This window comes from Symphalangus syndactylus, chromosome 13 (assembly GCF_028878055.3).
Source record: "Symphalangus syndactylus isolate Jambi chromosome 13, NHGRI_mSymSyn1-v2.1_pri, whole genome shotgun sequence".
Classification (NCBI taxonomy): domain Eukaryota; kingdom Metazoa; phylum Chordata; class Mammalia; order Primates; family Hylobatidae; genus Symphalangus; species Symphalangus syndactylus.
In genome coordinates, this window is record NC_072435.2 from 34889106 (window position 1) to 35363141 (window position 474036).

Consider the following 474036-nt stretch of genomic DNA (forward strand, 5'->3'; position numbering starts at 1 on the left):
GTCTTTCACTCTCGTCCAGGCTGGAGTGCAGTGGAGTGACCTCGGCTCACTGCAGGCTCTGCCTCCTGTCTTCACGCCATTCTCCTGCCTCGGCCTCCCGAGTAGCTGGGACTACGCGCGCCCGCCGCCACACCCAGCTGATTTTTTTGTATTTGTTTTTTCGTAGAGATGGGGTTTCGCTGTGTTAGCTAGGAAGGTCTCGATCTCCTGACCTCGTGATCCACCCGCCTCGGTCTCCGGAAGTGCTGGGATGACAGGCATCAGCCACCTCGCCCGGCCCAGAAATGGAGATTTTTGGGCAAACACATTAAAGCAAATAAACGCAAATAGACGAAAATCATTTTAACATTTTTATTTAACCCAAGAAATACAGATAGAATCAACAGCAATAGAATTTACATTGCAGTGATGAATAAGATACATGCTACAAGGCTTCATTATCTGATGCAAAATCTAGTATGTGTTTTACAGCAAACCTCAATTGGAAACTGAATGTCGATCACACAGGCTTGATGTGCGTGTCAATTTCATGAGAGTTACAATCTCGGGATAAGTCTCACATAGCCTAAGAGTCCAAACATACCTTCAAGTGTTCCAACAACTTATTCACTACTCATTCTTGGAACTGAATTTACAAACAAAAATCCCAGCCCATTCATTGCTGAATTGCATCCCATTGAAAGAATGGGTCACAGTTCCTGTTTCTAGTCACTGCTGAGTGACATTAAAGTGCCTTCCATGTTTTGGCGATGGTGAGGACAGGTGCTAGAAGCCTCTGCCCTCAACCTTGTCCACATGAGTTCTAATTTCTTTAGAACAACTATCTCAGGGTGGGAAAGATGGTTCCAAGAAGTGCCTATTGCATTGATTAGGAATCAATGAAACTCTTTCTCCCTGCGGGTTGTCCCATTTGGATTTCAACCGGCACTGTCAGAGCGTTCCACTTTCTCCACATGCTCTGCAGCGCTTGGGACGGTCAGGCATTGTCATGGTGGCTTCTCTAAGAGCTTCTCGGTTGTATTTCAAGGTGTATTTGACATACATTTCCCCGGGGAGGGATACTGAACACTTTCTGAAGTGTTTGTTTGCATCCTCTTTGAGGAAATGTCTGCTCAAGTCTCTTGCTGGGTTTTGAACAGAATCGTTTGTTTGTTCCATTGGAGTATTGACAAGTCTCCGTGTATTCTGGGTATGAGCAGTCCTTGCGTGTATAGATTTGCAAATATTTTGTGCCCCAATCTCAAGGTTGCTCTTTTATACAAATCAAGAGCATCTGAGGCAGAGCAAAGGTTCAGGTGAGAGGACGGAGCATTTCTCCACCTCTCCAGCTCGCGCAGCATCTCTCCTCCGAGGAGCAGAGACACCTGTGCAGGCAGACACCATGAAAACGCAGGCGTGCTTCATTCTGAACAGAGCATCTCTGATTGCCATCTGGTGCCTGAGGGTTCACGGCCCATCAGCCTGAGAAGAGACGTCTTCGGGCCTTGCACATTGGCCTCCATAGAACCTCGTGGCAGATTGTGGGCTCCGGACTGGGTGAGGGAGGTAGAGGTCTGAGGGCAGAGTTGGGCAGGGGCTCCAGGCCATGGAGATCCAAGTTGAATTCTTCAGGCAGAGCCTGTCTCCAGGGCCTAGGCTTGGGCATTTGGGACGAGCCCTGGGGCACAGCGGCTCTGTAGCAAGGTTTGAGGTAGAGGACACGCCGGGAAGAAGGGCCGATTCCATGCACAAGGTTTGACGGGGGTCCCATCACGGGCAGGAAGCCTTGGGGAGCCTCACTCTCTTTTACTGAAGGCGCCACGCACACATTCTCTGCTCTCTGGGCTCTCACAGATCCATTTTCAATGTCAATCTCCCAGACAGTCTCTGTGCTCGTGAACAGGAGCCAGCGGGCATGGGCAGGGTACAAGAGATCCTTCAAGGACATCAGGACTTGCTCAGGGACCACCAGGAGGAGCACACTGACGAGGCTGAGTCGCAGGGCTCCCTGTGGGTCCAGCAGCAAGACCTCCTCTCCCAGCCGCAGGTGCAGGAGCATTCCTGGTTCCAGGACCACGATGATCAGCTTCCTGTGGGGAAGCTGTGGGCCCTGGGGGAGAAAAGCCATGGGTCAGTCATTGTCCTCTGAGGGGGGGCTCAAACAGGGACAGACCAAGGCAGGAGAGCTGTCGGTAACTTCCCCAGGCATAAATTAAACCCTGCAGGGACACCCAGAATTTGCACTTTCATTGACGCCCCTTGGGAGGGTCATTTCCTGGAAGTCCCCTAGGGCCTGGAGCTCAGGCAGACCTGTCTCACCCGCGCCCACCTAGATGGAGCGACCTTACCTGGGGCAGCTCCAGGGGCTGCTGTGCAGGGTGGTGGGGACCTGGCTGTACTGGAGCTGGTTCTACACCTGTGGAGAGAGCAGAGTGTGCAGGTGAAAGCCCTTGTCATGCAGGATGCCCTTGAGGGTTAAAGGTGCCACCGTGAGAAAGACCAAATGCAGAAGAAGCCAGGTACAGGACACCCGCCCACGGAGCTGCAGGAGGAAGCTCCCGACACTCTGGACAGCACAGCTGCTCATCTCATGATGTGATGGGACACAGGCTTCCTAGCAGGAGACTCAGGATGAAAAAGAGAAGATGCCTCACCTGGCTGAGGACCCAGCTCCTCCACTTTCTGGCGTTTTGGGGCATTCGATTGCGTGCTGCTGGAGCTGTAGGACAGAGAGACACAGTCAGATTTCGGGCAGTTACCTGACGTCCAATTCCCCGAATCCCCACGAATTCACTCCACTTCCCTGCCTTTCATTCAAGGTCACGGACTCGTCATCCACTTCCTGTGAGACCTGCTCCCAATCTGTCCTAACTCCCAGCTGTTCTTGTTCTCACCCCATCTACCTGAGCTTCCCTGGGTGAAGAAAAGGCAGGGAAGGAGGGTCGGTGCCCGCAGGGAGCAGTTTACCCTTTCAGGAGCTCACGCAGGCGAGAGTTAGAAACCTCTCCTTGGGTGTGAGGACCTGGAGAAAGACGTTGAGATGCCGGAAATGTGGCACCTCTGTCTGTAGAGGTAACATAGGAACGGGGTCTTAGGATTCCAAGAAAAGCAAGAAGAGAGGAAGGAATTTGTCAGACATGATGGCACACGCCTATAATCCCAGCACTTTGGGAGGCCGAGGTAGGAGGATTGCTTGAGTCCAGGAGTTTGAGAGCAGCCTGGGCAACATGGTGAAACCTAGTCTCTACTAAAAATACAAAACATTAGTGGGGCACGGTGGTGCACGCCTGTGGTCTCACCTACTCAGGAGGCTCAGGCGGGAGGATGGCCTGAGACTCAGAGGTGGAGCCTGCAGTCAGCTAAAACCGCGCCACTGCACTCCAGTGTGGACCATCGGAGTGAGACGCTGTCTCAATAAAATAAATCAGTAAATAATACAAATATAAAAATTAAAAATTAAAAAAGGGGGAAACTGCTCTTTCTTTTTTTCCTCAGTAGATCATGAACTCCTGACATCAGGTCCTACAATCTCCCTTCTTGCAGACCACAGAGCCCATTCCCTGTGGAGCTGGTTGGGTGGATTGAAAGTGGGGCTGCCCTGAGATATGTGTGTGGTTGGGTTGTAGAAGCCTTCCCAGCACCTTGTGATGACTTAGGGGCAACTCACTTCCCTCTTGCCCCAAATTCAAAACACCCAATCTCATGGCAGGTTCATGCGTCTCCTTTCCCTTCCCCTCTCTCTCCAACACACACCCACACACCCCACAGGCAGGTCACCCTGCAGGTGTCCCCAGCACATAGCAAAGCTCACCCGCTCTCTCCCGCGTGTTCGCTCTTGGATTCCGTGCAGGAATCACTGGGGCTTCTTGGGCGCCGGGAACCTTTCATGGTGAAAACTTCCAGGGTTCTCCAAGTCAGCCAATGCCAGTGTTTGTCTGTGTCCTGCAAAGATTTCTTTTTGGTTTCTGGATCCTTTACTTAATTTGAGAGAGCGGTGTCAGCCCCAAAGCTGCTCCCGAAGACTTGCGCTGTGGAGCGACGGGGCCGTGGCCAGCCAGCGGCAGGTGCATCAGGCTCTGACAACTGAGCTCTTGGGGGAATCCTTTATACTGTCAACAGGGTGTGGAGCCAGGGGATTTGTCAGCAGGAACTGATGTGATTGGCTGTTCCCGGTATGACAATGGGAGGGGCCCTCAAGGAGGATTTAGCCATAGCTCAATCGATAGATGACCAATCAACAGAAGCTGCCTAATCCCATCAACAGGCGACCTGTTTCCTGCCCCCTCCCAACCTCTAGGTCTTGCCTAATAATGATAGACACTTGCTGTAATACCCAATTCATCTATCGCTCAAAGAGATTTTAATGTGTGCCTTTTATATTTTCATGCAATAAAAACATGTTAACTTTCACAGTGGCTGTCCTGGGGCATGTGATGTATATGAAATGAAGTGTCAAGGGAACAGAAGCGGAAGGAAATTCACAAGCATCTCCGAGCGACTCTCCTTGAATTCCTGCCATTTTTTCTAAATCAGCTGCCTTCTTTCTTCCTATCCAAGTAAGAAGGTGCTGTAGGAGTTCAATCTAAGAGCATTTGACAAATACTGCTGCGAATCTCACGATGACCCGAAGGAAACTTGGATTGGATTTCTGAATGTGCTAAGAAAGCGTGTGTGTGTGTGTGTGTGTGTGTGTGCGTTTAACCAGGATGAAGTGGCTGTTCCTGGGGTGCAGACCCTTCTTTGAATGGAGAAAGTCCATTGGTGTTAACTCATTGTGTTTTCGGTGGATATTTTCTCTTTCTATCTTTCCTTTTCTTCTTTCTTTCAGATATTTTCTCCTTCCTTCCTGCCTCCCACCCTCCCTCCATCACTTCCCTTCCTCCCTCCCTAAGTCCCTTCCCTCCCTGCCTCCCTCCGTCCCTCCCTCCGTCCCTCCGTCCCTTCCTGCCTCCCTCCCTCCATCCCTGCGTCTCTCCCTCGCTCCCTCCCTTTGTCCCTCCCTCCCTCCCTCCCTCTGTCCCTCCCTCCCTCCCTCCTTCCGCACTTCCTTTCTTCCTCCCTTCCCCTTCCCTGCTTCCTTACTTCCTTCCTTCCCTCCTCCCTCCCTTCCTTCCTTCCTTCCTTCCTTCCATCTGGGGTGTAAAAACAATTGGTGAATAGGAGAATTATGGAATAACTGCCTCAGACATTTATGCAGTTCTCATCTCATTCTGCACACACAGAAGACCGTCTTGGCCTCATCTCCTTGATTTTCAAAATGGACATTCTAAAATCCAGGAGACTGGATGTATCATTTCTAGGCCAAATCGTGAAAGAAAACGTGCAAGAGTTTCATGTGGTCTTCATCTCTGTGATCAGAATTGAGGAAGGCAGGAGTTTTAGATGGTGCATCACCAAGATCGTGGTGATTCCATTATCACTACCCTTGTAACCTGTGACCACCTGTAATCGTTATGAGATATCCAATCCGAGATAGGTGTTAATATTTACTGTATTAATATCTTGGGCTAGGAGTGATGGCTAATGCCTGTGATCCCAGTACTTTGGGAGGCAAAGGCAGGAGGCTGGCTTGAGCCCAAGGGCCCAGGAGGTAGAGACCAGCCAGGACAACGTAGCGAGTCCCCACCTCTACAAAAAATTTAAAAATCAGCCAAGTGTGGTGGTAAGTGCCTGTAGTCGCAGGTATTTCAGAAGGTGAAGTGGGAGGATCGCTTGAGCCTGGGATGTCAAGGCTGCAGAGAGCCGAGATCGTGCCACTCAACTTCAGCCTGGGCAACAGAGCAAGCCTGTGTCTCAAAAAGAAAAGGTTTTTTCCTTTAGGCTTAAATTTTAACCCTCAAACCTCCAATGTGAAGGTATTAGCAGGTGGGGCCATTGGGAGATGATGAGATTATGAAGGTGGAGCCCTCGTAGATGGGATTAGTGCCCTTCTGAAAGTGACAGAAGAGAGCTCGCCAGCACCTTCCATGAGAGGAGACAGGGAGGATATGACAGTCTCCAACCTGGAAGAGGGTCCTCACCAGACCCAGATAATGCTGGCACCCTCATCTTGGACTTCCAGCCTCCAGAACTGTGATAAACACATGTCCGTTCTTAAAAAGAAAATGTGTGGAAAGCAATGTTAATGTTCCCAATCGCTTTTAGTACATTCTTTCCTTAACTATATCTTAATACATAGTTGTGTTGAATGGCCTAGTTTGTAATGTTAGAATATTCATGTTAGTGAATTAATAAATACATCAGTAAAGAATACTGTCCAGGGTGGAATGGTCGTTCACCCCTGTAATCCCAGCACATTGGGAGGCCAAGGGGGCCAGTCATCTGAAGTCGGGAGTTCAAGATCAGCCTGACCAACATGGAGAAACCCTGACTCTACTAAAAATACAAATCAGCCTGTCATAGTGGCACGTGCCTTTAATCCCAGCTACTCGGGAGGCTGAGGCAGGAGAATCACTTGAACCTGGGAGGCAGAGGTTGTGGTGAGCTGAGATCGCGCCATTGCACTCCAGCCTGGGCAACAAAAGCTAAACTCTATCTCAAAAAATTAAAGAAAAAAAAAAAAAGAATGCTGTTTGTTGACCATTTGATCGGCTAGTGTTGGTGCTTCCTGGTGGGCCAGGAGAGCCCTGCCCCACCCCCCACCCATTCCAGTAGACATGGCATAAGAGTGATTCTCACTTTTTCTCTAGCCTCTTTATTTATTGGCTGAAATGATTTTTTTTTATGTGTCTTACTAATGTTTCCATAGTACAAAATGAATTGACTTTTACAGTGACTCTTTTGGGGATTGTTACCCAGAATTTGTTTGAACTCCTAAAAAATGGAAGTATGCCGAGCACAATGGCACATGCCTGTAATCCCAGCACTCTGGGAGGTCGAGGCGGGCGGATCACCAGATGTCAGGAGTTGAAGAGCAGCTTGACCAATGTGGTGAAACCCCAACTCTACTGAAAATATAAAAATTAGCCAAGTATGGTGGGGTGCACCTGTAGACCCAGCTACTTGGGAGGCTGAGACACGAGAATTGCTTGAACCTGGGAGGCGGAAGTTGTAGTGAGATGAGCTGAGATGGTCCCATTGCACTCCAGCCTGGATGACAGAGGGAGATTGTGTCTCAAAAAAAAAAAGGGGGCAGCATATGAGATGTTGTGAGAGAGTTTCTATTTGTGACTCCCCTATAATAGTCCAAAGAGACCACCTCTGGGGATCTATTCACAAAAGACTCCTTAGAAGTGCAAACTCATGCATTTGAGAAACGCTGGGGGAAATCTGAAGATGACCTGTGGTGGGGGTATAAATGGACTCGTAGATGTCTTTTGTGATTGTTTGAGTGTGTGTGTGTGTGTGTGTGTGTGTGTGTGTGTGTGCTGTTATCTGTGGAGTGGCGGATGCTCTTTTGCCTGGAGAAAGCTCCTCTCAATCCACTTACTGTGGGCTCTACCATCTGTGCCTTGTACCCAACAGAAATAAAACAATTTGCTGTAGAAATGGAGTTTTATTTCATTTTACTTTATTTATTATTATAATTATTTTTAGAGCGGGTCTCACTCTGTCACTCAGGATGGAGTGCAATGGCACGATCTCAGATCACTGCAACCTCTGCTTCCTGGACTGAAGGCATCCTCCCTCCTCAGCCTCTGGAGTGGGGAGATCCCACACCTGCCTAGTTTTTGCATTGTGTCTAGATATGGGGTTTCCTCATGTTGCCCAGGCTGGTTTCCATCTCCTGGGCTCTAGTGATCAGCGCCCCTCAGCCTCCCGATGTGCTGGGTTTACAAGTGGGAAGTACTGGGCGTGGGCAGAAATGGAGATTTAGTTTTCTTTTTTTTTGAGACAGGGTCTTTCACTCTCGTCCAGGCTGGAGTGCAGTGGAGTGACCTCGGCTCACTGCAGGCTCTGCCTCCTGTCTTCACGCCATTCTCCTGCCTCGGCCTCCCGAGTAGCTGGGACTACGCGCGCCCGCCGCCACACCCAGCTGATTTTTTTGTATTTGTTTTTTCGTAGAGATGGGGTTTCGCTGTGTTAGCTAGGAAGGTCTCGATCTCCTGACCTCGTGATCCACCCGCCTCGGTCTCCGGAAGTGCTGGGATGACAGGCATCAGCCACCTCGCCCGGCCCAGAAATGGAGATTTTTGGGCAAACACATTAAAGCAAATAAACGCAAATAGACGAAAATCATTTTAACATTTTTATTTAACCCAAGAAATACAGATAGAATCAACAGCAATAGAATTTACATTGCAGTGATGAATAAGATACATGCTACAAGGCTTCATTATCTGATGCAAAATCTAGTATGTGTTTTACAGCAAACCTCAATTGGAAACTGAATGTCGATCACACAGGCTTGATGTGCGTGTCAATTTCATGAGAGTTACAATCTCGGGATAAGTCTCACATAGCCTAAGAGTCCAAACATACCTTCAAGTGTTCCAACAACTTATTCACTACTCATTCTTAGAACTGAATTTACAAACAAAAATCCCAGCCCATTCATTGCTGAATTGCATCCCATTGAAAGAATGGGTCACAGTTCCTGTTTCTAGTCACTGCTGAGTGACATTAAAGTGCCTTCCATGTTTTGGCGATGGTGAGGACAGGTGCTAGAAGCCTCTGCCCTCAACCTTGTCCACATGAGTTCTAATTTCTTTAGAACAACTATCTCAGGGTGGGAAAGATGGTTCCAAGAAGTGCCTATTGCATTGATTAGGAATCAATGAAACTCTTTCTCCCTGCGGGTTGTCCCATTTGGATTTCAACCGGCACTGTCAGAGCGTTCCACTTTCTCCACATGCTCTGCAGCGCTTGGGACGGTCAGGCATTGTCATGGTGGCTTCTCTAAGAGCTTCTCGGTTGTATTTCAAGGTGTATTTGACATACATTTCCCCGGGGAGGGATACTGAACACTTTCTGAAGTGTTTGTTTGCATCCTCTTTGAGGAAATGTCTGCTCAAGTCTCTTGCTGGGTTTTGAACAGAATCGTTTGTTTGTTCCATTGGAGTATTGACAAGTCTCCGTGTATTCTGGGTATGAGCAGTCCTTGCGTGTATAGATTTGCAAATATTTTGTGCCCCAATCTCAAGGTTGCTCTTTTATACAAATCAAGAGCATCTGAGGCAGAGCAAAGGTTCAGGTGAGAGGACGGAGCATTTCTCCACCTCTCCAGCTCGCGCAGCATCTCTCCTCCGAGGAGCAGAGACACCTGTGCAGGCAGACACCATGAAAACGCAGGCGTGCTTCATTCTGAACAGAGCATCTCTGATTGCCATCTGGTGCCTGAGGGTTCACGGCCCATCAGCCTGAGAAGAGACGTCTTCGGGCCTTGCACATTGGCCTCCATAGAACCTCGTGGCAGATTGTGGGCTCCGGACTGGGTGAGGGAGGTAGAGGTCTGAGGGCAGAGTTGGGCAGGGGCTCCAGGCCATGGAGATCCAAGTTGAATTCTTCAGGCAGAGCCTGTCTCCAGGGCCTAGGCTTGGGCATTTGGGACGAGCCCTGGGGCACAGCGGCTCTGTAGCAAGGTTTGAGGTAGAGGACACGCCGGGAAGAAGGGCCGATTCCATGCACAAGGTTTGACGGGGGTCCCATCACGGGCAGGAAGCCTTGGGGAGCCTCACTCTCTTTTACTGAAGGCGCCACGCACACATTCTCTGCTCTCTGGGCTCTCACAGATCCATTTTCAATGTCAATCTCCCAGACAGTCTCTGTGCTCGTGAACAGGAGCCAGCGGGCATGGGCAGGGTACAAGAGATCCTTCAAGGACATCAGGACTTGCTCAGGGACCACCAGGAGGAGCACACTGACGAGGCTGAGTCGCAGGGCTCCCTGTGGGTCCAGCAGCAAGACCTCCTCTCCCAGCCGCAGGTGCAGGAGCATTCCTGGTTCCAGGACCACGATGATCAGCTTCCTGTGGGGAAGCTGTGGGCCCTGGGGGAGAAAAGCCATGGGTCAGTCATTGTCCTCTGAGGGGGGGCTCAAACAGGGACAGACCAAGGCAGGAGAGCTGTCGGTAACTTCCCCAGGCATAAATTAAACCCTGCAGGGACACCCAGAATTTGCACTTTCATTGACGCCCCTTGGGAGGGTCATTTCCTGGAAGTCCCCTAGGGCCTGGAGCTCAGGCAGACCTGTCTCACCCGCGCCCACCTAGATGGAGCGACCTTACCTGGGGCAGCTCCAGGGGCTGCTGTGCAGGGTGGTGGGGACCTGGCTGTACTGGAGCTGGTTCTACACCTGTGGAGAGAGCAGAGTGTGCAGGTGAAAGCCCTTGTCATGCAGGATGCCCTTGAGGGTTAAAGGTGCCACCGTGAGAAAGACCAAATGCAGAAGAAGCCAGGTACAGGACACCCGCCCACGGAGCTGCAGGAGGAAGCTCCCGACACTCTGGACAGCACAGCTGCTCATCTCATGATGTGATGGGACACAGGCTTCCTAGCAGGAGACTCAGGATGAAAAAGAGAAGATGCCTCACCTGGCTGAGGACCCAGCTCCTCCACTTTCTGGCGTTTTGGGGCATTCGATTGCGTGCTGCTGGAGCTGTAGGACAGAGAGACACAGTCAGATTTCGGGCAGTTACCTGACGTCCAATTCCCCGAATCCCCACGAATTCACTCCACTTCCCTGCCTTTCATTCAAGGTCACGGACTCGTCATCCACTTCCTGTGAGACCTGCTCCCAATCTGTCCTAACTCCCAGCTGTTCTTGTTCTCACCCCATCTACCTGAGCTTCCCTGGGTGAAGAAAAGGCAGGGAAGGAGGGTCGGTGCCCGCAGGGAGCAGTTTACCCTTTCAGGAGCTCACGCAGGCGAGAGTTAGAAACCTCTCCTTGGGTGTGAGGACCTGGAGAAAGACGTTGAGATGCCGGAAATGTGGCACCTCTGTCTGTAGAGGTAACATAGGAACGGGGTCTTAGGATTCCAAGAAAAGCAAGAAGAGAGGAAGGAATTTGTCAGACATGATGGCACACGCCTATAATCCCAGCACTTTGGGAGGCCGAGGTAGGAGGATTGCTTGAGTCCAGGAGTTTGAGAGCAGCCTGGGCAACATGGTGAAACCTAGTCTCTACTAAAAATACAAAACATTAGTGGGGCACGGTGGTGCACGCCTGTGGTCTCACCTACTCAGGAGGCTCAGGCGGGAGGATGGCCTGAGACTCAGAGGTGGAGCCTGCAGTCAGCTAAAACCGCGCCACTGCACTCCAGTGTGGACCATCGGAGTGAGACGCTGTCTCAATAAAATAAATCAGTAAATAATACAAATATAAAAATTAAAAATTAAAAAAGGGGGAAACTGCTCTTTCTTTTTTTCCTCAGTAGATCATGAACTCCTGACATCAGGTCCTACAATCTCCCTTCTTGCAGACCACAGAGCCCATTCCCTGTGGAGCTGGTTGGGTGGATTGAAAGTGGGGCTGCCCTGAGATATGTGTGTGGTTGGGTTGTAGAAGCCTTCCCAGCACCTTGTGATGACTTAGGGGCAACTCACTTCCCTCTTGCCCCAAATTCAAAACACCCAATCTCATGGCAGGTTCATGCGTCTCCTTTCCCTTCCCCTCTCTCTCCAACACACACCCACACACCCCACAGGCAGGTCACCCTGCAGGTGTCCCCAGCACATAGCAAAGCTCACCCGCTCTCTCCCGCGTGTTCGCTCTTGGATTCCGTGCAGGAATCACTGGGGCTTCTTGGGCGCCGGGAACCTTTCATGGTGAAAACTTCCAGGGTTCTCCAAGTCAGCCAATGCCAGTGTTTGTCTGTGTCCTGCAAAGATTTCTTTTTGGTTTCTGGATCCTTTACTTAATTTGAGAGAGCGGTGTCAGCCCCAAAGCTGCTCCCGAAGACTTGCGCTGTGGAGCGACGGGGCCGTGGCCAGCCAGCGGCAGGTGCATCAGGCTCTGACAACTGAGCTCTTGGGGGAATCCTTTATACTGTCAACAGGGTGTGGAGCCAGGGGATTTGTCAGCAGGAACTGATGTGATTGGCTGTTCCCGGTATGACAATGGGAGGGGCCCTCAAGGAGGATTTAGCCATAGCTCAATCGATAGATGACCAATCAACAGAAGCTGCCTAATCCCATCAACAGGCGACCTGTTTCCTGCCCCCTCCCAACCTCTAGGTCTTGCCTAATAATGATAGACACTTGCTGTAATACCCAATTCATCTATCGCTCAAAGAGATTTTAATGTGTGCCTTTTATATTTTCATGCAATAAAAACATGTTAACTTTCACAGTGGCTGTCCTGGGGCATGTGATGTATATGAAATGAAGTGTCAAGGGAACAGAAGCGGAAGGAAATTCACAAGCATCTCCGAGCGACTCTCCTTGAATTCCTGCCATTTTTTCTAAATCAGCTGCCTTCTTTCTTCCTATCCAAGTAAGAAGGTGCTGTAGGAGTTCAATCTAAGAGCATTTGACAAATACTGCTAAGAATCTCACGATGACCCGAAGGAAACTTGGATTGGATTTCTGAATGTGCTAAGAAAGCGTGTGTGTGTGTGTGTGTGTGTGTGTTTAACCAGGATGAAGTGGCTGTTCCTGGGGTGCAGACCCTTCTTTGAATGGAGAAAGTCCATTGGTGTTAACTCATTGTGTTTTCGGTGGATATTTTCTCTTTCTATCTTTCCTTTTCTTCTTTCTTTCAGATATTTTCTCCTTCCTTCCTGCCTCCCACCCTCCCTCCATCACTTCCCTTCCTCCCTCCCTAAGTCCCTTCCCTCCCTGCCTCCCTCCGTCCCTCCCTCCGTCCCTCCGTCCCTTCCTGCCTCCCTCCCTCCATCCCTGCGTCTCTCCCTCGCTCCCTCCCTTTGTCCCTCCCTCCCTCCCTCCCTCTGTCCCTCCCTCCCTCCCTCCTTCCGCACTTCCTTTCTTCCTCCCTTCCCCTTCCCTGCTTCCTTACTTCCTTCCTTCCCTCCTCCCTCCCTTCCTTCCTTCCTTCCTTCCTTCCATCTGGGGTGTAAAAACAATTGGTGAATAGGAGAATTATGGAATAACTGCCTCAGACATTTATGCAGTTCTCATCTCATTCTGCACACACAGAAGACCGTCTTGGCCTCATCTCCTTGATTTTCAAAATGGACATTCTAAAATCCAGGAGACTGGATGTATCATTTCTAGGCCAAATCGTGAAAGAAAACGTGCAAGAGTTTCATGTGGTCTTCATCTCTGTGATCAGAATTGAGGAAGGCAGGAGTTTTAGATGGTGCATCACCAAGATCGTGGTGATTCCATTATCACTACCCTTGTAACCTGTGACCACCTGTAATCGTTATGAGATATCCAATCCGAGATAGGTGTTAATATTTACTGTATTAATATCTTGGGCTAGGAGTGATGGCTAATGCCTGTGATCCCAGTACTTTGGGAGGCAAAGGCAGGAGGCTGGCTTGAGCCCAAGGGCCCAGGAGGTAGAGACCAGCCAGGACAACGTAGCGAGTCCCCACCTCTACAAAAAATTTAAAAATCAGCCAAGTGTGGTGGTAAGTGCCTGTAGTCGCAGGTATTTCAGAAGGTGAAGTGGGAGGATCGCTTGAGCCTGGGATGTCAAGGCTGCAGAGAGCCGAGATCGTGCCACTCAACTTCAGCCTGGGCAACAGAGCAAGCCTGTGTCTCAAAAAGAAAAGGTTTTTTCCTTTAGGCTTAAATTTTAACCCTCAAACCTCCAATGTGAAGGTATTAGCAGGTGGGGCCATTGGGAGATGATGAGATTATGAAGGTGGAGCCCTCGTAGATGGGATTAGTGCCCTTCTGAAAGTGACAGAAGAGAGCTCGCCAGCACCTTCCATGAGAGGAGACAGGGAGGATATGACAGTCTCCAACCTGGAAGAGGGTCCTCACCAGACCCAGATAATGCTGGCACCCTCATCTTGGACTTCCAGCCTCCAGAACTGTGATAAACACATGTCCGTTCTTAAAAAGAAAATGTGTGGAAAGCAATGTTAATGTTCCCAATCGCTTTTAGTACATTCTTTCCTTAACTATATCTTAATACATAGTTGTGTTGAATGGCCTAGTTTGTAATGTTAGAATATTCATGTTAGTGAATTAATAAATACATCAGTAAAGAATACTGTCCAGGGTGGAATGGTCGTTCACCCCTGTAATCCCAGCACATTGGGAGGCCAAGGGGGCCAGTCATCTGAAGTCGGGAGTTCAAGATCAGCCTGACCAACATGGAGAAACCCTGACTCTACTAAAAATACAAATCAGCCTGTCATAGTGGCACGTGCCTTTAATCCCAGCTACTCGGGAGGCTGAGGCAGGAGAATCACTTGAACCTGGGAGGCAGAGGTTGTGGTGAGCTGAGATCGCGCCATTGCACTCCAGCCTGGGCAACAAAAGCTAAACTCTATCTCAAAAAATTAAAGAAAAAAAAAAAAGAATGCTGTTTGTTGACCATTTGATCGGCTAGTGTTGGTGCTTCCTGGTGGGCCAGGAGAGCCCTGCCCCACCCCCCACCCATTCCAGTAGACATGGCATAAGAGTGATTCTCACTTTTTCTCTAGCCTCTTTATTTATTGGCTGAAATGATTTTTTTTTATGTGTCTTACTAATGTTTCCATAGTACAAAATGAATTGACTTTTACAGTGACTCTTTTGGGGATTGTTACCCAGAATTTGTTTGAACTCCTAAAAAATGGAAGTATGCCGAGCACAATGGCACATGCCTGTAATCCCAGCACTCTGGGAGGTCGAGGCGGGCGGATCACCAGATGTCAGGAGTTGAAGAGCAGCTTGACCAATGTGGTGAAACCCCAACTCTACTGAAAATATAAAAATTAGCCAAGTATGGTGGGGTGCACCTGTAGACCCAGCTACTTGGGAGGCTGAGACACGAGAATTGCTTGAACCTGGGAGGCGGAAGTTGTAGTGAGATGAGCTGAGATGGTCCCATTGCACTCCAGCCTGGATGACAGAGGGAGATTGTGTCTCAAAAAAAAAAAGGGGGCAGCATATGAGATGTTGTGAGAGAGTTTCTATTTGTGACTCCCCTATAATAGTCCAAAGAGACCACCTCTGGGGATCTATTCACAAAAGACTCCTTAGAAGTGCAAACTCATGCATTTGAGAAACGCTGGGGGAAATCTGAAGATGACCTGTGGTGGGGGTATAAATGGACTCGTAGATGTCTTTTGTGATTGTTTGAGTGTGTGTGTGTGTGTGTGTGTGTGTGTGTGTGTGCTGTTATCTGTGGAGTGGCGGATGCTCTTTTGCCTGGAGAAAGCTCCTCTCAATCCACTTACTGTGGGCTCTACCATCTGTGCCTTGTACCCAACAGAAATAAAACAATTTGCTGTAGAAATGGAGTTTTATTTCATTTTACTTTATTTATTATTATAATTATTTTTAGAGCGGGTCTCACTCTGTCACTCAGGATGGAGTGCAATGGCACGATCTCAGATCACTGCAACCTCTGCTTCCTGGACTGAAGGCATCCTCCCTCCTCAGCCTCTGGAGTGGGGAGATCCCACACCTGCCTAGTTTTTGCATTGTGTCTAGATATGGGGTTTCCTCATGTTGCCCAGGCTGGTTTCCATCTCCTGGGCTCTAGTGATCAGCGCCCCTCAGCCTCCCGATGTGCTGGGTTTACAAGTGGGAAGTACTGGGCGTGGGCAGAAATGGAGATTTAGTTTTCTTTTTTTTTGAGACAGGGTCTTTCACTCTCGTCCAGGCTGGAGTGCAGTGGAGTGACCTCGGCTCACTGCAGGCTCTGCCTCCTGTCTTCACGCCATTCTCCTGCCTCGGCCTCCCGAGTAGCTGGGACTACGCGCGCCCGCCGCCACACCCAGCTGATTTTTTTGTATTTGTTTTTTCGTAGAGATGGGGTTTCGCTGTGTTAGCTAGGAAGGTCTCGATCTCCTGACCTCGTGATCCACCCGCCTCGGTCTCCGGAAGTGCTGGGATGACAGGCATCAGCCACCTCGCCCGGCCCAGAAATGGAGATTTTTGGGCAAACACATTAAAGCAAATAAACGCAAATAGACGAAAATCATTTTAACATTTTTATTTAACCCAAGAAATACAGATAGAATCAACAGCAATAGAATTTACATTGCAGTGATGAATAAGATACATGCTACAAGGCTTCATTATCTGATGCAAAATCTAGTATGTGTTTTACAGCAAACCTCAATTGGAAACTGAATGTCGATCACACAGGCTTGATGTGCGTGTCAATTTCATGAGAGTTACAATCTCGGGATAAGTCTCACATAGCCTAAGAGTCCAAACATACCTTCAAGTGTTCCAACAACTTATTCACTACTCATTCTTGGAACTGAATTTACAAACAAAAATCCCAGCCCATTCATTGCTGAATTGCATCCCATTGAAAGAATGGGTCACAGTTCCTGTTTCTAGTCACTGCTGAGTGACATTAAAGTGCCTTCCATGTTTTGGCGATGGTGAGGACAGGTGCTAGAAGCCTCTGCCCTCAACCTTGTCCACATGAGTTCTAATTTCTTTAGAACAACTATCTCAGGGTGGGAAAGATGGTTCCAAGAAGTGCCTATTGCATTGATTAGGAATCAATGAAACTCTTTCTCCCTGCGGGTTGTCCCATTTGGATTTCAACCGGCACTGTCAGAGCGTTCCACTTTCTCCACATGCTCTGCAGCGCTTGGGACGGTCAGGCATTGTCATGGTGGCTTCTCTAAGAGCTTCTCGGTTGTATTTCAAGGTGTATTTGACATACATTTCCCCGGGGAGGGATACTGAACACTTTCTGAAGTGTTTGTTTGCATCCTCTTTGAGGAAATGTCTGCTCAAGTCTCTTGCTGGGTTTTGAACAGAATCGTTTGTTTGTTCCATTGGAGTATTGACAAGTCTCCGTGTATTCTGGGTATGAGCAGTCCTTGCGTGTATAGATTTGCAAATATTTTGTGCCCCAATCTCAAGGTTGCTCTTTTATACAAATCAAGAGCATCTGAGGCAGAGCAAAGGTTCAGGTGAGAGGACGGAGCATTTCTCCACCTCTCCAGCTCGCGCAGCATCTCTCCTCCGAGGAGCAGAGACACCTGTGCAGGCAGACACCATGAAAACGCAGGCGTGCTTCATTCTGAACAGAGCATCTCTGATTGCCATCTGGTGCCTGAGGGTTCACGGCCCATCAGCCTGAGAAGAGACGTCTTCGGGCCTTGCACATTGGCCTCCATAGAACCTCGTGGCAGATTGTGGGCTCCGGACTGGGTGAGGGAGGTAGAGGTCTGAGGGCAGAGTTGGGCAGGGGCTCCAGGCCATGGAGATCCAAGTTGAATTCTTCAGGCAGAGCCTGTCTCCAGGGCCTAGGCTTGGGCATTTGGGACGAGCCCTGGGGCACAGCGGCTCTGTAGCAAGGTTTGAGGTAGAGGACACGCCGGGAAGAAGGGCCGATTCCATGCACAAGGTTTGACGGGGGTCCCATCACGGGCAGGAAGCCTTGGGGAGCCTCACTCTCTTTTACTGAAGGCGCCACGCACACATTCTCTGCTCTCTGGGCTCTCACAGATCCATTTTCAATGTCAATCTCCCAGACAGTCTCTGTGCTCGTGAACAGGAGCCAGCGGGCATGGGCAGGGTACAAGAGATCCTTCAAGGACATCAGGACTTGCTCAGGGACCACCAGGAGGAGCACACTGACGAGGCTGAGTCGCAGGGCTCCCTGTGGGTCCAGCAGCAAGACCTCCTCTCCCAGCCGCAGGTGCAGGAGCATTCCTGGTTCCAGGACCACGATGATCAGCTTCCTGTGGGGAAGCTGTGGGCCCTGGGGGAGAAAAGCCATGGGTCAGTCATTGTCCTCTGAGGGGGGGCTCAAACAGGGACAGACCAAGGCAGGAGAGCTGTCGGTAACTTCCCCAGGCATAAATTAAACCCTGCAGGGACACCCAGAATTTGCACTTTCATTGACGCCCCTTGGGAGGGTCATTTCCTGGAAGTCCCCTAGGGCCTGGAGCTCAGGCAGACCTGTCTCACCCGCGCCCACCTAGATGGAGCGACCTTACCTGGGGCAGCTCCAGGGGCTGCTGTGCAGGGTGGTGGGGACCTGGCTGTACTGGAGCTGGTTCTACACCTGTGGAGAGAGCAGAGTGTGCAGGTGAAAGCCCTTGTCATGCAGGATGCCCTTGAGGGTTAAAGGTGCCACCGTGAGAAAGACCAAATGCAGAAGAAGCCAGGTACAGGACACCCGCCCACGGAGCTGCAGGAGGAAGCTCCCGACACTCTGGACAGCACAGCTGCTCATCTCATGATGTGATGGGACACAGGCTTCCTAGCAGGAGACTCAGGATGAAAAAGAGAAGATGCCTCACCTGGCTGAGGACCCAGCTCCTCCACTTTCTGGCGTTTTGGGGCATTCGATTGCGTGCTGCTGGAGCTGTAGGACAGAGAGACACAGTCAGATTTCGGGCAGTTACCTGACGTCCAATTCCCCGAATCCCCACGAATTCACTCCACTTCCCTGCCTTTCATTCAAGGTCACGGACTCGTCATCCACTTCCTGTGAGACCTGCTCCCAATCTGTCCTAACTCCCAGCTGTTCTTGTTCTCACCCCATCTACCTGAGCTTCCCTGGGTGAAGAAAAGGCAGGGAAGGAGGGTCGGTGCCCGCAGGGAGCAGTTTACCCTTTCAGGAGCTCACGCAGGCGAGAGTTAGAAACCTCTCCTTGGGTGTGAGGACCTGGAGAAAGACGTTGAGATGCCGGAAATGTGGCACCTCTGTCTGTAGAGGTAACATAGGAACGGGGTCTTAGGATTCCAAGAAAAGCAAGAAGAGAGGAAGGAATTTGTCAGACATGATGGCACACGCCTATAATCCCAGCACTTTGGGAGGCCGAGGTAGGAGGATTGCTTGAGTCCAGGAGTTTGAGAGCAGCCTGGGCAACATGGTGAAACCTAGTCTCTACTAAAAATACAAAACATTAGTGGGGCACGGTGGTGCACGCCTGTGGTCTCACCTACTCAGGAGGCTCAGGCGGGAGGATGGCCTGAGACTCAGAGGTGGAGCCTGCAGTCAGCTAAAACCGCGCCACTGCACTCCAGTGTGGACCATCGGAGTGAGACGCTGTCTCAATAAAATAAATCAGTAAATAATACAAATATAAAAATTAAAAATTAAAAAAGGGGGAAACTGCTCTTTCTTTTTTTCCTCAGTAGATCATGAACTCCTGACATCAGGTCCTACAATCTCCCTTCTTGCAGACCACAGAGCCCATTCCCTGTGGAGCTGGTTGGGTGGATTGAAAGTGGGGCTGCCCTGAGATATGTGTGTGGTTGGGTTGTAGAAGCCTTCCCAGCACCTTGTGATGACTTAGGGGCAACTCACTTCCCTCTTGCCCCAAATTCAAAACACCCAATCTCATGGCAGGTTCATGCGTCTCCTTTCCCTTCCCCTCTCTCTCCAACACACACCCACACACCCCACAGGCAGGTCACCCTGCAGGTGTCCCCAGCACATAGCAAAGCTCACCCGCTCTCTCCCGCGTGTTCGCTCTTGGATTCCGTGCAGGAATCACTGGGGCTTCTTGGGCGCCGGGAACCTTTCATGGTGAAAACTTCCAGGGTTCTCCAAGTCAGCCAATGCCAGTGTTTGTCTGTGTCCTGCAAAGATTTCTTTTTGGTTTCTGGATCCTTTACTTAATTTGAGAGAGCGGTGTCAGCCCCAAAGCTGCTCCCGAAGACTTGCGCTGTGGAGCGACGGGGCCGTGGCCAGCCAGCGGCAGGTGCATCAGGCTCTGACAACTGAGCTCTTGGGGGAATCCTTTATACTGTCAACAGGGTGTGGAGCCAGGGGATTTGTCAGCAGGAACTGATGTGATTGGCTGTTCCCGGTATGACAATGGGAGGGGCCCTCAAGGAGGATTTAGCCATAGCTCAATCGATAGATGACCAATCAACAGAAGCTGCCTAATCCCATCAACAGGCGACCTGTTTCCTGCCCCCTCCCAACCTCTAGGTCTTGCCTAATAATGATAGACACTTGCTGTAATACCCAATTCATCTATCGCTCAAAGAGATTTTAATGTGTGCCTTTTATATTTTCATGCAATAAAAACATGTTAACTTTCACAGTGGCTGTCCTGGGGCATGTGATGTATATGAAATGAAGTGTCAAGGGAACAGAAGCGGAAGGAAATTCACAAGCATCTCCGAGCGACTCTCCTTGAATTCCTGCCATTTTTTCTAAATCAGCTGCCTTCTTTCTTCCTATCCAAGTAAGAAGGTGCTGTAGGAGTTCAATCTAAGAGCATTTGACAAATACTGCTGCGAATCTCACGATGACCCGAAGGAAACTTGGATTGGATTTCTGAATGTGCTAAGAAAGCGTGTGTGTGTGTGTGTGTGTGTGTGTGCGTTTAACCAGGATGAAGTGGCTGTTCCTGGGGTGCAGACCCTTCTTTGAATGGAGAAAGTCCATTGGTGTTAACTCATTGTGTTTTCGGTGGATATTTTCTCTTTCTATCTTTCCTTTTCTTCTTTCTTTCAGATATTTTCTCCTTCCTTCCTGCCTCCCACCCTCCCTCCATCACTTCCCTTCCTCCCTCCCTAAGTCCCTTCCCTCCCTGCCTCCCTCCGTCCCTCCCTCCGTCCCTCCGTCCCTTCCTGCCTCCCTCCCTCCATCCCTGCGTCTCTCCCTCGCTCCCTCCCTTTGTCCCTCCCTCCCTCCCTCCCTCTGTCCCTCCCTCCCTCCCTCCTTCCGCACTTCCTTTCTTCCTCCCTTCCCCTTCCCTGCTTCCTTACTTCCTTCCTTCCCTCCTCCCTCCCTTCCTTCCTTCCTTCCTTCCTTCCATCTGGGGTGTAAAAACAATTGGTGAATAGGAGAATTATGGAATAACTGCCTCAGACATTTATGCAGTTCTCATCTCATTCTGCACACACAGAAGACCGTCTTGGCCTCATCTCCTTGATTTTCAAAATGGACATTCTAAAATCCAGGAGACTGGATGTATCATTTCTAGGCCAAATCGTGAAAGAAAACGTGCAAGAGTTTCATGTGGTCTTCATCTCTGTGATCAGAATTGAGGAAGGCAGGAGTTTTAGATGGTGCATCACCAAGATCGTGGTGATTCCATTATCACTACCCTTGTAACCTGTGACCACCTGTAATCGTTATGAGATATCCAATCCGAGATAGGTGTTAATATTTACTGTATTAATATCTTGGGCTAGGAGTGATGGCTAATGCCTGTGATCCCAGTACTTTGGGAGGCAAAGGCAGGAGGCTGGCTTGAGCCCAAGGGCCCAGGAGGTAGAGACCAGCCAGGACAACGTAGCGAGTCCCCACCTCTACAAAAAATTTAAAAATCAGCCAAGTGTGGTGGTAAGTGCCTGTAGTCGCAGGTATTTCAGAAGGTGAAGTGGGAGGATCGCTTGAGCCTGGGATGTCAAGGCTGCAGAGAGCCGAGATCGTGCCACTCAACTTCAGCCTGGGCAACAGAGCAAGCCCGTGTCTCAAAAAGAAAAGGTTTTTTCCTTTAGGCTTAAATTTTAACCCTCAAACCTCCAATGTGAAGGTATTAGCAGGTGGGGCCATTGGGAGATGATGAGATTATGAAGGTGGAGCCCTCGTAGATGGGATTAGTGCCCTTCTGAAAGTGACAGAAGAGAGCTCGCCAGCACCTTCCATGAGAGGAGACAGGGAGGATATGACAGTCTCCAACCTGGAAGAGGGTCCTCACCAGACCCAGATAATGCTGGCACCCTCATCTTGGACTTCCAGCCTCCAGAACTGTGATAAACACATGTCCGTTCTTAAAAAGAAAATGTGTGGAAAGCAATGTTAATGTTCCCAATCGCTTTTAGTACATTCTTTCCTTAACTATATCTTAATACATAGTTGTGTTGAATGGCCTAGTTTGTAATGTTAGAATATTCATGTTAGTGAATTAATAAATACATCAGTAAAGAATACTGTCCAGGGTGGAATGGTCGTTCACCCCTGTAATCCCAGCACATTGGGAGGCCAAGGGGGCCAGTCATCTGAAGTCGGGAGTTCAAGATCAGCCTGACCAACATGGAGAAACCCTGACTCTACTAAAAATACAAATCAGCCTGTCATAGTGGCACGTGCCTTTAATCCCAGCTACTCGGGAGGCTGAGGCAGGAGAATCACTTGAACCTGGGAGGCAGAGGTTGTGGTGAGCTGAGATCGCGCCATTGCACTCCAGCCTGGGCAACAAAAGCTAAACTCTATCTCAAAAAATTAAAGAAAAAAAAAAAAAGAATGCTGTTTGTTGACCATTTGATCGGCTAGTGTTGGTGCTTCCTGGTGGGCCAGGAGAGCCCTGCCCCACCCCCCACCCATTCCAGTAGACATGGCATAAGAGTGATTCTCACTTTTTCTCTAGCCTCTTTATTTATTGGCTGAAATGATTTTTTTTTATGTGTCTTACTAATGTTTCCATAGTACAAAATGAATTGACTTTTACAGTGACTCTTTTGGGGATTGTTACCCAGAATTTGTTTGAACTCCTAAAAAATGGAAGTATGCCGAGCACAATGGCACATGCCTGTAATCCCAGCACTCTGGGAGGTCGAGGCGGGCGGATCACCAGATGTCAGGAGTTGAAGAGCAGCTTGACCAATGTGGTGAAACCCCAACTCTACTGAAAATATAAAAATTAGCCAAGTATGGTGGGGTGCACCTGTAGACCCAGCTACTTGGGAGGCTGAGACACGAGAATTGCTTGAACCTGGGAGGCGGAAGTTGTAGTGAGATGAGCTGAGATGGTCCCATTGCACTCCAGCCTGGATGACAGAGGGAGATTGTGTCTCAAAAAAAAAAAGGGGGCAGCATATGAGATGTTGTGAGAGAGTTTCTATTTGTGACTCCCCTATAATAGTCCAAAGAGACCACCTCTGGGGATCTATTCACAAAAGACTCCTTAGAAGTGCAAACTCATGCATTTGAGAAACGCTGGGGGAAATCTGAAGATGACCTGTGGTGGGGGTATAAATGGACTCGTAGATGTCTTTTGTGATTGTTTGAGTGTGTGTGTGTGTGTGTGTGTGTGTGTGTGCTGTTATCTGTGGAGTGGCGGATGCTCTTTTGCCTGGAGAAAGCTCCTCTCAATCCACTTACTGTGGGCTCTACCATCTGTGCCTTGTACCCAACAGAAATAAAACAATTTGCTGTAGAAATGGAGTTTTATTTCATTTTACTTTATTTATTATTATAATTATTTTTAGAGCGGGTCTCACTCTGTCACTCAGGATGGAGTGCAATGGCACGATCTCAGATCACTGCAACCTCTGCTTCCTGGACTGAAGGCATCCTCCCTCCTCAGCCTCTGGAGTGGGGAGATCCCACACCTGCCTAGTTTTTGCATTGTGTCTAGATATGGGGTTTCCTCATGTTGCCCAGGCTGGTTTCCATCTCCTGGGCTCTAGTGATCAGCGCCCCTCAGCCTCCCGATGTGCTGGGTTTACAAGTGGGAAGTACTGGGCGTGGGCAGAAATGGAGATTTAGTTTTCTTTTTTTTTGAGACAGGGTCTTTCACTCTCGTCCAGGCTGGAGTGCAGTGGAGTGACCTCGGCTCACTGCAGGCTCTGCCTCCTGTCTTCACGCCATTCTCCTGCCTCGGCCTCCCGAGTAGCTGGGACTACGCGCGCCCGCCGCCACACCCAGCTGATTTTTTTGTATTTGTTTTTTCGTAGAGATGGGGTTTCGCTGTGTTAGCTAGGAAGGTCTCGATCTCCTGACCTCGTGATCCACCCGCCTCGGTCTCCGGAAGTGCTGGGATGACAGGCATCAGCCACCTCGCCCGGCCCAGAAATGGAGATTTTTGGGCAAACACATTAAAGCAAATAAACGCAAATAGACGAAAATCATTTTAACATTTTTATTTAACCCAAGAAATACAGATAGAATCAACAGCAATAGAATTTACATTGCAGTGATGAATAAGATACATGCTACAAGGCTTCATTATCTGATGCAAAATCTAGTATGTGTTTTACAGCAAACCTCAATTGGAAACTGAATGTCGATCACACAGGCTTGATGTGCGTGTCAATTTCATGAGAGTTACAATCTCGGGATAAGTCTCACATAGCCTAAGAGTCCAAACATACCTTCAAGTGTTCCAACAACTTATTCACTACTCATTCTTGGAACTGAATTTACAAACAAAAATCCCAGCCCATTCATTGCTGAATTGCATCCCATTGAAAGAATGGGTCACAGTTCCTGTTTCTAGTCACTGCTGAGTGACATTAAAGTGCCTTCCATGTTTTGGCGATGGTGAGGACAGGTGCTAGAAGCCTCTGCCCTCAACCTTGTCCACATGAGTTCTAATTTCTTTAGAACAACTATCTCAGGGTGGGAAAGATGGTTCCAAGAAGTGCCTATTGCATTGATTAGGAATCAATGAAACTCTTTCTCCCTGCGGGTTGTCCCATTTGGATTTCAACCGGCACTGTCAGAGCGTTCCACTTTCTCCACATGCTCTGCAGCGCTTGGGACGGTCAGGCATTGTCATGGTGGCTTCTCTAAGAGCTTCTCGGTTGTATTTCAAGGTGTATTTGACATACATTTCCCCGGGGAGGGATACTGAACACTTTCTGAAGTGTTTGTTTGCATCCTCTTTGAGGAAATGTCTGCTCAAGTCTCTTGCTGGGTTTTGAACAGAATCGTTTGTTTGTTCCATTGGAGTATTGACAAGTCTCCGTGTATTCTGGGTATGAGCAGTCCTTGCGTGTATAGATTTGCAAATATTTTGTGCCCCAATCTCAAGGTTGCTCTTTTATACAAATCAAGAGCATCTGAGGCAGAGCAAAGGTTCAGGTGAGAGGACGGAGCATTTCTCCACCTCTCCAGCTCGCGCAGCATCTCTCCTCCGAGGAGCAGAGACACCTGTGCAGGCAGACACCATGAAAACGCAGGCGTGCTTCATTCTGAACAGAGCATCTCTGATTGCCATCTGGTGCCTGAGGGTTCACGGCCCATCAGCCTGAGAAGAGACGTCTTCGGGCCTTGCACATTGGCCTCCATAGAACCTCGTGGCAGATTGTGGGCTCCGGACTGGGTGAGGGAGGTAGAGGTCTGAGGGCAGAGTTGGGCAGGGGCTCCAGGCCATGGAGATCCAAGTTGAATTCTTCAGGCAGAGCCTGTCTCCAGGGCCTAGGCTTGGGCATTTGGGACGAGCCCTGGGGCACAGCGGCTCTGTAGCAAGGTTTGAGGTAGAGGACACGCCGGGAAGAAGGGCCGATTCCATGCACAAGGTTTGACGGGGGTCCCATCACGGGCAGGAAGCCTTGGGGAGCCTCACTCTCTTTTACTGAAGGCGCCACGCACACATTCTCTGCTCTCTGGGCTCTCACAGATCCATTTTCAATGTCAATCTCCCAGACAGTCTCTGTGCTCGTGAACAGGAGCCAGCGGGCATGGGCAGGGTACAAGAGGTCCTTCAAGGACATCAGGACTTGCTCAGGGACCACCAGGAGGAGCACACTGACGAGGCTGAGTCGCAGGGCTCCCTGTGGGTCCAGCAGCAAGACCTCCTCTCCCAGCCGCAGGTGCAGGAGCATTCCTGGTTCCAGGACCACGATGATCAGCTTCCTGTGGGGAAGCTGTGGGCCCTGGGGGAGAAAAGCCATGGGTCAGTCATTGTCCTCTGAGGGGGGGCTCAAACAGGGACAGACCAAGGCAGGAGAGCTGTCGGTAACTTCCCCAGGCATAAATTAAACCCTGCAGGGACACCCAGAATTTGCACTTTCATTGACGCCCCTTGGGAGGGTCATTTCCTGGAAGTCCCCTAGGGCCTGGAGCTCAGGCAGACCTGTCTCACCCGCGCCCACCTAGATGGAGCGACCTTACCTGGGGCAGCTCCAGGGGCTGCTGTGCAGGGTGGTGGGGACCTGGCTGTACTGGAGCTGGTTCTACACCTGTGGAGAGAGCAGAGTGTGCAGGTGAAAGCCCTTGTCATGCAGGATGCCCTTGAGGGTTAAAGGTGCCACCGTGAGAAAGACCAAATGCAGAAGAAGCCAGGTACAGGACACCCGCCCACGGAGCTGCAGGAGGAAGCTCCCGACACTCTGGACAGCACAGCTGCTCATCTCATGATGTGATGGGACACAGGCTTCCTAGCAGGAGACTCAGGATGAAAAAGAGAAGATGCCTCACCTGGCTGAGGACCCAGCTCCTCCACTTTCTGGCGTTTTGGGGCATTCGATTGCGTGCTGCTGGAGCTGTAGGACAGAGAGACACAGTCAGATTTCGGGCAGTTACCTGACGTCCAATTCCCCGAATCCCCACGAATTCACTCCACTTCCCTGCCTTTCATTCAAGGTCACGGACTCGTCATCCACTTCCTGTGAGACCTGCTCCCAATCTGTCCTAACTCCCAGCTGTTCTTGTTCTCACCCCATCTACCTGAGCTTCCCTGGGTGAAGAAAAGGCAGGGAAGGAGGGTCGGTGCCCGCAGGGAGCAGTTTACCCTTTCAGGAGCTCACGCAGGCGAGAGTTAGAAACCTCTCCTTGGGTGTGAGGACCTGGAGAAAGACGTTGAGATGCCGGAAATGTGGCACCTCTGTCTGTAGAGGTAACATAGGAACGGGGTCTTAGGATTCCAAGAAAAGCAAGAAGAGAGGAAGGAATTTGTCAGACATGATGGCACACGCCTATAATCCCAGCACTTTGGGAGGCCGAGGTAGGAGGATTGCTTGAGTCCAGGAGTTTGAGAGCAGCCTGGGCAACATGGTGAAACCTAGTCTCTACTAAAAATACAAAACATTAGTGGGGCACGGTGGTGCACGCCTGTGGTCTCACCTACTCAGGAGGCTCAGGCGGGAGGATGGCCTGAGACTCAGAGGTGGAGCCTGCAGTCAGCTAAAACCGCGCCACTGCACTCCAGTGTGGACCATCGGAGTGAGACGCTGTCTCAATAAAATAAATCAGTAAATAATACAAATATAAAAATTAAAAATTAAAAAAGGGGGAAACTGCTCTTTCTTTTTTTCCTCAGTAGATCATGAACTCCTGACATCAGGTCCTACAATCTCCCTTCTTGCAGACCACAGAGCCCATTCCCTGTGGAGCTGGTTGGGTGGATTGAAAGTGGGGCTGCCCTGAGATATGTGTGTGGTTGGGTTGTAGAAGCCTTCCCAGCACCTTGTGATGACTTAGGGGCAACTCACTTCCCTCTTGCCCCAAATTCAAAACACCCAATCTCATGGCAGGTTCATGCGTCTCCTTTCCCTTCCCCTCTCTCTCCAACACACACCCACACACCCCACAGGCAGGTCACCCTGCAGGTGTCCCCAGCACATAGCAAAGCTCACCCGCTCTCTCCCGCGTGTTCGCTCTTGGATTCCGTGCAGGAATCACTGGGGCTTCTTGGGCGCCGGGAACCTTTCATGGTGAAAACTTCCAGGGTTCTCCAAGTCAGCCAATGCCAGTGTTTGTCTGTGTCCTGCAAAGATTTCTTTTTGGTTTCTGGATCCTTTACTTAATTTGAGAGAGCGGTGTCAGCCCCAAAGCTGCTCCCGAAGACTTGCGCTGTGGAGCGACGGGGCCGTGGCCAGCCAGCGGCAGGTGCATCAGGCTCTGACAACTGAGCTCTTGGGGGAATCCTTTATACTGTCAACAGGGTGTGGAGCCAGGGGATTTGTCAGCAGGAACTGATGTGATTGGCTGTTCCCGGTATGACAATGGGAGGGGCCCTCAAGGAGGATTTAGCCATAGCTCAATCGATAGATGACCAATCAACAGAAGCTGCCTAATCCCATCAACAGGCGACCTGTTTCCTGCCCCCTCCCAACCTCTAGGTCTTGCCTAATAATGATAGACACTTGCTGTAATACCCAATTCATCTATCGCTCAAGGAGATTTTAATGTGTGCCTTTTATATTTTCATGCAATAAAAACATGTTAACTTTCACAGTGGCTGTCCTGGGGCATGTGATGTATATGAAATGAAGTGTCAAGGGAACAGAAGCGGAAGGAAATTCACAAGCATCTCCGAGCGACTCTCCTTGAATTCCTGCCATTTTTTCTAAATCAGCTGCCTTCTTTCTTCCTATCCAAGTAAGAAGGTGCTGTAGGAGTTCAATCTAAGAGCATTTGACAAATACTGCTGCGAATCTCACGATGACCCGAAGGAAACTTGGATTGGATTTCTGAATGTGCTAAGAAAGCGTGTGTGTGTGTGTGTGTGTGTGTGTGTGTTTAACCAGGATGAAGTGGCTGTTCCTGGGGTGCAGACCCTTCTTTGAATGGAGAAAGTCCATTGGTGTTAACTCATTGTGTTTTCGGTGGATATTTTCTCTTTCTATCTTTCCTTTTCTTCTTTCTTTCAGATATTTTCTCCTTCCTTCCTGCCTCCCACCCTCCCTCCATCACTTCCCTTCCTCCCTCCCTAAGTCCCTTCCCTCCCTGCCTCCCTCCGTCCCTCCCTCCGTCCCTCCGTCCCTTCCTGCCTCCCTCCCTCCATCCCTGCGTCTCTCCCTCGCTCCCTCCCTTTGTCCCTCCCTCCCTCCCTCCCTCTGTCCCTCCCTCCCTCCCTCCTTCCGCACTTCCTTTCTTCCTCCCTTCCCCTTCCCTGCTTCCTTACTTCCTTCCTTCCCTCCTCCCTCCCTTCCTTCCTTCCTTCCTTCCTTCCATCTGGGGTGTAAAAACAATTGGTGAATAGGAGAATTATGGAATAACTGCCTCAGACATTTATGCAGTTCTCATCTCATTCTGCACACACAGAAGACCGTCTTGGCCTCATCTCCTTGATTTTCAAAATGGACATTCTAAAATCCAGGAGACTGGATGTATCATTTCTAGGCCAAATCGTGAAAGAAAACGTGCAAGAGTTTCATGTGGTCTTCATCTCTGTGATCAGAATTGAGGAAGGCAGGAGTTTTAGATGGTGCATCACCAAGATCGTGGTGATTCCATTATCACTACCCTTGTAACCTGTGACCACCTGTAATCGTTATGAGATATCCAATCCGAGATAGGTGTTAATATTTACTGTATTAATATCTTGGGCTAGGAGTGATGGCTAATGCCTGTGATCCCAGTACTTTGGGAGGCAAAGGCAGGAGGCTGGCTTGAGCCCAAGGGCCCAGGAGGTAGAGACCAGCCAGGACAACGTAGCGAGTCCCCACCTCTACAAAAAATTTAAAAATCAGCCAAGTGTGGTGGTAAGTGCCTGTAGTCGCAGGTATTTCAGAAGGTGAAGTGGGAGGATCGCTTGAGCCTGGGATGTCAAGGCTGCAGAGAGCCGAGATCGTGCCACTCAACTTCAGCCTGGGCAACAGAGCAAGCCTGTGTCTCAAAAAGAAAAGGTTTTTTCCTTTAGGCTTAAATTTTAACCCTCAAACCTCCAATGTGAAGGTATTAGCAGGTGGGGCCATTGGGAGATGATGAGATTATGAAGGTGGAGCCCTCGTAGATGGGATTAGTGCCCTTCTGAAAGTGACAGAAGAGAGCTCGCCAGCACCTTCCATGAGAGGAGACAGGGAGGATATGACAGTCTCCAACCTGGAAGAGGGTCCTCACCAGACCCAGATAATGCTGGCACCCTCATCTTGGACTTCCAGCCTCCAGAACTGTGATAAACACATGTCCGTTCTTAAAAAGAAAATGTGTGGAAAGCAATGTTAATGTTCCCAATCGCTTTTACTACATTCTTTCCTTAACTATATCTTAATACATAGTTGTGTTGAATGGCCTAGTTTGTAATGTTAGAATATTCATGTTAGTGAATTAATAAATACATCAGTAAAGAATACTGTCCAGGGTGGAATGGTCGTTCACCCCTGTAATCCCAGCACATTGGGAGGCCAAGGGGGCCAGTCATCTGAAGTCGGGAGTTCAAGATCAGCCTGACCAACATGGAGAAACCCTGACTCTACTAAAAATACAAATCAGCCTGTCATAGTGGCACGTGCCTTTAATCCCAGCTACTCGGGAGGCTGAGGCAGGAGAATCACTTGAACCTGGGAGGCAGAGGTTGTGGTGAGCTGAGATCGCGCCATTGCACTCCAGCCTGGGCAACAAAAGCTAAACTCTATCTCAAAAAATTAAAGAAAAAAAAAAAAGAATGCTGTTTGTTGACCATTTGATCGGCTAGTGTTGGTGCTTCCTGGTGGGCCAGGAGAGCCCTGCCCCACCCCCCACCCATTCCAGTAGACATGGCATAAGAGTGATTCTCACTTTTTCTCTAGCCTCTTTATTTATTGGCTGAAATGATTTTTTTTATGTGTCTTACTAATGTTTCCATAGTACAAAATGAATTGACTTTTACAGTGACTCTTTTGGGGATTGTTACCCAGAATTTGTTTGAACTCCTAAAAAATGGAAGTATGCCGAGCACAATGGCACATGCCTGTAATCCCAGCACTCTGGGAGGTCGAGGCGGGCGGATCACCAGATGTCAGGAGTTGAAGAGCAGCTTGACCAATGTGGTGAAACCCCAACTCTACTGAAAATATAAAAATTAGCCAAGTATGGTGGGGTGCACCTGTAGACCCAGCTACTTGGGAGGCTGAGACACGAGAATTGCTTGAACCTGGGAGGCGGAAGTTGTAGTGAGATGAGCTGAGATGGTCCCATTGCACTCCAGCCTGGATGACAGAGGGAGATTGTGTCTCAAAAAAAAAAAGGGGGCAGCATATGAGATGTTGTGAGAGAGTTTCTATTTGTGACTCCCCTATAATAGTCCAAAGAGACCACCTCTGGGGATCTATTCACAAAAGACTCCTTAGAAGTGCAAACTCATGCATTTGAGAAACGCTGGGGGAAATCTGAAGATGACCTGTGGTGGGGGTATAAATGGACTCGTAGATGTCTTTTGTGATTGTTTGAGTGTGTGTGTGTGTGTGTGTGTGTGTGTGTGTGTGTGTGCTGTTATCTGTGGAGTGGCGGATGCTCTTTTGCCTGGAGAAAGCTCCTCTCAATCCACTTACTGTGGGCTCTACCATCTGTGCCTTGTACCCAACAGAAATAAAACAATTTGCTGTAGAAATGGAGTTTTATTTCATTTTACTTTATTTATTATTATAATTATTTTTAGAGCGGGTCTCACTCTGTCACTCAGGATGGAGTGCAATGGCACGATCTCAGATCACTGCAACCTCTGCTTCCTGGACTGAAGGCATCCTCCCTCCTCAGCCTCTGGAGTGGGGAGATCCCACACCTGCCTAGTTTTTGCATTGTGTCTAGATATGGGGTTTCCTCATGTTGCCCAGGCTGGTTTCCATCTCCTGGGCTCTAGTGATCAGCGCCCCTCAGCCTCCCGATGTGCTGGGTTTACAAGTGGGAAGTACTGGGCGTGGGCAGAAATGGAGATTTAGTTTTCTTTTTTTTTGAGACAGGGTCTTTCACTCTCGTCCAGGCTGGAGTGCAGTGGAGTGACCTCGGCTCACTGCAGGCTCTGCCTCCTGTCTTCACGCCATTCTCCTGCCTCGGCCTCCCGAGTAGCTGGGACTACGCGCGCCCGCCGCCACACCCAGCTGATTTTTTTGTATTTGTTTTTTCGTAGAGATGGGGTTTCGCTGTGTTAGCTAGGAAGGTCTCGATCTCCTGACCTCGTGATCCACCCGCCTCGGTCTCCGGAAGTGCTGGGATGACAGGCATCAGCCACCTCGCCCGGCCCAGAAATGGAGATTTTTGGGCAAACACATTAAAGCAAATAAACGCAAATAGACGAAAATCATTTTAACATTTTTATTTAACCCAAGAAATACAGATAGAATCAACAGCAATAGAATTTACATTGCAGTGATGAATAAGATACATGCTACAAGGCTTCATTATCTGATGCAAAATCTAGTATGTGTTTTACAGCAAACCTCAATTGGAAACTGAATGTCGATCACACAGGCTTGATGTGCGTGTCAATTTCATGAGAGTTACAATCTCGGGATAAGTCTCACATAGCCTAAGAGTCCAAACATACCTTCAAGTGTTCCAACAACTTATTCACTACTCATTCTTAGAACTGAATTTACAAACAAAAATCCCAGCCCATTCATTGCTGAATTGCATCCCATTGAAAGAATGGGTCACAGTTCCTGTTTCTAGTCACTGCTGAGTGACATTAAAGTGCCTTCCATGTTTTGGCGATGGTGAGGACAGGTGCTAGAAGCCTCTGCCCTCAACCTTGTCCACATGAGTTCTAATTTCTTTAGAACAACTATCTCAGGGTGGGAAAGATGGTTCCAAGAAGTGCCTATTGCATTGATTAGGAATCAATGAAACTCTTTCTCCCTGCGGGTTGTCCCATTTGGATTTCAACCGGCACTGTCAGAGCGTTCCACTTTCTCCACATGCTCTGCAGCGCTTGGGACGGTCAGGCATTGTCATGGTGGCTTCTCTAAGAGCTTCTCGGTTGTATTTCAAGGTGTATTTGACATACATTTCCCCGGGGAGGGATACTGAACACTTTCTGAAGTGTTTGTTTGCATCCTCTTTGAGGAAATGTCTGCTCAAGTCTCTTGCTGGGTTTTGAACAGAATCGTTTGTTTGTTCCATTGGAGTATTGACAAGTCTCCGTGTATTCTGGGTATGAGCAGTCCTTGCGTGTATAGATTTGCAAATATTTTGTGCCCCAATCTCAAGGTTGCTCTTTTATACAAATCAAGAGCATCTGAGGCAGAGCAAAGGTTCAGGTGAGAGGACGGAGCATTTCTCCACCTCTCCAGCTCGCGCAGCATCTCTCCTCCGAGGAGCAGAGACACCTGTGCAGGCAGACACCATGAAAACGCAGGCGTGCTTCATTCTGAACAGAGCATCTCTGATTGCCATCTGGTGCCTGAGGGTTCACGGCCCATCAGCCTGAGAAGAGACGTCTTCGGGCCTTGCACATTGGCCTCCATAGAACCTCGTGGCAGATTGTGGGCTCCGGACTGGGTGAGGGAGGTAGAGGTCTGAGGGCAGAGTTGGGCAGGGGCTCCAGGCCATGGAGATCCAAGTTGAATTCTTCAGGCAGAGCCTGTCTCCAGGGCCTAGGCTTGGGCATTTGGGACGAGCCCTGGGGCACAGCGGCTCTGTAGCAAGGTTTGAGGTAGAGGACACGCCGGGAAGAAGGGCCGATTCCATGCACAAGGTTTGACGGGGGTCCCATCACGGGCAGGAAGCCTTGGGGAGCCTCACTCTCTTTTACTGAAGGCGCCACGCACACATTCTCTGCTCTCTGGGCTCTCACAGATCCATTTTCAATGTCAATCTCCCAGACAGTCTCTGTGCTCGTGAACAGGAGCCAGCGGGCATGGGCAGGGTACAAGAGATCCTTCAAGGACATCAGGACTTGCTCAGGGACCACCAGGAGGAGCACACTGACGAGGCTGAGTCGCAGGGCTCCCTGTGGGTCCAGCAGCAAGACCTCCTCTCCCAGCCGCAGGTGCAGGAGCATTCCTGGTTCCAGGACCACGATGATCAGCTTCCTGTGGGGAAGCTGTGGGCCCTGGGGGAGAAAAGCCATGGGTCAGTCATTGTCCTCTGAGGGGGGGCTCAAACAGGGACAGACCAAGGCAGGAGAGCTGTCGGTAACTTCCCCAGGCATAAATTAAACCCTGCAGGGACACCCAGAATTTGCACTTTCATTGACGCCCCTTGGGAGGGTCATTTCCTGGAAGTCCCCTAGGGCCTGGAGCTCAGGCAGACCTGTCTCACCCGCGCCCACCTAGATGGAGCGACCTTACCTGGGGCAGCTCCAGGGGCTGCTGTGCAGGGTGGTGGGGACCTGGCTGTACTGGAGCTGGTTCTACACCTGTGGAGAGAGCAGAGTGTGCAGGTGAAAGCCCTTGTCATGCAGGATGCCCTTGAGGGTTAAAGGTGCCACCGTGAGAAAGACCAAATGCAGAAGAAGCCAGGTACAGGACACCCGCCCACGGAGCTGCAGGAGGAAGCTCCCGACACTCTGGACAGCACAGCTGCTCATCTCATGATGTGATGGGACACAGGCTTCCTAGCAGGAGACTCAGGATGAAAAAGAGAAGATGCCTCACCTGGCTGAGGACCCAGCTCCTCCACTTTCTGGCGTTTTGGGGCATTCGATTGCGTGCTGCTGGAGCTGTAGGACAGAGAGACACAGTCAGATTTCGGGCAGTTACCTGACGTCCAATTCCCCGAATCCCCACGAATTCACTCCACTTCCCTGCCTTTCATTCAAGGTCACGGACTCGTCATCCACTTCCTGTGAGACCTGCTCCCAATCTGTCCTAACTCCCAGCTGTTCTTGTTCTCACCCCATCTACCTGAGCTTCCCTGGGTGAAGAAAAGGCAGGGAAGGAGGGTCGGTGCCCGCAGGGAGCAGTTTACCCTTTCAGGAGCTCACGCAGGCGAGAGTTAGAAACCTCTCCTTGGGTGTGAGGACCTGGAGAAAGACGTTGAGATGCCGGAAATGTGGCACCTCTGTCTGTAGAGGTAACATAGGAACGGGGTCTTAGGATTCCAAGAAAAGCAAGAAGAGAGGAAGGAATTTGTCAGACATGATGGCACACGCCTATAATCCCAGCACTTTGGGAGGCCGAGGTAGGAGGATTGCTTGAGTCCAGGAGTTTGAGAGCAGCCTGGGCAACATGGTGAAACCTAGTCTCTACTAAAAATACAAAACATTAGTGGGGCACGGTGGTGCACGCCTGTGGTCTCACCTACTCAGGAGGCTCAGGCGGGAGGATGGCCTGAGACTCAGAGGTGGAGCCTGCAGTCAGCTAAAACCGCGCCACTGCACTCCAGTGTGGACCATCGGAGTGAGACGCTGTCTCAATAAAATAAATCAGTAAATAATACAAATATAAAAATTAAAAATTAAAAAAGGGGGAAACTGCTCTTTCTTTTTTTCCTCAGTAGATCATGAACTCCTGACATCAGGTCCTACAATCTCCCTTCTTGCAGACCACAGAGCCCATTCCCTGTGGAGCTGGTTGGGTGGATTGAAAGTGGGGCTGCCCTGAGATATGTGTGTGGTTGGGTTGTAGAAGCCTTCCCAGCACCTTGTGATGACTTAGGGGCAACTCACTTCCCTCTTGCCCCAAATTCAAAACACCCAATCTCATGGCAGGTTCATGCGTCTCCTTTCCCTTCCCCTCTCTCTCCAACACACACCCACACACCCCACAGGCAGGTCACCCTGCAGGTGTCCCCAGCACATAGCAAAGCTCACCCGCTCTCTCCCGCGTGTTCGCTCTTGGATTCCGTGCAGGAATCACTGGGGCTTCTTGGGCGCCGGGAACCTTTCATGGTGAAAACTTCCAGGGTTCTCCAAGTCAGCCAATGCCAGTGTTTGTCTGTGTCCTGCAAAGATTTCTTTTTGGTTTCTGGATCCTTTACTTAATTTGAGAGAGCGGTGTCAGCCCCAAAGCTGCTCCCGAAGACTTGCGCTGTGGAGCGACGGGGCCGTGGCCAGCCAGCGGCAGGTGCATCAGGCTCTGACAACTGAGCTCTTGGGGGAATCCTTTATACTGTCAACAGGGTGTGGAGCCAGGGGATTTGTCAGCAGGAACTGATGTGATTGGCTGTTCCCGGTATGACAATGGGAGGGGCCCTCAAGGAGGATTTAGCCATAGCTCAATCGATAGATGACCAATCAACAGAAGCTGCCTAATCCCATCAACAGGCGACCTGTTTCCTGCCCCCTCCCAACCTCTAGGTCTTGCCTAATAATGATAGACACTTGCTGTAATACCCAATTCATCTATCGCTCAAAGAGATTTTAATGTGTGCCTTTTATATTTTCATGCAATAAAAACATGTTAACTTTCACAGTGGCTGTCCTGGGGCATGTGATGTATATGAAATGAAGTGTCAAGGGAACAGAAGCGGAAGGAAATTCACAAGCATCTCCGAGCGACTCTCCTTGAATTCCTGCCATTTTTTCTAAATCAGCTGCCTTCTTTCTTCCTATCCAAGTAAGAAGGTGCTGTAGGAGTTCAATCTAAGAGCATTTGACAAATACTGCTGCGAATCTCACGATGACCCGAAGGAAACTTGGATTGGATTTCTGAATGTGCTAAGAAAGCGTGTGTGTGTGTGTGTGTGTGTGTGTGCGTTTAACCAGGATGAAGTGGCTGTTCCTGGGGTGCAGACCCTTCTTTGAATGGAGAAAGTCCATTGGTGTTAACTCATTGTGTTTTCGGTGGATATTTTCTCTTTCTATCTTTCCTTTTCTTCTTTCTTTCAGATATTTTCTCCTTCCTTCCTGCCTCCCACCCTCCCTCCATCACTTCCCTTCCTCCCTCCCTAAGTCCCTTCCCTCCCTGCCTCCCTCCGTCCCTCCCTCCGTCCCTCCGTCCCTTCCTGCCTCCCTCCCTCCATCCCTGCGTCTCTCCCTCGCTCCCTCCCTTTGTCCCTCCCTCCCTCCCTCCCTCTGTCCCTCCCTCCCTCCCTCCTTCCGCACTTCCTTTCTTCCTCCCTTCCCCTTCCCTGCTTCCTTACTTCCTTCCTTCCCTCCTCCCTCCCTTCCTTCCTTCCTTCCTTCCTTCCATCTGGGGTGTAAAAACAATTGGTGAATAGGAGAATTATGGAATAACTGCCTCAGACATTTATGCAGTTCTCATCTCATTCTGCACACACAGAAGACCGTCTTGGCCTCATCTCCTTGATTTTCAAAATGGACATTCTAAAATCCAGGAGACTGGATGTATCATTTCTAGGCCAAATCGTGAAAGAAAACGTGCAAGAGTTTCATGTGGTCTTCATCTCTGTGATCAGAATTGAGGAAGGCAGGAGTTTTAGATGGTGCATCACCAAGATCGTGGTGATTCCATTATCACTACCCTTGTAACCTGTGACCACCTGTAATCGTTATGAGATATCCAATCCGAGATAGGTGTTAATATTTACTGTATTAATATCTTGGGCTAGGAGTGATGGCTAATGCCTGTGATCCCAGTACTTTGGGAGGCAAAGGCAGGAGGCTGGCTTGAGCCCAAGGGCCCAGGAGGTAGAGACCAGCCAGGACAACGTAGCGAGTCCCCACCTCTACAAAAAATTTAAAAATCAGCCAAGTGTGGTGGTAAGTGCCTGTAGTCGCAGGTATTTCAGAAGGTGAAGTGGGAGGATCGCTTGAGCCTGGGATGTCAAGGCTGCAGAGAGCCGAGATCGTGCCACTCAACTTCAGCCTGGGCAACAGAGCAAGCCCGTGTCTCAAAAAGAAAAGGTTTTTTCCTTTAGGCTTAAATTTTAACCCTCAAACCTCCAATGTGAAGGTATTAGCAGGTGGGGCCATTGGGAGATGATGAGATTATGAAGGTGGAGCCCTCGTAGATGGGATTAGTGCCCTTCTGAAAGTGACAGAAGAGAGCTCGCCAGCACCTTCCATGAGAGGAGACAGGGAGGATATGACAGTCTCCAACCTGGAAGAGGGTCCTCACCAGACCCAGATAATGCTGGCACCCTCATCTTGGACTTCCAGCCTCCAGAACTGTGATAAACACATGTCCGTTCTTAAAAAGAAAATGTGTGGAAAGCAATGTTAATGTTCCCAATCGCTTTTAGTACATTCTTTCCTTAACTATATCTTAATACATAGTTGTGTTGAATGGCCTAGTTTGTAATGTTAGAATATTCATGTTAGTGAATTAATAAATACATCAGTAAAGAATACTGTCCAGGGTGGAATGGTCGTTCACCCCTGTAATCCCAGCACATTGGGAGGCCAAGGGGGCCAGTCATCTGAAGTCGGGAGTTCAAGATCAGCCTGACCAACATGGAGAAACCCTGACTCTACTAAAAATACAAATCAGCCTGTCATAGTGGCACGTGCCTTTAATCCCAGCTACTCGGGAGGCTGAGGCAGGAGAATCACTTGAACCTGGGAGGCAGAGGTTGTGGTGAGCTGAGATCGCGCCATTGCACTCCAGCCTGGGCAACAAAAGCTAAACTCTATCTCAAAAAATTAAAGAAAAAAAAAAAAAGAATGCTGTTTGTTGACCATTTGATCGGCTAGTGTTGGTGCTTCCTGGTGGGCCAGGAGAGCCCTGCCCCACCCCCCACCCATTCCAGTAGACATGGCATAAGAGTGATTCTCACTTTTTCTCTAGCCTCTTTATTTATTGGCTGAAATGATTTTTTTTTATGTGTCTTACTAATGTTTCCATAGTACAAAATGAATTGACTTTTACAGTGACTCTTTTGGGGATTGTTACCCAGAATTTGTTTGAACTCCTAAAAAATGGAAGTATGCCGAGCACAATGGCACATGCCTGTAATCCCAGCACTCTGGGAGGTCGAGGCGGGCGGATCACCAGATGTCAGGAGTTGAAGAGCAGCTTGACCAATGTGGTGAAACCCCAACTCTACTGAAAATATAAAAATTAGCCAAGTATGGTGGGGTGCACCTGTAGACCCAGCTACTTGGGAGGCTGAGACACGAGAATTGCTTGAACCTGGGAGGCGGAAGTTGTAGTGAGATGAGCTGAGATGGTCCCATTGCACTCCAGCCTGGATGACAGAGGGAGATTGTGTCTCAAAAAAAAAAAGGGGGCAGCATATGAGATGTTGTGAGAGAGTTTCTATTTGTGACTCCCCTATAATAGTCCAAAGAGACCACCTCTGGGGATCTATTCACAAAAGACTCCTTAGAAGTGCAAACTCATGCATTTGAGAAACGCTGGGGGAAATCTGAAGATGACCTGTGGTGGGGGTATAAATGGACTCGTAGATGTCTTTTGTGATTGTTTGAGTGTGTGTGTGTGTGTGTGTGTGTGTGTGTGCTGTTATCTGTGGAGTGGCGGATGCTCTTTTGCCTGGAGAAAGCTCCTCTCAATCCACTTACTGTGGGCTCTACCATCTGTGCCTTGTACCCAACAGAAATAAAACAATTTGCTGTAGAAATGGAGTTTTATTTCATTTTACTTTATTTATTATTATAATTATTTTTAGAGCGGGTCTCACTCTGTCACTCAGGATGGAGTGCAATGGCACGATCTCAGATCACTGCAACCTCTGCTTCCTGGACTGAAGGCATCCTCCCTCCTCAGCCTCTGGAGTGGGGAGATCCCACACCTGCCTAGTTTTTGCATTGTGTCTAGATATGGGGTTTCCTCATGTTGCCCAGGCTGGTTTCCATCTCCTGGGCTCTAGTGATCAGCGCCCCTCAGCCTCCCGATGTGCTGGGTTTACAAGTGGGAAGTACTGGGCGTGGGCAGAAATGGAGATTTAGTTTTCTTTTTTTTTGAGACAGGGTCTTTCACTCTCGTCCAGGCTGGAGTGCAGTGGAGTGACCTCGGCTCACTGCAGGCTCTGCCTCCTGTCTTCACGCCATTCTCCTGCCTCGGCCTCCCGAGTAGCTGGGACTACGCGCGCCCGCCGCCACACCCAGCTGATTTTTTTGTATTTGTTTTTTCGTAGAGATGGGGTTTCGCTGTGTTAGCTAGGAAGGTCTCGATCTCCTGACCTCGTGATCCACCCGCCTCGGTCTCCGGAAGTGCTGGGATGACAGGCATCAGCCACCTCGCCCGGCCCAGAAATGGAGATTTTTGGGCAAACACATTAAAGCAAATAAACGCAAATAGACGAAAATCATTTTAACATTTTTATTTAACCCAAGAAATACAGATAGAATCAACAGCAATAGAATTTACATTGCAGTGATGAATAAGATACATGCTACAAGGCTTCATTATCTGATGCAAAATCTAGTATGTGTTTTACAGCAAACCTCAATTGGAAACTGAATGTCGATCACACAGGCTTGATGTGCGTGTCAATTTCATGAGAGTTACAATCTCGGGATAAGTCTCACATAGCCTAAGAGTCCAAACATACCTTCAAGTGTTCCAACAACTTATTCACTACTCATTCTTAGAACTGAATTTACAAACAAAAATCCCAGCCCATTCATTGCTGAATTGCATCCCATTGAAAGAATGGGTCACAGTTCCTGTTTCTAGTCACTGCTGAGTGACATTAAAGTGCCTTCCATGTTTTGGCGATGGTGAGGACAGGTGCTAGAAGCCTCTGCCCTCAACCTTGTCCACATGAGTTCTAATTTCTTTAGAACAACTATCTCAGGGTGGGAAAGATGGTTCCAAGAAGTGCCTATTGCATTGATTAGGAATCAATGAAACTCTTTCTCCCTGCGGGTTGTCCCATTTGGATTTCAACCGGCACTGTCAGAGCGTTCCACTTTCTCCACATGCTCTGCAGCGCTTGGGACGGTCAGGCATTGTCATGGTGGCTTCTCTAAGAGCTTCTCGGTTGTATTTCAAGGTGTATTTGACATACATTTCCCCGGGGAGGGATACTGAACACTTTCTGAAGTGTTTGTTTGCATCCTCTTTGAGGAAATGTCTGCTCAAGTCTCTTGCTGGGTTTTGAACAGAATCGTTTGTTTGTTCCATTGGAGTATTGACAAGTCTCCGTGTATTCTGGGTATGAGCAGTCCTTGCGTGTATAGATTTGCAAATATTTTGTGCCCCAATCTCAAGGTTGCTCTTTTATACAAATCAAGAGCATCTGAGGCAGAGCAAAGGTTCAGGTGAGAGGACGGAGCATTTCTCCACCTCTCCAGCTCGCGCAGCATCTCTCCTCCGAGGAGCAGAGACACCTGTGCAGGCAGACACCATGAAAACGCAGGCGTGCTTCATTCTGAACAGAGCATCTCTGATTGCCATCTGGTGCCTGAGGGTTCACGGCCCATCAGCCTGAGAAGAGACGTCTTCGGGCCTTGCACATTGGCCTCCATAGAACCTCGTGGCAGATTGTGGGCTCCGGACTGGGTGAGGGAGGTAGAGGTCTGAGGGCAGAGTTGGGCAGGGGCTCCAGGCCATGGAGATCCAAGTTGAATTCTTCAGGCAGAGCCTGTCTCCAGGGCCTAGGCTTGGGCATTTGGGACGAGCCCTGGGGCACAGCGGCTCTGTAGCAAGGTTTGAGGTAGAGGACACGCCGGGAAGAAGGGCCGATTCCATGCACAAGGTTTGACGGGGGTCCCATCACGGGCAGGAAGCCTTGGGGAGCCTCACTCTCTTTTACTGAAGGCGCCACGCACACATTCTCTGCTCTCTGGGCTCTCACAGATCCATTTTCAATGTCAATCTCCCAGACAGTCTCTGTGCTCGTGAACAGGAGCCAGCGGGCATGGGCAGGGTACAAGAGATCCTTCAAGGACATCAGGACTTGCTCAGGGACCACCAGGAGGAGCACACTGACGAGGCTGAGTCGCAGGGCTCCCTGTGGGTCCAGCAGCAAGACCTCCTCTCCCAGCCGCAGGTGCAGGAGCATTCCTGGTTCCAGGACCACGATGATCAGCTTCCTGTGGGGAAGCTGTGGGCCCTGGGGGAGAAAAGCCATGGGTCAGTCATTGTCCTCTGAGGGGGGGCTCAAACAGGGACAGACCAAGGCAGGAGAGCTGTCGGTAACTTCCCCAGGCATAAATTAAACCCTGCAGGGACACCCAGAATTTGCACTTTCATTGACGCCCCTTGGGAGGGTCATTTCCTGGAAGTCCCCTAGGGCCTGGAGCTCAGGCAGACCTGTCTCACCCGCGCCCACCTAGATGGAGCGACCTTACCTGGGGCAGCTCCAGGGGCTGCTGTGCAGGGTGGTGGGGACCTGGCTGTACTGGAGCTGGTTCTACACCTGTGGAGAGAGCAGAGTGTGCAGGTGAAAGCCCTTGTCATGCAGGATGCCCTTGAGGGTTAAAGGTGCCACCGTGAGAAAGACCAAATGCAGAAGAAGCCAGGTACAGGACACCCGCCCACGGAGCTGCAGGAGGAAGCTCCCGACACTCTGGACAGCACAGCTGCTCATCTCATGATGTGATGGGACACAGGCTTCCTAGCAGGAGACTCAGGATGAAAAAGAGAAGATGCCTCACCTGGCTGAGGACCCAGCTCCTCCACTTTCTGGCGTTTTGGGGCATTCGATTGCGTGCTGCTGGAGCTGTAGGACAGAGAGACACAGTCAGATTTCGGGCAGTTACCTGACGTCCAATTCCCCGAATCCCCACGAATTCACTCCACTTCCCTGCCTTTCATTCAAGGTCACGGACTCGTCATCCACTTCCTGTGAGACCTGCTCCCAATCTGTCCTAACTCCCAGCTGTTCTTGTTCTCACCCCATCTACCTGAGCTTCCCTGGGTGAAGAAAAGGCAGGGAAGGAGGGTCGGTGCCCGCAGGGAGCAGTTTACCCTTTCAGGAGCTCACGCAGGCGAGAGTTAGAAACCTCTCCTTGGGTGTGAGGACCTGGAGAAAGACGTTGAGATGCCGGAAATGTGGCACCTCTGTCTGTAGAGGTAACATAGGAACGGGGTCTTAGGATTCCAAGAAAAGCAAGAAGAGAGGAAGGAATTTGTCAGACATGATGGCACACGCCTATAATCCCAGCACTTTGGGAGGCCGAGGTAGGAGGATTGCTTGAGTCCAGGAGTTTGAGAGCAGCCTGGGCAACATGGTGAAACCTAGTCTCTACTAAAAATACAAAACATTAGTGGGGCACGGTGGTGCACGCCTGTGGTCTCACCTACTCAGGAGGCTCAGGCGGGAGGATGGCCTGAGACTCAGAGGTGGAGCCTGCAGTCAGCTAAAACCGCGCCACTGCACTCCAGTGTGGACCATCGGAGTGAGACGCTGTCTCAATAAAATAAATCAGTAAATAATACAAATATAAAAATTAAAAATTAAAAAAGGGGGAAACTGCTCTTTCTTTTTTTCCTCAGTAGATCATGAACTCCTGACATCAGGTCCTACAATCTCCCTTCTTGCAGACCACAGAGCCCATTCCCTGTGGAGCTGGTTGGGTGGATTGAAAGTGGGGCTGCCCTGAGATATGTGTGTGGTTGGGTTGTAGAAGCCTTCCCAGCACCTTGTGATGACTTAGGGGCAACTCACTTCCCTCTTGCCCCAAATTCAAAACACCCAATCTCATGGCAGGTTCATGCGTCTCCTTTCCCTTCCCCTCTCTCTCCAACACACACCCACACACCCCACAGGCAGGTCACCCTGCAGGTGTCCCCAGCACATAGCAAAGCTCACCCGCTCTCTCCCGCGTGTTCGCTCTTGGATTCCGTGCAGGAATCACTGGGGCTTCTTGGGCGCCGGGAACCTTTCATGGTGAAAACTTCCAGGGTTCTCCAAGTCAGCCAATGCCAGTGTTTGTCTGTGTCCTGCAAAGATTTCTTTTTGGTTTCTGGATCCTTTACTTAATTTGAGAGAGCGGTGTCAGCCCCAAAGCTGCTCCCGAAGACTTGCGCTGTGGAGCGACGGGGCCGTGGCCAGCCAGCGGCAGGTGCATCAGGCTCTGACAACTGAGCTCTTGGGGGAATCCTTTATACTGTCAACAGGGTGTGGAGCCAGGGGATTTGTCAGCAGGAACTGATGTGATTGGCTGTTCCCGGTATGACAATGGGAGGGGCCCTCAAGGAGGATTTAGCCATAGCTCAATCGATAGATGACCAATCAACAGAAGCTGCCTAATCCCATCAACAGGCGACCTGTTTCCTGCCCCCTCCCAACCTCTAGGTCTTGCCTAATAATGATAGACACTTGCTGTAATACCCAATTCATCTATCGCTCAAAGAGATTTTAATGTGTGCCTTTTATATTTTCATGCAATAAAAACATGTTAACTTTCACAGTGGCTGTCCTGGGGCATGTGATGTATATGAAATGAAGTGTCAAGGGAACAGAAGCGGAAGGAAATTCACAAGCATCTCCGAGCGACTCTCCTTGAATTCCTGCCATTTTTTCTAAATCAGCTGCCTTCTTTCTTCCTATCCAAGTAAGAAGGTGCTGTAGGAGTTCAATCTAAGAGCATTTGACAAATACTGCTGCGAATCTCACGATGACCCGAAGGAAACTTGGATTGGATTTCTGAATGTGCTAAGAAAGCGTGTGTGTGTGTGTGTGTGTGTGTGTGCGTTTAACCAGGATGAAGTGGCTGTTCCTGGGGTGCAGACCCTTCTTTGAATGGAGAAAGTCCATTGGTGTTAACTCATTGTGTTTTCGGTGGATATTTTCTCTTTCTATCTTTCCTTTTCTTCTTTCTTTCAGATATTTTCTCCTTCCTTCCTGCCTCCCACCCTCCCTCCATCACTTCCCTTCCTCCCTCCCTAAGTCCCTTCCCTCCCTGCCTCCCTCCGTCCCTCCCTCCGTCCCTCCGTCCCTTCCTGCCTCCCTCCCTCCATCCCTGCGTCTCTCCCTCGCTCCCTCCCTTTGTCCCTCCCTCCCTCCCTCCCTCTGTCCCTCCCTCCCTCCCTCCTTCCGCACTTCCTTTCTTCCTCCCTTCCCCTTCCCTGCTTCCTTACTTCCTTCCTTCCCTCCTCCCTCCCTTCCTTCCTTCCTTCCTTCCTTCCATCTGGGGTGTAAAAACAATTGGTGAATAGGAGAATTATGGAATAACTGCCTCAGACATTTATGCAGTTCTCATCTCATTCTGCACACACAGAAGACCGTCTTGGCCTCATCTCCTTGATTTTCAAAATGGACATTCTAAAATCCAGGAGACTGGATGTATCATTTCTAGGCCAAATCGTGAAAGAAAACGTGCAAGAGTTTCATGTGGTCTTCATCTCTGTGATCAGAATTGAGGAAGGCAGGAGTTTTAGATGGTGCATCACCAAGATCGTGGTGATTCCATTATCACTACCCTTGTAACCTGTGACCACCTGTAATCGTTATGAGATATCCAATCCGAGATAGGTGTTAATATTTACTGTATTAATATCTTGGGCTAGGAGTGATGGCTAATGCCTGTGATCCCAGTACTTTGGGAGGCAAAGGCAGGAGGCTGGCTTGAGCCCAAGGGCCCAGGAGGTAGAGACCAGCCAGGACAACGTAGCGAGTCCCCACCTCTACAAAAAATTTAAAAATCAGCCAAGTGTGGTGGTAAGTGCCTGTAGTCGCAGGTATTTCAGAAGGTGAAGTGGGAGGATCGCTTGAGCCTGGGATGTCAAGGCTGCAGAGAGCCGAGATCGTGCCACTCAACTTCAGCCTGGGCAACAGAGCAAGCCCGTGTCTCAAAAAGAAAAGGTTTTTTCCTTTAGGCTTAAATTTTAACCCTCAAACCTCCAATGTGAAGGTATTAGCAGGTGGGGCCATTGGGAGATGATGAGATTATGAAGGTGGAGCCCTCGTAGATGGGATTAGTGCCCTTCTGAAAGTGACAGAAGAGAGCTCGCCAGCACCTTCCATGAGAGGAGACAGGGAGGATATGACAGTCTCCAACCTGGAAGAGGGTCCTCACCAGACCCAGATAATGCTGGCACCCTCATCTTGGACTTCCAGCCTCCAGAACTGTGATAAACACATGTCCGTTCTTAAAAAGAAAATGTGTGGAAAGCAATGTTAATGTTCCCAATCGCTTTTAGTACATTCTTTCCTTAACTATATCTTAATACATAGTTGTGTTGAATGGCCTAGTTTGTAATGTTAGAATATTCATGTTAGTGAATTAATAAATACATCAGTAAAGAATACTGTCCAGGGTGGAATGGTCGTTCACCCCTGTAATCCCAGCACATTGGGAGGCCAAGGGGGCCAGTCATCTGAAGTCGGGAGTTCAAGATCAGCCTGACCAACATGGAGAAACCCTGACTCTACTAAAAATACAAATCAGCCTGTCATAGTGGCACGTGCCTTTAATCCCAGCTACTCGGGAGGCTGAGGCAGGAGAATCACTTGAACCTGGGAGGCAGAGGTTGTGGTGAGCTGAGATCGCGCCATTGCACTCCAGCCTGGGCAACAAAAGCTAAACTCTATCTCAAAAAATTAAAGAAAAAAAAAAAAAGAATGCTGTTTGTTGACCATTTGATCGGCTAGTGTTGGTGCTTCCTGGTGGGCCAGGAGAGCCCTGCCCCACCCCCCACCCATTCCAGTAGACATGGCATAAGAGTGATTCTCACTTTTTCTCTAGCCTCTTTATTTATTGGCTGAAATGATTTTTTTTTATGTGTCTTACTAATGTTTCCATAGTACAAAATGAATTGACTTTTACAGTGACTCTTTTGGGGATTGTTACCCAGAATTTGTTTGAACTCCTAAAAAATGGAAGTATGCCGAGCACAATGGCACATGCCTGTAATCCCAGCACTCTGGGAGGTCGAGGCGGGCGGATCACCAGATGTCAGGAGTTGAAGAGCAGCTTGACCAATGTGGTGAAACCCCAACTCTACTGAAAATATAAAAATTAGCCAAGTATGGTGGGGTGCACCTGTAGACCCAGCTACTTGGGAGGCTGAGACACGAGAATTGCTTGAACCTGGGAGGCGGAAGTTGTAGTGAGATGAGCTGAGATGGTCCCATTGCACTCCAGCCTGGATGACAGAGGGAGATTGTGTCTCAAAAAAAAAAAGGGGGCAGCATATGAGATGTTGTGAGAGAGTTTCTATTTGTGACTCCCCTATAATAGTCCAAAGAGACCACCTCTGGGGATCTATTCACAAAAGACTCCTTAGAAGTGCAAACTCATGCATTTGAGAAACGCTGGGGGAAATCTGAAGATGACCTGTGGTGGGGGTATAAATGGACTCGTAGATGTCTTTTGTGATTGTTTGAGTGTGTGTGTGTGTGTGTGTGTGTGTGTGTGTGTGTGTGCTGTTATCTGTGGAGTGGCGGATGCTCTTTTGCCTGGAGAAAGCTCCTCTCAATCCACTTACTGTGGGCTCTACCATCTGTGCCTTGTACCCAACAGAAATAAAACAATTTGCTGTAGAAATGGAGTTTTATTTCATTTTACTTTATTTATTATTATAATTATTTTTAGAGCGGGTCTCACTCTGTCACTCAGGATGGAGTGCAATGGCACGATCTCAGATCACTGCAACCTCTGCTTCCTGGACTGAAGGCATCCTCCCTCCTCAGCCTCTGGAGTGGGGAGATCCCACACCTGCCTAGTTTTTGCATTGTGTCTAGATATGGGGTTTCCTCATGTTGCCCAGGCTGGTTTCCATCTCCTGGGCTCTAGTGATCAGCGCCCCTCAGCCTCCCGATGTGCTGGGTTTACAAGTGGGAAGTACTGGGCGTGGGCAGAAATGGAGATTTAGTTTTCTTTTTTTTTGAGACAGGGTCTTTCACTCTCGTCCAGGCTGGAGTGCAGTGGAGTGACCTCGGCTCACTGCAGGCTCTGCCTCCTGTCTTCACGCCATTCTCCTGCCTCGGCCTCCCGAGTAGCTGGGACTACGCGCGCCCGCCGCCACACCCAGCTGATTTTTTTGTATTTGTTTTTTCGTAGAGATGGGGTTTCGCTGTGTTAGCTAGGAAGGTCTCGATCTCCTGACCTCGTGATCCACCCGCCTCGGTCTCCGGAAGTGCTGGGATGACAGGCATCAGCCACCTCGCCCGGCCCAGAAATGGAGATTTTTGGGCAAACACATTAAAGCAAATAAACGCAAATAGACGAAAATCATTTTAACATTTTTATTTAACCCAAGAAATACAGATAGAATCAACAGCAATAGAATTTACATTGCAGTGATGAATAAGATACATGCTACAAGGCTTCATTATCTGATGCAAAATCTAGTATGTGTTTTACAGCAAACCTCAATTGGAAACTGAATGTCGATCACACAGGCTTGATGTGCGTGTCAATTTCATGAGAGTTACAATCTCGGGATAAGTCTCACATAGCCTAAGAGTCCAAACATACCTTCAAGTGTTCCAACAACTTATTCACTACTCATTCTTAGAACTGAATTTACAAACAAAAATCCCAGCCCATTCATTGCTGAATTGCATCCCATTGAAAGAATGGGTCACAGTTCCTGTTTCTAGTCACTGCTGAGTGACATTAAAGTGCCTTCCATGTTTTGGCGATGGTGAGGACAGGTGCTAGAAGCCTCTGCCCTCAACCTTGTCCACATGAGTTCTAATTTCTTTAGAACAACTATCTCAGGGTGGGAAAGATGGTTCCAAGAAGTGCCTATTGCATTGATTAGGAATCAATGAAACTCTTTCTCCCTGCGGGTTGTCCCATTTGGATTTCAACCGGCACTGTCAGAGCGTTCCACTTTCTCCACATGCTCTGCAGCGCTTGGGACGGTCAGGCATTGTCATGGTGGCTTCTCTAAGAGCTTCTCGGTTGTATTTCAAGGTGTATTTGACATACATTTCCCCGGGGAGGGATACTGAACACTTTCTGAAGTGTTTGTTTGCATCCTCTTTGAGGAAATGTCTGCTCAAGTCTCTTGCTGGGTTTTGAACAGAATCGTTTGTTTGTTCCATTGGAGTATTGACAAGTCTCCGTGTATTCTGGGTATGAGCAGTCCTTGCGTGTATAGATTTGCAAATATTTTGTGCCCCAATCTCAAGGTTGCTCTTTTATACAAATCAAGAGCATCTGAGGCAGAGCAAAGGTTCAGGTGAGAGGACGGAGCATTTCTCCACCTCTCCAGCTCGCGCAGCATCTCTCCTCCGAGGAGCAGAGACACCTGTGCAGGCAGACACCATGAAAACGCAGGCGTGCTTCATTCTGAACAGAGCATCTCTGATTGCCATCTGGTGCCTGAGGGTTCACGGCCCATCAGCCTGAGAAGAGACGTCTTCGGGCCTTGCACATTGGCCTCCATAGAACCTCGTGGCAGATTGTGGGCTCCGGACTGGGTGAGGGAGGTAGAGGTCTGAGGGCAGAGTTGGGCAGGGGCTCCAGGCCATGGAGATCCAAGTTGAATTCTTCAGGCAGAGCCTGTCTCCAGGGCCTAGGCTTGGGCATTTGGGACGAGCCCTGGGGCACAGCGGCTCTGTAGCAAGGTTTGAGGTAGAGGACACGCCGGGAAGAAGGGCCGATTCCATGCACAAGGTTTGACGGGGGTCCCATCACGGGCAGGAAGCCTTGGGGAGCCTCACTCTCTTTTACTGAAGGCGCCACGCACACATTCTCTGCTCTCTGGGCTCTCACAGATCCATTTTCAATGTCAATCTCCCAGACAGTCTCTGTGCTCGTGAACAGGAGCCAGCGGGCATGGGCAGGGTACAAGAGATCCTTCAAGGACATCAGGACTTGCTCAGGGACCACCAGGAGGAGCACACTGACGAGGCTGAGTCGCAGGGCTCCCTGTGGGTCCAGCAGCAAGACCTCCTCTCCCAGCCGCAGGTGCAGGAGCATTCCTGGTTCCAGGACCACGATGATCAGCTTCCTGTGGGGAAGCTGTGGGCCCTGGGGGAGAAAAGCCATGGGTCAGTCATTGTCCTCTGAGGGGGGGCTCAAACAGGGACAGACCAAGGCAGGAGAGCTGTCGGTAACTTCCCCAGGCATAAATTAAACCCTGCAGGGACACCCAGAATTTGCACTTTCATTGACGCCCCTTGGGAGGGTCATTTCCTGGAAGTCCCCTAGGGCCTGGAGCTCAGGCAGACCTGTCTCACCCGCGCCCACCTAGATGGAGCGACCTTACCTGGGGCAGCTCCAGGGGCTGCTGTGCAGGGTGGTGGGGACCTGGCTGTACTGGAGCTGGTTCTACACCTGTGGAGAGAGCAGAGTGTGCAGGTGAAAGCCCTTGTCATGCAGGATGCCCTTGAGGGTTAAAGGTGCCACCGTGAGAAAGACCAAATGCAGAAGAAGCCAGGTACAGGACACCCGCCCACGGAGCTGCAGGAGGAAGCTCCCGACACTCTGGACAGCACAGCTGCTCATCTCATGATGTGATGGGACACAGGCTTCCTAGCAGGAGACTCAGGATGAAAAAGAGAAGATGCCTCACCTGGCTGAGGACCCAGCTCCTCCACTTTCTGGCGTTTTGGGGCATTCGATTGCGTGCTGCTGGAGCTGTAGGACAGAGAGACACAGTCAGATTTCGGGCAGTTACCTGACGTCCAATTCCCCGAATCCCCACGAATTCACTCCACTTCCCTGCCTTTCATTCAAGGTCACGGACTCGTCATCCACTTCCTGTGAGACCTGCTCCCAATCTGTCCTAACTCCCAGCTGTTCTTGTTCTCACCCCATCTACCTGAGCTTCCCTGGGTGAAGAAAAGGCAGGGAAGGAGGGTCGGTGCCCGCAGGGAGCAGTTTACCCTTTCAGGAGCTCACGCAGGCGAGAGTTAGAAACCTCTCCTTGGGTGTGAGGACCTGGAGAAAGACGTTGAGATGCCGGAAATGTGGCACCTCTGTCTGTAGAGGTAACATAGGAACGGGGTCTTAGGATTCCAAGAAAAGCAAGAAGAGAGGAAGGAATTTGTCAGACATGATGGCACACGCCTATAATCCCAGCACTTTGGGAGGCCGAGGTAGGAGGATTGCTTGAGTCCAGGAGTTTGAGAGCAGCCTGGGCAACATGGTGAAACCTAGTCTCTACTAAAAATACAAAACATTAGTGGGGCACGGTGGTGCACGCCTGTGGTCTCACCTACTCAGGAGGCTCAGGCGGGAGGATGGCCTGAGACTCAGAGGTGGAGCCTGCAGTCAGCTAAAACCGCGCCACTGCACTCCAGTGTGGACCATCGGAGTGAGACGCTGTCTCAATAAAATAAATCAGTAAATAATACAAATATAAAAATTAAAAATTAAAAAAGGGGGAAACTGCTCTTTCTTTTTTTCCTCAGTAGATCATGAACTCCTGACATCAGGTCCTACAATCTCCCTTCTTGCAGACCACAGAGCCCATTCCCTGTGGAGCTGGTTGGGTGGATTGAAAGTGGGGCTGCCCTGAGATATGTGTGTGGTTGGGTTGTAGAAGCCTTCCCAGCACCTTGTGATGACTTAGGGGCAACTCACTTCCCTCTTGCCCCAAATTCAAAACACCCAATCTCATGGCAGGTTCATGCGTCTCCTTTCCCTTCCCCTCTCTCTCCAACACACACCCACACACCCCACAGGCAGGTCACCCTGCAGGTGTCCCCAGCACATAGCAAAGCTCACCCGCTCTCTCCCGCGTGTTCGCTCTTGGATTCCGTGCAGGAATCACTGGGGCTTCTTGGGCGCCGGGAACCTTTCATGGTGAAAACTTCCAGGGTTCTCCAAGTCAGCCAATGCCAGTGTTTGTCTGTGTCCTGCAAAGATTTCTTTTTGGTTTCTGGATCCTTTACTTAATTTGAGAGAGCGGTGTCAGCCCCAAAGCTGCTCCCGAAGACTTGCGCTGTGGAGCGACGGGGCCGTGGCCAGCCAGCGGCAGGTGCATCAGGCTCTGACAACTGAGCTCTTGGGGGAATCCTTTATACTGTCAACAGGGTGTGGAGCCAGGGGATTTGTCAGCAGGAACTGATGTGATTGGCTGTTCCCGGTATGACAATGGGAGGGGCCCTCAAGGAGGATTTAGCCATAGCTCAATCGATAGATGACCAATCAACAGAAGCTGCCTAATCCCATCAACAGGCGACCTGTTTCCTGCCCCCTCCCAACCTCTAGGTCTTGCCTAATAATGATAGACACTTGCTGTAATACCCAATTCATCTATCGCTCAAAGAGATTTTAATGTGTGCCTTTTATATTTTCATGCAATAAAAACATGTTAACTTTCACAGTGGCTGTCCTGGGGCATGTGATGTATATGAAATGAAGTGTCAAGGGAACAGAAGCGGAAGGAAATTCACAAGCATCTCCGAGCGACTCTCCTTGAATTCCTGCCATTTTTTCTAAATCAGCTGCCTTCTTTCTTCCTATCCAAGTAAGAAGGTGCTGTAGGAGTTCAATCTAAGAGCATTTGACAAATACTGCTGCGAATCTCACGATGACCCGAAGGAAACTTGGATTGGATTTCTGAATGTGCTAAGAAAGCGTGTGTGTGTGTGTGTGTGTGTGTGTGCGTTTAACCAGGATGAAGTGGCTGTTCCTGGGGTGCAGACCCTTCTTTGAATGGAGAAAGTCCATTGGTGTTAACTCATTGTGTTTTCGGTGGATATTTTCTCTTTCTATCTTTCCTTTTCTTCTTTCTTTCAGATATTTTCTCCTTCCTTCCTGCCTCCCACCCTCCCTCCATCACTTCCCTTCCTCCCTCCCTAAGTCCCTTCCCTCCCTGCCTCCCTCCGTCCCTCCCTCCGTCCCTCCGTCCCTTCCTGCCTCCCTCCCTCCATCCCTGCGTCTCTCCCTCGCTCCCTCCCTTTGTCCCTCCCTCCCTCCCTCCCTCTGTCCCTCCCTCCCTCCCTCCTTCCGCACTTCCTTTCTTCCTCCCTTCCCCTTCCCTGCTTCCTTACTTCCTTCCTTCCCTCCTCCCTCCCTTCCTTCCTTCCTTCCTTCCTTCCATCTGGGGTGTAAAAACAATTGGTGAATAGGAGAATTATGGAATAACTGCCTCAGACATTTATGCAGTTCTCATCTCATTCTGCACACACAGAAGACCGTCTTGGCCTCATCTCCTTGATTTTCAAAATGGACATTCTAAAATCCAGGAGACTGGATGTATCATTTCTAGGCCAAATCGTGAAAGAAAATGTGCAAGAGTTTCATGTGGTCTTCATCTCTGTGATCAGAATTGAGGAAGGCAGGAGTTTTAGATGGTGCATCACCAAGATCGTGGTGATTCCATTATCACTACCCTTGTAACCTGTGACCACCTGTAATCGTTATGAGATATCCAATCCGAGATAGGTGTTAATATTTACTGTATTAATATCTTGGGCTAGGAGTGATGGCTAATGCCTGTGATCCCAGTACTTTGGGAGGCAAAGGCAGGAGGCTGGCTTGAGCCCAAGGGCCCAGGAGGTAGAGACCAGCCAGGACAACGTAGCGAGTCCCCACCTCTACAAAAAATTTAAAAATCAGCCAAGTGTGGTGGTAAGTGCCTGTAGTCGCAGGTATTTCAGAAGGTGAAGTGGGAGGATCGCTTGAGCCTGGGATGTCAAGGCTGCAGAGAGCCGAGATCGTGCCACTCAACTTCAGCCTGGGCAACAGAGCAAGCCCGTGTCTCAAAAAGAAAAGGTTTTTTCCTTTAGGCTTAAATTTTAACCCTCAAACCTCCAATGTGAAGGTATTAGCAGGTGGGGCCATTGGGAGATGATGAGATTATGAAGGTGGAGCCCTCGTAGATGGGATTAGTGCCCTTCTGAAAGTGACAGAAGAGAGCTCGCCAGCACCTTCCATGAGAGGAGACAGGGAGGATATGACAGTCTCCAACCTGGAAGAGGGTCCTCACCAGACCCAGATAATGCTGGCACCCTCATCTTGGACTTCCAGCCTCCAGAACTGTGATAAACACATGTCCGTTCTTAAAAAGAAAATGTGTGGAAAGCAATGTTAATGTTCCCAATCGCTTTTAGTACATTCTTTCCTTAACTATATCTTAATACATAGTTGTGTTGAATGGCCTAGTTTGTAATGTTAGAATATTCATGTTAGTGAATTAATAAATACATCAGTAAAGAATACTGTCCAGGGTGGAATGGTCGTTCACCCCTGTAATCCCAGCACATTGGGAGGCCAAGGGGGCCAGTCATCTGAAGTCGGGAGTTCAAGATCAGCCTGACCAACATGGAGAAACCCTGACTCTACTAAAAATACAAATCAGCCTGTCATAGTGGCACGTGCCTTTAATCCCAGCTACTCGGGAGGCTGAGGCAGGAGAATCACTTGAACCTGGGAGGCAGAGGTTGTGGTGAGCTGAGATCGCGCCATTGCACTCCAGCCTGGGCAACAAAAGCTAAACTCTATCTCAAAAAATTAAAGAAAAAAAAAAAAAGAATGCTGTTTGTTGACCATTTGATCGGCTAGTGTTGGTGCTTCCTGGTGGGCCAGGAGAGCCCTGCCCCACCCCCCACCCATTCCAGTAGACATGGCATAAGAGTGATTCTCACTTTTTCTCTAGCCTCTTTATTTATTGGCTGAAATGATTTTTTTTTATGTGTCTTACTAATGTTTCCATAGTACAAAATGAATTGACTTTTACAGTGACTCTTTTGGGGATTGTTACCCAGAATTTGTTTGAACTCCTAAAAAATGGAAGTATGCCGAGCACAATGGCACATGCCTGTAATCCCAGCACTCTGGGAGGTCGAGGCGGGCGGATCACCAGATGTCAGGAGTTGAAGAGCAGCTTGACCAATGTGGTGAAACCCCAACTCTACTGAAAATATAAAAATTAGCCAAGTATGGTGGGGTGCACCTGTAGACCCAGCTACTTGGGAGGCTGAGACACGAGAATTGCTTGAACCTGGGAGGCGGAAGTTGTAGTGAGATGAGCTGAGATGGTCCCATTGCACTCCAGCCTGGATGACAGAGGGAGATTGTGTCTCAAAAAAAAAAAGGGGGCAGCATATGAGATGTTGTGAGAGAGTTTCTATTTGTGACTCCCCTATAATAGTCCAAAGAGACCACCTCTGGGGATCTATTCACAAAAGACTCCTTAGAAGTGCAAACTCATGCATTTGAGAAACGCTGGGGGAAATCTGAAGATGACCTGTGGTGGGGGTATAAATGGACTCGTAGATGTCTTTTGTGATTGTTTGAGTGTGTGTGTGTGTGTGTGTGTGTGTGTGTGTGTGTGTGTGCTGTTATCTGTGGAGTGGCGGATGCTCTTTTGCCTGGAGAAAGCTCCTCTCAATCCACTTACTGTGGGCTCTACCATCTGTGCCTTGTACCCAACAGAAATAAAACAATTTGCTGTAGAAATGGAGTTTTATTTCATTTTACTTTATTTATTATTATAATTATTTTTAGAGCGGGTCTCACTCTGTCACTCAGGATGGAGTGCAATGGCACGATCTCAGATCACTGCAACCTCTGCTTCCTGGACTGAAGGCATCCTCCCTCCTCAGCCTCTGGAGTGGGGAGATCCCACACCTGCCTAGTTTTTGCATTGTGTCTAGATATGGGGTTTCCTCATGTTGCCCAGGCTGGTTTCCATCTCCTGGGCTCTAGTGATCAGCGCCCCTCAGCCTCCCGATGTGCTGGGTTTACAAGTGGGAAGTACTGGGCGTGGGCAGAAATGGAGATTTAGTTTTCTTTTTTTTTGAGACAGGGTCTTTCACTCTCGTCCAGGCTGGAGTGCAGTGGAGTGACCTCGGCTCACTGCAGGCTCTGCCTCCTGTCTTCACGCCATTCTCCTGCCTCGGCCTCCCGAGTAGCTGGGACTACGCGCGCCCGCCGCCACACCCAGCTGATTTTTTTGTATTTGTTTTTTCGTAGAGATGGGGTTTCGCTGTGTTAGCTAGGAAGGTCTCGATCTCCTGACCTCGTGATCCACCCGCCTCGGTCTCCGGAAGTGCTGGGATGACAGGCATCAGCCACCTCGCCCGGCCCAGAAATGGAGATTTTTGGGCAAACACATTAAAGCAAATAAACGCAAATAGACGAAAATCATTTTAACATTTTTATTTAACCCAAGAAATACAGATAGAATCAACAGCAATAGAATTTACATTGCAGTGATGAATAAGATACATGCTACAAGGCTTCATTATCTGATGCAAAATCTAGTATGTGTTTTACAGCAAACCTCAATTGGAAACTGAATGTCGATCACACAGGCTTGATGTGCGTGTCAATTTCATGAGAGTTACAATCTCGGGATAAGTCTCACATAGCCTAAGAGTCCAAACATACCTTCAAGTGTTCCAACAACTTATTCACTACTCATTCTTAGAACTGAATTTACAAACAAAAATCCCAGCCCATTCATTGCTGAATTGCATCCCATTGAAAGAATGGGTCACAGTTCCTGTTTCTAGTCACTGCTGAGTGACATTAAAGTGCCTTCCATGTTTTGGCGATGGTGAGGACAGGTGCTAGAAGCCTCTGCCCTCAACCTTGTCCACATGAGTTCTAATTTCTTTAGAACAACTATCTCAGGGTGGGAAAGATGGTTCCAAGAAGTGCCTATTGCATTGATTAGGAATCAATGAAACTCTTTCTCCCTGCGGGTTGTCCCATTTGGATTTCAACCGGCACTGTCAGAGCGTTCCACTTTCTCCACATGCTCTGCAGCGCTTGGGACGGTCAGGCATTGTCATGGTGGCTTCTCTAAGAGCTTCTCGGTTGTATTTCAAGGTGTATTTGACATACATTTCCCCGGGGAGGGATACTGAACACTTTCTGAAGTGTTTGTTTGCATCCTCTTTGAGGAAATGTCTGCTCAAGTCTCTTGCTGGGTTTTGAACAGAATCGTTTGTTTGTTCCATTGGAGTATTGACAAGTCTCCGTGTATTCTGGGTATGAGCAGTCCTTGCGTGTATAGATTTGCAAATATTTTGTGCCCCAATCTCAAGGTTGCTCTTTTATACAAATCAAGAGCATCTGAGGCAGAGCAAAGGTTCAGGTGAGAGGACGGAGCATTTCTCCACCTCTCCAGCTCGCGCAGCATCTCTCCTCCGAGGAGCAGAGACACCTGTGCAGGCAGACACCATGAAAACGCAGGCGTGCTTCATTCTGAACAGAGCATCTCTGATTGCCATCTGGTGCCTGAGGGTTCACGGCCCATCAGCCTGAGAAGAGACGTCTTCGGGCCTTGCACATTGGCCTCCATAGAACCTCGTGGCAGATTGTGGGCTCCGGACTGGGTGAGGGAGGTAGAGGTCTGAGGGCAGAGTTGGGCAGGGGCTCCAGGCCATGGAGATCCAAGTTGAATTCTTCAGGCAGAGCCTGTCTCCAGGGCCTAGGCTTGGGCATTTGGGACGAGCCCTGGGGCACAGCGGCTCTGTAGCAAGGTTTGAGGTAGAGGACACGCCGGGAAGAAGGGCCGATTCCATGCACAAGGTTTGACGGGGGTCCCATCACGGGCAGGAAGCCTTGGGGAGCCTCACTCTCTTTTACTGAAGGCGCCACGCACACATTCTCTGCTCTCTGGGCTCTCACAGATCCATTTTCAATGTCAATCTCCCAGACAGTCTCTGTGCTCGTGAACAGGAGCCAGCGGGCATGGGCAGGGTACAAGAGATCCTTCAAGGACATCAGGACTTGCTCAGGGACCACCAGGAGGAGCACACTGACGAGGCTGAGTCGCAGGGCTCCCTGTGGGTCCAGCAGCAAGACCTCCTCTCCCAGCCGCAGGTGCAGGAGCATTCCTGGTTCCAGGACCACGATGATCAGCTTCCTGTGGGGAAGCTGTGGGCCCTGGGGGAGAAAAGCCATGGGTCAGTCATTGTCCTCTGAGGGGGGGCTCAAACAGGGACAGACCAAGGCAGGAGAGCTGTCGGTAACTTCCCCAGGCATAAATTAAACCCTGCAGGGACACCCAGAATTTGCACTTTCATTGACGCCCCTTGGGAGGGTCATTTCCTGGAAGTCCCCTAGGGCCTGGAGCTCAGGCAGACCTGTCTCACCCGCGCCCACCTAGATGGAGCGACCTTACCTGGGGCAGCTCCAGGGGCTGCTGTGCAGGGTGGTGGGGACCTGGCTGTACTGGAGCTGGTTCTACACCTGTGGAGAGAGCAGAGTGTGCAGGTGAAAGCCCTTGTCATGCAGGATGCCCTTGAGGGTTAAAGGTGCCACCGTGAGAAAGACCAAATGCAGAAGAAGCCAGGTACAGGACACCCGCCCACGGAGCTGCAGGAGGAAGCTCCCGACACTCTGGACAGCACAGCTGCTCATCTCATGATGTGATGGGACACAGGCTTCCTAGCAGGAGACTCAGGATGAAAAAGAGAAGATGCCTCACCTGGCTGAGGACCCAGCTCCTCCACTTTCTGGCGTTTTGGGGCATTCGATTGCGTGCTGCTGGAGCTGTAGGACAGAGAGACACAGTCAGATTTCGGGCAGTTACCTGACGTCCAATTCCCCGAATCCCCACGAATTCACTCCACTTCCCTGCCTTTCATTCAAGGTCACGGACTCGTCATCCACTTCCTGTGAGACCTGCTCCCAATCTGTCCTAACTCCCAGCTGTTCTTGTTCTCACCCCATCTACCTGAGCTTCCCTGGGTGAAGAAAAGGCAGGGAAGGAGGGTCGGTGCCCGCAGGGAGCAGTTTACCCTTTCAGGAGCTCACGCAGGCGAGAGTTAGAAACCTCTCCTTGGGTGTGAGGACCTGGAGAAAGACGTTGAGATGCCGGAAATGTGGCACCTCTGTCTGTAGAGGTAACATAGGAACGGGGTCTTAGGATTCCAAGAAAAGCAAGAAGAGAGGAAGGAATTTGTCAGACATGATGGCACACGCCTATAATCCCAGCACTTTGGGAGGCCGAGGTAGGAGGATTGCTTGAGTCCAGGAGTTTGAGAGCAGCCTGGGCAACATGGTGAAACCTAGTCTCTACTAAAAATACAAAACATTAGTGGGGCACGGTGGTGCACGCCTGTGGTCTCACCTACTCAGGAGGCTCAGGCGGGAGGATGGCCTGAGACTCAGAGGTGGAGCCTGCAGTCAGCTAAAACCGCGCCACTGCACTCCAGTGTGGACCATCGGAGTGAGACGCTGTCTCAATAAAATAAATCAGTAAATAATACAAATATAAAAATTAAAAATTAAAAAAGGGGGAAACTGCTCTTTCTTTTTTTCCTCAGTAGATCATGAACTCCTGACATCAGGTCCTACAATCTCCCTTCTTGCAGACCACAGAGCCCATTCCCTGTGGAGCTGGTTGGGTGGATTGAAAGTGGGGCTGCCCTGAGATATGTGTGTGGTTGGGTTGTAGAAGCCTTCCCAGCACCTTGTGATGACTTAGGGGCAACTCACTTCCCTCTTGCCCCAAATTCAAAACACCCAATCTCATGGCAGGTTCATGCGTCTCCTTTCCCTTCCCCTCTCTCTCCAACACACACCCACACACCCCACAGGCAGGTCACCCTGCAGGTGTCCCCAGCACATAGCAAAGCTCACCCGCTCTCTCCCGCGTGTTCGCTCTTGGATTCCGTGCAGGAATCACTGGGGCTTCTTGGGCGCCGGGAACCTTTCATGGTGAAAACTTCCAGGGTTCTCCAAGTCAGCCAATGCCAGTGTTTGTCTGTGTCCTGCAAAGATTTCTTTTTGGTTTCTGGATCCTTTACTTAATTTGAGAGAGCGGTGTCAGCCCCAAAGCTGCTCCCGAAGACTTGCGCTGTGGAGCGACGGGGCCGTGGCCAGCCAGCGGCAGGTGCATCAGGCTCTGACAACTGAGCTCTTGGGGGAATCCTTTATACTGTCAACAGGGTGTGGAGCCAGGGGATTTGTCAGCAGGAACTGATGTGATTGGCTGTTCCCGGTATGACAATGGGAGGGGCCCTCAAGGAGGATTTAGCCATAGCTCAATCGATAGATGACCAATCAACAGAAGCTGCCTAATCCCATCAACAGGCGACCTGTTTCCTGCCCCCTCCCAACCTCTAGGTCTTGCCTAATAATGATAGACACTTGCTGTAATACCCAATTCATCTATCGCTCAAAGAGATTTTAATGTGTGCCTTTTATATTTTCATGCAATAAAAACATGTTAACTTTCACAGTGGCTGTCCTGGGGCATGTGATGTATATGAAATGAAGTGTCAAGGGAACAGAAGCGGAAGGAAATTCACAAGCATCTCCGAGCGACTCTCCTTGAATTCCTGCCATTTTTTCTAAATCAGCTGCCTTCTTTCTTCCTATCCAAGTAAGAAGGTGCTGTAGGAGTTCAATCTAAGAGCATTTGACAAATACTGCTGCGAATCTCACGATGACCCGAAGGAAACTTGGATTGGATTTCTGAATGTGCTAAGAAAGCGTGTGTGTGTGTGTGTGTGTGTGTGTGTGTTTAACCAGGATGAAGTGGCTGTTCCTGGGGTGCAGACCCTTCTTTGAATGGAGAAAGTCCATTGGTGTTAACTCATTGTGTTTTCGGTGGATATTTTCTCTTTCTATCTTTCCTTTTCTTCTTTCTTTCAGATATTTTCTCCTTCCTTCCTGCCTCCCACCCTCCCTCCATCACTTCCCTTCCTCCCTCCCTAAGTCCCTTCCCTCCCTGCCTCCCTCCGTCCCTCCCTCCGTCCCTCCGTCCCTTCCTGCCTCCCTCCCTCCATCCCTGCGTCTCTCCCTCGCTCCCTCCCTTTGTCCCTCCCTCCCTCTGTCCCTCCCTCCCTCCCTCCTTCCGCACTTCCTTTCTTCCTCCCTTCCCCTTCCCTGCTTCCTTACTTCCTTCCTTCCCTCCTCCCTCCCTTCCTTCCTTCCTTCCTTCCTTCCATCTGGGGTGTAAAAACAATTGGTGAATAGGAGAATTATGGAATAACTGCCTCAGACATTTATGCAGTTCTCATCTCATTCTGCACACACAGAAGACCGTCTTGGCCTCATCTCCTTGATTTTCAAAATGGACATTCTAAAATCCAGGAGACTGGATGTATCATTTCTAGGCCAAATCGTGAAAGAAAACGTGCAAGAGTTTCATGTGGTCTTCATCTCTGTGATCAGAATTGAGGAAGGCAGGAGTTTTAGATGGTGCATCACCAAGATCGTGGTGATTCCATTATCACTACCCTTGTAACCTGTGACCACCTGTAATCGTTATGAGATATCCAATCCGAGATAGGTGTTAATATTTACTGTATTAATATCTTGGGCTAGGAGTGATGGCTAATGCCTGTGATCCCAGTACTTTGGGAGGCAAAGGCAGGAGGCTGGCTTGAGCCCAAGGGCCCAGGAGGTAGAGACCAGCCAGGACAACGTAGCGAGTCCCCACCTCTACAAAAAATTTAAAAATCAGCCAAGTGTGGTGGTAAGTGCCTGTAGTCGCAGGTATTTCAGAAGGTGAAGTGGGAGGATCGCTTGAGCCTGGGATGTCAAGGCTGCAGAGAGCCGAGATCGTGCCACTCAACTTCAGCCTGGGCAACAGAGCAAGCCTGTGTCTCAAAAAGAAAAGGTTTTTTCCTTTAGGCTTAAATTTTAACCCTCAAACCTCCAATGTGAAGGTATTAGCAGGTGGGGCCATTGGGAGATGATGAGATTATGAAGGTGGAGCCCTCGTAGATGGGATTAGTGCCCTTCTGAAAGTGACAGAAGAGAGCTCGCCAGCACCTTCCATGAGAGGAGACAGGGAGGATATGACAGTCTCCAACCTGGAAGAGGGTCCTCACCAGACCCAGATAATGCTGGCACCCTCATCTTGGACTTCCAGCCTCCAGAACTGTGATAAACACATGTCCGTTCTTAAAAAGAAAATGTGTGGAAAGCAATGTTAATGTTCCCAATCGCTTTTAGTACATTCTTTCCTTAACTATATCTTAATACATAGTTGTGTTGAATGGCCTAGTTTGTAATGTTAGAATATTCATGTTAGTGAATTAATAAATACATCAGTAAAGAATACTGTCCAGGGTGGAATGGTCGTTCACCCCTGTAATCCCAGCACATTGGGAGGCCAAGGGGGCCAGTCATCTGAAGTCGGGAGTTCAAGATCAGCCTGACCAACATGGAGAAACCCTGACTCTACTAAAAATACAAATCAGCCTGTCATAGTGGCACGTGCCTTTAATCCCAGCTACTCGGGAGGCTGAGGCAGGAGAATCACTTGAACCTGGGAGGCAGAGGTTGTGGTGAGCTGAGATCGCGCCATTGCACTCCAGCCTGGGCAACAAAAGCTAAACTCTATCTCAAAAAATTAAAGAAAAAAAAAAAAGAATGCTGTTTGTTGACCATTTGATCGGCTAGTGTTGGTGCTTCCTGGTGGGCCAGGAGAGCCCTGCCCCACCCCCCACCCATTCCAGTAGACATGGCATAAGAGTGATTCTCACTTTTTCTCTAGCCTCTTTATTTATTGGCTGAAATGATTTTTTTTTATGTGTCTTACTAATGTTTCCATAGTACAAAATGAATTGACTTTTACAGTGACTCTTTTGGGGATTGTTACCCAGAATTTGTTTGAACTCCTAAAAAATGGAAGTATGCCGAGCACAATGGCACATGCCTGTAATCCTAGCACTCTGGGAGGTCGAGGCGGGCGGATCACCAGATGTCAGGAGTTGAAGAGCAGCTTGACCAATGTGGTGAAACCCCAACTCTACTGAAAATATAAAAATTAGCCAAGTATGGTGGGGTGCACCTGTAGACCCAGCTACTTGGGAGGCTGAGACACGAGAATTGCTTGAACCTGGGAGGCGGAAGTTGTAGTGAGATGAGCTGAGATGGTCCCATTGCACTCCAGCCTGGATGACAGAGGGAGATTGTGTCTCAAAAAAAAAAAGGGGGCAGCATATGAGATGTTGTGAGAGAGTTTCTATTTGTGACTCCCCTATAATAGTCCAAAGAGACCACCTCTGGGGATCTATTCACAAAAGACTCCTTAGAAGTGCAAACTCATGCATTTGAGAAACGCTGGGGGAAATCTGAAGATGACCTGTGGTGGGGGTATAAATGGACTCGTAGATGTCTTTTGTGATTGTTTGAGTGTGTGTGTGTGTGTGTGTGTGTGTGTGTGTGTGTGTGTGCTGTTATCTGTGGAGTGGCGGATGCTCTTTTGCCTGGAGAAAGCTCCTCTCAATCCACTTACTGTGGGCTCTACCATCTGTGCCTTGTACCCAACAGAAATAAAACAATTTGCTGTAGAAATGGAGTTTTATTTCATTTTACTTTATTTATTATTATAATTATTTTTAGAGCGGGTCTCACTCTGTCACTCAGGATGGAGTGCAATGGCACGATCTCAGATCACTGCAACCTCTGCTTCCTGGACTGAAGGCATCCTCCCTCCTCAGCCTCTGGAGTGGGGAGATCCCACACCTGCCTAGTTTTTGCATTGTGTCTAGATATGGGGTTTCCTCATGTTGCCCAGGCTGGTTTCCATCTCCTGGGCTCTAGTGATCAGCGCCCCTCAGCCTCCCGATGTGCTGGGTTTACAAGTGGGAAGTACTGGGCGTGGGCAGAAATGGAGATTTAGTTTTCTTTTTTTTTGAGACAGGGTCTTTCACTCTCGTCCAGGCTGGAGTGCAGTGGAGTGACCTCGGCTCACTGCAGGCTCTGCCTCCTGTCTTCACGCCATTCTCCTGCCTCGGCCTCCCGAGTAGCTGGGACTACGCGCGCCCGCCGCCACACCCAGCTGATTTTTTTGTATTTGTTTTTTCGTAGAGATGGGGTTTCGCTGTGTTAGCTAGGAAGGTCTCGATCTCCTGACCTCGTGATCCACCCGCCTCGGTCTCCGGAAGTGCTGGGATGACAGGCATCAGCCACCTCGCCCGGCCCAGAAATGGAGATTTTTGGGCAAACACATTAAAGCAAATAAACGCAAATAGACGAAAATCATTTTAACATTTTTATTTAACCCAAGAAATACAGATAGAATCAACAGCAATAGAATTTACATTGCAGTGATGAATAAGATACATGCTACAAGGCTTCATTATCTGATGCAAAATCTAGTATGTGTTTTACAGCAAACCTCAATTGGAAACTGAATGTCGATCACACAGGCTTGATGTGCGTGTCAATTTCATGAGAGTTACAATCTCGGGATAAGTCTCACATAGCCTAAGAGTCCAAACATACCTTCAAGTGTTCCAACAACTTATTCACTACTCATTCTTAGAACTGAATTTACAAACAAAAATCCCAGCCCATTCATTGCTGAATTGCATCCCATTGAAAGAATGGGTCACAGTTCCTGTTTCTAGTCACTGCTGAGTGACATTAAAGTGCCTTCCATGTTTTGGCGATGGTGAGGACAGGTGCTAGAAGCCTCTGCCCTCAACCTTGTCCACATGAGTTCTAATTTCTTTAGAACAACTATCTCAGGGTGGGAAAGATGGTTCCAAGAAGTGCCTATTGCATTGATTAGGAATCAATGAAACTCTTTCTCCCTGCGGGTTGTCCCATTTGGATTTCAACCGGCACTGTCAGAGCGTTCCACTTTCTCCACATGCTCTGCAGCGCTTGGGACGGTCAGGCATTGTCATGGTGGCTTCTCTAAGAGCTTCTCGGTTGTATTTCAAGGTGTATTTGACATACATTTCCCCGGGGAGGGATACTGAACACTTTCTGAAGTGTTTGTTTGCATCCTCTTTGAGGAAATGTCTGCTCAAGTCTCTTGCTGGGTTTTGAACAGAATCGTTTGTTTGTTCCATTGGAGTATTGACAAGTCTCCGTGTATTCTGGGTATGAGCAGTCCTTGCGTGTATAGATTTGCAAATATTTTGTGCCCCAATCTCAAGGTTGCTCTTTTATACAAATCAAGAGCATCTGAGGCAGAGCAAAGGTTCAGGTGAGAGGACGGAGCATTTCTCCACCTCTCCAGCTCGCGCAGCATCTCTCCTCCGAGGAGCAGAGACACCTGTGCAGGCAGACACCATGAAAACGCAGGCGTGCTTCATTCTGAACAGAGCATCTCTGATTGCCATCTGGTGCCTGAGGGTTCACGGCCCATCAGCCTGAGAAGAGACGTCTTCGGGCCTTGCACATTGGCCTCCATAGAACCTCGTGGCAGATTGTGGGCTCCGGACTGGGTGAGGGAGGTAGAGGTCTGAGGGCAGAGTTGGGCAGGGGCTCCAGGCCATGGAGATCCAAGTTGAATTCTTCAGGCAGAGCCTGTCTCCAGGGCCTAGGCTTGGGCATTTGGGACGAGCCCTGGGGCACAGCGGCTCTGTAGCAAGGTTTGAGGTAGAGGACACGCCGGGAAGAAGGGCCGATTCCATGCACAAGGTTTGACGGGGGTCCCATCACGGGCAGGAAGCCTTGGGGAGCCTCACTCTCTTTTACTGAAGGCGCCACGCACACATTCTCTGCTCTCTGGGCTCTCACAGATCCATTTTCAATGTCAATCTCCCAGACAGTCTCTGTGCTCGTGAACAGGAGCCAGCGGGCATGGGCAGGGTACAAGAGATCCTTCAAGGACATCAGGACTTGCTCAGGGACCACCAGGAGGAGCACACTGACGAGGCTGAGTCGCAGGGCTCCCTGTGGGTCCAGCAGCAAGACCTCCTCTCCCAGCCGCAGGTGCAGGAGCATTCCTGGTTCCAGGACCACGATGATCAGCTTCCTGTGGGGAAGCTGTGGGCCCTGGGGGAGAAAAGCCATGGGTCAGTCATTGTCCTCTGAGGGGGGGCTCAAACAGGGACAGACCAAGGCAGGAGAGCTGTCGGTAACTTCCCCAGGCATAAATTAAACCCTGCAGGGACACCCAGAATTTGCACTTTCATTGACGCCCCTTGGGAGGGTCATTTCCTGGAAGTCCCCTAGGGCCTGGAGCTCAGGCAGACCTGTCTCACCCGCGCCCACCTAGATGGAGCGACCTTACCTGGGGCAGCTCCAGGGGCTGCTGTGCAGGGTGGTGGGGACCTGGCTGTACTGGAGCTGGTTCTACACCTGTGGAGAGAGCAGAGTGTGCAGGTGAAAGCCCTTGTCATGCAGGATGCCCTTGAGGGTTAAAGGTGCCACCGTGAGAAAGACCAAATGCAGAAGAAGCCAGGTACAGGACACCCGCCCACGGAGCTGCAGGAGGAAGCTCCCGACACTCTGGACAGCACAGCTGCTCATCTCATGATGTGATGGGACACAGGCTTCCTAGCAGGAGACTCAGGATGAAAAAGAGAAGATGCCTCACCTGGCTGAGGACCCAGCTCCTCCACTTTCTGGCGTTTTGGGGCATTCGATTGCGTGCTGCTGGAGCTGTAGGACAGAGAGACACAGTCAGATTTCGGGCAGTTACCTGACGTCCAATTCCCCGAATCCCCACGAATTCACTCCACTTCCCTGCCTTTCATTCAAGGTCACGGACTCGTCATCCACTTCCTGTGAGACCTGCTCCCAATCTGTCCTAACTCCCAGCTGTTCTTGTTCTCACCCCATCTACCTGAGCTTCCCTGGGTGAAGAAAAGGCAGGGAAGGAGGGTCGGTGCCCGCAGGGAGCAGTTTACCCTTTCAGGAGCTCACGCAGGCGAGAGTTAGAAACCTCTCCTTGGGTGTGAGGACCTGGAGAAAGACGTTGAGATGCCGGAAATGTGGCACCTCTGTCTGTAGAGGTAACATAGGAACGGGGTCTTAGGATTCCAAGAAAAGCAAGAAGAGAGGAAGGAATTTGTCAGACATGATGGCACACGCCTATAATCCCAGCACTTTGGGAGGCCGAGGTAGGAGGATTGCTTGAGTCCAGGAGTTTGAGAGCAGCCTGGGCAACATGGTGAAACCTAGTCTCTACTAAAAATACAAAACATTAGTGGGGCACGGTGGTGCACGCCTGTGGTCTCACCTACTCAGGAGGCTCAGGCGGGAGGATGGCCTGAGACTCAGAGGTGGAGCCTGCAGTCAGCTAAAACCGCGCCACTGCACTCCAGTGTGGACCATCGGAGTGAGACGCTGTCTCAATAAAATAAATCAGTAAATAATACAAATATAAAAATTAAAAATTAAAAAAGGGGGAAACTGCTCTTTCTTTTTTTCCTCAGTAGATCATGAACTCCTGACATCAGGTCCTACAATCTCCCTTCTTGCAGACCACAGAGCCCATTCCCTGTGGAGCTGGTTGGGTGGATTGAAAGTGGGGCTGCCCTGAGATATGTGTGTGGTTGGGTTGTAGAAGCCTTCCCAGCACCTTGTGATGACTTAGGGGCAACTCACTTCCCTCTTGCCCCAAATTCAAAACACCCAATCTCATGGCAGGTTCATGCGTCTCCTTTCCCTTCCCCTCTCTCTCCAACACACACCCACACACCCCACAGGCAGGTCACCCTGCAGGTGTCCCCAGCACATAGCAAAGCTCACCCGCTCTCTCCCGCGTGTTCGCTCTTGGATTCCGTGCAGGAATCACTGGGGCTTCTTGGGCGCCGGGAACCTTTCATGGTGAAAACTTCCAGGGTTCTCCAAGTCAGCCAATGCCAGTGTTTGTCTGTGTCCTGCAAAGATTTCTTTTTGGTTTCTGGATCCTTTACTTAATTTGAGAGAGCGGTGTCAGCCCCAAAGCTGCTCCCGAAGACTTGCGCTGTGGAGCGACGGGGCCGTGGCCAGCCAGCGGCAGGTGCATCAGGCTCTGACAACTGAGCTCTTGGGGGAATCCTTTATACTGTCAACAGGGTGTGGAGCCAGGGGATTTGTCAGCAGGAACTGATGTGATTGGCTGTTCCCGGTATGACAATGGGAGGGGCCCTCAAGGAGGATTTAGCCATAGCTCAATCGATAGATGACCAATCAACAGAAGCTGCCTAATCCCATCAACAGGCGACCTGTTTCCTGCCCCCTCCCAACCTCTAGGTCTTGCCTAATAATGATAGACACTTGCTGTAATACCCAATTCATCTATCGCTCAAAGAGATTTTAATGTGTGCCTTTTATATTTTCATGCAATAAAAACATGTTAACTTTCACAGTGGCTGTCCTGGGGCATGTGATGTATATGAAATGAAGTGTCAAGGGAACAGAAGCGGAAGGAAATTCACAAGCATCTCCGAGCGACTCTCCTTGAATTCCTGCCATTTTTTCTAAATCAGCTGCCTTCTTTCTTCCTATCCAAGTAAGAAGGTGCTGTAGGAGTTCAATCTAAGAGCATTTGACAAATACTGCTAAGAATCTCACGATGACCCGAAGGAAACTTGGATTGGATTTCTGAATGTGCTAAGAAAGCGTGTGTGTGTGTGTGTGTGTGTGTGTTTAACCAGGATGAAGTGGCTGTTCCTGGGGTGCAGACCCTTCTTTGAATGGAGAAAGTCCATTGGTGTTAACTCATTGTGTTTTCGGTGGATATTTTCTCTTTCTATCTTTCCTTTTCTTCTTTCTTTCAGATATTTTCTCCTTCCTTCCTGCCTCCCACCCTCCCTCCATCACTTCCCTTCCTCCCTCCCTAAGTCCCTTCCCTCCCTGCCTCCCTCCGTCCCTCCCTCCGTCCCTCCGTCCCTTCCTGCCTCCCTCCCTCCATCCCTGCGTCTCTCCCTCGCTCCCTCCCTTTGTCCCTCCCTCCCTCCCTCCCTCTGTCCCTCCCTCCCTCCCTCCTTCCGCACTTCCTTTCTTCCTCCCTTCCCCTTCCCTGCTTCCTTACTTCCTTCCTTCCCTCCTCCCTCCCTTCCTTCCTTCCTTCCTTCCTTCCATCTGGGGTGTAAAAACAATTGGTGAATAGGAGAATTATGGAATAACTGCCTCAGACATTTATGCAGTTCTCATCTCATTCTGCACACACAGAAGACCGTCTTGGCCTCATCTCCTTGATTTTCAAAATGGACATTCTAAAATCCAGGAGACTGGATGTATCATTTCTAGGCCAAATCGTGAAAGAAAACGTGCAAGAGTTTCATGTGGTCTTCATCTCTGTGATCAGAATTGAGGAAGGCAGGAGTTTTAGATGGTGCATCACCAAGATCGTGGTGATTCCATTATCACTACCCTTGTAACCTGTGACCACCTGTAATCGTTATGAGATATCCAATCCGAGATAGGTGTTAATATTTACTGTATTAATATCTTGGGCTAGGAGTGATGGCTAATGCCTGTGATCCCAGTACTTTGGGAGGCAAAGGCAGGAGGCTGGCTTGAGCCCAAGGGCCCAGGAGGTAGAGACCAGCCAGGACAACGTAGCGAGTCCCCACCTCTACAAAAAATTTAAAAATCAGCCAAGTGTGGTGGTAAGTGCCTGTAGTCGCAGGTATTTCAGAAGGTGAAGTGGGAGGATCGCTTGAGCCTGGGATGTCAAGGCTGCAGAGAGCCGAGATCGTGCCACTCAACTTCAGCCTGGGCAACAGAGCAAGCCTGTGTCTCAAAAAGAAAAGGTTTTTTCCTTTAGGCTTAAATTTTAACCCTCAAACCTCCAATGTGAAGGTATTAGCAGGTGGGGCCATTGGGAGATGATGAGATTATGAAGGTGGAGCCCTCGTAGATGGGATTAGTGCCCTTCTGAAAGTGACAGAAGAGAGCTCGCCAGCACCTTCCATGAGAGGAGACAGGGAGGATATGACAGTCTCCAACCTGGAAGAGGGTCCTCACCAGACCCAGATAATGCTGGCACCCTCATCTTGGACTTCCAGCCTCCAGAACTGTGATAAACACATGTCCGTTCTTAAAAAGAAAATGTGTGGAAAGCAATGTTAATGTTCCCAATCGCTTTTAGTACATTCTTTCCTTAACTATATCTTAATACATAGTTGTGTTGAATGGCCTAGTTTGTAATGTTAGAATATTCATGTTAGTGAATTAATAAATACATCAGTAAAGAATACTGTCCAGGGTGGAATGGTCGTTCACCCCTGTAATCCCAGCACATTGGGAGGCCAAGGGGGCCAGTCATCTGAAGTCGGGAGTTCAAGATCAGCCTGACCAACGTGGAGAAACCCTGACTCTACTAAAAATACAAATCAGCCTGTCATAGTGGCACGTGCCTTTAATCCCAGCTACTCGGGAGGCTGAGGCAGGAGAATCACTTGAACCTGGGAGGCAGAGGTTGTGGTGAGCTGAGATCGCGCCATTGCACTCCAGCCTGGGCAACAAAAGCTAAACTCTATCTCAAAAAATTAAAGAAAAAAAAAAAAGAATGCTGTTTGTTGACCATTTGATCGGCTAGTGTTGGTGCTTCCTGGTGGGCCAGGAGAGCCCTGCCCCACCCCCCACCCATTCCAGTAGACATGGCATAAGAGTGATTCTCACTTTTTCTCTAGCCTCTTTATTTATTGGCTGAAATGATTTTTTTTTATGTGTCTTACTAATGTTTCCATAGTACAAAATGAATTGACTTTTACAGTGACTCTTTTGGGGATTGTTACCCAGAATTTGTTTGAACTCCTAAAAAATGGAAGTATGCCGAGCACAATGGCACATGCCTGTAATCCCAGCACTCTGGGAGGTCGAGGCGGGCGGATCACCAGATGTCAGGAGTTGAAGAGCAGCTTGACCAATGTGGTGAAACCCCAACTCTACTGAAAATATAAAAATTAGCCAAGTATGGTGGGGTGCACCTGTAGACCCAGCTACTTGGGAGGCTGAGACACGAGAATTGCTTGAACCTGGGAGGCGGAAGTTGTAGTGAGATGAGCTGAGATGGTCCCATTGCACTCCAGCCTGGATGACAGAGGGAGATTGTGTCTCAAAAAAAAAAAGGGGGCAGCATATGAGATGTTGTGAGAGAGTTTCTATTTGTGACTCCCCTATAATAGTCCAAAGAGACCACCTCTGGGGATCTATTCACAAAAGACTCCTTAGAAGTGCAAACTCATGCATTTGAGAAACGCTGGGGGAAATCTGAAGATGACCTGTGGTGGGGGTATAAATGGACTCGTAGATGTCTTTTGTGATTGTTTGAGTGTGTGTGTGTGTGTGTGTGTGTGTGTGTGTGTGCTGTTATCTGTGGAGTGGCGGATGCTCTTTTGCCTGGAGAAAGCTCCTCTCAATCCACTTACTGTGGGCTCTACCATCTGTGCCTTGTACCCAACAGAAATAAAACAATTTGCTGTAGAAATGGAGTTTTATTTCATTTTACTTTATTTATTATTATAATTATTTTTAGAGCGGGTCTCACTCTGTCACTCAGGATGGAGTGCAATGGCACGATCTCAGATCACTGCAACCTCTGCTTCCTGGACTGAAGGCATCCTCCCTCCTCAGCCTCTGGAGTGGGGAGATCCCACACCTGCCTAGTTTTTGCATTGTGTCTAGATATGGGGTTTCCTCATGTTGCCCAGGCTGGTTTCCATCTCCTGGGCTCTAGTGATCAGCGCCCCTCAGCCTCCCGATGTGCTGGGTTTACAAGTGGGAAGTACTGGGCGTGGGCAGAAATGGAGATTTAGTTTTCTTTTTTTTTGAGACAGGGTCTTTCACTCTCGTCCAGGCTGGAGTGCAGTGGAGTGACCTCGGCTCACTGCAGGCTCTGCCTCCTGTCTTCACGCCATTCTCCTGCCTCGGCCTCCCGAGTAGCTGGGACTACGCGCGCCCGCCGCCACACCCAGCTGATTTTTTTGTATTTGTTTTTTCGTAGAGATGGGGTTTCGCTGTGTTAGCTAGGAAGGTCTCGATCTCCTGACCTCGTGATCCACCCGCCTCGGTCTCCGGAAGTGCTGGGATGACAGGCATCAGCCACCTCGCCCGGCCCAGAAATGGAGATTTTTGGGCAAACACATTAAAGCAAATAAACGCAAATAGACGAAAATCATTTTAACATTTTTATTTAACCCAAGAAATACAGATAGAATCAACAGCAATAGAATTTACATTGCAGTGATGAATAAGATACATGCTACAAGGCTTCATTATCTGATGCAAAATCTAGTATGTGTTTTACAGCAAACCTCAATTGGAAACTGAATGTCGATCACACAGGCTTGATGTGCGTGTCAATTTCATGAGAGTTACAATCTCGGGATAAGTCTCACATAGCCTAAGAGTCCAAACATACCTTCAAGTGTTCCAACAACTTATTCACTACTCATTCTTGGAACTGAATTTACAAACAAAAATCCCAGCCCATTCATTGCTGAATTGCATCCCATTGAAAGAATGGGTCACAGTTCCTGTTTCTAGTCACTGCTGAGTGACATTAAAGTGCCTTCCATGTTTTGGCGATGGTGAGGACAGGTGCTAGAAGCCTCTGCCCTCAACCTTGTCCACATGAGTTCTAATTTCTTTAGAACAACTATCTCAGGGTGGGAAAGATGGTTCCAAGAAGTGCCTATTGCATTGATTAGGAATCAATGAAACTCTTTCTCCCTGCGGGTTGTCCCATTTGGATTTCAACCGGCACTGTCAGAGCGTTCCACTTTCTCCACATGCTCTGCAGCGCTTGGGACGGTCAGGCATTGTCATGGTGGCTTCTCTAAGAGCTTCTCGGTTGTATTTCAAGGTGTATTTGACATACATTTCCCCGGGGAGGGATACTGAACACTTTCTGAAGTGTTTGTTTGCATCCTCTTTGAGGAAATGTCTGCTCAAGTCTCTTGCTGGGTTTTGAACAGAATCGTTTGTTTGTTCCATTGGAGTATTGACAAGTCTCCGTGTATTCTGGGTATGAGCAGTCCTTGCGTGTATAGATTTGCAAATATTTTGTGCCCCAATCTCAAGGTTGCTCTTTTATACAAATCAAGAGCATCTGAGGCAGAGCAAAGGTTCAGGTGAGAGGACGGAGCATTTCTCCACCTCTCCAGCTCGCGCAGCATCTCTCCTCCGAGGAGCAGAGACACCTGTGCAGGCAGACACCATGAAAACGCAGGCGTGCTTCATTCTGAACAGAGCATCTCTGATTGCCATCTGGTGCCTGAGGGTTCACGGCCCATCAGCCTGAGAAGAGACGTCTTCGGGCCTTGCACATTGGCCTCCATAGAACCTCGTGGCAGATTGTGGGCTCCGGACTGGGTGAGGGAGGTAGAGGTCTGAGGGCAGAGTTGGGCAGGGGCTCCAGGCCATGGAGATCCAAGTTGAATTCTTCAGGCAGAGCCTGTCTCCAGGGCCTAGGCTTGGGCATTTGGGACGAGCCCTGGGGCACAGCGGCTCTGTAGCAAGGTTTGAGGTAGAGGACACGCCGGGAAGAAGGGCCGATTCCATGCACAAGGTTTGACGGGGGTCCCATCACGGGCAGGAAGCCTTGGGGAGCCTCACTCTCTTTTACTGAAGGCGCCACGCACACATTCTCTGCTCTCTGGGCTCTCACAGATCCATTTTCAATGTCAATCTCCCAGACAGTCTCTGTGCTCGTGAACAGGAGCCAGCGGGCATGGGCAGGGTACAAGAGATCCTTCAAGGACATCAGGACTTGCTCAGGGACCACCAGGAGGAGCACACTGACGAGGCTGAGTCGCAGGGCTCCCTGTGGGTCCAGCAGCAAGACCTCCTCTCCCAGCCGCAGGTGCAGGAGCATTCCTGGTTCCAGGACCACGATGATCAGCTTCCTGTGGGGAAGCTGTGGGCCCTGGGGGAGAAAAGCCATGGGTCAGTCATTGTCCTCTGAGGGGGGGCTCAAACAGGGACAGACCAAGGCAGGAGAGCTGTCGGTAACTTCCCCAGGCATAAATTAAACCCTGCAGGGACACCCAGAATTTGCACTTTCATTGACGCCCCTTGGGAGGGTCATTTCCTGGAAGTCCCCTAGGGCCTGGAGCTCAGGCAGACCTGTCTCACCCGCGCCCACCTAGATGGAGCGACCTTACCTGGGGCAGCTCCAGGGGCTGCTGTGCAGGGTGGTGGGGACCTGGCTGTACTGGAGCTGGTTCTACACCTGTGGAGAGAGCAGAGTGTGCAGGTGAAAGCCCTTGTCATGCAGGATGCCCTTGAGGGTTAAAGGTGCCACCGTGAGAAAGACCAAATGCAGAAGAAGCCAGGTACAGGACACCCGCCCACGGAGCTGCAGGAGGAAGCTCCCGACACTCTGGACAGCACAGCTGCTCATCTCATGATGTGATGGGACACAGGCTTCCTAGCAGGAGACTCAGGATGAAAAAGAGAAGATGCCTCACCTGGCTGAGGACCCAGCTCCTCCACTTTCTGGCGTTTTGGGGCATTCGATTGCGTGCTGCTGGAGCTGTAGGACAGAGAGACACAGTCAGATTTCGGGCAGTTACCTGACGTCCAATTCCCCGAATCCCCACGAATTCACTCCACTTCCCTGCCTTTCATTCAAGGTCACGGACTCGTCATCCACTTCCTGTGAGACCTGCTCCCAATCTGTCCTAACTCCCAGCTGTTCTTGTTCTCACCCCATCTACCTGAGCTTCCCTGGGTGAAGAAAAGGCAGGGAAGGAGGGTCGGTGCCCGCAGGGAGCAGTTTACCCTTTCAGGAGCTCACGCAGGCGAGAGTTAGAAACCTCTCCTTGGGTGTGAGGACCTGGAGAAAGACGTTGAGATGCCGGAAATGTGGCACCTCTGTCTGTAGAGGTAACATAGGAACGGGGTCTTAGGATTCCAAGAAAAGCAAGAAGAGAGGAAGGAATTTGTCAGACATGATGGCACACGCCTATAATCCCAGCACTTTGGGAGGCCGAGGTAGGAGGATTGCTTGAGTCCAGGAGTTTGAGAGCAGCCTGGGCAACATGGTGAAACCTAGTCTCTACTAAAAATACAAAACATTAGTGGGGCACGGTGGTGCACGCCTGTGGTCTCACCTACTCAGGAGGCTCAGGCGGGAGGATGGCCTGAGACTCAGAGGTGGAGCCTGCAGTCAGCTAAAACCGCGCCACTGCACTCCAGTGTGGACCATCGGAGTGAGACGCTGTCTCAATAAAATAAATCAGTAAATAATACAAATATAAAAATTAAAAATTAAAAAAGGGGGAAACTGCTCTTTCTTTTTTTCCTCAGTAGATCATGAACTCCTGACATCAGGTCCTACAATCTCCCTTCTTGCAGACCACAGAGCCCATTCCCTGTGGAGCTGGTTGGGTGGATTGAAAGTGGGGCTGCCCTGAGATATGTGTGTGGTTGGGTTGTAGAAGCCTTCCCAGCACCTTGTGATGACTTAGGGGCAACTCACTTCCCTCTTGCCCCAAATTCAAAACACCCAATCTCATGGCAGGTTCATGCGTCTCCTTTCCCTTCCCCTCTCTCTCCAACACACACCCACACACCCCACAGGCAGGTCACCCTGCAGGTGTCCCCAGCACATAGCAAAGCTCACCCGCTCTCTCCCGCGTGTTCGCTCTTGGATTCCGTGCAGGAATCACTGGGGCTTCTTGGGCGCCGGGAACCTTTCATGGTGAAAACTTCCAGGGTTCTCCAAGTCAGCCAATGCCAGTGTTTGTCTGTGTCCTGCAAAGATTTCTTTTTGGTTTCTGGATCCTTTACTTAATTTGAGAGAGCGGTGTCAGCCCCAAAGCTGCTCCCGAAGACTTGCGCTGTGGAGCGACGGGGCCGTGGCCAGCCAGCGGCAGGTGCATCAGGCTCTGACAACTGAGCTCTTGGGGGAATCCTTTATACTGTCAACAGGGTGTGGAGCCAGGGGATTTGTCAGCAGGAACTGATGTGATTGGCTGTTCCCGGTATGACAATGGGAGGGGCCCTCAAGGAGGATTTAGCCATAGCTCAATCGATAGATGACCAATCAACAGAAGCTGCCTAATCCCATCAACAGGCGACCTGTTTCCTGCCCCCTCCCAACCTCTAGGTCTTGCCTAATAATGATAGACACTTGCTGTAATACCCAATTCATCTATCGCTCAAAGAGATTTTAATGTGTGCCTTTTATATTTTCATGCAATAAAAACATGTTAACTTTCACAGTGGCTGTCCTGGGGCATGTGATGTATATGAAATGAAGTGTCAAGGGAACAGAAGCGGAAGGAAATTCACAAGCATCTCCGAGCGACTCTCCTTGAATTCCTGCCATTTTTTCTAAATCAGCTGCCTTCTTTCTTCCTATCCAAGTAAGAAGGTGCTGTAGGAGTTCAATCTAAGAGCATTTGACAAATACTGCTGCGAATCTCACGATGACCCGAAGGAAACTTGGATTGGATTTCTGAATGTGCTAAGAAAGCGTGTGTGTGTGTGTGTGTGTGTGTGTGCGTTTAACCAGGATGAAGTGGCTGTTCCTGGGGTGCAGACCCTTCTTTGAATGGAGAAAGTCCATTGGTGTTAACTCATTGTGTTTTCGGTGGATATTTTCTCTTTCTATCTTTCCTTTTCTTCTTTCTTTCAGATATTTTCTCCTTCCTTCCTGCCTCCCACCCTCCCTCCATCACTTCCCTTCCTCCCTCCCTAAGTCCCTTCCCTCCCTGCCTCCCTCCGTCCCTCCCTCCGTCCCTCCGTCCCTTCCTGCCTCCCTCCCTCCATCCCTGCGTCTCTCCCTCGCTCCCTCCCTTTGTCCCTCCCTCCCTCCCTCCCTCTGTCCCTCCCTCCCTCCCTCCTTCCGCACTTCCTTTCTTCCTCCCTTCCCCTTCCCTGCTTCCTTACTTCCTTCCTTCCCTCCTCCCTCCCTTCCTTCCTTCCTTCCTTCCTTCCATCTGGGGTGTAAAAACAATTGGTGAATAGGAGAATTATGGAATAACTGCCTCAGACATTTATGCAGTTCTCATCTCATTCTGCACACACAGAAGACCGTCTTGGCCTCATCTCCTTGATTTTCAAAATGGACATTCTAAAATCCAGGAGACTGGATGTATCATTTCTAGGCCAAATCGTGAAAGAAAACGTGCAAGAGTTTCATGTGGTCTTCATCTCTGTGATCAGAATTGAGGAAGGCAGGAGTTTTAGATGGTGCATCACCAAGATCGTGGTGATTCCATTATCACTACCCTTGTAACCTGTGACCACCTGTAATCGTTATGAGATATCCAATCCGAGATAGGTGTTAATATTTACTGTATTAATATCTTGGGCTAGGAGTGATGGCTAATGCCTGTGATCCCAGTACTTTGGGAGGCAAAGGCAGGAGGCTGGCTTGAGCCCAAGGGCCCAGGAGGTAGAGACCAGCCAGGACAACGTAGCGAGTCCCCACCTCTACAAAAAATTTAAAAATCAGCCAAGTGTGGTGGTAAGTGCCTGTAGTCGCAGGTATTTCAGAAGGTGAAGTGGGAGGATCGCTTGAGCCTGGGATGTCAAGGCTGCAGAGAGCCGAGATCGTGCCACTCAACTTCAGCCTGGGCAACAGAGCAAGCCTGTGTCTCAAAAAGAAAAGGTTTTTTCCTTTAGGCTTAAATTTTAACCCTCAAACCTCCAATGTGAAGGTATTAGCAGGTGGGGCCATTGGGAGATGATGAGATTATGAAGGTGGAGCCCTCGTAGATGGGATTAGTGCCCTTCTGAAAGTGACAGAAGAGAGCTCGCCAGCACCTTCCATGAGAGGAGACAGGGAGGATATGACAGTCTCCAACCTGGAAGAGGGTCCTCACCAGACCCAGATAATGCTGGCACCCTCATCTTGGACTTCCAGCCTCCAGAACTGTGATAAACACATGTCCGTTCTTAAAAAGAAAATGTGTGGAAAGCAATGTTAATGTTCCCAATCGCTTTTAGTACATTCTTTCCTTAACTATATCTTAATACATAGTTGTGTTGAATGGCCTAGTTTGTAATGTTAGAATATTCATGTTAGTGAATTAATAAATACATCAGTAAAGAATACTGTCCAGGGTGGAATGGTCGTTCACCCCTGTAATCCCAGCACATTGGGAGGCCAAGGGGGCCAGTCATCTGAAGTCGGGAGTTCAAGATCAGCCTGACCAACATGGAGAAACCCTGACTCTACTAAAAATACAAATCAGCCTGTCATAGTGGCACGTGCCTTTAATCCCAGCTACTCGGGAGGCTGAGGCAGGAGAATCACTTGAACCTGGGAGGCAGAGGTTGTGGTGAGCTGAGATCGCGCCATTGCACTCCAGCCTGGGCAACAAAAGCTAAACTCTATCTCAAAAAATTAAAGAAAAAAAAAAAAAGAATGCTGTTTGTTGACCATTTGATCGGCTAGTGTTGGTGCTTCCTGGTGGGCCAGGAGAGCCCTGCCCCACCCCCCACCCATTCCAGTAGACATGGCATAAGAGTGATTCTCACTTTTTCTCTAGCCTCTTTATTTATTGGCTGAAATGATTTTTTTTTATGTGTCTTACTAATGTTTCCATAGTACAAAATGAATTGACTTTTACAGTGACTCTTTTGGGGATTGTTACCCAGAATTTGTTTGAACTCCTAAAAAATGGAAGTATGCCGAGCACAATGGCACATGCCTGTAATCCCAGCACTCTGGGAGGTCGAGGCGGGCGGATCACCAGATGTCAGGAGTTGAAGAGCAGCTTGACCAATGTGGTGAAACCCCAACTCTACTGAAAATATAAAAATTAGCCAAGTATGGTGGGGTGCACCTGTAGACCCAGCTACTTGGGAGGCTGAGACACGAGAATTGCTTGAACCTGGGAGGCGGAAGTTGTAGTGAGATGAGCTGAGATGGTCCCATTGCACTCCAGCCTGGATGACAGAGGGAGATTGTGTCTCAAAAAAAAAAAGGGGGCAGCATATGAGATGTTGTGAGAGAGTTTCTATTTGTGACTCCCCTATAATAGTCCAAAGAGACCACCTCTGGGGATCTATTCACAAAAGACTCCTTAGAAGTGCAAACTCATGCATTTGAGAAACGCTGGGGGAAATCTGAAGATGACCTGTGGTGGGGGTATAAATGGACTCGTAGATGTCTTTTGTGATTGTTTGAGTGTGTGTGTGTGTGTGTGTGTGTGTGTGTGTGTGTGCTGTTATCTGTGGAGTGGCGGATGCTCTTTTGCCTGGAGAAAGCTCCTCTCAATCCACTTACTGTGGGCTCTACCATCTGTGCCTTGTACCCAACAGAAATAAAACAATTTGCTGTAGAAATGGAGTTTTATTTCATTTTACTTTATTTATTATTATAATTATTTTTAGAGCGGGTCTCACTCTGTCACTCAGGATGGAGTGCAATGGCACGATCTCAGATCACTGCAACCTCTGCTTCCTGGACTGAAGGCATCCTCCCTCCTCAGCCTCTGGAGTGGGGAGATCCCACACCTGCCTAGTTTTTGCATTGTGTCTAGATATGGGGTTTCCTCATGTTGCCCAGGCTGGTTTCCATCTCCTGGGCTCTAGTGATCAGCGCCCCTCAGCCTCCCGATGTGCTGGGTTTACAAGTGGGAAGTACTGGGCGTGGGCAGAAATGGAGATTTAGTTTTCTTTTTTTTTGAGACAGGGTCTTTCACTCTCGTCCAGGCTGGAGTGCAGTGGAGTGACCTCGGCTCACTGCAGGCTCTGCCTCCTGTCTTCACGCCATTCTCCTGCCTCGGCCTCCCGAGTAGCTGGGACTACGCGCGCCCGCCGCCACACCCAGCTGATTTTTTTGTATTTGTTTTTTCGTAGAGATGGGGTTTCGCTGTGTTAGCTAGGAAGGTCTCGATCTCCTGACCTCGTGATCCACCCGCCTCGGTCTCCGGAAGTGCTGGGATGACAGGCATCAGCCACCTCGCCCGGCCCAGAAATGGAGATTTTTGGGCAAACACATTAAAGCAAATAAACGCAAATAGACGAAAATCATTTTAACATTTTTATTTAACCCAAGAAATACAGATAGAATCAACAGCAATAGAATTTACATTGCAGTGATGAATAAGATACATGCTACAAGGCTTCATTATCTGATGCAAAATCTAGTATGTGTTTTACAGCAAACCTCAATTGGAAACTGAATGTCGATCACACAGGCTTGATGTGCGTGTCAATTTCATGAGAGTTACAATCTCGGGATAAGTCTCACATAGCCTAAGAGTCCAAACATACCTTCAAGTGTTCCAACAACTTATTCACTACTCATTCTTAGAACTGAATTTACAAACAAAAATCCCAGCCCATTCATTGCTGAATTGCATCCCATTGAAAGAATGGGTCACAGTTCCTGTTTCTAGTCACTGCTGAGTGACATTAAAGTGCCTTCCATGTTTTGGCGATGGTGAGGACAGGTGCTAGAAGCCTCTGCCCTCAACCTTGTCCACATGAGTTCTAATTTCTTTAGAACAACTATCTCAGGGTGGGAAAGATGGTTCCAAGAAGTGCCTATTGCATTGATTAGGAATCAATGAAACTCTTTCTCCCTGCGGGTTGTCCCATTTGGATTTCAACCGGCACTGTCAGAGCGTTCCACTTTCTCCACATGCTCTGCAGCGCTTGGGACGGTCAGGCATTGTCATGGTGGCTTCTCTAAGAGCTTCTCGGTTGTATTTCAAGGTGTATTTGACATACATTTCCCCGGGGAGGGATACTGAACACTTTCTGAAGTGTTTGTTTGCATCCTCTTTGAGGAAATGTCTGCTCAAGTCTCTTGCTGGGTTTTGAACAGAATCGTTTGTTTGTTCCATTGGAGTATTGACAAGTCTCCGTGTATTCTGGGTATGAGCAGTCCTTGCGTGTATAGATTTGCAAATATTTTGTGCCCCAATCTCAAGGTTGCTCTTTTATACAAATCAAGAGCATCTGAGGCAGAGCAAAGGTTCAGGTGAGAGGACGGAGCATTTCTCCACCTCTCCAGCTCGCGCAGCATCTCTCCTCCGAGGAGCAGAGACACCTGTGCAGGCAGACACCATGAAAACGCAGGCGTGCTTCATTCTGAACAGAGCATCTCTGATTGCCATCTGGTGCCTGAGGGTTCACGGCCCATCAGCCTGAGAAGAGACGTCTTCGGGCCTTGCACATTGGCCTCCATAGAACCTCGTGGCAGATTGTGGGCTCCGGACTGGGTGAGGGAGGTAGAGGTCTGAGGGCAGAGTTGGGCAGGGGCTCCAGGCCATGGAGATCCAAGTTGAATTCTTCAGGCAGAGCCTGTCTCCAGGGCCTAGGCTTGGGCATTTGGGACGAGCCCTGGGGCACAGCGGCTCTGTAGCAAGGTTTGAGGTAGAGGACACGCCGGGAAGAAGGGCCGATTCCATGCACAAGGTTTGACGGGGGTCCCATCACGGGCAGGAAGCCTTGGGGAGCCTCACTCTCTTTTACTGAAGGCGCCACGCACACATTCTCTGCTCTCTGGGCTCTCACAGATCCATTTTCAATGTCAATCTCCCAGACAGTCTCTGTGCTCGTGAACAGGAGCCAGCGGGCATGGGCAGGGTACAAGAGATCCTTCAAGGACATCAGGACTTGCTCAGGGACCACCAGGAGGAGCACACTGACGAGGCTGAGTCGCAGGGCTCCCTGTGGGTCCAGCAGCAAGACCTCCTCTCCCAGCCGCAGGTGCAGGAGCATTCCTGGTTCCAGGACCACGATGATCAGCTTCCTGTGGGGAAGCTGTGGGCCCTGGGGGAGAAAAGCCATGGGTCAGTCATTGTCCTCTGAGGGGGGGCTCAAACAGGGACAGACCAAGGCAGGAGAGCTGTCGGTAACTTCCCCAGGCATAAATTAAACCCTGCAGGGACACCCAGAATTTGCACTTTCATTGACGCCCCTTGGGAGGGTCATTTCCTGGAAGTCCCCTAGGGCCTGGAGCTCAGGCAGACCTGTCTCACCCGCGCCCACCTAGATGGAGCGACCTTACCTGGGGCAGCTCCAGGGGCTGCTGTGCAGGGTGGTGGGGACCTGGCTGTACTGGAGCTGGTTCTACACCTGTGGAGAGAGCAGAGTGTGCAGGTGAAAGCCCTTGTCATGCAGGATGCCCTTGAGGGTTAAAGGTGCCACCGTGAGAAAGACCAAATGCAGAAGAAGCCAGGTACAGGACACCCGCCCACGGAGCTGCAGGAGGAAGCTCCCGACACTCTGGACAGCACAGCTGCTCATCTCATGATGTGATGGGACACAGGCTTCCTAGCAGGAGACTCAGGATGAAAAAGAGAAGATGCCTCACCTGGCTGAGGACCCAGCTCCTCCACTTTCTGGCGTTTTGGGGCATTCGATTGCGTGCTGCTGGAGCTGTAGGACAGAGAGACACAGTCAGATTTCGGGCAGTTACCTGACGTCCAATTCCCCGAATCCCCACGAATTCACTCCACTTCCCTGCCTTTCATTCAAGGTCACGGACTCGTCATCCACTTCCTGTGAGACCTGCTCCCAATCTGTCCTAACTCCCAGCTGTTCTTGTTCTCACCCCATCTACCTGAGCTTCCCTGGGTGAAGAAAAGGCAGGGAAGGAGGGTCGGTGCCCGCAGGGAGCAGTTTACCCTTTCAGGAGCTCACGCAGGCGAGAGTTAGAAACCTCTCCTTGGGTGTGAGGACCTGGAGAAAGACGTTGAGATGCCGGAAATGTGGCACCTCTGTCTGTAGAGGTAACATAGGAACGGGGTCTTAGGATTCCAAGAAAAGCAAGAAGAGAGGAAGGAATTTGTCAGACATGATGGCACACGCCTATAATCCCAGCACTTTGGGAGGCCGAGGTAGGAGGATTGCTTGAGTCCAGGAGTTTGAGAGCAGCCTGGGCAACATGGTGAAACCTAGTCTCTACTAAAAATACAAAACATTAGTGGGGCACGGTGGTGCACGCCTGTGGTCTCACCTACTCAGGAGGCTCAGGCGGGAGGATGGCCTGAGACTCAGAGGTGGAGCCTGCAGTCAGCTAAAACCGCGCCACTGCACTCCAGTGTGGACCATCGGAGTGAGACGCTGTCTCAATAAAATAAATCAGTAAATAATACAAATATAAAAATTAAAAATTAAAAAAGGGGGAAACTGCTCTTTCTTTTTTTCCTCAGTAGATCATGAACTCCTGACATCAGGTCCTACAATCTCCCTTCTTGCAGACCACAGAGCCCATTCCCTGTGGAGCTGGTTGGGTGGATTGAAAGTGGGGCTGCCCTGAGATATGTGTGTGGTTGGGTTGTAGAAGCCTTCCCAGCACCTTGTGATGACTTAGGGGCAACTCACTTCCCTCTTGCCCCAAATTCAAAACACCCAATCTCATGGCAGGTTCATGCGTCTCCTTTCCCTTCCCCTCTCTCTCCAACACACACCCACACACCCCACAGGCAGGTCACCCTGCAGGTGTCCCCAGCACATAGCAAAGCTCACCCGCTCTCTCCCGCGTGTTCGCTCTTGGATTCCGTGCAGGAATCACTGGGGCTTCTTGGGCGCCGGGAACCTTTCATGGTGAAAACTTCCAGGGTTCTCCAAGTCAGCCAATGCCAGTGTTTGTCTGTGTCCTGCAAAGATTTCTTTTTGGTTTCTGGATCCTTTACTTAATTTGAGAGAGCGGTGTCAGCCCCAAAGCTGCTCCCGAAGACTTGCGCTGTGGAGCGACGGGGCCGTGGCCAGCCAGCGGCAGGTGCATCAGGCTCTGACAACTGAGCTCTTGGGGGAATCCTTTATACTGTCAACAGGGTGTGGAGCCAGGGGATTTGTCAGCAGGAACTGATGTGATTGGCTGTTCCCGGTATGACAATGGGAGGGGCCCTCAAGGAGGATTTAGCCATAGCTCAATCGATAGATGACCAATCAACAGAAGCTGCCTAATCCCATCAACAGGCGACCTGTTTCCTGCCCCCTCCCAACCTCTAGGTCTTGCCTAATAATGATAGACACTTGCTGTAATACCCAATTCATCTATCGCTCAAAGAGATTTTAATGTGTGCCTTTTATATTTTCATGCAATAAAAACATGTTAACTTTCACAGTGGCTGTCCTGGGGCATGTGATGTATATGAAATGAAGTGTCAAGGGAACAGAAGCGGAAGGAAATTCACAAGCATCTCCGAGCGACTCTCCTTGAATTCCTGCCATTTTTTCTAAATCAGCTGCCTTCTTTCTTCCTATCCAAGTAAGAAGGTGCTGTAGGAGTTCAATCTAAGAGCATTTGACAAATACTGCTGCGAATCTCACGATGACCCGAAGGAAACTTGGATTGGATTTCTGAATGTGCTAAGAAAGCGTGTGTGTGTGTGTGTGTGTGTGTGTGCGTTTAACCAGGATGAAGTGGCTGTTCCTGGGGTGCAGACCCTTCTTTGAATGGAGAAAGTCCATTGGTGTTAACTCATTGTGTTTTCGGTGGATATTTTCTCTTTCTATCTTTCCTTTTCTTCTTTCTTTCAGATATTTTCTCCTTCCTTCCTGCCTCCCACCCTCCCTCCATCACTTCCCTTCCTCCCTCCCTAAGTCCCTTCCCTCCCTGCCTCCCTCCGTCCCTCCCTCCGTCCCTCCGTCCCTTCCTGCCTCCCTCCCTCCATCCCTGCGTCTCTCCCTCGCTCCCTCCCTTTGTCCCTCCCTCCCTCCCTCCCTCTGTCCCTCCCTCCCTCCCTCCTTCCGCACTTCCTTTCTTCCTCCCTTCCCCTTCCCTGCTTCCTTACTTCCTTCCTTCCCTCCTCCCTCCCTTCCTTCCTTCCTTCCTTCCTTCCATCTGGGGTGTAAAAACAATTGGTGAATAGGAGAATTATGGAATAACTGCCTCAGACATTTATGCAGTTCTCATCTCATTCTGCACACACAGAAGACCGTCTTGGCCTCATCTCCTTGATTTTCAAAATGGACATTCTAAAATCCAGGAGACTGGATGTATCATTTCTAGGCCAAATCGTGAAAGAAAACGTGCAAGAGTTTCATGTGGTCTTCATCTCTGTGATCAGAATTGAGGAAGGCAGGAGTTTTAGATGGTGCATCACCAAGATCGTGGTGATTCCATTATCACTACCCTTGTAACCTGTGACCACCTGTAATCGTTATGAGATATCCAATCCGAGATAGGTGTTAATATTTACTGTATTAATATCTTGGGCTAGGAGTGATGGCTAATGCCTGTGATCCCAGTACTTTGGGAGGCAAAGGCAGGAGGCTGGCTTGAGCCCAAGGGCCCAGGAGGTAGAGACCAGCCAGGACAACGTAGCGAGTCCCCACCTCTACAAAAAATTTAAAAATCAGCCAAGTGTGGTGGTAAGTGCCTGTAGTCGCAGGTATTTCAGAAGGTGAAGTGGGAGGATCGCTTGAGCCTGGGATGTCAAGGCTGCAGAGAGCCGAGATCGTGCCACTCAACTTCAGCCTGGGCAACAGAGCAAGCCTGTGTCTCAAAAAGAAAAGGTTTTTTCCTTTAGGCTTAAATTTTAACCCTCAAACCTCCAATGTGAAGGTATTAGCAGGTGGGGCCATTGGGAGATGATGAGATTATGAAGGTGGAGCCCTCGTAGATGGGATTAGTGCCCTTCTGAAAGTGACAGAAGAGAGCTCGCCAGCACCTTCCATGAGAGGAGACAGGGAGGATATGACAGTCTCCAACCTGGAAGAGGGTCCTCACCAGACCCAGATAATGCTGGCACCCTCATCTTGGACTTCCAGCCTCCAGAACTGTGATAAACACATGTCCGTTCTTAAAAAGAAAATGTGTGGAAAGCAATGTTAATGTTCCCAATCGCTTTTACTACATTCTTTCCTTAACTATATCTTAATACATAATTGTGTTGAATGGCCTAGTTTGTAATGTTAGAATATTCATGTTAGTGAATTAATAAATACATCAGTAAAGAATACTGTCCAGGGTGGAATGGTCGTTCACCCCTGTAATCCCAGCACATTGGGAGGCCAAGGGGGCCAGTCATCTGAAGTCGGGAGTTCAAGATCAGCCTGACCAACATGGAGAAACCCTGACTCTACTAAAAATACAAATCAGCTTGTCATAGTGGCACGTGCCTTTAATCCCAGCTACTCGGGAGGCTGAGGCAGGAGAATCACGTGAACCTGGGGGGCAGAGGTTGTGGTGAGCTGAGATCGCGCCATTGCACTCCAGCCTGGGCAACGAAAGCTAAACTCTATCTCAAAAAATTAAAGAAAAAAAAAGAATGCTGTTTGTTGACCATTTGATCGGCTAGTGTTGGTGCTTCCTGGTGGGCCAGGAGAGCCCTGCCCCACCCCCCACCCATTCCAGTAGACATGGCATAAGAGTGATTCTCACTTTTTCTCTAGCCTCTTTATTTATTGGCTGAAATGATTTTTTTTATGTGTCTTACTAATGTTTCCATAGAACAAAATGAATTGACTTTTACAGTGACTCTTTTGGGGATTGTTACCCAGAATTTGTTTGAACTCCTAAAAAATGGAAGTATGCCGAGCACAATGGCAAATGCCTGTAATCCCAGCACTCTGGGAGGTCGAGGCGGGCGGATCACCAGATGTCAGGAGTTGAAGAGCAGCTTGACCAATGTGGTGAAACCCCAACTCTACTGAAAATATAAAAATTAGCCAAGTATGGCGGGGTGAACCTGTAGACCCAGCTACTTGGGAGGCTCGCTAAGTTGTCCTGGCTGGTCTCTACCTCTTGGGCCCTTGGGCTCAAGCCAGCCTCCTGCCTTTGCCTCCCAAAGTACTGGGATCACAGGCTTTAGCCATCACTCCTAGCCCAAGATATTAATACAGTAAATATTAACACCTGTCTCGGATTGGATATCTCATAACGATTACAGGTGGTCACAGGTTACAAGGGTAGTGATAATGGAATCACCACGATCTTGGTGATGCACCCTCTAAAACTCATGCCTTCCTCAATTCTGATCACAGAGATGAAGACCACATGAAACTCTTGCACGTTTTCTTTCACCATTTGGCCTAGAAATGATACATCTAGTCTCCTGGATTTTAGAATGTCCATTTTGAAAATCAAGGAGATGAGGCCAAGATGGTCTTCTGTGTGTGCAGAATGAGATGAGAACTGCATAAATGTCTGAGGCAGTTATTCCATAAGTCTCCTATTCACCAATTTTTTTTAAACCCCAGATGGAAGGAAGGAAGGAAGGAAGGGAGGGAGGAGGGAGGGAAGGAAGGAAGTAAGGAAGCAGGGAAGGGGAAGGGAGGAAGAAAGGAAGTGCGGAAGGAGGGAGGGAGGGAGGGACAGAGGGAGGGAGGGAGGGAGGGACAAAGGGAGGGAGGGAGGGAGGGAAGCAGGGATGGAGGGAGGGAGGCAGGAAGGGACGGAGGGACGGAGGGAGGGACGGAGGGAGGCAGGGAGGAAAGGGACTTAGGGAGGGAGGAAGGGAAGTGATGGAGGGAGGGTGGGAGGGAGGAAGGAAGGAGAAAATATCTGAAAGAAAGAAGAAAAGGAAAGATAGAAAGAGAAAATATCCACCGAAAACACAATGAGTTAACACCAATGGACTTTCTCCATTCAAAGAAGGGTCTGCACCCCAGGAACAGCCACTTCATCCTGGTTAAACACACACACACACACACACGCTTTCTTAGCACATTCAGAAATCCAATCCAAGTTTCCTTCGGGTCATCGTGAGATTCGCAGCAGTATTTGTCAAATGCTCTTAGATTGAACTCCTACAGCACCTTCTTACTTGGATAGGAAGAAAGAAGGCAGCTGATTTAGAAAAAATGGCAGGAATTCAAGGAGAGTCGCTCGGAGATGCTTGTGAATTTCCTTCCGCTTCTGTTCCCTTGACACTTCATTTCATATACATCACATGCCCCAGGACAGCCACTGTGAAAGTTAACATGTTTTTATTGCATGAAAATATAAAAGGCACACATTAAAATCTCTTTGAGCGATAGATGAATTGGGTATTACAGCAAGTGTCTATCATTATTAGGCAAGACCTAGAGGTTGGGAGGGGGCAGGAAACAGGTCGCCTGTTGATGGGATTAGGCAGCTTCTGTTGATTGGTCATCTATCGATTGAGCTATGGCTAAATCCTCCTTGAGGGCCCCTCCCATTGTCATACCGGGAACAGCCAATCACATCAGTTCCTGCTGACAAATCCCCTGGCTCCACACCCTGTTGACAGTATAAAGGATTCCCCCAAGAGCTCAGTTGTCAGAGCCTGATGCACCTGCCGCTGGCTGGCCACGGCCCCGTCGCTCCACAGCGCAAGTCTTCGGGAGCAGCTTTGGGGCTGACACCGCTCTCTCAAATTAAGTAAAGGATCCAGAAACCAAAAAGAAATCTTTGCAGGACACAGACAAACACTGGCATTGGCTGACTTGGAGAACCCTGGAAGTTTTCACCATGAAAGGTTCCCGGCGCCCAAGAAGCCCCAGTGATTCCTGCACGGAATCCAAGAGCGAACACGCGGGAGAGAGCGGGTGAGCTTTGCTATGTGCTGGGGACACCTGCAGGGTGACCTGCCTGTGGGGTGTGTGGGTGTGTGTTGGAGAGAGAGGGGAAGGGAAAGGAGACGCATGAACCTGCCATGAGATTGGGTGTTTTGAATTTGGGGCAAGAGGGAAGTGAGTTGCCCCTAAGTCATCACAAGGTGCTGGGAAGGCTTCTACAACCCAACCACACACATATCTCAGGGCAGCCCCACTTTCAATCCACCCAACCAGCTCCACAGGGAATGGGCTCTGTGGTCTGCAAGAAGGGAGATTGTAGGACCTGATGTCAGGAGTTCATGATCTACTGAGGAAAAAAAGAAAGAGCAGTTTCCCCCTTTTTTAATTTTTAATTTTTATATTTGTATTATTTACTGATTTATTTTATTGAGACAGCGTCTCACTCCGATGGTCCACACTGGAGTGCAGTGGCGCGGTTTTAGCTGACTGCAGGCTCCACCTCTGAGTCTCAGGCCATCCTCCCGCCTGAGCCTCCTGAGTAGGTGAGACCACAGGCGTGCACCACCGTGCCCCACTAATGTTTTGTATTTTTAGTAGAGACTAGGTTTCACCATGTTGCCCAGGCTGCTCTCAAACTCCTGGACTCAAGCAATCCTCCTACCTCGGCCTCCCAAAGTGCTGGGATTATAGGCGTGTGCCATCATGTCTGACAAATTCCTTCCTCTCTTCTTGCTTTTCTTGGAATCCTAAGACCCCGTTCCTATGTTACCTCTACAGACAGAGGTGCCACATTTCCGGCATCTCAACGTCTTTCTCCAGGTCCTCACACCCAAGGAGAGGTTTCTAACTCTCGCCTGCGTGAGCTCCTGAAAGGGTAAACTGCTCCCTGCGGGCACCGACCCTCCTTCCCTGCCTTTTCTTCACCCAGGGAAGCTCAGGTAGATGGGGTGAGAACAAGAACAGCTGGGAGTTAGGACAGATTGGGAGCAGGTCTCACAGGAAGTGGATGACGAGTCCGTGACCTTGAATGAAAGGCAGGGAAGTGGAGTGAATTCGTGGGGATTCGGGGAATTGGACGTCAGGTAACTGCCCGAAATCTGACTGTGTCTCTCTGTCCTACAGCTCCAGCAGCACGCAATCGAATGCCCCAAAACGCCAGAAAGTGGAGGAGCTGGGTCCTCAGCCAGGTGAGGCATCTTCTCTTTTTCATCCTGAGTCTCCTGCTAGGAAGCCTGTGTCCCATCACATCATGAGATGAGCAGCTGTGCTGTCCAGAGTGTCGGGAGCTTCCTCCTGCAGCTCCGTGGGCGGGTGTCCTGTACCTGGCTTCTTCTGCATTTGGTCTTTCTCACGGTGGCACCTTTAACCCTCAAGGGCATCCTGCATGACAAGGGCTTTCACCTGCACACTCTGCTCTCTCCACAGGTGTAGAACCAGCTCCAGTACAGCCAGGTCCCCACCACCCTGCACAGCAGCCCCTGGAGCTGCCCCAGGTAAGGTCGCTCCATCTAGGTGGGCGCGGGTGAGACAGGTCTGCCTGAGCTCCAGGCCCTAGGGGACTTCCAGGAAATGACCCTCCCAAGGGGCGTCAATGAAAGTGCAAATTCTGGGTGTCCCTGCAGGGTTTAATTTATGCCTGGGGAAGTTACCGACAGCTCTCCTGCCTTGGTCTGTCCCTGTTTGAGCCCCCCCTCAGAGGACAATGACTGACCCATGGCTTTTCTCCCCCAGGGCCCACAGCTTCCCCACAGGAAGCTGATCATCGTGGTCCTGGAACCAGGAATGCTCCTGCACCTGCGGCTGGGAGAGGAGGTCTTGCTGCTGGACCCACAGGGAGCCCTGCGACTCAGCCTCGTCAGTGTGCTCCTCCTGGTGGTCCCTGAGCAAGTCCTGATGTCCTTGAAGGATCTCTTGTACCCTGCCCATGCCCGCTGGCTCCTGTTCACGAGCACAGAGACTGTCTGGGAGATTGACATTGAAAATGGATCTGTGAGAGCCCAGAGAGCAGAGAATGTGTGCGTGGCGCCTTCAGTAAAAGAGAGTGAGGCTCCCCAAGGCTTCCTGCCCGTGATGGGACCCCCGTCAAACCTTGTGCATGGAATCGGCCCTTCTTCCCGGCGTGTCCTCTACCTCAAACCTTGCTACAGAGCCGCTGTGCCCCAGGGCTCGTCCCAAATGCCCAAGCCTAGGCCCTGGAGACAGGCTCTGCCTGAAGAATTCAACTTGGATCTCCATGGCCTGGAGCCCCTGCCCAACTCTGCCCTCAGACCTCTACCTCCCTCACCCAGTCCGGAGCCCACAATCTGCCACGAGGTTCTATGGAGGCCAATGTGCAAGGCCCGAAGACGTCTCTTCTCAGGCTGATGGGCCGTGAACCCTCAGGCACCAGATGGCAATCAGAGATGCTCTGTTCAGAATGAAGCACGCCTGCGTTTTCATGGTGTCTGCCTGCACAGGTGTCTCTGCTCCTCGGAGGAGAGATGCTGCGCGAGCTGGAGAGGTGGAGAAATGCTCCGTCCTCTCACCTGAACCTTTGCTCTGCCTCAGATGCTCTTGATTTGTATAAAAGAGCAACCTTGAGATTGGGGCACAAAATATTTGCAAATCTATACACGCAAGGACTGCTCATACCCAGAATACACGGAGACTTGTCAATACTCCAATGGAACAAACAAACGATTCTGTTCAAAACCCAGCAAGAGACTTGAGCAGACATTTCCTCAAAGAGGATGCAAACAAACACTTCAGAAAGTGTTCAGTATCCCTCCCCGGGGAAATGTATGTCAAATACACCTTGAAATACAACCGAGAAGCTCTTAGAGAAGCCACCATGACAATGCCTGACCGTCCCAAGCGCTGCAGAGCATGTGGAGAAAGTGGAACGCTCTGACAGTGCCGGTTGAAATCCAAATGGGACAACCCGCAGGGAGAAAGAGTTTCATTGATTCCTAATCAATGCAATAGGCACTTCTTGGAACCATCTTTCCCACCCTGAGATAGTTGTTCTAAAGAAATTAGAACTCATGTGGACAAGGTTGAGGGCAGAGGCTTCTAGCACCTGTCCTCACCATCGCCAAAACATGGAAGGCACTTTAATGTCACTCAGCAGTGACTAGAAACAGGAACTGTGACCCATTCTTTCAATGGGATGCAATTCAGCAATGAATGGGCTGGGATTTTTGTTTGTAAATTCAGTTCTAAGAATGAGTAGTGAATAAGTTGTTGGAACACTTGAAGGTATGTTTGGACTCTTAGGCTATGTGAGACTTATCCCGAGATTGTAACTCTCATGAAATTGACACGCACATCAAGCCTGTGTGATCGACATTCAGTTTCCAATTGAGGTTTGCTGTAAAACACATACTAGATTTTGCATCAGATAATGAAGCCTTGTAGCATGTATCTTATTCATCACTGCAATGTAAATTCTATTGCTGTTGATTCTATCTGTATTTCTTGGGTTAAATAAAAATGTTAAAATGATTTTCGTCTATTTGCGTTTATTTGCTTTAATGTGTTTGCCCAAAAATCTCCATTTCTGGGCCGGGCGAGGTGGCTGATGCCTGTCATCCCAGCACTTCCGGAGACCGAGGCGGGTGGATCACGAGGTCAGGAGATCGAGACCTTCCTAGCTAACACAGCGAAACCCCATCTCTACGAAAAAACAAATACAAAAAAATCAGCTGGGTGTGGCGGCGGGCGCGCGTAGTCCCAGCTACTCGGGAGGCCGAGGCAGGAGAATGGCGTGAAGACAGGAGGCAGAGCCTGCAGTGAGCCGAGGTCACTCCACTGCACTCCAGCCTGGACGAGAGTGAAAGACCCTGTCTCAAAAAAAAAGAAAACTAAATCTCCATTTCTGCCCACGCCCAGTACTTCCCACTTGTAAACCCAGCACATCGGGAGGCTGAGGGGCGCTGATCACTAGAGCCCAGGAGATGGAAACCAGCCTGGGCAACATGAGGAAACCCCATATCTAGACACAATGCAAAAACTAGGCAGGTGTGGGATCTCCCCACTCCAGAGGCTGAGGAGGGAGGATGCCTTCAGTCCAGGAAGCAGAGGTTGCAGTGATCTGAGATCGTGCCATTGCACTCCATCCTGAGTGACAGAGTGAGACCCGCTCTAAAAATAATTATAATAATAAATAAAGTAAAATGAAATAAAACTCCATTTCTACAGCAAATTGTTTTATTTCTGTTGGGTACAAGGCACAGATGGTAGAGCCCACAGTAAGTGGATTGAGAGGAGCTTTCTCCAGGCAAAAGAGCATCCGCCACTCCACAGATAACAGCACACACACACACACACACACACACACACACACACACTCAAACAATCACAAAAGACATCTACGAGTCCATTTATACCCCCACCACAGGTCATCTTCAGATTTCCCCCAGCGTTTCTCAAATGCATGAGTTTGCACTTCTAAGGAGTCTTTTGTGAATAGATCCCCAGAGGTGGTCTCTTTGGACTATTATAGGGGAGTCACAAATAGAAACTCTCTCACAACATCTCATATGCTGCCCCCTTTTTTTTTTTGAGACACAATCTCCCTCTGTCATCCAGGCTGGAGTGCAATGGGACCATCTCAGCTCATCTCACTACAACTTCCGCCTCCCAGGTTCAAGCAATTCTCGTGTCTCAGCCTCCCAAGTAGCTGGGTCTACAGGTGCACCCCACCATACTTGGCTAATTTTTATATTTTCAGTAGAGTTGGGGTTTCACCACATTGGTCAAGCTGCTCTTCAACTCCTGACATCTGGTGATCCGCCCGCCTCGACCTCCCAGAGTGCTGGGATTACAGGCATGTGCCATTGTGCTCGGCATACTTCCATTTTTTAGGAGTTCAAACAAATTCTGGGTAACAATCCCCAAAAGAGTCACTGTAAAAGTCAATTCATTTTGTACTATGGAAACATTAGTAAGACACATAAAAAAAAATCATTTCAGCCAATAAATAAAGAGGCTAGAGAAAAAGTGAGAATCACTCTTATGCCATGTCTACTGGAATGGGTGGGGGGTGGGGCAGGGCTCTCCTGGCCCACCAGGAAGCACCAACACTAGCCGATCAAATGGTCAACAAACAGCATTCTTTTTTTTTTTTCTTTAATTTTTTGAGATAGAGTTTAGCTTTTGTTGCCCAGGCTGGAGTGCAATGGCGCGATCTCAGCTCACCACAACCTCTGCCTCCCAGGTTCAAGTGATTCTCCTGCCTCAGCCTCCCGAGTAGCTGGGATTAAAGGCACGTGCCACTATGACAGGCTGATTTGTATTTTTAGTAGAGTCAGGGTTTCTCCATGTTGGTCAGGCTGATCTTGAACTCCCGACTTCAGATGACTGGCCCCCTTGGCCTCCCAATGTGCTGGGATTACAGGGGTGAACGACCATTCCACCCTGGACAGTATTCTTTACTGATGTATTTATTAATTCACTAACATGAATATTCTAACATTACAAACTAGGCCATTCAACACAACTATGTATTAAGATATAGTTAAGGAAAGAATGTACTAAAAGCGATTGGGAACATTAACATTGCTTTCCACACATTTTCTTTTTAAGAACGGACATGTGTTTATCACAGTTCTGGAGGCTGGAAGTCCAAGATGAGGGTGCCAGCATTATCTGGGTCTGGTGAGGACCCTCTTCCAGGTTGGAGACTGTCATATCCTCCCTGTCTCCTCTCATGGAAGGTGCTGGCGAGCTCTCTTCTGTCACTTTCAGAAGGGCACTAATCCCATCTACGAGGGCTCCACCTTCATAATCTCATCATCTCCCAATGGCCCCACCTGCTAATACCTTCACATTGGAGGTTTGAGGGTTAAAATTTAAGCCTAAAGGAAAAAACCTTTTCTTTTTGAGACACAGGCTTGCTCTGTTGCCCAGGCTGAAGTTGAGTGGCACGATCTCGGCTCTCTGCAGCCTTGACATCCCAGGCTCAAGCGATCCTCCCACTTCACCTTCTGAAATACCTGCGACTACAGGCACTTACCACCACACTTGGCTGATTTTTAAATTTTTTGTAGAGGTGGGGACTCGCTACGTTGTCCTGGCTGGTCTCTACCTCCTGGGCCCTTGGGCTCAAGCCAGCCTCCTGCCTTTGCCTCCCAAAGTACTGGGATCACAGGCATTAGCCATCACTCCTAGCCCAAGATATTAATACAGTAAATATTAACACCTATCTCGGATTGGATATCTCATAACGATTACAGGTGGTCACAGGTTACAAGGGTAGTGATAATGGAATCACCACGATCTTGGTGATGCACCATCTAAAACTCCTGCCTTCCTCAATTCTGATCACAGAGATGAAGACCACATGAAACTCTTGCACGTTTTCTTTCACGATTTGGCCTAGAAATGATACATCCAGTCTCCTGGATTTTAGAATGTCCATTTTGAAAATCAAGGAGATGAGGCCAAGACGGTCTTCTGTGTGTGCAGAATGAGATGAGAACTGCATAAATGTCTGAGGCAGTTATTCCATAATTCTCCTATTCACCAATTGTTTTTACACCCCAGATGGAAGGAAGGAAGGAAGGAAGGAAGGAAGGGAGGGAGGAGGGAAGGAAGGAAGTAAGGAAGCAGGGAAGGGGAAGGGAGGAAGAAAGGAAGTGCGGAAGGAGGGAGGGAGGGAGGGACAGAGGGAGGGAGGGAGGGAGGGACAAAGGGAGGGAGCGAGGGAGAGACGCAGGGATGGAGGGAGGGAGGCAGGAAGGGACGGAGGGACGGAGGGAGGGACGGAGGGAGGCAGGGAGGGAAGGGACTTAGGGAGGGAGGAAGGGAAGTGATGGAGGGAGGGTGGGAGGCAGGAAGGAAGGAGAAAATATCTGAAAGAAAGAAGAAAAGGAAAGATAGAAAGAGAAAATATCCACCGAAAACACAATGAGTTAACACCAATGGACTTTCTCCATTCAAAGAAGGGTCTGCACCCCAGGAACAGCCACTTCATCCTGGTTAAACGCACACACACACACACACACACACACACGCTTTCTTAGCACATTCAGAAATCCAATCCAAGTTTCCTTCGGGTCATCGTGAGATTCGCAGCAGTATTTGTCAAATGCTCTTAGATTGAACTCCTACAGCACCTTCTTACTTGGATAGGAAGAAAGAAGGCAGCTGATTTAGAAAAAATGGCAGGAATTCAAGGAGAGTCGCTCGGAGATGCTTGTGAATTTCCTTCCGCTTCTGTTCCCTTGACACTTCATTTCATATACATCACATGCCCCAGGACAGCCACTGTGAAAGTTAACATGTTTTTATTGCATGAAAATATAAAAGGCACACATTAAAATCTCTTTGAGCGATAGATGAATTGGGTATTACAGCAAGTGTCTATCATTATTAGGCAAGACCTAGAGGTTGGGAGGGGGCAGGAAACAGGTCGCCTGTTGATGGGATTAGGCAGCTTCTGTTGATTGGTCATCTATCGATTGAGCTATGGCTAAATCCTCCTTGAGGGCCCCTCCCATTGTCATACCGGGAACAGCCAATCACATCAGTTCCTGCTGACAAATCCCCTGGCTCCACACCCTGTTGACAGTATAAAGGATTCCCCCAAGAGCTCAGTTGTCAGAGCCTGATGCACCTGCCGCTGGCTGGCCACGGCCCCGTCGCTCCACAGCGCAAGTCTTCGGGAGCAGCTTTGGGGCTGACACCGCTCTCTCAAATTAAGTAAAGGATCCAGAAACCAAAAAGAAATCTTTGCAGGACACAGACAAACACTGGCATTGGCTGACTTGGAGAACCCTGGAAGTTTTCACCATGAAAGGTTCCCGGCGCCCAAGAAGCCCCAGTGATTCCTGCACGGAATCCAAGAGCGAACACGCGGGAGAGAGCGGGTGAGCTTTGCTATGTGCTGGGGACACCTGCAGGGTGACCTGCCTGTGGGGTGTGTGGGTGTGTGTTGGAGAGAGAGGGGAAGGGAAAGGAGACGCATGAACCTGCCATGAGATTGGGTGTTTTGAATTTGGGGCAAGAGGGAAGTGAGTTGCCCCTAAGTCATCACAAGGTGCTGGGAAGGCTTCTACAACCCAACCACACACATATCTCAGGGCAGCCCCACTTTCAATCCACCCAACCAGCTCCACAGGGAATGGGCTCTGTGGTCTGCAAGAAGGGAGATTGTAGGACCTGATGTCAGGAGTTCATGATCTACTGAGGAAAAAAAGAAAGAGCAGTTTCCCCCTTTTTTAATTTTTAATTTTTATATTTGTATTATTTACTGATTTATTTTATTGAGACAGCGTCTCACTCCGATGGTCCACACTGGAGTGCAGTGGCGCGGTTTTAGCTGACTGCAGGCTCCACCTCTGAGTCTCAGGCCATCCTCCCGCCTGAGCCTCCTGAGTAGGTGAGACCACAGGCGTGCACCACCGTGCCCCACTAATGTTTTGTATTTTTAGTAGAGACTAGGTTTCACCATGTTGCCCAGGCTGCTCTCAAACTCCTGGACTCAAGCAATCCTCCTACCTCGGCCTCCCAAAGTGCTGGGATTATAGGCGTGTGCCATCATGTCTGACAAATTCCTTCCTCTCTTCTTGCTTTTCTTGGAATCCTAAGACCCCGTTCCTATGTTACCTCTACAGACAGAGGTGCCACATTTCCGGCATCTCAACGTCTTTCTCCAGGTCCTCACACCCAAGGAGAGGTTTCTAACTCTCGCCTGCGTGAGCTCCTGAAAGGGTAAACTGCTCCCTGCGGGCACCGACCCTCCTTCCCTGCCTTTTCTTCACCCAGGGAAGCTCAGGTAGATGGGGTGAGAACAAGAACAGCTGGGAGTTAGGACAGATTGGGAGCAGGTCTCACAGGAAGTGGATGACGAGTCCGTGACCTTGAATGAAAGGCAGGGAAGTGGAGTGAATTCGTGGGGATTCGGGGAATTGGACGTCAGGTAACTGCCCGAAATCTGACTGTGTCTCTCTGTCCTACAGCTCCAGCAGCACGCAATCGAATGCCCCAAAACGCCAGAAAGTGGAGGAGCTGGGTCCTCAGCCAGGTGAGGCATCTTCTCTTTTTCATCCTGAGTCTCCTGCTAGGAAGCCTGTGTCCCATCACATCATGAGATGAGCAGCTGTGCTGTCCAGAGTGTCGGGAGCTTCCTCCTGCAGCTCCGTGGGCGGGTGTCCTGTACCTGGCTTCTTCTGCATTTGGTCTTTCTCACGGTGGCACCTTTAACCCTCAAGGGCATCCTGCATGACAAGGGCTTTCACCTGCACACTCTGCTCTCTCCACAGGTGTAGAACCAGCTCCAGTACAGCCAGGTCCCCACCACCCTGCACAGCAGCCCCTGGAGCTGCCCCAGGTAAGGTCGCTCCATCTAGGTGGGCGCGGGTGAGACAGGTCTGCCTGAGCTCCAGGCCCTAGGGGACTTCCAGGAAATGACCCTCCCAAGGGGCGTCAATGAAAGTGCAAATTCTGGGTGTCCCTGCAGGGTTTAATTTATGCCTGGGGAAGTTACCGACAGCTCTCCTGCCTTGGTCTGTCCCTGTTTGAGCCCCCCCTCAGAGGACAATGACTGACCCATGGCTTTTCTCCCCCAGGGCCCACAGCTTCCCCACAGGAAGCTGATCATCGTGGTCCTGGAACCAGGAATGCTCCTGCACCTGCGGCTGGGAGAGGAGGTCTTGCTGCTGGACCCACAGGGAGCCCTGCGACTCAGCCTCGTCAGTGTGCTCCTCCTGGTGGTCCCTGAGCAAGTCCTGATGTCCTTGAAGGATCTCTTGTACCCTGCCCATGCCCGCTGGCTCCTGTTCACGAGCACAGAGACTGTCTGGGAGATTGACATTGAAAATGGATCTGTGAGAGCCCAGAGAGCAGAGAATGTGTGCGTGGCGCCTTCAGTAAAAGAGAGTGAGGCTCCCCAAGGCTTCCTGCCCGTGATGGGACCCCCGTCAAACCTTGTGCATGGAATCGGCCCTTCTTCCCGGCGTGTCCTCTACCTCAAACCTTGCTACAGAGCCGCTGTGCCCCAGGGCTCGTCCCAAATGCCCAAGCCTAGGCCCTGGAGACAGGCTCTGCCTGAAGAATTCAACTTGGATCTCCATGGCCTGGAGCCCCTGCCCAACTCTGCCCTCAGACCTCTACCTCCCTCACCCAGTCCGGAGCCCACAATCTGCCACGAGGTTCTATGGAGGCCAATGTGCAAGGCCCGAAGACGTCTCTTCTCAGGCTGATGGGCCGTGAACCCTCAGGCACCAGATGGCAATCAGAGATGCTCTGTTCAGAATGAAGCACGCCTGCGTTTTCATGGTGTCTGCCTGCACAGGTGTCTCTGCTCCTCGGAGGAGAGATGCTGCGCGAGCTGGAGAGGTGGAGAAATGCTCCGTCCTCTCACCTGAACCTTTGCTCTGCCTCAGATGCTCTTGATTTGTATAAAAGAGCAACCTTGAGATTGGGGCACAAAATATTTGCAAATCTATACACGCAAGGACTGCTCATACCCAGAATACACGGAGACTTGTCAATACTCCAATGGAACAAACAAACGATTCTGTTCAAAACCCAGCAAGAGACTTGAGCAGACATTTCCTCAAAGAGGATGCAAACAAACACTTCAGAAAGTGTTCAGTATCCCTCCCCGGGGAAATGTATGTCAAATACACCTTGAAATACAACCGAGAAGCTCTTAGAGAAGCCACCATGACAATGCCTGACCGTCCCAAGCGCTGCAGAGCATGTGGAGAAAGTGGAACGCTCTGACAGTGCCGGTTGAAATCCAAATGGGACAACCCGCAGGGAGAAAGAGTTTCATTGATTCCTAATCAATGCAATAGGCACTTCTTGGAACCATCTTTCCCACCCTGAGATAGTTGTTCTAAAGAAATTAGAACTCATGTGGACAAGGTTGAGGGCAGAGGCTTCTAGCACCTGTCCTCACCATCGCCAAAACATGGAAGGCACTTTAATGTCACTCAGCAGTGACTAGAAACAGGAACTGTGACCCATTCTTTCAATGGGATGCAATTCAGCAATGAATGGGCTGGGATTTTTGTTTGTAAATTCAGTTCCAAGAATGAGTAGTGAATAAGTTGTTGGAACACTTGAAGGTATGTTTGGACTCTTAGGCTATGTGAGACTTATCCCGAGATTGTAACTCTCATGAAATTGACACGCACATCAAGCCTGTGTGATCGACATTCAGTTTCCAATTGAGGTTTGCTGTAAAACACATACTAGATTTTGCATCAGATAATGAAGCCTTGTAGCATGTATCTTATTCATCACTGCAATGTAAATTCTATTGCTGTTGATTCTATCTGTATTTCTTGGGTTAAATAAAAATGTTAAAATGATTTTCGTCTATTTGCGTTTATTTGCTTTAATGTGTTTGCCCAAAAATCTCCATTTCTGGGCCGGGCGAGGTGGCTGATGCCTGTCATCCCAGCACTTCCGGAGACCGAGGCGGGTGGATCACGAGGTCAGGAGATCGAGACCTTCCTAGCTAACACAGCGAAACCCCATCTCTACGAAAAAACAAATACAAAAAAATCAGCTGGGTGTGGCGGCGGGCGCGCGTAGTCCCAGCTACTCGGGAGGCCGAGGCAGGAGAATGGCGTGAAGACAGGAGGCAGAGCCTGCAGTGAGCCGAGGTCACTCCACTGCACTCCAGCCTGGACGAGAGTGAAAGACCCTGTCTCAAAAAAAAAGAAAACTAAATCTCCATTTCTGCCCACGCCCAGTACTTCCCACTTGTAAACCCAGCACATCGGGAGGCTGAGGGGCGCTGATCACTAGAGCCCAGGAGATGGAAACCAGCCTGGGCAACATGAGGAAACCCCATATCTAGACACAATGCAAAAACTAGGCAGGTGTGGGATCTCCCCACTCCAGAGGCTGAGGAGGGAGGATGCCTTCAGTCCAGGAAGCAGAGGTTGCAGTGATCTGAGATCGTGCCATTGCACTCCATCCTGAGTGACAGAGTGAGACCCGCTCTAAAAATAATTATAATAATAAATAAAGTAAAATGAAATAAAACTCCATTTCTACAGCAAATTGTTTTATTTCTGTTGGGTACAAGGCACAGATGGTAGAGCCCACAGTAAGTGGATTGAGAGGAGCTTTCTCCAGGCAAAAGAGCATCCGCCACTCCACAGATAACAGCACACACACACACACACACACACACACACACACACACACACACACACTCAAACAATCACAAAAGACATCTACGAGTCCATTTATACCCCCACCACAGGTCATCTTCAGATTTCCCCCAGCGTTTCTCAAATGCATGAGTTTGCACTTCTAAGGAGTCTTTTGTGAATAGATCCCCAGAGGTGGTCTCTTTGGACTATTATAGGGGAGTCACAAATAGAAACTCTCTCACAACATCTCATATGCTGCCCCCTTTTTTTTTTTGAGACACAATCTCCCTCTGTCATCCAGGCTGGAGTGCAATGGGACCATCTCAGCTCATCTCACTACAACTTCCGCCTCCCAGGTTCAAGCAATTCTCGTGTCTCAGCCTCCCAAGTAGCTGGGTCTACAGGTGCACCCCACCATACTTGGCTAATTTTTATATTTTCAGTAGAGTTGGGGTTTCACCACATTGGTCAAGCTGCTCTTCAACTCCTGACATCTGGTGATCCGCCCGCCTCGACCTCCCAGAGTGCTGGGATTACAGGCATGTGCCATTGTGCTCGGCATACTTCCATTTTTTAGGAGTTCAAACAAATTCTGGGTAACAATCCCCAAAAGAGTCACTGTAAAAGTCAATTCATTTTGTACTATGGAAACATTAGTAAGACACATAAAAAAAAATCATTTCAGCCAATAAATAAAGAGGCTAGAGAAAAAGTGAGAATCACTCTTATGCCATGTCTACTGGAATGGGTGGGGGGTGGGGCAGGGCTCTCCTGGCCCACCAGGAAGCACCAACACTAGCCGATCAAATGGTCAACAAACAGCATTCTTTTTTTTTTTTCTTTAATTTTTTGAGATAGAGTTTAGCTTTTGTTGCCCAGGCTGGAGTGCAATGGCGCGATCTCAGCTCACCACAACCTCTGCCTCCCAGGTTCAAGTGATTCTCCTGCCTCAGCCTCCCGAGTAGCTGGGATTAAAGGCACGTGCCACTATGACAGGCTGATTTGTATTTTTAGTAGAGTCAGGGTTTCTCCACGTTGGTCAGGCTGATCTTGAACTCCCGACTTCAGATGACTGGCCCCCTTGGCCTCCCAATGTGCTGGGATTACAGGGGTGAACGACCATTCCACCCTGGACAGTATTCTTTACTGATGTATTTATTAATTCACTAACATGAATATTCTAACATTACAAACTAGGCCATTCAACACAACTATGTATTAAGATATAGTTAAGGAAAGAATGTACTAAAAGCGATTGGGAACATTAACATTGCTTTCCACACATTTTCTTTTTAAGAACGGACATGTGTTTATCACAGTTCTGGAGGCTGGAAGTCCAAGATGAGGGTGCCAGCATTATCTGGGTCTGGTGAGGACCCTCTTCCAGGTTGGAGACTGTCATATCCTCCCTGTCTCCTCTCATGGAAGGTGCTGGCGAGCTCTCTTCTGTCACTTTCAGAAGGGCACTAATCCCATCTACGAGGGCTCCACCTTCATAATCTCATCATCTCCCAATGGCCCCACCTGCTAATACCTTCACATTGGAGGTTTGAGGGTTAAAATTTAAGCCTAAAGGAAAAAACCTTTTCTTTTTGAGACACAGGCTTGCTCTGTTGCCCAGGCTGAAGTTGAGTGGCACGATCTCGGCTCTCTGCAGCCTTGACATCCCAGGCTCAAGCGATCCTCCCACTTCACCTTCTGAAATACCTGCGACTACAGGCACTTACCACCACACTTGGCTGATTTTTAAATTTTTTGTAGAGGTGGGGACTCGCTACGTTGTCCTGGCTGGTCTCTACCTCCTGGGCCCTTGGGCTCAAGCCAGCCTCCTGCCTTTGCCTCCCAAAGTACTGGGATCACAGGCATTAGCCATCACTCCTAGCCCAAGATATTAATACAGTAAATATTAACACCTATCTCGGATTGGATATCTCATAACGATTACAGGTGGTCACAGGTTACAAGGGTAGTGATAATGGAATCACCACGATCTTGGTGATGCACCATCTAAAACTCCTGCCTTCCTCAATTCTGATCACAGAGATGAAGACCACATGAAACTCTTGCACGTTTTCTTTCACGATTTGGCCTAGAAATGATACATCCAGTCTCCTGGATTTTAGAATGTCCATTTTGAAAATCAAGGAGATGAGGCCAAGACGGTCTTCTGTGTGTGCAGAATGAGATGAGAACTGCATAAATGTCTGAGGCAGTTATTCCATAATTCTCCTATTCACCAATTGTTTTTACACCCCAGATGGAAGGAAGGAAGGAAGGAAGGAAGGGAGGGAGGAGGGAAGGAAGGAAGTAAGGAAGCAGGGAAGGGGAAGGGAGGAAGAAAGGAAGTGCGGAAGGAGGGAGGGAGGGAGGGACAGAGGGACGGAGGGAGGGAGGGACAAAGGGAGGGAGCGAGGGAGAGACGCAGGGATGGAGGGAGGGAGGCAGGAAGGGACGGAGGGACGGAGGGAGGGACGGAGGGAGGCAGGGAGGGAAGGGACTTAGGGAGGGAGGAAGGGAAGTGATGGAGGGAGGGTGGGAGGCAGGAAGGAAGGAGAAAATATCTGAAAGAAAGAAGAAAAGGAAAGATAGAAAGAGAAAATATCCACCGAAAACACAATGAGTTAACACCAATGGACTTTCTCCATTCAAAGAAGGGTCTGCACCCCAGGAACAGCCACTTCATCCTGGTTAAACGCACACACACACACACACACACACACACGCTTTCTTAGCACATTCAGAAATCCAATCCAAGTTTCCTTCGGGTCATCGTGAGATTCGCAGCAGTATTTGTCAAATGCTCTTAGATTGAACTCCTACAGCACCTTCTTACTTGGATAGGAAGAAAGAAGGCAGCTGATTTAGAAAAAATGGCAGGAATTCAAGGAGAGTCGCTCGGAGATGCTTGTGAATTTCCTTCCGCTTCTGTTCCCTTGACACTTCATTTCATATACATCACATGCCCCAGGACAGCCACTGTGAAAGTTAACATGTTTTTATTGCATGAAAATATAAAAGGCACACATTAAAATCTCTTTGAGCGATAGATGAATTGGGTATTACAGCAAGTGTCTATCATTATTAGGCAAGACCTAGAGGTTGGGAGGGGGCAGGAAACAGGTCGCCTGTTGATGGGATTAGGCAGCTTCTGTTGATTGGTCATCTATCGATTGAGCTATGGCTAAATCCTCCTTGAGGGCCCCTCCCATTGTCATACCGGGAACAGCCAATCACATCAGTTCCTGCTGACAAATCCCCTGGCTCCACACCCTGTTGACAGTATAAAGGATTCCCCCAAGAGCTCAGTTGTCAGAGCCTGATGCACCTGCCGCTGGCTGGCCACGGCCCCGTCGCTCCACAGCGCAAGTCTTCGGGAGCAGCTTTGGGGCTGACACCGCTCTCTCAAATTAAGTAAAGGATCCAGAAACCAAAAAGAAATCTTTGCAGGACACAGACAAACACTGGCATTGGCTGACTTGGAGAACCCTGGAAGTTTTCACCATGAAAGGTTCCCGGCGCCCAAGAAGCCCCAGTGATTCCTGCACGGAATCCAAGAGCGAACACGCGGGAGAGAGCGGGTGAGCTTTGCTATGTGCTGGGGACACCTGCAGGGTGACCTGCCTGTGGGGTGTGTGGGTGTGTGTTGGAGAGAGAGGGGAAGGGAAAGGAGACGCATGAACCTGCCATGAGATTGGGTGTTTTGAATTTGGGGCAAGAGGGAAGTGAGTTGCCCCTAAGTCATCACAAGGTGCTGGGAAGGCTTCTACAACCCAACCACACACATATCTCAGGGCAGCCCCACTTTCAATCCACCCAACCAGCTCCACAGGGAATGGGCTCTGTGGTCTGCAAGAAGGGAGATTGTAGGACCTGATGTCAGGAGTTCATGATCTACTGAGGAAAAAAAGAAAGAGCAGTTTCCCCCTTTTTTAATTTTTAATTTTTATATTTGTATTATTTACTGATTTATTTTATTGAGACAGCGTCTCACTCCGATGGTCCACACTGGAGTGCAGTGGCGCGGTTTTAGCTGACTGCAGGCTCCACCTCTGAGTCTCAGGCCATCCTCCCGCCTGAGCCTCCTGAGTAGGTGAGACCACAGGCGTGCACCACCGTGCCCCACTAATGTTTTGTATTTTTAGTAGAGACTAGGTTTCACCATGTTGCCCAGGCTGCTCTCAAACTCCTGGACTCAAGCAATCCTCCTACCTCGGCCTCCCAAAGTGCTGGGATTATAGGCGTGTGCCATCATGTCTGACAAATTCCTTCCTCTCTTCTTGCTTTTCTTGGAATCCTAAGACCCCGTTCCTATGTTACCTCTACAGACAGAGGTGCCACATTTCCGGCATCTCAACGTCTTTCTCCAGGTCCTCACACCCAAGGAGAGGTTTCTAACTCTCGCCTGCGTGAGCTCCTGAAAGGGTAAACTGCTCCCTGCGGGCACCGACCCTCCTTCCCTGCCTTTTCTTCACCCAGGGAAGCTCAGGTAGATGGGGTGAGAACAAGAACAGCTGGGAGTTAGGACAGATTGGGAGCAGGTCTCACAGGAAGTGGATGACGAGTCCGTGACCTTGAATGAAAGGCAGGGAAGTGGAGTGAATTCGTGGGGATTCGGGGAATTGGACGTCAGGTAACTGCCCGAAATCTGACTGTGTCTCTCTGTCCTACAGCTCCAGCAGCACGCAATCGAATGCCCCAAAACGCCAGAAAGTGGAGGAGCTGGGTCCTCAGCCAGGTGAGGCATCTTCTCTTTTTCATCCTGAGTCTCCTGCTAGGAAGCCTGTGTCCCATCACATCATGAGATGAGCAGCTGTGCTGTCCAGAGTGTCGGGAGCTTCCTCCTGCAGCTCCGTGGGCGGGTGTCCTGTACCTGGCTTCTTCTGCATTTGGTCTTTCTCACGGTGGCACCTTTAACCCTCAAGGGCATCCTGCATGACAAGGGCTTTCACCTGCACACTCTGCTCTCTCCACAGGTGTAGAACCAGCTCCAGTACAGCCAGGTCCCCACCACCCTGCACAGCAGCCCCTGGAGCTGCCCCAGGTAAGGTCGCTCCATCTAGGTGGGCGCGGGTGAGACAGGTCTGCCTGAGCTCCAGGCCCTAGGGGACTTCCAGGAAATGACCCTCCCAAGGGGCGTCAATGAAAGTGCAAATTCTGGGTGTCCCTGCAGGGTTTAATTTATGCCTGGGGAAGTTACCGACAGCTCTCCTGCCTTGGTCTGTCCCTGTTTGAGCCCCCCCTCAGAGGACAATGACTGACCCATGGCTTTTCTCCCCCAGGGCCCACAGCTTCCCCACAGGAAGCTGATCATCGTGGTCCTGGAACCAGGAATGCTCCTGCACCTGCGGCTGGGAGAGGAGGTCTTGCTGCTGGACCCACAGGGAGCCCTGCGACTCAGCCTCGTCAGTGTGCTCCTCCTGGTGGTCCCTGAGCAAGTCCTGATGTCCTTGAAGGATCTCTTGTACCCTGCCCATGCCCGCTGGCTCCTGTTCACGAGCACAGAGACTGTCTGGGAGATTGACATTGAAAATGGATCTGTGAGAGCCCAGAGAGCAGAGAATGTGTGCGTGGCGCCTTCAGTAAAAGAGAGTGAGGCTCCCCAAGGCTTCCTGCCCGTGATGGGACCCCCGTCAAACCTTGTGCATGGAATCGGCCCTTCTTCCCGGCGTGTCCTCTACCTCAAACCTTGCTACAGAGCCGCTGTGCCCCAGGGCTCGTCCCAAATGCCCAAGCCTAGGCCCTGGAGACAGGCTCTGCCTGAAGAATTCAACTTGGATCTCCATGGCCTGGAGCCCCTGCCCAACTCTGCCCTCAGACCTCTACCTCCCTCACCCAGTCCGGAGCCCACAATCTGCCACGAGGTTCTATGGAGGCCAATGTGCAAGGCCCGAAGACGTCTCTTCTCAGGCTGATGGGCCGTGAACCCTCAGGCACCAGATGGCAATCAGAGATGCTCTGTTCAGAATGAAGCACGCCTGCGTTTTCATGGTGTCTGCCTGCACAGGTGTCTCTGCTCCTCGGAGGAGAGATGCTGCGCGAGCTGGAGAGGTGGAGAAATGCTCCGTCCTCTCACCTGAACCTTTGCTCTGCCTCAGATGCTCTTGATTTGTATAAAAGAGCAACCTTGAGATTGGGGCACAAAATATTTGCAAATCTATACACGCAAGGACTGCTCATACCCAGAATACACGGAGACTTGTCAATACTCCAATGGAACAAACAAACGATTCTGTTCAAAACCCAGCAAGAGACTTGAGCAGACATTTCCTCAAAGAGGATGCAAACAAACACTTCAGAAAGTGTTCAGTATCCCTCCCCGGGGAAATGTATGTCAAATACACCTTGAAATACAACCGAGAAGCTCTTAGAGAAGCCACCATGACAATGCCTGACCGTCCCAAGCGCTGCAGAGCATGTGGAGAAAGTGGAACGCTCTGACAGTGCCGGTTGAAATCCAAATGGGACAACCCGCAGGGAGAAAGAGTTTCATTGATTCCTAATCAATGCAATAGGCACTTCTTGGAACCATCTTTCCCACCCTGAGATAGTTGTTCTAAAGAAATTAGAACTCATGTGGACAAGGTTGAGGGCAGAGGCTTCTAGCACCTGTCCTCACCATCGCCAAAACATGGAAGGCACTTTAATGTCACTCAGCAGTGACTAGAAACAGGAACTGTGACCCATTCTTTCAATGGGATGCAATTCAGCAATGAATGGGCTGGGATTTTTGTTTGTAAATTCAGTTCTAAGAATGAGTAGTGAATAAGTTGTTGGAACACTTGAAGGTATGTTTGGACTCTTAGGCTATGTGAGACTTATCCCGAGATTGTAACTCTCATGAAATTGACACGCACATCAAGCCTGTGTGATCGACATTCAGTTTCCAATTGAGGTTTGCTGTAAAACACATACTAGATTTTGCATCAGATAATGAAGCCTTGTAGCATGTATCTTATTCATCACTGCAATGTAAATTCTATTGCTGTTGATTCTATCTGTATTTCTTGGGTTAAATAAAAATGTTAAAATGATTTTCGTCTATTTGCGTTTATTTGCTTTAATGTGTTTGCCCAAAAATCTCCATTTCTGGGCCGGGCGAGGTGGCTGATGCCTGTCATCCCAGCACTTCCGGAGACCGAGGCGGGTGGATCACGAGGTCAGGAGATCGAGACCTTCCTAGCTAACACAGCGAAACCCCATCTCTACGAAAAAACAAATACAAAAAAATCAGCTGGGTGTGGCGGCGGGCGCGCGTAGTCCCAGCTACTCGGGAGGCCGAGGCAGGAGAATGGCGTGAAGACAGGAGGCAGAGCCTGCAGTGAGCCGAGGTCACTCCACTGCACTCCAGCCTGGACGAGAGTGAAAGACCCTGTCTCAAAAAAAAAGAAAACTAAATCTCCATTTCTGCCCACGCCCAGTACTTCCCACTTGTAAACCCAGCACATCGGGAGGCTGAGGGGCGCTGATCACTAGAGCCCAGGAGATGGAAACCAGCCTGGGCAACATGAGGAAACCCCATATCTAGACACAATGCAAAAACTAGGCAGGTGTGGGATCTCCCCACTCCAGAGGCTGAGGAGGGAGGATGCCTTCAGTCCAGGAAGCAGAGGTTGCAGTGATCTGAGATCGTGCCATTGCACTCCATCCTGAGTGACAGAGTGAGACCCGCTCTAAAAATAATTATAATAATAAATAAAGTAAAATGAAATAAAACTCCATTTCTACAGCAAATTGTTTTATTTCTGTTGGGTACAAGGCACAGATGGTAGAGCCCACAGTAAGTGGATTGAGAGGAGCTTTCTCCAGGCAAAAGAGCATCCGCCACTCCACAGATAACAGCACACACACACACACACACACACACACACACACACACACACACTCAAACAATCACAAAAGACATCTACGAGTCCATTTATACCCCCACCACAGGTCATCTTCAGATTTCCCCCAGCGTTTCTCAAATGCATGAGTTTGCACTTCTAAGGAGTCTTTTGTGAATAGATCCCCAGAGGTGGTCTCTTTGGACTATTATAGGGGAGTCACAAATAGAAACTCTCTCACAACATCTCATATGCTGCCCCCTTTTTTTTTTTGAGACACAATCTCCCTCTGTCATCCAGGCTGGAGTGCAATGGGACCATCTCAGCTCATCTCACTACAACTTCCGCCTCCCAGGTTCAAGCAATTCTCGTGTCTCAGCCTCCCAAGTAGCTGGGTCTACAGGTGCACCCCACCATACTTGGCTAATTTTTATATTTTCAGTAGAGTTGGGGTTTCACCACATTGGTCAAGCTGCTCTTCAACTCCTGACATCTGGTGATCCGCCCGCCTCGACCTCCCAGAGTGCTGGGATTACAGGCATGTGCCATTGTGCTCGGCATACTTCCATTTTTTAGGAGTTCAAACAAATTCTGGGTAACAATCCCCAAAAGAGTCACTGTAAAAGTCAATTCATTTTGTACTATGGAAACATTAGTAAGACACATAAAAAAAAATCATTTCAGCCAATAAATAAAGAGGCTAGAGAAAAAGTGAGAATCACTCTTATGCCATGTCTACTGGAATGGGTGGGGGGTGGGGCAGGGCTCTCCTGGCCCACCAGGAAGCACCAACACTAGCCGATCAAATGGTCAACAAACAGCATTCTTTTTTTTTTTTCTTTAATTTTTTGAGATAGAGTTTAGCTTTTGTTGCCCAGGCTGGAGTGCAATGGCGCGATCTCAGCTCACCACAACCTCTGCCTCCCAGGTTCAAGTGATTCTCCTGCCTCAGCCTCCCGAGTAGCTGGGATTAAAGGCACGTGCCACTATGACAGGCTGATTTGTATTTTTAGTAGAGTCAGGGTTTCTCCATGTTGGTCAGGCTGATCTTGAACTCCCGACTTCAGATGACTGGCCCCCTTGGCCTCCCAATGTGCTGGGATTACAGGGGTGAACGACCATTCCACCCTGGACAGTATTCTTTACTGATGTATTTATTAATTCACTAACATGAATATTCTAACATTACAAACTAGGCCATTCAACACAACTATGTATTAAGATATAGTTAAGGAAAGAATGTAGTAAAAGCGATTGGGAACATTAACATTGCTTTCCACACATTTTCTTTTTAAGAACGGACATGTGTTTATCACAGTTCTGGAGGCTGGAAGTCCAAGATGAGGGTGCCAGCATTATCTGGGTCTGGTGAGGACCCTCTTCCAGGTTGGAGACTGTCATATCCTCCCTGTCTCCTCTCATGGAAGGTGCTGGCGAGCTCTCTTCTGTCACTTTCAGAAGGGCACTAATCCCATCTACGAGGGCTCCACCTTCATAATCTCATCATCTCCCAATGGCCCCACCTGCTAATACCTTCACATTGGAGGTTTGAGGGTTAAAATTTAAGCCTAAAGGAAAAAACCTTTTCTTTTTGAGACACAGGCTTGCTCTGTTGCCCAGGCTGAAGTTGAGTGGCACGATCTCGGCTCTCTGCAGCCTTGACATCCCAGGCTCAAGCGATCCTCCCACTTCACCTTCTGAAATACCTGCGACTACAGGCACTTACCACCACACTTGGCTGATTTTTAAATTTTTTGTAGAGGTGGGGACTCGCTACGTTGTCCTGGCTGGTCTCTACCTCCTGGGCCCTTGGGCTCAAGCCAGCCTCCTGCCTTTGCCTCCCAAAGTACTGGGATCACAGGCATTAGCCATCACTCCTAGCCCAAGATATTAATACAGTAAATATTAACACCTATCTCGGATTGGATATCTCATAACGATTACAGGTGGTCACAGGTTACAAGGGTAGTGATAATGGAATCACCACGATCTTGGTGATGCACCATCTAAAACTCCTGCCTTCCTCAATTCTGATCACAGAGATGAAGACCACATGAAACTCTTGCACGTTTTCTTTCACGATTTGGCCTAGAAATGATACATCCAGTCTCCTGGATTTTAGAATGTCCATTTTGAAAATCAAGGAGATGAGGCCAAGACGGTCTTCTGTGTGTGCAGAATGAGATGAGAACTGCATAAATGTCTGAGGCAGTTATTCCATAATTCTCCTATTCACCAATTGTTTTTACACCCCAGATGGAAGGAAGGAAGGAAGGAAGGAAGGAAGGGAGGGAGGAGGGAAGGAAGGAAGTAAGGAAGCAGGGAAGGGGAAGGGAGGAAGAAAGGAAGTGCGGAAGGAGGGAGGGAGGGAGGGACAGAGGGAGGGAGGGAGGGAGGGACAAAGGGAGGGAGCGAGGGAGAGACGCAGGGATGGAGGGAGGGAGGCAGGAAGGGACGGAGGGACGGAGGGAGGGACGGAGGGAGGCAGGGAGGGAAGGGACTTAGGGAGGGAGGAAGGGAAGTGATGGAGGGAGGGTGGGAGGCAGGAAGGAAGGAGAAAATATCTGAAAGAAAGAAGAAAAGGAAAGATAGAAAGAGAAAATATCCACCGAAAACACAATGAGTTAACACCAATGGACTTTCTCCATTCAAAGAAGGGTCTGCACCCCAGGAACAGCCACTTCATCCTGGTTAAACGCACACACACACACACACACACACACACGCTTTCTTAGCACATTCAGAAATCCAATCCAAGTTTCCTTCGGGTCATCGTGAGATTCGCAGCAGTATTTGTCAAATGCTCTTAGATTGAACTCCTACAGCACCTTCTTACTTGGATAGGAAGAAAGAAGGCAGCTGATTTAGAAAAAATGGCAGGAATTCAAGGAGAGTCGCTCGGAGATGCTTGTGAATTTCCTTCCGCTTCTGTTCCCTTGACACTTCATTTCATATACATCACATGCCCCAGGACAGCCACTGTGAAAGTTAACATGTTTTTATTGCATGAAAATATAAAAGGCACACATTAAAATCTCTTTGAGCGATAGATGAATTGGGTATTACAGCAAGTGTCTATCATTATTAGGCAAGACCTAGAGGTTGGGAGGGGGCAGGAAACAGGTCGCCTGTTGATGGGATTAGGCAGCTTCTGTTGATTGGTCATCTATCGATTGAGCTATGGCTAAATCCTCCTTGAGGGCCCCTCCCATTGTCATACCGGGAACAGCCAATCACATCAGTTCCTGCTGACAAATCCCCTGGCTCCACACCCTGTTGACAGTATAAAGGATTCCCCCAAGAGCTCAGTTGTCAGAGCCTGATGCACCTGCCGCTGGCTGGCCACGGCCCCGTCGCTCCACAGCGCAAGTCTTCGGGAGCAGCTTTGGGGCTGACACCGCTCTCTCAAATTAAGTAAAGGATCCAGAAACCAAAAAGAAATCTTTGCAGGACACAGACAAACACTGGCATTGGCTGACTTGGAGAACCCTGGAAGTTTTCACCATGAAAGGTTCCCGGCGCCCAAGAAGCCCCAGTGATTCCTGCACGGAATCCAAGAGCGAACACGCGGGAGAGAGCGGGTGAGCTTTGCTATGTGCTGGGGACACCTGCAGGGTGACCTGCCTGTGGGGTGTGTGGGTGTGTGTTGGAGAGAGAGGGGAAGGGAAAGGAGACGCATGAACCTGCCATGAGATTGGGTGTTTTGAATTTGGGGCAAGAGGGAAGTGAGTTGCCCCTAAGTCATCACAAGGTGCTGGGAAGGCTTCTACAACCCAACCACACACATATCTCAGGGCAGCCCCACTTTCAATCCACCCAACCAGCTCCACAGGGAATGGGCTCTGTGGTCTGCAAGAAGGGAGATTGTAGGACCTGATGTCAGGAGTTCATGATCTACTGAGGAAAAAAAGAAAGAGCAGTTTCCCCCTTTTTTAATTTTTAATTTTTATATTTGTATTATTTACTGATTTATTTTATTGAGACAGCGTCTCACTCCGATGGTCCACACTGGAGTGCAGTGGCGCGGTTTTAGCTGACTGCAGGCTCCACCTCTGAGTCTCAGGCCATCCTCCCGCCTGAGCCTCCTGAGTAGGTGAGACCACAGGCGTGCACCACCGTGCCCCACTAATGTTTTGTATTTTTAGTAGAGACTAGGTTTCACCATGTTGCCCAGGCTGCTCTCAAACTCCTGGACTCAAGCAATCCTCCTACCTCGGCCTCCCAAAGTGCTGGGATTATAGGCGTGTGCCATCATGTCTGACAAATTCCTTCCTCTCTTCTTGCTTTTCTTGGAATCCTAAGACCCCGTTCCTATGTTACCTCTACAGACAGAGGTGCCACATTTCCGGCATCTCAACGTCTTTCTCCAGGTCCTCACACCCAAGGAGAGGTTTCTAACTCTCGCCTGCGTGAGCTCCTGAAAGGGTAAACTGCTCCCTGCGGGCACCGACCCTCCTTCCCTGCCTTTTCTTCACCCAGGGAAGCTCAGGTAGATGGGGTGAGAACAAGAACAGCTGGGAGTTAGGACAGATTGGGAGCAGGTCTCACAGGAAGTGGATGACGAGTCCGTGACCTTGAATGAAAGGCAGGGAAGTGGAGTGAATTCGTGGGGATTCGGGGAATTGGACGTCAGGTAACTGCCCGAAATCTGACTGTGTCTCTCTGTCCTACAGCTCCAGCAGCACGCAATCGAATGCCCCAAAACGCCAGAAAGTGGAGGAGCTGGGTCCTCAGCCAGGTGAGGCATCTTCTCTTTTTCATCCTGAGTCTCCTGCTAGGAAGCCTGTGTCCCATCACATCATGAGATGAGCAGCTGTGCTGTCCAGAGTGTCGGGAGCTTCCTCCTGCAGCTCCGTGGGCGGGTGTCCTGTACCTGGCTTCTTCTGCATTTGGTCTTTCTCACGGTGGCACCTTTAACCCTCAAGGGCATCCTGCATGACAAGGGCTTTCACCTGCACACTCTGCTCTCTCCACAGGTGTAGAACCAGCTCCAGTACAGCCAGGTCCCCACCACCCTGCACAGCAGCCCCTGGAGCTGCCCCAGGTAAGGTCGCTCCATCTAGGTGGGCGCGGGTGAGACAGGTCTGCCTGAGCTCCAGGCCCTAGGGGACTTCCAGGAAATGACCCTCCCAAGGGGCGTCAATGAAAGTGCAAATTCTGGGTGTCCCTGCAGGGTTTAATTTATGCCTGGGGAAGTTACCGACAGCTCTCCTGCCTTGGTCTGTCCCTGTTTGAGCCCCCCCTCAGAGGACAATGACTGACCCATGGCTTTTCTCCCCCAGGGCCCACAGCTTCCCCACAGGAAGCTGATCATCGTGGTCCTGGAACCAGGAATGCTCCTGCACCTGCGGCTGGGAGAGGAGGTCTTGCTGCTGGACCCACAGGGAGCCCTGCGACTCAGCCTCGTCAGTGTGCTCCTCCTGGTGGTCCCTGAGCAAGTCCTGATGTCCTTGAAGGATCTCTTGTACCCTGCCCATGCCCGCTGGCTCCTGTTCACGAGCACAGAGACTGTCTGGGAGATTGACATTGAAAATGGATCTGTGAGAGCCCAGAGAGCAGAGAATGTGTGCGTGGCGCCTTCAGTAAAAGAGAGTGAGGCTCCCCAAGGCTTCCTGCCCGTGATGGGACCCCCGTCAAACCTTGTGCATGGAATCGGCCCTTCTTCCCGGCGTGTCCTCTACCTCAAACCTTGCTACAGAGCCGCTGTGCCCCAGGGCTCGTCCCAAATGCCCAAGCCTAGGCCCTGGAGACAGGCTCTGCCTGAAGAATTCAACTTGGATCTCCATGGCCTGGAGCCCCTGCCCAACTCTGCCCTCAGACCTCTACCTCCCTCACCCAGTCCGGAGCCCACAATCTGCCACGAGGTTCTATGGAGGCCAATGTGCAAGGCCCGAAGACGTCTCTTCTCAGGCTGATGGGCCGTGAACCCTCAGGCACCAGATGGCAATCAGAGATGCTCTGTTCAGAATGAAGCACGCCTGCGTTTTCATGGTGTCTGCCTGCACAGGTGTCTCTGCTCCTCGGAGGAGAGATGCTGCGCGAGCTGGAGAGGTGGAGAAATGCTCCGTCCTCTCACCTGAACCTTTGCTCTGCCTCAGATGCTCTTGATTTGTATAAAAGAGCAACCTTGAGATTGGGGCACAAAATATTTGCAAATCTATACACGCAAGGACTGCTCATACCCAGAATACACGGAGACTTGTCAATACTCCAATGGAACAAACAAACGATTCTGTTCAAAACCCAGCAAGAGACTTGAGCAGACATTTCCTCAAAGAGGATGCAAACAAACACTTCAGAAAGTGTTCAGTATCCCTCCCCGGGGAAATGTATGTCAAATACACCTTGAAATACAACCGAGAAGCTCTTAGAGAAGCCACCATGACAATGCCTGACCGTCCCAAGCGCTGCAGAGCATGTGGAGAAAGTGGAACGCTCTGACAGTGCCGGTTGAAATCCAAATGGGACAACCCGCAGGGAGAAAGAGTTTCATTGATTCCTAATCAATGCAATAGGCACTTCTTGGAACCATCTTTCCCACCCTGAGATAGTTGTTCTAAAGAAATTAGAACTCATGTGGACAAGGTTGAGGGCAGAGGCTTCTAGCACCTGTCCTCACCATCGCCAAAACATGGAAGGCACTTTAATGTCACTCAGCAGTGACTAGAAACAGGAACTGTGACCCATTCTTTCAATGGGATGCAATTCAGCAATGAATGGGCTGGGATTTTTGTTTGTAAATTCAGTTCTAAGAATGAGTAGTGAATAAGTTGTTGGAACACTTGAAGGTATGTTTGGACTCTTAGGCTATGTGAGACTTATCCCGAGATTGTAACTCTCATGAAATTGACACGCACATCAAGCCTGTGTGATCGACATTCAGTTTCCAATTGAGGTTTGCTGTAAAACACATACTAGATTTTGCATCAGATAATGAAGCCTTGTAGCATGTATCTTATTCATCACTGCAATGTAAATTCTATTGCTGTTGATTCTATCTGTATTTCTTGGGTTAAATAAAAATGTTAAAATGATTTTCGTCTATTTGCGTTTATTTGCTTTAATGTGTTTGCCCAAAAATCTCCATTTCTGGGCCGGGCGAGGTGGCTGATGCCTGTCATCCCAGCACTTCCGGAGACCGAGGCGGGTGGATCACGAGGTCAGGAGATCGAGACCTTCCTAGCTAACACAGCGAAACCCCATCTCTACGAAAAAACAAATACAAAAAAATCAGCTGGGTGTGGCGGCGGGCGCGCGTAGTCCCAGCTACTCGGGAGGCCGAGGCAGGAGAATGGCGTGAAGACAGGAGGCAGAGCCTGCAGTGAGCCGAGGTCACTCCACTGCACTCCAGCCTGGACGAGAGTGAAAGACCCTGTCTCAAAAAAAAAGAAAACTAAATCTCCATTTCTGCCCACGCCCAGTACTTCCCACTTGTAAACCCAGCACATCGGGAGGCTGAGGGGCGCTGATCACTAGAGCCCAGGAGATGGAAACCAGCCTGGGCAACATGAGGAAACCCCATATCTAGACACAATGCAAAAACTAGGCAGGTGTGGGATCTCCCCACTCCAGAGGCTGAGGAGGGAGGATGCCTTCAGTCCAGGAAGCAGAGGTTGCAGTGATCTGAGATCGTGCCATTGCACTCCATCCTGAGTGACAGAGTGAGACCCGCTCTAAAAATAATTATAATAATAAATAAAGTAAAATGAAATAAAACTCCATTTCTACAGCAAATTGTTTTATTTCTGTTGGGTACAAGGCACAGATGGTAGAGCCCACAGTAAGTGGATTGAGAGGAGCTTTCTCCAGGCAAAAGAGCATCCGCCACTCCACAGATAACAGCACACACACACACACACACACACACACACACACACACACACACACTCAAACAATCACAAAAGACATCTACGAGTCCATTTATACCCCCACCACAGGTCATCTTCAGATTTCCCCCAGCGTTTCTCAAATGCATGAGTTTGCACTTCTAAGGAGTCTTTTGTGAATAGATCCCCAGAGGTGGTCTCTTTGGACTATTATAGGGGAGTCACAAATAGAAACTCTCTCACAACATCTCATATGCTGCCCCCTTTTTTTTTTTGAGACACAATCTCCCTCTGTCATCCAGGCTGGAGTGCAATGGGACCATCTCAGCTCATCTCACTACAACTTCCGCCTCCCAGGTTCAAGCAATTCTCGTGTCTCAGCCTCCCAAGTAGCTGGGTCTACAGGTGCACCCCACCATACTTGGCTAATTTTTATATTTTCAGTAGAGTTGGGGTTTCACCACATTGGTCAAGCTGCTCTTCAACTCCTGACATCTGGTGATCCGCCCGCCTCGACCTCCCAGAGTGCTGGGATTACAGGCATGTGCCATTGTGCTCGGCATACTTCCATTTTTTAGGAGTTCAAACAAATTCTGGGTAACAATCCCCAAAAGAGTCACTGTAAAAGTCAATTCATTTTGTACTATGGAAACATTAGTAAGACACATAAAAAAAAATCATTTCAGCCAATAAATAAAGAGGCTAGAGAAAAAGTGAGAATCACTCTTATGCCATGTCTACTGGAATGGGTGGGGGGTGGGGCAGGGCTCTCCTGGCCCACCAGGAAGCACCAACACTAGCCGATCAAATGGTCAACAAACAGCATTCTTTTTTTTTTTTCTTTAATTTTTTGAGATAGAGTTTAGCTTTTGTTGCCCAGGCTGGAGTGCAATGGCGCGATCTCAGCTCACCACAACCTCTGCCTCCCAGGTTCAAGTGATTCTCCTGCCTCAGCCTCCCGAGTAGCTGGGATTAAAGGCACGTGCCACTATGACAGGCTGATTTGTATTTTTAGTAGAGTCAGGGTTTCTCCATGTTGGTCAGGCTGATCTTGAACTCCCGACTTCAGATGACTGGCCCCCTTGGCCTCCCAATGTGCTGGGATTACAGGGGTGAACGACCATTCCACCCTGGACAGTATTCTTTACTGATGTATTTATTAATTCACTAACATGAATATTCTAACATTACAAACTAGGCCATTCAACACAACTATGTATTAAGATATAGTTAAGGAAAGAATGTACTAAAAGCGATTGGGAACATTAACATTGCTTTCCACACATTTTCTTTTTAAGAACGGACATGTGTTTATCACAGTTCTGGAGGCTGGAAGTCCAAGATGAGGGTGCCAGCATTATCTGGGTCTGGTGAGGACCCTCTTCCAGGTTGGAGACTGTCATATCCTCCCTGTCTCCTCTCATGGAAGGTGCTGGCGAGCTCTCTTCTGTCACTTTCAGAAGGGCACTAATCCCATCTACGAGGGCTCCACCTTCATAATCTCATCATCTCCCAATGGCCCCACCTGCTAATACCTTCACATTGGAGGTTTGAGGGTTAAAATTTAAGCCTAAAGGAAAAAACCTTTTCTTTTTGAGACACAGGCTTGCTCTGTTGCCCAGGCTGAAGTTGAGTGGCACGATCTCGGCTCTCTGCAGCCTTGACATCCCAGGCTCAAGCGATCCTCCCACTTCACCTTCTGAAATACCTGCGACTACAGGCACTTACCACCACACTTGGCTGATTTTTAAATTTTTTGTAGAGGTGGGGACTCGCTACGTTGTCCTGGCTGGTCTCTACCTCCTGGGCCCTTGGGCTCAAGCCAGCCTCCTGCCTTTGCCTCCCAAAGTACTGGGATCACAGGCATTAGCCATCACTCCTAGCCCAAGATATTAATACAGTAAATATTAACACCTATCTCGGATTGGATATCTCATAACGATTACAGGTGGTCACAGGTTACAAGGGTAGTGATAATGGAATCACCACGATCTTGGTGATGCACCATCTAAAACTCCTGCCTTCCTCAATTCTGATCACAGAGATGAAGACCACATGAAACTCTTGCACGTTTTCTTTCACGATTTGGCCTAGAAATGATACATCCAGTCTCCTGGATTTTAGAATGTCCATTTTGAAAATCAAGGAGATGAGGCCAAGACGGTCTTCTGTGTGTGCAGAATGAGATGAGAACTGCATAAATGTCTGAGGCAGTTATTCCATAATTCTCCTATTCACCAATTGTTTTTACACCCCAGATGGAAGGAAGGAAGGAAGGAAGGAAGGAAGGGAGGGAGGAGGGAAGGAAGGAAGTAAGGAAGCAGGGAAGGGGAAGGGAGGAAGAAAGGAAGTGCGGAAGGAGGGAGGGAGGGAGGGACAGAGGGAGGGAGGGAGGGAGGGACAAAGGGAGGGAGCGAGGGAGAGACGCAGGGATGGAGGGAGGGAGGCAGGAAGGGACGGAGGGACGGAGGGAGGGACGGAGGGAGGCAGGGAGGGAAGGGACTTAGGGAGGGAGGAAGGGAAGTGATGGAGGGAGGGTGGGAGGCAGGAAGGAAGGAGAAAATATCTGAAAGAAAGAAGAAAAGGAAAGATAGAAAGAGAAAATATCCACCGAAAACACAATGAGTTAACACCAATGGACTTTCTCCATTCAAAGAAGGGTCTGCACCCCAGGAACAGCCACTTCATCCTGGTTAAACGCACACACACACACACACACACACACACGCTTTCTTAGCACATTCAGAAATCCAATCCAAGTTTCCTTCGGGTCATCGTGAGATTCGCAGCAGTATTTGTCAAATGCTCTTAGATTGAACTCCTACAGCACCTTCTTACTTGGATAGGAAGAAAGAAGGCAGCTGATTTAGAAAAAATGGCAGGAATTCAAGGAGAGTCGCTCGGAGATGCTTGTGAATTTCCTTCCGCTTCTGTTCCCTTGACACTTCATTTCATATACATCACATGCCCCAGGACAGCCACTGTGAAAGTTAACATGTTTTTATTGCATGAAAATATAAAAGGCACACATTAAAATCTCTTTGAGCGATAGATGAATTGGGTATTACAGCAAGTGTCTATCATTATTAGGCAAGACCTAGAGGTTGGGAGGGGGCAGGAAACAGGTCGCCTGTTGATGGGATTAGGCAGCTTCTGTTGATTGGTCATCTATCGATTGAGCTATGGCTAAATCCTCCTTGAGGGCCCCTCCCATTGTCATACCGGGAACAGCCAATCACATCAGTTCCTGCTGACAAATCCCCTGGCTCCACACCCTGTTGACAGTATAAAGGATTCCCCCAAGAGCTCAGTTGTCAGAGCCTGATGCACCTGCCGCTGGCTGGCCACGGCCCCGTCGCTCCACAGCGCAAGTCTTCGGGAGCAGCTTTGGGGCTGACACCGCTCTCTCAAATTAAGTAAAGGATCCAGAAACCAAAAAGAAATCTTTGCAGGACACAGACAAACACTGGCATTGGCTGACTTGGAGAACCCTGGAAGTTTTCACCATGAAAGGTTCCCGGCGCCCAAGAAGCCCCAGTGATTCCTGCACGGAATCCAAGAGCGAACACGCGGGAGAGAGCGGGTGAGCTTTGCTATGTGCTGGGGACACCTGCAGGGTGACCTGCCTGTGGGGTGTGTGGGTGTGTGTTGGAGAGAGAGGGGAAGGGAAAGGAGACGCATGAACCTGCCATGAGATTGGGTGTTTTGAATTTGGGGCAAGAGGGAAGTGAGTTGCCCCTAAGTCATCACAAGGTGCTGGGAAGGCTTCTACAACCCAACCACACACATATCTCAGGGCAGCCCCACTTTCAATCCACCCAACCAGCTCCACAGGGAATGGGCTCTGTGGTCTGCAAGAAGGGAGATTGTAGGACCTGATGTCAGGAGTTCATGATCTACTGAGGAAAAAAAGAAAGAGCAGTTTCCCCCTTTTTTAATTTTTAATTTTTATATTTGTATTATTTACTGATTTATTTTATTGAGACAGCGTCTCACTCCGATGGTCCACACTGGAGTGCAGTGGCGCGGTTTTAGCTGACTGCAGGCTCCACCTCTGAGTCTCAGGCCATCCTCCCGCCTGAGCCTCCTGAGTAGGTGAGACCACAGGCGTGCACCACCGTGCCCCACTAATGTTTTGTATTTTTAGTAGAGACTAGGTTTCACCATGTTGCCCAGGCTGCTCTCAAACTCCTGGACTCAAGCAATCCTCCTACCTCGGCCTCCCAAAGTGCTGGGATTATAGGCGTGTGCCATCATGTCTGACAAATTCCTTCCTCTCTTCTTGCTTTTCTTGGAATCCTAAGACCCCGTTCCTATGTTACCTCTACAGACAGAGGTGCCACATTTCCGGCATCTCAACGTCTTTCTCCAGGTCCTCACACCCAAGGAGAGGTTTCTAACTCTCGCCTGCGTGAGCTCCTGAAAGGGTAAACTGCTCCCTGCGGGCACCGACCCTCCTTCCCTGCCTTTTCTTCACCCAGGGAAGCTCAGGTAGATGGGGTGAGAACAAGAACAGCTGGGAGTTAGGACAGATTGGGAGCAGGTCTCACAGGAAGTGGATGACGAGTCCGTGACCTTGAATGAAAGGCAGGGAAGTGGAGTGAATTCGTGGGGATTCGGGGAATTGGACGTCAGGTAACTGCCCGAAATCTGACTGTGTCTCTCTGTCCTACAGCTCCAGCAGCACGCAATCGAATGCCCCAAAACGCCAGAAAGTGGAGGAGCTGGGTCCTCAGCCAGGTGAGGCATCTTCTCTTTTTCATCCTGAGTCTCCTGCTAGGAAGCCTGTGTCCCATCACATCATGAGATGAGCAGCTGTGCTGTCCAGAGTGTCGGGAGCTTCCTCCTGCAGCTCCGTGGGCGGGTGTCCTGTACCTGGCTTCTTCTGCATTTGGTCTTTCTCACGGTGGCACCTTTAACCCTCAAGGGCATCCTGCATGACAAGGGCTTTCACCTGCACACTCTGCTCTCTCCACAGGTGTAGAACCAGCTCCAGTACAGCCAGGTCCCCACCACCCTGCACAGCAGCCCCTGGAGCTGCCCCAGGTAAGGTCGCTCCATCTAGGTGGGCGCGGGTGAGACAGGTCTGCCTGAGCTCCAGGCCCTAGGGGACTTCCAGGAAATGACCCTCCCAAGGGGCGTCAATGAAAGTGCAAATTCTGGGTGTCCCTGCAGGGTTTAATTTATGCCTGGGGAAGTTACCGACAGCTCTCCTGCCTTGGTCTGTCCCTGTTTGAGCCCCCCCTCAGAGGACAATGACTGACCCATGGCTTTTCTCCCCCAGGGCCCACAGCTTCCCCACAGGAAGCTGATCATCGTGGTCCTGGAACCAGGAATGCTCCTGCACCTGCGGCTGGGAGAGGAGGTCTTGCTGCTGGACCCACAGGGAGCCCTGCGACTCAGCCTCGTCAGTGTGCTCCTCCTGGTGGTCCCTGAGCAAGTCCTGATGTCCTTGAAGGATCTCTTGTACCCTGCCCATGCCCGCTGGCTCCTGTTCACGAGCACAGAGACTGTCTGGGAGATTGACATTGAAAATGGATCTGTGAGAGCCCAGAGAGCAGAGAATGTGTGCGTGGCGCCTTCAGTAAAAGAGAGTGAGGCTCCCCAAGGCTTCCTGCCCGTGATGGGACCCCCGTCAAACCTTGTGCATGGAATCGGCCCTTCTTCCCGGCGTGTCCTCTACCTCAAACCTTGCTACAGAGCCGCTGTGCCCCAGGGCTCGTCCCAAATGCCCAAGCCTAGGCCCTGGAGACAGGCTCTGCCTGAAGAATTCAACTTGGATCTCCATGGCCTGGAGCCCCTGCCCAACTCTGCCCTCAGACCTCTACCTCCCTCACCCAGTCCGGAGCCCACAATCTGCCACGAGGTTCTATGGAGGCCAATGTGCAAGGCCCGAAGACGTCTCTTCTCAGGCTGATGGGCCGTGAACCCTCAGGCACCAGATGGCAATCAGAGATGCTCTGTTCAGAATGAAGCACGCCTGCGTTTTCATGGTGTCTGCCTGCACAGGTGTCTCTGCTCCTCGGAGGAGAGATGCTGCGCGAGCTGGAGAGGTGGAGAAATGCTCCGTCCTCTCACCTGAACCTTTGCTCTGCCTCAGATGCTCTTGATTTGTATAAAAGAGCAACCTTGAGATTGGGGCACAAAATATTTGCAAATCTATACACGCAAGGACTGCTCATACCCAGAATACACGGAGACTTGTCAATACTCCAATGGAACAAACAAACGATTCTGTTCAAAACCCAGCAAGAGACTTGAGCAGACATTTCCTCAAAGAGGATGCAAACAAACACTTCAGAAAGTGTTCAGTATCCCTCCCCGGGGAAATGTATGTCAAATACACCTTGAAATACAACCGAGAAGCTCTTAGAGAAGCCACCATGACAATGCCTGACCGTCCCAAGCGCTGCAGAGCATGTGGAGAAAGTGGAACGCTCTGACAGTGCCGGTTGAAATCCAAATGGGACAACCCGCAGGGAGAAAGAGTTTCATTGATTCCTAATCAATGCAATAGGCACTTCTTGGAACCATCTTTCCCACCCTGAGATAGTTGTTCTAAAGAAATTAGAACTCATGTGGACAAGGTTGAGGGCAGAGGCTTCTAGCACCTGTCCTCACCATCGCCAAAACATGGAAGGCACTTTAATGTCACTCAGCAGTGACTAGAAACAGGAACTGTGACCCATTCTTTCAATGGGATGCAATTCAGCAATGAATGGGCTGGGATTTTTGTTTGTAAATTCAGTTCTAAGAATGAGTAGTGAATAAGTTGTTGGAACACTTGAAGGTATGTTTGGACTCTTAGGCTATGTGAGACTTATCCCGAGATTGTAACTCTCATGAAATTGACACGCACATCAAGCCTGTGTGATCGACATTCAGTTTCCAATTGAGGTTTGCTGTAAAACACATACTAGATTTTGCATCAGATAATGAAGCCTTGTAGCATGTATCTTATTCATCACTGCAATGTAAATTCTATTGCTGTTGATTCTATCTGTATTTCTTGGGTTAAATAAAAATGTTAAAATGATTTTCGTCTATTTGCGTTTATTTGCTTTAATGTGTTTGCCCAAAAATCTCCATTTCTGGGCCGGGCGAGGTGGCTGATGCCTGTCATCCCAGCACTTCCGGAGACCGAGGCGGGTGGATCACGAGGTCAGGAGATCGAGACCTTCCTAGCTAACACAGCGAAACCCCATCTCTACGAAAAAACAAATACAAAAAAATCAGCTGGGTGTGGCGGCGGGCGCGCGTAGTCCCAGCTACTCGGGAGGCCGAGGCAGGAGAATGGCGTGAAGACAGGAGGCAGAGCCTGCAGTGAGCCGAGGTCACTCCACTGCACTCCAGCCTGGACGAGAGTGAAAGACCCTGTCTCAAAAAAAAAGAAAACTAAATCTCCATTTCTGCCCACGCCCAGTACTTCCCACTTGTAAACCCAGCACATCGGGAGGCTGAGGGGCGCTGATCACTAGAGCCCAGGAGATGGAAACCAGCCTGGGCAACATGAGGAAACCCCATATCTAGACACAATGCAAAAACTAGGCAGGTGTGGGATCTCCCCACTCCAGAGGCTGAGGAGGGAGGATGCCTTCAGTCCAGGAAGCAGAGGTTGCAGTGATCTGAGATCGTGCCATTGCACTCCATCCTGAGTGACAGAGTGAGACCCGCTCTAAAAATAATTATAATAATAAATAAAGTAAAATGAAATAAAACTCCATTTCTACAGCAAATTGTTTTATTTCTGTTGGGTACAAGGCACAGATGGTAGAGCCCACAGTAAGTGGATTGAGAGGAGCTTTCTCCAGGCAAAAGAGCATCCGCCACTCCACAGATAACAGCACACACACACACACACACACACACACACACACTCAAACAATCACAAAAGACATCTACGAGTCCATTTATACCCCCACCACAGGTCATCTTCAGATTTCCCCCAGCGTTTCTCAAATGCATGAGTTTGCACTTCTAAGGAGTCTTTTGTGAATAGATCCCCAGAGGTGGTCTCTTTGGACTATTATAGGGGAGTCACAAATAGAAACTCTCTCACAACATCTCATATGCTGCCCCCTTTTTTTTTTTGAGACACAATCTCCCTCTGTCATCCAGGCTGGAGTGCAATGGGACCATCTCAGCTCATCTCACTACAACTTCCGCCTCCCAGGTTCAAGCAATTCTCGTGTCTCAGCCTCCCAAGTAGCTGGGTCTACAGGTGCACCCCACCATACTTGGCTAATTTTTATATTTTCAGTAGAGTTGGGGTTTCACCACATTGGTCAAGCTGCTCTTCAACTCCTGACATCTGGTGATCCGCCCGCCTCGACCTCCCAGAGTGCTGGGATTACAGGCATGTGCCATTGTGCTCGGCATACTTCCATTTTTTAGGAGTTCAAACAAATTCTGGGTAACAATCCCCAAAAGAGTCACTGTAAAAGTCAATTCATTTTGTACTATGGAAACATTAGTAAGACACATAAAAAAAAATCATTTCAGCCAATAAATAAAGAGGCTAGAGAAAAAGTGAGAATCACTCTTATGCCATGTCTACTGGAATGGGTGGGGGGTGGGGCAGGGCTCTCCTGGCCCACCAGGAAGCACCAACACTAGCCGATCAAATGGTCAACAAACAGCATTCTTTTTTTTTTTTCTTTAATTTTTTGAGATAGAGTTTAGCTTTTGTTGCCCAGGCTGGAGTGCAATGGCGCGATCTCAGCTCACCACAACCTCTGCCTCCCAGGTTCAAGTGATTCTCCTGCCTCAGCCTCCCGAGTAGCTGGGATTAAAGGCACGTGCCACTATGACAGGCTGATTTGTATTTTTAGTAGAGTCAGGGTTTCTCCATGTTGGTCAGGCTGATCTTGAACTCCCGACTTCAGATGACTGGCCCCCTTGGCCTCCCAATGTGCTGGGATTACAGGGGTGAACGACCATTCCACCCTGGACAGTATTCTTTACTGATGTATTTATTAATTCACTAACATGAATATTCTAACATTACAAACTAGGCCATTCAACACAACTATGTATTAAGATATAGTTAAGGAAAGAATGTACTAAAAGCGATTGGGAACATTAACATTGCTTTCCACACATTTTCTTTTTAAGAACGGACATGTGTTTATCACAGTTCTGGAGGCTGGAAGTCCAAGATGAGGGTGCCAGCATTATCTGGGTCTGGTGAGGACCCTCTTCCAGGTTGGAGACTGTCATATCCTCCCTGTCTCCTCTCATGGAAGGTGCTGGCGAGCTCTCTTCTGTCACTTTCAGAAGGGCACTAATCCCATCTACGAGGGCTCCACCTTCATAATCTCATCATCTCCCAATGGCCCCACCTGCTAATACCTTCACATTGGAGGTTTGAGGGTTAAAATTTAAGCCTAAAGGAAAAAACCTTTTCTTTTTGAGACACAGGCTTGCTCTGTTGCCCAGGCTGAAGTTGAGTGGCACGATCTCGGCTCTCTGCAGCCTTGACATCCCAGGCTCAAGCGATCCTCCCACTTCACCTTCTGAAATACCTGCGACTACAGGCACTTACCACCACACTTGGCTGATTTTTAAATTTTTTGTAGAGGTGGGGACTCGCTACGTTGTCCTGGCTGGTCTCTACCTCCTGGGCCCTTGGGCTCAAGCCAGCCTCCTGCCTTTGCCTCCCAAAGTACTGGGATCACAGGCATTAGCCATCACTCCTAGCCCAAGATATTAATACAGTAAATATTAACACCTATCTCGGATTGGATATCTCATAACGATTACAGGTGGTCACAGGTTACAAGGGTAGTGATAATGGAATCACCACGATCTTGGTGATGCACCATCTAAAACTCCTGCCTTCCTCAATTCTGATCACAGAGATGAAGACCACATGAAACTCTTGCACGTTTTCTTTCACGATTTGGCCTAGAAATGATACATCCAGTCTCCTGGATTTTAGAATGTCCATTTTGAAAATCAAGGAGATGAGGCCAAGACGGTCTTCTGTGTGTGCAGAATGAGATGAGAACTGCATAAATGTCTGAGGCAGTTATTCCATAATTCTCCTATTCACCAATTGTTTTTACACCCCAGATGGAAGGAAGGAAGGAAGGAAGGAAGGGAGGGAGGAGGGAAGGAAGGAAGTAAGGAAGCAGGGAAGGGGAAGGGAGGAAGAAAGGAAGTGCGGAAGGAGGGAGGGAGGGAGGGACAGAGGGAGGGAGGGAGGGAGGGACAAAGGGAGGGAGCGAGGGAGAGACGCAGGGATGGAGGGAGGGAGGCAGGAAGGGACGGAGGGACGGAGGGAGGGACGGAGGGAGGCAGGGAGGGAAGGGACTTAGGGAGGGAGGAAGGGAAGTGATGGAGGGAGGGTGGGAGGCAGGAAGGAAGGAGAAAATATCTGAAAGAAAGAAGAAAAGGAAAGATAGAAAGAGAAAATATCCACCGAAAACACAATGAGTTAACACCAATGGACTTTCTCCATTCAAAGAAGGGTCTGCACCCCAGGAACAGCCACTTCATCCTGGTTAAACGCACACACACACACACACACACACACACGCTTTCTTAGCACATTCAGAAATCCAATCCAAGTTTCCTTCGGGTCATCGTGAGATTCGCAGCAGTATTTGTCAAATGCTCTTAGATTGAACTCCTACAGCACCTTCTTACTTGGATAGGAAGAAAGAAGGCAGCTGATTTAGAAAAAACGGCAGGAATTCAAGGAGAGTCGCTCGGAGATGCTTGTGAATTTCCTTCCGCTTCTGTTCCCTTGACACTTCATTTCATATACATCACATGCCCCAGGACAGCCACTGTGAAAGTTAACATGTTTTTATTGCATGAAAATATAAAAGGCACACATTAAAATCTCTTTGAGCGATAGATGAATTGGGTATTACAGCAAGTGTCTATCATTATTAGGCAAGACCTAGAGGTTGGGAGGGGGCAGGAAACAGGTCGCCTGTTGATGGGATTAGGCAGCTTCTGTTGATTGGTCATCTATCGATTGAGCTATGGCTAAATCCTCCTTGAGGGCCCCTCCCATTGTCATACCGGGAACAGCCAATCACATCAGTTCCTGCTGACAAATCCCCTGGCTCCACACCCTGTTGACAGTATAAAGGATTCCCCCAAGAGCTCAGTTGTCAGAGCCTGATGCACCTGCCGCTGGCTGGCCACGGCCCCGTCGCTCCACAGCGCAAGTCTTCGGGAGCAGCTTTGGGGCTGACACCGCTCTCTCAAATTAAGTAAAGGATCCAGAAACCAAAAAGAAATCTTTGCAGGACACAGACAAACACTGGCATTGGCTGACTTGGAGAACCCTGGAAGTTTTCACCATGAAAGGTTCCCGGCGCCCAAGAAGCCCCAGTGATTCCTGCACGGAATCCAAGAGCGAACACGCGGGAGAGAGCGGGTGAGCTTTGCTATGTGCTGGGGACACCTGCAGGGTGACCTGCCTGTGGGGTGTGTGGGTGTGTGTTGGAGAGAGAGGGGAAGGGAAAGGAGACGCATGAACCTGCCATGAGATTGGGTGTTTTGAATTTGGGGCAAGAGGGAAGTGAGTTGCCCCTAAGTCATCACAAGGTGCTGGGAAGGCTTCTACAACCCAACCACACACATATCTCAGGGCAGCCCCACTTTCAATCCACCCAACCAGCTCCACAGGGAATGGGCTCTGTGGTCTGCAAGAAGGGAGATTGTAGGACCTGATGTCAGGAGTTCATGATCTACTGAGGAAAAAAAGAAAGAGCAGTTTCCCCCTTTTTTAATTTTTAATTTTTATATTTGTATTATTTACTGATTTATTTTATTGAGACAGCGTCTCACTCCGATGGTCCACACTGGAGTGCAGTGGCGCGGTTTTAGCTGACTGCAGGCTCCACCTCTGAGTCTCAGGCCATCCTCCCGCCTGAGCCTCCTGAGTAGGTGAGACCACAGGCGTGCACCACCGTGCCCCACTAATGTTTTGTATTTTTAGTAGAGACTAGGTTTCACCATGTTGCCCAGGCTGCTCTCAAACTCCTGGACTCAAGCAATCCTCCTACCTCGGCCTCCCAAAGTGCTGGGATTATAGGCGTGTGCCATCATGTCTGACAAATTCCTTCCTCTCTTCTTGCTTTTCTTGGAATCCTAAGACCCCGTTCCTATGTTACCTCTACAGACAGAGGTGCCACATTTCCGGCATCTCAACGTCTTTCTCCAGGTCCTCACACCCAAGGAGAGGTTTCTAACTCTCGCCTGCGTGAGCTCCTGAAAGGGTAAACTGCTCCCTGCGGGCACCGACCCTCCTTCCCTGCCTTTTCTTCACCCAGGGAAGCTCAGGTAGATGGGGTGAGAACAAGAACAGCTGGGAGTTAGGACAGATTGGGAGCAGGTCTCACAGGAAGTGGATGACGAGTCCGTGACCTTGAATGAAAGGCAGGGAAGTGGAGTGAATTCGTGGGGATTCGGGGAATTGGACGTCAGGTAACTGCCCGAAATCTGACTGTGTCTCTCTGTCCTACAGCTCCAGCAGCACGCAATCGAATGCCCCAAAACGCCAGAAAGTGGAGGAGCTGGGTCCTCAGCCAGGTGAGGCATCTTCTCTTTTTCATCCTGAGTCTCCTGCTAGGAAGCCTGTGTCCCATCACATCATGAGATGAGCAGCTGTGCTGTCCAGAGTGTCGGGAGCTTCCTCCTGCAGCTCCGTGGGCGGGTGTCCTGTACCTGGCTTCTTCTGCATTTGGTCTTTCTCACGGTGGCACCTTTAACCCTCAAGGGCATCCTGCATGACAAGGGCTTTCACCTGCACACTCTGCTCTCTCCACAGGTGTAGAACCAGCTCCAGTACAGCCAGGTCCCCACCACCCTGCACAGCAGCCCCTGGAGCTGCCCCAGGTAAGGTCGCTCCATCTAGGTGGGCGCGGGTGAGACAGGTCTGCCTGAGCTCCAGGCCCTAGGGGACTTCCAGGAAATGACCCTCCCAAGGGGCGTCAATGAAAGTGCAAATTCTGGGTGTCCCTGCAGGGTTTAATTTATGCCTGGGGAAGTTACCGACAGCTCTCCTGCCTTGGTCTGTCCCTGTTTGAGCCCCCCCTCAGAGGACAATGACTGACCCATGGCTTTTCTCCCCCAGGGCCCACAGCTTCCCCACAGGAAGCTGATCATCGTGGTCCTGGAACCAGGAATGCTCCTGCACCTGCGGCTGGGAGAGGAGGTCTTGCTGCTGGACCCACAGGGAGCCCTGCGACTCAGCCTCGTCAGTGTGCTCCTCCTGGTGGTCCCTGAGCAAGTCCTGATGTCCTTGAAGGATCTCTTGTACCCTGCCCATGCCCGCTGGCTCCTGTTCACGAGCACAGAGACTGTCTGGGAGATTGACATTGAAAATGGATCTGTGAGAGCCCAGAGAGCAGAGAATGTGTGCGTGGCGCCTTCAGTAAAAGAGAGTGAGGCTCCCCAAGGCTTCCTGCCCGTGATGGGACCCCCGTCAAACCTTGTGCATGGAATCGGCCCTTCTTCCCGGCGTGTCCTCTACCTCAAACCTTGCTACAGAGCCGCTGTGCCCCAGGGCTCGTCCCAAATGCCCAAGCCTAGGCCCTGGAGACAGGCTCTGCCTGAAGAATTCAACTTGGATCTCCATGGCCTGGAGCCCCTGCCCAACTCTGCCCTCAGACCTCTACCTCCCTCACCCAGTCCGGAGCCCACAATCTGCCACGAGGTTCTATGGAGGCCAATGTGCAAGGCCCGAAGACGTCTCTTCTCAGGCTGATGGGCCGTGAACCCTCAGGCACCAGATGGCAATCAGAGATGCTCTGTTCAGAATGAAGCACGCCTGCGTTTTCATGGTGTCTGCCTGCACAGGTGTCTCTGCTCCTCGGAGGAGAGATGCTGCGCGAGCTGGAGAGGTGGAGAAATGCTCCGTCCTCTCACCTGAACCTTTGCTCTGCCTCAGATGCTCTTGATTTGTATAAAAGAGCAACCTTGAGATTGGGGCACAAAATATTTGCAAATCTATACACGCAAGGACTGCTCATACCCAGAATACACGGAGACTTGTCAATACTCCAATGGAACAAACAAACGATTCTGTTCAAAACCCAGCAAGAGACTTGAGCAGACATTTCCTCAAAGAGGATGCAAACAAACACTTCAGAAAGTGTTCAGTATCCCTCCCCGGGGAAATGTATGTCAAATACACCTTGAAATACAACCGAGAAGCTCTTAGAGAAGCCACCATGACAATGCCTGACCGTCCCAAGCGCTGCAGAGCATGTGGAGAAAGTGGAACGCTCTGACAGTGCCGGTTGAAATCCAAATGGGACAACCCGCAGGGAGAAAGAGTTTCATTGATTCCTAATCAATGCAATAGGCACTTCTTGGAACCATCTTTCCCACCCTGAGATAGTTGTTCTAAAGAAATTAGAACTCATGTGGACAAGGTTGAGGGCAGAGGCTTCTAGCACCTGTCCTCACCATCGCCAAAACATGGAAGGCACTTTAATGTCACTCAGCAGTGACTAGAAACAGGAACTGTGACCCATTCTTTCAATGGGATGCAATTCAGCAATGAATGGGCTGGGATTTTTGTTTGTAAATTCAGTTCTAAGAATGAGTAGTGAATAAGTTGTTGGAACACTTGAAGGTATGTTTGGACTCTTAGGCTATGTGAGACTTATCCCGAGATTGTAACTCTCATGAAATTGACACGCACATCAAGCCTGTGTGATCGACATTCAGTTTCCAATTGAGGTTTGCTGTAAAACACATACTAGATTTTGCATCAGATAATGAAGCCTTGTAGCATGTATCTTATTCATCACTGCAATGTAAATTCTATTGCTGTTGATTCTATCTGTATTTCTTGGGTTAAATAAAAATGTTAAAATGATTTTCGTCTATTTGCGTTTATTTGCTTTAATGTGTTTGCCCAAAAATCTCCATTTCTGGGCCGGGCGAGGTGGCTGATGCCTGTCATCCCAGCACTTCCGGAGACCGAGGCGGGTGGATCACGAGGTCAGGAGATCGAGACCTTCCTAGCTAACACAGCGAAACCCCATCTCTACGAAAAAACAAATACAAAAAAATCAGCTGGGTGTGGCGGCGGGCGCGCGTAGTCCCAGCTACTCGGGAGGCCGAGGCAGGAGAATGGCGTGAAGACAGGAGGCAGAGCCTGCAGTGAGCCGAGGTCACTCCACTGCACTCCAGCCTGGACGAGAGTGAAAGACCCTGTCTCAAAAAAAAAGAAAACTAAATCTCCATTTCTGCCCACGCCCAGTACTTCCCACTTGTAAACCCAGCACATCGGGAGGCTGAGGGGCGCTGATCACTAGAGCCCAGGAGATGGAAACCAGCCTGGGCAACATGAGGAAACCCCATATCTAGACACAATGCAAAAACTAGGCAGGTGTGGGATCTCCCCACTCCAGAGGCTGAGGAGGGAGGATGCCTTCAGTCCAGGAAGCAGAGGTTGCAGTGATCTGAGATCGTGCCATTGCACTCCATCCTGAGTGACAGAGTGAGACCCGCTCTAAAAATAATTATAATAATAAATAAAGTAAAATGAAATAAAACTCCATTTCTACAGCAAATTGTTTTATTTCTGTTGGGTACAAGGCACAGATGGTAGAGCCCACAGTAAGTGGATTGAGAGGAGCTTTCTCCAGGCAAAAGAGCATCCGCCACTCCACAGATAACAGCACACACACACACACACACACACACACACACACACACACACTCAAACAATCACAAAAGACATCTACGAGTCCATTTATACCCCCACCACAGGTCATCTTCAGATTTCCCCCAGCGTTTCTCAAATGCATGAGTTTGCACTTCTAAGGAGTCTTTTGTGAATAGATCCCCAGAGGTGGTCTCTTTGGACTATTATAGGGGAGTCACAAATAGAAACTCTCTCACAACATCTCATATGCTGCCCCCTTTTTTTTTTTGAGACACAATCTCCCTCTGTCATCCAGGCTGGAGTGCAATGGGACCATCTCAGCTCATCTCACTACAACTTCCGCCTCCCAGGTTCAAGCAATTCTCGTGTCTCAGCCTCCCAAGTAGCTGGGTCTACAGGTGCACCCCACCATACTTGGCTAATTTTTATATTTTCAGTAGAGTTGGGGTTTCACCACATTGGTCAAGCTGCTCTTCAACTCCTGACATCTGGTGATCCGCCCGCCTCGACCTCCCAGAGTGCTGGGATTACAGGCATGTGCCATTGTGCTCGGCATACTTCCATTTTTTAGGAGTTCAAACAAATTCTGGGTAACAATCCCCAAAAGAGTCACTGTAAAAGTCAATTCATTTTGTACTATGGAAACATTAGTAAGACACATAAAAAAAAATCATTTCAGCCAATAAATAAAGAGGCTAGAGAAAAAGTGAGAATCACTCTTATGCCATGTCTACTGGAATGGGTGGGGGGTGGGGCAGGGCTCTCCTGGCCCACCAGGAAGCACCAACACTAGCCGATCAAATGGTCAACAAACAGCATTCTTTTTTTTTTTTCTTTAATTTTTTGAGATAGAGTTTAGCTTTTGTTGCCCAGGCTGGAGTGCAATGGCGCGATCTCAGCTCACCACAACCTCTGCCTCCCAGGTTCAAGTGATTCTCCTGCCTCAGCCTCCCGAGTAGCTGGGATTAAAGGCACGTGCCACTATGACAGGCTGATTTGTATTTTTAGTAGAGTCAGGGTTTCTCCATGTTGGTCAGGCTGATCTTGAACTCCCGACTTCAGATGACTGGCCCCCTTGGCCTCCCAATGTGCTGGGATTACAGGGGTGAACGACCATTCCACCCTGGACAGTATTCTTTACTGATGTATTTATTAATTCACTAACATGAATATTCTAACATTACAAACTAGGCCATTCAACACAACTATGTATTAAGATATAGTTAAGGAAAGAATGTACTAAAAGCGATTGGGAACATTAACATTGCTTTCCACACATTTTCTTTTTAAGAACGGACATGTGTTTATCACAGTTCTGGAGGCTGGAAGTCCAAGATGAGGGTGCCAGCATTATCTGGGTCTGGTGAGGACCCTCTTCCAGGTTGGAGACTGTCATATCCTCCCTGTCTCCTCTCATGGAAGGTGCTGGCGAGCTCTCTTCTGTCACTTTCAGAAGGGCACTAATCCCATCTACGAGGGCTCCACCTTCATAATCTCATCATCTCCCAATGGCCCCACCTGCTAATACCTTCACATTGGAGGTTTGAGGGTTAAAATTTAAGCCTAAAGGAAAAAACCTTTTCTTTTTGAGACACAGGCTTGCTCTGTTGCCCAGGCTGAAGTTGAGTGGCACGATCTCGGCTCTCTGCAGCCTTGACATCCCAGGCTCAAGCGATCCTCCCACTTCACCTTCTGAAATACCTGCGACTACAGGCACTTACCACCACACTTGGCTGATTTTTAAATTTTTTGTAGAGGTGGGGACTCGCTACGTTGTCCTGGCTGGTCTCTACCTCCTGGGCCCTTGGGCTCAAGCCAGCCTCCTGCCTTTGCCTCCCAAAGTACTGGGATCACAGGCATTAGCCATCACTCCTAGCCCAAGATATTAATACAGTAAATATTAACACCTATCTCGGATTGGATATCTCATAACGATTACAGGTGGTCACAGGTTACAAGGGTAGTGATAATGGAATCACCACGATCTTGGTGATGCACCATCTAAAACTCCTGCCTTCCTCAATTCTGATCACAGAGATGAAGACCACATGAAACTCTTGCACGTTTTCTTTCACGATTTGGCCTAGAAATGATACATCCAGTCTCCTGGATTTTAGAATGTCCATTTTGAAAATCAAGGAGATGAGGCCAAGACGGTCTTCTGTGTGTGCAGAATGAGATGAGAACTGCATAAATGTCTGAGGCAGTTATTCCATAATTCTCCTATTCACCAATTGTTTTTACACCCCAGATGGAAGGAAGGAAGGAAGGAAGGAAGGGAGGGAGGAGGGAAGGAAGGAAGTAAGGAAGCAGGGAAGGGGAAGGGAGGAAGAAAGGAAGTGCGGAAGGAGGGAGGGAGGGAGGGACAGAGCGAGGGAGGGAGGGAGGGACAAAGGGAGGGAGCGAGGGAGAGACGCAGGGATGGAGGGAGGGAGGCAGGAAGGGACGGAGGGACGGAGGGAGGGACGGAGGGAGGCAGGGAGGGAAGGGACTTAGGGAGGGAGGAAGGGAAGTGATGGAGGGAGGGTGGGAGGCAGGAAGGAAGGAGAAAATATCTGAAAGAAAGAAGAAAAGGAAAGATAGAAAGAGAAAATATCCACCGAAAACACAATGAGTTAACACCAATGGACTTTCTCCATTCAAAGAAGGGTCTGCACCCCAGGAACAGCCACTTCATCCTGGTTAAACGCACACACACACACACACACACACACACGCTTTCTTAGCACATTCAGAAATCCAATCCAAGTTTCCTTCGGGTCATCGTGAGATTCGCAGCAGTATTTGTCAAATGCTCTTAGATTGAACTCCTACAGCACCTTCTTACTTGGATAGGAAGAAAGAAGGCAGCTGATTTAGAAAAAATGGCAGGAATTCAAGGAGAGTCGCTCGGAGATGCTTGTGAATTTCCTTCCGCTTCTGTTCCCTTGACACTTCATTTCATATACATCACATGCCCCAGGACAGCCACTGTGAAAGTTAACATGTTTTTATTGCATGAAAATATAAAAGGCACACATTAAAATCTCTTTGAGCGATAGATGAATTGGGTATTACAGCAAGTGTCTATCATTATTAGGCAAGACCTAGAGGTTGGGAGGGGGCAGGAAACAGGTCGCCTGTTGATGGGATTAGGCAGCTTCTGTTGATTGGTCATCTATCGATTGAGCTATGGCTAAATCCTCCTTGAGGGCCCCTCCCATTGTCATACCGGGAACAGCCAATCACATCAGTTCCTGCTGACAAATCCCCTGGCTCCACACCCTGTTGACAGTATAAAGGATTCCCCCAAGAGCTCAGTTGTCAGAGCCTGATGCACCTGCCGCTGGCTGGCCACGGCCCCGTCGCTCCACAGCGCAAGTCTTCGGGAGCAGCTTTGGGGCTGACACCGCTCTCTCAAATTAAGTAAAGGATCCAGAAACCAAAAAGAAATCTTTGCAGGACACAGACAAACACTGGCATTGGCTGACTTGGAGAACCCTGGAAGTTTTCACCATGAAAGGTTCCCGGCGCCCAAGAAGCCCCAGTGATTCCTGCACGGAATCCAAGAGCGAACACGCGGGAGAGAGCGGGTGAGCTTTGCTATGTGCTGGGGACACCTGCAGGGTGACCTGCCTGTGGGGTGTGTGGGTGTGTGTTGGAGAGAGAGGGGAAGGGAAAGGAGACGCATGAACCTGCCATGAGATTGGGTGTTTTGAATTTGGGGCAAGAGGGAAGTGAGTTGCCCCTAAGTCATCACAAGGTGCTGGGAAGGCTTCTACAACCCAACCACACACATATCTCAGGGCAGCCCCACTTTCAATCCACCCAACCAGCTCCACAGGGAATGGGCTCTGTGGTCTGCAAGAAGGGAGATTGTAGGACCTGATGTCAGGAGTTCATGATCTACTGAGGAAAAAAAGAAAGAGCAGTTTCCCCCTTTTTTAATTTTTAATTTTTATATTTGTATTATTTACTGATTTATTTTATTGAGACAGCGTCTCACTCCGATGGTCCACACTGGAGTGCAGTGGCGCGGTTTTAGCTGACTGCAGGCTCCACCTCTGAGTCTCAGGCCATCCTCCCGCCTGAGCCTCCTGAGTAGGTGAGACCACAGGCGTGCACCACCGTGCCCCACTAATGTTTTGTATTTTTAGTAGAGACTAGGTTTCACCATGTTGCCCAGGCTGCTCTCAAACTCCTGGACTCAAGCAATCCTCCTACCTCGGCCTCCCAAAGTGCTGGGATTATAGGCGTGTGCCATCATGTCTGACAAATTCCTTCCTCTCTTCTTGCTTTTCTTGGAATCCTAAGACCCCGTTCCTATGTTACCTCTACAGACAGAGGTGCCACATTTCCGGCATCTCAACGTCTTTCTCCAGGTCCTCACACCCAAGGAGAGGTTTCTAACTCTCGCCTGCGTGAGCTCCTGAAAGGGTAAACTGCTCCCTGCGGGCACCGACCCTCCTTCCCTGCCTTTTCTTCACCCAGGGAAGCTCAGGTAGATGGGGTGAGAACAAGAACAGCTGGGAGTTAGGACAGATTGGGAGCAGGTCTCACAGGAAGTGGATGACGAGTCCGTGACCTTGAATGAAAGGCAGGGAAGTGGAGTGAATTCGTGGGGATTCGGGGAATTGGACGTCAGGTAACTGCCCGAAATCTGACTGTGTCTCTCTGTCCTACAGCTCCAGCAGCACGCAATCGAATGCCCCAAAACGCCAGAAAGTGGAGGAGCTGGGTCCTCAGCCAGGTGAGGCATCTTCTCTTTTTCATCCTGAGTCTCCTGCTAGGAAGCCTGTGTCCCATCACATCATGAGATGAGCAGCTGTGCTGTCCAGAGTGTCGGGAGCTTCCTCCTGCAGCTCCGTGGGCGGGTGTCCTGTACCTGGCTTCTTCTGCATTTGGTCTTTCTCACGGTGGCACCTTTAACCCTCAAGGGCATCCTGCATGACAAGGGCTTTCACCTGCACACTCTGCTCTCTCCACAGGTGTAGAACCAGCTCCAGTACAGCCAGGTCCCCACCACCCTGCACAGCAGCCCCTGGAGCTGCCCCAGGTAAGGTCGCTCCATCTAGGTGGGCGCGGGTGAGACAGGTCTGCCTGAGCTCCAGGCCCTAGGGGACTTCCAGGAAATGACCCTCCCAAGGGGCGTCAATGAAAGTGCAAATTCTGGGTGTCCCTGCAGGGTTTAATTTATGCCTGGGGAAGTTACCGACAGCTCTCCTGCCTTGGTCTGTCCCTGTTTGAGCCCCCCCTCAGAGGACAATGACTGACCCATGGCTTTTCTCCCCCAGGGCCCACAGCTTCCCCACAGGAAGCTGATCATCGTGGTCCTGGAACCAGGAATGCTCCTGCACCTGCGGCTGGGAGAGGAGGTCTTGCTGCTGGACCCACAGGGAGCCCTGCGACTCAGCCTCGTCAGTGTGCTCCTCCTGGTGGTCCCTGAGCAAGTCCTGATGTCCTTGAAGGATCTCTTGTACCCTGCCCATGCCCGCTGGCTCCTGTTCACGAGCACAGAGACTGTCTGGGAGATTGACATTGAAAATGGATCTGTGAGAGCCCAGAGAGCAGAGAATGTGTGCGTGGCGCCTTCAGTAAAAGAGAGTGAGGCTCCCCAAGGCTTCCTGCCCGTGATGGGACCCCCGTCAAACCTTGTGCATGGAATCGGCCCTTCTTCCCGGCGTGTCCTCTACCTCAAACCTTGCTACAGAGCCGCTGTGCCCCAGGGCTCGTCCCAAATGCCCAAGCCTAGGCCCTGGAGACAGGCTCTGCCTGAAGAATTCAACTTGGATCTCCATGGCCTGGAGCCCCTGCCCAACTCTGCCCTCAGACCTCTACCTCCCTCACCCAGTCCGGAGCCCACAATCTGCCACGAGGTTCTATGGAGGCCAATGTGCAAGGCCCGAAGACGTCTCTTCTCAGGCTGATGGGCCGTGAACCCTCAGGCACCAGATGGCAATCAGAGATGCTCTGTTCAGAATGAAGCACGCCTGCGTTTTCATGGTGTCTGCCTGCACAGGTGTCTCTGCTCCTCGGAGGAGAGATGCTGCGCGAGCTGGAGAGGTGGAGAAATGCTCCGTCCTCTCACCTGAACCTTTGCTCTGCCTCAGATGCTCTTGATTTGTATAAAAGAGCAACCTTGAGATTGGGGCACAAAATATTTGCAAATCTATACACGCAAGGACTGCTCATACCCAGAATACACGGAGACTTGTCAATACTCCAATGGAACAAACAAACGATTCTGTTCAAAACCCAGCAAGAGACTTGAGCAGACATTTCCTCAAAGAGGATGCAAACAAACACTTCAGAAAGTGTTCAGTATCCCTCCCCGGGGAAATGTATGTCAAATACACCTTGAAATACAACCGAGAAGCTCTTAGAGAAGCCACCATGACAATGCCTGACCGTCCCAAGCGCTGCAGAGCATGTGGAGAAAGTGGAACGCTCTGACAGTGCCGGTTGAAATCCAAATGGGACAACCCGCAGGGAGAAAGAGTTTCATTGATTCCTAATCAATGCAATAGGCACTTCTTGGAACCATCTTTCCCACCCTGAGATAGTTGTTCTAAAGAAATTAGAACTCATGTGGACAAGGTTGAGGGCAGAGGCTTCTAGCACCTGTCCTCACCATCGCCAAAACATGGAAGGCACTTTAATGTCACTCAGCAGTGACTAGAAACAGGAACTGTGACCCATTCTTTCAATGGGATGCAATTCAGCAATGAATGGGCTGGGATTTTTGTTTGTAAATTCAGTTCCAAGAATGAGTAGTGAATAAGTTGTTGGAACACTTGAAGGTATGTTTGGACTCTTAGGCTATGTGAGACTTATCCCGAGATTGTAACTCTCATGAAATTGACACGCACATCAAGCCTGTGTGATCGACATTCAGTTTCCAATTGAGGTTTGCTGTAAAACACATACTAGATTTTGCATCAGATAATGAAGCCTTGTAGCATGTATCTTATTCATCACTGCAATGTAAATTCTATTGCTGTTGATTCTATCTGTATTTCTTGGGTTAAATAAAAATGTTAAAATGATTTTCGTCTATTTGCGTTTATTTGCTTTAATGTGTTTGCCCAAAAATCTCCATTTCTGGGCCGGGCGAGGTGGCTGATGCCTGTCATCCCAGCACTTCCGGAGACCGAGGCGGGTGGATCACGAGGTCAGGAGATCGAGACCTTCCTAGCTAACACAGCGAAACCCCATCTCTACGAAAAAACAAATACAAAAAAATCAGCTGGGTGTGGCGGCGGGCGCGCGTAGTCCCAGCTACTCGGGAGGCCGAGGCAGGAGAATGGCGTGAAGACAGGAGGCAGAGCCTGCAGTGAGCCGAGGTCACTCCACTGCACTCCAGCCTGGACGAGAGTGAAAGACCCTGTCTCAAAAAAAAAGAAAACTAAATCTCCATTTCTGCCCACGCCCAGTACTTCCCACTTGTAAACCCAGCACATCGGGAGGCTGAGGGGCGCTGATCACTAGAGCCCAGGAGATGGAAACCAGCCTGGGCAACATGAGGAAACCCCATATCTAGACACAATGCAAAAACTAGGCAGGTGTGGGATCTCCCCACTCCAGAGGCTGAGGAGGGAGGATGCCTTCAGTCCAGGAAGCAGAGGTTGCAGTGATCTGAGATCGTGCCATTGCACTCCATCCTGAGTGACAGAGTGAGACCCGCTCTAAAAATAATTATAATAATAAATAAAGTAAAATGAAATAAAACTCCATTTCTACAGCAAATTGTTTTATTTCTGTTGGGTACAAGGCACAGATGGTAGAGCCCACAGTAAGTGGATTGAGAGGAGCTTTCTCCAGGCAAAAGAGCATCCGCCACTCCACAGATAACAGCACACACACACACACACACACACACACACACACACACTCAAACAATCACAAAAGACATCTACGAGTCCATTTATACCCCCACCACAGGTCATCTTCAGATTTCCCCCAGCGTTTCTCAAATGCATGAGTTTGCACTTCTAAGGAGTCTTTTGTGAATAGATCCCCAGAGGTGGTCTCTTTGGACTATTATAGGGGAGTCACAAATAGAAACTCTCTCACAACATCTCATATGCTGCCCCCTTTTTTTTTTTGAGACACAATCTCCCTCTGTCATCCAGGCTGGAGTGCAATGGGACCATCTCAGCTCATCTCACTACAACTTCCGCCTCCCAGGTTCAAGCAATTCTCGTGTCTCAGCCTCCCAAGTAGCTGGGTCTACAGGTGCACCCCACCATACTTGGCTAATTTTTATATTTTCAGTAGAGTTGGGGTTTCACCACATTGGTCAAGCTGCTCTTCAACTCCTGACATCTGGTGATCCGCCCGCCTCGACCTCCCAGAGTGCTGGGATTACAGGCATGTGCCATTGTGCTCGGCATACTTCCATTTTTTAGGAGTTCAAACAAATTCTGGGTAACAATCCCCAAAAGAGTCACTGTAAAAGTCAATTCATTTTGTACTATGGAAACATTAGTAAGACACATAAAAAAAAATCATTTCAGCCAATAAATAAAGAGGCTAGAGAAAAAGTGAGAATCACTCTTATGCCATGTCTACTGGAATGGGTGGGGGGTGGGGCAGGGCTCTCCTGGCCCACCAGGAAGCACCAACACTAGCCGATCAAATGGTCAACAAACAGCATTCTTTTTTTTTTTTCTTTAATTTTTTGAGATAGAGTTTAGCTTTTGTTGCCCAGGCTGGAGTGCAATGGCGCGATCTCAGCTCACCACAACCTCTGCCTCCCAGGTTCAAGTGATTCTCCTGCCTCAGCCTCCCGAGTAGCTGGGATTAAAGGCACGTGCCACTATGACAGGCTGATTTGTATTTTTAGTAGAGTCAGGGTTTCTCCATGTTGGTCAGGCTGATCTTGAACTCCCGACTTCAGATGACTGGCCCCCTTGGCCTCCCAATGTGCTGGGATTACAGGGGTGAACGACCATTCCACCCTGGACAGTATTCTTTACTGATGTATTTATTAATTCACTAACATGAATATTCTAACATTACAAACTAGGCCATTCAACACAACTATGTATTAAGATATAGTTAAGGAAAGAATGTACTAAAAGCGATTGGGAACATTAACATTGCTTTCCACACATTTTCTTTTTAAGAACGGACATGTGTTTATCACAGTTCTGGAGGCTGGAAGTCCAAGATGAGGGTGCCAGCATTATCTGGGTCTGGTGAGGACCCTCTTCCAGGTTGGAGACTGTCATATCCTCCCTGTCTCCTCTCATGGAAGGTGCTGGCGAGCTCTCTTCTGTCACTTTCAGAAGGGCACTAATCCCATCTACGAGGGCTCCACCTTCATAATCTCATCATCTCCCAATGGCCCCACCTGCTAATACCTTCACATTGGAGGTTTGAGGGTTAAAATTTAAGCCTAAAGGAAAAAACCTTTTCTTTTTGAGACACAGGCTTGCTCTGTTGCCCAGGCTGAAGTTGAGTGGCACGATCTCGGCTCTCTGCAGCCTTGACATCCCAGGCTCAAGCGATCCTCCCACTTCACCTGAAATACCTGCGACTACAGGCACTTACCACCACACTTGGCTGATTTTTAAATTTTTTGTAGAGGTGGGGACTCACTACGTTGTCCTGGCTGGTCTCTACCTCCTGGGCCCTTGGGCTCAAGCCAGCCTCCTGCCTTTGCCTCCCAAAGTACTGGGATCACAGGCATTAGCCATCACTCCTAGCCCAAGATATTAATACAGTAAATATTAACACCTATCTCGGATTGGATATCTCATAACGATTACAGGTGGTCACAGGTTACAAGGGTAGTGATAATGGAATCACCACGATCTTGGTGATGCACCATCTAAAACTCCTGCCTTCCTCAATTCTGATCACAGAGATGAAGACCACATGAAACTCTTGCACGTTTTCTTTCACGATTTGGCCTAGAAATGATACATCCAGTCTCCTGGATTTTAGAATGTCCATTTTGAAAATCAAGGAGATGAGGCCAAGACGGTCTTCTGTGTGTGCAGAATGAGATGAGAACTGCATAAATGTCTGAGGCAGTTATTCCATAATTCTCCTATTCACCAATTGTTTTTACACCCCAGATGGAAGGAAGGAAGGAAGGAAGGAAGGGAGGGAGGAGGGAAGGAAGGAAGTAAGGAAGCAGGGAAGGGGAAGGGAGGAAGAAAGGAAGTGCGGAAGGAGGGAGGGAGGGAGGGACAGAGGGAGGGAGGGAGGGAGGGACAAAGGGAGGGAGCGAGGGAGAGACGCAGGGATGGAGGGAGGGAGGCAGGAAGGGACGGAGGGACGGAGGGAGGGACGGAGGGAGGCAGGGAGGGAAGGGACTTAGGGAGGGAGGAAGGGAAGTGATGGAGGGAGGGTGGGAGGCAGGAAGGAAGGAGAAAATATCTGAAAGAAAGAAGAAAAGGAAAGATAGAAAGAGAAAATATCCACCGAAAACACAATGAGTTAACACCAATGGACTTTCTCCATTCAAAGAAGGGTCTGCACCCCAGGAACAGCCACTTCATCCTGGTTAAACGCACACACACACACACACACACACACACGCTTTCTTAGCACATTCAGAAATCCAATCCAAGTTTCCTTCGGGTCATCGTGAGATTCGCAGCAGTATTTGTCAAATGCTCTTAGATTGAACTCCTACAGCACCTTCTTACTTGGATAGGAAGAAAGAAGGCAGCTGATTTAGAAAAAATGGCAGGAATTCAAGGAGAGTCGCTCGGAGATGCTTGTGAATTTCCTTCCGCTTCTGTTCCCTTGACACTTCATTTCATATACATCACATGCCCCAGGACAGCCACTGTGAAAGTTAACATGTTTTTATTGCATGAAAATATAAAAGGCACACATTAAAATCTCTTTGAGCGATAGATGAATTGGGTATTACAGCAAGTGTCTATCATTATTAGGCAAGACCTAGAGGTTGGGAGGGGGCAGGAAACAGGTCGCCTGTTGATGGGATTAGGCAGCTTCTGTTGATTGGTCATCTATCGATTGAGCTATGGCTAAATCCTCCTTGAGGGCCCCTCCCATTGTCATACCGGGAACAGCCAATCACATCAGTTCCTGCTGACAAATCCCCTGGCTCCACACCCTGTTGACAGTATAAAGGATTCCCCCAAGAGCTCAGTTGTCAGAGCCTGATGCACCTGCCGCTGGCTGGCCACGGCCCCGTCGCTCCACAGCGCAAGTCTTCGGGAGCAGCTTTGGGGCTGACACCGCTCTCTCAAATTAAGTAAAGGATCCAGAAACCAAAAAGAAATCTTTGCAGGACACAGACAAACACTGGCATTGGCTGACTTGGAGAACCCTGGAAGTTTTCACCATGAAAGGTTCCCGGCGCCCAAGAAGCCCCAGTGATTCCTGCACGGAATCCAAGAGCGAACACGCGGGAGAGAGCGGGTGAGCTTTGCTATGTGCTGGGGACACCTGCAGGGTGACCTGCCTGTGGGGTGTGTGGGTGTGTGTTGGAGAGAGAGGGGAAGGGAAAGGAGACGCATGAACCTGCCATGAGATTGGGTGTTTTGAATTTGGGGCAAGAGGGAAGTGAGTTGCCCCTAAGTCATCACAAGGTGCTGGGAAGGCTTCTACAACCCAACCACACACATATCTCAGGGCAGCCCCACTTTCAATCCACCCAACCAGCTCCACAGGGAATGGGCTCTGTGGTCTGCAAGAAGGGAGATTGTAGGACCTGATGTCAGGAGTTCATGATCTACTGAGGAAAAAAAGAAAGAGCAGTTTCCCCCTTTTTTAATTTTTAATTTTTATATTTGTATTATTTACTGATTTATTTTATTGAGACAGCGTCTCACTCCGATGGTCCACACTGGAGTGCAGTGGCGCGGTTTTAGCTGACTGCAGGCTCCACCTCTGAGTCTCAGGCCATCCTCCCGCCTGAGCCTCCTGAGTAGGTGAGACCACAGGCGTGCACCACCGTGCCCCACTAATGTTTTGTATTTTTAGTAGAGACTAGGTTTCACCATGTTGCCCAGGCTGCTCTCAAACTCCTGGACTCAAGCAATCCTCCTACCTCGGCCTCCCAAAGTGCTGGGATTATAGGCGTGTGCCATCATGTCTGACAAATTCCTTCCTCTCTTCTTGCTTTTCTTGGAATCCTAAGACCCCGTTCCTATGTTACCTCTACAGACAGAGGTGCCACATTTCCGGCATCTCAACGTCTTTCTCCAGGTCCTCACACCCAAGGAGAGGTTTCTAACTCTCGCCTGCGTGAGCTCCTGAAAGGGTAAACTGCTCCCTGCGGGCACCGACCCTCCTTCCCTGCCTTTTCTTCACCCAGGGAAGCTCAGGTAGATGGGGTGAGAACAAGAACAGCTGGGAGTTAGGACAGATTGGGAGCAGGTCTCACAGGAAGTGGATGACGAGTCCGTGACCTTGAATGAAAGGCAGGGAAGTGGAGTGAATTCGTGGGGATTCGGGGAATTGGACGTCAGGTAACTGCCCGAAATCTGACTGTGTCTCTCTGTCCTACAGCTCCAGCAGCACGCAATCGAATGCCCCAAAACGCCAGAAAGTGGAGGAGCTGGGTCCTCAGCCAGGTGAGGCATCTTCTCTTTTTCATCCTGAGTCTCCTGCTAGGAAGCCTGTGTCCCATCACATCATGAGATGAGCAGCTGTGCTGTCCAGAGTGTCGGGAGCTTCCTCCTGCAGCTCCGTGGGCGGGTGTCCTGTACCTGGCTTCTTCTGCATTTGGTCTTTCTCACGGTGGCACCTTTAACCCTCAAGGGCATCCTGCATGACAAGGGCTTTCACCTGCACACTCTGCTCTCTCCACAGGTGTAGAACCAGCTCCAGTACAGCCAGGTCCCCACCACCCTGCACAGCAGCCCCTGGAGCTGCCCCAGGTAAGGTCGCTCCATCTAGGTGGGCGCGGGTGAGACAGGTCTGCCTGAGCTCCAGGCCCTAGGGGACTTCCAGGAAATGACCCTCCCAAGGGGCGTCAATGAAAGTGCAAATTCTGGGTGTCCCTGCAGGGTTTAATTTATGCCTGGGGAAGTTACCGACAGCTCTCCTGCCTTGGTCTGTCCCTGTTTGAGCCCCCCCTCAGAGGACAATGACTGACCCATGGCTTTTCTCCCCCAGGGCCCACAGCTTCCCCACAGGAAGCTGATCATCGTGGTCCTGGAACCAGGAATGCTCCTGCACCTGCGGCTGGGAGAGGAGGTCTTGCTGCTGGACCCACAGGGAGCCCTGCGACTCAGCCTCGTCAGTGTGCTCCTCCTGGTGGTCCCTGAGCAAGTCCTGATGTCCTTGAAGGATCTCTTGTACCCTGCCCATGCCCGCTGGCTCCTGTTCACGAGCACAGAGACTGTCTGGGAGATTGACATTGAAAATGGATCTGTGAGAGCCCAGAGAGCAGAGAATGTGTGCGTGGCGCCTTCAGTAAAAGAGAGTGAGGCTCCCCAAGGCTTCCTGCCCGTGATGGGACCCCCGTCAAACCTTGTGCATGGAATCGGCCCTTCTTCCCGGCGTGTCCTCTACCTCAAACCTTGCTACAGAGCCGCTGTGCCCCAGGGCTCGTCCCAAATGCCCAAGCCTAGGCCCTGGAGACAGGCTCTGCCTGAAGAATTCAACTTGGATCTCCATGGCCTGGAGCCCCTGCCCAACTCTGCCCTCAGACCTCTACCTCCCTCACCCAGTCCGGAGCCCACAATCTGCCACGAGGTTCTATGGAGGCCAATGTGCAAGGCCCGAAGACGTCTCTTCTCAGGCTGATGGGCCGTGAACCCTCAGGCACCAGATGGCAATCAGAGATGCTCTGTTCAGAATGAAGCACGCCTGCGTTTTCATGGTGTCTGCCTGCACAGGTGTCTCTGCTCCTCGGAGGAGAGATGCTGCGCGAGCTGGAGAGGTGGAGAAATGCTCCGTCCTCTCACCTGAACCTTTGCTCTGCCTCAGATGCTCTTGATTTGTATAAAAGAGCAACCTTGAGATTGGGGCACAAAATATTTGCAAATCTATACACGCAAGGACTGCTCATACCCAGAATACACGGAGACTTGTCAATACTCCAATGGAACAAACAAACGATTCTGTTCAAAACCCAGCAAGAGACTTGAGCAGACATTTCCTCAAAGAGGATGCAAACAAACACTTCAGAAAGTGTTCAGTATCCCTCCCCGGGGAAATGTATGTCAAATACACCTTGAAATACAACCGAGAAGCTCTTAGAGAAGCCACCATGACAATGCCTGACCGTCCCAAGCGCTGCAGAGCATGTGGAGAAAGTGGAACGCTCTGACAGTGCCGGTTGAAATCCAAATGGGACAACCCGCAGGGAGAAAGAGTTTCATTGATTCCTAATCAATGCAATAGGCACTTCTTGGAACCATCTTTCCCACCCTGAGATAGTTGTTCTAAAGAAATTAGAACTCATGTGGACAAGGTTGAGGGCAGAGGCTTCTAGCACCTGTCCTCACCATCGCCAAAACATGGAAGGCACTTTAATGTCACTCAGCAGTGACTAGAAACAGGAACTGTGACCCATTCTTTCAATGGGATGCAATTCAGCAATGAATGGGCTGGGATTTTTGTTTGTAAATTCAGTTCTAAGAATGAGTAGTGAATAAGTTGTTGGAACACTTGAAGGTATGTTTGGACTCTTAGGCTATGTGAGACTTATCCCGAGATTGTAACTCTCATGAAATTGACACGCACATCAAGCCTGTGTGATCGACATTCAGTTTCCAATTGAGGTTTGCTGTAAAACACATACTAGATTTTGCATCAGATAATGAAGCCTTGTAGCATGTATCTTATTCATCACTGCAATGTAAATTCTATTGCTGTTGATTCTATCTGTATTTCTTGGGTTAAATAAAAATGTTAAAATGATTTTCGTCTATTTGCGTTTATTTGCTTTAATGTGTTTGCCCAAAAATCTCCATTTCTGGGCCGGGCGAGGTGGCTGATGCCTGTCATCCCAGCACTTCCGGAGACCGAGGCGGGTGGATCACGAGGTCAGGAGATCGAGACCTTCCTAGCTAACACAGCGAAACCCCATCTCTACGAAAAAACAAATACAAAAAAATCAGCTGGGTGTGGCGGCGGGCGCGCGTAGTCCCAGCTACTCGGGAGGCCGAGGCAGGAGAATGGCGTGAAGACAGGAGGCAGAGCCTGCAGTGAGCCGAGGTCACTCCACTGCACTCCAGCCTGGACGAGAGTGAAAGACCCTGTCTCAAAAAAAAAGAAAACTAAATCTCCATTTCTGCCCACGCCCAGTACTTCCCACTTGTAAACCCAGCACATCGGGAGGCTGAGGGGCGCTGATCACTAGAGCCCAGGAGATGGAAACCAGCCTGGGCAACATGAGGAAACCCCATATCTAGACACAATGCAAAAACTAGGCAGGTGTGGGATCTCCCCACTCCAGAGGCTGAGGAGGGAGGATGCCTTCAGTCCAGGAAGCAGAGGTTGCAGTGATCTGAGATCGTGCCATTGCACTCCATCCTGAGTGACAGAGTGAGACCCGCTCTAAAAATAATTATAATAATAAATAAAGTAAAATGAAATAAAACTCCATTTCTACAGCAAATTGTTTTATTTCTGTTGGGTACAAGGCACAGATGGTAGAGCCCACAGTAAGTGGATTGAGAGGAGCTTTCTCCAGGCAAAAGAGCATCCGCCACTCCACAGATAACAGCACACACACACACACACACACACACACACACACACACACACTCAAACAATCACAAAAGACATCTACGAGTCCATTTATACCCCCACCACAGGTCATCTTCAGATTTCCCCCAGCGTTTCTCAAATGCATGAGTTTGCACTTCTAAGGAGTCTTTTGTGAATAGATCCCCAGAGGTGGTCTCTTTGGACTATTATAGGGGAGTCACAAATAGAAACTCTCTCACAACATCTCATATGCTGCCCCCTTTTTTTTTTTGAGACACAATCTCCCTCTGTCATCCAGGCTGGAGTGCAATGGGACCATCTCAGCTCATCTCACTACAACTTCCGCCTCCCAGGTTCAAGCAATTCTCGTGTCTCAGCCTCCCAAGTAGCTGGGTCTACAGGTGCACCCCACCATACTTGGCTAATTTTTATATTTTCAGTAGAGTTGGGGTTTCACCACATTGGTCAAGCTGCTCTTCAACTCCTGACATCTGGTGATCCGCCCGCCTCGACCTCCCAGAGTGCTGGGATTACAGGCATGTGCCATTGTGCTCGGCATACTTCCATTTTTTAGGAGTTCAAACAAATTCTGGGTAACAATCCCCAAAAGAGTCACTGTAAAAGTCAATTCATTTTGTACTATGGAAACATTAGTAAGACACATAAAAAAAAATCATTTCAGCCAATAAATAAAGAGGCTAGAGAAAAAGTGAGAATCACTCTTATGCCATGTCTACTGGAATGGGTGGGGGGTGGGGCAGGGCTCTCCTGGCCCACCAGGAAGCACCAACACTAGCCGATCAAATGGTCAACAAACAGCATTCTTTTTTTTTTTTCTTTAATTTTTTGAGATAGAGTTTAGCTTTTGTTGCCCAGGCTGGAGTGCAATGGCGCGATCTCAGCTCACCACAACCTCTGCCTCCCAGGTTCAAGTGATTCTCCTGCCTCAGCCTCCCGAGTAGCTGGGATTAAAGGCACGTGCCACTATGACAGGCTGATTTGTATTTTTAGTAGAGTCAGGGTTTCTCCATGTTGGTCAGGCTGATCTTGAACTCCCGACTTCAGATGACTGGCCCCCTTGGCCTCCCAATGTGCTGGGATTACAGGGGTGAACGACCATTCCACCCTGGACAGTATTCTTTACTGATGTATTTATTAATTCACTAACATGAATATTCTAACATTACAAACTAGGCCATTCAACACAACTATGTATTAAGATATAGTTAAGGAAAGAATGTACTAAAAGCGATTGGGAACATTAACATTGCTTTCCACACATTTTCTTTTTAAGAACGGACATGTGTTTATCACAGTTCTGGAGGCTGGAAGTCCAAGATGAGGGTGCCAGCATTATCTGGGTCTGGTGAGGACCCTCTTCCAGGTTGGAGACTGTCATATCCTCCCTGTCTCCTCTCATGGAAGGTGCTGGCGAGCTCTCTTCTGTCACTTTCAGAAGGGCACTAATCCCATCTACGAGGGCTCCACCTTCATAATCTCATCATCTCCCAATGGCCCCACCTGCTAATACCTTCACATTGGAGGTTTGAGGGTTAAAATTTAAGCCTAAAGGAAAAAACCTTTTCTTTTTGAGACACAGGCTTGCTCTGTTGCCCAGGCTGAAGTTGAGTGGCACGATCTCGGCTCTCTGCAGCCTTGACATCCCAGGCTCAAGCGATCCTCCCACTTCACCTTCTGAAATACCTGCGACTACAGGCACTTACCACCACACTTGGCTGATTTTTAAATTTTTTGTAGAGGTGGGGACTCGCTACGTTGTCCTGGCTGGTCTCTACCTCCTGGGCCCTTGGGCTCAAGCCAGCCTCCTGCCTTTGCCTCCCAAAGTACTGGGATCACAGGCATTAGCCATCACTCCTAGCCCAAGATATTAATACAGTAAATATTAACACCTATCTCGGATTGGATATCTCATAACGATTACAGGTGGTCACAGGTTACAAGGGTAGTGATAATGGAATCACCACGATCTTGGTGATGCACCATCTAAAACTCCTGCCTTCCTCAATTCTGATCACAGAGATGAAGACCACATGAAACTCTTGCACGTTTTCTTTCACGATTTGGCCTAGAAATGATACATCCAGTCTCCTGGATTTTAGAATGTCCATTTTGAAAATCAAGGAGATGAGGCCAAGACGGTCTTCTGTGTGTGCAGAATGAGATGAGAACTGCATAAATGTCTGAGGCAGTTATTCCATAATTCTCCTATTCACCAATTGTTTTTACACCCCAGATGGAAGGAAGGAAGGAAGGAAGGAAGGGAGGGAGGAGGGAAGGAAGGAAGTAAGGAAGCAGGGAAGGGGAAGGGAGGAAGAAAGGAAGTGCGGAAGGAGGGAGGGAGGGAGGGACAGAGCGAGGGAGGGAGGGAGGGACAAAGGGAGGGAGCGAGGGAGAGACGCAGGGATGGAGGGAGGGAGGCAGGAAGGGACGGAGGGACGGAGGGAGGGACGGAGGGAGGCAGGGAGGGAAGGGACTTAGGGAGGGAGGAAGGGAAGTGATGGAGGGAGGGTGGGAGGCAGGAAGGAAGGAGAAAATATCTGAAAGAAAGAAGAAAAGGAAAGATAGAAAGAGAAAATATCCACCGAAAACACAATGAGTTAACACCAATGGACTTTCTCCATTCAAAGAAGGGTCTGCACCCCAGGAACAGCCACTTCATCCTGGTTAAACGCACACACACACACACACACACACACACGCTTTCTTAGCACATTCAGAAATCCAATCCAAGTTTCCTTCGGGTCATCGTGAGATTCGCAGCAGTATTTGTCAAATGCTCTTAGATTGAACTCCTACAGCACCTTCTTACTTGGATAGGAAGAAAGAAGGCAGCTGATTTAGAAAAAATGGCAGGAATTCAAGGAGAGTCGCTCGGAGATGCTTGTGAATTTCCTTCCGCTTCTGTTCCCTTGACACTTCATTTCATATACATCACATGCCCCAGGACAGCCACTGTGAAAGTTAACATGTTTTTATTGCATGAAAATATAAAAGGCACACATTAAAATCTCTTTGAGCGATAGATGAATTGGGTATTACAGCAAGTGTCTATCATTATTAGGCAAGACCTAGAGGTTGGGAGGGGGCAGGAAACAGGTCGCCTGTTGATGGGATTAGGCAGCTTCTGTTGATTGGTCATCTATCGATTGAGCTATGGCTAAATCCTCCTTGAGGGCCCCTCCCATTGTCATACCGGGAACAGCCAATCACATCAGTTCCTGCTGACAAATCCCCTGGCTCCACACCCTGTTGACAGTATAAAGGATTCCCCCAAGAGCTCAGTTGTCAGAGCCTGATGCACCTGCCGCTGGCTGGCCACGGCCCCGTCGCTCCACAGCGCAAGTCTTCGGGAGCAGCTTTGGGGCTGACACCGCTCTCTCAAATTAAGTAAAGGATCCAGAAACCAAAAAGAAATCTTTGCAGGACACAGACAAACACTGGCATTGGCTGACTTGGAGAACCCTGGAAGTTTTCACCATGAAAGGTTCCCGGCGCCCAAGAAGCCCCAGTGATTCCTGCACGGAATCCAAGAGCGAACACGCGGGAGAGAGCGGGTGAGCTTTGCTATGTGCTGGGGACACCTGCAGGGTGACCTGCCTGTGGGGTGTGTGGGTGTGTGTTGGAGAGAGAGGGGAAGGGAAAGGAGACGCATGAACCTGCCATGAGATTGGGTGTTTTGAATTTGGGGCAAGAGGGAAGTGAGTTGCCCCTAAGTCATCACAAGGTGCTGGGAAGGCTTCTACAACCCAACCACACACATATCTCAGGGCAGCCCCACTTTCAATCCACCCAACCAGCTCCACAGGGAATGGGCTCTGTGGTCTGCAAGAAGGGAGATTGTAGGACCTGATGTCAGGAGTTCATGATCTACTGAGGAAAAAAAGAAAGAGCAGTTTCCCCCTTTTTTAATTTTTAATTTTTATATTTGTATTATTTACTGATTTATTTTATTGAGACAGCGTCTCACTCCGATGGTCCACACTGGAGTGCAGTGGCGCGGTTTTAGCTGACTGCAGGCTCCACCTCTGAGTCTCAGGCCATCCTCCCGCCTGAGCCTCCTGAGTAGGTGAGACCACAGGCGTGCACCACCGTGCCCCACTAATGTTTTGTATTTTTAGTAGAGACTAGGTTTCACCATGTTGCCCAGGCTGCTCTCAAACTCCTGGACTCAAGCAATCCTCCTACCTCGGCCTCCCAAAGTGCTGGGATTATAGGCGTGTGCCATCATGTCTGACAAATTCCTTCCTCTCTTCTTGCTTTTCTTGGAATCCTAAGACCCCGTTCCTATGTTACCTCTACAGACAGAGGTGCCACATTTCCGGCATCTCAACGTCTTTCTCCAGGTCCTCACACCCAAGGAGAGGTTTCTAACTCTCGCCTGCGTGAGCTCCTGAAAGGGTAAACTGCTCCCTGCGGGCACCGACCCTCCTTCCCTGCCTTTTCTTCACCCAGGGAAGCTCAGGTAGATGGGGTGAGAACAAGAACAGCTGGGAGTTAGGACAGATTGGGAGCAGGTCTCACAGGAAGTGGATGACGAGTCCGTGACCTTGAATGAAAGGCAGGGAAGTGGAGTGAATTCGTGGGGATTCGGGGAATTGGACGTCAGGTAACTGCCCGAAATCTGACTGTGTCTCTCTGTCCTACAGCTCCAGCAGCACGCAATCGAATGCCCCAAAACGCCAGAAAGTGGAGGAGCTGGGTCCTCAGCCAGGTGAGGCATCTTCTCTTTTTCATCCTGAGTCTCCTGCTAGGAAGCCTGTGTCCCATCACATCATGAGATGAGCAGCTGTGCTGTCCAGAGTGTCGGGAGCTTCCTCCTGCAGCTCCGTGGGCGGGTGTCCTGTACCTGGCTTCTTCTGCATTTGGTCTTTCTCACGGTGGCACCTTTAACCCTCAAGGGCATCCTGCATGACAAGGGCTTTCACCTGCACACTCTGCTCTCTCCACAGGTGTAGAACCAGCTCCAGTACAGCCAGGTCCCCACCACCCTGCACAGCAGCCCCTGGAGCTGCCCCAGGTAAGGTCGCTCCATCTAGGTGGGCGCGGGTGAGACAGGTCTGCCTGAGCTCCAGGCCCTAGGGGACTTCCAGGAAATGACCCTCCCAAGGGGCGTCAATGAAAGTGCAAATTCTGGGTGTCCCTGCAGGGTTTAATTTATGCCTGGGGAAGTTACCGACAGCTCTCCTGCCTTGGTCTGTCCCTGTTTGAGCCCCCCCTCAGAGGACAATGACTGACCCATGGCTTTTCTCCCCCAGGGCCCACAGCTTCCCCACAGGAAGCTGATCATCGTGGTCCTGGAACCAGGAATGCTCCTGCACCTGCGGCTGGGAGAGGAGGTCTTGCTGCTGGACCCACAGGGAGCCCTGCGACTCAGCCTCGTCAGTGTGCTCCTCCTGGTGGTCCCTGAGCAAGTCCTGATGTCCTTGAAGGATCTCTTGTACCCTGCCCATGCCCGCTGGCTCCTGTTCACGAGCACAGAGACTGTCTGGGAGATTGACATTGAAAATGGATCTGTGAGAGCCCAGAGAGCAGAGAATGTGTGCGTGGCGCCTTCAGTAAAAGAGAGTGAGGCTCCCCAAGGCTTCCTGCCCGTGATGGGACCCCCGTCAAACCTTGTGCATGGAATCGGCCCTTCTTCCCGGCGTGTCCTCTACCTCAAACCTTGCTACAGAGCCGCTGTGCCCCAGGGCTCGTCCCAAATGCCCAAGCCTAGGCCCTGGAGACAGGCTCTGCCTGAAGAATTCAACTTGGATCTCCATGGCCTGGAGCCCCTGCCCAACTCTGCCCTCAGACCTCTACCTCCCTCACCCAGTCCGGAGCCCACAATCTGCCACGAGGTTCTATGGAGGCCAATGTGCAAGGCCCGAAGACGTCTCTTCTCAGGCTGATGGGCCGTGAACCCTCAGGCACCAGATGGCAATCAGAGATGCTCTGTTCAGAATGAAGCACGCCTGCGTTTTCATGGTGTCTGCCTGCACAGGTGTCTCTGCTCCTCGGAGGAGAGATGCTGCGCGAGCTGGAGAGGTGGAGAAATGCTCCGTCCTCTCACCTGAACCTTTGCTCTGCCTCAGATGCTCTTGATTTGTATAAAAGAGCAACCTTGAGATTGGGGCACAAAATATTTGCAAATCTATACACGCAAGGACTGCTCATACCCAGAATACACGGAGACTTGTCAATACTCCAATGGAACAAACAAACGATTCTGTTCAAAACCCAGCAAGAGACTTGAGCAGACATTTCCTCAAAGAGGATGCAAACAAACACTTCAGAAAGTGTTCAGTATCCCTCCCCGGGGAAATGTATGTCAAATACACCTTGAAATACAACCGAGAAGCTCTTAGAGAAGCCACCATGACAATGCCTGACCGTCCCAAGCGCTGCAGAGCATGTGGAGAAAGTGGAACGCTCTGACAGTGCCGGTTGAAATCCAAATGGGACAACCCGCAGGGAGAAAGAGTTTCATTGATTCCTAATCAATGCAATAGGCACTTCTTGGAACCATCTTTCCCACCCTGAGATAGTTGTTCTAAAGAAATTAGAACTCATGTGGACAAGGTTGAGGGCAGAGGCTTCTAGCACCTGTCCTCACCATCGCCAAAACATGGAAGGCACTTTAATGTCACTCAGCAGTGACTAGAAACAGGAACTGTGACCCATTCTTTCAATGGGATGCAATTCAGCAATGAATGGGCTGGGATTTTTGTTTGTAAATTCAGTTCCAAGAATGAGTAGTGAATAAGTTGTTGGAACACTTGAAGGTATGTTTGGACTCTTAGGCTATGTGAGACTTATCCCGAGATTGTAACTCTCATGAAATTGACACGCACATCAAGCCTGTGTGATCGACATTCAGTTTCCAATTGAGGTTTGCTGTAAAACACATACTAGATTTTGCATCAGATAATGAAGCCTTGTAGCATGTATCTTATTCATCACTGCAATGTAAATTCTATTGCTGTTGATTCTATCTGTATTTCTTGGGTTAAATAAAAATGTTAAAATGATTTTCGTCTATTTGCGTTTATTTGCTTTAATGTGTTTGCCCAAAAATCTCCATTTCTGGGCCGGGCGAGGTGGCTGATGCCTGTCATCCCAGCACTTCCGGAGACCGAGGCGGGTGGATCACGAGGTCAGGAGATCGAGACCTTCCTAGCTAACACAGCGAAACCCCATCTCTACGAAAAAACAAATACAAAAAAATCAGCTGGGTGTGGCGGCGGGCGCGCGTAGTCCCAGCTACTCGGGAGGCCGAGGCAGGAGAATGGCGTGAAGACAGGAGGCAGAGCCTGCAGTGAGCCGAGGTCACTCCACTGCACTCCAGCCTGGACGAGAGTGAAAGACCCTGTCTCAAAAAAAAAGAAAACTAAATCTCCATTTCTGCCCACGCCCAGTACTTCCCACTTGTAAACCCAGCACATCGGGAGGCTGAGGGGCGCTGATCACTAGAGCCCAGGAGATGGAAACCAGCCTGGGCAACATGAGGAAACCCCATATCTAGACACAATGCAAAAACTAGGCAGGTGTGGGATCTCCCCACTCCAGAGGCTGAGGAGGGAGGATGCCTTCAGTCCAGGAAGCAGAGGTTGCAGTGATCTGAGATCGTGCCATTGCACTCCATCCTGAGTGACAGAGTGAGACCCGCTCTAAAAATAATTATAATAATAAATAAAGTAAAATGAAATAAAACTCCATTTCTACAGCAAATTGTTTTATTTCTGTTGGGTACAAGGCACAGATGGTAGAGCCCACAGTAAGTGGATTGAGAGGAGCTTTCTCCAGGCAAAAGAGCATCCGCCACTCCACAGATAACAGCACACACACACACACACACACACACACACACACACACTCAAACAATCACAAAAGACATCTACGAGTCCATTTATACCCCCACCACAGGTCATCTTCAGATTTCCCCCAGCGTTTCTCAAATGCATGAGTTTGCACTTCTAAGGAGTCTTTTGTGAATAGATCCCCAGAGGTGGTCTCTTTGGACTATTATAGGGGAGTCACAAATAGAAACTCTCTCACAACATCTCATATGCTGCCCCCTTTTTTTTTTTGAGACACAATCTCCCTCTGTCATCCAGGCTGGAGTGCAATGGGACCATCTCAGCTCATCTCACTACAACTTCCGCCTCCCAGGTTCAAGCAATTCTCGTGTCTCAGCCTCCCAAGTAGCTGGGTCTACAGGTGCACCCCACCATACTTGGCTAATTTTTATATTTTCAGTAGAGTTGGGGTTTCACCACATTGGTCAAGCTGCTCTTCAACTCCTGACATCTGGTGATCCGCCCGCCTCGACCTCCCAGAGTGCTGGGATTACAGGCATGTGCCATTGTGCTCGGCATACTTCCATTTTTTAGGAGTTCAAACAAATTCTGGGTAACAATCCCCAAAAGAGTCACTGTAAAAGTCAATTCATTTTGTACTATGGAAACATTAGTAAGACACATAAAAAAAAATCATTTCAGCCAATAAATAAAGAGGCTAGAGAAAAAGTGAGAATCACTCTTATGCCATGTCTACTGGAATGGGTGGGGGGTGGGGCAGGGCTCTCCTGGCCCACCAGGAAGCACCAACACTAGCCGATCAAATGGTCAACAAACAGCATTCTTTTTTTTTTTTCTTTAATTTTTTGAGATAGAGTTTAGCTTTTGTTGCCCAGGCTGGAGTGCAATGGCGCGATCTCAGCTCACCACAACCTCTGCCTCCCAGGTTCAAGTGATTCTCCTGCCTCAGCCTCCCGAGTAGCTGGGATTAAAGGCACGTGCCACTATGACAGGCTGATTTGTATTTTTAGTAGAGTCAGGGTTTCTCCATGTTGGTCAGGCTGATCTTGAACTCCCGACTTCAGATGACTGGCCCCCTTGGCCTCCCAATGTGCTGGGATTACAGGGGTGAACGACCATTCCACCCTGGACAGTATTCTTTACTGATGTATTTATTAATTCACTAACATGAATATTCTAACATTACAAACTAGGCCATTCAACACAACTATGTATTAAGATATAGTTAAGGAAAGAATGTACTAAAAGCGATTGGGAACATTAACATTGCTTTCCACACATTTTCTTTTTAAGAACGGACATGTGTTTATCACAGTTCTGGAGGCTGGAAGTCCAAGATGAGGGTGCCAGCATTATCTGGGTCTGGTGAGGACCCTCTTCCAGGTTGGAGACTGTCATATCCTCCCTGTCTCCTCTCATGGAAGGTGCTGGCGAGCTCTCTTCTGTCACTTTCAGAAGGGCACTAATCCCATCTACGAGGGCTCCACCTTCATAATCTCATCATCTCCCAATGGCCCCACCTGCTAATACCTTCACATTGGAGGTTTGAGGGTTAAAATTTAAGCCTAAAGGAAAAAACCTTTTCTTTTTGAGACACAGGCTTGCTCTGTTGCCCAGGCTGAAGTTGAGTGGCACGATCTCGGCTCTCTGCAGCCTTGACATCCCAGGCTCAAGCGATCCTCCCACTTCACCTGAAATACCTGCGACTACAGGCACTTACCACCACACTTGGCTGATTTTTAAATTTTTTGTAGAGGTGGGGACTCACTACGTTGTCCTGGCTGGTCTCTACCTCCTGGGCCCTTGGGCTCAAGCCAGCCTCCTGCCTTTGCCTCCCAAAGTACTGGGATCACAGGCATTAGCCATCACTCCTAGCCCAAGATATTAATACAGTAAATATTAACACCTATCTCGGATTGGATATCTCATAACGATTACAGGTGGTCACAGGTTACAAGGGTAGTGATAATGGAATCACCACGATCTTGGTGATGCACCATCTAAAACTCCTGCCTTCCTCAATTCTGATCACAGAGATGAAGACCACATGAAACTCTTGCACGTTTTCTTTCACGATTTGGCCTAGAAATGATACATCCAGTCTCCTGGATTTTAGAATGTCCATTTTGAAAATCAAGGAGATGAGGCCAAGACGGTCTTCTGTGTGTGCAGAATGAGATGAGAACTGCATAAATGTCTGAGGCAGTTATTCCATAATTCTCCTATTCACCAATTGTTTTTACACCCCAGATGGAAGGAAGGAAGGAAGGAAGGAAGGGAGGGAGGAGGGAAGGAAGGAAGTAAGGAAGCAGGGAAGGGGAAGGGAGGAAGAAAGGAAGTGCGGAAGGAGGGAGGGAGGGAGGGACAGAGGGAGGGAGGGAGGGAGGGACAAAGGGAGGGAGCGAGGGAGAGACGCAGGGATGGAGGGAGGGAGGCAGGAAGGGACGGAGGGACGGAGGGAGGGACGGAGGGAGGCAGGGAGGGAAGGGACTTAGGGAGGGAGGAAGGGAAGTGATGGAGGGAGGGTGGGAGGCAGGAAGGAAGGAGAAAATATCTGAAAGAAAGAAGAAAAGGAAAGATAGAAAGAGAAAATATCCACCGAAAACACAATGAGTTAACACCAATGGACTTTCTCCATTCAAAGAAGGGTCTGCACCCCAGGAACAGCCACTTCATCCTGGTTAAACGCACACACACACACACACACACACACACGCTTTCTTAGCACATTCAGAAATCCAATCCAAGTTTCCTTCGGGTCATCGTGAGATTCGCAGCAGTATTTGTCAAATGCTCTTAGATTGAACTCCTACAGCACCTTCTTACTTGGATAGGAAGAAAGAAGGCAGCTGATTTAGAAAAAATGGCAGGAATTCAAGGAGAGTCGCTCGGAGATGCTTGTGAATTTCCTTCCGCTTCTGTTCCCTTGACACTTCATTTCATATACATCACATGCCCCAGGACAGCCACTGTGAAAGTTAACATGTTTTTATTGCATGAAAATATAAAAGGCACACATTAAAATCTCTTTGAGCGATAGATGAATTGGGTATTACAGCAAGTGTCTATCATTATTAGGCAAGACCTAGAGGTTGGGAGGGGGCAGGAAACAGGTCGCCTGTTGATGGGATTAGGCAGCTTCTGTTGATTGGTCATCTATCGATTGAGCTATGGCTAAATCCTCCTTGAGGGCCCCTCCCATTGTCATACCGGGAACAGCCAATCACATCAGTTCCTGCTGACAAATCCCCTGGCTCCACACCCTGTTGACAGTATAAAGGATTCCCCCAAGAGCTCAGTTGTCAGAGCCTGATGCACCTGCCGCTGGCTGGCCACGGCCCCGTCGCTCCACAGCGCAAGTCTTCGGGAGCAGCTTTGGGGCTGACACCGCTCTCTCAAATTAAGTAAAGGATCCAGAAACCAAAAAGAAATCTTTGCAGGACACAGACAAACACTGGCATTGGCTGACTTGGAGAACCCTGGAAGTTTTCACCATGAAAGGTTCCCGGCGCCCAAGAAGCCCCAGTGATTCCTGCACGGAATCCAAGAGCGAACACGCGGGAGAGAGCGGGTGAGCTTTGCTATGTGCTGGGGACACCTGCAGGGTGACCTGCCTGTGGGGTGTGTGGGTGTGTGTTGGAGAGAGAGGGGAAGGGAAAGGAGACGCATGAACCTGCCATGAGATTGGGTGTTTTGAATTTGGGGCAAGAGGGAAGTGAGTTGCCCCTAAGTCATCACAAGGTGCTGGGAAGGCTTCTACAACCCAACCACACACATATCTCAGGGCAGCCCCACTTTCAATCCACCCAACCAGCTCCACAGGGAATGGGCTCTGTGGTCTGCAAGAAGGGAGATTGTAGGACCTGATGTCAGGAGTTCATGATCTACTGAGGAAAAAAAGAAAGAGCAGTTTCCCCCTTTTTTAATTTTTAATTTTTATATTTGTATTATTTACTGATTTATTTTATTGAGACAGCGTCTCACTCCGATGGTCCACACTGGAGTGCAGTGGCGCGGTTTTAGCTGACTGCAGGCTCCACCTCTGAGTCTCAGGCCATCCTCCCGCCTGAGCCTCCTGAGTAGGTGAGACCACAGGCGTGCACCACCGTGCCCCACTAATGTTTTGTATTTTTAGTAGAGACTAGGTTTCACCATGTTGCCCAGGCTGCTCTCAAACTCCTGGACTCAAGCAATCCTCCTACCTCGGCCTCCCAAAGTGCTGGGATTATAGGCGTGTGCCATCATGTCTGACAAATTCCTTCCTCTCTTCTTGCTTTTCTTGGAATCCTAAGACCCCGTTCCTATGTTACCTCTACAGACAGAGGTGCCACATTTCCGGCATCTCAACGTCTTTCTCCAGGTCCTCACACCCAAGGAGAGGTTTCTAACTCTCGCCTGCGTGAGCTCCTGAAAGGGTAAACTGCTCCCTGCGGGCACCGACCCTCCTTCCCTGCCTTTTCTTCACCCAGGGAAGCTCAGGTAGATGGGGTGAGAACAAGAACAGCTGGGAGTTAGGACAGATTGGGAGCAGGTCTCACAGGAAGTGGATGACGAGTCCGTGACCTTGAATGAAAGGCAGGGAAGTGGAGTGAATTCGTGGGGATTCGGGGAATTGGACGTCAGGTAACTGCCCGAAATCTGACTGTGTCTCTCTGTCCTACAGCTCCAGCAGCACGCAATCGAATGCCCCAAAACGCCAGAAAGTGGAGGAGCTGGGTCCTCAGCCAGGTGAGGCATCTTCTCTTTTTCATCCTGAGTCTCCTGCTAGGAAGCCTGTGTCCCATCACATCATGAGATGAGCAGCTGTGCTGTCCAGAGTGTCGGGAGCTTCCTCCTGCAGCTCCGTGGGCGGGTGTCCTGTACCTGGCTTCTTCTGCATTTGGTCTTTCTCACGGTGGCACCTTTAACCCTCAAGGGCATCCTGCATGACAAGGGCTTTCACCTGCACACTCTGCTCTCTCCACAGGTGTAGAACCAGCTCCAGTACAGCCAGGTCCCCACCACCCTGCACAGCAGCCCCTGGAGCTGCCCCAGGTAAGGTCGCTCCATCTAGGTGGGCGCGGGTGAGACAGGTCTGCCTGAGCTCCAGGCCCTAGGGGACTTCCAGGAAATGACCCTCCCAAGGGGCGTCAATGAAAGTGCAAATTCTGGGTGTCCCTGCAGGGTTTAATTTATGCCTGGGGAAGTTACCGACAGCTCTCCTGCCTTGGTCTGTCCCTGTTTGAGCCCCCCCTCAGAGGACAATGACTGACCCATGGCTTTTCTCCCCCAGGGCCCACAGCTTCCCCACAGGAAGCTGATCATCGTGGTCCTGGAACCAGGAATGCTCCTGCACCTGCGGCTGGGAGAGGAGGTCTTGCTGCTGGACCCACAGGGAGCCCTGCGACTCAGCCTCGTCAGTGTGCTCCTCCTGGTGGTCCCTGAGCAAGTCCTGATGTCCTTGAAGGATCTCTTGTACCCTGCCCATGCCCGCTGGCTCCTGTTCACGAGCACAGAGACTGTCTGGGAGATTGACATTGAAAATGGATCTGTGAGAGCCCAGAGAGCAGAGAATGTGTGCGTGGCGCCTTCAGTAAAAGAGAGTGAGGCTCCCCAAGGCTTCCTGCCCGTGATGGGACCCCCGTCAAACCTTGTGCATGGAATCGGCCCTTCTTCCCGGCGTGTCCTCTACCTCAAACCTTGCTACAGAGCCGCTGTGCCCCAGGGCTCGTCCCAAATGCCCAAGCCTAGGCCCTGGAGACAGGCTCTGCCTGAAGAATTCAACTTGGATCTCCATGGCCTGGAGCCCCTGCCCAACTCTGCCCTCAGACCTCTACCTCCCTCACCCAGTCCGGAGCCCACAATCTGCCACGAGGTTCTATGGAGGCCAATGTGCAAGGCCCGAAGACGTCTCTTCTCAGGCTGATGGGCCGTGAACCCTCAGGCACCAGATGGCAATCAGAGATGCTCTGTTCAGAATGAAGCACGCCTGCGTTTTCATGGTGTCTGCCTGCACAGGTGTCTCTGCTCCTCGGAGGAGAGATGCTGCGCGAGCTGGAGAGGTGGAGAAATGCTCCGTCCTCTCACCTGAACCTTTGCTCTGCCTCAGATGCTCTTGATTTGTATAAAAGAGCAACCTTGAGATTGGGGCACAAAATATTTGCAAATCTATACACGCAAGGACTGCTCATACCCAGAATACACGGAGACTTGTCAATACTCCAATGGAACAAACAAACGATTCTGTTCAAAACCCAGCAAGAGACTTGAGCAGACATTTCCTCAAAGAGGATGCAAACAAACACTTCAGAAAGTGTTCAGTATCCCTCCCCGGGGAAATGTATGTCAAATACACCTTGAAATACAACCGAGAAGCTCTTAGAGAAGCCACCATGACAATGCCTGACCGTCCCAAGCGCTGCAGAGCATGTGGAGAAAGTGGAACGCTCTGACAGTGCCGGTTGAAATCCAAATGGGACAACCCGCAGGGAGAAAGAGTTTCATTGATTCCTAATCAATGCAATAGGCACTTCTTGGAACCATCTTTCCCACCCTGAGATAGTTGTTCTAAAGAAATTAGAACTCATGTGGACAAGGTTGAGGGCAGAGGCTTCTAGCACCTGTCCTCACCATCGCCAAAACATGGAAGGCACTTTAATGTCACTCAGCAGTGACTAGAAACAGGAACTGTGACCCATTCTTTCAATGGGATGCAATTCAGCAATGAATGGGCTGGGATTTTTGTTTGTAAATTCAGTTCCAAGAATGAGTAGTGAATAAGTTGTTGGAACACTTGAAGGTATGTTTGGACTCTTAGGCTATGTGAGACTTATCCCGAGATTGTAACTCTCATGAAATTGACACGCACATCAAGCCTGTGTGATCGACATTCAGTTTCCAATTGAGGTTTGCTGTAAAACACATACTAGATTTTGCATCAGATAATGAAGCCTTGTAGCATGTATCTTATTCATCACTGCAATGTAAATTCTATTGCTGTTGATTCTATCTGTATTTCTTGGGTTAAATAAAAATGTTAAAATGATTTTCGTCTATTTGCGTTTATTTGCTTTAATGTGTTTGCCCAAAAATCTCCATTTCTGGGCCGGGCGAGGTGGCTGATGCCTGTCATCCCAGCACTTCCGGAGACCGAGGCGGGTGGATCACGAGGTCAGGAGATCGAGACCTTCCTAGCTAACACAGCGAAACCCCATCTCTACGAAAAAACAAATACAAAAAAATCAGCTGGGTGTGGCGGCGGGCGCGCGTAGTCCCAGCTACTCGGGAGGCCGAGGCAGGAGAATGGCGTGAAGACAGGAGGCAGAGCCTGCAGTGAGCCGAGGTCACTCCACTGCACTCCAGCCTGGACGAGAGTGAAAGACCCTGTCTCAAAAAAAAAGAAAACTAAATCTCCATTTCTGCCCACGCCCAGTACTTCCCACTTGTAAACCCAGCACATCGGGAGGCTGAGGGGCGCTGATCACTAGAGCCCAGGAGATGGAAACCAGCCTGGGCAACATGAGGAAACCCCATATCTAGACACAATGCAAAAACTAGGCAGGTGTGGGATCTCCCCACTCCAGAGGCTGAGGAGGGAGGATGCCTTCAGTCCAGGAAGCAGAGGTTGCAGTGATCTGAGATCGTGCCATTGCACTCCATCCTGAGTGACAGAGTGAGACCCGCTCTAAAAATAATTATAATAATAAATAAAGTAAAATGAAATAAAACTCCATTTCTACAGCAAATTGTTTTATTTCTGTTGGGTACAAGGCACAGATGGTAGAGCCCACAGTAAGTGGATTGAGAGGAGCTTTCTCCAGGCAAAAGAGCATCCGCCACTCCACAGATAACAGCACACACACACACACACACACACACACACACACACACACACTCAAACAATCACAAAAGACATCTACGAGTCCATTTATACCCCCACCACAGGTCATCTTCAGATTTCCCCCAGCGTTTCTCAAATGCATGAGTTTGCACTTCTAAGGAGTCTTTTGTGAATAGATCCCCAGAGGTGGTCTCTTTGGACTATTATAGGGGAGTCACAAATAGAAACTCTCTCACAACATCTCATATGCTGCCCCCTTTTTTTTTTTGAGACACAATCTCCCTCTGTCATCCAGGCTGGAGTGCAATGGGACCATCTCAGCTCATCTCACTACAACTTCCGCCTCCCAGGTTCAAGCAATTCTCGTGTCTCAGCCTCCCAAGTAGCTGGGTCTACAGGTGCACCCCACCATACTTGGCTAATTTTTATATTTTCAGTAGAGTTGGGGTTTCACCACATTGGTCAAGCTGCTCTTCAACTCCTGACATCTGGTGATCCGCCCGCCTCGACCTCCCAGAGTGCTGGGATTACAGGCATGTGCCATTGTGCTCGGCATACTTCCATTTTTTAGGAGTTCAAACAAATTCTGGGTAACAATCCCCAAAAGAGTCACTGTAAAAGTCAATTCATTTTGTACTATGGAAACATTAGTAAGACACATAAAAAAAAATCATTTCAGCCAATAAATAAAGAGGCTAGAGAAAAAGTGAGAATCACTCTTATGCCATGTCTACTGGAATGGGTGGGGGGTGGGGCAGGGCTCTCCTGGCCCACCAGGAAGCACCAACACTAGCCGATCAAATGGTCAACAAACAGCATTCTTTTTTTTTTTTCTTTAATTTTTTGAGATAGAGTTTAGCTTTTGTTGCCCAGGCTGGAGTGCAATGGCGCGATCTCAGCTCACCACAACCTCTGCCTCCCAGGTTCAAGTGATTCTCCTGCCTCAGCCTCCCGAGTAGCTGGGATTAAAGGCACGTGCCACTATGACAGGCTGATTTGTATTTTTAGTAGAGTCAGGGTTTCTCCATGTTGGTCAGGCTGATCTTGAACTCCCGACTTCAGATGACTGGCCCCCTTGGCCTCCCAATGTGCTGGGATTACAGGGGTGAACGACCATTCCACCCTGGACAGTATTCTTTACTGATGTATTTATTAATTCACTAACATGAATATTCTAACATTACAAACTAGGCCATTCAACACAACTATGTATTAAGATATAGTTAAGGAAAGAATGTACTAAAAGCGATTGGGAACATTAACATTGCTTTCCACACATTTTCTTTTTAAGAACGGACATGTGTTTATCACAGTTCTGGAGGCTGGAAGTCCAAGATGAGGGTGCCAGCATTATCTGGGTCTGGTGAGGACCCTCTTCCAGGTTGGAGACTGTCATATCCTCCCTGTCTCCTCTCATGGAAGGTGCTGGCGAGCTCTCTTCTGTCACTTTCAGAAGGGCACTAATCCCATCTACGAGGGCTCCACCTTCATAATCTCATCATCTCCCAATGGCCCCACCTGCTAATACCTTCACATTGGAGGTTTGAGGGTTAAAATTTAAGCCTAAAGGAAAAAACCTTTTCTTTTTGAGACACAGGCTTGCTCTGTTGCCCAGGCTGAAGTTGAGTGGCACGATCTCGGCTCTCTGCAGCCTTGACATCCCAGGCTCAAGCGATCCTCCCACTTCACCTTCTGAAATACCTGCGACTACAGGCACTTACCACCACACTTGGCTGATTTTTAAATTTTTTGTAGAGGTGGGGACTCGCTACGTTGTCCTGGCTGGTCTCTACCTCCTGGGCCCTTGGGCTCAAGCCAGCCTCCTGCCTTTGCCTCCCAAAGTACTGGGATCACAGGCATTAGCCATCACTCCTAGCCCAAGATATTAATACAGTAAATATTAACACCTATCTCGGATTGGATATCTCATAACGATTACAGGTGGTCACAGGTTACAAGGGTAGTGATAATGGAATCACCACGATCTTGGTGATGCACCATCTAAAACTCCTGCCTTCCTCAATTCTGATCACAGAGATGAAGACCACATGAAACTCTTGCACGTTTTCTTTCACGATTTGGCCTAGAAATGATACATCCAGTCTCCTGGATTTTAGAATGTCCATTTTGAAAATCAAGGAGATGAGGCCAAGACGGTCTTCTGTGTGTGCAGAATGAGATGAGAACTGCATAAATGTCTGAGGCAGTTATTCCATAATTCTCCTAATCACCAATTGTTTTTACACCCCAGATGGAAGGAAGGAAGGAAGGAAGGAAGGGAGGGAGGAGGGAAGGAAGGAAGTAAGGAAGCAGGGAAGGGGAAGGGAGGAAGAAAGGAAGTGCGGAAGGAGGGAGGGAGGGAGGGACAGAGGGAGGGAGGGACAAAGGGAGGGAGCGAGGGAGAGACGCAGGGATGGAGGGAGGGAGGCAGGAAGGGACGGAGGGACGGAGGGAGGGACGGAGGGAGGCAGGGAGGGAAGGGACTTAGGGAGGGAGGAAGGGAAGTGATGGAGGGAGGGTGGGAGGCAGGAAGGAAGGAGAAAATATCTGAAAGAAAGAAGAAAAGGAAAGATAGAAAGAGAAAATATCCACCGAAAACACAATGAGTTAACACCAATGGACTTTCTCCATTCAAAGAAGGGTCTGCACCCCAGGAACAGCCACTTCATCCTGGTTAAACACACACACACACACACACACACACACACACACGCTTTCTTAGCACATTCAGAAATCCAATCCAAGTTTCCTTCGGGTCATCGTGAGATTCGCAGCAGTATTTGTCAAATGCTCTTAGATTGAACTCCTACAGCACCTTCTTACTTGGATAGGAAGAAAGAAGGCAGCTGATTTAGAAAAAATGGCAGGAATTCAAGGAGAGTCGCTCGGAGATGCTTGTGAATTTCCTTCCGCTTCTGTTCCCTTGACACTTCATTTCATATACATCACATGCCCCAGGACAGCCACTGTGAAAGTTAACATGTTTTTATTGCATGAAAATATAAAAGGCACACATTAAAATCTCTTTGAGCGATAGATGAATTGGGTATTACAGCAAGTGTCTATCATTATTAGGCAAGACCTAGAGGTTGGGAGGGGGCAGGAAACAGGTCGCCTGTTGATGGGATTAGGCAGCTTCTGTTGATTGGTCATCTATCGATTGAGCTATGGCTAAATCCTCCTTGAGGGCCCCTCCCATTGTCATACCGGGAACAGCCAATCACATCAGTTCCTGCTGACAAATCCCCTGGCTCCACACCCTGTTGACAGTATAAAGGATTCCCCCAAGAGCTCAGTTGTCAGAGCCTGATGCACCTGCCGCTGGCTGGCCACGGCCCCGTCGCTCCACAGCGCAAGTCTTCGGGAGCAGCTTTGGGGCTGACACCGCTCTCTCAAATTAAGTAAAGGATCCAGAAACCAAAAAGAAATCTTTGCAGGACACAGACAAACACTGGCATTGGCTGACTTGGAGAACCCTGGAAGTTTTCACCATGAAAGGTTCCCGGCGCCCAAGAAGCCCCAGTGATTCCTGCACGGAATCCAAGAGCGAACACGCGGGAGAGAGCGGGTGAGCTTTGCTATGTGCTGGGGACACCTGCAGGGTGACCTGCCTGTGGGGTGTGTGGGTGTGTGTTGGAGAGAGAGGGGAAGGGAAAGGAGACGCATGAACCTGCCATGAGATTGGGTGTTTTGAATTTGGGGCAAGAGGGAAGTGAGTTGCCCCTAAGTCATCACAAGGTGCTGGGAAGGCTTCTACAACCCAACCACACACATATCTCAGGGCAGCCCCACTTTCAATCCACCCAACCAGCTCCACAGGGAATGGGCTCTGTGGTCTGCAAGAAGGGAGATTGTAGGACCTGATGTCAGGAGTTCATGATCTACTGAGGAAAAAAAGAAAGAGCAGTTTCCCCCTTTTTTAATTTTTAATTTTTATATTTGTATTATTTACTGATTTATTTTATTGAGACAGCGTCTCACTCCGATGGTCCACACTGGAGTGCAGTGGCGCGGTTTTAGCTGACTGCAGGCTCCACCTCTGAGTCTCAGGCCATCCTCCCGCCTGAGCCTCCTGAGTAGGTGAGACCACAGGCGTGCACCACCGTGCCCCACTAATGTTTTGTATTTTTAGTAGAGACTAGGTTTCACCATGTTGCCCAGGCTGCTCTCAAACTCCTGGACTCAAGCAATCCTCCTACCTCGGCCTCCCAAAGTGCTGGGATTATAGGCGTGTGCCATCATGTCTGACAAATTCCTTCCTCTCTTCTTGCTTTTCTTGGAATCCTAAGACCCCGTTCCTATGTTACCTCTACAGACAGAGGTGCCACATTTCCGGCATCTCAACGTCTTTCTCCAGGTCCTCACACCCAAGGAGAGGTTTCTAACTCTCGCCTGCGTGAGCTCCTGAAAGGGTAAACTGCTCCCTGCGGGCACCGACCCTCCTTCCCTGCCTTTTCTTCACCCAGGGAAGCTCAGGTAGATGGGGTGAGAACAAGAACAGCTGGGAGTTAGGACAGATTGGGAGCAGGTCTCACAGGAAGTGGATGACGAGTCCGTGACCTTGAATGAAAGGCAGGGAAGTGGAGTGAATTCGTGGGGATTCGGGGAATTGGACGTCAGGTAACTGCCCGAAATCTGACTGTGTCTCTCTGTCCTACAGCTCCAGCAGCACGCAATCGAATGCCCCAAAACGCCAGAAAGTGGAGGAGCTGGGTCCTCAGCCAGGTGAGGCATCTTCTCTTTTTCATCCTGAGTCTCCTGCTAGGAAGCCTGTGTCCCATCACATCATGAGATGAGCAGCTGTGCTGTCCAGAGTGTCGGGAGCTTCCTCCTGCAGCTCCGTGGGCGGGTGTCCTGTACCTGGCTTCTTCTGCATTTGGTCTTTCTCACGGTGGCACCTTTAACCCTCAAGGGCATCCTGCATGACAAGGGCTTTCACCTGCACACTCTGCTCTCTCCACAGGTGTAGAACCAGCTCCAGTACAGCCAGGTCCCCACCACCCTGCACAGCAGCCCCTGGAGCTGCCCCAGGTAAGGTCGCTCCATCTAGGTGGGCGCGGGTGAGACAGGTCTGCCTGAGCTCCAGGCCCTAGGGGACTTCCAGGAAATGACCCTCCCAAGGGGCGTCAATGAAAGTGCAAATTCTGGGTGTCCCTGCAGGGTTTAATTTATGCCTGGGGAAGTTACCGACAGCTCTCCTGCCTTGGTCTGTCCCTGTTTGAGCCCCCCCTCAGAGGACAATGACTGACCCATGGCTTTTCTCCCCCAGGGCCCACAGCTTCCCCACAGGAAGCTGATCATCGTGGTCCTGGAACCAGGAATGCTCCTGCACCTGCGGCTGGGAGAGGAGGTCTTGCTGCTGGACCCACAGGGAGCCCTGCGACTCAGCCTCGTCAGTGTGCTCCTCCTGGTGGTCCCTGAGCAAGTCCTGATGTCCTTGAAGGATCTCTTGTACCCTGCCCATGCCCGCTGGCTCCTGTTCACGAGCACAGAGACTGTCTGGGAGATTGACATTGAAAATGGATCTGTGAGAGCCCAGAGAGCAGAGAATGTGTGCGTGGCGCCTTCAGTAAAAGAGAGTGAGGCTCCCCAAGGCTTCCTGCCCGTGATGGGACCCCCGTCAAACCTTGTGCATGGAATCGGCCCTTCTTCCCGGCGTGTCCTCTACCTCAAACCTTGCTACAGAGCCGCTGTGCCCCAGGGCTCGTCCCAAATGCCCAAGCCTAGGCCCTGGAGACAGGCTCTGCCTGAAGAATTCAACTTGGATCTCCATGGCCTGGAGCCCCTGCCCAACTCTGCCCTCAGACCTCTACCTCCCTCACCCAGTCCGGAGCCCACAATCTGCCACGAGGTTCTATGGAGGCCAATGTGCAAGGCCCGAAGACGTCTCTTCTCAGGCTGATGGGCCGTGAACCCTCAGGCACCAGATGGCAATCAGAGATGCTCTGTTCAGAATGAAGCACGCCTGCGTTTTCATGGTGTCTGCCTGCACAGGTGTCTCTGCTCCTCGGAGGAGAGATGCTGCGCGAGCTGGAGAGGTGGAGAAATGCTCCGTCCTCTCACCTGAACCTTTGCTCTGCCTCAGATGCTCTTGATTTGTATAAAAGAGCAACCTTGAGATTGGGGCACAAAATATTTGCAAATCTATACACGCAAGGACTGCTCATACCCAGAATACACGGAGACTTGTCAATACTCCAATGGAACAAACAAACGATTCTGTTCAAAACCCAGCAAGAGACTTGAGCAGACATTTCCTCAAAGAGGATGCAAACAAACACTTCAGAAAGTGTTCAGTATCCCTCCCCGGGGAAATGTATGTCAAATACACCTTGAAATACAACCGAGAAGCTCTTAGAGAAGCCACCATGACAATGCCTGACCGTCCCAAGCGCTGCAGAGCATGTGGAGAAAGTGGAACGCTCTGACAGTGCCGGTTGAAATCCAAATGGGACAACCCGCAGGGAGAAAGAGTTTCATTGATTCCTAATCAATGCAATAGGCACTTCTTGGAACCATCTTTCCCACCCTGAGATAGTTGTTCTAAAGAAATTAGAACTCATGTGGACAAGGTTGAGGGCAGAGGCTTCTAGCACCTGTCCTCACCATCGCCAAAACATGGAAGGCACTTTAATGTCACTCAGCAGTGACTAGAAACAGGAACTGTGACCCATTCTTTCAATGGGATGCAATTCAGCAATGAATGGGCTGGGATTTTTGTTTGTAAATTCAGTTCTAAGAATGAGTAGTGAATAAGTTGTTGGAACACTTGAAGGTATGTTTGGACTCTTAGGCTATGTGAGACTTATCCCGAGATTGTAACTCTCATGAAATTGACACGCACATCAAGCCTGTGTGATCGACATTCAGTTTCCAATTGAGGTTTGCTGTAAAACACATACTAGATTTTGCATCAGATAATGAAGCCTTGTAGCATGTATCTTATTCATCACTGCAATGTAAATTCTATTGCTGTTGATTCTATCTGTATTTCTTGGGTTAAATAAAAATGTTAAAATGATTTTCGTCTATTTGCGTTTATTTGCTTTAATGTGTTTGCCCAAAAATCTCCATTTCTGGGCCGGGCGAGGTGGCTGATGCCTGTCATCCCAGCACTTCCGGAGACCGAGGCGGGTGGATCACGAGGTCAGGAGATCGAGACCTTCCTAGCTAACACAGCGAAACCCCATCTCTACGAAAAAACAAATACAAAAAAATCAGCTGGGTGTGGCGGCGGGCGCGCGTAGTCCCAGCTACTCGGGAGGCCGAGGCAGGAGAATGGCGTGAAGACAGGAGGCAGAGCCTGCAGTGAGCCGAGGTCACTCCACTGCACTCCAGCCTGGACGAGAGTGAAAGACCCTGTCTCAAAAAAAAAGAAAACTAAATCTCCATTTCTGCCCACGCCCAGTACTTCCCACTTGTAAACCCAGCACATCGGGAGGCTGAGGGGCGCTGATCACTAGAGCCCAGGAGATGGAAACCAGCCTGGGCAACATGAGGAAACCCCATATCTAGACACAATGCAAAAACTAGGCAGGTGTGGGATCTCCCCACTCCAGAGGCTGAGGAGGGAGGATGCCTTCAGTCCAGGAAGCAGAGGTTGCAGTGATCTGAGATCGTGCCATTGCACTCCATCCTGAGTGACAGAGTGAGACCCGCTCTAAAAATAATTATAATAATAAATAAAGTAAAATGAAATAAAACTCCATTTCTACAGCAAATTGTTTTATTTCTGTTGGGTACAAGGCACAGATGGTAGAGCCCACAGTAAGTGGATTGAGAGGAGCTTTCTCCAGGCAAAAGAGCATCCGCCACTCCACAGATAACAGCACACACACACACACACACACACACACACACACACTCAAACAATCACAAAAGACATCTACGAGTCCATTTATACCCCCACCACAGGTCATCTTCAGATTTCCCCCAGCGTTTCTCAAATGCATGAGTTTGCACTTCTAAGGAGTCTTTTGTGAATAGATCCCCAGAGGTGGTCTCTTTGGACTATTATAGGGGAGTCACAAATAGAAACTCTCTCACAACATCTCATATGCTGCCCCCTTTTTTTTTTTGAGACACAATCTCCCTCTGTCATCCAGGCTGGAGTGCAATGGGACCATCTCAGCTCATCTCACTACAACTTCCGCCTCCCAGGTTCAAGCAATTCTCGTGTCTCAGCCTCCCAAGTAGCTGGGTCTACAGGTGCACCCCACCATACTTGGCTAATTTTTATATTTTCAGTAGAGTTGGGGTTTCACCACATTGGTCAAGCTGCTCTTCAACTCCTGACATCTGGTGATCCGCCCGCCTCGACCTCCCAGAGTGCTGGGATTACAGGCATGTGCCATTGTGCTCGGCATACTTCCATTTTTTAGGAGTTCAAACAAATTCTGGGTAACAATCCCCAAAAGAGTCACTGTAAAAGTCAATTCATTTTGTACTATGGAAACATTAGTAAGACACATAAAAAAAATCATTTCAGCCAATAAATAAAGAGGCTAGAGAAAAAGTGAGAATCACTCTTATGCCATGTCTACTGGAATGGGTGGGGGGTGGGGCAGGGCTCTCCTGGCCCACCAGGAAGCACCAACACTAGCCGATCAAATGGTCAACAAACAGCATTCTTTTTTTTTTTTCTTTAATTTTTTGAGATAGAGTTTAGCTTTTGTTGCCCAGGCTGGAGTGCAATGGCGCGATCTCAGCTCACCACAACCTCTGCCTCCCAGGTTCAAGTGATTCTCCTGCCTCAGCCTCCCGAGTAGCTGGGATTAAAGGCACGTGCCACTATGACAGGCTGATTTGTATTTTTAGTAGAGTCAGGGTTTCTCCATGTTGGTCAGGCTGATCTTGAACTCCCGACTTCAGATGACTGGCCCCCTTGGCCTCCCAATGTGCTGGGATTACAGGGGTGAACGACCATTCCACCCTGGACAGTATTCTTTACTGATGTATTTATTAATTCACTAACATGAATATTCTAACATTACAAACTAGGCCATTCAACACAACTATGTATTAAGATATAGTTAAGGAAAGAATGTACTAAAAGCGATTGGGAACATTAACATTGCTTTCCACACATTTTCTTTTTAAGAACGGACATGTGTTTATCACAGTTCTGGAGGCTGGAAGTCCAAGATGAGGGTGCCAGCATTATCTGGGTCTGGTGAGGACCCTCTTCCAGGTTGGAGACTGTCATATCCTCCCTGTCTCCTCTCATGGAAGGTGCTGGCGAGCTCTCTTCTGTCACTTTCAGAAGGGCACTAATCCCATCTACGAGGGCTCCACCTTCATAATCTCATCATCTCCCAATGGCCCCACCTGCTAATACCTTCACATTGGAGGTTTGAGGGTTAAAATTTAAGCCTAAAGGAAAAAACCTTTTCTTTTTGAGACACGGGCTTGCTCTGTTGCCCAGGCTGAAGTTGAGTGGCACGATCTCGGCTCTCTGCAGCCTTGACATCCCAGGCTCAAGCGATCCTCCCACTTCACCTTCTGAAATACCTGCGACTACAGGCACTTACCACCACACTTGGCTGATTTTTAAATTTTTTGTAGAGGTGGGGACTCGCTACGTTGTCCTGGCTGGTCTCTACCTCCTGGGCCCTTGGGCTCAAGCCAGCCTCCTGCCTTTGCCTCCCAAAGTACTGGGATCACAGGCATTAGCCATCACTCCTAGCCCAAGATATTAATACAGTAAATATTAACACCTATCTCGGATTGGATATCTCATAACGATTACAGGTGGTCACAGGTTACAAGGGTAGTGATAATGGAATCACCACGATCTTGGTGATGCACCATCTAAAACTCCTGCCTTCCTCAATTCTGATCACAGAGATGAAGACCACATGAAACTCTTGCACGTTTTCTTTCACGATTTGGCCTAGAAATGATACATCCAGTCTCCTGGATTTTAGAATGTCCATTTTGAAAATCAAGGAGATGAGGCCAAGATGGTCTTCTGTGTGTGCAGAATGAGATGAGAACTGCATAAATGTCTGAGGCAGTTATTCCATAATTCTCCTATTCACCAATTGTTTTTACACCCCAGATGGAAGGAAGGAAGGAAGGAAGGAAGGGAGGGAGGAGGGAAGGAAGGAAGTAAGGAAGCAGGGAAGGGGAAGGGAGGAAGAAAGGAAGTGCGGAAGGAGGGAGGGAGGGAGGGACAGAGGGAGGGAGGGAGGGAGGGACAAAGGGAGGGAGCGAGGGAGAGACGCAGGGATGGAGGGAGGGAGGCAGGAAGGGACGGAGGGACGGAGGGAGGGACGGAGGGAGGCAGGGAGGGAAGGGACTTAGGGAGGGAGGAAGGGAAGTGATGGAGGGAGGGTGGGAGGCAGGAAGGAAGGAGAAAATATCTGAAAGAAAGAAGAAAAGGAAAGATAGAAAGAGAAAATATCCACCGAAAACACAATGAGTTAACACCAATGGACTTTCTCCATTCAAAGAAGGGTCTGCACCCCAGGAACAGCCACTTCATCCTGGTTAAACACACACACACACACACACACACACACACGCTTTCTTAGCACATTCAGAAATCCAATCCAAGTTTCCTTCGGGTCATCGTGAGATTCGCAGCAGTATTTGTCAAATGCTCTTAGATTGAACTCCTACAGCACCTTCTTACTTGGATAGGAAGAAAGAAGGCAGCTGATTTAGAAAAAATGGCAGGAATTCAAGGAGAGTCGCTCGGAGATGCTTGTGAATTTCCTTCCGCTTCTGTTCCCTTGACACTTCATTTCATATACATCACATGCCCCAGGACAGCCACTGTGAAAGTTAACATGTTTTTATTGCATGAAAATATAAAAGGCACACATTAAAATCTCTTTGAGCGATAGATGAATTGGGTATTACAGCAAGTGTCTATCATTATTAGGCAAGACCTAGAGGTTGGGAGGGGGCAGGAAACAGGTCGCCTGTTGATGGGATTAGGCAGCTTCTGTTGATTGGTCATCTATCGATTGAGCTATGGCTAAATCCTCCTTGAGGGCCCCTCCCATTGTCATACCGGGAACAGCCAATCACATCAGTTCCTGCTGACAAATCCCCTGGCTCCACACCCTGTTGACAGTATAAAGGATTCCCCCAAGAGCTCAGTTGTCAGAGCCTGATGCACCTGCCGCTGGCTGGCCACGGCCCCGTCGCTCCACAGCGCAAGTCTTCGGGAGCAGCTTTGGGGCTGACACCGCTCTCTCAAATTAAGTAAAGGATCCAGAAACCAAAAAGAAATCTTTGCAGGACACAGACAAACACTGGCATTGGCTGACTTGGAGAACCCTGGAAGTTTTCACCATGAAAGGTTCCCGGCGCCCAAGAAGCCCCAGTGATTCCTGCACGGAATCCAAGAGCGAACACGCGGGAGAGAGCGGGTGAGCTTTGCTATGTGCTGGGGACACCTGCAGGGTGACCTGCCTGTGGGGTGTGTGGGTGTGTGTTGGAGAGAGAGGGGAAGGGAAAGGAGACGCATGAACCTGCCATGAGATTGGGTGTTTTGAATTTGGGGCAAGAGGGAAGTGAGTTGCCCCTAAGTCATCACAAGGTGCTGGGAAGGCTTCTACAACCCAACCACACACATATCTCAGGGCAGCCCCACTTTCAATCCACCCAACCAGCTCCACAGGGAATGGGCTCTGTGGTCTGCAAGAAGGGAGATTGTAGGACCTGATGTCAGGAGTTCATGATCTACTGAGGAAAAAAAGAAAGAGCAGTTTCCCCCTTTTTTAATTTTTAATTTTTATATTTGTATTATTTACTGATTTATTTTATTGAGACAGCGTCTCACTCCGATGGTCCACACTGGAGTGCAGTGGCGCGGTTTTAGCTGACTGCAGGCTCCACCTCTGAGTCTCAGGCCATCCTCCCGCCTGAGCCTCCTGAGTAGGTGAGACCACAGGCGTGCACCACCGTGCCCCACTAATGTTTTGTATTTTTAGTAGAGACTAGGTTTCACCATGTTGCCCAGGCTGCTCTCAAACTCCTGGACTCAAGCAATCCTCCTACCTCGGCCTCCCAAAGTGCTGGGATTATAGGCGTGTGCCATCATGTCTGACAAATTCCTTCCTCTCTTCTTGCTTTTCTTGGAATCCTAAGACCCCGTTCCTATGTTACCTCTACAGACAGAGGTGCCACATTTCCGGCATCTCAACGTCTTTCTCCAGGTCCTCACACCCAAGGAGAGGTTTCTAACTCTCGCCTGCGTGAGCTCCTGAAAGGGTAAACTGCTCCCTGCGGGCACCGACCCTCCTTCCCTGCCTTTTCTTCACCCAGGGAAGCTCAGGTAGATGGGGTGAGAACAAGAACAGCTGGGAGTTAGGACAGATTGGGAGCAGGTCTCACAGGAAGTGGATGACGAGTCCGTGACCTTGAATGAAAGGCAGGGAAGTGGAGTGAATTCGTGGGGATTCGGGGAATTGGACGTCAGGTAACTGCCCGAAATCTGACTGTGTCTCTCTGTCCTACAGCTCCAGCAGCACGCAATCGAATGCCCCAAAACGCCAGAAAGTGGAGGAGCTGGGTCCTCAGCCAGGTGAGGCATCTTCTCTTTTTCATCCTGAGTCTCCTGCTAGGAAGCCTGTGTCCCATCACATCATGAGATGAGCAGCTGTGCTGTCCAGAGTGTCGGGAGCTTCCTCCTGCAGCTCCGTGGGCGGGTGTCCTGTACCTGGCTTCTTCTGCATTTGGTCTTTCTCACGGTGGCACCTTTAACCCTCAAGGGCATCCTGCATGACAAGGGCTTTCACCTGCACACTCTGCTCTCTCCACAGGTGTAGAACCAGCTCCAGTACAGCCAGGTCCCCACCACCCTGCACAGCAGCCCCTGGAGCTGCCCCAGGTAAGGTCGCTCCATCTAGGTGGGCGCGGGTGAGACAGGTCTGCCTGAGCTCCAGGCCCTAGGGGACTTCCAGGAAATGACCCTCCCAAGGGGCGTCAATGAAAGTGCAAATTCTGGGTGTCCCTGCAGGGTTTAATTTATGCCTGGGGAAGTTACCGACAGCTCTCCTGCCTTGGTCTGTCCCTGTTTGAGCCCCCCCTCAGAGGACAATGACTGACCCATGGCTTTTCTCCCCCAGGGCCCACAGCTTCCCCACAGGAAGCTGATCATCGTGGTCCTGGAACCAGGAATGCTCCTGCACCTGCGGCTGGGAGAGGAGGTCTTGCTGCTGGACCCACAGGGAGCCCTGCGACTCAGCCTCGTCAGTGTGCTCCTCCTGGTGGTCCCTGAGCAAGTCCTGATGTCCTTGAAGGATCTCTTGTACCCTGCCCATGCCCGCTGGCTCCTGTTCACGAGCACAGAGACTGTCTGGGAGATTGACATTGAAAATGGATCTGTGAGAGCCCAGAGAGCAGAGAATGTGTGCGTGGCGCCTTCAGTAAAAGAGAGTGAGGCTCCCCAAGGCTTCCTGCCCGTGATGGGACCCCCGTCAAACCTTGTGCATGGAATCGGCCCTTCTTCCCGGCGTGTCCTCTACCTCAAACCTTGCTACAGAGCCGCTGTGCCCCAGGGCTCGTCCCAAATGCCCAAGCCTAGGCCCTGGAGACAGGCTCTGCCTGAAGAATTCAACTTGGATCTCCATGGCCTGGAGCCCCTGCCCAACTCTGCCCTCAGACCTCTACCTCCCTCACCCAGTCCGGAGCCCACAATCTGCCACGAGGTTCTATGGAGGCCAATGTGCAAGGCCCGAAGACGTCTCTTCTCAGGCTGATGGGCCGTGAACCCTCAGGCACCAGATGGCAATCAGAGATGCTCTGTTCAGAATGAAGCACGCCTGCGTTTTCATGGTGTCTGCCTGCACAGGTGTCTCTGCTCCTCGGAGGAGAGATGCTGCGCGAGCTGGAGAGGTGGAGAAATGCTCCGTCCTCTCACCTGAACCTTTGCTCTGCCTCAGATGCTCTTGATTTGTATAAAAGAGCAACCTTGAGATTGGGGCACAAAATATTTGCAAATCTATACACGCAAGGACTGCTCATACCCAGAATACACGGAGACTTGTCAATACTCCAATGGAACAAACAAACGATTCTGTTCAAAACCCAGCAAGAGACTTGAGCAGACATTTCCTCAAAGAGGATGCAAACAAACACTTCAGAAAGTGTTCAGTATCCCTCCCCGGGGAAATGTATGTCAAATACGCCTTGAAATACAACCGAGAAGCTCTTAGAGAAGCCACCATGACAATGCCTGACCGTCCCAAGCGCTGCAGAGCATGTGGAGAAAGTGGAACGCTCTGACAGTGCCGGTTGAAATCCAAATGGGACAACCCGCAGGGAGAAAGAGTTTCATTGATTCCTAATCAATGCAATAGGCACTTCTTGGAACCATCTTTCCCACCCTGAGATAGTTGTTCTAAAGAAATTAGAACTCATGTGGACAAGGTTGAGGGCAGAGGCTTCTAGCACCTGTCCTCACCATCGCCAAAACATGGAAGGCACTTTAATGTCACTCAGCAGTGACTAGAAACAGGAACTGTGACCCATTCTTTCAATGGGATGCAATTCAGCAATGAATGGGCTGGGATTTTTGTTTGTAAATTCAGTTCTAAGAATGAGTAGTGAATAAGTTGTTGGAACACTTGAAGGTATGTTTGGACTCTTAGGCTATGTGAGACTTATCCCGAGATTGTAACTCTCATGAAATTGACACGCACATCAAGCCTGTGTGATCGACATTCAGTTTCCAATTGAGGTTTGCTGTAAAACACATACTAGATTTTGCATCAGATAATGAAGCCTTGTAGCATGTATCTTATTCATCACTGCAATGTAAATTCTATTGCTGTTGATTCTATCTGTATTTCTTGGGTTAAATAAAAATGTTAAAATGATTTTCGTCTATTTGCGTTTATTTGCTTTAATGTGTTTGCCCAAAAATCTCCATTTCTGGGCCGGGCGAGGTGGCTGATGCCTGTCATCCCAGCACTTCCGGAGACCGAGGCGGGTGGATCACGAGGTCAGGAGATCGAGACCTTCCTAGCTAACACAGCGAAACCCCATCTCTACGAAAAAACAAATACAAAAAAATCAGCTGGGTGTGGCGGCGGGCGCGCGTAGTCCCAGCTACTCGGGAGGCCGAGGCAGGAGAATGGCGTGAAGACAGGAGGCAGAGCCTGCAGTGAGCCGAGGTCACTCCACTGCACTCCAGCCTGGACGAGAGTGAAAGACCCTGTCTCAAAAAAAAAGAAAACTAAATCTCCATTTCTGCCCACGCCCAGTACTTCCCACTTGTAAACCCAGCACATCGGGAGGCTGAGGGGCGCTGATCACTAGAGCCCAGGAGATGGAAACCAGCCTGGGCAACATGAGGAAACCCCATATCTAGACACAATGCAAAAACTAGGCAGGTGTGGGATCTCCCCACTCCAGAGGCTGAGGAGGGAGGATGCCTTCAGTCCAGGAAGCAGAGGTTGCAGTGATCTGAGATCGTGCCATTGCACTCCATCCTGAGTGACAGAGTGAGACCCGCTCTAAAAATAATTATAATAATAAATAAAGTAAAATGAAATAAAACTCCATTTCTACAGCAAATTGTTTTATTTCTGTTGGGTACAAGGCACAGATGGTAGAGCCCACAGTAAGTGGATTGAGAGGAGCTTTCTCCAGGCAAAAGAGCATCCGCCACTCCACAGATAACAGCACACACACACACACACACACACACACTCACACAATCACAAAACACATCTACGAGTCCATTTATACCCCCACCACAGGTCATCTTCAGATTTCCCCCAGCGTTTCTCAAATGCATGAGTTTGCACTTCTAAGGAGTCTTTTGTGAATAGATCCCCAGAAGTGGTCTCTTTGGACTATTATAGGGGAATCACAAATAGAAACTCTCTCACAACATCTCATATGCTGCCCCCCTTTTTTTTTTGAGACACAATCTCCCTCTGTCATCCAGGCTGGAGTGCAATGGGACCATCTCAGCTCATCTCACTACAACTTCCGCCTCCCAGGTTCAAGCAATTCTCGTGTCTCAGCCTCCCAAGTAGCTGGGTCTACAGGTGCACCCCACCATACTTGGCTAATTTTTATATTTTCAGTAGAGTTGGGGTTTCACCACATTGGTCAAGCTGCTCTTCAACTCCTGACATCTGGTGATCCGCCCGCCTCGACCTCCCAGAGTGCTGGGATTACAAGCATGTGCCATTGTGCTCGGCATACTTCCATTTTTTAGGAGTTCAAACAAATTCTGGGTAACAATCCCCAAAAGAGTCACTGTAAAATTCAATTCATTTTGTACTATGGAAACATTAGTAAGACACATAAAAAAAAATCATTTCAGCCAATAAATAAAGAGGCTAGAGAAAAAGTGAGAATCACTCTTATGCCATGTCTACTGGAATGGGTGGGGGGTGGGGCAGGGCTCTCCTGGCCCACCAGGAAGCACCAACACTAGCCGATCAAATGGTCAACAAACAGCATTCTTTTTTTTTTTTCTTTAATTTTTTGAGATAGAGTTTAGCTTTTGTTGCCCAGGCTGGAGTGCAATGGCGCGATCTCAGCTCACCACAACCTCTGCCTCCCAGGTTCAAGTGATTCTCCTGCCTCAGCCTCCCGAGTAGCTGGGATTAAAGGCACGTGCCACTATGACAGGCTGATTTGTATTTTTAGTAGAGTCGGGGTTTCTCCATGTTGGTCAGGCTGATCTTGAACTCCCGACTTCAGATGACTGGCCCCCTTGGCCTCCCAATGTGCTGGGATTACAGGGGTGAACGACCATTCCAACCTGGACAGTAGTCTTTACTGATGTATTTATTAGTTCACTAACATGCATATTCTAACATTACAAACTAGGCCATACAACACAACTGTGTATTAAGATATAGTTAAGGAAAGAATGTACTAAAAGCGATTGGGAACATTAACATTGCTTTCCACACATTTTCTTTTTAAGAACGGACATGTGTTTATCACAGTTCTGGAGGCTGGAAGTCCAAGATGAGGGTGCCAGCATTATCTGGGTCTGGTGAGGACCCTCTTCCAGGTTGGAGACTGTGATATCCTCCCTGTCTCCTCACATGTAAGGTGCTGTTGAGCTCTATTCTGTCACTTTCAGAAGGGCACTAATCCCATCTACGAGGGTTCCACCTTCATAACGTCATCATCTGCCAATGGCCTCAGCTCCTAATACCTTCACATTGGAGGTTTGGGTCTTAGAATTTAAGCCTAAAGGAAAAAACCTTTTATTTTTGTGGCAGAGTCTTGCTCTGTTGCCCAGGCTGAAGTTGAGTGGCACGATCTCGGCTCTGTGCAGCCTTGACATTCCGGGATCAAGCGATCCTCCCACTTCAGCCTCCCTAATAGCTGAGACTACAGGCACTTACCACCACACTTGGCTGATTTTTAAATTTGTGGTATAGGTGGGGTCTCACTAAGTTGTCCTGGCTGGTCTCGAACTCTTGAGCTCTTGGGCTCAAGCCAGCCTCCTGTCTCTGCCTCCCAAATCACTGGGATTACAGGCATGAGCCACCACTCCCAGTCCAAGATATTAATACAGTAAATATTAACTCCTGTCTCAGATTTGATATCTAATAATGATTACTGGCAGTAAGGATGCTCACAAGTTACAAGGGTAATGATAATGGAATCAGCACAGTCTTGGTGATGCATCATCTAAAACTCATGCCTTCTTCAATTCTGATCACAGAGATGAAGAACACATGAAACTCTTACAAGTTTTCTTTCACGATTTGGCCTGGAAGTGATATATCTAGTCTCCTGAATTTTAGAATGCCTGTTTTTAAAATCAAGGGGTTGAGGCCAATACGGTCTTCTGTTTGTCCAGAATGAGATGAGAACTGTACAAATGTCTGAGGCAGTTATTCAATTCTTCTTCTAGTCACCATTTTTTTTTTTTTGACACAGTCTCACTTTGGTGCCCAGGCTGGAGTGCCGTGGTACAATCTTGACTCTCTGCAATCTCCGCGTCCCAGCCTCAAGCGATTCTCATGCCTCAGCCACCCAAGTAACTGGCATTACAGGCATGCTCCACCACACCCAGCTAATTGTTGTATTTTTAGTAGAGACACGGTTTCGCCAAGTTGCCCTGGCTGGTTTTGAACTCCTGAGCTCAGGCGATCTGCCTGCCTGGGCCTCCCAAAGTGCTGGAATTACAGGTATGAGCCACTGCGCCAGGCCTGTTTTTGTAATTTGTTTTTAGAGACAGGGTCTCACTATGTGGCTGTTACTCCTCTCCGCAGTGGTTAAACTAACCAACACTGTACAAGCGTTCCCTTTTGTCCTCATCCTTACCAGCATGTATTATTGCCTGTCTTTTGGATGTAAGCTAACTGGGGTAAGATGATATCTCATCATAGTTTTGACTTGCATTTCTCTGATGATCAATGATGTTGAGCACCTTTACATAAGCCTGTTTGCCATTTTTATGTCTTCTTTTGAAAAATGTCTATTCAGAGGCTGGGTGCGGTGGCTCACGCCTGTAATCTCAGCACTTTGGGAGGCCGAGGTGGGCAGATCACCTGAGGTCAGGAGTTTTGAGACCAGCCTGGCCAACATGATGAAACCCTGTGTCTACTAAAAGTACAAAAATTAGCTGGGCGTGGTGGCAGATGCCTGTAATCCCATCTACTTGGGAGGCTGAGGCAGGAGAATTGCTTGTACCTGGGAGGCGGAGTTGCAGTGAGCTGAGATCGTGCCATTGCCCTCCAGTCTGGGCGACAGAGTGAGACTCTGTCTAAAAAAAAAAAAAAATATATATATATATATATATATATATATATTCATGTCTGGCCCATTTACAAAATCAGATTAATAGATTTTGTCCTGTTGGGCCAAGCATGGTGTCTCATGCCTGTAATGAGATGGGGGGATGAGGTGGGAGGATTACCTGAGGTCGAGCATTCTAGACCAGCCTGGCTAAGACGGTGAAATCCTGTCTCTACTAAAAATACAAAAATTAGCTGGGCATGGTGGCACACACCTGTAGTCCCAGCTACTTGGGAAGGTGAGGCAGGAGAATCACTCGAACCCAGGAGGAGGAGGTTGCAGTGAGCCGAGATCATGCCACTGCACTCCAGCATGGCGACAGAGCAAGACTCCATCTCAAAAAAAAAAAAAAAAATGCCTCCCATTGGAAAACATTGTTGTCTTCAGTTTTGAAGAATATTTTCTTAGGTTATAGAACTTTTGATTGACAGCTCTCCCCTCCTCCAACCCGTTAAACCCTTTATATGTCAGATGTCATTTATTGTCTTCTTGCTTCAATAGTTTGTTTTGCAAAGTTACCATTAGTCTTATTGATGCTCCTTTGAAAGCAATGTGTCCTTTTTCTTTGGTTGTTTGGTAGATTTGCAGTTTGTCTCTCATTTTCTATGGTTTGTCCATGTTTCCTCCATTTACCCTAACATATTATTCTTGGTTATTTTAAAGTCCTTGTCTGCTAACTCCAATACCCGAATTGTCTCTGGATCTGCTGCTATTGATTTATATATTCATAATTGAGGACATTTTCCTGTTTCTTTGCATGTCTAGTCATCTTTTATTGTGTGTTGGATGTTGTGAATACTTTGTAGAGGCTCTTAATTATCTTCCTCTAAAGAACAAGTTTTGTTATGGCAAGCAGTTAGTGTGTGTATGTATGTACGTATATATATGTATATATGTGTGTGTATAGAGTATATATATACTCTCTATATACATACACACATCTACCACATGTACACATATACATACATACATACATACAGTATATATATGTAGATATATATATCTATATCTATACACTATATATCTATACCTATATCGAGAGAGCTACTCCAGATCCTCATGCCTAAGGGGTCTGGATGCCTGGACATGACGCCCTTCTCAGGATATAGCTGCTGAACTTGTTTATTTATCATTAAAATTGGGGAAAAGAATATCAAGAGACATCCTAGTGAATTACTTGAATGCCAAATGTTTTCCTCCTGCCCTCACTGTATAACAATGGTCCCATATCCTCTGGTTGATAGGATTAATTACCCATGCCAGTATGGTGACTTCTTTCCTCGTGTGCTAGTCTCACAGCAGTCATAGTCATGTTTTTGTTTGTTTTTTTGAGACGGAGTCTAGCTCTGTTGCCAGGGTGGAGTGCAGTGGCATGATCTTGGCTTACTGCAACCTCTGCCTCCCAGGTTCAAGTGATTCTCCTGCCTCAGCCTCCTGAGTAGCTGGGATTACAGGCACATGCTGCCACACTCAGGTAACTTTTGTTATTTTTAGTAGAGATGGCGTTTCACCATGTTGGCCAGGATGGTCTCGATCTCCTGACCTTGTGATCTGCTCACCTCGGCCTCCCAAAGTGTTGGGATTCCAGGCATGAGCCACCGCATCCGGCCAGCAGTCATAGTTTAATGTCTGATGGGACTCTCACTGTGTTTCTTGGTGGAAATGTTCCCCTCTGGGAACCAGGCCCTTCAGATTATTTCTTCAGCTTTTCCCCCAACAGCCCCATCCCCCATCCTATACGAAGAACACTGGTGTTGGCAACTATTGTAGGCTTCAGGTTGGAGTATCAATGCATTGATAGCACCCCAGGGTAGCACAGCAGCTGATGGAATTCCTGGGCAAAGACATGAACCTTCCTGCCAAGTGATGGGCAAAAGTAGATTCTGAGAAGCAAAGGGGTGACCAATACTGAGTATCTTCTACTGTCTCAATGAATCTACCTCCTCTATGAATGACATTGATAGGCTTCCTTGCCTTATGGATTTTGGTTTGGTTTGGCCAATGGGGAGGCCAGGCATGAGATCAGAAGGATGAAGGAGAGTGACGTCTGACCCTGGCTATTTCCTGCAGGAGGACCTGGGCTGGATGCTATCCCTGACTGACCTACTCTCAGCTCCTGGAATGCAGCCCTCTCCTCTCGTCTCCAGATTCAGTTGCTCCCTCCCTTCGTCCCTTCAGGCTCTGGGGTGTTAAAAGAGCTCTGCTCTGCTAAGCTACTGGGTGCTTTACAACTTTTTGTGGTTTCCCTGGATCCTGTCCACAGGACTGAGTAGACCCTTTATGAAAACTCTACTTGAATTGTCCTAGTCTGTGGGTGTCAACCTGAGTTCCTGCTGGGACCCTGACTGATGTGCCAACTCACTGAAATAAGGAAAAGTCCTAACAACGTCTCAGAAAACCCAACAAGATCAGGATCCACCATGTCTCTGACCACATCATCTTCTATTGCTCCCTCATCACCCCTTTGTTCCACTCCAGCTCTATTGGCCTCCTTGTTGTGGGCCTTTGCATGCCAACATTACTCTTGCAAGACAAATTCATATGACTCACTGTCCCAACTTGTTGAGATCTCCACTCAAATGCTCCTTACCAAGAGGCTTTCTTTTCCTAGTTATATAAAATTATTATTCCCAACCCCCCTTAACTCTCCTAAAATGCTTTTTTCCCCATAACTCTATAATACCATATTTTCTTGATTTTTCTATAATCTGTTCCTCCTCCATTAGGATGAAGTATTTCAATGGCAAAACTTTGCCTGGCACACAGGACATACTCCGTTAATAGGGTAGTGGTTAAGTGCATGGGCTGTCTGGGTTCAGATCTTGGCTCTACCGTTTACCAGTCAGTGAATGCAGACAAGTAACTTAAGTGTATCATACCAGTTTTCTCATCTGTGAACTGGGGATAATAACATTGCATACTTAAGTTTATAATGCATACTGAGTTAATACTTATATGGCATTTAGAAGGGGGCCTGATCTATGGGAAGTGCAATATAAATGTTTGACCATCGGGAGTTCAAGACTAGCCTGGCCAACATGGTGAAACCCCATCTCTACTAAAAACACAAAAAATTAGCTGGGCGTGGTGGCAGGTGCCTGTAATCCAAGCTACTCAGGAGGCTAAGGCAGGAGAATCGCCTGAACCTGGGAGGCTGAGGTTGCAGTGAGCCGAGATCACACCATTGCACTCCACCCTTGGTGACAAGAGCGAAACTCCATCTAAAATAAATAAATAAATAAGTAAATAAATAAATAAATAAATGTTTGACCATTTATTATTAATGCATTACAATACTTTGCTATGTAAAAATATCATCTCCACATAAGAAGGAATACAGAATATCTAATCCTGTATGCATCTAGTTACATAACATCAAAATATACAAAAATGACAAAATTACAATGTTAATACATATACATAATGGAAGAGTTTACCACACCTCTATCACTAAATAAGGTTAGAAAAAGAAATCTGAACATATGTACTGTACTTGGAAATACAATTAAGTTGCATTAATGTGCATATACCCTATATCCAAATATTAGAGAACATACATTGTTTTCAAAGAAACAACATGGGTAAAATTTGACCAATTTATGTTTACCAGTTAGATTCTGCATCCTGCTGGAAGTTAACAGAACACCACCTCAAAAACAAACAACAGTTATCATGTGGCTTCAATCAGTTAGGGGTTTCTTTTTTCAAAAATATTTATTTATTTGTTTATTTTGAGACGGAGTCTTACTCTGTTGCCAGGCTGGAGTGCAGTGGTGCCATCTTGGCTCACTGCAACCTCTACCTCCCAGGTTCAGGCAATTCACCTGCTCAGTTTCCCGAGTAGCTGGGAATACAGGTGTGCACCACCACGCCCAGCTCATTTTTATATTTTTAGTAGAGATGGGGTTTCACCATGTTGGCCAGGATGGTCTCAATCTGTTAACCTCATGATCCACCCACCTCGGCCTCTCAAAGTGCTGGGATTAAAGGCGTGACACCATACCCAGCCTAGGGGTTTCTTTTAGTCACGTAAGAAGTGTAAGAATAACGAGTCCAGAGCAGATGCAGCCAATCGGAGGCTCCTGGAGAGCCCACAGCACTGTGATTTTTGGCTGCACTTTGGTTTCTGTCATTGTGGTCAAAAAGAAGCTCTTCAAACTCTAGACCTTGAGGCCACTTTCCAAGAGACAGAATGGGTGAGGTGAATGGAAAATACGTGAGGAGAACAAGCCAGGAGATGTTCCCCATAGTGACTTCGACTTACTTCTCATTGCCAGGGGAGTGCGAAAAAACCTGCCCGGGCTTCAGGAAAAACTGTAAGATTGAGAACTTTCGATATTGTTCACAGACAACTTGAACAACATGTTTGTTTCTTTAAACGAATAAACAGAAGAGAACGGACACTGGGAAAGAAACCAACAGTATTTGGCATACCAAGATAGAAAATAATCAGTATCATAAAGCTCATGTACTCTGCCAAAAATACCATTAAATTAGAAAAATGTGTTTATAAATACTAATTTCCATTATGATAAACTGAATAACTCAGAAGGTATTTGGAAGTAACTTTTTGAATATGCAATGTGTTGATGTCTTTAACAAGCAAATTAATTATAATAAATATATTGCATTAAAATTATGAAATATAAGTTAATGTTTATTTTAGGGAACAGCTATACACAAATGTTTATATTAAAAGAAAAAAAGACTAAAAAAATTAATGAGCTAGCAGTCCAATCTACAGATGAGACACTGATAAAGGATATCCCACACTCAAAACAGTTATTATACTTTTTGTTCCCAGTGAAAATTGTGGCCACTCAGTGAAGAGTTCAGGCTGAGGCATCCTAACACTGATTACATTCCTAGGGGTTTCTCCATGTAAGTTCTCTCACATACAAGAAAGAGCAGAATCACTGAAAAATTTTCCAATATTAATATACTCATAGGTTTTGCATCCAGGGAGAAGTTCCATATTTTCCCTAACACAGAGGCATCACTGAAGGCTTTCTCTTCTTCTTTATATTTCAAGTTTCTCTGTAGTGTGAATGCTCACAAGTTTCCTAACAAATGTAGAAAAATGGAAAGCTCTCCAATATTGATGATGTTCAATGGGGCATTCTCTCCAGAATTAATTCTCAAGTCCCTTAAAAACCGAGAGAACATTCAAGACTTTCCCATAGTCACTGCAGAATACCACACTATAGTTTGCTCGGTAATGTGAACACTTTTGCTGTAGGGTATTCCACATTTCTGAGTGTTGTTCCATTGTGTGATTTCCAATGTGTCTTAAGGGATGACTGTCACTGAAGGCTTCTGAGACCTTCACAGGTTTTCTCCGTTAGTGTTAGCTGTCACATGAATCCCTGCTGATAGCACTGAAGGCTTTCTACAGCTGTTCCATTCTTCAGGCTTCTCTCAGTACATAATCTTCTGGGCCCATGAAGGTGAGAATTCAAGCTGAGAGCTTTACCATACAGATTGTCCTCAAAAGGTTTCTCTTCAGAGTGAATTAATAGGAGTTACTGAATACTGTTTCATATTGATTAGAGTAGAAGGATGATGTGCTGAGGGCTTTTCTTCATTAATTCCATGGCAAATTTCCCAGGTGCATCTGAATGATCTGTTTCCTGGTATTCATACCTTCTGTAGTCTCTCACATTGTATCAGGATTGGTGTGTTGTGAGACCAACACAATAGGAAATAAGTGAAAGCTTAGCAGTCCATCTGAGGATAGGTCATAAAAGCCATTTTGGCCTCTGTATTGGTCCTCTCTTGGATCACTAACCTTGGGGAGAACTTATTGCCAAATTGTAAAGGAGCTCGGCCTTGTAAAGAGGCCTACATGGAGAGGCCTACATGGTAATGACTGAAGGTCCCCTGACAACAACCAACATCAACTTTCCAGGCATGTGAATGAGTCATCTTGGAAGTGGACTGCTCATCAGTAAAGATGTTAGATGACCATAGCTTTGGCTGACATCTTGATTGTAAGTAAGGGCATGAGAGATCCTGCAGTGTAACTACACAGATAAGCTGTTCTTGAATTCCTGACCTGTAGAAATTGTGAGAGAATAAACATTTCGTGTTTGAAGCCACAAAGTTTGGGGGGATCATTTGTTATGCTGCAACAAATAACTTATACTTCCAGTGTGAGCTCTCTCAAACTTTCTTAGGGATGAAAGATCAATGAGTGCTTTCCTCCAGAAGTTCCTACAGTAATTCATATCCACCTATTATGTATTCTCTTGTGCACAGAAAGGTAGGAGTTACTCGTGAATGATTTCCCACAATGATTACATTCATAGGGTTTTTCTCCAGTGTGAGTTCTTAAGTGTTTCTTCACAGCTGAGAGATTATTAAAGGCTTTTCCACAGTCACTGCACTCGTAGGGTTTCTCTCCGGTATGTATTCTCTTGTGCACAGTAAGAGAAAAGCTACTGCTGAAGGATTTCCCACACTCATTACATTCATAGGGTTTTTCTCCAGTATGAGTTCTTACGTGCTGTGTCAGATAAGAGCTCTTCCTGAAGGTTTTCCCACAATCGTGACATTCATAAGGTTTCTCCCCTGTATGAATGCTATTGTGCCCAGTGAGAGAGGACCTTGTGCTGAAAGCTTTTCCACACTGATTACATTCATGGTGATTCTCCCCCGTGTGAATCCTCTTGTGGCTTTTGAGGTTACAACTGGTGCGGAAGACGTGAAAACACTGGTTACATTCGTAGGGTTTTTCTCCGGTGTGAATTCTCACATGCAGTCTAAGGGATGAGGGATCACTAAATGCTTTCCCGCAGTGATTGCATTCATAGGGTTTCTCCCCATTATGGATTCTCTTATGAATAGTAAGGTAAGATCTGCTACTGAAGGACTTCCCACATTGATTACAATCATAGGGTTTTTCTCCAGTATGAATTCTTTTGTGCTGAGTTAGGTTAGATTTCGTGCTGAAGACTTTAAAACACTGATTACATTCATTGAGTTTCACTCCACGATGACTTCTTTCCTGTGGATTAAGAGACAAATGATAACTATAATTTATAATATTTGAAATACTTAATGTTCTCCTGGAATTTTCTCTCCCAGGAATTCTGTTACATTATTATAATTGATATTTTGGCTACTTTCAGTGGTTGTATGTGATTTCTGCCCAGTTTTAGCTCTAAGAAAGTTAAAAAACATAGATGCTTTGCCCCAAGTCCTTATCAGATACACAAAACATTTTCTGATAACATGTGGATGAAGTTTTGTTCCCAACAGTCAATATCTGAGCCACAGATAGGAAATATTTACTTGTGGGAACTCTCAGTGAAGAAATAAGTTTAGAGCTAACTCACACTTCTCTAAATATTTAGAATTTTCACAGTGTCTCTCCAGGGACATGGCGTTCTCAATTATAAATGACACTTTCCTTTAATGCCTCTCCTGGTTATTTTGTGCCCTTTCTAAACTTAAGGCATTCTCCTACTGGAGAAAACCAGAAATCACCCATGTTAGTCTTACCGTTTTTACACCTTTAGATTGTTCTTTTCTGAAAACATGCTTCTTAGGAGTTAACCATTTGGCTTTAAGTAGAGTCTCCAAATCTGAAACAAATTGAAAAGAAATTTAGGTTGATGGAGAAAAGAAATGGAAAAGTGCACACATGAGTTAAGGCGGATTCTGAGGGATCAGGGTTTTTGAGGATGTTTGCAACAAAGAGGATTTGGTTATGAAAATTTTAGGTATTAATATTAAAAAAGGATTCTAGACAAATTGAGATTGATCACAGATTGACAAGAAGAGTGATCAGGAATGCAAAGTGGGAAGGAACTTGACTGAAATTTTCAAGAGTTGCATCTTTGTTTCTTCCCTGAGCCTGAAGCGAAGTATGAGATGATGACAAGAGAGTTAGAGAGAAAAGAAAGGACATGAGGAAGCTCATACCAAATGCTCTTGTGCATGTTTGTCAGGAACAGGGTATTTTACCAAGTTCCCTGATTGACATGAACTAATGTAATACTCCCAACCCCCAAGTCACTGGCCAGAGCTATTCCTCACAAGGGCTCATATCCACCTGGTGCTCACCTGGACAGGTGCTTGGTAGAATTCCTCTTTCCTCTGTCATCACCTTCTTGTCTTGTTCCAACTGGGATATCAGACTGGGTTTATTAACACGACACCCTATTTATGGAAAAAATACACATGATATAGGGAACAGTGCTGCGGACAACCAACTCCATGAAATGAAAGCCAACATTTCCGAAGATGGAAAAGTGTGACTTTAGGAGCAGTGAAATAAATTATGCCTTAATTCTTTCTTGTTTTTGAGATGGAGTCTTGCTCTGTCACCCAGGCTGAAGTGCAGTGGCATGATCTCGGCTCACTGCAACCTCTGCCTCCCAGGTTCCAGCGATTCTCCTGCCTCAGCCTCCCGAGTAGTTGGGACTACAGGTGCACACCACCACGCCCGGCTAAGTTTTGTATTTTTAGTAGAGACGGGGTTTCACCGTGTTGGCCAGGCGGGTCTTGATCTCTTGATCTCCTGACCTCGTGATCCACCTACCTTGGTCTCCCAAAGTGCTGGGATTACAGGCATGAGCCACCACGCCCTGCCAATTACACCTTAATTCTAGTGCATATGGTAACTCTCACGGAACAAAAATGCAAGCATATTCAACTAGATATTCAGGGTGATAGGGCATAAATAGCCCCAGAAGGCCATGCCTAAGTTCAAATGCACACTTCAGAGGCCCCAAAACTTTTAACCATGAAGAATATAAAGTCAGGACAAGAAATAGATCTTCAGTTCATAAGGCACGAATTAGAGACTGCCCATGAGGGTGGGACCATACGGTCCAATTCATCACTGTACTCTCAAGCCCCTGCACAGACCTAAGAACACAGAGGTGCTTAAGAAAACTTGAAAAAAGTGATGACAGTGACAGTGGTGGAGGAAGGAATTCCAAACGTTCATCCCTCCACAAAAACAGTGAGTAAACTGGCAAAAGCGGTCAGAATCAACTTTATTGGAATTCTTGAAACACAGCAATCAGGAGAATGCCTTCTCAGAAAACCCAGCTGAATATGGGTAAGACAGCTTTATGATACTTTAAATGGACCTCTTTCCCCTGCTTTTTCTACGACCTTGAAGACAACAGCCTGCATTCCTAGTACTTGCAGGGAGCAGAACAGACCTTACTCTACGGTTGCTTTTCCTGCCCTCTCTGATGGTTCCCTGAAGGACTGGCTCAAAGGGTTGTCTTTATTTATCTAACTCCAAATTCTTTCAGGACTGAGCTGGTTACCTGGAACACACGTGATCGACACATGTAAAGGCAAATGTATTAGTCAGTACTGCTTGAGGCAAGAGAAAACAGTAGAAGCAAACAAAAGACTAACCAAAAAGCCTGAAAGGAAAAATGGGGAAAAAGATGTTTGGGGAGTAGGACTTTGAAAATCTTCCTCATACTCTTAAGAACCTGTAATTCCAAGCACATACTCAGGGCTGGGAGCATGCCCAGAAAATACCTTAGAAGGCATGAAACCCTCACCTTTTGGTGACCTTCAGGCTCTGCACAAGCCAGAAATGAAGGTCAAGGCAGAGTTAACTGCCTACTAAGTATTAAAGGCATGTCCCTATGTACACGCAGAGCCCATATAAAGAGACTGGAAGTTTTTTCCTTTTTTGTTCCAGGCCTTCAAATCACTATATGACCATTATGCTATCAGAAAAGAGACTTCAGTGGCCACACATGACAAATACAGACATTACAAAGTTAGTTCTGAAATAGAACTATTGTATATTCTAACAAGAGTTTACAATATACAATATTCTAGAACTTTAGAATATACAATAGTTCTATTTCAGAACTAACTTTAGAACTGTTGTATGTTCTATAGATACATACAATACCAACTACAACAAGCAAAACAAACTCTGGAGATGGGGAAAAGTCTGGTTCCCAAATTGCTACAATACTCCAAAAGCCTAGTTTCAACAAAATAATTATGAGGCAGGCAAGGAGACAAACGTTGGGACCATTACAAGAAAAATGAAGCTGGTAGAAATTGTCCCTTCAGAAGTTCAAACACTGGACTTAACTAGACAAGTAAAGTAAGTCAACTATTTAAAATCTGCTAAAAGATGTATAAGAAATATGTATAAAGAACTAAAGGAAACCATGAGTACAAATTCTCATCACATAAAAAACAGCAAAATACGTACAACTATCGCATATCAAAAAAATACAAAAAATGGAAAACATAAAGAGACAGAAACTTTAGGAAGGCAAATAAAAAAATTTGAGTTGAAAAGTACAATAGCTGAAATGAAACATTCAGAACATATCTGAGCAGGCAGAAGACAAAACTGGTGACCATGAAGATAGGACAATCGATATTATCCAGTCTCAGAAGCAGAAAAAAGAGAGATGCCAGGTGCAGTGGCTCATGTCTGTAATCTCAGCGTTTTGGGAGGCCAAGGCAGGAGGATTGCTTGCATCTAGGAGTTCAAGATCAGCCTGGGAAATATTGTGAGATCCTGACTCTACAAAAAATAAAAAAAATTAGCTGGACGTGGTGATGCACGTCTCTAGCCATGCCTCCCTATTTGGGAGGCTGAGGTGGGAGGATCACTTGAGCCCAGGAGGTCAAGGCTGCAGTAAGCCACAATCACTCTGCTGTACTCCAGCCTAGGTGACAGAGTGAGTGAGAACCTGTCTCAAAGATACAGAGAGAGAGAGAGAGAGAATGTGAATTTTAAAAAAGATGAACAGAGCCTGAGACCTGTGGGATACCATCAAACCTACCAACATATATAGGATGTGGAGAACAGAGAGATGTAAAGAGAGAAAGGGATGAGAAAGTTGAAGAAATAATGGCTAAAAACTTCCTAAAATTTGATAAAAGGCACAAATGTACAAATAAATCCAAGAAGCTCAACAAACTCAAGTAGAATAAATTTGAAAAAACAGAGATTCATACTGAAACACACACACACACACACACACACACACACATATTTTTTGAGCCAGGGTCTTATTCTGTCACCCAGGTTGGAGTGCAGTGGTGTGATCATGGCTCACTGCAGCCTTAATCTCCTGGGGTCAAGCAATCCTTCCACCTCAGCCTTCCAAGAAGCTGGGACCACAGGTGTGCACCAGCATGTCTGGCTAATTTTTAAATTTTTTGTAGAGACAGGGTCCAAGTTGCCCAGGCTGGTCTCATACTCCTGGCCTCAAGGGGTCCTCCTGCCTCAGCCTCCCAAAGTGTTGGGATTATAGGTGTCAATCATTGCGCCCAGCATCAAACACATATTAATCAAACTGTTGAAAGACAAAGGCAGCAACCTAAAAACAGCAAGAGGGAGGTGACTTATCATGTACACAGGATCCTCGGTAAGATTAACAGCCAATTTCTCAATAGAAACCATGGAAACCACCAAGTGCTGGAGTGCTATATTCAAAGTGCTGAGAAAAAATGGCAACCAAGAATTCTATGTCTGGCAAAACTCCCCTTCAAAAATAAAGAAATGAAGACCTTCCCATAAACAAAGACTGAGTGTTTGTCACTATTACATCTACCCTACAAAAAATGATCAAGGGTGACTACAGGACAAAATGAAAAGATAATAGATAGTAACTTGAATCCACAGAAGGAAGTGAAGAACACTGGTAAAGGTAAATACAGAGGTGAATATAAAAGTCACTGACAATGTGTTTTTGGTTCATAACTTCTCTTTTATTACTACACAATTTAAAGACAAAAGCATAAATGATTATACATCTACATTAAAAGGCATACAATGCATACAGATGTAATTTGTGACAAAATTACTAAACAGAACAGCTACAGTGAAACAAAGTTTTTATATACTATTGAAACTAAGTTGCTATTAAACTAGATTGTTATAAATTAAAATGCTTATTAAAATTCTCAGGGCAACCACTAAGAAAATAACTAAAAAGGATAAAAAGAAATGAGAAGGGAATCAGAATGGTCCACTAGAAAATATCTAACACAAAACAACAATGAAAGAACTGACGAACAAAAATGATATGACACATAGAAAAAAGTAAATAGTTATAGATCAAATAGTAAACAGGCAGAAGTAGCTCCTTCCTTATCAGTAATTACATCATTACAAGGTGGATTTTGGCAGAATGGATTTAAAAAATAACCCAATTACAGATGGTCCCCAGCTTATGATGGTATGATTTTTTAACTTTATAATGGTGCAAAGGTCATACACATTCAGTAGAAACCACACTTCAAGTACCCTACAATCATTTTATTTTTCATTTTCAATCCCATATTCAATATATAATTTATAATTGTTGAGATATTCAATACTTTATTTAAAATACACTGTTATGTTAGATGATTTTGCCCAACTGTAGGCTAATGTAAGTGTTCTGAGCATGTTTAGGCTAGGCTACCTTATGATGTTCAGTGGGTTAGGTGAATTAAATGCATTTTTGACTTTTTTTTGTCTTTTTTCATTGTTTTGCATTTTTGATTTATGGTATTTTTAACTTACAGTGGCTTTATTGGGACATAGCCCGATCAAAGTTGTGGAGCATCTGTACATACTGTCTATAAGACACTTGCTTTAGATTCAAAGACACAAATATGGCTGATAGTGAAAGAATGGAAAAAGATATTTCATACAATAAAAATTGTTATAAAACACAGAGAGAGACATTATAGATGTATAAAGCATCAATTTATGGAGAAAATGTAACAATTATAAACATACATGTGCCTAATAAGAACTCCAAAATGTATGAAGTAAAAACTGGCATAAGTGAAGGAAGATATAGACAGTTCTATAATAATCGTTTGAGACTTCAATACTCCACTTTCAATAATGGATAAAACAACATACTAGAAGATCAAAAAGGAAACAGAGGGCTTAAACAATAAACTAACTAGACCTAACAGATATATAAAGAACACACCACCCAACAAGAGAATCCATATTCATCTCAAATGCACATGGAACATTCTCCAGGATAGATGATATGTTAGGCTATAAAAAAAGTCTCACTAAATTTAAAAACAATGAATTCATACAAAGTATCTTCCTTAACCACAATGGAATGAAATTAAAAATGAGTAACAGGGCTGGGCGTGGTGGCTCAAGCCTGGAATCCCAGCACTTTGGGAGGTCGAGGTGGGTGGATCACGAGGTCAAGAGATTGAGACCATCCTGGCCAACATGGTGGAACCCTGTCTCTACTAAAATTACAAAAATTAGCTGGGCGTGGTGGTGTGTGCCTGTAGTCCCAGCTACTTGGGAGGCTGAGGCAGGATAATCACTTGAACCCAGGAGGTGGAGGTTGCAGTGAGCTGAGATCGCGCCACTGCACTCCAGCCTGGTGACAGAGTGACCCCGTCTCAAAAAAAAAAAATAAATAAATAAATAAAAAATGAGTAACAGAAGGTTATGTATTGGAAGCCTTAATATTGTTAAGGTGACAATACTACCCAAAATTATCTACAGAGGTAAAACAATCATTATCAAAATTCTGAGAGTTTTTTTTCCTTTCAGGAACACACAAACTGATCTGAAAATTCATGGCATTGCAAGGGATCTTGAACAGACAAGTGTTGAGAAAGAAGAACAAAGTAGAAAGATTTACACTTCCCGTTATCAAAACTTACTACAATGTAACAATCATCAAGGCAGTGTGGTACTGACCCAAGGATAGATATATAGACCAATGGAGCCAGGAGCAATGGCTCATGCCTGTAATCCCAGCACTTTGGGAGGTCCAGGTAGGCGGATCACTTGAGGTCAGGAGTTCGAGATATATAGACCAATGGAACAGAACTGAGAGTATGTAAATAAACCCCAGTGTGTATGGCCACATAATTTTCAATAAGGGTACCAAGGTCATTTGATGGGGAAAGAACAGTATCATCTATAAAGGTGGTGAGACAACTGGATATACACATGCAAAAGAATGAAGTTGACGCTTTTCCATGCCATATGCAAAATTCACTCAAAATCTATCAAACAGCTGAGTGGAAGAGTTAACACTGGGAAATTCTTGGAAGAAAACATAGGGGTAAATCTTCATGACCTTGACTTGAGCAATGGTTTCTTAGGTATCACACCAAGAGCACAAGCAAGAAAGAAAAACTAGACACAACGGACTTCATCACAATTAAAACTTTGTTTTTTGAGATGGAGTCTCGTTCTGTCGCCTAGGCTGGAGTACAGTGGATCTCGGCTCACTACAACCTCTGCCTCCCACGTTCAAGTGATTCTCTTGCCTCAGCCTCCTGAGTAGCTGGGATTACAGGCACCTGCCACCACGCCCGGCTAATTTTTGCATTTTTAGTAGAGATGGGGCTTCACCAAGTTGGCCAGGCTGGTCTTGAACTCCTGACCTCAGGTAATCCGTCCGTCTCGGCCTCCCAAAGTGCTGGGATTACAGGCGTGAGCCATCGTGCCTGGTCACAATTAAAACTTTTGTGCATCAAAGGACACTATCAAGAAAATGAAAAGATACCCAAAGAATAGAGAAATCATTTATGCATTACATTTGGAATAAGGATTTGGTACCCAGAATATAAAATGAACTTTTAAAATCCGACAACAAAAATAAACAACCCAAATAAAACATGGGCAGAGGACTGGGAGCGGTGGCTCACACCTGTAATGCCAGCACTTTGGGAGGCCAAGGCAGGTGGATCATTTGAGGCCAGGAGTTTGAGACCAGCCTGGCCAAAACAGCAGAACCCTGTCTCTATAAAAAATACAAAAAAATTTGGCCAGGCATGGTGGCACGTGCCTGTAATTCCAGATACTTGAGAGGCTGAGGCATGAGAATCACTTGAACCCGGGAGGCAGAGATTGCAGTGAGCCGAGATCGTGCTGCGCCACTGCACTCCAGCCTGGGCGACAGAGGGAGACTGTGTCAAAACAAGCAGTAGTGGGTAGGGAAAGTAACAGGTATTGGCTGCTTCATAGGGACGGGGTTTCTTTCAGGGTGATGAAAATATGGTGATATTAGATAGTGTTGATGGTTGCACAATACCATGAATATATTAAAAACCACTGGACTGGACATCTTAGAATGGTTAATAATGGTGAATTTTATGTTGTATGGATTTTACCACAATAAAAAAAATCAGAAAAGCAGGCAAGTCTTGCCACCGGAGTCATTAAATAGATGCAGGAATGACGTCAGGCTTACCCAGTGAGGCCAGGTTCCTGCAGTTCTCCAGCATCACGTCCCTGTACAGTGTCCTTTGGGCAGTGTCCAGCAACGCCCACTCCTCCTGGGTGAACTCCACGGCCACATCCTCGAAGGTCACCAAGCCCTAAAGCATTGCAAACATCACGGCTTAGCCAAGGACCACCCCCACCAACATGCACAGGAAGTGGGGCTAGGAGAACAGAGCCAGGGCTGGGGAAACCTGAGCATGAGATGTGGGCGGGTTCTGAGCTCCTCTCCCGGGGTTCTGAGCTCCTCTCCCGGGGTTCTGAGCTCCTCTCCCGGGGTTCTGAGCTCCTCTCCCGGGGTTCTGAGCTCCTCTCCCGGGGTTCTGAGCTCCTCTCCCGGGGTTCTGAGCTCCTCTCCCGGGGTTCTGAGCTCCTCTCCCGGGGTTCTGAGCTCCTCTCCTGGGGTTCTGAGCTCCTCTCCTGGGGTTCTGAGCTCCTCTCCCTGGCTTCTGAGCTCAGCCCTCAATGCTTCTCTCCTTAGGCCACTCCCAGGTCCAGCGCACAGTACCGCAGAGCAGCTTTCTTTCCTCACTCAGACTGGGAGCTCCTGTGATCTTATTTCCCTCAATCTCCAGGGGAGCATGGGCCCGTGACATGGCAGAAATCAGAGAAATACTTGGTAAGTGAATGGCTGATTTCCGTATGGCCTTCATTAATTGCTTGGGTTTAGAACATCATCACGTCTTTACTTGGCTTTCCCTTAAAACTCTCAGGAGCACACGATGTACTCAGGGACCCTGGAGGGAGCTCTGAACCTGCAGTAAATGTTGACACACACTGACATTTTCTGGGCAGCCCTCACCCTCCATCAGATGCCTAGAAATCTTGGGATGCCTGAGGACCTGGTTTGGCCATGAGGCCCCAGGCTGCTGGAAGGTATCAAGTCCAACCTTCTGGCCAAAGGAATCATGATTTGGGAAAAGGAACATCTGACTCACCCGTAGCCAGCTTGTCAGGAGCTCATTAACCAGCTCTCCGCCCTCTGTGTGTCCTTTTTGCTGAGAGGCTGGGAACGGGGAAGACGGAGCTGGAGGAGGAGAAATGAGTCCCAGGGATTCAGGCTTGTCTGACACCCACAGATCTGCCCATGATCGACCATATCCACCTCCCACACCCACATGGATGAGGCACCCACACAGCGCCTACCTACACCCCACGCAAACACCTACCCACAGCTCTCCTAAGATCCCGAACACAGCCCTGTCTCACCAACCAAAGACAATAGGGCTCAAGGTCTGACTGCACTTGGGGAAGGGATTATTCTCACTTCACAGATGAGGAAACTCAAGCTCCAAGGGCATCACTGTGTTTTTATCAGGTTCACAGAAAGAACAAAAGGGAGAATTCAAAAGCTCCAGCACATTCACCACACAGGTGACATCCACAGACACCCAAACGCCTAAGTCCCAAATCCCGAGAGCTGCCCAATCAGATATGGAAGACCTCTGGGCCCCTGGGGCTCCACTCCTGCCCCACCTGCTCTGCCCAACACCCTCCCGTCCCATGCTGTGGGTCAGAGCCTTTCAAGCCTGGACTCTGAGAAATGCCAGGACCCCACAACTCACCAATAGTCGGGGGCAGGACAGTCGCCATCCTGTGACTCCGATAGCAACAGGGCAGCCGGGAAGCAGGACACTCCTCCCTTATCCCACAGCGCTCTCAGGACAGTGCTCTGGAAGAAACGGGAACGCTCCAAGTCTCCATGGCCTCCTCCCTCTCGGGCTGCTGGGGATGGGCCCTCCTCAGCCCATCCTTCCCATCCTTCTTCAAATGCAAGTTCCAGCTTCCACACTGGGCCTTTATTTTGCTGAGCAGGTAATGAATTCAGGGCCACCTGATGGAAAACTTGCCTTCCTCTGTCCCCAACACAACGACCGGTACCTCCCTGCCCCACCCGCTTTGAGAACCTCAGCTTCATGCGGTCTCATGGCACGTTCTTCCTATCCAAGTGCGGCGACAAACACATTCCCGGCTACTCCCTCCTTCCCTGGGGACTCCGGCGCCTCCATCACTCCTCCCACCTCCAGTCCCAGCTCCTGGGGGATGTCAGAGACCCCCAGAGTTTCAGGAGTTCCTCAGCTCCAGGGCCCTTTGTCCCTTCTCTCCTCATCAGCCACATGTTTCCACAGGCCCCCTCAGCCTTGGTCATCACCAGGCACTGTCCCACCACCCAGAACAATGTTCACAAACTCCCGTCTCTGAACCCAACCTCCCTCCTCAACTTCCACCGCGTTCACTCGTTTTTTCTCTCACCGTGTGTCCTCCGACCACACACAGGCCTCAGTCACCTCCTCCTGCCTCGGTCACCCCCCTCCTGCCTCGGTCACCCCCCTCCTGCCCGTGCTCTGCCTCAGTTACCCCCTTTCCTGCCCGTGTTCTGCCTCAGTTACCCCCTCTCCTGCCCATGTTCTGCCTCAGTTACCCCCTCTCCTGCCCTTGGTCACCCCGCTCCTGCCTGTGCTTGGCCTCAGTCACCCGCCTCCTGCCTCAGTCAGCCCCTCTCCTACCCATGCTCTGCCTTGGTCACCCCCTCTCCTGCCTCAGCCACCCCCTCTCTTGATTTCAACCTCACCCAGCTTGGATGTCACTGTCTCTCATTTCAGCTGATTTCCTCCTCCCCACCCCCCACTGTCACGCCAGCCCAGCAGAACTCCAGCCAGGCGTGACTTCAATCATCCACCTGCTCCAGGGGACATTTGGGCAGACCACCCTGTGCAAGGGCTGTGACGCTGCCACTCTGGAATAACACAGTTACCAACGTGAAAAGAACCCTAAGCCTGCAGGGCGATCCCACAGATCAGTGTGGCTTCCCACTCGTCAAACCTCCTCTCCTCTCTTTAAACCTCACACCTCCTCCCGTCCCCTCTGTGGTAACCACTTCCTAATGAGCCTTTGACGATCCCAGCCTCCCGGTGCTCACACCCTGTGTAGGCCCGACACACACATGGAATTAGGGCTGACCTGTGTGACCAGCAGAATATGGCTGAGGAGACAGCAGGGGTGGGTGCAGGGGTGACTTCCAGGGCCAGGTCCTGGAAGGCACTGCAGTTGCTTCCACCTTGGTCTCCTGGATGTTGCTCTAGGGGACACCAGTTGCCATGCTGGGAAGATGCTCAAGTGGCCCTGTGGAGAGGCCTATGTGGAGAGGAACTGAGGCCTCCCACCGACAGCCAGCTCCGACTCGCAGTCCATGGAGTGGCCCCCAGTACCAGCTGAGCCTTCGGATGATGCAGACCCAGCTGACAGCCTTCTGCAAGTTTCCAGCCAGAGCTTTCCAGCCAAGCCACTCCTGAATTCATGAAACATAAAAACAGTGAGAGACGATACATGGTCATTGTTTCAAGTGACTAAGGTTTGAGATCATTTGTTAGGCGGCAAGAAATGACAAATCATCTCATTTTCAGCAGACAATCCCGATCCCGCTTCTCAGGGTAACAATCACGAGGAGGAATCTACTTTCCTGTGTTGCTGCCAGCACTGCAACCTGCGCCCTGCTCTCCCGCCTCCTGCCATTGCAGACAAGAAGCTGCTGCCTTCTCTGCAGGGCCTGCTGGGCAGTTCTGGCCTGGGGTCTACCCTCCTGCTTTTGAGGAGCTGTCTGTGCTCGAAGCTCTCTCCTCCGCCGTTTCCCTTCTAGCTCTCCCGTGCTGCTAGATCCTTCCTCACGCCCCTTAAGCCTGATCTGGCATCTTCTGTAGTGCGACGAGCCTATCCTTGGAGCACAGCTTTCTTTCTGGTTACTGCCCCCTCTGTGTCCCCCATCCCAGACACAGCTCTTCACTCTGTCCCCTTTCCTGAGTCCTCACGCGGTGCAATCTGGCTTCCCTACTATCATCCCAATGACAATACCCTTGATGGAATCGCCAATGACCTTACTCACCAGGGAGACGCAGATTGCAGCAACTCTGGTGCTATTTCCTATCTGGCAGGTCAACAGAGACACAGTGGCCCACACTCTTCATTCTCACACACTGCTGGGGGTAACCCCTAGGGAAGGAAATGTGCTGATGTCAAGTAAAGCTGCAAAAAACATTTGCTCTTTCCTAGAACCCCACTTCTAGAAATCTATCTCAAAGGTAGACAAATACTAAAAGACATGTGTAAGATGATTCACTGTGGCACTTCATATAATCGCAGAGGATTGAAAACACCACAAGTGACCATCAGTAGGGGACTGGTTGAATAAACTATGTGATAGCTTTTAGGTTGGTGCAAAAGTGATTGTGGTTTTTGCCATTACTTTCAATAGCAAAACCTGCAATTACTTTTGTAGCAACCTAATAAATTGAAGAAAACATGTAGCCAGGAAAAAAAAAACAAAAAAACTGAAACCCAAAACCAAAACCAAGAACCCCTGAAAAGATTTCTAGGTATTCAGAGAGATTATCTCCAATAAATTTAAGTGAAAAAAAAAAATCAAGGTACAAAGTAATGTCATGTGTCCTTTTTATAAGATGGGAAAGCCTCCTTTCTCTGGATTTATAGAATAAAACGTAACTCCATAAAGCCAGCTTCTGGAAGTTTCCATATGTGACCTCCATGACATGAACCCAAAAGATAAAAAGAGTGAAGGGTGTGACTGGGCAGGGATGGGGGCACTGGACATTCACGGTGAGTTCAGGTTCCGTGAAAAAATCAAGTTGCAGGGAGTCTTTGGCTCTTGGGCCTCTGTGGTAGACAGATGATTAACTTCCTGCTCTCCCAAGAAAGGGGTCTGTGTTCTAATCCCCAGAACCTCTGGATCTACTCCCTTACATGGCAAAAGGGATTCTGCAGCTGTGAGGAAGGCAAGGATCCTGACATGGGGGATGATCCTGGGTGGGCCCACTGTGATTACAGGGGTCCTTATAAAAGGGAGATAGGAGGGTCAGTTCAAAGAAGGATGGGATGAGATGAGAGAAGAAGGGAGCATGTGTGTAGCGGAGGAGATAACATACAGAGAGACTGGAAGATGTTGCCCTGCTGGTGTTGATGATGGAGGAACAAGCCACAGTCAGTGAAGGCTGGTGGCCTCTATAAGATGAAAAACGCAGGTAATGGGTTCTCCCCTAGAGCCTCTAGAGCAGTGGTCCCCAACCTTTCTGGTACCAGGGGGACTGGTTTCGTGGAAGACAATTTTTCCATGGACCATGGGGTGGCAGTGGGGGTGGGCAGGGAATGGTTTCAGGATGATGTTTTACAAGCACATTACATTTATTCTGCACTTTATTTCTATTATATTACATGGTAATATATAATGAAATAATTATATGACTCACTGTAATGTAGAGTCAGTCAGAGCCCTGCGCTTGTTTTCCTGCAACTAGATGGTCCCATCTGGGGGTGATGGGAGACAGTGACAGATCATCAGGAATTAGATTCTCATAAGGAGTGTGCAATCCAGATCCCTCGCATGCAAAGTTCACAATAGGGTTTGGGCTCCTATGAGATTCGAATGCTGCCACTGATCTGCCAGGAGGTGGAGCTCAGGTGGTAATGCGAGCGATGAGGAGTGGCTGTAAATACAGATGAAGCTTCACTCGCCTGCTGCTCACATCTTGCTGTGCAGCCCTGTTTATAAGCACTGGTCCGTGGCCCAGGGGCTGGGGACTCCTGCTCTAGAGGGAATGCAGGCCTTCCAGCTTATTGAGGATTTCTGACCTCCAGAAAGGCAAGAGGATAAATGTGTGTTGTTTTAAGTCCCTGAATTTGTGGTAGTTTGTTATAGCATCAACAGAAACTAACACGCCTTTCACATCACACCTTCCCTTTGGGTGAGTTCAGCAGACCCAGGCAACTGCTGCAGAACTTCCCTACCCTCTACAGGGGAAAGTATCTCCTTTTCTCCCATAATGGATCCGATGTGCAGGTAGGCACACAGTAGTTCCAGTCACTGAGCTGGGGAGTGAGAAGGGGGTTGGCCTCCAGCCAGCTCACTGGGCCTCCAAGAAGAAAACAAGTAGAGAAGGTACCTGGGACATTTTCAGGCCCCAAGTCCCTATTCAAGGCTGTCTGGAAGCAGAAATCTCCCACTAGGACAGGAGGGGTCTCTTCAGTTTACAGATCCTGTGACCCCTGCCCTGCCCTGCCCTGGATATGTTGGTGCTGGAGGATGGTCACAGCAGATGGGCCACTCTATGCCAGCTGCCAACACAACTTTTGGTGATGATGGAAATGCTCTATACTTCTGCTCTAATACTTGAAATGTGGCTAGTATGGCTGAGAAAACAAATTTATTTTTATTTTTTTTGAGATGAAGTTTTGCTCTTGTCACCCAGGCTAGAGTCCAATGGTGCAATCTTGGCTCACTGCAACCTCCGCCTTCTGGGTTCAAGCAATTCTCCTGCCTCAGCCTCCCAAGTAGCTGGGATTACAGGCGCCCAGCACCATACCAGACTAATTTTTGTATTTTTAGTAGAGACAAGGTTTCAGCATGTTGGCCAGGCTGGTCTTGAACACCTGACCTCAGGTGATCCACCTGCCTCAGCCTCCCAAATTGCTAGGATTACAGGCATGAGCCACTGTGCCCAGCCCGAAAATGAACTTTTAACTGTGTTTCCTTCGCATTGGTTTAACTGAAATAGCTCCATGTGGCTAGTGGCTACCGTGCTGGACAGGGCCTAGACATATGCAGGCCTGACTTCCTTGAGGATGCAGATCTGAGGCCGTGTGAGTGGCAAAGTGAGGGCAGGCACATGGCCCTGGGCTAAGGGGGCTACCTGCAGGTTTGCACAGACAGGAGCTGGGGCACAGTGAGTGCTCTTAGCCCTCTGGCCAATGCATAGAGGAAAGCAAGCAGCATCACATTCTCTCAGCTCTGAACTCCCAGGTCTCTTCTTTCTACATCCTTCCTACTCCAAGACCATCATCCAGGCGTAGGGAGCAATCATCTGATTCCTAAACTACCTCTAAACACCTCTTTTGCCTCTTAAACGTCTTCCTTCTGAATCCTGAAGTCCTTGTTATCTGCATGCTTACACTACATGCAAATTGCATCACCCTTTGGCCCACAACTCTTTAGTGTCTTCCCACTGGCCTGAGAACAGTCTGAAGTGAGGCCAAGTCTGCCTCCCTCTTGGTCTTGGTCACACCTCTTTCCCTGTTCTTTTTTTTTTTTTTTTGAGGAGTCTCACTCTTACACTCAGGCTGAGTGCAGTGGCACAATCTCTGCTCACTGCAACCGCCACCTCCCAGGTTCAAGCAATTCTCGTCTCAGCCTCCTGAGCAGCTGGGACTATAGGTGTGCACCACTACACCCAGCTAATTTTTGTATTTTTAGTAGAGATGGGGTTTCACCATGTTGGCCAGGCTGGTCTCGAACTTCTGACATCAGGTGATCAGCCCGCCTTGGTCTCCTAAAGTGCTGGGATTATAGGTGTGAGCCACTGCACCCAGCTTCTTTCCCTGTTCTTGTCTCAGCTTCAGCCATCCCTGTGTTCCCAGTGCAGGGAGCATGGCAGCCTCTCTCCTGCTGCAGGGCCTTTCCTTATGCAGCTTCCTCGATGGCAGTGCTGTCTTGGACATACCCCTGTCCCCTCACTCTAGTCGAGCCCTATGACTAGCTACATCTGACCCCAACTTGGAGATGGAGCAGCAATTCCCTTTTTCAGGGGCCTGTGAACCCCAAGTGGGAAAATAAAGGAAAATCCTGAAGTTCCTTTAAGGGAAATTCCGAGCATCCAGCTAGCCCCAAAAGTAAATATCGAACTTGTTAAACAGGAAGGTAATAGTACCCTAAAACAACAGTCAAAGAAGTTAAGGCTCCAGAGATGTTTCTTTCCCCATGGAAACTAAAGATAACGTCTTAACATGCATCCCTAAGTTGCCTTTCAGAGGCTGGGACTCCCACTGAGGACCCCCACCAAATGGAGCTGGTGGCTCAGAGACCCCAGATAAGGGGGACGTGAAGGCTGAGCTTCAGCGTTCTTTGTGCTAAGTTTCTTGCTGAGGGGCTTGGAGAAAGTCACTTCCCCCAGACAGTTAACATTTTCCTACTGACTTTAAATTTTTAAACAAAGCTTCTTTTCCTTAACCAATTACAAATCAGAAAAATCTTTGAATCTACCTATGACCCATAAGCTCCTGCTTCAAGACATCCTTGCCCTTTTAGGTCTAAACCAGTGTGTAACCTCCATGTATTGCTTTATGATTTTGCCTGTAGCTTCTGCTTTTCTGTAATTTACTGTTGCCTTCAGAAATCCTTGTCTAGCCGGGCACAGTGGCTCACATATGTAATCCCAGCACTTTGGGAGGCCTAGACAGGTGGATCACCTGAGTTCAGGAGTTTGAGACCAACCTGGCTAACATGGTGAAACTCTGTCTCTACTAAAAATACAAAAAATTTGCTGGGTGTGGTGGTATGTGCCTGTAATCCCAGGGACTCGGGAGGCTGAGGCAGGAAAATCACTTGAACCTGGGAGGTGGAGGTTGCAGTGAGCTGAGATCGTGCCATTGCACTTCAGCCTGGGCGACCAAGTGAGATTCTGTCTCATTAAAAAAAAAAAAAGGCCGGGTGTGGTGGCTCATGCCCGTACCATCTCAGCACTTTGGGAGGCTGAGGTGGGTGGATCACGAAGTCAGGAGATTGAGACCGGCTGGGCCAACATGGTGAAACCCCGTCTCTACTGAAAATACAAAAGTTAGCCGGGCGTGGTGGTGGGTGCCTGTAATCCCAGCTACTCAGGAGGCTGCGACAAGAGAATTGCTTGAACCCGGGAGGCGGGGGTTGCAGTGAGCTAAGATTGCGACACAGTACTCCAGCCTGGGTAACAGACCGAGACTGTCTCAAAAAAAAAAAAAAAAAAATTCCTTGCCTAAAAGCCACTGGGGAGGCCAGGATTTGAACATTTAATGGTCTGGTCCTCCTTGCTTAGTGTTCTGCAATAAAAGCCTTTCTATCTATTGCAGCAATCCTCAATATAGACATCTGGTTTCACTGCATCAGCAGGTGAGCAGACCCCAGTTTGGTTCTGTAACAACTTAAGCTCTCAAGCTAAATATCCTTCCCAAGAAAGCTTCCCTGTTCCCTCTGATCAAGTTCACTAGTGCCAAGCTCCCACATCACTCCTGTCATTCATGGTTTAAAATTTATCTTCCCTGTTAGAAGGTAAACTTTATGTAGGACAGGGGCCATTTCAGGTCCTCCAGGGTCCCTGTGCATCTGACCTAGGACCTGACTCATGGAGGCGACCTGGTTTGCCAAGGATTGTCCCGGTTTGAACACTGGATGTCCTGTGCCCTAGCAAAACCCTTGGTCCTGAATAAATGAGGATGGTTGGTCACCATAAACTGTGCACTCAAATAATATCTATTGCATGATAAGTAAACATTCCGTCAAGAATGCTGTAGGAAAGCTAGAAAGGAAAAGGTGAACACACACACAATTAGTAGAAACCCCACAATTTAATACTAGATTACTTAACATAATTCTCTGCAATATGAATCACCATACTGTTATTTCAGAGAAGTTTTAAGAAACAAAGTTAATTCCTATTAGGAGGTGATATCGTTGGCTCTGTGTCCCCCACCCAAATCTCATCTCAAGTTGTAATAATCCCCATGTGCCAGAGGAGGGTCCTGGTAGGAGGTGACTGAATCATGGGGGCAGACTTCCCCCTTGCTGTTCTCCTGATAGTAAGTTCCCACAAGATCTGATGGTTTACAAGTTTGGCGTTTATGTCTTCTCTCTCTCTCCTGCTGCCATGTAAGACGTGCCTTGCTTTCCCTTTGCTTTCTGCCATGATTGTAAGTTTCCTGAGGCCTCCCCTGCCATGCAGAACTGAGTCAATTAAACTTCTTTCCTTTGGTAAGTCACTCAGTCTCAGGGACTTATTTATAGCAGTGTGAAAACTCTCAGGTAGTTCTTTATAGCAGTGTGAAAACGGACTAATACAGGAGGCAAGGTGCAGAGGACAATCTTTTTGGAAACCAGTTCCCTACCCTTCAATCTATAAGTTGTTGCTTAATATTCTTCCAAATGTTTTCAAATCTCGTTAGGAAAAAAAAAAAATCCCATTGCTCAAAACACATCTGGTCGCCGGTCAATTTAATTTTAAATTTGTTACTAATAAATCATCCTTTTTACAAATGCCCTTATATTTTGAATTTCGGTGGAGGGCTGATATGCCTTTAGAAATCAAATCGACAGCTGGGTGCGGTGGCTCTTACTTGTAACCCCAGCACTTTGGGAGGCTGAGGTGGGTGGATGACTTGAGGTCAGGAGTTCGAGACCAGCCTGGCCAACATGGCAAAAACCCGTCTCTACTGATATACAAACAAAATTAGCTGGGCGTGGTGGCACTTGTCTGTAGTCCCAGCTACTCAGGAAACTGAGGCAGGAGAATTGCTTGAATCTGGGAGGTGGAGGTTGAAATGAGCCAAGGTCACGCCACTGCACTCCAGCCTGGCCAACAGAGCGAGACTTGGTCTCAAGAAAAAAAAAAAGTCAAATCAAACAGGCCTGAAGAATGTTGCTGAGTAGTCCTCCTAGTTGTTAGTGGGAAGACTTGTAACACTACATATACACGTAAATATTTTCTATATTTATACTTATATAAAATCCAGAAACTTTTAGCATTATAGCATACCAGAAAATCTGTATTTAGCTACAGTTACACATCTTTACATTATTTGTATGTTTGTTTTGTGGATACTTACTTGCATGTAACTGTACTTACTTATTTACACACATGTAACCATAAATACCTCTGTCTTTTTACCTTGAACTTTCCTTAAGATACCTTCACTCTTAGTGACTTCCATGTGGTTACAACCCCAGCACAGGAAAAGCCCACGAGCAGTTCTTCTACACAGCAGAGCCTGCTGGAACCTTGTTGTAGGTTCCACACTATACTCACCTGGTCACACACAAACCCACAACAACAGGTGGACCTTGTGGCAGGCTTCAACACGAATCTGAGCTTGAATGATGCTTTTCTCATCTAAAAAAAAAAAAAGACACAAAGATTTCTTTCGAGGCTTTGTATAGGTTGTACAGTTGTTGGATACAGCTGCTGGAAACACCATCCCATTCATTTTTTTTTGGGTACTCAATGATTAAATGTGTGATAAGGGCCCAGCCTGTGGGCCAGGACTGGCTTTACCTGATTCCTGTCTGGCCATCTGCTTCTTAAGAGGGGAGAAAACAGCTTAATGCTGTGTGCATTTGACTTGCTCAACTTACTAGGCTGGAGAGAGATTCTATGGTGACTCCACAGGCTTTAAAAATATCTTGTCACTTAGAGACCCTATTGACTAAGCTGAATTTTTAACAATTTATGTAGTTTATTCAGAACTGCAGAGATTTTTTTTTAAGGCCCTAGAGCAGGGTTTCCCAACCCGGCACTACTGATAATTCTTTGTTGTGGGGGACTGTCCTATACAACGTATGATCTTTAAGAGCAAGCAGTGTCCCTCTTCCCCGGCCTCCACCCTCTGGGTGACAGTAGCAGCCTCCCCTCCCCACAATTTGTGACAACCACAGCCGTCTCCAGCTACAGCCAAAAGTCCCTTGGGGCGCAGAATCGCCCCGGGTGAGGGCGACTGGGGCTCTCTGAGAAGGCGACAGTGGCGCGGGGCCCCTACCCAGGAGCAAGCAGCAGCTTCGTGCTGACCTAAGCACACAGCCCGAGGCCTCATGGACGGAAACACGGCTCCCGGGAGGGACGCAGCGGCCGCGGCTGGCAGTGTCCGCGGCCCTCGTCGCCCCCTGGACTCGGACCCGAGCCCCCGCCAGTCGCTCACCGAGTCCGGCCCCTCCAGCGGGGCCAAAAGCGCCGACTCGCGGGGACGGAGGGACTCGCTACCCGCTGCTCCACGCGCGGCCCCTCCCACGGTACCGCCCCGCGCTTCCGCTTCCGGTCTGGGGAGAGCCGCGCAGCACGTCCCCTTCCGGCTCGCGCGGGCAGCCTCGCAGAGTCCAACATGTTGGGGTTTCGGCCCTTAGACGACAGGTGCGGCGGGCGGGAGCGATGGCCGCGCACCCCAGCCTCGGGCAGAGGTGTTCTAGTTTGCTTAGTGGGCACAAAGTTGGGCCCTGGCCTGGGGCAGTAGCGGGGTTAGGGTTGGCCCTGGGGGCGGGGCCAAGTTGCGAGCCGCGCGAGGCCTGGGCTGATTGTGGGCGGAGATCAGTTCCGGGGCGGGGCTGAAGGCGGGGAACCGGCTGAGGCCGTACCAGGCCTGGAGGGCGAGGCTGATTGGGCAGAGACCAGTTCCAGGGACGGGGCTGTGGGTGGGGCCCAGTTCTCGGGGCGGATGGGTACAAGGCTTGCAGAGCGGAGATGACAGAGCAGAGACCAGTTACAGGGGCGGAGACCTACATTTCCAGGGCGGGGCTGAGCGGGAACCAGGCTGTGGTTGTGCCAGCCCTGGAGGTTGGGGCTGGCTGTGGGCAGAGATCAGTTCCGGGCAGGGCGGAGGGCGGGGACTAGGCTGTGGGTGTACCGGCCCTGGAGGGCAGTGCTGATTGGCAGAGAGCAGTTCTAGGGGCGGAGCTATGGGTGGCACCAATCCTGGGGGCGGTGCTGACTGTGGGCGGAGACCAGTTCTGGGGGCGGGACTGTGGGCTGCACCAGGCCTGGGGAGGGGGCAGTGGGTGGAGACCAGTTCTAGGGGCAAGCATCTGGGTATGAATAAAACGGTGTATGATGTGTGTGGGTTGGGATAGGCCCAGGAGCCGGGATTGTGGGAGATCAGATTCAGGGGTAGGGCTTTCCTTGGATCCCTAGATTGTTGATACAGTTACCTCCCCATGTTCATACAACCCAATAGGATCAGATTATATATGCCCATTTGTCTATAACTTGCTTTCCCAAGGCAGAACATAGTGATTTAACACTAAGAGTGTAGGGGAGCAGGAGAGGACTGGGTCATAGATACACATATAGGAAAACTTAAGAGTGGTACCAAGTCAGTCAAATATTCTCCCACCACTGTCTTTCAGTTCTTTTGCTCAGAGGCAAAAATAATTTTCTCCTCTATCTTTCCAGATATAGTGTGGATATGTATGTGTGTGTATGTGTGTTTGCTGTAGTCATATTCATGGAATAAATGCAATTACCTGCCCCCTCCCCCGCAAGTCTCTGTTTTATACACCATGGATATGGACTGAACAAAATAGGTAAACGTCCTTGCCCTCAGAGAACGTGCATTTTAGTTGTGGGTTGGGCAGGAGAAGTGAACAGTGAATGTGATAAATTGAATACATGGTGTGTTGGTGTGTTAGATACCACTAAGTGCTGGTTGGACGTGGTGGCTCACGCTTGTAATCCCGACACTTTGGGAGGCCGAGGTGGGCGGATCACCTGAGGTCAGGAGTTCGAGACCAGCCTGGCCAACATGGTGGAACCCCGTCTCTACTAAAAATACAAAATTAGCCGGGCATGGTGGCGGATGCCTTGTAATCCCAGCTACTCGGGAGGCTGAGGCAGGAGAATTGCTTGAACTCGGGAGGTGGAGGTTGCAGTGAGCCGAGATTACAGCTGGTGCATTCCAGCCCGGGTGACAAGAGTGAGACTCTGTCTCAAAAAAACAAAACAAAAACCAAAAACCATAAACAAAAAAAATACTGGTAAGTGCAAAGGGAAAAAATGAGGGGAATTGTCTTGAGTGATCTTCCCCTTGGCCACCACCTCTCATTCTTGAGAAGCTCAAAACTTCAATTTTACTTTCCTCTAGACAGTGAAGACTTTCTGCTGCCCTAGTTTGCCGTGCCCTTGCAGACAGACCACCAACTACATCCTTTCCTCTTTCAGTACACAGTGTTTACCCTGATGATGGAAGTGAGGCTGTGGGGCTGTGGGGCTGTGGTGGTCCTGGCTGTGAAGCTTCAACAGCTGCAGGTGTGAGTGACTGCTCATTTTCACAGTGATCTGGCTGTGATTTGCTGTTCTTCAGAAAGTTAGGTGTGCCATGAATGGATGTCCAGGAAGATAAGCAGCTGCTGATTGGAACTGTGTGAATTTTTCAATTTAGATTAAATTGAGGGAGAATTAACATTTAATTCTTTCCATCTTCGAAAGTGGCATAGCTTTTCGTTGATGTAGTTCTTTCCTTAAGCCATTAGAATTTTAATTCTAGTGAAATGTTAGGCATTCTTATTGGGGTTGTTTTTAGACATGGTACATAGCTCTTTTTTGTTTTTCTGTTTTGTTTTAAAGTTATTTTGATAAGATTCCAAGTTTACAGAAAAGCTGCAAGAATGGTACAAAGAACTCCTTTATATCTGTATTTTGTGCCTGTGTCACCAAAAGTTAAAATTTTTCCCTGTTTGCTTTACCATAAACTCTGTCTCTGTTTACATACATCACTATTTTTTTTTAACCATTTGAGAGTAAGTGACAGACATTGTGCCCATTTACCACCGAATCAGGGTGTATTTCTTTATAACAAGGACCTTTTCTTTCAGAACTACAGTAATTAGCAAAATCAGGGAATTGAACACTGCATAGGGCTGTTACCTAATAACATAATCCATATTCGGAATTGCCAATTGTCACAATAATGTTTTCCATGGCATCTTTTCTTTCTTGTTATTTTTAAATTTTGTGGCAGAGTCTCACTCTGTTGCCCAGGTTGGAGTGCAGCGGCACCATTTCGGCTCACTGCAACCTCTGCCTCCCGGGTTCAAACAATTCTCATGCCTCAGCCTCCCGAGTAGCTGGGATTACAGGCACATGCCACCACGCCAGCTAATTTTTTTTTTTTTTTTTTTTTTTGGTATTTCTAGTACAGATGGTGTTTCAACATGTGGCTCACACATGTGGCTGGGGACCTCACAGTTCCATGTGACTAGGGAGGCCTCACAATCATGATGGAAGGCGAAAGGCACGGTCTTATATGGCAGCAGACGAGAGAGCCTGTGCAGGGAAACTCCCCTTTATAAAACCATCAGATGTCATGAGACTTATTCGCTATCACAGGAACAGCACGGGAAAGACCTGTCTCCATAATTCAGTTACCTCCCACCGGGGCCCTCCCATGACACGCGGGAATTGTGGGAGCTACAATTCAAGATGAGATTTGGGTGGGGACACAGCCAAACCATATTAGATGTCCTGTATTTGGCCACATTGGAGTCCTTCTTAAACTAACCCAAAGAAACAACAACAAAAAAATCAAATAATAATATTTGAAAATATACCTAGGAATACCTGACATAATTTAAAGACATCAAACCATTTACACATAAAAGTAAGATCTTTTACAAATTACTCTTGCATCAGACAGGAACACTAACTTCCACTAAAGACTATTTAGAATAAGGCAATTTTTTTTTCACATTTCTTTTGGGAGACTTTTTAAAAAAAAACTTTTAGGGTCAGGGGTACATGTACAGGTTTGTTACATAGGTAAATTGCCTGTCACGAAGGTTTGGTATACAGATTATTTCACCACCCAGGTGATAAGCGTAGTACCTGATAGGTAGTTTTTCGATCCTCGCCCTCCTGCCACCCTCCACCCTCAAATAGGCTTCAGTGTCTCTTGTTCCGTCTTTGTGTTAGAATAAGGAAAAAATTTGAACATGACACATAAATGTTTCTGAGAGGAGATTTGTAGCTTGATATGCTAGTAATCCCGAAGTGATGTATTCAAATGATTTATACTTTTAATTTAACATGGGATGTGAATAAGAAACTAAAACCCAGTAAGAAAGGAATAGAATATAAAACCAGAATAAAATGTAGCAAAGTAACAGTATTTCTTAAAAAAATTCTGGAATAAAGGTTTATTCTGAAAAAGATGAGAATGTCCAGAAATTGACATGGACTATTTACAGAAATTTTATATAAGAGAGTGGTAACATTTAAAATCAGCCAGGAAGAAATAATTTCAATGAATGACACTGTTTCACGCACCCATCTTTTCAGAAAAAAATAGACCTCTGCTTCCCAAAAATATCCCTAATCATTCTCAGGTGGCTGAAGGAAGTTTAAGCAAAAATGAACAAGTTCAAAATTCAATATACTAGGAAAGTTCACTGTGGAAAGACTGTTCTCTTCAACAAATTGTGCTGGGACAACTAGATGCCAATATACAAAAGAATGAAATTGGGCTGGGCGTGGTGGCTCACACCTGTAACGCCAGCACTTTGGGAGGCTGAGGCGGGCAGATCACGAGGTCAAGAGATCGAGGCCATCCTGGCTAACATGGTGAATCCCCGTCTCTACTAAAAATACAAAAATTAGCTGGGCGTGGTGGCGGGCACCTGTAGTCCCAGCTACTCGGGAGGCTGAGGCAGGAGAATCGTTTGAACCCAGGAGGTGGAGATTGCAGTGAGCCGAGATTGCCCCACTGCACTCCAGCCTGGAAACAGAGCGAGACTCCGTCAAAAAAACAAACAAACAAAAAAACCAAAGAATGAAATTGGACCTCTACTTCACACCATGTACAAAAGTGAGCTCAAAATAGATCACAGACCTAAAGGTAAGAGCTAAAACTATGAACTTCTTGGAAGAAAACATAGGAATCAAACTTTGTGATCTTGGGTTAGCCAATTGTTTCTTAGCTATGACATCAAAAACAGGTGGCAAAAGAAAAAATATATAAATTGGACTTAACATTAAAAAACATTGATGCTTCAAAGGACACCACTAAGAAAAAAGGCAACCATGGACTGGGTGAAGACATTTACAAATGCTTTATCTGATACATGACTTGTATTCAAAATATATAAAGGCTTGCAACTCAGCAATAAAAAGATACCCAATTAAAAGTGAACAAAGTTTTTTTTTGTTTTTGTTTTTGCTTTTTTTTTTTTTATTTTGAGATGGAGTCTCCTTGTGTCACCCAGGCTGGAGTGCAGTGGCACCATTTTGGCTCACTGCATCCTCTGCCTCCTGGATTCAAGCGATTCTCCTGCCTCAGCCTCCCAAGTAGCTGGGACCACAGGCATTCGCCACCACGCCTGGCTAATTTTTGTATTTTTAGCAGGGAGAGGGTTTTGCCATGTTGGCCAGGCTGGTCTTGAACTCATGACCTCAAGTGATCTGCCCACCTCGGCCTCCCTAAGTGCTGGGATTACAGGTGTGAGCCACTGCACCCAGCCTGAAAAATGAACAAAGAGTTTGAATCGTCATTTCTACAAAGAAGATATACAAATGGCAAATATGTACATGAAAAGATGCTCAGCCCCATTAATCATTAGGGAAGTTAATATCAAAACTTCAATAAAATACTACTTCACACTCATTGGGATAATTAAAATTAAAAAGATAGCCAATCACAAAGGTTGGCAAAGACAAGGAGAAATTGGAATTCTCATACATTGCTGTAGGATTGTAAAATGGTGAACCCACTTTGCAAAATAGTTTGGCAGTTCCTCAAAAAGTCATCACATGACCCAGCAATTTTATTTCAAGTATATGCCCAAGAGAAATGAAAACATTTGTTCACATGACAGCTTGTACATGAATGTTCATAGCAGCATTATACATAATAGCCCAAAATTTTGTATGTCCCAAATGTCAATCAACTGATGAATGGATAAATAAAATGTGGTATATCCACACAATGGATTATTATTCATCCATTAAACAGAATACATATTCCATGGATGAACCTTGAAAACATTATGCTAAGTAAAAGAAGCCACTCATAAAAGACCCACATTTTGTATAATTCAATTTAAATAAAATTTCCAGAATAAGAAAATCCAAAGAGACAATAAATTAGTGGCAAATGTTGGGGAAAGGGAAATGAGGGGAAGTGGGTAATGTTATGGATTTCATTTTAGAGTGATGAAAATAAAATTAGATAGTGCTGATGATTGCACAACTGTGTGAATATACTAAAAACCATTGAACTGTACACTTTAAAAGGTTGAATATTATGGTAGCTCAATAAAGTTTTTATTAAAAAAATGTAGAATTATACACATAAATTCTTCGGTTAGGCAAAATAACAGAATAAAAGTGGAAAAATAAAATACTACATAAATATGAGTGCTTCTTCCTCAAAATAATAGAAGAAAAGTGGAAAAAGTAAAATACTAGAAAAATGTGAGTTCTTCTCTTCTTCCTCTTCCTCCACCTCCCCCCTTCTTCCTTCTTCCTTACTCCTCCTCTTCCTCCTCCTCCTCCTCCTTGTCCTCCTCCTCCTTCTTTCTTCTTTCCTCCTCCTCCTTCTCCTCCTCCTTCTTCTCGTCCTTCTCCTCCTCCTCCTCCCCCCTCCTCCTCCTCCTCCTCCCCCCTCCTCCTCCTTCTTTCTTCTTTTTTCTTTTTTTGGAGACAGGATCCTGCTTTGTCACCCAGGCTGGAGTGCAGTGGTGCAAACGTGGCTCACTGCAGCCTCGACCTCCTGGGCTCAAGTCATTCTCCCTCCTCAGCTTCTCGAGCTGGGACTGCAGGCGTGCACCACCACGCCCAGCTAATTTTTGTATTTTTGATAGAGACAGGGACTCATCACACCACACAGGCTAGTCTCGAACTCCTGAGCGCAAGCAATCCCCATCCCCTAAGTGCTGGGATTTTAGGCATGACCCCACTGTATCCAGCTTAAGTATATCTTAATTTTCCACACCGTCACATTATTAAATGGCAAAACAAACTGGGGATAAATAATTGTAAAAGTCTATGACATGTGGGCTCATATCATTATTACATAAAGAATATTTTGGATAAATAAGCAAAAGATAAACAAGCCAGTAAAAACATCATCAAAGACAAAGGCTGTGAACCACACACTCCTTTACAAATACATACAATTGCCCAATATTCTAATTAGCAAAGAGGCACAAATTAAAATAATGGCATTATGTTTGTGCCTCTCAAGTAATGCAAAACATTTTAAATGCCTAGTTTGTCAAGACATGAAGAAATGAATGACCTTGCCCTCTGCTAGTGGCATTGATAAGTACCAGTTTCTCAGCAGGTACTTGGTAACATATACCCAAAGCTGTACGAATGTGCACATTTATCAACCCAGCAATTTTACAATAATCTAAATCAGAGAAATGTTTGAACCTTGTTAAAAAGGATTGATCATCTACCTCCTATTTAATATCACGGAAAACTAGTAACAATGGCAAAATAAATATTGGTGTAGCCCTATGAAATGACATTCATGGGCCTTAAAACAATAATGTCTATGTACATTTAATTATATTAAATTACAGTCAGGATATATTGTTAGATGTGAGAAGCTGGCTGCAGAATGAAGTCGACAGTGTGTATCCGTGTGGTAACCCACAAAGTCTAGGAATATAAAATTCCAGGGCTTGGCAGCCACATAATGCCTGGATCCTTTCTGCCTAGAATGGAGGTGGCTAGAAACTTCTCTGGCTGGAGGACAGAAGGCAGAGTGTAAAGTTTTGCCTCAAGCCTTGTGTCAGGGATAAAGACCCTTACCCTTCACACTGGCCTCATGGACAAGACAAGTTCTCGCTTTCCCCACAGAGTACCTGAGATCTGAGGATACTTTATACTCTGATGGTCACTTCCGGCTACCCTAATTCTGCTAGAGTAAAAACAACTAGTAGCTTCCACCTAACCAGATGATGCATAAAATAATTGTTACAAAATATTTCATTCCATGTTTTGGTTAATAAGAAAGAAGGAGGTAAAGAAACTTGAAGTGAAACAAGTTTCTGGAAGGGACCAAGATGGAGCAGGCGGAGTTCCTCATACACAGGAGACAGCAAGGCTGAAATTCTACCCAGAAGATCAGCAGCCCTGGCCAGGCACGGTGGCTCACGCCTGTAATCCCAGCACTTTGGGAGGCCGAGGCGGGTGGATCATGAGGTCAAGAGATTGAGACCATCCTGGCTAACATGGTGAAACCCCACCTCTACTAAAAATACAAAAAATTAGCTGGGCGTGGTGGCGCACACTTGTAGTCCCAGCTACTCAGGAGGCTGAGGCAGGAGAATCGCTTGAACCCGGGAGGCAGAGGTTGCAGTGAGCCGAGATCGTGTCACTGCACTGCACTCCAGCCTGGGCGACAGAGCGAGACACCATCTCAAAAAAAAAAAAAATAATAATAAAGATCAGCAGTCCCACTATCACCTTCCTCTAGGACAAGGCCACCTGCGGAAATGACAGGTGTCAAATAATCCCCAAAGGAATTGCTAAGGATGGAGACGTCCCATGGAAACAAAGCGCATATTGCCTAACCCTCTCCCGAGGACATGGATATATTGAGATAGTAAATGTTTTGAAGGCTATGCAACTCTGCAAACAACCAAGCATGCACAGAACACAGGCTGTCTGGTGATAACTCCTAGATAAGCACCAATATAGCACCTCAGCCACAGATGGCATGCCACACGATGAATTCTAAAAGTCTATTTTAACCCACGATAGCCAGCATATTCTGATTTGTGCATGCAATCAATGTAAAAATTATTGAGACATTTTAGGTGCGACTGGCTGGGGCTGGCATTGCGGGCAGTAAAATAATTTCCCAAGATGGTCCTAGGTAAAGAAAGACAGATTTATTAGAGATGATATGAAGATAGGTTGCAAGGATGCAACAGGCAGCATAGAAGAGAAGGAGCCGTTTGCAAAGAGGCAGAGGTTGGAGGGGATTTTATAGGGTCGTGCTGGAGGCGGCTACGTGCACGTAAGGTGTGCAGATAAGGTCATGTTGCTGGGACTATGTGCAGACTGAGGTCTTTTGGAACAGAATGTCATGCCAGTGGGTTGTTTGCAGTTAGCCATCTCTCAGAACAATTGTTCTCCCCCAACCAGGGGCCCCTTCCTTGTTGTTGGTTACTTATCTTATTAGGCCTCCACATGAGACCTTTTAAATGATTTTTGTTTTTTGTAATGAGTTCCAGAAATCCAGTTCGTACTTTCCACTGATGGCACATCTCAATTTGCGAGTTGAACGTTATCAGATGTACTTGCCCCGTATTTAGATTTTCTTTTTTTTCTTTTCTTTTCTTTTCTTTTCTTTTCTTTTTTTTTTTTTTTTGAGACAGAGTCTCGCACTGTCGCCCAGGCTGGAGTGCAGTGGCGCCATCTCGGCTCACTGCAAGCTCCGCCTCCCAGGTTCACGACATTCTCCTGCCTTGGCCTCCTGAGTAGCTGGGATACAGGTGCACACCACCACAGCCACCTGTATTAATATTATGGCTAATATTTTGTATTTTTAGTAAAGATGGGGTTTCACTGGGTTAGCCAGGATGGTCTCAGTCTCCTGACCTCATGATCTGCCCGCCTCTGCCTCCCAAAGTGCTGGGATTACAGGTGTGAGCCACCACGCCTGGCCATATTTAGATTTTCTATGGTTCACAGCTGTAAAGTAAGATTCACATGTCCAGGTTGTTCCAAGCATACTTCAAAGCTTTCCACTTCAAGAGTCATGTCAGATGAATAATGAGAATTCCTTTGGGATCTAACAACAAAGGGGTCATTGTGGCCTTAGCAACAGAAGCAGCCATAGGACAGTGAAGGAAAACAGAAGTTTGGGGTGGCCTGAGGAGTTAGCTGGAGGTGAGGAGATAGGAGACGTAGATGTAGATGATCTTTTCTCAGTGGTTCATAGCTAAGGGGACGGGATAGAGAGTAGTGGTGAAGGAGGGGATCCCAGGAAGTTTAGGAGAGGAGTGTCTGTGTAGCTAGGAGAAACTTGAACATGTTTAAATGCCGAAGAAGGGATTCAGTAGAAAAACAGAAGTTAAAGATAGGGGGCACCTGTAATCCCAGCACTTTGAGAGGTTGAGGTGGGCAGATCATGAGGTCAGGAGTTCGAGGCCACTCTGGCCAACATGGGGAAACCCCATCTCTACTAAAAATACCAAAAAATTAGCTGGACATAGAGGTGTGTGCCTGTAATCCCAGCTGCTTGGGAGGCTGAGACAAGAGAATTGCTTGAACCCGGGCAGCAGAGGTTGCAGTGAGCCCAGATCGTCCCACTGTACTTCAGCCTGGGCTATAGAGCAGGACTCCAAATCAAAAAATAAAAAAAAAAAAGATGATACAAAGATTACATTGCAATATTGGAAGCATAAAATTAACAAAAAGGAAGAAGGAATGAGGCTCAGATCACTCTTGGTGGATGAAGGAAATATATTTATTTATTTATGAGACAGCATCTTGCTCTGTTACCAAGGCTAGAGTGCAGTGGCCTGATTGCTGCTCACTGCAGCCTTGACCTCCTGGGCCCAAGCTATCCTCTTCGCTCGGCCTCCCTCACTCAGCTGGGACCTCAGACGTGTATCATCACCCCCAGCTAACTTTTTAATTTTTAGTAGAGATGGGGGTCTCCCTACGTTGCCCTGACTGGTCTCAAACTCCTGTGTTCAAGTGGCCCTCCAGCCTCGACCTACCAAAGTGCTGGGATTAGATGTGTGAGCCACCATGCCTGGCAGGAAATCTCTTTAAATACAATTAAAGGAAATTTGGAAACATTCAATGCTTATCAGGGATATTTGCAGATTTGGCAACTAACGTCTTTGGGAACCATCAGGTAAGTTAAGGAGAATTAAATATCTATGAGGAAAAAGAAAGCTGGAGAAAATTTTGCAACAAGTTTTGGGGAAAATCAAGGAGGAAACATGACAATGCATACACAGAAAATAAAGTTTCTACGCATGATGAATTCTTCCCAGTTGATGGAGAATATTTTGTATTTATAGTGGCACTAAGACATCATGTCATGTGATTCTTTTTTCAGCAGTGATCATATGACAGCGGTAGCCATGGCATCACAGATAATAGGGACGTTCCAAGTTTGAAGTTTTACAAGGCAGATGTGATAAGCGGTAAGGAATTTTCGATTAATCTAAGTGAAACTTTTTTTTTTCTTTTTTTAGACAGGGTCTCATTCTGTTGCTCAGGCTGGAGTGCAATGACGTGATCTCTGCTCACTGCAACCTCCACCTCCTGGGTTCAAGCAATTCTCCCACCTCAGCCTCCCGAGTAGCTGGGACTACAGCTGTGGGCCACCACACCCAGCTAATTTTTTTTTCTTTTTTTGGTAGGGATGGGGTTTCACCATGTTGGCCAGGCTGGTCTTGAACTCCTGGCCTCAAGTGATCCACCCACCTCGGCCTCCCAAAATGCTGAGATTACAGGCGTGGAGCCACCGTGTCTGGCCTCTAAGGGAAATATTGAGGTCGCAGACTGCAGAATCCAAGAGTGCTAGGAATCAGAGGAGAGAGAGGAAGGTGAAGATATGGAGGTCTGGAGTAATTCAAATACCCAAATCATAGATACCTGTTCCTCAAGGTATGTTCATCAAGAACAGGTATCTATGGTATGGGCATTTGAATTAAGAAACCTGGAAATCAGAAATTTAGAGTGGGTGAATAAGTTTTCCAATTGATTGATTGATTGATTGACTGATTTTGAGACAGTCTCGCTCTGTCGCCCAGACTAGAGTGCAGTGGTGCGATCTCGGCTCACTGCAACCTCCAGCTCCTGGGTTCAAGCTATTCTCCTGCCTCAGCTTCCCGAGTAGCTGGGATTACAGGTGCCCGCCACCACGCCCAGCTAATTTTTGTATTTTTTTGTAGAGATGGGGTTTCGCCACGTTGGCCAGGCTGGTCTTGGACTCCTGACCTCAAGCGATTCGCCTGCCTTGGCCTCCCAAAGTGCTGGGATTACAGGTGTAAGCCACCGTGCCGGGCCTGAATTATTTAATTTTGAGCATGGCCGTTTGGGTTGCTGAAAATGTCTGGGGTACGGGATTAAGGCTTGAAGAGCAGAGCCATTGATAATTTCATTATTGACTTACAAGCTGCAGGAACTGTGCAAACCAAGAGGTCAATGTGTTAACCAGATGAATAGTCAAGTAATGCATAAGAATGGCAGGATTTGGGCTGGGCATGGTGGCCCACGCCTGTAATCCCAGCACTCTGGGAGGTCGAGGTGGGTGGATAACTTGAGTTCAGGAGTTCCAGACCAGCCTGGACAACATGGTGAAACGTCGTCTCTACAAAAACTACAATTAGCCAGGCATGGTGATGCACGCCTGTAGTCCCAGCTACTCGGGAGGTTCAGGCGGGTGGATCACTTGAGCCTGGGGAGGTAAAGGCTGCAGTGAGCTGTGATTGCACCACTGCACTCCAGCCCAAGTGACGGAGTGGGACAAAAAAAAAAAAAAAAAAAAGGCAAGATTTGAGATTTAGGAAAAGATTGTCATATGTGTCATGAGAGGGAGTATCAGGACTTGAGCATTTAAGAGTGGCAAGGGCAGAAAGAGAATAAAATAGTATTCAAACAAGGAGGGGGTTTGCAGATGATGAAGGAGAGTTTTGACCTTGAACTTTCTGTGCTTGACTCAAATCTGCCTGATGATGTCCCAGGAAGCAGCTCAGACCTATCCCCAGAGGGAGAGAGGAAGGATGAAAGTCCAAAACAGCTGAGATCCTTGTCCTGAGAAGACAGGCTTCATTGATCAATTTGACCCCATTTCATGATTTATCTTAATAGTGTAAGAGGAAAAGAAGTGTGATGGCCAAGAGTTCACAGAGGAAGCAACGTGACTGTGTAAACCAATGCAAATCAAAGCCTGGCTTGAGCACCTCAGTCCCTCTGAGAATGTCCAGTTACACATTCAAGAGGCCAGTTACGAGAATTACACCCCATCCTGGCAATGAGGTCAGATACCATCAATGGGAGGAGAGCTTGGAGAAGCCTCAGCAGGTCTGCTGGCAGAGGAGACTGCAAGGACTCCAGGCTTACAGCAGTGCAGGAGAACTTTTAAGTACTTTGGATCTTGCCAATACCTTGCAAAAACTTGTCTCTAGTTACACAGGTGGATCTCTGCTGGGGGATCTTGGCAGTGGTCTGGAGCACTCCTGCCCCGTGCCCCACCTTGCCTGCTCTTCAGATGCGGTGGAGATAATTCCCAGAGAGGGAGTGGGTATGTCGCAGCTCCTCTGCAAACAATTTCTGGTCACTGAGGAAGATATCAGGAAACAGGAAGGGAAAGTGAAGACAGTCAGAGAGAGACTTGCAATAGCACTGATTGCCGACAGGCTCGCTAATGAGGCAGAGAAAGTGAGAGACCAAGAAGGCTGTCCTGAAAAACGCTATGGAAAAAAGGGAAGATAGTGCAGATGAAATAAAGCATAATCCTTTATTAACATCTCTTTGCAGTGTCCACAATGAGGTTTTTTTGCTTTAAGCTCTTGAAACTTTAAAATATGACAATACTTAAACAAAAAAATTAGGCTGGGTGAGCACCTAAGAGCACCTAAGTAAGCTCGCTCAGAACAGGGCGCGGTGGCTCATGCCTGTGATCTCAGCACTTTGGGAGGCTGAGGCGGGCGATCACTTGTGGCCAGGAGTTCAAGACCAGCCTGGCCAACATGGTGAAACCCGGCCTCTACTAAAAATACAAAAATTAGCTGGGCGTGGTGGCGGGCACCTATAATGCCAGCTACTCGGGAGGCTGAGGCAGGAGAATCGCTTGAACCCGGAGGCAGAGGCTGCAGTGAGCCGAGATTGCACCACTCCACTCCAGCCTGGGTGACAGATTGAGACTCTGTTTCAAAAACAAAACAAAACAAAAAATTACACTCCTTTGTGTGACACAAGGGAATAAAGACAATAATTTCTTTTTGAGGTGAGAGATTGGGTTTCAGATGGGCAGGGAAAGGAGATTTTTTCTTTTTCATATTATACTTTCATTTTTATTTACTATGTATGTATGTATGTATGTATGTATGTAGTCCAGGCTGGAGTGCGGTGGTGCCATCATAACTCACTGCAGGCCAGGGGCGGTGCCTCATGCCTGTAATCCCAGCACTTTGGGAGGCCGAGGTGGGCAGATTGCTTGAGATCAGGAGTTTAAGACCAACCTGGCCAACATAGTGAAACTCTGTCTCTACAAAAAATAAAAAACTTAGCTGGGTGTGGTGATGTACACCTGTAGTCCCAGCTATTTGGGAGACTGAGGCAGGGGAATCGTTTGAACTCAGGAGGCAGAGGTTGCAGTGAGCTGAGATCGTGCCACTGCACTCCAGCCTGGGCAACAGAGCAAGACTCTGTCTCAAAAAACAAAACAAAACAAAAAACAACAAAAAACCCCAAAAAACAAAACAAACAAAAAACCCCAAAACAAACAAACCAAAAAACCCAAACAAACAAACAAACAAAACCTCACTGCAGTCTTGAACTCTTGGGCTCAGGTGATCCTCCAGCCTCAGCCTCCTGAGTAGCTGGGACTACAGGCACATGCCATTACATCCGGCTAATTTTTTCTGTTTTTTGCAGAGACAAGGTCTCACTCTGTTGCCCAGGCTGGTCTCAAACTCCTAGACTCAAGCAGTCCTCCCACCTCAGCCTCCCAAAATGCTGGGATTACAAGTGTGGACCACCATGCCTGGTCAGTATTCTATCATTTTTAACACATCAATCTCAGAAACTGATAAATCCATCAAACAAAAGAAAATTAATGATAAAGAGGACTGGGATAATTCAGTAAGCTTGATCAGGCGAGTAGACAAATAGACTTTAACTCTTATTCCCAACAAGCAGAACGACGGTGCATTGTTAGATTCATAACACTGAAAAGTCTCTCTCTCTCTTTTCTGTTTTTGAGATAGGGGTCTTACTCTGTTGCCCAGGCTGGAGTGCAGTGGTGTGATCTTGGCTCACTGCAACCTCTGCCTCCTGGGTTCAAGTGATCCTCATGCCTCAGCCTCCCAAGTGGCTGGGATTACGGGTGCCCACCACCACACCCAGCTAATTTTTGTATTTTTAGTAGAGATGAGGTTTCATCATGTTGGTCAGGTTGATCTCGAACTCCTGACCTCGAGTGATTGGCCCGCCTCAGCCTCCCAAAGTGCTGGGATTACATGCGTGAGCCACCATGCTCGGCCTGAAAAGTTTCTCTTGATATTATTATCCCTCAAATTGTGTCAACTTTCCTGATTCAAATTTCAAACACATATAGACCTGGAGAATCAGGGAAAGTCTGGTATTTCATTAAATGCAACTCTGAATTAACGGGCAATCAAGAACAGAAAAATAACTAGAGTTAGATAGCTTATTTGAGAACGTAGATATAAAAAACTCTTTCCTGAAATATTATTTTGGAATTCACTGGGATATTTCACAAAAATAATAATCAATTCTGATTGGGTAGGCTTTATCCTGTGATGAGGACAAAGCACTGAATAATTTTATAACCTTGATTACTGCCTACTGACTTTAAGATAAATGAATTAAGTCAGACACAGATAGAAAATACTGCATTGACCTCACTTCTGTGTGGAATCCAAAAAAAGTCATATAGACTGGATGTAGGCTATTGGTATTTTTTTTCAAGCAAACAAAGCATTAAAACACATTCTAAGGCTGGACGCAGTGGCTCACACCTGTAATCCCAGCACTTTGGGAGGCTAAGGTGGGTAGGTCACCTGAGGTCAGGCATTCAAGACTAGTCTGGTCAACATGGCGAAACCCCGTCTCTACTAAAAATACAAAAAATAGCTGGGTATGGTGGCATGCACCCATAATCCCAGCTACTCGGGAGGCTGAGGCAGGAGAATCGCTTGAACCTGGGAGGCGGTGGTTGCAGTGAGCTGAGATCGTGCTGTTGCACTCCAGCCTGGGCAACAGAGTGAGACTCCATCTCAAAAAACAGAAGAAAACAAAACCAAAACAATTCCCACATTCTAGGACTCACATGATTACCACGTGGAAGCACAGAGCAGAAAAGATGAAATTTTAAAATAACAAATTTTTAGGGAAGCTATGAATAATATAGATATTGCACTCTATTTTTTTTTTTTTTTTTTAGAGATGGGGTCTCACTCTGTTGCCCAGGCTTGGAGTGCAGTGGTGCGATCATACTGCAGCCTCAACCTCCTGGGCTCAAGAGATCTTCCTGCCTCAGCCTCCCTAGTAGCTGGGACTATAGGTGCATGTCACCACATCCAGCTATTTTTTTCTTTTAGTAGAGATGGGGGTCTCATTATGTTGCCAAGTCTGGTCTCTAACTCCTGGCCTCAAGCGATCCTCCTACCGTGGTCTCCCAACGTGCTGGGATCACAGGTTTGAGCCACTGTGCCTGGCCCATAGAACCATTTCTGACCCGTTTATGTCTTCTTGGTCTACTTCCCATTGTAGAGGACCCGTGAGATGGATAATATGCCACCCAGGGAACACTAATCTGGAAATTCTGGTGCATTTGAGTTTCAGAGAATGAAATAGCGGAAGAGAAACTTGCAACTGCCAGGGTTTCTTGGGGGCAGGGGCATGGGAATATAAAGGAACAGGATGGGTGTGATAGCTGGTATAGGACTCAAGGGTGAGCATGTACTGAGTGACAAAGGAGGGAGAACTTACACTGAAGTGGAATGTTGATTTTCCACCATGGCAATTTTTTTTCTTTTTTTGAGATAGAGTCTTGCTCTGTCGCCCAGTTTGGAGTGCAATGGCGTGATCTTAGCTCGCTGCAACCTCCACCTCTCAGGTTCAAGGGATTCTCCTGCCTCAGCCTCCTGAGTAGCTGGGATTACAGGCACCCACCACCACACCCAGCTAATTTATTTTGTATTTTCAGTAGAGTTGGGTTTCATTATGTTGGTCAGGCTGTTCTTGAACTCCTGACCTCAGGTGATCTGCCTGTCTTGGTCTCCCAAAGTGCTGGGATTACAGGTGTGAACCACCGTGTCCGTCCTCCCTGATGGCAATTTCTATATCAGTGAAACAGGAGGATTCCCTGAGCTCCCTTGCAGGACATGCGACAGGGGTGTGGCTCATCTGTTTGGCTGCTGGGTGCACTCAAACCCCTTATGGGATGGGGAGCACACAGACAGGCAGGTGCAGGAGCCGGGGCCACTGTCCCTGGGCTCTGGTCCCATGGCAGCGTCCAGGGGTGGGAGACTGTGACTCCTAAAGCCCAAGTGGGTGTGTGTTACAGTGTGCTCCTTAGCCTTGCTGTCTGTGGATGGCTTAAGTGTTAGCCAGCTCAGTGCCCTCTTGGTACCCATGTCCTTTGTCCAGCATCCAGGAAGAATCAGGTCACACAGACTTGAAGGATGAATGCCAGGGTTTTACTGAATGGGGGAGGTGGTTCTTAGCGGGATGGATGGGGAGCTGGAAGGGGGATGGAATGCGAAGATGATCTTACCCTGGAGTTTGGCCGTCCAGTGGCTGGTCTCCTCTCTGATTGTCCCCAGCTGAACTCCTCTCAGCATTCAGATGCTCCTTCTCTTCTCTCTGCTGTGTCGCTCTGCCATTCTTCTGCTTGTGAAGCCTGGGGTTTGGGGTTTATATGGGTACAGGATAGGGGAGCACGGTGGGCCAAAAGGTGACTTTGGGGCATGAAAACAGGATTGTCTGTTCCCATTTAGGGCCACGGGTCTCCAGGCTTGAGGGTGGGGCCTTTGCTGGGGAACCTCCCTCTTCTACCCAGTATTTCCCTGTCTCCTGTCCATATCATCAGTAATGTAGTTTGGATATGTGTCCCCACCAAATCTGATGTTGAATTGTAATCCCCAGTGTTGGAGGTGGAGCCTGGTAGGCGGTGCTTGGGTCATAGAGGCAGATTCTTCATGGTTTGATGCTGCCTTTGCAACAGGGAGTCTGTACTTGTGAGATCTGGTTAAGTGTGTGGCACCTTTGCTCCCCCCAAGTCTCTCTTGCTCCTGCTCTGACCATGTGACATGCTGGCCCTCCCTTGGCCTTCACCATGATTGGAATTTTCCTGAGACCTCCCCAGAAGCTGATCAGATGCTGGCATCATGCTTCCTGTACAGCCTGCAGAACTGTGGGCCAATTAAACCTCTTTTCTTTAAAAATTACCCAGTCTCAGGTATTTCTTTTTTCTTTCTTTCTTTCTTTTTTTTTTTGAGACAGGATCTCACTCTGTCATTCAGGGTGGAGTGCAGTGGTGCAATCACAGTTCACTGCAGCCTCGACCTCCCAGGCTCAGGTGATACTCCCACCTCTGCCTCCCGGGTAGCTGGGACTACAGGCACGCACCACCACGCCTGGCTATTTTTAAAAATCTTTTGTAGAGACAGCATTTTGCCATGTTTCCCAGGCTGGTCTCAAACTCCTGGGCTCAGGCAACCTGCCTGCCTAGGTCTCCCATAGTGCTAGGATTACAGGTGTGAGCCACCGAGCCTGGCCAGGTATTTTTTTTTCTCTTTTTCTTTCTTTGAGACAAAGTCTCGCTCTGTCACTCAGGCTGGAGTGCAGTGGCATGATCTTGGCTCACTGCAACCTCCGCTTCCTGGGTTCAAGTGATTCTCGTGTCTCAGACTCCCGAGTAGCTGGCATTACAGGCATGCACCACCATGCCTGGCTAATTATTGTATTTTTAGTAGAGACAGGGTTTCACCAAGTTGGCCAGGCTGGTCTTGAACTCCTGACCTCAAGTGATCCACCCGCCTTGGCCTCCCAAAGTGCTGGGATTACAGGTGTGAGCCACCGCGCCCGGCCAGGTATTTCTTTACTGCAGTGCAAGAACAGCCTAATACAATCATTTTCACCAATTCTGGTGTTCCCAATGGATGACATGGTGCGAAACCACAACACACAACTGAGAGTTGCCTTTGGGACTTCACGAAGGGGGAAGACTATTCTCTTAGTCCAACATGAACCAGTCAGGGGTCACGTCAAGGAAGGCTCAGAGACTGTGTCCAACCAATATGGTTTATTTCTGCCCCAGCCAAGCTTCTTTGGACCCTGGCTGGAGGAAAGGGACCCCAGGCACCAGCGAGTTCCAGTCATTGCAGATCCTCCAGGTCTAGGTGTGACTGGTAGTAGCCTGGGCACTGTCGCTGGACGTTGTATTCTCCTTCCTTCTTCTGCCGGCGGGTGGTCACCTACGAGGGTGAGGAGGAGGTGTGAGAATGGACTGGTCAGCCGTCCAGGGAGGGGAGACCACAGGAGTGAGAATATGGCCAAAGCCAGAGGCCTTATGCTTTCTCTGTCTCCCTTCATTGTTTCATTTAATTTCTCCCTCAGTTCTTTTCCTCTTTTCACCACTTTCTTTTCTTCTGTCTCCTTGTTTCACTCTCGGTTTAAAAAATTTTTTCCCCCTCTGATATCCCCTTTATTTCTCTCTCCCCTTGCCCCTGAATTTATCAATATGTCACATATCTACCAATGATCTATTTATCTATCATCTAGCTATATTTATCTACCTCTCAATCAATTATCTATCTACCAATCAATAACCATCAATTATCTCTCACCTCTCAATCATCTGCTATTTATAATCTATCAATCATCTATCAATCACCTGTCATCCATCAATCATGTACTTATCATCTACTTATCAATAGCTATCAACTATCTGTTACCTATCAATTTATTATCTACCAATCATCTATCAAAAATAATCTATCATCTACCTATCAGCTATCCACCAATCATCTATCAACTATCAATCATCTATCACCTGTCTTCTGTCTAAATATCATTTCTCTCTCATCTCATTCTCAGTTTCTGTCTCTCTGGCTTTTGGTCCTGATCTCAGCCCCTCTCTCTCTCTCCCTCCCTTCCTCCTCTACACCTGTCCAGCTTAACTGAGGCATAACTGACATAAAATAAACTGCACACATTTAAACTGAATGTTTTGATAAGTTCTGATCATAACTTATTGAACCATCACCACAATCAACATAAGGAACGTCCATCCATCACCCCCAAAACTTTTGTCCTGGCCAGGTGTGGTGGCTCACGCCTGTAATCCCAGCACTTTGGGAGGCTGAGGCAGGTGGATCACCTGAGGTCAGGAGTTCGAGACCAGCCTGGCCAACATGGTAAAACCCCATCTCTACCAAAAATACAAAAATTAGCTTAGTGTGGTGGTGTGCGTCTGTAATCCCAGCTACTTGGGAGGCTGAGGCAGGAAAAATGCTTGAACCTGAGAGGCAGAGGTTGCAATGAGCTGAGATCACGCCATTGTACTCCAGCCTGGGCGACAGAGTGAGACTACATCTCAAGAAAAACAACAACAACAACAACAGCAACAACAACTTTCCTCCTGCTCTTTTACAATTCCTTTTTCCCTGCCACTGCAAACACATTTTCATTCCCTGGCAACTGCTAATCTGATTCCTGTCCTTACAGATTAGTTTGTATTTTCTAGAATTTGTCTATAAAGGGAATCATATGGCATGTACTCTTTTCTTTGTCTGGATTCTTTCACTAGGCATAACTATTTTGCAATTTATACATGTTGCTGTATAATTTATTAATGTACTAATAATTCCTTTTTGTTGCTGAATAATATTCCATTGTTGGGATATATTTGTTAACGGACATGAGAGTTGTTTTCAGAGTTTGGCTATTACAAACAAAGCTGTTAATGAACATTTATTTGTGTACAAGTCTTCGAATAGACATATGCTTTTATTTCTCTTTGATAAATTACTAGGAGTGGGATGGTAGGGTCTTATGGTAGGTGTGTGTAATTTTCAAAAAAATGGCCAAGCTATTTTCCACTAGCGCTTTATGAGAGTTCCAGTTCTGTCACATTTTCACCAACACTTGTTATGGTCAATCTTTTCAATTTTATCCATTCTTGTGACAAGTGGCCTCTCATTGTGACTTCCATATACATTTCCCTAACAACTAATTTTGTTACATTTTTCCCTCTTACATTATTTTTACATTCTTTGCAATCGCTTTTTCACTCAATATCTTGTAATCAGCATATAGGTTGTGAAGATTTTGAGATCTGCACAACATAGTAACTATAGTTAATAATAATGTAGATTTCAAAATTGCTAAGAGTATAGGTTGCCAATGTTCACACCACAAAGAAATAATAAGTATGAGAGGTGAGGGACATATTAATTAGCTTGATTGAGTCATTCCATAATTGTACATATACCAAAGCATCACATTGTATCCCCTAAATATATGCATTCATTATTTGTCAATTAATTAAAAATAAAATTATAAAAAGAAAATAGGAAAGCCACTCCGTAAACTGGGAGAAAATATTTGCAGAACATATATTCAGCAAAGGACTTGTGTATAGTAGAGTATGGTTTTATAATATATTAAGAACTCTTACAACCCAATAGTAAGAAGACAAGCAACCCTTCCTTGCTCACCAGGACACCGCAGATCAGGCATGTGATGAGTCCCAGGAGTCCCGCCAAGCAGATGAGGATGATGGCCCAGAAGGGAAGGTCTGGGGAGACAAGGGCTGGGGTAAGCCACCTCCTGCCACGTCCCAGGGCTCCTTCTTGGACCCTATGTGGCCTGAGGATGGGCACAGCCCTGGGGAAGAGAGCTTAGTGGCTCAACACCTCATGCCTCTGATGCCCCCAAAAAGTGGGCCCCCAGCAAGCTAGGATCCCTGCTATCCCTTTACTCTGCCTCAATAGTCTTTGCCATGGGTTGGCAACTTTGATCCTCATCCAAGACTCTGTGTGCCTGGTGCTCTTGGACAAGGCAAAGCACCATCAGGTTGCCCCCTCCCTACCCTGGGCTGGGGCTTCTTTGAGACTTACCAGAATTCCCAGTTAAGGGCTCATTTCTGTTGGGAGAATACCCTAGAAATGAAAGAAATGGAGGGTGCATGTGAGTGTGTCTTATTCTTATTCTTTTTTTTTTTGATGGAGTCGTGCTCTGTTGCCAGGCTAGAGTGCAGTAGCGTGATCTTAGCTCACTGCAGCCTCTGCTTCCCGGGTTCAAGCAATTCTCCTGCTTCAGCCTCCCACGTATCTGGGATTACAGTTGCCTGCCAAAACGCCCAGCTAATTTTTGTATGTAGTGATGGGGTTTTACCATGTTGGCCAGGATGGTCTCGAACTCCTGACCTCATGATCCACCCACCTCGGCCTCCCAAAGTGCTGGGATTACAAGCCTGAGCCACCGCGCCTGGCCGAGTGTGTCTTATTCTTTTAAATACAATTTTACAAGCATACAAAAAAGCAGAGAGAAGAGTACAATAAATATTCATCACCTAGATTTAGTGATTTATATTTCCTCCAACTAAAACATATACATCCAATTTATGATTTATTGACATTTCAATGAAAGTAAATGTTTTCACTGAAGTTTTAGAGGCCAGTAGACATCATGACATCTCACTCCAAATATTTCAATTTGTATCTCCAAAAAAATGAGGACACATGGCTACATAAGCCCGAAGCCATTATCCCACCACAAGAGTGCCATAAGTTAAATTCATGCCTCTGGGCATGGTGGACCTAAATTGGCCTGGGCCCAAGGGCAGTGGTGGAGAGAATGGATCATTGCAGTTGGAAACTCATGGGATATCTCTAAGTTTTAAAGTTTTCACCCAAAAGCTTTTTCTTCTGCCTAAAAACACATTTAAGCTCTCCTTCACTTGGTGGTTTTATCGTCATCTTTTGGAATTCACCTTCAATGTCATTTCCTCCAGGAAGCCTTCCCTGATGACCACACCCATGTATGAATAGGTTCACATCAAATAATTTATAATTGACAACTGCCTGTTCTTGTTATTCCTCACAACAGCATAAACTCCATGAAGATAGGGATGTAAAGCCATCATCGGGCATGGTGAGAAGGGTTACTGGTTCCTCTACTTCTACAACCCTGTTATAGCCAACTTCTTTTTTTTTTCTCAAGATAGAGTCTTGCTCTTTCACCCAGGCTGGAGTGCAATGATGTGATCTCATCTCACTGCAACCTCCACCTCCTGGGTTCAAGCGATTCTCCTGCCTCAGCCTCCCGAGGAGCTGGGATTACAGGCGCGTACCACCATGCCTGGCTAATTTTTTGTATTTTTAGTAGAGACAGGGTTTCACCATGTTGGCCAGGCTGTTTTTGAACTCCTGACCTCGTGATTCACCTGCTTCGGCCTCCCAAAGTGCTGGGATTACAGGTGTGAGCCACCACGCCCAGCCTATAGCCAACTTCTTAAAGATGTGGAAGACATACCAGGGGCTAACAAGCATATGAAAAAATGCTCGACATCACTAATAATCAGAGAAATGCAGGTTAAAACCATGATGAGATACCACCTTACACCATCAGAATAGCTGTTACTAAAAAGACAAAAAATAACAGATGTTGGAAAGGATGCAAGAAAAGCGAATTCTTACACACATTGGTGGGAATGTAATTTAGTACAATCTCTATGAAAAACATGGAGATTTCTCAAAGAACTAAAAATGGAACTACCATTTGATCCAGGAATCCCACAACTGGGTATCCTCACAAAGGAAAATAAGTGATTGTGTCAAAAAGACACCTGCACCTGTGTGTTCATCACAAAACTATTCACAATAGCAAAGATATGGAATCAACCTAAGTGTCCATCAATGGAGGATTGTGTAAAAAAATTGTGATCTCTTTCTCTCTCTCACACACACACACACACACACACACACAATGCAATACCACTCAGGCATAAAAAAAGAATGCAATCATGTCTTTTGCAGCAACATGGATGGAAGTGAAGGTCATTATCTTAAGTCAAACAACTCAGATACAGGAAGTCAAATAGCACATGTATTTGACTAAATAATGCACAGACATGTCAGTGCTAAATAATGCATAGGCACGGGCATAGAGAGTGGAATAATAGGCAGTGGAGACTTGGAAGGGTTGGGGAGTGGAGGAGAGTGGATGATGAGAAATTACTCAATGGGTACAATGTACATTATTCAGGTAATGGATACCCTAAAAACCCAGACTTCCCCTCTGGGCAATAGATCTATGCAACAAAATTGCACTCGTACCCCTTAAATATATATAAATAATAATTTTAAAAAGTAGTGTGCAATATGGAGCAGCCACAAGTGGCTTTTTAAATTAAAATTAAATAAAATTAAAACTTCAGTATCTCAGTTACATTAACCACACTTCAAGCACTTAGTAATCACACGTGGCTTTGTGCTGAATGGCACAGATAGAAACATCTTCTATCACTGCAGAAAGTTCTATTGGATGGTGCTGATTCAAGGCAAGGTTTGGAAAACTACAGTCATGCTGGGTCCATGGCCTGTTTTTAGAAAGCCTATGAACTGATAACAATTTTAATTTTTTTAAAAATCAAATTGGAGCTGGGCGCGGTGGCTCACGCCTGTAATCCCAGCATTTTGGAAGGCCCAGGTGGGCAGATCACGAGGTCAGGAGATCGAGACCATCCTGGCCAACATGGTGAAACCTTGTCTCTACTAAAAATACAAAAAAAAATTAGCCAGGCATGGTAGCGGGTGCCTGTAGTCCCAGCTACTCAGGAGGCTGAGGCAGGAAAATGGCATGAAGCCAGGAGGCAGAGCTTGCAGTGGGCCGAGATCATGCCACTGCACTCCAGCCTGGGTGACAGAGTGAGACTCTGTCTCAAAAAAAAACAGCAACAACAAACAAACAAACAAAAAAACCAAATTGGTAAAACAAGAAAAAGAAAAACCTGTGACAGGCGTGGGAAAGGCTTGTTGATTCTGAAGGATCAACAGTGCTCTCTTGCACAACAATAATTCAGAACCAAGGACAGTGCACACTGGCATTGGAAGGTCCCATCTAAAACGTTATTCACATTTGACTTGAAAAGAACCTTGTATGAAATCTAGTTATTCCTTCTGCAAATATGAGTTGAGTGTTTATTATGGGCCAGGCAGAATATGGGGTTCTTGGAATATAGTGGTGAAAGAGCAGACAGTTACTCTGTGTTATATTCCTGATACATGGTACAATGTATATAACTATTCTTTGAATGGGTAAAATTGGATATGCAAAGTTGAGCCACCTTGAAGCCATCTCTGGAGTTGGAAAATAGGTCCATCCTACCACATTTGTTGAGGATGAATCACATACAACTTGAAACTGGAAGCCCTTATTGACCTGCTGAGGCAGGAGGATCACTTGTGGCCAGGAGTTAGAGACCAGTCTGGGCAACATAGTGAGACCCTGTCTCTACAAAAAATTTAGAAATTAGCAAGGCATGGTGACACGTGCCTGTAGTTCCAGCTACTTGGGAGGCTGAGGTGGGAGGATTGCTTGAGCCCAGGAGTTCAAGAACGCAGTGAGCTATGATTGCACCACTGTACTCCATTCTGGGTAACAGAGCAAGACCCAGCCTCTAAAAGAAAAAAACAAACACAAAAAATCAGAGCCAGGTGCAGTGGTGCCTGCCTTCCTGTAATCCCAGCACTTTGGGAGGCTGAAGCAGGTGGCATGCTTGAGCTCAGGAGTTCAAGACCAGCCTGGGCAATGTCATAAAACCCCATCTCTAGAAAAAATACAAAAATTATCCGGGTGTGGTGGGGCACGGCTGTAGTCCCAGCTAATTGGGAGGCTGAGGTGGGTGGATTGCTTGAGCCCAGGGGATGAGGCTGCTGTGAGCTGAGATCATGTCACTGCACTCCAACCTAGGTGACAGAGTGAGACCCTCTCTCAAAAACAAACAAACAACACAACAGAACAACAACAACTAATCAGGGTAATTATTTAACACTGCAGCTGCCTAGGGGTGGAGGAGCAATACCATCTAGGGCAGGCAAGATGGGAACCAAAAACCAAGTGGCTTGCTAAGTACAGAGAGATAAGAAGTCCAGAGAGGAGATGTGACTAGCCTGAGGTCACAGAGCTGGCCAGAAGAGGGCAAATGCCTCCCATATCCCTTGGGCGTCCTTTTCTTTCCTTCAGTGATGGGTAAAGCCTAGGAGAGCTAAGCCACATTCTCCTAGGCTGAGAAAGCTCGATGATGAATCATTCCAAAGCCTTCAGACTCCCAGGGAAGGACCCAGGTGAGGAAGTGGGAGCTTCCACCTCAGCCCCAATGACCCAGGGAACTTTACCATCCACAAGGACACTGCTCCTGTCCAGGGTGAAGTTCTGCAGCTGGGTACCATTCCGGGTCATCCGCAGGAATTCCTCATAGATGGCAACTCTGTCTACTCTCCGGGCCAGTGGCGAGAAGTTACACAGGGAGTCCACCCCGGTGTGGTGGCTGTTGGGGACAGACCTGGAAGGGGACAGGGATAAGCAAAGATATCTGCAATTTTATCACGATTCTAGGCTTTCTCCTTCTAGGCTCTTCCTGCAGGAACTTTCTGCAATGATGTAAACATTCTATGTCGGCCAGGCACAGTGGCTCATGCCTGTAATCCCAGCACTTTGGGAGGCCCAGGCAGGTGAATCATGAAGTCAGGAGATCGAGACCATCCATACAAATCACGAGGTCAGGAGATTGAGACCATCCATACAAATATTAGCTGGGTGTGGTGGCAGGTGCCTGTAATCCCAGCTACTCGGGAGGCTGAGGCAGGAGAATCACTTGAACCAGGGAGTAGAGTTTGCAGTGAGCCGAGATCACGCCACTGCACTCTAGCCTGGTGACAGAGCGAGACTCCATCTCAAAAACAAAACAAAAAACAAAAAACAATTCTACATCTGCACTACACAATGAAGCCATTAGCAGCTTCATGTTGTTATTAAACACTTAAAATGTAGCCAGTGTGGGAGAAGAACTGAATATCTAATTTTATTCTACTTAATTCATTTAAAAATAGCCACAGGGAGGCCAGGCACAGTGGCTCATGCCTGTTATCCCAGCACTTTGGGAAGCCAAGGCGGGTGGATCACTTGAGATCAAGAGTTCGAGACCAGCCTGGCCAACACAGTGAAACCCCATCTCTACTAAAAACACAAAAATTAGCTGGTGTGGCGGCGCTCGCCCATAATCCCAGCTACTTGGGAGGCTGAGGCAGGAGAATCGCTTGAACCTGGGAAGTGGAGGTTGCAGTGAGCTGAGATTGTGCCACTGCATTCCAGCCTGGGCAACAGAGGGAGACTCTGTCTCAAATAATTAAATAAATAAATAAATAAATAAATAAATAAATAGATAAATAAATAAAGTAATAGCCACAGGGAGAACATTTCTGGAATGTTGGGGTAATGACTTCTGAATACCCATAAAATCAATGAGAACATTGGCCAAAATAGTCTAAATCAATTTTTCCAGAAGTCTAGAAGTAAACCAAAGGCTTGCAAAAATTCGAGGGGTGTTAAGGAAAGTGTTAAATTTCAGTAAAAGGAGCAAGCTTTGTGGCATTTTAACTTGCATTATTTCCACAGTGCTCTTTCAAGATCCTCAGTATTTTATTATTATTATTATTATTATTTTTTGAGACAGGCTCTGGCTCTGTTGCCCAGGCTAGAGTGCACGGCACAATCTCAGCTTACTGCAACCTCCGCCTCCTGGGCTCAAGCCATCCTCCCACCTCAGCCTCCTAAGTAACTGGGACTACAGCACATGCCACTATGCTCAGCTGATTTTTGTATTTTTTGTAGAGATGGGTTTTCACCATATTGCCCAGGCTGGTCTCAAACTCCTGAGCTCACGTGATCTGCCCGCCTTGGCCTCCCAAAGTGCTGGGATTACAGTCGCGAGCCACCGCATCCAGCAAGATCCTCCATAATTTTGAAAACCAGCAGCCTCAGAATCATGATAGCTGTGAAAACCAGCCACTTAGCAGTCAAAATAGCTTTAGAGTTCTGCAGACATCAATCCGCAGAACATTGTCACTATTTGATCTGTTTGGCAGCTCCTTGAAAAAGCCCTATTCTCAGGGCTTATCTTTATTTGTTCTGACTCAGAATTTGTTTAGTGAGGAAAGCCTGTTCTCAGGGCAGTTGTCAAAAAAAAAAAAAAAAAATCATTGGTACCCGCCCATTGGAAATGATACCTCTCATTGAAAAAGCACAGTTAGGCTACTGGATTCTAAGTCATCTGGTTTTAGTCCCCTCCTTCCCCCATCTTCCATGGGTCCTGATTTCAGCAGCTGATGTCTTAATGCAGTAGATTCTACACTCTACACTCCATGGCCTCAGCACCAGGTACCTTTATGTCTGCTGAGATTTACACCAGCTCTCTTGAGTGTTGAAGCCAGTTGGGCTCCAGCTTTAGGAAAAAGCTGGTTTTTAGTTAACAGCTCTCTATTCCTAGGGCTGTCTTCCATCAAAGCTATGGCTTGGGGACACTTCTATTTAAAGGACAGCAGAAGTTCCTAGAGTCATTAGGTCGTGAGTTAGAACTCACCTGAATGTTGAAACTTGACAGTCAGAAAAATAACTCTTAATGCTGCTATTTCGGAAGAGTTGGTTGAGCTGAAAGACAGGGCGATGTTTCTTAGGTCAGAATCCTGGCCCCAGTAGCATCAGAGAATTTTCAGCCACTGAGCACACTTCCCCATCTATTTTGCTTCTTGTCATGACAACCACTTGCCCAAGTATGTATATCAAAGGACATGCTCTTCTAGGGTATGACTTAGCTGTGTGACCTTGGGTCAGCTACTGAACCTCTCTGGCTTGTATCTTAAATGGGAATAAGAACCTGTCTTTGTGGATTGTTATAAAAAGTCACCCTGTGGCTACCCAGTATGTATAAGTCAGTTTCTGCATGGCAATAGAGTGGACACACCACCCCCTTCTCACCGCGTCCTCAATATTCCTTTTGTTCCTGTGGTAACTGGTGGTGCCTGGTTGGGCTATGTCCCGGGAATATGGTAGGTTGGTGATGGTGAAATTCAGGTAGAAGTGCTGGGTGCTGGAGCTGCTTGTTGGTTGATAAACTGATGACTCCATTTCTAGAATTTAAAAAAAAGTATGTAAAAATCCACTATCAAGGCAGGGTTTTAAGAAAGAGATTATTCCAGCTAGCTTACTTATTCCTGGCAGTGTGAGCTGAGCTAGGTTTTTTTTTTGTTTGTTTGTTTGTTTGTTTTTTTTGGCAGGGGGGTCATTTGTTTTGTTTTCTTTTTGAGACAGTTTCACTCTCTTTGCCCAGGCTGGAGTGTAATGGCATGATCTTGGCTTACCGCAACCTCCACCTCCTGGGTTCAAGCCATTCTCCTGCCTCAGCCTCCTGAGTAGCTGGGATTACAGGCATGCACCACCCCGCCTGGATAATTTTTTTTTTGTATTTTTAATAGAGACAGCATTTCTCCATGTTGGTCAGGCTGGTCTCGAACTCCCGACCTCAGGTGATCCACCCGCCTTGGCCTCCCAAAGTGCTGGGATTACAGGTGTGAGCCACCACACCCGGCTGAGCTAGGATTTTAAAGGTGGGATGGAGGGTTTAAAGGTAGGAGGAGGTAAATGGTCAGGAAAATGGGGTGGATGGATGGATGGGTGAATGGATGGATGGATGGATGGATGGATGGATGGATGGATGGACAGATGGATGGATGGATGGAAGGACAGATGGTGTCTGAGAGATGACTGGAAGGATAGAAAAATGGATGTCTGGAAAGATAGACGAGTGGATCACTGGATGAGGCAACGGGCAAATTTAGCCAAAACCAGTAGCCAGCAGAGTCTGCAGCTTGACCATGAAGCCTCTGATGAGGTACTTGGAGGAGATTTTCTTATCAGGAGGTATGGACTAACAAGGTCATCATCTGACCTCAACCTGTATCCCTGTGGGGAATGCTTGTTCAAACTTCCTCCTCCAACCCAGAGGGACATGGAAAATTCACAAAGCCAAGACTATGGCTGCAGGTCTAAAAACAGGCCAAGGACTCAGCATTCCTCCTCCCACTGAGATGTTGCCCCTCACCACCTCAGGGGACCAGCCCGAATTTGGGGCAACCTTCCTTCATGAATGAGGAGAAAAGCTTGAACCAAGACCCATGGAGATTGAAATCGGCACTGGATTCAAAGACACATACTTGTAGGAGGCTCATCTGCACCAGGTTCGTTGTAACCTAGAAACAAAGAAGTCACACATAAGAGGAGGTGGCGGAACCGTCCCAGATACTCCGTGCCTGCGTCCATATGGGGCCCCTGCCTGGATGCCTTTCCCTTTGTGTATCTGGAGATTATGGATACATTTATGTATCATCTAATATTTGACTTAAATGTGTTCACCACTAGAAAGAATTTCCTGATATTTCAATTAGCACTGACCCTTCCCTACTCACATCTCTAGCATGCCTCCTATGAGAGGCTCTCACTACCTTTGTGTTCACAAGTCTATCCTCCCATCCATCCATAACCCCTGCCTCCCCTTCCAGGCCTCCTCCAATCTATTCCTCCACCCAGCGAATGTTTATTAAGGGTTTACTATGTGCAAGGCTCCCTTTACATTTGGGGAATATAGGGTAGAACAAAATAGTCTCCGCCCCTCTGGAGATTCCATTAGGACAGGATGCACATGTAACCTATCTCTGTCCCTGGGGCCAGGCACAAGGCCTGGTTAATAGTAGCTGCTTGGTAAATCTAAATGAAGGAACAAAATGAAGCATATAAGTTGTGCAGTTTACAAGGGGGAACAGCTCCCCGCAACAGCCAGGTTGAAGGGACTGGATGTCAACTCAGATCAAGACCCAACCTGCACCTGTGTGTTTATCACAGCACTATTCACAATAGCGGAGATGTGGAATCAACCTATATGTCCATCAACAGATGAATCCATAAAGAAAGTGTGGTATATATGCACAATGGAACACTATTCAGCCATAAAGAGAAATAAAACCATGCTGCTGAGGTTGCGGAGAAAAAGGAGTGTTTATACACGGTTGGTGGGAGTGTAAATTAGTTCATCCACTGTGGAAGGCAGCAGGGCCATTCCTCAAAGAGCTAAAAACAGAACTACCATCCGACCCAGCAATCCCATCACTGCATATATGCCCAAAGGAATATAAATTTTTCTATCATAAAGACACATGTTCATTGAAGCACTATTCACAATAGCAAAGACATGGAATCTACTTAAATGCCCATCAAGGATAGACTGGATAAAGAAAATGTGGTACATATACACCATGGAATACTATGCAGCCATAAAAAACAACGAGATTATGTCCGTTGCAGGAACATGGATGGAGCTGGAGGTCATTATCCTTAGCAAACTAATGCAGGAACAGAAAACCAAATACTGCCTGTTCTCACTTATAAGTGGGAGCTAAATGATGAGAACACATGGACACATAGAGGGGAACAACAGACACTGGGGCCTAACTGAGGTTGGAGGGTGGTGGGTGGAGGGTGGAGGGTGGGAGGTGGGAGAGGATCAGAAAAAATAACTAATGAGTACTAGGCTTAATACTTGGGTGACGAAATAATCTGTACAACAAACCCTGTGACATGAGTTTAACTTACAGAAAATCTGCACGTGTATGTCTGAACTTAAAAGTTAGAAAAAAAGAATGAATCCATGTCTTTTGCAGCAACATGGATTAAACTGAAGTCACCTTAAGTGAGACAAGTCAGACACAGACAGACAAATATCACATGTTCTCAATCCTAAGTGGGAGCTAAGCAATGTGTAGACAAGAACTCAGAGAGGGGAATGATAGATAAAGGAGGCTTGGAAGGGTGAGGGGGTAGGAGTGGGGTGGGTGATGAGAAGCGACTTAATGGATACAATGTATGTTATTGGAGTGATGGATACACTGAAAGCTCTGGCTTCACTACTGTGCAATCTATGCATGTAACAAAATTGCACTTGTACCCCATAACTGTATACATACAATGATGATGATGAGGAGGATAGTAATAATAATAATAAAGAACATCAAGACCCAGACTAGCCAAAAACTTAACTGTGGGCATGGGCAAGTCCCTTCCCCTCTCCGTGCCTCAGTTTCCCTCTTTGCTAAAATAAGAGTAATGAAAGCCCAGGATGTCTCTCTACATCCGGGTACCTACCTAAAGGTACCTCATATAAGTGATATGGGGTGCCCACCTCATGGGGTCATGATGATAAGCACTGTTCTTGGGTTGGCGGTGGAGGGGATGAAAGGGGAGCTATTTTGTCAATTCTCCACAGTCATGCTTTGCCTCTCAGAACCCCATTTAGGGGATGCCTTCTTAAATGCTGTCTTTCCCTGAGTTCTAGACCAATGCTGAGGCCCAGTGTGCCCGAAGCTTAGATCCCATAGATCTTCCTGGTACAGGTGCCTCATGTAGGAGAGAAGCCCATCCCTCCTCAATGGTGAGAAGAAAGCAGGGAGGGGAAACGTGTTTGTTCTGTTTTGAGACAAGAATCTTGCTCTGTCACCAGGTTGGAGTGCAATGGTGTGATCTCGGCTCACTGCAACCTCCACCTCCTGGGTTCAAGCGATTCTCCTGCCTCAGCCTCCCAAGTAGCTGGGACTACAGGCGTGCGCCACCACACCCAGCTAATTTTTGTGTTTTTACTAGAGACGGAGTTTCACCATGTTGGCCAGGGTGGTCTCAATCTCTTGACATGATCCACCTGCCTCGGCCTCCCAAAGTGCTGAGATTACAGGCGTGAGCCACTGCGCCTGGCTGGAAATGTGTTTTTTGTCCCCCAAGTGCCCCCACCAGGAAGACTCTTCTGTGAGTTAAACACGTGGAGTGGATCGTAGCACTGAATGCTAACAAGTGGAGTTCATATCCTGGTTCCACCACTATCAAGGTAAATTGCTTAGCCTGTCTAAGCCTCAGTTTCTTCAACTGTAAAATGGGATTAATCAAAGTCCAACCTTGCATGGCGATTATGGGAGGGTCAGTGGTAATGCCAAGACTAGAACCCCAAGTCTTTCCCTAGAGAACCAGCAAACAGACACTCTCCTGGACTGCAGTGGGGGCTGGGGGGGTGAGGCAGGGAGATGGGGCTGAGAGCTGCTCACCGTTAAGGTAGAGGCTGTCTTTGTCCAGAGAGTAGGGGCCCAGCCGGGTGATGCCGTGGGTCTGCTGGCTCAGCTCATGGAACACCTGCTTGATAGGCAGACCTGGGCTGCTGAGGGGCCGCAGGTAGGTGCAGAGGAGGTCCACCCGTGTCTCAGCGCCGTTCTTCACAGACCTGAGGAGAGAGAGGTGCAGCTTTGGGGGATGAAGGCCACCTGGCACCGCTCCACTTGTGGTCACTGCACAACTCACAGTCCATATTTTGGTCTCATTGACAATTTGCAGTTTCTCCACCTGGCCTTATCTGTCATCTCAGGATCTTCGCAATTGCTGTTACTTTTGTCTGGAAGCTTCTCCCGATTTCTCCTTACCTGGATAACTTCCTGGTCATCCTCCAGGTCTCAGCTTAGAGGACTCCCTCCTCCTCCTCGCCCTCCTCCTCCTTTTCTTCCTCCTCCTATCTTCCTAGGCAAGGTCAGGAGCCTCCTCTGGGTCCCACAATCCTCCACTCTTCCCCTGTCACTGCCCTGGTCACCCTCTATGTAATCATAAATTATTTGTTCCCATTCCTACCAGAAGGTGGTCTCCACGAAGGAGGAAATGAACCAGTTTAGCTTACTCTTATTGTATCGAAGCCCCAGAACCTAGCACCCCTTGACAACTCCCTGCAAAAATCAAAGTCCTAATGAATAGAAAAACAAAATATAGCATTTACATACAAATGGAAAAGGAAGGGAATTCTGACACATGCTACAACATGGATGAACTTTGAGGACATTATGCTTGGTGAAATAAGCCAGCCATACAGTATAAACCAGGACATATACCATATGATTCCTCCATTCATAGGAGGTCCTTAGAATCATCAGATTCACAGAGACAGAAAGTAGAATGGTGGGTGCCAGAGGCTTGAGGAGGGGGATGAGGAGTGAGTATTTCATGGGGATAGAGTTTCAGTTTGGGAAGATGAGGAAGTTCTGGAGATGGATGATAGTGGTGATGGTTGCACAATAATGTGAATGTGCTTAATGCCACTGAACGGGAAATATAGTTAAAATGGCAAATTTAATATGATGTGTATGTTACCACAATATAGAAAAAAAAAATCCAGGCCGGGTGCAGTGGCTCACACCTATAATCCCAGCACTTTGGGAGGCCGAGGCGGGCGGATCACCTGAGGTCAGGAGTTCGAGACCAGCCTGACCAACATGAAGAAGCCCCATTTCTACTAAAAATACAAAATTAGCCAGGTGTGGTGGCACATGCCTGTAATCCCAGCTACTCGGGAGGCTGAGGTAGGGGAATCGCTTGAACCCAAGAGGCGGAGGTTGTGGTGAGCCGAGATCATGCCTGGGCAACAAGAACAAAGCTCTGTCTTAAAAAAAAAAATCCAAGACCTCCAAGGCCCTTTGACCCTGCTGATGTCTTGAGTCTCATCCTCTCTCTTTTTCCTTCTTGCTCTCTCTCTGCTCCAGCCACACTGGCCTCTTTGCTGTTCTTAGAACACGCCAAGCTCATTTGCACCTCAAGACCTTTTCTCATGCTGTTCTCCCTACCTGGAACAGTTTTCATGGCCATTTGGGACACAGCCCAAGATTCATCCTGGGTAAAGTTGCTCTTCCCATCACTTGCTATTTATTTATGTTTCATATCACTTTACTCCATTTGAAGCCACTTTACTTAGATATTTATGTTCCTGTTTAGCATCTGTTCATCTCCACTGGGTGAGGACAGGGACAGCATCTGTCTTATCACTCTAGTACTCAGCACCTGCCTCAGAGGAGTGGTGCCATGGGCATCAGTTGAGTAAAAATATAAATGGAGAAGTAAATAGTAAATACCAAGAGAGTGCAAACTGACCCAAAGAAGTGAAGTTGGCAAGGATGCAAGAAAAGGAACTCTTATACATGGTTGGTGGGAATGGTAGAGGAGTGGTGCCATGGGCATGGGTTGAGTAAAAATATAAATGGAGAAGTATCTAGTAAATACTCTGAGAGTGAAAACCGACCCAGAAAAGTCAAGTTGGCAATGATGCACGAAAAGGAAACTTTTTTTTTTTTTTTTGAGACAGAGTCTCGCTCTGTCGCCTAGGCTGAAGTGTGCAGTGGTGCGATCTCGGCTCACTGCAAGCTCCGCTGTCTGGGTTCACGCCATTCTCCTGCCTCAGCCTCTCCAGTAGCTGGGACTACAGGCACCCGCCACCATGCCTGGCTAATTTTTTGCATTTTTAGTAGAGACGGGGTTTCACTGTGTTAGCCAGGGTGGTCTCGATCTCCTGACCTCATGATCCGCCTGCCTGGGCCTCCCAAAGTGCTGGGATTACAGGCATAAGCCACGGTGCCCGGCCTAGGAAACTCTTATACACTGTTGGTGGGAATGTAAATTAGTACAGCCTCAAATGAAAAATAGTATGGAGATTTCTCAAAGAACAAAAAAAAAATCAGAACTACCATTTTACCCAGCAATCCCACTGTTGGGGATCTACCCAATGGAAAAGTATTAGAAATAAATCGTGGTGATGGCTGTATGACATTGTGAATATAATCAATGTCACTGAATTGTACATTTAAAAATGGTTAAAATGGCAGATTTTATGTTACATGTATTTTTGCCACAATATTAAAAAATGTGATTTTCTTAAATAGATGCAGTAAAGGACCCTCTGAGAATAGCTCAACCCATATATATCTAAAGGAAATGAGGCCAGGTGTGGTGGCTCATTCCTGTAAAATCCCAGCACTTCCAGAGGCTGAGGCAGGTGGATGCCAGGAATTTGAGACCAGCCTGGCCAACATGGCAAAACCCCGTCCCTATTAAAAATGTAAAAAAATTTAGCCTGGTGTGGTGTTGGGTGCTTGTAATCCTTGCTACCTGGGAGGCTAAGGCAGGAGAATCACTTGAACCCGAGAGGCGGAGGCTGTGGTGAGTCAAGGTCACGCCACTGCACTCCAGCCTGGACAGCAAGAGCAAAACTCCTTGGGAGGTTGAGGCACAAGAATCGCTTGAACTCAGAAGGCAGAGTTTGCAGTGAGCCGAGATTGCGCCACTGCACTCTAGCTTGGGTGACAGAGTGAGACTCTGTCTCAAAAAAAAAAAAAATAAAAATAAATAAATAAATAAATAAATAAATGAAACCAGTATCTTAAAGAGATATCTGCACTCCTCTCTTCATTGCAGCACTATTCAAAATAGCCAAGATATGGAAACAAGCTCAATGACCTTCAATGGATGAATGGGTAAAGAAAATATAGCATACACATATACAATGAAATATATAAGAAAGATGAAAATCCTGCCACTTGGGATAACATAGATGGAGCTGGAGGACATTAGGCTAAGTGAAATAAGCCAGGCACAGAAAGACAAATACCGCATGATCTAACTTATAGATGGAATCTAAAATTGTCAAACTCATAGAAGCAGAGAGTAGGATGGTGGTTGCCAGGGGCTTGGAGGAGGAGCAAATGGGGTGATGTTGGTCAAAAAGTACAAACATGATAACTATGTAGAGGTAATAGATATATTAATTAGCTGAAATGTGGCCATCATTTTACAATGTATACCAAAATATCAAGTTGTACACTTTAAAAGCAAGCAATTTTTATATGTCAAAAGTCAAACTGTCATGAAGAAATAAAAAAGTTATTTATACCAGTCAGAATAACTATTACTGAAAAGACAAAAACCAACCAACCAACCAACACCAAACCACCAGATGCTGGCAAGAATAAAAGAAAAGGGAACTCATACACTGTTGGTGGGAATGCGAATTAGCACAATCTCTATGGAAAACAGTATGAGGATCTCTCAAAGAACAAAAATGTAGAACTACCATTTGACCCAGCAATCCCACTACTGGGGATCTACCCAATGGAAAAGAAATCATTATATCAAAGAGACACCTGCATGTGTACGTTTATTGCAGCACTATTCACAATAGCAAAGATATGGACCCAACCTAAGTGTCCATCAACAGAAGACTGGATAAAGAAAATGTGGTATATATATATATACCACAAAATACTATTCGGCCATAAAAAGAGTGAAATCATGTCTTTTGCAGCAACATGAATGGAATGGGAGTCCATTATCTTAAGTGAAACAACTCAGAAATAGAAAGTCAAATACTGCATGTTCTCACTTATAAGTGGGAGCCAATGGACTCCATGTCCATTAGCTCATGGTCAAATACCATACGTTCTCACTTATAAGTGGGAGCATAGACTCCAGATCCATGTACACATGGACATGGAGTGTGGAATAACAGACACTGGATACTCAGAAAGGTGGGAGAGTGGGAGAAGGGTGGGGAACCTCACTTAATGGGTACAATGTACACTATTCGGGTGATACACCAAAAGCTACTGTCTGGAAGTCTACTGTCTGAAGACTTCACTATGCAATATATGCATGTAACAAAAACTGCACTTGCAGTCCTTAAATCCATTTTAAAAAAAGAATGGGGCTGGATGTGCTGGCTCATGCCTGTAATCCCAGCACTTTGGAAGGGTGAGGAGGGCGGATCACCTGAAGTCAGGAGTTCGAGACCAGCCTGACCAACACAGAGAAACCCCATCTCTACTAAAAATACAAAAAAAATTAGCCAGGCATGGTGGTGCCTGCCTGTAATCCCAGCTACTCGGGAGGCTGAGGCAGGATAATCACTTGAACCCGGGAGGCAGAGGTTGCAGTGAGCCAAGATCGTGCCATTGTACTCCAGCTTTGGCTATGAGAGTGAAACTTCATCTCAAAAAGAAAAAAAAAAGGAAAGATAAAAAGATTAAAAAAAATATAGCCCACCCCAACCCAAGAGGGACCTCCCAGTCAGAACTCTAAGTTCTTGGTGGTGTGCTGTGGGTGGGGGAGTTTCTCACCTTAGTGCGATGACCCTGCAGCCTGTGTACCGTGCACCCAGGCTGCTCCTCTGGAACAAAGGACTGAGCTGCAGAGGGAGAGGGGAGCCCAGGTTGGTCAGAGGCAGGCAGGCAACAGCCCTAGGATGGGCATGGCAGAGCTGCAGGGGGAGGCAGGCCTCTCACCAGGTGCTGCATGACGTTGTCTGTGATGTTGAACTTGAGGGAGCCGGGTTGGCCCATGTCCGCCATGTAGCGCAGGTTGTTGATAGTGAAGTTCAGTGTGAATGGCTCCTCGCTGACCACCCCGGCTAGGGCAGGGGGAAAAGAGAGAGAGAGAGAGATGAAGCTCTTGGGGAAGATGATGGGTGGGTGGGGAGTGGTATGGGGCAGGGTGGGGGCAGTGTGTTCCAAGGACCCTGTGTCCGCCTCTCAATAAGCCCAACGGTGACTTTTAATGGAGACAACTCCAGCAGCCAGTAAGGGTGTGCTTAATGATTTGGTATGTCCAGATGGGGTCCTTCTACCCAAATGCAGGAAGGGAAGATTCTGTAAAAAGTTACCAATGGTTCTGATCTTTCCCAGGGTAAAGGCTCCATATACCACACTGATGCAGAAGTCATGACTTTGGCCTTTTTAAAAAAATTTATTCTCTCTCTCTCTTCCTCTCTCCCCATAGATCCTTCTCTGCCTTTCTCCCATTTCTGTCTCTCCCTTTCTCTCTCTCTCTCCTGCACTCACAACCAGGTATGCTAATCTTCTATGCATTGTTTAACATGGCCAACAATCTTTGCAGCCATAACCAACCTCTCAGCACCTCAGTTTACTCATCTGTAAAATGAGATGACAATGGTTCACAATGATGATTCCTGCCTCAACAGTTGTTACAAAGCTTAAACAAGTTAATCATTGTAAATCGTGTAAGCACTGCTGGGCACACAGGTCAATATGGTGTACATGTTTATTATATAAAACATATCAGCAAATGCTTTCTAATCACTCCCTCTGTGTAGAACTTTATGGAAGTATGAGCTAAGGTTTTTTTTGTTTTGTTTTGTTTTGTTTCTGTTTTTTTGTTTTGTTTTTGTTTGAGATGGAGTCTTACTTTGTCGCCCAGGCTGGAGTGCAGTGGTGCGATCTTGGCTCACTGCAAGCTCCGCCTCCCAGGTTTTATGCCATTCTCCTGCCTCAGCCTTTTGAGTAGCTGGGACCACAGGCGTGCACCACCACGCCTGATTAATTTTTTTTGTATTTTTAGTAGAGACAGGGTTTCACCGTGTTACCCAGGATGGTCTCGATCTCCTGACCTCATGATCCACCCGCCTCGGCCTCCCAAAATGCTGGGATTACAGGCGTGAACCACGGCGCCTGGCCAAGCTAAGGTTTAAGATAAACCTCTAGAAGAAAAGTTTACCTCTCCTTCTCTCCCTGCCTTTCTTCTTTTCATCACTCTTGAACTTCCTTCTGTTCATTCTTCCTTCTCTCCTTCTTTCTTTCCTGAACTTCCTTCTGTTCATTCTTCCTTCTCTCCTTCTCTATTTCCATCCTTTCTTCTTCCCTTCCATATTTCCTTCTATTAATTCATCCTTTCTTTCTTGCTGGCTTCCTTCCTTTCATTGGACCTTCTATCATCTATCTATACTTCCTCTTCCTTCTCTCACTTCTTTCCTTCCTTTCACCCATCCATCCAACCATTTATCCATCCATCCATCCATCCATCCATCCATCCATCCATCCATTCACTTATCCATCCATCTATCCATCCATCCACCTACCCACCCATCTGTCCCTCTATCCATCCATCCACCTACCCATTTATCCATCCATCCTTCCATCCACCCACCCATCTGTTCATCCATCTGTCCATCCATCCATTCATCCATTCACCCACTCACCCACCCATCTGTTCATCCATCCATCCATCCACTCATTCATCCACCCACCCATCCACCCACCGATCCATTCATCCATCCATCATCTATCTTTCCTTCCTTACACCTCTCTTTTCTTCCTTCCATCTACTTATCCATCTTTCCTCCTCCTTTTTTTCTTTCATCCATTTTTCTTTCTTCAATTCACTCATCCATCCTCTCTCCCTTCCTCCTTCCATTCATCACTTCTTCCTTCCATCTATCCACCTTGCCTTCCTTCCATATATAAGGAATTGGTCCTACACTGCTCCAGGAACATTTGAAGGGGAGCAGGGGGGCGGGGTAAAGAAATACTCTGGCCCTTCCATAGCCCCGCCCACCATTGTCCCATCAATGCCTCCTATTGGCTGAACCTAACAGGAAGCTAGTTAGCATGGGAGCCTGGGAAATGTAGTTTTCATGCGTCAGACGTCTATCCCACAGAGCACAGGAAGGTTGGAGAATGGATCCGAGGACAAAAACAAAACAAAACAAAAAAAACCCCACATGTGGTATAATAGAGAAAGCCCATAAGAAGTTACATTCCTATAAAAGAGAAGTAGACAACAGAATATAAACAAATAAGTTCAAAAAAGTGGGAGAAGTATTGTGAAGGATTAACAGAAAGAAAAAACCCAGGATCTCATTTGGAAGCAGGAGTGAGACAAATTCGTGTAAGAAATTAACTTTTCCTTCACAGTCAGCAGAGTAAACAGACAATCCACAGAATGGGAAAAAATCTTCACAATCTATATATCCAACAAAGAGCTAATATCTAGAATCTACAACGAACTCAAACAAACTAGCAAAAAAAAAAAAAAAAACAAACAATCTCATCAAAAAGTGGGCTAAGGACATGAATAGACAATTCTCGAAAGAAGATATACAAATGGCCAATGAACATATGAAAAAATGTTCAACATCACTAATGACCAGGGAAATGAAAATCAAAACCATAATGTGATACCACCTTACTTCTGCAAGAATTGCCATAATCAAAAAATCAAAAAATAATAGATGTGACTCTGGGGGTCAAGATGGTCTACCAGAAGCAGCAGCGCTTGGAGGCTCCCATTGAAAAAAACCATAATAAGTGTGTGAATACTTCCCTGGCAACCAAAATATCCAGGTTCCCTCATCAAAATTGACTAGAAAGCTGGCAGTGACCCACGGAGAGAAGGAAAAGCAGTGTGTTATGGTGGCCCACCTGAGAGACACAGGGGGAAGGGGAACCCCGTCCCTCCAGCCAAGGGAGGTGGTGAGTGAGCAGGCTACCCAAGCTGGGGAAACTGTGCTTTTTCCACGGAACTGTGCAACCCACAGATTGGAAGATCCCACTCGCGAACCCATGCCACTGGGACCTAGTGTCCCAACCCCAGAACGCGCAGATTCTTACAGCTGGAATCTGCCTAAGCCTACGGAACTCCCCAGGTGAGGGGCGACCAGCACTGGCTGCGGCTGTCTGCTAAGTCTTTTTCGTTCCTTGGGGGAGGGGCGACAGCCAGCACTGGGACTCACGACTGCCTAACACGCTAAGCTCCCTGGGCAGGGGAAGGGCGGCACCCCTTTCAATAGCTCCAGGCTGCGCTTGTCCCCTGCTGGAGCCAGGTAGGCTGGATGGCTTGGTCCCAAGACTTGTCCCCACAGCCCAACACACCGGCTGTGGCAGTCTGCAGCCAGAGTGCTTCTTCAGGGCTAACCCTGACCCATCCTTCCTCAGTGGGCAGAGCTTCCCTGCAGGATCTCCAATGATTCCAGGCAGAGGCTCAGGGACAGAATTTGGACTCCCTGGGCTTGGGCCCCTAGTGGGAGGGATGGCTGCAGTCTCTGTGGACCAGCAGACTTAGCCTCTCCTCCTGGTAGTTCTGAGGAATCCAGGCAGCCCAGACATGTGGTTTCTCCCCAGTGAAGCACCCCCTCTCCACCGGGGACAAAGTGCTTCATTAAATGGGTCTTCCTCCCCATGCCAGTCAACTGGGTGAGACCCTCCAAAAAGAGTTGTCAGACACCCTATACAGGAGAGATCCTGCTGGCATGAGGTTGGTGTCCCTCGAGGTCAGAGGTCCCAGAAGAAGCAGGCACCTATCTTCGCTGCTCTCCAGCCTCCTTGAGTGACATCTCCAGGTATGGGAGCAAATCAGATGAATAGGGCCTGAAGTGAACCCCTAGCAAACTGCAGCAGCCCTACAGAAGAGGGACCTGACTATTGAAAGAAAAACAAGCAGAAAGTGACAACAACAGCATCATCATCAAAAACAACAACCAAAAGACCCCCACAAAAACCCCATCCAAGGATCAGCAGCCTCAAAGCCTGAAACCAAAACTCACGAAGATGGGAAAGAATCAACAAAAAAATGCTGAAAACCCAAAAGGCCAGAGTGCCTCTTCTCCAAATGACCGCAACACCTCTCCATTAAGAGTACAGAACTGTTTGGAGGATCAGATGGATGAATTGACAGAAGTAGGCTTCAGAAGATGGGCAATAAAAAAGTACGATGAGCTAAAGGAGCGTGTTCTAATGCAATGCAAAGCTAAGAACCCTGATGAAAGGTTAAAGGAATTGCTAACTAGAATAACCAGTTTAGAGAGGAACATAAATGAACCGATGGAACTGAAAAACACAGCACAAAGCTTCGTAAAGCATACACAAGTATCAACAGCCAAATCGACCAAGTGGAAGAAAGGATATCAGCAATGACCAAGCTGAGCCTGAGTTGAGCCTTCTAGGAAAACCAAAGAGCCAACTACACATCATCAAGGAACCTAACTCTCTTGAATTCTGTCCCATAATCCTGAGTCAGCTCCAACTCAATTGGTAGTGACTGATTTTTTTTCTTTTTTTTTTTTTTTAGTAGCCATTCTGAAGCTGTTTTGAACTGAGAGAAAATGAATGCTATTATCAATTGGTGATGTCTGCCATGAATGCTGCAATCAATTAATGATGTCTGTCATGGATGAGGGAGTGGAGCACATGCCATATAGTTTCTCAGTGTAAACTCTGGCAGACACTAAAGTTGAACCAAGGCAGAAGAGGAAAGTTCCCATACATTATAAGAAAGCATACTTCATTCCTTCCTTCCCTGGGAAAATCCATGTTTTCCTGTAGATCTAAATCTGTCGATCTACCATGTACAAGGTCCTGAAGCAGACACTAGGGAAGCACAAGGGAGTAAGACACAGTTGCTCCAATCAGCAGGTTTATGCACTAGTGGGGTGACTGGATATAAACATAATGTTCAAAGCAGAGAAACTGTGTTTGCAATTGAGTTAAAAAAATATGCAACAGGACTTAAAGTGAGTGACAAAATAAAAGGTTCCCATGATTCTTTTGCCTATAATAACTCAAGATTTTTTTTAGAAATCATATTAAATAGTACTAGTTAAACACTGAGCATAGCACTTTTGTGCATATTCAGTACCCAGTAAGTTCATATATTATCTGTTAACTTTGTTATCACCACCACCATCATAATCATCACCATCCCTGTCACCATCACCATCATTATTGTCATAATCACCACCATAATTACCATCATCACCATCATCATTACCATCACCACCACCATCACCATTGTCATCATGATCATAATCATCATCATCATCATCATCGCCACCATCAGTATCATCATAAAAATAGCTCTCTGAGAGGAGAGATTATTAATTGTTTCATGATCCATGCCATATCCCCAGGATTTGGCAGAGCTCCAGGGCTTGGCACAGTGCTCAACAAAGTTTGTTAGTTGGCTCATCGTCACTAGATTTATAAAGAATTTCCATCTTTATTTGACTGAATAATGGAAGAGATGTTTACACTCATCATCCATGCTCTAACAGAGGTGCTATTGGCTGGTACTTATTCAAGGGACCAGTAGAAGGGATGGATCCCCAGAGTTTCCCAGGTCCACTGTGGTAGTCCCAAGAGCTACAGAGAAGCCCTCTTCAGAGGAAGCATCCAAGCCTCTCATGGCAGAAAGGTCAGCAAATAAAACTATTTACAGGCCTTGCTGCATATGGGGCCCGAGCTGAGTCTCTCTCTAGAGCTGGCCAGAAGGGAAAGGGAATAACTTGTGCCCTCCCAGCCCCTTCCCTTATGAAGAGGACATAGGCGCATAGGAAGAGGGGACAGCTCCTGCCCTGCTTGGCGTATAATTGGGGCCACTGGAGCATCCGTTGAATACTCACTGCTGGTGGTGGGCACAGAGCTCCGATGGGTGAAACCTGCACAGAGAAGGAGGGAGGAGAGTGGGTGAGGGTTAAGGGAGAGGTGGGGAATCAAATAGGGGTCACAGATACCCTAGTGGAATGGAAGAAGTTTCAAGGAACAGGGGCCTTTGAAGATTCTCTATCAGTACCCTTAGAGCAGGGAAGAAGGTACTGAGGATGAACTCAGTCCAAGATGAAGAAACTTTGAAGTTCAGACATCAGTCATCACACACAGACAACACAGTCAAGACTTCAATGGCCAGTCAGGGAGTGTGACCTCAAGTCAGAGAGTAAGAGGCTGCCCAGCAAAGAGGAATAATCTCCAACCACATCACAGCTGCTCACCATTGACATAGAGACTGTCCCTGTCCAGCGTGTAGGGACCCAGCTCAGTGATGCTGTGGGTCAGCTGGCTCAGCTCCAAATACAGCTGCTCTCTGTCTAGCCCAGCGCCTGTGGGGTCAGGGTGGTGGGTGCAGATGGCATCCACTCCAGTGGCTTCCCCATCCTTCTCTGGCCTAGGGAGGGCAGATAAGGGGAATGACATTAAATAGATTGCCTATAGGGAGGCATTCTGAGATTCCTGGGGGCAGGACAGGAAGGGGACAGAGGAAATGAGAATCCTGGTAGACAAGTGAGAAGCCATACTAAGATTCTCTGAATGCACCAACTTCCAGGCAGCCTGGGAATGTGAGTAGAGTCAGGAATACAAGAATTTTATAAAACTGCATTCTCATAGTATGGGGATAGGAGAGCCCAGACTTGAGAAACATTAAGAGCTGGAATTGGGGATGAAAGCAAGTGAATGGGGGAAGTTTATCTTGAGAGAAACCTTGGAAGAGAATTTAACACCTGAAGGAGAGGGAGGTAGGGAGAAGTAAGAAATTCAGAGGGATGACCAAGGTAGAAGCCCGATCTGGCTGATGGGCCCTGCAAGTTCTCTCGATTGATAGGGGAGATGGTAGGATCAGGAGATATGTTGGTCCTGGAGCCACCAATGCCTGAATTCCACTTGTGCTGAAGACTTCCACAGGGAGGGAAGGAAGAAATCTGATCAAACTCCTTGGGCCTGGGAACACTTGGGGCAGCCAGATTGGTTATTCTCAGTTCTCACCTGAGCAAGGTCAGCCTGCAGCCAGAGTACAGAGGGCCAACACTGGTGTTCTTGAACAAGGGCCTTAGCTGTGGAGGAGGAAGAGGGAGGTAAGTAGGATGGCTGAGGACATAGAAGCAAGGAAGATGTAAGGTGGGAGTGGCTGTAATCAGGGGGCGGGGCTATCTCTCTGGTGAGGGGAGGTGGGTGAGATGTTCTTCCATGCCTTGGAATGGGTGACGTAGGTGGAAAAAGACAAGGTGGGCAGGGCAGAGTGAGGTGGGAGGGCTCTCACCAGACCCTGAAGGACCCTTTCTGTAGTGTTGAACTTCCTGGAGCCAGGCCACATGTTCTCCTCATACCGCAGGTTAGTGATGGTGAAGTTGAGGGTGAATAGTCTCAGGAGATGGCTGGCAGCTGCAGTGGAGGTGGGAAATAAACACTATGTTCAAAAGTAGAGAACACTTAAGAGTTTGTAATAGACTTATTTCTAAACATATGCAACCAGATTTAAAGAGAGTGATAAAATAGAAGGTTTTCATGCCTCCCTTGACTATAACGATCAAAGTTTTTCATACAGCATGCTAAATAATAATAGTTAGATGCTGAGCATAACCTTTGGTGCATATTCTGTGTTCCATAATACTAGATACTATTACCTTTGTTATCACCACCATCATCATCACCAACACTGTGGCCATCACTTTCATTATTGTTATCACCACTACTATCAGGACAAAAACCATGATCATCATAATCCCTATCATCCCCACCACCATCACCATCATGATCCACATCATCACTTGCACCATCACCACCAGGAACATGGTCACCAACACCATCACTGATTCATCCTTACCATCATAACGATCACCACCATCATCATCATCATCATGATCACCACCACCACCACCACAACCATCATGATCCACATCACCACCACTAGTACCATGATCACCAACACCATCATCACATCATCCTTAACCATCCTAACCACCACCACCACCTATCATCATCATCCTCATTGTCAATATCACCATCACACTGTCAATCACCACCACAACCACCACTGTCATCCTTCCCATAATCACCACCACCACTATCATCATCATTATCACATCATTACTGTCAAAACTACGACCATCATCAATATCATCATCATCATCTTCATAATCACCATCATCAACACATCATGGTCATCAGCATCACCATCATTATTGTAATCATCTCCAGCAACATCATCATCACCACCATCCCACATCATCCTCAAAATATAAGAAGCTCTCTGAGGGCAGATATTTTTACCTCTTTTGTGTTCCCTGCCTTATCTCTAGGGCCTGGCAGAGAGTGGATGCTCAAAGAAGTTTGTTGGGTGACTCATCTTCAGTAAATTTGCTATGATTTTTAATCTTATTTGAGTGAAAAGGACAGAGATGTTGACACTCATCATGCATACTCTAATAGAGGTGCCATTGACTGGTACTTACCTGAAGGGCCAAGTATCGAGGCTGGAGTCCTAGATGCTCCCAGATACACTGTGGGGGTCCCAGGAGCTGAGGAGAAGCCTGCATTAGTTAAAGCGGCATAAGCTCTTTCATGGCAGAAATGCCAGCAGATAGGAGTATTTCTGCATGTGGGGCTTGAGATTAGTGTCTCTCTGGAGCTGGGCCAGAGGGAAAGGGAATCACCTGTGCCCTCTCAGATCCTTCCCTCATGAAGAAGATATAGGGGCATAGGAGAAGGGGGTCAGCTCCTGTCCTGCTTGGAGTAGGATTGGGGCCACTGGAATGTTAGTAGAATACTCACTGCTGGTGGTGGGCACAGAGCTCTGATGGGTGAAACCTGCATAGAGAGGGAGGGAGGAGAGTGGGTAAGGGTTAAGGGAAAGGTGGGGAACCAAAAGGGGTCAGTGCTACCATGGTGCAATGGAAGCAGTTTCAGGGAACATGGGCTTTGAGGATTCTATATAAGCACCCTCAGATCAGCGAAGAAGGTCATGAGGATGAAGGTCTCCAGTACAAGATGAAGAAGAAACGGTGAAGCTCACATCAGTCATCAAATACAGACGACATGGCCAAGACTTCAATGGCCAGGCAGGGAGTGTGACCTCAAGACAGAGAGTAGAGGCCTGCTCAGCAAGGAAGAAGAAACTCCAACCATATCACAATTGCTCACCATTGACAAAGAGGCTGTCATTGTCCAGGGCATAGGGGCCCAGCTCAGTGATATTGCGGGTCAGCTGGCTCAGCTCCCAATACAGCTGCTCTCTGTCCAGCCTAGGGCTTTTGGGGTCAGGGTGGTGGGTGCAGACAGCGTCCACTCCAGTGGCTGCCCCATCCTTCTCAGGCCTGGAGAGGGCAGGTGAGGGAAATAATAATGAAGTTTTGTCTAGGAAGGAGTCCCAAGATTGCTGAGTAAAGGACAGGAAGGGGCCACGGGAAATGAGAAGCCTGGTACACAGATGAGAAGCCACACTTAGATTCTCTGAGTGCACTCACTACTGTCCAGCTTGGGACAGTGAACATACTTGTGGATACAAGAATTTTTCTAACATTGCAGTGTGGCTCTTGCATTCTCATGGCATGGGGACAGGAGAGCCTAGACTTGAGACAGGTGACAAGCTGGAATTGGGAATTAAACAAGTGAATGAGGCATGTTTCTCTTGAGAGAAATCTTAGTTAGAGAATTTAACACCTAAAGGCAAGGGAGGAGGGGAGAAAAGAGGGAACTCAGAGGGATGGCCAGGGTGGAAGTCCAATCCTGCTGATGGACTCTGTGGAAACTCTCAGTCAATTTGGGTGGGATGGCAGGGGGCAGTGGTAATACTGGGAGACAGGTTAGTCTTGGAGCCACTGTTCCTCGAGTTCCATCTTTGAGGAGAATAACCACAGAGAGGGCAGGAAAAAAGAAGTCCAAACTCATGAAGACTGGGAACAATTGGGGCAGCCAGGTTGGCAATTCTAAGGTCTCACCTGAGCAAGGTCAGTCTGCAGCCAGAGTACAAAGGGCCAACACTGGTGCTCTTGAACAGGGACCTGAGCTGTGGGGAAGGGAGAGGAAGGTGAGTAAGATCGCTGAGGGGGTAGGGGCAGGGGACTAGTCATTGGGGCTGGCACCAGTAGGCGGGCCTGGCATCAGTGAATGGGGTCTCATGTCTCTGGTTGTGAGGGGAGGTGGGTGAGATCTTCTTCCATGCCCTGCCATGAGTGAGATAGGTGGGACTAGACAAGGTGAACTGGGCAGAGTGAGATGGGCGGGGCTCTTACCAAGCCCTGAAGGACCCTCTCCGTGGTGTTGAACTTCCTGGAGCCAGGGTGTTGCATGTTCTCCTCATACCGCAGGTTGGTGATGGTGAAGTTGAGAGTGAACGGCACCAGGAGAGAGCTGGCAGCTGTCGTGGAGGTGGGAAAGAAACAACATGTTCAAAAGTGGAGAACTTTATACATTTCCAGAAGACCTACTTCTAAACATATGCAACAGGATTTAAAGAGAATAATATAAAAAGTTTCCATGCGTCCTTTGACTATAACGATAGAAGTTTCTAACAAAGCCTACTAAATAATAGTAGTAGTTAGCATACCTCTTGGTGCATATTCAGAGTTCTATAATACTAAATATTATCTGTTACTTTTATTATTACCATTGTCATCATCAATGTCACCAACACTGTGACCCTCACTATTATTATTGTCATCACCACCAGCATCAGCACCACCCACATCAGCACCAAAATCATGACCAAAACTGTGGTGGGGATGACTCTAGCATCCCCACTACCATCATCATCATCATCAACACCACCACAATCATCGTCATTTGCATCATGATCACCAGCACCATGATTACCAACACCATTATCATATCATCATTATTCTCATCACCACCACCACCATCACAACCATCATCATTATAATCATCATTATCATCATTGTAACCATCACAATCACTATTGCCAATCACTACCACAACCACCACCATCCTTACCACCATCATTCTTCCCATAATCACCCCCACAACTGTCCTTATCATCATCACATGATTACCATCATAACCACCGCCACCATCATCATCATTATTCTCATTGTCAACATCGTCATTACTATTGTCAATCACTACCAAAACTACCACCATCACCAACACCACTATCATCCTTCCCATAATCACCACCACCATTGTCATCATCATGACAGCATCACCATCATAACCCCTGCCACCATCATCATCATCATCACCACCACCACCATCTTCATAATTATCATTCTTATCACCGTCATCATCACTAGCATCACCATTCTTATTGTCATCATCTCCTGTAATTTCACCACCAACAATCCCTATCGCCCTCACAATAAAATAAGCTTTCTTGCAGCAGAGATTTTTTAACTGTTTTATGTCCCCTTCCTTATCCCTAAAGCCCTGCAGAAACTAGGCGCTCAATTAAGTTTGTTAGATGACTCCTCATCCGTAGATTCACTAGGATTTTTTTATCTTTAAGCGAAAATGGCAGAGATGTTGACAGTCATCAGGCATGCTCTAACAGAGATGCGATTGATTTGTACTTACCCGAGGGACCAGGTTTAGAAACTGGAGTCCCAGATGTTCCCAGGTCCACTCTGGAGGTCCCAGGAGCTGAGGAGAAGGCCTCATTAGTGAAAGTATCAGACCCTCTCATGGCAGAAATGCCAGCAAGTAGGAGTATTTATAGACCTTGCTGCATGTGGGGCTTGAGCTGGCTCTCTCTCTGAAGAGACTTGGGCCACAAGGGAAAGGGAGTAACTTGTGCTGTCCCAGCTCCTTTGCTCATAGAGGACACAGGGGCATGTGAGGAGGGGTCAGTTCTTGCCCTGCATGGTGTAGGATCAGGAGCACTGGAAATCAGTGGATACTCACTGCTAGTGGTGTGCACAGAGCTCCGCTGTGTGAAACCTGTATAGAGAGGGAGGGAAGAGGGTGGGTTGTGGGCGGCAAGCCACCCAGGCGCCGAGGCAAGAGACCGAGGACACGAGCTGTTCCAGTATAATAAAATATAAAACAAGAATAGTCATACCAGATATAGATCTTAGATATGATTATATATGAATATCATTAATCATTAGTTGGTAGTAATTACTCTTTATCCCAATATTATAATAATCCCTGCTCTATAATCATAACCTAGGAAAAACCAGGCCATACAGAGATAGGAGCTGAGGGGACATAGTGAGGTGTGACCAGAAGACAGGACTGCGAGCCTTCTATTATGCCTGGACAGGGCCACCAGAGGGCTCCTTGGTCTAGCGGTGACACCAGCATCTGGGAAGATGCCCGTTGCCAGGCGGACCATGGTCTAGCGGTAGCAAAAGGTGTCAAGGAACAACACCCGCTACTTAGCAGACAGGGAAAGGGAGTCACCTTTTCCCCGGGGCAGTTTAGAGAAGACTCTGTTCCTCTTGTGGAGGGCCTGACACCAGTCAGGCTTTCCTGCAGTTATCCGGAAGCCTAACCGTCTCCCTGTGATGCTGTGCTTCAGTGGTCATGCTCTTAGTCCACCTTCATGTTCCATCCTGTACACCTGGCTCTGCTTTCTAGATAGCAGTAGTAAATTAGTGAAAGTACTAAAAGTCTCTGATATGTAGAAATAATGGTGTAAGCTGTCTTTCTCTTTGTCTTCTCTCTCTCTCCGCCTCAGCTGCCAGGCAGGGAAGGGCCCCCTGTCCAGTGGACACGTGACCCACATGACCTTACCTATCATTGGAGAAGACTCACATTCTTTACCCTGCTCCTTTTGCTTTGTATACAATAAATAACAGCGAAGCCACTACCAGTCTCTGCGCATTGGTGGTAGTGGTCCCCCGGGCCCAGCTGCCTTTCCTTTTATCTCTTTGTCTTGTGTCTTTATTTCTACACTCTCTCGTCGCCGCACACGGGGAGAGACCCACCGACCCTGTGGGGCTGGTCCCTACAGTGGGTAAGGGTTAAGGGAGTGGTGGGGAACTATATAGGGGCCAGGGTACCCTGGTGAAATGGAAGGAATTTCCCAGAACACGAGCCATTGAAGATTCTCTATCAGCACCCTCAGATCCAGAAAGCAGATCCTGAGGATGAACTCAGTCCAAGATGAAATAGAAACCATGAAGTTCCAACCTCAGCTATCACATACAGACAACATGGATGAGCATTCAATAGCCAGGCAGGGAGTGTGACCTCAAGGCAGAGAGTAGAGGCTGCCCAGCAAGGAGGAAGAGACTCCAACCACATCACAGCTACTCACCATTGACATAGAGACTGTCCCTGTCCAGGGTGTAGGGGCCCAGCTCAGTGATGCCATGGGTCAGCTGGCTCAGCTCCCAGTATAGCTGCTCTCTGTCCAGTCCAGGGCTTTTGGGATCAGGGTGGTAGGTGCAGATGGCATCCACTTTGGTGGCTGCCCCATCCTTCTTGGGCCTGGGGAGGGCAAGATTGGGGAAAGACAATACATGGATTGCCTAGGGAGGGGTTCTGAGATCCCACGGGGCAGGACAGGAGGGGGCCAGAGGAAATGAGAAGCCTGGTAGAGAAGTGAGAAGCCATACTTCCATTCTCTGAGTGCACTGACTCTCAGCAACTATGAGCAGAATCATGGATGCAAGGATTTTTATAAAATTGCAAAGTGGAAACCGCATTCTTGCAGCATGGGGTAAGGAGAACTCATACTTGAGACAGGTGAAGAGCTAGGTTTGGGGATGAAAGCAAGTGGACGAGGCATGTTTTTCTTGGGAGAAATCCTGGGAACGGAATTTAACAACTTGTGGAAAGGCAGGTAGGGGAAAGGAGGGAATTCAGAGAGATGACCAAGGTAGAAGCTCAGTCTTGCTGATGGGCTCTGCATCTCTCAGTTGAGGTGGGAGGTGGTAGGATCAGGAAGCACATTGGTCTTAGAGCCACTGCCTCCTGGATTCCACCTGTGCTGCGGACATCTCCAGGGAGTGCAGAAGGGAAGCAGGTCAAACTGCTCAGATCAGTCAGACTGGCTATTCTCAGTTCTCACCCGAGCGAGGTCAGTCTGCAGCCAGAGTACAGAGGGCCAACACTGGTGTTCTTGAACACAGGCCTGAGCTGTGGAGGAGGGAGAGGGAGGTGAGTGGGAGGACTGAAGTCATAGGGGTGTGGTAGAAGGGAGGTGGGCAGGGCTGGCAAGAGTTGGTGGGGCTGGCATCAGTGGTTGGAGCATGCATATCTGGGGGCAAGATGAGGTAGGTTAGATCTTCCATGCTCTGCAATAGGTGAGGTGGGCAGGACTAAACATGGTGAGTGGGGTAGAATGAGCTATGTGGGGCTCTTACCAGACCCTGAAGGACTCTCTCCGTGGTGTTAAACTTTCTAGAGCCAGGGTGATGCATGTTCTCCTCACACCGCAGGTTAGTGATGGTGAAGTTAATTGTGAATAGCACCAGGAGAGGGCTGGCGGCTACAGTGAAGATGGGAAATAAACAGTGTTCAAAAGTAGACTAACACTTAAGAATTTGTGATAGAATTGTTTCTAAACATATGCAACATGATTTAAAGTGACAAAATAAAAGGTTTTCATGCCTCCCTTCACTATAATGGTAGATAGTTTTCATAGAGCATACTAAATAATAGTAGTTAGATGCTAAGCATAGCTCTTGGTGCATATTCAGTATTCCATACTGCTAGACATTATCTACTACCTTTGCCAACACCATGATCATCATCAACATCAGCAACACTGTGACCATAGCTATCATTATTGTCATCACCACCAGCATCAGCACCAAAATCATGACCATCATAATCCCTATGATCCCCACCCATCATCTTCATTACACCATCACCACAACAACCATCATCATCCATATAATCACCACTAGCACATGGTCACTAACACCATTATCATATCATTCTTACCATCATAACCACCATCACCACCACCATCATCATCATTATCATTATCACCACCATCATTATCCTCATTGTCAACATCATGATCACATTGTCAATTACCATCAGAACCATCACATCACCACCATCACTATCATCCTCCCCATAATCATCACCACCACTATCATCATCATCACCATCAAAACCACTACCGCCACCATCATCATCATTATCAACAACATCATCAACAACACCATCATTGTTGTCACCATGTCCACCACCATCATCACCATCACCCCTATCATCATCATCATCACAATAGTATAACCTTCTGAGGACGGAGATTTTTATTTCTTTTGTGTCCCCTGTCTTATCCCTAGGGCCCTGAAGAAGCCAGACGCTCAATAAAATTTGTTGGTTGACTTGTCATCACTAAATTCACTAGTACTTTTCATTTTTATTTGAGTGAAAATGGTGGAGTTGTAGGCCAGGTGTGGTGGCTCACACCTGTAATCCCAGCACTTTGGGAGGCCAAGGCAGACAGATCACGAGGTCAGGAGTTCGAGATCAACTTGACCAACATGGTGAAGCCCCATCCCTACTAAAAACATAAAAATTAGCTGGGCATGGTGGCCTGCACCTATAATCCCAGCTACTCAGGAGGCAGAGGCAGGAGAATCGCTTGAACCTAGGAGGCAGAGGTTGCAGTGGGCTGAGATCACGCCATTGCATTCCAGCCTGGGCGACAGAGCAAGACTCCATCTCAAAAAAGAAATAAAATAAAATAAAATAAAATGGCAGAGATGTTGACACTCCTCCGGCATGTTGTAATAGAGATGGCACTGAATGGTACTCACTCGTGGGTCCAGACAGGAAGGCTGGAGTTCTCGAGGTTGCCAGGTGCATTGTGGAGGTATCAGGAGCTGAGGAGAAGGTTTGCTGTATTAGTGAAAGCAGCAAACCCTCTCACGGCAGAAACACCAGCAGGTAGGAGTATTTATGGCCCCTGCTGCATGTGGGGCTTGAGCAGGTTCTCCATCTGGAGCTGGGCCAGAGGGAAAGGGGAATAACTTGTGCTGTCTCAGTTCCTTCCCTCATGAAGAGGATACAGGGGCATAGAAGGAGAGGTAAGCTCCTGCCCTTTATGGTGTAGGATCAGGAGCACTGGAATATCAGTTAATACTCACTTCTGGTGGTCATCATGGAGCTCTGATGGGTGAAACCTGCATTGAGATGGAGGGAGGAGAGTGGGTAAGTGTTAAGGGAGTGGTGGGGTACCCTGGTGCAGCAGAAGGAATTTCCCAGAACACGGGCCATTGAAGATTCTCTATCAGCACCCTCAGATTTAGAAAGCAGATCCTGAGGGTAAATTCAGTCTGAGATGAAGAAGAAACCATGAGGTTTTGACCTTAGCCACCACGTACAGACAACATGGCTGAGCCTTCAATAGCCAGACGGGAAGTGTGACCTCAGGCCAGAGAATAGAGGCTGTCCAGCAAGGAGGAAGAGACTCCAATCACATCAAAGTTGCTCACCATTGACATAGAGACTGTGCCTGTCAAGGGTGTAGGGGCCCAGCTCAGTGATGCCGTGGGTCAGCTGGCTCAGCTTCCAGTACAGCCGCTCTCTGTCCAGTCCAGGGCTTTTGGGGTCAGGACGATGGGTGCAGACAGCATCCACTCTGGTGGCTGCCCCATCCTTCTCAGGCCTGGGGAGGGCAGATGAAACAAATAACAATTTAAAAATTGCCTCAGGAGGAGTTCTGAGATTTCCTGGGGCCAGACAGGAAGGGCCCAGAGGAAATGAGAAGCCTGGGAAAGAGGTAATAAGTCACATTTAGATTCTCTGAGTGTCCCAGCTGCCAGCCAGCCCAGGACTGTGAACAGAGTCATAGATGCAAGAACTTTTTATAAAACTGCAAGGTGAAGCCTGCATTCTCACGGCGTGGAGACAAGAGTACTCAGACCTGAGACAGATGAAGAGCTGGAATTGGGGATGAAAGCAAGTGGATGAGGCATGTTTGTCTTGTGAGAAATCCTGGGGACAGAATTTAACAACTGGAGGAAAGGGAGGTGGGTGGAAAGGAGGGAATTCAGAGGGATGACCAAGGTAGAAGCATAATTCTCCTGACGGACACTGCAGAATCTCTCAGTTGATTGGGGTGGTGCTGATGGTATCAGGAGACAGATTAGTTTTGAAGCCAATGCTTCCTGAATTCCATCTGTTGTGAGGACATTCACAGGGATGGCAGGAAAAAAAACAATCCAAACTCTTTGAGACTAGGAAAAATTGGGGCAGCTAGGCTAGCTCTTCTAAAGTCTCACCTGAGCAAGGTCAGTCTGCAACCAGAGTACAGAGAGCCGACACTGGTGTTCTTGAACAAGGGCATAAGCTGTGGAAGAGGAAGAGGGAGGTGACTAGGAGGGCTGGGGACATAGTGGTGGGGCACAAGTTTGGCCAGTGCAGCTGGCACCAGTGGGCAGGGCTTGTGTCTCTGGGGGAGATGGATGAGATTTTCTTCCATGGCCCTGTCATGGATGATGTTGTTGGGACCAGGTAAGGTGGGAGGGGCAGAGTAAGGTGGGCAGGGGTCTCACCAGACCCTGAAGGACCCTCTCCGTGGTGTTGAACTTCCTGGAGCCAGGGCGATGCATGTCCTCCTCATACGGCAGGTTAGTGATGGTAAAATTGAGGGTGAATGGCAGCAGGAGAGGGCCAGTGGCTGTAGTAAAAGGCGGGAAACAAACACTACTGTGTTTGTTTGTATTTTTAATCTGTTGCATATAGTTAAAAATAAGTCTATTGCAAACTCAAGTTTCTCGACTTTTGCAATAGACTTGAAGAGTTTGCAATAAGTTTATTTTAATCATATGCATCAGAATTTAAAATGAATGACAAAATTAAAGGTTTCTGTGCCCTTCTTGATAGAAATTATTTTTTTAAAAAGCATATTAAATAATACTTGTTAGATTCTGAGCCCAGCTTTTGGTGCATATTCAGTGCTGAAAAATATCAGATATTACCTGTTACCTTTGTCATCACCATTATCATCATCATCATCATCATCATCATCATCAGCATCGTCAGCATCAGCACCACGACCATCACCACCACGATAATCCCCATCAATACTATCACAAACATCATTATCACCATTGTCATATCATCATTACCATCATAATCACCATCACTGTCATTATCTGAATAATCATCATCACGATCATTGTCATCATAATCCCCATCGCCATCATCATTGTCATCCTCACCATCACCAATGTCATAATCCACATCAACACCACCACAAACATCATCATCATCACCATAATCACATCATCATTACCATCATAACCAGCAACATTACTGTCATCATCCAAACAACCATCATCATCTTTACCATCATCACCCTTGTTATCATCACCACTCCAACATCATCACCACAATCAACACAACTGTCATCATCATTATTATTATCATTATTGTCAATTGTAATCCCCACCACCACCATCATTCTTCCCATGATTACCACCACCATAATCATCATTATCCTTACCATCATCACCACCACCACCACCACCACTGCAATCATCATCATCGCCACCCCCATCATCATCATCACAATTATATAAGCTCACTGAGGGCAATGTTTTTCTTTTTTTGTTCCCTGATGTATATCCAGATCCTGATACAGAGGCAGTGCTCAATGAACTGGGTTGGTTGACCTATGGTTACTACATTTACTATGAATTTCCATCTTTAGTTGAGTGAATAATGACAGAGATGTTTACACTCATCAACCGTGCTCCAAATACCATTGACTGGTATTTACCTGTGGGGCCAGGGAGGGATGATGGAGTCTCAGGGGTTTCCAGCTGTACTGTGAAAGTCCCAGGAGCTGAGGAGAAGCCCTCATCAGTGAAAGGAGCAAGTGCTCTCATGGAAGTAATGCCAGCAGGAGGGACTATTCATGGGGATTTTTGCCTGTGGGGCTTCAGCTGGGATTCTGGTTAGCTGGGGCAGTGGGGAAGGGGAATAATTTGTGCCTTCTATGTTCCTTCCCTTATGGAAAGGACATAAGGGCTTATGAATAGGGGTCAGCTCCTGCTAAGTTTGGTATAAGATTGGGGCCATGGGAACATCAGTAGAATACTCACTGCTGGTGGTGGGCACAGAGCTCCACTGGGTGAAACCTGCATAGAGAGGGAGGGAGGAGTGTGGATAAGAGTCAAGGGGGAGGTAGGGGATCAAACAAAAGTCAGGGCTAACCTGGTGGAATGAAAGGAGTTTCATGGAACAGGGGCCTTTGGAGATTCTCTGTCAGAATCCAAGTATCAGGGAAGAAGCTACTAAGGATGAAATCAGTTCAACATAAAGAAGAAATCATGAAATTCTGACATCAATCACCACATGCAGACGCGTCCTAGCCTTCAGTGTCCAGGCAGGGCATGTGACCTCAAGTAAGAGAGTAGAGGCTGCCCAGCCAGGAGAAAGAGACTCTAATCACATCACAACTGCTTACCATTGACATAGAGACTGTCCCTGTCCAGGGTGTAGGGGCCCAGCTCAGTGATGCTCTGGGTCAGCTGGCTCAGCTCCCAGTATAGCCGCTCTCTGTCTAGCCCAGGGATTTTGGGGTCAGGGCGGTGGGTGCAGATGGCATCCACTCTGGTGGCTGCTCCATCCTTCTCAGGCCTGGGGAGAGGTGGTGAGGGGAATGGCAATAAATGAATTGCCTAAGGAGAGGTCTTGAGATGGCAGAGTGTAGGACAAGAAGGACAGAGGAAGTAAAAAGTCCAATACAGAGGTGGGAAGCAATACTTAGATTCCCTGAGTGCACTGGCCAGCTTGGGACTGTGAGCATAGTTGTGGATATAACAGTTTTCCCAAAATGGCAGGGTGGACCCTCCATTCTTAAAGCATGGAAACAGGAGAGCTCAGACTTGAGATAGCTGAAGAGCTGGAATTGGGGATGAAAACAAGTGGTTGAGGCATGTTTGTCTTGAAAGAAATCCTAGTTACAGTATTTAACACCTAAAGTCAAGGGAGGTGGGGGGGAAAACAGAGAATTCTGAGGAATGGCCAGGGCAGAAGTCCAGTCCTGTTGATGGACTCTGGAATCTCTCAGTTTGGAAGTGGGGGCGGGGGCACTGCTAATACCAGGAGACAGGTTAGTCCTGGAGCCACTGTTTCTTGAATTCCATCTTCGATAAGAATAATCACAAAGAGGACAGGAAAAAAGAAGTCCAAACTCATTGAGACTAGGAATAATTGGGGCAGCCACACCGGAAATTCTAAGGTCTCACCTGAGCAAGGTCAGTCTGCAGCCAGAATACAGAGGGCCAACACTGGTGCTCTTGAACAAGGGCTTGAGCTGTCGGAGAGGGAGAGGGAGGTGAGTGGCAGGGCTGAGGAAGTAGAGGCAGGGCAGAAGTGAGGTGGGTGGGGCTGGCTCTAGTTGGTGGAGCTGACATCAGTAGGTTGTATGGGGCTTTTATCTCTTGGGGTGAGGGGAGATGGGTGAGATCTTCCATGGCCATATAGGTGACATACGTGGGACTAGGTAAGGTGGGTAGGGCAGAGTAAGATTGGTGGGGCTCTCACCAGACCCTGCAGAACCCTCTCCGTGGTGTTGAACTTCCTGGAGCCAGGGTGACCCATGTTCTCCTCATACTGTAGGTTAGTGATGGTGAAGTTGAGTGTGAATGGCACCAGGAGAGGGCCGATGGCTATAGTGAAGGTGGGAAATAAACACTAAGTTCAAAAGTAGAGAAAATTTAAGAGTTTGCAATAGACTTATTTCTAAACATATGCAACAAGATTTAAAGTGAGGGATAAAACAAATGTTTTCATGCATCCTTTGACTATTATGATAGCTGTTCTTAATAGAGCACATTAAATAATAGTAGTTAGAGGCTGAGCATAGGTCTTGGTGCATATTCAGTGTTCCATAGTGCCAGATACTATCTAGTGCCATTGTTAACACTACCTTCATTTTCAACATCCCCATGATTGTCTCCATGAGTATTATTATCATCACCACCATCAGCACCAACCCCACACCACCACCATCACCATCATCTTTATCATCATTACCACCACAACCATCATCATCCCAATCATCACCTCCATCACCATTATCATCATCACCATCATCACTGTCAATATCACCATGATTGCCACCATCAGTAGTATTATTGTCATCATCACCACCACCATCATCATTAATCTCATCATCCCCATCACCACCAGCCCTATCATCATCACCATCTTCATTATTATCAGTGTCAACATCATCATCATTTTTGTCAATCACCACCACCATAATTATTACTGTCTTCACATAATTATTATCATCATAACCACTACCCCCATCATTATCATCATCCTCATCACTGTCATCACAATTAGCATCATCACCACCATCATCTATATCATGATCATCATCATCATCACCATCACCACCATCATCATCACCATCACCTACATCATCATCATCACAGGAATATAAGCTATCTTAAGCAGAGATTGCTATCTATTTCCATGTTCCCTGCTGTATCTCCAGGGCCTGGCACAGAGTAGGTGCTCAATAAAGTTTACAGGTTAACTCCTCATCACCATATTTACCATGACTTTTATCTTGATTTAAGTGTATTATGGCAGAAATGTTTATATTCATCAGGCACGCTCTAATGGAAGTGCCATTGGCTGATACTTACCTGTAGTTTCAGGGAGGGAAGATGGGATCCCAGAGGTTCCCAGGTTCACTGTGGAGGTCCCAGGAGCTAAGGAGAAGTCCTCATCAGTGAAAGCAGCAAGGATTCTCATGGCAGAAATGCCAGCAGGTAGGACTAGTATGAGGCTTGCTGTAGGTGAGTCTTGAACTGTGTTTCTCTTTTGGGCATAGGGGAGAGGGAATAACTTGTACTCTCCCAGCACCTTCCTCTCACAAAGTGGACATAAGTGTGTATGAGGAGGGCTCAGCTCCTGCCCTGCTTGGAGCAGAATTGGGGGTACTGGAATATCAGTTGAATACTCACTGCTGGTGGTTGGTATGGGGCTCCAATGAGTGAAACCTGCAGAGAGAGGGAAGGAGGATAGTGGGTAAGGGTTAAGGAGAGGTGGGGGGACCAAATTGGAATCAGAGCTACCCTGGTGGAATAGAAGGGGTTTCATGGAACAGGAGCCATTAGAGGTTCTCTATCAGCACATTCACTTCAGGGACCAGGGTCTGGAGAATGAACTCAGTTCAAGATGCAGAAAAAAATAATGAAGTTCTAACGTCAATCATCACATACAGACAACATGGCAGAGGCTTCAACGTCTGGACAGGAAGTGTGACTTCAAGCCAGAGAGGAGGGGCTGCCCAGCAAGGAGGAAGAGACTCCAACCACATCAAAGCTGCTCACCATTGACATAGAGACTGTCCCTGTCCAGGGTGTAGGGGCCCAGCTCAGTGATGCCATGGATCAGCTGGCTCAGCTCCCAGTACAGCTGCTCTCTGTTTAGTCCAGGGCTTTGAGGATCAGGGCGGTGGGTACAGATGGCATCCACTCTGGTGGCTGCCTTGTCCTTCTCTGGCCTGAGGAGGTTAGGTGGGCGGGGGGGGGGTGACAATGAAAGGATTGCCCAGGAAGGGGTCCTGAGATTCCTGAGGGAAGGACAGGGAGGGGACAGAGGAAATGAGAAGCCTGGGAGAGAGATGAGAAGCCACATTTAATTTCTCTAAATGCACCAACTCCCAGCCAGCCTTGAACTGGGAGCAGAGTCATGGACACAAGAATATTTATGAAATTGCAAGGTGAAACCTGCAGTTTGATAGCACGAAGACAGGAGAGCTCAGACTTGAGACAAGTGAAGAGCTAGAATCAGAGATAAAAGCAAGTGGAAAAGCCACCTTTCTCTTAAGGGAGACCTTGGGAACAGAATTTTAAAACTTAAGGGAAGGGATATGGGGGAATGGAAGGTATTAAGAAGGATGAATGGAGTAAGAACCAAATCTTGATGATGGACTCTGCAGAATCTGTCACTTGAGTGGGAAAGTGCTAGGACCAGGAGACACGTTCTTTCTTGAAGCCACTGCCAACTGAATCCCACTTCTGCTGAGGACATTCATAGGGAGGGCAAGAAGGATGCTTCTGGGGCCTGGGAACACTTGGGTAAGCCCTGATTGGCTATTCTAAGGTCTCACCTGAGCAAGGTCAGTCTGCAGCTGGAGTACAGAGGGCCGATACTGGTATTCTTGAACAAGGGCCCGAGCTGTGGAGGAGGGAGAGGGAGGTGATTGGGAGGGCTGATGAGGAGGGGCAGGGCAGAAATGAGACAGGTGGGTGGGGCTGACGCCAGTGGGTAGGGCTTGTGACTTGGGGTCGAAGGTGATTCACATGGGATCTTCTTCTATATCTCTGGCCTGGGTGATGCAGGTGGAATCTGGTAAGGTGGACCAGGCAGAGTTAGATGGGTTGGACTCTCACCAGACCCTGTAGGACCCTCTCCGTGGTATTGAACTTCCTGGAGCCAGGGTGCCGCATGGGCTCCTCATACTGCAAGTTGGTGATGGTGAAGTTGAGGGTGAATGGCACCAGGAGAGGGCCAGGCACTGTAGTGGGGGTGAGAAACAAACACTATGTTCAGAAGTAGAGAAATTATGGGTTTGCAATAGAATTATTTTTAAATACACACAGCATTAAACGGGATGGACAAAATGAAGATTTTTGATCCCTCCCTTAACTATAATGATAGAATTTAAAAAAACACATACTATGTCATATCAGTTGGATGCTAAGCCTAGCTTTCCCTGTATGTTCATTGCTCAACAATGTCATGTTATTCCTTACCTTTGTTACCACCATCATAATCACCAGCATTGTCACCTACAGCGTCATTATTGTCATCATCATTGCCACCACCACCACCGTAATAATCCCCACAATCACCACCAGCGCAACCATCACCACCATCATCATGATCACCACCATCATTACTGTCATCATCACTGCCACCATCGTCACCATGATAATCCCCATCACCACCACCATAATCATCATCACCATCATTACTGCCATCATCACTGCCATCATCACCATGATAATCCCCATTGTCATCATCATTACCATCATTGTCATCCACACCATAATTGTTATCATCACTGCCACCACCACCACCACCATGATGATCTCCATCATCACCACCAGCACCAGAACCATCATCATCACCATCACCATCACCATCACCATCACTGTCACCCACACCATCATTGTTGTCACCCCCACTTCCATGATCACCATCATGATCATCTCCATCATGACCACCAGCATTATCATTTATCACACTCAACACATCATCATTATCATCATAACCCCCACCATTGTCATCATCCTCGCCACCTTCATCATCATTATCATCATTGCTACCATAAGCATCACCATCATCATCAAAACCACCACCACTATCATCATCACCACCCCCCACAGTTATCACCACAAGAATATACACTTCTGATGGCAGAGATTTTTATCTGCTTTGTATACCTGCTGTATCCCCAGGGTCTGGCACAGAGGAGGTACTCAGTAACATTTGTAGGTTGATGCATCATCACTAGATTTACTATGATTTTTACATTTATTTGAGTAAATAATGGCAGACATGTTGCTGCTCATCAGTCATGCTCTAACAGAGGTGCCTTTGACTGGTACTTACCTATGGGTCTAGGTAGGGAGGATGGAGTTTCAGAGGCTCCTAGGTGTACTGTGGAGGTCCCAGGAGCTGAGGGAAAGACCTCATCAGTGAAAGCAGCAAGCTCTCTCATGGCAGAAATGCCAGTATGTAAGACTATTTATGGGCCTTGCTGTATGTGGGGTTGGAGCTGGGTCTCTCCCTGGGGCACAGGGTAAAGGGAATAACTTGTACCCATCCAGCTCCTTTGCTCATGAAAATAACATAAGGGCATATGAAGTGGGTTCAGGTCTTGCCCTGCTTAATGTAGGATTGGGGGCACTGGAATATCAGTTGAATACTCACTGCTGGTGATGGGAACAAAGTTCCGATGGGTGAAACCTGCAGAGAGAGAGAGAGGAAGAATAGTGAATAAGAGTCAAAAGTGGGTGACCAAATAGGGGTCAGGGTACCCTGGTGCAATGGAAGGAGTTTCATGGAACAAAGGCCATTGGAAATTCTCTATTACCACCCTCACATCAGGGAAGGAGACCCTGAAGATACAGCTCAGTGCAAGATGAAGAAGAAACCCGGAAGTTTAGATGTCAGCAATCACAAAAAGACAAAATGGCTGTGCCTACAATAGTCAGGTAGGAAGTGTGACCTCAAGCCAGAGAGTAGAGGCCACTCATCAAGAAGGAAAAGCCTGCAACCACATCACAGGCACTCACCATTGACATAGAGACTGCCTCTGTCCAAAAGATAGGGGCCCAGCTCGGTGACGCCATGGGTCAGTTTGCTCAGCTCCCAGTATAGCTGCTCTCTGTCCAGCGCAGGCTTTGGGGGGTCAAGGCGGTGAGTGCAGATGGCGTCCACACGGGTGGCTGCCCCATGTTTCTCAGGCCTGAGGAGGATAAGTGAGGGGAATGACAATAAATGGATTGCCTAGGAAGAGGTCCTGAGATTCCTGAGGGAAGGACAGGCAGGGGCCAGAGGAAATGGTACAGAGGTGTGAAGCTACACGTAGATTCTGTGAGTGCACCAACTCCCAGCCAGCCTGGGTCTGTGAGTAGAATCATGGACACAAAAATATCTGTAACATTATAAAGTAGATCCTCTATGCTCAGGGGATGGGGACAGGAGAGCTCAGACTTGAGACAGGTGAAGAGCTGGAATTGGGGATCAAAGCAAGTGGATGAGGCATGTTTGTGTTAGAAAGAAATGCTGATTGTAGAGTTTATTACCTGCAGGAAAGGGAGGCGGTGGGAAAGGAGGGAATTTAGAGGGATGACCAGGGTAGGGGCCCTATCCTGCTGATGAGCTCTGCAGCATCACTGTTGAGTGGAGAGATGTTACTATCGGGGACACCTTGGTCCTGGAGCCACTGCCTCCTGGACTCCACCAGTGCTGAGGGCACCCCCAGGGAGGGTAGGAAGGAAGTTGCGCAAACTTCTTGGGACTGGGAACAATTGGAGAAGGTGGGCTGGCTCCTCTAAGGTCTCACCTGAGCAAGGTCAGTCTGCAGCCAGAGTACAGAGGGCCAACACTGGTGCTCTTGAACAAGGGCTTGAGCTGCAGAGGAGGGAGAGGGAGGTGAATGGGAGAGCTGAAGTGTAGGGGTGCGGCAGACATAAGGTAGAAGGGGCTGGCATCAGTGGGCTGGGCTTGTATCTCTGGGACCCAGGAGCGGTGGGTGAGATCTTCCGTGGCCCTGGCACAGGTGATGTAGGTGGGACTGGCAAAATGGTGGGGCTCTCACCAGACCCTGCAGTACTCTCTCGGTGGTGTTGAACTTCCTGGAACCAGGGCGACGCATGTCCTCCTCATATTGTAGGTTGGTGATAGTGAAGTTGAGAGTGAATGGCACCAGGAGAGGGCCAGGGGCTGCAGTGGGAGTGGGAAGTAAACACTATGTTCAAAAGTAGGAAAAATATGATATTGCAATGGGCTTAACTTTTAAACATATGCAGAATTTATCATGCCTATAATCTCAGCCCTTTGGGAGGCCTAGGCGGGTGGATCACGAGGTTGGGAGATCAAGACCATCCTGGCCAACATGATTAAACCCCATCTTTACTTAAAAAAAAAAGAACATCACACTCCGGGGACTGTTGTGGGGTGGGGGGAGGGGGGAAGGATAGCATTAGGAGATATACCTAATGCTAAATGACGAGTTAATGGGTGCAGCACACCAACATGGCACATGGATACATATGTAACAAACCTGCACATTGTGCACATGTACCCTAAAACTTAAAGTACAATAAAAAAATACAAAAATTAGCTGGGTGTGGTGGCACGTCTGTAATCCCAGATATTCGCGAGGTTGAGGCACAAGAATCACTTGAACCCATGAGGTGGAGGTTGCAATGAGCTGAGATTGTGCCACTGCACTCCAGCCTGGCGACAGAGTGAGATTCCATATCAAAAAAACAAAACAAACAAACAAAAAACCATATGCAGCATTTAAAGTGATAGAATTTTGTAAAAAGCATACAATAGTAGGTAAATACTGAGCATAGCTCTTGATGCATATTCAGTGCTCAATATTGCCAAAAATTATCTATTCTCTTTGTTTCTACTATCATCATCATCACCATCATCCTCATCGCCACCATTATTCTTGTCCTTCTCATTACCACCACTATCATCAGCATCACCATTATCATCATCATCACAGTCATCATCATCATCACCACTGTCATCACCATTATCATCACCAACACCCACTTCATCATCATCATCACGGAAATATAAGCTCTCTGAATGCAGTTACTTTATCTCTTTTCGGTTCCCTGCTGTATCCTTGGGCATTAAAGTTTGTGAGTTGACTTACCATCACTAGATTTACCATGACTTTCCATCTTTATTTGAGTCAATAATGGCAGAGATGTTGGCATGCTCAGGCATGATCTAACAGAGGTGCCATTGACTGGTGCTCACCTGTGTGGCCAGGGAGGGAGGCTGGAGTCCCAGAGGTTTCCAGGTGCACTGCAGAGGGCCCAGGAACTGAGAAGAAGCCCTCATTACTGAAAGCAGCAAACCCTCTCATGGTGGAAATGCCAGCAAGTAAAACTACTATGGGCCTCACTGCATTTGAGGTTTGAGCTGAGCCTCTCTATGAAGCTAGGACACAGGGGAAAGGAAATAAATTGTGCCATCCAAGCCTTTTCCCTCATGAAGAGGACATAAGGGGATAAGAGGTAAGGTCAGCTCCTGCCCTGCTTGGTGTAGGATTGCGGGGACTGGAACATCAGTAAAATACTCACTGCTGGTGGTTGGCACAGAGCTCCGATGGGTGAAGCCTGCAGAGAGAGGGAGGGAGGAGAGAGGGTAAGGGTTAAGGAGAGGTCAGACCAAATAGAGGTCAGGGTTACCCTAGTGCAATGAAGAAAGTTTCATGAAGCATGGTCATTGAGATTCCTCACAAGCACCCTCACATGGGGGAAATCCATGCAAGATGAAGATGAAACCATGAAGTTGAAACATCAATCATCACATATAGAGCATATCATCAAACCCTCAATGGTCAGAAAGGGAATGTGACCTCAGGACAGACAGTAGCATCTGCCCAGCTAGGAGGAAGAGCCCCCAATCACATCACGGCTGCTCACCATTGACATAGAGACTGTCCCTGTCCAGGGTGTAGGGGCCCAGCTCTGTGACGCTGTTGGTCAGCTGGCTCAGCTCCCAGTATAGCCACTCTCTGTCCAGTCCAGGACCGGTGGGATCAAAGCGGTGGGTGCAGATGGCGTCCACTCCAGTAGCTGCCCCATGCTTCTCAGGTCTGGGGAGGGTAAGAGTGGGGAATGGCAATAAGTGGATTGCCTAGGGAAGGGTTCTGAGCTTACGGGGTGAAGGACAGGAAGGGGCCAGAGTAATTGAGAAGCCTGGTACAGAAGTGAGAGAAGCCACACTTTGATTCCCTGAGCGCTTCGACTCCCTGCCAGCCTGGGACTGTGAGCAGAGTCATGGACGCAAGGATTTTCATGAAATCACAAGGTGCAGCCTGCATTCTCACAGCAATGGGGAAAGAAGAGTTCAGTCCTGAGACAGGGGAAGAACAAGAATTGGGGTGAAAGCAAGTAGATGAGGCATGTTTGGAGAGAAATTCTGGGAACAGAGTTTAACGACTGGAGGAAAGGGTGGTGGAGCGAATTTAGAGGGGTGATGGGTAAGGGATCAATCCTGCTGATGGACTCCGAAGAATTTGTCAGCTGATGTGGGTAGGGCAGGAAGGAAGGTGAGCAAACTCTTTGGGCCTGGGAACAACTGGGGAAGCCAGGCTGGAAATTCTAAGGTCTCACCTGAGCAAGGTCAGTCTGCAGCCAGAGTACAGAGGGCCAACACTGGTGTTCTTGAACAAGGGCGTGAGCTGTGGAGGAAGCATGGGAAGGTAAGTGGGTGAGCTGAGGTGTAGGGATGAGTCAGACATGAGGTAGGAGAGGCCGGCATCAGTAGGCGGGGCTTGCATCTCTGGGGCCTAGGAGTGGTGGGTGAGATCTTCCATGGCCCTGGCGTGGGTGATATAAGCGGGACTGGTAAGGTGGTGGAGCTCTTACCAGACCCTGCAGAACCCTCTCCGTGGTGTTGAACCTCCTGGAACCAGGGTGTTGCATGTTTTCCTCATAATGCAGGTTGGTGATGGTAAAGTTGAGGGTGAATGGTATCAGGAGAGGGCCAGGGGCTGTAAAGGGGTTGGGAAATAAACACTATGCTCAAAAGTAGAGAAATATGTAACAGTTTGCAATAGACTTATTTTTGAACATATGCCAACAGCATTTAATGTGGATAAAAAATAAAATATTTTCATGCCTCTCTTGACTATAATGATAGAAGTTTTTCATAAAGAAGCATATTACATAATTGTAATTAGATGGTGAACATAGCGCTTGGTGCAGATTTAGTGCTCAATAATGTCAGATATTATTTTTTACCTCTGTTATTGCCACCTTCGTCAGCAACATAACAATAATTGTCACCATGGAAATCATCACTTTCATCACCATCAACATCAGCACCACCACTACCAGCATCCTCATCACCATCACCACCACAGTGATCATAATCAGCATCACTACCACCAGCACCATCACAATATTATCATTACCAGGATAACCACCAACACAATCATCATCATCATCATCTTCATCATCATCTTCATTATCCTCATTGTCAACACCACAATCATTGGCAATCATCATCATCACCACAATCATCTCAAACATCAACACTATCACCACAAGCATCACATCACCACCATCACATCATCATTCCTGTTATAACCAGCACCACCATTATCACCATCATCTTCCTCCCCATCTCCATAATCATCATCACCATCACCAACATCATCAGCAGCATCACCATCTTTATAGTCATCTCCATCATATCATCATCATCTCCATCATTGCCACCATCATCATCACTGCTACACTTATCATCCTCATCATCACAAGAATATAAGCTCTCCGAAGGAAGACATTTTTATCTCTTTTGTATTCCCTGCCATATTCCATGGGCCTGGCACAGAGTAGGTGCTCAATAAAGTGTGTTGGTTGCATCAGCAACACTAGATTTGATTTGCTATGATTTTTCATCTTAATTTGCATGAAAATGACAGAGATGCAGACTCTCACCATCTACTGGTATCATTGACTGGTGCTCACCTGTGTGGCCGGGCAGGGAGGATGGAGTCCCAGAGGTTGCCAGGTGCACTGTGGAGGTCCCAGGAGCTAACAAGAAGCTCTCATCAGTGAAAGCAGCAAGTACCCTCATGGCGGAAATGCCAGCAGGTAAGACTATTATGGGCCCTGCTGCATTTGAGGTTTGAGCTGAGCCTCTTTATGGAGCTAGGGCACAGGGGAAAGGGAATAATTCGTGCCCTCCCAGCCTTTTCCTTCATGAAGAGGACATAAGGGGATAAGAGGTAAGGTCAGCTCCTGCCCTGCTTGGTATAGGATTGGGGGGACTGGAACATCAGTAAAATACTCACTGCTGGTGGTTGGCACAGAGCTCCGATGGTTGAAGCCTACAGAGAGAAGGAGGGAGGACAGTGGTAAGGGTTTAGGAGAGGTCGGACCAAATAGGGATCAGGGTTACCCTAGTGCAATGAGGAAAGTTTCATGATGCATGGTCATTGTGATTCTTCACCTGCACCCTCACATGGGGGAGGAAGGCCTTGAGGGTGAAATCTGTGCAAGATGAAGATGAAATTATGAAGTTGAAACTTCAGTCATCACATATAGAGCACATCCTCAAACCCTCAGTGGTCAGACAGGGCATGTGACCTCAGGATAGACAATAGAGTCTACTCAGCTAGGAGGAAGAGACTCCAATCACCTCACGGCTGCTCACCATTGACATAGAGACTGTCCCTGTCCAGGGTGTAGGGGCCCAGCTCTGTGATGCTGTTGGTCAGCTGGCTTAGCTCCCAGTATAGCCGCTCTTTGTCCAGTCCAGGACCGGTGGGATCAAGGCGGTGGGTACAGATGGTGTCCACTCCAGTGGCTGCCCCATCCTTCTCAGGTCTGGGGAGGGCAAGAGTGGGGAATGGCAATAAATGGATTGCCTAGGGAGGGGTTCTGAGCTTACTGGGTGAAGGACAGGAAGGGGCCAGAGGAATTAAGAAGCCAGTTCAGAAGTGAGGGAAGCCACACTTTGATTCTCTGAGTGCTTCGACTCCCTGCCAGCCTGGGACTGTGAGCAGAGTCATGGACGCAAGGATTTTCATGAAATCACAAGGTGCAGCCTGCATTCTCACAGCAATGGGGAAAGAAGAGCTCAGTCCTGAGACAGGGGAAGAACAAGAATTAGGAGTGAAAGCAAGCAGATGAGGCATGTTTGGAGAGAAATTCTGGGAACAGAGTTTAACAACTGGAGGAAAGGAAGGTGGAGGGAATTTAGAGAGGTGATGAGGGTAAGGGCTCAATCCTGCTGAGGGACTCTGAAGAATTTGTCAGGTGATGTGGGAGGTGGTAGAATCAAGACACAAATTGGTTCTGGAGCCAATGCCTCCTGAATTCCATCTCTGCTAAGGCCATCCCGTGGTAGGGCAGGAAGGAAGGTGAGCAAATTCTGGGCCTGGGAACAACTGGGGAAGCCAAGCTGGAAATTCTAAGGTCTCACCTGAGCAAGGTCAGTCTGCAGCCAGAGTACAGAGGGCCAACACTGGTGCTGTTGAACAAGGGCTTGAGCTGTGGGGGATGGGGAGGGAGGTGAGTGGGTGGACTGAGGTGGAGGGACGGGGCAGACATGAGGTAGGAGGGGCTGGCATCACTAGGCAGGGCTTGCATCTCTGGGGCCAAGGAGTGGTGGGTGAGATCTTCCATGGCCCTGGCGTGGGTGATATAAGCGGGACTGGTAAGGTGGTGGAGCTCTTACCAGACCCTGCAGAACCCTCTCCGTAGTGTTGAACTTCCTGGAACCAGGGTGTTGCATGTTTTCCTCATAATGCAGGTTGGTGATGGTAAAGTTGAGGGTGAATAGTATTAGGAGAGGGCCAGGGGCTGTAAACAGGTTGGGAAAAAAACGCTATGTTCAAAAGTAGAGAAATATATAACAGTTTGCAGTAGACTTATTTTTGAACATATGCCAACAGCATTTAATGTGGATAAAAAATAAAAGATTTTCATACCTCTCTTGACTACAATGATAGAAGTTTTTTCATAAAGAAGCATATTATATAATCGTAATTAGATGGTGAACACAGCGCTTGGTGCAGATTTAGTGCTCAATAATGCCAGATGTTATTTTTTACCTCTGTTATTGCCACCTTCGTCAGCAACATAACCATAGTTGTCGCCATGGACATCATCACTTTCATCACCATCAACATCAGCACCACCACTACCAGCATCCTCATCACCATCACCACCACAGTGATCATAATCAGCCTCACTACCACCAGCACCATCATAATATTATCATTACCAGGATAACCACCAACACAATCATCATCATCATCTTCATCATCATCTTCATTATCCTCATTGTCAACACCACAATCATCATTGGCAATCATCATCATCACCACAATCATCTCAAACATCACCACTATCACCACAATCATCACATCAACACCATCACATCATCATTCCTGTTATAACCAGCACCACCATTATCACCATCATCTTCATCACCATCACCATCACCAGCATCATCAGCAGCATCACCATCTTTATAGTCGTCTCCATCATATAATCATCATTTCCATCTCCACCACCATCATCATCACTGCCACCCTTATCATCCTCATCATCACAAGAATATAAGCTCTCTGAAGGAAGACTTTTTTTTTTTTTTGAGACGGAGTCTCGCTGTCGCCCAGGCTGGAGTGCAGTGGCGCGATCTCGGCTCACTGCAGGCTCCGCCCCCCAGGGTTCATGCCAGTCTCCTGCCTCAGCCTCTCGAGTAGCTGGGACTACAGGCGCATGCCACCTCGCCTGGCTAATTTTTTGTATTTTTAGTAGAGATGGGGTTTCACTGTGTTAGCCAGGATGGTCTCGATCTGACCTTGTGATCCGCCCGCCTCGGCCTCCCAAAGTGCTGGGACTACAGGCATGAGCCACCGCGCCCGGCCTGAAGGAAGACATTTTTATCTCCTTTGTATTCCCTGCCATATTCCATGGGCCTGGCACAGAGTAGGTGCTCAATAAATTATGTTGGTTGCATCAGCAATACTAGATTTGATTTGCTATTTTTCATCTTAATTTGCATGAAAATGGCAGAGATGCAGACGCTCACCATTGACTGGTATCATTGACTGACTAGTGCTCACCTGTGTGGCTGGGCAGGGAGGATGGAGTCCCAGAGGTTGCCAGGTGCACTGTGGAGGTCCCAGGAGCTAACAAGAAGCTCTCATCAGTGAAAGCAGCAAGCACCCTCATGGCGGAAATGCCAGCAGGTAAGACTGTTATGGGCCCTGCTGCATTTGAGGTTTGAGCTGAGCCTCTTTATGGAGCTAGGGCACAGGGGAAAGGGAATAATTTGGCCCTCCCAGCCTTTTCCCTCATGAAGAGGACATAAGGGGATAAGAGGTAAGGTCAGCTCCTGCCCTGCTTGGTGTAGGATTGGGCAGACTGGAACATCAGTAAAATACTCACTGCTGGTGGTTGGCACAGAGCTCCGACGGTTGAAGCCTGCAGAGAGAGGGAGGGAGGAGAGTGGGTAAGGGTTAAAGAGAGGTCGGACCAAATAGGGGTCAGGGTTACCCTAGTGCAATGAGGAAAGTTTCATGACGCATGGTCATTGTGATTCTTCACCTGCACCCTCACATGGAGGAAGAAGACCTTGAGTGTGAAATCCGTGCAAGATGAAGATGAAACTATGAAGTTGAAACCTCAATCATCACATATAGAGCACATCCTCATACCCCCAATGGTCAGACAGGGCATGCGACCTCAGGACAGAGAGTAGGGTCTGCCCAGCTAGGAGGAAGAGCCTCCAACCACATCACGGCTGCTCACCATTGACATAGAGACTGTCCCTGTCCAGGGTGTAGGGGCCCAGCTCTGTGATGCTGTTGGTCAGCTGGCTCAGCTCCCAGTATAGCTGCTCTCTGTCTAGTCCAGGTCCGATGGGATCAACGCGGTGGGTACAGATGGTGTCCACTCCAGTGGCTGCCCCATGCTTCTCAGGTCTGGGGAGGGTAAGATTGGGGAATGGCAATAAATGGATTGCCTAGGGAGGGGTCCTGAAGCTTGCTGGGTGGAAGGCACCAGAGGAATTGAGAAGCCTGGTACAGAAGTGAGAGAAGCCACACTTTGATTCCCTGAGCGCTTCGACTCCCTGCCAGCCTGGGACTGTGAGCAGAGTCATGGATGCAAGGATTTTCATGAAATCACAAGGTGCAGCCTGCATTCTCACAGCAATGGGGAAAGAAGAGCTCAGTCCTGAGATAGGAAAAGAACAGGAGTTAGGGGTGAAAGCAAGCAGATGAGGCATGTTTGTTTGGAGAGAAATTCTGGGAACAGAGTTTAACAACTGGAAGAAAGGGAGGTGGAGGGAATTTAGAGAGGTGATGAGGGTAAGGGCTCAATCCTGCTGATGGACTCCAAAGAATTTGTCAGTTGATGTGGGAGGTGGTAGAATCAGGAGACAAATTGGCTCTGGAGCCAGTGCCTCCTGAATTCTATCTGTGCTGTGGCCATCCTCTTGTAGGGAAGGATGGAAGCTGAACAAACTCCTTGGGCCTGGGAACAACTGGGGAAGCCAAGCTGGAAATTCTAAGGTCTCACCTGAGCAAGGTCAGTCTGCAGCCAGAGTACAGAGGGCCAACACTGGTGTTCTTGAACAAGGGCGTGAGCTGTGGAGGAAGCATGGGAAGGTAAGTGGGTGAGCTGAGGTGTAGGGATGAGTCAGACATGAGGTAGGAGAGGCCGGCATCAGTAGGCGGGGCTTGCATCTCTGGGGCCTAGGAGTGGTGGGTGAGATCTTCCATGGCCCTGGCGTGGGTGATATAAGCGGGATTGGTAAGGTGGTGGAGCTCTTACCAGACCCTGCAGAACCCTCTCCGTGGTGTTGAACTTCCTGGAACCAGGATGTTGCATGTTTTCCTCATAATGCAGGTTGGTGATGGTAAAGTTGAGGGTGAATGGCATCAAGAGAGGGACAGGGGCTGTAAAGGGGTTGGGAAATAAACACTATGCTCAAAAGTAGAGAAATATATAACAGTTTGCAATATATTTATTTTTTATTTTTTGAGAGAAGTCTCGCTCTGTAGCCCAGGCTGAAATGAAGTGGTGCAATAGCGGCACACTGCAACCTCTGCCTCCCGGGTTGAAGCGATTCTCCTGCCTCAGCCTCCCGAGTAGCTGGGTATACAGGCGCGTACCAGCATGCCTGGCTAATTTTTTGTATTTTTAGTAGAGATGGGGTTTCGCCATGTTAGCCAGGATGATCTTGATTTCCTGACCTTGTGATCTGCTTGCCTCGGCCTCCCAAAGTGCTGGGATTACAGGCATGAGCTACCGCACCTGGCCGCAATAGACTTATTTTTGAACGTATTCTACAGCATTTAATGTGAATGAAAAATAAAAGATTTTCATGCCTCTCTTGACTACAATGACAGAAGTTTTTCATAAAGAAGTGTATTACATAATTGTAATTAGATGCTGAACATAGCGCTTGGTGTGGATTCAGTGCTCAATAATGTCAGATGTTATTTTTTACCTCTGTTATTGCCACCTTCGTCAGCAACATAACCATAGTTGTTACCATGGAAATCAACACTTTCATCACCATCAACATCAGCCCCACCACTACCACCATCCTCATCACCATCACCACCACAGTGATCATAATCAGCATCACTACCACCAGCACCATCATAATATTATCATTACCAGGATAACCACCAACACAATCATCATCATCATCGTCATCATCTTCATTATTCTCATCATCATCACCACAGTCATCTCAAACATCAACACTATCACCACAATCATCACATCACCACCATCACATCATCATTCCTGTTATAACCAGCACTACCATTATCACCATCATCTTCCTCACCATCTCCACAATCATCATGACCATCACCAACATCATCAGCAGCATCACCATCTTTATAGTCATCTCCATCATATTATCATCATCTCCATCACCACAACCATCATCACCATCACCTTTATCATCCTCATCATCACAAGAATATAAGCTCTCTGAAGGAAGACATTTTTATCTCTTTTGTATCCCCTGCCATATTCCACGGGCCTGGCACGGAGCAGGTGCTCAATAAAGTGTGTTGGTTGCATCAGCAACACTAGATTTGATTTGCTATGATTTTAATATTAATTTGCATGAAAATGACAGACATGCAGACACTCACCATCGACTGGTATCATTGACTGACTGGTGCTCACCTGTGTGGCCGGGGAGGGAGGATGGAGTCCCAGTGGTTGCCTGGTACACTGTGGAGGTCCCAGGAGCTGAGAAGAAGCTCTCATCAGTGAAAGAAGCAAGTACTCTCATGGCAGAAATGCCAGCAGGTAAGACTATTATGAAACTTGATGCATATGGGGCTTGACCTAGATCAGTTTGTAGCTGGGGCAGAAGGGAGGATGAATCACTTCTGCCTTCCCGGCTCCTTCTCTTAAGAAGAGGAGCTATGGATTTATAAGGAGGAGGGTCAGCTCCTGCTCTTCTTTGTGTAGAATCAGGGGCATGAGATTATCAGTTGAATACTCACTACTGGTGGTGGGCACAGAGTTCTGATGGGTGAAACCTGCACAGAAAGAGGGAGTAACGTGAGTAAGGTTAAGATAGAGGTGGATAACAAAATAGGGGTCAGAGCTACCCTGGTGAAATGGAACCGGGGCTGCTGGAGGTTTTCTATCAGGACCCTCACATCAGGGAAGAAAACCCTGAGGGTAGACCCAGTCTCCAACATAAAGAAGAAACCATGGCATTCTGACGTCAACTATCAAATATAGACAACATGGTCAAGCTTTCAATGGCCAGGCAGTGATTGTGACCTCAAGCCAGGGAGTAGAGGTTGCCCATCAGAGAGGAAGAGCCTCCAACCACATCACAGCTGCTCACCATTGACATAGAGACTGTCCCTGTCCAGGGTGTAGGGGCCCAGCTCAGTGATGCTGTGGGTCAGCTGGCTCAGCTCCCGGTACAGCTGCTCTCTGTCCAGCCCAGGTCTTTTGGGATTAGGGTGGTAGAGGCAGACAGCATCCATTCCAGTTGCTGCCCCATCCTTCTTGGGCCTGGGGAAAGGAGTTGGGGGAATGACAATGAAAAGATTACCTAGGACAGGTCTTGAGATTGCTGATGGAAGGACAGCAAAGGAGAAGAGAAAATGAGAAACCTGGGAAAGAGGTGAGAAGCCACACTTAGATTCTCTGAATGCACAGACTACCAGCTTGCTTGGGACCGTGAGTAGAGTCATGGATACAACAATTCTCATAAAAGTGCAAGGGTGAAACTTGCATTCTCATGAGAAAAAAGAGCCCAGACTTGAGACCAGTGAAGACCTTGAAATGGGGATGAAAGCACGTGGATGAGGCATGATTGTCTTGAGAGAAATCCTGGGGACAGAATTTAACACCTAAAGGAAAGGGAGACGGAGGGAAAGGAGGGAATTCAGAGGAATGATCAGGGTAGGAGCTCAATCCTGATGATGGACCACACAGATTCTCTCTGTTGAGGTAAGGTGTGGGGTTGTTACTATCAGGAAACACACTGGTCCTGAAGCCAGTGACTCCTGAATTCCACCTTTGGTGAGTATATCCCTAGGAAGTGTGTAAAGGAAAATGTGCAAAGTCTATTGGGGTGAGAATAATTAGGGCAGCCAGGCTGGCTATTCTAGCTAGCCTCACCTGAGAGAGGTCAGTCTGCAGCCAGAGTACAGAGGGCCGACACTGGAGTTCTTGAACAAGGGACCGAGCTGTGGAAGAGGGAGAGAGAGATGAGTAGGAGGGCTAAGGTCCCTGTATGGGGACAAAAGTGAGGTGGGTGGGGCAGGCACCAGTGGGCGTGGCTGGCCTCAGTGGCTGAGGCTTGCATCTCTGGGGATGAGGGCAAGGTGGGTGCGACATTCTTCCATTGCCCTGGCACGGATGTTGTACGAGGGGCTCGGTATCTGGGGCAGGGGAGAGTGAAGAGGGCAGGGTACTAACTAGACCCTGCAGGACCCTCTCTGTGCTGTTGAACTTCCTAGATCCAGGGTGGTACATGTCCTCCTCATACTGCAGGTTGGTGATGGTGAAGTTGAGGGTGAATGGCATCAGGAGAGGGCCAGCAGCTGTAGCGGGAGGGGGGAATAAACACTATGTTCAAAGTGGAGAAAATAGGAGTTTGCAACAGACTTATCTTTAAACATGTGCAACATTTAAATTGAATGACTAAATATTTACCGTGCATCCCTTCCCTATAATGACAGAATTTATTTATTTATTTTTTAGATAGAGTCTCGCTCTGTCATCAGGCTAGAGTGCAGTGGCACAATCTAGGCTCACTGCAATCTCCACCTCCTGGGTTCAAACGATTCTCCTGCCTCAGCCTCCCAAGTAGCTGGGACTACAGGTGTGCACCACCACGCCCGGCTAATTTTTGTATTTTTAGTAGAGACAGGGTTTTGCCATGTTGGCCAGGATGGTCTTGATCTCTTGACCTCGTGATCCGCCCACCTTGGCCTCCCAAAGTGCTGAACTTATAGATGTGAGCCACCACACCCTGCCCGACATAATTTATTTTTTAAAGGATGTTTTATAATAGTAGTTAGATGCTGAGTGTAGCTCTTGGTGCATATTCAGAGCTTACTATTGTCTGATGTTATCTGTTATCTTTTTTATTGCCATCATCATTGTTGTTATCATTGTCACCATCACCATTATTGTCATCACCACCACCATAATAATCCCAAGCATGACCACCACAAACATCATCATCACCACACTCAACACATCGTCATTATCATCATAACCCCACGACCATCACTGGCATCATCCTCATCACCATCATTGTCATTTTCATCAATATCACCAGTCTCATCATCACCATCATAAAGAGCACCCCAAAAAATAAAAAATAAAAATAAATAAACAGAACCACCATCACCATCATCATCATCACACTCAACACATCATCACGAACATCATAACTGTCACTGACATTCTCATGTCCATCATCACCATGGTCAGCACCACCACCACCATTATCACCAACAGCGTCACTATCATCATCGTCATCATAATGGTCATAAACAGCACCACCACCATCATCATCATCCCACTCAACATATCATGACTAATATCATAACCACCACCACCACCACCACCATCATCATCATCATCATCATCACACAAACAGAAGCTCACTGAGGGCAGAGATGTTTTTACTGGTTTTATTTTCCTTGCTGTATCCCTAGGGTCTGGTACACTGTATGTGGACAATTAATTTTTTTGTTCACTCACTATCACTAGACTTACTATGATTTTCTATCTTTATTTGAATGAAAATGGCACAGATGTTTACATCAGGCATGCTCTAACAGAGATGCCATTGACTGGTACTTACTTGTGGGGCTGGGGACGGGGGATGGAGTCCCTGAGGTTCCAAGGTCCACTGTGGAAGTCCAAGGAGCTGAGAAAAAGTCCTCATCAGTGAAAGCAGGAAGCACTCTCATGACAGAAATGGCAAGAGGGGAGACTATGGGGTCTGCTGCTTGTGTGGCTAGAGATGGGTCAGTCTTTGGAGCTGGGGCAGAGCAGAGCTTGAGTAACTGCTGCCCTCCTATCTCCTTTGGTGAAAAAGAGGACCTATGGGTTTATGAGGAGGGGTAGCTCCTGTTCGGCTTGGTGTAGAATCAGGGGCATGTGGACAGGAGTTGAATACTCACTGCTGGTGGTGGGCCCAGAGCTCCGATGGGTGAAACCTGCATAGAGAAGGGGGCAGGAGAGTGTGTAAGGATTAAGGAGACATTGGCAACCAAATAGGGGTCAAGGCTACCCTGGTGCAAAGGAATGAATTTCATGGTACGGGGCATTTGAAGATTTCCTATCAGCATCCTCACATCAGCAAAGAATGCCCTGAGGGAACACAGTCCACGGTGATAAACTATGAAGTCCAGATCTTAGTCATCCCATGTAAAACACATGACAGAATTTTCAATTGCCAGGCAGGAAGTGTGACCTCTAGTTAGAGATTAGAGGCTGCTCAGCAAGGAGGAAGAGACTTCAGCCACATCACAGCCACTCACCATTGACATAGAGACTGTTCTGGTCCAGGGTGTAGGGGCCCAGCTCTTTGATGCCATTGGTCATCTGGCTCAGCTCCCAGTACAGCTGCTCCCTGTCCAGTCCAGGGCTTTGAGGGTTAAGGTGGCGGGTGCAGATGGCATCCACTCCAGTGGCTGCCCCATCCTTCTCAGACCTGGGGAAGGTAGGTGGGGAGAATGACAATGAAAAGATTACCCAGGACGGGTCTTGAGATTGCTGAGAGAAGGACGGCAAGGGACCAGAGCAAATGAGAAACCTGGGAAAGAGGTGAGAAGCCACACTTAGATTCCCTGAGTGCACAGACTACTGGCTTGTTAGGGACTGTGAGCAGAGTCATGAATACAACAGTTTTGATAAAAGTGCAAGGTGAGGCTGGGCGCGGTGGCTCACGCCTGTAATCCCAGCACTTTGGGAGGTCGAGGCAGGTGGATCACCTGCGGTCAGGAGTTCGAGACCAGCCTGACCAACATGGAGAAACCCTGTCTCTACTAAAAATACAAAATTAGCCGGGTGTGGTGGCCCATGCCTGTAATCCCAGCTACTCGGGAGGCTGAGGCAGGAGAATCGCTTAAACTCGGGAGGCAGAGGTTGTGGTGAGCCGAGATTGTGCAATTGCACTCCAGCCTGGGCAACAAGAGTGAAACTCTGTCTCAAAAAAAAAAAAAAAAAAGTGCAAGGTGAATCCTGCGTTGTTATGGCATGGGACAGGAGATCCCAGACTTGAGGCCAGTGAAGAGCTGGAAATGAGGCATGATTGTCTTGAGAGAAACCCTGGGGACAAAATTTAATACCTAAATGAAAGGAAGGGGCAAGGAAAGGAGGGAATTCAGAGGACCAGGGTAGGGGCTCAATCCTGATGATGGACAATGCAGATTCTCTCTGTTGAGGTGGGGTGTGGGGGTGTTACTATCAGGAGACACACTAGTCCTGAAGCCAGTGACTCCTGAATTCCACCTTTGGTGAGGATATCCCTAGGAAGTGTATAAAGGAAGATGTGCAAAGTCTATTGGGGTGAGAATAATTGGGGCAGCCAGGCTGGCTATTCTAGCCTCACCTGAGAGAGGTCAGTCTGCAGCCAGAGTACAGAGGGCCGACACTGGAGTTCTTGAACAAGGGACCGAGCTGTGGAAGAGGGAGAGAGAGGTGAGCAGGAGGGCTAAGGTTCCTGTGTGTGGGTGCAGAAATAAGGTGAGTGAGGCAGGGCCTAGTGGGTGAGGCTAGCTTCAGTGGGCGTGGCCGGCCTCAGTCGGTGAGTCTTGCATCTCTGGGGGCAAGGACGAAGTGGGTACCTTCTTCTCCCATTACCCTGGCTTGGTTGTTGTAGGAGGCACTGAGTATCTGGGTCAGGGCAGAGTGAGGAGGGCGGGGCACTAACCAGACCCTGCAGGACCCTCTCTGTGGTGTTGAACTTCCTGGAGCCAGGGTGACGCATGTCCTCCCCATACTGCAGATTGGTGATGGTGAAGTTGAGGGTGAACGGCACCAGGAGAGGAACAGCTGCTGTAGTGGGAGGGGGAAATAAATACTATGTCAAAGGAGAGAAAATAGGAGTTTGTGATATACTTATCTTTAAATATAGGCAGTATTTAAATTGACTGACAAAATAAATATTTACCATGCCTCCCTTGCCTTCAATGACAGAATATATTTTTTAAAGGATATTATATAAAATAGTAGTTAGATGCTGAGCATAGCTCTTGGTTCATATTCAGTGCTCAATATTGTCTGATGTTACCTGTTATCTTTATTATTGCCATCAACATCATTGCTATCATTGTCACAATCATAATCGTTATGTTTATCACCACCACCATAATAATCCCCACCATGACCACCACAAACATCATCATCACCACACTCAAGACATCACTATTATCATCATAACCCCATGACCATCTCTGGCATCATCCTCATCACCATCATTGTTATTGTCATCAACATCACCAGTTTCATCATCATCATCATAAACAGCACCACCACCACCACCATCATCATCACTAACATCATAACCGTCACTGACATCATCCTCATATCCATTATCTTCATGGTCAGCAACATCAACACCATTATCATCAACAGTATCACTATCATCATCATCATCATCGTCATCACCATCATCATCATCAGCAGCACAACTACCACCACCAACAGCATTACCATCATGATCATTTTGTCAGTCATCATCACCGTCAACAACTAGCACCACCACCACTATCATCATCACATGAATAAAAAAGCCCACTGAGGGCAGAGACATTTTTATTGGTTTTGTTTTCCTTGCTGTATCCCTTGGGTCTGGTACACAGTAGGTGGCCAACAAATATTTTTGGTTCACTCACTATTACCAGATTTACTATAATTTTCCATCTTTATTTGAGTGAAAATGGCAGAGATGTTCACACTCATCAGGCATGCTGTAATAGAGATGTCATTGACTGGTACTTACTTGTGGGGCTGGGGAGGGAGGATGGAGTCCCTGAGGTCCCAAGGTCCACTGTGGAGGTCCCAGGAGCTGAGGAAAAGTCCTCATCAGTGAAAGCAGAAAGCACTCTCATGGCAGAAATGGCAAGAGAGGGGACTATTATGAGGTTTGCTGCATGTGGGCTTGAGCTGGGTCTGTCTTTGGAGCTGGGGCAGAGGGGAGCTTCAATAACTTCAGCCTTCCAAGCTCCTTTGCTCATGAGGACGACTTATGGGTTTATGAGGAGGAGCAGCTCCTGCTTTGCTTGGTGTAGAATCAGGGGCATGTGGACATGAGTTGAATACTCACTGCTGGTGGGGGCCACAGAGCTCCGATGGGTGAAACCTGCATAGAGAAGGAGGGAGTAAATTGTGTAAGGATTAAGGAGATGTGGGGGACGCAATAGGGATCATGGCTATCCTGGCGCCATGGGACAGGGACCATTAAAGATTTCCTATCAGCGTCCTCACAACAGAGAAGAGTGCCCTGAGGGAATGCAGTTCACGATGACCAAGAAACCATGAAGTCCAGAACTTAGTCATCCCATGTAGAGCACATAACAGAATTTTCAATGGCCAGGCAGAGAGTGGGCCCCCAAGCCAGAGATTAGAGTCTGCCCAGTAGGGAGGAAGAGGCTCCAACCACAACACGTCTGCTCACCATTGACATAGAGACTGTTCCTGTCCAGGGTGTAGAGGCCCAGCTCTTGGATGCCATTGGTCAGCTGGCTCAGCTCCCAGTACAGCTGCTCTCTGTTGAGTCCAGGGCTTTTGGGGTCAAGACGGTGGGTGCAGATGGCATCCACTCCAGTGGCTGCCCCATTCTTCTCAGGCCTGGGGAAGGTAGGTGGAAGGAATGCAATCAAAAGATTAACTAGGAAGGGTTTTCAGATTGCTGAGGAAAGGACAGCAAGGAACCAGATGAAATGAGAAGCCTGGGAAAGAGGTGAGAAATCACACTTAGATTCTCTGAACGCACCGACTACTGGCTTGCTTTGAACTGCAAGCAGGGTAATGAATACAAGAATTTTTATAAAAGTGCAAAGTGACTTGGCACAGTGCCTCATGTCTGTAATCCCAGCACTTTGGGAGGCCAAGGCGGGCAGATCACTTGACGTCAGGAGTTCAAGACTAGCCTGGTCAACATGGTGAAACCCTGTCTCTACAAAAAATATAAAAATTAGCTGGGTATAGTGGCGAGTGCCTGTAATCCCAGCTACTCGGGAGGCTGAGGCAGAAGAATCACTTGAACATGGAAGGCGGAGGTTGCAGTGAGCTGAGACCAGCCTGGTGTGCAGTGAGACTACGTTTCAACATGAAATAATAAAATAAAATAAAATAAAATAAAATAAAATAAAATAAAGTAAAATACAATAAAAAAGTGCAAGTTAAAACCTGCATTCTCATGGCATGGGGACAGAGATGCCAGACTTGAGACCAATGAAGAGCTGGAAATGGGGATGAAAGCCTGTGGATGAGGCATGATCATCTTGAGAGAAATCCTGGGGACAGAATTTAAGACCTAAAGGAAAGGGAGGTGCAGGGACAGGAGGGAATTCAGAGGGATGATCAGGGTAGAGGCTCAATCCTGATGATAGGCCATGCAGATTCTCCCTGTTGAGGTGGGGTGTGGGGGAGTTACTATCAGAAAACACATTGGTCATGAAGTCAGTGACTCCTGAATTCCACCTTTCATGAGGATATCCCTAGGAAGTGCAGCAAGGAAGCGGTGCAAAGTCTATTGGAGTGAGAGTAAGTGGGGCAGCCAGGCTTGATCTTCTAAGGTCTCACCTGAGCAAGGTCAGTCTGCAGCCAGAGTAAAGAAGGCCGACACTGGTGTTCTTGAACACGGGACCAAGCTGTGGAGGAGAGAGAAGGAGATGAGTAGGATGGCTAAGTTGTGTGTGTGGGTGTGTAGGGCAGAAGTCAGGTGGGCAGAGCAGGCATCAGTGAGCGGGGCTGGCTTCAATGGGCATGGCTTGCATCTCTTGGGGCAAGGGTCAGGTGGGTGTGATCTTCTTCCATCGCCTGGCATGGATGATGTAGGAGGTACTGACTGTCTGGGGTGGGGCAGAGTGAGGATGGTGGGGCACTAACCAGACCCTGCAGGACCCTCTCTGTGCTGTTGAACTTCTTGGAGCCTGGGTGATGCATGTCCTCCTCATACTGCAGGTTGGTGATGGTGAAGTTGAGGGTGAATGGCACCAGGAGAGGGCCAGCAGCTGCAGTGGAGGTGGGAAGCAAACACTATGTTCAAAGTAGAGAAAACAGGAGTTTGCAATAGACTTATCTTTAAACATATGCAGAATTTAAATTGAGTGGCAAAATATTTACCATGCTTCCCTCGCCTATAACAATACAATTTGTTTTTACAAAAATACATTCTATAACAGTATTTAGTTGCTGAGCACTGCTCCTGGTGCATATTCAGTGCTCAATATTGTCCGATGTTATCTATTATCTTTATTGCCATCATCATCCTTGCTATCATTGTCACCATCACTATTATTATTAATGATCATCACTGCCATAATAATCCCCATCACAACCACCACAAACATTATCATCACCACACTCAACACATCATCATTATCATCATAACCCCACAACCATCACTGGCATCATCCTCGTCAACATCATTGTCATTTTCATCAACATAACCACTACCAACATCAATATCATCAGTACCATGGTCACCATCATAAACAGCATCACCACAATTATCATCATCATCACACTTAACACATCATCATTATCATCATAAACTTCCCAACCATCACTGGCAACATCCTCAAGTCCATCACCATCATCATCCATAATATCACCACCACCATCATCAACAGCGTCACCATCATCAACAGCATCACCATCATCAACATCATCCCACTCAACATGTCATTATTACTATCATAACTACCACCACCACCATCATCATCACATGAACACAAGCTCACTGAGGGCAGAGATGTTTTTATTGGTTTTATTTTCTTTGCTGTATCCCTAGGGTCTGGTACACTGTAGGTGGCCAATAAATTTTTTTGGTTCACTCAATATCACTAGGTTTACTACGATTTTCCATCTTCATTTGAGTGAAAATGGCACAGATGTTCACATTCATCAGGCATGACCCAGTAGACATGTCATTGACTGGTACTTACATGTAGGGCTGGGGAGGGAGGATGGAGTCCCTGAGGTCCCAAGGTCCACTGTGGAGGTCCCAGGAGCTGAGAAAAAGTCCTCATCAGTGAAAGTGGAAAGCACTCTCATGGCAGAAATGGCAAGAGGGTAGACTATTATAAGGTCTGCTGCATGTGGGCTTGAGCTAGGTCTGTCTTTGCAGCTTGGGCAGAGGGGAGCTTGAGTAACTTCTGCCTTCCCAGCTCCTTTGCTCAAGAGGAGGTCTTATGGGCTTAAGAGGAGGGGCCAGCTCCTGCTCCACTTAATGTAAGATCAGGGGCATGTGGACATGAGTTGAATACTCACTGCTGGTGGTGGGCACAGAGGTCTGATGGGTGAAACCTGCATAGAGAAGGAGGGAGAAGACTGGGTAAAAGTTAAGGAGATGTGGGAGATGCAATAGGGTTCAGGGCTACCCTGGTGCAATTTAATGAGTTTCATGGGACAGGGACCATTAAGATTTCCTATCAGCATTCTCCCAAAAGGGAAGAGTGCCCTGAGGGAATGCAGTTCATGATGACAAAGAAACCATGAAGTTCAGAACTTAGTCACCCCATGTAGAGCACATGACAAAATTTTCCATGGCCAGGCAGGGAATGTGCCCCCAAGCCAGAGATTAGAGGTTGCCCAGCAAGGAGGAAGAGATTTCTACCATTTTACAGTGGCTCACCATTGACATAGAGACTGTTTCTGTCCAGGGTGTAGGGGCCCAGCTCTTTGATGCCATTGGTCAGCTGGCTCAGCTCCCAGTACAGCTGCTCCCTGTCCACTCCAGGGCTTTTGGGGTCAAGACGGTGGGTGCAGATGGCATCCACTCCAGTGGCTGCTCCATCCTTCTCGGACCTGAGGAAGGTAGGAGGGGGAATGACAATGAAAAGATTACCTAGGACTTGTCTTGAGATTGCTTAGGGAAACATATCAAGGAGCCAGAGGAAATGAGAAATCTGGGAAAGAGGTGAGAATCCGCACTTAGATTATCTGAGTACATAGACCACTATCTTGGCTGGGACTGCAAGCAGAGTCATGGATATAATAATTTTTATCAAAGTGCAAGGTGAAATCTGCATTCTCATGGCATGGGGACAGGAGAACCCAGACTTCAGACTAGTGAAGAGCTTGAAAGGGGGATGGATGTATGTGGATGAGGTATGATTGTCTTAAGAGCAGTCCTGGGGACAGAATTTAACACTAAATGAAAGGGAGGGGCAGGCAAAGGAGGGAATTCAGTGGAGTGATCAGGGTAGTGCCTCAATCCTGATGATGGATCACGAAAATTCTGCCTGTTGAGGTGGGGGATGGCGGTGTTACTATCAGGAAAAAACTGGTTCTCAAGCCAGTGACTCCTGAATTCCCTTTTTGGTGAGGATATCCCTAGGAAGTGCAGCAAGGAGACAGTGCAAAGTCTTTTGGAGTGAGAACAATTGGGCAGCCAGGCTGGCTCTTCTAAAGTCTTACCTGAGCAAGGTCAGTCTGCAGCCAGAGTACAGAGGGCTGACACTGGTATTCCTGAACATGGGACCAAGCTGTGGAGGAGGGAGAGAGAGGTGAGTAGGAGGGCTAAGGTGTGTGTGTGTTAGGGGCAGATGTGAGGTGGGCGGAGTAGGCACCAATGAGCAGGGCTGGTCTCTGTGGGTGGGGCTTGAATCTCTCAGGGGCAGGGGTGAGGTTGGTGCTATCTTCTTTCATCACCTTGGCATCTACGATGTAGAAGGGACTGGATATCTGGGGCTGGCAGAGTGAGGAGGGCAGGGCACTAACCAGACTCTGCAGGACCCTCTCCATGGTGTTGAACTTCCTGGAGCCAGGGCGATGCATGTCCTCCTCGTACTTCAGGTTGGTGATGGTGAAGTTGAGGGTGAACAGCACCAGGAGAGGAACAGCTGCTGTAGTGGGAATTGAAAACAAATACTATGTTCAAAGTAGAGAAAATAGGGGTTTGGAATAGACTTGTCTTTAAACATATGCAAAATTTAAATTGAGAGAAAAATATTTGCGTCTCCTTTGCCTATAATAATACAATTTATTTTTATAAAAATATTTAATAGTAGTTAGATACTGAGCATAGCTAGTTGTGCATATTCAGTGCTCAATATTGTCTGATGTTATCTGTTTTCTTTATTATGGCCATAATCATTGTTGCTATCATTGTCACCATCACCATCATTATTATCATCATCACCATGATAATCCCCATCATGACCACCACAAACATAATCATCACCACACTCAACACATCATCATTATCATAATAACTACATGACCATCACTGGCATCATCCTCATCACCATCATTGTTATTGTCATCAGTGTCACCACTACCATCAACATCATCAGTACCATGGTCACCATCATAAACAGCACCACCACCATCATCATCATCATCATCACACTCAACACATCATTACCATCATAACCTTCACAACCATCACTGACAACATCCTCATGTCCGTCATCATCATTGTCAGTAACATCATCACCACCATCATCAACAGCAACACCATAATCATAAATTATCGTCACAATCAATATGTCGTTATTACTGTTACCACCACCACCACCACCATCATATCATCACATGAACACAAGCTCACTGAGGGCAGAGATGTTGTTTTTTTTGGTTCTGTTTTCCTTGCTATATCCCTAGGGTCTGGTACACTGTAGGTGGCCAATACATTTTTTTGGTTCACTCAGTATCACTAGATTTATTATGATTTTCCATTTTCATTTGACTTAAAATGGCACAGATGTTTGCATTCATCAGGCATGATCTAATACAGATACCATTGGCTGGTACTTACTTGTGGGGCTGGGGAGGGAGGATGGAGTCCCTGACCCAAGGTCCACTGTGGAGGTCCCAGGAGCTGAGAAAAAGTCCTCATCAGTGAAAGCAGAAAGCACTCTCATGGCAGAAATGGCAAGAAGATAGACTATTACAAGGTCTGCTGTATATGGGCTTGAGCTGGGTCTGTCTTTGGAGCTGGGGCAGAGGGGAGCTTGAGTAACTTCTGCCTTCCCAGCTCATTTGCTCAAGAGGAGGACTTATGGGTTTAAGAGGAGGGGCCAGCTCTTGCTCCATCTGATGTAGGATCAGGGGCATCTGGACATGAGTTGAATACTCACTGCTGGTGGTGGGCACAGGGGTCCGATTGGTGAAACCTGAATAGAGAAGGAGGGAGGAGACTGGGTAAGGAAGGGTTAAGGAGATGTGGGGGACGCAATAGAGTTCAGGACTACCCTGGTGCAATTAAATGAGTTTCATGGGACAGGGGTCATTAAAGATTTCCTATCAGCATCCTCACAACGGGAAGAGTGCCCAGAGGGAATGCCTCTCATGATAATGAAGAAACCATGAAGTCCAGAACTTAGTCATCCCATGTAGAGCATATGACAGAATTTTCAATGGACAGGCAGGGAGTGTGCCCCCAAGCCAGAAATTAGAGGTTGCACAGCCAGGAGGAAGAGACTCCTCACATCACAGCTGCTCACCATTGACATACAGGCTGTTTCTGTCCAGGGTGTAGGGGCCCAGCTCTTTGATGCCATTGGTCAGCTGGCTCAGCTCCCAGTACAGCTGCTCCCTGTCCACTCCAGGGCTTTTGGGGTCAAGACGGTGGGTGCAGATGGCATCCACTCCAGTGGCTGCTCCATCCTTCTCGGACCTGAGGAAGGTAGGAGGGGAAATGACAATGAAAAGATTGCCTAGAACTTGTCTTGAGATTGCTGAGGGAAACATATCAAGGAACCAGAGGAAATGAGAAATCTGGGAAAGAGGTGAGAATCCGCACTTAGATTATCTGAGTACATAGACCACTATCTTGGCTGGGACTGCAAGCAGAGTCATGGATATAATAATTTTTATCAAAGTGCAAGGTGAAATCTGCATTCTCATGGCATGGGGACAGGAGAACCCAGACTTCAGACTAGTGATGAGCTTGAAAGGCTGATGAATGTATGTGGATGAGGCATGGTTATCTTGAGAGAAATTCTGGGGACAGAATTTAACACCTAAATGAAAGGGAGGGTCAGGGAAAGGAGGGAATTCAGATGGGTGATCAGGGTATTGTCTCAATCCTGATGATGAACCATGAAGATTTTGCATGTTGAGGTGGGGCATGGGGGTGTTACTATCAGGAAACAACTGGTCCTCAAGCCAATGACTCCTGAATTCCCCTTTTGGTGAGGATATCCCTAGGAAGTGCAGCAAGGAAGCAGTGCAAAGTCTTTTAGAGTGGGAACAAGCTGGGCACCCAGGCTGGCTCTTCTAGTCTCACCTGAGCAAGGTCAGTCTGCAGCCAGAGTACAGAAGGCCAGCACTGGTGTTCTTGAACATAGGACCAAGCTGTAGAGGAGGGAGAGGGAGGTGAGTAATGGGGCTAAGGTGTGTGTGTGTAGGGGCAGATGTGAGGTGAGTGGAGCAGGCATCAATGAGCAGGGCTGGTCTCTGTGGGTGGGGCTTGCATCTCTTGGGGGGAAGGGGTGAAGTTGGTGCTATCTTCTTTCATCACCCTGGCATGGATGTTGTAGAAGGGACTGGATATCTGGGGCTGGGCAGAGTGAGGAGGGCAGGGCACTAACCAGACTCTGCAGGACCCTCTCTGTGGTGTTGAACTTCCTGGAGCCAGGACGATGCATGTCCTCCTCATACTTCAGGTTGGTGATGGTGAAGTTGAGGGTGAACAGCACCAGGAGAGGGCCAGCAGCTGTAGTGGGAATTGAAAATAAACACTATGTTCAAAGTCAAGAAATAGGGGTTTAGAATAGACTTATCTTTAAACATGTGCAAAATTTAAATTGAGAGACAAAATATTTACCATGTCTCCCTTGCCTATAATAATACAATTTATTTTTATGAAAGTATGTTATATAATAGTAGTTAGATGCTGAGCATAGCTAATTATGCGTATTCAGTGCTCAATATTGTCTGATTTTATCTGTTATATTTATGATGGCTAGCCATCATGATTGTTGCTATCTTTTTCACCATCATAAGCAGCACCATCATCATCATCATCACACTCCACACATCATCATTACCGTCATAACCTTCACAACCATCACTGACAATATCCTTCTGTTCATCATCATCATTGCCAGTAACATCACCACCATCATCATCAACAGCATCACCATCATCATCAATCATCATCACACTCAACATGTCGTTGTTACTATCATAATCACCACCACCATCACCATCACATGAATACAAGCTCACTGAGGGCAGAGGTGCTTTTATTGGTTTTGTTTTCCTTGTATCTCTAAGGTCTGGTACACTGTAAGTGGCTAATAAATTTTTTTGGTTCACTCAGTATCACTAGATTTACTATGATTTTTCATTTTCATTTGAGTGAAAATGGCACAGATGTTCACACTCATCAGGCATAATCTAAGGGAGATGCCATTGACTGGTACTTACTTGTGGGGCTTGGGAGGGAGGATGGAGTCCCTGAGGTTCCAAGGTCCACTGTGGAGGTCCCAGGAGCTGAGAAAAAGTCCTCATCAGTGAAAGCAGAAAATAATCTCATGGCAGAAATGGCAAGAGGGTAGACTATTATGAATTCTGCTGCATGTGGGCATGAGCTGGGCCTATCTTTGGAGCTGGGGTGGAAGGGAGCTTCAATAACTTCTGCCTTCCCAGCTCCTTTGCTCAAGAGGAGGACTTATGGGTTTAAGAGGAGGGGCCAGCTCCTGCTCCACTTAATGTAGGGTCAGGGGCATGTGGACATGAGTTGAATACTCACTGCTGGTGGTGGGCACAGAGGTCCAATGGGTGAAACCTGCGTAGAGAAGGAGGGAGGAGACTTGGTAAGCATTAAGGAGATATGAGGGACACAATAAGGGTCATGGCAATCCTGATGCAATTAAAAGAGTTTCATGGGACAATGAGTTTCACGGGACTGGGGCCATTAAAGAATTCCTATCAGTATCCTCACAACAGGGAAGAGCGCCCTGAGGGAACACAGTTCACGACAATGAAGAAACTGTGAAGTCCAGAACTTAGTCATTCCATGTACAGCACATGACAGAATATTCAATGGCCAGGCAGGGAGTGTGACTTCAAGCCAGAGATTAGATTCTTCCCAGACTCTAGAAGGAAAAGACTTCAACCACATCACAGCTGCTCACCATTGACATAGAGACTGTTACTGTCCAGGGTGTAGGGGCCCAGCTCTTTGATGCCATTGGTCAGTTGGCTCAGCTCCCAGTACAGCTGCTCTCTGTTGAGTCCAGGGCTTTTGGGGTCAAGATGGTGGGTGCAGATGGCATCCACTCCAGTGGCTGCTCCATCCTTCTCGGACCTGGGGAAGGTAGGTGGGGAGAATGATTATGAAAAGATTACCCAGGTTGTGTCTTGAGACTGCTGATGGAAAGACAGTAAGGAACCAGAGGAAATGAGAAACCTGGGAAAGAGGTGAGAAGCTACACTTAGATTCTCTGAGTTTGCTTGGGACTGGTTTGCTTGGGACTGTGAGCAGAGTCACAGATACAACCATGCTTATAAAAGTGCAAGGTGAAACCTGCATTCTCACAGCATGGGGACAGGAAAGCCCAGACTTGAGACCAGTGAAGAGCTGGAAATAGGGATGAAAACACTTGGATGAGGCATGATTGTCTTGAGAGGAATTCTGGGGACAGAATTTAACACCTAAATGAAAGGGAGGGGCAGGGAATTCAGAGGGATGATCAGGATAGAGGCTCAATCCTGATGATGGACCATGCAGATTCTCCCTGTTGAGGTGAGGTGTGGGGGTGTTACTATCAGGAAACACATTGGTCCTGAAGCCGGTGACTCCTGAATTCCCCTTTTGGTGAGGATATCCCTACGAGGTGCAGCAAGGAAGCCGTGCAAAATCTATTGGAGTGGGAACAATTGGGGCAGCCAGGCTGGATCTTCTAAGGTCTCACCTGAGAGAGGTCAGTCTGCAGCCAGAGTACAGAGGGCCAACACTGGTGTTCTTGAATATAGGACCAAGCTGTGGAGGAGGGAGAGGAAAGTGAGTAGGAGGGCTAAGGTGCATGTGTGTGGGGCAGAAGTCAGGTGGGTGGAGCAGGCACCAGTGGGCATGGCTGGCCTCAGTGAGCAGGGCTTGCATCTTTTGTGGGCAAGGGTGAGATGGATAAGATCTTCTTCCATAGCCCTGGCACAGATGATGTATCTGGGACGGGGCAGGAGTAAAGTGGGTGGGGCTCTCACCAGACCCTGCAGGATCCTCTCTGTGGTGTTGAACTTCCTGGAGCCAGGGTGACCCATGTCCTCCCCATACTGCAGGTTGGTGATGGTGAAGTTGAGGGTGAATGGCACCAGGAGAGGAACAGCAGCTATAACTGGAATGGGAAATAAACACTATGTTCAAAGCAGAGAAAATAGGAGTTTGCAATAGACTTATCTTTCAATATACACAGAATTTAAATTGAGTGACAATACATTTTCCATGCCTCCCTTGCTTATCATAATACAATTTATTTTTATAAAAGTATATTATATAATAGTAGATGCTGAGCATAGCTGTTGGTGAATATTTATTGCTCAATACTGTCTGACATTTTCTGTCAACTTTATTATGATCATCATCACCATCACCATCATTGTCACCATCACCATCATTATTATCATCATCACCACCATGATAATCCCCACCATGACCATCGCAAACATCATCACTCTCAACACAGCATCATTACCATCATAAGCCCACGACCATCACCTGAATCCTCCTTATCACCATCATCGTCATTGTCATCAACATCACCACCACCATCAACCTCAACACTATCATTATCATGATCATTATAAACAGCAACACTACCACCATCATCATCACCATCATACTCAATACAACATCATTACCATCACAACCTCCACCACCATCACCTGCATCATCCTCATCACCATCATCATTGTCATCAACATCACCACCACCATCAAGATCACCACTATCATCATTATAAACAGCAACACTATCGCTATCATCATCACACTCAATACATCATAATTACCATCATAACCTCCTCTACCATCACCAGCATCATCCTCATCACCATCACCATCATCATCAACATTACTACAGCCATCATCAACAGCATGACCATCATCATCATCATAAACAATGCCACCACCACCATCATCATCATCCCACTCAACACATCATCATTACCATCATAACTACCACCACCATCATCATCATCACAAGAATACAAGCTCACTGAGGGCATAGGTTGTTTTTAATTGATTTTCTTTTTCTTACTGTATTCCTGGGGTCTGGCACACAGTAGGTGGCCAAAACAAATTTGTCCACCCACTATCACTAGATTTACTATGATTTTCCATCTTTATTTGAGTGAAAATGACAGAGATGTTTACACTAATCAGGTATGCTCTCATAGAGATGTCATTGACTGATACTTACTTGTGGGGCTGGAGAGGGAGGATGGAGTCCCTGAGGTTCCAAGATCCACTGTGGAGTTCCCAGGAGCTGAGGGGAAGTCCTTATCAGTGAAAGCAGAAAGCACTCTCTTGGCAGAAATGGCAAGAGGGGAGACTATTTATGGGGTTTGTTGCATGTGTGGCTTGAGCTGGGTCAGTCTCTTGAGCTGGGCAGAGGGACACTTAAATAATTTCTGCCCTCCTAAATCTTTTGCTTATGAAGAGGACTTAATGGGTTTATGAGGAGGGGCCAGCTCCTGCTCCTCTTGGTGTAGGAACCGAGGCACGTAGACACGAGTTGAATACTCACTGCTGGTGGTGGACACAGAGCTCTGCTGGGTGAAACCTGCATAGAGAAGAAGGGAGGAGAGTGGGTAAGAGACAAGGAGAGGTGGGGGACCAAATAGAGGTCAATGCTACCCTGGTGCAATGAACTGAGTTTCATGGTACAGGGACCATTGAAGATTTCCTATCAGCATCCTCACATCAGGAAAGAATGCCCTGAAGGAACAGAGTCCACAATGGTAAGGAAACCACAAAGTCCAGACCTTAGTCATCCCATGTAGAGCACATGACAGAATTTTCAAAGGCCAGGCAGGGAGAGTGACCTCTAGTTAGAGATTAGAGGCTGCCTGGCAAGGAGGAAGAGATTTCAACCACATCACAGCCACTCACCATTGACATAGAGACTGTTCCTGTCCAGGGTGTAGGGGCCCAGCTTTTCAATGCCATTGGTCAGCTTGCTTAGCTCCCAGTACAGCTGCTCCCTGTTGAGTCCAGGGCTTTTAGGGTCAACGTGGTGGGTGCAGATGGCATCCACTCCAGTGGCTGCCCCATCCTTCTTGGGCCTGGGGAGGGTCAGTGGGAAAAATGACAATGAAAAGATTATCTGGGAAGGGTCTTGCGATTGCTGAGGGAAGGACAGCAAGGACCAGAGAAATGAGAAACCTGGGAAAGAGGTGAGAAGCCACATCGACTCTTAGTGCATGGACTATTTGCTTGCTGAGGACTGTGAGCGGAGTCACGGATATAATGACAAAATGAAACTGACATTTTCATGGACGGGACAGGGGAGCCAGACTTGAGCCCAGTGAAGAGCTCGAAACGAGGATGAAAGTATGTGGATGAGGCATGATTGTCCTGAGAGAAATCCTGGGGACAGAATTTAACATGTAAAGGAAAGGGAGGCACAGGGAATGGAGGGAATTCAGAGGGATGATAAGGGGAGGGGCTCAATCCTGATGATGGGCCATGCAGATTCTCTCTGTTGAGGTGGAGTGTAGGGGTGTTACTGTCAGGAAACACACTGATCCTGAAGCCAGCGACTCCTGAATTCCACCTTTGGTGAGGATATCCCTAGGAAGTGCAGCAAGGAAGCAGTGCAAAGTCTTTTGGAATGAGTACAAGTGGGGCAGCCAGGCTGGAAATTCTAAGTTCTCACCTAAGCAAGGTCAATCTGCAGCCAGAGTACAGAGGGCCGACACTGGTGTTCTTGAACAAGGGCTTGAGCTGTGGAAGAGGGCAGTGAGTAGGAGGGCTAAGTTTTATGTAAGAGCCAGGCAGAAGTGAGATGGGCAGGGCTGGCCTCGGTGGGGGAGGCTTGCATCTCTCTTTTTTTCTTTTTTTTGTGAGATGGAGTCTCGCTTTTTTGCCTAGGCTGGAGTAAAGTGGCACGATCTTGACTCACTGCAGCCTCTGCCTCCTTGATTCAAGTGATTCTCTTGCCTCACCCTCCCAAGTAGCTGGGATTACAGGCATGCACCACCATGCTCAGCTAATTTTTGTATTTTAGTAGAGATGAGGTTTCACCATGTTGGCCAGGCTGGTCACAAACTCCTGACCTCAGGTGATCCACCTGCCTTGGCCTCCCAAAGTGCTGGTATTACAGGCGTGAGCCACCGCTCCCAGCTGAGGCTTGCATCTCTTGGGGCAAGAGTGGGTTGGGTTTGATATTCTTCCATCACCCTGGAATGGATGATGTAAGAGGGACTGGGTATCGTGAGCAGGGCAGAGTGTGGAGGGCAGGACACTAACCAGACCCTGCAGGACCCTCTCCGTGGTGTTGAACTTCCTGGAGCCAGGGCGACGCATGTCCTCCTCGTACTGCAGGTTGGTGATGGTGAAGTTGAGGCTGAACGGCATCAGGAGAGGGCCAGCAGCTGTAGTGGGAGTGGGAAATAGACATTATGTTCAAAGTAGAGAGAATAGCACTTTGCAATAACCATATGCAGCAATTAAATTGAGTGACATAATAAATATTTTCCATGCCTTTCTTATGTATGATACAATTCATTTTCTAAAGTAGATTATATAATAGTAGTTAGATACCGAGCATAGCTCTTGGTACATATTTAGTGCTCAATATTGTAAGGTGATATCTGTTATCTTTATTATCACCATCACCATCATAACTATCATTGTCATCATTATTATTATCATTATTGTCATCACAAGTACCACCAGCACCACCATGACAATCCCCATCATGAACCACAAACATCATTATCACCATCATCACATTCAACATATCATTACCATCATAACCCCACCACCATCACTGACATCATTCTCATCACCATCATCATCATTGTCATGGACATCACCATCACCATCATCAACAATGTCAGTAGCATAATAATAATCATCATCATCATCAACACCACCACCACCACCACCATCACTCAACATATCATTACCATCATAACCCCATCACCATCACTGACATCATCCTCATCACCATCATTGTCATTGTCATCGATATCACCATTACCATCATCAATGTCACTAGCATAATAATCATCATCATCATCATCATCAACACCACCACCATCAACGTCACACTCAACATATCATTACCATCATAACCCCCACCACCATCACCAGCATCATTTTCTTCAACATCATCATCATCATCATCATCGTCATTAACATCACTATCACCATCATCAACAGTATCACCATCATCATCAACAGCACCACCAACAACATCATCATCATGACAAGAATACAAGCTCACTGAGAGCAGAGATTTTGCATTGTTTTTGTTTTCCCTCCTGTATCTCTGGGATCTGGTACACACTAGGTGGTCATCAAATTTCTTTGGTCCACTCACTATCAGTAGGTTTGCTATGACTTTCCATCTTCATCTGAGTAAAAATGACAGAGATAGCATGCTCTAATAGAGATGTCATTGACTGGTACTTACTTGTGGGGCTGGGGCTGGAGGTTGGAGTCCCTGAGGTTCCCACATCCACTGTGGAGGTCCCAGGAGCTGAGAAGAAGTCCTCATTAGTGACAGCAGAAAGCATTACCATGGCAGAAATGCCAAGAGGTGAGACTTTTATAAGGTTTGCTACATGTGGGATTGAGATGAGCCTGTCTTTGAAACTGAGGCAGAGGGGAGCTTGAATAACTTCTGCCTTCCCAGCTGCTTTGCTCAAGAGGAGGACTTATGGGTTTATAAGGAGGGGCAGCTCCTGCTTTGCTTGGTGTAGGATCATGGGCATGTGGACATGAGTTGAATACTCACTGCTGGTGGTGGGCATAGAGCTTCGATGGGTGAAACCTGCATAGAGAAGGAGGGAGGAGTGTGGGTAAGTTACAAGGAGATGTGGGGGACCAAATAGGGGTCAGGGCTACCCTGGTGCAATGGAAGGAGTTTCATGCAGCAGGGACCATTAAAGATTTTCTATCAGCACCCTCACATCAGGGAAGAATGCCCTGATGGAATTCATTCCATGATGATGAAGAAACCATGAAGTCCTGGCCAGGCGCTGTGGCTCAAGCCTGTAATCCCAGTACTTTGGGAGGCCAAGGCAAGGCGGATTACAAGGTCAAGAGATTGAGACCATCCTGGCCAACATGGTGAAACCCTGTCTCTACTAAAAATACAAAAATTAGCTGGGTGTGGTGGTGGGCGCCTGTAGTCCCAGCTACTCGGGAGGCTGAGGCAGGAGAATTGCTTGAATCCGGGAGGTGGAGGTTGCAGTGAGCTGAGGTCATGCCACTGCACCTCAGCCTGGCGACAGAGCGAGACTCTATCTCAAAAAAAAAAAATTATTAAACCTGAAAGTCGGAGAGGAAAAAAGATTGATAAATAACAAAATGAACAGAACCTCAAGGTCTCTTGGGGCAACATCATTTCATTGGAGGTCCAAAGGGGAGAAAGAATCAGAGCAGAAAACAAACAAACACTTTGAGACTCAAGAAGCTGAGAAAACTTTAAGCAGGATACACTCAAAGAAAACCATGCCCAGACACACTGTAATCAAACTACTGAAAATCAATGATGAAGAACAAATTTTGAAAGCACCTAGAAAAAGTGACATCACTGATCATGGAATAACTTGCTTTATAATACATGTTACATATATACAAGCCCAGAGGAGTTAGGCATGTCACATAAATGGTTGAATTGATTAGAGCAGAGCAGTGAGGAAGTGGAGAGTGAACATCCTGTCTACAGCATGTAAAAAGTTTGCAGTGTTGTGACTCACAAAACAGAAGGCCTGAAGGTGGAATTTAAATTACGGGACACCAGGTTCTATCCCATAATTCCAGAATCACAAGGCAGGGTTAAGGCTTAGGAATGCCCAACTTCCATCTTTTTTGTTTTTGTTTTTTTTTTTTTTTTTGAGTTGGAGTCTTGCTCTGTCACCCAGACTGGAGTGCAGTGGCACGATCTCGACCCCTGAGAAAATTTCTGACTGAGGCAGGAAAATTGCATGAACCCAGGAGGTACAGGTTGCAGTGAGCCGAGATCGTGCCACTGCACTCCAGTCTGGGTGACAGAGCGAGACTCCATCTCAAAAAAAAAAAAAAATTAATTAAAAAAATTAGAAAGTTGAGAAGATGTCAACCATAGCTGGTCTCCAGGAATCGCTAGTGCAAAGCTCCCGAGGCTGGACAGAGGTTAGGGTGCTAGAAGACCACTCAAGCACCTGGGGTGGTCAAAATTTAGAGAGTGGGCCTGGTGTGGTGGCTCATGCCTATAATCCAAGCACTTTGGGAGGCCGAGGCGGGTGGATCACTTGAGGTCAGGAGTTCGAGACCAGCCTGGCCAACATGGTGAAACCCTGTCTCTACTAAAAATACAAAAAATTAGCCAGGCGTGGTGGCGTGCACCTGTAATCCCAGCTACTCGGGAGGCTGAGGCAGGAGAATCACTTGAACCTGGGAGGCGAAGGTTGCAGTGAGCCGAGATCACTCCATTGCACTCCAGCCTGAGTGAGAGAACAAGACTCCATAAGAAAAAAAAATAGACAGTGAGAGGGAGAGTGGAACAGGCCAAGGCTGGGTGGTCAGCAGGGAACAGACCATGCAGTGTTGAATTTCATAGATGCCAGGGAGGAGCTTCCTACCTGTGGAGCTGGGGATGGAGGATGAGGAAATCCCTGGGGAGAATATAGAAGTCACTGGAGCTGAGAAAAAAAGAACATGGGAGAATGATTGGGTGTCTTCCTAAAGGAATATGGGACAGGAACTGCTAATTGGAATTTGGGCTTCTGTCTTGACTCACACCAAGACCTTGATGGGTTAGGGGCTGCTCTGAGGCTGTGGCTGGGCACGTAGGGAGGGAGAATGATCAGTTTCTCTTCTGAGGAATGCACCTTGGGGAGGAAGGGTCCCAAGGCCATTGGAATATCACTGGTTTGAATACTCACTGCTGGTGGCAGGGGTCCGGTACTGATGGTTATAACCTGCAGATAGGGAGGAAAGAGTAAAGAAGGACAATTATGATGGGTGAGAGGCAGGGGAGGGGAAGACGGTCGATCTAGAAATGGAAATCATGGGAAACTTTCATGATGAGCCCATCTGGGCTATCCCTCAGCCAGCCAGAGGGAAGGGAAGGGCTTCCACCTTCGATGTATGACTTCAGCTCACAAGGGAACCTCTATCTCTCAGCCCAGAGTGGCCAAAGTTGAACAAGTCATGGACATTTCATTGAGAAGAGGTGGGGCCAAGATCTTTTGTGAATAAAGAATAATGGCTACATTTTATTTGGTACATATTTTGTGCTTTGTCCTTTGACAATAAGGGTGGAGATCATCACTATTATTATTACTGAAATAAAAATACCATAATAGTTGTCCCTATTTATTGGGAATCTAGTATGTACCAGCAATAATAATAAATACATTACAAGGGTGGAAAGACACATGTATGGATGAGTGTGATTTCTACCCATAAAGATAATTTAGTTTGATTCTTACTCTCTCAGCTTACCTCCTTTCACAAAATTTCATGATAGTGTAATTTTTTTCCACCTTACTTTCTGTGTGTGTGTGTGTGTGTGTGTGTGTGTGTGTGTGTGATGTAGAATTGACAAAAATGTGATCGGTGAAGAGAGTGGTATTTTTAGGTAAAAGTATAGAGAAATGAGGGATAGAAATGGTTCATATGGGGCTGGGCTTGGTGGCTCACACCTGTAATCCCAGCACTTTGGGAGACTGAGATGGGCGGATCACTTGAGGTCAGGAGTTCGAGACCAGCCCGGCCAACATGGTGAAACCCTGTCTCCACTAAGAACACAAAAATTAGTGTAGCATGGCAGTGGGCGCCTGTAATCCCAGCTACTCGGGAGGCTGAGGCAGGAGAATCACTTGAACCTGGGAGGCGGAGGTTGCAGTGAGCTGAGATCATGCCATTGCACTCCAGCCTGGGCAACAGAGTGAGACCATGTCTCAAAAAGAAAAGAAAAGAAAAGAAGAAGAGAAGAGAAGAGAAAAAAGAAAGAAAGAAGAAAGAAAAGAAAAGAAAAGAAAAGAAAGGAAGGAAGGAAGGAAGGAAGGAAGGAAGGAAGGAAGGAAGGAGGGAAGGAAGAGAAAGAAAGGCTTCATATGGTTTGGAATACTGGAGAAAAGTTGGCAAAACGGGTGTGGTGGTAAAAACAAGAGACTTCAGGATGAGAGGGGTGGTGTTGCCATTGCAGCAAGAAAGGAATTGGAGAAAAGAGAATTTGTCCTGAGTGTTTCTCTAGGTCATGGATTGCATCTCCTTTGAGGCTCTGTGAGAGATACAAGGAAAGACGGAACCCAGGGCAGCCCTGTAATTTATCTGGGTTGTTCCTGAATTATCTCGTTTGATTATCAGAACAATCCCACATAGTATTTCTATTCCATTCTACAGAGGGAACGCTAAAGTCTAGGGAGGTTACATGGCTTGTCCTGCATCCAACAAAACAGACATCTGTCTGTCATTCAATAGTACCACACTGTTAAGCCATGCCCTAAATTGGTCTTAATCCTATGGACACAGAACAGGATGTGTACTTGATACTACAATGAAATACTTTGTGTGTATTATCTCCTATGTCAAGGATACAGGAGTATATATCCTCTATTTGAAGTCAGATATAAAGGAAATCTCCAAGTGGATTCAGAGGGGAAATAACAAATTCAGCATTAGGTTAGATCATTAGCATAGAGGCCATTCATGCCTCATTCCTGTCCTGAGATTGGGGCTTGCTCTATTTGGACGATCCACAGTGATGTCTTGTAGTTAGGAGCCTGGAGTTTTCATGAGTCTCCAATCTTCATTTGGAGTTTTCATACTGTCCTGTGTTATAACTGAGTAATTCTGGGCTAATTACTTCCTCCCTGGATGCATAAAGGCTCTCTGTAGAAATGAGTATAGTAACTCACGGAGGTTTGGGTAATATTAATAGGAGATAATGCATACAAAGTTCTCATCACAATTCCTGGCACAATTCCTCTTTTTTTTTTTTTTTTTTTTTTCAGACAGAGTCTTGCTGTGTCACCCAGGCTGGAGTGCAGTGGCACAATCTCAACTCACTGCAACCTCTGCCTCCCGGGTTCAAGCAATTCTCCTGCCTCAGCCTCCCGAGTAGCTGGGATTACAGGCACATGCCACCAAGCCTGGCTAATTTTTGTATTTTTAGTAGAGATGGGCTGGTCTCGAACTCCTGACCTCAGGTGATCTGCCTGCCTCAGCCTCCCAAAGTGCTGGGAATATACGTGTGAGCCACTGCGCCCAGCCCTACAGCTTCCTTTTGATAAAAATGAGCTGCTGTTATGGTTGCTATTCTTGGTGGTGGCATTGCTGTTTGGGTCATTGTTGCCATTGGTGTTGTGTAAACAGTTATTCTTTGAGTGGTATTTGCTCAGGGTGGGGTTATTTCATGAAGTCAGTGGATTCCACTGGCCCATGGAAACTGAGAATTTGCCTCGAGTTGTCATGATGGAAGAAATGAAAGGCAGGAGGGTGAACTGGGCACCCACTTCCCACTGAGGAGACTCAACCATAGGGCCCTCCCTCACCCATTTCTTTCTCCATCGTCTGCAAACTCCAGCTGGACTCTTACAGGTTCAAGGTGGAGGAGGAAACATTTCATTCCAGGAGGTGAAAGGGAAGAGGAAATTGGCCTCCTTTGATGTGCTAGGCATTGAAAAATGAGCCCTCAAAGAACTACAAGATTTGTACCAGAATTTGGAATCTGTGTACAGCAGATGCTCAACCTCGGCCCTACTGACATTTTGGTCCGGATAATGCGTTTTGGTAGTAGGCTGCTTTGTGCATTGTTGGATGTTTTGCAACATCTCTGGCCTCTACTTACTAGATGCCATTAGCAGATGGCCGGGTGCTGTGGCTCATGCCGGTAATCCCAGCACTTTGGGAGGCTGAGGCAGGTGGATCAGCTGAGGTCAGGAGTTCAAGACCAGCCTGGCCAACATGGTGAAACTCCATCTCTACTAAAAATACAAAAATTAGCCAGGCGTGGTGGCGTGCACCTATAATCTCAGCTACTCGGGAGGCTGAGGCAGGAAAATCACTTGAACCTGGGAGAAGGAGGTTGCAGTGAACCGAGATCATGCCACTGCACTCCAGCTTGGGCGACAGAGTGAGACTCTGTCTCAAAAAAATCCCCCAAAAAACATAAAAACAAAAATTAGCCAGGCATGGTGGCACATGGCATGAGAATCGCTTGAACCCGGGAAGCAGAGGTTGCAGTGAACCAAGATTGCACCATTGCACTCCAGCCTGAGCGACAGAGTGAGACTCTGCCAAAAGAAAGAAGGAAAGAAGGAAGGAAGGAAGGAAGGAAGGAGGGAGGGAGGGAGGGAGGGAGGGAGGCAGGGAGGGAGGGAGGGAGGGAGGGAAGGAAGGAAGGAAGGAGGGAAGGAGGGAAGGCAGGCAGTCAGGCAGGCAGGCAGGCAATGGAAGCTTTAAATCCAGGCAAAAAGAAAGTGTCTAAGGCGGTATAGTGAGGACATCATTAATCAAGCATTAGCTTAAACTGTTGGATGAGATTGGACAGAGCGGGATACGCTGAGGCTTGGTGGGCATCAGGACTCAGACCACATAGCAATTTATCAGCCACTGAATGGCAGCTGACGTTTCATGGGAGCTGGAAGCCAGATTCCTACCTATAGAGCTGGGGGTGGGGGTCACAGATATGAGAGGTCTTGGAGAGAACATGGAGGTCACCGGAGCTGAAAGAAAATGCAACGTGAATCGGGATTGTTGGGTCCTATCATTTAGCGAGGGGAGAGCAGGACACTTGGTGGGCACTGGCATCTGTGCCTTGGCTCAGCTTGAGACTTTTGCTATCCTGGAGTTTCTATGGGGATAAGAACCTAGGGAATGGGGGATACTTTCCTCCTGGAAAGCAGGCTTAGGGAGGAAGAATTCCCAGGGCATAGGGACTTCAGGGCCATGATTACTCACTGCTGGTGGTGGAGATCCAGGACCGATGGTTATAACCGGCAGAGAGAGAGAGAGAGGAAGGAAGAAAGGAGTGAGAAGACAGGAGTAGGTTAAGAGAGGGAGGAGGGGGTAGAACTCAAAACACAGGTGCATCAACCCTCCTGTGTGCTTTCTCTGAGGTTCATTCATGAATAACAACAGCTGGGGAGGCTGAGGTGGGAGAATCACGTGAACCTGGGAGGTGGAGGTTGCAGTGAGCCAAGATTGTGCCACTGCACTCCAGCCTGGGCGACAGAGCAAGACTCCGTCTCAGAATAAATAAATAAATAAATAAATAATAGCTAGTCTTTTTTTGTTTGGTTTAGTTTTTGTTTGTTTTGTTTTTTGAGACAAGAGTCTCCCTCTGTTGCCTGGGCTGGAGTGCAGTGGTACAAGCTCAGCTCACTGCAGCCTCCACCTCCCAGGTTCAAGCGATTCTCCTGCCTCAGCCTCCCAAGTAGTTGTCATTACAGGCACACGCCACCACACCAGACTAATTTTTGTATTTTTGGTAGAGACCAGGTTTCGCCATGTTGGCCAGGCTGATCTTGAACTCCTGACCTCAAGTGATCCGCCCACTTTGGCCTCCCAAAGTGCTGGGACTGCAGGTGTGAGCCAGCACGCCCGGCCGACAGCTTGGTCTTATTAGTTAACCGCCTCCTACACTGATGCTCATGATATCCTCACCCTCATTATCATTAACAACAATGACAATAATCAATCGCCAGAGGCCCCTCCTTATTGTGGGGGTTCACTATGTGGCTGGAATACTGCCACCTTCATTAAATAAATGATGGGGACAAAATTTTCTGTTTCCAGGCTTATTTGTGTTTCCTTTATCCATTACGTATAATTTTGTCGTTGCTGTCTGAGTTTCTCCTCTTTCCCGACTTTTCAAAGACAGGAAAGACTTTTGGCAGTATAGTTTCTGGAATTCTTTCATGTGAAATTGAGATAATAAGAGGGGAGGGAAAGAGAGAGAGAGAGAGACTGACTATCGGGAGGGGAGAGGCTGGGGGGTCAGCAGGAGACGATAAAGTTGCAGAATGAGAAGAAATGAGGAAAAGGGGATTTTAGTAAGTATGGTATGTTCTGAAACATGAATTAGATCCTCTTTGGCGCTCTGTGAATAGTGCAAATAAAATTTAGACTTATTTTACATTTGATGGTCTGACTGGTTTTCTTGAAACTTCTGAGACTGGTCCAAGTGGAACCCTGTGGTTTACTTGGGTTATTAGGATTTTATCTTATTTGATCTTCACAATAATATTAGGTGACATTTTAAAAATTTAAAAAAAATCCATTCTGAAAATAGGGCCAGGTGAGGTGGCTCCCACCCATCATCCCAGCACTTTGGGAGGTCCTTGGGCGGATCACTTGAGATCAGGAGTTTGAGACCAGCCTGGCCAACATGGTGAAACCCCATCTCTACTAAAACTACAAAAATTAGTCGGGTGTGGTGGCACGTGCCTGCAGTCCCAGCTATTCAGGAGGCTGAGGCAGGAGAATCGCTTCAACCTGGGAGGTGGAGGCTGCAGTGAGCCAAGACCATACCACTGCACTCCAGCCTGGGTGCCAGAGGGAGACTCTATTAAAAAAAAAGAAAGAAAGAAAGAAGAAAGAAGAAAGAAAGAAAGAAAGAAAGAAAGAAAGAAAGAAAGAAAGAAAGAAAGAAAGAAAGAAGGAGGACACTGAATCCTCTTGACAGGATTAGTAAGATCTAACACATATGGCTGGGCACGGTGTCTCACACTTGTAATCCCAGCACTTTGGGAGGCCAAGGCGGGTGGATCACCTGAGGTCAGGAGTTCGAGACCAGCCTGACCAACATGGTGAAACAAAAATACAAAAATTAGCCAGGCACAGTGGTGTGCACCTGTAGTCCCAACTACTCAGGAGGCTGATGCAGGAGAATTGCTTGAACCCAGGAGACAGAGGTTCAGAAGTTGTGGTGAGCCAAGATTGCACCACTGAACTAGGGAGAATGGGGAATGGGAAATTATTCCTTCAGTCCTGTTTGGGGTGATAAAAAAAGTTTTGAAAACATAGTGGTGAGGGTTGCACAACAAGGTGAATGTATTAGTACTGCTGAATTGTACATTTAAAATGTTTAGAATGGCAAATTTTATATTATTTATATTTTACCACAATAAAAAGTTATTCTTACTTGTTCTTGAGGTCACACTCTCAGAGGCCAAGGTGGACATCCCAGGTGTGGTCAGAGGAGCAAAGAGGCTTCCAGCCAGTGTATTGAAGGTGGTGGTTTTCTTGGCCACAGTGGGACTGGAACCTGTGGTAGCTAAATTAGTGGCTTCAACCATTGTAGTTCTCAAGATAGTGGTTGGACTCACTCCTTCTCCATGACTGGTTTTAGGTGGTGTTGGTGTCTCTGATGGTATCAAGGTCATAGTGGTGCCTGTGACAGTCCTGGAAAATTCTGGGGGTCCAACTGAAGTTACAGATGGTGAGGTTTCTGTGTTCCAGGAGGTCACAGTTTGGGGCTTATCAGTTGTTACAGAGGCACTGGGAAGCCCAGAGACAGCAGGGGAAACAGTCAGAGTTAGAGTGCCCGTGCTGGTCTCTGCTGAAGAGCTGGTGGCCAGTAAGCCTGTAGTCTCTAATAAACCAAGGGAAAGAGTTGAAGTTGGAATCATTGTGCTGGTTTCTGTCCCCGGATGGGTGGAGAGTGAGGCTGTTTTTGCGGAAACACCAGGTGAAGCAGTTGGATTTAGATCAACTCTGCTGGTTCCAGTTACAAGTAGGGTGAAGAGAGAGGATGTTGTCTGAGTTGGGAGAGCTGTGCTAGTCTCTGCACCAGGTCTAACGGAGAGTGAGGCTGTGGTCTCTGATACTTGAGGAAACATAGTTGAAGCAGGAAATGTTTTACTTGTCTCTGTGCTGGGATGGGTACTCAATAAGGCTGTGGTCTCTGGCATACCAGGAGAATGAGTCAAAGTTGGAATAGTTGTCCTGTTTGCTGCCCCAGAACTAGTGATCTGTGAAGTCACCATCTCTGGTGCACCAAGTGAGATTGTTGTCAGTACAGCTGAACTGGCTTCTGTCCTAGGACTGGTGGCCATTACAGGTGTGGCATCTGGACTACTGTGGGAAAAACTGGGGGTTGTTCTGGAAACAGGTGTGCTGGTCTGTGGAGGATGAGTGACCCAGGAAGCCGTTGTATCTGGCTCACTAGAGGGAACAGTCCGAATTGGAACAGTGAAGCCAGTCTTTGTCCCAGGATGGGTAGCCGATGAGACTGTGGTCTCTGGTTCACCAAGAGAAGGAGTCAAAGTTGGAATAGCTGTACTAGTGTCTTTTGCAGAACTAGTGACCTGTGAGGTCACTACCCCTGGTATACTGGGTGGGATGGTTGTAGTTGGAACAGCTGACCTGGCGTCTACTCCAGGACTGGTGACCATTGAGGGTGTAGTGTCTGATCCCCTATGGGAAAAGTTGGGAATTGTCCTAGAAACCATTGTGCTGGTCTCTGCAGGATGAATGAGCCATGTGGCTGTAGTCTCTGGTTCATATGGGGTCTCACTCAATGTTGGGAAGGTTGTACTGGTGTCTGTCCCAGAACTAGGGACCAGTGAGGTCACCAGATCTGACATATCAGGTGAGACAGTTGTCGTTGAAACAACTGAACTGGCTTCTGGCCCAGGACTGGTGATGGCTACTGGGAGTGTGGTGTCTGACTTACTATGGGAAAACTTGGGGGTTGTCCTGGGAACCATTGTGTTGGTCTCTGCAGGATGAATGAGCTGCGTGGCTGTTGTCTCTGGTTCATATGTGGTCTCCGTCAGTGTTGGGAAAGTTGTAGTGCTGTCTGTCCCAGAACTGGTGACCAGTGAGGTCAGCATCTTTGATGCACCAGGGGAGACAGGGAGAGTTGGAACGGCTGAACTTGTGTGTGTCTCAGAATAGGTGATAAATGAGGCGGTCTCTGGCTCACCAGAAGAAAAAGTCAGAGTTGGAATAGTTATACTGGTGTCTGTCCCAGAACTAGTGACCTGTGAGGTCACCATATCTGGTACTTCAGGTGAGACAGTTATTGTTGGTAAAGCTGAAATGGCTTCTGCCCCAGGACTGGTGGCTACTGAGGGTGTGGTGTCTGGTTCACTATGAGAAAAATTAGGGGTTGTCCTGGGAACTGTTGTGCTGGTGACTGCAGGATGAATAACCCATGAGGCTGTTGCCTCTGATTCATGTGGGGACTCAGGCACTGTTGGAAAAGTTGCACTGATGTCTGTCCCAGAGCTAGTGACCAGTGATGTCAGCACACCTGGTATACCAGGTGAAATAGTTGTTGAAATGGCTGAGCTGGATTCTGCCTCAGGACTGGTGACTGTGGAAGGCATAGTGTCTGATTCACTGTGGGAAAACCTTGAGGTTGTCCTGGGAAGAGTTGAGCTACTCTCTGCAGGATGGGTGACCAATGAGATATTTGTAAATGGCTCACCAGTGGAGACAGTCAAAGTTGGAACAACAGAGCTTGCTTCTGTCCCAGGATGAGTGACCCATGAGGCTGTGGTCTCTGGTTGACTTGAGGCAACAGTTAGATTTGAAAACGCACTGGTCTCTGACCCAGAACTAGTGACCAGTGAAGTCACCAGCCCTTGTACAGTAGGGGAGACAGCTAAAGTTGGAATGGCTGAAATTGTCTTTGCCTCAGAATGGGTGACCAATGAAGTTGTTGTCTCTGGTTCATCAGAAGAAATAGTCAGAGTTGGAATAGGTGTACTGGTTACTGCACTAGAACTAGTGACCAGAGAGGTCACCACTCCTGGTACCTCAGGTGAAACAGTTAGAACAGCTGAGCTGGCTTCTGCCCCATGACTGGTGGCCATTGAAGGTGTGGTCTCTCGCTCACTAGAAGAAAGAGTTAGAATTGGAATAGTTGTACTGGTCACTGCCCTGGAACTAGTGACCAGAGGGGTCACCACTCCTGATACCCTAGGTGAAACAGTTGGCATTGGAACAGCTGAGCTGGCTTCTGCCCCATGACTGGTGGCCATTGAAGGTGTGGTCTCTGGTTCACCAGGAGAAAGAATCAGAGTTGGAATAGTTGTACTGTTTACTGCACTAGAACTAGTGACCAGAGAGGTCACCACTACTGGTACCTCAGGTGAAACAGTTGGAACAGTTGAGCTGGCTTCTGCCCCATGACTGGTGGCCATTGAAGGTGTGGTCTCTGGTTCACCAGGAGAAAGAGTCGGAGTTGGAAGAGTTGTGCTGGTTACTGCCCTAGAACTAGCAACCAGAGAGGTCACCATTCCTGGTACCTCAGGTAAAACAGTTGGAACAGCTGAGCTGGCTTCTGCCCCATGACTGGTGGCCATTGAAGGTGTGATCTCTGGTTCAACAAGAGAAAGAGTCAGAATTGGAATAGTTGTACTAGTCACTGCCCTAGAACTAGTGACCAGAGAGGTCACCACTCCTGGTACCCCAGGTGAAACAGTTGGAGTTGGAATAGCAGAGCTGGCTTCTGCCCCATGACTGGTGGCCATTGAAGGTGTAGTCTCTTGTTCACCAGGAGAAAGAGTCAGAATTGGAATAGTTGTACTGATCACTGCCCTAGAACTAGTGACCAAAGGGGTCACCACTCCTGGTACCCCAGTTGAAACAGTTGGAGTTGGAACAGCTGAACTGGATTCTGCCCCATGACTGGTGGCCATTGAAGGTGTGGTGTCTGATTTACTATGGAAAAAAATGGAAGTTGTCCAGGGAACTGTTGGGCTGGTCTGCGCAGGATGCGTGACCAATGAAACTGTTGTGGCTGGTTCACCACGGGAGTTTGTCAGAGCTGGATTAGTTGTACTTGTCTCTGCCACCAAACTGGTGACCATTGAGGTCGCCATCCGTGATACACCAGGCAAGATAGTTGAAGTTGGAATGGCCGAACTTGTCCGTGCTTCAGGATAGGTGACTAATGAGGCTGTGGTCTTTGGTTCACCAGGAGAAAGAGTCAAAGTTGGAATAGTCATATTTCTGCCTGTCCCAGAACTAGTGACCTGTGAGGTCACCAGATCTGCTGCACCAGGTGAGACAGTCATAATTGGAATAGCTGAACTGGTTTCTGCCCCAGGACTGGTGGCTGTTGAAGGTGTGGCATCTGATTCACGATGAGAAAAATTGGGGATTGTTCTGGGAACAGCTGAGCTGGTCTCTGCAGGATGAGTGAGCCATGTGGTTCTTGTCTCTGTTTCATGTGGGGACTTAGTCAGTGTTGGGAACGTTGTACTAGTATCTGTCCCAGAAATAGTGACCAGTGGGGTCAGTGCATCTAGTTCACTAGGTGAGATATTTGTTGGAATGGCTGAGCTGATATCTGCCCCATGACTGGTGGCTGTGGAAGATGCAGTGTCTGATTCACTGTGGAAAAAATTGGGGGTTGTCTTGGAAACAGTTGGGATGGTCTCTGCAGGATGGATAACCCATGAAGCTGTTGTATCTGGCTCACTAGAAGAAACATCTAGAGTTTGAATAGCTGGACTTCTCTCTGCCCCAGAACTAGAGACCAGTGAGGTTGTGGTCTCTGATTCTCTATTGAAAAGAGATGGGGTTGTCGTGGGTACAGCTGTGCTGGTTTCTGCTCCCAGGCTGGTAGCCAATGAGGATGTCTTGTCTGGAACATCAGGGAAAACATATGGGGTTGTGATCATCATTTCTGTGGGGCTTGTGCTGGCCATTTGCATGGATGCATTGAGGGGAGTCAGTGTTCCCAAAGTGGGAGTATAGTCACTGGTCGTCAAGGTGGCTCTGGAAGTGGTCTTCAGAGCTGTGGTGGTGGTCTTCAGAGCTGTGGTGGTGGTCTCTGTTCTTTTTGTCCCTCCTGTGTGTAGTCCTGTGAATTGGGGAATGGGCACACAATTTGAACAAAATAATTACATGTACTGGACTAGCAATAGCTTATTTATTCTCCATAGGAGGAAAGGGAGAGAAATGTCTCTCAGTTACTAGGATGTGCCTGGGATGCTTCTGGAATGGGAAAAGAGATTGTGATTGGTATTCCCCTATCTTACCTTGGTCTGTAACTTGGTTGCATCTTCACCTATAACTCCTCTGTGAATTCTTGACCGCTACTCTATTCCCTCTTCCCATGTGTTTCCTGCACTGTCAGCCTCTGAGCCTTATTCAAGCTCTTCTCTCTGCCTGAAGTGCCCACTTCTCATCATATTCCTTAAGTTCTGCCATTATTGAAATCCAAGCCCACATCCATCTTTACAAATTCATGCCAGAACTCATCTTTGCTTCTCAATATTTCCTTATCACACTGTCTGAATCTGCATTGTATCATCCTTCACAGTCTCATTTGTAACAGCTATTCACGCCTGACTGTTTGGCATATGGTAAGTGCTCAACTAATATTTGTTGAATGATTGAATGAATGAATACGTGGATGGATGTATACTTAAGTGGATCTCCTCCGACTTGAGAGAGATTAAGTATTGTGCATCATGTGTTTGAGAGCTTGGGCTCTGGAATAAGGTAGCCTTGCCTGGGATTCTGGCTCTTTCTCTAAAGAGATGGGTGGCTCTAGTTAAAAAATATTGCTGGACCTCCATTTTCTCATCTATAAAGTGGTGATAAGTACAATGGCCATCTCAAAGTGTTGGTAAAAAGGCACCAAGCACAGTGCCTCACGGGTCACAATAAGACATTACTACTATTACCACGACTATGACCTGCTATTGCTACTGTTATTACTATCACTTCTCCACCTACCATTACTGCTGTTATTGCTACTGTTACTACTACCTATTGCTATGGTTATTACTATGATTACTACTACTACTACTATTGTTACTACCACTATTACTATTGCTACTGTTACTACTACCACTGCTACTACTACTGTTACTACTACCACCACTCTACCTACCATTACTGCAGTTATTACTACTGTTACCACAACTATTACTACCTATCACTATGGTTATTACTATGGTTACTGCTACTTACTATTACTGCTGCTGCTGCTATTACTATTGTTACTACCACTACCACTTAATATTGCTACTCTACCTACAGTAGAGTAACAGCAGTAATGGTAGTGCTCTACCTGCCATGACTGCTCTTATTACTACTGTTGCTACTAGTATTACTACCTATTGCTATGGTTATTACTATGTTATTACTATGGTTACTACTATTACTACTATTGCTGCTACCACTATTACTTATGATTTCTACTGTCACTACTACCACTGCTACTACCTACTACTACTACTGTTACTGCCAACACAACTCTGCATACCATTACTGCCATTATGTCTACTATTACTACTAGTATTACTGCTTATTGCTATGGTTATTGCTACAGTTACTACTACTTACTAGTGCTATTGCTGCTATTGTTACTACCACTACTACTTACCATTACAATTGTCACTACTAATAATTCTACTACAAAATAAACATTTGCTAAATAGAATTCTCCACGAACCACACTAGACACTACCAGAGCTGACCAAGGTGACTGGAATGCCTCTGAACAAGATTCCAGTAGCATTGATGAGACAGCAGCTGCTGACCAGGCTTTAGAAAATGATTCCTAGGGAAGAGGAAGAACTAGCTGGAGGCTTCTCTATAAAGCCCACAAAGCCTATTGGAGCTTGGTAGAGAAAGGGGGTAAAATGAAGGGGATTTTGACTCTGATTATGGAGCAATGTCCCTGTGTTGCTGGATATACTCTAAAAACAATATGTCTGAGAATGCACACTCTAAAGTGCTTCATGTGTATCTAACAATGATGGTGATGATGATGGTGATTATGTTGATGGGAAGGAGGAGGAGGAGGAGGAGCAATTGCAAAGCACTTGACATGCACTGTCTTTTTGATCCTCACAAGAACATTAAATGGCACGTTCTGGCCAGGCACGGTGGCTCACGCCTGTAATCCCAGCACTTTGGGAGGATGAGGTGGGCAGATCACCTGAGGCCAGGAGTTCTAGGCCAGCCTGGTCAACATGGTCAAACCCCGTCTCTATTAAAAATACAAAAGTTAGCCAGGCACAGTGGCGTGCATCTGTAATCCCAGCTACTCGGGAGGCTGAGGTAGGAGAATGACTCGAACTCAGGAGATGGAGGTTGCAGGGAGCCGAGATTGCGCCTCTGCACTCCAGCTTGGGTGACAGAGCAAGACTCTGCCTCAAATAAATAAATAAATAAATAAATAAATAAATAAATAAAATGCACATTCTATAATTCTTGTCATTTTACAGGAGAGAAAGAGAAATCCAGAGACCACAATTTACCAAGGTCACACACAGCTATTGACAGGGCGAAAACTTGAACATTATCATATCTAAATCCTAAACCCATATTATTAACCATTGTGTTGTATTAATTCCCTAAAGGAACTTCTGGATCTTCCAGAATGGAAAGAGAATGAAGTGAGGTGAAAATGCCCATCTAGTAAGATGGATCTTAGGATACATTCTCCAGTTCAGTGGTTCTCAACCAGGGGCAGTTTTGCTTCCAGGGGACACTTAACAATGTCTGGAGATATTTTTGGTTGTCACAACTGCGTGTGGGCAGAAGGTATGGCATCTAGAACAGAGGCCAGAGAGGCTGGTACATCCTACAATGCACAGCACAGCCCCCATCGCAAAGAAGCATCTGCCCCAAATGGCAATAGAGTCAAGGTTGAGAAACCCAGATTTTTATTTATTTATGTATTTCATATTACTGCCTTTTAAAGTGAAAATTTTGTTTCAGACTCTATTCAAAACAGAAGGAGGAATTACTAAATATTGTGACAAAGAAAACATGTAACAGTGATGTCATAAACCATCTTACATTTATATTGTGTTTTTATTCCCCCCATTATACTTACATATTGTAATTTAGCTCTCCAGTGATGACAAACATAAATAATCCAGGAGCTCACCCATCTTCTTTATTTGAGTGAAAGTTTAAAAAAATGTACAGTTCCAAAGTTTTCATCATGGGAGATATAATCCTAGGTATTTTTTTTGAAGTTTCTCTCACAAGAGAGTTGTGCCTGTTTTTCAACCAGGGCATACATAAAGGCTGTTAATTCATACTTATTTTTCCTACATTTGCTAGAACTATTCGGATGTATTTTCAGACATACTATCTCTCTCTCTCTGTCTCTGTCATATATATATATGTGTATATATATGTATATATATACATATATACATATATAGTATATTTTATTTAAATAAAAATATATTTTATTTATTTATTTATTTATTTATTTATTTATTTATTTATTTATTTTTGAGCTGGAGTCTTGCTCTGTCACCCAGGCTGGAGTGCACTGGCACAATCTCAGCTCACTGCAGCCTCTACCTCCTGGGTTCAAGCGGCTCTCTTGCCTCAGCCTCCCGAGTAGCTGTGATTACAGGTGCGTGCCACTGTGCCCGGCTAATTTTTATATTTTGAGCAGAGATGGGGTTTCACAATTTTGGTCAGACTGGTCTCGAATTTTTGACCTCAGGTGATCCACCCGCCTCAGCCTCCCAAAGTGTTGGGATTACAGGCATGAGCCACTGCGCCCAGTTCATAGTAAGTTTTTAATGAGCATTTTAAAAATTTAGTTAATATGGACAAATTTGTGAACATTCGATGTTGGAAAAAACTCACTCAGCATGCCATAAGGAGAAAGAGAAGTGGTAACATCTGCCTGGTAACCATTAGACAAAGACTCAGTTCAGACAGGGAAACCTATGACAACCACATACAATTCTCTCTCTAAAGAATGCAAACATTTTGTCTCTCTGGAGGAAGAAATATGGTCAAGAGTGGCATTACTGGGAGGTAAGCAAAGTTAAACCTACCTTCAGGACTGGCAGGTGAAGTGGATGTCTGAGGGCCTTTGACTGGTCTTATGGTACCTCTGTGTGCTGCTTCACTGGGTATTTTTGTGATGTGCTCCACAATGCCATCAGTTCCTGAAGATGAAGGTGGGGAGGAAAACTGGGTTAACTCATCTCATTCAGAAGAAGAGTACTATCTAAATGGATCCACTTCATTGGCCACAAACACTCCTCAAGTCCATCAGTATGAATTGGAGCTGGGACTATGTGGCATAAGTGGCCACACCTGTCCATAGATCCATCCACCTACCTATAGATTTGTCCATCCTTCCTTTCATTCATCCCTAGATCTGATCATCTATTCTTCCATTTTTTCTTCCTTTTATTCTTTCCTCCTATCACCCATTCTTCCTTTTGTCTTTCCTCCCTTCTTTCCTTTCTCTTGCTTTTCAAAATTTTAATTTAAAAGTTTGTATTTCAATAGCTTTGAGGGTACAAGTGGTTTTTGCTTATATGGATGAATCATATGTGGTGAAGTGTGAGACATTTTGTGCACCCTCCTTTCTTCTTTCCATCCATCTTTTCTTCAATCTTTACTTCATTTCATCCTTCTACCCTTCTTTCCTTCAATCTGTATCCCCTTCAATCCTGTCTTCCATCATCTTTCTTTTCATCCTTCCTTCTGTGCCTCTATCCTTCCTCCGCTTCATCTTTGCTTCCTTCCATTCACTCATCTCTCCATTCTTCCTTTTATCCATCCAACTACACTTCTCCCTTCTCACCATGCCATTCATCACTTGCTTACTGAACACCCGTGACTCAACTACTGAGTCACATTGTAACACATGGGTCAATAGCCACCAATGTGTCTAAATTTAGTGCGAATTACAAAACTAATGTGAAGAAGGAGAGGGAGCAAATCATTCTCCTGGAGATATTGTCCAGTGAGGCAGAAACTCGAGTCGTTGGAGGGCCTCTTTGGATTTGTGTCCAGAACAAAAGTTGGTGCCAAGCTCAACCCTTTCAGAGGAATGGAATCCCCAAGAGGTTCCTTCCTTTATCTGCTGACCTCTTGGAAGTAGTGTTTCCTCCTTCTAGGCTCTGGATGCCTCTTACCTTATTAGGTACTTTGTTCCCTCTATTTTCATTAATTCACCTTTTCCTTTCACTTATCCATTTTGTCTCTTGCTCAACTTAAAGGGAGAAACCCTCCCTTATGTCTACGTAGTATTTTAGCTGTTCTTCTAATGCCCTATACCTCACTGATGCTCCCTTCATTAGAATCCCTGAGAACCCCCATGTTGCCAAAGCACTTCTCACCTCATTTCAACTTGGCAATTCTATAGTATTTAACAGAATTTACCATTTCTCCTTCCTAAAACCCTCCCCTCCTGTGGCTTCTGTGATGCCAGAACTTCTTGCTTTTTCTGTTACCTCTCTGACCCCTCCTGTTTAGCCCAACAGTTAGGAGCATGAGTTCCTAGTGACACACAATTTGAGTTCTTATCCTGGTTCTGTCACTTTCTAGCTATATGACCTTAAGAAAGTTACTTAATCTCCCTGTGCCTAAATGTTTTCATCTCCAAAATAGGCTTATAATAGTCTCTCCATCAATTAGTGTTACAATTGAGGATCAAATAGCTTAATAAAACTGCATTTGAAACAGAATAAGTCCTGTTATAAATATTTTCTGTTGTCATTATTCTTATTGTCATCATCATCGTTACTAGTAGTAATATTAGAACACCTATCATGATACTGTAATGATTCAATTATTTGCTTTTTATTTTTGTTTCTCCAATTCCTAACCCAGTGCCTAGAAGTGAAATTAGATAAACACATGTTTGCTAAAAGAATTTCTGGTACAGGAATAAACTAGTTAACTCTTTTTTTTTTGCTTCTTAAGAAGGGGTCATTTCCTATGAGCCCCCAATAATGGGATTGTAGGGGCTGTGGGTCCTTACTTGTCAACCGTGTTGAGAGTGAAGGAACTTGATAAGCACTTGTCACTGTTCCCAGCTCAACGCTCTCTGTCATTCTGGTACCCCAAATGGGTGATGAAGATGTCCTGCCTGGTTGGCTTGAAGTGTCCAAAGTACTGACCATAACCAAGTGTCCTTCAGTAGTGCTGCTCTCTGTCCCAAGACTGGTGTCCACTCTATGTGGGGTAGCTGAAGAGGAAGTTATCTCATGGAGGGCTGGGATGGTTGAAGAATCAGTGGTAGTGAAGGTTGAAGAGGAGAATGGCACAGGAGTGGATGAAGGCAGGCTCTCTGAAATGGCGGACAGAGTAGCATCCCCAGGGCCTGACTCTGTCCTATAGAATGGACTACCTGAACCTGAGATGGCTCGTGGAACTCCAGTGGTGGCAAACGAAGTCATGGCCTCTGATAGAGAAGGCATCACTGTGCCAGTGGAAATAGCCTCAGCTGAAAGCAGCAAATCTGTACTCAGATGATGAGTACTTTCTGTTACAGACATAGTAAACTTGGATTCTGGGAAGGAGGTCATCCCAGTGGACTCCATAATAGATGGAGAAGCATTAAAGGGGGTGATTATGTCCACTGGAATTTCAGTATGCTGTGAGGCTGGAGGCCGGTCTGGGGATGATGTTTTCACAGAAGAAGTGAAATCAGTCTTGAAACTCTGTAAAAGGTGAGTGGGCCTAGGAGAAGAAGCTGTATTTGTTGGTGTGACTGAGCTGGTGTCCAGGGACATGTTAGTCTTCCTAAATCCAGAAGTCAGATGAGAAAATGGCTCTGCCTCAAATCTTGTGGTCTCAAAATTGGCAAGCATTGATGTGGAAATAGAGGTTTCAGCCATGGAAGAGGAAGTACCCACTGGGTATGTAACCTTGGATGGCTCCGAGTGGATCGAAACAGAGGAATATAGTTCATGTCCAGAACTGGTGGTTCCCACATTGGTCACTGCCATGCTTGAAGAAGGATGAACTTTCTCTGTATCTGTGGTGACTTCAGAGGCAGCCAGTATTTGAACTGAGGTGCTGCTCAGATTTGGAGATAAACTGGTTCCAGGTTCTGTGCTTGTGTCTGTAGCCTTCACCATGCCTGGGGTGAGGAGAGAAGTCACAGAAAAAGAGGAAGGGATACTCTGCGGTAATGTGGGAGAAACAGAAGGTGAGGTCGTGACAGGTAAGGACAACAGAGAAGATGAAGAGCTAGTTTTTTCCACAAAGGGAGAGATCTTCCATGATGGATTTTCAGGACTCCTACTCATAAGAGTTGTCATCTCTGAGTGTAAAAATCTTGGAGGAACAGTTGAATGGGTCCTTGCCAAGGGGGCTGTTGTTGTGGCCAAGGTAAGAGTACTCTGTGCTGTAGCCCCAGGAGAACTTGTTTGGGCGGTGATGGTCATTTGTGTTGATTCTGACATCATGGATGAGGAAGAGAGCCTGGTGATCACTTCAGTGATGATGTCTGGAGACATTGTGGACTGATCAGAGTCAGGGATGTGTGTTGTATTAGAGGACATGACTTCTGTCATGGAGACCTCAGTAGTAGCACTAGTGGGCACTCCAAAAAGGACTGCACTTGTTTCTGTGATGGAGGTGGTCTCTTCAGAGGTGCTAGTCTCCCTGAATCCAGGAGTCAGTGAGAATGTTGGCTCTGTCGGAATCCTAGTGTCAGAGAAGGCAGGAGTTGATGTGAAAAGAGTGGTATCCTCCACAGCAGAGGTGATACCCATTGAAGGTATGGCTGTGGTTGTTCCCGAGTCAGCTAGGACAGAGGAATGAGATTCATGAACAGAACTGGAGGTCCTCACTTTGGTCACCACTGTGTTTGAGGAAGGATGAATTTTCTCTGTATCTGTGATGATTTCAGAGGTGGCCGGTATTTCAACCGAGGTGCTGCTCAAATTTGGAGATGAACTGGTTTTAGGCTCTGAGCTTGTATCCAACACTTCTGTAGTCTTCACCAGGCCTGGGAGGATAAGTGAAGTCACAGGAAGAGGAGAGGAGGGGTTACTGTCTAGTAATATGGAGGACACAGGAGAAAGTGAGGTCGTGAGAGGTAATGATGTCAGAGAAGAGGAAGATCTAGTTGTTTCCACAAAGCGAGGGCTCATCCATGACAGATTTTCAGGACCCCTGCTCATAAGATTGGTCATCTCTGAGTGTGAAAGTCCTTGAGACACAGTTGAGTGGGTCCCTGACAAAGAGGTCATTGAGGTGCCCAAGGGAAGGGTAACCTGGGATGTAGCCAGAGAAGAACCTGTTCGGGTGGTGATGGTTATTTCTGCAGATTCTGTCATGGTGGGGGAGGTAGAGAGCCTGGTGACAACTTCATCGGAGATGTCTAGTGACATTGTGGACTGAGCAGGGCCAGGAATGGATGTTCTGCTAGAGGTCATATCTTCTGTCCTGGAGACCTCAGGAGTGGCACCAGAGGGCATCTTGTAAAGAACAGTGCTTGTCTCTGTGGATGAGGTGATGTCCTGGGAAGTTCTGGTCTCTGTCAGTCCAGGGGTCAGAGATGACATTGACTCTATCTCAATCCTTGTAATGCCAGAGGAGCCAGGCATTGTTGTGGAAACAATGTTATCTCTTATAGAGGAAGAGGTGACCACTGGAGATGTCACTTTTGTTGGCTCTGAGAAGCCTGGGGAAGAGGAATAGAGTTCCTCTCTAGCACTGGTGGTTTCCACATGAGACGCTGCTGTATTTTCAAAAACCTGAGTTGCCTCTGTCTCTGTGGTGGCTTGAGAAGTGGCCAGACTCTCATCTGAGGTCATATTCATATTGGGAGCTGAAGTGGTCTCAGGTTCCAAGCTTGCATCCAACATGTCTGTGGCCTTCATCATGACAGAGGTGAAAAGAGAAGTGACAGGGACAGGAGAGGAGTGGCTACTCCCAGATGGTGTGGAATAAAGTGGCGAAGGTGAGGTTACTGCAGATGAAGACACCAGGGAAGATGGAGGGCTGTTTTTTTCTACAGACAGGGGGCTTGGCCATGACACATCCTCAGGACCTCTGTTCATACGAGTTGTCACCACTGACTGTGGAAATCTCTGAGTTGCAGCTGAGTGAGTTCCTGGCCAGGAGGCTGTGCTTGATGTGTCCAAGGTAAAGGTACCCTGTGAGGTAGCCCTAGAAGGACCTGTTTTGGGGGTGATGGACATGTCTGTTGATTCTTTCCTTGTGAGGGGGGTAGAAAGTCTAGTGATGGTTTCTGTGGAGGTGTCTGGTGACATTGTGGATTGAGTAGGGCCTGGGATGGATGTTCTGCTAGAGGAGATGGCTTCTGTCCTAGAGACCTCAGTAGTAGCACCAGTGGGCACACTAGAAAGGACAGTGCTTTGTTCTGTGGCAGAGCTGGTCTCTTCAGAGATGCTGGTCTCCATCAACCCAGGAGTCAGTGAGAGCGTTGACTTTGTTTGAATCCTACTGGTGTCAGAGAAGGCAGGGGTTGATGTGAGAACATTTGTATCTCCTGTGGGGTAGGTGATACCCATTGAAGATGTGGCCTTTGCTGTCACTGAGTCAGCTAGGACAGAGGAAGGAGATTCATGTGTATAACCTGAGGTTACTACATTGGTCATCTCCAGTTTCTCTGTATCTGTGGTGACCTCAGTGGTGGTCAGTATTTCAGCTGAAGTGCTGCTGAAATTTGGGGGTGAACTGGTTTCAGGTTCTGAGCTTGTGCCCAACAGCTCTGTGGTCTTCACCAGCCCCGAGGTGAGAAGTGATGTCACAGGAAGCGAAGAAGAGTGGATGCTGTCTGGTAATGTGGAAGAAACGGGAGAAGATGAGGTCATGACAGGTGAAGACAGTGAGGAAGAGACAGAGCTGGCTTCTTCCACAGAGGGATGGCTCAGCCACGGCGCATCTCCAGTTGTTCTACTCATAAGAGAGGTCATCTCTGAGTGTGAAAATCCTTGAGATGCAGTTGAGTGGGTCCCTGACATGAAAGTTGTTGTTGAGGTGTCCAAGGTAAGGGTACCCTGTGATGTAGCTCCAGGAGAACTTGTTTGGGTGGTAATGGTCATTTCTGTAGATTCTGTCTTGATGGGGGAGGTAGAGAGCCTGGTGATCACTTCAGTGGATATGTCTTGTGACATTGTGGACTGATCAGGGCTAGGTCCTCTGCTAGAGGACATGACTTGTGTTCTGGAGTCCTCAATCGTGGCAGTAGTGAGTGCCTTGTAAGGAACAGTGCTCGGCTTTGTGGCTGAGTGGATCTCCTGGGAGGTGCTGGTCTCCCTTGGTGTGGGGGTCAGGGTGGATGTTGACTCCATCTCAATTCTTATTGTCTCAGAGGAAGCAGGTATGGTTGTAGAAACAATGTCTCTTATGGTGGAAGAGGTGACCATTGGAGATGTCACTTTGGATGGCTCTGGGAGACCTGGATAAGAGGAATAGAATTCTTGTCTAGCACTGATGGTGCCCACCTGAGTCACAGCTGTGTTTTCAGAAAGCTGAATTGCCTCTGTCTCCATGGTGGCTTTAGAAGTGGCCAGACTCTCATCTGAGGTGATATGCATACTGGGAGGTGAAGTGGTCACAGGTTCTAAGCTTGTGTCCAACGTGTCTGTGGTCTTCATCATGACAGGGGTAAAAAGAGAAGTCACCCAGAGAGGAGACGAGTGGCTACTCCCAGATGGTGTGGAATAAAGTGGCAAAGATGAGGTTACTGCAGATAAAGACACCAGGGAAGATGGAGGGCTAGTTTTTTCCACTGATGGGGGGCTTGGCCATGACACATCCTCAGGACCTCTGCTTATAGGAGTGGTCATCCCTGAGTGTGGAGATCTGTGAGTTGCAGCTGAGTGAGTTCCTGGCCAGGAGGCTCTGCTTGACGTGTCCAAGGTAAAGGTACCTTGTGAGGATGCCCCAGAATGACCTGTTTTGGGGGTGATGGTCATTTCTGCTGATTCCATCGTGGTGAGGGGAGTAGAAATTCTAATGATTGTTTCTGTGGAGATGTCTGGTGACATTGTGGATTGAGCAGGACCTGGGGTGGATGCTTTGTCTGAGGAGAGGGCTTCTGTCCTGGAGACCTTAGTAGTAGCACCAGTGGGCATTCCAGAAAGAGAAGCACTTCTCTCTGTTGCTGAGCTGGTCTCTCGAGAGGTACTGATCTCCCTTAATCCAGAAGTCAGGGAGGAAGTTGGCTCTGTCATCATAGTTTCTGGGAAGGCAGGAGTTGATGTGAAAACACTTGTATTCCCCAGAGTGGAGGTGGTAGCCATTGGAGATGTGGCTTTTGTTGTCACTAAGTCAGCCAAAACAGAGGAAGGGGATAGATGTTTATAAATCAAGGTCCCTACATTGATTACAGGTGTGTTTGAGGAGGGACGAATTTTCTCTGTATCTTTGGTGACTTCAGAGGTGGCTAATATTTCAGCTGAGGTGCTGCTCAAATTTGGAGGTGAACTGGTTTCAGGTTCTGAGCTTGTGCGCAACATGTCTGTGGTCTTCATTGGGCCAGGGGTGAGAAGTGCAGTCACAGGATGAGGAGAGGAGGAGATGCTCTCTTGTAATGTAGAGGAAAAAGAAGTTGAGGTCATGGCAGTTGAAGATAGTGAGGAAGAGACAGAGCTGGCTTCTTCCACAGAGGGAAGGCTCAGCCATGGCACATCTCCAGGAGTTCTACTCATAAGAGTGGTCATCTCTGAGTGTGAAAATCCTTGAGATGCAGTTGAGTGGGTCTCTGACCAAAAGACTGTTGTTGAGGTGTCCAAGGTGAGGGTACCGTCTGATGTAGCCCCAGGAGAACCTGTCTCAATAGTGATGGCACTTTCTGCTGATTCTGTCATAATGGGGGAAGTAGAAAGCCTGGTGATCGCTTCAGTGGAGATGTCTGGTGACATGGTGAACTGGTCAGGCCCTGACATGGATGTCCCCCTAGAGGAGGTCACTTCTGTCCTGGAGACCTCAGTGGTAGCACCACTGGGCACTTCAGAAAGGACAGTGCTTCTCTCTGTGGCTGAACTGATCCTCTCAGAGCTGCTGGTCTCCCTCAATCCAGAAGTCAGGGAGGATGTTGGTTCTATCTGAATTCTGCTGGTCTCAAAGAAGTCAGAAGTGGATATGGAAACACTCGTTTCCCCCATGGTGTAGGTGGTACCCATTGGAGTTGTGGCTTTGGGTGTCTCTGAGTCAGCTAGGACAGAAGATTGTGATTCATGCCCAGAACTGGAGGTCCCCATGTTGGTCACTGCTGTGTGTGTGGAAGGATGCATGGCTTCTGTATCTACAGTGTCTTCCAAAGTGGTCAGTCTCTCATGGGAGGTGCTGCTCAAATTTGAGGTGGAACTGGTTCCAAGTTCTCTGCTTATGCCCATCCTGTCTGTGGTTATCACCAGGTCAGGGGTGAGAAGAGAAGTCACAGGAAGAGAAGGGGAAGGGAAATCCTCTGCTAATGTAGAGGAAACAGGAGAAGGTGGGGTCGTGGCAGGTAGAGACAGCAGGGAAGAGGCAGAGCTGGTTTCTTCCACAGAGGATTGACTAGGCCATAACACATCACCAGGGCTTCTGCTCACAAGAGTTGTCATCTCTGAGTGTGAAAGTCTCTGAGCCACAGTCGAGTGGGTTTCTACCCAGTTGGGTGTTGTTGATATGTACACAGTATGAGTACTGTCTGGTGTAGACCCAGGAAGATCTGTTTGTGTCTTGATCATCATTTCTGCTGATTCTGTCATTAAGCGGGAGGTAGGGAGTCTGGTGATGGTTTCTGTGGAAGTCTCTGGTGACACTGTGAGCTGAGCAAGGCCTGAGATGGATGTTCTGCTAGACAAGGTGACTTCTGTCCTGGAGACTTCAGCAGTGGCACCAGTGGGCACTCCAGAAAGGACAGTGCTCATCTCTGTGGCTGAGCTGGTCCCCCCAGAGCTGCTGGTCTTTCTCAGTCCAAGGGTCAGGGAGGATGTTGGTTCTGTCTGAATTCTGCTAGTCTCAAAAAAGCCAGGAGTTGATGTGGAGACACTTGTATCGTCTCTGGTGGAGGTAATAACCATTGGAGATGCGACTTTGGATGTCTGTAAGTCAGCTAGGACAGAGGAAGGGGATTCATATCCAGAACTGGAGGTCCCCACATCGGTCACTGCTCTGTTTGAAGAAGGATGAGTTTTCTCTGTATCTGTGGTGACTTCAGAGGTGGCCAGTATTTCAACTGAGGTGCTGCTCAAATTTGCAGGTGAGTTGGTTACAGGTTCTGAGCTTTTGTGCAATATATCTGTAGTTTTTTCCAAGCCAGACGTGAGGAGTGAAGTCACAGGAAGAGGAGAGGAAGAGATGCTCTCTGGTATTGTGGAGGAAACAGGAGAAGGTGAAGTTGTGGCTGGTGAAGACATCAGAGAAAATGAAGGTCTAGTTTTTTCCAGAAGGGGAGGGCTTATCCATGATACATCCTCAGGACCCTTCCTCATAAGAGTGCTCATCTGTGAGTGTGAAAATCCTTGAGATACAGTTGAGTGTGTCGTTGTCAAAGAGGTTGTGCCTGACGTGTCCAAAGTACTGGTGCCTTGTGTTGTGGCCCCTAAAGGACTTGTATGGGTGTTCATGGTTATTTCTGCTGATTTTGTCATGACAGGGGATGTAGAGAACCAGCTGACGGTTCCTGTGGAGATGTCTGGTGATATTGTGGATTGAGCGGGACCTGGGATGGAGGTGACGTCTTCCTTGGAGATCTCAGTAGTAGCACCAGTGGGCACTTTAGAGAGGACAGTGCTCATCTTAGTGCCTGAGCTGGTCCCTTCAGAGCCGCTGGACTCCCTCAATCCACGGGTCAGGGAGGAAGCTGGCTCTGTCTGAATCCTCCTAGTCTCAAGGATGGCAGGAGTTGGTGTGAGAACACTTGTATCCCCCATGGTGGAGGCGGTATCCATTGGAGATGAGGCTTTGGATGTCTCTGAGTCAGCTAGGACAGAGGATTGCGATTTATATCCAGAGCTGGTGGTCACCACACTGGTCCCTCTTGTGTTTGTGGAAGGATACACGGCTTCTGTATGTGCAGTGTCTTTGTAAGTGGTCAGGCTCTCATGGGAGGTGGTGCTCAAACTTGAAGATGAACTGGTTCCAGGTTCTGTGCTTGTACCCAAGTTATCTGTGGTTGTCACCGGGCCAGAGGTGAGAAGTGAAGTCACAGGAAGGGGAGAGGGGGGGATATGTCCTGGGAATGTGGTGGAAACAGGATGAGGTGAGGTCATGGCAGGTAAAGACAGAGGGGAAGATGGAGGGCTGGTTTCTTTTACAAAGGAAGGGCTAGGCCATGACACACCTCCAAGACCTCTGCCCATGGAAGTGGTCATCTCTGGGTGTGGAAATCCCTGAATTACTGTAGAGTGAGTTTTTACCCAAGAGGGTGTGGTTGCTGTGTCCAAATTAAGGGTACTTTCTAGTGTAGACTCCGGAGGACCTGTTTGGGTTGTGATGGTCATTTTTGCAGATTCTGTCATGACGGAGGAGGCAGAAATCCTGGTGATGGTTTCCACGGAGATGTCTTGTGACATTGTGGACTGCTCAGGGCCTGAGATGGATGTTCTGCTAAAGGAGATGGCTTCTGTCCTGGAGACCTCAGTAGTAGCACCAGTGGACACTTTAGAAAGAACAGTGTTTGCCTCTGTGGCTGAGCTGGTCTCTTCAGAGGTGTTGGTCTCCCTCAATCTGGTGGTCAGTGAGGGAGCTGGCTCTGTCTGAATTTTCCTAGTGTTAGATAAGGCAGGAGTTAATGTAGAAACACTTGTATCCCCCATGATGGAGATGGTATCCATTGGCGATGTGGCTTTGGTTGTCTCTGAGTCATGTAGGACAGAGGAAGGGGATTCATGTCCAGAACTGGAAGTTTCAACTTTGGTTACTGCTGTGTTTGAGAAAGGATGAATTTTCTCTGTATCTGTGGTGACTTCAGAGGTGGCCAGTATTTCAACTGAGGTGTTGCTCAAACTTGGAGGTGAACTGGTTTCAGGTTCTGTGCTTGTGTTCAACACCTCTGTAGTCTTCACTTGGCCTGGTGTGAGAAGCGAAGTCACAGAAGCAGAAGAGGAGTGGCTACTTGCTGGTAATGTGGAAGAAACAGGAGAAGGTGAGATCATGGCAGATAAAGACAGCTGGGAAGATGGAGGGCTGGTTTCTTCCACAGGGGGAGAGCTAGGCCATGGCACATCTCCAGGACCTCTACTCACAAGAGTGGTTATCTCTGAGTGTGGCAATCTCTGAATCATAGTCGAATGGGTTATTACCAAGGAGGGAGTGGTTGATGTGTCTAACGTAAAGGTACTCTCTGGTGTAGACCCAGGAGGACTTGTTTGGGTCTTGATGGTCATTTCTGATGATTCTGCCATGATGGGGGAGGTAGGGAACTTAGTGATTTTTCTTGTGGTGGATATTTCTGGCAACATTGTGGACTCAGCAGAACCCGAGATGGATGTTCTGCTAGAGGAGGTGACTTCTGTCCTGGAGATCTCAGTAGTAGCACCAGTGGGCACTTCAGAAAGGACAGCACTTGTCTCTGTGGCTGAGATTGTCTCCACAGAACTGCCTGTCTCCCTCAATTTAGGGCTCAGGGAAGAAATTGACTCTTTCTGAATTCTGCTAGTCTCCAAGAAGTGAGGGGTTGACATGGCAACAGTTGTGTCCTCCTGGGTGGAGGTAATAAACATTGGTGATGAGGCTTTGAATGTTTCTGAGTCAGCTAGGGCAGAGGAAGGGGATTCATGTCCAGAGCTGGGGGTCTCCACATTGGACGCTGCTGTGTTTGTGGAAGGATGCACAGGTTCTGTGTTTGTGGTGTCCTTGCCAGTGGTCAGTCTCTCCTCTGAAGTGTGGCTCAGCTTTGGAGGTGAACTTGTTACAGGTTCTGGGCTTGTGTGTAACGTGTCTGTGGTCGTCACTGGGCCAGAGGTGAGAAGTGAAGTCACAGGAAGAGGAGAGGAGGAGATACTCACTGGTAATGTGGAGGAAACGGAAGGAGGTGAGGTTGTGGCAGGTAAAGACAGCAGGGAAGGGAGAGAGCTGGGTTTTTCCACAGAGGAAGAGCTTTGCCATGACATACCTCCAGGACCTCTGCTCATGAGAGTGGTCATCTCCGAGTGTGGAAATCTCTGAGTCAAAGTTGAATGAGTCTTTGCCTGGGACTCTGTGGTGGATGTGTCCAAGGTAAGGGTATCCTGCGATGTAGACCCAGAAGGACCCGTTTGGGTGAGGATGGTCATTTCTGCTGATTCTGTCATGGTGGGTGAGGCAAAGAGCCTTGCCATTGTTCTTGTGGATATTTCTGGCAACGTTGTGGACTGAGAAGGGCCAGGGATGGATGTTCTACCAGAGGAGGTGACTTCTGTCCTGGAGACCTCAGCAGTAGTACCAGTGGGGACTTCTGAAAGAACAATATTTGTGTCAGTGGAAAAGTTGGCATTTTGGGAAATGCTGGTCTCCCTCAGTCCAGGAGTCAAGGAAAATGTTGACTCTCTCTTAATTTTTGTAGTCTCAGAGGAAACGGACATTGATGTGGAAACAGTTGTATGCCCCATAGTGGAGGTGGTACCCACTGGAGCTGTGGCCTTGGTTTTTTCTGAGTCAGCTAGGACAGAGGATTGTGACCCATGTCCAGAACTGGTGGTTTCCACATTAGTCACTGCTGTGCTTGTGGAAGGATGCATGGCTTCCATAGCTGTGGTGTCTTCATCTGTCGTCAGTATCTCATGGGAGGTACTGCTCAAATTTGGAGGTGAACTGGTTGTAGGTTCTGGGCTTGTGCCCAATGTGTCTGTGGTCATCACTAGGCTAGAGGTGAGCAGTGAGGTCATAGGAGAAGGAGTGGTGTGAACGGTCTTTGGTAATGTTGAGGAAACAGGTGAAGGTGAAGTCATGGCTGGTGAGGGCATCAGGGAAGAGGAGAAGCTGGTTTTCTCTATAGAAAGAGGGATTGTCCGTGATAGAATCTCAGGGCCCTTGTTCATGAGAGTGGTCATTTCTGAGTGTGAAAATTCCTGAGTCACCATCGAGTGTGTTCCTGCCCTGGTGCGTGTAGCTGGTGTATCCAAGGTAAATGTGCCCTGTGATGTAGATCCAAGAGGAGGGCCTGTTTGAGTGATGATGGTCACATTAGCAGATTCTGTAATGCCAGGGGAGATAGGCAGCCTGGGGGTCATTTCAGTGGAGATGTTTTGTGACTTTGTGGAATGATCAGGGCCGGGAATGGATGTTCTTCTAGAATTGGCAGCTTCTGTCCTAGAGGTCTCAGGAGTAACACCAGTGGTCACCTTGTGAAGGACAGCACTTTTCTCTGTGGATATGATGGGCTCCTGGGAGGTGCTGGTTTCCTTCAGCCCATGAGCCAGGGAGGATGTCGACTCCATCTCAATCCTTGTAATCTCAGAGGAGCCAGGCATGGATGTGGAAAAAATGGTGTCCCTTATGGTGAAAGAGGTAACCACTGGAGAGGTGACTTTGGGTGGTTCTGAGTAGGCTGGGACAGATGAATAAGATTCCTTTTCAGAAGTGGTGGTCCCCACATTGGTTACTGCTATGCTTGTGGAAGGATATATTTTTCCTATATCTTTAATGTCTTCAGAAGTAGTCGGGATCTTATGTGAGGCGCTGCCCAAGTTTGGAGGTAAACTGGCCACAGATGCCAGCATATCTGTGGTCTTCACCAGGCCAGAGGTGGGGAGTGAGGTCAGATGAACAGGAGACCAGGGCCTACTTTCTAGTAATGTAGTAGGCACAGGGGACGGTGAGGTTATTGCTGGTAAAGACAGAAGGGAAGAGGAAGAGCTGGTTTTTTCCACAGAGGGTGGGCTTGTCCCTGACATGTACTCAGGAACTCTACTCGTAAGAGTGGACACATCTAATTGTGAAAATCCATGAGTCATAGCTGAGTGGGTCCCTGCCTGTGAGGTTGTGATTGATGTGTCCCAGGTAAGGGTATCCTGTGATGTAGCCCTATGAGGACCTGTTTGGGTGGCAATGGTCATTTCTTCAGATTTTGTCAGGCCAGAAAAGGTAGAAAGCATGGTGACAGATCCTGTGGAGGTGTCTGGTGACATCGTGGGCTTTTCAGTGCCTTGGATGGATGTTTTGCTAGAGGAGGTGAGTTCTGTTCTGGAGACCTCAGTAGTAGCAGCAGTGAATGCTTTGTCAAAGACAGTGCTTGTGTCAGAGGATGAGCCAATTTTCTGGGAGGTGCTAGTCTCCCTCAGTCTAAAGATCAGGGAGGAAGTTGTCTCAGACTCAATCTTTGTCATCTCAGAGGATCTGGGCATTGATGTGGAAACTATTGAGTCCCCCGTGGTGGAAGTGATAACTACTGCAGATGTGGCTTTATATGGCTCTGAGTCAGGTGAGACAGTAAAATAGAATTCATGTGGTGAACTGGTGGTCCCCACATTGGCCATTGCTGTGTTTATAGAAGGATGCATTGTGTGTGTATCTGTGGTGGCTTCTGAAGTGGCCAAGGTGTTCCTTAAACTTTGAGGTGAACGAGTCACAGGTTCTAAGTTTGTGTCCATGTCTGTGATCTTCACCAGTGCAGGGGTGGGTACTGAGGTCACAGAAACAAGAGAGGAAGTACTGTGCACTTGCAATATGGAAGTTACAGGAGAAGGTGAGGTTGTCACAAGGACAGGTGCCTGAGAAGAGAGAGAGTTGGCTTCTTCTGCAGAGAAAGGGCTTGTCTTCGACACATCATTGAGATCATTGTTCACGACAGTGGTTGTTTCTGAATCTACAAAATCCTGAGTTCCGGCTGATGGAGTTCCTGCTGGAGTGGCTATGGTTGATGTGTCCAAGGTCAGTTGGCCAAGAGATGTCACCTCAGAAGGATCTGTTTGTGTGGTGATGGTCTTGTGTGTAGATATTGTCAAGGGAGGAGAGTTAGAATGTCTGCTGCTGGCTTCAGGTGAAATGTCTGGGGACTCTGTTGACTGAGCAGAAGCTGGCATGAATGTAGGATCATAGTAGGTGACTTCTGCCCTGGAGACCTCAGTAGCAGCATCCATGGACACACTGGAGAAAACAATGTTTGACTCTGTAGTTGAGTTCATCACCAGGGTGGTGCTGTTCTCTGTCAGTTCAGGAGTCAGGGGGGATGTTGACTCTCCGTCAATATTTGTAGTCTCAGGAGAACCAGGTGTTGATGTGGAAACAATAGCGTCCTCTGTCGTAGACCCAGTAACCTTTGGAGGTGTGTGTCTAGATGGCTGAGAGTGGATTGAGACAGAGGAATACAGTTCATGCATAGAACTGGTGGTCCCCATATTGGTTTCTGCTGTGTTCTCTGAAAAGTGAATTGTCTTTGTATTTGTGGAGGCTTCAGAAGTGGGTCTCTCACCTGAGAAGCTACTTGCACTTGGTAAGGAGCTGGTCACAGGTTCTGAGCGTGCGTTCAACATGTCTGTGGTCTTCCTCCCGCCAGAGGTGAGAAGGGAAGTCACAGGGAGAGGAGAAGCAGGGCTACTTCCTGATAGTGTGGAATAAAGAGGTGAATGTGAGGTTATTGCAGGTAAAGGCACCGGGGAAGAAGGAGAACTGGTTTCTTCCCTAGAGAGAGGGCTTTGCCATGACACGCCCTTAGTACCTCTGCTCATAGTAGTGGTCTCCTCTGAGTGTGGCAATCTCTGAGTCACAGGTGAGTGCGTCCCTTCCCAGGAAGCTGTGCTTGATGTGTCCAGGGTAAGGGTCGCCTGTGAGGTAGTCCCTATAGGACCTGTTTGGTTGGTGATGGTCATTTCTGTGGATCCTGTTACAACAGGAGAAGTGGAGAGCCTGGTGATGGTTTCTGTAGAGATGGAAGGTGACATTTTGGAATGATCAGGCCCTGAGATGGATGTCCTGCTAGAGGTGAGAACTTCTGTCCTGGAGACCTCAGTAGTAGTAATAGTGGGCACTTCTGAAAGGACAGTGCTTGTCTCTGTCACAGTGTTGATCTCCTCAGACATGCTGGTGTCCTTTAATCCAGGAGTCAAAGAGGATGTTGATTCCGTCTGAATTCTAGCCTCAAAGAAGGCAGGAGTTGATGTAGAAACACTTGCATCCCCCATAGTGAAGGTGGTACCCACTGGAGATGTGGCTTTGGATGTGTCTGAGTCAGCTAGGACAGAAGATTGTGATTCAAGTCCAGAAATGGAGGTCCCCACGCTGGCCACTGTGGTGTTTGTGGAAGGATGCATGGCTTCTGTATGTGCAGTGTCTTTGTAAGTGGTCAGTCTCTCATGTGTGGGGCTGCTTAAGTTTGGAGGTAAACTGGTTACGGGATCTGGGCTTGTTGTGCCCAACACATCTGTGGTTGTCACCAGAACAGAAGTAAGAAGTGCAGTCACAGGGAGAGGAGAGGAGGGGATGCTCTCTGGTGATGTGGAGGAAACAGGAGAAGGGGATGTCATGGAGGGTGACATCAGGGAAAACCCAGAGCTGGTTTCTTCTACAGAGGGAGTTGTCATCCATGACACATCTCCAGGATTTCCACTCCTAAGAGTGGTTATCTCTAAGTGTGGGAATCCCTGAGACATGGTTGAATAAGTCCCTCCCTGGAAGAGCGTGGTTGATGTGTCCAAGGGAAGGGTACCGTGTGATGTAGCCCTAGGAGTAGTTGTTTGAGTGGTGATGCTCATTTCTGCAGATTTTGTCATGATGGGGGAGGTGAAGAGCCTGGTGATCATTCCTGTGGAGATGTTGGGTGTCACTGTAGACTGATCAAGGTCTGAGATGGATGTTCTGCTAGAGGAGGTGACTTCTGTCCTGGAGGACTGAGTAGTAGCACCCGTGGGCACATAAGAAAAGGCAGTATTTGTTTCTGTCGCTGAGCTGGTCTTCTCAGACGTTCTTCTCTCACTCATTCTAGGGCTCAGGGATGCCGTTGACTCTGTTTGAATTTGGCTATTTTGAGAGATATCAGGAGTTGATATGAAAACACTTGTGTCCCCAATGGCGGAGGTGGTACTCATCAGAGGTGTGGCTTTCGATGTCTCTGAGTCAGCTAGGACAGAGGATTGTGATTTATGTCCAGACCCAGAAGTCCCTACATTGGTCACTGCTGTGTTTGTGGAAAGATGCATGGTGGCTTCTGTGTGTGCAGTGTCTTTGTAAGTGGTCGGTCTCTCATGAGTGGTGCTGCTCAAATTTGGAGGTGAACTGGTTACAGATTCTGGGCTTGTTGTGCCCAACACATCTGTGGTTGTCACCAGAACAGAAGTAGGATGTGCAGTCACAGGAAGAGGAGAGGAGGGGATGCTCTCTGGTGATGTGGAGGAAACAGGAGAAGGGGATGTCATGGCAGGCGAAGACATCAGGGAAGACACAGAGCTGGATTTTTCCACAGGGGCAGTTGTCATCCATGACACATTCTCAGGACCCATGCTCATGAGAATGGTCACCTCTGAGTGTGGGAATCCCTGAGTCACAGTTGAATGAGTCCCTCCCTGGGAAAGTGTGGTTGATGTGTCCAATGGAAGGGTACCGTGTGATGCAGACCCAGGAGGACTTGCTTGGGTGGTGATCGTCATTTCTGCAGATTTTGTCTCAATAGAGGAGGTGGAGACCCTGGGGATCTCTCCTGTGAAGGTGTTAGGTGGCACTGTAGACTTATCATGGTCTGGGGTTGAAATTTTGCTAGAAGAGATGACCTTTGTACTGGAGACCTCAGTAATAGTACCAGTGGGGACTTTGGAAAGTAGAAAACTCCTGTCTGTGGAAAAACTGGACTCCTGAGAGGTACTGGTCTCCCTCAGTCTAGGAGTAAAGAAATATGTTGACTCTCTCTTAATGTTTGTAGTCTTAGAGGAACCACGCACTGGCATTGATGTGGAAGGAGCTGGATCTCCCACAGTGGTGGCGATAACCATTTGAGTTGTGGCTTTGAGTGTCTCTGAGGCAGCCAGTGCAGAGGAATGGGATTCATGTCCAGAGTTGTTGGTTTTCACATTGGTCTCTGCTGTGTTTATGGAAGGAAAAATTTCCTTTGTGTCTTTACTGTCTTTAAAAGTGGCCAGCATCTTATCTGAGGTGCTGCTGAAATTTGGAAGTGAACTAGTCACAGGTTCCAAGCGTGTACGTAATATGTCTGTGATCTTTGCTAGGCCAGAGGTGAGAAGTGAAGTCATAGGAGAGGAGAGCCTATCGTCTGGTAAGGTAGAGGAAATTGGGGAAGGTGTGGTCATTGCAGGTGAAGACAGAAAGGAAGAGGGGGAGTTGGTTTCTTCCACAGAGGGAGGACTTGTCCATGATACATCCTGTGGAATTCTGCTCGTAAGAGTGGTCACATCCAATTGTGAAAATCCATGAGTCATAGCTGAGTGGATCCTTGCCTTGGGGGGGGTTGTATTTGATGTGTCCATGGTAAAAGTATCCTGTGATGTAGCCCCATGAGGACCTGTTTGGGTGGTGATGGTTATTTCTGCAGATTCTGTCATTATTGGGGAGGTAGACAGCCTGGTGTTGGTTTCTGTGGAGATGTCTAGTGACACTGTGGACTGATCAGGGCCAGGGATGGATGTACTGCTAGAGGAAGTGACATCTGTCCTGGATACCTCGGTAGTGGCACCAGTGAGCTCTTTGTAAGGAACAGTGCTTGTCTCCGTGGACGAGGTGATCTCCTGGGAGATGCTGGACTCCCTCAGTTTAGGAGTCAGGGAGGAAGTTGTCTCAGTCTCAATTCTTGTAGTCTTAGAGGATCTAGGTATTGATCCGGAAGTTGTGGTGTCTTCCACGGTGGAGGTGGTAACATTTGGAGATGTGACTTTAGATAGCTCTGGGTCAGCTGAGACAGTAGAATGTGATTCAAATGCTGAACCGGTGGTCCCCACATTGGTCACTGCTGTGCTTATGGAAGGATGCATTGTCTTTATATCTGTGGTGGCTGCTGAAGTGGCCAATATGTCATCCAAAGTGTTGCTCATACTTTGAGGTGAACTGGTCACCATTTCTAAGCTTGTATCCACCTTGCCTGTGGTCTTTACCAGTGAAGAAGTAAGAACTGAAGACATAGAAACAGTAGAGGAGGCACTGTGCCATTGTGGTGTGAAAGCAACAGGAGAAGGTAAGGTTGTGACAAGGACAGGTGCCTGAGAGGAAGGAGAGCTGGCTTCATCCTGAAAGGGAGGGCTTGTCTGTGACATGTCTTTGACATCATTGTTCATTGCAGTGGTTATTTTTGAGTGGGCAAACCCTTCAGTCACCGCTGATGGAGTCCCTGCTGAGGTTTCCAAGGTTGATGTGTCTAAGGCAAGTGGAATCTTTGATGTAGCTCCAGAAGACCCTGTCTGGGTGGTGGTCATGTGGGTAGATATTGTCATGGGAGGAGAGTTTGAAAGTCTACTGCTGGCTACTGAGAAAATAGCTGGGAACTTTGTTGACTGAGCAGGAGTTGGTACGAATGTTGCATCAAAAGAGGGGACTTGCATTTTGGAGGCTTCAGTAGTAGCCCCCACAGACACATTGGAGAGGATGATGTTTGACTCTGTAGTTGAGTTCATCTCCTGGAGGGTGCTGTTCTCTTTTCGTCCAGCAGTCAGGGAGGATGTTGTCTCTCCCTCAATGTCTGTGGTCTCAGAACCAGGTGTTGATGTAGAAGCAAGAGCGTCCCCCATGGTGGAGGCAGGGACCATTGGAGATGTGGCTGTGGATGGTTCTGAGCTGACTGGGAGAGCAGAATGCAGTACATGTGCTGAACTGGCGGTCCCCATATTGGTCACTGCTTTGTTTATGGAAGGATGAATTGTCTCTATATCTGTCGTGGCTTCCAAAGTGGCCAGTATCTCATTTGATGTGTTGTTCAAACTTTGAGGTGAATTGGTCACAGGTTCCATGCTTATGTTCAACGTATCTGTGGTCTTCACCAGTCCAGAGGTGAGAACTGAGGTCACAGAAACAGGAGAGAATGTATGTTGCCCTTGTAACGTGGAAGTGGCAGGAGGTATGGTTGTGACCAAGACAGGTGTCAGGGAAGAGGGATAGCTGGTTTCTGCCACAGAGGGAGGGCTTGTCCATGACACATCCTTGGGACCTTTGCTCATGAGAGTGGTCTTCTCTGATTGCATAAAATCTGGAGTCACAGCCAATGGAGTCTCTGTCAAGTAAGGCATGGTTGATGTGTCCAAGAGATATGAACCCTGTGTTGTAGCTCCAGTAGGACCTGTTTGGGTGGTGATGGTCACTCCTGAAGATTCTGTCATTATCAGAGAGGTGGAGGGGTTGGTGCTCACATTTGTAAATGTGTTGGTAGAAGTTTTGAAGTGATGAGGGCTTGGGATGGATGTTCCGCTAGAGAAAGTGGCTTGCGTCTTGGTGACATGAGTGGTAGCATCACCACTAGACACATGGGTAATGACAGTGTTTGTCTCTGTAGCAGAGCTGGCCACCTGGGATGTGCTTCTCTCCTGAAGTCCCTGGTTCACAGAGGACACTGTCTCAATCTCTGTGGTCTCAGAGGAGCCAAACACTGATGTGGAAGAAGTGATGTCCCCCATGATGTGGGAGGTAACCAGTGGAGATGTGGCTTTGGATGGCTTTGGATGGACTGGGACAGGAGAATGTTCAGAACTGGTTACCTCCGTATTCATCACTGCTGTGTCTGCAGAATGATGAATTGGCTTTGTATCTCTAGAGGCTTCATAAGTGGATAATGCCTCATCTGCTGTACTGCTCAAATTGGGAGGTAAACTGGTGCCAGGTTCCAAGCTTATCCTTGACATGTCTGTGGTCTTCCCCAGGCCAGAGGTCTCAGACAAGAAAACTGAGGTCACAGGTGGAGTAGAGGAGGGACTGTGTCCTTGTGATGTCAACAAAATATTGGAAGGTGAGGTTGTGGCATGGATAGGTACCAGGGAAGAGGAAGAGCTGGTTTCTTCCACAGAGGGAGGGCTTGGCTGTGACGTATCCTCAGGATCTTTGCTAAAGAGAGTGGTCTTCTCTGAGTATGTAAATCTCTGAGTCATAGCCAATGGAGTCCCTGTCCAGGAGGCTGTGGCTGATGTATCCAAAGTAGGTGCACTTAGTGATGTAGCGCCAGGTGGACTTGTTTGCATAGTGAGGATCATTCCTCCAGATTCTGTCATGGCAGAGAAGTTAGACAGCCTGGTGACGGCTTCTGAGGGGCTGTCTGACGACCTCATAGACTGGGCAAGGAATGAGCTGGATAATCTCTTAGAAGAGGTAATTTCTGTTCTAGGCCCCTTGGTGATCGCAGTGGAACCTGCGGAAGAGATAATACTTGTTTGTGTGGTTGAGCTGGTGTCCACGTAAGGGTTGAAGTCCCTGAGTTCATTAGTCAAGGAGGAATTAGGCTCTGTTCTAGCCCTTGTAGACTCTGACCATGTGGTTGTTGATACAGAAACAATTGCTTGTTCCCTGGTGGAGGCAGTAACCACTGGAGATGTGAGTTTGGATGACTCTAAGTGGGCTGGGACAGTGGAATGAGAAGTGTGTTCGGAACTTGTGACCCAGCCTGTGGTCTCTACTGTGTTTGTAGAAGGGTGAATTGCCTCTTTGTCTGTGGTGGACTCAGAAGGGGCAATTCTGTCATATGGGCTGCTTTTCCAACTTGGGGATGAAGTCGTCACAGATTCCAAGTTTATGTCCAGTGTATTCAGGGTCCTTAATACACTGGAGGAGCTGGTAACCTCCTTGATGGTCTCTTCTGAGACAGAATTCATCATCTCAGTGATCCAAGGTGCACTTGAGGTTGATTTTTCTTTCTCATTCCAAGAGTCAGATGTAGCTCTTGCCTCTGTTGTAAGAGCCATCTGCCCTTGACTCTGAAGAGTTGGATCTGGAGTTTTTGCTGTGTGTGGGATCACATCCAGAGTTGTTGCTGCTGATCTGGGCACCTGCCCTGGATGTGCAGAAGTTGTGGTGGGAAGCTGAGTAGAAGTCTGCTCTGCCTTTTTGCTTGTGGGATCTGGTCTTGAAAAAGTAACTCCAGAGCTCCTTGCCATTGCAGCTGGTGTGACTGCACTTGTAACGTCCCCTATAGAGAAGGGCAGCTGTGAGGTAGCTGGGCTGATCATGGTTTCCAAAGTGAATTCTTGAGGAGTTGTGGCCCCCTGAGGAGCTGAGGTAGTGGCTGTGGCTGATGACACAGATCTCCCAGTGTCCCAGTCAAGAGTGGACAGAGAATCAAACAGAAAAGAGGTCAGGGGCATATTTGGGTCAGTCTTTGTACTAGCATGATCTGTAGAAACCATTGAAATGGGCACATCTTCTGCTTCTGTACTACTGGGAGTCCAACTTGTACTTAAAATGTCAGGAACTGAGATGCTCATCCTCTGGACACGAGAAAAAGTTGAGATGGGAGTAGATGCAGTTGTGTCTGAGAGACTCAATGTTCTTTCACTTGTACTGGTCTCTGTCCTTACAGCTGAAGCATCAGAGGATGGAGTGACCAGGCTGGTTCCAATGACAGTTATAAGGCCATGGGGAGTAGACATGGAGTCTAATTCAGTGCTTGAGGCTAAGAATGAAGTTGTATGCATTGTAGAAATTGTTCCAGGAGAACTTGTAACTTTCAAGTTTGAAGTCATGTCTGTGACAGTCCAGGAATCTGATGCAGCTGTGGAGGACCAGGTGGGAGGGTGTTCTGTAGAAGATGTGCGCCTCTCTGTGGCCAGGGTGCTGTCCACGGTACTCACACCCACTTCTGGGTTGGGTGTGGTAGTCAAGATTGAGTTGGTTCCCATGGTGGTGATGGTGGTGGAAATACCTGGAGTAGGAGTTGTGGTTACATCCAGGATGCTCACTTCCATAGGAGATGAAGTCTGAGATAGATGCCCAGCAGTAGGGGCAATGTCACTGGTCACTGCACTTACGACGGCCATCAGAGTCTCAAGCCCTATTGAAGGGGATGTGACAGATGATGCAGAGCTTGTTTTTCCTCCTGAGGGATTAGTGAGGCTGGTAATGCCTTGGTCTCCAGAGGGCAGAGATACTAGTGAGGTGGTTTGTGCTGTGGAGGTGATGTATAATGTGTTTGTGACATCAGGAGATGCACCAAGGGTGATGTCACTCCCAGATGTCTGATCTGACCAAGAACTAGTTGATGAATAAGCCTCATCCACAGATCGACTTGTCTGTTGTTCAGCTGCCATTGTCTTGTTATTCAGGACAGTGGAGGGAATGGCTGTGGTGCTGACCCATGTCTCGGTTTTATGTTTGGATTTATCTGTCACTGAGCTCACAGAGTTTGGGTTGGTTACAGGGTCTTCAAGGATATTGGAAGATGTGCTCAGAGAGACAAGTGTGTCCACTGTGGTCCCTCCAGTAGAGCCATGCCACATAGAGAATTCCATTCCAGTTGTCTTTGAAACCAGTTCTGGACTGCTTTGCTGACCAGTCCCTGTGATGCTTCTAGCAGTTGGTGACTCTAGTGAGACAGAGGGCATTGTGGCCAGTGACTGCCTTGTCCTTCCTGAAGTTCCAGAATAAAGGTTGGTCCAAGCGTCAGGTGGGGATGGGGAGAGGGAGACCCTTTCTGTAGCCAATGTATTTTCTGTTGGTGACTTGGTTGGTGATGTGGCTCTTGTGGGCAGGTGAGACAGGCTGGTGCTGCCACTTCCTAGGGCTGTGGACTGAAGGGTGACTGGTTCCACTGTGGTCTCCATGGGAACAGTTGTTTCTGGAGTCTTCCAAGGAGAATTTCTCACAGTGGACCTGATCTCTGGGCTGATGCTGGGTTCCTTGGAGCTCATGATTTTGAGAGCGGTAGACATTTCTGGGCTTCCTGGGGATGTGCCTGTGATTAGAAAGTAAGTCAGTGGTGTATATGCAAGTGGTACAGAAGATGAGGTTTTTTTGTTTGACACTATCATTCATTTCCTCCCGGGATTTCAATTAAAACTATTTCCTCCTTCCCTGGGAAAGAAAATGTTGAGCTTTTAATTCTCACACTTTAAGCCTCTGGACACCAGGGAACACATTAAACATCCCAAGGGAGATGGTGAGGTTAGAGCTTTGACCATCTGGCTTGCTCAGGAGAAATTATCACCTGTAGCTCAGTTTTTCCCCATGCCCCATATAAAAGGTCTCTTTGTATAAGGGAGGATGTGATGAACCAGGGCTTCACCCATGCAAGAGGCTACCCCCAAACTATTTCCACTTTTGTCTTTGGAGCTTGCCCTTGCTAAACCAGTTTCAGCTTACAACTTTCAGCCTCCTTTAGGTTCCCCCAAATCTTAGTTCACTGCAAAGCTACTTAAGGATTTGAGAAGAAAGAGGATAAGGGAGATGAGCTCATTCTTTCTCGTCACCTTCATTTTCTTTCAAATTCATTCCTCCCTCTGAATCCTTTCCCTGTCCTTCAGGAAAATAACATCTAAGGAGTGAGAAAAATGTGACATTCCAAGAGCACTCCTAGGGACAATTTTTCACATTTTTCTAAGCAATTTGGCACTGCCAAGGACTTCAATCCATAATCTCTTATTCCATAGTAGCAAAGGCAACATTTGCCATCTCAAGTTCACCTATGCCCTCCCTGTGAACACAGTGATGGTCTCTGATTTAGAAAGATCCTTGACTCTGGAGCAGAAGAAAGTACAGAAGGAATCGACTCTGTAGCATTCTCTCCTGCTGAATTAATTGGCTATTGATCATGTAAATTAGTAAGTTGAAGCAACAGAAGTGTTCAGTTAGTAACATCTATCAGGAAAAAGTAATCAATATCCTCAGAGAAGAGTGTCAAGAAGTCAAAGGAACCTATTTTTTTTTTTTTTTTTGAGATGGAGTCTAGCTCTGTCACCCAGGCTGGAGAGCAATAGCGTGATCTCGGCTCACTGCAACCTCTGCCTCCCGGGTTCAAGCGATTCTCCTGCCTCAGCTTCCCGAGTAGCTGGGATTACAGGTGTGTGCCACTATGCCCAGCTAATTTTTTGTATTTTTAGTAGAGACAGGGTTTCACTATGTTGGCCAGGCTGGTCTCAAACTCCTGACCTCGTGATCCGCCCACCTCGGCCTCCCAAAGTGCTGGGATTACAGGCGTAAGCCACCACACCCAGCCTAGGAACCTATTTTAAAACCTAGTCCTTGCCGGGTGTGGTGGCTCAAGCCTGTAATCCCAGTGCTTACAGAGGCCAAGGTAGGTGAATCATTTGAGCCCAGGAGTTTGAGACCAGCCCAAGCAATATAGTGAGAACTACCTTTCCAAAAATTTAAGAAATACACACACAATTAACCAGGCTAATTGGTGATGATCACCTGCAGTTCTAGCTGCTGGGGGAGGCTGAAGTTGGAGGATTGCTTGAGACTGAGGAGGCTGAGGCTACAGTGAGCCATGATCATGCCATTGCACTCCAGCCTGGGCAATAGAGGGAGACCTTGTTTCAAAAAAAAAAAAAAAATGCTGTCTAGGCTGGGCACAGTGGCTCACACCTGTAATCCCTGCACTTTGGGAGGCTGAGGTGGGAGGATCTCTTAGAGCCAGGAGTTTAAGACCAGCTTGGGCCACATAGTGAGACCCCTTCTGTACAAAAAAAAATAAAAAAAAAAACAATAAGCTGGGCATAGTGCAGAGGCTCCAGAGCCCAGTGAGTGAGCTGGACAGCTTCCCAGCTACTCAGGAGGCTGAGGTGAGAGGATAGCTTGAGCCCAGCAATTTGAGGCTGCAGTGAGTACAGTGAGTACTGCAGTGAGTATACATCATGGTACTCCAGCCTGAGTGACAGAATGAGACCGTGTCTCAAAAATGAAAGAGAGAAAGAAAGAAAGAAGAGAAGAAAGAGAAGGAGAGGAGAAAGAGAGACAGAAAGAAAGAAGAGAAGGAGAGGAGAGAAAGAGAGAAACAAAGAAAGAAAAAGAAAAGTTGCTAGCATTTACTTATAAAATAATGAAACTGAAGCCTTGTATATTTTTTCTTCCCAGAATCAATAAGCAGCACTTTTAGTCAGCAGCAAGCTATCCTCCCACCTTGGCCTCTTGAGTAGCTGAGACTACAGGCCTGCACGATGCCCAACTTATTTTTTTTTAATTTTTTTTTGTAGAGGTGGGGTCTCACTATGTGGCCCAAACTGGCCTTAAGGCTTGGGTGAAAAAAAAATAAAGCAAAAAAACAAAAAAATTTCAAAAGAACAAGAGAAAGAAAGAAAGAGAGAAAGAAAGAAAGAAAAGAAAGAAGAAAGGAAAGAAAGAAAGAAAAAAAGAAAGAATTTAGAAAGAAAAAGAAAGAGGGAGAGAAAGAAAAGAAAAGGAAAGAAAAGAAAAGAAACGAAAGAAAAAAGAAAGAAAAGAAAAGAAAAAAAGGCTTGGGTGACATTAGCAGAGCAGAAATGGAAACAAGATCTATATTTACCTGCTGGACTGGTCCCCGTCTCCTCTGCTGGGGCAGGCCACGTGGAATTTCCTTGTGCTGCCTGGCTTGACATCTTTGTGGTGGGCACTAGCGTTCCATCAGTTGCTGAAAGAAAAGGGCAATAGGAAGGTTCAGCTATCCATTACTTCAGAATGTCAGTTTTTGAGCTTTCTTTACATTGACTGATCTTTCTATTTTGCTTCAACTCAGAGGCTCGAGAGCCCAGCGAGTGAGCTGGACAGCTGCCCAGGTGACCTCCCATCAAACACTAGTCTAACAGGACATGGTAGAAAGCAGACACCAGGCACCGTCACGAGAAAGACTGACAGATCTCAGATGGGAAGGGGTTCATTTTATAAGTAATCACAAATTAAAATGTGACAAGTGGCCAGGCACAGTGGCTTGCCCCTGTAATCTCAACACTTTGGGAGGTCAAAGTGGGAGGATTGCCTGAGCCCAGGAGTTTGAAACCAGCCTGGGTAGGATAGCGAGACACCATCTCTACAAAATAATTTTTAAAATTAGCTGGGCACGGTGATGTGCACCTGTAGTCCCAGCTTCTCTGGAGGATGCAGCAGGAGAATTGCTTGTGCCCAAGAGTTCAGGGTTGCAGTGAGCTATGATCACTCCACTGCACTCCAGCCTGGATGACAGAGTGAGACTGTCTCTTTAAAAATAAATGAAATAAAATGGAGTAATATTCTGTTTAGAGTATGGATTCTTAACCTCTTTTTATTATAGGTCCCTTTGACAGGCTTGTGAACCATATGAATTCCTTTATAAATTAAAATAAAAATATAGAATAAAACATAAAATAACTATAAAATATTAGATTACAAAGGAAATCATTGTTGGTAAAGAAAATCTGGTACATGTACACCTTGGAGTACTATGCAGCCATAAAAAAGAATGAAATCATGTTCTTTAAAGCAACATGGATGGAGCTGAAGGCCATCATCCTAAGCAAAATAACTCAAAAGCAGAAAATTAAATACTGCACGTTCTCATTTATAAGTGGGAGCTAAACAATGGGTACATGTGGATGTAAAGATAGAAATAATAGACACTGGGACTCCAAAATAGAGGAAGCTCGGAGTGAAGTGAGGATTGAAAAACTACTTATTGGGTACAACATTCACTGTTTGGCTGATGGGTCCGCTAGAAGCCAAACCTCACCATTATGCAGTATATCCACATAACAAACCTGCGCATATACCCCTGAATCTAAAATTTAAAAAACAAAGGAAATGATTATATTGAAATGTTATCAAGATCTTAATAAACAAATGTAATACACTAATACAGGCACTTCTTTAACTAACTCATTAAATAAGATCCATTGAAAAGTCTAATAACCAGGCTGGGCGCGGTGGCTCACGCTTGTAATCCCAGCACTTTGGGAGGCCGAGGCGGGCGGATCACGAGGTCAGGAGATCGAGACCACGGTGAAACCCCGTCTCTACTAAAAATACAAAAAATTAGCCGGGCGTGGTGGCGGGCGCCTGTAGTCCCAGCTACTCGGGAGACTGAGGCAGGAGAATGGCGTGAACCCGGGAAGCAGAGCTTGCAGTGAGCCGAGATTGCGCCACTGCACTCCAGCCTGGGTGACAGAGCAAGACTCCGTCTCAAAAAAAAAAAAGAAAAAAAAAAGAAAAAAAAAAAGAAAAGTCTAATAACCACCATAATTATGAATAAAGTCATACATGATTTTTAAAAGTGCTTGCAACAACTGTCATAGGATATGAAAGTGTCCGGAATTTCTGTTGTTGGCAAAGGCACAGGCACCGCTAGGATTCATGTGGTTTGTTTTGTTACCTCTATGCATCAATACAACAAATGCTAAATTTCAGTTCAAGGTTAGCAAAAATAAAGATGTAGTTTACAAATACCGCATGTTCTCACTTATAAGTGGGAACTAAACCTTGAGTACACATGGAGACATGTGAATTGAGGGTGGAGACTGGGAGGAGGGAGAAGATAAAAAAAAAATCTACCAATCAGGTACTAGGCTTATTATCTGGCTGATGATGTAATCTGTGCCCCAAGGCCCCGTGACATGCCATTTACCTATATAACAAACCTGCACATGTTCCCTGAACCTAAAATATTTATATTTTCAAATGTAAAAGTTTAAAAAATAAAAAATATGTAATTTATTTCCAGATTCATCCCCAGCACACTTGGGGAAGGAGCAGGGCATTCTTACTTTCAACCAAGGAGGTCTCGGCAGGAACTGAAATAGAGCTTGCCCATGTTTCTGGAGAACCCTTTCTTCTGGCTGTGGGTTCTGTGGGAGAAGAGACAGGTAACAAGGATGTCGGGGTCTCAGATGGTATGAAGGTTAACATCTGTGTTTCAGCTGTTGTGCTCTCTTCTTCTGTAGTGGTCTGGCTTGAAGTTATCTCAGGAGTCTCCTCCTGGGACATATTTAGAGTGGATGTTGGAGAAAGTGTCAGAGCTGAAGTCTGAAGATGCACCAATGTGTTGGGCTGTCTTGCCATGGAAGGTCCAAGAAAGAGTGAAGTCTTTCTGGAGGTGGATGCAGTGGGGGAAAGGAAGCTGGTTTCTTTCTCAGTGGGTAGGCTTATGGGAGAGGAACTAGAACCAGACCTTGCTGCTTGACCTGTGCTGAAGAGAGTTGTGAGTTTTGATGCAAGAGAGGTCGAGGTCATAGCTGATGATGCCTTGCTTGGGTCTGGATAAGACATGCTCTCTGAGGCATATTTAGGGTCCCCTGTTCCTGAAGTGGGGATTCTGGGTTCATGTCCTGCCATAGAAGGGGAGGCAGATCCCTCAGGGATTTCAGTAAAAGCTGTTGATTGAACTGAGCTTGCACTTATGGCCTTTGTGGAAGTCATCATCCCTGCCCTTGGGTTTTTTTCTGGAGACTTGGACAGTGAGGAAGATGCTGTGCTTGCATCTGAGTCTGGAGTGGTGTTCAGGGACTGTCCAGGAGTTGGTAAAGAAGCGGACTTAGTATCCAAACTTGGGACCTCAGAAAACTCAAAGGTCAAGGTGGACTGTGGGATCCCCCAAGTTGGGGGAGCAGTAGTCAGTGATGCAAAGGCCTTTGATGGGCTTGGGGAAGCAGAGACAGGTGTTAGGAGTCCTGACTCAGTAGTGGTGGGCTTCACAGGTATCCCTTTGGGTGCTGTTGATTGAGTAGCTGTCAGTCTGTTCGTGGTGATTTCAGACATGGCTGTTACCTCACCTGGGTTCGTGGTCAGAGGGAGAGAAGAAAATGTTTTGGTTCCAGTTGAGTGAGTGGACCCACTTATGATTCCTCCAGAGCTGGCCAAACCCTGGCTTCCTGTGGTTAGTGGCATCATAGATGGCCTCTCAAGCCCAGCTGATGAGTCCACCAAAGCCGTTTTCTCTGAGTTATCAGAACTCTGACTGAATACAAGGGAACCAGTAGTTCCTGCAGGCAAAGTAGAAAGTGTCACAGTGGTTGAACCTTTATAGGTTGTGTTCCGTGGAGCAACAATCTTAGAAGGGGAAGTGGAAGGAGGATGGAGTGGACTTTCTGCTACTCCTTGGATAGTGATTCCAGGGATGCTCCTGTCTGGGTTACTTACTGTCTTAAGAACCAGTGCATCACCATTTGAGGTCTCTGACATGGTCAGGGTAGTCTCTGGGACTGTGCCAAGACTATCCGAAGTTATAGTCACCAGTGGGGTGGAATCAAAGGATGTAGCTAATGAACTTGTTGGCTCAGTGGCAGTGAGAGGGATGGCTGGAGTGTCCGGGAGTAAAGTAGGGAAGGAAGCTCCAGAGAGAGTCCCTGTACTTGGAAGTTTAGAAGGTGGTGTGGACACAGTTGAAAACAAGATGGTATCTGTGACCGAAATCTTTGAGGTGAGTGTTGTGTCTGAAGTCTCAGTGACTACCAAAAGGCTCTCAGGAGTAGCTGAAGTTTCCCAGCTTGCTCCAGAGGTGGGTGTAGTTGGGGTCCGTGGTGAAGAATGAATGGCTTTGCTTTCACTCATAGTGAGAAGACTGGCTTCTGATGTAGCCCTGGATCCAGTGACCACTGCTGCTGAGAGATGGGGAGTGAAGGCAGTGGCTGATTCAACAGTTGATGCTGGAAGTGAGTGTGTCTCTCCTGCAGGACTTGTCTTGAGAGAGCCCATGGCAGGTAAGTCAGTAGTACTGCCTACACTGGTCCATGTACCTGGTGCTGGAACAGAAGTCACCACAGAATTGCTAAAGGTAGGATTTTGTCCGGCGGCAGTGTCAGTGCTGACCATGGTGCTGAAAGTTCCTACTGGTCTAGACCAGGCTAATAGGGCCGAGCTTGTCTCGACAGGGTGGGTGATTGTAAAGGGTGGTAAAGTGGATGGAGTGCCACCCACATTGGAGCCCCCATCAAGAGAATAGGCGTTACTGGAAACAGATGAAGAGGTGGCTGTATTTGTCTCTGTTGTAGATGTGGGCACCTGGGATCTATCTGAAGAGAAGAGAGATGGGGAGGAATTTGCTGTCATTCCTGAGATGCTAGTGGGACTGATGGAGGCTGTTTTAGTGACATCCATAGTTGAGGAAGCTATGGAGGTGTTGATCAGATCAGAAAAACTGCTATCTGAGGGGAGCTCATTTGTTGTCCGTGCGTCAAGGATATCTGAGGTTTTTACTGTAGTTTCATTATCCAGTGAAACTGTGCTGGTCTCTGTGAAACTAGCAGTGAGAACTATAGGGTAAGTGGGTGGAGCAGCAGAGATGATTGTCCTTCTCTCTCCCAGTGTAATGGAGGGACTGGCTCCTGTGGGCTTTGTAGACATAGCCGAACTCATCCAATCCCCAGGAGTAGGTGTCACTCTTGAAGTCAACTCAGGAGTGAGAGATGAAATGGTTCTAAATGAATGAGTTGTCTTTTCTGGGAAATGTGAGACAGTTGTCACTTCAGTATCAGGGGAGGGGGAAAAGGAGACAGTGGAAATACTCTCAGCCCCATCTGAAGGTGTGTCAATTACATCTGATGCTACTGTGGACAAGCCAGGTGCACCTGCGCTGTTTACTGGGATGCTTGTTTCTGTATTAGTAGTTGGATGGGACCCCAAAGAGATTGACACTGTCCATGGATCCTTGTTCATTCTAAAGGAAACCAAAGACTCTGAAGTGGGCAGGGATATTGTCCTGGTTAATTCGGTCCCTGCTGAAGAGGCTGTGCCTAAACTCAGGTTAGCAGTACTCTCAGATTTAAGGCCAGAAACATCTGATCTAGAAGTTGTGGCCATTGGAAGAGGGACTTCAGAGCTGATACTTGCCCCCACAGGAGTCTCAGAAAGACCTGTGACCGAGGATGCATCAGTGCTCAAAGTACTCGGGGCTGTATTCTGGGGACCATGGGTCTCTGTTTCTGGATTTCTTTGCTTAGCAGCAGATGTGGATGCAGCTGAAAAGAGTGGAAATTTGGTCGTAGTTGAACTTGGGTTTGAAACCCCAGAATGAGCTGAGGACAGTGCCTCAGATAAACTAGTACCTGGCCAAGTTGTAGTGGGGAGAGATGTAGTGAGGTCCCATAGCCAGGAAGTGATTGCATTCCTCCTACTGATTGTGGAATCCAAGGATTCAAGTGAGGCTGAGGAATATGGAGACGGTGTGCTGCTTCCAGAAGAGACTGAATTCTCATGGGTAGGGGAAGCAGACACTGCCACAGAGTTGGTATATGGAGTTGACTGTGTCTGCACAGAAACTTTTTCTGAAGAAACTGCATGTAGTGATTGAGTGGACTGTTCAATTGTGCCTGTACTGGTCCATACAATTGTTGGTGGGGTGATGGGAGAATGAGTCATGGGTGCTGAGTTGATGTCTGGTCCTGAGGTTATGTCTGTAGAAATGACTTCTTCCACTGGAATGGATGAAAAAGGCAATGTTAAGCTTATGGCCCTGTTTCCAGGAGTGGAAGTCAAAGTGGTCTCTGCTTCAGGAGCTGAGGTCTCAGGCGGGGGATGGATTGAAGAAGATACTTCACTCTTCTCTGTGTAAGTCATGGAAGTGTGAGTGCTGGTTCCCATAGACAGGGACTTAGAAGAGGTATCGGAGCCGTTTTGCAATCTGGAGGCTCTAGTGACACCAGTATTCAATGACCTGTCAGTGGCCAAAGTCCCTGCAGAGCTGGTGTGCACCCCATGGCTGAGGTCAAGTGAATCTGTGGTCTTGGGGGCATTACTGAGAGTGAGAGAATGCCATGATGTCACCTCCATTGATGGAGTTGGAGATGGAAGATCCGTAGAGGCAGTTCTGAGTTTTTCTTTTTCTGTATTTTCAATGCTTCCCAAAGCTGTGGACATAAGGGTAGCTGAGCTGGACTCTGTCCTTGCTGAAGACTTGGAGATGTCTGAGGTCATAACTGTGGTGACCTCCTTGGTCCAAAATGTGCTGCCCCCTATGAATTCCACATCAGGAGTTGTAGGAGATGAGGGTAGAGGGATGCTTGTGCTCATCTGGCTTCCTTCAGCAGAGCTGGGTTCAAGAGAGGAGGAGAGAGCTGTATTCCCCTGTGTGTTCAGTCTTGGGCTGCTTCCCTTACTAGAATCTGTGACTCCTTCAGTAGTTGACTCAGAAAGGACAGAGGAAACTCTTCCTAATGACTGGCTGATGCTTCTTCCTGGAGCACTAGTAACAAGGAGTCCCATTGTCCCAGCCATAGAGACAGTGGCTGTAGAACTGCTTCTTTCCAGTGCCATGTTTGTGGATGTCTCAGCTGGGGAGGATGTTCCTATGGGAAGGTGGGCTGTGCCCAGGGTGACTCCACTACTACTGCTCCCTGTTGTTGCGTTGTCCATGGGTGGAGTGGATTGAATGTTTGTTGGGCCAGTCTCAGTCTCTCTGGAGAGTGTGTCTGTAGATGGTTTCCAAAAAGTTGTTGCCTCAGAGGAGCTTCTCCCTTGTGTCCTGAGCTCAGGGTAGACTTCAGTAAGATGGGAAGGGGATGCTGAGGCTGGTATAGATGTTTGATCTTTGAGTAACTGTGTCACATGAGTAGGACTCATTGTTGCAGAAAGGGTGTCCTGTGCTTGTGTTGAGTGTTCAATCACACTGGTCCACGTGGTTGTCAGTGGGGTGATAGGAACAGTTGTTAAGTCCCCAGTTGTGCCCAAACTCCTGATTCCTAGGTGCTGATCCAACGTGGTTGAATCTATATTTCTAATGGCACTGGTATCTGCCTCTGACTTTGAAAGTTCATGAGAAGGTGTGGACATAGGTGGAAAAATAGCAAATGTACTCATGGGTGAACTTGGACTTGAAATATCCAGGTCTGTTGAAGCCATTTCCTCTGTCAAACTGGTACTCAGCCATGTTGCCATGGGGAGAGTGATTGTGGTCTGCTCACTGGTAGCGAGGACCAGGGGTTCCCCCGGGACATCAGAAGTTAGTTCCAATGTGCTGCTTCCAATGGTAGGGGAGGTAGGCATTACTACAGAGACAGGACCTGGAGCTGACTGTGTCTCAAATCCAGATGATTTTTCTGCCAAATTTGTGTAATGTAATTGAGTGGAGTGTTCAGTTGTGTCTGTGATGGTCCATGCTTTTGTGGCCGGACTGGTGAGATTGGGTGAACTTGAGATTTTAGGACTTCCAGAGTAAGCAGCTGGGGTGGTGGACTCTGTCTTTGGATGGTTTTCTGTGGTTCTGAGTGTCCTCACTGAGTGGGGTGTAGAGACCTGAGCTGAATTTGTATCCTTAGGATCCGTAGTGGTGATGTAGGTGGTGGGGGCCCAGGTACTACCAGTGTTAGTCTCTCCAGGAGCTGTCATCTCAGGTGAAGACCCAGAAGAGTAAGCAATTTCATCTGTCTCCATTCTGGCTGTTGATACATGAATGTGGGTCTCTATTGAGGGGAAGGTGAAAGGTGTGTAAGAGCCAGTTTTTACTACTGAAGCCATGGTAAAGTTGATGGTGCTTGGACTTTCTGAACTAGCGTGTGCTCCAAGGCGGATGCTGGGTGTGTTTGTTGATTCAGGGTAGGTGCTGAGGGTCGGGAGTCCCCCTTCTGATGCCTCCATTGATGTGGCTGGAGATGGAGTGTCCAAGGGAACCAGGGCGCTTTTTCCTATGGCACCACTTGTTGGAATATTACTTGGTGTCAAGGAAGTTGTGGAAGGTAAGTTGAGCATGTTCCATTGACTAGTTTCAACTGTGTCCATTATCATGCTTGTGGTGACTCTCTGAGTTGAAAATGTGGAGCTCATTGTGACTTTGGGAGTAAGAGAAGAAGGAGATGAGGACAAGATGCCAAGCCAGGTGCTTCTAGCAGAGCCAGGATCAGGAGATAGAGGGCGAGTTGCAGTCATTTGTGGAGTCAGAGCTGAGCTTGTTCCATCTCTAGGTATTGTAATTTCTCTAGATGTTAAATGATAGACATCATCAGAAAACGTGCCAATCAATTGGCTTGTCCTTCCTGGAGTGCTTGAGCCAGCAGCATCCATGGACTGAGATGGAGATACTGCCATTGAGACACTTTCTTTGGTCATGGTAAAATCCGTAGATGTCTCAGAGGAAGCTGTGGTTCCAATGGGCAGATGGGTTGTGTCCAATCTTCCTTCAGTAATGTAGCCCTTTCCAACTGGGATGCTGGTAGAAGCCATAGCCATAGTGCCTGGGCCATTCGTGGTCTCTGTTTTGAGGATGGTTGTTGATGGTTCCCTGACAGAAGTTGCTTCCGTGGAACTAGTTACTGGAGAAGTGAATTTAGAGACCATTACAGTAGCAGAGAGAGAAGTGGCAGAGGTTGAAACAGTGGTTGTTGCTGAAGGTAACCCTGTCTTGAATCTGGGACTAGTCTCTGGCCAAGTTGTGCTTTGGGGTGCAGCAGAGTCACTAAACATGCCTGTATTGGTCTGTGATATTGTTGCTGTCCCAGAGAGGTGAGATATTTTAGGAAAAGCTGAACCGGTTGAGTTTGTAACTGAGGTACTGCTCTTGGCTCTGAGCTCACTCACTAGGTGGGATGAAGAGAACTGAGCTGAATGTGTAGTCCAGGTGTCCATGGTGGGGAATACTGGGGTGGAGACAGAGGTGCTGGCCAACGTGCCAGCACTTACTCTGGAAACAGAAGTCTCAGGTTGAGACACAGATGGATTCAAAGTTTCCTCTGTTTCTTCTCCACTGGTAAATAGACGAGTGGAAGGAGTAGATGAAGAAAATGTGGTTTTCACTCCAGAGACACTTGGGAGGCTGAGAGTGCGAGGACTCTCTGACCATTCTGAAGCCAGTGTCCCAGTTGGGTGGATGCTAGGTGAGTCTGTAGTCTCAGCAGAGGTGCTGAGGGTGAGGACACTCCCTGCTGTCCATTCCCCTGATGGAGATGGGTGAGTCAGAGAGGAAGTTGCATTTCTGACTCTTTCAGGACTTGTTGCTGCATTATTTGGGGTCATGGAGAAAAGAATGGCTGAGCTGGGTTTTGTCTTTGTTGAGATTTCAGGAGTCCCTGTGGTCATAGATGAGGTGACTTTGTGGTGTGAGAATGTGCTGATTGCTGACACTTTATCCTCAAGAACTGAAGCAGATGACAACAGAGGAATGCTGGTGCTTATCTTGGTGTGTCCTGCAGAGTCTGGTTCAGGGGAAGAGAAGGGATGTCTAGTGTTTAATGGAGTCAGTCCCAGGCTGGTTCCTTCCCTAGAAGCTGGGGACTCTAGAGATGATGTCTCAGGGATGACAGAAGAAACCATTGTATGTGATGTATATGATGGGTTTGTCTCTCTTGGAGGACTTGAGCCAGCAGCTGTCTTGCTCACTGCTGGAGACATGGACATTGGGACACCGTTCATGGCCAGAGTCAAATCTGCAGATGTCTCAGATGACGCTGTGGCTCTGGTGAGTGGGTGGGTTGTGCCCTGGCTTCCCCTGGTGCTGCTGCCTCCTGTCATTGAAACCCCAGTGGGAAGAGCAAACTGATGGGTGGTTGGGCCAGCTGTGGATTCTCCAATGAGTGTGTCTGCAGATGTTTCTTCAAGCCAAACCCCTTTTGTGGAGCTGGTCTTCAGGGTGGTGAAGCCAGAGATCACTGAGGGAACAGAAGTGGTGACAGGGGCTGCCACACTGGTTGATGGTGGGGGTCTCTCTGTTTTCATGCTAGGACTTGTCTCCACCCACTGTGTGTACTGGGGTTCACTAAATTGCTGAGCTGTGCTTTCACTGGCCCACGATGATGCTGTTGAGGTGCTGGAAGTGGTTGCCCTCAGGATGTCAGAGCTCCCGTGGGCAGCTGTGCTGGAACTCTGCCTCCCAGAGGTGCTGCCTGTGGTTCTGAGCTCTCTTGTTGGGTGGGATGAAGAGACCTGAGATGGACTTCTGATCTTGCTGTCAAAAGTGGTAAAACCTGGAGTGGGGACCAAGGTGGCAGTCATTTCAGTCTCTTCTCCAAGAGCAGAGGTCTCAAGTGGAGTCATAGATGTATTCAAAGTTCCTTCTGTTTCCTTTCCACTCGTGGAGTGATGGGTGTTGGTCTCCTCTGAGACTAAAGTGGGAGGTGGAGATGTGGTTGTCAGCGCTGAAGTGCTGGTGCCACCAAGGGTACCTGGACTCCCTGACCATTCTGAAGCCAAAGTCTTGGCTATGTGGGTGCTGGGTATATCCGTGGTCTCAGGGAAGGCACGGAAGGTAAGGATAGTCTCTGCTGTCTGCTCTGTGGATGTAGATGGAGTCCCCAGAGAGGAAATTGTACTTCTGACCCTTTTGGCACTTGTTTCTGCATTGCTTAGTGTCATGGAAAAAGGGATAGCTGAGTTGGGCATGGTGCTGGCTCTGGCCTCAGGCACCCCAGGAGACAGAGGGGAGGTGATACTCTGGCCTGAGAATATGCTGGTCTCTGATATTTTATTATCGAGAACTGAAGCAGATGATGACAAAGGCCCACTGGTACTTATTCTGCTGTGTCCTGTGGAGCCAGGTTCAGGAGAGGAGAAGGGATATCCAGTGGTTGATAGAATCAGTTCCAGGCTTGTTCCACCTCTGGAATTTGGGGTCCCTCTAGACGATAAGTCAAGGAAGGAAGAATAAACTGTCCCAAATGATGGGTTTGTCCTTCCTGGTGTATGTGAGTCAGTAACTGTGGTCTCAGCTGGAGTCATAGACACTGGGACATTTTCCTTGGATGCAGTTGAATCTGCAAATGTTTCCATTGGAGATGTGATTTTTGCAGGAATATATCTTGTGTCCCAGGGGGTCCCTGTGCTGTCACCTTCAGTTGTTGAGGTCTCAGTGGGGACTGTGTACTTCTCAGTGACTGGGCCACTTGTGGTCTCTACAGTGAGTGTGTATGTAGATGCTTCTTTGGTAAAATTTCCTTCTGTGGAACTGGTCTTGGTCCTTGGGGAACTCAATCCTGAAACCACGCTTGTAGCAGGTGAGTTCCTAGAGGGAGTTCCATTGACCTGGGGACTCAGCGATGGGCTGGTTCTTTGCTCGGAATGTGCAATTCCTCTAGAAGTTGACTCAGGGAGAGCAGAGGACATCGCCCCCAAAGACTGGGTGGTTCTTCCCACGACTGAAGATGCAGGACTGGCCAAGCTCTTATCTGGGTAAGTAAAGGGCAGAGTACGTTCCATTACCACAATTGCACCTGTAGATGTCTTAGGTGACAAGATGGCTCCTGTCAGTCCTGAATCCATTTCCAGTGTGGCTTTAGTGCTCCTGCTCCCTGTCATCAAGGAGTGGGTGGGAGAAGATGACCCAGGAAGGCCTGTGGGTTTCAGCATGGACAGGTCAACATTTGCCTCTGGATGGAGGTCTAAGAACAATCCCTTCAGAGAGGGTGGTCTCTGCAGAGCTTCTGAGCTCCCTGAAAACTCCAAAATTTCTCAGGGTGGGAGATATGGCTGGGGTCCCTGCATTTCACCTGGAAAACCTGTGTCTAGAAGAGCTGCTGTATGTATGGAGGTTGGGGGAATTGTGCAACCCTTCTGATTGAGAAGACTAAATCTCAGGGAGAGAAAGGAAAGGATAGTTCAACCACAGACAATTTCCTCAAACAAACACCTGAAGATCTCAATTCTTCCCTTCAAACTTTTTAACGGATTCTCAGTGTCTGCAGAATAGAATTTCTTAGTGTATCATGTCTTAATGATCCTCTCTCTCTCTCTCTCTGTGTGTGTGTGTGTGTGTGTGTGTGTGTGTGTGTGTGTGTGATGTCTTAGAAACCAAGATCCAGGCTGGGCGCAGTGGCTCATGCCTGTAATCCCAGCACTTTGGGAGGCCGAGGTGGGAGGATCACCTTAGGCTAGGAGTTTGAGACCAGCCTGACCAACATGGAGAAACCCCATCTCTATTAAAAATACAAAATTGTTTTTAATTTTTTAAAAATAATTTTAAAAAAATTTTAAAAATAAATATTGGGTGTGGTGGCATGTGTCTGTAATCCCAGCTACTTGGGAGGCTGAGGCAGGAGAATCACTTGACCCCGGGAGGCAGAGGTTGTGGTAAGCCAAGATCACACCACTGCACTCCAGCCTGGGCAATAAGAGCTCTGTCTCAAAAAGAAAGAAAGAAAGAGAAAGAAGGAAGGATGGAAGGAAGGAAGGAAGGAAGGAAGGAAGGAAGGAAGGAAGGAAGGAAGGAAGGGGAAAGAAAAAGAGAAGAGAGAAAGAAAGAAATATGAAAGAAAGAAAAGAAAGAAAGAAAGAAAGGAAGAAAGAAAGAAAGAAAGAAAGAAAGAAAGAAAGAAAGAAAGAAAGAAAGAAAGAAAGGAAAGGAGACAGAAAGGAAGAGAGAAAGAGAGGAGATAGAGAGGGAGGGAGGGAGGAAGGGAGGAAGGGAGAGAGGAAGAAAGAAAGGGAAAGAAAGGGAGGAAGGGAGGGAGGGAGGGAGGAAGGGAAAGAAAGAAAAAAAGAAAGAAAGATGCAGATGGAATCCCTACCTACAACCCCATGAGTTGGAGCTAACGCTCGGTGTGTGATACTGGCAGATGCTAAGGCTCTTGAATTGAGAAGTGGAGGTCAGAGAAGACACGGCACTTCTGTTCAGATCAGAGCAGGAGCCACAAATGCACTCTCAGGAATCAGTGGAAGTTGCTCTTGATTAAAATCTCATGACCCTGGCCAGCCAGGCGCGGTGGCTCATGCCCATAATCCCAGCACTTTGGGAGGCTGAGGTGGGCGGATCATGAGGTCAAAAGATGGAGACCATCCTGGCTAATATGGTGAAACCCCATCTCTACTAAAAATACAAAAAATTAGCTGGGTGTGGTGGCGCATGCCTGTAATCCCAGCTACTCGGGAGGCTGAGGAAGGAGAATCACTTGAACCCGGGAGGTGGAGGTTGCAGTGAGCCAAGATCACACCATTGCACTCCAGCCTGGGCGACAGAGCGAGAGTCTGTCTCAAGAAAATAATAAATAAATAAATAAATAAATAAATAAATAAAATCTCATGACCCAGAGGGTGAAGAGAATGAGGTTGAATCGTGTAAAGTTCTAGTGATGGTGATTTAGGACAGAAGAGGAAAAAAAAAAAAAAGAATTTCCTGGCAGCTCACTATCTCTGGCTGTTTTTGTTGAGGGAAAAGTGCAGGGAAGATTTTTCACTTTGGGCATTGCTATGATTTGAATGTCCCCTCCAAAACTGTGCTGAAACTTAATCCCCAGTGTGGCAGTATTGAGAGGTGGGGCCTTTAAGAGGTGATTGGGTGATGAGGGCTCTGTCCCTATGAATAGACTAATCCATTCATGACTAATCCATGGATTAGTGGGCTATCATGGGAAGGGACTTGGTGGCTTTAAAAGAAGTTTTAGGCCAGGCATGGTGGCTCATGCTTGTAATCCCAGCACTTTGGGAGACTGAGGCGGGTGGATCACTTGGAGTCAGGAATTCGAGACCAGCCTGGCCAACATGGTGAAACCATGTCTCTACAAAAAATACAAAAATTAGCCAGGCATAGTGGTGCACACCTGTGGTCCCAGCTACTCGGGAGGCTGAGAGAGGAAAATCACTTGAACCCGGGAGGTGGAGGTTGCAGTGAGCCAAGATCGCAGCACTGCACTCCATCCTGGGTGACAGAGTGAGACTCCATCTCAAAAAAAAAAAAAAAAAAGAAAAAAAAAGAAAAGCTTTAAAGAGGAAGTGAGACCTGTGCTACCACATTAGCACACTCAGCTGTCTTGACATGTGATGCCCTGTCTACCTCTGGATGCCACAGAGCCCCCACCAGCAACAGGGCTCTTACCAGGTGTGCTTCCCTGGATTTCAACTTTCCAGCCTCCATATCTGCAGTAGATACATTATTTTTCTTTGTAAATTACCCAGTTTCAGCTGTTCTGCTATAAGCAATGCAATACAGACTAAGATAGGCATGGCTCATGGATTTCTCTCAAGATGAGGCCCACCTTGGTTCTAAGCTACCTCTCCTAGGAATTGAGTTTTTCCCTAGGCGGGTGGGGTAAGTGAAACTATAATTCATTCCTCATGCTTTCCCAATCTTCTTTTCTACTCAGGAGCTACCAATTTTATCCAGGTCAAAATGATTCAAGAACCACGTCCTTTGCCCACTTTTTAATGTTTTTTATTTGTTTGTTTTGTTTTTTGCTGTTTTTTTATTATAAATTCATTTATGTTTCTTTTATTTATTTATTTTTTTTTTGAGGTGGAGTCTTGCTCTGTCACCCAGGCTGGAGTGCAGTGGTGCAATCTCGGCTCACTGCAACCTCCACCTTCCGGGTTCAAGCAATTCTCCTGCCTCAGCCCCTGGAGTAGCTGGAATTACAGGCATGCGGCACCACGCCTGGCTAATTTTTGTATTTTTAGTAGAGATGGGCTTTCTCCATGTTGGTTAGGCTGGTCTCGAACTCCCAACCTCAGGTGATCCGCCAAAGTGCTGGGATTACAGGTGTGAGCCACCACACCCGTCACGTTTCTTTTAGATGCTGGATATTAGACCTTTGTCAGTTGCAAAGTTTGTAAAGCTTTTCTCCCATTCTGTAGGTTGTCTGTTTACTCTGTTGATAGTTTCCTTTACTGTGCAGAAGCTCTTTAGTTTAATTAGGGGCCTATTGGAGGGTGGAGGGTGGGAGGAGGGAGAGGATCAGGAAAAATAACTAATGGATCCTAGGCTTAATACCTGGGTGATGAAATAATCTGTAAAACCAACCCCAATGGCAAAAGTTTACCTATATAACAAGCTTACACATGTACCCCTAAACTTAAAATAAATGCTAAATTTTAAAAAAGAAAAGTCTTCTGATCCCAAATAGAACAACTTAGATGCAAAAAAGTGCTATGAGATATATACATTATTAGCTCACTCTTCTTCTGAACTAAGAGTTCCTGCTGGGCGCGGTGGCTCACACCTGTAATCCCAGCACTTTGGGAGGCCAAAGCGGGTGGATCACCTGAGGTCAGGAGTTCGAGACCAGCCTGGCCAACATGGTTAAACCCCGTCTCTACTAAAAATACAAAAACTAGTTGGGCGTGGTGGCGGGTGGCTGTAATTCCAGCTACTCGGGAGGCTGAGACGAGAATCACTTGAACCCGGGAGGCGGAGGTTGTAGTGAGCCAAGGTCGCACCATTGCACTCCAGCCTGGGAGACAAAGAGCAGAACTCCATCTAAAAAAAAAAAAAAAAAAAATCCTTCCAAGAGAGTCCTGAGGAGAGCAGATTACTTGAGGTCAGGAATTCAAGACCAGCCTGACCAACATGGTGAAACTCCGTCTCTACCAAAAAATACAAAAATTAGTCGGGGGTGGTGGCAGGCGCCTGTAATCCCAGCTACTCAGGAGGCTGAGACACCAAAATTGCTTAAACTCAGGAGGCAGGGGTTGCAGTCAGCTGAGATTGTGCCACTGCATTCCAGCCTGGGTGACAGAATGAGACTCTATCTCAAAAAAAAAAAAAAATCAGGGGTTATAGGCTGGGCTTCCTGTCCTCCAACTACTCTGGATTAGAATCTCAAAACAAGATGAAGATTAGAATTGCATACTTGTACATGGTCATAAAGCTGGAGGTTAAATAAAAAGTTAGGGAGCCCTGTAGCTGGGGAGCAAACTCCAACACAGGCGTCCCTTTCACTTCCCCTATGGAAAAGATCAAAATGTTCGTCTCCAAAGAGATTAACAAAGCTCCAGGAAACCATAACAATGTGGAGGAGATGAGATTGGAGCATACCTGCACGACTGATTGTTGATTTTTCCACCAGAGGGCTGCTTGTTGGCCGTACTGAGGTTCCACGTGGGGATGCCGAACTCCCCCCAGGCTCGTGAGTTCCTGAGAGGAGAAAAGGATGGAAAGAGCACCTAAGTAAGGAAGCTCAGAACAGGGCATGATGGTTCACACCTGTAATCCCAGCACTTTGGGATGCTGAGCAGGAGGATCACTTGAGGCCAGGGGTTCAAATCCAGCCTGGGCAATATAGCAAGACCCCACCTTTACAAAACAATTTAGAAAATTAACCAGGCATGGTGGTGCTCGCCTGTGGTCCCAGCTTCTCAGCAGGCTGATGTTGGAGGACCACTTGAACCAAAAATTAGCCAGGAGCGGTGGCACGTTCCTGTAATCCCAGCTACTTGGGAGGCTGAGGTAGGATAATTGCTTGAACCCAGAAGGCGGAGGTTGCAGTGAGCTGAGGCTGTGCTATTGCACTCCAGCCTGGGTGAGAAGAGTGAAACCCTGTCGCGAATTAAAAAAAAAAAAAAAGAAAGAAAGAAAAAGAAAGAAAGAAAGCACGATTTGTAGACCAAAAAGGAATTGGGAAATTGGGGATGATAGTAGGTGAGGCATTCCGGGTTAAATAATGGCTTTGACCCAAGTAAGACATGAGAACATGATACAATGGGAATCCTTCCACCATCTTCACAGATTGTTTGGCAAACAGAGCATCAGCATGGGTGGAAGTAGCTACACCGTCTACATCGCATTGACTCAGGAATAGCACAGGAGACTGTCCTCAATGACTGAATCACTGAGCCAGGAGTAGCTATGGTCTCAGCTGGGAGAACCCATACTCATGGCTGTATTCATGACCTTGGGAGGCTGCTGTTGTGAATCATGTGGATCCACTATGTGGCGTGGCTGGTGTGGATTTTGCAAACTCTGCTCTGGGTAGACGTGGCCTGGAGGGCAGTGGAGGTGGCTGTGGTCTCCACGGTGATGACTGCTGTTGACATCTACCTTGCAAAGGTCGCCTCAGTGATGCTATTTGTTGGGCAGTGCTGGGCTGGTTGGTTCCTCTGGTGACGACAGGCTTTCTGGTGCTTTGGGCAGCCAGGCTGTCACTGATGTCACACCTTTGGGGTGTTCCTTTCAGTACGGAATGTGCCCTGATCTTTTCCTGTTGCATCACTGTCTTGTCTACTGGGTCAAAACATTAGCAGAGAAGATGCTACATGCAGGTGTTATGTGGAGTGACTTTTGTCCTCACCACAACCTGGGAAGACAAGTGCTATCCTTCCCATTTTACAGCTGAAGAAACTGAAGTCTAAGGAGGTGAAATGACAAGGCTCAGGTCCCAGAACCAGGAAGTGGCAGAGTTAGGATTTTTTTTAGAGAGTTAACAATATTTTATTTTTTGAGACAGCATCTTGCTCTGTTGCCCAGGCTGAAGTACAGTGGTGTGATCTCAGCTCACTGCAACCTCTGCCTCCTGGGTTCAAGCAATTCTCCTGCTTCAGCCTCCCGAGTAGCTGGAACTACAGGCATGTGCCACTATGCCTAGCTAATTTTTGTATTTTTAGTAAAGACGGGGTTTCACCATGCTGGCCAGGCTGGTCACAAACTCTTGACCTCAGGTGATCTGCCCGCCTCAGCCTTCCAAAGTGCTGGGATAACAAGCATGAGCCATTGCACCTGGCCGAGTTAACAGTATTTTCTTTAGAGAGTTAACAATATTTTTAAAGTAAAGTTAACAATATTTAAACACTATGATATAAAGTTAATATGTTGTTTTTAGAGATAGGGTCTTGCTCTGTTGCCCAGACTGGAGTGCAGTGGTACAATCTTAGCTCACTGTAGCCTCGAGCTCCTGGGCTCAAGTAATCCTTCTGCCTCAGCCTCTCAAGGAGCTGGGACTACAGGTGGGTGCCACTATGCCCAGCTAATTTTTTTAATTTTTAGTAGAGATGAGGTCTCACTATGTTGTCCAGACTGGTTTCGAACTCCTGGCCTCAAGTGATCCTTCTGCCTCAGCCTCCCAAAGCACTGGGATCACAGGCACTAGCCACCACACACCACACACAGCCAGAGTTAGGATTTATTATTTTATTTTATTTATTTATTGATTTTTTTTTTGACATGGAATCTTTTTCTGTCGCCCAGGCAGGAGTGCAGTGGCATGATCTTGGCTCACTGCAACCTCCACCTCCTGGGTTCAAGTAATTCTCCTGCCTCAGCCTCCCAAGTATCTGGGATTACAGGCACGCACAACCACACCTGGCTAATTTATTTTATTTTATTTTATTTTATTTTATTTTATTTTATTTTATTATTTTGAGATGGAGTCTCACTCTGTCGCCTAGGCTGGAATGCAGTGGCGGGATCTCAGCTCACTGCAAGTTCCACCTCCCAGGTTCACGCCATTCTCCTGCCTCAGCCTCCCGAGTAGCTGGGACGACAGGCGCCTGCCACCACACCTGGCTATTTTTTTATTATTTTATTTTTAGTAGAGACAGGGTTTCACCATGTTAGCCAGGATGGTCTCGATCTCCTGACCTCGTGATCCACCCGCCTCAGCCTCCCAAAGTGCTGGGATTACAGGCGTGAGCCACCGCGCCCAGCTTAATTTTTGTATTTTTAATAGAGATGGGGTTTTGCCACATTAGACAGGCTGGTCTCGAATTCCTGACCTCAGGTGATCCACCTGCCTCGGCCTCCCAAAGTGCTGGGATTACAGGCCTGGGCCATTGCGCCTGGCCCAGAATTAGGATTTAACACCAGTAGATTTTGTAGATGCTACACTCCGCGAGGAAGACACAAGTGCCCCCTGCTGGCCAATCCTTTTAGTTTATCTTCTTGTATGTATCAGATTTAGTTATTATTTACGTAGCTAAAAGAATCTCAGTCTATTTGGTTACTTTGGTTACCTAATACTTGATCTATTTGGAAATAGAAAAGGACGTTTCCTGTTTGTTTAGAGGCATTCCAAAGGTTCTACAGACAGCGACATTTCACGACCTAGTCATAGCCTTGTCCATGTCAAGTAGTTCGGGTAATTTCTTACCTTGGGTCCTCACACATTCTTAGTTCTTAGCTGAATCTTCTATTTTTGAAACAGGGTCTTGCTCTGTCACCCAGGCTGGAGGGCAGAGGTGTGATCGTAGCCCACTGCAGCCCTGATCTCTTGGGCTCAAGCAATCCTCCCACCTCGGCCTCCTGAGTCGCTGGGACTACAGGCATGTACCACCATGCCTGGCTAATTTTTTTTTTTTTTTAATTGTAGAGATGCAGTCTTGTTATATTGCCTAAAGTGATCTCGAACTCCTGGGCTCAAGCAGTCCTCCCTCCTCGGCTTCCCAAAGTGTTGGGATTACAGGTGTCAGCCACCACGCCTGACCTCAGCTAAATCTTTTCTATCTTTAAAAATGCTACAGTACCCGATGTTTCCTAGAATTTAGATGGAGAGCTGTGTCATAGGGACATCTCGTGCAGGAGGCGAAAAGGGTGAAAGCATGATCAGCATTGCTGAACAAGACTAGTAGTAATACTTAGTGGGGGCGGGGGTCTTGAAATTTATGGCCGGGCGCATGGCCCACACCTATAATCCCAGCACTTTGGGAGGCCGAGGTGGGTGGATCACCTGAGGTCGGGAGTTCGAGACCAGCCTGACCAACATGGAGAAACCCCATCTCTACTAAAAATACAAAATTAGCCGGATGTGGTGGTGCATGCCTGTAACCCCAGCTACTTGGGAGGCTGAGGCAGGAGAATCGCTTGAACCTGGGAGGCAGAGTTTGTGGTGAGCTGAGATCGAGCCATCGCACTCCAGCCTGGGCAACAAGAGTGAAACTCCGTCTCAAAAAAATAAATAATTAAAAATTAAAAAATAAATTTGGAAAGCCATTCCCAAGGGCAGGTAGCCCTAGATGATTTTCCAGGGAGACTGAAAAGCAATACTCATGAGATAGTTAGTCAATTTGTAACCTTAGGATTGACTAGGAACAAGTAGAGCTTGAAAGGGTAGCTGAGGCTGGGCACGGTGGCTCAAGCCTGTAATCCCAGCACTTTGGGAGGCCGCGGCAGGCGGATCACGAGGTCAGGAGATTCAGATCACGGTGAAACCCCGTCTCCACCAAAAATACAAAAATTAGCTGGGCATGGTGGCGGGCGCCTGTAGTCCCAGCCGCTCAGGAGGTTGAGGCAGGAGAATGGCGTGAACTCGGGAGGCAGAGCTTGCAGTGAGCCAAGATTGCGCCACTGCACTCCAGCCTGGGCGACAGAGCGAGACTCCATCTCAAAAAAAAAAAAAAAAAAAAGAAAGGGCAGCTGAACCCCTGGAGAGGCAGAGAATGGGGCACTTCTGTCAATCAGCACCACACTGGTAGATGTCTCTGCCCCAGTTCCTGTGCGTAGGTGGGCTGTGTGTGTATGGAGTCAGGATTATTGTTCTCTAGTTCGAGGAACTGAATGGGAGACAGGAAGGACTATGCTCCCCATTGCCCCTCCCCAGCCCCCCGCACCCATTATTCTGCTTTCTGTCTTTATGAATGTGATGACTCTAGGAACCTCACATAAGTGGGATCATACAGAATGTGTCTTTTTGTGACTGCCTTATTTCACTTAGCACACTGTCCTCAAGGTTCACCCACATTGTAGCATGTGTCACAATGTCCTTCCTTTTTAAGGCTGAATAATATTCCATTGTGGGGGCCAGGAGTGGTGGCTCACGCCTGTAATCCCAGCACTTTGGGAGGCCAAGGCAGGCGGATCACTTGAGGTCAGCAGTTCAATACCAGCCTGGCCAACATGGTGAAAGCCTGTCTCTCCTAAAAATACAAAAATTAGGCTGGGCACGGTGGCTCACGCCTGTCATCTCAGCATTTTGGGAGGCCAAGGCTGGCGGATCACCTGAGGTCAGGAGTTCAAGACCAGCCTGGCCAACATGGTGAAACTCTGTCTCTACAAAAATACAAAAATTAGCCGAGCATGGTGGCAGGCACCTGTAACCCCAGCTACTCAGAAGGCTGAGACAGGAGAATTGCTTGAACCCAGGAGGTGGAGATTGCAGTGAGCCGAGATCTCGCCATTGCACTCTAGCCTGGGCAACAGAGTGAGACTCTGTCTCTCTCTCTCTCTCTCTATATATATATATATACACACATATATATAATAAATACATATGTATGTATTATATATATGTATATATACATATGTGTGTATATATATATACATATATATACAAAATTTAGCTGGGCATGGTAGCGCCCTATAATCCCAGCTACTCAGGAGGCTAAGATGGGAGGATCGCTTGAAGCCAGGAGGCGGAGGTTGCAGTGAACTGAGATCACACCATTGTACTCCAGCCTGGGCGACAGAGTGAGACTCCGTCTCAAAAAAAAAAAAAAAAAAAGAAAAAAAAGAAAAAAAATTCCATTGTGGGGATGGAACACACTTTTTTAATCCATGTATCTGCTGAAGGACATTTGGATGGTTTCTACATTTTGGGGCATTGTAAGTAATGCTGCTGTGAGCACCGGTGTAGAAATACCTGCCCGAGTCTCTGCTCTGCTTTCAATTCTTTTCAATATATACCCACAAGTGGTATTGCTGGATCATCTGGTAATTCTAATTTTTTTTTTTTTAGGAAGCATCATACTCTTTTCCACAGTTGGGGCACCATTTACGTTCCCACCCATGGTGCACAAGTGTTCTAATTTCTGCACATCCTCAGCCACATTTGTTATAATATTTTTATGTTTTTCTGTGTTGTTTTGTTTGTTTTTGTAACAGCCACCTAAATGGATGTGAAGCTTACAGTGCTCATATGGTGAATAATCTCTCCCTCCTTCAGCAGTCACACTTAACTAATTAATGTAAGTTGCATTCTCATAGGATGCACATTGAAACAATTCCAGCTTTCACCAGGGTTAGGAAGAGGGGCTTTGCTTTGTGTCATTGGCACCCACCCTCCTATTTCTGACAACTGAAAATGTCTCCAGATATGACAAATGTCTCCTGGGAGACAAAAATCACATTCAGTTGATAACCACTGTTTGGAGGTGTCATGTAATTTTTCAGATTTTACAGTTACTGGGTCACATAGTATGTTTATTCCCAAGACACTGGAGGCTCAGAGAGGTTTCCTTATTTATCCAGAAAGTAGCAGAGGTGGGATCTGAACCCAAGCTGTCCAATACCAGTGTCTCCTCTGTTAACTGCTCTGTTGTGCTGCTTATAAAGTCATCACCCCAATAACAAGGTTGGGCGCGGTGGCTCATGCCTGTAATCCCAGCACTTTGGGAGGCTGAGGCAGGCAGAGTCAGGAGTTCAAGACCACCCTGGACAACATGGTGAAACCCTGTTGCTACTAAAAATACAAAAATTAACCTAGTGTGGTAGTGCGCGCCTGTAATCCCAGCTACTCAAGAGGCTGAGGCAGGAGAATCGCTTGAGCCCCCCGGGAGGCGGAAGTTGCAAGTGAGTCAAGATCGCACCACTGTACTCCAGCCTGGGCAACGGAGCAAGATTCTGTCTCAAAAAATAAAGGGAACAGAACTAGGCTCCTAGGAAAGGGGGGACCTATCGTCCAGACGCCAAGGAGCAGGAGGCAGCAGGAAGAACCTCAACAGGGCTCCTGCCTTGAACCCCCTGTCCCTGCCTGGGCTGGTTCCCTCCAAGGAGACACTTGGGGAATCATCTCCCAGCAATGGGAAACCTGCCTATTTACGTGACAGTGTTGGTGGCCACATTCACAGCAGCCCCATCAATGCCATCTGCCTCTAGGACACTGTGGATATGGAGAGAGAAGGTGAGTGAGTAGATGAGAGGGTCAGAGGGAGGATGAGGGCTGGGCTGTCTCTCCTGCCTCCTCCTGAGGAAGCCAATGTTTGTTCATTTTGTTTTTCCCTTTTGAGACAGAGTCTTGCTCTGTTGCCCAGGCTGTAGTGCAGTGGTGCAATCGTGGCTCACTGCAGCCTCCAACTTCTAGGCTCAAGCAATAAGCCCGCCTCAGCCTCCCAAGTAGCTGGAACTATAGATGCATGCCACCATACCCAGCTGATATATATATTTTTTTAATGGAGATGGGGTTTCACCATGGTACCCAGACTAATCTCAAATTCCTGGGCTCAAGTGATCCTCCTGCCTCAGCTTCCCAAAGTGCTGGGATTACAGGTGTGAGCCACTGTGCTTGGCCTGTTTGTTGTTTTTTGTTTTTGAGACAGGGTTTTTCTCTGTCACCCAGGCTGTAGTGCAATGGTGCAATGATAGTTCACTGCACCCTCCAACTTCTGGGCTCAACCAATCCTCCTGCCTCAGCCTCCTGAGTAGCTGGGACTACAGGCATGCACCGCTTGCCAGCCTGCCAATATTTGTAAGGCAGAAGACACAGAGTTTACTTACACAGTCCTCAGATTCAAATCACCTCTCTTTTTTTTGGGTGGTGGGGGGAGACGGAATTTCACTCTGTCACCCAGGCTGGAGTGTAGTGGTGCGATCTTGGCTCACTGCAACCTCCATCTCCTGGGTTCAAACGATTTTCCTGCCTCAGCCTCCTGAGTAGCTGGGATTACAGGCTCGCACCACTATATCTGGCTAGTTTTTGTATTTTTAGTAGAGACAGGGTTTCACCATGTTGGCCAGGCTGTTCTCGAACTCCTGACCTCAAGTGATCCACCCACCTTGGCCTACCAAAGTGCTGGGATTACAGGTGTGAGCCACTGTGCCCAGCACAAATCATCTCTTGAAGACTCATTTTCTTCCCTTCCTAAAATCAAGCCAGTTGCAATCTTCCCAGAGCAGGAAACAAAATGCACAGTGGGAGGAAAATGGAAGAAGTGGACTCAGTGGGACTCAAGTCCCAATTACTCGCTGTGTGATCTGGGGCAAGTCACTTAACCTCTCTGAGCCTTGTCTCCTCATATGCCCAACGGGGACAACAGCAGAGGGCTGTTGTGATGATGCAATGATGTGATCTACCATGCAGGGTGAGGGAATTAGGACTTACTAAACTCCTGTTACTGTTTTTTTTTTTGGGGGGGGGGGGCAGTTTTTTGTTTGTCATTTTGTTTTTTTTTGTTTTTTGTTTGTTTTGAGACGGAATCTCACACTGTCGCCAGGCTGGAGTGCAGTGGCGTGATCTCGGCTCACTGCAACCTCTGCCTCCCAGGTTCAAGCAATTCTCCTGCCGCAGCCTCCCAAGCAGCTGGGACTACAGGCGTGCGCCACTACGCCTGGCTAATTTTTGTATTTTGAGTAGCGACGGGGTTTCACTGTGTTAGCCAGAATGGTCTCGATCTCTTGACCTCGTGATCCACCCGCCTCGGCTTCCCAAAGTGCTGGCATTACAGGTGTGAGCCACTGCCCAGCCTGTTACTGGTTTTTATTATTTATTATTATTTTATTATTACTATTATTATTATTATTATTATTACCTACCCATGGAGCTGATGAGTGATGCCGGGGAGGAAGGGTCACGTGTCAACTGCCTGGTGGCTCCAAGTGTTCCTTGGTCTGTGGTTTGGGCAAAGACTACTGCCTCAAAAGGCAGTCCTGTGGAGGAAGAACCAGGTTTGTTATTCCAGCAGGAAGTAGAACGAAAAAGATTTAAAAAAATCTTTTCTTCTGGACTTGCTCTTCTTTCCATAGGAATCTCTGCATAGTGACTCATTCGTTTACCATTTCATTTATTTAATATTTATTCCAGACCCTCAGTCACTCATTCATCCAACCAGCAAATATGTCTTGAGCACCTTTTATACGACAGCTGATTCTGAAACCAACCCGATAGTCTCATAGACAGTATTTATATACATATTTAAATACTTGAAACTGACATTCGTTATTGTTTAACTCTTATTTTAGGTTTGGGGCTACATGTGAAGGTTTGTTATATAGGTAAACTCATGTCACGGGGTTTGTTGTACAAATGATTTCATCACCCAGGTATGAAGCCTAGTACCCAATAGTTAATTTTTCTGCTCCTCTCTACTCCCATGAAGTAGACCCCACTGTTTATTATTCCCTTCTTTGTGTTCATGAGTTCTCATCATTTAGCTCCCACTTCTAAGTAACAACATGCAATATTTGGTTTTCTGTTCCTGGGTTAGTTTGCTAAGGATAATGGCCTCCAGCCCCATCCACGTTCCTGCAAAAGAAATGATCTCGTTCTTTTTTGAGGCTGCATAGTATTCCATGGTGTATATGTATCACATTTGCTTTATCCAATCTGTCATTGATGGGTGTTTAGGTTGATTCCATGTCTTTGCTATTGGGAATAGTGCTGCAGTGAACATTCACGTGCATATGTCTTTATGGTAGAATGATTTATATTCTTCTGGGTATATACCCAATAATGAGATTGCTGGGTCAAATGGTAGTTATACTTTTAGCTCTTTGAGGAATTGCCACACTGCTTTCCACAACAGTTGAACTAATTTACACTCCCACCAACAGTGTATAAATGTTCAATTTTCTCCACAACCTTGCCAGCATCTGTTATTTTTTGACTTTTTAATAATAGCCATTCTGACTGTTGTGAGCTGGTATCTCATTGTGGTTTTGATTTGCATTTCTCTAATAATCAGTGGTAGAGAGCATTTTTTTCATATGCTTGTTGGTTACATGTATCTCTTCTTTTAAAAAGTGTCTGTTCATGTCCTTTGTCCACTTTTTTCTTTTCTTTTCTTTTCTTTTTTTTTTGATACAGTGTCTCACTCTGTTGACCAGGCTGGAATGCAATGGTGATCTTGGCTCACAGCAACCGCCGCCCCCTGGGTTCAAGTGATTCTCCTGCCTCAGCCTCCTGAGTAGCTGGGATTACAGGTATGCACCACCATGCCCAGCTAATTTTTGTATTTTTAGTAGAGACAGGGTTTCACCATGTTGGTCAAGCTGGTCTCGAACACCTGACCTCGTGATCTGCCCACCTTGCCCTCCCAAAGTGCTGGGATTACAGTTGTGAGCCACTGTGCCCGGCCTTTGCCCACTTTTTAATGGTGTTGTTTGTTTCTCTCTTGTAAATTTACTTAAGTTCTCTGTAGATGCTGGATATTAGACCTTTGTCAGGTGCATAGTTTACAAATATTTTCTCCCATTCTGTGGGAAACTTACATTTGTTTTATCTGAGTTCCTTCCTCATTAAAAGACCCCCAGTCCTCTCAAGAAGTATCAGAGAAAAGAAACTCAGCAGATCATCATATCCAGACAATGAGATGCCAGACTCCTCATTCCTCATGATTGCTTCCTGACCCCTCTTTATTTCCTGTTTCACTACACGTAGTCACATTTCTTCCCTGCTATATAAACCTCTAATTTTAGTTGGTGAGGGAGACGGATTTAAGACTGAGCTCCCATCTCCTCATTGCAGCTGAGGAGATTAAAGCCTTCTTCCTTGGCAATAATCATTGTCTCAGTGGTTGCCTTTCTGTGTGGTGAGCAGCAGGACCTAGCCCGGACCCCTGGTGTTTTGGCAACAATTCCAAGTTTGGGGCACAGAGTGAGCAACAAGACAAGTCTTTACTCCCTCAAAAAGTTTATGTCCAGAACAGAAAACCAAATACTGCATGTTCTCACTCATAAGTGGGAGTTGAACAATGAGAACACAGGTAGGGGAGCATCACACACCGGGGCCTGTCGGGGGTTGTGGGGCTATAGGGGAGGTATAACATTAGGAGAAATACCTAATGTAGAGGACGGTTGATGGGTGCAGCAAACCACCATGGCACATGTATACCTATGTAACAAACCTGCACGTTCTGCACATGTATCCCCAGAACTTAAAGTATAAAAAAAATTTACAATCTAGTGGAGAAAGCAGACAGCGATTCATCCAACAGATAAATAATTAATGTCCTTGCAGACAGTGAAGGGAATTTTGAAGTCACTCTACCAATGGGAGAGAAGCATAATTTTCCATAGAGTCATCAGGGAAGACTTCTCATAGGAGGTAATATTTAAGGAGGACCCTGAGAGATGAGAAGGTACTTATCACAGGGGAAGTGTGCTTGTGATGGAGGGAACTATATATGCAGAAGCCAAAAGGCTGGAATAAACCTGACCCATTCGAGGAATTTCAAGGCCAGAGTGGCCAGAATGCCCTGAGAAAGCATGGCTGGAGTGTAAGGCGAGACCAGCTGGGTAAGCAGAGGTCAGATCTAATGAGGAGAAAGAGGAGGAAGGGTTGCAAACCAGTGATGTATGAAGTTTAGATTTTCTTGGAAGTGCAATGGAAAGTCACCGGAGGATTTGAAGCAACGGGTGAGGGTTGTGACCAGGTTAGCATTATTAAGAGATAATTCTGCCAGAAAGCAAGGAAGTGCTCAAAGCCTAAGGAGGTGATGTTACAAGGACAAAGAATAGGCTATAAAGTCCTCAAGATTGGCCGGGCACCCTGGCTGATGCCTGTAATCCTAGCATTTTGGGAGGCTAAAGTGGGTGGATCACCTAAGGTCAGAAGTTCCAGACCAGCCTGGCCAACAAGGTGAAACCCTGTCTCCATAAAAATACAAAAATTAGCTGGGTAATCCCAGCTACTTGGGAGGCTGAGGCAGGAGAATCACTTGAACCAGGGAGATAGAGGTTGCAGTGAGCCGAGATCATGCCACTGCACTCCAGCCTGGGTGAGAGAGCCAGGCTCCATCTCAAAAATAAATAAATAAATAAGCAAATAAAGTCCTCAAGATCAGAGGCTATGACTTCAACCTATACTACAAAGCTATAGTAACCAAAACAGCATGGTACTGGTACAAAAATAGACATATAGACCAATAGAACACAATAGAGAGCCCAGAAAAAATGCCACATACCTACAACCACCTGATCTTCAACAAAACTGACAAAAACAAGCAATGGGGAAAGGATTCCCTATTCAATAAGTGGTGCTGAGATAACTGGGCTACCCATATGTAGAAGAGAGAAAAAAAAAGAAGGAAAAAGACCGTGAGATGTAAAAACGTGAATGACTGAAATTTTGGGGAAACTTTTCTCGGATGTGTATTTTCATAGCTACAGCCCTCACCAAGAAAATACACACAAACACACACACACGCGCGGTCCTACTGAATAGCACTAAATTATTCACATACTCCTGATAGATTATTTCACTCCCTACAAACTTCTGAGATGGAAGAAGCCAGCTTCCTAGGACTCCAGGGAGGAGAGGAATTTATGACAATATAGAGCAATCCCAGTTTCTTAGACTAACTAGCCAAACCCGTCAGCCTAAATAGCAAACAGAGACAGACTCTCTAAAGAAAAATATGTTCATTTGGGAATAGAACATTGCAGTAGGAATATGCATGCCACTGTAATATACGTGCATATTCAGGAAGGCAAAGGAAGACAAAGCTTTTTAGAGGAAAAATTGAGGAGAATTGCATAATAGTTTTGAAATATTTGTCCTTGGCTACAAAGATCGGTAACAAGGATAACACCTTTTCTGTAGAGACAGCATCTTGGAAGGCTGGACACGGTGGCTCACGCCTGTGATCCCAGCACTTTGGGAGGCTGAGGCGGGCGGATCACAAGGTCAGGAGTTCGAGACCAGCCTGGCCAATATGGTGAAACACCGTCTCTACTGAAAATACAAAAATTAGCCAGGCGTGGTGGCGGGAGCCTGTAGTCCCAGCTATTTGGGAGGCTGAGGCAGGAGAACCACTTGAACCCGGGAGGTGGAGGTTACAGCGAGCTGAGACCACGCCACTGTACTCCAGCCTGTGTGACACAGCAAGACTCCGTTTCAAAAAAAAAAAAAAGAGAGCCGGGCGCGGTGGCTCACGCTTGTAATCCCAGCACTTTGGGAGGCCGAGGCAGGCAGATCACGAGGTCAGGAGATCGAGACCACAGTGAAACCCCGTCTCTACTAAAAAAAATACAAAAAATTAGCCGGGCGTGGTGGCGGGCGCCTGTAGTCCCAGCTACTCGGAGAGGCTGAGGCAGGAGAATGGCGTGAACCCGGGAGGCGGAGCCTGCAGTGAGCCAAGACTGCGCCACTGCACTCCAGCCTGGGCGACAGAGCGAGACTCTGTCTCAAGAAAAAAAAAAAAAAAAAAAAAAGAGAGAGAGCAGGCTGGGTGCGGTGGTTCAGGCCTGTAATCCCAGCACTTTGGGAGGCCGAGGCGGATGGATCACGAGATCAGGACTTCAAGACCAGCCTGGCCAACAAGGTGAAATCTCGTCTCTACTAAATGTCTGAAGACATTTTTGGTTGGTGGGAGTGCTGCTGCCATCCCACTGTAGGGAACCTGGGATATTGTTTAGCACTTGACCAATATACAGGACAGCCCACCCTACCTCCCCAAAGGATTATGAGACCCAAATCCATTGACATTTGTGCTGGGATTGAGAAACCTCGCTTCAGTGGGATTGGTCCAGGTTGTAGCATACAGGATTGTTGCCATGGAGACAGGCAGACAAGGAACCAGTTCAGTAGGTTGAGAGCAGCATCCAAAATAAATAAATAAATAAGAGAATATAATAGAATAAAAAGGCATCAGGGGCTGGGCACGGTGGCTCACGCCTGTAATCCCAACAGTTTGGGAGGCTGAGGTGGGTGGATTACCTGAGGTCAGGAGTTCAAGACCAGCCTGGCCAACATGGTGAAACCCCATCTCTACTAAAAATACAAAAAATTAGCCAGGCATGGTGGTGGGCACCAGTAATCCCAGCTACTCGGGAGGCTGAGGCAGGAGAATTGCTTGAACCCAGGAGGCAGAGGTTACAGTGAGCCAAGATTGCGCCATTGCACTCCAGCCTGGGCAACAAGAGTGAAACACCTTCTCAAAAAAAAAAAAGAAAAGAAAAAAGTATTTTCATCATACATCTATAAGCAAAACTGGTCACAATGTATTGCACACTGGTACACAATGGTAGGATGGTACTGGTACAGAATACATTGCACACTGATACACAATGTGCAATGTATTTCTTACCATGGATCTCAGTCTAAAAAGACTATGTTAGCTCCTGCATTAGCTCACCGTCTGATAGACAGCACCTGCCTTCCTCCCCACCTCATCTCTTTGCCTCGTTCTCTCAATACTGGGAATCACTGAGAAAGAGGATGTCTCAGATCACAGGGGAGCTGGGTCAGAATCACTAGGGTCTTACAGACCCAATCTGCCCAGGGTCAAAGTCTAGCCCTACCATATAGCAGCTATGTGCCCTTGGACAGGTTGCATAACTAACTGTGTCTTGGTTTCCTTTTCTGCAAAATGGAAATGATAATAGGACGTACCTCCTATTGTCCTCCAAGTTGTTATGAGGATTTAATGAATTATATCTGCAAAGAGCTTAAAAGAGTGCCTGGTACATGTTAGTGCTCCCTGTTAGCTATTATCATTATCATGACTTGCTCTAGAATAGCACTTACCCCAGGGTGTAATTCTTTTTATTATTAGGGGAAGGGGGCAATGTGGGTTCAGAGTCACTGAGGGGGTGGATCAGAGCCAGAATAAGGATGAGAAGCCCGGCTCAGATTTACTGTGTGTTGGGGGCAGGGTTGGCAGAGCTCCAAGTGCTAGGACAAGTGTCCCAAAACAGGTCTGACAAAGGGTTAAATGAAGCAGATGGGATTGTTCAGGATGGGATGAAAGGTCCAGGGAGGGTGGGGACAATCAGGCAGGCTGCCTCCCCGCACAGCAGTGTTTGTTTCCTTGACAGGTGGGAGGCCCAGCTCCACTCAGGTATGTGGCCAGACCAGCCAGGGCAGCCCCCTAGACCTCTCATCCCAGGCAGAGATGAGGAGAGGGAAAGGGTGGGGCTCTCCAGCCCAGGATGGCCCCGGCCCACCTCCTCTCTCCCACCCACGAGGGGCTGAGCCGCTTTGGACAATGGGCTGAGTCCCCTGGCCCCCATTCAGCCCCACTGGCCCGTCCTGTCCCCACAGGGACTGCTGGAGGTCTTTGGGGGATGTTGGCACCAACTGCTCCTTTGTCTTGCTACCTACCCTAGAAAGAGCAAGCTAAGGGCTCTCCTCCCCAACTGAGGAAAGGAGGATATTTTGCCACGAGTGGCAAATGAGGACCCCTGCTGCCCCAGAGGAAGAGGAGGGAAAACATGTGTACCCACACATGCACACACACAAACACTCATGCACACTCTCTCACACTTATGCACACACAAAAACTCATTTGCATGCATGCACACACACACTCTTACACATGGACACACATGCATGAATACACACACTCATGCACACACTTAAACTTATGCACATACACTCACACAGTCTCACACATGTGCACTCAGTCACTCATGCACACACTAATACACACACAAATGCACACACATATGTATGCACTCTCTTGTACATATGCACAAACACACAGCTACACACTCATATGTAAGCATTCAAACACACCCACACATGGACACACATGCTGAAAAACAAGCACACATTCATGCACACCCACACACCTATGTACACATGCATACACACATGCACACACACATTCACACTCGCACACATATTCACACATGCTTATGCACAGTCACACCTGTGCAAACTCACTCATTGCACACACTTGTAGACACATAGGTGGATGCACACACTCACAAGTATGCATGCAAGCACTAAATTGCACACTCACACATGGACACATGCACACACTTATGCACATTCACTCTAACACACACATGCTCATGCAGACACACACAAAGCACACACAGACACATAATCACACACTCATCCACACGCACACTCACTGGGCAGGAACTCAAGTCCTAGAGTTCTGGGTTTCATCCTGGTTCTGCCCCAACTCGCTTCACTGAGCCCCAGTTTCCCTACGGTTAAAGCAGGAATAGCAGCGTACACCTCCCCAGGCATTGCAACAAGGTCAACCTGAGATGAGCTAGTCGTGAATCTGTAACAAGAACCCCACCCCTCAAGTCTTAGCTTCTCAGTGAGGGCCTTTCCTTGAACCCACTTTGTTGGAAAGAACAACGTGCCTACAACACACTCCAGCACCCCCGAGTCTCCATCCTGTTTCTTTTCTCCTTATTCCCTTCTTTTCTGGAGTGCAATGGCTCGATCTTGGCTCACCGCAACCTCCACCTCCCGTGTTCAAGCGATTCTCCTGCCTCAGCCTCCCGAGTAGCTGGGATTACAGGCATGCGCCACCACACCCTGCTAATTTTATATTTTTAGTAGAGACAGGGTTTCTTCATGTTGGTCAGGCTGGTCTCGAACTCCCGACCTCAGGTGATTCGCCCGCCTCAGCCTCCCAAAGTGCTGGGATTACAGGCGTGAGCCACTGCACCCGGCCCCCTTATTCCCTTCTTAACACTGCATCACGTACTTACTCTGGTTATGGTTTAAGGTCATCCCCCTTTGCTGAAAGTGTCAGCTCAGCAGGGATCTTTTGATTTGCTCACAGCCATCCCCTCATTGCCCAGAACAGTGCCTGCACAGAGTAGATGCTCAATAAATACTCATTGAACAAATTGAATGAATGAGTCTCTTCAAAAGCATTGACTGAAGAGGTAAAGGGCCCTTCTTGATAGAGTAAAACTGCAAAGAGGACCCTTCCTTGGTATCATTGTGCAAAACCTCACATCAAGGCACCTCCCCTCCACAAAAAAGGAATAATAAAGAGTCCTTCTTTTCCAGGTTGAGAAAGGAGGGGGATGTTTCCTCTCCTGGGAAGAGTGACGACATCTCTAGAAGCCAGGCATGAAAGAAGAGAATGAAAACTCCATCCAGTGTGGATTGAAACAGAGACCCTACTCACTTACTGTGGTTCCTCAAAAAATTAAAAATAGAAGTATGAGCCAGGCATGGTGGCTTATGCCTGTAATCCCAGCACTTTGGGAGGCTGAAGTGGGTGGATCACTTGAGGTCAGGAGATTGAGATCAGCCTGGCCAACATGGTGAAACTCCCCATCTCTACTAAAAATACAAAAATTAGCCAGGCATGGTGGCAGGTGCCTATAATCCCTGCTACTCAGGAGGCTGAGGCAGGAGAATCGCTTGAACCCGGGAGGCAGAGGTTGCAGTGAGCCGAGATCACTCCACTGCACTGCAGTCTGGGCAACAGAGCAAGACTCCGTCACAAAAACAAAAAAAGAAACAAGTAAAAAAAACTGTGAGCTGAGCATGGTGATTGATGCCTGTAGTCCCAGTGACTTGACAGGCTGAGGCAGGAGGATGGCTTGAGCCCAGGAATTGGAGGCTGCAGTGAGCTATGATTGTGCCACTGCTCCCCAGCTGGCTGACAGAGCAAGATCTTGTCTCTAAAATAAATAAATAAATAAATAAATAAATAAATAAATTTTAAAAAGTAGAACTACCATATGATCCAGCAATCCCACTTCTTGGAACATACACTGTGAAAGGAAAATAAATCTCGAGACCCCAAAATCACAAAGCCAAAGGGAAAAGTCAAGTTGTGAACTACATCAGGCAAACCTGCCTCCCATTTCATTCCTAAATAAGATAGCTACCAAGTTGTTTGTTTGTTTGTTTGTTTTAGATGGGGTCTCCCTCTGTCGCTCAGGCTGGAGTGCAGTGGCTCAGTCTCTGCTCACTGCAACCTCCACCTCCCAGGTTCAAGTGATTCTCCTGCCTCAGCCTCCTGTGAGTAGCTGGGATTACAGGCGCGTGCCACCACGCCTGGCTAATTTTTTTTTGTTTTCAGTAGAGATGGGGTTTCAGCATGCTGGTCAGGCTGGCCTCGAACTCCTGACCTCGTGATCTGCCCACCTTGGCCTCCCAAAGTGCTGGGATTACAGGTGTGAGCCACCGCACCTGGCCAATAGCTACCAAGATTTAAAAAGCAACATACCTCCCTCAAAATTTGCCCACAAGGAAATTCTTTGTGGGACTTAAGATCTTTACCCTAAAACAGTTCTGTTGAATTTCACCTTGGCAATGTAAACGGACAGCTTATCTTTACAGATGCAGGACAGAAAGTCATCCCTCTGCTCGCCTGAGACAAATGCATATCTGATTGCTTCCTCTGCCCTATTGTTCATGTAAAAATGCAGATTTATGGACCCAGACTAAGGTTTAAGTGACTAGTCCTCTACCTCCCTCTCACGTGTAAACTGTGTATTCAGTGAAAGGCTGATCAAAGACTCAAAAGTAGCTGGGTGCAGTGGCTCACGCCTGTAATCCCAGCACTTTGGGAGGCTGAGGTGACCAGATCACAAGGTCAGGAGATCAAGACCATCCTGGCTAACACGGTGAAACCCCGTCTCTAGTAAAAATACAAAAGAGTAGCCGGGCGTGGTGGCAGGTGCCTGTAGTCCCAGCTACTTGGGAGGCTAAGGCAGGAGAATGGTGTGAACCCGGGAGGCAGAGCTTGCAGTGAGCCGAGATCGCACCACTGCAGTCCAACCTGGGCGAAAGAGCGAGACTCAATCTCAAAAAAAAAAAAAAAAAAAAAAAAGACCGAAAAGTATGCAACCATTCGTCTCTTACCTACCTATAACCTGGAAACCGGCCCCCTCCCCACTCCACTCCCCCTCCACCCACGCCGCTGCCACTTCAAGTTGCCTCGCCTTTCCGGACCAAGCCAATGTATCTTACACATCTTGATTGATGTCTCATGTCTCCCTAAAGTGTATAAAAGCAAGCTGCACCCTCACCACCTTGGGCAAATGTCATCAGGACCTCCTAAGGCTGTCACAGGCGTGTTCTCAACCTTGGCAAATAAACTTTCTAAATGGATGGAGACCTGTCTCAAATACTTTGGGTTCACAATCCAAACAAAATCAAATCAGTATCTCCAAGAGACATCTGCACCCCCCACGTTCATTGTAGCATTATTCAAAGTAGCCAAGATATGGAAACAATTTAAGTGTCCACCAATGGATGAACAGACAAAAAAAATGTGGTTTATCTACAGTGGAATATTATTCAGTCTTTAAAAAGAAAGACATTCTGCCATATATGACATCGTGGATGAACTGGAGGACATTATGCGAAGTGAAATAAGCCAGTCACAAAAAGACAATTGCTGCATGATCTCACTCACATGTGGAATCTAAAAAAGTCAACCTCGCGGACCGGAGCGGTGGGAGGCTGAGGCAGGCAGATCACCTGAGGTCAGGAGTTTGAGACCAGCCTGACCAACACAGTGAAACCCTGTCTCTACTGAAAATACAAAATTAGCCGGGCATGGTGGTGCACACCTGTAACCCCAGCTACTTGGGAGGCTGAGGCAGGAAAATCGCTTGAACCCAGGAGGCGGAGGTTGCAGTTAGCCAAGATCATGCCATTGTAATCCAGCCTGGGCAACAAGAGTGAAAATCCATCTCAAAAAAAAAAAGGAAAGAAAGAAAAAATGCGAAAAGAGTTGATCTTAAATGTTCTCACAGTCTCACTATTGCCCCTGCGCCGGCACTAACCGAGACTCAAACTCCTCGTTGCCATATTTGTCGGAATAGTAAATTTGTTTGTGGGACATGACTGCTCCATCTGTGAGCCTTCAGCCCCAAGCTGCCAACCTCCCAGCAACTCCCAGCAGCAGGCACATATAAAGTTTTAGTTATGCAGGATGAACAAGTTCTGGAGACCTAATGTACAGCATGGTGACTATAGGTAGTAACACTGTATTATATACTTGAATATGGTAAAAGAAGGCTGGGCGCAGTGGCTCACGACTGTAATCCCAGTACTTTGGGAGGCCAAGGCAAGCAGATCACCTGAGGTCAGGAGTTCAAGACCAGCCTGACCAACATGGGGAAACCCCGTCTCTACTAAAAATACAAAATTAGCCTGTAATCCCAGCTACTCGGGAGGCTGAGGCAGGAGAATTTCTTGAACCCAGGAGGCGGAGGTTGCAGTGAGATGAGATTGCACCACTGCACTCCAGCCTGGGCAACAAGAGTTGCTCCATCTCAAAAAAAAAAAAAAAAGAAGAAGAAGGAAAGAAATATGCTAAAAAGAGTTGATCTTAAATGCTCTCACAACATAAAAAAAGGTAATCATGTGAGGCGATGATGGGTATGGTAATTAGCTTGATCGTGGTAATCATTTCACAAGGTGTACATATATCAAAACAGTGTATTGTACATGTTGTATATGTATATGCTGGGATTGCTGGATCATATGGTAGTTCTACTTTTATATAAATACATGCAATATTTATTTTTTGAGTATACCTCAATACAGTGGGGGTTGGGGGGGAAGTAGTCTATTACCTTGTTCATTCATTCATTCATGTAACAAGTATGTCTTGTACACTTACTATGTGCCAGATACTGGAACAGGCTGAAGAGAGGAAGTGTCAGGAAGGAAATCCGTATAGGAGAGCGTCTGGGATGGAAGAGTGACCCTAATGTCCTGGTCTACCCAGGGCTTTCTTAGTTTTACTAAAGTCCCTCATCCAAGGAACTGCCTCAGGCTCAAGCAAACCGGGATACCCTACCAGTCATCCTACTGAGATCTGTGTCCTCCTGACCTGGCATTTGTCCCTGCGGCTCTGGGACTGTGATCAGTTTAGGTCCCTGGGCACAGCTCTGAGCTGCAAGAGTGAGGAGCTTTTGGGAGCACCTCCAAGGTGGAGGGGAAGAGGCTGGTACCTGGATTAGAAGTCGGGCCTGGATAATGGCAGCAAGATCAAGAGAATGGGTTCAGTTCCACCCTGGCTACCTGGGGGTCTTCCTCTTTGAGCTTTTTTTTTTTTTTTTTTTTTTTTTTTTTTCCTGAGACAAGGTCTCACTCTGTTGCCCAGGCTGGAGTGCAGTGGTGTGATTTTGGCTCACAGCAGCCTCTGCCTCCAGGGTTCAAGCGATTCTCATGCCTCAGCCTCCCGAGTAGCTGAGGCTACAGGCATGTGTCACCATGCCTAATTTTTGTATTTTTTGGTAGAGACAGGGTTTTACCCTGTAGGCCAGGCTGGTCTCAAACTCCTGAACTCAGGTGATCCACCCACCTCAGCCTCCCAAAGTGCTGGGATTACAGGCGTGAGCCACTGCACCCAGCCCTTCCTCTTTGAGCTTCTGTCCTCTCATCTGTAAAACGGGGATGGTCATCTGGACCACTGAATCTACAGTCAGCATGAGTGTGTGCTTGGATAATCTGCTATGTCTGGCCTTCTGGCCCTTGAGGCTCCAGGGAGGCAGGAAGAGTCTCCTTCACTTGCTCAACCCACTCTGGGAGAACCAAGTGACCAGAAGAATCCATTGAGCATAAAGAATGCCCAGGCCAGCCAGGCGCCGTGGCTCAGGCCTGTACTCCCAGCACTTTGGGAGGCTGAGGCAGGCGGATCACTTGAGGCCAGGAGTTCAAGACCAGCCTGGCCAACATGTTGAAACCCCATCTTTACTAAAAACACAAAAATTAGCCGGTTGTGGTGGCACATGCCTGTAATCCCAGCTACTTGGGAGGCTGAGGCAGCAGAATCACTTGAACCCAGGGGGCAGAGGCTGCAGTGAGCCGAGATCACGCCACTACACTTCAGCCTGGGTGACAGAGTAAGATACCGTCTCACAACACACACACATACACAGAGAGAGAGAGAGAGAGAGAGAGAGTACGCCCAGCCAGGCCTGCCCCTCTTGGATCCATTGTCTTCCTTTGCTACCCAGCAACTGGGAAGAAAGGTAACTATCTCTCCAGGATTAGAAGAAACAGTAAGCAAACCTTTCTGCTTTTTGGTGAACCAAAAGTGGTGAAAGATAAACTGTAACTCTGGCAAGGGCAGGTTAGACTCAGGAACCCACCTCGCGGTTCCACAGACGCCCAGTACACACACCCACTCCCACCAATGCCCCCTTCCCTTGATAATCCAACTCCCTGAACTTCACATCCCCCTGGCCAGGCCTGGGCTGGGACAATGACCACTGTTCAGGGACCCAGGAAGGGGCTCAGCAGCGCACGATGAGATCTGCCTATGTTCTGTGTATTCACAGCCCTACTCCTGGGACGGGCAGTACAGAACTCATTTCCTCGGCGGTGTGGGGGGACTCACGTACCCAGAAACTGCCAGGAGAGGAGAAATCCTCAACCTTCAGTCTCTTCCCAGGCAAAGGATAAAAACTAGCGTTTAGGAATCATCCGGAAACCAGAGTTGGAATGCTGGCTGTGTGACTTTAAACAAAAGGCTTAACCTCTCTGAGCCTGTTTTCTCTTCTGCAAAATGGGGGATAACGGTGCCCCTGTGTTCACTCATCAGGCAGGTTCAGTTGAGACAATACATGTAAAGTGCAGGCACATATTATATAGAAGGTGGACCCTATAAAATGATGGTGGGCCAGGCGCGGTGCCTCACGCCTGTAATCCCAGCACTTTGAGAGGCTGAGGCGGGCGGATCACCTGAGGTCAGGAGTTCAAAACCAGCCTGACCAACATGGTGAAACCCCCGTCTCTACTAAAAATGGAAAAAAAAAATTAGCTGGGGGTGGTGGTGGGCACCTGTAATCCCAGCAACTCAGGAGGCTGAGACAGGAGAATTGCTTGAACCAGGGAGACAGAGGTTGCAGTGAGCCAAGATTGCACCACTGTACTCCAGACTGGGCGACAGAGTGGGACTCTGTCTCAAATAAATAAATAAAATAAAATGATGGTCACAGAGGTCCTTTGGGCTCTTGGAGTTTCTCAGCCACAGGGTGGAGGAAGAGGCAACTGGGAGGTGGATTTCTCCAGCTCTGGAATTCTTTTAAAAATTGCTCTTTGGGGAGATGGAAATTCAGAGAGGTTAGATGTCTGGCCCAAGGACTCACAGCTTGCCAGCGGTGGGCTCAGATTTATGGCCAGGGATTAAGAGTCTTCTCCAGTGTTTTGTGTCAAAAATCCTGCATGGTGTCTGGACTGACTCCAGAGGAATCCCTTGCGGAGGGACCGATGTGGCCAGAGGGGTGATGGGGATGGAGAGGGGTGTCAGCCCAAAGCCCAGTCCTCCCTGAAACAGGAGCAGGGTCTGCCTAATGCAAACAGCCCCCAGCATCAGACCCTGAGTGAACCTTGGGGACAAATGCAGTTAACAGCCTCTGTTGGTGGTGACCTGCTTTGAGTACAGGTCAGGGAGACACACCCCACTGGAGGTGGTGGGGTTGTCCTATACAAACCCGCCCACCATTCAGGCCATTGTGTGGAAGCCTCACAATGGTGTCCAACCACAAAGCTCTCCCTCCGTCCCCGGCTGCCCGGCCTTGGTGACTCAGGGCTGGGGGACCGGGGTGCCTTCCTCACCTGCTCCTCAGGCTAGATCCGGGGCCTGGGTGGGGAAGGGCATGGGGGCAGGTGAATCACAGGCTGTCTGCATCCAGGGCACCCCCACTCCCCAGATGGGGGAGGTGGATGGGCCTCCCCCAAACCCAACCCCAACCCCTTGAGGCCCCTCGCGGCCTCCGTTTCCAGGCCAAGCTGTGAGAAACAGCCGTTCCTCCTCCTCTGAGTAAATGAACAGACATCTGAGCACCCAGCTCATTATAGATCTCCTCTTCAGCAAGCCTCAGTTCATCTTGCACACGAGGGCTGTTTGGTGAAAAAACCCCAACTTCTTGCCCCCAGAGGCAACCAGAGTAAAATAAGTCCTGGGTGGGTTTGGGCAGCCCTGGGTCCAGGTCTGAACAATCTTGAAACTTCCCTGTAGGGAAGAAAGGCTGGCTCCCTTAAGCCCGCAACAACACCAAGCTGGATGCCAGCCCTTCCCTGAGCCCAGGGTCTTTTCTCTGGGCAGTAATGTCCAGGTTAACCTCCTAAAATGACCAACAGTTCTTGAAAGACCCCTTTGGACCCAGGAACATGCCTCCCACAACCCTCCCACGCTGCGTTTCTGCTTCCAGTCGTTCCCTCAGTGTCTCCCCATCACGCAGCCCAGATACACACAGCTCACACGAAAGGACCCAGATACACCTGATGGCTCCCTGCCTCCTAGCCCAGGCCTGCTCCATCCCCGCTGCCGCGAACGCCCTTCTCTTCTGCTCCTAACTGTGCCTGTAAAATTGCAACCCTGTACAATTCAGATGCCACCTTGCAGTTTAAGACCCCTGCCCCCACCGCCGCCACCTTCACCCCATCAATGCCTCTTAGCAAAGTTCCTGCTCAGCCCTGTACCCCGACTGACTGGACGCCCCAGTCTCTCTCGCCCACCAGACAGGAGCTCCTGGAACCCTGCGGCGGCGACTTGCTCATTTCTGTCCCTGAGAGCTGGGCACAGATACTGGGACTGGAGGTGCCGCTAAAACCCCCTCAGGGAGTGAGTGTGTGAGTGAGTCGGTGATGGAAGGAATCCTTGGGCGTTTCCACATCCATCTCGGCAGATACTCAATTCACAGTACAGCAGTTTTGTGAACTCGCCCACGTCAGTCTGGTAAATGCCGATTCATTGGGTTGGGGTGGAGGAGGCATTTACAGAAAAGCAAAAGCAAAAGACCTCCTGGCTGTCCCTGCTGGGGCTTAGGAAGCGCAAGCACCTGTCATACCAGCCTCTCTCCTATAGGAATCCATCCAACTCCTCAATGAGCCCCAGCCCAGTCCCGCTTACCTGGCCAGCAGGTGAGGAGGAGGCTCACGGCCAGCGCCAGCAGGGGCCTGCTTCGGTGCCCTGGGTGTGCAGGGCCCTCCCAGCCCATCCTCCTGCCCGCCCAGGCTGTGCTCCTCACCCCCCGAGAGAGTCCCTGAGACTGAACCCAGCCCAGTCTGGCCCCGGCTGCAGGGAGGGTGGTGAGGACACACCTTGCTGAGCTTCTCAAGAGGGGCAGGGCTTGCCCTAGAGGGAAGCAGTGGGTGCCTCCTGGCAAAGGTCAGCTGGCACGATTCAGCGCACTCAGTGACTGACACCTGCAGGCTGATACCTTCCGAGAGCAGCGGCCCGAAGGAGCCCCCACCACGGACAGAGCCTGACTCCAGAGTCTGTTGCCAAACTGGGGGTCCCTCTGGGCTTGAAGGAAAACAGGGACCCAGGCATAGACCTGTCCCGTTCTCCAAACCCCCAGGCTCTACCTGACCCCCTCCTGCGCAGGGACTGGCACCGCCAGACTGGAGCTGGGTGGACCCTCCGTGGGGGAGGCACGGCTGCCTCTGGAGGCTTTTGGAATGTTCAGGAGTGTAGGGGAGGCTGCATTCCCACGCAGGAACTCCCTGGCTGCCAGCGGAGCTGAGGGCCGGCCTTCTCGTACCCTTCCAAAGCCCCACAGAGCCACACCCGCTCTATTCCTGCCTCGCTCTGAGCCCTACAAAACCACCTCGGGGCTGCAGTCCCTCACGCCCCAATCAAGCTCTTCAGCTGTCCTTGACAGCAGCAGAGAGGCAAGGAAAGGGCTGGTGTGGGGTACAGGGAGGGGATTGGGGGGTTCTTCCTCCTCCTCCCCAGCTCTGCAACCTCCACCGGCTTCTTCTCACCCCAGGCCTGGGTGATGACAATAGTCACTCCAGAAGTAGGCTCTTCCCCCTCAAATCAGCCCAGCACAGATTGCAGGGTTATCTTTTTTTAAGTACCATGCCCCTCAAGACACCCCCCTGCTGTCCCCCTTTGTCCAGGCACTCAAGAGATCCCCACCCCTCCAGCCTCTAACAGCCAGAGGAAGTGGGTTTATCATCACCCTTATTTTTTTTTTTTTCTTTTGAGATGGAGTCTCGCTCTGTCACCCAGGCTGGAGTGCAATGACGTGATCTTGGCTCAATGCAACCTCCGCCTCCCAGGTTCAAGAGATTCTCCTGCCTCAGCCTCCCAAGTAGCTGGGATTATAGGTGTGTGCCACCACGCCCAGCTAATTTTTGCGTTTTTAGTAGAGATGGGTTTTTGCCATGTTGGCCAGGCTGGTTTCGAACTCCTAACCTCAAGTGATCCACCCGCCTCGGCCTCCCAAAGCTCTGGGATTACAGGCATGAGCCACCATGCCTGGCCTGTCATCACCCATCTTCAAGATAAGGAGACACCTACAGGTGCCCAGTGTGAAGGAGGCAGGCAGTGGATTTGGACCTCAGCATGCCAGACACCCCCACGGGGCCACTCACTTCTCCTGGGTCTTGTACCTGGAGCCAAACTCCATGGCCCTGTGGCTGGGCTCATGGCCCAGGGAAGTTTGTCAGCAACCCCTGGGGCTTATGCTCTGTGCAATTTCCTATTAACCAATTCTCTTCTCTCCTTGCTCTGTAGCCCTTCCTCTCAGCATAGACACACCTTGAGTCCCAGACAACACCCTGGGCATGCAGTCTGGCCAAAACAGAGAAATGAACAAGTACAGATGACCAAGCTGGAAACGAGAGGTAGGTGGGAGATGCCAAACCCAGACGGAGGGGGCAGGGAATCAGGGAAGGCTTCCTGGAGGAGGTGGCACATGCATCAAGATGGAAAGATAGGCTGGAGTCCTCCAGACCAGGGGAGATGGAGAGAAGGGAAGGGAAGGGAGTTTCCCAGGGAGGAGACAGTGGCTGGAAGCAACAGAAAGGAAGGCAGGAAGCGGAAAGTTGAGCCTAAGTTTTGTCCAAACTCCCACCCTAGTTCTCTCTCAAGGCACCCCTCCCTCACTTAAGAAAAATCATCGCAGAGAAACAGAAGGCAAGCCAGTGAGTTTTCTGGGCAATCACTGTATTTAATTTCCTTTACCTCAGAGATGGGAAAACTGGGCCCCTAAAAAGGGTATCACCTGTAATACCAGCACTTTCTGAGGCTGAGGCGGGTGGATTACCTGAGGTCAGGAGTTCCAGACCAGCCCGGTCAACATGGTGAAACCCCGTCTCTACTAAAAATACAAAATTAGCTGGGCGTGGTGGTGCACACCTGTGATCCCAGCTACTTGGGAGGCTGAGGCAGGAGAATCGCTTGAACCCAGGAGGTGGAGGTTGCAGTGAGCGGAGATCACGCCACTGCACTCCAGCCTGGGAGACAATAGCAAAACTCCATTTAAAAAAAAAAAAAAGAGAGAGCACCAGAATCTGCAAGATCAGTGACAGAACTGGAAACAGGCCCCAGGACTCTGGACTCCACAACCAGTGCTCTTCCCAAGTAAGCAGTGCAAATCCTCTTTCTCTAGCACACAGCAGCAAGTATCCCCAAGTGCCATAGTACATCATGCCTTAGGTCCAGGGGTCGCCCATTCTTACAAGGAGTGCATCTGGGAAAATGGGTTTAGATTCCAGATAGGTCATCATAGCTCCCGGTTTTTGTTTTGTTTTGTTTTGTTTGTTTGTTTTGTTTTGTTTTTTGGGGATGGAGTCTCACTCTGTCACCCAGGCTAAAGTGCAATGGCGTGATCTCGGCTCACTGCAACCTCCACCTCCCGGGTTCAAGCGATTCTCCTGCCTCAGCCTCCCAAGTAGCTAGGATTACGGGCATGCACCACCATGCCTGGATAATTTTGTATTTTTTTTTTAGTAGAGACAGGCTTTCACCATGTTGGCCAGGCTAGTCTCGAACTCCTGATCTCAAGTGATCCACCCACCTCGGCCTCCCAAAGTGCTGGGATTACAGGCATGAGCCACTGTGCTCAGCCCTGTTATCCTAAATGAATAACCCAGGGACAGAAAATCAAATACTGCATGTTCTCACTTATAAGTGTGAGGTAAACAATGGGTATGTATGGATGTAAAGACGGGAACAAGAGACACTGGAGGGTACTACAGGTGGGAGGCAGGAGGCGGGGCTAGGGCTGAAAACCCACCTATTGAGTACTATGCATAGTATCTGGGAGACAGGTGCAGTCGTACCCCAAACCTCAGCATCATAGAATATACTCATGTAACAAACCTGAACATAATTTGTACCTCCTGAATCTAAAATAAAAGTGGAAATTATAAATAAATAAATAAATAAATGTTTTTAAAGTATGTTTTAAAAAATTAGGCCGGGTGCAATGGCTCACACTTATAATCACAGCACTTTGGGAGGCCAAGGCGGGTGGATCGCTTGAGGCCAGGAGCTCGAGACCAGCCTGGCCATCAGGGTGAAACCTCGTCTCTACTAAAAATGCAAACAAATTAGCCAGGAGGGGTGGTGCACGCCTGTAATCCCAGCTACTCAGGAGGCTGAGGCAGGAGAATCACTTGAACCCAGGAGAGGGAGGTTGCAGTGAGCGAGATCCAGTCTGGGCAACAGAGTGAGACTCTGCCTCAAAAAAATAAAATAAAATAAAACAGCCTCTGACTGTTGGTGGGAATGTAAATTAGTTCAGCCCCAATGGAAAACAGTATGAAGATTTCCCAAAGAATGAAACATAGAACTACCATTCAACCCAGCAATCCCACTACTACCCAAAGGGAAAAAAATCTGCCCAAAGGAAAAGAAATTGTTTTATCTAAAATACACTTGCACCTGTATGTTTATTGCAGTACTATACACAAAAGCAAAGTTGTGGAATAAGTGTCCATCAATGGATGAATGAATAAAGTAAATGTGGTACGTATACGCCATGGAATACTATACACCCATAAAAAAGAATGAAATCATGTCCTTTGCAGCAACATGGTGGAGATGGAGGTCATTATCCTAAGTGAAATAACTCAGAAACAGGATGTAAAATACCATGTGAGTCTCACCTAAAAGTGGGAGCTAAACAATGAGTATACATGGACACAAAGATGGAAATAATAGACACTGGGAACTCCAAAATAAAGGGAGGGTAGGAGGAAGAGTGAGGGTTGAAAAATTACTTATCGGCCAGGTGCAGTGGCTCATGCCTGTAATCCCAGTACTTTGGGAGGCCAAGGCAGGTGGATCACCTGAAGTCAGGAGTTCGAGACGAGCCTGGCCAACATGGTGAAACCCCATCTCTACCAAAACTACAAAAATTAGCCAGGCATGGTGGCGCATTCCTGTAGTCCCAGAACTCAGGAGGCTGACGCAGGAGAATCGCTTGAACCCGGGAGACGGAGGTTGCGGTGAGCCGAGATCACACCTTTGCACTCCAGCCTGGGCAACAAGAGCAAAACTCCGTCTCAAAAAAATTTTTGTTAAAAATTAAAAAAAAAACTTGGATGATGAAATAATTTGTACAACACACCCCCGTGACATGAGTTCACCTTTGTAACAAACCTTCCCATGTACCCTTGAACCTAAGAGTTTTTTTTTTTTTTTTTTAAAGGAACTGGGGGAGAAGGGCACAGATTTCTGGGTGCTGTCTTCTCAAAGGTCTGCCTGCCCCTCTGTGGGAAAATGAAGAGGACCACAGCAGAATCAAAGAAGGAGCAAGGCAACCTCTGGCTCCTGCTGTCCCCAGACTGACCCAGCCTGAGCCAGCTTTGCTTATGTGATAACATCGCTGGGGGCAAAGAAGAGATGTCAGGTCTGGGTGGGGCTGGTTGAGTGAGACAGAGGGCTGAATAAAGAGGGAGAGAGATCAGTGGCAGAGACAGAGGAGGCAGGGTCAGATAGGAGGAGGAGAAACCCACAGTCATCACTAAACAGCAAGCTGCAGTGGGGTTTGTTTGTCTGAGGTTTTTTTTGTTTTTTTTTTGAGATGGAGTTTTGCTCTGTCACCCAGGCTGGAGTGCAGTGGCGCGATCTCGGCTCACTGCAACCTCTGCCTCCCGGATTCAAATGATTGTCCTGCCTCAGTCTCCCGAGTAGCTGGGGTTACAGGTGCCTACCACCACGTCCAGCTCATTTTCGTATTTTTAGTGGAGACGGGGTTTCCCCGTGTTGGCCAGGCTGGTCTCGAACTCCCGTCCTCAAGTGATCCGCCTGCCTCGGCCTCCCAAAGTGTTGGGATTACAGGTGTGAGCCACCACACCCGGCCAGGGAGTGGATTTCAATGGCACAGGAGAGTCTCCCAGGGCAAACATCATGGAAAACGTGGAACTAGAGGAAACTCAGAAAAGCTGTTGGCATTTCATAATAAGATGGGGTTTCCACGTAGGAGAACAGAGAAGCCTGGATTGTCAGGCTTAGAAGTCACAGGGGACACTGGGCATGGTGGCTTATGCCTGTAATCCCAGCACTTTGGGAAGCCTAGCCTAGAGGATTGCTTGAGCCCAAGAGTTTGAAACCAGCCTGGGCAACATAATGAGACTCCATATCTACAAAAAATAAAATACAAAAATTAGCCAGGCGTGGTGGTGCTCACCAGTAGTCTCAGCTACTCAGGAGCCTGAGGTGGGAGGATGGCCTGAGCCGGGGAGGTCGAGACTGCAGTGAGCCAAGATCACACCTCTGCACTCCATCCAGCCTGGGTGACAGAGTGAGACCCTGTCTCAAAAAAAAAAAAAAAAAAAAAAAGCCAGGCATGGTGGCTCACGCCTGTAATCCCAGCACTTTGGGAGGCCGAGATGGGAGGATTGCTTGAGGCGAGGAGTTTGAGACCAGTCCGGGCAATATAGTGAGACCCTATCTCTCTAAAAAAAAAAAAAAAAAAAAAAAAAAAAAAAATCACAAGGGAATGACAGGGGAGCTGGAGGTAGTCTAGGTTCAAATCCCCACAGTAGAAGAAATGAACATGACCCTAAAAGTGTTTAGCGAGAACGTAGTGTTTGCCAGGCATCCATCTGCGAAACCAGAAGAAAGGACACTGACATTAAACCACAGCATCGACAAATGACGTGAGTTCAATATTTTCTCTGAGCCACGCCCTTCCCAGAAGTGAGCAGCTCTTCATTCTCGAGGTTTCTCTGTGAAGTGGTGCGTTTCATTGACCCATTTTACAGCAGGGGAAACTGAGGCACAAAGAAATTACATAACTCACAGGAGATTGCACAGCTGGGCCCTGTATGTTTCCATTTGTAATGTATTCAAGGACAGGCAAGGGGAATTGAGGGGAAAGAAGCCAAAAGAGTGTTCTGAGGCGGGGTGTGATGTCTCATGCCTGTAATCCCAGCACTTTGGAAGGCTGAGGCGGGCAGATCATGAGGTCAGGAGTTCAACACCAGCCTGGCCAACATAGTGAAACCCCATCCCTACTAAAAATACAAAAAAAAAAAATTAACTGGGCATGGCATGATGGCGGGCACCTGTAATCCCAGCTACTCGGGAGGCTGAGGCAGGAGAATTGCTTGAACCCAGGAGGCAGAGGCTGCAGTGAGCCAAGATTGCACCACTGCACTCCAGCCTGGGAAACAGTGCAAGACTCTACCTCAAAAAAAAAAAAAAAAAGGGTGTTCTGGGGATGGGGGCATTGTCTGACTGTCTGGAAAAGGGGTTTGAAGGAGCTTTCTACAGCAGTGGTTTTCTTTTTTTTTTTTTTTTTTTTTTTGAGACTGGATCTTGCTCAGTCGCCCAGGCTGGAGGCAGTGGTGTGATCGCAGCTCACTGCAAGCTCCACCTCCCAGGTTCAAGTGATTCTCCTGCCTCAGCCTCCCCAGTAGCTGGGACTACAGGTGTCTGCCACCATGCCCGGCTAATTTTTTGTATTTTTAGTAGAGACAGGGTTTCACCACATTAGCCAGGATGGTCTTGATCTCCTGACCTCGTGATCTGCCCACCTCGGCCTCCCAGAGTCCTGGGATTACAGGCATGAGCCACCGTGCCCGGCCAGCGGTGGTTTTCAAGTGAGGGCAATTATGCCTCCCAGCTGGCATTTGGCAACGTCTAAAGATGTTGCTTTAACTGAGAGAGAAGGGGTGCTACTGGTGTCTAATAGGTGGAGGCCAGAGATGCTGCTAAACACCCTACAACACACAGGACAGCCCCTCACAACAAAGTATCATCCAGCTTCTAATGTCAAAAGCGCCAAGGCTGAGAAATCTTGTTCTAGAAAAAGGGAGCCGCAGGTGGCTCATGTCTGTAATCCCAGGACTTTGGGAGGCTGAGGCAAGAGGATCACTTGAGCTCAGGAGTTCGAGACCAGCCTGGGCAACATAGTGAGATGTCCCCACTAAAAAATAAAAAAAAAAAAAAAGAAATTAGCCAGGCGTGGTGGTGCACATCTGTCGTGCCAGCTACTCTGGAGGCTGAGACATGAGGATTGCTTGAGCCCAGGAGGTTGAGGCTGCAGTGAGCCATGACTGCCTCACTGTAGTCCAGCCTGGGTGTTAGTATGAGACTGTGTTTCAAAAAATAAAATTAAAATAAAAAAATAGAAAAAGAGAACATTTTACATTGTGGTGTGCAATGGTTACACGTATGTAAAAATTCATTGACACACAGAAGATTCAGGCATTTTGTGTGCACTTTACTGTATGTCTGTTATATTGCAACAAAAAGTTTTTTTCTTTTTTTTTTTTCAGATGAAGTCTTGCTCTGTCACCCAGGCTGGAGTGCAGTGGGCCGATCTCGGCTCACTGCAACCTCTGCCTCCCAGGTTTAAGTGATTCTCCTGTCTCAGCCTCCTGAGTAGCTGGGATTACAGGTGTGCGCCACTATGCCTGGCTAGTGTGTGTGTGTGTGTGTGTGTGTGTGTGTGTGTGTGTTTAGTAGAGATGGGGTTTCACCATGTTGGCCAGGCTGGTCTTGAACTCCTGACCTTAAGTGATCCACCCGCCTCGGCCTCCCAAAGTGCTGGGATTACAGGCGTGAGCCACCGTGCTCGACCCCTTCTAAGTAATTCTTGACTCGGCCCACTGCCTCACCTGCGTTCATGCCCTCATTCTCTCTCTCTGCCTGCCTTCCCGAAATAGCTTCTTTACTCATATTCATCTTCTACCACCAGCTCCACCCTCCTCCAGTTCCCCTCCGCCTGCCCAGCCAACAGAGTGACCTTTCAAAAATGCAACACCAGCCATGCCCCGCCCCGGTCCGAATTCTTCAGTGCCTTCTCACCGCCCTCGGGACCAAGTCCAAACGCTGCGGCCTGGCGTTGAAGGCCCACCTTGAGCCGGGACCTGGCCTGCATTGGACTAACATATGACTTCGCTTCTCACCCCCAAGCCTTTGTCTCGGCCGTTCCCTGTGCCGGAATTGCCCTCCCTCCCTTTACCTTACTCTGTGTCCCCTAATTCTCTCTAGGCCTCCCCTGCCTCCCTCCCCAGACAGAAAGCGGAACTCCCCGCCCTGTTCCCAAAGCACCTTGTAACTTCCTTGTAAAATCGTTTGACCACAAGATCACGTATCTGTGTTTTCATCTCCTTTAACTCTCTCTAGTGTGTGAATATGAAGAGGGTACCTGACACATGATAGCTGTGTCATATAAACCAAAAAAAGCTTGCTGAATGATTTATTCATGTATTGACCAGACACCAAGTGCTGGGGATAAAGAGAAGAAACAAGGCTGGGCACGGTGGCTCACACCTGTAATCTCAACACTTTGGGAGGCCCAGGCGGGCGGATCACCTGAGGTCAGGAGTTTGAGACCAGCCTGGCCAGCATGGTGAAACTCCATCTCTGCTAAAGACACAAAAAATTAGCAGGGCATGGTGACGCATGCCTGTAATCCCAGCTACTCGGGAGGCTGAGGCAGGAGAGTCACTTGAACCCAGGAGGCAGAGGTTGCAGTGAGCCGAGATCAGGCCACTGCACTCCAGCCTGGGTGACAGAGCGAGACTCCGTCAAAAAAAATAAAAAATTAATAAAAAAAAATTTTAAAAAAGAAGAGAAGAATAAGGCCGGGTGTTTTTTTGAGACGGAGTCTCGCTCAGTCGCCCAGGCTGGAGTGCAGTGGCGCCATCTCAGTTCACTGCAACCTCTGCTTCACGAGTTCATGTGATTCTCCTACCTCAGACTCCCGAGTAGCTGGGACTACAGGCACCTGCCACCACACCTGGCAAATTTTCTTATTTTTAGTAGAGATGGGGTTTCACCATGTTGGTCAGGCTGGTCTCGAACTCCTGACCTCAACTGATCCATCGGCCTCAGCCTCCCAAAGTGCTGGGATTACAGGCGTGAGCCACTGTGCCTGGCCTTTCTGTACCCCTTTGATGAGTCATCTTCCTTCTTACCACGGTGTGTGGTTCCTTGTATATGGGGTGCAGGACCCCTTGATACAACCCAAGCTGGCTCAGTTTCCATCTCCAGACACATGTGTGCAGTTCTGGAAGATGGATGGATTGGAGGATTTGAGGTCTATTAATATCAAGTTTCTCCATCTTGGCACTATTGACATTTTAGGGTAGATAATTCTTTGCTGTGGGGGTGCAGGGGCTGTCCCGTGTGCTGTAGAGTGTTAGCAGTTTCTCTGGCCTCTACCCATGAGATGTTGGTAGCCTCATTCCACCTCCCAGGGGTGACAACCAAAATGTCTCCAGATATTGCCAACTGTCCCCTGGGGGCAAAATCACTCCTAATTGAGAACCACCGATTGATGTGAATACCAAAGAGTCTTTTTTTTTTTTGAGACAGGGTCTCACTCTGCCCCCCAAGCTAGAGTGCAGTGGCATGATCTCAGCTCACTGCAACCTCTGCCTCCTGGGTCTAAGGGATTCTCCTGCCTCAGTCACCTGAGTAGCTGGGAATACAGGCACCTGCCACCATGCCCAGCTAATTTTTTGTATATTTAGTAGAGACAGGGTTTCACCATGTTGGCCAGGCTGGTCTCAAACTCCTGACCTCAGGTGGTCCACCCTCCTTGGCCTCCCAAAGTGCTGGGATTACAAGCATGAGCCGCCGCACCTGGCCAAAAGAGTCTAGACTAAAGAAAAATCCGGTTATCAAGAAAAGACATGACTTCAAGTATAGTCCAGTGGCTAAAAGCTATGGCTCTCAGAACAGTTTATTGAGCACTTAAGATGAGTGGATTTTCGTGAGTATAAATTATACCTCCTTATAAAGGGAAAAATAGAGGAGGATAGTATTCTATATCTTTCTGTGGTGATGCTGATGTTGTATATCTTAGTAGGGATTTGGGTTAGACAGATGTATGCATTTGTTCAAACTTAACCAACGTACACTTGAGATCTGTGAATTTAGTTGAGTGTAAACTTGACCTCAAAAGATAAAATTCTATACATGAATACTGACCTCTAGCTAATGCTTTGCATGAAGAACATTTTGTTTACTTTTATTTTTATTTATTTATTTATTTATTTTTAGAGACAGGGTCTTGCTATGTTGCCCAGGCTGGCCTGGAATTCCTGGGCTTGAGCAATCTTCCTGCCTCTGCCTCCCAAAGTGCTGGGACTACAGGCATGAGCCACTGTGCCAGGACTCCTAATTTCTTTTTTTTTTTTTTTTTTTTTGAGACAGAGTCTTGCTCTTTCACCCAGGCTGGAGTGCAATGGCACGATCTTGGCTCATTGCGACCTCTGCCTCTGGTTTCAAGTGATTCTAGTGCTTCAGCCACCTGAGTAGCTGGGACTACAGGTGTGCGCCACAATGCCCGTCTAATTTTTTTTGTTTGTTTGTTTTTTAGTTTTTTAGGGTTTTGTCATGTTTACCTGGCTGGTCTTGAACTCCTGGACTCAAGTGATCTGCCCACCTTGGCCTCTGAAAGTGCTGGGATTACAGGCGTGAGCCACTGTGCCCAGCCTTCATGAAGAACTATTTAGGAAAGGATGATACTGATGAATGCAGCTTCCTTGAAATTCAACCTAAAAATGGTTGAATAAGGCAGACAGACAAATGGGTGGATGCGCAGATGTGTGGTAAAGCAAGTTTGACAAAATGTGAATTACAGAATCTAGGGGATGGGTATATGAGAGTTCACTGCAAAATTATTTTTCTCCTCCTTCATCTTTTTTTTTTTTTTTTTTTTTTTTTTTTTTTTAGACAGGGTCTTACTCTGTTGCCCAGGCTCTGGCGTGCAGTGGCACAATCATAGTTCACTGCACCCTTGACCTCCTGGGCTCAAGCGATCCTCCCATCTCAGCCTCCTAAGTAGCTGGGACTACAAGCATGCACTACCACGCCCAGCTAATTTTTTACTTTTTTGTAGAAATGAGGTCTCGCTCCATTGCCCAGCCTAATCTGGAACTACTCTCCTCCTCCTCCTCCTCCTCCTTCGCCACCGCCGCCTCTTCCTCCTCCTCCTTCTCCTTCTTCTCCTTCTTCCTCTTCTTCTTCTTCTCCTTCTCCTCCTCCTCTTCTTTCTTATTTCTCTTTCTTTCTTTCTCTCTCTTTCTGAAACCTCTTCCTCTTCTTCCTTCTTCCTTCCTTCCTAGACCTCCTCCTTCTTCTTTCTTCTTTTGTGAGACAGGGTCTCACTCTGTCACCCTGGTCTGGAGTGCAGTGACACAATCATAGTTCACTGCATCCTCGACCTCCTGGGCTCAAGTGATCCTCCCGCCTTGACCCCCGCCCAAAGTGCTGGGATTGCAGGCATGAGCCACTGCATCTGGCCTGCAAAATTATTTCTATGTTTGAATTTTTTATGATAAGATTTTGGGGGAAATGCCTTGCATTTTTGCATGTTACTGCATACAAATTCTAATTTCACCTTCAAAAGGGGAAAATAAGAGTATACATGGCTTTGAAGTCAGATTCACCTGAGTTTAAATCCCAGAAGGGCTTCCCTTCTCACATGGCTATGCCCTTCCTTCTTCTGACCTGCTTTCTGTCCCATCAACCTGTGCTAATGATTTATTGAGGTGAGGTTTTAAGCACAAGCTAGGGAACCAGACACACTGGGTTTAAATCAAAGACCATTATTCTAAGTGAATTAATGCAGAAACAGAAGACCAAATACCACGTGTTTTCACCTCTAAGGAGCTAAACACTGAGCACCCACAGACATAAAGATGGGAATGACAGGCCGGGCACAGTGGCTCACACCTGTAATCCCAGCACTTTGGGAGGCCAAGGCCAGTAGATCACAAAGTCAGGAGTTTGAGACCAGCCTGGCCAACATGGTGAAACCCCGTCTCTACTAAAAATACAAAAATTAGCCGGGTGTGGTGGTGGGTGCCTGTAATCCCAGCTACTCAGGAGGCCGAGGCAGGAGAATTGCTTGAACTCAGGAGGTGGAGGTTGCACAGAGCCGAGATCATACCACTGCACTCCAGCCTGGGCAACAGAGCGAGACTCCATCTCAAAAAAAAAAAAAAAAGAAAGAAAGAAAAAAAAAAAAATGACAGCTCCACCAGTTCCCAGGTGTGCCGTCTTGGGCAATGACTTCAGTGTTTTGTGCATTTGAAATGGGTAATGACAGCACCTACTTTGCAGCATGGCTGTGAGGCTGAAATGAGGACTCCCGGTGCCCTTCCAGCAAAGCTGGTGAAGTGGCATCAAGCATGTTTATCTGTGAGAGGGTGTGAGACACCTGCAGTCACCCTGGGGGAGACTTTGAGAGACTTCAGAAAAGCAGGAGTGGGGCAGGGCCAAGGAAATATTTTCTTGCAATTATTTGCAATTACTAAATCTGTTTGCTTTTATCCTCCCCAGGCAATGGAACCTGAAAAACAGGGGTTTCAAAGGCACATCTGGGCTGGCACGGTGGCTCATGCCTGTAATCCCAGCACTTTGGAAAGCCGAGGTGGGAGGATCAGTAGAACCCAGAAGTTTGAGACCAGCCTGGGCAACATAGCAAGACCCCCATCTCTACAGAAAGCTAAAAAATCAGCCAGGCTCCCAGGTGCGGTGGCTCATGCCTGTAATTTCAGCACTTTGGGAGGCCAAGGCGGGTGGATCACAAGGTCAGGAGTTCGAGACCAGCCTGGCCAACATGGTGAAACCCCGTCTCTACTAAAAATGCAAAAATTAGCTGAGTGTGGTGGTGTACACCTGTAAACCCAGCTACTCGGGAGGCTGAGGCAGGAGAATCGCTTGAACCCAGGAGGTAGAGGTTGCAGTGAGCCAAGATCGTGCCACTGCACTCCAGCCTGGCCAGAGAGCGAGACTCTGTCTCAAAAAAAATAAATTAATTAATTTAAAAAAATAATAAATTAGCCAGGCATGTTGGTGCACACCTGTAGTATCAGCTACTCAGGAGGCTGAGGTGGGAAGATTGAGCCTAAGAGTTTGAAGCTGCAGTGAGCCATTATCATGCCTCACTTCAGCCTGGGTGACAGGGCAAGATCTTGTCCAAAAATAAATTTTTTTTTTTAAAGCACACCTGTTCTTTCCTGATTGTAAATCTTAAAAGCAGGATTAAGACCTGCTGTGGGGTCTCCAGCCCTCAGCTCAATCCCCTATTACACTTAGTAAGTCCATCTTTCCATATTTACTGAATTATGTAAAGGGTGGAGGCAAAGATAATTATGATTTCAAGTATGGGTGACTCTGAAGCCAGAAGTCCCATGGGTTGAATTGTGTCCCCCTGAAAAATAGACATTGATGTCCTAATGCCCAGTACCTCTCAGAATGTGACTTTATTTAGAAATATTGGAAACGAGGCCACCAGGATGGGCTCTAATCCAATAGGACTGGTGTCCCATTAAAAAGGAGAAATTTGAGGCCAGGCATGGTGGCTCCCGCTTGTAAACCCAGCACTTTAGGAGGCCAAGGTGGGTGGATCACGAGGTCAGGAGTTAGAGACCAGCCTGGCCAACATGGTGAAACCCCATCTCTACTAAAAATACAAAAATTAGCCAGGCGTGGTGCGTGCCTGTCATTCCAGCTACCTGGGGAGGGGGCTGAGGAAGGAGAATTGCTTGAACCCGGGAGGTGGAGATTGCAGTGGGCCAAGACCATGCCACTGCACTCCAGCCTGGGTGACAGAGTGAGACTCCATCTCAAAACAAAAAAAAAAAGGTTGGGGGGGAGATTTGGGCACTAAGACAGACGTACACAGAGAGAAGCCCATATGAAGATGACAGCAGAGATTGGAGTGAGGCATCCACAAGCCAAGGAACCTCGAAGATTGTCAGCAAATAAGGCCAGGCGTGGTGGATCACACCTGTAATCTCAGCATTTTGGGAGGCTGAGGCAGGAGGATGGCTCGAGGCCGAGTTCAAGACCGGCCTGGCCAACATGGCAATACCCCATCTCTACTAAAAATACAAAAATTAGCTGGGCATCCTGGTGGGCACCTGCAATTCCACCTACTGGGGAGGCTGAGGCAGGAGAATCATTTGAACCTGGGAGGCAGAGGTTGCAGTGAGCCAAGATCGCGCCACTGCACTCCAGCTGGGCAACAGAGTGAAATTCTGTCTCAAAAAAAAAAAAAAAAAAAAAGTTAGCAAACGACCAGATGCTGGGAGAGAGACATAGGACAGATCCTTCCCTCCACAGCCCCAGAAGGAACCAACCCTGTCCACACCTTGATCCCGGACTTCTGGCTTCCAGAATGGTGAGACACTAAATTTCTGTTGTTGAAGTCACCTAGTCTGTGGTACTTTGTCACTGCAGCCCTAGAAAATTAAAACACGCTGTAAATAGCAATAAAGGAGCTGGTAGTGGGGCGGGAGAAGAGGGGGCAATGACTCAGTTCACACTGTCAGACTTTTGCCAGGGGCTGACAGGTACCAGGGAGAGTATCAGGTATGAGGATGTGACAGTGACTGAGGGTTACAGCCCCTGCCCCCAGGGGGCTCAGAGTGACACTGCCCAGGTGGGTGATGAATAAGAAATAGGTCCATGCCCCTTAGGTGACAACAGTGGGTTGGACCCACGAGGAGGGGGTTGACTCTAATCTGGGGCTCCATGCAACCTGAGGTTGGATGCCTAAAAGATAGATAATGTTGGCCAGGTGCAGTGGCTCACGTCTGTAATCTCAGCACTTTGGGAGGCCAAGGAGAGGACCTCACTTGAGCTCAGGAGTTTGAGACCAGCCTGGCCAACATGGTGAAACTCCCTCTCTACTAAAAATACAAAAATTAGCCAGGCGTGGTGGCGCGTGCCTGTAATCCCAACTACTCAGAAGGCTGAGGCAGGAGAATCACTTGAGCCGAGGAAGTGAAGCTTGCAGTTAGCCGAGGTCTCGCCACTGCACTCCTGCCTGGGCAACAGAGCAAGACTCTGTCTCACAAAATTAAAAAAATAGGTGGGGCCTGGTGGCTCACGCCTGTAATCCCAACACTTTGGGAGGCTGAGGCGGGCAGATCACTTGAGGTCAGGAGTTTGAGACCAGCCTGACCAACATGGAGAAAGCCTGTCTCTACTAAAAATACAAAATTAGCCAGGCATGGTGGTGCATGCCTGTAATCCCAGCTACTCGGGAGGCTGAGGCAGGAAAATCGCTTGAGCCCCGGGAGGCGGAGGTTGCAGTGAGCTGAGATCATGCCATTGCACTGCAGCCTGGGCAACAAGAGCGAAACTCTGTCTCCAAAAAAATAAATAAATAAAAATAAGAAATAAATAAATAAATTACCCAGTCTCAGGTATTTCTTTTTAGCAATGCAAGAATGGCCTAATATGCCTGGCCTCCAGTGTGGGCCGAACCTAATGACTCAGTTCTAAGGAACAGAAACCGGCAAAAGCAATAGTGTGTCACTTTTGTGATTAGGTTACAAAAGACTGCGATTTCCATCTCACTGCACTCCATCTAGCTCCTTCTTGGCTTGCATGCTTTGAAAAAACAAGCGGCCACCTGGGAGAAAGCCGCGTGGCAATGACACTGAGGGTTTTTTTGTTTTGTTTTGTTTGAGACAGAGTCTCGCTCTGTCGCCCAGGCTGGAGTGCAGTGGTGTGATCTCTGCTCACTGCAACCTCCACCTCCCAGGTTCAAGTGATTCTTCTGTCTCAGCTCCCGAGTAGCTGAGACCACAGGCGTGTGCCACCACATCCGGCTAATTTTTTCTTTTTGTTTGTTTGTTGTTTGTTTTTGAGACAGAGTTTCGCTCTTGTTGCCCAGGCTGGAGTGCAATGGCTCGATCTCAGCTCACTGCAAACTTCCCCTCCCGGGTTCAAGCGATTCTCCTGCCTCAGCCTCCCGAGTAGTTGGGATTACAGGCATGCCCACCACGCTCAGTAATTTTGTATTTCTAGTAGAGACGGGGTTTCTCCACGTTGGTCATGCTGGTCTCAAACTCCCAACCTCAGGTGATCCGCCCGCCTCGGCCTCCCAAAGTGCTGGGATTACAGGCGTGAGCCACCACACCTGGCTGACACTGAGGACCTTAATCTAATAGCCACTGGGACTAAATCCTGCCAACAGTGAGCTTAGATGTCAATCCTCCCCTAGCTGATCCTTACAATGATGGCAGCCTTGGATGACATCTGGATCCCAGTCTAGGAGAGACCTTGAGGCAGAAAACCCAGCCCAGAGTCCTGGCCTACTGGAACTGTGAGATAATAAATGTTGTTTTGAGCCCATTCATTTCAGAGTAATTTGTTACATGATGAGAGCTGATACAAATGCCACACACCAACTGACTCGTGCCTACTTCATTGACTGGGAAGTGGAGGAGGCTTTTTTTTGTGGAGGACAGAGGCCTTCACTTTTCCAAATAAATTTTTTTAATTTTTATTTATTATTATTATTATTTTGAGATGGAGTCTCGCACTGTCACCGGGCTAGAGTGCACAGGTGCAATCTCGGCTCACTGCAACCTCCGCCTCCTAGCTTCAAGCAATTCTCCTGCCTCAGCCTCCTGAGTAGCTGGGATTACAGGTGTGCGCCACCACACCTGGCTAATTTTTGTATTTTTAGTAGAGACGGGGTTTCACCACGTTGGCCAGGCTGGTCTCAAACTCCTGACCTGGTGATCCACCCACCTTGGCCTCCCAAAGTGCTGGGATTACAGGCGTGAGTCACTGTGCCTGGCCTTCTTTTTTTTTCAATTGTTTTTTCTTGTATAGAGGTGAGGTCTTGCTATGTTGGCCAGGTTGGTCTTGAACTCTTGGCCTCAAGCAATCCTCCCACCTCGGCCTCCCAAAGTGCTAGGATTACAGGTGTGCGCCATTGCGCCCGAACTCCAAATCAATTTTTGTTGCTTATGTGAAGTCACTTCAAAGAGGCTCTTATTGAACTCTACAGAGTCAGAGAAGTTGGACTTTTCTGTTTGGATTTCATAATAGTAAGTGAACCTGCCACTGGGCGTTGCTTTTGTTTTTGTTTTTTGAGACAGGGTCTCCCTCTGTCACCTAGGCTGGAGTGCAGTGGTGTTATCATAGCTCAATGCAACCTCGACCTCCCAGGCTTAAGCCATCCTCCCACCTCAGTCTCGTGAGTAGCTGGGACTACAGGTGCACACCACCATGCCTGGCTAATTTTTGTATTTTTTGAAGAGATGGAGTTTTGCCATGTTGCCTAGGCTGGTCTCCAGCTCCTGGGCTGAAGCAAATTCTCCTGCCTCGGCCTCCTAAAGTGCTGGGATTATGGGTGTGAGCCACCACACTCCACCTGGACTTCTTAACTAATATCTAGAAGAGAGAGCTGTTACTTCAGAAAAAAACCCTCAAGCTATTTTTTTTTTTTTTGAGACAGAGTCTCACTCTGTCACCTAGGCTGAAGTGCAGTGGTGTGATCTTGGCTCACTGCAATCTCCGCCTCCCAGGTTCAAGCGATTCTCCTGCCTCCTGAATAGCTGGGACTACAGGCGTGCACCACCACGCCCAACTAATTTTTGTATTTTTAGTAGAGACAGAGTTTCACCATGTTGGCCAGGCTGATCTCGAACTCCTGACCTCAGGTGATCTGCCTGCCTCGGCCTCCCAAAGTGCTGGGATTACAGGCGTGAGCCAGTGCACATTGCACCTGGCAAAAATCCACAAGCTATTTCAAGGAGAGGGGAAACCAAGATGTTCTGAGTGAGCAGGGGAAGAAGTTGAGGATGGAGCTGAGCTGGACCCTGGATGACAGCATTTCAGGAAAATCTGAACCCCCAAAAATGACCCCGGTGGACACACTCTCCCCAGTGCTGCAGACACTGGAATAACCAAATATCTAGCTAATCATGTGAAATCTTCAGAGTTAACAAAAATTCCCTAAGATGTTGACAATTTAATTAAAACATTTCTAATCTACTTTAAAAAAAAAAAAGGTTAACTGACACATATGGTATATATTTACAGAGTACAATGTGATATTTTGATCCATGAACACATTGTAGACAGATTAAATCAAGCTAATTTTTGTTTTTGTTTTTGTTTGAGAAGGAGTTCCGCTCTGTCGCCCAGGCTGGAGTGCAGTGGCGCAATCTCGGCTCACTGCAACCTCCGCCTCCAGAGTTCAAGAGATTCTCCTCCTTTAGCCTCCTGAGTATCTGGGATTACAGGCACAGGCTACCACGCCTGGCTAATTTTTTGTACTTTTAGTAGAGACGGGGTTTTGCCATGTTGGCCAGAATGGTCTCGAACTCCTGACCTCAGATGATCCGCCTACCTTGGCCTCCCAAAGTGCTGGGATTACAGGCGTAAACCACCGTGCCCAGCCATAAATCAAGCTAATTAACATATCTATCACATCACCTACTTAGCATTTTTTGGGGGGACGAGAATGTTTAAAATAAGCTTTATTAGGCTGGACGAGGTGGCTCATGCCTGTAATCCTAGCACTTTGTGGGGCTGAGGTAGGTGGATAGCTTGAGCCCAGGAGTTTGAGATGAGCTAGGGAAACACAGCGAAACCCCATCTCTACAAAAAATACAAAAATTAGCCCAGCATGGTGGCTTACGCCTGTAATCCCAGCACTTTGGGAGGTCGAGGCAGGTGGATCACCTGAGGTCGGGAGATGGAGAACAGCCTGACCAACATGGAGAAACCCTGTCTCTACTAAAAATACAAAATTAGCCAGGCGTGGTGGTGCATGCCTGTAATCCCAGCTACTCAGGAGGCTGAGGCAGGATAATTGCTTGAACCTGGGGGGCAGAGGTTACAGTGACCGAGATCGTGCCATTGCACTCCAGCCTGGGCAATAAGAATGAAACTCCGTCTCAAAAAAAAAAAAAAAAAAAAATACAAAAATTAGCTAGGTCTGGTGGCATGCACCTGTAGTCCCAGCTACTCAGGAGGCTGAGGCAGGAGGATCACCTGAACCAGGGAGGCGGAGGTAGCAGTGAGCTATGATCCACCACTGCACACCAGCCTAGGGGACAGAGTGAGGCCCTGCCGCAAAAAAAAAAAAAAAAAAAAGGCTTTGTTAGCAATGTTTAAATATACATGATTGCTAACTATGGCCATCATCCCATGCAGTAGATCCCTGAAGTGTGTTCCTATTGACTATTATTTAAAAGACAAAAAATATTTAATAACAGATTTTGATGAAAATGCTGAGAAAAGGGAACGCTTGTACACTGTTGGTCAGAGTGTAAATTAGTTCGACCTCTATGGAAAACAGTATGAACATTTCTCAAATAGGCTGGGTGCGGTGGCTTACGCCTGTAATCCCAACACTTTGGGAAGCTGGGGAGGGCAGATCATGAGATCAGGAGATTGAGACCATCCTGGCTAATATGGTGAAACCGTCTCTACTAAGAATACAAAAAATTAGCCAGGCATGGTGGCGGGCACCTGTAGTCCCAGTTACGTGGGAGGCTGAGGCAGGAGAATGGCATGAACCTGGGAGACGGAGCTTGCAGTGAGCCGAGATCGCGCCACTGCACTCCAGCCTGGGCGACAGAGTGAGATTCCGTCTCAAAAAAAAAAAAAAAATTTCTCAAATAACTAAACAATAGAATTATCATTTGATCCAGCAATCCTGCTACTGGGCATATACTCAAAAAAAAAAAAAAAAAAAAGAAATCAATATATCAAAAAGATACCTGGCTGGGCATGGTGGCTAAGCCTGTAATCCCAGCACTTTGAGATGCCGAGGTGGACAGATCATTTGAGGTCAGGAGTTCGAGACTGGCCTGGCCAATGTAGTGAAATCCCATCTCTACTAAAAATACAAAAATTAGCCAGACGTGGTGGCAGGTGCCTGTAATCCCAGCTACTCGGAAGACTGAGGCACAAGGATCACTTGAACCCAGGAAAAAGAGGTTGCAGTGAGCTGAGATCACGCCACTGCACTCCAGCCTGGGTGATAGAGCAAGACTCTGTCTCAAAACAAACAGATACCTGCACTTGTAGGTTTCTCACAGCACTACTCACAATAGCAAAGATAAGAAATCAGCCTAAATGTCCATCCACAGAGGATTGGCTAAAGAAAATGTAGTACATATACACAGCGGAATACCACACAGCCATAAAAAAAAGTCTTTGAGCCATGAAATCATGTCTTTTACTGCAACAGGGATGGAACTGGAGGTCATTATCTTAAATGAAACAGGTCAGACACACAGTCAAATATTGAGTGTTCTCACTCATATGTGGGTGCTAAAATATGTGTTCATGTGGATGCAGAGAGTAGAATGATAGAGCAGACATGGTAGGGTGATGAGAAATTACTTAATGGCTATGATGTACATTATTGGGGTGATGGATACCCCAAAAGCCCTGACTTCACCACTATACAATTTATGCATGTAACAAAATTACATACCCTCTATAGATTTATTTATTTATTTACTTATTGAGACGGAGTTTCATTCTCGTTGTCCAGGCTGGAGTGCAATGGCATGATCTTGGCTCACTACAGCCTCCACCTGTAATCCCAGCACTTTGCGAGGCAAAGGGGGGCAGATCACCTGAGGTTGGGAGTTTGGGACCAGACTGACCAACATGGAGAAACCCCATTTCTACTAAAAATACAAAATTAGCCAGGCATGGTCATGCGTGCCTGTAATCTCAGCTACTCAGGAGGCTGAGGCAGGAGAATCGCTTGAACCGGGGAGGCAGAGGTTGCGGTGAGCCAAGATCTCACCATTGCACTCCAGCCTGGTCAACAAGAGTGAAACTCCATCTCAAAAAAAAAAAAAGAGATGGGGTCTTGCTATGTTGCCCAGGCTGGAGTACAGTGGCTATCCACAAGCAATCATCACAAACTACAGCCTCTAACTTCTGAGCTCAAGTGATCCTCCCACCTCAGCCTCCAAAGTAGCTAGGACTACAGGCACATGCCACAACCTGCAGCTGCACAGACTTTTTTTACAACCTTTACCTTCTTGATTTTCTGCCTTGGCAAAGGCAGAAACCCTGACCACATTGTTTACTGTACATCCCATGGTTTTTGATACAGGCGTTACCACCCAGCAGGTGCTCAATAAATATTTGCCAAACAAGCGAGGGAATGAATGAAGGAAGTTAGTGTCCACAAGACAGGTCTGCTTCACTCTGAGTTCGGAAACAAAGCAGATGACAGGAGCTGGTGGCACGTACACTCCCAAATGTCCAGTGCCAACACCTTGCCCTGCTCTTACTGGCTGGCCAGGCAGGAGCTGACTCGTACTTCCTCCAGCTCCCCAGCAGAAGCTGTATGGCACTTCCCAGCTGCTGGGAGGACCCCTTCTCATTGCACAGTTGGCCTCATGACAGCCTCGCCCTACTGATCTTCATGGTCTCCTGCGCACACCTGTGGTGTTAGCCAGCTCAGGTAACATCATGACTGGCTGCTAATCTCAAGTGTTCACAGAAGCAGCTGGGAAGGGCAGCAAGGAAGTGTTCCCGTGAGGCCAGACCAGGAAAGCCCAGAAGGCTGAGGTGCACTGAGCTCTCCTGAAATATGCAAAGAGCACATTTGGCTCCAGGAGGTAGTGACTTGGAGGGTCTCCAGCAAATGACTTAAAAGAGGCATCCTCCACCTGATGCTTTCAGTGAGCCAGGCATTGTGTTAAGTGTTTGCTTTGGGCTATCTCTCTCTCTTTTTTTTTAGATGGAGTTTCGCTCTTGTTGCCTAGGCTGGAGTGCAATGGCATGATCTTGGCTCACTGCAACCTCTGCCTCCCGGGGTCACGTGATTCTCCTGCCTCAGCCTCCTGAGTAGCTAGGATTACAGGTGTGTACCACCACGCCCTGCTAATTTTTGTATTTTTAGTAGAGACGGGGTTTCTCCATGTTGGTCAGGCTGGTCTCGAACTCCTGACCTCAGGTGATCCGCCCACCTCGGCCTCCCAAAGTGCTGGGATTATAGGCATGAGCCAGAGCGCCCGGCCTGGAGTGCAGTGATGCGATCTTGGCTCACTGCAACCTGTGCCTCCTGGGCTCAACCCATCCTCCCACCTCAGCCTCCTGAGTAGCTGGAACTACAGGAACCTGCCACCACGCCTGGCTAATTTTTTTTGTAAAGATGGGGTTTTACCATGTTGCCCAGGGTGGTCTTGAACTCCTGGGCTCAGGAAATCTGCCTTGGCCTCCCAAAGCACTGGGATTACAGGTGTGAGCCACCATATCTGGCCAATGTGCTATATCATTAAATGCTCTTAGAGCCACATTGAATAGATGAGCTGCTGAGAACCAATGAGTTCAGCAGTGTGTTCACAACCAGGGGTTCAAATCCAGAAATCTGAAGTCAGAGATGTACAAGAATAACCACTGGCCTCCCTGTCCCTCCCCACCTTACATGTGCCTTGCTCTGGGACAGACCCTGGAAACGCTCTAAAGTAGCTCTTATGGTGGAAATGCAATGCAAGCCATATATGTGTTTTAAAATTTTCTAGCAGCCCCTCCCCACACACACACGTAAAAAGAAACAAGTGAAAATCACAATAATATATTCCAGGCCAAGCGTGGTGGTACACACCTGTCATCCCAGCTACTCAGGAAGCTGAGGCAGGAGAATCACTTGAACCCAGGAGGTGGAGGTTGCAGTGAGCCGAGATGGCGCCACTGCATTCCAGCCTGGGCGACACAGACAGACTCTGTCTCAAAAAATAAATAAATAAAATAAAATAAAAAATAATATATTCCAGGTCTTGGCAAACTTTCAGTAAGGGCCCAGAGTGAGTATCTTAGGTTTCACGGGCCGTGAGAACCCTGCTCTGTCTTCCTCTTTTGTTGTTGTTGATTTCCCCAATCCTTCAAACATGTAAAAACCATCCTTTTTTTTTTTTTTTTTAAGACAGAGTCTCACTCTGTCACCCAGGCTGGAGTGCAGTGGCGTGATCTCAGCTCACTGCAACCTCTGCCTCGCAGGTTCCAGTGATTCTCCTGTCTCAGCCTTCCGAGTAGCTGGGATAACAAGCACCTGCCACCAAGCCCAGCTAATTTTTTGTATTTTAGTAGAGATGGGGTTTCACTATGTTGGCCAGGCTGGTCTCAAACTCCTGACCTCAAGTGATCCACCTGCCTCAGCCTCCCAAAGTGCTGGGATTACAGGCGTGAGCCACTGCACCCGGTCAGTAAATACCATCCTTAGCTTGAGATCTGGACAAAAGAGAACTAAAGGCTTTGTCCATGACTCGAAGGACTCAAGAAACAAATAGTAATTCATTTTAAAAATAATTGAAGGAGGGCCAGGTGTGGCAGCTCACGGCTGTAATCCCGGCACTTTGGGAGGCCGAGGTGGGCAGATCACCGAAGGTCAGGAGTTCGAGACCATCCGGGCCAATACGGTGAAACTCCGTCTTTACTAAAAATACAAAAATTAGCCGAGTGTGTTGGCAGGTGCCTGTAATCTTAGCTACTTGGGAGGCTGAGGCTGGAGAATTGCTGGAACCTGGGAGGCGGAGGTTGCAGTGAGCCCAGATCATGCCACTGTGCTCCAGCCTGGGTGACAGAGTGAGATCTGGTCTCGAAAAATAAATAAGTAAATAAATAAATAAAATAATTGAAGGAGGAGAAGAAGGGGGAGGAGAAAGGGGAAGAAGAGAAAAGAAGGAGGGGAAGAAAGGAGGGGAAGGTCAGGGAGAAAAGGAGAGGTAAGCAGGAGGAGAAGAAAAGGAGGAAGAAAGAAAGAGGAGGTTGGGGCCAAGCACAGTGGCTCACGCCTGTAACCCCAGCACTTTGGGAGGCCGATGCAGGAAGATCATGAGGTCAAGAGATCAAGACCATCCTGGCCAACATGGTGAAATCCCGTCTCTACTAAAAATACAAACATTAGCTGGGCGTGGTGGTGCATGCCTGTAGTCCCAGCTACTCAGGAGGCTGAGACAGGAGAATCGCTTGAACCTGAAAGGTGGGGGTTGCAGTAAACTGAGATCCTGCCATTGCACTCCAGCCTGGCAACAGAGCAAGACTCTGTCTCAAAAAAAAGGAAAAAAAAAAAGAGGGTGGGAGGAGGGAGAAGAAACATCCACTAAACCCTTACATTGTGTGGACGCCATCTTTGCTGGTTAACTCCTCACTGCAGCTTAAATTTCACTAGCAGAGAAACTCCTGATTCCCTCCCCTAGGTTCACCCTACCTGCCTGAATGCTACATACTTTCCCCATCCTCCACATTATCCTGTTTTATTGTGATAATTTGTTTCAAACTTGTCTTCACTAGTTGACTCTAAACTGCAAGAAGCTGCAACCAATTTGCCCATCCTCTGGCATCAGGCACAGTTTCAACGTCGACTAGACCAATAAATAAAGAATCAAAGACATTTAAACACTGGCAGGGCCAATGTCTAGTTAAAAGATTAAAAAGGCAAGGACTTACTGTCTCCGGTCCTGGTGCGGGAACGTGGCCGGTGCCTCAGCCCTGAGTGTGCAGGGTGTGACTGCTCGGTGGGCATGGGATACACTGGGGTCCTGGGATCTCCGGGGTCCCATCCCTGGCCTCTGGTGTCCAGCCTCCAGGAAGTCATAGGACCCTCTGGCCTCACAGGTGACCTTGAAGGAACTGGGCTGAATGCTGCCCTTCTGATCAGCTTTCTCTTGTTTGGCTGCCTCTTGGTGTCCACAGAAGCATCACTCATGTTCCTGACTCTGGACAGTAAGCGTGTCCCCGGGGTTCTCCCACAGGAGATAGGCATATCAGGGCACAGGTCTTCTGCAGAAGGCTGAGATGTGGGTACATGGTGACCACCCAGGATTTCTGTGGCTGCAACCAGGCTTAGCAGGGCTCTGGTGTCCAGATGAGTAAATCCTCCTGGGGAGAGGAGAGAGGAGAGAGGATCAGTGTTACCTCTTCAGTGATTTAGAAAACTCAGAGCCATAAGTATACTTCAGAAGAGGCAATCCTCTATAAGTCCTCCCTGAACAAGACCCCAAATTGCAAACAAACCTTGCAAACAAAGAGCTAGTCTAGGCCGGGCATGGTGGCTCACTCCTGTAATCCCAGCACTTTGGGAGGCCGAGGCAGGTGGATCACCTGAGGTCAGGAGCTCGAGACCAGCCTGACCAACATGGTGAAACCCCCCTTCTACTAAAAATACAAAAATTAGCTGGGCATAGTGGTGGCTGCCTGTAATCTCAGCTACTCAGTAGGTTGAGGCAAGAGAATCGCTTGAACTTGGGAGAAGGAAGTTGCAGTGAGCTGAGATCATGCCCTTGCATTCCAGCCTGGATGACAAGAGCAAAACTCCATCCCAAACAAAAAAAGGAGCTAGTCCAGTGCTGATCTGTCCAATTCTGGAAGCTACAATAATAAAAATTGAAAATAGCAGTCCTACCATTTATGGAGTCACCAGTGTATGCCAGCATTGACCATGCTTCCTCCCAATCTTTTCGACAACTTTTGTCAATATTGGTAATGTTTATAGCAGTATCCCTCAAGATTTGATTCACATAGGAATCATCCGTTAAAATGCAGTTTCCGATATGGAAGGTCCTGCTGAGATTCTTCATGTCTAACAAGACCCCAGGTGATCATTCTGCTTCACAGACCTTGCAGAGAGTTCAAGTAGATATATTTGGACAAAATGAGCATTTAGTGACTATTTGCTGGATGAATTAATGGATGGGTGGATGAGTGGACAGACGATAGATGGATGCATGAGCAGATAGATGGATTGATGAGTGGATGGATGGGTGGGTGGATGGATGGAGGAATGAATGGGTGAATAGATGGATGAATAGAAGATGGATGGATGAATGAAAGATGGCTGCATGGATGGAAGAAGGGGTTGGTGGGTGAGTGCATGAATGGATAGATGGATGAGTGGATGAATGGATGGATGAGTGGATGAATGAATGGATCAGTGAATGGATGAATGGGGGGGTGGATGGATGGAGGAATGAGTGGGTGAATAGATGGATGAATAGAAGATGGATGGATGAATGAAAGATAGTCATCTTTATTAAATATCGGATGAATGAAAGAGGCAAGTTCCCACACAAGCCTCTGAAATGTGGTTATTAGAAAATAATTGTGTCCTGGAAGCAAGCTCAGGGCCAGGTACATCATGGGTTCTTAGGAATAAACAAGCACCTTGGCACTTGAAAAAAATATCCAAGGCATGAAGGTTATTCTCACATTTTTCTCCTCTCTCCTAAAGCAGGTTGTAAGACTCTCATGTGAGAGCAGCCCTCCCTATCCCGGGAGGAGAGGAATATCTTATCTCTGAAGACACAGGACACAGAGAAGAATCTGAACAAACAGGCCTGGCTAAGTTCCCCCAGTTTACTGGCAGAATATCCTTTCTTTTTTTTTTTTTTTTTTGTTTAACCCAATCCTACTTCTCTATGACTATCCACCTCTTTATCAGACCTAGCATGAAAAATTACACAGGTTGCTGGGTGCGGTGACTCACCTGTAATTCCAGCATTTTGGGAGGCCGAGGCAGGTGGATCATTTGAGGTCAGGGGTTCCAGACCAGCCTGGCCAACATGGTGAAACCCCATCTCTACTAAAAATACACAAATTAGCCAGGGATTACAGGCATCTCAGCCCTTTTAGATCATGCTCACCAAGCATCCTCCCTGGCCACTGCATGGTTTCAATAACCTCTCATGCACTTGGAACATCCAAACCTATAACTCCAGCCCCCCTCCAGAATCAAATACTCAGCTAGCCCTGTGGAGATAGCTGACCGACTCCAAGCCTAACACGGCTGTGACGGAGCCAATCACTGCTCTAGGTGCTGCTTTTCCTCTCTCTTGCTGAATGATTCCAACAACCACTTATTTGCCCCAAACACCTAGAGATTACCCCATCTTCTTCCCTAACCCTCAGCCCCAAATACTATATTTCCTTCATATAACACCTGCTGTCATTTATGGTAATCACTAACTGGAGCCCCTACCCCCCAATACCCTTAGAGCTGTGCAAACAGATGTGGGGAAACAGACTGTGCCACCCCAAAATATGCCCCTTTAGCATAAGGACTGTTGAACTGAAGGCAATTAAGAAGTGGGCAAAGGCCGGACACGGTGGCTTATGCCTGTAATCCCAGCACTTTGGGAGGCCAAGGCGGGTGGATCACTTGAGGTCAACAGTTCGAGACCAGCCTGGCCAACATGGTGAAACCCCATCTCTACTAATAATACAAAAATTAGCCAGGCGTGGTGGTAGGCGCCTGTAATCCCAGCTACTCGGGAGGTTGAGGCACAAGAATTGCTTAAACCCAGGAGGTGGGGGTTGTAGTGAGCCAAGACCACACCATGGCACTCCAGGCTAGAGTGAGACTCTTTCTCAAGGAAAAAAAAAAAAAAACATTGGGTGCAGGAAGGCTGTCTGCCCTCTTTCCATTTGCCCAAAAGCAAATAGAGACACAGAACAGACAGCTGACTGTACTTGGAAATTGCTGAGAGAGTAGATTTTGGGGGTTCTCAAAAAAAAGCATTGGGAGTAATATATATATTTTGTTTTGTTTTGTTTTTGAGATGGAGTCTCACCCTGTTGCCCAGGCTGGAGTGCAGTGGCGCGATCTTGGCTCACTGCTACCTCCACCTCCTGGGTTCAAACAATTCTCCTGCCTCAGCCTCCCGAGTAGCTGGGATTACAGGCACCCGCCACCACACCCAGCTAACTTTTGTATTTTTAGTAGAGACAAGGTTTCATCATGTTGGCCAGGCTGGTCTCAAACTCCTGACCTTGTGATCCACCTGTCTCGGCTTCCCAAAGTGCTGGGATTACAGGTGTGAGCCACCGTGCCTGGCCAGTAATATGTATGTTAATTAGCTCAATTTACTCATTCCACAATGTATACAAATTTCAAAACATCATCTTGTACATCATAAATATATACAATGTTTTGTCAGTGTAAAAAATGAAAAAGTGCCAGGCACGGTGGCTCATGCCTGTAATCCCAGCACTTTGGGAGGCCAAGGCAAGCAGATCATTTGAGGTCAGGAGTTCGAGACCAGCCTGGCCAACATAGTGAAACCCCCATCTCTACTAAAAATACAAAAATTAGCCGGGCATGGTGGCAGGCGCCTGTAATCCCTGCTACTCGGGAGGCTGAGGCAGGAGAATTGCTTGAACCTGGGAGGCGGAGGCTGCAGTGAGCCCAGATCATGCCACCACACTCCAGTCTAGGCAACAGAGCAAGACTTTGTCTCAAAACAAAAACAACAACAACAAAACAAAACAAAACACACACACACAAAAACAACGAAATCCTAACTCAATGCACTCCAACCTGGGCAACAGAGTGAGACTGCATCTAAAAAAATAATAAATAAATACAAAATTTAAAATTACACACATGGCTCACATATTTCCACACTGGGTACTGCTATCTTGTAAGTATCCACATTTTACAAAGAAGAAGACTGAAGGCACAGAGAGGCTAAGCTCCCAGTGTAACACAGCTGATTAGAAGTACAGCTGGGACTTGAACCCAGACCACGTGGCTTCAAAGTCAGAGGACTTAGCCACTAGGCTACACTGCTGAATGCTGTCACCTCCATATCCTTCATACATTATTGTGGGAAGGGGTAACTGAGGATCAGATACCTGCTCCCCAAGGAAGCCCTTTCACCTCGACTGTCCACCCTGGACAGGAGTTGAGCAACATGTTCGGACTTGTCTGCCTCTCCCCTACAGATTCTCAACCAGGGCGATGTCAATCTTCTTCATTCCCATCACACAAGCAAAAGGAAACTACCTGTGAGCGTCAGGTGGAAGAAGAAGTAAGGTGTGGAACAAAAAACAATTGTATTTCTGGATGGTTGCGTTTCAAATAAACGAAACTCACTCTCCGTGAGTGTGGCCCGAGGGACAGAACCAGGGTCACCGCCTGGCTTCCAGAAACACCTATTTCCAGCAGAAGGGCCCTCAACGGATCAGGGTCACTGGGACTCAAGACCTGGCCCCTTCCTAGGACTTTAGGGGCTGCCCTCCCAGGGAGAAGACAGAAGAGGAAGGTGAACTCTTTTCTTTGTCTTTTTTAGAACACTTCTATCTGGAGCCACACGCCCGTCACTAATGCCACACCGACCCAACGTCAGAGTTACTCATGGTCAGACTCACCCCAAACCTATCCTACACGCCCAGATGCAGCCATTCCCAAGCCCTTACCCACCGCTGGTATGCTCCCTCAGGGACGTGCAGCCCCAGAGATAAACTTCAACAGCATCTTCACACAACCCCCGGACCCTCTGAGACCCACCTGTTTACAAACATACAACCAGTTATTTGGCCCTACAACAGCATCATTTTCTTTTCTTTCCTTTTCTTTTAACTTAATAATTGCAGTGGAGTTTTGTAGTTCTGTTTCTGGTCACATATTCCGTTGAAAATCATGCCGTAAAGGCCAGGTGCGGTGGCTCACGCCTGTAATCCCAGCATTTTGGGAGGTGAGGCAGGTGGATCATGAGGTCAGGAGTTCAAGACCAGCCTGGCCAACAAGGTGAAACCCCGTCTCTACTAAAAACTACAAAAAAATTAGCTGGGTACGGTGGCAGGTGCCTGTAATCCCAGCTACTCAGGAGGCTGAGGCAGGAGAATCGCTTGAACCTGGGTGGCAGAGGTTGCAGTGAGCTGAGATTGTGCCACTGCATTCCAGCCTGGGCGACAAGAGTGAAACTCTGTCTCAAAAAAAAAGAAAAAAAGAAAAAGAAAAAGAAAAAGGAAAGGAGAAAGAAAATCATGCCGTCATCATGCCTGTAACCCTGCACTTTGGGAGGTCAAGGTGGGTGGATCGCTTGAGCACAGGGGTTCGAGACCAGCCCAGGCAACATGGGGAAACCTTGTCTATACAAAAATACAAAAAGTATCTGGGTGTGGTGTCGCGTGCCTGTAGTCTCAACTACTCAGGAGGCTGAAGCATGAGGATCGCTTGAGGTCAGGAAGTCGAGGCTGCAGTGAGCTGAGATCACACCACTGCACTCTAGCCTGAGTGACAGCCTCTCGAGTAGCTGGGACTACAGTTGCACAACACCACACCCAGCTAATTTTTTTTATTTGTGTAGAGACGGGGTCTCCACATGTTGCCCAGGCTGGTCTTGAACTCCTGGGTTCAAGCAATCCACTCTCTTTGGCCTCTCAAAGTGCTGGGATTACAGGTCTGAGGATGGCATCAAGGGAATACATGACTAGAAACAGACCTCCGAACCTCCCTTGCAATGATTAAATCTACCCTCCACATTGCAAGTCACCCCTTTATAGGATAAAAGCTTTAAGGAAACATGGCCAGGCGCAGTGGCTCACAACTGTAATCCCAGCACTTAGGAAGGTCGAGGTGGGTGGATCACCTGAGGTCAGGAGTTCGAGACCAGCCTAGCCAACATGATGAAACCCCATCTCTATTAAAAAATACAAAATTTAGCCAGGCATGGTGGTGCATGCCTGTACTCCCAGCTACTCAGGAGGCTGAGGCAGGAGAATCGCTTAAACCCGGGAGGCGGAGGTTGCAGTGAGCCGAGATAGTGCCATGCACTCCAGCCTGGGCAACAGAGCAAGACTCCGTCTCAAAAATCAAAACAAAACAAAAAACAAACAAAAAAGAAACATTTATTTTCTCACATAATTCCTGTGAGCCAGGAGTTGAAGGGCAGCTTAGATGGGTGCTTAGTGTCTTTCAAGAGGTTGAAGTCAAATGTCCTCTGGGGCTGCAGTTATCTGAAGGCTTGATGTGGGCTGGAGGATGCAGTTCCAAGGTGGCTCATTCATTTGCTTGGCAAACTAGTGCTGGTTGTGGACAGAAAACCTCAGTTCATTGCCATGTAGGCCTCTCTATAGAGCTGCTTGAGTATCCTGATGACGATATGGAAGTAGTTGTGTCTTCTATGATGTAAATTAGGGCCAGGGGCTGGGCACAGTGGCTCACTCCTGTAATCCCAGCACTTTGGGAAACCGAGGTGGGCAGATTGCTTGAGCCTGAGAGTTGGAGACCAGCTTGGGCAACATGGCAAAACCCCACCTCTACAAAAGATACAAACATTAGCCAGGCATGGTGGCAGGCGCCTGTAGTTCCAGCTACTCTGGAGGCTGAGGCAGGAGGATTACCTGAACCTGGGAGGCGGAGGTTGCAGTGAGCCAAGATCCCAGCACTACACTCCAGCTTGGGTGACAGAGGGAGACTTCATCTCAATCAATCAATCAGTAAATTAGGTCCAGGTGTGGATGATGGTCCTCAGGTATTATACCTTAAACACCTTGAGTACCACTTCTCTTGATCTAAAGACCAATAAATTTGCCTTCACTCACTCTTCTTTCTTTTTGAAGTTCCGGGCTTCTCTTTGATGTCATTACCCTTCAGCCTCAATAACTCTCTTTACTGTTTCTTTTAGAGCAATTCTGTTGATGATGACTTCTTTTCATTTTCTTTTACCTGATAATTAATTTATTTTGCCATCGTTCCTCCTAGATGTTTTTCACTGGTATAGAATTCTTAGTGAATCATCATCTTCTCTCAGCATTTTAGAAACATTGTTCCATTGTGTTCTAGAGTCCATGGTTTCCGATGAGAAATCCAGTGATTCAAATCATTGTTTGCTAGAGGGTGGTTGGTGTTTGGTGTTTTTCTTTTTTTTAAGAGATAGGGTCTTGCTGTGTCGCCCAGGCTGGACTCAAACTCTTGGGCTCAAGCGATCCTCCTATCCCAGCTACCCAAATAGCTGAAACTACGGACATGTACTGCGTTATTAATTTAAGCTTCTGCATTTTGGGGTCGTTTCTTCTATAACAATAGATAACTGGGCCAGGCGCGATGGCTCGTGCCTGTAATCCCAACACTTTGAGATGCCAAGGCGGGCAGATCACCTGAGGTCGAGAGTTCAAGAAGAGCCTGACCAACATGGAGAAACCCCATCTCTACTAAAAACACAAAATTAACTGGGCATGGTGGCGCATGCCTGTAATCCCAGCTACTTGGGAGGCTGAGGCAAGAGAATCACTTGAACCCGGGAGGCGGAGGTTGGTTGAGGTGAGCCAAGATGGCGCCATTGCACTCCAGCCTGGGCAACAAGAGTGAAACTCTGTCTCAAAAAAATAATAATAATAAATAGATAACAGAACAGAAATGATATAAACAAGCTCTTACTCTCAGATGTACGCACAGACATTCACCCTCCCCAAACTAAACACACACGTTCCCAGTAGATCTTCTACAGAGGCACCCATAGTTCCCTGAATATACACTGACAAATGTACAACCCCAGGGATTGACCCCCCAAATACTGAAAGTTCCAAAGGCAAACAGAATCCACACTCACCAACGGACCTGCCCACAGATTTAACCACAGAAATGCCCAGGAGTTTGTGTTTAACTACAGAAACACAGGAGTGTGTGTATTGACGCACACAAGTTCACGGACGTACCCACACACACCCTTAACTACCCATAGATACGCCCAGACTTTACTGAGGAAACAAATATGCTTAAGATCAAGGGTGCAGGCAGACAAGTACAGAGTGTCCTCTTACCTCTGAAGTCCTTGTCCCTGGCTCAGTTCTCTGCCAGATTATTTTGGGCCTTGTGTCTTTAGGACAGAAGAGACTGCATGGAGTCTGCCTGAAGCTGAGTGTGGACCTGTCTTCCCTAAAGGAGCTGCATCTTCTTTTAATTCCCTCTCTGTCTCTCTTATTTATTTATTTATTTATTTGAGACAAGATCTCGCCTGTTGCCCAGGCTAGAGTGCAGTGACGCGATCTCTGCTCACCGCAACCTCCACCTCCTTGGTCTAAGTGATTCTCGTGCCTCAGCCTCCTGAGTAGCTGGAATTACAGGCACCCACCACCACGACAGGCTAATTTTTCTTTTTATATTTATTATTTTTTTTAGATGGAGTCTCGCTGCAACGCCCAGGCTAGAGTGCAATGGTGTGATCTCGGCTCACTGCAACCTCTGCCACCCAGGTTCAAGTGATACTCCTGCCTCAGCCTCCCAAGTAGCTGGGATTACAGGCATGCACCGCCACGCCTGGCTGATTTTTGTATTTTTAGTAGAGACAGGGTTTCACCATATTGGCCAGGCTGCACCATATTGGCCAGGCTGGTCTTGAACTCCTGATCTCAAGTGATCCACCTGCCTCAGCCTCCCAAATTGCTGGAATTACAGGCGTGAGCCACTGCGCCTGGCCACGACAGTTTTTCTATTTTTTGTAGAGACACGGTTTCACTATGTTGGCGAGGCTAGTCTTGAACCCCTGACCTCAAGTGATCTGCCTGCCTCGGTCTCCCAAAATGCTGGGATTACAGGTGTGAGCCACCACGCCCGGCCCCTCCCTGTCCCTTTAGGGGGTTGCCTGGAGACCCCATAAATGTCACACAACATCCTCTAGCCAAAGACCCTCCATTCATTCATTCACTCACTCACTCATTCCCTCAAACACTTCTTGAGTACCTACTCTATGCTGGGCATTACTTTAAGCATTTAGGATACATCAAAGAACAACATAATGATTCCTGTCTTGAAAAGTATATGAAGCCGGGTGCGGTGGCTCACACCTGTCATCCCAGCACTTTGGGAGGCCGAGGTGGGTGGATCGCGGAGTCAAGAGATGGAGACTATCCTGGCCAACATGGTGAAACCCCATCTTTACTAAAAATACAAAAATTAGCTGGGCGTGGTGGTGCATGCCTGTAGTCCCAGCTACTCAGGAGGCTGAGGCAGGAGAATCACTTGAACCCGGGAGGTGAAGGTTGCAGTGGGCCGAGATCATACCACTGCACTCCAGCCTGGGCAACAAGAGTGAAACTGTCTCAAAAAAAAAAAAAACCCAAAAAAGAAAGGAAAAAAAATCTGTCTCTCTCTCTCTCTCTCTCACTCTCCAGGCCCTCACCAGACACAAAATCTGCCAGTGCCTCAATCTTGGACTTCCCAGCTTCTAGAACCATGAGAAATCTATTTCTGTGGTTCGTATTTCTATTTCTGTGGTTTGTAAGTTTATGGTATTTTGTTACAGCACTCCGGGTGGACTAAGACAGCATTCTTGTTCAATGTCTGTCTTCAGGATTTCAGCACCAGGACCAAAAAACCTGTATTTGTTTGTTAGACACAGGGTCTTGCTCTGTCACCCAGGCTAGAGTGCAATGGCACAATCATAGCTCACTGTAGCCTCAAACTCCTGGGTTCACATGATCCTCCCTCCTTGGCCTCCCAAAGTTTGGGGATTAGGCCGGGCACGGTGGCTCATGCCTGTAATCCCAGCACTTTGGCGGGGACAAGGCTGGTGGATCACCTGAGGTCAGGAGTTCCAGACTAGCCTGGCCAACCTGGTGAAATCCCGTCTCTACTAAAAATACAAAAGTTAGCTGGGCATGGTGGCGGGTGCCTGTAATTCCAGCTATTCCAGAAGCTGAAGCAGGAGAATCACTTGAACCTGGGAGGCAGAGGTTGCAGTGAGCTGAGATTGCACCACTGCACTCCAGCCTGGGCGACAGCGAAACTCCATCTCCAAAAAAAAAAAAAAAAAAAAAAATAGTGTGGGGATTACAGGCAGAGCCACCATGCCTGCTGTCTGTGTCTGTTTTGTTGAGCCACCAACAGGCTGTTAACTTGAGTACAGTTATTCTGCTCTCTTAGTGTACTCATCTGGAAAATGGGGGTGAATGTGCTCCCACACTGCTGAGCCGTAGAGGGCATTAAATGAGTTAATCTCTCACTGAAATCTGTGAATGGCCCAACCGTAATCAGATTCCGTAAAGGGCAGCTGTGGTCATTCTTCTTTTCCCCTCCTCCCCTCTCCCACTCATTCTGGTGACCCAAGATTTCCCAGTTCTTTACCTATGACTCACCCCACCCTCAGAGCTTTTTCTTTTTTTTTTCTTGAGATGGAGTCTTGCTCTGTCGCCCAAGCTGGAGTACAGTGGTGTGATCTCCACTCACTGCAACCTCCGCCTCCCAGGTTCAAGCAATTCTTCTGCCTCAGCCTCCAGAGCAGCTAGGATTACAGGTGCATACCTCCATGCCTGGCTAATTTTTGTATTTTTAGTAGACAGAGTTTTACCATGTTGGCCAGGCTGGTCTCGAGCTCCTGACCTCAAGTGTCCTCCCTTGACCTCCCAAACCGAGCTTTTTCTTTTTTCTTTTTTTTTTGAGACAGTCTCACTCTCTCGCCCAGGCTGGAGTGCAGTGGTGCGATCTCGGCTCACTGCAACCTCCACCTCCCAGGTTTAAGTGATTCTCCTGCCTCAGCCTCCCAGGTAGCTGGGATTACAGGCTAGCGCCACCACACTCTGCTAATTTTTGTATATTAGTAGAGACAGGGTTTCACCATGTTGGCCAGGCTGGCCTTGAACTCCTGACCTCAAGTGATCTGCCCGCCTTGGCCTCCCAAAGTGCTGGGATTACAGGCGTGAGCCACCGCACCTGGCCCAGAGCTTTTTCTTACAGGCCTCTTGGACCGCCTGACCCAGATACAAGACATTTCTTTTTTTTTTTTTTTTTTTGAGACAGAGTCTCACTCTGTCGCCCAGGCTGGAGTGCAGTGGCGTGATCTTGGCTCACTGCAAGCTCCGCCTCCCGCGTTCACGCCATTTTCCTGCCTCAGACTCCCGCGTAGCTGGAATTACAGGCGTCTGCCACCACGCCCAGCTAATTTTTGGTATTTTTAGTAGAGACGGGGTTTCACCATGCTAGCCAGGATAGTCTTGATCTCCTAACCTCGTGATCTGCCCGCCTTGGCCTCCCAAAGTGCTGGGATTACAGGCGTGAGCCACCATGCCTGGCCGATACAGGACATTTCCTATACTCCAGGGCAAAATCCCCTTCTTCCTGCCTCTACAGAAGTGACAAAGAGAAAGTAACACTTGCTGTTTCCTCTCTTCCAGACCCTTCTGAAAATTCTAATTCCAGAAAACTCATCCTATAAACCAAAAATAAAATTCTAAGCCCCTAACTAACTGAATAAGTCCCTCTCTTGGCCAAGAAGATCCCAAAGGAACCTGAAAAACTAGTTCAGCCCATGATAAGAAGAGGATTTGGACATCCCTGATTGTACCCACTCCCTTTGGAGTTTTAAGCACAACTGACCAGCATTAACATTAAAACAGAGGCCCAGAGAGTTGGCTCACACCTGTAATCCTAGCACTTTGGGAGGCCGAGGTGGACAGACATCTGAAGTCAGAAGTTCGAAACCAGCCTGATCAACATGGTGAAACCCCGTCTCTACTAAAAATACAAAAATTAGCCGGGCACGGTGGCGTGTGCCTGTTATCCCAGTGTGTCCGGAATTAGTTGGGTTCTTGGTCTCACTGACTTCAAGAATGAAGCCGCGGACCCTTGCGGTAAGTGTTACAGCTCTTAAGGTGGCGCGTCTGGAGTTTGTTCCTTCTGATGTTCGGATGTGTTCGGAGTTTCTTCCTTCTGGTGGGTTTGTGGTCTCGCTGAGCTCAGGAGTGAAGCTGCAGACTTTCGCCGTGAGTGTTACAGCTCTTAAGGCGGCGCGTCTGGAGTTGTTCGTTCCTCCCAGTGGGCTGCGGTCTCACTGGCTTCAGGAGTGAAACTGCAGACCTTTACGGCGAGTGTTACAGCTCATAAAAGCAGTGTAGACCCAAAGAGTGAGCAGTAGCAAGACTGATTGCAAAGAACAAACCTCCCACGATATGGAAGAGGACCCGAGCGGGTTGCCAGTGCTAGCTCGGGCAGCCTGCTTTTATTCTCTTCTCTGGCCCCACCCACGTCCTGCTGATTGGTAGAGCCGAGTGGTCTGTTTTGACAGGGCGCTGATTGGTGCGTTTACAATCCCTGAGCTACACATAAAGGTTCCCCACCTCCCCACCAGACTCAGGAGCCCAGCTGGCTTAACCCAGCAGATCCTGCACCGGGGCAGCAGGTGGAGCTACCCGCCAGTCCTGCGCCGTGCGCCCACACTCCTCAGCCCCTGGGTGGTCGATGGGACTGGGCGCCCTGGAGCAGGGGGTGGCGCTCATCAGGGAGGCTCGGGCAGCACAGGAGCCCATGGAGCGGGTGGGAGGCTCAGGCATGGCGGGCTGCAGGTCCCGAGCCCTGCCCCTCGGGAAGGCAGCCAAGGCCGGGTGAGAAATCGAGCGCAGCGCCAGTGGGCTGGCACTGCTGGGGGAACTAGTACACCCTCCACAGCCGCTGGCCCTGGTGCTAAGCCTCCCACTGCCCGGGGCCAGCAGGGCCGGCCGGCTGCTCCCAGTGCGGGGCCCACCAAGCCCACGCCCACCCGGAACTCCAGCTGGCCTGCAAGCGCCACGCGCAGCCCCGGTTCCCGCTCGGGCCTCTCCCTCCACACCTCCCTGCAAGCTGAGGGAGCCGGCTCCCGCCTTGGCCAGCCCAGAAAGGGGCTTCCACAGTGCAGCGGTGGGCTGAAGGGCTCCTCAAGTGCCGCCAAAGTGGCAGCCCAGGCAGAGGAGGCGCCGAGAGCGAGTGAGGGCTGTGAGGACTGCCAACACGCTGTCACCTCTCACCAGTACTCAGGAGGCGGAGGCAGGAAAATCGCTTGAACCCGGGAGGCGGAGCTTGCAGTGAGCTGGGATGGCGCCACTGCACTCCAGCCTAGGCAAAAGAGCGAGACTCCGTCTCAAAGACAAGACAAAACAAAAACATTAAAATAGAGATCCTAAGACTGACGAAACAAACCCTCTCAAGCAATAAGATACCCATCTCCTAGCTGGGCATAAGTAGTGTGCACCTGTAGTCCCAGCTACTTGGGAGGCTAAGGTGGGAGAGTGGCTTGAGCCCAGGAGGTTGAGGCTGCAGGGAGCTATGGTTGTGCCACTGCACTCCAGCCTGGGTGACAGAGAAAGACTGTCTCAAAAAAACAAACGAAAAAAGATACCTAACTCCAACCTGACTCTGGTATAGCATCATGTGACAGCAGGCCCCGAAGGAAATAAAAGTATTTTATCCCAAAATATATTGTCTTTTTGTTTGTTTTTGAGATGGAGTTTCGCTCTTGTTGCCCAGGCTGGAGTGCAGTGACGCGATCTCAGCTCACTGCAACCTCCACCTCCCAGGTGCAAGTGATTCTCCTGCTTCAGCCTCCCAAGTAGCTGGAATTACAGGCATGCACCATCACGCCTGGCTAATTTTGTATTTTTAGTAGAGACGGGGTTTCACCATGTTGGCCAGGCTGGTCTCAAACTCCTGACCTCACATGATCCACCCACCTTGGCCTCGCAAAGTGCTGGGATTACATGTGTGAGCCACCACGCCTTTTTGCCTTTCTGAGTCCGTGGCAAATTCAAAAACTGTTTTGGTCTCTCTGCAAGTCTCCCTGGCAGATCTCTCAGTTATATTCACACCCACCCCTTGAATGCTGTGGCTTCCAGAGATCCACCGGAACACCAAAGACTTCCACTCTCAACCACCTGAATCTCCGGAATCCCCTGCACCCACCTCCTCTCCCAATGTTTCACGATTCAGCTAATCCTTCAAGGTCTTTAAAATCTATCCATGTCTTCCTCCTGGATTATTGCCTCCTGATAGCCTCTCTGATTTCTTCCCACCTTGTGCCTTAACAGTCTGCTCTTTGTACAGCAGCCAGAAGGAGGCTGTGAAAAATAAGAGTCAAAGCGTGGGCTGGGCATGGTGGCTCATGCCTGTAATCCCAGCACTTTGGGAGGCCAAGGCAAGAGGATTGCTTAGGCCCAGGAGTTCAAGATGAACTTAGGCAACATAGTGAGACCCTGTCTCTACAAAAAAAAAAAAAAATTAAAATAGGCCAGGCACAGTGGCTCATGCCTATAATCCTAGCACTTTGGGAAGCAGAGGCAGGCAGATCACCTGAGGTTAGGAGTTCAAGAACAGCCTGACCACCATGGTGAAACCTTGTCTCTACAAAAATACAAAAATTAGCTGGGCATGATAACGGGTACCTGTAATCCCAGCTACTCGAGAGGCTGAGGCAGGAGAATTGTTTGAACCCAAGAGGTGGAGGTTGCAGTGAGCCGAGATCATGCCATTGAACTCTAGCCTGGGCAACAGAGCAAGACTCCATCTCAAAAATAAAATAAAAAATGAGCCAGGTATGGTAGTGCACACCTGTAGTCCCAAGTACTTGGGAAACTGAGGCAGGAGGATCACCTGAGCTGAGGAGGTTGAGGTTGCAGTGAGCCATGATCAGCCACTGCACTGCAGCCTGGGGCACAGAACAAGACCCTGTCCAGAAAAAAAAAAGAAAAAGAAAATGATAGACCAGAGCTTAATGTCTTTCCATGGCTCTGCATGTATGTCAGAGTCAAAACTAAATTCCCTCCAAGGACCCATTGGTTTGTCCCTGCCCTCATGTCCCTCCCCAGATTCCTTCTCTCCCACCTCGTTCACTGTGTTTCAGCTGCTGTTTATTTGCTGTTTCTCAAACTCACTTCTGCCTCAAGGCCCTTGCATTTGCTGTTCCCATTGCCTGGAACATCCTCCCACCTACCCAAATATCTAAATAGTTCCATCCTCACCTCATTAAGTCCTCTGCTCAGATATCACCTCTTCAAAGACTGCGCTACCTCACCCCTGAACCCTGACATCCACTACCTCTCTTGGCATAGTAGGTGCTCAGTAATGTTTGTGGGATGAAAACATGATGGAAAAGAGCTTCTGTGCAAAGCTTTTTTTCCTTTTTTCTTTCTCTCCTTCCTTCCTTCTTTCCTTCCTTCCTTCCTTTCTTTTTTTTTTTTTTTTTTTTTTTTTGAGACATAGTCTCGCTCTGTCACCCAGACTGGAGTGCAACGGCACGATCTCGGCTCACTGCAACCTCCGCCTCCTGGGTTCAAGCAATTCTCTTGCCTCAGCCTCCTCAGTAGCTGGGATTACAGGTGCCCGCCACCATGCCCAGCTAATTCGTTGTATTTTTAGTAGAGATGGGGTTTCACCATGTTGGTCAGGGTGGTCTCAAACTCCTGACCTCAGGCGATTCACCCTCCTCGGCCTCCCAAAGTGCTAGGATTGCAGACAAGAGCAACCACACCTGGCCCGCCCTTCCTTCCTTCCTTCCTTCCTTCCTTCCTTCCTTCCTTCCTTCCTTCCTTTCTTCTTCTTTCTTTCATCTTCTTTCCTTCTCTTTCTTTCTCTCTTTCTCCTTCCTTCCTTCTTTTCCTTCCTTCCTTCTCTTTCTTTCTCTCTCTTTCTCCCTCCTTGCTTCCTTCCTTCCTTCCTCCCTCCCTTCCTCCCTCCCTCCCTGTTTCTCTCTCTCTTTCTCTCTTTCTTTCTTTCTTGTTTTGCCATGTTGCCCAGGCTGCTCTTGAACTTCTGGGCCCAAAGGATCCTCCCACCTCAGCCTCCCAAGTAGCTGAGACTATAGGCACGTACAACCACGCCTAGCTAATGTTTTGTATTTTTAGTAGAAACGGGGTTTTCCCATGTTGCCCAGGCTGGTCTTGAGCTCCTGGACTCAAGTACTCTTCCCACCTCTGCCTCCAAAAGTGCTAGGGTTACAGGTGAGAGCCACCACGCCTGGCCCTCTCTCTCTCTCATCTCAGATTTTTCTCTCCACCTTAGCCACTCCCAAATGTTCTCCTCACTCCTGTCTCCTTCCGTTGAAAAACCACCGTCAAGCTACTGGTGGATGAAGGGCGCAGACCACCCCACCCCTGGATCAAACCCCCAAGCCCCACCTCTATCACCCACAGCTATATTTCCTTGAGCAAGTTGCTTAATCTCTCCAAGCCTCTGTTTCCTCAACTACAAAACATATACAAATAGAAAGTGATATGTGACTGCTTCATTGTAGTAACTGTTGCACCCTCTGTGCGTATCCCGTAACGTCATGTAGCAAACAACAAAAATTATTAAAAAGAAAAAAGACGATCTGATCTCACAGATCTGTTAAGAGGATTAAATGGGATTATTCATGTAAAGCTCTCCATATGTGATGTCATAGTGTAAATATCAAATTAATAGTGGAACGAGCTGTTGCAATCAATTCTTATCTAAATACGACCAATAATGACAATGCTTAATGTGATTATTACTAAGCATAGTTGTATTACCTCTTATATTAACCTCTCAGTCTCTCCTTACCATATTATAGATCATCAATAAATATTTATTGAATGAACGATTGAATGAATGAATGGTTATTGAATTTTTGTAAGGAGGGAAAGATCACGGACTTCTTATAAAAAATATAAAAGTCAGGCTGGACGCGGTGGCTAATGCCTGTAATCCCAGCACTTTGGGAGGCTAAGGTGGGCGGATCACTTGAGGTCAGGAGTTCGAGACCAGCCTAGCCAACACGGTGAAACCCCATCTCTACCAAAAAAAAATTAGCCAGGTGTGGTGGTGTGCACCTGTAATCTCAGCTACTCGAGAGGCTGGGGCAGGAGAATCACTTGAACCCTGGAGGTGGAGGTTGCAGTGAGCCGAGATCGTGCCACTGCACTCCAGCCTGGGCAACAGAGTGAGACTCCATCTCAAAAAAGAAAGAAAAGTATAAAAGCCAGGTCTGTGGCCAGGCATGGTGGCTCACACCTGTAATCCCAAGACTTTCAGAGGCCAACGCAGGCAGATAACTTGAGGTAAGGAGTCTGAAACCAGCCTGGCCAACACAGTGAAATCCTATTTCTACTAAAAATACAAAAAATTAGGCCGGGCTCGGTGGCTCGTGCCTGTAATCCCAGCACTTTAGGAGGCTGAGGCAGGCGGATCACGAGGTCACGAGCTCCAGAGATGGAGACAGTCCTGGCCAACATGGTAAAACCCTGTCTCTCCTAAAAATACAAAAATTAGCTGGGTGTGGTGGCGTGCCTGTAGTCCCAGCTACTTGGGAGGCTGAGGCAGGAGAATGGCTTGAACCCAGGAGGCGGAGGTTCCAGTGAGCCGAGATCACATCTTGCACTCCAGCCTGGTGACAGAACAAGACTTCGTCTCAAAAAAAAAGAAAATTAGCCAGGCATGGTGGTATGCACTTGTAATCCCAGCTACTGGGGAGGCTGAGGCAGGAGAGTCGTTTGAACCAAGGATGCAGAGGTTGTAGTGAGCTGAGATCACACCACTGCACTCCAGCCTGGGGGACAGAGTAAGACTCTGTCTCAAAAAGAAAAAAGAAACAAACAAAACCGGGTCAGGCGAGGTGGCTCACACCTATAATCCCAGCACTTTGGGAGGCCGAGATGGGTGGATTGCTTGAGGCCAGGAGTTTGAGACCCACCTGGGCAACATGGCGAGACCTCAATTTCTACTAAAAGTATAAAAATTAGCACCGGGCTTGGTGGCTCAAGCTTATAATCCCAGCACTTTGGGAGGCCGAGGTGGGCAGGTCACCTGAGGTCAGGAATTCGAGACCAGCCTGACCAAAATGATGAAACCCTGATTCTACTATAAATGCAAAAATTAGCCGGGCGTGGTGGCACGCGCCTGTAATCCCAGCTACTTGGGAGGCTGAGACAGGAGAATCACTTGAACCCGGGAGGTGGAGGTTGCGGTGAGCCAAGATCATGCCATTGCACTCCAGGCTGGGCAACAAGAGCGAAACTCCATCTCAAAAAAAAAAAAAAAAAAAAAATTAGCTGGGTGGCAGGGCACGGTGGCTCACGCCTGTAATCCCAGCAGTTTGGGAGGCCAAGGCAGGCAGATCACAAGATCAGGTGTTTGGGACCAGCCTGGCCAACCCAGCGAAACCTCATCTCTACTAAAAATACAAAAATTAGCTGGACGTGTTGGCGGGCACCTGTAATGCCAGCTACTCGGGAGGCTGAGGCAGGAGAATTGCTTGAACCCGGGAGGCGGAGGTTGCAGTGAGCCGAGATCACGCCACTGCCCTCCAGCCTGGGTGACAGAGTGAGATTCCATCTCAAAAAAAAAAAAAAAAATTAGCTGGGCATGGTAGTGCGTGCTCATAGTCTCAACTCCTTGGGAGGGTAAGGCACGAGAATCGCCGGAACCCAGGAGGAAGAGGTTGCAGTGAGCCAAGATCCTGCCACTACCCTCCAGCCTGGCTAAGAGAGAGACTCTGTCTCAAAAACAAAAACAAAAAAGGTTCTTAGCCTGGCGTGGTGGCTCACACCTGAAATCCCAACACTTTGGGAGGCCAAAGCAGGCAGATCGGATCATCTGAGGTCAGGAGTTAGGGACCAGCCTGGCCAACATGGCAAAACTCCATCTCTACTAAAAAAATGCAAAAAATAGACAGGTGTGGTGGTGCGTGCCTGTAATCCCAGCTACTTGGGAAGCTGAGGCAGGAGAATTCCTTGAACTCGGGAGGTGGAGGTTGCAGGGAGCCGAGATCGTGCCACTGCACTCCAGCTTGGGTGAAAGAGCTGGACTCTGTCTCAAAAAAAAAGAAGGTTCTCGCAGGACTCTGTGAGATGGACCACGGGCATGAGTCTCAGCACAATCTTTTGTTTGTTTGAGATGGAGTCTTGCTTTACCCCCCAGGCTGGAATGCAGTGGTACGATCTCGGCTCTCTGCAACCTCTGGCTCCTGGGTTCAAGTGTTTCTCCTGCCTCAGCCTCCCAAGTAGCTGGGATTATAGAGGCCCACCACCACGCCCAGCTAATTTTTGTTTTTTTAGTAGAGACGGGGTTTTGCCATGTTTCCCAGGCTGGTCTCCAACTCCTGACCTCAAGTGATCCGCCCACCTAGGCCTCCCAAAGGGCTAGGATTACAGAAGTGAGCCACTGCACCTGGCCAGCACAATCGTTTTTGCTCCCTAGATGTGAACTGCTGTTTTTACCAGCAGGAGCTAAGGGGCAGGCTGCCTCAGATTAGATGCTTTTTAGAGCACTCTGTAGCTCCTTAAATGGAGCTGCAAAGCCACAGGTTGTTGCTCAATGTCTGACTAGCTTCTACTTTATTTCTGACTTTATTTCTCATCTGTCCCCACCACACCCCTCCCTTCCGCATACCCTGCATACCAGCAAAACTGACCAATGCATCACATGCCAGACACACCCTGTGACGTCTGCCCCAGGATCCTTGCACAGGCTTCTGCCTCAAGAGAGCTCATGATCCAGTGGACAGGCGTAGGCATTGGAATCTCACAAGCCCAGACCACCTCCCAGTTTCACCTCTTCAATGCTATTGACCTTTGGGGAGTGACAAAACCTCTCTGAACTTCAGTTTGCCCAGATATAGCATGAACTGAAAAGACGTGTACCTTCTAGGTACAAGTCATGCCTCACTCAGCAACGGGGATATATCCTGAGAAATGCATCATTAGGCAATTTTGTCATTGTGCAAACACCATAGAGTGTACTTATACAAACCCAGATGGCATAGCAACTACACACCCAGGCTGTAGGGTATGACCTCTAGATTTTATGTATATATTTATATCTATCTATCTATCTATATAGATAGATAGATAGAGATAGATAGATAGTTAGATAGATAGATAGATAGATAGATAGATAGATAGATGATAGATTTTTTTTTTCCCAGACGGAGTTTTGCCCTTTTGCCCAGGCTGCAGTGAAGTGGCACGATCTCAGCTCACTGCAACCCCTGCCCCCAGGTTCAAGTGATTCTCCTGCCTCAGCCTCCCCAGTAGCTGGGATTACAGGCACCTGGCACCTCACCCGGCTAATTTTGTACTTTTAGTAGAGATGGGGTTTCACCGTGTTGGCCAGGCTGGTCTCAAACTCCTGATCTCAGGTGATCCACCCGCCTCAGCCTCCCAAAGTGCTAGGATTATAGGCGTGAGCCACTGCGCCCAGCCTTAAAATTCATATTTTAACTTAAAATATATTTACAACTAGAGATGGGTCTCACTATGTTGCCCAGGCTGGTCTTGAAGTCCTGGGCTCAATCGATCCTCTCACCTTGGCCTCCCAAAGTCCTGGGATTATGGATATGAGCCACTGCACCAGGCCAATGATAAGCATTTGTGTATCTACATGTATTTAAACATAGAGAAGGAACAGTAAAAATACAGTATTACAATCTCTTGGGACCACTGTCATATATGCAGTCTGTCATTGACTGAAATGTCGTTATACAGCACATAATTGTACTGAATGAGGATTAAAGCTAGTGGGACATTTAGCCAGGTGCAGTGGCTCACACCTGTAATCCCAGCACTTAGGGGGCCGAGGAGAGCAGATCACCTGAGGTCAGGAGTTCGAGACCAGCCTGGACAACATGGTGAAACCCATCTCTACTAAAAATACAAAAATTAGCCGGGCGTTGTGGCGGGCGCCAGCTACTCGGGAGGCTGAGGCAGGAGAATCACTGGAATCTGGGAGGCAGAGGTTGCAGTGAGCCAAGATAGCACCACAGTACTCCAGCCTAGGCAAGAGAGTGAGATGCTGTCTCAGAAATAAACAAACAAATAAATAAATAAGTCACACGGGGTGGCTTACGTCTGTAATCGCAGCACTTTGGGAGGCCAAGGTGGCTGGACCACGAGGTTAGGAGTTCAAGACCCGTCTGGTCAAGATGGTGAAACCCCATCTCAACTAAAAATACAAAAATTAGCCGGACGTGGTGGCAGGCGCCTGTAATCCCAGCTACCCAGGAGGCTGAGGCAGAGAATTACTTGAACCCAGTAGGTGGAGGTTGCAGTGAGCTGAGATTGTGCCACTGCACTCCAGCTTTGGTGACAAAGCAAGACTCTGTCTCAAAAAAAAAAATATATATATATATACACACACACATATATATTTACGATACATAATAATATTAATAACATGATATAAATATTAACGACTTAGTATAATGATAGTAAGGATTTACCATGTCAGGCATCTTTCCAAAAACTCTAAATATATTAAATCATAGAATTCTCACAACAACTTTTTTTTTTTTTTCCAACGGGGTCTCACTCTGTCACCCAGGCTGGAGTACAGTGGTGTGGTCTTGGTTCATTGCAACCACTAACTTCTGGGTTCAAGCGATTCTCCTACCTCAGCCCCCTGAGTAGCTGGGACTACAGGAGTGCACTACCATGCCCAGCTAGTTTTTGTATTTTAAGTAGAGACAGGGTTTCACCATGTTGGCCAGGCTGGTCTCAAACTCCTGACCTCAAGTGATCTGCCCGCCTCGACTCCCAACGTGCTGGGATTACAGGCACCTGGCACTGCGCCCAGCTCGTTTTTGCATTTTTAGTAGCGACGGGGTTTCACCATATTGGCCAGGCTGGTCTCGAACTTCTGACCTCAAGTGATCTGCCTGCCTTGGCCTCCCAAAGTGCTGGGACTACAGGCATTATCTACTGCACCAGGCCCTCACAACAACATTTTGATAGTACTATTATTAAGCTCATTTCATAGATGAGGAACCTGAGAGGTAAGGAGAGGTACAATAATCTGCCTAAGGCCGTCGTGGAGCTAGTGATTGGCTAAGCAGCTCCTGGAAGTCTCGCTGGAGAGTGTCACTGTTTAATGGACCGTTGGACATTTCCGAAGCCTTGGGTGTGTTTTACATCATTCACTAGCCATGCACAGCTAGTGAGCTCTTGCAATGCAGCTACTGGGGCTATCACAGTTGTAGCCATAATGCTATGTACTATGGGTGAGGAACTTAATTTTTTTTTTTTTAATTTGTACTAGCCAAGCATGGTGATGTGCACCTGTAGTTCCAGCTACTCGGGAGGCTGAGATGGGAAGATCGCTTGAGCCTAGGAGGTGGAGGCTGCAGTGAGCTGTATTTGTGCCATTGCTCTCTAGCCTGGGTGACACAATGAGATCCCATCTCAAAACAAAAACCAGGTCATAGGTAGATAAGAGACAAATGGTTGCATTCTTTTGAGTTTCTGATGAGCCTCTCCAAAGGAGCCAATCAGATATGAATGTATCTAAGTGAGCAGAGGAGGGACTCTGAATAGAATGAGAGGCAGGTTGGCCCTGAGCAGTTCCCAGCTTAACTTTTCGCTCTAGCTTAATGATTTTGAGAGGTGAAGCCGGCTGGGTCGGGTGGGGACTTGGAGAACTTTTCTGTCTAGCTAAAGGATTGTAAACGCACCAATCAGCACTCTGTGTCTAGCTAGAAGTTTGTAAATGCACCAATCAGAACTCTGTAAAAACACACCAATCAGCGCTCTGTGTCTAGCTAAGGATTTGTAAATGCACCAATCAGCACTCTGTAAAAACACACCTATCCGTGCTCTGTAAAAACGGACCAATCAGCCCTCTGTAAAATGGACCAATCAGCAGGATGTGGGCGGGGCCAAATAAGGGAATAAAAGCTGGCCACCGGAACCAGCAGTGGCAACCTGCTCATGTCCCCTTCCACGTTGTGGAAGTTTTGTTCTTTTGTTCTTCTTAATAAATCTTCCTGCTGCTCACTCTTTGAGCCCACGCTACCTTTATGAGCTGTAACACTCACTGTGAAAGTCTGCAGCTTCACTCCTGAAGTCAGTGAGACCAGGAACCCACTGGAAGGAAAAAATCCAGACACATGCAAACATCTGAAGGAACAAACTCGGGACACACCATCTTTAAGAACTGTAACACTCACTGCAAGGGTCTGCAGCTTCATTCTTGAAGTCAGGAAGACCAAGAACCCACCAGAAGGAACCAATTCTGGACACAATTTGGGGGCCCCGAAATTTACTTTCCCTTAACAGCCACCTCCCTCTTCCTTCTTTCTTCTCCTCACTTCGTCTTTCTCCCCTTTCCCCACTCTTCCCTCATCTGATTCGCTTTCCATCTGTCTCCTTTTTTGTTGTGGTGGTGGTGGTGGTTGTTGAGATGGAGTCTCACTCTGTTGCCCAGTCTGGAGGCTAGTGGCACAATCTTGGCTCACTGCAACGGCTGCCTCGCGAGTTTAAGCAATTCTTCTGCCTCAGCCTCCCGAGTAGCTGCGATTATAGGCACGCACCTGGATAATTTTTGTTTTGTTTTGTTTTGTGTGATGGAGACGGGGTTTCATGTTTTCCAAGCTGGCGTCGAACTCCTGGCTGCAAGTGATCCTCCCGCCTCGGCCTCCCAAAGTGCTGGGATTACAGGTGCGAGCCACCTCACCCAGCTCCATCTCTCTCTCTTCTGTCTGCCGCTTCTCACCCCTTCCACCCAACCAGGGCGGGAGAGGGAGGGGGATGAAACCAGGACGGGGAGGTGGGAGAGAAATGAAACCAGGATGGGGAGGCGGGAGAGGGATGAAACCAGGTCGGGGAGGTGGGAGAGGGATTACAAACTCCCTCTATTTACTCTCAAGCTTCTATGTTTCCACCTCCACTAACCCTGGAGCCCTGAAGCGCCCCAGGCCTGCAGTGTATAAATGCCTTCCTGGCAGGCCTTGCTGAGACTTGAGCTCAGCAGTCCTCATCCTCCTTAATCCTAACCAAACAGGATCTGTCACTAGGCTCAGCGTGCAGAGGACGCCTCGGGTCCTTTTCCTCCTGCAAAACCACGGAGGCAGCCCTAGGGGCAAACAATGAAACAGTGTGGAGGGCTGGGGGATGAGGGCGGGAGCATGCCTGGCAGGGAACGTTTCTTTTTTTTCCTCCTTCAAAAATTGGAGGGGAGGCCTGGCGCGGTGGCTCACGCCTGTAATCCCAGAACTTTGGGAGGCCGAGGCGGGCGGATCATCTGAGGTCAGGAGTTGGAGACCAACCAGACCAATATGGTGAAACCCCATCTATACTAAAAATACAAAAATTAGCCAGGTGTGGTGGCGGGAGGCTGTAGTCCTAGCTACTCAGGAGGCTGAAACAGGAGAATTGCTTGAACCCGGGAGTCAGGTTGCAGTGAGTGCCATTGCCCTTCAACCTGGGTGACAGAGTGAGTCTCAAACAAAACAAAACAAAACAAAAGAAAAAACAAGGAAGGGGATCAAAACTGTCAGTTGGGACAAATAGAGGCTTTACTATGGTAATTCTCTGGCTTTGAGCCAAGGACTGCACCCTCCCCAGGGGGCAGCGCTGAGAGCTGAGTCAGCCAGGATGGTTTAAAATTAAACCCAATTTTCAACATTGTAACTCCTCACAGACAAACACAACTGTGTTACTAACATCATTTCTCGGTTTTATCTGACTTTTTATCTGAAGTCAGGAGATGTGGAGGCTGGAAGTATAAACTGAGAAGTGTGCAGAACAGCTTCCTCCTGGCTCCCCCATCCCCAGCCAGCCTCTCTGGTTTTCTTTTTCTTTCTTTTTTTTTTTTTTGAGATGGAGGCTTGCTCTGTCACCCAGGCTGGAGTGCAGTGGCCCGATCTCGACTCACTGCGACCTCTGCCTCCCAGGTTCAAGTGATTCTTCTGCCTCAGCCTCTCAAGTAGCTGGGATTACAAGCACAGCCATGATGCCAGGCTATTTTTTGATTTTTTTTTTTTTTCTTAAGTAGCGATGCCGTTTCACCGTGACGGCCAGGCTGGTCTCGAACTACTGACCTCAGGTGGTCCGCCTGCCTCGGTCTCCCAAAGTACTGGGATTACAGGCGTGAGCTCCTGCACCTGGCCCAGCCTCTCTGGTTTTGATCCAAGTCATGCCCAAAGCTTGGAAGCGGCTTTACACTACCTTTCTTTGCTCAAAAAGTTGCCATCCATCTGTCTGTCCATGCAATAAATATCTAGTGATCTAATAGAGGCTGAATTCTGTGCTAAAAGCTAAGGATTATAGTATTATTTATTTATTTATTTATTTATTTATTTATTTATTTATTGTGAGACAGAGTCCTGTACTGTTGCCCAGGCTGGTGTGCAGTGGCGGATCACAGCTCACTGCAGCCTCAACCCACCAGGCTGAAGCTATCTTTCTGCCTCAGCCTCCTGAGTATCTGGGACCACAGGTGTGTGCCACTATGTCTAGCTAGTTCTTTCATTTTTGTAGAGATGGGGTCTGGCTATGTTGCCAGGGCTAGTTTTTTTTTTTTTTTTTTTCTTGTAGAGGTAAGGTCTTGCTACATTGCCCAGGCTGGCCTCGAACTCCTGGGCTCAAGCGATTCTCTCGCCTCAGCCTCTCAAAGTGCTGGGACTTTGGTTGGGATTACAGGCGTGCACCATCATGCCTGGCTAATTTTTGTATTTTTTGTTAGAGACATGATTTCACTGTGTTTTCCAGGCTGGTCTTGAACTCCTGGCCTCAAGTGATCCTCCTGCCTCGGCTTCCCAAAGTGGTGGGATTACAGGCATGAGCCACTGTACCCAGCTCCATCTCTCTCTTCCATCTGCTGCTACTCCTAGAATACGTAGTGGGCGCGGAATAGGGACTATTTAAGTATTTGCTGGCCAGACGTGGTAGCTCATGCCTGTAATCCCAGTGCTTTGGGAGACACATAGCCCCTATTCTGTACCCACTACGTATTCTAGGAGTTGTTTATTTAGTCCTTCTAGAAACGTTTCAAACCCGATGTGGTGGCTCACACCTGTAATCCCAACACTTTGAGAGGCTGAGGCAGGAGAATCACTTGAACTCAGGAGTTCGAGGCCAGGCTGGGCAATGGGGCAAGACCCTATCTCTACAAGAAAAAAAAAAATTTTTAAATTACTCAGGCAGAGTGATGCACCTCCATGGTTCCAGCTACTTGGAAGGCTGAGGTGAGAGCATTGCTTGAACCCAGGAGGTTGAGGCTGCAGTAAGCTGAGATCACCTTGCCATTGCATTCCAGCGTGGGTGACACAGCAAGACCCTGCCTCAGAAATAAATACATAAATAAATATAAACCCTTCTATGTCTCCCATTTTATAGAGGAGGATACAGAGGTTCAGAGAGGCCCCCAAGTCATATGGCTGAGCTGGGATTTGAACCCACAATGATGGGTGCTCTTCACCACCTTGCAGCTTGCCACTCTCATGAAAAACATAGTCTGGTACGGTACACATGATAATTACACAAACAAGGTAATTCAGATATTTAAATGCTCTAAAGATTCTACATCAGGTTATTTCCAGTATTATTTTCCTGGTCATCCCTGGAAGGATGAGAAGGAGCCAACCTTCAGAAGAGCTGCAGAGAGAACACCCAGACAGAGTAAAAAGCAAGTGCAAAGGCCCTGTGGTCCAAACCACTTAAAAACATTTGGAAGCAGCAGAGGTCAGAGTAGCAGGAAAGAAGAGACAAGAGGCAACAGAGCAGGATATGATGATTTCAGGCCACAGCGGGAGTTCGGGTTTCGTTGTTTCTTTTTTGAGACAGGTTCTGGCTCTGTTTCCCGGGCTGGAGTGAAGTGGTGCAGTTTCAGCTCACTGCCTGTCTTCAACTCCCGGGTCAAGCCATCCTCCCACCTCAGCCTCCCAAGTAGCTGGGATTATAGGCATGTGCCATCACGCCCGGCTAATTTTTTTTTTTTTTTTTTTTCTTTTTGAGACAGAGTTTTGCTCTTGTTGCCCAGGCTGGAGTGCAAGGATGCAATCTCGGCTCACCACAACCTCCGCCTCTTGGGTTCAAGTGATTCTCCTGCCTCAGCCTCCTGAGTAGCTGGGATTACAGGCATGTGTCACCATGCCCAGCTAATTTTGTGTTTTTAGTAGAGACAGGGTTTCTCCTTGTTGGTCAGGCTGGTCTTGAACTCTCGACCTCAGGTGGTCCACCCACCTCAACCTCCCAAAGTGCTGGGATTACAGGCGTGAGCCACCGTGCTTGGCTTTAATTTTTTTTTTTTTTTTGGAGATGGAGTTTTGCTCTTGTTGCCCATGCTGGAGTGCAATGGCGTGATCTCGGCTCACTGCAACCTCTGCCTCCTGGGTTCAAGTGATTCTCTTGCCTCTGCTTCCCGAGTAGCTGGGATTACAGGGGCCTGCCACCACGCCTGGCTAATTTTTTGTATTTTTAGTAGAGACAGGGTTTCACCATGTTGGCCAGGCTGGTCTTGAACTCCTGACCTCAGGTGATCCGCCCGCTTCGGCCTCCCAAAGTGCTGGGATTACAGGCAAGAGCCACCGTGCCTGGCCGTTAATATCTGTATTGTTTGTAGGGGCAGGGTCTTGCTATGTTGCCCAGGCTGGTTTGGGTTTTATCCCCAGTAGGACAGGATTCTAGGAGCACAGCAGGGACCGGGTGGCCGTTCTACGAGCACTCCAGGGGTGGGGTTGGTAAAAGCTTCACCTCCCAGCTGTCCTACCTCTAGGATGTTTATCACCCCTGTCCTGCAAGATCTAATTCTGTGATGTCTTTGCTGCCCCTGAATGACAACAACAAGGCAGATTACCCCAACTCTTTCCCCTCTGCTGTATATTTAAGCACCTCCCCTTTGACTTTACATCCTGGACTAGTCTGTGTAAAGACAAAGAAAAACGAGAAACAAGAGGCTTAATTCTTCCTGTATTCTGGTTTCGGGGGAGGGTCAAAATATAACTTCAGTGGATGCCTTGCTCCAAATTGCAAAACTCCCTCCTGTCATGATGAAAGATGTGTTTTTCCCCTGGATAAAGCCAATTAGCTCACACAGTCATCACAATGACTAGGTGGCTCCGGGATGAACTATGCATTTGATAAACGGTGCTGTCAAGTTCTGTTATTGGAGAACTAATGATTGTTTATCATGAGGCATGAAGGTGACAGGCCGTATCTGCTTGGCTATAGGAAAAAGGTGAGATGTAGGCTGGACACGGTGGCTCACGTCTGTAATCCCAGCACTTTGGGAGGCCGAGGCGGGCAGATCACGAGGTCAGGAGCTCGAGACCATCCTGGCTAACACGTTGAAACTCCATCTCTACTAAATATACAAAAAATTAGCTGGTTGCAGTGGCGGGTGCCTGTAGTCCCAGCTACTTGGGAGGCTGAGGCAGGAGAATGGCGTGAACCCGGGAGGCGGAGCTTGCAGTGAGCCGAGATTGCACAACTGCACTCCAGCCTGGGCAATTGAGCAAGACTGTCTCCAAAACAAAACAAAACAAAAAATTAGCTCGGTATGGTGTCTCTTGCTTGTCATCCTAGCTACTCAAGAGGCTGAGGCATGAGAATTGCTTGAGCCCAGGAGGCGGACCTTACAGTGAGCTGAGATCACTGGACTGCACTCCAGCTTGGGTGGGTACAGTGGCTCATGCCTGTAATCCCAGCACTTTGGGAGGCCAAGGCGGGCAGATCAACTCAGGTCGGGAGAGTGTGAGACCAGCCTGGCCAACATGGTGAAACCCTATCTCTACTAAAAATACAAAAAAATTAGCTGGGTATGGTGGTCAGTGCCTGTAATCCGATTTCCTCGGGAGGCTGAGGCACGAGAATCACTTGAACCCTGGAGGCAGAGGTTGCAGTGAGCCGAGATCATGCCAATGCACTCCAGCCTGGGCAACAGAGTGAGACTCTGTCTCTAAGTAAATAAATAATAGCAACAAACTATGGCCTCTCTGGCTACTAAAAATACAAAATTAGCTGGGCGTGGTGGCACACACCTGTAATCCCAGCTACTAGGGAAGCTGAGGCAGGAGAATTGCTTGAATTGGGAAGGCGGAGGTTACAGTGAGCCGAGATGGCGCCATTGCGCTCCAGCCTGGGAAACAAGAGCAAAACTCCATCTCAAAAAAAAAAATAAAATAAAATAAAATAAAATAAAAATTATTTAAAAAGAGAGAGAGAGAATAAGAGATTGGGAACTGGCCCCATGTCTCCTGCTACAGGACCTTGGGAAAATCCTGAACCCTTTGAACCTCAGTTTGCTCCTCCGTAAAACGGGGGCATCAGACCATCAGTCAATATCTCTAAGCTTCCCGTGGGATTGTGAATCCTACATGCCCCCCACCCCAGGCTTGCATGAAAAATAAGGTTTCTCTTGGGCCACACAGAGAAGATCCCTTCTGTGTCCCTCAAGCCATCTGTGACCTTCCCACTTCATAAAAGCAAAGTTCACTTGCTCATTGAAACTTCCTCTGTGCCAGGCAAGAGCTGAATAATCATTTTGCATCCCCCCAACAGGCCCCTCAAGCAAGATGCTGTTATCCTCATCATGATGCCCATTTTGCAGATGGGGAAAAGTGAGGCTCAGAAAGACCAAGTCTGCAGGCCCCATCTCTACTGAAAATACAAAAACATTAGCGCCTGTAATCCCAGCTACTCGGGAGGCTGAGGCAGGAGAATTGCTGAGATCACGCCATTGCACTCCAGCCTGGGCGACAAGAGTGAAACTCTGTCTCAAAAAAAAAAAAAAAAAAAAAAAAAAGAAAGAAAGAAAAAGAAAGTAAAGGGGGAGAAGGAAAGGGAGAGGGGAGTTGGGGACACGGAAGAGGTGACAATTGGGTAGGGACTCAAGCTGGAAAGGGGGATGAAGTGAAAACCGGGTGCAGTGGCTCATGCCTGTAATCCCAGGAATTTGGGAGGACAAGGCGGGAGGATCACTTGTGCCCAGGAGTTCTAGACCAGCCTGGCCAACAAAGGGAGACCTTGTCTCTACAAAATATTTAAAAACAATTAGCTGGGCTAGGTGGCGCACATCTGTGTTCCCAGCTACTTGGGAGGCTGAATTGAGAGAAGCACTTGAGTTTGCGAGGTCTAGGCTGCAGTGAGCCGTGATCGTGCCACCATACTCCAGCCTGGGCAACAGAGCAAGATCCTATCAAAAAAAAAAAGGAAGAAAGGAGTGGGGTTGACATGCAAGGCCATTTGAGGATGGGCTGAGACATTGTGCACTCATTTCCCTCCTCCCCAGAGGACCACAAGGAGCAAGAGATCCCCTTACCTGCGGGCAGCAGGTATCTCAGCATTAGTAACACCAGGGCCCACCGCCAGCCTCCAGGGGCACCCTGCCTCAGGCCAGCCATTCACGGCATCAGGAAGACTCAGGGGCTGCTCTTTGCCCTCGTTCCAGCCCCCGGGCTGAGCCCAGAGACATATCCAGCAGCCCCGGGCAGCCAGGTGACTGAGATCTGGCGGGTATCAAATGTGCCCAGTCGGTCTAATCCCTGCGAGGCCGGGCGGGGCTGGGAAGGATCCCCTCGCCTATTCCCAGGCCCCGATTGGCTCCCTGGGCCCTTGGTTCTGCCTGACTGGGCTCCCAGGAAGACAGGGCTCCATGGGCATTGAGGGGAGCGGGAGTTTCACCTGTCAGGCTCAGCTGTGGGTGTCAGGAAAAGTCTCCCTAGAATGTTCCCCAGACCCAGAGCTGCACTGCGACTTTCATGGGCCACAGTCACTTTTGCAATTTACCCATTACGTTTTTTTTTTTTTTGAAATGAAGTCTTATTATGTTGTCCAGGCTGGAATGCAGTGGTGCCATCTTGGCTCACAGCACCCTCCACCTCCCAGTTCAAGCGATTCTTGTGCCTCAGCCTCCCGAGTAGCTAGGACTACAGGCACGCACCACCATGCCCAGCTAATTTTTGTATTTTTTTGTAGAGACAGGGTTTCACCATGTTGGCCAGGCTGGTTTCGAAGTCCCGATCTCAAGTGATCTGCCAGCCTCGGCCTCACAAAGTGCTGAGATTACAGGCGTGAGCCACCGCACCTGGCCTATACTTAACATTTTCCCCCCTCAGCTTTATTGAGGAATGATTGGCAAATAAAAAATTAAATGTCTTATACTTTGTAATAACTTTTGAGCAAAGGGGCCCCCATTTTCACTTTGCACTGGACCCTGCAAATCACGCCTCTGGTCCTGCTGCAAGCGGTAGTCTCTGCTATTCCATAGCAGCCTCACGTTCCCTCTCTGTCACGCTCTGAATTGTATCCCCCTCATATTCACAAGTTAAGCCTTTACTTCCGATGTGACTGCATTCAGAAACAGTTTTCAGGCTGGGCGCGGTGGCTCACGCCTGTAATCCCAGCACTTTGGGAGGCCGAGGCAGGGGGATCACCTGAGGTCGGGAGTTCGAGACCAACCTGACCAACATGGAGAAACCCCATCTCTACTAAAAATACAAAATTAGCCAGGCGTGGTGGCGCATGCCTGTAATCCCAGCTATTCGGGAGGCTGAGGCAGGAGAATCGCTTGAACCTGGGAGGCAGAAGTTGCAGTGAGCTGAGATCAGACCATTGTACTCCAGTCTGGGCAACAGAGCTAGACTCTGTCTCAAAAAACAAAACAAAACAAAACAAAAAAACCACAGTTTTCAGGGAGGATATTTTAAGGTTCAATAAAGTCATAAGGGTAGAACTTTGATGGGACTGTTGTCCCTATAAAAAGAAGAGGAGCCAGGTATAGTTGTTCATACCTGCAATCCTAGCACTTTGGGAAGCCAAGGCAGGAGGATTGCTTGAGCTCAGGAGTTTGAGACCAGACTGGACAACAGAGCAAGAGTTCATCTCTATTGAAAAAAAAAAAAAATTGTCCAGGCGCGGTGGCTCACGCCTGTAATCCCAGCACTTTGGGAGGCCGAGGTGGAAGGATCACCTGAGGTCATGAGTTTGAGACCAGCCAGGCCAACATGGTGAAACCCCATCTCTACTAAAAATACAAAAATCAGCAGGGTGTGGTGATGGGCACCTGTAATCCCAGCTACTTGGGAGGATTTAAGCGATTCTTCTCCCTCAGCCTCCCAAGTAGCTGGGATTACAGGCACACGCCACTACGCCCGGGTAATTTTTTTTTTTTTTTTTTAGATGGAGTCTTGCTCTGTCGCCAGGCTGAAGTGCGGTGGCGCGATCTTGGCTCACTGCAACCTCTGCCTCCCGGGTTCAAGTGATTCTTCTGCCTCAGCCTCCTGAGTAGCTGGGACTACAGGCACGTGCCACCATTTTTGTAATTTTAGTAGATTTTTGTACTTTTAGTGGAGACAGGGTTTCTCCATGTTAGCCAGGCTAGTCTCGAAATCCTGACCTCTGGAGATCTGCCCGCCTCAGCCTTTCAAATTGCTGGGATTACAGGCCTGAGCCACCACGCCCGGCCTATTTTTTTTTTTTTTTCTCAGAGACAAGGTCTTGCTCTGTCACCCAGGCTGGAGTGCACTGGTGCGATGGCTCACTGCAACCTCCACCTCCCAAGCTCAAGTGATCCTCCCACCTCAGTCTCCCGAGTAGCTGGGTTACAGGAATGCACCACCACGTCTGGCTAATTTTTGTATTTTTAGTACAGACAGGGTTTCACCATGTTGCCCAGGCTGGTCTCGAACTCCTGAGGTCAAGCAATTCTTCCGATTCTACTTCCCAATGTGCTGGGATTATAGGCATGAGCCACTGCACTCAGTCATCTAAGTCTTATTGCTTATCTCCAGCACCTATCAACTTAGAATATGCTTGCTAAATGAATAAATATGTGAATGAAAGAATGAGTGGGCTGGGCATGGTGGCTCACACCTGTAATCCCAGCACTTTGGGAGGCCGAGTCAGGTGGATCACAAGGTCAGGAGTTCAAGACCAGCCTGACCAACATGGTGAAACCCTGTCTCTACTAAAAATACAAAAAATTAGCTGGGCGTGTAATCCCAGCTACTCGGGTGGTTGAGGCAGAGAATTGCCTGAATCCGGGAGGCAGAGGTTGCAGTGAGCCGAGATTGTGCCACTGCACTCCAGCCTGGGTGACAGAGCAAGACCTTGTCTCTCAAAAAAAAAAAAAAAAAAAATAGGCCAGGCGTGGTGGCTCAGGCCTGTAATCCCAGCACTTTGAAAGGCCAAGGTGGGCAGATCACCTGAGGCCAGGAGTTCGAAACTAGCCTGGCTAACATGGTGAAACCCTGTCTCTACTAAAAGTACAAAAATCTACTAAAATTGCAAAAATGGTGGCACAGGTGGCTCTGGGAGACAGAGCGAGAGTCCGTCTCAAAAAAAAAAATAATAATAATGAGTGAAAATAGAGTTGGCTTGAGTGGAGAGAAATCAAGGAGGACCACCCAGAAGAGGTATTCAAATCCTTCCAGTTAAAATTTGCCCACCAGCTTTGCCATATAATGTGGAATCAGAGAATGTGATGCCTTCAGCTTTGTTCGTTTTCCTTGAGATGGCTTTGGCTATTTGGGGTCTCTATCAATGGATAAATGGATAAAGAAAATGTATATATGTACATGATGGAATACTATACAGCCTTAAAGAAAAAGGAAATACTGTCATTTTTGACCACTCGGATGAACCCGGGGGACATTGTGAGAAGTGAAATAAGCCAGGCACAGTGAGACAAATACTGTGCGATTTCACTTATCTGTGGAATCTGAAAAGATCAAATTGGTTGGGCAAGGTGGCTCATACCTGTAATCCCAGCACTTCATGAGGCCAAGGCGGGAGGATCACTTGAGGTCGGGAGTTTGAGACCAGCCTGGCCAACATGGCGAAACCCCGTCTCTATGAAAATTACAAACAAACAAACAAAAAAATAGCTGGGTGTGGTATCGTGCCTGTGATCCCAGCTACTTGGGAGGCTGAGGCATGAGAATTGCTTGAACTGGGAGACAGAGGTTGCAGTGAGCCATGATCACGCCACTGCACTCCAGCCTGACAGAGCAAGACTCCATCTCAAAAATAAATAAGTAAAATAAAAAGGTTAAACTCATGGAATTAGAGAGTAGAATGATGGTTACCAGGGCTGGGGAAGTGGGAAGACTGAAGAGAGTTAGTTGGTCAAAGGACACAGGAATAAGTTAGCAGGAATAAGTTCTAGTGATTTATTGTAACTATAGGTAAAAATAATGTATTACATATTTCTTTTTTTTTTTTTTTTTTTGAGACAGAGTCTCGCTCTGTCACCCAGGCTGGAGTGCAGTGGCTCGATCTCAGCTCACTGAAAACTCCGCCTCCCAGGTTCAAGTGATTCTCCTGCCTCAGCCTCCTGAGTACCTGGGATTACAGGTGCACACCACTACACGCAGCTAATTTTTGGATTTTTAGTAGAGACAGGAGTTTCACCATGTTGTTCAGGCTGGTCTCGAACTCCTGACCTCAGGTGATCCACCTGCCTAGGCCTCCCAAAGTGCTGGGATTACAGGCATGAGCCACCATGCCCGGCCCGCATATTTGAAAATTGTTAAAAAGAGCTTATTTTAAATGGTCTTACCACACACACACACACACACACACACACACACACACACGATAAGTAGGTGAGGTGATGGCTATGTTAATTAGCTTCTTAAATAATTCCATAAGATATACATACAAATATCAAAATATCAGATTGTACCCCATAAATAGATACCATTATTATTTGTCATTAAGCATTTGAAAAATAAGGAACATTTAAAAATAAACAACTGCCCACCAGGTTCCTCTTTCTTTTTCTTTTCTTTTCCTTGTTGTTGTTTTTTTTTTCCTGAGACAAGTTCTCACTCTGTTCCTCAGGCTGGAGTGCAGTGGTGCAATCATAGCTCTCTGCAGCCTCAAACTCCAGGGCCCAGGCAATCCACCTGCCTCAGTCTCCTGAGTAACTGGGACTACAGGCATGTACCACCATGCCCAGCTGATTTTTACTTTTTTGTTTTGTAGAGACTGGGTCTGGATATGTTGCCCAGGGTTTTTTTGTTGTTGTTGTTGGGGGCAGGTGGGGGTGAAGACCGAGCCTTGCTCTGGCACCCAGGTTGGAGTGTAGTGGTGTGATCTTGGCTCACTGCAACCTCCACCTCCCAGGTTCAAGTAATTTTCGTGCCTCAGCCTCCTGAGTAGCTGGGACTGCAGGTGCTTGCCACCACGCCTGGCTAATTTTTTTTTTTTTTTTTTTTTTTTGTATTTCTGACAGAGACAAGGTTTCACCATGTTGGCCAGGCTGGTCTCAAACTCCTGAGTTCAGGTGATCTGCCTGCCTTAGCCTCCCAGAGTGCTGGGATTACAGGTGTGAGTTCGGCTCCAGGCTGGATCTTGAATTCCTGGGCTCAAGCCATCCTTCTGCCTCAGCCTCCCAGAATGCTGGGATTACAAAGCTTGAGATAGCACCTTGGCCACCAGGCTCCTCTTTTCTTTTTTCTTTTTTTTTTTTTTTTTTGAGACGGAGTCTCGCTCTGTCACCTAGGCTGGAGTGCAGTGGCACGATCTCGGCTCACTGCAACTCTGTCTCCCGGGTTCAAGCGATTCTCCTGCCTCAGCCTCCTGAGTAGCTAGGACTATAGCCGCACACCACCAAGCCCAGCTAATTTTTGTATTATTAGTAGAGACGGGGTTTCACCATGTTGGGCAGGCTGGTCTCGAATTCCTGACCTCGTGATCTGCCCGCCTTGGCCTCTCAAAGTGCTGGGATTACAGACGTGAGCCACTGCTCCTGGCCAGGTTCCTCTTTTCTTTTTTTTTTTTTTTGAGACGGAGTCTCGCTCTGTCGCCCAGGCTGGAGTGCAGTGGCGCAATCTTGGCTCACTGCAAGCTCCGCCTCCCGGGTTCACGCCATTCTCCTGCCTCGGCCTCTCCGAGTAGCTGGGACTACAGGCGCCCGCCACCACGCCCGGCTAATTTTTTGTATTTTTAGTAGAGACGGGGTTTCACCGTGGTCTGGATCTCCTGACCTCGTGATCCGCCCGCCTCGGCCTCCCAAAGTGCTGGGATTACAAGCGTGAGCCACCGCGCCCGGCCTAGGTTCCTCTTTTCAAAGGCAGCTCCCGGGGACATGGCTGACTTGTGTCTGATAACTTTTTTTTTTTTTTTTAAGGAAAACCGTCTAGTTTTTTAGGAAAACCAGACTCAGAACTCAGAAGATCTGAGCAGAGATTTAGGCTCCTGGGTCCTCCAGCTCCTTGAACCCACGGGGAATCCCGCAGCGGTTGCTCCCTTCCCCCTCTAAGGAATGCAGGAACCCTGCCCAGAAGTGGCATTAGTAACTGAGCTCTCCTTTTGTCCCTAAGCTGCCATTCCATTGTCTTCTCCCAGTGACCACGGACAAGGTACTGGAGGGTGGAGGAGAGGTGCTCAGAATGGAGGAGGAGGAGGGGTGCTGAGACTGCTCAGCTCCTCCTGAAGTAAACACCTGCTCTGTGTTCCATAAGCTGGGACCCCAGGGTCAGGCCAAAGGGAAATGGATTCCCTGGGTTTGGGTGGTCTCCACAAATTCCAATGCATTTGCTAACCTACATCATAGCAGCCCCCCCTCCGCCCCGCCCCAAATAAGCCCAGCAGTTAAGTGTACAGTTTCTGGAGCCTGGTGCCAGAGTTTGAAACCGCCTTTTTTTTTTTTTTGAGACAAGGTCTTACTCTGTCGCCCAGGCTGGAGTGCAGTGGCACGATCTCGGCTCACTGCAACCTCCACCTCCCAGGTTCAAGCGATTCTCCTGCCTCAGCCTCCCTAGTAGCTGGGATTACAGGCACCCCCCACTGTGCCCAGCTAATTTTTGTATTTTTAGTAGAGACGGGATTTCACCACGTTGGCCAGGCTGGTCTTAAACTCCTGACCTCAAGTGATCCACCTGCCTCAGCTTCCCAAAGTGTTGGGATTACAGGCTTCAGCCACCATGCCCAGCCTAATTTTTTTTTGAGACAGTTTCGCTCTTGTCACTCAGGTTGGAGTGCAATGGCACGATCTCAGCTCACTGCAAACTCCACCTCCCAGATTCAAGCGATTCTCCTGCCTCAGCTTCCTGAGTAGCTGGGATTACAGGCATGCACCACCACGCCCAGATAATTTTTGTATTTTTAGTAGAGACGAGATTTCACCATGTTGGCCAGGCTGGCCTTGAATTGCTGACCTCGTGATCTGGCCGCCTTGGCATCCCAAAGTGCTGGGATTACAGGCCTGAGCCACCGCACCTGTCCTGCAAAATTATAACTGAGGAAATTATGACGGTGAAAGAAATCAGACCTAACCGACTGCATGTTGCTTCTAACCCTTTTGTGTGTGTGTGTGTGTGTGTGTGAGACAGAGTTTCGCTCTTGTTGCCTGGGCTGCAGTGCAGTGGCGCAATCTCGGCTCACCGCAACCTCTGCCTCCTGGGTTCAAGCGATTCTCCTGCCTCAGCCTCCCAAGTAGCTGGGATTACAGGCATGTGTCACCATGCCTGGCTAATTTTGTATTTTTAGTAGAGACGGGGTTTCCCCATGATTGTCAGGCTCGTCTTGAACTCCCGACCTCAGGTGACCAGCCTGCCTTGGCCTCCCAAAGTGCTGGGATTACAGGCATGAGCCACTGCACCCGGCCCTCTTTACAGTTCTGAAATGCTTCTTTTTTTTTTTTTTTTTTTTTTTTTTTGAGACGGAGTCTCGCTCTGTCACCCAGGCTGGAGTGCGGTGGCGCGATCTCGGCTCACTGCAAGCTCCGCCTCCCAGGTTCACGCCATTCTCCTGCCTCAGCCTCTCCGAGTAGCTGGGACTACAGGCGCCTGCCACCACACCCAGCTAATTTTTTGTATTTTTAGTAGAGACGGGGTTTCACCATGGTCTTGATCTCCTGACCTCGTGATCCGCCCGCCTCGGCCTCCCAAAGTGCTGGGATTACAAGCATGAGCCACCGCGCCCGGCCAATGCTTCTAACCTTTAAGCTGTCCTTGTTCATTCCTGGGCGTAGGCCAAACTAACTTTGGGAAGGAATTCAGTTCATGGTTTGACTCTGAAACAAAATTGATAACAGCCCTTTCCCTAAAAGACCCACTTCTTGCCTGGGGACCAGTCTGCTTTTGCAGGACTAACAAATTAGCTACAAGATTAGAAATTACAGTTTAGGAGTCATGCAGCCTCTGGGTCCAAGAGTCTGAATGTCCCCAAATTGCTCCCAGAAGTAGCATCACTATTGTAAAACCTAAAATCAGTGCTTGAGATAGTTTGCAGATCCTGCACTTGATGGATCAGCTGACACCACCCAGACCATCAGACCAGACTACCCGAGATCACGCCATTGCACTCCAGCCTGGGCAACAAGAGTGAAACCCCATCTCAGAAAAAAAAAAAAAAAAAAAAAAAAAAGAAGGAAAAGAAACTCTACAACTCCTGTCCTTATTCCTGGGAATTTATTTAACAATTTAATTTCTCACCATACCCGAGGGAAGGCACAGCCTATTGCAAAGTCATTCTGCACAAAAGCAAACTGAGGCTGAGATCCAGGCCTCCAGTCAGTGCTGGTGTCATGGACAACCAGGCTGAGGGCCCACAGCCGAACCTGTTTTATGACACAGCTGCTCTCCCTGAAGCCAGTGAGGCACAAAGCCTAGGGGAGTGGACAAGGGACAGGAAGGCGTGGCTTTCCATCCTGCTGTGTGACCTTGGGGAAGTCACCTAACCTCTCTGAGCTTCGGTTTTCTTTCTTTTTTCTTATTTATTTATTTATTTTGAGACAGAGTCTCGCTCTGTCGCCCAGGCCGGAGTGCAGTGGCACGATCTCAGTTCACTTCAAGCTCCGTCTCCCAGGTTCAAGCGATTCTCCTGCCTCAGCCTCCTAAGTAGCTGGGATTACACATGCGTGCCACCACGCCCGGCTAATTTTTGTATTTTTAATAGAGATGGGGTTTCTCCATGTTGGTCAGGATGGTCTCGAACTCCTGACCTCGTGATTCACCTACCTCAGCTTCCCAAAGTGCTGGGATTATTGGCATGAGCCACTGTGCCGAGGCTTCTTGTTTTTTGTTTTTTTTTTTTTTAATTAAAAAAAAAAAGTATTATTATGGCCGGGCACGGTTGCTCACGCCTGTAATCCCAGCACTTTGGGAGGCCAAGGTGGGTGGATCATCTGAGGTCAGGAGTTCGAGACCAGCCTGACCAACATGGCAAAACCTCATCTCTACTATAAATACAAAAATTAGCTGGGCATGGTGGCACGTGTGTGTAATCCCAGCTACTCGGGAGGCTGAGGCAGGAGAATTGCTTGAACCCGGGAGGCAGAGGTTGCAGTGAGCTGAGATTGTGCCACTGCACCCCAGCCTGGGCAACAGAGAGAGACTCTGTCTCAAAAACAAAACAAAACAAAAAACAGAAGAGATGTGTGGCGCATGTGAAATACACGTGAGATGAGATTTTGAAGGCTGATTTTGAAAAAAAGAATGTAAAATATCTTGGCCATAATTTTCATCAGAATTACTTGATTTGTATTTAAATATCATGGCATTTAGTTTATGGGGGATTTTTTCTTTTAATTTATCTTTTTTCTTTTTTTCAAGCAAATGCTTAACATCCGAAGTTTATGGTTATATGTTTGAGATGGGATCTCATTCTGTCGCCCAGGCTGGAGTGCAGTGGCTCACTGCAGCCTCTACCTCCTGGGTTCAAGCCATCCTCCCACCTCAGCCTCCCGAGTAGCTGGGACTACATAGGTATGCGCCATCACGCTTGACTAATTTTTAAATTTTTTTTTTTTTTTTTTTTTTTTGAGACGGAGTCTTGCTCTGTCGCCCAGGCTGGAGTGCAGTGGCGCAATCTCGGCTCACTGCAAGCTCCGCCTCCCGGGTTCACGCCATTCTCCTGCCTCAGCCTCTCCGAGTAGCTGGGACTACAGGCACCCGCCACCACGCCCGGCTAATTTTTTTTTTGTATTTTTAGTAGAGGCGGGGTTTCACCGTGGTCTCGATCTCCTGACCTCGTGATCCGCCCGCCTCGGCCTCCCAAAGTGCTGGGATTACAAGCGTGAGCCACTGCGCCCGGCCTAATTTTTAAATTTTTTTGTAGAGGCTGGGTGCGGTGGCAAATGCCTGTAATCCCAGCACTTTGAGAGGCCAAGCAGGGCGGATCACCTGAGGTCAGGAGTTTGAGACCAGCCTGGCCAACATGGTGAAACTCCATCTCTACTAAAAATACAAAAATTAGCTGGGGGTGATGGCACCTGCCTGTAATCCCAGCTACCTGGGAGGCTGAGACAGGAAAATCTCTTGAACCTGGGAGACAGAGATTGCAATGAGCCAAGATTGTGCCACTGCACTCCAGCCTGGAGGACAAAGTGAGACTGTCTAAAAAAAAAAAAAAAAAATGTTTTTTGTAGACACTGAATCTCACTATATATGTTCCCCAGGATGAACTTGAACTCCTGGGCTCAAGTGATCCTCCCATCTCAGCCTCCCAAAGTGTTGGGATTACAGGTGTGAGCCACCATGCCCGACCCATAGATGCTTGTTAAGAGAAAATCTCAGCACTTTGGGAGGCCAAGGAGGGTGGATCACCTGAGGTCAGGAGTTCGAGACCAGCCTGGCCAATATGGTGAAACCCCATCTCTACAAAAAATACAAAAATTAGCTGGGTTTTTGGCTGGTGCTTGCAATCCTTGAGAAGCTGAGGCAGGAGAATCACTTGCCTGTAGTCTCAGCTACTTGGGAGGCTGAGGTGGGAGGATTTGCTTGAGCCCAGGAGTTCAAGGCTGCAGTCAGCTATGATAGCGCCACTGTACTTCAGCCTGGGCAACAGAGGGAGACCTGGTCCCTTAAAAAAAAAAAGACGTTTTTCAAGAGGGCCTTCTACTTTCATTCCTTCCCTTTGAAAAACCTAGGAGGGAGTTACAGATGTTATTGTTCACCAGCTGTATCCTAAGGAATTCAGATTCATCCTAAAGGAAAATGCCTTTTCCCCTTTCCTCACCTCATTTTAGATACTCTCTGGAGGATTTTCCTTAGATTCTCGCTGAAACCTGACTCTCTCCTGACAATGCAAACATTCCTGGGCTCTCTATGGGGAAGCTGCGGCCCTGTGCCTGACCCCAAGGCACTGAGAGAGAAAGCCTTTCCTGACCCCAAGGTGTTACAGGACAGGGGCCCCAATCCAAACCCCAAGAGAGGGCTCTTGGATCTCAGGAAAGTCCGTAGAGTGAAAGCAAGTTTTTAGGAAAGTAAAGGAATAAAAGTATGGCTACTCCATACACAGAGCAGCCCCAAGGGCTGCTGGTTGCCCATTTTTATGGTTATTTCTTGATGATATGCTAAACAAGGGGAGGATTATTCATGCCTCACCTTTTTAGAGCATCTGGGGTAACTTCCTGATGTCGCCATGGCATCTGTAATCTGTCATGGTGTTACCGGTAGAAGGTGTCCAGGTTCTTGGCATCTCAAACAAAGAATTGGACAAAACACACCAACAAAGCAAAAGCGAGGAAGGCAGAAGCAGGGATTTTTTTTTTTTTTTTTTGAGACGGAGTCTTCCTGTGTCGTCCAGGCTGGAGTCCAATGGCGCGATCTTGGCTCACCGCAACCTCCGCCTCCCGGGTTGAAGTGATTCTCCTTTTTAGTAGAGTCAGGGTTTCTCCATGTTGGTTAGGCTGGTCTCGAACTCCCGACCTCAGGTGAACTCCCGACCTCAGGTGATCCGCCCTCCTCGGCCTCCCAAAGTGCTGGGATTACAGGTGTGAGTCACCGCGCCCCGGCCAGAGGCAGGGATTTATTGAGAATGAAAGTACACTCCACAGTGTGGGAGTGGGCCGGAGCATAGGGGCTCAAAGTCCCCATTACAGAATTTTTCGGAGTTTAAATACCCTCTACTTGGGGTACACCCTATGTAAATGGACAGGATGAAGTAAGGTTACAAAGTCATTGACTTGGCTTCCGCCCTTCCTGTCATAGCTGAAGTGTGAATCGGCCTTATGTTCTTGGCCTCCAGACCCTATTTTCCTGCCTCGATGACACTGATGGGAGTGTGGCAGTGAGGACTACCAGTGGTCACTATTGGGGCCATCTTGGTTTTGGTGGGTTTTGACCAGCTTCTTTTTGCAACCTGTTTTATCAGCAAGGTCTTTATGACCTGTAACTTGTGCTGACCTCCTATCTCATCCTGTGACTTAGAATGCCTTAATCGTCTGGGAACACAGCCCAGCAGGTCTTGGCCTTATTTTACCCAGCCCCTACTCAAGACGGAGTCGCTCTGGTTTAAACATCTCTGACAAAGGCATTCGGAGAGAAAGTCTGTCCATGTGAACACTGTCTCCTAAGCTTGCCGGGTGCTCCAATCACAGCCATGGGCAGGACGTGTGACAGCTGGTCTCCCCCTCCAAGACTCCCAGACTAGCAGGCAAATCTGACATTCCAGAAATCCTTAAATAGTTCACGAATGACACCTGAAACCTGCATTCTGCTGGGGGAGGTGAGGACGTGTCTTGGCCGTGTCTGGGAAGCAAGATTTTTAAAGCTCAGGCCTGAGCTGGAAGAAAAGACTGGAGGAAGAGGGGAGGGGATGGGCAGGATTCCAACTCCCGGAGGTGGGGGGAGTTCCAAGCTGGGGCAGCACCGGTTTCACTTTCTGAAGCGGAGGGAGGTCTTTGTCCATCTCCTGCTGACACCCTCCCCACTCGGGCCTGGCTGCTACCCGAGGGTAACATCTGCACCCAGCCACGCACCACACCGCCGTTCCCACTGCCCATGACTCACTCGGCACCCCCATGCGTTCTTTGTTCTTCCCCTCCTTCCCCCACCTCCCTGCAGGCTTCACACTTTGCAGGCCTAGGTCTTAGTCATCTCTGGGAACGGCTCCAATTTTCTTACAATGATAAGCAAATGGATCATTCTTTAGCTCGGCTACAATGTCCCCATCTTTATTCTCAGAGCAATTCCTTGCACATAGCCGCATGCCCTCATCATAGGGATACTGCCCTGGCTGCCACCTTGCCCTGCTCCTGGTTCCCTGTTTCATTTTCGAAGGTCTTTCTTCTTTGAGATAGGGCCTCGCTCTGTCCCCCAGGTGAAGGGCAGTGATGCGATCATAGTTTACTGTAGCCTCCAACTCCTGGGCTCAATCGATCCTCCAACCTTGGCCTCCTGAGTAGCTGGGACCGTTGGCACCCGGCTAATTTTTAAAAATTATTTTCAGAGACAGGGTCTTGGCTGGGCACGGTGGCTCATGCCTGTAATCTCTGTACTTTAGGAGGCCGAGGTGGGTGGATCACCTGAGGTCAGGAGTTCCAGACCAGCCTGGCCAAAATGGTGAAACCCCGTCTGTATTAAAAATACAAAAAAATTAGCCAGGCGTAGTGGTGCACGCTTGTAGTCTCAGCTACTCAGGAGACTGACACAGGAGAATCACTTGAACCCAGGAGGCGGAGGTTGCAGTGAGCCAAAATTATGCCATTGCACTCCAGCCTGGGTGACAAGAACAAAACTCTATCTCAAAAACAAAACAAACAAACAAACAAAAAAACTCAAAAGAGACAGGTTCTTGCTGTGTTGCCCAGGCTGGTCCCAAACTCCTGACCTCAAGTGATCCTCCTGCATTGGCCTCCCAAAGTGCTGAGATTACAGTCGTGAGCCACCACACCTGGCCTCGTTTTGAAGGTCTTGAATCAAATATTACCTTTTCCTTGAGGCCTCCCTAAACCTCCCTATTTAAAAGTGTAATCTTGTCTGCACAAAAAAACACACAAATGGCCAGGCGCGGTGGTTCACGCTTGTAATCCCAGCACTTCGGGAGGCCGAGGTGGGCGGATCACGAGGTCGGGAGATCGAGACCATCCTGGCTAAAAGGGTGAAACCCCGTCTCTACTAAAAATACAAAAAATTAGCCAGCCATGGTGGCGGGCACCTGTAGTCCCAGCTACTCAGGAGGCTGAGGCAAGAGAATGGCATGAACTTGGGAGGCAGAGCTTGCAGTGAGCCAAGATCATGCCACTGTACTCCAGCCTGGGCTACAAAGAGAGACTCTGTCTCAAAAAACAAACAAACAAACACAAATGTTCATAGGGGCATTATTTATAACAGCCAAGAAGTAGAGGCCTGGCATGGTGGCTCATGCCTGTAATCCCAGCATTTTGGGAGGCCGAGGCGGGTGGAGCATGAGGTCAGGAGTTAGAGACTAGTCTGGCCAACATGGTGAAACCCCGTCTCTACTAAAAGTACAAAAATTAGCCAGGCATGGTGGCTCGCGCCTGTAGTCCCAGCTACTCGGGAGGCTGAGGAAGGAGAATCACTTGATCCTGGGAGGTGGAGGCTGCAGTGAGCCAAGATTGCACCATTGTACTCCAGCCTGGGCAACAGAGCAAGACTCTGTCTCAAAAAAAAAAAAAAAAGAAAGAAAGAAAACAGGCCAAGTGCCATGGCTCATGCCTGTAATCTCAGAACTTTGGGAGACTGAAGTGGGAGGATCACTTAAGCCCAGGAGTTTGAGACCAGCCTGGGCAACATAATAAGACCTCATCTCTACCAAAAAAAAAAAAAAAAATCCTAACAGGGCTTAATGGCGTGTGCATGTGGCCCCAGCTACAGAGGAGACTGAAGCAGGAGGGTAGCTTGAGTCCAGAAGTCGAGGCTGTAGTGAGTTATTGTAGCAGGACAAGCCGCAGACAAAACCCCTCAGACACCAAGTTAAAGAAAAGGGCTTTATTTGGCCAGGAGCTTCGGCAAGATTCACGTCTCCAATAACCGAGCTCCCCAAGTGAGCAATTCCTGTCCCTTTTAAGGGCTCACAACTCTAAGGGGGTCCGCATGAGAGGGTCGTGATTGATTGAGCAAGCAGTGGGTACATGACTGGGGGCTGAATGCACCGGTAATCAGAACAGAACAGGACAGGGATTTTCACAATGCTTTTCCATACAATGTCTGGAATATATAGATAACATCACCGGTTAGGTCAGGGGTCGATCTTTAACCAGGCCCAGGGTGCGGAGCTGGGCTATCTGCCTGTGGATTTCATTTCTGCCTTTTAGTTTTTACTTCTTCTTTCTTTGGAGGCAGAAATTGGGCATAAGACAATATGAGGGGAGGTCTCCTACCTTACTATGATTGTGCCCCTGCACTCCAGCCTGGTCAACACAGCAAGACCCTGTCTCAAAAAGAAAAGGGATCTAACATCTTTTTAAATGTACTTATTTATTATACCTTTAGACTCTTAACACTAGAATGTCAGGGATTTTTGCGTGTTGGTTCATTCACTGATCCATTGTATTCTCAGACCTGGGACTTGTCAAGCACGCAGGCACTGAATGAACATCTGTTAAGGAAATGCTGAGTGAGCCAAGCATGGAATTTGTAAGGCTCTTGCGTCGATTCGAACCCCGAGAGCAAGCCAACAAACAACATGAGCTGGTGTGGAGCAACACACTGTTTTAATGTGCACCTGGGTGCAGATGGCTGAGGCCTAAAATGGCGTCAGCCCCAAGTGAGGACGGGGCAGGGGTTTTATAGTCTCCTGTAAACAGCAAGTGTCCCAGTCTGACGTAACTGCTACGTGGTACCTGGATGGCCTGTCTCTTGATCTTCAGGGGTACGTGTCTTCCGGCCAGGGTACGTGTCTTCCGGCCAGGGTAGGTGTCTTCCGGCCAGGGTACGTGTCTTCCGGCCAGGGTAGGTGTCTTCCGGCCAGGGTACCTGTCTTCCGGCCAGGGTACGTGTCTTCCGGCCAGGGTACGTGTCTTCCGGCCAGGGTAGGTGTCTTCCGGCCAGGGTACCTGTCTTCCGGCCAGGGTACGTGTCTTCTGGCCATCTCTCTTCCTGCTTCTGCTATCTTGCTGGCGCATGCTGCTGGGGCAAGTAGCGTTGCACCTTGGGACTGGGCCTGAGAAGGGAGTGGTTATTCATCCCTCCAAGTTTATCCCCCCATGTTTTCAGGCCTCAGGGAGAAATTATTCTGTCAATATTGTTTCTTCCTGCTTACCCTGGCTTTCTTCTCCCAATCCTGCCGTGGTCCCCACTCTGCAGATGAGTAGACACTGTGTCCCACCTTGTCCTGTGGGTTCCTGAGAATTGACTCTATCAGTGCTTGTGGCTGCTGTAGTTTTATTTATTTTCGAGACAGAGTCTCACTCTGTCACCCAGGCTGGAGTGCAGTGGCACTATCTCGGCTCACCGCAATCTCTGCCTCCCGGGTTCAAGTGATTCTTCTGCCTCAACCTCCTGAGTAGCTGGGATTATATAGGCGTGCACCACCACGCCCAGCTATTGTATTTTTAGTAGAGACAGGGTTTCACCATGTTGGCCAGGCTGGTATCAAACTCCTGACCTCAGGAGATCCCCCACCTCGGCTTACCAAAGTGCTGGGATTACAGGTGCAAGCCACTGCACTGGCTTGTAGTTTAATTTTTAATTTTTTTGTTTTTGTTTTTGTTTTGAGACAGAGTCTTGCTCTATCATCCAGTCTGGAGTGCAGTGGCACAATCTCGGCTCACTGCAACCCCTACCTCTCAGGTTCAAGCTATTCCCCTGCCTCAGCCTCCTGAGTAGCTGGGATTACAGGCATGCACCATCATGCCTGGTTAATTTTTAGTAGAGATGGGGTATTTTTAGTAGAGATGAGGTTTCACCATTTTGGCCAAGCTGGTCTTGAACTCCTGACCTTAAGTGACCTGCCTGCCTCGGACTCCCAAACTGCTGGGATTACAGGCGTGAACCACCGCACCAGGCCAATTAACTTCTCCTAATCTATAACTAAGGTCTGAGTCCTGAAGACCTTCCTCTGGAGCCTCAGTAAATTTACTTAATCTAGATGGGTCCAGGTGCTGGGGCGGTTACCCTTATCTTGTCTCCTGCTAAGTCTGGGGAGTTTCTTCAGACTCCCAATAAAACTTGTTTAATCCTAAACAGGTCCATTAAGAATTCCTTCATTATCTTGTCATGCTTCAAGGCCCAGGAAAGCCCTGGGCAAAACTCTTGGTGTGCTTTTGTTACGTTCCAGCCTTTGTCTAAGGGCACTGGCTCTATCATCTTTAAATATTTAACTTAACCACGCAGTCAGTGCTGAAACAGTTGTTACAGAGGCCTGTGTTAGTGAGACCTGGCCTGCCACAGCATCTTTCTGTCTCTCTTTCCCTCCCTCTTTCTTTTACTTGCATAACTGCAGTATCTCTGTGTCTCTCTGTGTCTCCCTTTCCCCCCTCTCTCTTTTTCTTGCGTAACTGCAGTATCTCTCTCTCTCTCTCTTTGTAGCACTCTCTCTCTCTTTCATTTTTCTTTTCTTTCTTTCTTTATTTTTTTTTTTGAGACGGAGTTTTGCTCTTGTCGCCCAGGCTGGAGTGCAATGGTGTGATCTTGGCTCACTATAATCTCCATCTCCCGGGTTCAAGCAATTCTCCTGCCTCAGCCTCCCAAATAGCTGGCATTACAGTCACACACCACCATACCTGGCTAATTTTTTTTTTTTTTTTTTTTTTTGAGATGGAGTCTCACTCTGTCGCCCAGGCTGGAGTGCAGTGGCACAATCTCAGCTCACTGCAACCTCCACCTCCCAGGTTCAAGTGATTCTCCTGCCTCAGCCTGCCAAGTAGCTGGGATTACAGGCATGCACCACCATGCCCGGCTAATTTTTGTATTTTTAGTAGGGACAGGGTTTCACCATGTTGGTCAGGCTGGTCTCAAACTCCTGACCTCGTGAACTGCCCCCCTCGGCCCCCCAAAGTGCTGGGATTACAGGTGTGAGCCACTGCGCCCGGACTAATTTTTGTATTTTTAGTAGAGACGGGGTTTCGTCATGTTGGCCAGGCTGGTCTTGAATGCCTGACTTCAGGTGATCCACCCTCCTCGGACTCCCAAAGTGCTGGCATTACAGGCGTGAGCCACCGGGTCCAGTCTTCTCTCTCTCTTTTTCTTGCATAACTTCAGTATCTCTCTGTGGACAACAGAAACCAGATGGCCCCAGTCCTAGGTTAGGAAGAGATTCACCGAGCCCAGGGACTGGGGTGGGAAATTTGGAAAATGTAAGGCCACTTTCAACCCTTTCCCAGTGTGCCTTAACTTGGGAAGCCCCTGGGCTATAGGCTTCTGGCTCCCCAGTGGCAAAGGCACTGAGGTCAGGTGGGGGAAGGGACCAGGATTAAGCAAAATGTCTGTGCTTAGGTGGGAGATGCTGTCTGTGAAAAGTGCCTGAGGGACTGGAGCACCTGAGACGTCCTCGCTGCGTGTTTCTTCTGCCCTCGTGTGTCTCCATTGGGAACTGCAGTAACCCAAGTCTAGGTTTTTATTGTTTTTTGAGACGGAGTCTGTCGCCCAGGCTGGAGTGCAATGGCGTGATCTTGGCTCATTGCAACCTCCACCTCCTGGGTTCAAGCGATTCGCCTGCCTCAGCCTCCCGAGTAGCTGGGATTACAGGCGCCCGCCACCATGCCCGGCGAATTTTTGTATTTTTAGTAGAGATGGGGTTTTGCCATGTTGGCCAGGCTGGTCCCAAACTGCTGACCTCAGGTGATCTGCCTGCCTCGGCCTCCCAAAGTGCTGGGATTACATATGTGAGCCACCGCACCCGGCCTTAAGTTTATTATTATTATTTTTTTAGACAGCGTCTTGCTCTGTCACCCGGGCTGGAGTACAGTGGTGCAATTATGGCTCATTGCAGCCTGGACCTCCCAGCCTCTGCTGATCCTCTTTCCTCAGCCTCCCAGGTATTTGAGACTACAGGTGTGCACCACCAGGCCTGGCTACTTTTTTTTTTTTTCTTTTTTGATAGAGATGGGGTCTCACTATGTTGCCCAGGCTGGCAACAAGTAATCCTGGGCTCAAGCAATCTACCCACCTCTGCTGGGCACGGTGGCTCATGCCTGTAGAGCCAGCACTTTAGGAAACCTTTATTTCTTAACACAGAGCAAGTTGGAGATCTTTTTGTTTGGCTGACAGAATCTTAAGAGATTTATTGGTGCCTGAGGCATTTCTCATTTCACAGGGGAGGGAGGGGTCTAAATAAATGCTTCAGCTCAAGCTGGATACAGATGGAGGGATTTTCCCAAATTTCTAGCAGCCCCCAGGTTGTAATAACTTCCCAAGTCTCTGGCAATTCCAGCCTTCTGCCAATCAGCACTGTAATCACCTGCATGCCTATGGCAGGAGAGTGTAGGGAACTTGCAAGGAGGGAGAGCTGTAGTTTCGCTTTTCCATGGTTTCTGGTTACTCCAAAAAGGCCCTGACCAGAATCATGGACTCTCCATGGCAAATTCTCATCTTATTTTATTTTATTTTTATTTATTGATTTTTTTTTTTTTTTGAGATGGAGTTTTGCTCTTGTTGCCCAGGCTGGAGCGCAATGACATGATCTCAGCTCATCGCAACCTCCGCCTCCCGGGTTCAAGCAGTTTTCCTGCCTCAGCCTCCTGAGTAGCTGGGACTATAAGCGTGCACCACCATGCCCCACTAATTTTGTATTTTTAGTAGAGATGGGGTTTCCCCATGTTGGTCATGGCTGGTCTCGAACTCCCAACCTCAGGTGATCCACCTGCCTCGGCCTCCCAGGCTGCTAGGATTACAGGCGTGAGCCACTGCACCTGGCCTATTTTATTTTTTATGTATTTTATTTTTTGAGACAGAGTCTCACTCTGTTGCCCAGGCTGGAGTGCAGTGACGTGATCTTGGCTCACCACAACCTCTGCCTCCTAGGTTCAAGCGATTCTTCTGCCTCAGCCTCCCAAGTAGCTGGGACTACAGGTATGCGCCACCATGTCTGGCTAATTTTTTTGTATTTTTAGTAGAGACGGGGTTTCACCGTCTTGGCCAGGCTGGTCTTGAACTCCTGACCTCATGATCCAGCCGCCTCGGCCTCCCAAAGTGCTGGGATTACAGGCATGAGCCATCATGCCCAGGCTTACTTTATTTTTTTTAGTTTAATTTTTTTTTGAGACAAGAGTCTTGCTATGTTGCCCAGCCTGGAGCACAGTGTTTATTCACAAGCACAATCATTGCACACTACAGCCTTTAACTTGGGCTCAAGCAATCCTCCCACCTTCCAATTATCTTAAATTCTGTTTTTGTTTTTTTTTTGTTTTTGAAATGGAGTCTCTCTCTGTAGCCCAGGCTGGAGTGCAGTGGTGGGATCTTGGCTCCCTGCAATCTCTGCCTCCCGGGTTCAAGCGATTCTCCTGCCTCAGCCTCCCAAGTAAGTGGGATTATAGGTGCATGCCGCCTCGCCTGGCTAATTTTTGTATTTTTAGTAGAGACCAAGTTTCGCCATGTTGGCCAGGCTGGTCTGAAACTCCTGATCTCAGGTAATCCGCCTGCCTCTGCCTCCCAAAGTGCTGGGATTACAGGTGTTAGCCACCATGCCACCTGGCCATTCTTTTTTTGTTTTTGCCAGAATTCTGCTCTGTCACCCAAGCTGGAGTGCGGTGGCACCATCTCAGCTCACTGCAACCTTTGACTCCCGGGTTCAAGTGATTCTCTTGCCTCAGCCTCCCAAGTAATTGGGATTACAGATGCCCGCCACCACACCCAGTTAATTTTTGTATTTTAGTAGAGATGCGGTTTTACCATGTTGGCCAGTCTGGTCTCGAACTCCTGACCTCAAATGATCCACCTGCCTTGGCCTCCCAAAGTTCTGGGATTGCAGGCATGAGCCACCATCCCTGGCCAAATTCTGTGTTTCATTCACCAGAATAGTCACCAGAAAATAGATTTTCTTTGTCTTTCCAACCTGTGTACTTACAGAAATCTACAGCAGGGCCACATCTGGAGGTCTGTTTGTTCACCTGAGAAATTCAAATTTAATTCTCTTGGAAGAAAAGTAACACAAATAAATCAGAGGTTTGATTATTCAAAGCCATTCTGCTGAATGTCATGTCAGCTCGAGGCTGGGCACTGTGGCTCACGCCTGCTTTTGCTTTTGCTTTGTTGGTGTGTTTTGTCCAATTCTTTGTTTGAGATGCCAAGAACCTGGACACCTTCTACCGGTAACACCATGACAGATTACAGATGCCATGGCGACGTCAGGAAGTTACCCCAGACGCTCTAAAAAGGTGAGGCATGAATAATCCTCCCCTTGTTTAGCATATCATCAAGAAATAATCATAAAAATGGGCAACCAGCAGCCCTTGGGGCTGCTCTGTGTATGGAGTAGCCATACTTTTATTCCTTTGCTTTCCTAAAAACTTGCTTTCACTTTATGGACTTGCCTGAGATTCAAGAGCCCTCTCTTGGGGTTTGGATTGGGACCCCTTTCCTGTAACACCTTGGGGTCAGGAAAGGCTTTCTCTCCCAGTGCCTTGGGGTCAGGCACAGGGCCGCAGCTTCCCCATAGAGAGCCCAGGAATGTTTGCATTGTCAGGGATAAGAGATGGTCTTGCTCCCAGTTTGAAGGCTCACCAGCATCTTGGGGATGGTGTTGGTGGCCAGACAGAAATCAGCCAGGGACAGGTTGGCCAGGAAGAAGTACATGGGGGTGTGGAGGTGGGAGTCTACGCTGATGGCCAGGATGATGAGCAGGTCGCCCACGACCGTGACCAGGTACATGCAGAGGAACAGAGAAAAGAGAAGCGTCTCCTGCTCCGGCTTTTCTGAGAGTCCCAGGAGGATGAATTGAGATGCACTGGTTTGGTTTCTTGGTTCCATGGGTGTGAGTCCTCTGGAAGTATGGAAAGGGGAGGTTATAGGAATGCCAGGGAGATGGTTTTGGAAGGTTAGATGAGCTCTAACCTTTAATTTTAACCTTTAACTTTAGAGACCCTGTCTCTGAAATATAAATATTATATATGCTATAATAGAGACGGGGTCTCTAAAAAATAATATATATATTATTTTTCAGAGACAAGATCTTGCTCTGTCACCCAGGATGGAGTGCAGTGGTGCAATCATAGCTCATTGCAACCTTGAACTCCTGGGCTCAAGCCATCCTCCTGCCACTGCCTCTCTAGTAGCGGGGTCTACAGTCACACATCACCATGCCTGGTTTATTTATCTTCTTTTTTTGGGGATGGAGACAGGGTTTTGCTATGTTGTCCAGGCTGGCCTTGAACTCCTGGGCTCAAGTGATCCTCCCATCTAGGACTTCCAAAGCGCTGCAATTGCAGGTGTGAGCCACCGCACTTGGCCTGACAACAGCTTATATATAGGTTGCACCTTGAACCATGGATGAAATGTTTACAGCAACTCATCTTCTTCTTTTTTTATTAATTAAAAAAGTTTAGGCTGGACGTGGTGGCTCACGGCTATAATCCCAGCACTTTGGGAGGCCAAGGTGGGTGGATCACTTGAGGTCAGGAGTTTGAGACCAGCCTGGCCAACATGGCGAAACCCCATCTCTACTGAAAATACAAAAATTAGCTGGGCGTGGTGGCGGGTGCCTGTATTTCCAGCTACTTGGGAGGCAGAGACAGGAGGATCACTTGAACTCGGGAGGTGGAGGTTGCAGTGAGTTGAGATCGCGCCATTGCACTCTGGCTTGGGCAACAAGAGCGAAACTCTGTCTCAAAAAAAAAAAAAAAAAGTGAGAACATGTGGTATTTGACTTTCTGTTTTTATTTCACTTAGGAGAATGGCCTGCAGTTCCACCCACATTGCTGCAAAAGACATGATTTCATTCTTTTTTTTTTTTTTTTTTTGAGACAGAGTCTCGCTCTGTCGCCCAGGCTGGAGTGCAGTGGCAGGATCTTGGCTCACCGCAAGCACCGCCTCCCGGGTTCACGCCATTTGCCTGCCTCAACCTCCCGAGTAGCTGGGACTACAGGCGCCCGCCAACACACCCGGCTAATTTTTTGTATTTTTAGTAGAGACGGGGTTTCACCATGTTAGCCAGGATGGTCTCGATCTCCCGACCTCGTGATCTGCCCGCCTCGGCCTCCCAAAGTGCTGGGATTACAGGTGTGAGCCACCACGCCTGGCGCAAAAAGCTCTTTTTGAAAGCATAACCACAACACTATTATTATTATTATTATTATTATTATTACTATTATTATTATTTTGAGATGAAGTCTTGTTCTGTTGCCCAGGCTGGAGTGTAGCATTTGTGATCTCGGCTCACTGCAACCTCTGCCTCCCAGGTTCAAGCGATTCTCCTGCCTCAGCCTCCCAAGTAGCTGGGATTACAGGTGCCCGCCACCATTCCCAACTAAATTTTGTATTTTTAGTAGAGATGGGGTTTCACCATGTTGCTAGGCTAGTCTTAAACTCCTGACTTCAAGCAATCCACCTGCTTTGGCCTCCTAAAGTGCTGGGATTACAGGTATGAACCACCATGCCTGGCAATTATTTTGATTCAAAACATTAATAATAATTATATAACATTTTCAAATATCCAATTATTATTCAATTACCCAAATTGTCTCATACATTTTTAGTTTTTTACATCAGAATCGAAATAATGTCCATTGATTGCAATTGGTTGATTACTGTCTTAAGTCCTTTCTAATCTATAGGTTTTTCGGTTTTTTTATCTTTTTTCTTTTTTTTTTGAATAGGATCTTATTCTGTCACCCAAGTTGGAGTACAGGGGTCTGATCACAGCTCACTGTAGCCTCCAATTCCTGGGCTTAACTAATCCTCCTGCCTCAGCCTCCTAAGTAGCTGGGACTGCAGGTATGTGCCATCACTCCCAGCTAATTTTTTAAAAAGTTTGTAATGTTTTGTAGAGATGGGGTTTCACTATGTTTCCTAGGCTGGTCTGAAACATCTGGCCTCAAGGGATTCTCCTGCCTCAGCCTCCCAAATTTTTAGAAATTTGGTTTTATGAGACCATGCCCAGATTATTGGGTAATATGTCCGTCCATTCAATAAACACTCATGAAATAAAAACTTTTCTTTTTTTTTTTTTTTTTTGAGACGGAGTCTCGCTCTCTCACCCAGGCTGGAGTGCAGTGGCGCGATCTCGGCTCACTGCAAGCTCCGCCTCCCGGGTTCACGCCATTCTCCTGCCTCAGCCTCTCCGAGTAGCTGGGACTACAGGCGCCCGCCACCACGCCCAGCTAATTTTTTGTATTTTTAGTAGAGACAAGGTTTAACCGTGGTCTCGATCTCCTGACCTCATGATCCGCCCGCCTCGGCCTCCCAAAGTGCTGGGATTACAAGTGTGAGCCACCGCGCCCGGCCTGAAATAAAAACTTTTCTTTTTTTTTTTTTTTTTTTTTGAGACAGAGTCTTGCTCTGTCACCCAGGCTGGAGTGCAGTGGCACAATCTCGGCTCACTGCAAACTCTGCCTCCCGGGTTCATGCCATTCTCCTGCCTCAGCCTCTCCGAGTAGCTGGGACTACAGGCACCCGCCACCACGCCCGGCTAATTTTTTCTATTTTTAGTAGAGACGGGGTTTCACCGTGGTCTCGATCTCCTGACCTCGTGATCCGCCCGCCTCGGCCTCCCAAAGTGCTGGGATTACAAGCGTGAGCCACTGCGCCCGGCCAAAACTTTTCTTGATAAAAATCCCAAAGTGCTGGGATTACAGGTGTGAGCACCACACCCATCCAAAAGTTTTTATTTTACTTTCACTTATTTCTTCTTTTATGTTCTTCCTTTATTTATGTAGACCTGAGTTTTTGACCTATTTTTTTTCTTCTTTTCTTTTTTTTTGGTTTGTTTTTTGTTTTTGTGTTTTTTCTCTTTCTTTTTGAGATGAAGCCTTGCTCTGTTGCCCAGGCTGGAGTGCAGTGGTACGATCTCAGCTCTCTGCAACCTCTGCTTCTGGGTTCTAGTGATTCTCCTGCCTCAGCCTCCCGAGTAGCTGGGATTACAAGAGCCCGCCACCAGGCCTGGTTAATTTTTGTATATTTAGTAGAGACAGTGTTTCACCATGTTGGCAGGCTGGTCTCAAATTCCTAACCTCAAGTGATCCACCTGCCTCAACCTCCCAAAGTGTTGGGATTACAGGCGTGAGCCACTGCACCCGGCCTCTTCTCTATAAATAACTTCTTTTAACATTTCTTGCAAGGAAAGTCTACTGGTAACAAATTCCCTAAATTTTTGTTTGTCTGAGAAAGTTTTTATTTGTCCTTCATGTTTGAAGGATAATTTCTCAAGGTACAGAATTCTAGGTTGGTAGGTACCTTTTCTCTTCATGCTTTAAATATTTCATTCCACTCTCTTCTTGTTTGCATTGTTTCTGAAGAGAAGTTGAATGTAATTCATATATTTGCTCCTGTATGGTTAAGGTGTTTTATTTCCCTGCTTCTTTTGAGATTTATCTTTGATTCTTTTGTAGTTTGAAAATCATATGCTTAGGTCTCTAAGCTTCTTGGATCTGTGGTTTGGCATCTGACATTAATTTGGGGAAATTATTAGTCATTACTATTTCATTCTGTTCCTTTCTCTCTTTCTTTTCCTTCCAGTATTGCCATCATGACCATCATATTTTCATGCTGCTGATAAAGATACCCAAGACTGGGAGGAAAAAGAGGTTTAATTGGACTTAGAATTCCATATAAATAGGGAGGCCTCAGAATCATGGTGGGAGGCAAAAGGCACTTCCTACATGGCGGCAGCAAGAGAAAATGAGGAAGATGCAAAAGCAGAAGTCCCTGATAAAACCATCAGATCTTGTGAGACTTACTCACTACCATGACAACAGTATGGGGGAAACTGCCCCTATCATTCAAATTCTCTCCCACTGAGTTCCTCCCACAACACGTGGGAATTATGGGAGTAAATTCGAGATGAGATTTGGGTGGGGACACAAAGCCAAACCGTATCACCTATTGACATGTTTTACAGTGGTCCAACTGTTCTTGGATATTCTGTTCTATTTTTCTCAATCTTCTTTGTCTTTGTTTTTCAGTTTGCGAAGTTTATGTTGATATATCCTCAAGTTCAGAGATCCTTTCCTTAGTCATGTCCAGCAATATAGTTTGGACATGTGTCCCCTCCAAATATTAAGTGCTTTTTTTTTTTTTTTTTTTTTTTTGAGATGGAGTTTCACTCTTGTTGCTCAGGTTGGAGTGCAATGGTGTGATCTCGGCTTACTGCAACCTCCATCTCCTGGGTTCAAACTATTCTCCTGCCTCAACCTCCGGGGTAGCTGGGATTACAGGTGCCTGCCACCAAGCCCAGCTAATTTTTGTATTTTTAGTAGAGATAGGGTTTCGCCATGTTGACCAGACTGGTCTTGAACTCCTGACCTCAGGTGATCTGCCTGCCTCAGCCTCCCAAAGTGCTGGGATTACAGGTATGAGCCACTGCGTCTGGCCCCAAATATTATGTTGAGATGTTAATCCAAGTGTTGGAGGTGGGCCTGGTGGGAGGTGTTTGGATCATGCAGGTGAAACTCTCATAAACGGCTTAGTGCTGTCCTCAGGCTAGTAAGTGAATCCTCACTCTGAGTTCCTGTGTGATCTGGTTGTTTAAAAGAGTGTGGCACCTCCCCCATCCTTCTCTTGCTCACGCTCTCACCATGTGGCGTTCTGGCTTCCCTTCCCCTTCTGCCATGATTGCAAGGTTCCTGAGGCCCGCACCAGAAGCAGATAATGGAGCCATGCTGGTATAGTTTGCAGAACTGTGAGCCAATAAAACCTCTTTTCTTTATAGATTAAGCAGGATTGCAAAAGAGACTAACACATTTAATCTTCTAATAGGCCCATCAAAGGCATTCTCTATTTCTGTTACAGTATTTTTATCTTTAGCATTTCCTTTTGGTTCTTTCTTGGAATTTCCATCTCTGCTTACATTGCCCATCTGTTCTTGCATGCTATTTTATCCATTAGAGCCTTAGCATATTAATTATAGTTGTTTTAAATTCCCTGCCTGATAATTCCAACATTTCTGCTATGTCTGGTTCAGATGCTTGCTCTTTCTCTTCAAACTGTGTTTTTGCTTTGTAGTATGTCCTGTAACTTTTTCTTGATAACCAAGCCTGATTTACTTGGTGAAAGAAACTGTTGTAAATAAGCCTTTAGTAATGTATTACAGGGTGTGTGTGTGTGTGTGTGTGTTGTGTGTGTGTATGTGTGAGGGTGAAAAGCATTATATAGTCCTACGATTAGATCTCAATCTTTTAGTGAGTCTGTGCCTCTGGACTGTGAATTTCTCAAGTATTTATTTATTTATTTATTTACTTATTTTTTTTGAGATGGAGTTTCACTCTTTTTGCCCAGGCTGGAGTGCAACGGCATGATCTCAGCTCACCACAACCTCTGACTTCCAGGTTCAAGCAATTCTCCTGCCTTAGCCTCCCGAGTAGCTGGGATTACAGGCATGTGCCACCACACTCGGCTAATTTTGTATTTTTAGTAGAGACAGGGTTTCTCCATGTTGGTCAGGCTGGTCTTGAACTCCCGACCTCAGGTGATTTGCCCACTTCAGCCTCCCAAAGTGCTGGGATTACAGGTGTGAGCCACCATGCCCAGCCTACAAGTATTTATTAATTACTTTCTCCTCCCGTTAGTTGGGATGGTACAGCTGGAGTGTGCTGAAGTTAGGTATTTCCCTTCCTCCTGGTCATTTAGACACTGATAAAACTCCAACAGGTTAGGCTCTGATTAACTAATTTCTCCAGAGGGCAGACCTTGTTAAGAACAGAATGCTCTGGCATATTTCAAAATGGTTCCTTTTTCTCCCCTTGCTGGAACGATGAAGGGATGTTTCTCCAGTATTTACTTGAGAACCTTGCTGAGTTCCTAGAGGAGGTAAAGCTCATAAAAGCGTGGAAGCCCTACTATAATTGATCTCCTCCCTGGATCCCTGGAATTCTTGTTTTTTTTTTGTTTTTTTTTTTTTTTTGACAGACTCTTGCTCTGTCACACAGGCTGGAGTGCAGTGGTACAATCTTGGCTCACTGCAACCTCTGCCTCCTGGGTTGTAACAAGTCTCATGCCTCAGCCTCCTGAATAGCTGGGATTATAGGTGTTTGCCACCACGCCTAGCTAATTTTTTGTATTGTTAGTAGAGTTGGGGTTTCACCATGTTGGCCAGGCTGGTCTTGAACTCCTGGCCTCAAGTGATCTGCCTGCTTCGTTCTCCCAAAGTGCTGGGATTTCAGACATGAACCACTGTGCCTGGCCTTCCCTGGAATTTTTAACTCTCAAATTTATCCACACCTAGTGTTAGAAACAAATGCTTGTTCCTTGGTGCTGAAAAGAAGAACTAGCGCTCAGACAAATAATTTTCTCAGCAAGGCAATTTTACTTTCTGCAGAAAGGGTGCTTCTCAGAAGTCTGATTGCCACAAGAGCACTCCGAGCAAAGAAAAGCAGAGGTTTTTATCCCTTATGCATTTGGTCCTTACTGCTCTGTCCTATCTCCATTGGCTGGAGCTGGACCGCAATCTAGACTGATCCTGATTGGCTAAAAACTTAAAACTTTCCTAAAGAAGTAAACACGTGATGGAGAACAAAGAAAGGAAGGCGGTTGTTTACAGGAAACTAGGAGAATAATAACATTTCCAAATAAAGAAGGGGCATAGGCTGTAAGCCAGGAAATGCCTGGGCATGTTCAGACGTGTCTGAGCAGGTTATAGGCCAGAACAAATAACTTGGTTAAAGTACAAGGACATAGAATGTATTTATTCTCTTACAATATTTAACAGCTACATAGGGCTTAACAAAGAGTTATTAGCAAAAAGCAAGGAAGCTTGAAGGTGTTGGGGTGATCAGACCCAACACCAGGTCATGGGGGCAATGAAGTCCGGTGGATTAAAAAGAATGAGAAAAGACAGTTTGAGAGAGAAAGTGGGTCCAGGGGCCCAACACAAGTGTAGAGGCTGTGAAGTCCCTGAGCTCTGGAAGCCCAGACTATTTATTGGTGATCAAACAAAGAAACAGGTGGTGAGAATGTGGGGTTGAAAGGAAATGTTACATTAAGCACATAATTTACAGCTGTGATGGTTTAGCATATGCCCTGCTACTTGAGATAATGGAGAGCAGGTTCTTTTAACTCAAGTTACAATTGATCCTGGGAGAGCAAGGAGCCAGCAAGTCTAGACACATTCTAGAGGCCGTGATCCCTGGTTTCTATCCAAGCCACGAGGGGTTTTGGGCCCTGCGCTTAGATTATGGTGCATCAGGGTAGCCTTCCACCCTTTAGCACAGAGCTTGGTGTTCCAAAGGCCACAAGGGGTTTTAGACCCTGGACCCCGAACATATTCCAAGACTCTTTTATATTATGTCAGACATGCAAGCCCTGCCTCAGCTTCTCCCAGCACAGCTTTTCTCCCAACAGAAGGAAGTTAGTTTTTAAAAGAAACTATTATTTCTAACGCTTATTGTCAGAAATATCAAAATTTTTAGAAATAGATAATCAGTGCCATGAAGAAAAGTCAGCACAGAGACAAAAGATCTCTCAGCAAGGCTATCTTTACTTTCTGCAGAAAGAGTGCTCAATTGCAGATGGAACAATGGTGAGAGCACACTTGAACAAAGGAAAAGCAGACATGTTGATCCCTCACGCATTTGGGTTGTCCTTACTGCTGTGTCCTGCATCCATTGGCTGGAGTGAGACCTCACAATCTTAAACTGATACCTGATTTGCTAATAGCTGGAAACTTTGCTAATAGGTAAGCGCGAGGAAGAACAAAGAAGTTGCTTACAAAAGGTTTAAGGAAGCAATAACATTTCCAAATAAGGAAGGGGCATAGGCTGTGAGGTGGAACATGTCTGTCAGCATGTCCAACAGTTACATAGGATAAGGCTTAACAAAGAGTTATTAGCACAAAGCAAGCAGGCTTGAAGAAAGTTAGTGTTTAAAAGAAACTATTATTTCTAACACTTATGATTTATTCTTTAACAAGAACGGGAACTTTGAAGAGGAAACTTTTTACTTTCTACACTTATTATTTATTCTTTAACAAAAAGGGAAACTTTGAAGAGGAGCTTTTTACTTTTCACACTACGTTGTCCAGGCTGATCTCAAACTCCTGGGCTCAAGCGATTCTCCTGCTTTGGCCTCCCAAAGGGCTGGGATTACAGGTGTGAACCACTGTACGTGGCCCAATTTAGGTTTATTAAGCCAGAGCTTTAGAGTGCATCTGAAAAAAACACAAGCCACAGACACATCTGCTTTTCTGAAGAGGTTTTCAGGATGCTTAGTATTTACATACTTCCTTAAATGGCACGGGGAGGGAGACTAGTTAGTGCCCAGTAAATCTACATTTTATGTAAGATAAGGTGAATGTTTGAAGAGAAAAAAGGAAGAATCAGTTATGCAGATGTCTGTGGGTAGGTGGAGGAGTGACTACACTGTATCTTGTCTTTGTTCTTGATCTTGAAAGATAAGCTTGTAATCAGCATTATCACTGTTGGAATCAAACAGACTTTAGTTTTAGAAGCTAGACTTGGGCCGGGCGCGGTGGCTCACGCATGTAATCTCAGCACTTTAGGAGGCCAAGGTGGGTGGATCACCTGAGGTCAAGAATTCAAGACTAGCCTGACCAATATGGTGAAACCCCATCTCTACTAAAAATACAAAAACTTAGCTGAGCATGGTGGTGGGCACCTGTAATCCCAGCCTGAGAGACCGGGAAAAACAGAACGGAATATCAGCCTCAGCCTCCCAAAGTGCTATGATTACAGGTGTGAGCCACTATGCCTTGCAGAATTTACTTTTGAATGAGGTATGGGGGCTGTCCTTCCTAAATGCCTGAGGCTTTTTACTTTTACATGGGGATTTGGCTAGTGCATAATGCTACAAACAGCTATTCATGTTGGAAGAGGGTGTTACATGACAACCTCCAGGCTGAACCTTCCCTTTTCTGTAGTGAGTTTGAAGTCCTGAGATTTTTTAGCTTTACTTTACAATTGGTAAGAAATCTCACTGAGGCTGGGCACAGTGGGTCATGCCTGTAATCCCAGCACTTTGGGAGACGGAGGTGGGTGGATCACCTGAGGTCAGGAGTTCAAGACCAGCCTGGCCAACATGGTGAAATGCCGTCTCTACTAAAAATACAAAAAATTAGCTAGCATGGTTGTGGGCACCTGTAATCCCAGCTTCTCTGGAGGCTTAGACAGAAGAGTTACTTTAACTCGGGAGGCGGAGGTTGCAATTAGCCGAGGTCGCACCTTTGCACTCCAGCCTTGGCAACAAGAGCGAAACCCCGTCTCAAAAAAAAAAGAAAGAAAGAAAGAAAGAAATCTCACTGAGCCACATGGACTTCAAAAGTGTAATATAACCAGTCCAGGTGAGGTAGCTTATGCCCGTAATCCCAGCACTTTGAGAGGCCAAGGAGGGCAGATCACCTGAGGTCAGGAGTTTGAGACCAGCCTGACTAACATGGAGAAACCCTGTCTCTACCAAAAATACAAAATTAGCTGGGTGTGGTGGCGCATGCCTGTTATCCCAGCTACTCAGGAGGCTGAGGCAGGAGAATCGCTTGAACCCAGGAGGCGGAGGTTGCAGTGAGCCAAGATTGCACCATTGCACTCAAGCCTGGGCAACAAGAGTGAAACTCCGTCTGAAAAAATAAAAAGGTGTAATATAACCATTAATATTGATGCTACTGGCTGGGCGCAGTGGCTCACGCCTGTAATCCCAGCACTTTGGGAGGCCAAGGCGGGTGGATCACCTAAGGTCAGGAGTTTGAGACCAGCCTGGCCAACATGATGAAATCCCGTCTCTACTGAAAATACAAAAAACTAGCTGGGCGTGGTGGTGGGCACCTGTAATCCCAGCTACTCTGGAGGCTGAAGCAGGAGACTCGCTTGAACCCAGGAGGCAGAGGTTGCACTGAGCTGAGATCATGCCATTGCACTCCAGCCTGGGCAACAAGAGTGAAACTCCATCTCAAAAAAAAAAAAAAAAAGTAATATAACCATTAATATTGATGCTACTGTCAACTGTTGACTCTCCAAACAAACCCAGCAAGTGCTTGTAAGCCAAAAATAACCACTCCCATCCATCTGAATGGACCCCTCCTCTTGGCCGAAGGCATTCTAAAGTTAACCTGAAAAACTGCTTCAGGGCTGTGTGTGGTGGCTCATGCCTGTAAACCCAGCACTATGGTAGATGGGGGCGAATCACTAGAGGCCAGGAGTTCAAGACCAGACTCTCCAACATAGTGAAATCCCGTCTCTACTAAAAATACAAAAAAATTAGCTGCGTGTGGTGGCATACACAGGTAATCCTAGCTACCTAGGAGGCTGAGGCATGTGAATTGCTTGAACTCAGGAGGCAGAGGTTCAGAGGTTGCAGTGAGCCAAGATCGTGCCATTGCACTCCAGCCTGGGCAACAAGAGTGAAACTCCATTTCAAAGAAAAAAAAATGTTAAAAGAAGTAATTTATAGAGAAGAAATATAATATAGGTCAGAAACTCAGATCTACATAAATAAAGGAAAAGCATTAAAGAAGTTATAGGTAAAAGAGAAACAAGAGCTTTTGGCTGGGTGTCATGGCTGACACCTGTAATTCCAGCACTTCAGAATTTTTATCATGAAAGGTTTTTATTTCATGAGTGTTTATTGAGTGAGCACATTACCCAATAATCTGGGCATGGCCTCATAAAACCAAATTTCTAAAAATTTAGGAGGCTGAGGCAGAAGAATCCCTTGAGGCCAAGAGTTTGAGACCAGCCTAGGAAACATAGCCAGACCCCATCTCTATAAAACATTAAAAATTTAAAAAAAATTAGCCAGGATTGATGGCACACACCTGTAGTCTCAGTTTCTCAGGAGGCTGAAGCAGGAGGATTACATAAGCCCAGGAATTGGAAGCTGCAGTGGGTTATGACTAGACCACTGCACTCCAACCTGGGTGACAGAATGAGATCCTGTTCAAAAATAAGAACAGAAAACAGAAAAACCTATAGATGAAAAGGACTTAAAACAGTAATCAACCAATCGTAATCTATGGACATTATATTAATTCTGATGTAAAAAACTAAAAATGTATGAGGCAATTTGGGTAATTTGAATAATAATTGGGTATTTGAAAATGTTATGTAATTATTATTAATATTTTGAATCAAAATAATTGCTAGGCGCAGTGGCTCACATCTGTAATCCCAGCACTTTGGGAGGCTGAGGTGGGTGGATCGCTTGAGGTCAGAAGTCCAAGACTAGCCTGGCCAACATGGTGAAATCCTGTCTCCACTAAAAATACAACTTGGGAGCCTCCCTACTCGGGAGGCTGAGGCAGTAGAATCGCTTGAACCCGGGAGGCAGAGGATGCGGTGAGCCAAGATTGCACCACTCCACTCCAGCCTGGATCACAGAGCGAGACTCCATCTCAAACTAACAATAATAATGGTATCGTGGTTATGCTTTCAAAAAGAGCTTTTTGTTTTTAAAGACATACCAAAATCATTATATATATGGCATTTGCTCTGAAATTATCAC

The 474036-nt window shown here is 47.9% G+C and overlaps 25 protein-coding genes across 45 annotated transcripts; 12 read left to right on the forward strand and 13 right to left on the reverse strand.

The window, feature by feature from the left end:
* Window positions 1-337: 337 nt before the first annotated feature.
* LOC134732119 (proline-rich protein 23D1-like) lies at window positions 338-4060 on the reverse strand. Its single transcript, XM_063614858.1, has 4 exons — window positions 3791-4060; window positions 2634-2698; window positions 2328-2395; window positions 338-2089 (listed from the first exon to the last, which is right to left on the reverse strand). The coding sequence occupies exons 1-4, from the start codon at window positions 3865-3867 to the stop codon at window positions 1457-1459; spliced, it is 843 nt and encodes a 280-aa protein (XP_063470928.1). The 5' UTR covers window positions 3868-4060; the 3' UTR covers window positions 338-1456.
* A 4094-nt stretch (window positions 4061-8154) lies between these two features.
* On the reverse strand, window positions 8155-11877 carry LOC134732120 (proline-rich protein 23D1-like). Of its 2 annotated transcripts, XM_063614860.1 has the most exons (3): window positions 11608-11874; window positions 10145-10515; window positions 8155-9906 (listed from the first exon to the last, which is right to left on the reverse strand). In XM_063614860.1, exon 3 carries the CDS (start codon window positions 9853-9855, stop codon window positions 9274-9276), a length of 582 nt encoding a protein of 193 aa, XP_063470930.1. In that variant the 5' UTR covers window positions 9856-9906; window positions 10145-10515; window positions 11608-11874; the 3' UTR covers window positions 8155-9273. The 2 variants fall into 2 exon arrangements, with proteins under 2 accessions (XP_063470930.1, XP_063470929.1); XM_063614859.1 differs by having other exon boundaries at window positions 8155-10515; window positions 11608-11877.
* A 4087-nt stretch (window positions 11878-15964) lies between these two features.
* LOC134732121 (proline-rich protein 23D1-like) lies at window positions 15965-19687 on the reverse strand. Its single transcript, XM_063614861.1, has 4 exons — window positions 19418-19687; window positions 18261-18325; window positions 17955-18022; window positions 15965-17716 (listed from the first exon to the last, which is right to left on the reverse strand). The coding sequence occupies exons 1-4, from the start codon at window positions 19492-19494 to the stop codon at window positions 17084-17086; spliced, it is 843 nt and encodes a 280-aa protein (XP_063470931.1). The 5' UTR covers window positions 19495-19687; the 3' UTR covers window positions 15965-17083.
* A 4108-nt stretch (window positions 19688-23795) lies between these two features.
* On the reverse strand, window positions 23796-27495 carry LOC134732122 (proline-rich protein 23D1-like). The gene is made up of 2 exons (XM_063614862.1): window positions 27229-27495; window positions 23796-26136 (listed from the first exon to the last, which is right to left on the reverse strand). The coding sequence occupies exon 2, from the start codon at window positions 25543-25545 to the stop codon at window positions 24895-24897; it is 651 nt and encodes a 216-aa protein (XP_063470932.1). The 5' UTR covers window positions 25546-26136; window positions 27229-27495; the 3' UTR covers window positions 23796-24894.
* A 4097-nt stretch (window positions 27496-31592) lies between these two features.
* On the reverse strand, window positions 31593-35315 carry LOC134732123 (proline-rich protein 23D1-like). Of its 2 annotated transcripts, XM_063614864.1 has the most exons (3): window positions 35046-35312; window positions 33583-33953; window positions 31593-33344 (listed from the first exon to the last, which is right to left on the reverse strand). In XM_063614864.1, exon 3 carries the CDS (start codon window positions 33291-33293, stop codon window positions 32712-32714), a length of 582 nt encoding a protein of 193 aa, XP_063470934.1. In that variant the 5' UTR covers window positions 33294-33344; window positions 33583-33953; window positions 35046-35312; the 3' UTR covers window positions 31593-32711. The 2 variants fall into 2 exon arrangements, with proteins under 2 accessions (XP_063470934.1, XP_063470933.1); XM_063614863.1 differs by having other exon boundaries at window positions 31593-33953; window positions 35046-35315.
* A 4088-nt stretch (window positions 35316-39403) lies between these two features.
* On the reverse strand, window positions 39404-43126 carry LOC134732124 (proline-rich protein 23D1-like). 2 transcript variants are annotated; one of them, XM_063614866.1, is made up of 3 exons: window positions 42857-43123; window positions 41394-41764; window positions 39404-41155 (listed from the first exon to the last, which is right to left on the reverse strand). In XM_063614866.1, the coding sequence occupies exon 3, from the start codon at window positions 41102-41104 to the stop codon at window positions 40523-40525; it is 582 nt and encodes a 193-aa protein (XP_063470936.1). In that variant the 5' UTR covers window positions 41105-41155; window positions 41394-41764; window positions 42857-43123; the 3' UTR covers window positions 39404-40522. The 2 variants fall into 2 exon arrangements, with proteins under 2 accessions (XP_063470936.1, XP_063470935.1); XM_063614865.1 differs by having other exon boundaries at window positions 39404-41764; window positions 42857-43126.
* Window positions 43127-47222: 4096 nt separating this feature from the next.
* LOC134732125 (proline-rich protein 23D1-like) lies at window positions 47223-50945 on the reverse strand. 2 transcript variants are annotated; one of them, XM_063614868.1, is made up of 3 exons: window positions 50676-50942; window positions 49213-49583; window positions 47223-48974 (listed from the first exon to the last, which is right to left on the reverse strand). In XM_063614868.1, the coding sequence occupies exon 3, from the start codon at window positions 48921-48923 to the stop codon at window positions 48342-48344; it is 582 nt and encodes a 193-aa protein (XP_063470938.1). In that variant the 5' UTR covers window positions 48924-48974; window positions 49213-49583; window positions 50676-50942; the 3' UTR covers window positions 47223-48341. The 2 variants fall into 2 exon arrangements, with proteins under 2 accessions (XP_063470938.1, XP_063470937.1); XM_063614867.1 differs by having other exon boundaries at window positions 47223-49583; window positions 50676-50945.
* A 4098-nt stretch (window positions 50946-55043) lies between these two features.
* Window positions 55044-58766, reverse strand: LOC134732126 (proline-rich protein 23D1-like). 2 transcript variants are annotated; one of them, XM_063614870.1, is made up of 3 exons: window positions 58497-58763; window positions 57034-57404; window positions 55044-56795 (listed from the first exon to the last, which is right to left on the reverse strand). In XM_063614870.1, the coding sequence occupies exon 3, from the start codon at window positions 56742-56744 to the stop codon at window positions 56163-56165; it is 582 nt and encodes a 193-aa protein (XP_063470940.1). In that variant the 5' UTR covers window positions 56745-56795; window positions 57034-57404; window positions 58497-58763; the 3' UTR covers window positions 55044-56162. The 2 variants fall into 2 exon arrangements, with proteins under 2 accessions (XP_063470940.1, XP_063470939.1); XM_063614869.1 differs by having other exon boundaries at window positions 55044-57404; window positions 58497-58766.
* A 4089-nt stretch (window positions 58767-62855) lies between these two features.
* On the reverse strand, window positions 62856-66578 carry LOC134732127 (proline-rich protein 23D1-like). Of its 2 annotated transcripts, XM_063614872.1 has the most exons (3): window positions 66309-66575; window positions 64846-65216; window positions 62856-64607 (listed from the first exon to the last, which is right to left on the reverse strand). In XM_063614872.1, exon 3 carries the CDS (start codon window positions 64554-64556, stop codon window positions 63975-63977), a length of 582 nt encoding a protein of 193 aa, XP_063470942.1. In that variant the 5' UTR covers window positions 64557-64607; window positions 64846-65216; window positions 66309-66575; the 3' UTR covers window positions 62856-63974. The 2 variants fall into 2 exon arrangements, with proteins under 2 accessions (XP_063470942.1, XP_063470941.1); XM_063614871.1 differs by having other exon boundaries at window positions 62856-65216; window positions 66309-66578.
* A 4087-nt stretch (window positions 66579-70665) lies between these two features.
* On the reverse strand, window positions 70666-74388 carry LOC134732128 (proline-rich protein 23D1-like). Its single transcript, XM_063614873.1, has 4 exons — window positions 74119-74388; window positions 72962-73026; window positions 72656-72723; window positions 70666-72417 (listed from the first exon to the last, which is right to left on the reverse strand). Exons 1-4 carry the CDS (start codon window positions 74193-74195, stop codon window positions 71785-71787), a joined length of 843 nt encoding a protein of 280 aa, XP_063470943.1. The 5' UTR covers window positions 74196-74388; the 3' UTR covers window positions 70666-71784.
* A 4094-nt stretch (window positions 74389-78482) lies between these two features.
* On the reverse strand, window positions 78483-82205 carry LOC134732129 (proline-rich protein 23D1-like). Of its 2 annotated transcripts, XM_063614875.1 has the most exons (3): window positions 81936-82202; window positions 80473-80843; window positions 78483-80234 (listed from the first exon to the last, which is right to left on the reverse strand). In XM_063614875.1, exon 3 carries the CDS (start codon window positions 80181-80183, stop codon window positions 79602-79604), a length of 582 nt encoding a protein of 193 aa, XP_063470945.1. In that variant the 5' UTR covers window positions 80184-80234; window positions 80473-80843; window positions 81936-82202; the 3' UTR covers window positions 78483-79601. The 2 variants fall into 2 exon arrangements, with proteins under 2 accessions (XP_063470945.1, XP_063470944.1); XM_063614874.1 differs by having other exon boundaries at window positions 78483-80843; window positions 81936-82205.
* Window positions 82206-86657: 4452 nt separating this feature from the next.
* LOC134732130 (proline-rich protein 23D1-like) lies at window positions 86658-90380 on the forward strand. Of its 2 annotated transcripts, XM_063614877.1 has the most exons (3): window positions 86658-86927; window positions 88020-88390; window positions 88629-90380. In XM_063614877.1, exon 3 carries the CDS (start codon window positions 88680-88682, stop codon window positions 89259-89261), a length of 582 nt encoding a protein of 193 aa, XP_063470947.1. In that variant the 5' UTR covers window positions 86658-86927; window positions 88020-88390; window positions 88629-88679; the 3' UTR covers window positions 89262-90380. The 2 variants fall into 2 exon arrangements, with proteins under 2 accessions (XP_063470947.1, XP_063470946.1); XM_063614876.1 differs by having other exon boundaries at window positions 88020-90380.
* Window positions 90381-94477: 4097 nt separating this feature from the next.
* LOC134732131 (proline-rich protein 23D1-like) lies at window positions 94478-98200 on the forward strand. The gene is made up of 4 exons (XM_063614878.1): window positions 94478-94747; window positions 95840-95904; window positions 96143-96210; window positions 96449-98200. The coding sequence occupies exons 1-4, from the start codon at window positions 94671-94673 to the stop codon at window positions 97079-97081; spliced, it is 843 nt and encodes a 280-aa protein (XP_063470948.1). The 5' UTR covers window positions 94478-94670; the 3' UTR covers window positions 97082-98200.
* Window positions 98201-102303: 4103 nt separating this feature from the next.
* On the forward strand, window positions 102304-106026 carry LOC134732132 (proline-rich protein 23D1-like). Of its 2 annotated transcripts, XM_063614880.1 has the most exons (3): window positions 102304-102573; window positions 103666-104036; window positions 104275-106026. In XM_063614880.1, the coding sequence occupies exon 3, from the start codon at window positions 104326-104328 to the stop codon at window positions 104905-104907; it is 582 nt and encodes a 193-aa protein (XP_063470950.1). In that variant the 5' UTR covers window positions 102304-102573; window positions 103666-104036; window positions 104275-104325; the 3' UTR covers window positions 104908-106026. The 2 variants fall into 2 exon arrangements, with proteins under 2 accessions (XP_063470950.1, XP_063470949.1); XM_063614879.1 differs by having other exon boundaries at window positions 103666-106026.
* A 4103-nt stretch (window positions 106027-110129) lies between these two features.
* Window positions 110130-113852, forward strand: LOC134732133 (proline-rich protein 23D1-like). Of its 2 annotated transcripts, XM_063614882.1 has the most exons (3): window positions 110130-110399; window positions 111492-111862; window positions 112101-113852. In XM_063614882.1, exon 3 carries the CDS (start codon window positions 112152-112154, stop codon window positions 112731-112733), a length of 582 nt encoding a protein of 193 aa, XP_063470952.1. In that variant the 5' UTR covers window positions 110130-110399; window positions 111492-111862; window positions 112101-112151; the 3' UTR covers window positions 112734-113852. The 2 variants fall into 2 exon arrangements, with proteins under 2 accessions (XP_063470952.1, XP_063470951.1); XM_063614881.1 differs by having other exon boundaries at window positions 111492-113852.
* Window positions 113853-117957: 4105 nt separating this feature from the next.
* Window positions 117958-121680, forward strand: LOC134732134 (proline-rich protein 23D1-like). 2 transcript variants are annotated; one of them, XM_063614884.1, is made up of 3 exons: window positions 117958-118227; window positions 119320-119690; window positions 119929-121680. In XM_063614884.1, the coding sequence occupies exon 3, from the start codon at window positions 119980-119982 to the stop codon at window positions 120559-120561; it is 582 nt and encodes a 193-aa protein (XP_063470954.1). In that variant the 5' UTR covers window positions 117958-118227; window positions 119320-119690; window positions 119929-119979; the 3' UTR covers window positions 120562-121680. The 2 variants fall into 2 exon arrangements, with proteins under 2 accessions (XP_063470954.1, XP_063470953.1); XM_063614883.1 differs by having other exon boundaries at window positions 119320-121680.
* A 4089-nt stretch (window positions 121681-125769) lies between these two features.
* Window positions 125770-129492, forward strand: LOC134732135 (proline-rich protein 23D1-like). Of its 2 annotated transcripts, XM_063614886.1 has the most exons (3): window positions 125770-126039; window positions 127132-127502; window positions 127741-129492. In XM_063614886.1, exon 3 carries the CDS (start codon window positions 127792-127794, stop codon window positions 128371-128373), a length of 582 nt encoding a protein of 193 aa, XP_063470956.1. In that variant the 5' UTR covers window positions 125770-126039; window positions 127132-127502; window positions 127741-127791; the 3' UTR covers window positions 128374-129492. The 2 variants fall into 2 exon arrangements, with proteins under 2 accessions (XP_063470956.1, XP_063470955.1); XM_063614885.1 differs by having other exon boundaries at window positions 127132-129492.
* Window positions 129493-133589: 4097 nt separating this feature from the next.
* On the forward strand, window positions 133590-137312 carry LOC134732136 (proline-rich protein 23D1-like). The gene is made up of 4 exons (XM_063614887.1): window positions 133590-133859; window positions 134952-135016; window positions 135255-135322; window positions 135561-137312. Exons 1-4 carry the CDS (start codon window positions 133783-133785, stop codon window positions 136191-136193), a joined length of 843 nt encoding a protein of 280 aa, XP_063470957.1. The 5' UTR covers window positions 133590-133782; the 3' UTR covers window positions 136194-137312.
* A 4090-nt stretch (window positions 137313-141402) lies between these two features.
* On the forward strand, window positions 141403-145125 carry LOC134732137 (proline-rich protein 23D1-like). 2 transcript variants are annotated; one of them, XM_063614889.1, is made up of 3 exons: window positions 141403-141672; window positions 142765-143135; window positions 143374-145125. In XM_063614889.1, exon 3 carries the CDS (start codon window positions 143425-143427, stop codon window positions 144004-144006), a length of 582 nt encoding a protein of 193 aa, XP_063470959.1. In that variant the 5' UTR covers window positions 141403-141672; window positions 142765-143135; window positions 143374-143424; the 3' UTR covers window positions 144007-145125. The 2 variants fall into 2 exon arrangements, with proteins under 2 accessions (XP_063470959.1, XP_063470958.1); XM_063614888.1 differs by having other exon boundaries at window positions 142765-145125.
* A 4097-nt stretch (window positions 145126-149222) lies between these two features.
* On the forward strand, window positions 149223-152945 carry LOC134732138 (proline-rich protein 23D1-like). The gene is made up of 4 exons (XM_063614890.1): window positions 149223-149492; window positions 150585-150649; window positions 150888-150955; window positions 151194-152945. Exons 1-4 carry the CDS (start codon window positions 149416-149418, stop codon window positions 151824-151826), a joined length of 843 nt encoding a protein of 280 aa, XP_063470960.1. The 5' UTR covers window positions 149223-149415; the 3' UTR covers window positions 151827-152945.
* A 4090-nt stretch (window positions 152946-157035) lies between these two features.
* LOC134732139 (proline-rich protein 23D1-like) lies at window positions 157036-160758 on the forward strand. Its single transcript, XM_063614891.1, has 4 exons — window positions 157036-157305; window positions 158398-158462; window positions 158701-158768; window positions 159007-160758. Exons 1-4 carry the CDS (start codon window positions 157229-157231, stop codon window positions 159637-159639), a joined length of 843 nt encoding a protein of 280 aa, XP_063470961.1. The 5' UTR covers window positions 157036-157228; the 3' UTR covers window positions 159640-160758.
* A 4093-nt stretch (window positions 160759-164851) lies between these two features.
* Window positions 164852-168574, forward strand: LOC134732140 (proline-rich protein 23D1-like). 2 transcript variants are annotated; one of them, XM_063614893.1, is made up of 3 exons: window positions 164852-165121; window positions 166214-166584; window positions 166823-168574. In XM_063614893.1, the coding sequence occupies exon 3, from the start codon at window positions 166874-166876 to the stop codon at window positions 167453-167455; it is 582 nt and encodes a 193-aa protein (XP_063470963.1). In that variant the 5' UTR covers window positions 164852-165121; window positions 166214-166584; window positions 166823-166873; the 3' UTR covers window positions 167456-168574. The 2 variants fall into 2 exon arrangements, with proteins under 2 accessions (XP_063470963.1, XP_063470962.1); XM_063614892.1 differs by having other exon boundaries at window positions 166214-168574.
* A 14978-nt stretch (window positions 168575-183552) lies between these two features.
* ZNF558 (zinc finger protein 558) lies at window positions 183553-207366 on the reverse strand. Of its 3 annotated transcripts, none has more exons than XM_055237210.2 (10): window positions 207230-207366; window positions 206344-206427; window positions 199389-199495; window positions 198470-198797; window positions 197074-197180; window positions 196447-196535; window positions 195480-195606; window positions 188359-188454; window positions 187795-187877; window positions 183553-187297 (listed from the first exon to the last, which is right to left on the reverse strand). In XM_055237210.2, the coding sequence occupies exons 5-10, from the start codon at window positions 197099-197101 to the stop codon at window positions 186515-186517; spliced, it is 1206 nt and encodes a 401-aa protein (XP_055093185.1). In that variant the 5' UTR covers window positions 197102-197180; window positions 198470-198797; window positions 199389-199495; window positions 206344-206427; window positions 207230-207366; the 3' UTR covers window positions 183553-186514. The 3 variants fall into 3 exon arrangements, with proteins under 3 accessions (XP_055093185.1, XP_063471085.1, XP_055093184.1); XM_063615015.1 differs by having other exon boundaries at window positions 207071-207349; XM_055237209.2 differs by having other exon boundaries at window positions 207100-207329.
* MBD3L1 (methyl-CpG binding domain protein 3 like 1) lies at window positions 207346-220523 on the forward strand. Of its 5 annotated transcripts, none has more exons than XM_063615016.1 (3): window positions 207346-207438; window positions 218102-218189; window positions 219862-220523. In XM_063615016.1, exon 3 carries the CDS (start codon window positions 219883-219885, stop codon window positions 220483-220485), a length of 603 nt encoding a protein of 200 aa, XP_063471086.1. In that variant the 5' UTR covers window positions 207346-207438; window positions 218102-218189; window positions 219862-219882; the 3' UTR covers window positions 220486-220523. The 5 variants fall into 5 exon arrangements, with proteins under 5 accessions (XP_063471086.1, XP_063471087.1, XP_055094313.1 ...); XM_063615017.1 differs by having other exon boundaries at window positions 207357-207438; window positions 218105-218189; XM_055238338.1 differs by lacking the exon at window positions 207346-207438 and adding an exon at window positions 216851-216918.
* Window positions 220524-226075: 5552 nt separating this feature from the next.
* On the reverse strand, window positions 226076-441210 carry MUC16 (mucin 16, cell surface associated). Its single transcript, XM_055237836.1, has 104 exons — window positions 441129-441210; window positions 411068-411499; window positions 370539-370652; window positions 362121-362219; window positions 348226-357543; window positions 346020-346124; window positions 321759-343472; window positions 319816-319929; window positions 311175-315851; window positions 308990-309025; window positions 308689-308754; window positions 304966-305001; window positions 304663-304722; window positions 302832-302867; window positions 302508-302573; window positions 301337-301461; window positions 300744-300811; window positions 299978-300150; window positions 299613-299648; window positions 299286-299351; window positions 298073-298203; window positions 297784-297851; window positions 297004-297176; window positions 296619-296654; window positions 296294-296359; window positions 295453-295577; window positions 295149-295216; window positions 294364-294536; window positions 293998-294033; window positions 293676-293738; window positions 292637-292761; window positions 292334-292401; window positions 291549-291721; window positions 291185-291220; window positions 290860-290925; window positions 289799-289923; window positions 289493-289560; window positions 288363-288535; window positions 288012-288047; window positions 287688-287753; window positions 286617-286741; window positions 286296-286363; window positions 285223-285395; window positions 284863-284898; window positions 284541-284606; window positions 283142-283266; window positions 282842-282909; window positions 282057-282229; window positions 281704-281739; window positions 281378-281443; window positions 280001-280125; window positions 279746-279813; window positions 278975-279147; window positions 278612-278647; window positions 275177-275242; window positions 274070-274194; window positions 273815-273882; window positions 273122-273294; window positions 272777-272812; window positions 272451-272516; window positions 271267-271391; window positions 271012-271079; window positions 270239-270411; window positions 269874-269909; window positions 269553-269618; window positions 268328-268452; window positions 268045-268112; window positions 267263-267435; window positions 266894-266929; window positions 266573-266638; window positions 265458-265582; window positions 265160-265227; window positions 264376-264548; window positions 264011-264046; window positions 263686-263751; window positions 262457-262581; window positions 262184-262251; window positions 261395-261567; window positions 261047-261082; window positions 260717-260782; window positions 259304-259428; window positions 259009-259076; window positions 258253-258425; window positions 256893-256928; window positions 256566-256631; window positions 255269-255393; window positions 254975-255042; window positions 254178-254350; window positions 253809-253844; window positions 253490-253555; window positions 252298-252419; window positions 252024-252091; window positions 251255-251427; window positions 250889-250924; window positions 244983-245107; window positions 244818-244885; window positions 239946-240118; window positions 237018-237053; window positions 235783-235934; window positions 235388-235455; window positions 233145-233311; window positions 228864-228905; window positions 228462-228541; window positions 226076-226217 (listed from the first exon to the last, which is right to left on the reverse strand). The coding sequence occupies exons 1-104, from the start codon at window positions 441208-441210 to the stop codon at window positions 226119-226121; spliced, it is 45387 nt and encodes a 15128-aa protein (XP_055093811.1). The 3' UTR covers window positions 226076-226118.
* Between the last annotated feature and the right edge of the window lie 32826 nt (window positions 441211-474036).

Excerpts from the sequence above, each read along its gene's own strand:
- LOC134732119 (XM_063614858.1), bottom strand. The coding sequence starts at position 3,867 with ATGAAAGGTTCCCGGCGCCCAAGAAGCCCCAGTGATTCCTGCACGGAA. Across the intron at positions 2,699-3,790 it reads GAACACGCGGGAGAGAGCGG|CTCCAGCAGCACGCAATCGA; the intron begins GTGAGCTTTGCT and ends TCTGTCCTACAG. Across the intron at positions 2,090-2,327 it reads AGCCCCTGGAGCTGCCCCAG|GGCCCACAGCTTCCCCACAG; the intron begins GTAAGGTCGCTC and ends TTTCTCCCCCAG.
- LOC134732120 (XM_063614859.1), bottom strand. The coding sequence starts at position 9,924 with ATGGCTTTTCTCCCCCAGGGCCCACAGCTTCCCCACAGGAAGCTGATC.
- LOC134732121 (XM_063614861.1), bottom strand. The coding sequence starts at position 19,494 with ATGAAAGGTTCCCGGCGCCCAAGAAGCCCCAGTGATTCCTGCACGGAA. Across the intron at positions 18,326-19,417 it reads GAACACGCGGGAGAGAGCGG|CTCCAGCAGCACGCAATCGA; the intron begins GTGAGCTTTGCT and ends TCTGTCCTACAG. Across the intron at positions 18,023-18,260 it reads GGAGCTGGGTCCTCAGCCAG|GTGTAGAACCAGCTCCAGTA; the intron begins GTGAGGCATCTT and ends CTCTCTCCACAG.
- LOC134732122 (XM_063614862.1), bottom strand. The coding sequence starts at position 25,545 with ATGGCTTTTCTCCCCCAGGGCCCACAGCTTCCCCACAGGAAGCTGATC.
- LOC134732123 (XM_063614863.1), bottom strand. The coding sequence starts at position 33,362 with ATGGCTTTTCTCCCCCAGGGCCCACAGCTTCCCCACAGGAAGCTGATC.
- LOC134732124 (XM_063614865.1), bottom strand. The coding sequence starts at position 41,173 with ATGGCTTTTCTCCCCCAGGGCCCACAGCTTCCCCACAGGAAGCTGATC.
- LOC134732125 (XM_063614867.1), bottom strand. The coding sequence starts at position 48,992 with ATGGCTTTTCTCCCCCAGGGCCCACAGCTTCCCCACAGGAAGCTGATC.
- LOC134732126 (XM_063614869.1), bottom strand. The coding sequence starts at position 56,813 with ATGGCTTTTCTCCCCCAGGGCCCACAGCTTCCCCACAGGAAGCTGATC.
- LOC134732127 (XM_063614871.1), bottom strand. The coding sequence starts at position 64,625 with ATGGCTTTTCTCCCCCAGGGCCCACAGCTTCCCCACAGGAAGCTGATC.
- LOC134732128 (XM_063614873.1), bottom strand. The coding sequence starts at position 74,195 with ATGAAAGGTTCCCGGCGCCCAAGAAGCCCCAGTGATTCCTGCACGGAA. Across the intron at positions 73,027-74,118 it reads GAACACGCGGGAGAGAGCGG|CTCCAGCAGCACGCAATCGA; the intron begins GTGAGCTTTGCT and ends TCTGTCCTACAG. Across the intron at positions 72,418-72,655 it reads AGCCCCTGGAGCTGCCCCAG|GGCCCACAGCTTCCCCACAG; the intron begins GTAAGGTCGCTC and ends TTTCTCCCCCAG.
- LOC134732129 (XM_063614874.1), bottom strand. The coding sequence starts at position 80,252 with ATGGCTTTTCTCCCCCAGGGCCCACAGCTTCCCCACAGGAAGCTGATC.
- LOC134732130 (XM_063614876.1), top strand. The coding sequence starts at position 88,611 with ATGGCTTTTCTCCCCCAGGGCCCACAGCTTCCCCACAGGAAGCTGATC.
- LOC134732131 (XM_063614878.1), top strand. The coding sequence starts at position 94,671 with ATGAAAGGTTCCCGGCGCCCAAGAAGCCCCAGTGATTCCTGCACGGAA. Across the intron at positions 94,748-95,839 it reads GAACACGCGGGAGAGAGCGG|CTCCAGCAGCACGCAATCGA; the intron begins GTGAGCTTTGCT and ends TCTGTCCTACAG. Across the intron at positions 96,211-96,448 it reads AGCCCCTGGAGCTGCCCCAG|GGCCCACAGCTTCCCCACAG; the intron begins GTAAGGTCGCTC and ends TTTCTCCCCCAG.
- LOC134732132 (XM_063614879.1), top strand. The coding sequence starts at position 104,257 with ATGGCTTTTCTCCCCCAGGGCCCACAGCTTCCCCACAGGAAGCTGATC.
- LOC134732133 (XM_063614881.1), top strand. The coding sequence starts at position 112,083 with ATGGCTTTTCTCCCCCAGGGCCCACAGCTTCCCCACAGGAAGCTGATC.
- LOC134732134 (XM_063614883.1), top strand. The coding sequence starts at position 119,911 with ATGGCTTTTCTCCCCCAGGGCCCACAGCTTCCCCACAGGAAGCTGATC.
- LOC134732135 (XM_063614885.1), top strand. The coding sequence starts at position 127,723 with ATGGCTTTTCTCCCCCAGGGCCCACAGCTTCCCCACAGGAAGCTGATC.
- LOC134732136 (XM_063614887.1), top strand. The coding sequence starts at position 133,783 with ATGAAAGGTTCCCGGCGCCCAAGAAGCCCCAGTGATTCCTGCACGGAA. Across the intron at positions 135,017-135,254 it reads GGAGCTGGGTCCTCAGCCAG|GTGTAGAACCAGCTCCAGTA; the intron begins GTGAGGCATCTT and ends CTCTCTCCACAG. Across the intron at positions 135,323-135,560 it reads AGCCCCTGGAGCTGCCCCAG|GGCCCACAGCTTCCCCACAG; the intron begins GTAAGGTCGCTC and ends TTTCTCCCCCAG.
- LOC134732137 (XM_063614888.1), top strand. The coding sequence starts at position 143,356 with ATGGCTTTTCTCCCCCAGGGCCCACAGCTTCCCCACAGGAAGCTGATC.
- LOC134732138 (XM_063614890.1), top strand. The coding sequence starts at position 149,416 with ATGAAAGGTTCCCGGCGCCCAAGAAGCCCCAGTGATTCCTGCACGGAA. Across the intron at positions 149,493-150,584 it reads GAACACGCGGGAGAGAGCGG|CTCCAGCAGCACGCAATCGA; the intron begins GTGAGCTTTGCT and ends TCTGTCCTACAG. Across the intron at positions 150,956-151,193 it reads AGCCCCTGGAGCTGCCCCAG|GGCCCACAGCTTCCCCACAG; the intron begins GTAAGGTCGCTC and ends TTTCTCCCCCAG.
- LOC134732139 (XM_063614891.1), top strand. The coding sequence starts at position 157,229 with ATGAAAGGTTCCCGGCGCCCAAGAAGCCCCAGTGATTCCTGCACGGAA. Across the intron at positions 157,306-158,397 it reads GAACACGCGGGAGAGAGCGG|CTCCAGCAGCACGCAATCGA; the intron begins GTGAGCTTTGCT and ends TCTGTCCTACAG. Across the intron at positions 158,463-158,700 it reads GGAGCTGGGTCCTCAGCCAG|GTGTAGAACCAGCTCCAGTA; the intron begins GTGAGGCATCTT and ends CTCTCTCCACAG.
- LOC134732140 (XM_063614892.1), top strand. The coding sequence starts at position 166,805 with ATGGCTTTTCTCCCCCAGGGCCCACAGCTTCCCCACAGGAAGCTGATC.
- ZNF558 (XM_055237210.2), bottom strand. The coding sequence starts at position 197,101 with ATGGCGACTGTCCTGCCCCCGACTATTG. Across the intron at positions 187,878-188,358 it reads TCTACCAAGCACCTGTCCAG|ATTTGGAGACTCTACTTAAA; the intron begins GTGAGCACCAGG and ends AATTTGTTTCAG. Across the intron at positions 187,298-187,794 it reads AATCTAAAGGTGTAAAAACG|GAAAGAAGTCATCGTGGAGT; the intron begins GTAAGACTAACA and ends CTTAATCCACAG.
- MBD3L1 (XM_063615016.1), top strand. The coding sequence starts at position 219,883 with ATGGCCAAGAGTTCACAGAGGAAGCAACGTGACTGTGTAAACCAATGC.
- MUC16 (XM_055237836.1), bottom strand. The coding sequence starts at position 441,210 with ATGGCTGGCCTGAGGCAGGGTGCCCCTGGAGGCTGGCGGTGGGCCCTG. Across the intron at positions 308,755-308,989 it reads CTGGATCTCCACCACCAGCA|CTCCGGTGACCTCCATGTTC; the intron begins GTGAGTAATCAT and ends ATTTTCTTTCAG. Across the intron at positions 270,412-271,011 it reads TGCAGACTGACCTTGCTCAG|GCCTGAGAAACATGGGGCAG; the intron begins GTGAGACCTTAG and ends TATCCTCCTCAG.